General features: G+C 42.1%; 2 protein-coding genes and 3 long non-coding RNA genes across 14 annotated transcripts; 3 read left to right on the forward strand and 2 right to left on the reverse strand.

The window, feature by feature from the left end:
• The first annotated feature begins 19095 nt into the window (after positions 1–19095).
• On the forward strand, positions 19096–33167 carry LOC144330271 (uncharacterized). Of its 2 annotated transcripts, XR_013396296.1 has the most exons (4): positions 19096–19398; positions 21624–21912; positions 22061–22187; positions 23578–33167. It is a non-coding gene; the product is annotated as an uncharacterized LOC144330271 (long non-coding RNA). The 2 variants fall into 2 exon arrangements; XR_013396295.1 differs by having other exon boundaries at positions 21624–22187.
• A 41285-nt stretch (positions 33168–74452) lies between these two features.
• On the reverse strand, positions 74453–78462 carry TMEM30B (transmembrane protein 30B). The gene has a single exon (XM_002805233.4). It carries the CDS (start codon positions 77594–77596, stop codon positions 76541–76543), a length of 1056 nt encoding a protein of 351 aa, XP_002805279.4. The 5' UTR covers positions 77597–78462; the 3' UTR covers positions 74453–76540.
• Positions 78463–118544: 40082 nt separating this feature from the next.
• PRKCH (protein kinase C eta) lies at positions 118545–351837 on the forward strand. Of its 8 annotated transcripts, none has more exons than XR_013396298.1 (15): positions 118545–119584; positions 187911–187974; positions 241846–241996; positions 244428–244462; positions 247884–247972; positions 249540–249669; positions 251945–252072; positions 256552–256695; positions 256861–257034; positions 286453–286607; positions 299306–299428; positions 330634–330772; positions 331469–331657; positions 348592–348735; positions 350546–351837. XR_013396298.1 is itself a non-coding variant. In XM_077941097.1 (15 exons), exons 1-15 carry the CDS (start codon positions 118925–118927, stop codon positions 350690–350692), a joined length of 2391 nt encoding a protein of 796 aa, XP_077797223.1. In that variant the 5' UTR covers positions 118545–118924; the 3' UTR covers positions 350693–351837. The 8 variants fall into 8 exon arrangements, 7 of the variants coding, with proteins under 7 accessions (XP_077797223.1, XP_077797225.1, XP_077797224.1 ...); XM_077941097.1 differs by lacking the exon at positions 299306–299428 and adding an exon at positions 296009–296050; XM_077941099.1 differs by lacking the exon at positions 299306–299428 and adding an exon at positions 296009–296050 and having other exon boundaries at positions 118545–119287.
• Positions 351838–361813: 9976 nt separating this feature from the next.
• On the reverse strand, positions 361814–371331 carry LOC106999454 (uncharacterized). 2 transcript variants are annotated; one of them, XR_013396300.1, is made up of 3 exons: positions 371162–371331; positions 365830–365932; positions 361814–362256 (listed from the first exon to the last, which is right to left on the reverse strand). It is a non-coding gene; the product is annotated as an uncharacterized LOC106999454 (long non-coding RNA). The 2 variants fall into 2 exon arrangements; XR_001446288.3 differs by having other exon boundaries at positions 371182–371317.
• A 6480-nt stretch (positions 371332–377811) lies between these two features.
• On the forward strand, positions 377812–455303 carry LOC144330273 (uncharacterized). Its single transcript, XR_013396301.1, has 4 exons — positions 377812–377904; positions 425675–425772; positions 452146–452201; positions 454837–455303. It is a non-coding gene; the product is annotated as an uncharacterized LOC144330273 (long non-coding RNA).
• Positions 455304–494526: the final 39223 nt, after the last annotated feature.

The following is a 494526-nucleotide window of genomic DNA, read 5'->3' on the forward strand; positions in this document are numbered from 1 at the left end:
AGAACTTTAGGAGGCCAAGGCAGGAGGATTGCTTGAGCTCAGGAGTTAGAGACCAGTCTGAGAATCATAGGGATACCACGTCTCTACAAAAATAAAAAACAAAAATATTAGTCAGGCATGCTGGCACATGTCTGTGGTCCCAGCTACTCAGGAGGCTGAAATAGGAGGATCACTTGAGCATGGGAGGTCAAGGCTGCAGTGAGTCATGATCATGCCACTGCACTCTAGCCTGGGCAATAGAGTGAGACCCTGTCTCAAGAAAAAAGAGAGAGAGAGAGAGAGAGAGAGAGAGAAACAAAGAAAGAGAAAGAGAGGAAGGAAGGAAAGAAGGAAGGAAGGAAGGAAGGAAGGAAGGAAGGAAGGAAGGAAGGAAGGAAGGAAGGAAGGAAGGAAGGAAGGAAGGAAAATAAATAGAGGTATAGGACATCCTATCTAGAATTATGGAGGTTACCATCAAAAGAACTAAAAACAATTTTAAATGAATTATCTCTAGAGAATGAAACTGAGTAAGCTTTTCCATACTATTTTATTTGTTACCATGTGCTTTGTATTATTTGTTACTGAGTAAGCTCTTCTATACTGAGTAAGCTCTTCCATATTATTTTATTTCTTACCATGTGCTTTGTATTATTTTGATGACATTTTAATTCTAATTTAAGCTTAATATAGGTATTTAAAAAGTCCTAGGTTCTCCTTGGGACCAGCGCTTTAAAAGATAAGCAACACTCATGACCAGCGTTACCAATGTTGGAGCAACAGTGAAGTCTAAGCACGTGATCTTCAAGAGGAAAGCAGCTCAGTCAGTGAGCCTGGAGGTCCTCCTGCACCTGGAATAATTACTTCCATGGCCAACAGTGACAGACGGGCTTCTTTGTGTTTAAAGAGCCCATGGGTTTCCTCATAGAGGACCGAAGGCCTTCAAGAGAGGCCTGGCCCTGCGCCACTCTCAGTCAGGATTCTGACAGGAAACAGAAGCAGTTGAGATTCTGAGGACATTTCCACAAAATGATGAGTTACTGAGGCATGGGCAGGGTAGGCAAGCCACAGGGGATGCTGAGCAACCAGGGACTAGCAACCTTGGAAGTCCCATTACCACTCCTGGGCTTCCAGGGGAGAAGCAAGGAAGCCCAGTGGGAGCTGCGCCTTGTGTAGCAGATGTGATTGTTACTTTAGCATGAATTCCCTTAGCCCATATTTGGGTTGACCCGCGTGAGGTGAGCACTTCCTGCCATGCTGACAGCTTCCCACCTCCTCACCTTTCCCAGGTGCCTCTCCTCTCTGCTACCTTACCTGAGGGCTTTCCCCAGTTCCAGGGAACTGGTTCGGCCCTTGCACAGGACAGAGCTAAAATACAGGTAAAACACCCCCAGAGGCAACAAACTAACTAGGAATGGTAGTCAGTGGTGAATACACAACATTCCTTGGTTGGGAGATTCTGAGAGGAATTCTGCACTATTCTTCAGAGCCCAGTAGGACTGAGCCTCTGATGCCCACAGTGGCAAGTGCTCATCAAAGCTCCCTCTTTTGGGTTTTCTTCCTTCTCTGTCTCATTTCTCCTTTTCCTCACATGTGCTTCCTGGCATCACCTCTCCAATCAATCATCGTCAGCCAAGCACTTTTCTCAGCATCCACTTTTGGGGAAAAGGTACCAAATAATGACACCATGAAAAGGAGGCTGCCCATAAGAGGCTGTAATTGGAGGGAGCAGGGAGGAGTTAAGATAGCAAGGTCAAGTTCAGTTTATTGGTTTATTTCTATAGTTAAGATAGGAAGGTCAAGTTCAGTTTACTTCTATAGCTGCTGTAACAAATTATGACAAACTTGGTAGCTTAGCTTAAAACAACTGAATTTATCTTCTCACAGTTCTAGAAGCCAGAAGTCTGAAATCAAGGTGTCATCCGGACTGCAGTTCCTCTGAAGGCTCTAGGGAAGAAGGCTTCCTTGCCTCTTCCTAGCTCCCAGCAGTCCTTGGCTTCTGGCTGCATCACTCTAATCCCTGCCTCCATCTTGACATTGCCTTTTTCTCTGTGTGCCCTCTCCTCTTCTTATAGGAAACTAGTCATTGGATTTAGGGCCCGCCCAAATTCACTATGACTTCATCTTAACTAATTACTTCCGCAAAGACCCTATCTCCAAATAAGGTCACATTCTGAGTTTCCAGGTAGATATGAATTTTAGGGGAGACTAATGAACCCACTATAGGAGGCAACATGGAAAAAGATAGGGGAGTACCTAGACTTCCATGTCTTTCCATCCAACAATCTCTTTCAAGAGAATAAACCCAATTAGAAGCAAGAGGGCAAATGAGATTGGGATATGCAATATCCAGGTCCAGCATCCTGGGGTCCAGAGAAAGATGAAGGTGACCTGGAGGGAAGGACATGGGGAGTAACCTGCCTCTTTTTGCAAAGGCTTTATTTCTCCTGTGATTAAAAAAAAAAAAAAAAAAAAAAAAAAAGATGTTGGCAGGGCACAGTGGCTCATGCCTGCAATCCCAGCACTTTAGGAGGCCAAGGCAGGTGGATCACCTGAGGTCGGGAGTTTGAGACCAGCCTGACCAATATGAAGAAACCCCATCTCTACTAAAAATACAAAAGTAGCCAGGCATGGTGGTGCATGCCTTTAATACCAGCTACTCAGGAGGCTGAGGCAGGAGAATCGCTTGAACCCGGGAGGTGCAAGTTGCAGTGAGCCGAGATCATGCCATTGCACTCCAGCCTGGGCAACAAGAGCGAAAATCCATCTAAAAAAAAAAAAAGATGTACTGACATCCCCTAAGGGCCCATGAGATTCTGCATCTTCCTGGGGTAGCACTACCTGCCCACAATAGGAAGGATGCTTATATGGCAGGGTGGGAGGGAGGGGCGAGAACTGCCCTGGCATCTGAGGTCAGACTGGGTTTGCACACCATGTGGAAGCCTGACCCTGTCCAAGATGGAGCATGCTGCTTTCCACTTCCTGTCCCTGCTCTGGTTTCTCCTTGTTTCCTTGTGCATGTCTGGATTGGCACACCCCAATCTATTTGGAAGACTCAATTCACTTACACATGATCTCCTGGTCATGAAGTCCCCTTTGGTTTATGCTTTCGATGTTTTCTGCCCATACCACCCAATTCCCTAGGCCCAGGTTCTTAGCTGCACTTTCTTATTTTGCCTAACTCTTGAATTCTTACAGCAGATAGATGTTTTCAATTTACAAGTGATGAACGTAAACCTCTCTTTTAACATAATAATCACGGATCCATTAAGAGCTACTATTTATTGGGTACCTAGTGTCTGCTAAGGGCTATGCTAAGTTTTCTTTATAATATTGCTTTATTCATGCATCAACATGATCTAACTTAATCCTCTCTACACTTTAAAAAGTAGGCATTATCAACACAGGTAAGGAAGGTGAGATGAAGCTATTTGCTCCAGGTCACATAGCTTGTTTAGTGGCAGAGCCAGAATTCAAACTCACTGGTGACGGACTAAAGATGTGCCTCTCATGTTTCTTCCCATGGAACTCTGCCTGGCCTGGCAGCGAGGACAGCGCCAGCCTTTGATTTATGTGTTGTCCTCAACATGGCAAGGACATTAGTCAGGTAAAGAACAAGCAAATACCAAATGTCTGGCTGTTTGAATGTAAAATGGGGTTTACATTAGAAGCACGGAAACCAAGTGCAAATCAAATGTGATTATGAAGCGACAACCGATTTTTTTTTGAAATGTCCCTTCTTTGAAATGTTACCTGGATAGATGAGATGTTTGATTTAATCAGTATTCAATCACAAAGTATTTACTGAATTCTCTTTTTTAAAAGAATTGCCTTTAAATACTGTGATGATCCCTTTCACTTAAATTTTAATTTTAAAACCATTTTTAAGTGTATGATTCAGTAGTGGTATGTATTTATTTTTTTATTCAGTAAATATTTATTGACATTTTCCAGATTTGTGGCACTGGAGAAAGTACTATAAGGGACAAAAAACATTATAAGACTGTCTTCGCATTCAGGCAGTTCTCAATGACTTTGTAATAATTGTTTAATTTTGAAAGTATGCTTAACTTTTTGTAAGCAACTAAAAATTATTCAGCAACGTGTTTGAGTAAATGAGGTGAGAATCCAAGCTGGATATTACCATTTTCTATCAAAGATGAGACACAACCCCCAAGTTATGAGATTGAATTCCTTGACTAGTTCTGAATATAATTTTAAAGGTGAAAGTCTTAGCATTCTCAATGATTCCCATAGTCATAGAGTCCTGAAGAGCGCGTCTTTATGAGAACCAGGCATTTTCTATAGCTTAAACAAGATTTCACATACATACGTAGCCATATTTTTAACAACAATTATTGATAAAACAAACAATAATCTTAAAGCACTATTGACTTTATAACAGCCTTTTGTTCATTAACAATACCCAAAGTTCAATTACCATTGATATAATCTGAATTGTGTCCCTACAAAATTCATTTGTTGAAGACCTAACCCCAATATGATGATATTTGTAGTTGTGGCCTTTGGGAGATAATTAGGTCATTAGAGGGGATTAGTACCTGCTATGGTTTGACTGTGTCCCCTAAAGTCATATGTTGGAAACTTAATTCCCAATGCAGCAGCATTGAGAGGTGAGATCTTTAAGAGTTGATTAAATCATGCGTGCTCTGCCCTCATGAATGGATTAATGTCATTATCAAGGGAATGGCTTTGCTATTGAGAGAGTAGGTTTGTTATAAAACCCTCCTCTTGCTCTCTCATGCTCTCTTGCCCTTCCATCTTCCGCCAAGGGATGATGTAGCCCAAAGGCCCTCACCAGATGCTGGTGCCATGCTCTTGGACTTCTCAGCCTCAAAAACTATAAGAAATGAATTTCTTTTCTTTATAAATTACCCAGCCTGTGGTATTCTGTTACAGCAATACAAAACAGACTAAGACAGTGCCCTTATTTAAAAAATAAAAATAAATTTTAAAAAAGCTACTCATCTACCCGGGAAGAAGGCCCTCACCAGGATCTCGACTATACTGACACTAAGATCTTGGATTCCAGCCTCCAAAACAGTGAGAAATAAATGCCTGTTCTTTAAGTCACCTAGTCTACGGTATTTTATCATGGCATCCCGAGCTGACTGAGACAACCACCAAGAGTAACTATCACGAAGCAATGAGTAGGGGCAAGCCTCATTTTAGGACACTGTAAAAGATCCTCATATAGCTTCAAATTATGGAATGTCAGACATAGACTGGACCATGGTGGTCATATGACCCAGCAATTTCCAAACTCAGGGTGCCATAAGCCTTTGTGCAAACTTTTCCTTTTTGCTTTTAGATGCAGGGGATTTGTTACATGGGTATATTGAGCAATGGTGGGGGTTGGGCTTCTACTATACCCATCACCCAAATGTTGAACATTGTACCTAACAGGTAATTTTGAGCCCTCATCCCCCTCCTTCCCTCCCTCCTTTTGGACTCCCAAGTGTCTATTATTTCCATCTTTATGTCCATTGTTTTGCACCCACTTATAAATGAGAACATGCAGTATTTGATTTTCTGAGTTAGTTCACTACAAATGTTTACAATGTCTCTTGGGGACAGGCGTGGTGGCTCACGCTTATAATCCCAGCAATTTGGGAGGCCAAGGTGGGTGGATCATGAGGTCAGGAGTTCAAAGACAGCCTGGCCAACACAGTGAAACCCTGTCTTTACTTAAGAAAAAAAAAATTAACTGGGCACAGTGGCATAGTGGCAGGCGCCTGTAATCCCAGCAATTCAGGAGGCTGAGGCAGGAGAACTGCTTGAACCCAGGAGGTGGAGGTTGCAGTGAGCCGAGATGGTGCCACTGCACTCCAACATGGGTGACAGAGCTAGACTCTGTCTCGGAAAAAATAAATAAATTAAATTAAATGCCTCTTGGTCACCAGGACGTACAGCTTGGTGAGTAAAGCACATGTTGCATTCCAGCTTCCACTTTCCCTCTTGGCCACCAACTACCCACCCATACCTATCAGCCTTGCCCCAACTTTGCCTGATGATACGAATTACCTGGGGCCCTGGTGTAAAATAAAGATTTGCTGATCACTCCCCTGAAGATTTTGATTCAGTGGCACTGAACTGTGACTTTGGGATTCTGTACTTATCATGATAACCTTCAAGATTTAATAACCAGACAAAATGAAAAACATTTAGACCCAGCCCTCATTTTACAGATGAGGTCAAGGGGGATAAAGTGACTTTCCAAGTCCCATAATGAGTCAGTGAACATCATTGGAATAAATGTATAGGAGTCCCAAGTGATCACATTTAATAGGCCAAGAGTCCTTTCTCTCTCTCTCTGTGTGTGTGTGTGTGTGTGTGTGTGTGTGCATTCCATATCGCCTGGGTTGAGTTAGAGAAGCAGAGGTACTATGAATGATATGGAAGGAACCATTGCACATAGGGATTAGACCACATGCAATTGTGGGAGTGAGAGGAGGAATCTAGCGCTAACACAAAAGTCCAAGTAAATGCCACGCCTCTGTCTCTGCATCTTGTGTTGGGGCAGCAGTTGGGAATGAAAGTTGAACATGGAAAAAGGCAAACTGGAGCCCACCTGGACAACTGGAGCCCATGAGGACAAACTGGAACCTGTCTTTGTCTCTCAATACTTCCAACCTTGATGCTGAATTGCCCTGCAGAAGCAGCTGGTGACCGTTGCCAGGGAGTGGCCCTGATACATGGCCCAGGACTTGGAGAAGCTGAAGGAAGAGCTCCAGGAACTCTGGGTTGCAGTGATATGCCCCTGTGTGAGGTAAGCTAGAAGAGCAGTGACAGCGTGCACAGTGCCGCAGTGCGTGGCACCTACACCAACTTTCAGAGCCTCAACGTGGACACTTTATCACTTCTACAAACTTCTCTCATGACCATCCCAACCCAGAAACAAGCAGAGAAAGAAATGCTTAGAAAGACAGTTCCGGCCTGGCTAAATTAACACAGTACCAAACCACCACGTGTTCTTGCATAGCTTTTACTGGATTGAAAGTGCCAAGAAAGTTCTGTTAATTGTTACAATTCTACACAACATCTAGTAGGATGCTTTGCATATAGTAGGTACTCCGTAAATCTGTTCCATTTGGATGAAATAACCTAAATCTTAGTCTTGTTGGTTTGCAGTCACACATGAGTAGGCAAGCCAAACACAGCTGTGCCGCCATCAGAGAGCAGAAGTGATCTCTAATGACTGCAGCCCACTCCTCACCCCCTTAATTGCTTCTCCACTGTGGCTCCTAAACTGCCAAGTGCACCATGCATTTAATATCCTTCCACACTTCAGATTGCTCATGATCTGAAATCGTGTCAAGAAGATTTGAACAAAAGTGGGAAATTAAGATCCACAGTAAAATCCCTAGAAACCGGGAGTGGAAAAAATGATAGAAAATAACCTGCCACAGTCCTAGCCAAGAGGGCAGTTATTATAACTGGAGAGGAGGGAGCGAGGCGATTCAGCCCAGGTGAAGAGGCCGCCAGCAGCCCCCATATCCACAGCATCAGAGATTTTTTCCAAATCCCACTTCAAGTCTCATAATCCCTCCGTCCTTAACTGCAGAGGATGAAGTCATCCTTTCCTTCATTTCAGACAGAGGCTCACCACTTCTGCTTCAGGGCACTGCTGTGGTCTAGCAAGCCTGTGGCTTTCAGGCTGGCTTAGAAAATCCAATCGCACATGGAAAAACACAATATAAAACATTATGGTCTCTTTTCCTCCTTTATAAACAGATGTCATTAACTTTGGATCAAGCAAGGGCATAACTGTTCTAGATCACTGAAGGAATTGCAGAGCGCTTTTCAATATTGTCAAAGGGATGCACTTTCCTGTTGCAGAGAGGTTGTAACTACGGTATCATTGGAAGGCTGAGAAGTATCAATTTTCAGAGATTTGTCACCCTAAAAAACCCACAGAAAATGGAACAGAAAGTATAATCAGAGTAATACGTAGACATGCTCACATCTGCGTATTGTTGATACCTGCCTGAGTTATCTAAAATTCTCTGGTTCCACTCACAGGATTTTCAATAGGAGGTTTTTCTTTTCTATGATTCCTCTTCATTCTGTCTTATGTCTGTCTGTCTCCTTATATCCATCTAAGTATTTATCTTTCTGTATCTATGTGGTGATGCAGTCTTCTGGAAGCCCTGCTTAATGTAGAAGTAGTAAGTCATTCACTCGTTTATCAGACATTTTATGAGCAACCACTATTTGGCAAGGACTGCACTAAGTGCTGAGTATACAAGGGTAAATAAGTTGCAATTCCTGTCCTTGGATCTTACCAGTCTGTTGGTGGGAACAGCCCTTTAAACAGGTAAATTGCAAGATGCTAAGATCTAAGACAGCATTGAGTGCTCCGTGAGCAGAGGAGGGAGCAACTCACTGCACTGAGATAACATTTTCCAGTTGTCTCAGAGAATCACTCTCATGCACACATTTCCTGAGCCATAAAATATCCTTACAGATCATTTTGAGTTAGTTTTTCAGGGTTGAGCTAGTTCAGTGGAATGAGGGGTTGTCTTTCTCTGCCAAGGCCTAGTCTTATGTCAGGGAAAGAGGGGTGGGTAGAGAAAAACACAGCAACAGGCAGGAGGGGAGGAGGGCTCTTGTCTCTTTGTCTGCCAAGGGACTAGCACATTTAAATTTCTTGGTGCTGTTAGTGAATCATTAGGTTGTTACAAATTTTGGATGTATGTGTTTGTCTCCCCTTCTGAAACTCCCTCGTTACCCTCTCTTCTGTCTCCGACTTCTTTTTAAAATGGTCAGCAGAAATCACAAAGTCAAGGGAGAGTCTTGGTTTTTGTCCTTTTGGTGGACTAACCCAATCACATTGTGACATTTGTCTGAGTCATTAGGAAATCTACATTCCAAGGCCTATAAAATCCCATCCATGCCTCAGCAGGGAGAGGAGAATGCAGAGCTGCCAAACTTCACACTCTCCCAATCCTTGCTGAGTCTAAATTTGGACCCAAATGCAAAGAACTGGGGTTCTGTATTCGTTTATAACTGGCAAAAGGCAACTGCCTAGTTTGTGAAAAAGGGCTTCATGGCCATCAAAAGCTGTTACGGTGTCACGTGGTGATGAGTTTAATGTAAATGAATCTGGAACATCTGGATCAAATTTCCTCTCAAACAAACAGGGTTATGAAAACTAGTGGGCAAAAATATCTTCTGGCCAAAGGCATTCTGGGTTATTCCTGAACCCCAACTGTCTACAGCAGTGATTTAAGAAGGGGCCCAGCAGCTGCTCTACTGCTTCTCCCTGCACCTGGGTCTACGGCAAATGAACCTGGAGCAAAATGGGCTGACCATGTAACCATCATTGTTGGAATTGAAAAACTGGAGAAATGTATTCATTTAACAATGGTTTATTAAGCACCTACTATAAGCCAGCTATTATGCTATGATCTGGGGATATTACAGGAAACAAGCCAGACCCAGACCCTGCTCTCTGGGAACGTATAGTTTAGAGATAACTTAGAGGCACACATTAAACAAGTCAGCATAGAATCCACATAATCGGGAATTCTTGGAATTGTTCACGCACACATGAGACAGCATAGAATATGATGGTTGGTGTAGGTGCTGTGGGAGCTCAAAGCAGCCCACGTGAGTCACACTGTGGGTGGGTGTACCGAGGAAGTGGCCTTTGTGCTGAAAGCTTAAGAATGTCTGTTTAACCACCGTATTTTTCATCAGCCATCTCAATGCCTTGTACCTGGCAGGGCCTTAAGAAATGTGTGTTAAGTGAATGACTTCTCCAAACAATGTAAAGAGTTAGGTGGGGAGGGAGCAGGACAGTAGAAGAAGTAAAGGGCCCAGGCCCAAGGTCAGGGTTAAGAGTTTCGAAATTGCTGGATCATATGATTATCATGGTCCAGTCTATGTCTGTCATTCTATAATTTGAAGCTGTATGAAGACCCCTTACAATATCCTAAAATGAAGCTTGCCCCTACCCATTGCTTCATGATAGTTACTCTTGGTGGTTGTCTATCAGCTCGGGATGCTATGATAAAATACCATAGACTAGGTGACTTAAACAAGAGACATTTATTTCTCACAGTTCTGGAGACCGGAATCCAAGATCTTGGTGCCAGTATAGTCAGGTACCTGGTGAGGACCCTCTTCCTGGGGGGTAGTTTTATCCAGCCTCCTCCCCACCTCACCCTTCCCCATCTGACCCCTCTTTATCACCTGGTAGTGAGCTTTCTCTTCTATCTCATGTCCTGATAAGTCATTGCAATACCCAAGGTCTCTAGGGTTTGATAGATCGCTTCCTAAAATTCCTGCTTTCAATGCATTTTTGGCCTGTGCAGATTCATTAATTTCTTTTTGTCCAGCACATCATTTTAAAATCATTGTTTAAATCATATATTTTATACTTTATCAGAAGGGGTTTTCAGATGATCTAGTTGAGCGTATTTCTGGAAGGAGAAAGGAAGGCATTTATATCTTCTCCACATTACTAGGTGAAAAGCTTTCTGAGGAGGGACTATTAATCTCTGTGCCAATTAAAGATTGATTGCATTAATCTTATTAACCCTTGTTTCTTATTTTCCCTGGGCATTATCCATAGACCCTAGCACAGTGATTAAACAATTAGATGCTGTGGTGGTTCATTGCATCTGTCAGTTTTGCTTGGCTGTGGTGCCAAGTTCTTTGCTCCAACAACAGTCTAGATGTTGTTGTGAAGGTCTCTTTTTTAGATGTGCTGAACATTTACAACCAGTAGACTTTAAGTAAAGGGGAGTACTCTTCATGTAGGTGGGTCTGGGTCACATCCAGCTGACCAAAGGCCTTAGAGCAAAGACTGAGGCTTCCCAAAGAAGGAATCCTGCCTTAAGATTGCATCAGAGAAACCCTGCCTAAGTTTCCAGAATGCTAGCCTGCCCTGTGGATTTCAGACTCAAGACTGCAACGTCAACTCTTACCTAAATTTCTGGTCTGCCAGCCAGCCTTGTAACCTTCAAATTTGCCACCCACAGTTATGACTCAATTTCTTAAAATAAATCTCTCTCTCACCCTCTCCACATATAAAAATATCCAATTGGTCTGTTTCCTTAGAAAACCCTAATACAGATGCTCAATAAATATTTATATTTATTTGTTAAATAAAATACTTATGAACAATAGGTATTTGATAAGTGCTTGTTATTTAATTATGTGACTTTTTGAAGCCTCTGTCCTGAGGTCTGCCTCCCTTTCAGGACTTGCCATTTTTTGATAGAAGAGCACGACCCTGCTTTAGCTATGTTCCACTTCGTATGTTGCAATAAAGCGTTGGCAGATATTAAGAAATATGTGCCAAAGCTTTCTAAATATCTGCCAAAGAATGGGTCCCATTCTTCAACCTGTATTCAATTTTGTGTAATATAGAATACCCTTGTGCCAGTCGCAGAATTGAGACTGTTGCTTAGAACTGGTCTGGGTTTTAAGACGCATCAGGAGAACCACAAGGGCTTCTGGGATTCCACAGTCTACTCTGCCCAAGGTTGCAGCATAAAAATTGTTTGCAAATTTTATACAATCCGCTGGCTAATAAAATGTGTTGCTTGGGGTTTGCAGCATTTCTGGGGCATTTCTGTCTACATTTATTTTGTTATTCAGATCCTAGACACCTTTTGCTGTCGGGCTGATAAATGGCCTGGGGATAAAAAAAATTTTAAAATTGGGGCCAGGCACGGTGGTTCATGCCTATAATCCCAGCACTTTGGGAGGCCGAGGAGGGCAGATCACCTAAGGTTGAGAGTTCAAGACCAGCCTGGCCAACATGGTGAAATTCTGTCTCTACTCAAAATACAAAATTAGCTGGGTGTGGTGGTGCACGCCTGTAATCCCAGCTACTCGGGAGGCTGATGCACAAGAATTGCTTGAACCAGGGCAGGGTTGGGGGGTTGCAGTGAACTGAGATTGGGCCACTGCACTCCAGCCTGGGTGATGAGCAAGACTCTGTCTCAAAAAACAAACAAACAAAAAATTTAAAAACCAGAAAATTCAAAGGCTGCAAAGAAATGAGAAGCAGTGGTGGACAGAAAGATGGAGATGTTTGCAGAACTTCTGAAGGATGGGGAGCATAGCAAATTTCACCTCTACTTTTCCAAGCTTACACTTCACACTTACCTCATTTCCCAGGCAACCCCTTTGCAACTTTCTAGGCTTAAGAGAAGCTGGGCTGCCGAAGGGCTGGTTCTTGAGATGTTGCCATATGGATGGTTTTGACTCGGCTTGAACATAAGAGAAAGAGCTTTCAGTTACATTGTGTAGCTTGGTGTATAAAAGTAAGGTAATTTTTAAAAAGTATAGTTAATCTAATATGGCTGTTTCTTTATGAGAAAAACTTGGAGCCAGGTTAGGGAACAAAGTTATTCTGGCATTTAAAAATATAAAACTGCCATCCTGGCTAACATGGTGAAACCCCGTCTCTACTAAAATTACAAAAAAAATTAGCCGGGCGTGGTGGCGGGCGCCTGTAGTCCCAGCTACTTGGGAAGCTGAGGCAGGAGAATGGCGTGAACCCGGGAGGCGGAGTGGAGCTTGCAGTGAGCTGAGATCCGGTCACTGCACTCCAGCCTGGGCGACAGAGCAAGACTCCGTCTCAAAAAAAAAAAAAAAAAAAAAAAATATATATATATATATATATATATATATATATATATAAAAAACTGTTGCATACTGCGGAATATCATGGTCAGGGCTGTGTCTTTCTGGAACTCTTTCTAGAACCCTTGATCTATACCTTAATCTGGAGGTAGCTAGATCGGCATATACATCTGTAAAAATTCATCAAGCTCTACACTTTAGATTTGCACCCTTTACTAAAAGTGAGCTGTTTCCATTTTTAAGAGAGAGAGAGAGAGAGAGAGAGAGAGAGAGACTGGTGGTGGCTCACGTCTGTAATCCCAATGCTTTGGGAGATCAAGGCATGAAGATCACTTGATCCAGGAGTTCGAGATCAGCCTGGACAAGATGGTGAGTCTCTCCCATCTCTACAAAAGATTTTAAAAATTAGCTTGGTTTGGTGGCACATGCCTGTAGTCCCAGCTACAGGGGAGGCTGAGGCAGGAGGATCACTTGGGGCCCAGGAAGTTGGGGCTGCAGTGTGTCATGTTCATGCCACTACACTCCAGCCTAGGTGACGGAGCAAGACCCTGTCTCAAAAACTAAATAAATAAAATAAAAAGTAAAAGAGAAACAAAAAAAGGAACTCATAGTGTAGAGGGCAGATTAGTGCTGAGTTCCTCTTCTGAGTCTCCATTTGCACTTAGAGGAGCAGCTCTGGGTCTCCTTAGTCCAGCCTCCTCTACTTCCTGTGTCCACATCTTCCCAACCTCTCCATATGATCACCTCAGTCTCAACAGGAACATCACCAACTTCTCCCCCCTCACTAGCTAATAGGAATGCCACCAGAACCTTCCTGATGTGTACCAGAAGCAGTTGGGGCCAGGCCAGGGAGGAAGGTTATTCTGGCATTTGAAAGAATGAAAACATTGTCCTGTGATACACAGATGTGCACTCAGCATCCACAGGGCTGGCTCAGATGTCAGCCAGGATCTTTGACAAGCAACTTCTGCTCTTTGAAAACCCCCCTTCTACTTTTTAAAAGAACTCCTGTTCTTTTAAACTTCTATCAGGCTAGAACAGATATTCTAAATCTCATGCAAAGGCAAATACAGGGCCTGTTTTGGAACCATATGAAGATTGAGTTTTGATTTTATCTTCTGTTTATTTCTCTGGCAGAGCTGATGTTATGTTCATGGCCAATAGACATGAATGTGGAACTACTCGGACCTGGTGCGTTTCATTCCCCAGCATGCTTACCTTGACTTCTCTTTCATTTATATTCTCTAGTTCAACCAAATTCATAGAAGCATTATTTACTGGAAAATGAAGTTAAAACAAGCTGGGTTCTCTCCAAAAAAAGCAAAACTTGAAATGTTTCTTAAAGGGAGGGAAAATACATCTGCCCTACTCATCACAATCTTCTTCCCATGCTGTCGGCCTTTCTTCCTCTCTCCCTTTCTCTGTCTCTCTCTCGTCACCTTTCAACCCCATGCCCTCTTCAACACTGTGTGGTGCAGGTAAGCTTCTGGGAAGAAAGCAAACAAGAAACAGGAAGCATGACTGAGCTACACCCTTTCTCACCTTAGAGGTTTAGTAAAACATCCTCCTTCATTGTTGGGATAAGAAGCTTTGGTAAGGAAATGAATAAGCTTTGCTAAGTAAATGAACCAGATTTATGGGCACAAATGCATGCTTTTGTACATTCCACACTGGCCAGATTCACCAAAATAAAATGTTCTCCTGCCCCCCCATATTTCAAGGGAAAAAGAGCTTAAGTGGAAGCAAAGCATATACAGACAGTTTGGCAGCTTAAAAAAAAGTCTTTAAAAATTTTAGTTGAACCTTGGCTTTTGTCTCTAAGCCCTCAGGGGAAAAATGTGAGCTTGTTTCCTCATTGAAAAAATATCACGGCATTTGACAGGCTGAATTCTTTGATCCTCAAATGTTTCAGTGATTTCTCCAGTGCTCCCCCGACGCTCTGTCCCTCTTCACCCCCCACCTAACTGAGGCTTTGTAACCCGATGCTCTGTAAAGAGCTTTCCACAGGAGCATCAAGAGATGTCCTTGCTCAATATTAAACCTGTCCCCCGACTGCCCTCCTTCCAAACACAGTCCCCTCCTGAGGCTTCCACCGCAAGGCTTGGCTGGCAGGAGAAACTGGCCCAGCTGTTTTGAATTAGGGGCAATGGGAGGCTTCCTTGTAATATATGACTTAATCAGTGTCCCTGAAGTAAACAGTCCAAGCTGTGGCTGGAAATGACCCGACATTGGACTTCATCAACCTCCTTTGACTCTGAAGCTGAGAATGAATTTGGATCTCTATAGGTGTGTTCTAGGGTCTCATTAGCAGATAGCTGTCCTTGGACCTCTGGAGGAGTGAAGTATATCACGTGGTAGGTGTGTATTATTAGAGTTACCAGATAAAATATGATGCCCAGTTAAATTTGAGTTTCATATAAATAACAAGTAATCTTTTAGTATAAATGTTCCAAATATGGAATGGCAACCATGTTGTAATTGATACTTCAGAAGTGAAAAAGCCAGTCTGTTCTTTGTGTTACCTCCTTCCCACTGAGGCAAAGGGGGGTCAGCTCCTGTAAGGCTCCATCTGTAAGCCTGGGGTCATTTCTGTTTCTATTGGTTCATGATTTCTCTTTAATACCAGTCTTCTGTCACTTTGACCAGGTGAGGAGTTGGTTAGCTTCATGAGTAAGCAGGGTGACAGCTGTCAATGTGTACCACCCCATAAGCCAGAGGCTGAATGCTTAAAATGTTATCATTATATAGATCAGTTCCTTTGTATCTTAGAGTTTTGTTAACTACTAGTTGTATTACTCATCATTAAATAAAAAATAGAAACGTAAAAAAACATACAACATTTGAGTTGTTATAGTTTTCCCTAACTGTAATCATTAAGAGCATTGTGTCAAGTTTTTCAGCTTTATAACAAAGCTTCTTTATAAATCTTATTTCATCATTATTGTTTAAGGCCTGCATGGAAAATGACTCATGAGAAATGAGGTGGAGACGGCAGAGCTGCTTTGGTATAATATTGAGAAAGAGTCAGAAGGCTCAAGGAGGTTGCAATGCTCAAATGAATTTACATGTAAGACTAGAGAACCTGTCACCTAACTACGTTCCTTGGGAGGCCTCTGGTATATTCTTTTCACTAAAGGACTAAGGAATGCATTGGTGCAGGGTCTCAATATCTTCAAGCTCAGTGGTTCATGGGAGACGCTACCACAGTACTGGAGAAGCCCTGGGAAGGCAGATAGTCCCAGGGCCTCACCATCCCTGCTTTCTCCCAAACCAAAGGGCTCCTACAACAAATTCCAATTCCTACCAAATGTGCCACACCCCTGAAATGGTTGTGAGAGGTGAAGGCTCCTGATCGCCTTCATCCAAGGACACCTTCTCTATCAGGGAGCAGAGTCTTCCTAGCAGATGTGCACCCAAGAGGGCAACTTTTTTGATCATGTAGGCCAGAGCTATAGCTATTGGACAAAATGGGAGGAAAAACAACAATAGAAGCTTATTAGATTGGACAAAGGAAAGGAAGCCCCAAATCATCCCTCATGCTAGTTAGGAAAAACAGGGCATTTAGGATTAAAGAGATTTCTCAAGAAACACAACAGGAAATGAGGTGAGGCCTTACAAACGTGACCAGAAGGATACACTGGGACAATGAAAAACCAGATAAGATTTGCAAGAGCCAACCAGAAGAAGACCAAGACAAGAATCATGGCACTGAACATAAAGGACAATGAAGAGCTTAGCTAGGAAGCACCAACTCCGCACAGGAGGATATAGTAAGAAACGACGAGAGGAAAATTGTTAGCACGGTGCATACGGCAGTCTAGTCTGCTCACCCAGAAAGTCATAAGGAAAGAGTAGATATACTCACATCATCAGCAAAGGGAGACAAAAGCAGAGCTAGCTAAAAATTAACATGATGATAAGAGAAAAGGGGGAAAGGAAAGGATTAAAAGAAAAAAGAAGAAAACGAAACAGGCAAAGATACAGAATTTAAAGTTTAATTTTTATTTATTCCTGTTCTCACATTTTATTGTATTTCCCTGGCAGACAGCCCACGTTCTGGTAAGTCTCGGGGAAGGGGAGGGGTTGGCAGAATAATGTCACTGTTGGGATTTGAATCTTATTACATGGTGCCGTTAGTGTTGGGCAGACATTTATAAAAATTACATGCTGTGGTGGCAGTTCATTTTTTTAAAAAAATGAATCTGGAGCTGAAAATTTAGGACAAAGGTGAGGGTTTCAGATTAGTTTAAAGGAAATGAAAGAAAATGGGACAAAGGCGTTGAGAAGGTGGGGAGCCCGCCGGCAGCAATCGGTTCAGAGGGAGCTGGAGAGCCCACGGGTTACTGAGAATGAGAAGAACCCAGCTGCCAGATCCCTGATGAGCCAGAGACATTTGCTTCATGGAACTTGTCTTCGGATCCTTGCTTCTCTAGAGATTTCCCATTAAATTAACATTATGGGTTACAAGCGTACACAAAATCACTGGAATTGTGTTTGGATGGTGGATATATCTATTAGCCCTGCTTTTTCTTTTCTCTCATCTTCATCTCCCATTTTCTTTTTTGGTTTACTCTCATCTTCTTCTTGGGAAAATATTGACATGTCTCCTTCCCTCCATGTGCCTCCTCCCCATTCTTTTCTCTCCTTTGCTTCTCTTTGTCATGACAGCAATGGGGGCATATTAAAGTGATGCCTGTCCGAGAACTGCTGCTGCCCACATTCTTCCTGCACAGATTCTGTAGCTGGCGCTCTGCTCCCCAGGGATAGGACCTGGCTCCCCACTTAGAGAACCTCCCTAGCCCATGCATAGTGGCCTTCATAGCAGCTTCTAAGATTCTTTGGAAGGGTGGCATCCTCCACCCAAGTCAGGGCCTCCCCTGCCTTGCCCCCGTCTCCTCGGCCTCTGGAGCATCTTCCCTTCCTCTTCCTTCCTGCTGCAGCTTTGGCAAATCATTTTCTTTTCTTTTCTTTTCTTTTTTTTTTTTTTTTTTTTTTTTTTTGAGATGGAGTTTTGCTCTCGTTGCCCAGGCTGGAGTGCAATGGCACAATCTCCGCTCACTGCAACCTCCGCCTCCCAGGTTCAAGCATTTCTCCTGCCTCAGCTTCTCTTGTAGCTGGGATTACAGGTGCCTGCCAACACGCCCAGCTAATTTTTTGTATATTTAGTAGAGACGGGATTTCACTATGTTGGCCAGGGTAGTCTCGAACTCCTGACCTCAGGTGATCCACCCACCTCGGCCTCCCAAAGTGCTGGGATTACAGGCATGAGCCACCGCACCTGGCCTGTCAGATCATTTTCTAAAACATTTGCCCAATGGGAGAAGGAAGGGTTTCAGGTGCATATTTCCCTAAGTAACTTTTTGCTAAAAGGCAGCCTGGGAGAATATTTATAATCCAAATGGTCCACAGAGATTGCCATCCTGTGTGACCCTCATCACCTAAGGGTTCTCTGGGGTCTGAGATGGGGGGAGGTAGAAGGCAGCCCACAGTGCCCCCTCCCACACACTGCCTGCTCTTGCCTTGTCTCCAAAGAGTGCTGACACCTGCCTTCTGAAAAACAGAGTCTGTAAAGTGATATTTGTCCCTTTCTAATAGCAGAAAAGTTGTCAGACTGGTTCTGAGCCTCCCAGACGCACTGCTCTTTGCTGCACAATTTGATGTGTGTTACTGTGTTTTAATCATGAAACTAGTGCATCCAGGATCATTAAAAATGATTTTCATAAGGAAATCTTTCAAAATGATTCCTGGTTGCTCAGTGTCTTACTTTACTTCTGTTATCCTTACTTGCTAGTGTGCGTTTTTGTTATTTATTTGGTGTTGTGCAGATCAGAGAAGCATTTTCACTGGCAGTATCCTCATTTGCATCTCTTTATGTTTTTAAGACAATAAATAGCATTTTACTTCAAAACTCTCTCACATGCATGGACTTAGAAAGATACAGACTAGACTCATATTTCCTGTATTAAAATATTTGCACAAAAACACTATACTTTCTGACTTGTCAAACAAGCTAATGTGTCTCCTGAGAATTGTGTGTTCAGACATGAAGAACTCCATGAACTTTTTTTGTGTGTGAATCATTTGAGCTTTGAATGGGCTTCCTCATGGGGAGATATGATTGCATAAAATATTCAACTTCTACCTGAAATGTATCATGAGGTAGTCTTTCAACAAAGACTGTTAGTTCTACAATGGATAAGCAGTGTTTAAGAAAATAAACTCTGCATGGACAAAAAGCTTTCAGTTTCTTGCATATATTCTGTCTTCTCGGGAGACCAAAGAGCTCTCATGAGCTCATGAAATTTGAACCTCAAAGATTCGTCTAATTGATCTATTTCTGTTTCCACATTTTATTCCCAGTGGCCAGTTTCACACCCATAACATTTAAGAGACTTGGAAAACCTGGGAGATATTTTCAGCCTGTCAGGACGCCTTTTCTTCCCCGCCTTCCTTTGACTTTTAAAAAGGAGCTATTGACTCTCACTCGTAATTTTTGCGCCAAGTAGCCCATCTCTTAGTCTTTTCAGATCCTTGCAGGGGAATGATGAAATCCAATTCTCCATAAGCAAAGATATTTCATAGGCTTTTAGAAGTGGAAGAGACTTGGAGGACATTCGGTCTTACCCATTTAAATGGCTTCAACCCACGAAAGGATCCAGGTAGAAGGAGAAGGAATCCCACAACACCGGGAGAGACTTCACACAGAAAGAAAAGATCATTTCCACTTTCAGACTCCAGACATCTTTCACCATCGACTCCTGACATCAAAGGGACAAGAAGTGCGGGTGGGACCTAAAGGTTTGACTTTCAGTTTGGGTTTAAAATGAAGTGACCGTGTTTCCCTATAATCAATTTCTTTAACTTCTAGGTAGACTAAAGTGTCTTTCCTTTGAGACCATAGCGGAGATGAGCCCAGTACAATTTCCACTGCCTGCAGCCCACAACCTCATCTTTGGCTCCTACCATTTGGCCCAAAGTCAACTTCTCTCTAACCCCTCCCTCCTCCCTGGGAAGACTCTGTTGCCTGATCTTTATTTTCTTTTCCCACACTCCATTATACAGCATCATATCTGCCTCTGCATTTATTTATTAGGACTCAGATCTGTAATATACAATGGTACCCTTCCTGTATGATGCTGTATCTATGTAACAGAGAGAATGAGAGGCTCTGCTTGCCATGGAACTGTCATGGCCAGAGACTTGCAAAAGAGCTAACCCTCAGGAGGCCCCTCAGAGCCAAATGGCTTTCTCAAAACTTCACCCTCACGATCCAGCGGTCCAGACAGGCAGCCATAAACAGTTCCTTGTGGGGGACTGCATTTGCAACTGGCAACCTTACACCCACATGTCTGGCCCTCATTTAGTATGCTAGCTATATTTTTAAAAAATTAACATTTTGCCTAATAAGCCTCCTCTTTGTCATTGTTGCTCTCGTTCAACATGTCCAAGCAGGCTACAGAGCCAGGGTGTATTTTTCTTTAAGCAGGTAATACAGTCATATGTTTCATAACTCAAAATGACATTTTAACAGCGTGCACTGAGAAGTATCGCTCCCAGCCCTGACCCTGGGCACCCATTCCCACTCCCCTGTATGTAAGCACTTCTATAAGTTTCTTATCTATTCTTGCAGTGCATCTTTTTATTTTTACTTTTCCATGTTTTTTAAATAAAATTTTTTATTTTAGAATTTTTTATTTTAGAATAAAAATAAATTTTTTTATTTTAGAATAAAAATAAATTTTTTTATTTTAGAGCCAGGTGTGGTGGTGAGTGCCTGTAGTCCCAGCTACTCCAGAGGCTGAGGCAGGAGAATGGTGCGAACCCGGGAGGCGGAGCTTGCAGTGAGCGCAGATCGTGCCACTGCACTCCAGCCTGAGTGACAGAGCGAGACTCTGTCTCAAAACTAATGTAATTATTTTTAGATTTACAGAAACATTGCAAAGACAGTAGAGAAAGTTCTTGTATGCCCTCATCCCATCTCCTCTATTGTTATTATCTTACATGGTCATTGTGCATTTGTCACAACTAAGAAGGAAGCACTGACTGGTATGTTACTATTAACTCTGCGTTTTATTCATATTTCACTAGTTTTTCCATGGATGTCCTTTCTCTGGTCTAGGACCCCATCTGAGATCATGCATTGGTTGTCTTGTCTTCTTTGGCTTCTTTTTGCTGTGATAGTTGCTCACATTTTGCTTGGTTTTGACGACCTTGACAGCCCTGAGGAGCACTGTGCTGGGTATTTTGTAGAATGTCCCTCAGTTGGGGTTTGTCTGATGTTTTTCTCATGATGAGACTGGGGTTATGGATTTGGGAGGGGAGACCACAGAGGTATATTACTACTTCCATCACATCATATCCAGAGATCCATGTGTCCACAAGACTTATTATCCTTGATGTGAACCTTGATCAACTGGCCAACGTAGTGTCTGCCAGGTTCCTCCATCATGAAGCTACTTCCCCCACCCTCTCTTTTCATGTTCCACTCTTTGGAAGCAAGTTTCTGAGAGCAGCTGCACTCAGGAGGGTCTACAGTGTTTCTTCATCTGTGGGTGGAAAATTGGCAGGGCCCTTAGGAGTGCCAAATCTGTCCTAAGACTATTCCTCCAAGTGGTACTTTCCTAGCAGGATCTCATCTCCCAACAGGACTCACACATTGTCAGAAGCAGTTCATGCACTTCCCAGGATACTGGGCTTTTGCTCTGCCATTTTAATTATGTTTCCTACCTAAGCCCTCTGTATCAAAAGCAGCTTTGGCTGGTGTGAGCTCCATACCCTCTAGTCTACACTAGGACAATGCTCTCTCCATTAAGTTTCAGTGGCTTTGCGTTGGATTTTGTTTTGATCTGAGCCCTGAAAAAGAGTGTGTGGCTATTTGGATACAATAGAGTATCCAAAGAGTGGATGGTTATTTGGATACTTGCACACAGGTTTAAAATTAAACATGTCTGTTTTTCAGTTCTAGCTCTGGAACTTTCTGTGGGGAAATAAACATCTTTTAATCTATTTCTATGTTACCACAGACTCCTGCACTGTAGGCTTGGGAAATTCATTTTGCCTCCCAGTCTCAGAGTTCCTTCCTGCCAAGTGGAGATGACAGCATCAGGACCGGGCTGCATATCAGGTCCGGGCTGCATATCCTCCCAAGCGCTCTGTGCTGGACTGGATGGACCCAAGCAGACAGCTCCCGATGTTAAAGGTGGTGTGCTGTGAAGACACTGAGCACAGAATGCCCACTCTGTCCTCTGTGAGGGGCTCACAGGCCACGCAGCAGGGAGTGCATGGTAATATGCAAAAGTGCTCCACCCACACGTGAGTAAGTGTTGTCTGCTCTGTTATTGTAGCAGTAACACCAAATTTCTTCCGCTATCAGTCAGTTTATAAAAATAAGAGAGAAAACAACCTATTCTGATGAAAGAGTATAAACATTCTTGGAAGACATACTTTTTTTTTTTTTTAGAGACAGGATCTTGCTGTGTTGTGCAGGCTGGAGTGCAGTGGCACAATCTCTCGGCTCACTGAAACCTCTACTTTGCAGGCTCAAGCGATTCTCCAGCCGCATTCCTCCCATATAGCTGGAATTACAGGTGTGTGCCACCAACACTCAGCTAATTTTTTTATTTTTTTGTAAAGCCGAGGTTTTACAAAAACCTGTTGCCAAGACTAGGAAAACATAAATATAATCTCAGGAGTGAGAATGTTTTTAATGAGAAGTAAAAATACCAGGTCAACTGATATGGCTTGTAGAACTGACAAAACGGAAATTCATTTTACCGAAATCTGGCAGCCCCTCCAAGACTCTGCTGAACTCACCTCTGTTACAGCACAGTCTTCCCTGCAGGCGAATCATACCATGTTAAATTCTCGGTACTCACTCATTCTTTCAACCAGTAAGCATTTATTGGCCTCCACTCTGAGCCAGGCACTGTGTTAGTTATTCATCCTAAAGAGCATGAAAAATATTGTTCTAAGTGTCAGCACTACCTTCATGACTCATTAAAATCTTTTAAATACATTTATCCAGGACCAAAATATACATCTTCAAGCCAAAGATTATATTATTCCTTGGCCACACCTTCCAGCAAGTCATCATTTCTCTAACACAAACTACCCTGGCCCCAGAGAAAGTCAGGAGAGGAAAGTATGTGTGGGATGTTGTGGGTCGATCACATTAAAAGAATGTGACAACGTGATGTGGGTTTGTGATATTTCAATTGGCTTATACCAGGCAGGGGTGACAGATAGATTTATGTGGGGCAACTGTGTCCTACTCTTTTTGCATTCCTTAATCACAAAAATGTGGCAGAAAACTGGATGTTGTAGATAGACCATGGAATTATGTGGTTTCCACAAAGCATTGTATTTGGCGGTGGTTGGGAGACAATGGTTGTTCTCTAAAGATTCTGGGTTCTCTTAAATATGAAGGCAAACATTTGGGCATTCAGTCAATCCTAACAAAGGCCTAAATATTATTATATCCAGGGCTTGTCTTGTCCTATGTGCTAAGCGAGCCATTGGCTGATGATAGAAGAGGCTCCTCTACCCCCAAATATTCTACCCCTCACCCTCTTCCACTTCCCATTACCACCATTCATTCCTTGCCTTCCCTTCCCACTACCAAATCTCTCTCAGATCTCCTTGGCTGCCACCCCTAGGCTTTTCACAGTGAAAGTCCTAGTGTACAATACATCTACTGAGATGGGTAATGCCTTGGTCCATTGTCAGCCATTAACCACCTAAATTTGTTTATCAGATTAACTTAGCCACTTTGCAAGGCCCGGAGAGAATAAGAGGACAAGTGATTTATTGATTTTTGGTGGCAGAGAAGAAAAACCTAGAACAAAAGAATCTAAATAAATTGGCAGTATAGAACAGCAGCTATTCATGTGGTTCTCAAAGTCAGACTGCTTTCCTTGCTTATTCACTCTGTCATCTCCAAGAAGTTTCTTAACTGTTTTTCCTGCATTTGTACAACAGGAATGACAATAATAAGAGTACCTGCCTCGTAAGATTGCTGTTGTGGCCGGGCGCAGTGACTCATGCCTGTAATCCCAGCCTTTTGGGAGGCCGAGGCGGGGGGATCACGAGATCAGAAGATCGAGACCATCCTGGCTAACACGGTGAAACCCCATCTCTACTAAAAACACAAAAAATTAGCCGGGCATGGTGGCGAGTGCCTGTAGTCCCAGCTACTCGAGAGGCTGAGACAGGAGAATGGTGCGAACCCGGGAGGCAGAGTTTACAATGAGCAGAGATCGTGCCACTGGACTCCAGCCTGGGGACAGAACAAGACTCGTCTCAAAAATAAATAAATGAATAAAATAGAAAGATTGCAGTTGTGAGGGTTAAATGAGAACATTTTTATGTTACTGCATAGTAATGCCTGGCATATATTAGGTTGGTGCAAAAGTGATCGCGGTTTTTGTCATTACTTTTACATGGCAAAAAGTGTGATTATTTTTGCAGCAACCTAATAGTAAGTGCTTGATAAATACGACATCTTGAAGAGAGACCTGAGTAGCTAGATGTTAGCATGAGGGCCCTGGGGATTTTAATCATGTGCAGAGGGTAGAGAAACATTCCTGGGTAAAATATATTTGAAAACAAAGGCTCATAATCGTTTTGCTAGCAATTTGTTTCTACCCTACATGTGGCACCCACAAACTTTTCTTCTTAACACTCCCTAAATACTTTCCAGGTTTCCATCAACAATCAACAAAGGGATTGCCTGCTCCAGTTTCTGCAAGGAGTATCCACTTACATTGTCCCAAAGGAAGAAGGACTCACGTTTTCTGAGTCATGGGTCAAATGTTGTCAAGTTTTTCATTCATTAAACAGTAGAGAAGAGGCTAGGATCATGTCCACCCTGGGTCACTACAGTAGCTAGGTTCATGTCCACCCTGGGTCACTACAGTAGCTTGGGTGACAAGTAACTTGGCTATTGAATCCCCAGGAGAGAAGAAATGCTTGAGTCCAGTCATTTATACAAATACAAGGACAGAAACAAGGTCAAAAGTTGAAGTGTAGAAGACAGAGAGAAAAGCAATTTTTAAAGTCTAGACAGCATATTAACAGCAAGGGCTTAATGTGTTGTACTCTGTTTACAGGAGCTTTTTGCTGACAGCACAGAACCTGAGCCCTCCTCTCTCCTCATAGCAAGTTCCCTTCTGCTGTGTCAATAGAAGCCACCTCTTCTCAATCCTTGGAGGACTGGCGATCAGAGCTTGTACTTGGTGTCTGCAGAACAAAGGGAAGCAGGAAAGGGAAGCACATCCTGAGGAACATTGGCCAGAAGGTGAATCTATCCCATCAGTCTGGTAGCAGCTCACAGTTGTATTTTAGCCTCCCAAGATTTTTTTTTCTAGTAGCAAATGAAAGGATAGATGAATAAGAGATCATCAAACCTTTTCTATACGTATTTTGCTTTCCTAAGGAAAGCAATTTGGGAAAGAGTTTTTCTTTCCTTTTTAATCATGTTTCTAAGGTTACAAAATGTGTCAGGTACCATGGCTCATGCCACTAATCCCAACACTTTGGGAGGCCAAGGCGGGAGGATTGTTTGAGCCCAATAGTTCAAGACCAGCCCGGGCAACATAGTGAGATCCCGTCTCTTTAAAACACTTTTTTTCATTTAAAAATATATAAATAAAATTATAAAACGACTTTAATTAGAGTATTGGGGCAGTGGCTGGTAGGAATGTAAATGCATTTCACCTTTCTGGAAGGCAATTTGACAGTATGTAACAACAAACCATCAAAATAGGCATATCCTCAACCCAGAAGTTCCACTGGTAGGACTTTATACTATGAGGACAGTAGCATAAATATTTAGATAAGAGAACATTCTCATAGTATAATTTATAATAACTCCCCAAATGGAAAAATCAAAAGACTCCAAAATAGAGGATGTGTTATGTATAATACAGTGGGAATGCCAAGCAGCCACTGAACACCTTCTTTAGAGAAGTTTTTAATAGCATTGAAATATAAAGCAGTGTTTAAGATTCATTGAGGGTTGGTGGGCGGCGCTAAGTGTACTGTACGATGGACTCCGGAACCTGGAGATAGATTGCAGGAAGGACTGATCTCTCGGGGTAAAAAAGGCAAGAAGGCTTTTAGCTGCCTGAATAAAATTCTGCCAACGAGACCAAAGCTAGCTACGGAATCTGCCTGCCATTGTTCACCTGAGGCACCTGAATGAATGAGCAGATTTCTCATAATTTGTGTACTGAGCTCTGGTTACATAAGCCACTAGCCGTTTGTGTAAATGGCTGTTTTACCCTTTGCTGAATTGGAAGGAGTCTGTTTGATTAGCACAGTTTATATAACTGAAATCTGAGACCGAAGGGAAGATTTGGCGGGGACTGTTGATTGCATTGGAGGGTGGATTGGAAAGGAAACTTTTCCAGAGTGAGAGGCTCTTATTTTGAGGCACCGATGTGGAACAAATTGTCCCCAACACCCCCACCTAACCACATTAACACACAGCGGGATCTAGCCCATCGATAGAAATGGGCTCTATTCCTTCTTCCAGGGGGAGAACAGATCTGTTTCTTTCCAAGGATCAAGCCAGGTTAACACACATGTGCACAGAAGCCAGTCAGAATGCAATGTCGACGGCATGGGCTCCATCAACATTCCAACCCTCCCTGCTTTTTAAAGCACAAAAAACATTTTCAGAAAGGTTTTTTGGGGTGGGATTTTATTTTTGTAAGAGTGGGTGTGTTTGTTGTCTTTTTTCCTCTTTAAAAACTTTATCCCCTTTTTTCCTTCCTGAATTTTAATGGGCTCTTAAGTAGGAGTCTGCCAGGATTTTAACATTCAACGAAAAAAGGTACAGGACCTTCCTCTCTCTGCAAAGGCAGCCTCGGGTGCCTTTTCCAGGTCTTTCTCCCACACCCACTCAGCTTACACCTTAGAGGCTGTGTGGGTGCTGGCCAAAGCCTCCTGCTTCCAATGCATACGCTTCCTGTTTTGTCTTTCACCTCATTTGGACCCTAGGGTAGATTCAGTTCTCATCTTTAGAATCTGTTATTTCAGTTTTTGGTCTTAATGTCACTTAATCAGGAAAATGCTAATTCCTCAGGAGGGAGAATAAAGTCATGACTGTCTTCGTAGGTTTATATTAAAATCTCCTAGGAGCCCCTCAGCAAGTAGCCCAACTCCTTACCTTTAATTTTCCATCTGTAAAGGGAAAAACTGTAATGTGTGTTTAGTCCTCAAATGCAGTAATACCTGAGAGCCATTTGGGAGCAACTTAGGTTGTGTCTCATTCTCTGAAAAGGTGTAGAGAATGTATCAGATCATTTAAACCGCATGCATCTTCATATGTACAAATCAAATGTGTTTCCATCTCTATGTATGATAGAAGCGTTTATTCAAAAATGCGCACATTACAGAGAAGCTGTATGCAAACTCTGACCACTGTCCCCCAACACATGCAATGGTTTTCTGTGGGATCCCCTCTCACTTCCGCTACTTGCCAATCCCTGCCCTCACCAAGAAGGCCCCCTTCTAATTCGGAACTCTGCCCTCAGGAAGAATTTTGTTGTCCAAATTTCATACCAGAGGAACTACAGTCTTGTTAAAATAGTAACAAAGGTGTGAATTACTTAGTGTGGTTGATCCTGGAGAGGAGAGGTGCTTATTTCTTCTACTCCAGGATGTCCTCTGTTATAAGGTCCACCATCAGTTTAATATAGTAATAGCTTTGTCTTTCCTAGAGGAAGGGAAGACTACTACATTGATTATATTCATTAACAGGGAGATACATTCCAAGTTCAAGGGCAGGAAAATGGACATTATCATTTGTTTACTGTGGTTAAGAAAACGCAGACTCTGGAACAGATTGCCTGGATGAGATCTCTCCAACACTGAATAGCTAGCTGTGTGACCTTGGGCAAGTGACAACTTCTCTGTGCCTCATTTCTTCAACCATGAAGCCAAGATAATAGTATTTCTCTTACAAGGTTATTGCAAGAACTAAACAATTCAATACACAAAGTGCTTAGAACAGTGCTTGGTAACTGATCATTACATTTAAGAATTGCTAGTCCAAGTGAATCTGTTTTGTTTCTTTTTGGGAGGAGGGGGATGGAGTCTCACTCTGTCACCCAGGCTGGAGTGCAATAGCGCAGTCTCGGCTCACTGCAAGCTCCACCTCCCGGGTTCACGCCATTCTCCCACCTCAGCCTCCCGAGTGGCTGGGACTACAGGCGCCCGCCACCACACCCGGTTAATTTTGTTTTTGTATTTTTAGTAGAGATGGGGTTTCACCATGTTAGCCAGGATGGTCTCAGTCTCCTGACCTCGTGATCCGCCCACCTCGGCCTCCCAAAGTGCTGGGATTGCAGGTGTGAGCCACCGCACCTGGCCAAATCTTTATTTTTCTTATTCCTGAAACTTGGCAGTGTGTGAAAAATATTTTTTTCTAATTCCATACAAATCTGATGAAATGTGGATATCTTCTCTCCCCTCCCCACGAAATATAAATCTGTTTAGACACACAAAATAGGTTCATGGGTGCGATGACGTTGAAAAGAACTCCCCTTCTTCCTGCTAACCACAATCACACAACATAGTCACACAACACTGCTAACACCAGATGTGTTTCCCCACACACCAAGCAAGTAATCCTCCAGCAACAGACACCAGCTGGATGTCCTCTAATTCAATTCAACCTGACACTCTCTACCTGGACACAGCATCAGATCCCACAGGTTGAGGGTTCAGTCCCCAAGACAGCCACCTCCCCCACTGCCCAACTTCAGATGCCAATCACAAGCCACGGGTTGTTTCGCTTGTGCTTCTGACCCATCTGCTATAAATGGGGGTTCCCACAATCCCCTCCTATGGTTTGATTAATATGTTAGAATGGCTCACAGAACACAGGGAAACACTTATGTTTACCAGCTTATTATAAAGGATATTTTATTTTATTTTTTTGAGACCGAGTCTTGCTCTGTCGCCCAGGCTGGAATACAGTAGAATGATCTCGGCTCACCGCAACCTATGCCTCCTGGGTTCAAACAATTCTTGTGCCTCAGCCTACTGAGTAGCTGGGATTACAGGCTTGTGCCACCATGCCCAGTTAATTTTTTTATTTTTAGTAGAGACAGGGTTTCACCACATTGGCCAGGCTGGTCTCAAACTCCTGGGCTCAAGCCATCCACTGGCTTCAGCCTCCCAAAATGGTGGGATTACAAGGGTGAGCCACCGTGTCTGGCCAGAATATTTTAAATGATACAAATGAACAGCCAGATGAAGAGATACATATGGTAAGGTTTAGAAGTGTCCCTAATACTGGAGCTTCTGTCCCCTTTGAGTTGGGGAATGAATCCCCAGTATGTAGAGGTGTTCTGTTCCCCTTCTTGAATGCTCCCCCTCCCATAAACCCAGTCCTTTTGGGTTTTTCTGAAAGCTTCATTACATAGGCCTAATTGATTAAATCATTGACCATTGGTGTTCAATTTAACTTTAAGCCCTCTCCCTTCCCTTGAGATTAGGGGATGGGGCTGAAAGTCCCAACCCTCTAATCATGCCTTGGTGTTCATGTGACCACATCCCAACCCAGGGGTTGCCAACCATCAGTCAACTCATTAGCACAGAAAAAGGCTTTGGCAATTCCAAGGATTTTAAAAGTTATATGTGCCAGGAAACAGAGACTAAATATATATTTCATAGTATCATTGTCCACCTCTACTCTTCAAACACTGATCCCTTACATCAAAAGGACATAAAAACTCAAAAGATACTGCCATATTACCAGAAACCAATTCAATTATTAACAGTTGGTCTAGTCCATCATATGGTATGAATATGTCTCCCAGGGTGAGGCCACTCAGGTTTGCAGACTTCAATTTGATCTTTTCAGGCTCCAAAAGCCAGAGTGCCAACCTGGGCAACATAGTGAGACCTTGTCTCTACAAATAATTTAAAAATTAGCTAAGTGTAGTGGTGCACACCTGTAACCCCAGCTACTCAGGAGGCTGAGGCAGAAGGACTGCTTGAGCCCAAGAGGTTGAGGCTGCAGTGAGCTGTAATCAAGCCACTGCATTCCACTCTGGGTGGAGTGAGACCTTGTCTAAAAAAAGAAAAAGAAAAAGAAAAAAAAGTCAGAGTGACCTCAGCAAACATATAGTTTTACCCTTTCAGGATCTGATATAATTGAGCTAAGAGACAATGTCATCTCTTTCTCTGAGCCTCTCTCAAGGTATTAATACAATATGATGATATGGTTTGGCTGTGTTCCCACCCAAATCTCATCTTGAATTGTAGTTCCCATAATCCTCATGTGTGGTGGGAGACACCTCCTGTGATGTAATTTAATCATGAGGGCAGTTACCCTCATGCTGTTCTCATAATAGTGAGTTAGTTATCACGAGATCTGGATGGTTTTATAAGGGGCTTTTCCCCCTTTTGCTTGGCACTTCTCCTTGCTGCTGCCATGCCATGTAAAGTTTCACTATGATTATAAGTTTCCTGAGGCGTCCCCAGCCATGCTGAACTGAGAGTCAATTAAACCTCTTTCCTTTATAAATTACCCAGTCTCAGGTATGTCTTTTTTAGCAGCATGAGAATGGGCTAATACATTGGTTTTCCCTTATTCCATAACCCATTTATTTATTCTTTTACCCTCGGCTACTATTTCTCTTTCTCTGCATTTGTACCCAAACTTTTCCACCTTGGGAAGGAACATTGTGCTGGTCTACACCACAGGTGTAATACTAGTTTAGCAAATACCTCTCCCTCAATCCATTCCTATTCAGATAAGGTAGTATTACTCAGGTGCAGAATTAGTGAGCTATTTTTACCACCAGGCAATACAGCTGCATTCACTGTTAACCCCAATTTTGCCAGATGGGATGAAGGCATAACCCACCCCTATTAGGCCCTTAGACATTCTGACATAAGGTTTAAAAACATAGTTACCATTTCTTGCTTAGGAATCATCCCTGTTTCCAGTACTTGTTATTACAGCCCTGGTCCTGTAACTACTGCCTTAGGTAAGGCGGGGAAATTGAGCTGATGTGGGGAAGAGAGGAAAACAAAGTGTAGTCATTATACCAGTGTGCTGCTCCCTTGGTAAGAATTGCATAGTCATCCCGGCATCCCGCCTTACCCACTCTTCCCCACCTCCACCGGAAAGCAGAGGAAACTCTAGGGGGGGACACTCCTTTAGTCTCACTCATGTTGAGCATGAGCACACACTCATGAAGGTGTGCAAACCAGCCCTTCCTGCATTTATCTCTCCCATCTTAGACAACCAATATTTTAATTGCATGTTCCGCTTCTCTGTTAAACTATAACTCTGAGAAGGATAACTCTCTGCCCGTTGCTGTACAGTGTGTTCCTTGGTCTAAAGAAATGAAGGTCAGCTGTCCAAATTCACGCAATATCATCTGTTCTGGTTTTTTATAGCACTCTGAGCGTTTGCATCTTCCACTGTGTAAGCAAAGCCAAATCCAGAGTCAGTGTCTATTTCTGTCAAGACCCATTCGTAGCCCCTCAGGGCCATCAGCATCAGTCTCACTTGCCAGCTATGTTCAGGGCATTCCAACCAGGGAATCTGCCACATAGCCATAGGCAGTCTCTGTCTCTTTTGCTGACAAACAGAACAGTTTTTGCTGGCATTTTGTGTCCCAGAAGATGCTGGAGGAACATGTCTAGATAAGCTCATCTCTGCAGTGCTGCACAACCCCCATATCCACTCATGTTATGGACCCAAGTGGCCCCCTTGAGCAAGCACATGGGGATATCTACTTGTTGATTCCAGACACCTGGAGGGAGTTATTCTGATGGGCATTGAGATGCCTACCTTAAGGCACCCCTTAAATTTCCATAGTAATTTCCAAAGGACCATGCTCCATATGGGCATTCGTTTAAGAGGCCAGATTTCCTTTGCCCTCCTATACCATCCGGCCTTTGGTCACTGGTTGTGAGTCAGTAGAAACCCAAACCTAGAGGCTTTTAGCACTGTTCAATATTTTCCATCACTGCTAGGAAAACAGCGTGCAATTCAGCTCACCATGCTAATTTGTTTTTACCTTCTTCAGTCAGAGAGTGGCATCATTCCCAGTGGTATGTTGTCCATTCACCGTGGAACTGCCATCCACAAACCAAGCAGCTCTTTTTCAGTCAAGTGACGGAGTCCAGCAGCCCCTCACAGAGTTCCAGAGTCAGTCCTAGGGGAAAAACAGCTCCTTGCTTGTGAGAATCTCCTCGAATTCCTCAGGTAGCATGACCCTGTATAAAACTTTCCCTTTTATTAGCAACTCTTCTGGGCACTGCTGTCCACACTAGAGTGATTCTCTAACACCCAAGACATCATGGGTGTTTCGGGTTTCAGGATCATTTTATATGCTTCAGTCATAAGAGTACCTTACATTAATGTCCCATAGCAAGGTAAATGCCCCTCAAATGGAAATTCTCTAGTTCAAAGCCCTAGTAGTTGTGTTACAGGAAAAAGGTCCCAATTCAGACCTCAAGAGATGGTTCTCGGAGCTCGCGCAAGAAAGAATTCAGGCGAGTCCACAGAGTAAAGTGAAAGCAAGTTTATTAAGAAAGTAAAGGAATAGGCTGGACATGGTGGCTCATGCCTATAATCCCAGCACTTTGGGAGGCCAAGGCAGGGGGATCACGAGGTCAGGAGTTTGAGATCAGCCTGACCAACATGGTGAAACCCCGTCTCTAAAAAAATACAAAAATTAGCCGGGCATGGTGGCGCACACCTGTAATCCCAGCTACTCAGGAGGCTGATGCAGAAGAATCACTTGAACCCAGGAGGCAGAGGTTACAGTGAGCCGAGATCACGCCACTGCACTCCAGCTTTTGCAAAAAAGCGAGACTCCATCTCAAAAAAAAAATGAAAGTAAAAGAATAAAGAATGGCTACTCCATAGGCAGAGTAGCAGCACGGCTGCTCGACTGTGTATACTTACAGCTATTTCTTGATTATATGCTAAGCAAGGGATGGATTATTCATGAGTTTTCCTGGAAAGAGGTGGGCAATTCCTGGAAGTGAGGGTTCTTCCCCTTTTTAGGCTATATAGGATAACTTCCTGACATTGCCATGGCATTTGTAAATTGTTGTGGAGCTGGTGGGAGTGTCTTTTAGTATGCTAATGCATTATAATTATAATATATTAATACAACGAGCAGCAAAGACGACCAGAGGTCACTTTCATTGCCATCTTGGTTGTGGTGGGTTTTGACTGGCTTCTTTACCATATCCTGTTTTATCACAAGGGTCTTTGTGACCTATATCTTGTGCTGACCGTCTATCTGATCCTATGACTAAGAAGGGCTAATATCCAGGACCTACAAAGAACTCAAACAAATTTACAAGAAAAAAACAAACAACCCCATCGAAAAGTGGGCAAAGGATATGAACAGACATTTCTCAAAAGAAGACATGCATACAGCCAACAGACACATGAAAAAATGCTCGTCATCACTGGCCATCAGAGAAATGCAAATCAAAACCACAATGAGATACCATCTCATACCAGTTAGAATGGCAATCATTAAAAAGTCAGGAAACAACAGGTGCTGGAGAGGATGTGGAGAAATAGGAACACCTTTACACTGTTGGTGGGACTGTAAACTAGTTCAACTATTATGGAAAACAGTATGGCGATTCCTCAAGGATCTAGAACTAGAAGTACCATATGACCCAGCCATCCCATTACTGGGTATATGCCCAAAGGATTATAAATCATGCTGCTATAAAGACACATGCACACATATGTTCATTGCGGCACTATTCACAATAGCAAAGACTTGGAATCAACCCAAATGTCCATCAGTGACAGACTGGATTAAGAAAATGTGGCACATATACACCATGGAATACTATGCAGCCATAAAAAAGGATGAGTTCGTGTCCTTTGTAGGGACATAGATGCAGCTGGAAACCATCATTCTGAGCAAACTATCGCAAGAACAGAAAACCAAACACCGCATGTTCTCACTCATAGGTGGGAACTGAACAATGAGATCACTTGGACTCAGGAAGGGGAACATCACACACCGGGGCCTATCATGGGGAGGGGGGAGCGGGGAGGGATTGCACTGAATGTTATAGCTGATGTAAATGACGAGTTGATGGGTGCTGACGAGTTGATGTGTGCAGCACACCAACATGGCACAAGTATACGTATGTAACAAACCTGCATGTTGTGCACATGTACCCTAGAGCTTAAAGTATAATAAAAAAAAAAAAAAAAAAAAAAAAAAGAACGCCTAACCACCTGGGAAGGTAGCCCAGTAGGTCTCAGCCTTATTTTTTACCCAGCCCCTATTCAAGATGGAGTCACTCTGGTTCAAACATTTCACAGTTGTCACTGGGAGGTGTTCACTTTTAAGCCGTAAGCCCTGGTCTATGTTCCATATAGGACTATCAAACAAAGAATTTGCCCCTACCAGCACTTGAGCTTCTATACTACACTGTGTGGGCTCAGGCAATCTTACTAGTTCCCAATTAACCTGCCCAATTAATAGTGATTGAAGGGCAGATTTTCCCTTCTGTTTTACAGTAGTAGGTATGGGAAACATTTCCCAGTCAGATACAATGTCCATCTCCAAAATGCAATCAGGCAAAAGAGATGCAACCACTTTACATAAAGCATGTTTAAATATACTAATCCTCCTATGAACTTTTATGTTTGTTAAAAGACAAACTTTTTTTTTTTTTTTTTTTTGAGACGGAGTCTCGCTCTATCGCCCAGGCTGGAGTGCAGTGGCCGGATCTCAGCTCACTACAAGCTCCGCCTCCCGGGTTCATGACATTCTCCTGCCTCAGCCTCCCTAGTAGCTGGGACTACAGGCGCCCGCCACCTCGCCCGGCTAGTTTTTTTTTTTTTTTTTTTTTGTATTTTTTAGTAGAGACGGGGTTTCACCGGGTTAGCCAGGATGGTCTCGATTTCCTGACCTCGTGATCCGCCCGTCTCGGCCTCCCAAAGTGCTGGGATTACAGGCTTGAGCCACCGTGCCCAGCCTAAAAGATAAACTTTAGACAAATTAAATTTAATAGTCTAATTGAGCAAAGAATGATTCACAAATCGGGCAGCCCCAGAATGAGATTAGGTTCAGATGACTCTGGGGCTGCCACAAGGTCAGATAACATGTATGGACAGAAAAAAGAAGGTGACATACAGCAAACAGGAGTGTAAACTAAAAATAAAATTCTAAGCACCCCCAACCAGCTAAATGGACCCTTCCTCTTGGCCAAGGGTATTCCAAAGTTAAGTATTTCAGGCCTTGATAGGAAGCAGGGGTCGGACTTGCCTTGTGATACTCTCCTTTTTTTGGAATTCAGGCTTAACTGACCAGCATTAATATTAAAACAGAGATCTTAAACTTTTTGTAGCAATAAGACACCAAATTCCAGTGACTCACGCCTCTAATTCCAGCACTTTGGAAGGCCGAGGCGGGCAGATGCCATGAGGTCAGGAGTTTGAGACCAGCCTGGCCAACATGGTGAAACCCTGTCTCTACTAAAAATACAAAAATTAGCCTGGCATGGTGGCCTCAGAGGCATGTGAACCAGAGCAACTCCATCTTAAATAGGAGATAGGTAAATTAAGGCTGAAACCTACTGGACTGCATTCCCAGATGGTTAAGGCATTCTAAGTCACAGGATGAGCTAGGAGGTCGGCACAAGATAAAGGTCATAAAGACCTTGCTGATAAAACAGGTTGCAGTAAAGAAGCTGGCTCAATCCCACCAAAACCAAGAGGGCCACGAGGGTGACCTCCTCTGGTGTCCTCACTACTACACTCCCATCAGCGCCATAACAGTTTAGAAATGTCATGGCAACGTCAGGAAGTTACCTTATGTGGTCTAAAAAGGGGATGCATGAATAATCCACCCCTTGTTTATCATCAAGAAACAACCATGAAAATGGGCAACCAGCAGCTCTTGGGGCTGCTCTGTCGATGGAGTAGACATTCCTTTATTGCTTTACTTTCTTAATAAACTTGCTTTCACTTTACTCTATGGCATTGCCCTGAATTCTTTTTTGCGTGAAATCCAAGAAACCTTTTTTGGGGTCTGGATACGGACCCCCTTCCTGCAACAGTGGCAAGCGCCTGTGGTCCCAGCTACTCGGGAGGCTGAGGCAGGAGAATCACTTGAACCCAGGAGGTGGAGGTTGCAGTAAGCTGAGGTCATGCCACTGCACTCCAGCCTGGGTGACAGACCAAGACTCCGTCTCCAAAAAAAAAAAAAACAAACAAACAAAATTCCAGCCTGACTCTAGTATAGCATCACATGACAGATAGCAGGTTCTAAAAGAAATCGAAGTATTTTACCCTAAAATATATTTCTTTGACATATTTTGAAATGGCCTTGCAAAGCCGTCTCTTGTGAAAAAAATCTACATTCTGTAGAGAATTCCTTTCCCTTTCCAGCTCTTCATCCTGATCAGGAGAGAATTAACTAAGAGTCTGACAGCTTTTTAAGTCTGATAAGAAACATTTACAATCTATTCTCTCTGAATCCTGTTACCTGGAGGCTTCATCTGCATAATAAGAATCTTGGTCTCCACAAACCCTTATCTTAACCCAGACACCCCTTTCTGTGGATTCAGGGCTTTAAAAGATAAATTCAATCAATTGCCAATCGGAAAATCTTTGAATCCACCTATGACCCAGAAACCTGGGTCCTACCTCCAGTTGTCCCCCCTTTCCTGACCAAACCAATGTACATCTTACATGTATTGATTCATGTCTTAGTGTCCTATGTCTCCCTAAAATGTATAAAATCAAGCTGTAACCCAACCATCTTGGGCACTTGTGGTCAGGCCCTCCTGTGGCATGTCCTTAACCTTGGCAAAATAAATTTCTAAATTGATTGAGACTTGTCTCAGATACTTTTTGGTTACAGAGGTACAGAAACAACTGTATTGGTTACAGCTTGGCATTTGCCTTGTTGAAATAAGGCTTGAAGAGTTGGCTGCCTGTGACTGGCTGAGATTCAGCAACTTGTTGCAAAGTAGTAACAGTCTGTTTATACATCCAGTTAGGTTAGGGTCACTATGTATGGAGAAACCTAAACTATGTAAGGAGGCAGCTTTAGACTAAATTAATTTAACATCCTAATTCCGTCAACTCTTACTTTCCTAACTACAGCCTCCATTAGGACTTTACAGACAGGTTTTGAAATCACAGTACATCGGGTTCCTGTGTCAAGGAGCCCTGGAAATTTCTCCACCCCTGACCATTTTACCCACTCTTGTGCAAAGGGCCTCTGGGTCCCTGACAGGAGGTTGAGCCAAGGGACCCCAGCCCTTTTGTCAATCTTTATCTTGATTAATCTGCCTGACTCTTGCTTTAGACAATTTTACATCATTTTTCTCATTATAATCTTTGCCTCCTGACTTTTCGTATTTCTCCAAACGAGGGTAAATACAGCAAACCTGTCTGGAGCCCTTTAATATTGGTCCATCCAACCTTAAGAGTTTTGTTTCGACCCCATACATTTCCATTTTATTCACCTCATTTCTTGATAACCATATAAAGATTTCCACCCTGCTCGGACAAATCCCATGACTCTCCTCTTTTTCCTTTTAGTTTCACCTTTATCAATGTTTTCTTTATTCACCTTATTTCTTAATAACCATTTAAAAATGTCCACCTTCCTGGAAAGTTCTTTCAGTTTCACTCTCTTCTCTGTCTTTTCCCATTCTCTTGTTAATTAATCTAATGTTTTAATTAGCATCTGTAAGACCCATGAGGGGAAGCTGTGACAACAAGCTAGATAAAGCTTCTCGAACTTTATTTTGGGTTTGCAAAACAGTAAGCTTATATGGGGATCTACATTAAAGTTGCCCCCTTAATAACAGAATTTACATAATTCAGCAGGTGACTATCCCAGTCATTACAAAGCTGGTCCCACATGGCTTGCATATGAAGCATATCAGCTGCTGTAACTGGAGTGTTCCACTTAGCATTTCTAGGTGGAGTCGGGCAATCTCCATCCTCAGAGTAAACAGACCTTAAAATGACTTTTATCCAGTTCACCAGGCTGGCTGTTCCCTCAGGAATCACCTCCGGTCCATGACTGTTCCACAGTGAGCTGTGGATATTGTATCAACTCAAACATGTCTCTTCCACCCTGCAGCATTTAAAACCAAAGATACTGCCCGTAAATTAGTTATTCTCACTATCCATTTTAGTAAAGGTTGTTCAGGAAGCTGATGATACTGCAAGGTTCTTGTATTGGTTCAAACCCCAAGAGCGCACCAACAAACAAGACAAGGTGGTATGAGCCAACGCGCTGTTTCAATGAGCGCCTGGGTGCATGTGGGCTGAGGCCTAAGATGGTGTCAGCACCAAATGAGGACAGGCAGGGATTTTATAGTCTCCTATAAACAGGAAGTGTCTCAATATGATGTAACTGCTTCGAGTTACCCAGATGGCTTCTCTCTCCATCTTCAGGGGTACGTGTTTTCTGGCCAGCTCTCTTCCTGCTTCTGCTATCTTGCTGAAGCACACTGCTGGCACAACTGGTCTTGCCTTGGGATTGGGCCTGAGAAGAGAGGAGTTATTCATTCCCGTAAGCCTTCAGGTCGCGGGGAGAATCTTTCAGATGCCAGTCTACAAAACGAAACAATTCGTTCACACTATACCCTCTGGTTTCAGTAGCTTCTTTGTTTTGCCCTTTCCACACACTGACTACCTTCTGGGTAAACACAGGTCTTAGAGGCACTTTTTGTAGTCCTGGCATAATTTTTTTCTAGGAGATATCTCTGAGGCTAATGACTGAAGTTCTAACTCACTGAAATCTGCACTGAGTGTAGCATTGAGGTCTGACCCAGCACTGTCTTTTAATTTCATTTTAGCTATTCCAGATAGCAATAACTACATAATTGTATATTTTACTTTTTGTTGTTTGTTATAAGTTTGCATTTCTTTATGAATCCTTCAAACCAACTCTCCAGGAGTTGCATGCATCTCTAAATTTCATTGGAGGTTTTGCCTTTAGTAACTGAGTGCAACACAGCTACTGTTTCATACCATGGTGATATGGCTCCAATGACTACAGAAACAACATGGGTCCTTTGTCTCACACCGATAAGATTAATGACATGGACACACGTGGAGTGATTTTAAGGAGTGAAAAGTTTAATAGGCAAGAAAGAAGAAAGAAGAAAACAGCTCCCCTATACAGAGGGAGGGAGGGAGGCTCCAAACAGAGAAACCCCACATGCCGCAGAAAGCAGTTGGTTATATTGGGAGGTTGGAGGAGGCAGTGTCTGATTTGCACAGGGCTCGGGGGATTCATTTAACCAGGTGTGTCATTCACGTAGCCCTCGAAAAAACGGATCCTCCCACCCTTGTCTTTTAATATGCAAATGTGGGTGGCCATGAAGTACTGCACATGTGGTGGTATCTGGAGGTGGTCATGACACCTGCCACACATGGTGACAAGGATAAGAGGTCAGGAACTGCCATGTTGGGTGGACCTGGTTTCTAGCCACCTGCATTTGCATATCAATGCTTGCCAGTCTGGTTTTTCAAGCCGCTTTCAGTTAGAAAGGAAATGGTTCAGGGGTTGCTTTTTATTAAAGGAAAGTTCCACTGAGAACCTTCATCCTTTCTAGCTGCCTAAAAATTATTTCTTAATAACTCTTGTATTAATAGGTGGTCACATGGTCACCTAAGAATCAAATTTATCACCCTCTACCCGTTTGTCCTTTTTTACCCAAAATCACATGTTCCTGTGAGCCAGAGGCCAGTTTAGTAAATCCCACTTCTGACACCAAATCTGAGGCTATTGAGGAAAAACAAACTCAGTTTCTCCTACTATACTCTCACAACACAGAACACTTCCATAACTAAATGTGTGAGGATTTTTCCCCACACACCAAGCAAGCATCAATTCTACAGCTCTAATTCAATTTAATTCTGACACTATGTACCTGGAGGTACCATCGGATCCCACAGGTTGAGAACTCAGTTCTAGAAGACTGCCCTTCACTTCAGATGCCAGTTGCAAGTCTGGGTCTCTGGAATAAGTCAGGATTCCCACAACCTCCTCCTCGAATTCAATTAATTTGCCAAAGTGACTCACAGAACTCAGGAAATACTTACTTATATTTACTGGTTTATTATAAGGGATATTACAAAGGACACAAATAAAGAAGTGTATAGGATAAGGTTATGTGAGGAAGGGGCACAGAACTTCCACGTCCTCTCTGGGTACACCACCTTCCAGGACCCTTCACATGTCCAGCTATCCAGAAGTCCTCTGAACCCAGTCTTTTGGGGGGTTTTATGGAAGCCTCATTACATAGACGTGATTGATTAAATCACTGGTCATTGGTAATCAACTTAACCTTCATCCCCTCTCCACTCCCCAGAGGTTGTGGGATGGGCTGAAAGTCCCAACCCTCTACTCATGGCTTGGACTTTCCTGTGATCATCCCCCATCCTGAAGCTACCTGGAGACTTCCAACCATCAGTCATCTCATTAGCATACAAAAAGACATTACTTTGGAGATTTTAGGAGTCATAGGCCAGAAAATAGGATGAAGACCAAATATGTATTTTACTGTAGCACAATGGATTTTCAAGGCTGCTTGAAATCTACTCATATTCCTGATCTACTTGTTGAAACCTAGAGGGAGCCACTTTGGCAAGTGTGGAATAGTGGTTCAGAGTCTAGGTTTTGGACTCAGGCTGACTCTAACTGTGTGGCCGTGGGCAAGTTCCATGACTTCTTTGAGCCACATCTCCTCATGTACAAAATGGGAATAAGAACAGTATCTACTCTGTGGACTTAGCCCCTTGATAGAAGCATGTTTTTTGAGATAAACCATGTTAGGCACTTGGTACAGGGAAATCATACCACTGTTTGGGAATGGAAGGAGATTAACCCATTGTTCCCAGTGCATTTCTAGCCACCTCCCCATTACAAAAGAACTAAGAATTGGGAATCTAATACCAAAGTTCTTTAAAAATCCCCTGTAATATGAATTAGGGGAAAGAATAACAACAGTAGCAGCAACAAAAGTTAAATAGTGAGGTGACGTATTTCTAAATATTTAAGAAATTGTTACTTGACTAAAAGAGCCTGGATAAATACTCTTAGAGTGACAATGGAGCAGGAAGAGTCCCAGATTTGCTCTGGGGAGCTGGATTTCAATCCGCACCTCCCATGCCTCACCAGCGTTAGAGACAGTGAATGGTCATACCGTAGCTCAAAACTCTCCCCCAGTGACATCAGTTTGGTACACCTGGAGCCTAGTACATTTTAAGAAAACTCTTCTAAATGGCCACAGGGTCTGACTTTCAGCAGGCAATGCTTATTTATACACTGCACATGTTTGTTTGTTTTCTGAGACGGAGTTTCACTGTTGCCCAGGCTGAAGTGCAGTGGCGCGATCTCAGCTCACCACAACCTCCGCCTCCCAGGTTCAATCGATTCTCCTGCCTCAGTAGCTGGGATTACAGGTGTCTGCCACCAGCCCAGCTAATTTTTTGCATTTTTTGGAGAGACAAGATTTCACCATGTTGGCCAGGCTGGTCTCAAACTCCTGACCTCAGGTGATCCCCCCCTCCTCGGCCTCCTAAAGTGCTGGGATTACAGGCGTGGACCACCATGCCCAACCATATATATTTTTTAAAGGCCACTAGGAAACAACAAAATGTTAATGGTTGTTATCCTTGGGAGATAGGGTTATAGATTATTTTAATAATTTTATAATTGTAAGTTATAATTTTATTTATAATTTAATTCATAATTTTAATTCTTTGTATTTTTCTGCACTTTCAATAATTTGTTTTGTAATAACCATGTATTGTCTAAATAATTCAACAATTAGACATTAGTCTATATGCCAGGCACTTTGCTTGGCATTGAGAATGCAGCATCCATTATTACTGCTGTTTACAGCCTAAAAGGGAATAAGACATTTAATAAATAAATACACGAATAATTAATTGCTTTCTCTACAGAGAAGTCTAGAAGATTATGAAGTCAAGAGGGATTTGACCTAGACCTGGTTCTGGGAAGGCTTCTGAAAAAAAAAAAAATTTAAAGCTGAAATCTGACTAGGCACAGTTCACGCCTATTATCTCAGCACTTTGGGAGGTCGAGGTGGATGAATCACTTGAGGTCCAGATTTCGAGACCAGCCTCGCCAATATGGCAAAACCCCATCTCTACTAAAAATACAAATAAAATTCGCCAGGTGTGGTTGTGTGCACCTGTAGTCCCAGTTACTCAGGAGGCTGAGGTAGGGGCGTTGCTTGTACTCAGGAGGCTGAGGTAGGGGCGTTGCTTGAACTCAGGAGGTGGAGATTGTAATGAGTAGAGATTGAGCCTGGGCGACAGAGACTCTGTCTCAAAAAAAAAAAAAAAATGTTGAAATTTAAAGGAGGAGAGAAAGAGGAAGATATTCTAGGTGGAGAAAATAACATGTGCAAAGAGCCTGAGGCATATGGTGTATTTAAGAAATCAAGAGCAGGCCAGAGTAGCTACAGTCTGGGGAATGGAGGGTGTTCAGATATGGCAAGACCAGAGCAAGCATGGCCTTATAGATCTTATTAATGGTTTTTGCATTTTATTTTAAGAGGAATTGAAAACCAAGGTTTTAAACAGAATATAGTAACAGAAAGCTATGTCCATTTCATATTTTATTTTTAATTTCAAATCATTTGTTATCTGTAAGGAGTTCTTGGATTTGGATTTTTAAGACCAATTCAAAGGACTCATCCTATATATGCATAAAAGTGTTTTATAAAAAGCCTTTTTTTCTTAGAATGTTAGCTTCCTCTGGCCAGGCACAGTGGTTCACGCCTATAATCCCGGCACTTTGGGAGGCCAAGGTGGGAGGTTTGCCTGAGCCCAGGAGCTTGAGACCAGCCTTGGCAAGATGGCAAGACTTCATCTTAATTAAAAAAAAAAAAAATACAGCAACACAAATAACACTTTAGATTTCCCTATACAGGGAGCCTTGGATTTTGAGAGCTGCACATCACTGCAGCCTGGCTCTCCCATCATCAGTTTGGGGCAATGGAGCATGCTGGAAAAGACAGGAGCATAGAGTAGAAGGCTGAGCGGCAAGAGACCCTCTGGTGTACACCAGGGAGTTGAGGCATGGACCACCACATGAGCATTCTGTCATGAAATTCCATGTGCCATGGAAATGCAAAACAATTTGATTCCCAGACCAGCTGTGGTCAAAACACAGCTGGACAAATGACAACAGCTAGAACCTGACAAATTGGGAGGGTTTTTTCAGCTAAGGAGTGCAAAGCTGGGTCACTGTCATGCCAATTAACTGTAGTTCAAGCTTAAGTGATGATCTCAGGGACCCCATCCTGAAATGTTATATGAGTAATCCTCACATGCCAACACGAAGTTACATTTGTTACAATGCTTTTGAGTTTGCTTTACATTTTTATTTTAAACCTACCCTGCTCTATCATCTTAAGAAATCATTGTATCATAAGTAATTAGCCATGTGGCTGCTAAATGACAGATGAGAGGTTTCCAGCAAGTGCCCCTCTCTAGTGCTCTTAAATCAACTGGGCGTGTCCTGACATCCAGGTGATTTGAGTGGCAGCGGTAACTGCCAAAACACACCTCTGCTCCTGGAGTAACTCGAGGTTTAGTGGGCTCTGGAGCCACAGTACTGGGCATCTGGTAGTCAACCTTTTCCTGAAATGAGGAGTTATTAAATATTCACATCAGGGATTGAGGCTTTAGTCCTCCCTCAACTGGTCTCCCAACCTGTTACCTATTATGCCTCACACTTTATATACCCCCGAATACAGCAAGAAGAAACTTGTGAATGTTCTATAAAATCTGCTACTGACATCAGGGCGGGTCTTTGAGGCTTATGGTTATCCTAATAAAACAAAGGAATGTGTAACAGACTGTAGCCAGCAGACCACCAACTACTTTATTGTTTAAACACAAAAGCAAAACTTTGGTAAACCTACTATACCTGAGGCACAGCATGTGGCTGTTTCTTAACCCTTGAAGACTCTGTTATGTACCCAACTTCAGATGACATCTGTATGTTTCTTGTTTTCCTCCATGTGAGTAGTTTACTAAGTTACATGCTTAGACAAGAAATACTTGTTGATGGAGTGGTTATGAATTACAGATTGGAGCTTGCAAATCAATTTGGAATTTTAAAAAAATAAATTCAAACCAGATCTGTGAGGCCAGCTTCTCCACAGACAGTATAAGCATGAGGCAAAAGAAGTGCCCGAGCAGACAGGCAGTCAGGTAGCCCTAAGATAGTGGGAAGGAGGTCTCCTGTGACCCCAGAATCCTCTTTCTTGATCTCTTCCTTTCCCCACCGCTACCCTCATACTCGGGAACTCAGTATCCTACTCTTATCATGATGTAAATGCAGGAAAGGATCTGTATCAGCAGAGGAATGGCAGGAAACTCTCAAAAGAGTTAAATGCAGGGAATTAAACGAGGGAGTTATTTCGTGAGATGTGGGCAGGTAATGGAAACCAACGAGAGACAGAGGAGCACCCAAGGACTATTACCAGCAAGGAGCTGTTCCTCCACACCAAAGGGGCCAAGGGTGAAAGAGTCCTTATGAGAACCAAGTAGTCATTTTAGTAAAGGAAGCTGGTGGGGCAGCCTTACAGTGGTCAGCCTCCTAAGGCACAGAAGTTGGCCGTAGAAGGACAGAGAGCCCATCTGAAGGGGCAAACAGAAAATAACCAGCACAGAGCCTAGCATTAGATTCTTCAATCTGTTACTGTGTTCAGGTTCATTCGTATCCAAAACCTAATAGGTGTGAAAGAAAAGTCAGGAATCATGCTAGTATTTTATTTTTAATCCTTGCACTAAAAAGTTTCCAACCATCAGTGAGCAGATCTGGGAGGGTGGAAAGAACGACCTATTTCTGTTTCCCAATCACATCCAAAAGGTAATGGTCATTGGTCGTTCGAATGATCAGTGACATGAGGGAGAGCTTCCAGGTGAGGCCTGATATAAGACCCTCTTTGGGAGGGTCTTTCACCCTCCCCAAGTGCTGCTATTCATTGGACAAATATTGAGTCCAATGTAGTGTCCACTTGCAACATTTTGCAAGTTAAAGAATTTTCTAGACCAGGCACGATGGCTCACACCTATAATCCTAGCATTTTGGGAGGCTGAGGCGAGTGGATCACCTGAGGTCAGGAGTTCAAGACCAGCCTGATGAACATGGCAAAACCCCATCTCTACTGAAAAGAAAAAAAAAAAAAATTAGACAGGTGTGGTGGCACACGCCTGTAATCCTAGCTACTTGGGAGGTTGAGGCAGGAGAATCACTTGAACCTGGGAGGTGGAGACTGCAGTGAGCCAAGATTGACCCACTGTACTCCAGCCTGGGCAACAGAGTGAGACTGTGTCTCAAAGAAAAAAAAAAAGAGAATTTTCTTATTAAGTTTGTTTAATCATCATGAATCCATGCGCCTCATTTCGGTCTTGAACTTTTGACAGAGCCTTCCCCAAAATTTCTATTCCTCTGGCCATTCTCCCTTAAAATCATATCTCCCACAGAACCATCAGATTATTCTATCCAGAAAAATAAATCCCTGCTTAAAACCCTGCCCTGGCTCCCCATTATCTATAGCATCAAGTCCAGACCCCAACAATGGACTCCCAGGTACCTCTGCAGCCTCATTTCTTCTCTACTCTCCTCTTTGCCCTTTAAATAACAACCATGTTGGCACTTTTATTTATGTGTGTATTTATTTATTTGCTATTTTTATAGAGACAGAGTCTCCCTATTTTGCACAGATTAGTGCTAAACTCCTGGGCTCAAGCAATCCTCTCACCTCAGCCTCCTAATGTGCTGGGATTACAGGTGTGAGCCACTGTGCCCGGCCATGTCAGCACTTTCTCTCCTGTCTTTCCAGGCCCATGAGACCCTCTTCGGCCCCCATTGTTGGCCTGCCTGTCTCTCAATGGTTATTTTGAGAAACAGCTCAGGGTAACAACTCCAGGCTGCCATGCTGAGATGCTCTCTAGCCCTGACTCTTCTTCAACACAGAATTCCCTGCATTACATTCAAATGCCTCATCTCCCACCTTCACTGGGAACACCCTAAAGGCAGGAACTATGTCCTATTCATTGAATAATCAATAATCCTCCCCAATATAGTATATGGTAAAAGTTGGCAGTCAAAAGTACATGATGAACTAAACTAAATGATGACTTCCCAAAAAGAAAGTGTTCCCTTAAAGCAAAGTTCCCTAGGACATTAGATTTTTTTTTTTCCAATTCTGTAGGAACACAACATACACAGATATTTCATTACTGTTACTAGGTTTCTCTGTATGTTCATGTATACCTCAACCCTTAAGAATTGGTTTAAATGAAAAGCCAAAATGTTTTGAAAACTGATTGGTTAAATGATGTTTGGTAGAATGAATGAAAGGAATCGAAAGTTGGCCGAGCATGGTGGCTCATACCTGTAATCCCAGAGGAGGCCGAGGTGGGCAGATCACCCGAGGTCAGGAGTTTGAGACCAGCCTGGCCAACATGGTGAAACCCCATCTCTACTAAAAATACAAAATTTAGTCAGGCATGGTGGCATGTGCCTGTAATCCCAGCTACTCAGGAGGCTGAGGCAGGAGGATTGCTTGAACCCAGGAGGCGGAGGTTGCAGTGACCCGAGATTGCACCACTGCATTCCGGCCTGGGTGACAGAGTGAGATGCCATCAAAAACAGAAAGAAAGAAAGAAAGAAAGAAAGAAAGAAAGAAAGAAAGAAAGAAAGAAAGAAAGAAAGAAAGAAAGAGAAAGAAAGAGAGAGAGAAAGAAGAAAGAAAGAAGGAAAGAGAAAGAGAGAGAAAGAAGAAAGAAAGAAAGAAAGAGAGAGAGAAGAATAAAGAAAGAAAGAAGGAAAGAGAAAGAGAGAGAAAGAAGAAAGGAAGAAAGAAGAAAGAAAGAAAGAAAGAAAGAAAGAAAGAAAGAAAGAAAGAAAGAAAGAAAGAAAGAAAGAGAGAGAAAGAAGAAAGAAAGAAGGAAAGAGAGAGAGAAAGAAGAAAGAAAGAGAGAGAGAGAAAGAAGAAAGAAAGAAAGAAGGAAAGAGAAAGAGAGAGAAAGAAGAAAGGAAGAAAGAAAGAAAGAAAGAAAGAAAGAAAGAAAGAAAGAAAGAAAGAAAGAAAGAAAGAAAGAAAGAAAGAGAGAAAAAGAAAGAAAAGGAATTGAACAGAAAAAATAAGCCATAAAGCATCTGACTCACGGAGGCTTTAAAACACCCTGCAGTAGAAGAGGTAAAGTTACACAGATACCTGAAGACAACAGTAGAGATCATCTGGAAATACTGGCAATGATAGGCTGACCTCCATGTCCCCACGGGCCTTATCTTTCTATAATTCTAAAATGACTTTCAAATACAGGCTACTCTATCAACTTGGAGATGTAATCATCCAGTGTCATTTCACAATGGTGCAGCTGTAAGACTTCCTTGTACGGTCTGGGAGTGTGTTTCTAAGAAATTGGAGTGCTAAACGAAATGAGTCAAACATACCCCAGTTCTCATGGGCTATATCCTCTGACAACATTATTTATCACCTAAAATCAATATCCTCTAGATGTCTTTATCTTCTTGGTGTTCCCTAGCACTCCTGTCCCGGTGGCTTGAACCATATCTAAAATGCAACCTCATCCATTCAACTGGAACTCACCCACCTAGAGTTACTGGAAAACTTGCATTTCACATTTGGCATGTTACCTCAACCATCAAAATAATCTGGAGTTGGTTTATGCTTTGGAAAACTATTTGCTGCAAGTCAAAAAATCATTAGTCAGAAAAAGGATGTTAATGACAGAGAAACCAGAGCAGTATAAACAAAGCTAAGATACTGGCCGCCAACCACTCAACCTGAGGAAGGGCAGATGGAGGGGGTGCTTTTTGGCCCTCAGACTTCATACCAGCTTACCAGTGCCGTAACTATCAACACCATCTGAGGGGGCCTAAACAAGGAAAGCTCATGTGGTCAAAAGGGGCAAGGAGATGCTTCAGAAATTCCAACTCCTCTTGAAGAGTGTCCAGTGCTGGGAATCAAAATTAACAAAATTATCCAATAAAGCCCCTGTCTCACCACTGCAATGCAAATATTTTCTTTCCTTTTTCCCCTCAGAATGTGACATTAAAACTCACCTAATTCAATGGTTGTATGTATGTATGTATGTAGGTATGTATGTATGTATGTATGTGTGTATTTAGAGACAGCGTCCCACTCTGTTGCCCAGGCTGAGTGCAGTGGCTTGATCTCGGCTCACTGCAACCTCGGTCTCCCGAATTCAAGCAATTCTCATGCCTCAGCCTCCCAAGTAGCTGGGATTACACACATGCACTACTGTTCCCAATTAATTTTTGTATTTTCAGTAGAGACGGGGTTTTGCTATGTTTACCTGACTGGTCTGAAACTCCTGACCTCAGGTAATCCACCTGCCTCGGCCTCCCAAAATGTTAGGATTACAAGCATGAGCCACTGTGCCTGGCCTCCATGGTTCAAGCAACTGGAAACCCTGACATTATAAGCAGCATATTTTATTGTGTATGGTGTGGTCTAATTCTGGACAAACCACTTATAAAACCACCTATCCTCCACTTAGGTCTCCAGTTAAAGAAGATTTAACAGTGACTGCAGCTTCATCTGTATAGTTGCTTCTCCTCTAACAATTATGGCCGGGACACAGCGCCCTTCTCTAGAAATGAGCACTAGAGCCAGGGAGCACGGGAGGAGTCAGTCTATCCAAATGCAAGTTCTGAATGTAAGAAGGTGTCTGTTTTGTACACACTCACTTTGACAGCATGTATACATTAAAAATAAGTTGGAGTCATACAGAGAAGATTAGCATGCATGGTCCTTGTACAAGTATGATATGCAAATTTGTAATGCAAAGCTTTCCAAAAAAAAAATGAAGTGCTGACATGAGTGTAAAGACCATGATAAACAGGTATAGAGATTACCATTTGCTCCACCAATGGCAAATTTTTATTATTATTATTATTATTTATTTTTTTGAGATGGAATCTCACTCTGTCTCTAGGCTGGAGTGCAATGGCGCAATCTCAGCTCACAGCAACCTCCACCTCCTGGATTCAAGCGAATCTTCTGCCTCAGCCTCCTGAGTAGCTGGGATTACAGGTGCACGCCACCACGTCTGGCTAATTTTTGTATTTTTAGTAGACATGGAGTTTCACCATGTTTGTCAGGCTGATCTCGAACTACTAACCTCGTGATCTGCCTGCCTCAGCCTCCCAAAGTGCTGGGATTACAGGCGTGAGCCATCGCACCCGGCCGAGGGTCTTATTTTTAACATGTCTTTTTTGATCCAGCTCCATCCTTACCAGATTGCTTTCCTCAGTATGAAAACCTGATGCCTGCCTTCCTTGGTGTCATATCGGAACTTGGCCATGGGGCAGCATGAGTCCTCCTTGGTCTGTCCTGTGGCTTCAGGAGAAGGCCCTGCTCTATGGAGAGGAAGGAAGACCATGACTTTCTCCAGCACACCTTTCCCATACACCCACAGATTTGGGATCTGGTCCCAACAACCCATGTAAACTTGCTCTGAGTTCCTGACAGAGGAAGCTGCTAAAGTGAAGAACTAACTTCCACCCTTAGTGGACAATCACTTGAGATGCACCAAGGGTTGGACCACTGTTGCTCTGCCGAGGTCAGAGCTCTCACTGAGGCCAGGCTCAACTCTGGGATGAGATATCTGGCTGAGAGTGGCCTGGACAAATGGAAACAGAAGCAACGTGACTTCCCCTTTCCCTATTTGCCCAGCTTGATAATGACACACAGAAAGGAGACACAGTGTATATGCAAGTTTAACAGCACAAGTAAAACTAATAATTTTCCAATAAGAAGTGACCAATTTATTCAAACTTTGAGAAGTTTAAAGTACAGGCTTGAAGCCTACTGTTCATACATAGTCATTATTAAAGTATACATTTCTCAAACATTGCAATCCCACCTCCAAAGCCACAGATTCTTTTCTCCTTAGTCTTTCAGGCCTGAAAGTCTTTGTCCATATTTCTTCATTCTGCAGCCTGACGGTCACGCCCCTGGTACTGAATACACACACACACACACACACACACACACACACACACACACACACACACACACACACACACACACACACACACACACACACACACACACACACACACACACACACAAGCAAGGGTCTCTCATGAGCATACGGTGGGCAAGAGAGACCTCTGCTGGATGAATGATGGCAAACAAGCGCTGCTCTGCACTAACACAGAAAAATAGAAGAAACATTTTTTACAGTGGTGCTTTTGGAGGAGAAGAAAAATTGTTTTTGTTTTAAAATCACCTTTTAAACTCTATGAGATTAAAAACCAACCCCATAAGATATGTTTTTTAAGGTTTCTAGAAACACCGTTTGTGGACTGTGCCATTTCTACAGCACTTTAATATTTATGTTAAGCAATTTTTAAGAGCTCCGTATATTCTGCACACAGTTTCTAAAAGCACCTTAACTGCCTAATAGCTGAACTGTTTCTTTTCTATCTAATTGCCTGCCAGTATTCCGCATTTTCTGTGCACAGGCAGGGATGTGTGGGTCATGATTCTCATAGACCCGAAATCACAGGATGGACTTCAAGACTGAGTTTTCAGAACTCCTAGGGAAAGGAGATGTGTTTGAGATAGGTCAGCGGGGGACAAAAGCATTGAAAGAAAACTTGACACACCTTGCCAAACTTTTCACCTTGGCTGCATATTTTCAGAATCCTTAGGTCCTTAATGGGGGTTGGGGGCGGGGAGAGTGACTGCTTTTGAAAAGAGGAAGTTCCCTTGCACACAGTATATATCCTGATGCATTAAAATATGCTCAACTTTGCAGTGTCCTCTTTCCACACTGTGTTTCAGGGGCACAGCAAAGGCAGAGCTTAGTGCTTCAACTCTCTGCCTCTCATATAGTGCCTTATTATACTGGTTTCTAATCTGACTCTGCCTAATTAGGCAACTTTGAGCAAGTTTTCCAAATTTCCTAAGCCTCGGTTTCCTCATCTGCAAAACTGGATTGGTTGTAGTGTCCACTGCAAAGTGTTACTAGGAGAGTTTGATGAGATAATATATGTTCAATGCTTAGCATAGTGGTGGCTGGCCTATAGTAAATGTTCAATGAACACAGATATAATTATTAAAGGTGAGGTAAACACGTACACAAATGTTTGTGTACATGTCTCCTTCCTTCTTCCCTCCCTCCCTCCCTTCCTTCCTTCCTTCCTTCCTTCCTTCCTTCCTTCCTTCCTTCCTTCTTTCCTTCCTTCCTTCCTTCTTTCCTTCCTTCCTTCTTTCTTCTTTCAACAAATATTTATAGAGTTTCTACCATGTCCAAACTCCGTGTGGGACATTGAGGAGTATAAGAAGCTGAAAAAGTTATGTTTCTATTCTCAGGGAGCTTTCAGTCTCTCTGATGTTTTATCATTTGGATATAGATCAGTGATTCTAAAAGCTGTTTGCTAACATCACAGAATGGCCTTAGAAGAAAATTCCCCAAATTTTCAAGAAAATAAATAAGTAGCTTTTACTTGAAATATTAACTTATGCCTTTCAAATCTTAAAAGACAGAAAAAGTCGTGATAAAAATCATGCTAGACCAGGTGCAGTGGCTCATGCTTGTAATCTTAGCACTTTGGGAGGCCAAGGTAGAAGGACTGCTTGAGCTCAGGAGTTTGAGACCAGCCTGGGCAACATAGGGAGACTTCCATCTCTACAAAAAAAATTTTTTTAATTAGCTGGGTGTGGTGGTGTGAGCCTGCAGTCCCAGCTACTCGAGAGGCTGAGACAGGAGAATCACTTGAGCTCGGGAGGTAGAGGCTGCAGTGAGCTGTGATTACACCACTGCACTCCAGCCCGGGTGACAGACCCCGTTTAAAAAACAAAACAAACAAAAAAACCCACTAAAAGATTGCCAATCATAGATGTCAGTTTTTGAGAGGAAAATTGTTGGTAGGCAAACCTTTAATTTTGGGCAAGAATAAAAGCAAGTTGATTTTAAGGTTTCTCTGGCTGTATGAACATTTCTTCCAAAGGACATGGTCAGAAATCTCCAGGGAATTTCAAACCTCTTTTCTAGGGAGAGTCCGGTTCTTCTGGTATAGACTGGCACCCCGGAACCATCATCAGTGCAACATGGCTTCCTCTTTCATTCCTCCGTCACCAGCTCTGTACTGCCGCCTGCCAGGTGCCAAGAAGGGTGCTGATGCAGATCCGCGAGTAACCAAGACACCATCCCCTGCCTGGGAGAGCTGTGCTGCTCCATCCTCACTGCAGTCCCACACTCTCTCAAATGGACCCTTCAAGATTGTGGCAGCCCTTATTGCTGCACTATCAGGATTAGTGCTGGAGTTGTGAACCTAGAACAGCAAATTCAATTCCTCTCAAATCAGTTTCTCAACATCATCCTTTAACCTCTTAGCAGGATTGAGGGAGTTTCTTTCTGGTCATTAGGCAGGTTGTGGGACTCACTTAAACCAAGCAGCAAAGAGGTTAATTGACCAGGTTTGTGTTGTTATTTATATGCCATGTAAACACCCAGCTGGTCCTGGCCTTTACATTTGGCCATATCTCAGCAGGGATCACAGGATGAACTTGACACTTGTGAGACTTCCCAGAGAGTTCTTGAGATTGGGAACACATTCTTTTGAAGTGTGTCATCCGCTTCAATCTATTCTTTAGGCCAAATCCTAATAATCACACCTGTCCTCCTTATAAAAGTCCAATTGTGGATGAGGCAATTTTTCCTCTTTCTGTCCGAAGAAGCGATTATTATCTTTAAAAAAAGACAGTCTTATAAGAGGCAAGTTCAAATACAGATTAAAATAATAATAATACTTAGCATTTCCACCCCACCTTTCATCTACAGAGCTCAAAGTACTTGGCAAACATTAATTAATTCTCAAAACAGCCTTATGAGGTGAGTAGGGGTATTATCTTTATAATAATATATAAATACTGGCTGGTTCATGAAAGCAACCACTTAAAAGGGACAATACTACAGGATTAGTTTCAGAAACAGCCTTCTCACCTGGTCTAGACTTAATAATTTTGGGTAACACATTTGGGAGTGCCAGATTTCCTAATAATACGATATCCTGGAGTGAACATATATATCCTTTCAAAGTGATGTCTCTAGTGGTTTAAGGCAGTCTTATCTATTTGAAGGAACTTTTTATGTTAAAAAATTCTAATTGCGGGTTGTTCACTCAAAACGATGTCAATCTATACATGAAAGGATTCTAAACTGTCCTAGTGCATAAAGTTTAGTGGTGAGAGTCTGGGATTCTATTTCAAATGTATTTGCACTTGAAGGGGTTGTGACAATTTCAAGGTTTTATGTTTTTACTCATCGATTTAAATTTTGAGCATGTCACAAAACACAGCTCCATGACTTGTCAAAATGGGTACCAGCCAGAACTTCTGTCTCATCACCAAAGATGAAAAATACCAAGACCTAGTAAAAGCTGATCAGGAATGCATGAAATTGGCTCCTGAATGAATCATACAAAAAGGTGGTCTATTTTTATTTGGTATCCTTTTCTTCCTTTGTCTCCTGTCATGACCTCCCTTAGCAAATAGAATAGTATTCCATTTTCCAGTTGCTAACCTGAATTCCCCAGAGCTGATTTCTGAGCACAGCACCGTCAGTGAAGCCCACTGCATGTGGGCTATGTCCTGTCATAGCTTTGATTCCATCTGTGCTTATTTTTCCTGAAGACAATGCTCGTCTATGCAAAATTGTACTGGCTTCTTGATCCTGAAAAATTAATTATTCGGGTTAATAGAAATTATACTTTTTCTATCCTAAACTCGCCCCGCATCAAAATTACCTTGCATCCAGGAAGCCCTCAGTAAACATTAATTCAGGATTTTCTTTGTTTTGTTGAAGTGTAAAAACATCCCCAGACTCTGGCTGAAACCATTGTTTATTGTCTTGGTTGGGTAAATCCTCTATTTTAAAATTGTATTTGTTGCTCCGAATTTTTTACTAATTGATCCTAGTTTGTGAATTGGTCCACTTGATCATGGAAGAAACCTTATATACCACTTAACCGTGCAGTATTGATCCGCTAAATCTATCTGCTTGCCTCTGTCAATGGCTTCACTTAGCAGCCTCAAGAGAGAAAACCTGGTTTTGGTCTCATAGCTTTGGTTGAGCTGATGGTCTCCAATCTCCAAAGTGGGATAAACCAGATTGCTTCACTGTGTTTATCTTGGCCCGCCATGTCTCTTTAAGGAGAAAATGGTCCAAATAAAGTGCTTCCTCTGTGTATTTTGACAGGAAACACTACTAATATGCTTTCCTTTTGTTGTGTGCCTTTCTCCTTTCTCCCAATGTTGTTTAAATATTTTCAGTACAATGACATATTTATTAATCCACTACTCTCTGCATGGGGCATGAAATGATTGGTTCTTTTGTAAAGCCCTCTTAGAAAAGGTGGTTTCTCCAGTGAGAGTTAATAATATTACCACTATTCATGTAAAAAAATGCTGAGACAATCTCTTAAAAATGGAACACATTTATCTAAAACAGCTGGTAAAGAAAGCACACAGGCCCAGCCAGAGGCGGCGAGGTCAGAGGTCAGGGTTAACACCGATCTCGGTGGAACTTTGAAGCTGACATTTTACAGATTATATGTGTCTCAGTGCACAGTGGGCATGGCATATAAATTGGACTTAGAGGCCCCTATTTGTTCTCTGCATTTTTATGAGCCCACAGAGCTCTTCTTTGAAACAGCGTACATAGAAAATAAAAACTCATTTTAATGTTGTAGAACTATTTACAATAAATCACATTTACATCCTGCCTTTTCATAAGTATAAAATCTCTCTCTCTGTCTGTCACAGACACACACACACACACACACACACACAAGCATACACACACATTCATGGAGTCTATTTCCCAACCGGGGTAGCTTATTTTTCACCTTACAATATTGTAAACCTAGCTTCCTGTCTCTCCTTGCCTTGACTTAGGAATCAGATCAGAGATACAGCTATATTTAGTACCACAAGGACACCTTTTGTAAGTCATGTGAGGTGATTCAGCTAGAACGAGCACTCTTCACTCCCAGGACCATCCCCTGATACTATAAAATGCTTGCTATAGTATTGGCACTTCAGCATTAGAAGAAAGCATCTGATTTCAAAGAGATTGAGTTCCACTCTGGAACTAATTATATCATTCGTTTTATGGATTTTTTTTAAGTTGCTAGGTGTTTTAACTGGAGAAGACTGGCGACTGAGAGAGAAACGTAATGGCAGAGATTCTGCCATGGGCGCTTTAGCCACCTAATTAATTTTCAATAAAAACTCGCAATAGTTAATTTGCTCTGGACCCCAATGTAAATCAAACTGAGACAAATAGGTTAAAATTAGAAATGTGTGATGGAAACCATGTTTATGGTCAAAATTACCTTTCACCCTGGAAATAACACAGATTGACAGGGAAAGAAAATGAGACCACACAGGTTTTTGTTCAAAGAGACTCTTAAGTGAATTAAATATTTTATTAAGGGGAAACCTGGACCAAAAAAAAAAAAGTATCCAGGATCTATGAAATGATGTTATTTTAATAAAAAGTGAAGTTTTAAAAAGAGTTACCTTAAAAAATTAAGACATCACTTTCATTGTACAAAGTTGCCTGGTACCCCCTTTTATTTTTTTTCCCAGGTTTAACATGATGTAGGGTATAATAGTAAAAATACTATAAAGTTATCAAGTTCCTGGGTCTAAGTTGGCAGACATACCCACCCAGCGCCACAGTCCTTCAGCGCCTATGTTCCAAAACATTACTTTCCAACATCGAGTAATCATTTTTACTTTTACGAGAACACAGACATAGATTTTTTATGATTTTATAATTATACTTCAATCCTCCAATTAAAATGCCAAGACAATATAGATATCTTTGGCCCAGTCTATTGGACAAATATTATTATTAAAGTTCCCTCCAGGACTTTATATTTGCAAACTATTTTATGGGCTTTAATCGTTTTAAATGGCCTTAACTTTTCCCATTTTCTACATGCCTCTCTGTTATTGCTCAGGCAACCATTTCGTTTTAACCCACAAACTACTCATGTGATGCAAGGTGAAATAAGCTAATTTTTTAACATATTGGAATGTTAGTCTCAGTGATTGTTAGCTCTTTCCTCATCCTTTGCTGAACATGGCAATTTAAACCACCCCTGGATTCTATTTTTATTTCACTTTTGCCAAGTTCACAAAGTAAATTCCCTCTTTCCCACTCAATCTGGCTTTTCTTCCTGCCCCAAAGGAATGATGTCACTGTGATGTCTTCTAATGCACTATAAATGCCGTGATGAATTGGAGGCAGACTGGTTTCTTCTGAGTGGGAGTCCATTATCCTGTCAGAGTGTTCCTTTCCTGTAACTTAATTTTTATTGTAACAAATGACTAAGTACCAAAAAATGAAACAATGTGATGGGCCGATCTAAAGTGGCCTTCCTCTGATGGTAAGCGGAGCGGAGTGACAATTGTTTGCAGCTGCTTTCCAGAGGGCTCTCTGATGACATTCACTACCCAAATTGGAGTTATCAAAAGCATTTTCTGGGCATTTATGGAAGATCTCCATTCACACTGACTGACTAACGATACCAATATAAATAAAATGCTTTGCAGAAGAGGTCATGTTAAGAATAAGAGTGGAAGAGACAGAGTCTCAAACCTGGCTGCACATAAGAATCACCTGGAAATCTTGTTAAACTGAAATTCAGGGGCTCAGCTCCCATCAAAGAAGATACCCGTTGAGTCTGCTGAGGTGGGACCTAGGAATAAGCATTTTAAACAAGCATCTCTGCTAAATCTGTTGAAGCAGTCACACACATTACACTGTGAGAAGCACTAGCCTAGAGCTCTGGTCAATTAATCTTTTCAATAAATCTCCACTGCACACTTGACCTTTATTTTATAACAAAGCATTTTTTTTTCCTGCTTGGATTTCTAACTAGGGTAGTTCACTCAAATCCTAGTTCCAATTTGAATATGATCTGTTCACAGTTGGTCCATTTTCCCTTATTTGTTTTACAGATGAATAACCAACATGTCTGAAAGGTTAAAATCATCCGTTACAGATGATGTGAGAATATTAATCTGGAATCCATCAATCCCCAGAAATCCAGTAAATTTGGTGTATAAGTGACCAAGCCTTTATCTGGACCAGGGAGTTCACAGATTTCACCATATTCCCAAATGGGTCTGTGACCCAGAAAAGATTAAGGACCAGTATCCTGGAAGTGAACAAATTTGGCCTCATTCATGCAAAACTTCTATGTCAAATAAATGGTTTTAATGTCTAAATGGTATAACTGATTACATGTCTAAATAATATAACTGATATTAAGGTTCTAGCTTTACAGGTGATTAACATTTTACAATGAAAATAAAGCTAATTTCAACCCTTCTGAAATATTAGAATGTTGTTTGATATTTGAAGTTTAATATGTAGTGTAATTGCATTGTCCCAGAAGCACTGAAACTACTCTCCTAAGAAACATTTAGGAGCAAAGGACAGAATCACTAGGTTTTACCTCTATGGGTTTAAATGGAGTCTATTTTGGAGGCAGAGTGAAACTGAATAAATTCTAGAAAATCGTGGAATCTCAGCATCAGTTCTTCCATCTATTAAACATTTATTGAGGACCCATCAAGAAAAATTAAAACTATCATATGTTTATTGGAAGCTGAGGCTAGCAGATTTGTGAAATATCCCAGGTTCATCTAAACATATGCACACCTGTGGATTGTTATGGTGGCATTCTGTAGCCATTAAACTTTCAGCTGGAATAATTTCAGTAAATCACAGTTAACTTTATCAATCCATGTAAACTGTAAGAACAAAAGGATGATTTTTTTTTCTTAAAAAATGTTTGAACATCACTTAGTTAAAAGGCTGGATGAGAGTGGGAGATGATTGTTGGGGAAAGAAGCAAAATAATAGGTTCGTGAGTAAAACCACAAATCCTTTAATCTATTGATTTCCACAGAAATAATGCTAACCTTTGTGGATAATCACAAAACATGAAATGAAAGACATGTCAAAGAAATATCAAATATTCTGGCTGTACCTAAATAACTTCTGGTAGGAAGACAAGATGTACTTTAAGGGATTTCCAAGTATTTCATTTTAATCACAAACCTTGAGGTGTTAAAGGGGTTCATGAGGTCTCAACTCATTGTCAACTAATTATCTTTAAGTTGTTGTCAGCACATTCTAATTATTATGCTCCTGTCAGCTCCACCACTGGGGGTACACAATCCTAGAGTAATCAGTTCCAAAAACAATACCAGCACCACCAACAAAAAAAAACAAACAAACCAACAAACCCAGGGATGACTTACCTGGCTGCTGCTTAGTTTGCTAAACTAAACCATTGCCGTCACCAACACACACATGCACATGCAAAAAGCTTTTAGGAACTTTCATCTTTTTAAAAGGGCAAGGGAAAAAATCAATAAAGTGGTGGCCTGGCCAGCAGTAGGGAATAGTTGAAGCAGCATGGGTGGCTGAGCTGTATGAGAAACAGATGTAAGCTCTCTGGGAATTGGGCAGGCATTTCTCTTTACAGCCAAATCAACCAGCCAATAGAAGGCAATTAATGTCCCTACCATCGGTCACCCACCCATTCCCAAAAAGATTATTTGGTGTGGCTGCTGAGGCCAAGAGCAGACAGGGGCATCCACCCAGCTGGAGAACATATGATTTGGGCTCACACTTCACCCAAGTCATATTCTTAAATATGATTTATTTCGAGGTCTGAATCAGCAGGGAAGGGCTCTCTTGCTGTTCTGACTTGGCACATTCTACCATCAGACAAGTCTAAATTCATCCGTTGCCATTTACATCCATATCTTTTTTTAAAATTTATTTTTCTTGGCCTAGGAATCCTTTTAGAGTTGGTAAAAGACACGGACCTGACACAAAAGGATTCTTGCTGGTGTAGAGTTAGGGGTTGCAGAGTTAAGGATTTTGAATGATTCAACTCCTTTGGAAAACCGGCAGTTTCTCATAAAGATAAACAGGCATCCACCCTACAACTCAGCAATTCCAGTCCTAGGTATTACCTGAGAGAAATCAAAAGATATGTCCACAGAAATAATCATTTAAGAATATTCAGACCAGCACTGGGCATGGTAGCTCACGCCTATAATGCCAGCACTTTGGGAGGCCGAGGCAGGTGAATCATGAGGTCAGGAGTATATGACCAGCCTGGCCAACATAGTGAAACCCGTCTCTACTAAAAATACAAGCTGGGCGTCGCGGCGGGCGCCTTTAATACCAGCTACTCGGGAGGCTGAGGCAGGAGAATCGCTTGAACCTGGGAAGTGGAGGTTGCAGTGAGCCAAGATCGGCACTACTGCACTCCAGCCCAGTGACAGAGTGAGACTCTGTCTAAAAAAAAAAAAAAAAAGAACATTCAGAGCAGCATTAGCAGCATTACTCATAATAGCTCCAAACTGGAAACAGCCCAGACGTCCATTCACAGTAGAAGGATAACCAAGTTGCATATTCATATGACAAAACACTACTCAGCAATAAAAAGGAATGAACTACAGATACACAGCATGATACAGAATCTCAAACACCTCGTGGTGATCAAAAGAAGCTGGATATAAACGAATACAAGCAGTATGATTCATTTATATGAAGTCTACAAATGGGCAAAATTAATCTACAGTGAGAGATGACAGAAGTCAGAAAGAAGTTGCCTTTGGCAAGGGGATAATTGAGTGGGAAGGGACACAAAGAAATTTTTGGGGTGATGGGAATAGTCTATATCTTGTTTTGAATCATGATTACATTTGTGAATACAGCAGACAAAATGCATGGAGCTGAACACCTAAGATCTGTACATGGCATTGTATGTAAATCATGTCTCAAGGTTTTTAAAAATTGAAAAGCGAAGGATTTTTCTAAACCCAGATGATGCAACAGAAAAAAAAAATGAGGAAATCAAAAATAGGGAAAATGGGGGGGGGGGAAGTGGATGATGCTGGGGAAAACCAAATTAATTAAGGATAAGGATACATATGAATGTATGTAGAAATACCCAGCCATCTACCTAAGATTTTCTCGAGTGCTTACTAAAGGCCTAATATTGTGTTAATCACTTAAATATACATTATCTCATTTAATCTTCTTTTTCTTTGACCATCCAGTGCACAGAATTGGATTAATCATATTCATTGGTTCATGACATATTCTCATCATTAGTCCATTTGTGGCTAGTTTACTAGTTTTATTTAGTTGACTACTTATTTTTGTTCATTATATGTGTTTACAAGCCCGCCGCTCCATCACAAACTAGCACCTTGACTATAACCAGTTATCTCCCTATTTGATCCTCTCTCCCTCCCATTCTCCCTTATTCCCTCTCATTCAAAGTAATCATCACCCTGGACCTTGTGTTTATCATTCTTTTTCTTTTTTGCATATGATTCTATTGCTGCTGTATGAACTCGTAAACATATAGACTTCAATGTTATTTAGCTTTAACTTTATGAAAAAATATGCTATATATAATCTTTGGAGATTAATTTTTTCCTTTAATATTATATTGCTAAGATTCGTTTATATTATTGTGTGTTTCTGTATCATTTAATCTTTACTACAACCTTGTAAAATTGGTGTTACTGTCCACATTTATGGAAGATAAAGTTGAGGCTCAGAGAAGTTGATTAATATGCCTAAGAACACACAGCAAGGAAGGGGCAGAGGCAAGATTCAAAGCTGGATCTCTTAACCAATATACTACACTGCCTTCTCAATTCTATTGCCAATTATCTATAGCCATATATCTATCTATACCTATTTGTATCCATATCCATTGCTGTACATATTTATATATAAGCATAAATGTCTCCAGGTAATGGAATACAAAATAATCAGCCAAGTTCATCTAATTATGCATTGTTATACCCTGGTAGAGAAATATGAACACATGCCTATAACTTCAAGGGTCAAGTCCTCTAAAATTTAGGATATACAAGCAGGTAATGTCTAAGGAAAAGCATCTGAAGTCAGAGCAGTGTGTGTGTGTGTGTGTACGCACGCGCACATGCAGTTTCTGGAGAATGTCTAAGAGCAACATCCTTATTTTATTTAATCTCATATGCTAAAAGGGCAAATGCATGGGCATTGTTTAACTGAGTCCTTGCTCTGCACCTTATAACTGTATACCAGAGGCCATGGAAACTGGATCGCCCTCTCAGGATGCCGTTACAGCCAAGCAGAATCTCATTAAAAATCAATTCCTCGGGTCCATAAAGCCAGTTTATTTTATCTTCCTGGAGTGCCTGCTGCTAGCAGTTACACAGTTCCATTGTGTGGCAGTCTTGTCTGTTAAGAACATTGCACAAAACGGCTATTTAAAGATTTTCCATTTTTATGTTAAACTTTATAATTTTACAGTAGTTTAAGTTTACAGGGTTTGCTTTTCAAGCTTAGGGTATCTTGTTACATGGGTTGGAAGTAGCATTGCCAGTCCTAAGGTTCCACTAATTAAATATTTGCCGTTATAAACTAGATGTTGTCCAATGTGAATGTGCAGATTTAATTGGGCAGCAGGGCTCCAGAGCTAAGAAAGCCTGATTTGGCCAGTTTCAGCAATTTCTCGTTCATTGCCGCTTTCTGACTGTTGAATTGAGCCTAGGGCCTTCACTAGTAGTAACACAAAAATCAGCTAGGGAATTTGCTCTTTGTGGTAACCCTAATTCAACTATCTCCAAATATCTTAGAAATCAGTATCAGCCAAATTTTATAAATGGGGAGTTGAAAGCACATAGAGATTTAGTGACCTGTACAGGTCACCCTGAATGAGCAACACAGGCAGAAGAAATTGGAGAGGCTACTCTGGCCCCATCTGGAATCTTTTAACTCTTTTGACCCCCTTCAGCGGGCTTCAGGGCTCACTGATTTCAAAGATCAGTGACCTTTTTGGGATAGTGCTTGGCAGTGAAACAGAGAGGGTTGAATTCCTTAGATTTTGGCTACTGTGGTCCATGACGCAGTTTGAGTTTGTTTTTTAGAAGCGTCTATGCTGTTAGTGAGGAGAGTAAGGAGGGACGGGGAATGGTGTGTTGGGCTGGGTTTGAAATAGAAAGATGTTTAAGTGATCTTAAAACACAGTCACCCAGTGTTCCTTCCCTACCACGTGTTGGGGACTAGCATAAGCATGTCATTACATTTTATTTTAAAGGTTAGAAGTTGACATTAGAAGGAAACAAATCCAAAACAATCCTCAACATAACCTTTTTCAAATTCTCAGTGGAAAATAACAGGGTTATCCTCTGTTACGAACCCTTGCAATTTTGACAATTGCATTTCTCCTCAAGAAACCATCCCAGGCGGGTGCGGTGGCTCATGTCTGTAATCCCAGCACTTTGAGAAGCCAAGGTCAGCGGATTGCTGGAACCCAGGAGTTCAAGACCAGCTTGGGCAACATATTGAAACCCTGTCTCTACAAAAAATACAAAAATTAGCCAGGCATGGTGGTGAGCAGCTGCAGTCCTAGTTACTTGGGAGGTTGTGGTGGGAGAATCTCTTGAGCCTGGAAGGCGGAAGCTGCAGTGAGCCAAGATCATGCCATTGCACTCCAGCCTGCGTGACAGAGCATGACCTTGTCTCAAAAAACAAAAACCCTCACTTTACAGAGGAGACACAGAACATGAAATAACTTTTCCAGGTCACATACTTAGGTATTGGCAGAAAATGGACCATCACTCAGGATCACCACCTTCCAAGCCAGTGCTTCTCTCTGTCACCCCTCTGCCACTAAGAGCACCTTTAATAAGCCCTACACCAAATCGTCTTTGAAGTTAGAGTCATTTTAGTCTGGGCTTGAAAACATAAAACTGAAATATTGCTACATTACTGTACAGTGCTAATGTTTGCTTAGGGTGAGACTGGGCTAGGAGAATAAGATCTAGGGAGAGCTCCAAATAAGAGCCCCCAGCCAGGTGCAGTGGCTCATACCTGTAATCCCAGCACTCTGGAAGGATGAGGTAGGAGGATCACTTGAGGTGAGGAGTTCGAGACCAGTCTGGTCAACATAGCAAAACCCCGTCTCTACTAAGTATACAAAAATTAGCCAAGCATGGTGGTGTGCACCTGTAATCCTAGCTACTCCGGAGGCTGAGGCAGGAGAATCACTTGAACCTGGGAGGCAGAGGTTGCAGTGAGCTGAGATTACCCCCAAGAATGTGAAAAGGGATTCTCCAAGAGGGAGAAAGAGTTTTAAAGACTACTGAAACTTTTAGAAAAATTATAGGTCCTTGGCTGGACACGGTGGCTCATGCTTGTAATCCCAGCACTCCGGGAGGCTGAGGTGGGTGGATAACTTGAGGTCAGGGGTTCGAGACTAGCCTGGCCAATGTGGTGAAACCCTGACTCTACTAAAAATACAAAAATTAGCCGGGTGTGGTGGCGTGCGCCTGTAATCCCAGCTACTCAGGAGACTGAGGCAGGAGAGTTGCTTGAACCTGGGAGGCAGAGATTGCAGTGAGCTGAGATTGTGCCACTGAACTCCAGCCTGGGCAACAGAGTGAGACTCCATCTCCAAAAACAAATAAATAAATAAATAAATAAAAATTATAGGTTCAGAAAGTATGCAGTGATAAATAGCCCCTGAAGCTGCATAAATCAAGAAAGTAAGAACATTTTTAAAAGCAAGGAACTTCTGAAGGTGCATAAAAAGTAAAGTGCATTGCAGGGAACCATAGGAAAATCATTCATGAGCCTCCGCATCAGTGGCTTGACTCGGCACTGCAACATGGACCTTCAGCAAAGACAGATGGAAACTTGTTTTACAAAGGACCAAGAGAGGAATTGTCTTATAAGAATGTGTAGCTAGAAATGGCTTTATATGCCTGATTTATCTATATGCCTGCTACTGCACTTATTTGTGTACATTTTATGCTAATAGAGGCCCTAAAACTGATGTAAGAATCCGTGTACACTAAAAAAAATTCTAATTCCCCGAGCTTTGCTGAAACAGAGCCTAGGGAGGGAGATGAGGAGATGGGGATGGGTGATGGGGAACAAGAAACACAGTTTTTGAAGGAAAAGCAAAAACTTCATTCCTTGGGCGGAATGGTAGAGGGTGGAGTTGAAGGGAGTCTTCAACCACGCGAAGTCTAAACAGACTGGGAGGCTTTTATTTGGAACTCTCCTTTGGCAACGTTTTATCACAGCATGGTTTCCATTCTTGGCGGAGAAAAGGACCTGGAGGCTACAGAACTGGCTGAGTCTTCACTCTGACAATACGTTCACAATAATGGAAGACATCTTTTCCCTATAACTTTGAAAACCATGAAAGCAGATATTGGCTCTGAGTATGTCTGATAGTCTAACTTTATTTCCTGTCAACAGAAATAACTGTGATTTATATGTGGTCATCAACTTTACACACTCACAGACAATTCAGATTGAGAGAGTACAGCGAGATGTAATGCTCGGAGCCGTGATGTATGCCTATCCAGCAAAGCTTCCCGGTCCAAGGAGACCTCGGGGACTGAGAAAGACTCTTTAATATTCTCACTCTTCTGACACTCTATCCCCAAGTGCATCCTTCCAGTGAGGTATATTATATGGGCTTCAGATGAACTACATGTCAGCTTTGATCTCTGAGCCCCTCACCTACCCTTCTTGTGATCCTGAAGGTTGGTTGGACTGAATCCAATAATTATAGCGAGATGCTGAAGGCTGACGAGCTGATTCATGTTGGCATCCAGTACACTGTTTTATTCTTTCAGTATTCGTTTACATCAGAGGAGTGAGAGCATTTTAAAAATTACATTTTCTTCTCAGAATGGATTGATAGCGCAGGCAGTGGAAATTGAGTGAATACACCTTTTCAGTTAATGCCATCTTATGTCATCTGGTTTTGAATTCAAAAGCATTTTTTCCACCGTCCTGTTGTTATACTGTATAATTTATTGAATTTAAGACGTCTAGAATCATAAGATGCACCATTACTTAATGTACCACTAAGAAAGAAAATGCTGCCAATTAAAATATCACCTAATAATTTTTTACATTTAAGTTTTTTGTACTTTATCCTTATTAAAAGGGTTCTTTTATATTTGTTTAGATAGATTTTTCTTATGTATCATGCTTCTGCTGACATGACAAGAAAAATATATTTAAAATAAACTAAGGTTTATTTTAGCTAAGATTTTCCTAAAATTCCTTCATGTTCAGAGTCCAACTCTTCAGAATCCCTTAGAGACAGAATCTTCAATGTCTATGTTATTGTGCACAATGCAGTGTTTTACCCCAAAATATGACAATACTTGTCGTATTTTTGTAGTTTTGTAGTCATTGCACAATGACAACTACATCCTGACCATTACCTGGCTGACAGCGAGTCTAAGTGCCAGCAATTGTAAAATGCCATGGATTGTGAGAAGCCAAGACTTTAAGATACATCCTGATTTTAGAAATGTTAAAATGTAGGGGGGAAAGTGCAGCTTAGAATGGAAGAAATATTTGTTTTGGTATTGAAGAATGGTGCCAGATTCGCTTACACACAATTTAAAAATAGTTTACAAAAATTTGTATTTCTGGCGAGGTGCGATGGCTCACACCTGTAACCCCAGCACTTTGGGGGGCTGAGGCGGGCGGGTCACCTGAGGTCAGGAGTTCGAGACCAGCCTGGCCAACATGGTGAAACCTCGGCTTTACTAAAAACACAAAAAATTAGGTGGGCATGGTGGTGCATGCCTGTAATCCTAGCCACTTGGGAGATGAGGCAGAAGACTTGCTTGAACCCAGGAGGCGGAGGTTACAGAGAGCCGAGATCATACCATTGCACTCCAACCTGGGTGACAGGGCAAGACTCTGCCCCCCCACCAAAAAAATTTTATTTCTTAGGTTCAATATCAACCTCAGAAAAGTAGGCAAAGTTTAAATCATTCCCACCTAAAGCTTTTTGCTTTGATTGAATGACGTTCCAGTATAAGCAATTCAAAGCAATTCATAGACTGCTAACTGGGCATACTTAATTTCACTTCTAGAAATACTCTGGAGGCTTTCTGCTCCAGAAAGAAGTGACTATTGTGAGTGTATCAGTCAGTCCATTAAGCTGTGAGTCAGTTTCATACAGTTCCTGGGAAAGGCATCTGCCAATATTTATCGGTCTTCCGCTTAAAAAGAAAAATACAGTTTCAAAAGTAAAAAGACATATTCTTTGTATTTGGCAAAGCCATTTGGTGGCAAGAAGAAAAGTGGCAGTCTTTTCCATTTTTTGTGCCTATGCTTATGACAAAGTAAATGACGTGTACTTTTCCAACGTTAGAGCCAAGAATTTTTTCTTTATGACATAGTGGTAAAACTAACACATTTGTGAAAAAGTTTTTTTGGAGAAAAAAGGGAAATTTGTAGTAACCACTAGAATTATATTGCAGAAAATATTGTTATTTGAATAAAAATTAAATTTTTTTGATCACTTAATCGGAATGTATAGAAAGTCACATAATTATCATAAAATTTATAAACATCCAAACTTTACTCTCAGGAACTTTAATTAAGTAATTAATTTTTATTTAAGTTTTAAGTTCAGGGGTGCACGTGCAGGTTTGTTACATAGGTAAACTCACGTTATGGGGGTTTGTTTTACAGATTATTTCATCACCCAGGTATTAAGCCTAGTACCCGTTAGTTATTTTTCCTGATCTTCTCACTCCTCCCACCCTCCACCCTCTGATGGGCCCCAGTGTGTGTTGTTACCCTCTATGCGTCCATGTGTTTTCATCCTTTAGCTTTCACTTATAAGTGAGAACGTGCGGTATTTGGTTTTCTGAGGAGCTTTAATTTTTATAGCTACTATTTCACATGCACGTATACAATCACTTAAGAGCAGATTTTTTTTTTTTTTTTTTTTTTTTTTACTGTTATTTGCATTAGACCGAAAGGTAATTAAATGCTGGTGATTCTGTCTATGTCCAGTGGAGGGCAGTAGCGCACATCTTTAGAAACAGGATTCTCATTACAGATTGGACCGACATCAACCTGAGAAATCATACGCTGCGTTCCGTGTCTCTGCAGTCAGGCTCCGGTCACAGGCCCCGTCAGGAGCAGCAAGGCCACGGAGAGGTGACTTCAGGGGGCCAGGTGGCAAGAGTTGAATCCTTTTCTCAGTTCTGTAGAACGTCCTTCCCCAGCACCCGGGTGTACAGCGCAGGAAAAATGCAAGACTCTATGACATGCAAGGGGGCTGGCACGGAGCCTACTGCTTGCTGCTGAGTTTACCTTTGGTAGTAAATTTGAGGAAATGTGACTAAAATATACTTATTCCTTTCCCAAGATTTCTGTCTTGGGGTTAATTTCTACTTAGATTGCATGGCCTCCCGCTTTCTGCTCTGATGAAAGACAATGAGGTTGGGCACGGTGGCTCACACCTGTAATCCCAGCACTTTGGGAGGCCAAGGCAGGAGGATCCCTTGAGGCCAGGGATTCGAGACCAGCTCGGCCAACGTAGTAAGACCCCTGTCTCCACAAACATTTTTTAAAAAGAAAAAAGACAATGAGGAGATGTCATGGCTTTGGTGCTATGGGTATCCAGTGATACAAAAGCCATCTCTCCACACTAGCAGTGGCCAGGGTTTTCCCTCCTTCATACTATGTCTATACTCATCAAAACTGCAAGGAGACTTACCTGCAGGGGCGCCTGTGTTCTTTTGAACTTTCCATTAAAATGAAGTGCACTGGGCAGTAGTTCACCTAATGTCATTTTTGTTTTTCAACTTAAAGAAAACACATTTTAAAATTATCCAAATTTCTTAATGAGGTCGCAAATGCTTAGGAATGAATTATTCTAACCTTGTGCATTACTTGAGTCCATAGAAGCACTGGATGCAACACAGAAAAAAGTAGATTCTAAAGGTATCATGATGTGATGACTCACACCTGTAATCCTAGCACTTAGGGAGCCTGAGGAGGGAGGACTGCATAAGGAGTTGAAGGCCAATGAAGCCCACATAGCAAGACCGTGTCTCTACAAAAAAATTTAAAAATTAGCTGGGTGTGATGTCACATGCATGTAGTTCATGCTACTCGGGAGGCTGAGGTGGCAGGATCACTTGGGCCCAGGAGGTCATGGCTGCAGTGAGCTGTGATTGCATCACCGCACTGCAGCCTGGGTGGCAGAGCAAGACCCTGTCTCAAAAAACAAAAACACAAACAAGTAAAGGTGTCATGAAAGTGTAAGTCTTAGACTCCCTGCCCACATTTTCATCAGCACAGAGTAAATCCCCCAGACTGTTATTATTTTATCAGTGCTGAAGGGTGTATAACAATGTATGCACAACTTAAGGAATAATAGCAAGATGGACACTAGTGTACCCACCTCCCACAGTATTACCAGTACTTTGATACACCTGTTTGCTCTCCCTGCCGCCACTCACCCCTTCTCTCCCAGGGGTAACCACTCTCCTAAATTGTTATCTTTTCTGTGTTTTTCATTATAGTATGAATTTCTCTCTATTCTGTTCCATTGGTCTACTTCTCTACCCTACACTAAAATCACCCTGTCCAAGTCACTAAAGCTTTCCAATTAAGTCTTCATTTCTGGTAGGTCAAGTGAAATCCCCCTCCACCTTCTCACACCTTCAACTCCAGTTCTTTTTCAGGGCTATCTTGACTATTCTTGTTCCTTCACAGATTTAGTCTTAACATTCATGATTAATCATTATTTGCATAAAAACTAAAAGAAAATTAGAGGATGAGAAGTTGACTCCTTTAGTGAGCGTCTCAGTCGCCTAACCTGGTTTAAATTCTGGCTCTCCTTACTACCTGTGCTGCCTTAGACTAGTAATTTAACCTCTCTGAAGTTGGCTTCCTCATCTGTGAAATGCAGTTAATATTAGTACCTACTTCATAGGATTGTTGTGAGGAATACAATGTGATAGGCAAAGCACTTAGAACATTGCCTGGAAAGTGCTCAACAAATGGCAGCTATTTGTTTTGTCATTGCTGACTTGAATAGCCAGGGAGCTTCTGAAGTCACACTGCCCTCAGCTGGAATCCTGGCTGTCCCCAACCAGCTGCATAACACTGGACCAATTTCTTTCTCTCTCCAAACCTCTGTTTCTGAATTTGCGTAATGGGGATAATATTAGAGGTGTTTAAAGATGACATGAGTAAACCAAGGGAAATCACTTAGTGTGATGTCTGGTAAGCTGTATGTGCTCAACAGAATTTTAAGTAGGTTTCTTTCTTCTTCCTTTTTTTTTTTTTTTTTTTTTTGAGACAGAGTCTCAGTCTGTTAACCAGGCTAGTGTGCAATGGCGTGGTCTAGGCTCACTGCAACCTCCACCTCCCAGGTTCAAGTGATTCTTCTGCCTCAGACTCCTGAGTAGCTGGGACTACAGGCATGCGCCACCACAGCCGGCTAGTTTTTGTATTTTCAGTAGAGACAGGTTTTCACCATGTCGGCCAGGCTGGTCTCGATCTTCTGACCTCAGGTGATCCACCCTCCTCGGCCTCCCAAAGTGCTGGGATTACAGGCATGAGCCATCACGCCTGGCCCATAGATTTCATTTTTAAAGTGAATTGCATCTTAAGGCTAAAAATGGTCTGCACCCTTGCCTCTGAGTATCTACAAAAACACTTGCCTGGGAGTCATTGAAAAAGAATGCTGGCAGTAACAAAAAGTTGATAAAATCACCTCTTGTGATCTTGCAACTTTTCTTTGTTTTCAGCTATCGGAGGTGCAGGGAGGAGAAACTGTTCCTTACTCAGGGCTGGATTCTCTTTCCTGGGTCCCTCCTCTGGTTCCACAGCCTGCTTTACTGGCTGAGGGCAGACAATGCAAAGCCATGTCTTAACTTGTTTTCCAGAATCAGAGGAAAGTTTAACATAACAAAATTTTATAGCTCCTGCCCAGTAACATATATTACTTAAAAAAAAAAATACCTTTCCCTTATCATGCATTATTCTTTTACATGTACATTTTTCCTGACGTATTGAAGTAATATTCCGCGGTTTGCTATGAGTTGGAGGTTTATGGCCCTTCTGTGGCAGATCAGACCAAACATAACTCATTCATAGCTACTTAGTGCTCAGGGAAATAAACCCCTGAACTTAAATAACTATGGTGTGACCTCTGTAAAATATTATTTATGGCTTTAAAACTACTATTATGTAGATATCAAGATGTGCCAAATGTTATAAACCAAACACCAGCCAGCAAATGGGACAACTACTATTCCATTTATTTTCTTCCTTCCTTTCTGGGTATTTCTCTGCAAATACTACTTTCATTTAAATGGATTCTGGGGTAATTACCTGGCAGGGGAAAGCAATGTTTATTTACATTTTATTATAGAATATTACAGTAAGTAAAAAATTCTCTTTCACAAAGAAGCACCACAAAAATGTGAACATTCATTAACATACTGGAGTTTAATAGGAAAGATATTGATTACTTTTGAGCATAAAGTAACTATCCTCACTATCAATGAACTAATGTAACCCATCTGCTATTCATTTCTGCAAATTAATTTATGGAGGAAAACCTGACTGTATGTTTAAGTTATCCAGATGGGATACGCTGAGCATTTCCATGCTGTTAAGAATATATGTGCATTCTCAGCTCTCTTTAAGATTTTCAATGTTTAGAGTGCCATCTCTGCATCTTACATTATTAGATGCAGCTCTGCATCCAATAATTTCCTGAATTATTTTCTATGGATTCATCTATATTGTAGGAAATAAAATGTTCAGTGGTAAGAAAGTAGTGGAGTCATTGGTTTCCTAGTTGTCATTCAACACATGTTTGAGGACCCATCATGTGCTGGTTATGGTACTTGGCACTGGCAATAATAAGGATGAATGAGAAAAAAATTATCAGCTCTCGTGGGACTAGCAGCCTTAATATGGAGATAGATAAATGAATAATCAGCTTCTAGGCACATGGCAAATGCTCCAGAAAGAAATGGAGTGAGTACCAAGAGAGGACTAGCATAAGGACAGGGTGTGGGAGAGGCAAAGAAGACTTGCAAAGAACTTCACAGAGGATGAAAATACGGAGTCAAGTCTTAAGGAAGAATGAATGAGTAGATTCTGGTGGTCAGGTGGAGGAGCAAGACCAGCATAAGCAAAGACACAGAGGTTAGGGCCTCTTCAAATCATTCAATATGGCTGGAATTCGGTGGGGTGTTGGAGGAAAAGTGGATGAAGACTTAGAACGAGGCCAACCATGAAGGTGTGTATGTCCTGCTGAGGAGTTTACTTTCTCCTGTAGGCTGTAGGTAGACATGAGTGATTTTGCATTGAGGGGTAACATGATGAGACTTGTTTTGTGTAGCTCATTGTGGCTGTGATGTGGAAAATAAACTGGAGCCCGGGAAGGAGGCTTCTCCAACTTTCAGAAGAGAAATAGCAAAGCCCTGGGCCAGGGAAGTGATAAGAGAATTGACTGAAAGTGCATTTGGAATATAGAAGCAACAGGATCTGATAACTAGGTTGATTCTAAGAGGAAACAGAAAGGAAGAAGTCAGGGAGACAATTCAGGGGTCCTTGAGTGGATACAGGAGTCATTTTCAGCATTTGATGCTATTCTTGGAAGGATGGATTTGGAGAAGTGGCCGATGAAGTTAGTATGGCCCACACAGAAGTTTTGGTACCTATAGGGAGGGCATTCCGATGTGTTCAAGAGGTTTTTGGAAATGTGAGTTTGGAAAGAAGTTAGGGTTGGAGACACAGATTATGCCACTTATATGTATGATGTTCAGTAATGTTCTTAAAGATACATGAAAGGGAATATATGAGCTAATTAGCTCATCTAAGTAAAACTTAAGACCACAATTCAGTTGTTTGTAAACTACATTGAAATAACAGATAAGCCTTCATCCTTCAAGACCTGTAGGAAAAAACAAAAAGAGTAGAAACTGTTTTACATGCTGTCACTTAACATGAATAGGAAATGTTTCCTTTCCCATTTTGGATTCTTTAACAAAAATTGCAAATGTCTTTTGCTTATTAAAATAACAAGAATTAATCAGGTCTTCCTTTGAAAATACTCATAGTCCATTCCAATGATTGTCATTGCCTCATCCAGAAGTTATGCTTCCTATTTTTTTTAGAACATTACTTACTTTTATAGAGTTCTGTACAAAACTGAGCAAAATACAAAGGAATGTATTTCTACCTCATTGGTCTTGATGACTTTCTAACACTTCATGCATTTGGATGGATAAGATTAATGAGATCACGTAGTGTTAAGCACCTCGGACTTTCAGAACAAAGGCCTTTTAGAAGAACATAGTATCATTATTAATGACACATCATTTACAGTTTTCATCGGTAATGTAAGGTTTCAGCCACTATAATAGGAACTTAGTTAAGAGCTCAATGTAGAGGGCAAGGCTATTAGCTAAGGTTCTTGACAGTAATACCTTTTGCTTCTAAAGAAAAAGATAAATCACACTCAAATTGATCAAAAAGACAAGCCAAGGGGTTCAGAAAGAGGTGAGCCACCATTCACTTACTAAATTTCTCAAAGGCCTTGTCATCAATGAGTCCTGGTGGTGAGCCCTGCCCTCATCATGGGTTTCCTTTGCTGCCAATCCCTTGCCTTCTAGGTATCCTGCTTCTCCAGAAAAATGCCTCATGCTTCAGACCTCATCTTTCCCTTTATTCTCCTCTCCTGTCTCCCTACAATCCCCAAAGTTTATGTTGGGTTTCATTGCCACAGGATTTTTCTCTGTCCTAAGTGAACTTGGACAACAAAGTACATTAAATAAAGGAATGCTGGTGTGCTCTGGTAACCTAATTGACATGAGTACCGCTAATGACGGCAATCTTAATGCAAGGTGGCAAAGCAGTGGGGACACATTTTTTCCTGAATACGCGTTGTCAGTGTATTGTATTGCTAACAATCAGGTAAATAATGGAGGATGCCTGTGTACATAGCATCAACACTATTAGAAAAATTGGCAAATTCCTGACGAACTGCTGCTCTGATATAAGAATCTCTTTGGGACCTTAATATACTTCAGGCTCATGAAGACCTTCTTAATGACTCTTTTAAAACTACTCTGTTTTGGTTGGAGGAGACTTAAGAGACATTCTCTTGGGGGAAAAAAGTTAAAGTTAATTTTTTTTAAAAAATTGCCATATAAAGTCAGCCAGCTCTGTTTTAGGTAGAGAGAAAAAAATCTGGAACACAAAGAAATGTCCAATAAAAATAACAAAAGAGGGAATTTTTTTTTTTTTTTTTTAAGACAGAGTCTCACTCTGTCACCCAGGCTGGAGTGCAGTGGCATGATCTCGGCTTACTGCAACCTCTGGCTCTCAGGTTCAAGCAATTCTCCTGCCTCACCCTCCTGAGTAGCAGTCACTACAGGCGCCCACCACCACGCCTGGCTGATTTTTGTATTTTTAGTAGAGGCGGGGTTTTACCATGTTGGCCAGGCTGGTCTCGAACTCCTGACCTCAAATGATCCATCCACCTTGGCCTCCCAAAGTGCTGGGATTACAGGCATGAGCCACCACGCCTGGCCGGGAATTTACTTTTTAATTACGTATATGCCCTTGGACTTCTTATATCCAAGGGCATATAGGGAACTAGTTGATGACCTTGCAGCTCTACCAGCAACTCTGAGAGTTAACTCAAGATTGTTGAGATCTCCCATGACAGGAAGATGGCAACAGATTTTAAGTAAGGTAGAAAGGGTTTTGATTATATATTATGAAGTGGTATTTGCTCTAAAGGAAATTCCAGACTTTTAGTCTGTCTCTGAATTTTAATAATTACATAGGCCAGGTTTGGTGGCTCACACCTGTAATCCCAGTACTTTGGGAGGCCAAGGAGGGCAGATCATTTGAGGTCAGAAGTTCAAGACCAGCCTGACCAACATGGTGAAACCCCATCTCTACTAAAAGTACAAAAAAATTAGCTGGGCATGGTGGTGTGTACCTGTAATCTCAGCTATTTGGGAGGCTGAGACATGAGAATCTCTTGAACCCGGGAAACGGAGGTTGCAGTCAGCCAAGGTCACATTATAGCACTCCAGCCTGGGCAACACAGTGAGACTCTGTCTCAAAAATAATAACAATAATAACTTTATACTGAGCAAATTGGTTAGTTGATTTGATTGTGGAGATACCCGGAAAATCTTTCGTGTCATATTACTGTTTTAATTTTTTTAACCATCTGAGGAAATACAGTGACATATTACTGTTTTAGGAGCTCTCACCAACTACTTTACTTTCTCTTTTGTGCTTTTATTTTACAAAGTTAGGTCAAAGCTCATTTCCAGTCCAATTGTTGAGGTTCACTCTTTTCTATCTCACTTCCCGAAGATACCTCCAGCCAGGGAACATTTACTGGGCAACAAGGGAATTCAGGCCAACAAGAAGCCTGAGACACCAGACAAAAGGCTACAGCACAAGGGATCATTGCAGGAAAATGTATCCCACTTCAGTTTTAAAGTTTCTGCTGCTTTGAAGTCCAAAATATCCAATAAATAATTGCAATTTATAATTCAAGTAAAATGCAGAAGACTACTATGATCACATTCTTTAATAACTTTTAACACTACAAAAAATTTTAAATTGACATTTATTAAATTCAAACAGTATTTGAGGACTATCTAGTTTATATACATGTTGAGGTTGATAAAGTTCAAATTCTGTTTTAGGAAGTCAACAATGAATTGAGTTCATTTTAACTGAATGTTATTATAAAAGATGGTTTTCTTGCTGCAGTGTAAATCTGCTATTAAGAAATTAGCAAAGTGGCTAGTGCTGTTTGTGCCTTTAAGAGCATAGTTCAAAAGAATCAAGCAAAGTCGATAACAAAGGTAAGACAAACATAACCTTTATTCTCTCTCAAAAACCCGGAGAACAGGGCCTGGAACCACATTCATTAATTTAATCAGAATCAGAATACTTTAACTTTCATAGCCTCATTTAACATTTTATAGCAATATACTGATCATTCTAAAAATAACAAAATACATGTTGCTCTCAGCTACATAGTAAAAAATGTAGTAAATTCTCCTACCCAAAATAGAGGAGGGCTGGGCTAGTGAGCTGCTCAAACATTTGTAACAAATAAAAATTTCTCTATGTACATATAATGATCATATTTTCATAGCCTAAAATCACCATACAAAATCTAATAATAAAATTGTGTCGTGTTCAGGAGTTGGGAGGCCAACACATTGAATTAACAAAGTGTTTTTGGTATATGCAAATAATGGGATAGAATATCTTGACTCAGGATTGTCCCAGAAGTTCTAAGGCAGATGTCAATGACATGCACATTGTTCATTGTTCAGTAATTTTCAAAGACTAGAATAAACTATGTAAACTATTCAATACAATTCAATATTACTTAACTGCTAAAAAAATACTTCAAGATCTTGCACTGCCTTAAGTGAATGAGTATAATCAAATTAATAATTGGAAAATAGCTTAATAGCAGGCACTGAAGAATTCTGACAAATACCAAATAACTGTTTGCATTTACAAATAAACTGGTAAGATGATATCACAAAGGGGTTTTTTTAAAGTTATTTTGCCATACAAGGTTTTTTAAAAATAAAACGATTGCTTCTTAGAATAACTTTAAACATATTGATTGATGTTAGTCAATCAAAATCAATTGAATTATTTTAGTTGAGTTTTAACGTCATCTCAAAGGTTCAAATAATCTTAAGATTCTAGTTTACATAAAAGACTATATATGCCTTAGCACTGATTCAAATATGATTACTAGGAATCAACAGATTTCATTTGAAAAGATAAATTTTTTTCCAGATGCAAGGGAAAAGGTATGAAGCCCTTTCTAAACACACACACGCACACTAAATGATAAAGAAGATTGAGCTAGGAGACATAGATGTGACTTTAGGGAACTTACTTTCCCTCGAAGATCTCTTCCAGCTGTCTGATTCTAGGTTAAAGCATTTCCTCTGAACTGTACAAACTGGCCTCACATTTTCGAGTTTCTACACAGTACCTGGCAAAGTTTGCCTGTTTGCTTTTATACCAAAATACTAAAATATTAAATGAATAACATAAACCCTGTCCTACAACTCTGTATGCCAACTAGTTTTCCCGAGATAGTGATTTTTTAAAAATTCATTCCACAAGTCATCAAGAGCTTCCTACGTTCAAGGCAGAGTGCCAGACCAAACCTGGAACATCATGGTTGTCACTGCCCCCGGGAACAAATTACTATCCAAAAAAGTGAACTCAGTTGACTGCTTCAGGCCCAACCTGGTTCAGGGTCGTGATTCCCAAATTTGAGGGAGTATGGGACTCTCCAGAGGAGTTTGTTAAAACACAGCTTCGAGGGTCTCATCCCAGCCTTACTGTGACTGAATCTCTGGTTGGTGTCTCCTAATCTACCTGCATATTTAACAAGCATGTTCTCCCTCACGCTTCCACATCTCTGCAGGTAATTTGTGGGCCTCACTCTCCATTCCAACCCACTCCCCTCACCAAAGAAAAGAAAACCACAGTATTGTAGTGGCAAAAGCTCTAGACTCAAGAGTCAGGAGTCACTTGCAGCTGCCTGATCTTAGTTACTTCACATTGCTAGGTCTCTCAATCTCTTCCTCTGATAGGGGTTGAACAGGAGTCTCCATAGGGATCCCTTCCCTTCTCAGACTTGAAGAACCTCACATGGCAACTCGGTGTCGTGAAGGAGGTGGGAAGAGTTTGCAATGATGTTTCACTCTGCAGTCAACATCCCTCCCCGCGGCAAGACAGTCTAGCGAGCCCCCCAAGAGCAAGGGGGTAATTCCCTTCTCTGATCCCCTCATTCACAAAGGGAGGAAAAGCGAGGAGAGGTTGGAATTGGGCCAGGGGCGAGGAGGAGATGCCAGAAGAAGCTCGGAAGAGTTTTGGCAAGAAGCAGGAAGGATCCCTGGAAAGCTGGAATCACTCCTCGTCGTCGTCGTCCTGGTCCTGGTAGCGAATGTAGACGATCAGCATGACAAAGCCGGTGAAGATGCAGAGGGAGCCGACGACCAGGTAGGCGATGCCGAGGAAAGGGTTCTTGCCACCCATCCACGAGATGCTGCTGAAGATGAGGAGCTTGTGGCCGCCGAACGCGCGCACCGGGTAGTTGTAGGTGATGTTGACGCGGTAGGCGCCCCGCGGCAGCCCGGCCGAATAGTTGCCCTGGCGGATGCGCGCATACAGCTTGCGGAACGTGGGCAGCGCCGCCGTGCGCATCCACACCACGAAGTCCTGGTTGATGAAACCGGTGTTGTTGGGGTCGGGGCTGAGCTCGTAGACCGGCCGGCGCCAGTTGGGCGGGGGCGCCGTGCCCTGGAAGGCCAGCGCCAGGCTGCCGTTGACCAGCGGCGGGTTGCGGAACTTGACGTGGTAGTCGGTCCACCAGGCGATGCCGGAGCGGTCGAGCGGCACCTCGACGTAGAGCCCGCCTGGCAGGCGCTGGTGCCAAAGCGAGAAGGAGTCGTTGAAGAGACTGTTGGCGATGGCGCCGCAGGGCGCGATGGGCAGGCCGGCCGCGCTGAGCTGGTAGGGGGCGCACTCGTTGACCGGGTGGCGCAGCGCGCTGGGCAGCCCGCTCAGCTGCTCGTCGTCGCGGGACACGCCGTAGCGCCGGTTGTTCTGGTAGAAGTTGGTCAGCTCGTAGTAGAGGTACACGGGGCCCTGGAAGAGCTCGGGCAGCGAGAAGGACCAGGCGCACGAGCAGGGGGGCGGCGGCGCGCGGCCCTGGCCAGCCTCGGCGCACACCGAGCAGTTGCTGGTGCCCGAGTCGCCGGTGTAGTCGTACTCCAGCTCCTTGATGCCGTTGGAGGAGTAGTAGAGGCCCAGGCCCAGGCCAATGAAGGCCAGGCCCGCGCAGAAGAAGAGCGGCAGCGCGATGCTGGCCGACAGCAGCGGCTGCCAGGCTGGGAGGCGCTGCTGCGTGAAGGCGGTGTTGTCGGGCTGGTGGGCGCCCCGGGCCGTGGCGCTCCAGGTCATGGCGGCCGTGCGGGGACCGACGCGTGGGCTGACCGAGGGGGGCCCCGCCGCGCGAGCCTGGGGACTGCTGGCGGGTCGGGTTTCCAGCCGGCTCAGGTGGGTTTTTGCCCGGGCCCCGCCTCTGCCTCCCTCACAGGTGAGTTTAGTTCCAGGCCCTACAAGCAGTGCCCACACCCCCCAGTTCCGCCTCCGCCCAGGTGCGCTCCACCGTCGCGGGTCACCGGGAGCCGCACCTCGCTCGCCCCTTCCGAGGTGAGCAGGTGGGTGTTTTTTACCTCACCTGGTAGACTCAGTCTCGCCTTTCCTCTCAGTCCGGGTCATGGGACTCCAGCTCCTCCTCTCCAAGGTGAGTGGCGGCCCCGGACTGCCTCTGAGTGGCTCATACCTGGCTCAGGTACCACCTTCTCTTTCGCCTTCCAAGTGACTGGATTTCCTGGGCCAGTCTCCCGAAATCAAAAGGCGCTCCGGCCTCCTCTCCTGAGGGCTTGCACCATGTCCGGGAGGCTTGAAGATTTCAGGTTGTTAATCCCCTGTTATTTGCGGGGAAAAGGTGACTCTAGACCATTTTGTCTTTTAGGTTAGCTTCAGAAAACCCTTTCGCCCAGCTTTCAGTCTCAAGTTGGGAGTGTCCGGGGAATTACGTTGTGATAAATCTGTTTCGAATTCAACGCCTGTGTTCAAATTTTAGCTTTTTTTTTTTTTTTTTTTTAAGGGAAAATGATTTTCTGGCCAGATCACCCAGTCTGGCTGTATAACTAGGAAATGTGGAAAGTTCTCTAAAAATAAAATGATCCTTAAAAAGAATCAAAGGCTGGAGAGGTTCAGAGCCTTTAAATAACTCTCTAGCTGGTGGAGAAACCAAGAAAGGAAGAAATGTGCTGGACTACATGTGATTTTGTTTTCTTTTCAGATTATTTGCCTGACTAGAGAAAGGCCCAATCCAAGGTCCCAGGAGACCTAGCTGCTATCCACAAAGAAATCTGGAGTGTCTGGCCTAAGGAGGTGAACTACAAGAATGTATAGGATTTATTATAAAAAGAACTCAAATTAGCTCCCTAGGTTGTGTGGGATTCTGGCTTGCTTTTTTAAAAATCTAGGTTGGTATAACATATACCAAGGGGGTATTGGGACATTCTGATTTCTTACTAAATCTTCCCTAGGTATTGTGTTCTTGCTTCTCCTCCAGCTTGTAAAATGCAAGTAATACAAATGTTTTCTCTATTACACTACACCTAGCATAATATAGTGTATTCAGAAGTCATTCAAAACCCACTGAAACTTGGAAAGTTAAAATGCGTATTAAATTGAACAGAGGAATTTTGTTAGCATCTTCCAGGTATTCAGTCCTATGCTAATTAGACAAAAAAGGACCTTTGACCTCAAGGCATTTGCAGTCTGATAGGGGACATATTAGGAGTAAGAAGCAAAATAGCCAATAATATCTATTTATCATAGGGTGTAATTAAGTATCAAATTGCACTCTATAAGTCACACTAAAATTAAAAAGTAATATTGTTTTAATACTGGAACATTGATTCCATGTTGTTAAATGAATGCAAGTTGGAAACTTTAGGTATTAGAGAAGACTGAGGGAAATTCAAGTGACTTGAATTTCAATTCCCTCACTTCTTATCATACCCCAAGAGAGGAAGTTCCAAAATTCTCAACAAGTTCCCATAGTGTGATTCAGTCTCCATTCACCATTTTTTTCAATAAAGAATAAATAGTTCTTTGTATCATTATGGTTGAGTTCCACCCACCCCTGTATCATTGAATCACTAGTCCAGACAACTATCCTCTAGAAGGAATTCAGTTTTCACAACTTTAGTAGATTTTTTTTTTTTTTTTTTTTTTTTTTTGAGAGAGAGTTGTCTCCCTCAGTTGTCCAGGCTTGTCTCAAACTCTTGAGCCCAAGAGATCCTTCTGCCTCAGCTTCCCAAATTGTTGGGATCATAGGTGTGAGCCATCACACCAAGCCTATCTGGTAAATCTTAAGTCTTTTTCTAGTAGATCACCACCACACCCTAAAAGTGCAAGCCCCATTCTTGAGCTCAGAGCCTTTCCTCCTTTTCTCCTATCCTTGGATGACCTAAAGGTACTAGTTTATTCATTCCGTGACAGATTTTCAAAGTCAAAAGAGAATGTTTAAAGACAAGGAATGGTCAACAGAGTTAAACACAGCTGAGTGTTCAAGTGAGATAAATGAAAAGGAACTAGGGGGTTTGACTTTTGTGGGAGCACTTTGGGTGGTTTGTGTGGCAGGAATCAAGTTATCATCAGGTGCAGGGAAGGGGAAGTAGATAGCAAGATAGGAAGACACTCTTTTTTTTTTTTTTTTTTAGAGATGAGGTCTTGCTGGGCATGGTGGCTCGCCTATAATTCCAGCACTTCGGGAGGCCAAGGCAGGAGGATCACTTGAGCCCAGCAGTTTGAGACTAGCCTGGGCAATATAAGGAGATGTTGTCTCTACAAGAAATTTAAAAAATGATCTGGGTGTGGTGGCATGTGCCTGAGGCCCCAGCTACTCAAGAGGCTGAGGTGGGAGGATCGCTTTAACCAGGGATGTCAAGGCTGCAGTGAGTTCTGATTGCACCACTGTACTCCAGCCTGGACAACAGAACAAGACCCTGTCTCAAAAAAAAAAAAAAAAAAAAAAAAAAGAGGCTGAGGTTCAAAAGGAGAAAGCCCATTTTTAGAAATCTGTGGAAAGGGAAGGAGAAAGGCAAGTGATAACTGTCTAGAAGAGCATGTATCCTAAAGGAAAGGCTTCTTTTATAGAGGTCAGAGAAGTGTTTATTCTGAGAGAAAAAGATAATCGTGCAGATGAGGATGAAAAGAGGGGTGGCAAGTTCAGTGATGGTTCAAAGGCAGGAGCAGGCTGGAGATGCTGATCCACCAGCCAGACCCACTGGTTTCAGATAACAGGTGCAGGGTTATCTCACCTCTGAAACGAGAGGGCAGGGTGATAAAAATGCCCTCTGCAGAATGCAACTGGGCATTGGGCTCCCGCACCTCAGGCTGGGAGAAAGAAATGACTGAGTGTGACCAGCATATGGTGGTTTTCAGGGCAGATGAATTTGAAAGATAAAAAATTCAAGGTATTGCAGTCCTTGTGGAGGGGTGGCTAAAGTGATGCGCCTTAGTAGTTAATCTGAATGGCGAAGAAAATGAAACCAATCCTGTGGATCAAAAGAAAAATAAGATACTGGTAGATTGGCAGTCCTAATGATGTTAATTGGCAAGTGCCGTGAAAACTGGGAGGAAAAAGTACTGGTATGAGATGGGGTGTTAAAGATTTTGAAGGTGAAGCTGTACCAAGGTCCACATATACACTATATTTCCCCTTCCAGCTCATAAGTTCCGAGAGGTGGAAGACTGATACAGATATATGTTGTCACGTTCCTCAGAGTTCACTATGTAAGGAAGGTTCAGATCTCATGTCTCTCATTTTATTACACATGTTGTGATGTATTAAAGGACACTTGGATCATGTAAACTCTTTAATACCAGTAAAATAAGAAACAAGTTCACTCTAAACAATTCTTTTTTTTGTATCAGTATTATTAAGAACTCAAAGGAAAAGAAAAAAGGCATTTCTAGTCCAAATACTGCTAAAATTACTTCATTTTTTTTCATTTTATCTCCCAGACTTTATCCATGTAAATATGTAATTTTTAATAGGTTGTAATTAAGATATATACACAATTATTCTAGTTGTCAAATTACCTCATTTTGGAATGAGATGAAGATTGAAATAAATATTTTCTATGTTCCTTAATGGTGCCATAATTCATAGGTCTATCATATTTAACTGTTGTTGGACATGTAGGTTATATCCAGTTTTTCAGTATTCCAAAGAATATGATAGTGACCATCTTTTTTACATATAACACTTTAAAAAAAAAACTTTGTGTCTCCCTTTCCCCCTAACGTTTTCTTTCAGATTTTTTTCTTTAGGATATATTTCTAAAAGTAGGAAAGGGACTTAAAGGTCAAACTCTTTAAAAATACATATTGCTAGAGTCATATTTACACTGCCACACCAATGTATATACTTTGATACTTTCACCAAAAATTTGCCAACAAAACGAAGAGCTAACCACGGAATATATTTAGTCTATGCCAATAAACTCTCAGATATTAGGAGAATAGTATAGGATAGGGGAAAGAATGCTGGCCCAACCTTAAGGAAGTTCAGATTCTACCCTGGAAGTTCCTTAGGATATAACTATGTGACCTTGGTCAATTTGCTTAACTTCTCTGTTCTCATAATTGCTTATCGGCAATCATATCTGCAAAATGATTGTTAGTGTGTCTTTTTTTAAGCAAAGATTTCTGTTCCTCGTCTTCCTTACAATGACTCACTGAATAATAGCTATCATTTATTGAGTGCCCTCTGTGAGCCAGAGCTTAGAGTCACTGTGTAAGCATGTTATGTACATTGTCCCGTCTAATTCATACACAAATGGGGGCATTCGGTACAATTATCATACTCAATGAACTGATGCAAAACTAAGATTAAAGCCAGTGCAATGGAGGCTGCCTGAGTTCTCATAGTTGTAATGGAGAGATGAGGGATTCAAAGGTCAGCTTAATTCCAACGTCCTGCATCTTCAACCACGCTACACTGTAAGGCCTTGGCATATTTCCTTCTCAAAAAACCCCAAAAATGTTAACCTTGAACCAATGTTTATTGTTGCAGATCTTCTCTTAACACCCCAAAGATAAGCAAATTCTGTTCCATTTACACAGAGTCCCAGGAACAGCTGAGTTGCTTGTATTTTTGTTTTTACAAAAGCTTTTGTTTTAAAGCCAACTTTTGTTTAGCATGCTCATTTCTCTTGCTAAAATAAAAATAACTTCACTAGTCTGGCTGTTCTCAGATTTTGCATTTAGTTCATTTAATTCATGACTATTTATCTTACTGTAACAGAACCTGGGATTTTAATTGGCATTCCCTTATATAGGTTTATACTGCTCAAGATTGTTGCCTATTACTCTGCCCATGGGGCAGCTTTTATTTAAAAAGAATCAAATTAAATTGCTTCATAAAATTACAGCATGTGCTCAGAAAAGTTTTAAAAAAATTCAGTGTGCCTGGACTTCATTTTTTATTAAGAACTGCATTCAGCAGACTTCCTGTTTCAAAAGTTATGGAGTGGTACCCCCTAGTGGAAGATGCAGAGAAACTTTAGTTAACTAGCACCGTAAGCTCCAGAGGCACAAAAGACAGAAGCGAATTCTCTCCACTCCCTGCCGCGGTGTGTTGGTTCTTTGTCACTAACTTACTGCAAAACAGTGGTCAAGGAGAGGGTGAACTCACACCTGTAATCCCAGCACTTTGGGAGGCTGAGGCAGGTAGATCACCTGAGGTTGGGAATTCGAGACCAGTCTGACCAACATGGAGAAACTCCATCTCTACCAAAAATACAAAATTAGCCGGGCGTGGTGGCACATGCCTGTAATCCCAGTTACTCGGGAGGCTGAGGCAGGAGAATCGCTTGAACTCGGGAGGCAGAGGTTGCAGTGAGCCGAGATCGTGTCATTGCACTCCAGCCTGGGTGACAAGAGCAAAACTCCATATCAAAAAAAAAAAAGGGGGCGAACTGTGAGCACAGTTGGGTGGGTTGAGTTGAGTTGCAGGGGGCAGTATAAAGTGAAAAATGGGACTGAGATGGGTAACAAGGTCTTAAACAGCAGAGGCGTTAGGTATGGGATGGCCAGATTAAAAGACAGTTGGCAGGGTGCAGTGACTCACACCTATAATCCCAGCACTTTGGGAGGCCACGGCAGGTGGATCACTTGAGTCAGGAGTTAGAGACCAGCCTGGCCAATATGGAGAAACCCTGTCTCTACTAAAAATACAAAAATTAGCCAGGCGTGGTGGCATGCACCTGTGATCCCAGCTACTCGGGAAGCTGAGGCAGGAGAATCGCTTGGACTTGGGAAGCAGAGGTTGCAATGAGCTGAGATCACACCACTGCACTTCAGCCTGGGCAACAGTGCAAGACTCCATCTCAAAAAAAAAAAAAAAAAGAAGAAAAGAAAAAAAAAAAAAGGATAAACCAGCAAGGATAGGGTTGGACTTGAATTGCGTGGGTAGAGTTTGGCTGTAGGGGTTGTGCTTGGTGAGTTGGCAGGAGAGCAACACCAGAATAGGCAGAGGACAAGTTAGGTGACAGAATTGAGATAGAGGGAAAGGAAGAGCTCCATACTGGTAAGAAGAGAGGGGGTTGACTCAAAAGTGAATTAGGACCACGCCCGATGGCTCACGCCTGTAATCCTAGCACTTTGAGAGGCCAAGGCAGGCAGGTCACTTGAAGCCAGGAGTTTGAGACCAGCCTGGCCAACATAGCGAGACTCCATCTCTACTAAAAATACAAAATTACCTAGGCATGGTAGTGCACACCTGTAATCCCAGCTACTCGGGAAGTCGAGGCATGAGAATTGCTTGAACCTGGGAGGTGGAGGTTGCAGTGAGCTGAGATCATGCCATTGCATTCCAGCCTGGGCGACAGAGTGAGATTCTGTCTCAAGGAAAAAAAAAAAAAAAAAAAAGAGAAACTGAATTAGACTGCCCAGTGTGGCCAGTGAGAAGGGTTTATACCCAAAGTGAGGACTGGAAGAGGGACGGGGACACCATGACAGTGTCTTGGAGCCTGCCAATCTTTTGAGGCTAGAAGCCACCTCCTCTGCCATCCTCTGTCCCCAATGTAGTGAAACTCACTGGTTTGGGGAAGTCTTCACCTCAGCGACTTCAGACTGGCTTTATCCTCTGCATAGTGACTATATCTATTTGAAACTTTGGAAATTTCTTATTTATTAGGTAAATAATTAAACATTTCAAAAATTTCAGAAAGTTATCAGATTTTAAAATTGAATAAATATCTGTTGCTACATCAGAGCAAAGCCATATATAACAGCCATAAACTAGGAAGGGAGGGGTGACATCCTCTAGGAAAACCGAGGTGTCCAACAAAGACATGCTTAGATGTCCTTCCCTGTGTGAGATCATCAATAAGCCAAATATGCATGCACTCTTTTTTTCATTTTTCCCCCAGAACCACCAGGAAAAATGAATAAATAAAAATTAAATTTTAATTTTTTGTAGAAAGAGAGTCTAGCTCTGTTGCCCAGGCTGGTCTTGAACTTCTGAGCTCAAGCGATCCTCCTGCTTCAGCCTCCCAAAGTGCTGGGATTACAGGCATGAGCTGCAGTGCCCAGCCTTAATAAACATACTTTCAATTCCATTACCTAGGTCACTGATTCAAAGGCAAAAACACCTCTTAGTCCAGCACCCTAGGAACCTATGTCATGTGCGCTGATCAATACTGACTCGTTAATATTCAATCTGGAGATCGTATACCCATGGAGGGTTGCAGGGGCCCCTGACTTTTTCCCTGAATGCTAACTCTGAATTCGTAATGGTTGTGTTTAAATTTTTAGTTTTCTTTCTGTAGGAAAAGTTCTGTGAGGATGGCTGCATTGTGTCACTTCTAAGCCAAAGTTTGGGAATCTTAATGGAACCCAGACTGTAGATGATACCAGGAAGTTCACTCAGAGCAGGCTCTGATGTGATGATAGGAGCTCTGGGAGCCACTTACCTACTTCAGCTTGATATTTCATCTGGCGATTCTCTTTGACTTAGTCGGAAATTTCTGGGATGCAAGGAATGGAAACTTATTCAAGTCAGCTTTGATAAAGAGGTTGTTATTGTTTAGAGATGAGGGATGTCACAGAAGGAAGAATTGAAGGAAGCAGATCTGGCTGTCACAGGAGTAGAACGTCATCAGGCAGCTCCCTTCTCTCTGCATTGTCTGTTGCCTCTGCTTCTCTCTGCAGCTCAGGCAGGCCATCTTCAGCAAGGCTCTTGGTTTTTGCACCTCCAAAGTTTAGTTTCTATGGCTTTTGGTTGCCGCAGCTTTAACTCTGGCACCAGTGCTATATCACCTTACAGGTGATACAGGCATGAACCACCACACTCAGCCCCACTTTTAAAACATTACTGGGTAAGCAGATTCCTTAATAAGAACATCTATAAACCCAAGTCATGTGTAAAGGAAAGGTACCAGCTTGATGAGGATCTAGATCCAAAGAGGACCAGTTCAGGGAACTAAGCATGTATAGGCTGGGCATAAAAATCTTGAGGTGAACATAGTAGCCATCTTCAGCATCCTTAAAAGGCAAGGAGTGATTTTATTCTGTATTACTCCAGAAAATGAACCTAGAATACATGAGGGTCATTACCAAGGAAACTGCCAAGGCCAGGTGCAGTGGCTCACACCTGTAATCCCAGCACTTTGGGAGGCCAAGGCAAAAGGATTGCTTGAGCATAGGAATTTGAGACCAGCCTGGGCAACATGGCAAAATCTTGTCTTTATAAAAAATACCAAAATTAGTTAGGCATGGTGGCGTGTGCCTGTGGTCCCAGCTACTCGGGAGGCTGAGGTGGGAGGATCACTTGGGTCCAGGAGGTGGAGGCTGCAGTGAGCTATGATCGTGCCACTGCACTCCAGCCTGGGTGACAGAGTGAGACCCTGTCTCAAAAATAAAATAAGTATTGAGGGTGACTTTACACAATAGAACAACATACAAAAAATACTTCACAGCATAAGAGTGAAGGCAGAAGGAATATATTTTGTAAAATAGAATGGAGCTGAGTGAGAAGCTGGTTTGTGAAGCATCTGCCATGAAATCCTGTGGCCTTGCTGGTGGTTATCTATAGGGCTGCCTCAAGTTTCCTATGGCCAGAGAAGGGAAAGGATAAGTCATTGCATCTGTGAGAGAAAAGAAGCCATTAGCTCAGAAGAACTTTAAAGATTTCTGCCTCAAAGAATAGGAAAAATGTGGCCAGGAACAGAGGCTCACGCCTGTAATCCTAGCACTTGGGGAGGCCGAGGCAGGCGGATCACAAGGTCAGTAGATCGAGACCAGCCTGTCCAATATGGTGAAACCTCGTCTCTACTAAAAGTACAAAAGTTAGTTGGGCGTGGTTGCGGGCACCTGTAATCCCAGCTACTCAGAAGGCTGAGGCAGGAGAATTGCTTGAACCCAGGAAGCAGAGGTTGCAGTGAGCCGAGATCGCACCAGTGCGCTACAGCCTGGGCGACAGAGCAAGACTCCATTTACAAATAAATAAATAAATAAATAAATAAATAAATAAATAAGAAAAATATGTTCTGTTCTCCTTGGGATTCTCCCGGAGATGTTGTGAAATCAGGGAAAAATAACATCTTTAACAACATACTTACGGTAAATACCTCAGTCAGTTCTTAGGATTGTTTCCTATAACATCTGCCAGAGTGAGACAGAATGGTGCTCGGTCAAAGCACAATTCAGAGGCCCCATGATCCAGTCTGGGTGTGCCATTCTGCCCTGATGTCTAAGGATGGGTTAGAGGACCTAACAGTGTTTCCAAGATGTCCTCTGAGGGGCAGCTTCCCAACATCCCATTCTCCTGTCCTTGGACTGCTAAGAAAGACAAGGTTTGAACAAGGATTCTGTGGTTTAGAGAGTTTGAAACGGACCTAAAAGAAATGAGTGCATTGCTCTCCTTCACATAATCCTCTGCAAATATCGCTCATTTCCCAAAGTTCAGTAGTTAAGGAGTAGCAGTGAGTTACAAGATTAAACATCCTTCAGTTAATAGGATTTCTTGGAAAAAAAAAAAAAAAAGATTAAACATCCTGATAAGTTCCCGGCACACAGAGCATCCATGTTGCCAGTTAAATACAGAGCCATATGTTTTAATAAGCCAGCAAGCTAGGGAGGGATTGACAACTTCTTATTAAAACTGAGGTACATAGCAGGGACATATGGTAGACAGAAGGCCACTGCACCTCAGCTTGGAGGTAGGCTAAGAAAGGACTGTCTGTCTGTGCTCAGATTCTCCTTAAGAAATAATTTAGTGTTTGCTCCAACAAGACAATATACCAAGTATGGCGTCAGTGATTTTAGCCTGAAAAAAATTTAAATTTCTTATAACCAATGTCAGTTTTATCCATAAACAAATCTCAGTAAGTCCCTTATAGAACATCTAGCTTTTTATACTGAGAAGGGTATATGTGCATATGTTTTAAAATAAAATATATATAAATTAGAAAGTTGGTTTTGGATTTAGAGAAACCAGCCCTTCTTTGTGATAACAATAGCTAAGATCAATTGTCTATTAATGCCCTCTGGTTCTTCTTTTTTTTTGAGACAGAGTCTCGCCCTGTCACCGGGCTGGAGTGCAGTGGTGCAATCTTGGCTCACTCCTACCTCCACCTCCCGGGTTCAAGCAATTTTCCTGCCTCAGCCTCCCCAGTAGCTGGGACTACAGGTGTGTGCCACCATGCCCAGCTAATTTTTGTATTTTTAGTAGAGACGAGGTTTCACCATGTTGGCCAGGATGGTCTCAAACTCCTGACCTCAGGTGATCCACCCACCTTGGCCTCCCAAAGTGCTGGGATTACAGGCGTGCGCCACCGTCCCCAGCTGCCCCCTGGTTCTTGATAATAAAACCATAGCACTGATGAACCGGAGAAAGCTTCTGATGAACCAGAGGAAGGTCTGTGTATTTTTTGTAATTGTAGTCAACACTGTATCTAATCCTCAATGGACTATTACTCTTGATCTTGAAACACAGTGGTATTAAGTGCAGGTTTCCTACAAGTTTTTGTGGCTGAGGGTGAGAGTGGGGATGGGGAATCAATACTGAGCTTGCATATTTCGGCCGATAACTGATTTCAGTCATCTGAGTCAAAGATTATGGAAAGGTCAATAAAAACTGTGAGCACTCTTAGGTTCTTATCAGATTGCTCCACAAAATTGATAAAGAATTTAATAATGATCAGTGGTGAAATAGGTGGGCCTCTAGAACCTTGTGTAGAACATTGGCCCAAAAGTCCCAGAACTCACATTTTATCAGTCAGGAAGTGGCATGTATTTTAGATGAACCACCTAGTAAATTAGGAGGAGAGCTTAAAAATTACCTTTGGGAAAAATGTGACAGACCAAACTCTGGTCCAATAAGGAAAATTTTCTCATTAAAAATATCACCAAGGGCCAGGCACGGTGGCTCATGCTTATAATCCCAGCACTTTAGGAGGCTGAGATGGGAGGATCACTTGAGCCCAGGAGTTCAAGATCAGCCTAGGAAACATAAGAAACCCTGTCTCTACAAAAAAATTTTAATTAGTCGTGTGTGGTAGTGCACACCTGTGGTCCTAGCTACTAGGAAGGCTGAAGTGGGAGGATTGCTTAAGCCCAGGAGATCATGACTGCAGTGAGCTGTGATCACACCAGTACACTCTAGCCTGGGCAGTGAGACCCTGTCTCAAAAAAAGACAAGCCGGGTGCGGTGGCTCACACCTGTAATCCCAGCACTTTTGGAGGCTGAGGCGGGTGGATCACCTGAGGTCAGGAGTTCAAGACCAGCCTGACTAATATGGTGAAACCCCATCTCTACTAAAAATACAAAAATTAGCCAGGTGTAGTGGTGCGCACCGGTAGTCCCAACTACTCAGGAGGCTAAGGCAGGAGAATCACTTGAACCCAGGAGGTGAAGGTTGCAGTGAGCTAAGATTGAGCCACTGCACTCCAGCCTGGGCAACAGAGTGAGACTCCGTCTCCAAAAAAAAAAAAAAGACAAAACAAAACCACCAAGCTGGGTGCTGTGGCTTGCACCTGTAATCTCAGATACTAAGGAGGCTGAGGCAGTAGAATCACTTGAAGCCAGGAGTTCAAGACAAGCCTGGGCAACATTGTGAGACCCCCATCTCTAAAACAAAAAAGAAAAATACCACCAAGAAGGGATGTTACCTGTCTGCTCACAAAACCAGGTACTGATTCAACCTTTATTTCAAGAGTTCTGTGGGAATAGTGTATATGCACCAGAAGCCCTCCATAATATAGTGGCACATGATTAAAGAGTGAAAGTGGAAAGTTATAACATTAATAAAACATAAGCTAATCTTCATTAACCTCCCAAGAGGGCAACAGGAGAGGTACAGGCGGGTACCAACTGTCTGTTAGGGCAAAACCCTAAAATGCCTGATTGACTACAACTGCATGGACAGATAGACCTTCCATTTTCACAGAGGCCCTGTCAGCTGGTGCAAAAGAAGCACCTGGCCCTTTTAGCTTCATCTCAAATGACCATGGCAAGGGCAACACGCTAGAGCTTAGAAGCCTGGCGGGCTAGGCAGCGAGTGTGACAGCAACAAAGAACAGGCTTCTGAAGGACTGGTCCCAGGTGTTCCAGAAGCAGAGAAAGGACTTCCCATTGTCCCCTCCCCTGAAGGTCCACACAGCCCACCTCTGGCTGACCTTACATTCAAGTAGATACGGAATCTTATCCCAGGACTAAAATGACAGCGTTTCTTCTGTCCACCTTGTACAAACAGAATACTCAACCAGAGACAAATCACTCAGTTCCCAAAACACCTGAAGATTTTTTAAAAATTGTTAAACATCAGAGCTCTTTATTAGAAGCAATCTGTGGGTGATAATAAATCTGCTTTTAGAGCTTTATTTAGTTAGATTTTTTTAATGTGCTAAATAATAGAAGGTACTGCCAGCACCATCTCTGACCAGTCTGCAAACTTAGAGCATTCAGCCTCTGCTTGCAAACTGAAAAGTTAGTTTCCTAGACAGCACCTGTGGTCTGAACTTCAGTACTTCTCCAAGGAAAATCTTACCAGGAAAACTGCCTCAGAATCTGTCTATTAACAGAGCTAATAACCAAGCTCTTTAAAGGTAATAGTAGGTTTATATTGAGTTTTATATTTTCCATGTTCCGAGGTGGCCATTTTCATTGCATATGTCATCCCACTAATGTGGCTACACATATTTGTTTGCTGATGCCTGACAGTTCAGGTCAGTCAAATTGCCTGCCCCTCTCAGGCGGTGTGCTCTCCACCCCCAGAGATGTGGGATTTAACAGAGAGACACTAGATGGACATTGTTTGAAATTTTAGATTTTTTTTTTGAGACAGAGTCTCGCTCTGTCGCCCAGGCTAGAGTGCAGTGGCGTGATCTCGGCTCACTGCAAGCTCTGCCTCCTGGGTTCAGGCCATTCTCCTATCCCAGCCTCCCGAGTAGCTGGGACTACAGGTGCCCGCCACCATGCCCAGCTAATTTTTCCTATTTTTAGAAGAGATGGGGTTTCACCATGTTAGCCAGGATGGTCTCCCATCTCCTGACCTCGTGATCCGCCTGCCTCGACCTCCCAAAGTGCTGGGATTACAGGCGTGAGCCTCTGTGCCTGGCCTTGAAGTTTTAGATTTTTAATTAAATTTTATGTTGATTTAGGATCATAATTCCCATTTATTAATATTGTTATATTCTGATTCTTTATATCTAGTATATTAGCCTTGTGTCACCCAAGCATGTGATCAATATAACCCTTCATCCAAGTCATGAATAAAAATCTTTTAACTGTGATGGAATATAAGATGAGCATTGAATATATTGTAGACCTGTTTACTGTCATAATAAGATATCAATAATAAAGTGAAGACTGAATAAAAAATCATTGAATATTATGCATTTTTTATTCTATTGTTGTTACAAATGTGTTTGAACATAAACATAGAAAAAGGCCTGCAAGGAGATGCACCCCCACAAAAAATCGTATCAGTATATATCTCTTAGTGGTCAGGCTACCAGTAATTATTTGCTTTCTTTTTAATTCCTGTACCTATCTTCTTTTTTTGTTGCTCTGTTGCCCAGGTTGGAGTGCAGTGGTGTGATCTCGGCTCACTGCAACCTGCACCTCCCGGGTTCAAGTGATTTTCATGCCTCAGCCTCCCGAGTAGCTGGGACATGCACCACCATTCCCGGCTAATTTTTTGTATTTTTAGTATACATAGGTTTTGCCATGTTGGCCAGGCTGGTCTCAAACTCCCAGCCTCAAGTGATCTGCCTGCCTCGGCCTCCCAAAGTGCTATGATTACAGGTGTGAGCCACCATGCCTGGCTCCTGTACCTATCTTCTAAAAAATAATATAATTGATATGCAGTTGTTTCATAAACAGAGAACATGAAAAAGGATTCTATATTTTAAAAAATTCAAAAGAAAAAATATCAAAGAGAGTCCTGTGGTTTTTAAAGGCCTTCCAGGTCTGAAAGACTGGTTTCAGACTGCCATGTTGCACAGAATTACCAGAAAAGATTTTTAAAAACATCTCCCCTGGGAGAGTCACCAGGTGATACTGATGTTGTCGGTCCCTAGCCAGCTAAAGGACAGAGCCACCTAATTTAGCTATTGACACATCTAACTCTTCTGCCTCTTACTAAATGTGGGACCTCAGGTTACTTGAATTTAAGAAAAAAAAATTTGTTTCTCTTGAGCGACAACATGTAATATTAACACCAATCCTGAAGGATGGTAGCAAGGCTTAAATGGAGTAATGCCTAATCCAGTGCTGGCACACAGTAAAGCCTAGTAAATGATATGTTGGTCTCCATAGCATCTAGCCCATGGTTCTCAACCGTATCCATAGGTCATTCCATGCCACAGGTCTTCCTTCTCCCTTTGCAGCATATTCTAGACCAAGAGGAAGTAAAGTAAGCAGTGGCTTAGTATGGATGTTACCGTTGCTGCCAATTTGTGGAAATCATTGTTTCAAATGCTCTCCATATAAAGTGATAACCCCCTGATAAATGACTTATGTTTTCACCCTTTTAAAAAAAACCCTTTGCTTCTTTTTTTGTGGCTTTCCCATTGTGGTGGAAATCCCCCTTAGAATTCAGGTAAGCCCAGAAGTTCATTCAAGAAACATTTGCAGTTGTGCCTGAAGCAGGCTGCTAGGTATTGATATGGTCTTCATTCCCCAAAGAACTTGAAGCCAAGTGGAAAAGACAAATCAGTAAAATAGAAGTTTCCACATCATAACATTTTAGAGGAATTTTTGTTGTTCTGAATATCTCACTTGCTGGGAGAGAGTAAAAGAGTAAACTTAATTTTTAAAATTCCTTTTTCAAATACAGCAGGATATTTAAAAAGCAATTCTTATGGGGGAGTTACCAATTTTGTATAGAACATGGTTCAAACCACTTCAGAAAGGCTGAGATCAAAGAGACTTAATCTTGAAGAGGTCACAGAACCTGGAGGCATTGTCTGGGAGGCATTGTTCTTGGGGTAGCAAGCTTGGCAGCTCCTCAGCGGGGATCGGCTAAGCTGATACACACCCCTGCTCCTCCCATCCCTTCTCCATGTGTGCTGTACCTCTTCCGCTCTTATGGCCCCAGAGTTCAGTGGCAGTGTGAGCAATGGAAAATTCCTTTGACCCCAGAACTGAGCTGTGAAGGTCATGCCAAGGGATGCATCTTTTCAAAATAGAACCAATGGATCTCAGCTCAGCTTCACTTTCTTTCTCTAAAGTCCAAGATACATTCAGTAGCCCCATAATCTCCTCTGTCTTGAAGGGCTGCAGGGAGAATGGTTAGAATAGTCATTCTCCATGCGGAAGACTGGCCATCTGCTAAACTTGTAGACATCAAGATAATATCCTTTTATCTATCCCCTTAATCTTACCCTCCCTTTACAAAATTATCCTAAACATATTATTTCATCCAAGGTATTTCTAATGATTTTGTTTCTGTGGGAATAGTGTATATACATGAGGAACCCTATGTATTATAGTTTCAGGTGATTGAAGAGTGAAAATAGAAAGTTGTAAAGTGCACATAAGTTATAGTTTCAGGTTTGTCATGAATTATTTTAATTTAAAATGTGATCTGTAGTTATCTATGCAATATGATCATTTGTAACTCATGCGATTGTAACTCACGTGACAATGACTAAGGCAAAGATAAAATTTTTGTAGCAGGAGCAGTTAACTATGCAATTTTGAAACTTGTATTAGATTTTACTATTTTATTATTATTGTAATGTATTAGATTTTACTATTTTATTATTATTTCAGTTCTGATGCCCTTTTGGTTTATGGTTTGTGACCATTAGATGGCACTGTGCATCTCAAATATGGAAAGCACTTGGAATTCAAATGCTAGGCTATGCAGAAGAAAGTAACATGCATTAGTTAATATTTTCATGTTATGGTTTAAATCCGGGTAGAAACATTTTATTTTTCATAAAAAATTTGCCAATGTTATAGTTTATTATAACATAAGGAGAAATCTGGAATGTAATTCCACAGTCTCATATGAAACTTACCTTGCATACAGAAACTGTTCCTTTCTATATGACACAAGAATAATCCCTTTCAAACTTAGACTTGGGCCTGGGGCTCCTGAGTCAAATGAGAGAATACAACTCCTTCACCTCCACTTCAGATCATTGTGCTGCTGATTTTCTAAGAATGTTGGTGAACTGGTATATTTGCTGCAGTGGTCTCCAACCTTTTTGGCACAATTTTTTCATGGAAGGGGAGGGGATGATTTCAGGATGAAACTGTTCTACCTCAGATAATCAGAGATTAGATTCTCTTAAGGAATGTGCAACCTAGATCCCTTGAACGCGCAGTTCAGGATAGGGTTTGTGCTCCTGTGAGAATGTAGTGCTGCCACTGATCTGACGGGAAGTGGAGTTCAGGGGGTAATGCTCGCTTGCCCGCCGTTCACCTCCTGCTGTGTGGCTGGGTTCCTAACAGGCCTTGGGACTGTTACCCATTCGTGGCCTGGGGGTTGGGGACCCCTGGTCTAGTGTGTTCTCTCATTTGTAGGTCCTTATCACCAGAAGCATGTGCTTACAAATAGGACGCAAATTCATTTACAAATTACAAATCATCTGAGGTGCTAGTCTGAACTCTAGAAAAGAATACAATTAATTGGCTTTCAATCCCAGAAGCTAGCTGTATTACTCTCATCTTTAATCAGCTAATGGAAGATGATGTTACTGACATTTCATCCCCAGACTTCGTCCCCTACATAGCACAGTCCTTGATACACCAACAATTTCTTTGTTGCCCTTAATCTCCAGCCTTCTCTCTTGCTGTACACTCCCTTCACTCCAGAGCTCTGCCTGAGGCCTTCTACAACTCCCCTGGAGCAGTCTCACTTGTGCCCAGGACTCCAGTTCCTTGATGGTATTAATGTTTCCCAGTCTGTATCTTCAGTCCATGTAGCCACTTCTTCCACTTGGATGTCTTCAGGCACTTCTAAACTTAACTCATCCAAAATAGTACTCACTATGCCCAACTGCAAACTTAGTGTTTCCTCTCTCAGGGAATGCCACCATCATCAGTGACATGCCCCATGCAGAGATCTGAGAGTCAGGATTAACCTTCTCTTGCTCTCATCCCTCAACTTACCCAGGGATGAGGGGAGGAGCCAGGATTTGGAACCAGGAATTGCAGCTCCACATCACCATCCCTTATCTACAACATGATAGAGAAATAAGATACAAATTCATTTACAAATTACAAATTATCTGAGGTGCTAGCCTTAACTCTAGAAATGTGAAACACATTTTCATTATTTTAATTGAGGACACTAGTATCTATTTAATAAAACTTTGTCATGTGGCCCTGTTTCAGTATGTAGATATCTGAGAGTAAGAGGGTAGATTTTTTGTTTTTGTTTTTACCAAAACTCTTTTTTCCTGCTTTTTACTGTTACCAGCGGCGAATCCCTCTGGGTCTGCAGCAAACTCAGTTCTTGCCTCCTCAGAAGAAAGAATTTGACCACGGGGCATAAAGCAGAAAGATGGTGCAAGGCAAGTTTTAGAAGAGGAGTGAAAGTTTATTAAAAAGCTTTAAAGCAAGAATGAAAGGAAGTACACTTGGAAGAGGGCCAAGCGGGCGACCTGCGAGATAACGTTAGTGGTTTTACCTTTTGACTTGGGGTTTTATATGTTGGCATGCTTCTGGGGTCTGGTGTCCCTTCTCCCTTGATTCTTCCCTTGGGTTGGGCTGAGATAAAAGCACTATCTTATGTTCAAAGACCATGTAATGTAGGGTAAAGGAGAATAACTATATTTATACCATCAGAACACAGTGTATAGGCGCCGTGAGGGAGATGTATACTGGGGCACATGGGTACAGGGAGGGAGAATTTAAATCCTCATGGTGGTTCCAGAAAGATTATACTGAAGAAGGGTCCACATGTGCAATGACCAGCCAGTGCCTGGGAGGGGCTGTATGCTCAGTTTGTTTATTGGAGTTGTATGCATGCTCAACTGAGGCATTCTTCCCTTACCAGGCAAAAGTTCCTAGAAGGTCATATATACCAGTTAAAGTCTGCCATGTTGCCTCTCAATCCTCATGCTTGAGCCCACTCACTCAGCTCCTGAGATCTTATTGGGAAGCTGCGGATCAAAACTTTCAGGTTTTTTTCTACTGGGAGACTGCCTTCCCCTGGGGCCACCTGTGACCAATTATTATTTTAGAGAAACAGTGTAACAACCACCTGACCATCACTTAATGGTGGCCTGGCATTCCTGGTGGGGCAAGAGGAGCCCTCTTCTGCCCTGCTCATACCTGACTAGCTATCTACCATAACAGTACCACAGCATCCTTGTCTCAAAACCTTGCAGTAAACTTGCAACCTTTTGCCTCTCAGGTTTTCACCTCCACTTTCATCTCCTATGACACCTTTTTTTGAGACAAGCAAAGCCTCTCAGTTCAGCTTATAAGTTTTTGAATTCACCCTCCCAACCTAAAATCAAACTAGAGCTCTGCAATTGGAACATAGCTACAGAAGTTAACAAACTGTATTGTTATTTGATATAAGAAAATGTGATTACAAACATATGCATTATTATAAAACCTATTTTAAAATAAACATTTCAAAGGACAAATAACATTTTTCAACAGTTTGAATACTGTCTCACCTTTTCAGAAGTAATACCATTGCAAAGATCCTTTCCCCATATGTAAGTTTTTCTTTCTCTTATAATCCAAAGCCTGTGAGTGTATGTCCAAAGTCTCATTTCTCTACTTTACTTTATCTCATAATATAGTTTTCCTTTATCTTTTCCATTTTTCATTTAATATTGAACTGGAGCATTTTTTAGCATTTCATTCAGTATCTGCTATGTAATCTTTTTGTTTTGTTGTATGTTTTACTTTTTTGTCAGAGGTTTTGGAATACTTCTGTAGGATATGTTTTCTTAGATAACATGTAACAGGAAGGGAATCAAATTTAAAGGGAAAAATGTTTAAATCATCTTCTCAAGACCAATAGTATATTCTGACTGAAAGAATCTCCATATGAATATCATTCAACCACTTGATCAAACAGCATTTATTGAGCACCGCTAAGCCTGGCAATAATACGATGGGCACTGGGAAAATGAGATAAAAGCACAGTCTTATGTTCAAAGATCACATAATGTGGGGTAGAGGAGAATAACTATATTTTAGACCATCAGAACACAGTATACAGGTGGTGTAAGGGAGATGTATACTGGGAGACAAGGGAACAGAGAGGGAAAATTTAAATCCTCATTGATACAGGAGTTAAAAAGAAATAGGCAGATAGTGAGAGTAAGGAAGTCTTTGGTAAGGTTTTCCTTTTAATGAAAAGCAACCCCAAAATCATTTATTTTCTAACAAAAAGCAGCCTGAAAAATCGAGCTGCAGACATAGATAAGCAGGCTGGAAGCTTGCACGGGTGAATGGCTGGCAGCTGTGACAATAGGGAAAGGCTACCTGGGGGCTAGGCATGTTCAGCATGGCAGTTCCATCTTCCCTTTTCTTTGTCAACCTCGTGAATGGTAAAGAACAGAAAACGTGGCACTGGCAAGGTAGAAAATCCATTTGTATAATAAAAGAGTAGGGTGGGGTGGTCAGTTTCTTCTCCTGTTATGTAAGCATCACACCTGGTCCAACCAATCTTTGGGCCCTATGTAAATCAGACACCACCTCCTCAAGCCAGTCTATAAAACCTGTGTACTTCAGGCGCCCCTCTCTCTCTGCAGGAGAGAGATTCTCTTTTCTCTTTCTTTCGCCTATTAAACTTCTGCTCTTAAACCCACTTCTTGTGTGTCCATGTCCTCGATTTCCTGGAGTGAGAGAATGAACCTCAGGTATGTACCCCAGACAGACAATGACTCTACTTCATCATGGTGGTTCCAGAAAAATTACACTGAAGAAGAGTCACAAGCTAAATCTGGAAGGATGAATCAGCACAGCCATTATTATCATCACTGAAATAAATATGATTGGGTTTGGACTTTGGAACTTTTATTCAGAAGGAAAAGAAACATTTTTCAAATAAAGTTATAGGGTATTTTTTGCATTTTTGCATATATCTTACCTAAGATATCTCTTGGGACTTTTTTACTTCAATTATATTTAAGATTTAAAATGTCAGAATGTTTCACATTTTGTGTTTATGTCATAGTTTTTGGCATGCAACTTATGCTCAATTAAGGTGAAATGTGCATACAGTGAAATGTACACATCTGTTCAGGTACTGTGGCTCATGCCTGTAACCCGAATACTTTGGGAGGCTAAGGCAGGAGGATTGCTTGAGTCCAGGAGTTGGAGACCAGCCTGGTCAACATGGTGAGACCCTCTCTCTACAAAAAATACAAAATTAGCTGGGTGTGGTAGTGTGTGCCTATAGTCCCAGCTACTCAGGAGACTGAGGTGGGAGGATCACGTGAGTCTGGGAGTTCAAGGCTGCAGTGAGCTGGTACCAGTGCACTCCAGCCTTGGTGACAGAATGAGATCCTGTCTCAAAAGAAAGTACATATCTTAAAGGCAAAATTTTATGGATTTACCAAATGATACACCCTTGTAACTACCACAAAAAGTTTATGATATAGAATTTTTTTCATCATTCCCAAGAGTTCTCTCATGTTCTCTTTCAGTTGACATTCTACATAGGCAACCACTGACCTGGTTTCTATCACCATGGAGTTTTCCCTGTTCTATTTCTTTAGCAGAGAAAGGGCTATTCATATTTTCTATTTCTTCTTATGTCAGATTTGTATGTGTTGTGTTTTTCAAGAAATGTGTCCAATTTATCTAAGTTGTTGAATTTATTGGCATAATGTTATGCACACTATTTCCTTACTATTCTATTAATAACTATATGATCTGTGGCATAAAACGTAAGCATATACTTACCATAAATCCTGCCTTAAGCAAATTATAGGCTGTGAAGCATATAGCATTCTTGCCTTTCCCAGAGGGGTCCACTTCAGTTGTTTTACACATTCCTTCTGAAGCAGTATACCCTTTCTTTATGGCATATAAGCCCTGGGTTGGGGTTGGGGGAAAGTGTGGGGATCCACCACCTCATCTCATGGCTGCCCTAGACATGGCTTCTGTTCCTAAGTTCCTATTAAAGGTTTCTTTCTGAGAAAATGGATTTGTCAGCCTCTTTCTTCAACATCTCAGCTACCTTAATTTTAGGGGGGGTAGGTTTGCATAGACCTGCTCTCTGTGGAACATCCACAAATTTTGATTTTTAAAATTATTATTCAGGCTAAAATATCATCTACATTTACTGTGATTTCTTCTTTAACTCAGTTATTTAGAAGTATGTTGTGTGACTTCCAAATATTTGGGAGTTTTAAGATATTGTTATTGATTTCTAATTTCATTCTGTTATGTTTAGAGAGCATATTCTGTATTTTTCAATCCTTTGAAATTTATTAAGCCACATTTTATATTTCAGCACGTGATCTATCTTGGCAACTAGTCCATGTGCACTTGAAAATCGTGTCTATTCTGCAGATACTAGGTGAAGTATTCTCTATATATCAATTAGGTTAAGTTGGTTGATAGTGTTCAAATCATTTATATTAATATATTTATGTCTAGTTCTACAAAGTACACATAGGTGAATTAAAAATGTTCAACTATGATTATAGATTGTGTATTTGTTCCTTCAATTTTTTTTTTTTTTTTTTTTTGAGACAGGGTCTCACTCTGTCATCCAGGCTGGAGTGCAGTGGCGTGATCACAGCTCACTGCAGCCTTGACCTTCTGGGCTCAAACAATCCTCCTGCCCCAGCCTCTTGAGTAGCTATAGATGCCACAGCTACAGATACCTACCACCATGCCCACCTAATTTTAAAATTTTTTTATAGAGACAGGATCTCACTATGTTGCCCAGGCTGGTCTTGAACTCCTGGGCTTGAGCGTTCCTCCCACTTTGGCCTCCCAAATTTCTGGGATTACAGGCATGAGCCACTGTGCTGAGCCTGTTCCTTTAATTTTCATATCTTGCTTCTTATACTTGAAGCTTTTTAGTCACATAAATGTTTATATTTTTTATGTTTTCATGATGAGATGACAATTTTTTATTAAGGAATGTCACTCTTCAACTTTGATAATTCTTTTTGACTTGAAGTTTATTTTGTATAATAATAGTATATCAGTACCAGGTTTCTTAGATTTGCTTGGTCTGTGTTTTCGCTTCCTTTTACTTTCAACCTATCTGGATCTTTAAAATGCATTGCATCTCATGCCAAAGCACTTACTTGAATCTTGCTTTTTATTCATCCTTGCAATCTTTTCCTTTTCTTTGGATTGTTTAGTTCATTTATATTTAATATAATTATTGATTTGGTAGGATTTAAGTCTATCATCTTGCTATTTGTTTTCTGTTTGTCTCATTTTTTGTTTCTCATTTCCTCCATGGCTCTTTATTTTGGTTTATACAATATTTTTAGTAGTCTATTTTAATTCATCTATTGATTTTAAAGTTATATGTCTGTATATTTTTATTTTTTCATGGTGGCTCTAGGGCAGCACTCTCCAACTGAATGTTCTTTAGTAGTGAAAATGTTCTGTGTCTTTCCAATAGAGTAGACGCTGGCTACATGTGACTATTGATACCTTGAAATATGGCTAGTACAACTGAAGACTGAAATTTAAATTTTATTTATTTTTAATTAATTTAAGTTTAAATTTAGTCACTTGTGGCTAGTGACTACCATAGTAGTCAGCACAACCTTAACAGTCTATTTAGAGTTAATATTGTACTATTTCATGTGAAATGTAAGAATCTTACAATAGTACAATTTTGTTAACTCTGTCCTTTTCTTCTTTCTCCAAAAGCATTGCTTAAAATTAAAAAAAAAAACACGCAAACAAAACCCTCTGTCCTTTTTTGTAATTGTTGTCATGTATTTTACTTCTACATGAATTGAGAGTCCTACAATATATTTGTCTTTAAATAGTCTGTTGTTTAAAAAAAAGAGAAGAAAAAAAGTTCTTTATATTTACACATCTACTTACCATTTCTGGTGCTATTCATTACTTTCTGTAGTTTAGATTTCCCTCTGCTATCATTTTCCATCATCCCCCCCAAATTCTTCTGTTAGTATTTCATATAGTTTACAATGAATCCTCCCAGCATTTGTTTATCAGAAAATGTCTTTTTTTGTTTTCATTTTTGAGAAAATGTTAGAATTCTGGCCAGGTGTGGTGGCTCACACTTGTAATCCCAGCACTTTGGAAGGCTAAGGCAGGAGGATTGCTTGAGCTCAGGAGTTCAAGAACAGTTTGGACAATGTAGTTGAGACCCTGTCTCTACAAAAAAAAAAAAAAAAAAAATTAGTTGGACATAGTGGTATATACTTGTAGTCCTAGCTAATTGGGAGGCTGAGGTGAGAGGATCACTTGAGCTTAGGAGGTAGAAGCTGCAGTGAGCTGTGATTTTATCACTCTGGGCAACTGGGCCAGACATGGCCTCAAAAAAAAAAGCTGGGTTGATCTATTCTTTCAGTACCTTAATGACATCATTCCATTTCTTTTGGCCTACACTGTTTCTAGTATGTGATTCATAGCATTGTTCCCCTTATGTCTTTGACTTTTTTTTCTGTTTCAACATTTATTCTATATTTTTGGTTTTTAACCTTTTGACTACAGTGTAGCTGGTGTGTTTTCTTTCTTTATCTTATTTTATTTTTTGTATTTATTCTGCTTGGAGTTTGTTGATTCTTCAATCTGTAGGCTGATGTTTTCCACCAAATTAGAGAAATTTCAGCCAATTTTTTTTTTTTTTTAAATTTCACTCTACCCCATTTTCTTTTCCTTTCTTTTACTGAGATTTTATTTTATTTTATTTTATTTTATTTTAGAGATGGGGTCTCGTTCTGTTGCCTGGGCTGGAGCACAGTGGTACAATCGGAGCTTACTGCAGCCTTGACTTCAGGGCTTAAGTGATCCTCCCACCTCAGCCTCCCAAGTAGCTAGGACTATAGGCATGCGCCACCATGCCCAGCTATTTTTTTTTTTTTTTTTGGTAGAGATGGGGGGTTCTCACTATGTTGCTCAGGCTGGTCTTGAACTCCTGGGCTCAAGTGATCTTCCTGCCTCAGCCTCCCAAAGTGTTGGGATTACAGGTGTGAGACACCATGCTTAGCCTTGGGACTCCAATTATATATATACTAACTTTGTAGGGTTGTTCCCGAGTTCACTGAGGCTGTTTATATATTTTTTCCAATGTTTTCCTTACTGTTATTAAATTATATAATTTCCATTGCTCTCTTAGAGATAATTGACCCATCCTTTTGCCACCTCCAAACTGCTCCAACCATCAGATAAATTTTACATTTCAGATATTTGCTTTTTATTTCTAATATACCCATTTGGTTTATTTCTTTGCCGATCCATCTCATCTGTTTAATCATGTATTCATCTTTTCCCATGCATCCTTACATATATTTATAATAGCTGTTTTAAAGATCTCATCTGCTAATTCCAATATTTGGGTCATCTTGGGTTCTGTTTCTATTGACTATGTCTTATTTTGATTATGAGTCACATATTTCTGTTTCTTTACAGGTGTCATATATTTTAACCTACTGTTGAATATTGTTACAAAAGAGTTATACAGAGTCTGGATTATGTTATCTTCTTTTAAATGGTGTTGAGGTTTATTCTATCAGGCTATTAAACTACTAAAAAATCCTCTTGATCTTGTTAGGCTTTGTTTTGTTATGTATTATTATTATTTATTCTATGTCAGTTTTATCATTTGTCCTGAAACATGGCCCTTTGTCTGGGTCATGGTATTTACTCCTAAGGTGTGGCCTCTTTAGAATTTCAATTGAACGCAAGAGGTGCTTAGTAAGGTCTCTCCATTTAGGTTGGGACAATATTCCAGTGTTTGCAGTACTGCACGGACTGTGATATCTTGGCCCAGTTCTCTTGTTCATAGCAACCATTCTCTTCTAGGCCCCATTAAGTCCCATCCTGCACATGGGCTACACAGGAACCATTGTGAAATCTTCTTTGTCCTCTTCTGCACACTCCTTTCTTTCTGGTATTCTGTCTTACAAATTTCAAGGATGACAACCACTCTAAACTTTTATCTAGATCTCTTCAGCTCAGCAAGACTTCCGTATTTCCTTGGATTCCACTTCCTTTCAGTCTAGTCGGTGTCCCCAGACAGAAAGCTGAAGAGGACATGTAGATCACTTCGTGTTTCCTTTCTCTCAAGAATCACTGCCCTGCAATGTTTGTCAAGTGCCTGGAATCCGTTATCTTGTGTATTTCTAGTTGTTTCTAGTGGGAGGATGTGACTAGCATTAGCTACTATCTATGGGCAGAAGTGGATGTCCTCTTATGTATGTTTTGGTGTATTGTCTACAACTTAATAATGTATGAAAACACACAATCACATTTTTCCTTTTTAAATGTAAAGATCTGTCTTTCATTACTGTGTCAGGCCACTACTCTTCATGATTATAGGTATTCTTAATCTAACTTCAATAACCATTAGTTTGTTGAAGTTCCTTTAAATGATTATATAATTAATTTTTCTAAATTATAATGATTAATAATTAATATGAAAAATACATCTGTAAGACTCATTGCAGTTTTTACCAAACATTGAAAAGACATTTTTAAAGAGTTTAATACAAGATTTGGGTATAGAACAAAGTATATTCTAATATGCTTCTATTTTCTAAAGTGAGATACAATAACATTTTAAGACAATAAAATCATCTGTACAAACCTTGTTCACTGATACAAGATTTAACTTGTAATTTTCTTAAAAACAACAGGGCCGGGTGGATCATGCCTGTAATCCCAGCACTTTGGGAGGCTGAGGCAGGAAAATCGCTTGAGGTTAGGAGTTCAAAACCAGCCTGGAAAGCATAGCAAGACTCCAGTCTCCACTATAAAAACAACAACAATAAATAACTTTTTTTTTCTCCTACTGGTGATAATTTCATGGGCACATCAAAGCAAATATCAGAAACAAACTTGCCACAGACATTGTATTTCTAAGAAAGCTGATATACATCATCAACAGCATCATAATTTATATGTTTTACTTTACTGTTTAACAAACCATATCAAAGCAATCTAAACAATAATGCTATTTAAATCAATCAATCAGATAAGACCTATTGAGTCAGTAATTTTCTTGAGAATACGACCTGCTCTGGGAACCTCTAGCCTAACATTCTGAAGACCCAGAGAATGTGTAATAAACAACATGCAGATACTCAGCTCTTATTCTGGCTCCTCATCTGTAAAATAAGGTTTGGTCTAGAGTTCCCTAGCACATCTTCAAATGGACCCATTTTTCCTGTGTTCTTCTGGCCTATCTTATTACAATGCTGGTTTTTGTTTTTTATCATAAAACATTCATTCTATACATTTATTTTCATCTTAAAGTAATGATGGCCATGTTTCTGTGTGATTATAACAATCTTCAAATAACTATAAATGGGAACAAAAGCAAACATGCAGCTAAATGCCAGGTAATTTTACTTTATTTTTTTTGAGTGAGACAGGGTCTCGTTCTGTCACCCAGGAATGCAGTGGTGCAATCAGAGCTGTGACCTTGAACTCCTGAGCCCAAGCAATCCTCCCACCTCAGCCTCCTGAACAGTCGGGACCACAGGTACACATCAGCACACCTGGCTAATTTTTAAATATTTTTTCATAGAGATGGGGATCTCACTATGTTGCCCAGGCTTGTCTTGAACTCCTGGCTTCAAGTTATCCTCCTGCCTTGGTCTCCCACAGTGCTGGGATTACAGGCATGAGCCACTGTGTCTGGCCCCAGGTAATTTTAAAAGTTAAAATGTGTAACAATTATCCCATAAATATAATGCATTGAGTCTCTGATTGCTATTACATAAATGGACCAAAACTAAGAAACATAGCTTGTACATTTACATGGAAATATAGATGCTAGAATGATATCACTGCCTGCCATCAGTTATCTAAAATGGAGTCCAAGTTTTTAAAGTCATTTCCTCAGTAATGTTAACAAGTACAGGTGTTTCCTGATTTCAGTTGTTCGGACTCTTAAAATGAGTAACTCAGGGAAATGTGTAAAATTCCTTTGTTGACTTCCTTTCTCTTGTATCAAGACCAAGTTTCATCTTAGTACTCAATGTGGTTTTTGTACCATTGTACCCATGAGCTTATCATCTGCCTTTATTTTTGTTATACTCACCAGAGCACTTTTGTGTTTCTTGCTGCTTGTGTTATTTTTCAAGTGTTCCTCCACGTGTGTGTGTGTGTGTGTGTGTGTGTGTTATATTATTTTTTATTTACTTTTTGAGACAGAGTCTCACTCCACTGCCCAGGCTCTAGTGCAGTGGTACAAACATGGTTTATTGCAGCCTCGAACTGCTGGGCTCAAGTGATCCTCCCACCTCAGCCTCCCGAGAAGCTAGGTCTACAGGCATGTGCCACCACACTGGCCCTAGTTTTAGATTTTTTGTAGAGACAGAGTCTCACTATGTTGCCCAGGCTGGTCTTGAACTCCTGGCCTCAAGCAATCCTCCTGCCTCAGCCTCCCACAATGCTGGGATTTCAGGCATAAGCCATCATGTCCAGCCTCCTGCATATATAGAGTCTCAGTTTAAGTGATTATATTTGGACTAAAACAATGTGTCAAAAAGTCTACCTCTGAGCTGGGCACCATGTCTCATGCCTGTAATCCTAGCACTTTAGGAGGCCAAGGTGGGAGGATCACTTAACATCAGGAGTTCAGGACCATCCTGGGCAACATATTGAGACCCTGCCACTACAGAAAAATACAAAATTAGCTGGGTGTGGTGGTACAGCCTACAGTTTCAGCTATTTGGGAAGTGAGTTGGGAGGATCACTTGAGCCTGGGAGGTCGAGGCTGCAGTGAGCTGTGATCGTGCCAGTGCACTCCAACATGGGTGACAGGAGTGAGACCTTGTCTCAAAAAATATTACCTCTGATTTGAAGGTTCTCTGCAAGTGGCAGGGTTGAGCCCCCTGTATTGTCATGGATCTGTGGCAGGGGCCAAAGGATGAGGCGAATGGGAGGGGATGTGTGGCAGGCAGGAAGGATGAAGCGAATGGAGGGGAAAGTGAGCAGCAGGATGAGGCAGAACTGATAACATTAATACAATGCTGTAGGGCTTTGCAACGTGCTTTAAATTCAGTTTCTCATTTAATTCTGTGCAATTATATGATTTGTCCAAGGCCATCTAGCAATTTTTTGAGGATGTAAACCAAAGTCTTTGAAAGCTGTTGTCTCATATGCCTAGAGTTCAGAAAAATCACCCAAATTTGTCAAATCCCAATATTTGGGCCATCTAACTCCCCATGCCACCCCAAAAGGTCATGAATCGAAGATCTGAATTAACTTGCTATTACCTACTGGCTTCTAGAACTAAAATTATGTTGACTACTGTATTAGTCCATCTTCACACTGCTATAAAGAACTGCCCGAGACTGGAAAATGCATAAAGAAAAGAGGTTTAATTGACTCACAGTTCTGTATGTCTGAGGAGGCCTCAGGAAACTTACAATCATGGCGGAAGGGGAAGCAGGCACAATCTTACATAGTGGCAGGCAAGAGAGAGAGTGCAAAAGGGAAAGAACTCCTTATAAAACCATCAGATCTCATGAGAACTCACTCACTATCACAAGAATAGCATGGAGGGCACTGCCCCGCATGATCCAATCACCTCTCTCCCTCAACAAAACACATGGAGATAAGAATTCAAGATGAGATTTGGGTGGGGCACAGAGCCACACCATATCATTCCATCCCTGGCCCCTCCCAAATCTCATATCTTTTCACATTTCAAAACCAATCATGCCTTCCCAACAGTCCTCCAAAGTCTTAACTCATTTCAGCATTAACTCAGAAGTCCACAGTCCAAAGTTTCATTTGAGACAAAGAAAGTCCCTTCCGCCTATGAACCTGTAAAATAAAAAACAAGTTAGTTCCTTCCAAGATAAAATGGGGTACAGGCATTGGTTAAGTACACCCATTCCAAATGGGAAAATACCCATTCAAAACAAAGGGGCTACAGGCCCCATGCAAGTCCAAAATCCAGCGGGGAAGTCATTAAATCTTAAAGCTCCAAAATGGTCTCCTTTGACTCCATGTCTCACATCCAGGGCACACTGATACAAGGAGTGGGCTCCCATGGCTTTGGGTAGCTCCACCCCTGTGGGTCTTCAAGGTACAGCCCCTTTCCTGGTTGCTTTCCAGGTGTTGGTGTTGAGTGCCTGTGGCTTTTCCAGGCACCTGGTGCAAGCTGTAGGTAGATCTGCCATTCTGAGGTCTGGAGGATGGTAACCCTCTTCTCACAGCTCCACTAGGCAGTCTCCCAGTGGGGACTCTGTGTGGGGGCTCCAACCCCACATTTCCCCTTTCACTGCCCTAGCAGAGGTTCTCCATAAGGACTCTGCCCCAGCAGCAAACTTCTGCCTGGACATCCAGGCATTTCCATACATCTTCTGAAATCTAGGTGGAGGTTCTCCAACCTCAATTACTGACTTCTGTGTACCTGCAGGTCCAACACCAAGTGGAAGCTGCCAAGGCTTGGGGCTTGCACCTTCTGAAGCAACAGCCTGAGCTGTACATTGGCCCCTTTTAGCCACAGCTGGAGCTGGAGCAGCAGTGCATGAGACTCAGCGTGCCATGTTCCAAGGCTGTACAGAGCAGCAGGGCCCCGGGCCTGGCCCACAAAACCATGTTTTCCTCCTAGGCCTCCTGATCTGTGGTGGGAGGGGCTGCTGCCAAGATCTCTGTGTCATGCCCTGGAGACATTTTCCCCATTGTCTTGGCAATTAACATTTGGCTTCTTGTTACTTGTGCAAATTTCTGCAACCAGTTTGAATTTCTCGCCAGAAAATGGATTTTTCTTTTCTATTGCATTGTCAGTCTACAACTTTTTCAAAGTTGCATGCTCGGCTTCCCTTCTAAACATAAATTCCAATTTCAGATCATCTCTCTCAAGTTCAAAGTTCCACAGATCTCTAGGACAGGGGCAAAATGCCATCTGTCTCTTGGCAAAAGGATAGCAAGAATCACCTTTGCTCCAGTGTTGAATAAGTTCCTCATCTCCATCTGAGACCACCTCAGCCTGGGCTTCATTGTCCATATCACTATCAGCATTTTGGCCCAAACCATTCAACAAGTCTCTAGGAAACTCCAAACTATCCCACATCTTCCTGTTTTCTGCTGAGCCCTCCAAACTGTTCCAACATCTGCCTGTTACCCAGTTCCAAAGTCACTTCCACATTTTCAGGTATCTACAGCAGTGCCCCACTCCTGGTACCAATTTACTGTATTAGTCTGTTTTCACACTGCTATAAAGAACTGCCTGACACTGGGTAATTTACAAAGAAAAGAGGTTTAATTGACTCACAGTTCCACATGGCTGGGGAGACCTCAGGAAACTTATTTAGGTTGGTGCAAAGTAATCGTAGTTTTTGTAAACATAATTGTGTTTACCTTTAATGGCAAAAACCACAATTATTTTTGCACCAATCTAATACAATTATGGTGGAAGAGGAAGCAGGCATGTTCATCCTACATGGCGGCAGGTGAAGAGAGTGTGCAAAGGAGAAAGAGCCCCTTATAAAATAATCAGAACTTGCAAGAACTCACTCACTATCATGAGAACAACATGAAGGAAACTGCCGCTATGATCCAGGGTGGTTGACATGTGGGGATTACAGGTCCCTCCCTTGACATGTAAGGATTATAATTCAAGATGAGATTTGATTGGGGACACAGAGCCAAACCATATCAACTACATAGTAGGATTTTATTAAATTAGTACTGAAAAGAAGCAGTACCTTAATTTACCTACTTTACTTGTCCAGCATTTTGAATGAACATTTGCTAAATTTCTGTGTTCAAAACAAACGATTCTTGTGCTTCAGCTTCCTAGGTAGCTGGGATTACAGGCATGTGCCACCATGCCTGGCTAATTTTTGTATTTTTAGTAGAGATGGAGTTTCACCATGTTGGCCAGTCTGGCACATACATATCTTACACCAAATAGGATCATGATGAATTATAGTATGATAGCCTGCTTTTTTCACTAACAATATATTGAGAAAGTCTTCAGTGGCTACTATAGTAAATAGTTATGGCTACATCCTGGTAAAATAGTCAATTTAAAGTGAAGCTCCCTGTATTCGTCCATTTTCATATGGCTATGAAGTGATACCCGAGAATGGGTAATTTTTTTAAAAAAGAGGTTTAATGGACTCACAGTTCCACATGGCTGGGGAGGCCTCACAATCATGGCAGAAGGTGAAAGAAGAGCAAAGGCATGTCTTACATGATGGCAGGCAAGAGAGTGTGTGCAGGGGAACTGCCCTTTATAAAACCATCAGATTTTCTGAGATTATTCACCATCACAATAACAGCATGGGAAAACCTGCCCCCATGATTTGATTACCTCCCACTACCTCCCTCCCACAACATGTGGGGATTATGGGAGCTACAATTCAAGATGAGATCTGGGTGGCACACAGCCAAACCATATCACTCTCCCCCCACCTCCCACAGCTACGAAAAACAAACTAAGAAGGCCTGAGTGACCTTAACATTAAGATCATTTGAACTGATAATAAACATTTTGTACATTAAATTTTATCACTATAAAAACTATTTAGTTCAAAGGCTAAAAGAGTGTGTAGAGGTTTTCACAAATGACTTAAAGGCAATTCCAAAGGATTTTGAAAAATCCAAGTATGATGCCCAATGACCAGAATGAAATTACTGACCGGATGGTCACTGAGTATACCAGAGAATGCCATCAAGACCTACAGAAAACCCAGTAAAGGGTAAAGAGAATGATGCTATTACAGCAAAATAGTCATTTTCCTTTCACAGGTTTCTTACACAAGCCATACAGTTTAATAATTTGGTTATGACTTGTAGTTAATAACTACTTGGCTTGTTAATGGACAAGAACCAAATGAGAAACGTTAATGGAACAACCTGACCATTAGCTATATTAATAATAGCTTTAGAGAAAATGATTACTATTTTAAACCATATTCACATGCTTCTATCACTAATCCTTTTTTAAAATGTCAAAGATATTAAGTACTGCATTCAGAATTAAAGAATTTTAAACCATTTTATTTTGAGACAGGGTCTTGCTCTGTTGCCCAGGCTGGAATACATTAGTATAATCATGGTTGGTGATCAGCCTCAACCTCCTAGACTCAACCAATCTGTATTAGTCTGTTCTCATGCTGTTGGTAAAGACATACCTGAGACTGGGCAATTTACAAAAAAAAAAAAAGAGAGGTTTAATTGGACTCACAGTTCCATGTGGCTGCTGGGGCCTCACGATCATGGTGGAAGGCAAGGAGAAGCAAGTCACATCTTATGTGAATGGCGGCAGGCAAAGAGAGCTTGTGTAGGGAAACTCCCCCTTATATAACCATCAGATCCCTGAGACCCACTCACTATTATGAGAACAGCATGGGAAAGACCTGTCCCCATGATTCAACCGCCTCCCACTGGGTCCCTCCTATAACACGTGGGAATTCAAGATAAGATTTGGGTGGGTACACAGCCAAACCACATCACAATCCTTCTGTTTTAGCCTCCTGAGTAGCTGGGACGATAGGCATGCGCCACACACCCAGCTAATTTTTAAAATTTCTTGTAGAGTCAGGTTCTTGCGATGTTGCCCCAGCTTACACTATTTTAGTTTGGAAAGATATTTTTGCCTCATTTGGTGACATGCTAGTTTTACGTGTTAGAAGTGGATACAAAGAAATGTTTGCAGTGACTAAATGCAGTTAGATTTGGCTCCCCTAAATAATTATATCTCTTCTTTTTTATTGTGTATGAAGTCTTTTTTATTGTGTATGAAGTTTTTTAAATTGTGTATGAATCTACAAAACTATATTTGGGCTCTTATAAATCTGTTTCTTAATAGAATGGCAGCAAGGTTTTCCAGGGTTCACACAATTGCTAGAAAGGCACTTAGGTAATATAAAGGATTTCAAATGAAAATATTCTAATATGGGTAGATTCAAGTAGGTGAGATGTCAAAAATAAATTAGCCATAGGAGAGATTTGTATTTGTTTTGTTTACATACATAAAATATTTAACCTCACTAGATTTTCCTGTTAGAAAACAGTAGCAAAAATGTATTATAAAGTCGTTGCTCTTGATCACCAGGCTGCCTGGGCAGCTGTCAGTACAAAGTGTTACTAACTTGACTGCTTTTTATGGGAGGATTACTTTTATTTGTGCTTTTCTGTTCTGATCTCAATCCCTGGAATCTGTCTTACTTAAGTGGGCTTTTGAAGCAAATAGTAATCGAAGGCCCTTCTTTTGGTGAAACCTGAGGAAGGGCGAGAAGCTCTGCCTGTCTCCTGGATCTGCCTGTCCTCTTAGGACTCTTCACCTTTGGGCTTCCTTCCCTTTATTCTCTCTCTCATCATGAGCTGTCCATCCACTGACACCCTAACAGACTGGCTGTCAGGACCCTTTGGCTAGCTGAAGTCCTCACTCTCTGATCTCATCCCCCTGTGCCACCCTGCCCTGACTTTGCCTCTGTTTCTTCCTCCAAGTCGTTGAAGATCTTTCCTTTATCCATCATGAAGTCCAGAAACTTCACAGTGATGTTTCTAGTTGTGGGTCTTTCTTTACTCGTTCTTCCCAATACACTGCATCATTTTCACTATGAGACCAGTGTCTTTCTTTCATTCTGAGAAATGTTACTATATCTTTGAAATATCTTACCTTTTCTGCTCTTTTTGTCCCATGAGGAGGACATTGTGGCCCCACTTATTTAGATGTGCCTTTGCATACTCAGAAATGGATATAGACAGGCACTTCTAGGACCGCTGCCCTGCAAACCATTCTCTCCTGCTTGCTGAGAGTCTTAGTCTTCTTCCCCTTTGTACTCAGTGTATAGTAGCGGTAGTTTTCAATCCTACTATCCATTAAAATCATGCTGGGATGGAGCTTAGGCATTTGTTTTTCCAAAAATTGGTCAAATATCAGCTCTACCATGTATTAGCTATGTGATCCAATTCAGTTAACCTTTCAACTCTCGGTTTCCTTATTTGTGAAATAGAGATAATGACAACATTTCATTTGGTTGTCATGAGGATCAAATGAATAATGTTTCTAAAGTGCCTTGTTGGCTGGTGGATGCTCAGGGAATTATAATATAGAAGCCAAGGTAACAACTGAAGTGTACCATGTGCCTGGCAAGGTATCAAATGCCTTATGTGAATTATTTTATCTTCAGAGTCCTTTAAGTAAGAACATTTATTATTTGTACAATGCTCTAAAAATTGTTTTCATTTACCTCTGTTGCATTCCTTTCTTTTTTTTTTTTTTTTTGAGACTGTGTCTGGCTCTGTCGCCCAGGCTGGAGTGCAGTGGCCGGATCTCAGCTCACTGCAAGCTCCGCCTCCCGGGTTTACGCCATTCTCCTGCCTCAGCCTCCGGAGTAGCTGGGACCACAGGCGCCCGCCACCTCGCCTGGCTAGTTTTTTGTATTTTTTAGTAGAGACGGGGTTTCACCGTGTTAGCCAGGATGGTCTCGATCTCCTGACCTTGTGATCCGCCCGTCTCAGCCTCCCAAAGTGCTGGGATTACAGGCTTGAGCCACCGCGCCCGGCTGCATTCCTTTCTTTATCCTTTGGTATACATATTTTTGTACTTCTTAGCATATTTATATTTCTTATTCTAGTTTTCAAATGTTATTTACTGGAATTTTTTTTTTTTTTTTGAGACAGAGTCTTGCTCTGTTGCCCAGGCTGGAGTGCGATGGCGCAATATTGGCTCACTGCAGCTCCTGCCTCCCAGGTTCCAGCTATTTTCCTGCCTCAGCCTCCTGGGTAGCTGGGATTATAGGCACGCACCACCACCCCTGGCTAATTTTTGTTATTTTTAGTAGAGACGGGCTTTCAACATGTTGGTCAGGCTGGTCTCAAACTCCTGACCTCTGGTGATCCACCCACCTCAGCCTTCCAAAGTGCTGGGATTACAGGTGTGAGCCACCGTGCCCAGCCTATTTACTGTTTTTTTCTATGTTGTTTATCATATATAATTTTAGTAATTACATAATATTCCATTAAGTTGCTATTCTATAATTTACTCAGCCATTCCACTATGGCTGAACTGGTTCTTCAGGCATAGAACTCATTTTACTTTGAAGCTTCTGATGTACACTGTCAAACTGCCCCTCAAAGCCTGTGCCATTTTATAGTAACATGGGGTCACATTTGACCTGGCTATGCTATTCTCTAAATTATCTAATTCTATTAAATGGAATGGGAGTTGTGTGAAATGTTCCTTAAGAAATCAGAAAAATGGCAGTGATTCAATCAAGCAACCAATCAATTTAAAAAGCATTTTGATAATGTACTAGGAATTATATACAGAGAAGTCTAAAGTTATAGTGTGACTAAGAAAAGAAACAGTAATAGTGATCATGGAATAAAACCCTCTAGTCTATAAAAGGACCTATAATACAGATATATCTGTATTGCAATAGTTGCTGTATTATATCACATACAAGCCATTAGTGATTAGCATGGGATGTGTAGAGAGAGGGGACCCCTTGCTTCCCTGTTTTCAGGGTCAGGGCCAGCTCTGGATAGAAGTTGTTACATAGGAGAAGTTGGTGTTGGCAGATAGTTCCTTCTTACGGAGACCTTGTACTGTGTGCTGCTTCCTACCTGACCTTATGTCACATAACATAGGCTAGAGACAAGAGTTTTCCTGGAGATTAATTTTGAGATGCTGATAGCAAAGATCCTCATTCTGCCAGGGCTATTAAGCTGGGAATGTAGGAAGTTGGGGCTGTTGATGACCATCTTCCCTGGCTGTATTTAGGGAGCCAGTTGCAGGAAGAGAAAATGAGGAACAGGGAGAGGGGAGCAAAACCAACAGATGATGAGAGGGGGAAGGAAGGAGAGAAAAAGTGTTTGAGCGAGACAGTGAGAGGGTAGCTTGACAATGACCATGGTAGCCTGCATTTTGCCTGTAGTTCTTTTGGGGTTTAAATACTTCACGTCAAATGTGTGACTTCAGTCAGGCAATTTTGGGCAGCAGGCTGAGAGCCACAACATAGGTGTTTCTTTTTAACTAAGGCCCATGCTCTTGCCATGTCTTGGGTGTCATTCCCTCCTGCCACCTCAGAACCCTGTGATCTCTCTCCTCAGTGTTGCTTACCCATTCTAAACAAGCCCTTCTTCTAGTGATTCCATCTCCTTTCTCAGCTCTCACTCTCCTTTCCATTCCAGCCAAACCTCTTGAAAGGGTGTCTACATTCATTCTCTCACGTCCTTTTCACCTCAACCTACCCCAACAGGCTTCCACTCACAACCCCCTACTGAAACTGTTGAAAGATTACTAAGGACTTGTCCATGCCAACTCCACATGCCATTCTTTTTAAATTTATGTTTATATTTTGTAGAGACAGGGTCTCACTTTGTTGCCCAGGCTGGTCTTGAACTCCTGGGCTCAAGTGGTCCTCTTGCCTCATCCCCCCAAATTGCTGGGACTACAGGCATGAGCCACAGTGGCAAGCCCATGTGGCATTCTTTAGTCCTTGCCTACTTAATCTCTTGACATCATTTGACCTAGCTGACGATTCCTCCGTGCTTGAAAACTTTTTGGTTGGTTTCCATAATACCTGGACACCACATCTTCCTGGCTACTGCTTTTCTTTTACCTCCCTGGCTACTGCTTGTCAACCCGCTTGCCTGCTTCTCCTCCACCTATAAATGCTGAAGTTGCTGGAGGGCTCTGTCCTGGGTCCTCTTCTCAAGTTGCATTTTCTTCCTGTCTTCCCATGAAGAGTCTGATCCACTATTCTAGCTTCAGTTACTATCTGTACACCAATGGCTCTCAATTTTGTCTTTAGCTAAGAGACTGCCCCTCTGAGTGTCACAACCACATAACCAATTCCCCACTTCAGATTTCTGCTTAGATGTATCAAGATATATCAAACTTGACAAGTTTTGAATTGAACTCTTCATCCTCCCCTCCTACCCCCAACTCTTTACCTCTGCCCCAATCTCCTCTTGCCATGTTTCTTTCTTTTTTTGAGACAGGATCTCACTCTGTCACCCAGGCTGGAGTGCAGTAGCATGGTCATGGGTCACTACAGCCTCAGCCTCCCAGGCTCAAGTGATCCTCCTGCCTCAGCTCCCGAGTAGCTGAGACTACAGGCACCCGCCACCATGTCTGGCTAATTTTTATATATTTTTTTTTTTTGTAGAGATGAGGCCTCACTATGTTGCTCAGGCTGGTCTCTAGGCTCAACTGATCCTCCTGCCTTGGCTTCCCCTGCGACCACAGGCACGTGCCCTGGCTAATTTTAAAAAGTTTTTTTTTTTTTTTTTTGTAGAGATGAGAGTCTTCCTATGTTGCACAGGCTGGTCTCAACCTCCTGGGCTTAAGCCATCCCCCCAGCCTTGTCCTCCCAAAGTGCTGGGATTACAGGCATGAGCTACCGCGCCTTGTCTCATGCTGTTTCTTAATTCCCTAATAGCTCCCTAGTCCACACAGTTGCTCAAGCCAGATTCTGCAAGTCATCCTTGATACTGTCCTCTTCCTCATTCCCTTCAATCTGTCATCAAGACCTCTCAGTTCTACTTCTGAAATGCTTCTTGAATTCATCTATTTATCTTCATCTCCATCACTACCACCTGAGTCCTGGCCACCATCTTCTCACCTCTGGACTTTGGCAACAGCTTCATAAGTGGTCTCCCCACACTCAGGCTGTTTCTTCCAGTCCACCCCCTAGAGAGAGAAAAAAAATATAATGGGACTACAGGCACATGCCACCACATCCAGCTAAGTTTTTAGTTTTATTTTTTTGTAGAGACAGTCTTGCCATGTTGCCCAGGCTGGTCTTGAACTCCTGGGCTCAAGCAGTACTCCTGCCTTGGCCTCCCAAAGTGTTTGGTTTATAGGTGTGAGCCACCTTGCTTGTCCCTAGAGAGATATTTTAAAACACAAATCCTCATCTTGCCCTGGCTCTGCTTAACAGCCTTCAGAGGCATCCAGTGACCCATAGATAAATGTCCAAAAACTTTCCTATGATCTACCAGTCTGGTCAGTGTGACCACTTTTGCAAGCTGATTTCAGCCACTTTCCCCTTACCTTCCTCAGCTCCAGCCACATACGCTGCTTTTAGTTCCCAAACAGGCCAACCCATCTGTCTTCTCGGGAGCTCTGAATGAGCTGATCTCTCTGCTATTTGCTTCTTCAAGGAAGCCTTCCCTGACCACCCATCCAGTTGTAATACATCACCTCTTGGCACTGTAGGCTTTTCCTTCACTGCACCCTCCACATACATCCTCTTCTATTTGTTGTTTTTCCTCCTTGTGGGACTATAATCCCCAGGAGGGCAGGCACCATGGCCATCTGACTCACTGCTCTGACACCATTGCCAGTCTTGATGGGTACTGATAGGGTGAAGATGGAGTGTCTGGTGTCCTCATATCCCAGTCCTAGGACAGCTGTGTGGCCACCTACCATTTGGGGACTGTTTTCTTTTTTAAAATTAAAAAAAAAATTAAAGTCAACACCCCATGATTCTATATGGGGACTGTTTTCTTTTGGCCCCAAAGTCCAACAGCAGCAAATCCTTTAGTGTCTCTTAAAGCTAGAGTCCAGCTGTTTGGAGGAAAGGGCGACAGAGTTGACCCACATGGTAGATGTGACATCTTCCCCTGGAGCACTAAGGCCAAACGGGAGCCCCCTGGACGTTTGGGAGCATGCTTCACAAGCCCTGCCTAAAGCTAAGGTGTCATTAGAGTGACGTGTTGCATCCCTGCCTTGTTCTCTAAGGAAGCTTTGGTGTTTTTAAGACAGGCCCTCTCCACCTTGGCCCATTGTCCTTATTTGTTTTCATTCTGTATAGTGCTGTTATTACGGGTCAGGCCTCCTTGCACTCATGTGAAATCGTTGAGAACCTACTCAATTAGAAAGTTCTGAAAAGGGCCTTAGAGGAATGGGGGCTAGAAAGATGAACCTGGGGCCAGGCACGGGCGCTTATGCCTGTAATCTTAACACTTTAGGAGGCGGGGGCTGGAAGATCACTTGAGCCTGGGAGCTGGAGGTTATAGTGAGCCATGATCACACCGCTGTATTCCAGCCTGGATGACAACGCAAAACCCAGTCTCTAAAACATAAAAGGAGGGAAGGAGGGAAGGAGGGAAGGAGGGAGGGAGGGAGGGAGGGAGGGAGGTAGGAAGGAAGGAAGGAAGGAAGGAAGGAAGGAAGGAAGGAAGGAAGGAAGGAAGGAAGGAAGGCAGGCAGGCAGGCAGGCAGGCAGGCAGGCAGGCAGGCAGGCAGGCAAGCAAGCTGAATCTGCGCCAAGGGAACCAGTATAGCAAGACAGAATGTAATCAAGTATCTTAAGAGTGGCCTAGGCTTGGCTGGGCGCTGTGGCTCACGCCTGTAATCCCAGCACTTTGGGAGGCCGAGGCAGGCGGATCACCTGAGGTTGGGAGTTCAAGACCAGCCTGACCAACATGGAGAAACCCTCTCTCTACTAAAAATACAAAATTAACCGGGCGTGGTGGCAGGTGCCTTTAATCCCAGCTACTAGGGAGGCTGAGGCAGGAGAATCGCTTGAATCTGGGAGGCAGAGGTTGCGGTGAGCCGAGATCGCGCCATTGCACTCCAGCCTGGGCAACAAAAGCGAAACTCCGTCTCAACTACAACAGCAACAACAACAACAAAAAGTGGCCTAGGCTTTATGGGAAACAAATTGGTTGTGGCTGGCCCTCAGAGAGCAAGCTTTGCGGCATAGCAGAGTAGGCCAAAAGGCCCTCCTCGGAGACAAAATCTGCAGGGACTACGGGGTGGGAAGCATCAGAACGCCCGCCACTCTGATTGCAAATACAACATGGAGTGTTCCTAGAAGAGGCAATTTCTTCCACGTGTATGTTGGGGACAGCCTGTGTGTGAACATTTTCTGCCCTTGCCTCGCAGGGCTGGGTGGACCAGGAACCACCAGCAGAGGAAAAGACTTACTACCTCTTGGCCATGTCTGTCTCCAGAAGAACCGACCTTTCCTGCTCTTTGTGCAACGAGGCACACCTTCCGAGGAAGGAGGGGAACAGGATTTCCATCATTACTACTGCCTTATTAAAACACACACATACACATAACTGTGTAATTAGCCTCTGCAGGAAAGGCGCACAAACAGGATGCGTTCGAGCTGACCCCGGTATGAGCCATCCCTGTAAAGATTAGGAAAAAGAACCTCCCCGCCGTTCGCCCGCCTCCGGCTAGGGCCTCTTGGGGACGGCCCTACAGGGTCACCAGCCCACCGGGGAGGTTGGGAGAGAGGGGGCGGGCGACTCCTCGCTGCGCGGGTTCCTGGCTGGAGCGCCCTCCTCTGCGTCCTCCCAACCTTCCATCCCTCCCCAGGCCAGTCTCCCACGCCTCAGGTGTTTGCTCAGCCTGGGCCACGAACCCCTTCCTTTTTGGCCTGCGCCCGGGGTGGCCCCTAACGCGCAGCGCACGGCCAGACCCAGCGCTACAAAGAGGGCGCGCAGGGCGGTGCAAGCGGGCACTGGACTCCCAGGGGCTTCCGCGGGGATCCACCCACCGCAGGGCCGGGCCGCGGGCCGCGGGCCGCGCGCCACGCCCCCGAGGTCCGGAAGGCGCGGGAGCGGGCGCAGGGGTTCTGTGAACTTGGAACCTGGCGGCGCGAGGTTCTCGCCGGGGATGCGGCGGCGGCGGCAGTTGCTTCCTGGTTTGAAGCTCGCCGAGTGGGGGAGAGCGTGAGCCTTCGGAGGCGGGGGCAGGAGGAGAAGCAGGAGGAGGCGGGGGAAGAGACGCTTGGGGCTGGAGCTCACCGGACGGGTAGCTCCGGCTCTCCGGGGAGAGGAGCTGCCCGGCCCTGGAGAAGGGGCGAGTCCCGCGCGAGCCCCCGGGAAGCGCAGCGCGCTTGGAAGGGACGGTCGGGCCTCCCCGGCCCGCTGAGGGCTCGGCGGCGGGCTCCCCTCCTTTCCACCTCGGGAGGGAGGGAAGGAGGGGAGGAAAAAGTCCCACGGAGGAGGCAGAATGGCCAGTCGAGGGGCGCTTGGGCGCTGCCTTTCCCCAGGGCTGCCTCGACTCCTGCAGCTGTCCCGAGGGCTGGCCTGAGACGGGACTCCGCGTTCTCCCGCTGCGAACCAGCGCGGCCCCCCGGGGCCGGGGCAGCGGCGCCGGCATGTCGTCTGGCACCATGAAGTTCAATGGCTATTTGAGGGTCCGCATCGGTGAGGCGGTGGGGCTACAGCCCACCCGCTGGTCCCTGCGCCACTCGCTCTTCAAGAAGGGCCACCAGCTGCTGGATCCCTATCTGACGGTGAGCGTGGACCAGGTGCGCGTGGGCCAGACCAGCACCAAGCAGAAGACCAACAAACCCACGTACAACGAGGAGTTTTGCGCTAACGTCACCGACGGCGGCCACCTCGAGTTGGCCGTCTTCCACGAGACGCCCCTGGGCTACGACCACTTCGTGGCCAACTGCACCCTGCAATTCCAGGAGCTGCTGCGCACGACCGGCGCCTCGGACACCTTCGAGGGTTGGGTGAGTAGCGGTGACCCTTTCCCTTTGTGTCCACCCAACTCCCGTTCCCCTTATGTTTTTCAAAACTCACCCGGGTCCCGCTTTCCCATCGCTCTATGGCTGAGGGAATTCCCTCCAGACTTTGGTCCTCGTCCAGGTGGCCGCGGCACTGGTGACGCGACCGCGGTGGGTGTGTGCAGGCGCAGGTGTGTCTCCAGGAAGCCAGCCTGGACACGATCCCCTTTCAGGACAGCGGCTTGGCCTAACGGGAAGTCGGGCAGGGGTCCAGGGCGGTCACCCCTTCCGCCCAGTCTATGGGTAAGGAGCTCCAACTTTGAGCATTCGAGTGGATACGTAGGAAAGGCAGGGAAGGAGTGATACGAAAGGGACTTGATTTGGGTAAAGTGCTTCAAGCGCTAACTTAGGAGAAAGCCGTGCATTCTCGCGAGTATTATTCATAATGTTTATGGATACATGTTGGTTCAGCCGCTCAGACGTGCACACGTGTTTCGGCTTGCACATCCCAAAGGTACATGAGCTACACTGGCAGGGATCTGAGCGCCTGGGTCTGCACGTTGGCAGTTTCATTATTTAGCAGTTTTCCAAGGAGATGAGATTTACATATACTTGCAAGTAACTCAGTCAGTCCGAGGTGGGAGTCCTGAGGTATGGGTTTCTGCTGCTGTTGGTCTGAGAAGAGCTGCAAGGACTCCTCAGGAGGTTGTTAACCGCCTTCCCTCCCCACATCACCAGCCTGTGTTCCTGGGTGTTGACGTGTAGCTACCCGCAACTTCCCACTTGCCTCTGCTTTTCACATAGTTCCCATGAGGCAAAATTTCTGCTGTAAATAAATTAAAACTTCTAGAGCACTCTACACGGTGCTAACATGCTTTTACTGCCTAATCCTCACACTGTCTTTGTGATGCAGGTGGTGTCGTTCCCACTTTGAGATGATGGAATGATAATTATAATAAAGTAGTCCGGTTTAGCCAAATGGAGTACGTTATTTGAAGACTCTCAGGAGTTTAATAGTTTAAGTTCTGGAGGGAGTCAGTTTTGAACCCAATATCAGTATTGAAAATCTGTTTGAAATTTACAAGTGGTGAAATCAGATGGATGGTGATGAAGGCTCATTTAGGTATTTATTTTATACTTTGTGGAATTGGTAATTTTACCGTATATTTTCTGAAATTAAAGATGGCTTGTGGAGCTATTCCTTTCTTTTAAATAGAAGTACAAAAACCGTAATGACTGTTTAACCTTAATCGTCAAATTATATTGAGTTAATTTCCCTTCAGCCTGATTTACTTTGTGGCATTTAGAAGTGGGGACTAGAGAGGAATTGCTAAAATACAGTTAGCTATTTACATTTATCCTGTGAATTTCTGGATATGAAATAGAAGTGAATGTAGGCATCCAGATGGAATTGTTGAGTTCTATTATTGTCTGATTAGGAGTTAGGTTGGGCAAAGCTCTAGAGGAGCTCACTAGGTTCTGAAGTATGGTGGTGCAGATTGGCCAATGGCCATGAGAAGCATCTCTTCCTGGAGAGAGCCTAGACTGGTCCTTCTCAATCATCATAATCTACCCACTTGAATCACCCAGGGACCTTTCAAAAATCCCCACTTTTAAAGATTCTAGATAGGAATCTCTGGGCTATGGGACCCCATTACCCATGCTTTTAGGCTCCCCAGGTGATTCCAGCATGCAGTCAAGGTGGAGAACCTGAGGCCTACATGAAGGCCAAAAGATGAGGACTTCTTGGTGTCATAAATGTAGGAAGATCCAGGTTATCTGACTAGGTGGCATGTACAGAGCTGCTTATTGTTCCACTGGATGAATAAAGGATTCGGTGTAAATCAGATTTCAGTATTTATGATGGTCTGAAATAATTACACTTAGATGTTTAATCCACTGGTGGTGTTTTGGAAAACGTGAGTGTTTGGTTGGTAAGGAGGGTCAGCATTTAAATGACCTTGAAACCAATGGGTTTTCATGCATTTGTATGCATCAGAGGGCAGATTTTTTTTTTATGTTGTTTTTAAAAAAGATTTTGGGTATTTTGGAACTCTGAGGATATGGTAGGTAGGATGGGCAGAGTGTTGTTTCTTTTCTTTTTAAGAAAATCTTGTTAAGTAAATATTTGGAAATGTATGGAATGCATGCTTGTTTTTAAAAAAATTATCCTTTATAGGTTCAAAAATGCTTTAAAAAATAGAGATGGGGTCTTGCTCCCTTGTTTACCAGGCTGGTCTTGATCTCCTGGCCTCAAACCGTCCTCCCACTTCACCCTCCCAAAGTGCTGGGATTACAGGTGTGAGCCACTACATCTGGCCCAAAGGTGCTTTTGAAGTTCAGGATTGCAGAAATACTTACTTATCTTTAGTATTTTAAATTGACATGTCTAGTTTATTCAGAGAGTTACATGTGGAATAATTGAATTTACTCCATAATAAATTTATGTGTTGCAAGTGGAACTACAGATTACTGACTTAAAACAAAAACAAAACAAACTCTTGAAGTAGCAGGTTCAAAAAACCCCCAAAAACCTAGGGACTTAGTTTTTGCTAGATCATGAGAAGCTTTTAGCTGTCGATTATGGATGAGAGGATTCAATATGGTTAAGATCTCAATTCTTCCTAAAGTATTCAATAGATTCAATATAATCTCAACCAAAATCTTTCTAAGTTTGTTGTAGAAATTGACAGACTGACTTTAAAATTTATATGGAAATGGAAAGTACTGAGACCAGTCTAAGAATAGTTTTGAAAAAGAACAAGTTGGGGGACTTACACTCTCTGATTTCAAGGCTAACTATAACATGACCATAATCAAGATAATGTGGTATTGGAGTAAAGAGAGTCATACAGATCAGTGGAATGAATAGAAGAGAGTCTAGAAATAGATTCACACATATATGATCCACTGATTTCTGATAAAGCTGCCAAAAAGGCAACTCAGTGGGGGAAATGATAATCTTTTCAACTAATGGTGCTTGAACAACTGGATAGCCACATGCAGAAATATGAGCCTTGACGCTTACCTCACATCATACAAAGACATTATTTCAAAATGGATTATAAACCTAAATGTAAGAGTTTAACTGTGAAACTTCTATAAGAAAACAAAATTGTAGTGACCTTGGGTTCAGCAAAAATTTTTTGGATAGCGTACAAAAGGCACCAACTATAAAAAAAAATCAGTAAGTTGGACTTTATCAAAATGAAAAACTGTTGCTTCCCAGGGAATGTTTAAGAAAATGAAAACCCAAGCCACAAATGGGAGAAAATAACTGCAACATGTAAATGAAAGATGTGTAACATGAATATATAAAGGAACTCTAACAGCACAGTAATAATAAGAAAAATACCTAATTTAAAATCCAACAAATGACTTGTAACTTGTCAAATGTTTGAATAGGCACTCACCTTCATGCCAAATAGCACATTAAAAGGTGCTCAAAATCATGAGTCATTAAGGAAATGCAAATTAAAATCAAAATGAGATCTCAATATGCACCCACTAGAAAGGTTAAAATTAATAAGACTGACCATACCAAGTGTTGGTGAGGAAGTGGAGCACCTGGAACTCTCATATGCTACTGTGAGGAATGTAAAATGGTACAATCATGTTGGAAAATAGTTTGGCAGTTTCGTAAACTATCAAACATATGCCTACCGTATAACTTACTCTTTAGTATTTACTAAAAGAAATGAAACCATTCATACAAAGGCTTGTCCACGAATGTTCATAGCACCTTTATTTGTAATAACCCCCAAACTGGAAACAACTCAAATGTCAACAGATGAATGTTTAAACAATTGTAATTTATCCATACAATGGAATATTACTCAGCAATAAAAAAGATGAACTGTTATACATGTAACAACAGGAATGAATCTCAAAATAATTATGCTGAGTGAAAGAAGCTAGACAAAAAAGTACGATTTCATTTATGCAAAATTCTAGAAATGAAAACGAGTTTATAGTGACAGGAAGCAGATCAGTGGGTGCCTAAAAATGGAGAGTGGAGGTGAGGGAGGTGGATTACAGAGGAGGCAGAAACTTTTAGGGGAGATGAATATTTGTATTATTCTGATTGTAGCAGTGGTTTCACAGTTATAAACATATGTCAAAGCTTATTAAATAGTTCACTTTAAGTATGTGCATGTTACTGTATGACAGTTATACCTGAATAAAGCTGTGGGGAAAAAAAACCAATAAGGACTTATCCATATTTTACTGAAGGTGTTAAGATGCTAGTAAATGACAGAATTTCAGTTGAGCCAAGTCTGACTCTTGAAAACTATATTTTATCTTTAGTGCAGAAAATATTTATGAGAATAGGAGCGTAGAAAAAACGAAATCACAATAAAACAAATTAGTTTCTAATTTTTGGACACAGTCTGATTTTCTAAATTATCACTGTCAGTTTTTTTTTCTGTTGCTTCTAGAACACGTTTATTTTGCATAATTTCTCTGGCTTCCAAAAACTGAAGAATTGCCTCTGTTTAAAACCTATTTTCTTCTTTCGTGTATTTGCTCTCGATTTGCTGACCTTCTAAGTGGGGACCAGCATCTAATGCTTAATGCAGAGTGCTGGGGACATGGGGAGGCAGGAGGAGCTAGAGGCTGCGTCATGGAAAGACCTTGGCGCCCCCTCAGGAAGGAAGGACCGGCTTGGCAGGATCCCAGGCTGTTTTCCTGGTTCAACCCTCTTGAAGACATTGTGTTCTCGGCAGCCTTGGAGGGCCGCTTTCTCTCAATTTCTCAGTGAGGTACCTGTTTTGTAATCAGTCCTGTCAGGTGAAGCAGCCAGGTTACTACTGGACAATCATGGATTATCTTTTCCCTTCCTTCCTGGATCCAGGGGTCTGAATTTATAGCACCAAAATTCTTCCAGATTCTCTATTTAGTGGTTCATTCTGTTTTGTACTTTGTAGTGCAGTTATTCTCATGATTGATTTTTTTCTGAGCCAATTGGAAGGAGTGTCTAACACTGACTGATCAACCCACTGTGTTTAAGGGGAAAAACATATTTTAGAATCTTGAGGGAGTTTTATTTCAGTGTATGTGAATTGTATTGGCTATGTAGCATCTTCATTTTCATTGTAAGAAGAAGTTTGCTGCAGTGGGACCAGCTGCTTCTCATCACAAACAGGTTGTGGCTCAGATATTTTCCCCTTTGGAGAGCATTTTCCTGGCCACATTATTATTTTGTTGTCTTTCATTGTACTCATTCCTCTCTCAGATCATTTTGTTAATGAATTTGCTTATTATACTTTCCTCCAGATTACAAATGGCTTGAGAGCAGGGACCCACCTCTCTTATTCACTGTCCTAACCCTGGGACAATGTCTCATACACAGTAAACATTAAATATTTGTTAAACCAAATTTTATGTGATTGGGGGACAAGTAAAGTATAAGTACTTTGGGAGCATCTTGCCATCTTTCTAAAAGAAATAAATGAAAATAGTTGAGGAGTGACTGGATGAACGGTATTCCTCTATTAAATCTATCAGTGACATACCAATATGTGCTTGAAAGACTGGGCCTAACTGCTGAGTTCTTTGAAGATGGTAATGGATTGAAAACCTTGTGTAGGAAAAATTCCCTGCTCTTACGTCATTTTAAAAGACTATGATTTTAAAACTTGTAATACGTTATAACGTTTTTCACTTGTAATTTTCATACCCAAAATGTTAAAGTCAGGGCAGAAGCAAAGACATCAACATTTAAAAGGTTGTGCCTCAGCCTTGGAGAGGAATGAGGTTGGTGGGTGGAACGTGAATCATTTTATCTTATGCAACTCTTAGTGAAGTTTTGGTATGTAGCAAGTGTTTAGAATGGTGATTAGTGGTGATGGTAAAAGTGTGCTGCATTTTTATGAGAAGAGTAGCATTTGTGTAGAATAATAGAGGTGCCTGGGATTTTTGATAGTCCTTTTTTATTTAATAAAGCAACTGAGGCCAGGTGCTATGGCTCGCATCTGTAATCCCAGCACTTTGGGAGGCCAAGGCAATAGGATCCCTTGGGCCCAGGAGTTTGAGACCAGCCTAGGTAAAATAGTGAGACCCCATCTCTACAAAAAATAAAATTAGCTAGGCACGGTAGCACATGCCTGTAGTCCCAGCTATTTGGGAAGCTGAGGTGGGAGGATCACTTGAGCCTGGGAAGTTGAGGCTGCAATGAGCCATGATCATGTCACTGCACTCTAGCTTAAATGACAGAGCAAAACCCTGTCTCAAAAAAAAAAAAAAAGCTGAAAAAACAGTCAACTAGATTGTGTTCCCCTTTTGTGTTGACTTCTTAGCTCCACTTTATTAGAATGTGATAAAAATGAGGCCTAAGTGGAAACTCAATCCCTGTCCGTTGTTTTTCACTCTTATCTTACTCTATCCAAAATAGTCTTTCTCAGTTGCCAAACCAACAGTCATTTCTTTACTTAAAATTCCTCTGTGGTTCTCCACTGCTCTTAGATAAAGTCCAGAGTCTTTTTTGTTTGTTTGTTTGTTTTTTTTTTTGTTTTTTGTTTTTGAGACGAATCTCTCTCTGTTGCCCAGGCTGGAGTGTGGTGGCACAATCTCGGCTCACTTCAACTTCTGCCTCCCAGGTTCAAGCGATTCTCCTGCCTCAGCCTCTCAGTAGCTGGGATTACAGGCACGCACCACTGCGCCTGGTTAATTTTTATATTTTTGGTAGAGACAGGGTTTTGCCATGTTGGATAGGCTGGTCTCGAACTCCTGACTTCAGGTTATCTGCCCGCCTCAGCCTCCCAAAGTACTGGGATACAGGCATGAGCCACCACGCCCAGCCAAAGTCCAGAGTCTTTAAGTGGTATAGGATGTTCTCCATGATCTGTCTCCTGTTTTCCTCTTGAGCCTTTTCTCTTACATTTCCCCAAATTACCATGAGCTTCTTTCAGTTCCTCAAAAGGAGGAACTCTTTGCTTTGCTGATTCTTACTTGTGCTTCAGGTCTCATTGTGGACATTAATTACCCAGACAACTGTCCCTGATGTGCCAGTCTGGGTTTGGTCCTCCTCCTAGTGTTCCCTCAGTATCCTGAGATCTCCTTTGCCGCTGTCTCCTCCAACCTGAAAGAACGGACGTATGAATGGATTGGCCTCTAATGGAAGCGCGTGACACTGGTCACAGGGAGTTCGGGGTGTAGTCGTTTGAGTGATTGACTAAGATTCATCTGCTTGGCTCTTGTGGTACTGACTCTGACAGACTATTACATGTTTCTATTTGAAATGCCAAGCCCTAGGTGAGCATCCAGCCACCACTGAGCATGTACAGAGTACCAGGCATTGTGCTCTATCCTGTAAAGTCAAGTGGACGGGACACACATGACCCATTCTTTCATAGGTCTTGTAATTCCAAGAGCGAGGGAGATTGGGGTAAAAAACAAACAAAAGCAACTAGTGAATTACAGAAGTACTTACAGGCAGGTAAGCCCCTGGTTTGGGGAGGTCAGGAACATCTTCCTGGAAGAAAAACAAAGAGCTGGCTTTTAAGGACCCAGCATAGAGAGCCACAGCCTGCTTCAGTTAAATGACTGTAAACAGTCTGCTCAAAAGAAGAAAAGGAACTTCTGACCTGAGAATGTTTTCCAGAGGGACATCTCAGATGCCCTTTTGGAAGGTAAATGTTCCTGACCCACAGAAATGTTTCCATCTTTGGGAAGTTTGGGAGGGAACTGTTTCCATGCTTGTGAACAGATGACCTGCAAAACAACTTTTGACTCCGCAAAGGCAGAAAGTGGGAACACTATATTTGAACGATCACATACCTTAAGTTTTGTATAGATCATAAAATAATCATAGATGTTGAAGCAGGATCATCATCTAATTTGGAACAACAAAAAAAGCCTGATAGCTCTTAGACCTGCAGGCAGCCTGTAGGTATATTCATTTGGCACAGATGTTTTTAACATTGAAACTGAAGGCATTTAGTGCTGTGGTGCTCCAGTTTGCCACAGACCCCACCACTCCCTGTTATGAAGCCAGCTCTCTTGACTCATTACTTGCTTGGACCTGGGACATTTTTAATTTTGTGACACTATAGCTCAAGCCTTTGTTTTCAGAATGTGGGAACCAAAGTTCTAGCCAAAGCATTACCGTTGCCCTAACAGGGGTGTCCAGTCTTTTGGCTTCCCTGGGCCACGTTGGAAGAAGAATTGTTTTGGGCCACACCTAAAATATGCTAACGCTAACGATAGCTGATGAGCTAAAAAAAAAAAAAAAATCCTCAAAAAAGTCTCATAATGTTGTAAGAAAGTTTACGAATCTGTGTTAGGCTGCGTTCAAAGCTGTTCTGAGCTGCATGCATTGCAGCCCATGGGCTGTGGGTTGAACAAGCTTGCCCTAGCTCATGAGAAGTGTCATATACATACATTTAATATGTGTTAATATCTATCTAATCTATATCTACAAAAATATAGATATGCTTACTTAGATTTATTTAGATATGGAATATTTATTAATTTATAAAATACATTAGATGTATATTTACTTAGATTTTTCTTACATAAATATTTGTGCCCTAGTATTTCAGAGAAAGCTAGCTTACTAGTAAATATATGGGGAGTTAACTTTTACCGCAAATTACTATTGTGTTAACTATACAATTTAAAAAGAAAGCAAACTGCCAGGCTGGTGTGATGGTGTGCATCTGTGTCCCGTCTACTGGGGAGGCTGAGGCAGGAGGATTGCTTGAGCCTAGGAGTTCAAGGCTGCAGTGAGAGCTACAATCGAGCTGCTGCTCTTCAGCCTGGGCAACAGAGTGAGACCTTGTCTCAAAAAAAGAAAAAAAACAACAAAAAACCCCTCTTTTTATTTCAGTATGCAACTCCCAGCAATATGGGAATGCTGTACTTTAATGGGAGTCAGGAGAACTGGGTTCAAGCTGTGACCTTAGGCAAGCCCCTACTTATCAGGGTCTCCTTTCCCGGTTATATTGTGAGAGGGCTGAGTCTCCTTTCCCGATTTTATTGTGAGGGGGCCGCACTGAGTGATCTCTAAAGGCCTTTACATCTCTAAAGCCTCTGCTTCCATGTATTAGGCAATTACATAATTCCTTCCCTTTTGGAGTAATTGGTTTGGTTTAAACTGTCAAAACGAATAATGTGTTATCAAAGTTAGTAACTCCTAAGAACTAAATTGGTCCAAATCTACATTGCTCAGAGTTGGAGAGGATTTAGCTCACATCTAAGTGACTTGTATAGCATTGCTAGTGATGTTGGTATTATTTTCTTGGTTTAGAATCAGCCTTAAGGAAATACATTTCAAGCCATGCAGTTGTATTTCTTGGTTGACGCTAAGGCATTCCTTGCTCTATGGGATAGTTGTAAGTTATGTCCCTGTTACGTCAAGTCAGAGAGAGACTGAGAATCCCACTGTTTTGCTAGAAGCCATTCTCACTAGTATGGCAATTACAACATTATTGTCCCAAAGCGTCTGTAGCCCCCAGTCTGTGTATCCACCCAAGGTGATGACAAATACTACAAATCACTGTAGGACAGACGTTTTAATTAGAGGGAGGAATGAGCCCAAGGGTATTGACTACGGTAGTGTTTAAGTGCTATGTTAAAGAATTTTATGAGACAGGAAATTTTTGTTGAGAATCATGGTCCTATCTGGAGATATTTATCAAGATTATTATGTTAGTATGCTTCTGTAGCACCAGTAAATTAGAGCAGTATCTGTCAAAGCACATAGGACTTTTGTAGTAGAAAGCCCACTTAATAAGAAGCTTACCAGCAATGCTTTTATTATGTACTGCCTTCCCAAAAGTTCCTTTGATTCCATGTAAGTTTTACCCTTGCACATCTTTGACCTCACAGGGAGAGAAATGCTTAAAAGTTACCAAAGATGTTTAGTTTGTGCTTGTGGTAAAAAATTAAGGAATTTGCCAGAGCATAAAACCTTGGTCAACATGAGCCCTGTCATAATTGCATTAATAAAATAAGTCATAAAGGCCAGAGTGAGCATATTCTATACCTTGTCCTGTATTTCCCATTTCAGACCTAGCCTCTGTTCTCCAGGCACTTAAAAACCGCAAAGCTGCATATTTATTAGTAAGTCACAGCTGTCCCTTGTACTTGTATAGCTCTGTCTCTCCACTTCTCATGTCACAAGCACTTAAATATGATACAGTGCCCTCTTTCCTTACAATGGGCTTTGGTTTTTGCATCTGTGATGTTGGAGGGCTGGGCCCCTTGAGCTCTCTGGTCCTTCCGGTGTCAGAGTTTTGTGGTTCTGGTAATGGTTCCATTGGACAATGGAAATTCTGCTCCCTTCTGAAATATATTCAGGAGACTTCTGGACTTCTGATACTCAGATTTGTTCTGGGCTCTGAAATTATTTTGGGAAGCGCACCCAAAAGTCACACGTGTATTAGCCTAATTCCATAAACAGAATACATTTATTTATTTGCAAGCTGTGGGCCTCTTAGATGCTTTAATGTAGATTACTGTTGTTTAATTATGGTACAGAAGAGTTGAGAGCAGATTCCATCTAAAGCAGTGCTTTTGAAACTGTTGTTGAGCCCTAGACCCTTTTAGTGATGATGAGAGCTGTGGAGCCTGTTTCTGCAAAAATGCACGTATGTGCATATTGATGATATTCTGGGAACAATGTCATCAGATTAGTAACCCTCCTAAAGCCTTTCCTAAACCTAAAGGACACAGGACCTCAGGTTGAGAAACGTCAGTTAAAATAAGGCTTTTATTAATTCCTAACATTCAGGGTGTGGTTCTGGTGTTTCCTTTGTATTTGAGGACATTTTCACTTCAATTAATTATAGAAAATAGTTACTTAGTAGAAAATAGGAGCTAGGAGCCACACATTTTAGAGAAAAAGATGTTCTTAAAAATGTGTTCTCACTTATGGCTCCTGGTGAAATATACTAGATGATGACCCATTTTAGGACCTATTTGGTTGTGTTATTTAGGCATTTTCAAAAGCCTCTATTTTTTGAAAGAGTTTCTTTGAGGTTTGCAGTAGGTGCAAACTTAAAAAAACAAAACTAGGACAGTTTGAGTGACCCTGGCTTAGTATCTTTTGTTAATATAAACTTTTCCCTTGTAAAAAGAAATAGGATTCATCTTTTTCATATACTTTTTCTTAAAACATTCACCCTCTTTTTGAGCTGCAGTGGGCATTATGGTGCTCTGCTGTGTTAGTCTAAGACAAAATGATGAGATTGGTGAGGCCTACCTGATCCTCCTACCCTTTGAGCCCCAGTCTCCTATGGTCTGAGTCCCCGTGACCCAACAGGTTTTTTGGTCCTCTCTGGAATTCCAGTTCACTCGGCCAGCATCTTACAGACAACCTGATGTTGGTGGAAATTGAGCTGAATGGAGATTGTCCACAGAGCAGCCCCCTAGCTAAAGGTAAAGTGAGAAGCCAGCTCTCTAGACTTCAGGCCAAGATTCTTTCCCGACTCCACCGCAGTGTATGGTGGAGGCAGCAGGGAAACCATCCAGTCAGTCATTCATAGGTGTTTATTAAGTACCTACCTTGTGTCCGAGCCTGTTCTAGGTGTTACAGATAGGGCAGAGAACGCAAGACCCAGCATCTCGGCTTTCCAGCACTGCTGCCCTAGCACAGGGAGGTGGATAACAAGCCAGCAAACGCACAATGAAGAAAATGACAAATGCTGGGTAGTACCAAGTGGAGCATCAAAGCAGGATGACATGATTCAGTGTGACAAGGTGGCTGCTTTACCTGGAGTGGTCACTGTCTGCAAAGGACAGGTGATGCACTGTGCAGCAGCTCTGCGACAATTTGGCTGAGGCCTGACTGACAAGAAGCACACAGCCCTGTGGAGATTAGAGAAAGAGCATTCCAAGCAGAGGCAACAAAGGCCCTGTGGTGGGAACAAGCTTGGCGGGTGGAAAAACCATGGAGGGTGGTAGAAAGAGGGTTGGCTTGGTGTCAGCAAGCTCGGGGCATTGTCCTAGATCTGTCACTTCCTAGGAGTGTGAATGATAAGCAAGTCCCTTCATCTCTGATGGTTAGTTTTCTCTTCTGGAAAATGGTGCTAATGTTTGCTACCTCATAGGCTTGGTGTGAAGATTAGATTAACTACATTAAACATGCCCAGCACAAGATAGGCACTGGAGAAATGCTAGCTTTGGTTGCTTTTTAAATTAATTAATTTAATTTTTTTTTTTAGAGACGGGCTCGCCATGTTACCCAGGCTGGTCTTGAACTCCTGGGCTCAGACTATCCTGCTTCAGCCTCCCAAAATGCTGGGATTATAGGCAAGAGCCACCACTCCTAGCCTGGTTTCTTTTTTTATTTTAATCCTTAACAAAATTATTTATTTATTTATTTTCTCTAATCTTGGTAGGCGAAGCTTTGGTTGCTTTTAATTTCCTGAGGAAATGAATATTTTGACAAGGGCCTTCTGAAAAGAATCGTACTGGTTTAGGAAAGACACCCGCAGGGTTGCCTGTTAGAAAACGGGGTGGTGTTTGTTCTCACTTATAGGTGGGAACTGAACAATGAGATCACTTGGACTCGGGAAGGGGAACATCACACACCGGGGCCTATCATGGGGAGGAGGGAGGGGGGAGGGATTGCATTGGGAGTTATACCTGATGTAAATGACGAGTTGATGGTTGCAGCACACCAACATGGCACAAGTATACATATATAGCAAACCTGCACGTTATGCACATGTACCCTAGAACTTAAAGTATAATAAAAAAAAAAAAGAAAGAAACAATAACAAGAAATTGAAAAAAAAAAAAAAAAAGAAAACGGGGTGGTGGTGTGAAAGTTTCTTAGGGGTGGGATAGGGTATAGTCTTGTTGGTGCCCTCCAATGACATCACAGAAGCATCTGGTTATCTCTACTGCCTTCAGTAACATGTTTTCTAAAGAGAGGATGGGGAAAGGAAACCAAGACTCTGAAGTTTTTTCCAGATTTTTCAGTTTCTGAAACGTGTATTCGTTTTCTATGGACTCGTAAATATGAATGGAAAGTTTCAATAATTTAGATGGACAGGATAATTGCATTGTAGTGATATAACTGATAGGGCCCCAAATTGTTTTTATTTGTTACAAAACTGTACATTTATGGCTGAGAATTAATAAACATACTAACAGTAATCATAAAGGAAATAAAACCTCAGCCATTGCAAAAAAAAAAAAAAAGGCAACCCCCCAAAAACTAGATATAATTGATTCTTGCTTACTTCTGAAAGCTCATTTACTTTTTTGATTGTAATTTTGTGGATTAACTCTGGATAATTTTGCCTAGTTTGAATAGTTTTAGATAATGCCTATTTTGGCATCTCCCTGATCAACATTTATTTGGTCTGTGTTTAAAGAAGACGCATTAACATTTGCCTACGTCACATGAATTAGGATGTAAAATCTATAATTATGGACTAATAATACACAAATACAGGCTCTGAGTAATATTTATTGGACAACTACCGTAATTATCAGTGCATCATAGTGTGATGGTTGGGTGTCAGCCAGATTGGGGTTCAGCTATTCATTCTGCCTCTTATTAGCAGGGATAATTTAACTCCTGCAAGCCTGTTTTCTCATCTGCAATACAGTACCTGCCTCACAGGGTTTCATCGGAACACAGTGAGGACTTATGTAAACCATCTACATAGGGCATGACATATACCACCACAGAAAAATGATTGTCAGTGTCACCATCATCACCACCACTCTATCCTCAGCACTTCAATGTGAAGTGATGGACCCAACCCTTTTCTGAAGTTACCTTTGAAAGCAGTAATACATTTATTTACATAGAATTTAAGAGAAGGGATTTTTGAGTGCCACTTCCTCACTGGTTTTGCTTTTTATGTAGGATTCTGGAATGTAAATCAGTAGGAGCTTTCTAGTTCCTGGTGGAACAGAAGAGGGCTTCCTTATCCTGGAATCACAGGGATTGGGGGTAAATTCTGTACATAGGTCCTCTTTGAAAGATCTTGCAAGGAATATGGGAAAATGAAGCTGGAATTATTGTAGTTACAATGTTGGCCAAAGTTGGTTCATGGAAAACCTTGAAATTAAGTCTGTTGGTTTGCTTATTCAATATTGGACAGCAGAGGGTCTGAGTTAGTGAGAACCAACAAACCAGAAATAATTCAAGTTGCAATATTTAGCTGCAAAGGACAGAAAGAGGCCTTTGAAAAGATGAAGTGAGTGCTTTTATTGTTGTAATTAAGGTAAATAATGGTAAACAGGCTCTTTCAATTGGCATTAAAATATATTTTCCTTGATTAGTTTGAATATCCAATACAAGTTGGTGGATGTGAATTGTTCTGTCATGCTTTCAAGGAGGAAAACTGCAGTTTTAAAAGTGCGTCATTCGGGGCGGGTGTGGTGGCTCATGCCTGTAATTCCAGCACTATGGGAAGCTGAGGTGGGAGGATTGCTTGAGGCCTGGAGTTCGAGACCAACCTAGCCAGCATGGTGAAACCCTGTCTACTAAAAATACAAAAATTAGCTGGACTTGGTGGTACGCACCTGTAATTCCAGCTACTTGGGAGGTTGAGGCATGGGAATTGCTCGAACCCAGGAGGCGAGGCGGAGGTTGCAGTGAGTCGAGATCGTGGACTCCAGCCTGGGTTATGGAGTGACAATCTGTCTCAAAAAAAAACAAAAAAGAAGTGCATTATTTGAATATGGATTTATAGATGTGATCAAGGACACCAACAATTTTTTTTTTTTTTTTTAAAGACAGAGTCTCACTGTGTCCCCCAGGCTGGAATGTAGTGGCATGAACATGATTCACTGCAGTCTCAACCTCCTGGGCTCAAGTGATCCTCCTGCCTCAGTCTCCTGAGTAACTGCCACTAAGCTCGGCTAATTTTTTAATGTAGAGACAGAGTCTTGCCATGTTGCTCAGGCTGAACATTTGATTTGGCCTGCAGAAAATATGAAGTACTTTTTTTCCTATGTGGACTCAATTAAACATTTTATTTTACAGAGGTAGGATCTTACTCTGTTGCCCAGTCTGGAGTACAGTGGTACAATCTTAACTCACTGTAACCTCGACCTCCTGGGCTCAAGTGATCCTCTTGCCTCAGCCACCTGAGTAGCTAGGACTACAGTTGTGCACCACTGTGGTTGGCTAATTAGAAAACTTTTTTTCTTGTAGAGATGGGGTCTCACTGTGTTGCCCAGGCTGCTCTCTAATTCCTGGCTTCTAGTGATGCGACCCTCCAGGCCTTCCAAAGTGCTGGGATTACAGGCATGAGCCACCGTGCCCCACCTGGGGACTCATTTTGAAGGTGATCATTTCTACTTTTATTTGTTTACTGGACACTTGTTCTGGAACGTAGATCTTTCACAGTTGATTTTAAGTTAAAGGTTTCTGAACTGTATATATACGATATTTCAGAACAAAAGTTTCCTTTGCTTCATAGTACGGCACAACAGTGTTTGCATTTGATGTTTAGCATAGCCTTGGTTTTGGTCGTTCAGAAGCCTTTGTTAGCTCTTTGGCTGTGCCAAGAATATATTGTTTTTGAGTCTCCTTGCTGGGCCTCCTCGCCTTCTTGTCATGCACATCCTGTACCTGGGTTGTGGTTGTATTGATTTGCTGGGGCGCTGCTGTTGCAAATGTCTGGAGTGAATGAGAATGTGTTTGTGGGTGTCTGCCCTCACCTTGGCCACTGACCTGCTTTCAACCCTGAAGTACTGCCATCTGCATGAACATTAGGGACCCCCAACCTCCTCCCACCACCTGGTAAAGTGCCCTGCACATGCTTGGGATTCAGGAAATGTTTGTAGAAAGAAAAAAATCCTTATCATTCCTTATTCTCTGTCTTGAGTCTGAATCAGAATTCAAACACTTTTGCTAAAAGGTTTTCCCTTGAAAAATTCGTATTTCAGATATAGATATTAATACTTTTTTTGGTGTGTGTGAGTTTAAGAGCAGCCTCAGGAGTAGTTTAGAGAGAATGAATATACCAGTACGGTTTTTATTCCCTTGAAGACTTAAATAAGTATTAAAGGTGTGTGAAAAGATTAGCTGAATCCCAGGTTCCTCAAACAAAATGTTAAGTTTTGTTTGGGTGATAAGAGATGGATTTCAAAATAGGAAAAAGCGAGAGACTGAAACCATCATCCAGCACACACTATGTCAGGAATGTATTAATGAAAGCCTGCCCTTGATAAGAACAGGACACCGACAGGGGGCATAAACAAGATCTAGGTGCAACTGTGACCTTGAAGTGACCTTGAGTTTAAGTCGCCATTTAAACTCATTTTCCTCAAACTGTCATTTTCTGACAAAATAAGTGGCTCCTGAAGTTGCCTCATTAGAACTTCAGTATGCATTTTTCTCTCTAAACTGTTTCTGATGGGTGTTGACTCCCTCTGTTGTCATTTGGTCCTGTAGGACCAAACTTGTGTATGTAGAATTTTATTTTAAAATAGGAAAAATCATGATTCTGAAAAATTGTGCCTGTCAAGATATTAAATGAGTGTTCCCATTAATATTATTGCCATTAATATTTTGAAGTCAAATTACATAGTGACAGCTCTCTGCCTGAAGGATACTTAACATTAAAAGGAAGAAACTGAGAATTGGAAGAAATGCTAATGAGGCCTCCCCACCACTCTCCTTTTTAAGCCCCTCACCCACCTCCTACTCCTCCATCCGCTAGACTTAAGTAGGTCCCCTTACTTTTCTTCTGCTTGGGCCATTGTATAGAAAGGTCTGAGTCTTGGGATGAGCTGACCTCCTGTTCAGGCTTAGCCCTCCACCTGCTCTGCCTGGGTCCCCTCTGTGTTCTCCCTGGGCCAGGCCTTCCCTTCTGTGTTTTCATCCTCTCGTGTCCTCCTGACGCCTTCATTTAATTTTAACTTTTTTTTTTTTTTTTAAATTAAAGTTAGGGTTGCAGTGAACTGAGATTGAGCCACTGTACTGCACTCCAGCCTGGGTCTCACTCTGTCATCCAGGCCGGAGTGCAGTGGCGCAATCTCAGCTCACTGCCACCTTAACTCCTAGGCGCTAGCCATCCTCTTACCTCAGCCTCCTGTGTAGCTGGGATTACAGGCATGCGCCACCATGCCCCAGCTAATTTTAAAATTTTTCGTAGAGACGGGGTCCACTAGCTTGCCCGGGCTGGTCTCCAACTGTGGGGCTCAAGCGATCCTCTTGCCTTGGCCTCCCAAAGCGCTGGGATTACAGGCGTGAGCCACAGTGCCTGGCAAAACCTTCATTTTAAAAACATACCCAAATCTCTCTTGAGAACTCAGCCTCTCAGTCCCTGTTGGCCTTTTCCACTTTCCTTTTGAGGTGGGGCACAGTGTTTTTCTTTCCCTTCTCAGCCTTTTCCCGACAGCTGTCTGCAAATGCCCTTCCCGGCCCTGTTGGTGGTTCTTCCCGGTGCCCGTCCCCAGGAGACTGCGCTAGCAAAGCCCAGGAGTGGCAGTGTAGTCAGGTCAGTTCTTTGTCTTGTTGGCTGCTACCTTATCCTTCAGATTCATTGCTCCCCGTTTCTGTGTTTTTCCAATGCTTACTGAGGTGTTTTTAAGTTTTTTTTTTTTTTTTATCTCTTTCCTCATGCCTCGACCTCCCTAAATATGGGTGTTCCACTGGTGTTCCCAGGGTGGGGGGGTGGAGGTGTGGGGTGGGCCGGTGGGGCGGGTGGGAGGTGGTTTGTCTTTACTTTGTTTTCTTTGTCACGGTACATGGTCTTGTCAACTTTTAAGTCTCTACAATATTGCCCATATGCCAAGGACTTCCAAAGCTCTGTCTCCTGTCTTCCCCCCTGAGCCCAATTACTGCTTCTGGAACTGGGGCAGGCTTAGGACAAACTACTTTATACTCCGTCGTCTTTAATCTTCACAGTAGTCTGAGAGAGAGGAGGAGCACTGTAGCACCTGCATTTCCCACCCGAGGAAACTGTGGCTTAGACTGGCCCATTATCAGGTCCAAGGTCCCATGTCTGATATGCTTGCCGGACAGACCTGCTTGGACTAAAGGATTTTAGGCATCTCCTAGTCAACATGTCCACAATTAAATATCCCATTTTTCCCCCTGACCTGCTCCTCCTCCCATTTTCCCGGTCAGAACTGGCCTCACCATTGTTCAGTCACCTGGCCACCATTCTAGACTTTTCTTTCTCCTTCACCTCTTTGCCCACCTCAGTTGATTGCCAAATCATGCCAGATTGGCTTGGTAAATACTTCCTGAGTCAATTTCTTCTTTTCCCCCAATTACCACACTTGTTTATATCGTACATGTGGATTATTGTGATGGCCTTGGAACTGGTTTCCGTGAATCTAGTTGTATTCACTCAAATCCATCCTCTACAAACTGCCTGGATGAGCTGTCTAAAACTCAGCCCTAACCTCCCTCCTGCCAGAAGTCGTTTAAAGGCTTCCTGTGCCCTATAAAGTTCAGGCTCCTGGGGAGGGTTCCCAATTGGCTGGCCCTTGCCTGCCTTCCCCATTCCATTTTCCAACTCTCCTTGCCTCCCAGTTTCTGAGCTAAGTACTAATGGACAGACTAGGTTTTCTTGCCTCTGCTCATGTCTAATTCCCCTTATTTACAATAAATATTGAAGGAGGACGGAAGGTATTCCTTTGTAATTTGTACAGAAGGACTTGTATTACATTAGAAAAGATAGGGGTGAAGAAGTTACATAGAAAAAATACGTCACTCTCCGTGTAACTACAAAGACATCCATAAACAGGCCTGAGCATGCCACATGTGCATGTCAGCACACCCTTCCATGTTTCACTTCACAGCATTCACCGAGCACCTGCTGTGGCCAGAGACCACCGTAGATGCTGGGGGTGAAAAGCTCAAGGAGCTCTCCCTGTAGTGAGGGAGACAGCAGAAACCCACAATTTCATCACTGGATAGTTGAGTTTAGGAATGGAAATGGGTACCGGATAGTAGGGGATTGTGAACCTGAGTATTCAGGGAGAACTTCTTGGAGGAGGTGATGCACAAGTTCAGTCTTCAGGGAAAGTCAGTAGTAACCAGGTTGAAGATAGTATAAATTCCTTTTCTCCTTTTTCCTCTTTCAGATTTGTATTTTTCCCATGGAATTTTACCTGTTTTACACTGGACTAACAATGCTCAAGTGCTTTTTAAAAGCAAACTGTGCCTGGTTTATCCCATTGGTAGAAACTTTTTTCATGAGGTTAGAGGCTTTGTCTTGGTTCGCGTTGTATTGCCAGTGCATGGCCCCTGGTAGTTGCTGAGTAATGTTGGTTGAATTGGATGCCTTGAGGTGAGGCATGAGAAAGGGTTCTCTTCCTCCCCCTGAAGGTGGCAAAGATAGGTGTGACAGTTGAGACTTGCATGGGGCTGACCTTGTGAGGTCCTAAGCCTGGTGACCTGCCTCTGCAGTGTAACTGGGCTGTCTCATGGAAAGGGCAGGGCCTTTTCTAGATGGCCAACTCTGTGTTCTGAACAGGAGTGCCAAACTCATTTGGAGGGGAAGGGAGTGCCCTTTTAAAGCCTCAACTACTAATTTAATTCAAGCAGAAGGATGGTGAAGGTGGAGCTAATTCATTTATTAGCATATAATATGATCAACCTAACTCATATAAATGTAGATTATCTTGGTTTGTCTTTTCCTGGCAGCAGAAAAGGCTTGGAGAGCTGCCCTGGATTGTGAGTTAGTCAGTGAGCAGCTGCTTAAAGATCTGAAAAATCCTAGAATATGTCATCTCTGTAGGCTTTATCCTTCAATTAATTATGGATTTTTATCTCCATATATGTGAAGTCAATGATTGACTTGGTTCAGACTCTGTATTGTTGGCTCAAACCTGCCATTCCATTGGGCTTCATCACTATGTTCTATGGGTGTGAAGCCTTTGTTTTTTCAGAGACCCATTTTCACCAGCGGGTTTGCACTGTAAGTGTTTCCACAGGAACTCTGCCCTTTGCCAGTGTCACTGTTGTGGCTGTGCAGCAGAACCCACAGGGCGGAGGTGTTTCAGCCCTCATTGAAATGCAACAGATCTTAACATCTCTTGCTGCAAATTTTCCAGTGTGTTCTGGTCTACCTTGGTATCTTAAAACCAGGCTCACTAACTACCACATGAGAAATGACAGTGGGGTGTCTTAAATGATCTGTTGAAGACCAGCATCCAAAAAGATTGCCCTTAGTGTTTCTCTCTACCAGCTAACATTAGACAGTGCCATGTAGAAGCTTCTCTTAGGGTTTGAGAACTGTGTCACCTCATTCTCAAGATAGCCAAGGAAGGGTCACCTCTGGAGAAGGCAGTTCTGTCTCTTTCAGTTTCTCCATGGATCAGATATTTTTCTGAAGGAGGTGGTTTTACTGATTCCTCTCGCACAGACTTCTTGCCTTTACTTTTATCTGACTGCTGACAGGGTGGGCTGGAATATAATCGCCGCTTAACTGAACTTGACTTTCAAGGCCCAATTGGCATTTCCAGTATAGCAGTTGCCTGAGTCATCTCGTTTTGGAACTGATAAATCAAAGGACTGGCTTGGAGGCTAGTGTCCTGTCTGGAGAAGGGACTTAATGTAACTTCAGTTAGGAAATTAATGAATCTGAAATAGTTGTAACCCAAGGAAGAGATTTTCCAAAAGAATATCCCTTTAGAGAAATAATGACCAGTTCCCTAAAAAAAAAAGACACTAGACTGGATAGAAAAGACTTACATGTTGACTGATTTCTCTTATGGAACTATAAAAGGATTGGTCTCTAAGGAAATGAGGGTCTTCAATTTCATTGGTGATATTTCCATTTGTTCTGGAGCTGTGATAGAACCAGGACTGGAGAGTGCAGGGCACGATGACAGATTTTTTTATGTAGCACTTTTAAACAGAAAATATATATATATATATCTAATGTGCCGATGTAAGACCTGGCCTTTTTGTAATCAAGTAATATTTTGAGTAATAATTCATTGCACAACAGCCCGTGACACACTGTGAAAGAGTAAAATTCGCTTAACAATTTTAAGTACAAAGACATTTCAGAAGAGTTTTGTCTATAACTTTGTTAGACTGAAATGAGTGGAATTACATTTGGCACCAGGAAATGGATCTGGATTATTTAGAACAAATGTTTTCCAGGTTTGAATCTTCTATGTGGAAGTACAGCCAGACATCTTAGCCTTTTCCCTGGTCCATGATCCTGACAGTTCTTAAGCTCTGTGCCTCCAGAATTTCATGTTTATGCTGCACAGGGCCTGTATTTTGTAATGGTGGCTCTTTTGGATGATGACTTCCTTGATGGTGAAACTTCCAGTAATCCCCCTCATCATACTGAAATGATATCAGTATATCATCAGAACACCATGGAGCTTGTCATTTGAGGGACACAGCTTGCTTGTGTGCTTGGGAAAGAAGAGGTTTAGCATGGTTTCAGGTCAGTGATGAGCCCAGTGATCTCTGCCAGTTCCCTTAGCTCTGAGAATTCTGATGTCATGCACTTAACTAAGCTGCCAGAGTTGCTGCTTCATGACACTGGATGCATAACAAGAAAGGAAAATAAATGTAAAACGCCTAGCACCACCGAGGAAGTAGGGTTAGACAGTGACTGGCATTTCCCAGCCACACTAGTACAGAAGTGTCCTGTGGTATGAAGGGAGGCAGGCTGTGGGGGGAGTCCATTGTATGCCAGGTATTTCCATGAAAATAAGCTGTTGAGTGCCAGGTGTGGCAGCTGCAAACAGGGATTTGGGGGGCAAAACTTAATCTTTTTCTTGTGATTTTTAGGCACTTGAATGAAGTGCCTCATGTATCTCAGTAACTTATTTGAGAGGAAAAGAGCCACAAGCAAGGCAGTGGAAAGTGCTGGATGGTTGCCTTGTGACCAGACCTGTTCTTTTCAGGCCTCTGGAGCCAGCTGTGGAATGATCAGTCCAGCAGCTGCAGGTACGCCTTGGGTGGCACTTGGGTCTGTAGTCAGCAGGGTTGCCTGTGACTGAGAGTGGCAGAGTGGTCCCTTGCACTGATGAATCCTGACCCTGCCGATCTTTGCTTGGGTGATGGCTGTTTGTGTGCTATTTCTAGAAGTTCCTCCCAACGCTTGCCTATGTGACCTGTTTTCACCAGATCCAGATTGCTAGCCCCTTAAAGCTCGAAGAACCTTAAAGTTCATCTGAAACAAAAGATTTATTTATTTTTAACCCAGTGGCCACTGTGAACCCGCCAGTTGATTGATTGAGGCTGGTCTTGAGCGTGCCCTGCTTCACATGCTAGTTTTCCACTTTCCACTTTGGGAGAATGACCTTATCATTAGGCCGGCCAAGAAGGCTTCTTTCTGTTCCTGTCACAGTACTAGGCTGTATACTCATTCAGCCTCAGTTCCCTTTTCTGGTATATTTCTTAACAAATTATTTCCCTCTTTCCACTATTTTTAGGGGTAACAGGTCTAAGATATTTACATATAAATGGCTCTTCTTTCTCAAACCCTTTTCTAGCAAGCACTTTCTGGGAGGACAGTGTCGTACCAGGATCTTCTGTCACTGTGGTCCCTTTGAGGCTAGAAAGAGCAGATTGTCGTGAAGTCTTTTGTCATCATCTTCATGTTTATAAACGTACTTAGTTTTCCAGACTATGTAGGTTTTAGATTTCAAGTGAAAAGAGAATACATTGTTATGCAGCAATAGAAAACAAAACAGCTACAACAAAATTGTATTTTTTCTCCATCCAGAGGCTTTAACTTTCAATATCTGTATATGGAGACCAGGCTGACAGCCACAGCAGTAATTTCATGGTGGCTGAAATAGCTGTGAACTGTGCATTAACTTGTTCCTTCTCTCTTAAATTCTGCTGCAGTGTTGGAGCAGGGAAGGCGAGCAGAGGAGTGATGAATAGAGTAGCAGGTGGGATAATGTACAATAATAGGAGATACACAATAAGGATTAATTAGGTGTCAGGCTAAGTACTTCATGTGCATTAACTAATCCTCAGAATACCTTCAAGATATTCATATTCTTTTATTATCTTCCTCTTTGTGAGGCAACTGAGGCTCAGAGAGGTTAAGATACTTGCCCCAAATAAGTGGTGAAGGCTGGGCATGGTGGCCCAGCACTTTGGGAGGCCAAGACAGGAGGATTGCTTGAGCCCAGGAGTTTGAGACCAGCCTGGACAACACAGCAAGACCCCACCTCTTTTTTTAAAAAAGTTGTGGAGCTAGAGTTTGAGCACCTGCATGGAACCACGAGGCTGCATTACACCTGCCTCAGGTGGTTGATATGAGGAAAAATAATAATTTTTCAGATGGACTCTGGGTATTTGCCTTTTAAGGCTATATGCCTTTTAATTCTGATGTCAAGTGGTAGAGAAATGATTAAAGGTTTGAGAGTTGATAGGGCCCTGGATAGCAGGGACACTTTACATGTGTTGCGTGTGCGTCTGCAGCAGATGACAACTCCCCAAACGGACATGCCTCCCTTGTTCAAGAAAGCTTATCAGGGTGGCACCAATTTTTTTTTTAGCAATTTAATGAATGAGGTATCAAATTATCACATAATGCAAATTTGATTGATCTTCTTTGGGATATGTCTCCCCTTAAACATCGTGCTGGCTACATTATCCATTTCTATAATACCTTTGATTTTATCCTCTCTACTCCTGACAGTGAACTCCTAGGTAAACTCACAACTGAATTTATCAGCACAAGCATGCTGCATTGTGTTGTACATTCAGCAAACAGTGACTTGAGATAGTGTGTCATTTCCCAGTTCTTAAGACTGTGGCCTACACCAATGGCCTTATTTTTCCCTTTTGATTTTTTTCAAAATTAACTGTTATTTTGCCAATAATTTTAACATTTTATTGGAGCAATTATTACATGTCTGGGGTTATGCAACACATGGGATGTGCAGAAATAAAAAGATAGTTTCCCTGCCCTCAAGGAGCTTGTCTTATAGGGGAAACAAATACATAAACATTTCTAGGGCACAGAGATTTTCATGTATGTGTGTACTATGGTGTTAATGCAGAATTCTGTAAAGGAATAAAGCTTTCATGACCAAAGCAAGCATGAGCAAATGTTTCACATCTTTCTGCCTGTGTTTTGCGAGCCCATTCTGTTTAATGTGGGCTTGGTTTAAAGTCGACCTGCAGTCCTGGACTTCAACCAAGCAGCCATTATAGTAATGAACATTTAAATGAGTTATTTTTCCAAAGCATTATAGTTTTTCACATCCATCTTTTCATTCCCGCATTAGCTAATGATGTTGATGTCCTTATAAGCATTGTTTAGGAATGGCTTAGGAATTTTACCGTGTGTTTACTTTGGCTTGTCTGCTGCCCCTTGCTTTGTAATCTGTTCACCGGTGATTCAGTTGTTTCTTTGAGTCCCTTTGAAGTTGCATGTTGACGGGTGGGGACTAGTGGGGAAAGAAATCCAGAATAGATACTCCTAAAGCTATGAAGTGAAAATTCAGGAGGGACTGTTATAACTCCACTTATTTAAGGTGGTTTGGTTTGTGCCAAGCTAAAGGAGGGAATATTGATTGAATTACTTTTTAAAAATGAAATTAATTTTTATTTAATTGTTTTCCCTGGAGTTGTGGGGATGAGGTATTGTGGTTTAAAGCAGTTTGGTTGTGCTGATCATTTTTTTAATTATTATTATCTTCAAGGCTCCCTGGACAGTGTTACCGCAGGTCTATTCATGCTTTCATTCCTCCTTTACCTGCCTTCTTCTGCTTTCTCTGGGCATTGGTACCCATACCCAGGTGTGGTCAGTTGGAGTAACTCCTGCCTTGCTGGACTTAACAGTGGTGTTTCTGGGCCTAAGGCAATTGGAATATCTGTAGTTTATTTCCTAATCCCAATTTTGTGGAGGTTTGTGTTCTGGCTTTGATTCAATTACTCCTAAGTAGTGGCCTGTGTTAACTAGAGGCTGTATGAGACAAGACACTTAATGTAGGCCCCTTGGAGGTGCTAGGCCCTTTTAATCAGAGTTTGGCTAATAATGCCTCTCTCCGTTTTATACACTAAAGCCTGATATAACTCGTAATGAACCTCATTAATAATTTGTATTGGCAGATGTGAGGTATCACACATTAAAACTGTTTTACACCATGAGCATTGACTTCATTCAGTCAGTGAGGGAGGATGCAACCACCTTTGCCAAAATAGGAAGGAAGAGAGGACCCAGGGAACAGAATTAAATAGCACTTTAACGAGCTTGGTGGAGGCAGTGGGGTGAGGAAAGGAAGTTAATAGGCCCAGGGAGGAGAGAATCTTACTGGTTTCTCCAAGCTGATTCATCTGGGTGCCAGGAGAGCTGTGGAAACCCACAGGGGAATGCCCTGGTTCCTTTCCATCCTTCTTTCTGGTAAGGGTTTAGATCAATTTATTTGACGGTCAGCCTTCCAGTTTTATCAGCACCGATCTCTTTGTACAACTTCCCACATGTACAAACTCCAGACGGATGAGTACAGTTGGTGTCTTCCAGGGAGGGTGTTTCTCCCTGTGGTCTGTCACAGCCAGAGAGCAGCGGGCCAGAGAGAGGACTGATTGCCCGTATGTTTCAGGCGAGTCATCAGTGGTGCACCCAGTTTTAAAATGCTCCAGGGGTGTGTGGCCATGAAGTGGATTTTGAATGAATAGAAGGAAAAAGCTGGTGGGTGAAAAACATGAGCCATTTGAACCGTGTGTGGTGTTTGGAGAGACAGGTGGTCTGACAAAACTGACAAAGTTTGCTTGGGGAAACAGAAGCTTTGCCTCCACCTCTGAAGCTTGGGCTGGGATGAAACAAGGCACTTTTCTATTTAGACTGTGTTTAGATGGAGGGAAGCTTCTTTAGTTCTTTATCAGGTGCAGTGAAAGGCAGAACTTTTATTACTTGCATTCTTAATTTTAGTTAGCCATGCTGAGCTGGGTTTACACCCACCTTGGTATGTAATTTCGGGTGACCCTTTCCTCTTCCTTCTCTCCTGTCACAGTCACCAAAAGCCACTATGGGTAGCCATTCGTTAATATCACCTTTATTAGGAGTCCTCCAGGCTCGGTTAAGGTCTCCCTCCATCTTTCCACCCCCCTATTTTATGCCTTCGCAGCCACTGGCACTCTGCCTGGTGGCACTTGCACGTAATTATTTATAATCAGTGAGTCACCTTCCTAGACTGTAAGCACCACGAGGGCAAGGTCCACAGCCCACCAGCAGCTTCCGCTTCCAGCACAGCACTTAGCACATGGTAGGCACTCCCTTAGTATTTGTTGTACTTGTCAGTGTCTGTTGCCTGAGTGACTGACACAGAAGTGTTCCCTGCTGGAGAAGGGATTCGGGTTAAATGGAATCATCCAGAGAATTTGATAAAATGACGATGGCTATCCGTTTATGCTCTTAAAAGTATGCACATGAGACCTCTAAGTAGATGTTTATTTGCTTAACCCTTTCCAGGGTTCATGTGTTTATCTTGTTTCCTTTTGTATGCATTTTCTGCTTTGCCCCTCGCACAGTAATTCTTGGAAGCAAGTAGATCATTGTTTCCATTTCAGTTGAGATCACTTTAGGGGCATGTCTGGGACTTGATGACAGATCTTCCACTATCCTGTGCTCCCTACCTCACATTTATTGAGTACCTACTATGTACCAATCCTTAACATTTATTATTCCAGTTTATGTCCCATCAGTCCTGTTGAGTTAGATATTGTTATCCCCATTTTACAGATGAGGAAATCAAGGTTCTGAGAAATTAGATAATTTCTAGGAACATACAGCCAATAAAAGGGAAAGGAAGAGTCTGAGTTCAAACCCAGTACTTTGGTGCTAGGGGTACAGCTGCTGTCTGTAGAGCATGCCAGATGACACCTTTTTTACTCTTTTGATAGGGAATGGGGAGGAATGCTTGCCACCTTAGAAATGCTGATTGCGGTGGCTCACACCTGTAATCCCAGCACTTTGGGAGGCCGAGGCGGGTGGATGACGAGGTCAGGAGTTCAAGACCAGCCTGGCCAACATATTAAAACCCCGTCTCTACTAAAAATACAAAAATTAGCCAGGCATGGTAGTGTGCACATGTAATCCTAGCTACTCAGGAGGCTGAGGCAGGAGAATTGCTTGAACCTGGGAGGCAGAGGTTGCAGTAAGCTGACATCATGCCGCTGCACTCCAACCTGGGCAACAGAGCAAGACTCCATCTCAAGAAAAAAAAAAAGAAAGAAATACTGGTATGTCCGAATCTGTGTTCATTCTTATGTTCATGGTTGTTTTACAAAAGCTGTATTTAGCAAGTACTCAATGGCAAGTTATGCCAACACTGTGCTTGGCATAACTTGGATATATAGGTGAATGAGGCAGCCATACAGAGAAATATGACAAGAGTATGTTTTAAATGCCCCAAAGAAGGTTTATGGAAGGTGCTGCGGGAATGTAGAGCTGGGAAAATGACCATCATTTATATAGTGCTTTATATGCTGTCTCTTGCTTTTATATTTGCCCCCATTGTATTCTCTTTCTCTCTCTCCTTTCCTCCACGTCTCCTCCCCTCTCCTGAATTTTAGGATTTGGATGCATGTGTACATTTAAGATTTGTTCTAAATACATGAAAGCACGCTTGCTTGTATTTACCTGTCCAAAGCCTGTTGACCACTGGGCCCCAGAGGAACACTAGCATTTGCCGTTGCCCCACCTGTTTCTTTGTATAGAAACAGCATACAAAACATAGAGAAGAGAACTGACAGATATTTAGATGTATGGGCTTTTTTAGAAAATAAGAATTACTTTTCTTCTGTAAAGTCAGTGTTTACACTTTGTCTGCTCACTCCATACTCCTCTAGAGACTAAAGCACCTCATTGCTTCTCAGAATGATTTCTGAAACTGAGGCTAGAAACTACAATAGAGGCTCTCTCCTCACCTCTTCATCAGCGTCCCTTGTCTCTTAAAGTCACTGAAAGAATGTCCCCCCTCCCCCATGGAGGGATAATAACACTTCGTGTCTGTCTATTCCAGGAAGCTGGAGTGCTTTACAATGCTTTACCCAGCATCCCTGGGGGCAGGATCGGTGCACGTAGATGTTTACTCTGCCAACCCCTTAAAAGGTCTTCTCTTAGTTTAGACCTTCATCTAATCCAAACTACTAATAAAAATTCCCCAGTAACTTTGCTGTTTAGATCTTACAGTGCTCAGAGATTGGTCCTTTAATATCCATGGTTGGCAAACATTTCTGTAGAGGGATTGTAGGTTATTTTGTCTCTCCTTGTAAGAGCTAGTCTGTCTTACGTGGCCTGAGTCAAGGAAACAGGTAGTTCAGTTGCTTCCTCTTTATGGCATCCTTTTGATGAAGCACCACTTACTTTACTTTGCATATTAGGGTGCAGGATACATGGGTACGTGTATTTTTAATCTATCAGTCATTTCATGTAACGTAAGTAGAACTCATTTAGGAAATTGCAGAAGTTTCATAAAAAGATACTCTACTAAAAACCTTTAAGAGAGCTATTGATTCCCAAAAATAATTGATTGGACCATAGCATCAGGTGTGCTGATACAGAACCACATCGTTGTGATTTATTTCTGCTGTCTGTGTGAGGGGATGGAGGACACAGGCTTCTGAAAGAATGTGTTTATAAGTCTTCATTCTCCCAGATGGCGCTTCCAGCTAAGGTCCTGCAGAGTTGCATTCTGCCACCCTTCCTGGAGCCTGAGAGGTGGGCGAGGAGTGCAGGTGGTGTTGCCACGTGCTGGCATGTCAAGGAGGCGGGCAGGAAAAGGCAGACTGATTTTTGGTAGCATTAGTCTTTCTTCTCTCCTTCTCTACTTTTCTGTATTCTGAATTTTAGGATTTGGATGCGTGTGTACATGTAAGATTTGTTCTAAATACATGAAAGCACGCTTGCTTGTTAGAAGGACATATTTGAGGGAACTAAGTGGTGTTCAGAGGCACAGTGAGGATTTGAGAGATTCTGAGGGATGCACGTTGGGTCGTTGGGTGTTGGTGGTTTTCTGGTTGGTATCATAGTGTCATGTTCTCTTCTCCAATTATAGGTTTAGCTCTTCGGGCCCAAAAAGACAAGATTAGTCAGGAAAGTGACATGTACTTGGCATGCTGTGGCTTCTATTGAGGAAAAAGTGGCCTAAATTTGAACATCCAGCTTCAGTTCTTAGTAATTGGCAATGGCTCCTTGTATCTCTTTCTGCTTGGCTATAAAACTATAAAATGCTGCTGTTAACTTAGAAGGCTGCTACTCACAAGGCTAGGTGAACAGACTTTTATATTAACAACTCAGACTAACCCTGGGAAGCATCTGTGCTCCCTCACGGATAAGTTGCTTTCACGTTTTTCACAGTCAACCTGGGTGGCCCTCACCAGCAGGAGTGTGGAATCTCAAGAGTAGCAGCACAAAGGGGTGGCAACTTGAACCCCTGGGTTCTAGTCCCAGGTCAGCTGCTAACTCGTGTGTGAACTCAGGTCATCCAATGAGATCATCTTTTGACAAAAGAATAAGACGATTAATCACGTCTTTTCCACCTCTGAATTCTGTGATCTCTTCTCTTGTCGATTTCCTCCCTAAATAATTTCTATAGGTCTGCTTTTTGAGCTATTTCCCTTATTTATCCTTTCCTTAAAATCAGATTTGTTCTCATTCTTCTGGTCCCACCCACATCCACATGGCTGTTAAAGAACACAGTGAATTCATGTAGAAAGATGTCCCAGATATAGGCTGGGTGCAGTGGCTCATACCTGTGATCCCAGCACTTTGGGAGGCCAAGGCAGATGGATCATTTGAGGTCAGGGGTTCAAGACCAAACTGACCAATATGGTGAAACACTGTCTTTACTAAAAATACAAGAAATTAGCCAGGCGTGGTGGTGTGCACTTGTAGTCCCAGCTACTTAGGAAGCTGAGACAGGAGAATTGCTTGAACCTGGGAGGCGGAGGTTGCAGTGAGCCGAGATCGACAGAGCGAGACTCTATCTCAAAAAAAAAAAAAGAAGAAGAAGAAAGATGTCCTAGATATATTGTTGAGTGAAAAAATATACTAATAGAGAGGCATGCTTGATATGACCTATTTCTGAAATGAGAATGATAGTAATATCAGTATAAGTCTGCATCGTTAACTTGAAGCAGTTTAAGTCAGATGTGTTTCTGAATTCAGGATTTTTTCAGTTTTACATAGGACAATGTATTAAATACATTTACTATTAAATAACACCTCCAGTGGGGGCTGGGGTGGCATCCTGTGGCAAAACATGGATATTCATACTAAGTGGGGTAAATAAAGATTACACATTGCCTTATGTCAGTTCAGGTAAGATTTTGACAACAAATGTTATAAAATTTGTTTGGGTTTTGAAACTTTTTGAATATTGGGATTTTAGATAAGAGGTGTGGACCTGTATAGCCAAAGGGGGGAAAAATCTGGAAAATGAAGCATCAAGCACTTAGCAGTACTTTTCTCGAGTGGAGAAGTGGGGTGGGTTTCTGGGGGACTTTAATTTCCCAAGTTATATTCTTTTCCTAGTAAGCGTGTATAATTTTATAATCAGAAAAAAATGATTAAAGATACATATGAGATATAAAGATTAACATAAAGTAGCTGGAAACATTTAACCAATCTGTAGCTGTTTGAGACTTATTTATATTAGGACAATTAAGACTTGTTTTCTCAATTTTTCAAACTTTTGTAATGTGATTATATTTCATATACACTTAAAATTTTTTTATAGGTGATAGTATTGGGAAAAACAAAAGGGAATATGTGATAGTAATTAAAATGTCAGTGGAAAAAAATAAGGCCCTTGGAGTACCCTGTGGGAAATTAGGAGTCACTTCCTCCTGGATGCTTTATATAGCACATTATACTGACCTATTAAATAATAAGAATCAGGCTGGGCATGGTGGCTCATATCTGTAACCCCAGCACTTTGGGAGGCTGAGGTGGGAGGATCACATGAGGCCAGGAGTTCTGGACCACCATGGGCAACATAGCAAGACCTGGTCTCTACAAAAAATATATATATATATTTATATATATATATAAATTAGCCAGACGTGGTGGCACATGACTGTGGTCCTAGCTACATGGGACACTGAGATAGAAGGACTGCTTGAACCCAGGAGTTTATGGTTACAGTGGGCTATGATTGTACTGGTACACTCCAGCAGGGTTAATAGAGTGAGACCCTACCTCTGAAAAAATAATAATAAGAAGAAGAAGAATCACATGGACGAAGCAAATGATGATAACCAAAATATAATGTATAGGAGATCACTTTATAAAGATGTAAGGCTCTACAATAATTTAAGGTGTTTTTGAAGTAACATTGCAATTCCTAAGCGGACCAAAACAAATGGTTTGGTCTTAATGGGATTTTGTCTGAAAATTGGCTGGAATAATTGCTTCCAAACAGAAGACATTTGGAATTTCATATATGGAATATGGATGAGATGGTTGGTATTTGATTGTTTAATGTTATCAGTCAGTATAAAATGATACATTATTCTTAATTTTCACACTTTTCCAGTCTTTTTTTTTTTTTTTTTTTTTTTTTTTGAGACGGAGTCTCGCTCTGTCGCCCAGGCTGGAGTTCAGTGGCCGGATCTCAGCTCACTGCAAGCTCTGCCTCCCGGGTTCACGCCATTCTCCTGCCTCAGCCTCCCGAGTAGCTGGGACTACAGGCGCCTGCCACCTCGCCCGGCTAGTTTTTTGTATTTTTTAGTAGAGACGGGGTTTCACCGTGTTAGCCAGGATGGTCTCGATCTCCTGACCTGGTGATCCGCCCGTCTCGGCCTCCCAAAGTGCTGGGATTACAGGCTTGAGCCACCGCGCCCGGCCCACTTTTCCATATTTCTAATCCTAATACACTCATTTGTTACCTTTTCCCACTTAATTGTATAATTGCAATTTCTATGTTGCTTATAATAGGTGCATAATATTTCAGTCACTGGTTTACATAATTTACCATCTTATTGCTGTTTCTATTTGTGTGCGTGTGTGTTACAAATAACATGTCTGTACCTGTAGCTGTTTTTTTTTCTTTTTCCTTTTTTTCCCCCTATATTTAGGTATTGTTTTCTTAGGGAAGACTTTTTCTGAATGCATGAGGAACTTAAAGTTTATTCTATAAGCATTTATTCAGCATCTACTGTGTACAGGGCCCTGCAGACACAAAGATGAATTTTAGAACCTATGCACAAGCTGTGTCCATTTCCTGGACTCTTTTCCTTCCTCTCCCTTCACCTGGCAAATTCTCCATTTAAATTCCACTTTCCCAATGAGGCCTTTATGTGTTCCCCAGAGTATTTTAGGCTTTTCTATACTTTTTCTTCTCATTTAGTCACAGTTATATATTCTCTGTACATCTCGGAATAACTAAGATTACTTCATTTCTGCCTTCCTCATTAGACTATTAAACAGTGAACTCTGAGAACAGATCTTATGTCTGATTTGTTTTCCTTGGTACCCTCAATACCTAGGACATTATGACTGGCATATACCAGGCACAGAATTCAAGTGAGTACTTGCGTAAATGAATTAGATGAACAAATATTTGAATATGATTCTTGCCTTGAGAAATTTAGATTAGAACTGAAAAATGGATTCAATGGATAATTTTGATGATGTATAAGTGCTTTATAGAAAATAGAAAATAAACCTTTTCCTAGCTATTATCTTTTCTTCCTTTACAGTGAATTCCTTGGAAGAGGATTCAATTCCAACATGTCATTTAATGTCTTCCTTTTGTCCATATTATGCAGTAGAAATGGGCTCATCTTAACTTCTTTTCTGCTAAAACTGTTGCTTTTCTATGCAAATCCTACTTTATTTCTCATTGCACTGAACACCATTATCATTCACCTTTTTCCCTTTTTTTTTTTTGACATGTTGGCTATCTTTTTTATTATTATTATTATTAAAAAATTCTGTTTCTTCAGCATCCCCCTTTTCCTGGTCTTATCTGATCGCTATACCTATTCTGCTTTTTATGACCTTTTAAAAACTGTTAGCTCCTTGAGGGAACTGATAGTGTGATCTTTTGGTAGGAGACTTTAAAGATCCACTTCCTTATATTTTAGTGTATCCCTTGGGTCAAATGGAGGATTTTTTTTTTAAAGGATGATCATCAAATAAATATTTAAGTAATCTGACCAAAATTTATCTTCTTACCTTTTTACTAAAAATATACACTAAATAATTTTAAGGGAAGATTTTATAGTCTTATATTCAACATGGACATTTCTTTATTACTATTGCCCTAACTTTATTGGTTGTTTCATGGGTGGCTTCTGAATTCATTTCTTGGAATGTTACTATTCAGGGCCAGCTTTGTTAGTATTGCTACGTCATGCTTTAATTTTTTGCCACTTATGCATTCTAGCCAATCTGGAAGATCTCCACCAAAAGACCTGTATAGTCCAGTCTGAATTTAGAAGTGTCACTTTCACGAGAGGCAGCAACGTCAGACCCACCGGACTCAAGTGAAGTCTCCTTCCATGATAGATCTTCTTATACTTGGTAGAAACTGGCAGGTGACTCATCAGGGGTGGAAGCCTGGAAAACAGCCTACCGAGGAGGGTAGTCTTTCTGGTAACACATCACCACCCCTTTGAAGCATCCAGAGAACCGGAAGAGCAGGAACTGCCTGTCAGACTGACTGAGCGCTTGGCATTCTTTCATGGAAAGATGACAACTCATTCAGGGTGAAAGAGGAAGTAGAGGGGGGTGGCAGAGAACAGGAGGGTGACCTTACATTTCCATTGTTTTGCAGGCTGCCTGGTCGAGTGCAGTGGGTTGTTTGGGGGTTGGGAGGAACTGGAATCATGTACTTCTATTGTTGTTGTCCAGAGTGGATGTCCTGTGCTAAGTTGCCAAGGAGGGGAGCTTGTACCCATTTTATCCTTGTGCTCCTTTGTAATCCAGATGGTTTGTGATCTGATAGTTCTTTCACGCTTAGCCCTGGACTCTACCAGTTAGAATTCTGGTATCATTTTAAGAACTGGGATTCTCCTATGCCAAACTTCTGTGAAATCTGAGAGCCAACAGACCGACGTATTTTTCCGGGCTATCTCTTGGCTTTGACAATGGCGTATTTTGAGTGTCAGTTGATTTTTGTCTCAGTTTATTGGCTTAAGTAGTAAGAGTCAAGGGATTTAACTGCAGCAGTAGTGTTATTTTGATAATTTATTAAGTGTTGTCTTGGGATATCTTGTGGCGGGAAAAAGAGTTATCTTGTTTAGTTCTTTCTTATAGGAAATTTTGGTTTTTTTGTTTTTGAGATGGAGTCTCCTGTGTGGTGGCATGATCGCAGCTCACTGCAACTTCTGCCTCCCAGGTTCAGGTGATTCTCCTGCCTCAGCCTCCCAAGTAGCTGGGATTACAGGTACCCACCACCACGCCTGGCTAATTTTTGTATTTTTAGTTGAGAGAGGGTTTCGCCATGTTAGCCAGGCTTGTCTTGAACTCCTGACTTCAGGTGATCTGCCCACCTCAGGCTCCCAAAGTGCTGGGATTATAGGCATGAACCACCGCGCCTGGCCTTATTTAGTTATTTCTTACTATGGCTAGAACCCTCCCAAGAGTAAAATAAAGACTTCAGTGGACAACCAGTGGTGAGTTCACTTTTTAGAGAATGGTGGATCATCGGAACACTGGTCAGTACTCCCAATTCTGTGGCGTATCTGCACGTCTGCCATCTTTGGTCAGCAACCCTCCAGGACTGCCTTCTTTACACCTGTGCCTGAACTTCCAAGCTGTACTGGGCAGGTTGGTGTTGCCCATTTCTCCCATGCTATTGAACAATTACTCCATGCAGTTACTGTTCTTCTTAAGGCCTCTCCTCCCGCCTCACTCTTAACACATGACTTTGTATCTGACTTTACTAAGCAACTTGAAACTTCATAGAATGAGCTCCTCCGTTTTCTGTCCTGATGCCTGCAAACTTATGTGCAGTCACAGTTATCTTCATCTGGTTTTCTCCAGGGGTATCCCATCTGCTCCTGCATCCTCCTTGGCCTTGCTCTATTAGTCGTTGTCCCTCCCTCTCTCTCTAATTTTCAGCCACGTTTCTTTGCTGTCTCTTTCTTCTTGGCTGCCAAATGTTCTGTGTTTCCCATTTTTGTGTTTCTCATACCTACTAATGACTTACCTATTTGTCACCTCCAGTGGACACGCTATAGTCCTTATCTTTCTGGAGCTTCTTATTGTATTTAACCCAATGTATCCACTCTTCTCTCTTGAAGAGTTTTTAGCTTCTACAACGGTCCATGCTTCTGTTCTCTTGCTGCCTCTGTGTCTTGTATCTCCTTGGTGGGCTTCTCTTCCTTTGCCCACCTGTTACTGTTGGAGTTTAGTTCTAGGAGTGTTGCTCTTCTCTCCTCATACATACTCTGGCTTTGGGACTTCATCTGCTCTCTGGGTTTTCACCCTGTATTTGCCAGTGATCCCCATGTCTCTGACTTGCACTGCCTGGTGACCAGGTTCTGCTAGTTGTCATGTGTGTATCTGAAAGGCTTCTTAAATTTTCCAGGAGCTGAATGCACAACCATTTCTCCTAAACCTCCCCTTTTTTTCTGTATTTAGAGACCATGTTATATATGGTGGTTAAGACTGGGGCTCTGGAATCAGATCTGAATTTGAATTGGGGCTCTGGTACTTCCTGGATGTTTGAACTTGAACAAGTCACTTAATTCCCTGAGCCTTAGTGTCTCTTTTTAAAATGGGGGTAAAAATAGTATCCATCTCAGAAATTCGTATGAGGTAGATTGTATGCATTTGTACAGTGCCTGGCTCAGAATAAGACTGGAATAAATGTTAGCTGCTGCTGTTCTCTTTCAGTTTCCCTCATCCATGGAGACATCCAAGCCAGAAACCTGGGAGTCATCCTTAATGCCATTTTCCTTTAGCTCCTTAATGCCTGTTTTCTTTAGCTTCTATACCTACCTAGTCATCCAGAGTGGCTGATTTCTAATCACTGTTTACTTCTTCCTTCTGGACATTTCTCAGTTTTCCTTTCTCTTGATTCCCGTTACCACTACCTGTGTGAGGCCTTTATTCTTACTTTCCAAGATGGAGCCACGGCCTCCTGCCTTCTTTATGTTCCTGTGATCCTCCCTCCACTGTGTTACCGGGCTGCCTCTCTGTGTCTAACAGGGTTTCCACCATGGTTGAAGCCCTCTCGTGATGCTCCATTATATGCAAATCAAAGGCCAGGTTCCTTAACATGGTATTCCTGGCTGTCCTCCTGGCCCTTGGTGGCATTCTAACCTCCCTCTCACCACTCCCTGACTCCAGCTTCATCCTTGAGCAACACAGTCTTGCCGTGTTCCCTGCACATGCCATATTCTTTAGGCTCTTTCCCACCTTTGTTAGCCACCCTGCTTGGAATGCCCCCTTCCCTGCTTTTGCCTTAGTAACTCCTTCTCATCCTGAGGACTCAGCTCAGGTGTCACCTCCTCCAGGAAGCATTCCCTGACCCTTCCAGGATAGGTTAGGTCATCTTCCATAGAGTCCTGTCATTCTGTGTGCCCATGATGCATTTACCACATTGGATCATAATCTATTTATGCGTCTTTCCTCCCAACCTCAGTCCTGAAGGGCAGAAACCATGTATCATTCCACTTCATATTTTTGTGCCTAGCTGGATGCTTGACATGTAGTAAGTGCTCATTAAATGTTTGTTCATTGAATGGACTGAATTCAAGCATCAGTAGACCTCTGGATGACCCTAGTTTCCTGTTTCTGTGAACCACAATGCTCTGGGGCAGGGCTGGGTATCAGAGGTTCAAGCCATGGCTGGAGCAGCCACCCCTAAAGTAGACACCCTAATATCCTTCCCACTGAGTTCCTAGTTCTACATCCTGGAGTGAGGCTGTCAACTCTGAAGTGTCAGAGTGTGTCTGAAAATTATTCCTGTGAAAAATAAAATATTTCACATTGCAGGCCTCATTTTTATGTTATTTTTCCCAGAGAAGGCTTTAATATTTTAAAACGTATGGTAATGTTAACACTTTCTATTTGCATAAGAACTTCCCTGATGGGAGATACTGCAGGTGTAAATTTTTCTGAGGAGTGTCACACCACCGTGGAACTGTTTTCCGTTGATCTGGAGATAGGGAACTTGTGTACTCTGAGAACTTCTTTGAGATGTAAAATAGACTGACCTACTTTAGAGGCTGCCTGTATCCTAATTTTCTATTTTAAAAGGATGATGGCTGAACACTGAAAAGCTCGGGACATTTTAGAACTGTGCTGTCCAATATGGTGGCCACTAGCCATATGTGGCTACTTACGTTAAATCGAATTAAAATAAAATGAAGTGGAAAAAATTAAGTTCATTAGTTATATTAGCCACATGTAACTGATGACTAGTGGCTACCTACCATATATAGAACATTTCTATTATTGCACATTATTCTACTGGACAATGCTGTTTTGGATTTGGAAGTCCTGATGGATAATATCAAAGCCACAGACAGAGTTTTACAGAGCTATGAAATAATTCTTACTGGGAACACCAGATAATTACTATACCATTTTAAATAGTGTATGTGGCATTCTGTCACCTTATCATTAGAGCATGCCCTGTATCTTTATGGACAATAGCATTCAGACACCAAATAATGTTATATTGTCTGTCTGGAAATGTTTTCTTATACAACTTAAAGGAAAGAGAGGAATATGTCATGAGTAAATGGAATTTTTTTCTCTGCACCACATTATTATAAAAACTCGAAGAGGGTGGGTGCAGTGGCTCACACCTGTAATCCCAGCGCTTTGGGAGGCCGAGGCGGGTGGATCACTTGAGGTCAGGAGATCGAGACCAGCCTGGTCAACATGGTGAAACCCCCATCTCTACTAAAAATATAAAAATTAGACCGGCATAGTGGGGGACTCCTGTAATCCAAGCTACTCGGGAGGCTGAGCCACGAGAATCACTTGAACCAGGATGGTGGAGGTTACAGTGAGCCGAGATCGTGCCACTGTACTCCAGCCTGGGTTTCAGAGTGAGACTCTGTCTCAAAAAAAAAAAAAAAGAAAGAAAGAAGGAAAAGAAAAAAACTCGAATTGGCTAAAACGTATCCTGGAACTAAATATTTACATTTCTTAAAGAAAGCCATGTGTGTTTTCTTTGGATGAAAGGATAACAAATGATTTGTATTGTTGGATAATATAAAAACACTTTGAAAGTTAAAATTGAAAGAAAGGCATGATCTTCTACTTTCCTTTATTTTCCTCCCCAGTTACCCAACCCACTTGGCTTTTAGGAGCCTGAGAAGTTGAAGAAGTAAATAGAGGTTTAGTTCAGGTGTTACCATTCTAGGAAGTTCTAGCTATCTGGTAATATCATGGAACTCACCAGAATCTTTCATCATGGAGCAGCTACTTTTTACACTTGGATACCAGTACCCTAGATGGTGGGAGGGACTGGAAGGATCATTCAGGTCGGGGGTGATGGACTTCTGCAGTCCCTCTCACATATGCTGTTCAAGTTACCTACAGTGGCTACGCACGGAAAGTAGGGTGTGAGTCATTCCGTGATTGACAACCCCAGTGGACCATAGGTGACTCCCACCTGGGTGGCTTCGGGAACTCAGTTCAGAGTCTGCAGCAGGTGGGGTATTTTTTGGATTATGGAGAGCTGTTTCATTTCACATCAGTGGGTTCTTCCCTCAGCCTTGTTCAGATTAGTGCCTGAGTAAGTTCTAATATATTAACCTTTTCTGAGAGAAGAGATGTGAGGATGAGGGTGGAGGGTGTGAATCCTATTTTCACCATCCTGTTTCTCTTCTTCATGTGGTGCCTCCTTACTGAGGAACAGAGTAGAGGAACTATAAGTTGGGGTATAGTGTGGAAAGGTTTGTGAGAGACTTAAGAACAAAGGGTGTTTATCATAGGTAATTATCACAGTGTTGTTAGAGTGTAGGCAGAGCAGCTTCCTAACCAACATTACAAGTTTATTTTGCTAGTGAAACCTTTTATTTACCAATGAAGCATTAGAATTTCAGCGAGTTAATTGTTTGCGAACTTTGTTCATGGTCTTTCTGAAACTTTCAACTCTCTGTTTAGTTACAGTGAGGCTCATTATATAACCTTTATTGTCCTCGTTTGAGAAGAGGCAGTATAGGTAGATAGGAACATGGGCTTGGGAGCGGATAGACTGGGAATAGAAATCCATGCCTGACACTTGGACAAATTGTTTAAACTTCTGAACCTTAATTTCTTAGTCTGTAAAATGGGAGTGATAATAATGCTTACCTTACAAGCAAGGGGACAGTTTCTATGTGTGGAATAAAAAAAGGAAAGTAAGCTGACTCATTTTCAGAAAGATCTTTAAAAATTAATAAACATGCCATATTCCTTAATCCTATTTATGATTACATTTAGCTTATTTAAGTTTTACCATGCATATCTACTTAGTGTTATCAAACTGTAAGGAGGAAGGACTCTTGGTAAAATCAGTGAGATAATCTCAGAGTCTGTGCTCTTAGGAAATTAATAAAAAAATTAAATCTGATCAAAATGATCTGTTTTAATAGCAAATTCCTTTTTAAGACTAATTGCTGTACTATCTAAAAGGAAACAAGCCAAGTGCAGTGGCCCATACCTATAATCCAAACACTTCGGGAGGCTGAGGCGGGAGGATTGCTTGAGCTCAGGAGTTTGAGACCACCCTGGTCATCATAGTGATACTTTATCTCCATTTTTTTATATTAAAAAATAGCTAAATGTGGTGGTATGTACCTGTAGTCCCAGCTAGTTGGGAGGCAGAGGAGGGAGGATAGCTTTGAGCCCAGGAATTCGAGGTTGCAGTGAGCCAACGTTGTACCACTGCACACCAGCCTGGGCGACAGAGTGGGATCTTGTCTAAAAAAAAAAAAAAAGAAAGAAAGAAAGAAAAAGAAAGAAACAAGGGGCCAAAGGAAATGGGGAGACTGGGAAATTCAAAGGATTATTTATTGGCAAACAACAAAACCCTTGATTATTTGAACATTTTGCTGTTTTGAGTAATATTATTTACTGATTACAGTGCAGTCTGAGAAATAACAAATCTGTCATCCAAAGAGTTTTTGAGACTAGACCACTCAGTTTTGACTGTTCACATACATTATTACATATTTGTAAAAGTTGGGTTTCATGTGACTCTGACACAGAGGAGGTGGAATAATCGAATGTTCCTCTCTAGAATACTGTGCAGTGATCATAAGGAAAGGAAATGAAGGTTCCTTTTTCCCTAATGCCTGTGTTGCTCAGGCCAGCATTCCTGAAGATGCGTGTTCTGTTGAAACTTCGTAATGTGTGGATGACCCTCTTTGCATCTGAGGCTGGGTTAATCCCCAGAGGTACAAAGACAAGTCAGGGATGGCATCTGTCTTGAAGATGAGGTTATCCTGAAGGGGGGGATATGGACATTGGCACAGGGGATGCTAGTATCAAATGATGGGTGTTGTAACAGGGAGCTGGGAGATCATGGAAAACAGCCTCTTCCCTCATGTGAGAAGGGAGGTTAGGGCAAGGCTTTCTGGAGAAGTCACCTGGACCGAGTCTTGAACAATGGATAGGACTTAGATGATGAACGGGTAAGAGAGAAGGAGAAAGGCATTGTAGACTAAGGGAACAGCATGAGTGTCAGTGCATTAAGCAGTCTGTGTATGCTTGCAAAGGCAAACCTTTCCATGTCAATAGCATATAAAGCATAAGGGTGGGAATCAAGGACCATAAAGGTGTAGTTGGGGACCCAGCCATGAAGAGCCAAGTATACTCTCTGAGGGCTTAGAGCATATGCTTCTAGCTGATGGGGAACTGTTGAAAAATTTTAAGCAGGGGTGTAAATGGTCAGATTAGCCTGGTTTGCTATGGCAGCTCATTGAGTCATAGATTTGGTGCTGGATGGCAGGAACCTATCATGATAAGCCGGCTCAATGTGAGAGGATGAATATGTATAAGAAAGCAGTGAAAGTGAGGGCTGGAGAGAAGATGGGTTTGAGAAGTACACAAGATTTGGAGTTGATACAACTTTGATCAACTGGCTACGGGGAGTGGATGAGATGGAAGACACCAGAATGACACTTGAAGTTCTGGTGGCCATTTTGGACCTGGGGAATATAGGAGGAAGAATTGGTATGTAAGGGCCAAGGTGACACACTGATTTTAAAAAGTGTCCATCTGGCAACTGAATGTGAGTCTGACGCTCTGGGAAGATGGTGTCTGGAGACAGGAATCTGGGAGTCATCACCTAGAGGTGGTAGTTAGAGCCATGTGAGTAGGTTGGTGCCCAAGGAGAACTCTGAGGATGAAGAAGGCAACAGGCAGGGGATGGAGTCCAAGGGAACATCAGATAGAAGTGGAGGGATGGAGGGAAGAGGAAATTTCTAGAAAAGACTCAGAAGAATGGGTCTGGAGGTAGAATCTGTGGTGTCACAGAAGCAGGGACAGGGGACAGTTTTATTTTTAATGAAAAAATTTTTACATATATATGTAAAAAATATGTGAATATATAAATTGCTCAGGCTGATTTTGAACTCCTGGTCTCAGGCGATCCTCCTGCCTTGGCCTCCCAAAGTGCTGGGATTACAGGTGTGAACTACCAGACCTGGTCTGGAGACACTTTTAAGAGGTTTATAGCTGAGATAGCTAACCCAAGTCACCCTTAGTATTTGATGAAGTAGCAGGCAAGGTAGAATGGGATTGGGAACTTGAAGAGAATGGAGACCGTTTGGAATATCCCAGTCACTGAAGGAAATGGGAGATGAGATGATTGAGGAAAAGTAAAAGAAGTGTGAAGAGATGCTGAGGCTCAGCTGAGATTAGAAACTGAATTCACAGTGGCCCAAGCATATGTGGCTCCCCAGCCTGTGTGTCAGAGGCAGCAGATGGTGAGACTGGTCCAGGGTGGATTTTTACCAGTCAGATGTAGCAGAAGAGAAGGTGTGAGGACGTGTGTATGTGTGTGCAGGGGGTACTTTTAAGAATAGGAATGGCCAGGTGTGGTTCACACCTGCAATCCCAGCACTTTGGGGGCTGTGGCTGGTGAATTGCTCGAGCCTTAGGAGTTCGCGAGACCAGCCTGGGCAAACTGGTCTCGCGACCAGTTTGGTGAAACGCCATCTCTACCAAAAAGTACAAAAACTTAGCCAGGTATGGTGGTGCATGCCTGTAGTCCCACATACTAGGGATGATGAAGTGGGAGAATCACCTGAGCCCAGGGAGGTCGAGGCTGCGGTGAGCCGTGATTGCATCACTGCACTCAAGCCTGGACAACAGGGTGAGACCTCGTCTCAAAAAACAATTAAAAATAAAAATAAGGAACAGGAAGGAGTGTGGCTAGGAGGGGCCTAAGAAGATGAAAGGAAGCAGTTCATAGACCTGGATGGCTTGTATGGTTAAAAAGCAGATGTAATAGGAGAAGTGCAGGAGGCTGTAGGGTGATGTAGTCTCCAAGGTAGAGCAGTTTGAAGGAGTGGCCATGGGAATGGCTGGGAGAAGTGGCCTGGCAGTGAAGGCCAGTGAGGTAGAGGATAGCTCACAGGGAAACCTTTGTAGATACGGGACTTTTATTCCACTTGTAAGATTCACACTGAATTATAGCATTGGATGTATAGAATAAGAAACTTCATTTGGGTGTTTAAGAACACAGTAGATAGATGTGTGTCCTAAATGTTTGAGTGATATGCAGGGGCAAGTATAGGATAGTGTATCTGAAGATGCTGTTGGGATTCTATTGTCATTTATTTATGATGTGGTAAAAAGTTTGACTTTGTGTCTCTTTAAGGGAAAGTTTTGACAATGAGTATAACTTATGATAATACTTTTATGTATTTACACTTTTCAAAGTCATTTCATAATGTTTGCTATTCAGTTTAGTTTAGTGGCTCTGGGTAATCTATCTAAAGTCAATTTTAAGTTTGTTAGTTTCTGTAGACTACAAGTGTAGAGGGAATATGTATTTCACATATTACACTGGGTATGAGAATGGATTATTAGCAAGAACTGAAATCTAAAATAAATTTAAGCAGTTTCTAGTGCTGAGGGACACAATAGATTTATGCTGAATTGTATATTTCTGTATTTGATTTTTTAAAAAAAACTGCAGGCATCTGTGTCTTCTAAGGTGAGAAAAAGCAAAACATATCATGTATTTTCTGGCCTCCTACTATGTACCAGGTGGTATGAGGACATAAAGAGGCATAAGATAAGATTCTTGCCCCTAGAGAGCTTCACATTTAGCTGAAGAAACAAGACATAAACACAGGAAAAGTTAGCTAATCATGCAGGGTTTAAATAGCAAGGCATGACATGACTAATGGGGAGATGCATTGTTTAGGCAGTAATTCCTACAGGAGTTCAGAAGAAAGAGATCATTTTAGGCTGTGACAGTAAAGAAAGGGTGTAAAGACTTAAAAAGAGAAAAGAGAAAAGGCTCATGTAGAGGAACTGAAACTTGGGAATGACTGAAACCTTGTTCTACTACTTATGCCTTATCTTGTGCCTCAATTTCCCGATCTGTATAAGATAATGATGATGTGTTACCTCCCAGACTGTCAAAAGATAAGACAGTGATTGCAAAAAGCTCTTTGCAAATAAGGCCTGGTCCCTCCATAATGTGTAGACAGTAAAAATCATACACTTTTTGAAAGTATTTGAAAAGGTAGGTTACTGGGGTATAATTTCTGTCGTTCAAGTTTGCCAAGTAAGATTTTTTAAATTAGCATATTGCTAAAAGTTTGACTTTCTTCTTTTTCCCAGTAAGGAGAGATTTATAAGACTGAAAAAACTTTAGGCAAGCAATTAGACACATTATTACTTTGGGAAAATTGCTTTTATGGCCAGGCATCCTTTTCTGTTTCTTTATTTCCTTGAGCAAAGGTAATGATTGATAAGGAAGTAAAACTAGAAAGGAGCCAGATCCAAACTTAGGAGGAAAATATTTTGTCACTGATGGAAGTTCAGTGGAGGTTGCAGGTTGGCTGATGACCACTTTGGGTGAACCCAGCCTGACACTCAGCATTTTGGAGACGATAGTCTCGGAGTTCACAGGTTTCCTGGGTATCAGGAAATGGTGTCGGTCATTTCAACTGTACTGTTAATTGCTTTGGGAATATGAATGGTATTCATTAGGCAAGGAAGCTTGTGCCCAGCTCTGTAATTAATGTGAAACCTTTTCATGCAGCCAGTGGCTCTTCGGCATCTCTGTACTTCATGTTTATGTGTATACTTAGGCTTGCTTCGGTAGTCAGAGGCTTTGAGGCATTCAGGGCTCTGGGAGCTCTTATTATAATGGAATGAAAATTGGACCCTAGAACTTTGGACCTCCCCAACCTTAAATCCACTGAGAGGAGCTCTCTGTCTAGGGATATGGCTCCTTCTGCTGGCTTCTTCCCTTCTCTAAGATAGCAGTAAGATGCACTAAACATGAGATTTCTAAAACAAATACTTTGATGAGTAGGAAAGTCTGTTTTCCTGAATAGATGCTGTTTTATAGTATTTGAGACCTGCTGTTTTATAGTATTTATTCAAATATTGATAAAACCCACATAAAAGCTCTTTGTGGTTCTTAAATTTTTAAGAACATAGAGGGGTCCTGAGACCATTGCTTCTGGAAGTGATGACCCAAGGGTTATATAAAGGACTTTTCCTTACTTTGGCAGACTGGAGACACAGAGCTCAGAGAAGGCAGCAAGTGTGATAAAGAACAATAGGAAAAGTGACGAGAGACAGGCAGATGAAGAAAGCATGAACTACCATCAGAAAGGGTAGAGTCAGTGGGTAATTCTCAAAGGGATGTGCATTTGCCCCTAACCTAATCTAAATGCCTGACTCAATGTCCTCAGAGGACACGAACCCTGGAAAACAAGTGTGAGATGATACTACTCAGGTATTGCAAATAAGTGTGTGTGTGTGTGTGTCAGAGGTCAGCCCTGATGTAATTGCCACCGAGGTCACCGTGGATGAGGTCATTGTGGGTGAGGTTACAGTGTAAGAGGCACACCTGAGCTGTCTTTTGGTGCTGTTCTCGTCCTGTGATTTCCCTATTTTCAGCACCCAGTAGGCAGGTGCTCAATAAATGTTTGTTGGAGGAATGGGTGCTGGGGCCAGCCCCCTAACTCTGGCCTGTGTTGGATGTTCTGTGACCTGAAATCATTCTAGAAGGAAAGAGACTGCCCAGAGTGGATTTGTGTCCTGGTTGTGACTTTCTTGGTGGTAACTACAATGAATATGCTCCCCAGGGTCTTAATCTGGAGAGCTCTTCATCTGGGGGTGAAGCTTAGTATGAGGGCCTTGGAGGAGCTTCCAAGTATCTGAGAGCCTCACGAAATGGGATGCAAAGTTAGGAATTTCTAAGGAGAAAGTCAGAGCAACCTCTGACTCCCAGCAGGCTGCTAAGCCCTTTCTTAACTAAGGTTCATCCTCCCATGTTGCCTGCTGGGCTGCGTTACAGCAGCCTCTATTTCCAACATCTGCTGTAGATTTCTGACACTCACAGCCTACTCTTCATCTCTTCTCTGGCTGTAACCAGTACTTCCTCATTATCCCTAGTCATGAAAAAAAAAAAAAAGAGAAGTGTGTCCCCAAGATGATCTTGCCTTTGAGCCTTGTGTGTTTCCTGACAGGGAAAAGGCCCTGGACTGCCATGTCCACCCCTCTGGCTGCTTCATGCCGGATGTTCTGTCTAATACCTGACACAAGGAGACTCCTCCAGACTGAACTGTAAGGAAAGGCTTTACAGGCAGAACAGGCTCTGCAGAGTTGCTGCTCAATAGGCCAGGGGTCAGCAGACTTCATGATACGTGCCTTGGGCCACGTGAGTGATCCTCCTGTCGATCTTTCCCGTCAGTGAAAACAGAGCTGGCACCAATCACCTCCTCTCTTATAGACCGCGGAGCTAAAATGGGCCGATGGTTGGAGTGTACTGTGAAAGTTTGAATGTTTTTGCAAATTTTATTTTATTTTTTGAATTTGAAGTAGATGTTTGATTATAAATAGTGACTTTTCCCTTCTAAAATCATTTAAAATTTTTGTAGCCTTTGAAAATGACATTTAATTATAGGCCCTCAAAGTGCAGTTGACAATAATTGTTATTTTTGGGGAATTGTTTAAAGGATGTTCATTCATGCATACAGTTTTTTCATTATTCACTTATTCAGAAAGGTATGGAAGTCTAATGTGTGCCAGACACTGGGAAACAGTGATCCTGCTGTTCATATTTCCATTCTACACCCAAGCTGTGTACTTGGTCCTGTGGTTTGAAGCTTTGTAAATCTGCTTTACCCTCTTTGCCCTGAAGAACGTTACTAGAACTTGGTATGCAAAATACGCCATTGGCTGATTGTTGGGATGCTTTTGAGCAGGTTTGTAACCACTTTCAGTGTACGCTGAGTGAAGACCCACTAAAGCAGTGGTTCTCAAGGTGTGGCTTGCATCAGCATCACCGGGAAGGTTTGTTAAAACAGCTGGCTGGACCCCCATGCCCAGATTCTGATTCAGTCCCTGACTGCATTTCTAACAAGTTCACCGGGGATACTCATGCTGCTCGTCTTGGGGATCACACTTTGAGAACCTCTGCATTAGACACATTTCTTTAGACCTAAGGGCTTTAAAGTCTCTTCTCCCGAGAAATTGGTGTGGTTTCATGAGGGTTTATCGTGAATCTTGTTTGTGAACCTGGTTTTCTTTTTGTTTGCTTTGTTTCAGAAATTCAGATTCAAATTTGTAGCTCAACTTTAAGAATTTTAACAGTTTACATCTTAACTTTTCCCAGTCTTGATTTCCTATTTCATTTTCCCCATTCTGATTTTACATGTTGATACAATATAAGTTCCTGTACTGACTGTTTTGTGGAATGTAGTATATATTAGTAAATCTGATTGCAGTCATTGTTCTTTTCTTGGACATTTGTCTTTTGAATCAACTCTAAAGTATATGTTTTGACTGTTTAATGCGTTAGTTATGGGAGTAGTTTCCCCAGAAGAATTAGATTATTAATAGCAACTAACCAAAGGATTGGAAAGAAAAAATTGGGAAGAAGGTGACAGAAAGTTCTTGGTAAAAAATAGAACTTTACTTTTAAACTATTGATGCATAGATAATATCTGCAAGCAGTAACACATATGCATATATCTGTATGTTTATGTGTATATATATATGTGTGTATGTGTATGGTTTTTTAATTTTTATTTTTATTTCTTTTTGAGACGGAGTCTTGCTCTGTTACCGAGGTTGGAGTGCAGTGGCGTGATCTCTGCCTCCCAGGTTCAAGTGATTCTCCTGTCTCAACCTCCCAAGTAGTTGGGATTACAGGCGCCCATCACCACACCTGGCTAATTTTTGTATTTTTAGTAGAGACAGGGTTTCACCATGTTGGTCAGGCTGCCTCGAACTCCTGACCTCAAGTGATCCACCTGCCTCAGCCTCCCAAAGCGTTGGGATTATAGGTGTGAGCCATCGTGCCTGGCTGTGTGTGTTCTTTTAAAAACTGAGAACCCTAATACATACAAAATATACTTTCTTTGGTTGTTGGAGAAAAAGAGAAGGGATGAGGCGGTGATGAGAACAGTGAAGGCAAACTACAGTGGTTGCCCAACTTTACTGGAGTCACCTGGAGTTTAAGTGTGATGCCGGTTTGCTAGGCCTGGGGGTGGGGCCTGCATTTGTAATAAGTGTGTCAGGAAATTCTGGCCCATGAGAGCTGGGAGAGGTTTAGCACTGGGTAGAAAAATGAAAGACCCTATCTGCTTTAAACCTGCTCCAAATCTTTGTATCCATTTTTGGATAGGGAGTTCCTGTTCAGATTTTCTGCAACTTTTCATGAAATCGAAGAGTGTAATGGGCACAATATCATTCATATTAGTCTTAGCTCCAAAAAGTACTCATTATGTTAGATGTTCATTGGAAGTAGTTTGTAGCTGATTTTTTTCTTTCTTCTCTGTCTGTATTTCTCTCTTCTACTTCTATTTTTAGTTGGAGAGAAGACATTTTACCAACAACTTGTCTGAAAACAATTTGGAGATAGGAGTACTCATAGAAAACTCTTGGGGTTCTCACTGTGGGTCTTCTCCAGGGGTGTGGATAACACCAAACACTGCAGTATGGAAACTGGCGCAGAGCGGAATGTGCTGTGACACTGGCCACCTGGAGACAGTTGGGACAGGGGATGACTTAACGTTAACATGGGAGTGTTACATTCACAGTCTAGAAAGGCCAGGTGTTCTTTTGCACTGCTGCCTCAGGCTCTCTTTTCATCTATTTAGTGAATAACCAAATTTATCACCTGTAGTAATCAGTTACTAATTTAGAATTTAATTTCTCTAAGAGTTACTTGGATTTAGGGCTCAGTGAAGGCAGTTTTTATTTAAAAGCATTTTTCTTGAATAAACATTTTATTTTAGAACAGTTTTAGGATTACAGAGAAACTGTGAAGATAGTACAGAGAATTCCCATATACCCCACAGTCAATTTTCTGTATTATTAATGTCTTACGTTAGTATCCTACATTGTCACAGCTAATGAATCAATAATGATACATTATTACTAATTAAACTTCATAGTTTATCAGATTTCCTTAGATTTTACCTAGTGTCCCATTTCTGTGTTAGGATCCCATTCAAGATACCACATCATGTTTATATGTCTGCTTAGGTTCCTCTAGTCTGTGACAGTTTCTTAGACTTTCCTTGGTTTTGGTGAGCTTGACAGCTTAAGAAGTCCTAGTCAGATATTTTATAGAATGTCCTTCAAATTGGGTTTGTCTAATGTTTTTCCTGTGGTTAGACAAGGGTTTTGGGAGGAAGACCACATGGGCATAGTACCATATTTCATTCCATCATGTCGTATCAATTGCATAATTAGCTTTTACATGCATACATGCTATCCAAACGACCTATCACTGTTGATGTGAACCTTGGTTTCGTGGCTAAAATTATGTTTGTCATATTTCTCCCATAAAGTTCCTCTTCCCTATCTTTCCATACTGTACTCTTGTGAAGGAAGTCACTGTGTATAGCTCACACTTTAGTTGTGGAGAATTATGCTCCACCTCCCTGAGGGAGGTAGTATTTAGAGAAATTATTGGGAATTCCTCTGCTTGGGAGATTTGTCTGTTCTCCCCCATTTATTTATTTATTCTATCATTTATTTGTATCAGTATGGACTCCTGCATATTTTATATTTTAGGTTATAATCTAATATCACATGATTGTGTTGCTCAAATTGTTTCAGATTTGGTTTTTGGGAGCTGTTTCAATTGGCTCCTGTGTCTCTTTGTGACATGCCCCCCATCCTGGTGGGTTTTTGTTGTTGCATGTGCTTTTTAAAATCACATCCTTACTCTTTCTGGCACTACGAGATGCTCCTGGCTCACTTTGTATATTCTTTGCCCCATCCCTAGAATCAGTTATTTCTCCAGGGACCCTGGTTCCTTTTGTTGGAGAATGGTTTTAGAAACCAAGTTCTGGGCACTGCGTGTCCTTGTTGCCACTGAGGTGTCATTGCTTTTAGGTCTGCTCAGCTGACAGAACAGAGAAATAGGTGCATACTCACCCTTGTATTTACACATATCTATAAATATTGCTATATGTATCCATCTGTATCTATATTAAGTTGAACATGAGTTCATGCTAATGTTTTCAACTCCAATACAGTGTTACAGGGATAATTCTGGCCTTTCCCCCTTGTCTGCAAACTCCTGCTCCAACAGTGGAAAACTGGTTCCTACCACCCACCATCCATTTACTTACATGCATAGTGGTTTCAGAATTGTTAACTTGTGCCCCTTATGAAAAAGAACTTTTTTGGCTAGAGTTCAGTGGTTATGTGAAATTTATTAAGTGAAATTCATTTTGCCCTTAGATCTAGAGTCCATACTCATTTCTAGAGGTGCTTAAGTCAGCACCTTTTCCCTCACTTCTTTCATTGAGGTTATTTCATGCATTTTGATACAGTTGATTCTCATGTCATAGTCTGCATTTCATATTCCACCCCAGGATCTCTTGATACCCTAACTTTTTTTAATTGCATATATTCAAGTTCTACGTGCTATGAAGTTCTATGGGTTGTAACAAATGCTTAGTGTTCTCTGTCTACCATTATAGTATCATAGAGAACAATTTCACCGCCTTAAAAAAATTATCTCATGGGCCTCAACTCACCATTTGGTTTAACAGTCCTGCTGAGAGAGTCCTGCCAGTTGCGTCTGAGAGACAGTCCTGCCAGTTGCACCTGCTGAGAGAGTCCTTCAGTTGCATCTGAAACCAGTCTGGTCTTTGATTTTACCTGATGTTCAGAAAATGCTCTCAGGCTGTCACCAGGCTGAAGAACTAGTTGGGTTGTAGCTATGGCTGTGAATCTAGTTGCCAATAACTGGCTGTATTAGTCTGTTCTCACACTGCTGTAAAGAACTACTTGAGACTGGGTAATTTATGAAGAAAGAGGTTTAATGGACTCACATTCCACAGGTTGTACAGAAGCATGACTGGGAGGCCTCAGGAAACTTAAAATCATGGTGGAAGGCAAAGGGGAAGCAAGCAGCATGGCGGAGCAGGGGGGAAAGAGAGAGGGAGAGTGAAGGGGAAAGTGCCACACACTTTCAACCAACCTAATGTCATGAGAACTCACTGTCATGAGAACAGCAGCGGGGAAGTCTGCTTCCATGATTCAGTCACCTCCCAGCAGGCCCGTCCCCTGACAGGTGGAGATTACAATTTGAGATGAGGGGGAACACAGAACCAGACCATATCATTCCGCCCTGGCCCCTCCCAAATCGCATGTCCTTCTCAACCAATTATGCCCTTCCCAACAGTCCCCCAAAGTCTTTGTTTTTGTTTTTGAGACAGAGCATCAGTCTGTCACCCAGGCTGGAGTGCAGTGGTGTGATCTTGGCTCACTGAAACCTCCACCTCCCAGGTTCAAGCAATTCTTCTGCCTCAGCCTCTTGAGTAGTTGGGACTACAGGCATGCACCACCATGCCCAGCTAATTTTTTTGTATTTTTAGTAGAGATGGGATTTTGCCATGTTGGCCAGGCTGGTCTCAAACTCCTGACCTCAAGTGATCTGCCTGCCTTGGCCTCCCAAAGTGCTGGGATTACAGGCATGAGCCACCATGCTTGGCCTGTCCCCCAAAGTACGAACTCATTCCAGCATTAATGAGTCCACAGTCCAAAGTCTCATCTGAGACAAAGGCAAGTCCCTTCCACCTATGAGCCTGTAAAATCAAAAACAAGTTAGTTACTTCTAAGATGCAATGGGGGCACAGGCACTGGGTAAATACTCCCGTTGCAAAAGGGAGAAATTGACCAAAACAATGGGGCTACAGGCCCCATGCAAGTCCAAAACCCAGCAGGGCAGTCATTAAATCTTAAAGCTCCAAAGTATCTCCTTTGACTCCCTGTCTCACATCCAGGGCACACTAATGCAAAGGATGGGCCCCCAAAGTCTTGGGCAGCTCCACTCTGTGCCTATACAAGGTACAGCCCCTGTGACTGCTTTCATGGGCTGGCATTGAGTGCCTGTGGCTTTTCCAGGTGCAAGATGCAAGCTGTCGGATCTACCATTCTGGGGTCTGGAGGACAGTGTCTGTCTTCCCACAGCTCCTCTAGGCAGTGCCCCAATGGGGACTCTGTGTGGGGGTTTCAACCCCACATTTCCCCTTTGCAGTGCCCTCATAGAGGTTCACCATGAGGGCTCCATCCCTGCAACAGACTTCTGCCTTGATATCCAGACATTTCCATACCTCTTCTGAAATCTAGGTGAAGGCTCCCAAACCTCAGCTCTTGCCTTCTGTACACCCACAGGCCCAACACCATATAGAAGTTGCCAAGGCTTGGGACTTGCACCCTCTGAAGCCACAGCCCAAGCTATACATTGGCCCCTTTTAGCCGTGGTTGGAGCTGGAGTGGCTGGGACACAGGTTGCCAGGTCCCAAGGCTGTACAGAGCAGTGAGGGCCTTAGGCTTGGCCCCTGAAACCATTTTCCTCTTCTAGGCCTCCCAGTCTGTGATGAGAAGGGCTACTGTGCAGATCTCTGAAATGCCCTGGATATATTTTCCCCATTATCTTGGCTATAAACATTTGGCTCCTTGTTGCTGATGCAAATTCCTGCAGCTGGCTTTAATTTCCCCCCAGAAAATGGGTTTTTGTTTTCTACTGCATGGTTGGACTGCAAATTTTCCAAACTTTTATGCTGTGCTTCCCTTTTAAATGTAAGTTCCAATTTCACACCATTTCTTTCTTCACTCATATGAGTGTATACTTTTAGAAACAGCCAGGCTACATCTTGAACTCTTTCCTGGTTAGAAATATCTTCTGCCAGTTACCCAGAATTATCTCTCTCAAGTTCAGAGTTCCACAGATCTCTAGGGCAGGGCCAAATGCCACCAGTCTCTTTGCTAAAGCATAGGAAGAGTGACCTTTACTCCAGTTCCCAATAAGTTACTCAGTCTCCATCTGAGACCACCTCAGCTTGGACTTCATTGCCCATATCACTATCAGCATTTTGGTTTCAACCATTGAACAAATACTAGGAAGTTACAAGCTTTCCCACAGCTCCCTGTCTTCTTCTGAGCCCTCCACACTGTTCCAACCTCTACCTGTTACCCAGTTCCAAAGTTGCTACCATACTTTTCAGGTATCTTTATAGCAATACCCCACTCTTGGTAAAAATTTTCTGTGTTAGTCTGTTCTCACACTGTTATACAGAACTACCTGAGACTGGGTAATTTATGAAGAAAATAGATTTAATTGACTCATAGTTCTGTGGCCTATACAACAGCATGCTAGGAGGTGAGGGGGAAGCAAGCACATCTTATGGCAGAGCAGGACAGACAGAGTGAAGGGGGAAGTGCCACACACTTTCAAACAACCAGATCTCTTGAGAACTCATTGACTATCATGAGAACAGCAAAGGGGAAGTCTGCTTCCATGATTCAGTCACCTCCCAGCAGGCCCCTTCCCAATACGAGGGGATTACAATTCGAGATGAGATTTAGGTGGGAACACAGAGCCAAACCATACCATGGGCAAAAGTTGATTTTATGAGAAGTGAGAGAATGAGACAGGTGAACATTTTGAAGCCTTGTGTGGCAAATTTTAATTAGCCAGGTTTATTAAAAACTCAGCTACTTGGGAGGCTGAGGCAGGAGAATCACTTGAACCCGGGAGGCAGAGGTTGCAGTGAACCGAGATTACACCACTGCACTCCAGCCTGAGCAACAAGAGCGAAATTCCATCTCAAAAAAAAAAGAAAAAAAACCTCATAAATACATTAAGATTTTATTCACAGTGTGGTGGGTATGGTACTCAAGGCCTTTAATGGGATTTTAGTAATCCAAACCTAATTCAGTCCCAGATGACTGCAATATAATGGAGATAATGCCGCTTTACTTTTCCTTACTCAGAAGGAGGTCTGCTCAGGGTAGCCAGGGTGCCTTTCCCAGCACTCTTCTTTCTCTTTTGCCAGTTCTGCTTTCTCTCATTCTGTAAACATGACTTTGATCCTTGATTCTTTGCTCTTTGAACTGTACAATTGCTCCTTGGGGGTCAGTCAGCTGTCTTGTGGTTCAGTTATTCCTGTGTGGATGACTCTACCTGCAGCCCAGCCCTTTATTTTAAGTTTCAGGTCCCATTTGTCTTTTTGTCAAACATTTCTAATCTCCCTACAAATCAATATTTTTAAAAACCAGAGTCATCCCAAACCAACTGACCCTCTGGATTGCCTTACTTCTTACAGTTTTAGTCTTACAGTATTCCAGATGCTAGAGCCGCCTTTGGGCTTTTCGTCGTCCCTAATCCTTACCCACCAAGTCCTGCTGAGCTTCTTTCGTGATATTTCTCTCCTGCCTCCTCCACCGCACACTTGTACCACTGAGATAGTCTCTTAATTCTGCCCAGCACTTCCAGCCCAGTCTACACCCCTCTAGTTTGTCCTCCAGCCTGTTGTTTTAGGACTGTTGCTAGCCTAATTATTTGAAATGAAATTTCTGTTCTTAACTTGGCATCCAAACCTTTCATCCATTGCATTTCTAGCTTTACCTTCTAATTTCTAGCTTTACCTTCTAATTCACTTAAATGAGATACAATTTAATCAAACCACGTATTCCTTGCAGCTTCTGTGCTGTTTTCCACATCTCTCTCTTTCTCCATCTTGGCAGGGTAAATTTTAGAGGTGGAATGAAATTTGCAGGTGGAAGTTAAGGGGATATGGATTGGTTTTAGCTTAATGTAAGGATGACCTTTCCAACAGAACTGCGAATGATGGGGTGGGTATCATGGAAGAAGTCTACCTGTTATCTCCCAGGTCATCTGCTGTCATCTCCCCTTTAAAGACCTCATCTTCCATATCTGCACATTTGACTTCTCCTCTCTTTTGAAGCTGCTTGTTTCCATGTCCCATGACGTTAAACTTGGGGACTCCTCCCACCTCTCAGATTGTATTTTCTCTGGTTCTTTCTTTCACTCTGTAAGTGAATTTGTTTTTTCTTTTCTTCTTTTCCTGTGCTCTTTCTTGAAAAGTTTTACAGCTCTTAGACTTAGTGTTTACCTTTTGAGAATCATAACCCCAGCCCTATGTTTAACTACATGATTTGTCTTTATTTCCAACTTCTTGCCAGATATTTCTATTTGAGTACTTTTGTGTCCAAATTTAAACTCATTTCCTTCCCTTTAAAACATGTTCTTTCCCTGAGTTCCCTGGCTGATTAGTGGCAACAGAGATTGGCAGATCTTTCTGTAAAGGGCCAGAGAGTAATATTTTTGTCTTCGTGGGCCATAAGGTCTCAATCACAACTACTCATCTTGTAGATAATATGTAACTAAAGGGTTGTCACTGTGTTTCAGTAAAACTTTACTTACAAAAATAGGCAGCAGCTGGCATCGGCCTTTGGGCTGCTGTTTGCTGACCCCAATCTAGGATACCCAGGCTTGCTGACCCCAATCTAGGATACCCAGGCCCCAAACTCCATACTCCTTTGGGCTTTCCACTGCTTTTCTTTGCTCTCTTCCCATGATTATTAATTTTCACTGATTTTACCCTTAGCAAATGGTTCATACTTCAGGACCATAGCTGTCTCTCTGTTCATTGATCTGGCAGACAAAATGTTCCTTTTACATGTTAATCTCTATCATTTTACATAATCAAAAACCTCTAGTGGCTCCCCTTGGCCCACAACCTAAGGTTACAGTTCTCTGGGTGTAGCTGTTTCCATGTTTTGCCTCCAGCCTTCTCTCTTACTCCTGTATGGACATTCCTCCAATGACACTGATCAAGTTTGTGTTCTGATATTGGTTCTATCTCTTTTCACAAGGCGTTCCTGACTCAGAATGGTCTCACTTCCCACTAATTGAAACTTGCCTTCAGGCCTCAATTCAGGGTCCCACTTCCTGGGTAAAGCTTTGCCCTAGCCCAGTGATTGCTCCTCCTCTTGATCTATATAGGGCTTGTTTTTTTTGTTTGTTTTTTTTTGTTTTTGTTTTTGTTCTTTTGAGACAGCATCTCTCTCTCTCTCACTTAGGCTGGACTCAGGTTATCCTCCTGCTTCAGCCTCCTAAGTAGCTGGGATTACAAGCATGTACCACCACATCTGGCGAATTTTTAAATTTTTTTGTAGAGATGGGGTCTTATTATGTTGCTTAGGCTGTTCTGGAGCTCTGGCCTCAAGTGATCTTCCTGTCTTGGCCTCCCAAAATACTGAGATTACAGATGTGAGCCACCACACCCAGCACTGAATAGTGCTTTTGATGTTGCCACTGACCTGTTCAATTGAGACCACATTGGGTTGTAATTTGTGGTGTTCCTCCCTCTCTGTCTGAATTTTTTTTTTTTTTTTTTTTTTGAGACAGAGTCTTGCTCTGTTGCCCAGGCTGGAGTGCAGTGGCACAATCTCAGCTCACTGCAAGCTCCACCTCCCAGGTTCACGCCATTCTCCTGCCTCAGCCTCCCAAGTAACTGGGACTACAGGCGCCCACTACCACGCCTGGCTAATTTTTTGTATTTTTAGTAGAGACGGGGTTTCACCGTGTTAGCCAGGATGATCTCCATCTCCTGACCTCGTGATCCGCCTGCCTCGGCCTCCTAAAGTGCTGGGATTGCAGGCGTGAGCCACTGCGCCCAGCCCCCACATCTGAATTTTCAGAAGCTGTTAAGGACAGCCCTGTAGATGCTCAGATGTCATAGGTAAAGGTCATATATCGAACTCTTTGTCTTTCCTCCAGTTCTGCTTCCCCCTTGGAGTCCCTGTCTCAGTTAATGGCACCAAGGATCATCATTGCCTCGTGATTCTGACTCCTTCTCTTTCACCTCCACCCTACCTGCGTCAGTTACCAAAAAAAAAAAAAATCCAGCTGCTGCTCCCTCCTATGTCTTTCTCCTGTCTGCCCCCTCCTCTCTATCACTTCTGCTGCTGACTTAGCTCAGGTCACCACTGTCTTTCACTCAGACCATTGGAATAGCCTTTGAACATGAATTCCCACCACCAGTTTCTCTCCCCTTGTAATCCCAACAGTCATGTATTGGAATCTGACATGTAGGTATGACCTTGTAACTTTGCTGATTGAAACCCCTCAGTGGCTCCCCATTGCCCTGGGATAAGGACCAGCCTGCCAGCATGTCGTGAGTCCATTATTGATTGGATGCACTTTCCTCTGCAGCCCTATTTCTGACTTGTCTCATTTACATAGCTTACATTTGATCATCTGTAGCCCCTGTTACAGATGTGCATTTGCATATTCCCCCTCTCTGTGTAGATGCCTCCCCTCCCCAGGTCCACCAGGAAAACCATCACCTGAATTTCTAGGCATTGTACAAACATTCCCTCTTTTGTGGAACTTTCATCTCCTTCCCTCCAGAAGACCAAGAGGAATAAAGGTGTTATCATAGAGTAACTGTTGGGATAGAGACATAGGCTCGATCTATTTTCTAATGCCCCCTCAGATTCAGAGTCTTCCAAAGTTGGCCTGGAGACTGAGCAATGAATAATTAAGCAAACAAGTCTTTAAAACATCTTGAAATGCTTGTGTATGCTAAATATGTAGTTTTGAGTTCTTGTTTTGGTTTTGCTGGAGCTTTTGCCTTTTTCCTCCATTACAATGGATGATGAGGATCAACAATGTAGAATTCTTCTGGGTTAGTTTATGTCTTGTTTTTAACCTGGTATCTTCAGTTTGTTAAGACATTCTTCCCTTATTGTGGGGGTTCCCCTGCAAAGAAGGAGGCTCACTTGTGGGGCCGATGACCACTGTCTGTAGGCAACCCAGAGAGGTGTGAAAGAAAAAAGGGGGCTGTGAGGCTGCAGGGAGTATATTCCCCATCTCCAGCCAGGGTCACACCTGTCGCTTCTGTTTAGTACCTCTTCCTAGTAAGGACAGTGTATGCTCCCTTTCTGGAAGGGTCTACTTAGCAGAAACGAGGAGGGGCAAGCTCATGTGGAAAGTGCCTTTTTGAAGTGTTCTTTTATGTAGGGGACACACGGTATGGAGGGGATGCACAATTACTCTTCTGTGGTTCCCGTTTCTTACTCCAGGGTCTCCTTTGCCATGAGGTCCCTAGGGACGCCTTATCAGAGAAGAAGAAAAGTACCTTCTTAGTTCTTTTTTGTTTTGTTTTGTTTTATGATGCGGTTTCACTTTGTCACCTGGGCTGGAGTGCAGTGGTGCAATCGTGGTTCATTGTAGCCTCGACCTCCCAACCTCAAGTGATCCTCCCACCTCAGCCTCCCAAGTAGCTGGGACTACAGGTGCATGCCACCACACCTGGCTCTTTTTTATTTTTTGTAGAGATGAAATCTCCCTGTGTTACCCAGACTGATCTTGAACTCCTGGACTCAAGTGATCCTCCTGCCTTGGCCTCCCAAAGTGTTGGGATTTCAGGTGTGAGCCACCGCAACCAACCCTTTCTTAGTTCTGGAGAGCGCAGTCTTGCCTGTGGTCCTATACCAAGAGTCCTCTCCTGATTTCCAGAGAGGACATTTGACTTCTTCAGGAGAACTCACCCCACTCCTTTTGGTCTATTAGGAGCACCAGAAGCTTTGGACCTGATGGGCTGGGCTTGGTCTCTTCAGAGCCTCTGTCCTCATTCACAGAGGAGGTATCAGGTAGGCCTTCCAGCACAGAATTACATTACCTGGGAATTTAAGTGGGAGGAATTGCAGTGGAGTATTTTGAAGAGCCTAAGGCATCCTTCATTTAATTTACATTTTCGATTCTTCAGATATTGGAATCAAAGATTGAGACACACACACAACACCATAGCACACAGTAGACCATTTCTACCTTTAGCCATCTCCTTGTTAGAAAAAAAAAAAAAGTTTTGTCCTCAGAGGTATCCAACTTGACTATTTATGATTTTTGCTATGGGCAGAAAAATTTTGAAAAATTAATTTTAATGTAAAATGTCTTTTTCCAGAAGATAACACTTCCTATGCTAGAACCTGGGGGTAATGGGATCTGAGTTGAAGTAATTCTACGTTTAAATTTGTAGCAACCATGTGAGTATGTTTAGCTGGGAGGGGGAAGAATTATTGTGAGCCTTAAGGATGTATTTTAGAGAGTTTCTTTAGTAGTCTTCAGATGTCTACTTGCTCTGTAAAGTTCAGAAACTGTTTAGGACTTGGAACCTTAGAATATTAGATAGAAAAGGATTGATAGGCTTAGTCTACTCTTTTTGAGAAACTGAAGCCAGGTGACCTCCCCTAGTGGCAGGTAGGCAATGTCGGAGTTGTGATCATGGCCTAGGGCTCTTTTCCAACCTGCTCTCTGACCTCACGTGGGATCCAGATTGAACAGGTAAAGGGTGGACCAAAGCTTTAATCAGTAAAGTAATGACAGTGTTTTCTTTCATTTGAAACCAGTCAGATTTGACAAGCCCTACTTTTCTGTTCAGTTTTTGCCATCATTGTTTTCTGGAAGTTTTTAATCTGTGATTTCTCTTAGTATGCTTTGACACATAACACCTAGTCTGATTGTTATAGAGGTGAAAGTAGACAATTAACAGAGATGTAGTATTTGCCTTATGCAACTTCTTTTCCTTTAAACCCCTTCCCACATCGGGGGGACACATTGTGTGTCTACAGCATGTGACGCTGACTCGGACTCTCTGAGCAGCTGACTAATGGCACCTAAACTGCCTGCTGCATTTTCCCTGCCCCAGCACAGACTTGCTTAGCAGCTCCTGCCTTGGGCCCTCATTGAGAATCATCCAGCGGCACATCAGGCTGGTGCCACTTCCAGTGGCCTTGGCAGTGAGGCGGTGAGGCGGGAGCACCCTCAGGTGCTGATAGCACATGTCTTGCCCAGGTTCCCAGGGGAATGAGTGATGTGATGACCTCATGTGCCAGAAGCCAGGGCAGGCATGCTTCAGGCTGAGAGAGCAACAGATGGACCTCAGGCAGATGCAGTCAGAGCAGCCTCAGGGGAGGCTGGTGCGGCACCAGTGTGGCATCTTCCCAGCGTCTGAATGTTGGTGTTCACTGTTTGTGTGACCTCACCCAATTCAGTAACCTTCCTGAGCCTCCATTTTTCCATCTGTGCAGTGGTGGTTATAATACTTAACACTGCAAGCGGTGAAGGTGAGAGATAATATATGTCAAACACTTAGCAGTTGACCAAGCTAAAGACATAGCTGTTGTTTTTATTATTGGAAACACAGCCTAAGCCAGGCACAGTGGCTCACACCAGTAATTTTAGCACTTTGGGAGGCCGAGGCAGGTGGATCACTTGAGCTCAGGAGTTCGAGACCAGCCTGGGCAACATAATGAGACCCATCTCTATAAAAAATACAAAAATTAGCTGGGCGTGGTGGTGTGCACCCATAATTCCAGCTACACTGGAGACTGAGTTGGGAGGTTGACTTGAGCCCAGGAGACGGAGGTTTCAGGGAGCTGTGATTATGCCACTGCACTCCAGCCTGGGTGACAGAGCCAGACTCTGTCTCAAAACAGACAAACAAACAAACAAAAAACAAGAAAAACCAATACAGCCTTATTTTTCCTGTTAGGTTATTGGTATAATCCTGTTAGAATTTTTTTTCTTTAGGAATTTGAATGCTCATTTTTAAGCTTGATAATTTCAGGTGGAAGAGAATCATGAAATGCTTTGTCATGTTTTTAGGTTCATTATTTATCCCTAGAGTAAGACTTAGGAAAGCCATAGAAAAGAGCCATCCAGCCAAGAATTGGATTTTGTCAAGTTCTTTATTAACAGAGGTTTGCTCAAAGCCCATAGAGTCTAGATGAACCTTCTACCTTTGCCCCCAAAATTGTTTTTTTCTTTTAATATGCTAGATCCCTCTGCTTATTCCAGGCTGAAATGAATGTTATGTAGCTAGAAGTTTCCTGTCTGTGATCAATTCTAATGGCTTTTGTGAAGGGAAATGGTTGTAAATTATTACCAGTTAATTAAATGAATGTTTCTCTTGAGTCCTTTGTGCAGGCTTTTATCCAAGCCTGTTTAGAATCATGGAACATTAGAGCTAGAATATTTTTAGACAACTCTTGTTTCATGGACAAGGAGACTTAGCCAGCGATATAAGTACTTGCCCAACTCCTGCAAAGCGATGCCAAGGAAAAGCAAACTTTGGCTGAGGGTGTAGGAGTGGCTGTGCTGGGGATCCGGTGGGTACATCAAGCTAACAGAGTATAATTTCTAAGCAGTGAGCCCTTGTCATCCATATGTCACCAGTATTCCTTGGAGCCATCTTGGAGTGCTTTTGTTTTTTACAAAGTGCTATCATGTAAGACTATTCTGTAGTAAATATTACCATTCCTATTTTTATAGGTGAGGAAATTGAGGTGGTCAGATGACCTTATTTAGTTCTTAGGTCAACTCAACAGATATGTATTGAGTGTTTACTTGGTTCAAGGAACTCTGCTAGGCTCCTTGGGAACATAGTATCAGATCCTGCTGGAATGGAGGTTACAGACTTATTGCAAGTGATGAGATACATGTATGAAAACGTAAGTAATTGTTCAAGGTATGGATAAGTGTTAAGATAATAATAGTTGAGATGTGAATTTTGAGACTGGAGGGATCAGTGTGAATATCAAATCCTGGCACCAGTTTCTTCCTTCTGCTCCTGAAGCTGTGTCATCTTCTGTGCTCGGTTACCCATCCAACCTGCAGCCCTGGGAGCTCCTCTGGGGAGTCTTGAGTACCTGGCAATTGTCCCGGCCCTGGGAGTCATTCAGTAAAGGTTCAAATGAATGGATGGATAGATGCAGTGAAGAGAGACAGGCTTTCCAGGCAGAGAACATGGCATAAGCAAACGCGTGGCTGAGTGATAGAGCCAGGAGGCGGGCCTGACTAGGAGAGCAGGTTTTAAAAAGGGATTTTTTTCTTCTTTTTATATTTTAACTTCCTAAAGTGACAATGGAAGGAAGGGAATTTTGAAAACAAAGTTTGGACAGATTAGTGGGAAGGCAGCAAAAGGGGAGCCCAAGTGGTCCTGAAAGCCACGTGGAGCAGGGTGTTTTATTCTGAAGACTCTGGGAAGCCAGTGGAAGCTTTGGAGGGGGAAGTTGATGAGAATAGCACTTTAGAAAAGGCTGTTTGTTTCTGGTGGGGTGTCCCATGACTGCAGGAGAAAGGATGAGGGGAGGAGGCCTGCAGTGACAGGGATCCTAGAGGGATGGAGGGAACAAAAGGAAAAACAGATGGTCACGGTGCCTCGAGTCGGAGTGGCTCCGGGATTTTAAGCCTGGGAATGCAGAAGAACATGGTTCTAGTGATTCAGTGATGACCACTGGAAGCTTTAGGAGAAAACATGGAATTGGAGCCCTTTAAAGCAGGAATTGGCCCCTTAGAATCTAGCTCAGGCTTCCCAGATGTTGGTCCGTGGTCTGGCTATATCACAGTCACCCACAGAACTTTTAAAAACAGCAGATGCCTAGACCCCATTCCCTTGCCCCAGAAAATTTAAAATCAGTAGATCACCTGTGGGGCCTGGGAATCTTATATTTAATCCCTGTCTGTGGTTCTTTGGCAAAAGAGGTTGAATGGCCTTCCTGATGTCACAAACTGGTCAGGACAGAGCACCAGGATCCAGGTCTTCTCTGTCTTTGCTATTACTCAGCCACATTGTGGGAGATAGGGGATAAGTTCAGCCAGGGAGGTGTAGTATTTGAGGCAGCGCTGATTCATGTGAGTTCAACACTGATGACTCTTTGAGGAAGGGGTTACTTGGCATGAGAACTCAAGGGTTAGATGGCTGTGAGGGTGCATGTTGGGAATCATTCAGCCAAGAAATGCTTTCCTGAGTGGCTGCTGCGAACCAGGCACAGGATAGAGCTTCGGGGACTCTAAAGTGTAGAGCAGAGTGGTAGAAACAACATAGAGAACCCTAAAGGCTGAAACTGTGTTTGTGTTTTGTTCTCTGAACTGTTTTGAGTAAATTTAGGTATAAGTTACAACGTATGGGTTGAAATTCATTATTTTGGGTATGGATGTCCAATTGTTCTAGCACCATTTGTTGACACTGAGTTTTTATACTTTTGTTCATTTGTCTGTTTGTGTATAAGAATCACATTTTTTAAAAAGACTACTGTTATCTGGGTTTCAACAAGGGCCCAGGAGTTGTTCTTTTTACCAAGAGAAGTCGTCTGTAGGGGAGGGGGTTTGTGTATTTATTGCTCCTTGAATGTGACTGTTAGAGTAAGAATGCTAAGTGTGTTCATTTCTATGTGGGGCTACCCTAGACTCTGACCTCAGCTCTGTCCTATTAGACACTCTGTCAGTACATTAGCCAATGACATAGGTCTCCTGAGGCCCTGATTTGGGGAGCCATAAAACTGAGAAGGGGAGTGAATGAACTGACTGGATTTGCCATCCAGTGAACCCTGTGACCTGGAACAAGCCAAAATATTGCAGAAAAAAAAAAAGAAGCACTTAGGTTTTTGTGAAGGTTTTGAGCCTAACCACTGCACAAGCACAGGATGTGGGAAGCAAAGCCTTATAGCACCTAGAAAACATGCAGAGGTTTTAGTTCATTGTAAGCTCAGCCTGGGCCACTGGGGCTTCTCAGAGCGCCCGTGTATTCTCGCTGCGTTGGTAAAGGGCACTGTCGCTGTGAAGATCAACATTAGTGATAATCTTGCTCTCACTCGTGAAGGTCAGGTTGATTTCACACTCAGGCTGATTTCACCCTTTAATGGGGGTGTGGAGAAATTGGGGCATGTCAGGAGGAAATTGACCAGAATGGTGAAGGAGGAGAAAATCATGTCCTACATGAAGTTGCTGAGAGTTTGAGATACCCAGGTCTTATCTTGTTTACTCATTTGTTCCACAAACCATTTTGTGTCCCCTTATATGCAAGGTAGGGTCTCTCCTTTGGGGACAGGGCATAATGACTACAACATGATGTGGGTTCTAGCAGTAGTCTTCATAACAGGTGTGGAGTTGCCCACCTGTCTGAAAGAGGTCTGGGAAGGTCCCCCTATACAGGTGGGTCTTGAATTGATGGACAAATTGGAGTCTGACAAGTATGAAAAGGAAGAAAGGAGTTTCCAGCCAGAAAGATCACATACCCCAAATCACTAGGCAATAAGCTACAGATGAGTAATGTGTAATTTTCATAATTTTGACTATATTCCCCAGTGTGCTGCTTGACCCATAATGCGTTTGGTTGCTCTCTCAGAATAAATAACATACCTCCCTGGAGAGTGTACAGGAATTAAGAGATGAGGATGCTGGTGTATGCAACTGTAGTGGTGGGAAGAGCTTAGGCTGAAAGGTAAGAAGGGGTATAGTGTCTAGGGCTATGTGCTGTGCTCAAGAATTTGGACCTCATCATGGACAGGAGAGGAAACACTGACGGTTTCTAAGTTAGGAAGCCACATGGTCAGATTTTAATTTTTGAAACATATCACTGGCAGCAGCTGGAGGACAGTAGTCTGGAGATAGAAGGCAGCTAGAAGCCCGTTCAGGGAGGCCAGATGAACCACGGCAGTAGGAGTGGAGTGGGGGTGGATCCAGGAGAGACATCGAGAGTGGACGTGTTGGGATCTGAGAGCGATTGCATGTACCTGCCGAGGAGCTGGGCTTCTGGTGTGCACTGCTGGGTAAATACAGGGCTCAGGAGTGAGAGGAGGGCCAGGAAAGGGTAGTGCCCTGGAAGTAAGGGACGAGAGATTCATGAAGAGGAAGACAGAGAGAACAACTGAGATGAAGACAGACATATCTTTGTATCTGACAGTAGGACGTCATAAAAGTTGCTGGAGCTGTTTCAGTGCTGGTGGGAGGCAGGGAGGCAGACTGCAGGAGATAGCACAGATGTTAGAAGGCATAGAGGGATGTGATAATTGTTGTCAAATATTTGACCTATTCTCTTTGGCTGACAATTCAGATATGTTTTTTGAGTGCAAGTGATAGAAACCCCTACTCAAACTGGCTAAGACAAAAGGAATTTGTAGGCTCAAATAACAAAAAAAATCCCAAAGAATCAAGCAAGGCTTGATCTAAGGGTTTAAATGATGTTATGAAGAGCGGTTCTCTTTCTGTCCCTCAGCTCTCCCCTCTTTGTTGGCTTCATTCTGTAGCTCAGTGGGGGGACAAACACGGGTGCCAGACACTCCCAAGTTTGTGTCCTTCCAGATTGAAGTTTAGCAGAAGCGAGATCTTGTCCCTTCTTTGTAGATCCAGGATTCCTAGTTGGACCTACTTGGATTTTTGTGCCCAAACCTGAACCAGTAGATGCTGATACCGGGTAGGGAGTTGTAATTATACTGCTAGCCAGAGAGAAGGAATGTGCCTGCCCCAGGCCAGCTGTGCAGAGTTCAGTCAGTGCTGTAATCGGCTAGGCCTGGTCACATGTCCACTCTGGAGCTAGGGGCAGAATCCCACATGAGCAATTTGGACTACATGTGAGGGAGGGGTAGTTCTCAAATAAAGCTCAAGTGTTATTCCCAGAAACTGGGATGGAGGTACTAGCTAGAGACAGTGTCCACTGGAGCTGTAGAGGGCGAAACTAAGGTAAATCAGTGGAAATTATTGGTCTTGCTGCATTTGTATTCATAGAGAAAGATCTGTCTATGATATACAGGAATGGAATAGGCCAGCTGTTAAGGTAATGAGTTGGTTACCACTGGGAGGTATCTAAGCATCCGCCATGAATAAATGATAACAGCCCATCAGCAGTGTATAGAAGGAACGAATAACCTCTAAAGCCACATTTTTCAAACTGTTTCTCTGTGACACAGTAAGGAATACATCTTTACATTAAAACCCAGTATACCCTTTTATATGTATACAAAACTACACACAAAAGTTGCATGAAGCAGTACTTTTCCTTACTACCTGTAGCATGTTCATATTTTCTGTTCTGTTTCTATTCTACTTTAAAATCCCTGTTGTGGGCTGGGTGTGGTGGCTCACACCTGTAATCCCAGCAGTTTGGGAGGCTGAGATGGACAGATCACTTGAGGTCAGAAGTTTGAGACCAGCCTGGCCAACACAACGAAACCACATCTGTACTAAAATTACAAAAATTAGCCAGGTGTGGTGGCACATGCCTGTAGTTCCAGCTACATGGGAGGCTGAGACAGGAAAATCACTTGAACCCGGGAGGCAGAGGTTGCAGTGAGCTGAGATGATGCCACTGCACACCAGCCTAGGCAACAGAGCGAGACTTTGTCTCAAAAAAAAAAAAAAAAAAAAAGAATTCCCTAATGAAAGCAACCCACTAAGTTGCTTTCATGTGTCTTTAAAAAGTTTCAACCTGCAGTTTGTAAAACCCTGTTCTGAGGTCCAGTGTCTTACCACATCTGCCCTAAGTGGACAGCACTTGAAGACCGTGTTTAAATCTGGCTTTTCCACCACAATGGGTGGCTTGGGTCAAAAATGCGGAAGGAAACCTGTTCTACTTGTGAGAACTCCTGCTTCTAACTGGTGGAATCTCCTGCTGTCTGTCAGAGTAGCTCCTGACCCATCTTGAGATGGAAAGGCCTTTGTGGGCCCTCGGGGAAGAGTTGAAGGGAGTTTACAGGCTGGCTGTGGGCTGCAGGATGGCGGAGGCGGCCAGGCAGCAACTGTGCCTGTGCCAGCAGTAGTTTATGTTGTGAGGTCAAATGTATGTGTGTGTATGTATTCTCTGGCAGGCCTTTATATTGAAGATGAGGGAGTGGCTTTTAAAAATAACGTATTTTTGACTTGAAACAAGTCAAGGCAGAGAGTGGAGACAATTAGAGGCTGATATCCTGTTTAGTCATCTCTCTTGAGAGCTCTATTTTCAGAGCTGTTCTATAAAAGTTCACAAGTTGTGTTAAGATAGTTAAGAGGATATTGTTAACAGTAGTCATGATGCAAGTAGCTGATTTGAACAGGGAGGTGATTTATAGTGTGGTAGCCACATTGGTAACAGGTTTTATGCAGCAAAAGGGAGGGTTGTAAGAATAGGTTGTTATGCAGGTTAAGCTTTCTGAATCTGAACAAAGCAGGCATCTTTTATTTTGAAAAAGTATATAATCAGGGTGTGGTGGTGACCTGGGGTAAGTCCAGTGCATTTTGGGGGGCTTTGTCATGGGTAGATACAATTAAAAAAAAAAAAAAGTAAGTAGTACTGTTAAGAATCTTTGAGATCGGCTCGGCATGGTGGCTCTTGCCTGTAATCCCAGCACTCTGGGAGGCCGAGGCGGGCAGGTTGCCTGGTCTCAGGAGTTCGAGACCAGCCTGAGCAACATGCCTCTCTAAACCAGGCTTGATGGCATGTGCCTGTGGTCCCAGCTACTTGAGAGGCTGAGGCAAGAAGATCAATTGAGCCTGGGAGGTCAATGGTACAATGAGTCATGATCGCATCATTGCAGTCCAGCCTGGATGACAGAGGGAGACTCAGTCTTAAAAACAAAGAAACAAAAAAACAAAAAACAAACAAAAAAAATCTTTGAGATCATATGTGGAGGCTGTGTTAGAAATGCTAGGCCAACACCAACTGCAGTGGCTCACACCTGTAATCCCAGTGCTTTGGGAGACTGAGGTGGGAGGATTGCTTGAGCCTAAGAGTTTAGACTGGGCAGCATAGTGAGACCTTGTCTCTACATACATACATACTTCCATACATACATACATACATATATACATACCTAGATAAGCAAGCAAGCTGGGCATGGTGGCATATGTCTATAGTCCTAGCTACCTGGGAGGCTGAGGCAGGAAGATCGCTTGAGGCCAGGAGTTTGAGGCTGCAGTGAGCTATGATTGTGCCACTGCACTCCAGCCTGGGAGGGAGACAGTGAGACCCTGGCTCAAAAAAAAAAGAAAAGAGAAGAAATGCTAACTAATGATGCCATGGACTTTTCAGATTGGAAGAGTGAGGCTCAGTGTGGTAAAGGACCTTGCTCAGGGTCCAGAACCAGCTGTGACAGAATCAGACTAGAGTTCTTGGCCTGGTCTAGTAGGGGGCGCTTTCCACTGTACCAGGTGACTTATTTGCAGCTTATTTAAATTTAATATTTGACCAAAAATGATCACTCGTATCTCTACTCAAGCTTCTCTATATGTCAGGCTTCTCTTCAGATGGAAGGTGAAAGGCAGAAATGGAACCACAGCCAAAAAAAGAGAAAAAGAAAATAAAAATGGAGCCATGGGCAGAATCTGGAAAGATTTATTTAAGGACAATTGTAAATTCATGTATTTGAGTCCACAAGAGCCTCACAATGCAAGGCCTAGAGGTGTTCATGGATAGTGAAGTTAGCATCTGGTAGGAAGAGGGGAGTCCATCCACCTCAGCTAGTGGTGATCAGAACAGAGCCAGAGGGTGCTGTTCATCCTGGGCACCATGCTGCATGGGGTCTTCAGGAAACTGGACTATATGCAGAGGACGAGACCACATGAAAAGACTTCAAGCTGCATTGCTTGCAGAATGCATGTCTTGATATTTCAGCTGATAGGTAACTTCAAGGTATGTTGATACCCTCGTGACTAGTCAAGAGTAGCAGCCCCGACGCAGTGTCTCACGCCTGTAATCCCAGCACTTTGGGAGGCTGAGGCAGGAGGATCATTTGAAGTCAGGAGTTCGAGACCAGCCTGGCCAACATGGTAAAACCCCATCTCTACTAAAAAATACAAAAACTGATGAGGTGTGGTGGCACACACCTGTAATCCCAGCTACTCAGGAGGCTGAGGCAGGAGAATTTCTTGAACCCAGGAGGCGGAGGTTGCAGTGAGCTGAGATCATGCTGCTGCACTCCAACCTGGGCAACAAAGTGAAACTACCTCTCTCAAAAAAAAAAAAAAAAGTAGTGAGTGCAAGGCTCCTAAACTTCCTTCCCCAGTGCTTCCTTAAGATTGACTAGACTTTGGTGGAAAAATGTAGCAGAGATTCTTTATACATTTTATTCCATAAAACTAAAGATTTGCAGTTGACCAAGCCACATGTGTTCATTACCTTTTATGTTACCATTATTTCTCTATTTCATATTCTTGCCATGTGGTTTAGTAAAATGCTGCTCTTATAAGCCATATGCATAAGATATGGAGGTCTCAAAAACAATTACCAAGTATATGGATGTACCGCTCTATATTATGACAAGCCAAAAATGGGAGAGAATAAAATTTAAGAGGAAGGAAACTCTGAAAAAATGTGGTTTCTTTTAGATTTGCTTTTCAATCTTTACAGTTTTTTGAGCTTTCACTTGTTTCCCTGCCTCACTACTGTTTAATGAAAGACTTAGATTTATTTGATTTGTAGCTGTGATTTACACATTAGGTCTCTCTTTGATTAATTGTTTAAGGCCCACAAAAAATATTTTAATACTAAAATATAATTTTTTTTTTCTCTTTCTAGGTGGATCTCGAGCCAGAAGGCAAAGTATTCGTGGTAATAACCCTTACAGGGAGTTTCACTGAAGGTAAGAATGAGTTTTGGGTAGTTTCCAGAATATATGTAATACGTAATCCTGGTTTATACTCAGTAGGAATTTCTATCATGGAAATTATAAAAAAGAGCATGTTGTAAGAGATGCTTAAAAAAATCACTTTCTTAAGCTGGGCTGGCTAGTATTTTGTTGCCCAGTGATCTGTTGGTTCAGGTTGCCAAATTAAATATATTCGCTAAATCTGGCAATCTCACATTTCATTTAACACACTCACTGAGTTTTTGTTTTTATTCAGTGTCATTGTAGCTGAATGGTTTTTGCGTCTTTTTGGTTCATGACTGTGGAACTCTACTTTACATCTTTGGTTTTGTGCCAACCTTTTAGTTTGCCCGTGAATGTCTATGAAAGAAATTTAGGGATCCAGTTATCTTCTTTTTAATCTCTATCTCATTTGTGACCTGTAGGGGATTCTGTTCCTCATCTGTGGCTACCATACTCCCTACTCCCCCATCCAATTTTTTTTTTAATTGAGGTAAAATTTATATGGGGGTGAACTGATAGATCAGAAGTGAACAATTTGAATTTTGACAAATGCATACAACTGCATAATCAGCACCCCAATCCAAGATACAGGACATTTCCATTATTGTGAACATTTCCCTGTACCCTTTTTCAATCCCCGGCTACCAAAGGCAATATGTAAAGTGCTTTATTTCACCACAGGTTAGTTTTACCTACTCTAGAAGTTCATATACATGGAATTATACAGTATGTTCTCTTTTATGTCTGGTTTCTTTCACTAAGCATACTTTCTAGAAGATTCATATCATTGTGTACATCAGTATTTTTTTCATTTTATTTCTGAGTAGTATTCCATTATATAAATGTAGCACCCATTTGTTTACCCATTCTCCTCTTAGTGGACTTTTGGGGTTTTTCCTATTGTTGTCTATTATGAATAATACCTTTATTAACCTTCTTACACATAAATTTTCCTGGACATAACACTTTCATTTCTCTTGGGTGATTATATAGGAGTCGAATTGCTGGATAATAAAGTAGGTGTATGTGTAACTTCAGAAGAAATTTCCACATGGTTTCCAAAGTGGTTTTATTACACTCCCACTAGCAATGTATGAGAGTTTCAATTACTCCATATCCTTATTAACACTTTCTATGGCTGTTGCTTTTCATCGTAGACATTCTAGTGGGTATGAAATTATATCCTGTGGGTTAAATTTGCATTTCCCTGATGTTGAGCACTTTCTCATGTGCTTATTGGCCATTTGTTTGTTTTTTTGATGATTTTCAGTTCCAGTCTTTTGTCCTATTTTATAAAATTGGATTTGTCTTTTTATTATCGATTTAGAAGAGTTCTTGTTTTCTGGATATGAGCCCTTTGTGAGAAATATGTGTTGTGATTACTTATTCCCAGTCTGTGGCTTGCCTTTTCATTTTCTTAATGGTGTCTTTGAGCAAAAGTTTTAAGTTTCTAGGAAGTTCAATTTATTAATCTCATCTTTTGTAGTTCGTATGTTATATGTCCTAAGAGATCTCTCTGCCGTAGGGTCACAAAGATATTCTTTTTTTTTTTTTTTTTTTTTTTTTTTTAGAAGCAAATAGTTTTAGGTTTTCTGTTTAGGTCTGTGTGCCTTCTTAATATTTGTGTGTGATGTGACAGAGGAGTTGAAACATTTTATTTTCAATACACTAATGCAGTTGTTCTAGCACCATTTATTGGAAAGTCTCCCCCAACCACTTGAATCACCCTGGAACCTTTGTTGAAAATCAGTTGACCATATAATGTGGGTCTGTTTCTGGATTATCTGTTCTGTTCTGTTGATCTATTTGTCCATCGTTATGCCAGTATTACGCTGTTTCTCATTACTGTTGCCTTATAGTGAGTCTTGTGGTTACATAGTATGAGTCCTCTAACTTTGTTCTTTTTTGTATGTTTAAGGTTATTTTAGCTATTCTTGGTATTTTGCATTTTGATGTCAGTTTTAGAATCAGCTTATATATTTCCAGACAAAATCCTGCTGTATTTTGAATTGAAGTAGTGTTGGACCTATAGATCAGTTAAAGGGGAATTGACACTTGATAATCCTAAGTATCTTTAAACTCATCTATAGTCACATTAGTCAGTTATCGTCCTTGGACATAGTCTTTGCTCATAAGGCATAGCCAGTATGAGGTTTTGGTAGAAATCCCAAGATGTTTTAAGCCCTTTAATTTTATGGCACTCAAACTTCTCTTTCTCCTATGGGTGGGAAACAGCTGAAATCTCGTTCTTATCTTTCAGCATTCTAGCTCTTGCTCCTATCTGGACCTCTTAGAGTTTCCCTTGCACATGCACAGTTTAGGAACATGTGAGGACTTGAAGAGTTTACGTATGTGGAGGTTCTTCTTTCTGTGGCCCCATCTTTCCAGGCTTTCTTTCCTCAATATCCAGTCATCTGGTAGTCTTGAATTTTGTCTATTCTGTTTTCAAGCCAATAAAACTGTAGTTCCATATTGAGTTCTATTTACCCAACCCTGCACACCCTGGGGAATAATCTGGAGAAAAGCCCTACAAATGTGGGTCTCACCTAACGCAGTTTCCCTCTTTCACGTTCAAATTCTCTCTGTTTGTGCATGTTTTTGGTTGTTCTCTCATATCAACTAGTTGTTTTAAAATATATTTTCCAGGTATTTTAATAGTTTGTTTGGAGGGTTGGTCCATATCAAGCTACTTCGCTATTACTCAAACCTCATGAAGATTTTTAAGCATGTGGCTTAATGGTTTGTATGTTTGGTATAGGCATTTTGCAAAATTGGGTTACACTTTCTTTGATAAATAGTTGTCTCCGTTCCTTTCAGCCAACCATTCCCATTCATGTGGGTGAATTGTTTTAATGTTAAAGTTTTTCAATATATTGTCTCCATTATTAAATCTTGTCTTTTTGCACAAACCTGGATTTAGCAGAAACCTGAAATACTTGTCATAAAAAAAAAACTGTCCAGGTTACAGTTTGGGGGGTGTTCTGCCTGCTCTAAGGTCTTTTTGCTTTGCTTGGTATCTTTTATGTACAGAGAAAAATGAGTTTGTTCCTAGCCTAGTCAAATAAAATGAATGTAGTATCATGGAACATTGTTGATAAAACATTCTCATCATGCACATAGAACATGGATCAACTATGGTAGAAAGAAACACAACAGTGAGAAAGAGGCCAGGAGGAGGAGTGGGTAAGATTCTGAATGAGCTGAATCACCTCTCTGCATTAAGTTACAAGGGGCCAGTGAAGTAAGGAGATGCATGTTAGACCAGGTCGGATTGTGCCATAATCATTACATGACTTTTTTTAGAGCCGTGCCAACTCTCTAGGACTAAATGCTTACCAAATACATCTGGTTTTTCTCATTGTATTTATTTATTAGTTTCAGTGATAAGAAGAATGAAATGGTAAGTCATACTGGGGCTGAGTTCTTACTAGGTCATTGCAATTGTTTCTTTCAGAGCTGACCCTGGGTGAAATTGTGAGATGAATTGAGTTTATCTTTGGTAATTCCATCTTTGCTTTAAGCTAGTCCTTTCTGTCTGCTGACAGTTGTCTCTTACTGCAGCAAGAAGCCCAGTGGTCCCTGTCCAGAAAGAGTTGCTGATAAGGAAGACAGTGAATTCATAGTTCACACTAAAGTGATAGAGATTGATGTCATAGTACTCTACTCCTCTTAGGTGTGTTTGCATATTTTAAAAGATGCTGGAAGAGCTGCTTTATCCATGAGAAATAGACTTTTAATGCTGAAATTTTAATGTTGAAATCTATGGGTGGGATATATTTTAGGAACCCCAGATCTGTTCTCTGTGTCTCTGTGGGTGCATTGTTTTTTCAGTTTGGCTCCTAGACTGGGGCTCAGCTTGAGCTTGCACGTTGCTGCTGCCTTTAAAACACAGCTCCCTTGTCACATGCAGAGGACGTGATGGCTGCCTCTCTGTTTGTGATAAGAAAGAAGGAAATGGAGCCCGCCGCCCCACCACCCCCCACCACCCCTGCCATGTGCCTGCCACAGCTGTGACAGCAACCTGGGCCTGGCACTGCGAGCATGTCCCTAGGTTGGCCTCACTCCTGGAAGCCACGTTAGATTATGCCCAGCCATAAAATGACAGGTTGGCTGGTGGAACATTTGGAGCTCTGGTTCCCATCTTGGATGCTGAAAGCCTTCATGGAAAAGCGGCATAAGGTCAGGCCTGCGCAGTGTGTTTTGGACTGTGAAAAGGGCATTGTCCTGGGATCCTGGAGGCATTGTCAAAGCTCAGGAAATGTTGGCTGATCCTCAGTCTGTCTCATGGGGTTGTCTTGAAGGTCAGATGATATAATATATAGGGAAGTACTTTGCAAACTATAAAGTACTATATGAAGGTATGTTAGTGGGATTTTCATTTCCATGTTCCTATTGTCACAGCAAGAAGATACCAGTCATTTCCCCTACCCCTGCCCCAGGACCATCTTATATACTTAGCAGGTTTGTTTGATCTTAACATTGATTTTATGGCCAGGCGTGGTGTCTCACACCTGTAATCCCAGCAATTTGGGAGGCTGAGGCAGGCTGATCACTTGAGCTCAGGAGTTTGAGACCAGCCTGGTTAACATGGTGAAACATCATCTCTACAAAAAATACAAAACTTAACCAGGTGTGGTGGCACACACTTGTAGTGTCAGCTACTTGGGAGGCTGAGGTGGGAGGATTGCCTGAGCCCGGGAAGTGCAGGTTGCAGTGAGCTGAAATGATGCCACTGCACTCCAGCTTGGGTGACAGAGTGAAACCTTGTCTCAGAAAAAAAAAAAAAAAAAAAGACTTTATTTTATACAAGAAGCCTCAAGAATTTCGTGGAACTGGCATAATGTTGGTTTATCTCCATGCCTGTTTTCATGATCTCCTATGGGGGTTCTGCCATAAGCTCAGATTCTATAATCTCAAAGCTCTCCTTTTAAAAAGAAAGTACTTAAATTGGACTGTGGTCTGTGATATACAGGACTGGCACTGGGGCTACTGACTGCTACTTACCTCATTCTGTCTCATTTTTAAATTTTTCATTAATTATACTGAATTAGCTCAGGCAAAAACATTTTTGTTAAATGTAAGGCATGATTGAGAAATGACATGAGAAAAACCTGCTGGGTGCAGACCTGTAATCACATCATAGATGGTGGAGAGATAAAGATGAACAAGACATAGACACTCTCACAGGAGCTCCTAGGAGGGAAGGCAGATGCATATTATGTACGCACTGCAGGGAGCCAGGTACCATGGCAGGAATAAGCCCAGTTCATGTCCCGGTGTTGGCACATGGGACTATGTAATCAGTTTGGCCAGGAGGGTTTAGAGAAAGCTTTTCAGGGGAGGTGATGTTTAAAGCAAGTCTGAATGATAAATAGGACTGTGCCTAGAGGGGAACAGAGTTCAAGAGAGGGAGACAGTTTGTACAAGAAACGAAAAGGGGTGTGGAGGTGCTAACGGTGGGGAGTGTGGAGGTGCTGAAGATTGGGGAGTGGGATGGGGGGATGTGGCCAGAGATTTGGGGGTGGGGCTTATGTGTGGGCTTGCCCAGGACAGGCTCAGTTTGTTGGTTATACCAGAATGATTATACAACAATGCCACTGTTCCCTTTCAAAAGGGTGCCAGGTCAGACAACAGACTGCATGTTCACACCACTTCTAGGCTAATAGAAATAAGATACCAGTGAAAGGTTTTAAGCAGAGATCTGATTTGGTGACCGTAGGTTCAAGGGTGGAGAAGGGGTGTTAGTTCATAAGAGTAGATCTAAGGTGTGGAGAACCATTATAAAGACTTGAAAGATTGTCTCAGGGTAAGATTATTAGGGCCTGAATTAGGTTGGAATATGTAGGGGTGGAGAGGAGGGGGACAGCTTTGAGAGATGTCTGTGTAGTAAAATCAATAGGAATTAGCAATCCACTGGATGTGGGGGATGGGGAAAGAGAAGTCTCAGGTGATGCTCAGATGGTACCTCAGAGTCATTTACCAGGGTAGAAACTGGGAGAAGATGATGAATTCAGCTTTGGACAAGTGGAGTTTGGGGTGCTTGTGGGAAATTTAAGTTGCAATGTCTAGGAGAAATTGGAAATAAGATTCCAGAGTTTGGCAAGATGCCTGGGCCTGAGGTGTTGGTCAAGTGCCAGGTGGAAGACAGGCACGTGGATAAAGAGGCCCAATGAGAAGATTTAGCAAGAAAAGCAAAGCTTACCAGCAGCAGAACTCTGTGGAGCATTAACATTTAAGGACTTTGGCTCATGGATTATAATTTATCAAACCAACCAAACTCTGTTGAAGGTTTACTTAATGAACACCCATTTTGCTAAGATATTATGTGCAGTAGTACCTGAGTGCTTGCTGTATGCCAGGACTGTTTCACCAGATGGTTTACCGTCTTCCAAATGGGCACCAAACTGTTTGATAATGAAGTTAGAAGAAAGAACAGAACACAAACGGCTTTGAAAAGTAATGTTTGCATTGGTGGTAACAGTGGTTTCTTCCAAGTTTGATGATACAGTGTGCTGTGTGCAGGTTTACGCTTAATGCTGGGGTAAAAAGAACAGATGAACCTACTCAAAACCTACAGTGAGGGGTCTTCATTGAACTTATATAGAACAAGAAAAACTCTTTTACAATCATTGCTTTGTGGAAGTCCTGACAGAGCCTAAGGTGTAAAGTTATCAACTGGATCAGAAACCCCTCACTGTTGTTCATCTTGTTAAAGGAGTCACTCTTCATCGTGTGCAGAATTCCCCTAGGCACTGAGGCAGAAGTAGAAGTGATTTATTATTTTGAAAAAGCTGTCTGATGTCAATCTGTATTCTAACTAAGCATTCCTGGAGCTAAGAACTGGATCTGAAGTCTGATCAAATTGAAATTTATTATAGTGATGAAACAGCCCTGGATTTTTAATACAGCCTTTAGATGCCATCATTGTTGCCATTTGTATGATTGTCACTATGTTGGACTAATTTTTATCTGGAAGAGTGGAGTGGCAAAAAGAAGAATAGATTGAAACGATGGAAATAAGAAAATGCATTAAACTAAATTCATAACTGCTTTAATTGGAAGAGAAACAACAGAAAGAAATTAAAGTATGACATCATCTTATGTGAGGACAAAAAGATGTAGCTGGATTATTATGCTCCTAAGAAATATGGTGTAAGATTTTACGATTTGAAGAGAACATAGTGTGCAGTAAATGAAGTTTGTTTGGACTCAGGGAACCTCAAACTTAAATGGTTGGCCCACAAAGCAAAAACCAGACATGATGTGTCTCCTGATGGAAGCCCGCACAACACTGTGATCTTACCAAAAAGTAGAGGTAGTTTTGCCCAAAAATCAAGCCTGAGTCCAGTCAGCCTTCCAGATCCAACCACCAGTTAAGAGGAAATACAGGGGACAGAGGAGCATTTTGAATTACACCATGGGATGTAATCAGCAAAATCCAGACTGTGGAAAAATTTTACAGGAGAAGAGACTTGGTTTCTTCTACCATACATTGGAAGAAAAAAGTAAAGGAAAGAGAACCAAAATAACAAGAGAGAGACATATTAATCATTTGCAATATATGGGCCACGTTTTATCCCAATTCAAACACAAATTATAAAAGAAACATTAACTCCCAGGAGGTAAGTGAAGAAATGGAAACAGTGCCTGGATCTGTGAGGATGTTACAGAATTGTTTATGTTATTTAGGTGTGACTGTGGTATTGTGGTTGCTTAAAACAAAAAGAACATCCATTGGAAATACACTTAAAAATATTTATGGATGATATGATATGACATCTGGGCTTTACTTCAGAATAATGCAGAGGTGGGCAGAGGAAATGGGATAGAATTGAAACCCATTAGCCATGAGTTGTTTACTGAAGCTGGGTGATGATTATATGTTGCATGTGGTTTATTATACTATTCTACTTTTGCATGTATTTGAAATTCTCATTAATGAGTTAAAAAGTAAAATAAAATGACAAATTTCAAGAATATCTGCCTCTTAAACAAGAAAAGAATCTGGGTTATGACATCAAAATGATGCTTGTACTTGAACATGATACCTCTTTTCACTTACAGATTAAAGCTGGAGGGTTTTTTAATGTATATATTTTATCCATAATTCTCAGTTTTTGTGTATTATGAAAAGGTAAGTTAAAAATTCTAAATGACTAAAGTACTGTGCTTCAGAAAGGTTTTTTTAAGTGCTAAATAAATAATAAGCTGTGAGTCAAAAACTGCAGGCAGGAAGAGGTGAGGAAGATCATTCCTTTTGTTCCATCGTCAAGTTCTCACTCACAGTGAATGACAAGTAGATCATCTCCTCCTAACAATTACATAACATTTTGCAGTTGCAAAGTTTAATTTTAAGATAGTTTCCTGAAAGAATAAGGTAAATCAGAAGGATTAATGGTAGAAGTATCTTTATAAAGATAGTACGACAAAGGTTCTTAGTGTACTTGTTTCTTCCCCAGAGTTCCCAAAGCAAACATAAAGGTATTCTATTTTGTACCAGTTTTGGGGGAAGAAAAACTTCCTCAAAAACAAAACCCTGACAAAAAACCTGTTATTTGTGAATTTGAAGCTTGTTTAGAAAAAATAAAAAAGACCTTTTACTTCTGCTAAAACCTTGAATTGTTCCTTATTTGAGACATTTAATACATAACTCGGAACAGATACACATTTCTCCTGGGGAGACGATGGAAAGACACTTAAAGTTTGGCATCTGCTTTTTCTCTCTAGTAAGGCAGTGCACAATGGTGCAGAATAAGTCTGATCTTTTTCTTTTTGTCCCATTGCCTCAGTTTTCAGCTCACATTTCTTGTCTCAAGCCCAGTGGTTTACAAAGAATTATGTTCTCTGCTAAGTCATTGTGGCACATGGACCAACAAGGCAGATAAAGCATGTGTTACTGTTTTGAAGCTGCAGCCCACAGTTACCCACTGTATCAACACTTCAGATGCATGTCATTTTTAAAGAGAAAAAGTGATCTCTGGTGGTAGTTGATTTATAGCATTCCTTTCTCAGGTTTCAAGCCTGGTGACAAGTTGTTGATTTAATTTTTTTTAAATGTTGCTTTTAAAAAATTTATTCTTTTGGCATATTAGCTTGAAGAATGAGTGACCACTTTAGTTTTTGTGCTTGTTTTTTGCTGGTCTAAGCAGTTGTGGCTATCAGGTTGAAGACAGGGTAGGAGAGAAAGAAAGGAATCGAGTGAATGGAAGAATAGGAACTGGAAAGGGACGAACGATATTTTTAAATCGAGACTAATTGTCCCTTGTCATAGATGCTCTCTCCTCCATAATATCTAGCTCATTCGTTGAATGCCTTCTGAGGACCAAACACTGGAGTTGGCTTGTAATTTAGCAAATAGCAATAGGAGCCCTCATTTTATTTCCTGGTAGCAGGATAGCCTCTTACCTAGTAATTGAGTACCTCTACATGTTCATACCATGCTATACATTATTCCATTTTCTCTCTATAACAAATTTCTGAGGCTGATGTAATTCTCAGTACGCAAATAGTGAACCAGACTCAGAAACGCTAATTTGCTATGGTCTTTCCTGGATAGTAAGTGTCAGAGCCCGGACACAAGCTCAGATTGCAATGCTGAGGTCCAGGATCTTTCTACACCATCCAGCTATCTGGGGAGTTGGGGATTGGGGGGCAGCATTTTAGTTTTTTTCTTTATTCCATCTTAGAGGAAAACTGTCCTCAGGGTAGCAAAGTCCCACCCTCTGGAGAGTCTTGTCTTTTGGGATGATGTCTTTTTGCAAGGCTTCCCTTGGGTTCCTCCTCCTTAAACTGAGGACCGACATTCACCCAGGAAAGGTGCAGTGTTCTCAGACATCAGGCATGGATGGGCCAGAAAGCTCTAGGCAGATTGAGTTTAAGATTTGTTCAAGTTTTGTTGTCAGTAGCTTCTCTTAATGTACATCTTAAGCTACAACTCAGAAGATAAAAATAAAATCAGTGAGTTCAGCATAGGTATGATAGCTCTATTTGCCTTTCTATACCCCAGTCATCATTGGCTTCACCGTACCTACTTCTCTTATTTTGACTATGAATGAAAAAACTAGGTAGTGGCTTTGTTGGAAATTTTAAAATTCATTCTCAAAGTGTGATCCTGCAGACTTCTGAGAGTTCCAGAGGCATTTTCAGGAAGTCTGCAGTTCAAAACTGTTTTCCTTATAATACGAACATTTTATTCATCCTTTTTCCCCCACACTGTGTTGACATTTGCCCCAATAGTGCAAAAGAGAAATGGTGGGTAAAACCATGGCACCAAACTATAAAGTCGTCATTGTATTCTTGATGGCCACACATTGCAGGAGGAAAAAATCTAGTTTCACTTAAGAATGTCTTTGATGGAACAGTAAACATTATTCATGTTATTGAAGGTCAATCCTTGACTGTATATCTTTGTAACATTCTGTGTGACAAAATGGGAAATATGCTAAAAGCATTCCTGCTTCATACGAAATACTGTTGTGTCTCAAGGAAAAGCAGTTGTGTGATTGAGTTGTTAGCTGAGCTAGCCAATTTTTGCATGGAACACCATTTTTCCTTTGAAAGAAAGACAGACAAACCATACTATGGAACTGGCAAATTTGTCAGACGTTTTCCAAAAAACGAGTGAACTGCACCTGTTACTTCAAGGATAACAACTGCAAGTATTTGCTGCCAGTGATAAAATTAGAGCCTTCAAAACATAATTAGAATTTTGGAAAGTTTATATCCACCATTGTGAGCTTGACAACATCCCAGTACTTATTCTTTTCTCGTGAGTTTATTAACAATTGTAATTTTTAAAAATTGTGTTATGAGATATATTAACATTTAGAAGACGACTTCCAATGATTCAGTGAACACATGTTTTCACAATGGCCAGTACGAGATGTTATAAAATCATGTATGGGTCAAGGATCTCTTGAAAGCATAAGGTAGACTAATGGATATTAATTTAAAGTATGAAAAGTTCATTGATACAGTTTTACATTGCAACCAACTTTTGAGAAACTACTGCTTGTTTAATTTTATGTGGTATTGAAGAAGAATATCTGCAATTATCTGAAAAATCTATTAAAATTATATTTTTAAATTACTCGGTGTGAGGCTGGACTGTATTCATGCACTTCAACTAGAACAACTTTGCAATGGACTGAATACAGAGCAGATATGAGAATCTAGTTGTCAGGCCCGGTGCAGTGGCTCACGCCTGTAATCCCAGCACTTTGGGAGGCCAAGACGGGCGGATCACGAGGTCAGGAGATCGAGACCATCCTGGCCAACATGGTGAAACCCTGTCTCTACTAAAAATACAAAAAAGAAAATTAGCTGGGTGTGGTGGTGTGTGCCTGTAATCCCAGTTACTCGGGAGGCTGAGGCAGGAGAATCGCTTCGACAAGGGAGTCGGAGGTTGCAGTGAGCCAAGATCGCGCCACTGCACTCTCAAAAAAAATCTAGCCGTCTTCTTTTAAGGCAGACATTAAAGAGATTTGCAAATTGTAAAATAATGCCCCTCTCTTCATCGTTGGGGGAATATTTGAAAATGTAGTTATCTTTTATTAAAATGTTTATACTAATATGTAATGGAATTGTTATTGTTTTTGATAAATTAATAAATATTTTTAAATGTCTCCATTTAAATTTCTAATTTGACAAATATCAATAGAATCCATTCAAAGCAAACCTCTTTGAGTCATAATATTTTTTAAGACTATAAAGGGATACTCAGACCAAAAAATTTTACAATTTCTAGGTTAATTTTTTCTTATGTTCTTTCAAAAGCCCAGTGCTTTAAATTTTAATGACCACCGGGAGAAGGAACTGACACATAGTTGTGTATGTTATAATCAGAAAAAATATATGCAATTAGGTGATACAGGTGACAGAATTGTCACTTTTTTGAAACTTTCTTTTTGTTTCTGATTATTTCTACTGTGCATTGTACTTTTTCAGCCAGTTTTTGTTATACGCCTGTTCTCATAAAAATAAGGTCAGTAAGTGACACCAAAACAACTCAGAAGCCTATGGTGGTTTCTAACTTTAGAGCTGCCGGTCACAAATAGCTTCATGCTAAACCTTTGCTTGATTTGAGCTGAACAAGGTAGTCACGATACTTCTGAGCAAGTGGTCAGTGCTGTAAGCACTAAAAGCTGAACCTCAAAAACAGCTCAAGATCCATGGACAGAACCTCAGGAGACATTTCTATGGCACTCACTTACTGACTAGCATTCTCCTTTTGTAATCAAGGTTCTTGAAAAACAGAGGCTGACTCGTTTGTTAATTTTTTTCAAGCTTTATTGTTTTTTCCTTGAAATTGTAGTGATGTGGTATTCTCTCTGTGGAACTGAGGTTTGGGTAAAACAAGAATGATTTAATTTTTTGATAGAAAAGTTAATTGCTCAAGCGTCTGTTTTCATTATACTTCCATTTTATTTCCAGCAACCCCTTATCTCCCTGCTCTCTTTGTTTCAAATGAACAAGACAGTAGAGTTTCTGTTTTCCAGGCCACTTGCGTTGGTAACCCTTTTCCTAAGCTTTCCCTAATTTCCAGTGGACAGGTAGGAGGTAGGAAGACCTGTTTCTTCCCTTCTTCCATGATATTCATCTTCAGCATCATTCTTTCATCCTGATGTCTGAGAGTTCTGTTCTGGTCTCAAGTCAGCAGTGGATGACCCACTGCGTGAAGTTGACGGGGAGTGTGGGGCGTGGACAACAGTGGTCTGAGGTTGCAGATACATTCTTTATATATGTAAGAGACTGCCTTAGATTTTGTAAGTGGAAACTTAGTTCTCATAGGATTTTGGAGAAAATCAGTTGCCACCTCTAGGAATTTTCATTTGTTTACAAAATGTCCTGGGTCAAGCAATACTTGTATGTTATCACTACTTAGGTTTAGTGGATCGATCTATCCATTCATCCATCCATCCATCCATCCATCCATCCACCCACCTGCCCATCAACAGAGTATTTATGTGGAAAACTATGCAATGGATGTATATATTCATGCATGTGTGTATGTATGTACTTAGTAATGACACTGGTTTATTTTCACAGAACTCAGAATTTGGTGTGTATGTGGAGACATAAACAATTCGAAAGGTTAACATAATATGTACCTCCACAGGTGGTACATCCTGTGGAGAAAATAAAACAGAGTAAGGGGACAGAGATGAGTCCTATGTGTATGCTGTTTTGTTCAAACGATGGTCAGGGAAGGCCCCTCTGATGAGGTATCATTTGAGCCAGTGGTCTAAAGAAAGGGAGGGAGTGGACCTTGAGTCTGTCTGTTGGGATAGGGAACAGGAAGTACAAAAACTGTAAGGGTTACAGCAGGGAGAGGAGTGTAGCTGGGCCTTGAGGTCAGGGGAGGTGCCCACATGGTTGTTATCACAACTTTGGTACCCTGCTAATATCACTTCCCTCTTCAAGAGCATACCGTTGTCACTTAAGTGATGTTCACTTATGTTTGGTCCTGGCTTACCATATGGCTCACTGAGCATCTTTTCCCCATTGGTTAGGGGCTTGAAGAGCAAAGCATCATACCTATTTATGACTTGATGTATTTTGCTAATACTGAAATCATTCCAAATTCATGATAACGACTTTCTCCAGTTCTGTGAATTCCCTCATGGTTTCTTTTTGTTCTAAGCTAAATTAGGAGCCAATCCCCAGCTTAATAAGCATTAAAAGTTCAAACTGACTGTCTGGGAATCTATAACAAGTCCATGCACTGCTAAATATAATTAGCTGTAATTCAGTTCTAGTTGTGGGTTATTAAGAAATTACTCTTATTTGAGCACCTCACCCATCAAAAATAAAGTAAAAAAATTTAGGTGCAGCTGGAATCTTCTGTTCTTTTTTTTTTTTTTTTTTTGGAGGCAGTCTCACTCTTGTCACCCAGGCTGGAGTTCAGTGGTGCGATCTCAGCTCACTGCAACCTCCACCTCCTGGGTTCAAGCGATTCTGCTGCCTCAGCCTTCTGAGTAGCTGGGATTACAGGCGCACAGCACCACGCCTGGCTAATTTTTCTAGTTTTAGTAGAAACGGGGCTTCACCATGTTGGCCAGGCTGGTCTCGAACTCCTGACCTCAGGTGATCCGTACCCCTTGGCCTCCCAGAGTGCTGGGATTACAGGTGTGAGCCACCATGCCTGGCCAGATCTTCTGTTCTTGAACTTGTGGTGAACTATCATTTGTTGAGGAGTTTTAATAAGTGTTAGTGATACATCTCTACTAAATAACTGGAGAGGTAAGTAGGTTGGAGCCCATTCTGGGTACCTTATAGGGACTTAGTATATAGCTTTTGGAAGGTTAATTCTTACTGAATTTTGATGATACTTCTTGTTTCATGTAAATGTGGATGCTTCCATTATATGAGTCCTAAGATTTGGGATTTACCACGTACTGAGAATAGGACCTTCAAAAAATATGAAATGCCAAGAGGATCTGTTTTAAAGCAATGGAATTATTTGAGAATTTTGAAAAATACAGATTCTCAGGACCCAGTCTGAATGAGAATCTCTGGGGAAGAGGCCAAGGAAACAGGATTCAGATAAGCACCTTGGCTGATTCCAGTGGTTGGCCAATTTGGATACCCCTGTTGTGTCCTAAATTATACCTAATTTGGTTAAAGTTTTGGTGGCTGGGAGATTTGCTAGTTGAAAAACACACATAGGAAAAAAAATGTGTAGGGGAGTGTATTGCTTTGGAGTAGTCTTTTAAGAGTTGACAAAAACCCCAAATGTATTATTTTAAGAACCTTTTGAAATGCTGTAACAAGGGTCAGGTTACAGTTTTTGCATTGTTAGGGGGGCACATGAGACTCAGCAGCTACAGGCCTTGTTAATGTCTGCAAACACTCAGTGCTAATGTGGAGACTCAAGCCAGGCTTGAAAGTGATAAAATCAGGATGGGAATGTTGGCTTTGCCGCCCATCAACAGTTAGACTGGAGACAAGTTACAGGCATTTCCTTTTTCGTGGGGTAACTGAGACCAGGAAAAGGCAATTGAAAGTGGTTCCAGTTAAAATGGGAGCCACAATTTTTTTCATAGTGTATATCTTTAAAAAGATTTGATTAATACTGTTCTTAAAATGACAACAATTGTGAAAGGAAATTTCATTCATCTTATATTTATCAGTGTTTGTGTTCCAGTGGCACCTGTGTGCTAATTCTTAGAACCAAGAATGGATCACATAACTCAGTGTGTGTTTCTCTGACTGATTTGAAAGCATGATAACAGCTTCCACTTCATGCTGACTTTCTCAGCATTGTGCCGAGCAGGGTTATTTTTGCAAAAAGATTTGAAGATTTCATCAGTTTTTCCAGTAGACAGGCATGACTCCACCAGAGTTGGTCTCCTCTTTGTTGGTGATGAACTCGACATCCGAGATTTACTCTGTCAGGGGTTTGCTGTGATTGGAGCAGTGTATTAGTCAATTTCATGACCTTCTGCATCCACTACAAGATCTCACTTTTTGATCTGGGGCTGATGTTTATGGCACAGTTTGTACTATGGGATGTATCTGCTACTCAGAAAGGGAGAACAACCACCCTTTACATGGTGGGCAGGAATAGGGTAGTTTTAAGCAAGGAGGGGTGTTAGAGTAGGGACTCATTTAAAAGTGGTCATTCTGTTCATCAGAGACTATTCTCATGCTCTGACCATTTAGTTTACCTATCTAAATCTTAAGATTATAGGGATTTTAGTAATTAATACTCAGATGATGAGTTCAGGTGTCTCTGTAAAATGAATAATGCATTTATTATGAAAGGTATAGTAGCTCTTATATGTAAGTCCAAATACCCTACCATTCTGAAGGCGGGATCGCATGTCTAATACCACCATCTTATCTAAAGGTTCCTTGGGATCCACCCAGGCACAGGAGAACATAACAATGCTTGGAGGGGCTCTAACGTAGGACTTCAGAAGGAATTCATCGACAAAGACCGAAGCTTAACTCTGGGAGGGAACCGTATTGATTTTGTTAAACATATTAAGGAATGGCAGTTCAGTAAGACTCTGCTGTCCCCTTCCAGCCCCTCCTCAGTGAGGACACTCAGCCTCACTGGTGGGGACACTCAGCCTCACTGGTGGGGACACTCAGCCAGAGTGTGAAAGGAACAGCTTCAGGGCCCTGCTCAAATGTGTCTGGGAGCTGTTACTTTTTCCATGCCTCTTGCTCAGGTGTTGGATGTCCTCATTTGAGACTTTTAATTCTTACATGCTTGGTCTTAGCCTTTCTGAATGCTTGAAGGTCATGCTTAAGTACAGCCTTTATAGAACCTTTTGTTCAATATGCAGAATATCGACTGCATGCTGGCTGTGTCTGTCTGTCTGTCTGTGCCTCTGTCTTTCTCTAACCAGGGATTACAGACTGCCCATAGGCTGAAATCAGCCTGCAGACCAGTTTTGCTTTGTATGCAGCATAGAATAATGCTTTTGAGGTTTTCCAACTTGAACTCTTCAGACAGGGCAGGGTTCTCCAGTGTCCCACATCTCCTGTTGTCTGAATTTCCTCTGACTTCACACCTCTTTGCCTCCTTCTCTGGCCTCAGTTTGCAATCCTGAATCTGAGCATTTGTCCCATGTGGTTACCGGGCAGTGTACAGTGCCTTGGGGGGGGACTTGGAAACATGTTTTAGTGAGAAAGATCACTTCTTTACTGGAGTCAAAACTGAAAATACTTTCCCTTTGTGGAATACCGTACAGGTGTCTCTCTTGCACTGTTCAGCATCCCATCCTACTCAGTGGCACTCCCACTCTAGGTTTTGGGTAGTACAGAGTCTCACTGCTTTGGGGAGCTTTCGGGGGCATGGTGGAGAGAGAAATCTCTTCATTTTTTCAATTTGTTTGGATCAGAAGATTAGCCTACTTTCAGGTAATAGGTCTACTTTTAATGATGCCTGCAGTTCCCTGAATGCCCCCAAAAAGTTAATTTCTGGTGTCAGTGTTAGTCCTTACAGTCAAAATTTCCTGGGAATTGCTGTTGGGAATCTGTAGCTGTGCTGGAGATAGAGGCGTGGGTAGGGGAGGACCATCAGTTTTGTATCAGATGGACCTGGTTCTGCTGCCTGTCCTTCCTTGCTGCATGACCTTAAGCAGTGGTTGCCTTATGTGTAAAACAAGGGGCTAATGATACCTACACCCAGGGTTGCTGTGAAGGTTACATGAGCTTATACACACAAGCACACTCCCAGAAAGTATAGCATTAGGACCTGATGCAGACTATGTTCCCACCCACTCGGGAAGGAAATTGGTGCCCCATTTTCTTCCATGTACTTGGTGGTGAATCATCTAAAAGATACTGGAAAAATGTGATTACAGAAGCCCCCTTTCTCAGCCACTGCTTCAAAAATCCGAGACAGCTATTGAACGTCACTGAATAGATGTCATATTCTAGGAGGGTGTCATGTACTTACAGGTCTGTGTTTCTAGATGCCTTTTGTAGGAGCTATCATCCATAAAGCTGTGGGTAAGAGAGAATTCCAGGGCTGGGTGGGGAAGGTGTGGGAGGGATTCACTAACTCTGAGGAGAGTGTGTGCTGCTTTGTCAGTTTCCTGTTCACTGGGCCACAGGGAATATGTTGGCCTATTTCTGAATCCGCCCACCAGAGCCAATGTCATACCTTTTCCCAAGCCACTCCTTGAGGGTCCAGCTAATTGATGTCGCCACATTGCCTCTCCTGGCGAAGACCAACTGTGCCATGGGGGTGGTGGCTGTGGGCGTAGACAGCCCTGTTCATGGGCATGCACACTGCCACGGGTGCTCCATGGGAATGCTGGTAGATAGCAGAACACAGATCAGGAGTTCTACTCTCCAGTATAGCCCGACCCACCCATGGGTTCAAGGAATTGCTCTTTGGGATATGTTTGAAACCCATCCCTACTCTGGCTGATTCTTTTAGTACAGATATAGAAATGCAATGAGAACCTTCTCCCTGTAGTTCTGTTAAGATAAATGAGTGGTAGTGGCTCACACCTGTCATCCCAATACTCTGGGAGGCTGAGGCAAGAGGATTGCTTGAGCCCAGGAGTTCAAGACCAGCCTGGGCAACATAGTGAGATGCCAGCCATTTCCACCAAAAAAAAAAAATTATATATATATATATCCAGGCATGGTGGTGTGTGGTGTGCCCCTGTATTCTCAGTTACTTGGGAGGCAGGAGGATTGCCTGAACCCTGAGGTTTGAGGCTGCAGTGAGCCATGATTGTGGCACTGTGCTCCAACCTGAGTGACAGAGTGAGACCCTGTCTCAAAAAAAAAAAAAAAAAATGAGTTAATGTTTATAAGGTGTTTCTAGGTCCCAGGAAAAAGAAATGTTTTAAAAGCAGATTGTATATGCTACTTGTTATTAATTTCTTATCTCTAGAGATTGAATGGTAAGTGCCAGGGCCAGCATTGTACATTGTCAGGCAGCGTTGGCCCCTGTCATCTGCCTTTTCCTCCTGTTACTAGGAGCTTGTTAGGTTTGGTCACCAGCCTCATGACCTGATCAAATGCTGCCTATCAACTTGGAGTGGCTGTGGTTGTTTGTTTTATTTATTCACCAATAAATTGAGTTGGTTCACTCTGTGTATTTTCACAACATTTGGCCTTTTCCCAAATATTCGCCTTAGTTTATTAAATTAGCTTCTCAGTTATAAGTTAAAGTGTGTGTTGACTGTTACGGTTTTAATTGTACTGGCTTGGTTGTCTTTGAATGACCAGATGGCATCTCTTGAGTCCGTAAGCATGTTTTGTTTGCTCGTTAGATTGTTTCCCTTAGGACTTCACCACCACTCCGTTCTTAAAAATGGTGATATGTTAAATCCACTTTAAATCTAGTATTTGATTATTAATTAAAATATCTCTTATGTGTTTTGAAGGTAAAATTACAATGTCATTGCATGTGAAATGGGAACATGTGTTGACAAACAGTTGATTAACTTGAGTGGATTTTGGTTAATCTTTTTACTCTGCTCCATGCTGCCTGCCTGTAGGGTAATATAAATCTGATGGGCTGTTGCTAGGCTCAGCTGCTTCTGGGTAGTCTGACAGGTTTCATCCTGTTAATGGCTCTTTTTCTCTAGGCCCTAGATTCTAGGGGTGTTGGGGTGATCCTGGTGAATGGAGTCTAACTGTGTATTTGCTTCTTGCTTCCAGCACCAATTGTGGCCCATGGAGTGAGGCAAAGAGCACTGGTGTGGCTAAATTACCCCTTCTGCAGTACCCAGCATATTATTGGATGCACTTTTCCTCTCTCCCAAGATAAGCTTTCCTTATCTTCTAATTTCAAAGATAAGCGTTACCTGTAGGCAACGCACCCGACCTCTATCCCTGTTGTGGTAGCTACACATAAACATAGCCATCACGGCCAGGTCCCTTGGTTGGTCACATTTCCTACTGTTATGATCACCTTTCACTATCAACACTGACCAGTGTGCCTGGCTAATTCCAAACCATGTCAACAGCTGTATCGCTTGGGCTCATGAAGCCTGCCAGGAAGAGCTGTGCACAGATGAATTTTGAAAATGAGGATGATTGCAAAGGGACAGAAAGTATGAGATGTCGTGGATGCTGTCTTTTCTTTACGCCTTCAGTCATTTGAATGTCAGGACTTCCAAGCCTGGGTATGCAGTGGGCCTCTGGGGAAAGTGCATCAGAACTCAGCAAGGATTGAGCCCCGGCAACTTCCAAGAGACCATCCTGTCCAACAGAGGCTGTCTTCACTGTGCAGACCTTTGAGCCACCTCAGAGGACACCACCTTCATGCCCATCCTTTACATGCCTCTTTGGTTCATGTCCCAGTCCCTTGTCCTCGGTGACCAAGATAGGAATGGTGTCAATGGATGATTATGGCGTGACATAGGGTAACTCTTCGCATAAAAGAGTGGACAGGGCAGGCACCTAACACTTGAGGACACCTATTCCAGTCAGCCACACGTGTATTTATTAGGCCTTAAACAGATGGGATAGTTCGGATTTTTCAGTTTAAAATCTATAGGGAGACTTGACTTTTGGCCAAGATGCTGAAATAAGTATTGGATTTGTCTTCCCATGTGAAAAACGAAATACAGACAAAATAAATGAAACAATGATTTGTAAGACACTAGATACATCAGACAACAAAGGCCAGTGATTCCTGAGAGAGAGAAAACAAATGAGGTGAGACCTATGAGTTTTTTCAAACTGACTTAAAAGAGTTTCCAAGCCATAGTACAGGAAAAGGGAACCATGTGGAGCCCACCAGACTCCCTGAGTTGAAGACATGGATCTGAGAGTCCAGAGAGACTAAGGCCACTGGAGATCATGGGATACAGTACTAGAGAAGAGACAGCTGCACCAAGAGATAACTCTGGAGATTTACAAAGTTCTGAGAACCGATCAGTGTAAAGAAGCTGCCTGAGTCTGGGGAAAGCACCATTCAAAAGGAGCAAAGATAACTGTTTCTAGTGGTCACATGGGGCCAGGAATAGTGCTTCTGCCACCAACCAGACTGGAAGACTTCAAGAGTCATGGAGCATTGGGTAGAGTAGAGTACATAGAAGGGCCTTGCCTCCTTAGTGGGGACTAGCTAACTCAACTGAGCTTGGCTTTAAATCTAAAAAGCAAGATCTGATAGGGCGGAACTATTTCCAACCAACTTAACTGTGTCCAAGATTAAAGCTGATTTTATAGAAATACAACACTATCACTCAATAGGCAAAAACCACAATGTCCGGCATCCAAGCAAAAATTACCAGATGTACAAAGAAGCAAGAAAGTACAACCCATAATGGGAGCAAATCAAGCAATCAAAACTGACCCAGAACTAACGCAGATGTTACAATTAGCAGATAAGGACATTAAAACTGTTATAACTGTATTCCATATGTTAAGTACAAACATGGAAAATTTTTAAAAAGACAAGTAGAAAAATGAAAATAGAGAAAATAAACAAAAAGACCCAAATTGGATTTCAAACATAGATTGCTTTTCTATGACTCCATCCTTATGTTACTTCAATAAAACCCATATGACCTGAACCTGGCCCCTGCTAATTTATCTGAACCATAAGCTCCTACTTATCTACTCAGTGCTCTCTCTAGCCCAGACTGTGGGGTCATCCCTGCAGTGCTAACTCAGTGATGCCCAGGGGTCACTTGACCCTTTAATCTTCCTTCATGCCTGCTGTGCCAATGCCTGACCTGAGCAGTCATCTCACAGATGATTGGATGGTGCTGTCTGGACCCATGGCATATAAATTCTTGGTATTAAGCAGATACTTACCAAAAATGGAAGCAATCTTCTTGTGTTGGTTTCTCAGCAAAACTTTTACACCTGAATGCCCCTTCTCACTTTTTTTCCCACTCACATTCTCTTTCTCTTACTCCGCTGAGAAAATCCTGCAAGATCTGCCATCTTTATGTGCCCGCAGTCCCTCAGGGTGGCCATCTCTTTTCTTCCTTTCTCCTGGCTGCCAGGGAACCTCTCTTCCTACAGAAGCTACCCGTTTTCCTGGGTGGATCCATCCTCTCTGGCCTCTTAACACATTCTTGCATGTTCATTTACCTGGTCTGACCACACTTTGTTTAGTCCCTTGCTCTCCTTTGGCTGCTTCTCCTGTGGTGATTTTAAGACAGAAAAAAAAAAAAAAAAAAAAATTCTTCACCTGATTGTAGTATCCTTAACTACCATCCTATTTCTTTCTCCCCTTTACAGCCAACTATCTTGACAAACATTTTGTATCTGCATCTCACCACCAACTTTATAATCAGCCCCTGCTTCTCTCTTGCCCAGACACTTCCTAATTACAAAATGTACCTCTCCTTTCTGTGCAATCTTTCGTGTGACCATGCTGCTGAATTTGGTTCTGTTTCATGTTCTCCCTTTGGGCGCCTCAAACGACTACAAACCCTAGGCCTCTATTCTGAGTGGTGGTCCCTAGCACCCCCAGCTCTTTCTCCCATTCCCTTCAGTGATGACTCAACCTTCATCATTCTTTTTAAGCCACCCATGTACCATGTGCCTATATTCTAAGCAGGTGGCTTAGATCCTGCTTAATCAGGAAAATTTCATCAGGTGTGACTTCCGTCAACTACGCTGACTTTATCTGCATTCCCACCCATCCTCAGTCCTTAGCCTCTGTTCCAGAGGATAGTTGTCCTTGCTTTTGCTAAAGACCTGTGCTTCCTCACGAACTTTGCTTCCCTTTCTTTAACTTCTCCATTTCTTTCTCTCTCGTTTTCTTTCTCTGATCTATAAACTTGGCTGTGCCTCCTCCTCCTAAAAATCTCCTTGGCTACTTTCTAATTTGTCTCCTCTTTTCCATCCAGATGTGTTGAGAGTACAGAATTACATACTAATTCTTTACTTCATTGCCTTCTATTTTCTCCTGCAGCTGCTACTTAAGCTCTCCGGCTTCCCTCACCACTATTCTGCTCAAGTAGCACTTGATAGGGTCACTGAGGGCATCAATATTGCCAAATCCAGTCAGCAGTTTCCAGGCCCCATCTTATTGGACATCTCTGTTGTGTTTGACATTGCTCATCACTCTTCCACCTCAGAGCCCACACTTTTTGACTTCTGCAACTCTGAAGGCTGTGGATCATCCTATTCTTCCCTGACTCTTCCTTTCTCATATCTTTGGGCTTCTCTACCACCCTCTGCAGTTTATATTCTTGAGGGATCCATCTTCAGCCCGCTGCTGTCCCCATTCACATCTCTGGTCATCTGTTTCAGTCTGGGATTTCACTCTGCCTGTTGCTCTCAACCCCTCTATCTATATCTGCAGCCCAGATCTCTCCCCTGAGTTCCAGCTTCCTGTGTCCAGTCATGTGCTGGGCACTCCCAATGGGCTTCATTTAATCTTTTTTTTTTTTTTTTCCTGAAATGGAGTCTCACTCTGTCACCCAGGCTGGAGTGCAGTGGTACAACCTTGGCTCACTGCAGCCTCCGCCTCCCAGGTTCAAGCGACTCTTTTGTCTCAGCCTCCCTAGTAGCTGCGATTACAGGTGCCTGCCCTCATGGCCAGCTAATTTTTGTATTTTTGATAGAGTTGAGGTTTCACCAGATTGGTCAGGCTGGTCTTAAACTCCTGACCCCAGGTGATCTGCCTGCTTCAGCCTCCCAAAGTGCTAGGATTACAGGCATGAGCCACTGTACCCGGCCTGGGCTTCATTTAATCTTTCTTTTCCTTTTTTTTTTTTTTTAGATGGAGTCTCACTCTGTTGCCCAGGCTGGACTGGCTAATTTTTTTGTATATTTAGTAGAGACGGGGTTTCACCATGCTGGCTGGGCTGATCTCGAACTCCTGACCTTGTGATCCACCTGCCTTGGCCTCCCAAAGTGCTGGGATTACAGGCCTGAGCCACTGCACCTGGCCTGTTTAATCTTTTGGATAGCAAACATACATCTTCTGTCCTCACATTCTTGAATATGAAATGTTGAATATAATGAATAAAGGCATTCCCCCTCTGCCAAGTACCATACTATCCTGATTCTGTTTCTATCTCTTTGTCCTTCGTCTGTTTCCTTCCTGGGTTTATGTTCTTCAGTATCTTAGAAGTGGGCACCCATCCTCATAGGGCCTTTCATCTGCAGGGACACTCTCAGTGGTTACCTTCAAGCCCCATTTTTCCTGTGAGCTCTGGTTCTGTGCTGTCTTTCAAACTCCTGTGGTTCAGACCCCAGTCGTCATTTTCCTCCCATATCAGCACTCTCTTCACTCCATTTCTGTCATTGCCTGCTTCTGAACACTGAAGCATGAATGCACACATTTTCCCCACCTACACATTTTGTCTTTCCTGCTGACTTAAAAGCAATTTGAAGTGTGTGTTCTATTGTGTACCTCTGCACCTCTCCCTCCCCAACATGGTGATATGTGAGGGTACAAAGTGAGGCAAAGAAAAGGCAAAAAGAAGAAGTTCCTGTCATTTCCCATTTTAACAAGAGTTGCAGAGGGCCCCCCTACCCCCCATCTCCCACAGCAACTTTGACATTAAGTGATCACTTCAGGGGTGGTATTTGTGGAAGAGGTTTCACCCACACTTCCATTTCCTTAGGAGAGCTGAGGAAGAGGGTTAGCCATTGAAGGATGAAGATATGTCATCAGTTTAATGAGGGACTGTCATTTGGGGCTGTTTACAGTACTTTTTGACAGCATTTACTTTAGGCTACACTATGTGGAATCTTTGTTTTCCTTTGGGTAGTGGATCGCTTAATGCCATATTCGGCTGGTTCCATAACTTTCCTGTCACCTTCAGTTTGTTAAAAAATTGTGATAAAATGCACATAACATAAAAATCTACTGTCTTAACCATTTGTAAGTGTATAGTCCAGTGGTATTAGGTACACTCACATTGTTGTAAAACCATCACCACCATCCATCTCCAGAATTCTTTTCATATTGCAAAACTGAAACTGTATACTCATTGAATACTAATTCTCCATTCCCTCTCCCTCCAGCCCTTGGCAACCACCATTCTGCTTTCTGTCCTATAGGTTTCACTACTCTAAGTACCTCCTATAAGTGGAATCATACAGTCTTTATCCTTTTGTGATTGGCTTGTTTTGCTTTGCATAATGTCTTCAAGGTTCACCCGTGTTGTAGCATGTGTCAAAATTCCCCACCCGTGCTGCTTTTTTCTTTTTTTGAGACAGTGTGTCGCTGTCACCCTGGCTGGTGCAGTGGCATGATCTTGGCTCACTGCAGCCTCTGCGCCACCCCCGCCCCGGGCTCAAGCCACCCTCCCACCCAGCTTCCTGAGTAGCTGGGACTACAGGCGTGCACCACCAAGCCCAACTAATTTTTGTATTTTTTGTAGAGACAGGATTTCACTGTTTCCTCAGGCTAGTCTTGAACTCCTGGGCTCAAGTGATCCACTGGCCTCTGCCTCCCAAAGTGCGGGGATTACAGGTGTGGGCCACCATGCCCAGTCAATTTCCTCCCTTTTAAAGGCTGAATAATATCCCATTGTTAGAATAGATCACATGTTGTTTGTTTATTCTTCCATCAGTGGGTGCTTGGGTTATTCACCTTCAGTTTTAAAACAATCTCTTGTAGTATTTAAGATTGGATCTTGTTTATGTTGAAACCTTTAGTCTCAAACTCAGTTGAGATCTCCTTGGCATATAGCTCCCAGCTTGGCTCAGCTGCTGGGCGTGAAGAAGATGATGAGGCCTTGTCGTGAGATACAACACCTCCTAACTTCTTCCCGGCTCTCCCTCCTCTCTTTTTCCTCTCCCCACTCCTGCTTCTCTCTCCTCTCCCTTTCCCCCTCCCCCAAGAGTGATAGTAAGTAAACTCACATTGTGGCAAAACCCCTTGGAGCCTCCTGCCCTTGGCTTTCTGTTGGGGAGGGAATAGTCTCTCACCTGAAACACTGTTTGCCCTCTAAGGCCAACACCCCCTTCCTTTCTCAGACTCATTCTGACTTTGAGGAAGTGGTGGAAGGGCTTAGCAGTCCTGTCTCCAGGAAGCCCTGATGGGAGGATGCTCTCGGAACTTAGATTGTGGGGTACTTTGTGTCTTTGTCCTCAGGTGAAATTCTGGGACAACAGAAAAATTGCCACCCAACGTTGTTTTAACACTTAAAAAATTAAAGGGGACCTAGATTGATATTTGTAAGGGCTGTACACAGGGGCCCTGAAATTCTGTCTTCCTCTCTTCATCCCTTTTTCAGTATCCTTCACACTTGAAGAGGAGGGGTTGGGGTCCAGTATAGAATGGGGTTTTAAAGTCCCTTTATTAATCATTATTTCCAGAGGCGAGACTGCTCCTTAAGGATAGACATCTTTGAAAGGGCTTCCTTCCTGTTGTCTGGACCCAATTGCTTTACTGCATAGAACTGTCTTTACTTTCCCTCTTTTTGGCAGTCTTTTTTGAGCTTTCATTATTGGTCTAACTGAAAGCGCCTGGTTTCTAGGGCTGTCAGTGCAGCACAGCAGAGGCTGCTCTTTAAATGGTCTGGCTTAGTGGTTTCTAACCCTTTTGATTACGAATGCCACTGCTAAATTTCCCAGAGCCTCATATAAGTATTGTACTTTGTGTCTCTTGACTAATCATATACTTAATGACAAAAATTTGGTAAATTAGTGAAGCCTTTAATTGGGCTTATTTTTAATTTATGAAAGCATATCAGTACTTGTGCATATGTTAGACTTATTTTTCATTCAGAGACAGTGCTTGGTGCATTGTAGATGTTATGGTGCCTTATTAGGGAGTCCTCCCTCTGTCTTTGAAGTCCTAGACCCACAGCTTGGGAATGGTCCTAGTAGACTGTTTTCCTTAAAAAAAAAAAAAAAAAAAAAAAAAGGAGAGCCTGTAGTGTGATTGAATTTCTATCTGACAAGACTTAACAGTCTAAATGAAAACATCTAGGTTGAAAGCATGTTTGTGTTTGCAGTACATTTGTGTATGAGGGTTTTTTGTGGATGTTTTCAAGGACTGATGAGGAAGCCACACACGGGTTATTTCTCTGCTGAAAGGGTAGAGGCCAGGTCATCTGACCCACTGATTAAACTTGAAAAGGGAGAGTGTGTCTTTTGCCATCTCAAAGGCCAGCTGTTTATTGAATTTCTCCACCCTGCAATTGTTTTACATATGGAATAGTTCCTGGAGAAAGATCTAACATCTGCACAGGCCTATCCTGTTCTGTGGCTGTGTTTACTACAGTGAGTTCTGCACTTACATTCACGCACTGCAAACTGCACGTACAATGTAAGTGTACTTGTCATGTAGAGTTTTATCAAAACTATATTATATTATACTCTGAAGCATGTTTTGCATCTGACAGGTCGAGCTCATTCATTCAGTATTAAGTCCCTCGTGGGCCAGGCTCTAGCCTGTGTCCTGGTGATAAGGAGGTGAATGTGACAGAATTCCTATTTTCAATAAACTCACAGTCTGGAGAGGAAGGCGATCATCAAAATAAATTTTAGCATGATGTGTAATGATTAATGCACAGAGGATCTTTGGAGTCTCTAGGAAGAAGGCCTGACAACCTCTGGATGAAGGTTGGGATGGAAGATGAAGTAGACTTAGAGAGATGTATCATGTGGATCTGTCTTTATACCTGGAAAGGTTAGCCTAAGCATGGGGTGGGTGCTGGTTTCTGTTGCTGAGAAATGTCTCAGAGAACCTCAGAGTAGCAGGAGGCCTTTGTGATAGATCGGCCACCATTTTTATTTCCCTGACCCTTCAGCGTCGACAAGTGCCGGTTGGACTCTGGGTTTTGCGTTGGAATTAGTAAATAGATAGTTCATCAGCAATGACTGAAAAGCATCTTGGAGTCTGTCCCATGAGAGCAAGGATGTTAATTCTGAAGCCTGGGCCATTTTCCATCCTGGGAATTATACTCTGCCCCTTCCTAAATTCCCATTGTGGTTTCAAATGAAGAGGCCATTGTTCACTTTCCTTCCTAAAAGAAGCAATATATTTAACTTCTGGCTCTTTGCCGACTGATGGCGAGTTGATCTCTCTGAAGCCAACACCCGTGGCTTCCTATCAAGAGAAACACTCTGCTTCCATCTGATTTCCTTCTCGGGTTGAAGTTATTTAGATCCTACACTAGCTCAGTAGGAGGCTTGCCTGCCGTTATGTCCTACTAGGTGGTGACAGGGCCCTTGATTCCCTACCCATGTTTAATAGAAATAAAGACAGAGTCTTAGCGCTTTAAGGCAGCTAGTTGTTCTCCCAAAGACCTATTATAGGAATTTAAAAGCAAATGTCTGATGTGAAAATCTGTGCTATTTTAGGACTTTGAAGCACAACACAAAAGAGTATCACTTTGTTGAATAGTTTGGGTCCAGGCAGGTGTCCTAGAGCAGAAGTTTTCATTTATTTTTAAGCAACAAAATTCTTTCTTTCCCAAATGAAATCTCCTGCAGAAGCCAAATACTGAAGGATTTCTCAACCCCGGCATGCTTGCTATTTTGGGCCAGATAATTCTTGTTGTAGAAGCTGCTGTGTGTGTTGTAAGATGTTTAGCAGCATCCCTGGCTTCTACCCTCTAGATGACATAAGCAGCACCCCACATTCTCTAGTTGTGACAACAAAAATGTCTCCAGACATTGCAAAATGTCCACTGGGGAGCAAGATCACCTCCAATTGAGAATCAGTGCAATACAATATAGAAAACAGACGTTTAATTAAGCTCCTCCTTCAGAACTCTGCCCAGGGTCTCTGACTGGCAGTTTGAGACCTGGTGGGGCGTTCTGGGCTATATAGATGCACTATCTTAGAGGGTAAGTTGTCATTTTAAAAACCTGGGACATAGAGAACTTGTTATAAACAAACCAGAAGAGCTGAAATTAGACAAATCGACAAGTACTTTGAACCCACATGTACACTAAACATTTCTATGTATTATGTATACATTGTATACTTGGATGTGTAGCATAAGGGAAGAGTAAAAGTGTGGTGTCTGCCTTGCTCCTTATGTGTTGAGGTTTGGCTACCACAATTTGCCCTGTTTTGCCAGAGATGCCAGCTGAAGGCCTGTGACTCACAGCCTAGTGATAGAATCACCCTCACTGTACAAAATACTCAGCTTCTGTGGGACTCAGTGGCACTGACCCTGCTCAGGGGCACTCCGTGGTGAGTGGGCCAGCACCTGCAGCCTCTTTCAACCAGACTGGCTGGTTGGACCTTGGACCATGGACCATGGTTGTTCCAAGGGAGATTTTTATCCTTCTGCCCTTTGTACTAAGCGGGTCACATGTGCCTCTGTACGTGTGTGTGTATGTGTACACGTCTGTGTCTGCTCTTCTCCTTTCTGAAGCCCAGAGCCACTCTATGCCTGGCCACTCTGAGCATTGGTTGTGTGGGGGATGCTGGGAGCTTGGCACATGCTACTCCTACTTTTTCCTCCCTCACTTAGGATGATGAAAGTGTTGTTGGAGCCTGTCCTACAGCCAGAAACTGTACCTCATTTATGCGGGCATCAGTATACACAAGAACAATACCACTATGTGAGTCACCCTCACCTGCGGGGAGACGCGCAGGCTTAGGGAGGGAATTTGCTGCCAGAGGGTCTTAGCTTCAGTCTGTCTCCCCAGCAGACTCATCCTAACCTCATTCCACAGCTCAAGTGCAGTGTGAATCAGCTCAAGTGCAGTGTGAATCCTGTGCCTAGCTAAAGGACTCTCTCTGTGTTTTGTTTGTTTGGCTGCTTGTGAAGATCTCTGGCCACATACAGCAATGTTTTATTTTCCCAAAAGATCACATGACCACTACAGTTAGCCTTGGGAACAAATTGAGTAAGCACAACTCATTTGATCTATCTGCAGATCTCCAGCCCTTCTAAGAAACTCACTTCCAGAAATGTTTCAGGAGTCCTGCAGAAGTTTGCTTAGAGTTCCCAGAAGAGGCTAAGCGTCAGTTGCAATATCCCTCTATCACCCCGCTCTCCCCCAGTGCCACCGCCATGGGCTGGAGGAGTGGGTGACTTGCTTAGGAACTTGGGTAAGGGACCTGAAGCTCCCTACCCACTCTGGCTCTAGATAGGCTGTAAGAATAAAACAAAACCTTGCTAAATATTTGAAATTATTTTGATTTATGTAAATCTCTGGTGTGAATTATTGCTATCAGATAAATACACAGACCATTGAACTGAAAACAGCCTCAACACAGGTTGCCATTGCTAATGTTAGTTTATAGTAGCCATTATCTAGTAGTGCTTTTATCAGTGACCCCAGGTGTATAATTGGTTTGTTTTGAAAGAGGAGTGGAGTTCCCAGGATGCTTTTTGTCCCCCATAGTTCCCCTATAAGTAACTGTATTTCCTGAGCTCTCTGCAGTTTTGTCACCTTTTGTCATCAATATATACAACCAGTTTCAGGCAATATTGATAGGGATGTGAAAACTAAACACTGTAAGATTGAATGGACTTAATAGCTAGGAGTTGCAGAAAATATTCCTACATGTATACATAACTTTTATAATGTACAAATTGTTCTTATGTGCATACTCTTGCATAATTATCACAAGTCAGCCTTGTGACTTAAGCTCTCTCTTGGCCTTATCTTGAGAGAATTTATGGAATCTGATAACATTGCAGCGCCGCAGGAAAACTTTTCAGTGCCTTGCTATGATCTGTGAAGGCCTATACTCCTCCTTCCCTTCCTGGGCTGTTTTTTAAATCTCATCTCCTACCAGTCCTTCATATTCATTGTAGTCCTAGCAGTAGTGTACTACTTGTAGGTACCTGAATGTGGCAAGCTCTTTTCTACTTCTTACTAATTTATGAAAACACCAATCCACCCATTCATTCATTCATTCACTGCTACTTACATGCTAGGCACTGGTGACGTCCTCTAACCCCCTGGTCCTCGGTCTAAGCAGGCAAAGGTGGTGCTGTATGATAAGAGCTTTGGTCTTGGTGCTAGAGGAGCTGTAAGGAGGGCACCAGGCCTTGACTTGAAGGGATTAGGGAGGCTTCTCCGATAAGGCACCTCCAAAGTAAGTCATTTTAGTGTGAGGTGGATGGGAGAGTTAGGAGAGGAGAGGAAGAAAGAGATTAGGGCAGGTATGCATCCCAGGCTAGACAGGGATGGATGAGTGATAAGGTCTTAGTAGTGGGTAGTGCCAGATGCAGGTATATAGTTTTAAGGACTTTGCCCTAAGGCCTGAAGGGAGCCATTCAACGTTTTTGTTTTTGTTTTTTGTTTTTTGTTTTTTTGAGACAGGGTCTCACTCTGTCACCCAGGCTGGAGTGCGGTGCCACAATTATGGATCACTGCAACCTCGAACTCCTGGGCTCAAGTGATCCTCCCACCTTAGCCTCACAAGTAGCTGGGGCTATAGGCGTGTACTACCATGCCCAGCTAAATGTTTTGTTGTTTGTAGAGACAGGGTCTTTCTATGTTGCCCAGGCTGGCCTCGAACTCCTGGCCTCAAGCGACCCTCCCCTCCTGCCATGGCCTTCCAAAGTGCTAGGATTATAGGCGTGAGCCATAGCACCCGGCCAATTAAATGCTTTTTAAGTAGGAGCATAGCAGGGTGCAGATTACTACAAAGCACCTTTCTAGAATATATCCTGTTCACCTCATTCTCCCTCTAGTACTTTCTAGTATATGCCCTGTTCCCCTCATTCTTCCTCTAGTACTCTGCTGCTTAAGCTTTAGGTCCAATTCAGGCATCACCGTCTCTATATGTGCACCAGATTCCCCAGGCACCATCAGGGGTCCCTCTGTCCCATAGCACCCTGGACATGCATACTGGAGATAAAGCAACAATTTGTATTTTAAAAAGTTAAAATACAATTGCTTTTGTATTTTAACTATCTAGTTGTGTGTCCTTCCTCCTAGACCACTGGTTCTCAGGATTTAAAAGTGTAGATTCTTGGTTCCCACCCCAGATATTCTTACTTACTTTGGAATAGGGTCTAGGCATCCCCATTTAAAAGAAAAAAAAAAAAAAACCAAGCAGAAACATTGCAGTAGGCTAATCTTATTGAGGGCCTGGTTTATATATTACGTGTGTGCATGCACACACACCCACATGCACACACACCCACATACTTGATCTCATTCATGCTTATGTCTGTATTTCTTTTATTTTATTTTCTTTTGTGTGTTTCCTTTGATCCTGTCATTCAAATATCTGTATTTCTTAAGAATGTCTGGTATAAATTTGCTATGCTACAAATGTTTGATTGAATGAATGAATGAAGTTGCCCAAATTTATATGTGAAGATGTGTTGGAGCCTAAGTTAAAATTCATAGGTGATTCTGAGGCCAGGCCCTTTCACAGTATCACTCCTACACCACGGTTGCTACACTGAGATGGCCTTTGAAAAGCAGGCAGTCCCACTGAACCACAGTATCCTACAGACTAAGAAATGGGGACAAGAGATCTTTAACTTGCATTTTGTAATTTTCAGTGGCACATCAGTGTAATCTGCAAGGATACACTAATAGGATGGGTATTGGACACTCATTATGACAGACCCTGGAGGATGCAACACTGTAAAATCTAGCTCTGATCTCCAAGAAATTTTTGGTCTACTTGAGGGTAAAAGGCAGAAATACACAGAGAGTTGAATGTGTCAGATTGTGACGGTTACCTGAAGTACTATGCACAGAAGGGCAATAGAATGATGCAGTGACTGAGTAAGAAAGAGCACACCATTAGCTGGAGTGGTCTGCAGATACCTTTAGGTGAGGAAGCACTTTTGTGAGGTTTGGCTTTAGAAAAGTGAGAAACCATTCCAAGCGGGAGGAGTGACATGAGTAGAATCCTGGCAGCAGATGGGTCATGAATGGTGAGGGCATTAGTTTGACAGGAACATAGGTTCGTTTGTGTAGGGGAGTGGTGGTTGATACCTAGAAGGGAGTGCTGGTTCGGGAATGGGAGGGCCTTAAATGATAGGTGGGGCTATAATACTGTTGGGGATGTGTGGCACATTCAGCAATGTAAAAGTCTGTTGTCCTCGACCCCAGATCCATTCACCTTACTAATGAAGGTCATTAATTTTTAATATAATAACTGATACGGCTAAGTTTTGTGTCCCCACCCGAATCTCATCTTGAATCATAATCCCCAAGTGTTGAGGGGAGACCTGGTGGGAGGTGATTGGATCATGGGAGTGGTTTCCTCTTTGCCGTTCTTGTGATAGTGAGGGAGTTCTCACGAGATCTGATGGATTTATAAGGGGCTCTTCCCCTTTCACTTCTCCCATATACTCTCTCTCACCTGCTGTCATGTAAGACATCTGCTTCCCCTTATGCCATGATTGTAAGTTTCCTGAGGCCTCCCTAGCCATGTGGAACTGTGAGTCAGTTAAACCTGTTTTCTTTATAGATTACCCAGTTTCAGTATGTCTTTATAGCAATGTGAGAATGGACTAATACAGTAAATTGGTACTGGTAGAGTGGGGTACTGCTGTAAAGATACCCCAAAATATGGAAGCAACTTTGGAGCTGGATAACAGGCAGAGGTTGGAACAGTTTGGAGAGCTCAGAAGAAGGTAGAAAGATGTGGGAAAGTTTGGAACTTCCTAGAGACTTGTTGAATGGCTTTGACGAAAATGCTCATAGTGATATGGACAATGGAGTCCAGGGAGAAGTAGTTTCAGATGGAGATGAGGAACTTCTTGGGAACTGGAGTAAAGGTGACTCTTGCTATGCTTTAGCAAAGAGACTGACAGAATTTGCCCACACCCTAGAGATCTGTGGAACTTTGAACTTGAGAGAGATGATCTGAAATTGGAACTTATTTAAAAGGGAAGCAGAACATAGAAGTCTGGAAAATTTGCAGCCTGACAATGCAGTAGAAAAGAAAAACCCATTTTCTGGGGAGAAATTAAAGCTGGCTGCAGAAATTTGCATAAGTAACAAGGAGCCAAACGTTAATTACCAAGACAATGGGGAAAATGTTCCTAGGGCATGTGAAGGACCTTTGCAGCAGCCCCTCCCAGTATAGGCCCAGAGGCCTAGAAGGGAAAAAATGGTTTCATGGGCTGTGCCCAGGGGCGTGCTGTTCTGTGCAGCCTAGGACTTAGTGCCCTGCTTCCCGGCCACTCCAGTCATGGCTAAAAGGGGCAAATTTTTAAGAAGTCAGCTCAGGCTGTTTGTTTCAGAGGGTGCAAGTCCCAATCCTTGGCAGCTTCCACGTGGTGTTGGGCCTGCGGGTATACAAAAGTCAAGAATTGAGATTTGGGAAACAGCCAACATTTCAGACGATGTATGGAAACACTTGGATGTCCAGGCAGAAGTCTGCGCAGGGGCGAAGCCTTCATAGAGAACCTCTATTAGGGCAGTGCAAAGGGAAAGTGTGGGATTGGAGCCCCCACACAGAGACCCCACTGGGGCACTGCCTAGTGGAGCTGTGAGAAGAGGGCCACCATCCTCCAGACCCCAGCAGGTAATAAATCCACTGAGAGCTTTCACTGGGCACCTGATGAAGCCAGAAGCACTCAACACCAGCCTGTGAAAGCAGCCAGGAGGGGGATATAACCCGCAGAGCCACAGTGGTGGAGCTGCCCAAGGCTGTAGGAGCACACCCCTTGTATTTACATGACCTGGATATGAGACATGGAGTCAAAGGAGATCATTTTGGAGCTTTAAAATTTAATGACTGTGCCCCACTGGATTTTTGACTTGCATCAACCTGTAGCCCCTTTGTTTTGGCCAATTTCTCCCATTTGGAATGGGTGTTCTTATCTAATGCCTGTACCACCATTGTATCTTGGAAGCAACTAACTTGATTTTGATTTTACAGGCTTATAGGCAGAAGGGACTTGCCTTGTCTCAGATGAGACTTTGAACTGTGGACTTTTGAGTTAATGCTGAAATGAGTTAAGACTTTGGCAGACTACTGGGAAGGCATGATTGGTTTTGAAATGTGAAAAGATATGAAATTTGGGTGGAATGATGTGATTAGGCTTTGTGTCCCCACCTAAACCTCATTTTGCATTCTAATCCCCAAGTGTTGACTAGAGACCTGGTGGGAGGTGATTAGATCATGGTGGGTGGTTTCCCCCATGCTCTTCTTGTATATTGAGTTCTCATGAGATCTGTTGGTTTTACAAGGGGCTCTTCCCCCTTCACTTCCACACACACTCTCTCTTGCCTGCTGCCATGTAAGACATGCCTGCTTCCCCTTCTGTCATGATTGTAAGTTTCTTGAGGCCTCCCCAGCCATGTGGAACTGTGAGACAATTAATCCTCTTTTCTTTATAAATTATCCAGTCTCAGGTATGTCTTTATAGCAGTGTGAGAACAGACTAATACAATAACCATGTTCTCTTCTTTCTGGAGATCCCCAGCCACATTTGACTTCTAGGTCAGTGGGAAGCAGTCCAAGGTGCAACCTGGAACACTTTCATTTGGCTTTTTCATGTAGAGGAATATTTACATGTCCCTGCTTGTTCCTTCTACCCATGGCCTACACACACTGCCAAGCTGTCACATTCCCTGTTGTGCAATGTGTTTGCCATCACCTTCAATGAAAACAATTTTTTAAATGTCAGAATTATTTTCTTAGTTATTAATCCCAAACACAGACACCAGAAACATGATCCAGAATAAAGTTTTCAGTTCACACTGAGCTTGTCATTGCTGAAGCAAGACTCTTAGCTCTTTCACAAGTATGGACAAAATTCAGTAGGAATGTTTTCATCACAAGTATTACTTCTTAATAATGCTTTGATATAGGGTAATTTCTCTTTAGTTTTGGATGGTAATTTTGCCCCAGGAAAGTCCAGGCAGTCTTATGTGAAGATTTCTGTTTTGTTTAGAGTTTGCCACAAATACTGGAAGGAGAAAGTTTTCTGTAATTTATACAGCTTTACATTAGAAGGCTATGGCTTATTTTAAAATGGTTTATGTTCAAAAAATTTTCACCTACAATTATAGTATAAAGTGCCTTGCCTTGTGTTCACAGAGGAATTTTCTCATACAACTACAAGAAAATGTGGAAAGTTTTGTCTGAGAGAATTCAGCTTTTTCATCTCTTGTAATTTACTGCTTCAGGAATTCAGTTTACCAAAGTGGATTAGAAACTGTTTGTAATGGGGAAATACGTGTACTCTTTGAAAGCAGTTGTTGACAAAAAGTCAAACTCTTAAATATTTAAAGAGGTTTATTCTGAGCCAAATATGAGTGACCACAGCCCAAGGCACAGTCTCAAGAGATCCTGAGAACATGTGCCTAGGGTTTTTGGGTTACAGCTTGATTTTATACATTTCAGAGGAACATAAGACATCAATCAGTACATGTGAGGTATACATTGGTTTGGTCTGGAAAGGCAGGACAACTTGAAACAAGGGGCAGGGAGTTGTATGGGGGAGGGTGCTTACAGGTTACAGGTGGATTCAAAGATTTTCTTATTGGTAATTGGTTGAAAGAGGTAAATTAGTTATTACTCAAAGACTTAGAATCAATAGAAAGGAGTGTCTGGGTTAAGCTAAGAGGTTGTGGAGACTGAGATTCTTATTACATAGATGAAGTCTCATAGGTGTCAGCCCTTAGAGACAATAGATGGCAAATGTTTCCTATATAGACCTAGGAAAGGTGCTAGACTCAACAGTTAATCTCTTTAGGATTGGGAGGACCTGGAAGAGGAAAGATCTAGTTATGTTAAAGAGATTCTTTACAGATGCAAATTTTCCTCCACAAAAGATGTCTTTGCAGGGTCATTTCAAAATATGGCAGAGAAACATATTTTGGGATAAAATATTTTGATTTTCTTCTTTGGATGTTTTGTCTGTTTTTGAGACAGGGTCTCACTCTGTCTTCCAGGCTGGAGTGCAGTGGCATGATGATGGCTCATTGCAGCTTCAATCTCCTGGGCTTAAGTGATCCTTCTGCCTCAGCTGCCCGAGTAGCTGGGACTACAGGCGTGCACCACCATGCCCAGCTAATTTTTGTATTTTTGTAGAGACAGGGTTTCATCATGTTACCCAGGCTGGTCTCAAACTCCTGGACTCAAGTGATTCACCTGCCTCAGCCTCCCGGAGTGCTGCAATTACAGGCATGAGCCACTTCACCCAGCTGTTACCTTTATCTATCATGTGATGCTAGCCGGGTGTGGTGACTCACACCTATAATCCTAGCACTTTGGGAGACTGAGGCAGGTGGATCACTTAAAACCAGGAATTTGAGACCAACCTGGGCAACATGGTGAAACCTCATCTCCACAAATATATATATATATGTATCTCACATGATGCTATACCAGAGTCAGGTTGAGTAGGTATTTATGTAGAGACAGAGTTTCACCATGTTGGCCAGGCTGGTCTCAAACTCCTGGGATCAAGCAATCTACCTGCCTCAGCCTCCCAAAGTGCTGGGATTATAGGTGCTCTGCACTCTAGCCTTCGTAACAATAAGGGTCTGTTCTGTCGGTTTTAGGATCTCTATTTTCATGTTAATGCTGGTCAGTTGAGTCTAAACTCCAGAAGAAAGAGGATATAATGAGGCATGTCTGACTCCCTCTTTGCGTCATGGCCTTAACTAGTTTTTCAGGATTTTTTAATCCCGTTGGTTGAGAAGGGGTCCATTCAGTCAGTAGGGGGAGCTTAAAATTTTATTTTTGGTTTACAAAGTGAAGAGGCTTTCCTCTTTAAGTCCTCACCGTATAACCAGTCTCTACCAGATGCTGAGAATAGCTTAAACTTGCTTATTGTCTTATTTGAGCCTGGGGCAGTTTGTTGTAGGCCCTTATCAAAATAGGTTTTTTTGATAATTGATCCTCTTTACTTCTGTGTCTGAGTAAAGCTGTAACCTGGCCCTTAAACACCAAAAATGCTTTAGTGGGAGCTCTTGTTTTGGGAAAATGAAAAATTTCTGTGTCTATCAGTCACAGAAAGTATTCCCCACTGGTTTGATTCTGAAATTCAATCATTGCCTTATAAAAGTTAAAAACATTTTTTTTTTCCCTCTAGCTAGCTTTTACTCTGTCTCTTTAAAATACCCCCCCTTTTTTTTTTTTTGGAGGAGAGGTGGGTCTAGATATGTGTAACTATAGTTTTTTCTTTTTTTGCTTAGATGGTTTAAAGAATTCTGCATGCCATAGTTGACATTCCACCATTTTCCTGTGTTCCATAGTCAAGGCCAAAGGTTAAAAATAAGTTCTTAAAGGAAGCAAAATTAAAGCAAGAGGGAATTACCTCTAAATTGTTTTAGAGACTACTAGCATTTTACATGAGTTTTTGTTGGTCTGGAGAACAGAAGGAAGCATGAAAGGTTTCATTCCTTGCAAATCAGGTGAAACTGGCTTCTACCCTCTTCTTCAATACAAATATGAAACCAAGAAAAAGTAGACTGGAAGACCAGAAAGGGCACAGATTTTTATACCATTTTCATCAGGATTACTATGTTCATGTTATGGAACCAATTTATAAGTTTTGGGTAACAGCTTAAATAGAAAACTATAGAACCTTCTGTTTCTCAAAGACAGATGGTGAAGAAACATTTATAAATGCTTTACAGTTAGAGAACATGTGCTTGTCCACTGTTTTTTGTCTTTGTGATCAAAGAAGGATTTGAGGAATTTCTTTTAAAAATCAGTCTGTACAGTAACTGAGTACGTTACTTTGAAATAATGGAGAATAGTCACACTCATTGTTTTCAGGGCCTCAGGGAATCCTAGAATGTGTGTCCTGTGGACTGTGTCGTAGTTGGCTACTTACAGTGGTAGTTACTAAAATCAAATCTGTTTCAATTAATAAAGAACTTGACAATGAAAGTAACAAGACTCATACTCATTCTAAAGAGGCCAGGAAAATAAAATAAAAGCCCATATGTATTAGGAATTGTAAATAGAGAGGAAGCAGAAACAATGTAATTTGAATTATCTTATTAAAATTTAAAAATATTAAAATTTGTTTATCTTACTCAGCTAGAGATGGTATAAAAACTTGGCAGAAGTGTGATTTTTGTCTATCTGCTGGCCAGAATAATACTATATAGATGGGATTTTGTAGATTTCATTCTCTCTACCTCCCCCCGCCCCCCGTCTTCCAATATGTATGTAGAAAAGGTAAACATGATCCCTAACCTTTCTGAAACCTTCTTTACCTTCAGTCTACACATACATAGTCTTAGGCAAAGAGTTCTTAGGTACGTTCCATGGAATCAAGAGTAGAGGCATATGTTGCTTTTCTCAATAGGAAAAGCCGTGACTGTGTCCCCCTAAATAAATAGCTATACAAGAAAGTCATGATTCAATGAAAAGGCAAACAACCCAATTTTTAAAAAATGAGCAAAAGATTTGAACAGACATTTTCTCAAAAGAAATGTGAATGGGCAATACACACATAAAAACATGCTCAGCAATTTTAGGCTTTAGGGAAATGCAAATTAAGACCCCAATGAGATACCACTAGAAAGGCTAAAATAAAAAAGACCAACAACACTAAATGTTGGTGAGACTGTGGAGCACTAGAACTTTTCATATTTTTAGTAGGAGTTCAAAATGGTACAACTGCTTTGAAAAATGATCTAGCAGTTTCTTACAGAACTAAACAGATCACTACCCTGTGACCCAGCAGTTCTTATCTTAGGCATTTACCCAAGAGAAACAAAGCATATGTCCATGAATAGAAAAGCAGATGCCAGCTGTGGTATGATTTTGAACAGCTAGTGGAATAAAAGAATAGGGACTGTATCTGATGTTGCTGTTAGAGTAGTTAGGCAGATATGAGCAGGGCAGGAGAGGCCCCCCTACCCCTACAGGAATGTCAGGCGACCATCAGGTGATGGTCAGGTGGTTGTTAAACTGTCTCTCTAACACACTAGTTGGTCACAGCTTGCACCAGGGAAAGCAGACTCCCAATAGATAGAAAACACCTTAAACTCTTAAGCAGCAGCTTCCTTTCTTTCTTTCTTTCTTTTTTTTTTTTTTTTTTTTGAGATGGAGTCTTGCTCTGTCGCCCAGGCTGGAATGCAGTGTCGCGATCTCAGCTCACTGCAACGGCTGCCTCCTGGGTTCAAGCAATTCTCCTGCCTTAGCCCCCCGAGTAGCTGGGACTACAGGCGCGTGCCACCACGCCCGGCTAATTTTTTATATTTTTAGTAGAGTGGGGTTTCGCCATGTTGCCCAGGCTGGTCTTCATCTCCTGACCTCGTGATCCGCTCACCTCAGCCTCCCAAAATGCTGGGATTACAGGCATGAGCCACCGCGCCCAGCGAATCATCCAGCTTCCTCATTAGGATCTCAGGTGTTGAATGAGTGGACTCAGACTTGCATGCTAAGAGACAAAATGGTGGAGTTTAACTGGTGTATGACCTTCCTCTAGGAACACTTAATTGGTAAGGGAAAAATGCCTAAAATGAGCATGTGCACAACTTCAGTAAACACACTGCACATGCGGCCCCTCCCAAGTGCTGGCAGGTCATTGCACATGCGGACAGTCCACCCCAAGGAAAAATCAAGAGAGGAGATGCAAACCTCAGTACCATGCCATTGTCTAAAAATCCCAAGTCAAGCTTTGGACGGGGTCCTTGGATCTCTCAAGTTGCCCACTTGGCCCTCTTCCATGTGTACTTTGCTTCCTTTCATTCCTGTTCTCAAACTTTTTGATAAACTTTAACTTCTGCTCTAAAATTTGCCTTGGTTTCATTCTACCTTATCCTCTTTCGCCAAATTCTTTCCTGCAAGGAAGCAAGAATCGAGTTGTTGCAGACCTATATGGATTCGCTGCTGCTAATGTTGCCATTTGGATTTTTTTTTTTTTTTTTTTTTAGAGTGTTCCAGAATGCATGCTTAGAGAAGGGAATGTAATCCTACCACACCACTCAGCTCTGCAACAATATAGCTCTGCAGTAATGAGTAAATGCTGTTTGTTAGTTTATTTTAAAGCTCTGCTACTGATTTACTATTATATTTTCCTGGTAAAACCTTTTATTATACAATCACTTCTTTCTATTTCTAGCAATTCTTTCTCTTACAGTGTATTTTATCTGACATTAATGTGGCTGCATTGCATGTCTTTTGGTTAGTGTTTGCCCTGCTTTGCATCTTCTTTCATTCATTTACTTTCTACTTTTTCTACCCATGTCTTAGGTTTGTGCCTTATAAACAACAGATTATAGTTAGATTTCCTATTTTTAGAAGTTTATTGAGATTCTCCCTCTACCGCTGTCTCTACCAATTCCATTTTTTCCCACCCTCTATTGGTTTGGAAGATAGAATCTTTTTTTTTTTAAGTGATTATACTTGGAATTTTAACATGTCTATGTAACGAAGTTACCTACCACTTTACCCTCCTACTGAGCAATCTAAGGATGTTAGAATGTTTTTAACTCCAATCACTTTACTCCTGGCTTATGTGCAATTCCTTGATATTTTCGATGTCTTTTTGTTTCTTTTGAAGCTCCATTAACTAGATGTTGTTACTTATTCCATCATTCTTTGTTTATATTTACCTACATGTTTATAACTTTTTAACATACCATTTTCTTGTATAGTTCCCTTTAGGAACATTTCCCTCCTTCTTCAAGTACATTCTCTTCAAGTACATTCTTTCTTTAGTGAAGGTATTTGGTAGTGAACAATCTCAGTTTTCTGAAATATCTTTATTTTTCCCTCATTCTGGAAAGCTAGTTTCTTACTTCATTTTATTTTTTTAATAGATACAGGGTCTTGCTTTCTTGCCCAGTCTGGTCTTAAACCTCTGGCTTCAAGCGGTCCTCCTGCCTTGACTTCTCAAAGTGCTGGGATTACAGGCACGAGCCACTGTGCCCAGCAATAACCCTAGTTTCACTGAAATCCTGGACTGTTAAGATCTAGAAGGAACTTCACTCATTTTTGACTCAGCCTTTTCCATTTCCAGAAAAGCCTGCCACCAGGCACAGAAAGAATATATGACTTCCAGAGTCCCTGCTGATAATGATTTCTTAGCCTGATACTGAAGATACCCCCTTGTCCTGATTCCTTTTGTCCCCAAGCTAGGATCTTCAACATCTGTCACATTACCCTGTGAGAACCCTTTGTATTAGAGAAGTTGGTTTTCTAGTTGTTCCCCAACATAGTTCCCCTGGGCTATGTCATTCCTCCCAGGAAGAGGGTCCTCTCCAAACTTCTCTACTTACCTTAGTATAAGCTCTCCTCTTCTGTCGTGGAGCCTTTCCTGACTACCCCAGCTGATGGGGGTCTTTTCCTGCTTCTTACCCTGTAGATGGCACTTAGCTTGGGTGCTTGATGCTTATCTCTTTATAGCTTATTTCTCCAAGTAGAATGCAGTGCATCTAGATCAGTAGTTTCAAAACCTTCTTGATCACACACCCATCTGTGAACAATAGTTGAGCATGTACTCCAAATATATTTCATTATAAATGTTATATTTATATAGTACTGTTATAAACATCATAAAATATACACAAAATTTTAGTGAAGAAGATGAGAAACAAATAAATGGATCCAGTAGTTCTTTCTGCAGCCCCGCATAGTGATCTGAGAACCCTGGAGTACTCTTCCCTGTACTGCTTGGTGGTGTTAGCCCTAATAATAGTAGACATTCTGTAAGTACCATATTGGAGGGTTGATGACACAGGTACTAGGTGTTAAGGTGACTAGGTCAGAAGGTGAATATCAAGAATTCCTTGAACTTTATTTTCTCTTAACTCTGGACATTGGTGCATAATGTTTACTCTTCTTGCAACACCCTTCCCCATTTTTCCTGCTTCAGATCCCTTTGCCTTGTTCTGTAACCTTCACTAGCTTATAGTTTTATTGTCATTCCTCAGAGAAGCTATCCTCTGATTCTCCCATATCTGGTTAAGGTTCTGCCCTTCCACACTCCCATGGAAACGTTTACTGCACATAGTGATAGCCATGCACAGTCTAGCTCCAGCATTAGACAGATGGTCAGTTGAAGGCATTACTGTATCTTGTTCACCATTGTACCCCTACATCCCACCAGTATCCTGAACTTAGTCAGTGTTGAAAAACCGTCAATTGAAGAAGCATATGATGGAGATGGAAGGAAGTGGTTAGGTGTCCTTTCAGCCTATATTGAGACCACAGTTATAGCAAAAGATGGTCTGCCACTTGGTGCCCAAAATGGGGCAAAATACCTGATTGCCCCAGAAGTGGCTTGTGAATTGAATGACAACCTAGGGTTGAGAAGTCTGTTGTTTCTTATTTTTCAGTGGGAACCCTCACAGTTTGTTGAACTGTTGTGTATTTAGACTGTGTACTAGATTATGATAGGCCTCTGAATTGAAACTGAAATATCCAGACTTAATGATAATATGGTTTATTGCACTGGTACCAAAATTTCCAGAAGATGAAGGCATTGTTCGTGGTTTTTACCCAGCTATTTCAAATATTCTTACATACATTTTTACTTTTCCTAGAAAATTACAAACACTTACCCAAGGATAACACTGGATTATTACAGTAATAGAGGAAAAACCCTTTGAATGAATTTTAAGAAAAGAGAATCCATTTATCCTTGACTAGTGGAATGTTCTCTTTCTGGTAGCAAAGAGATAACAACACTGGATTATAGAGGAGGGAGTTTATTGCAGATCCAAAAATCTGCTTTCATTAGAGGTTTCAATCCCCATCACTACCAAACCTTTGTTTATACTGTTTTAAAAACAAAGTTAATTTTTCCATCTCTTTTAAGTTTTATTTTGTTCCTCTATAAGCATAATAGAACTGTGAAAAAACAAGTAAAACCAACCTAGTAGCTAGGATAATATGCTTCTAAATTGTTAGCTTCTGACGAGGAGTAACCATAAAAGGTAAATGACATTTGATTAAAGCAGTTGTCTTCTTGCCTATTTTTTTTTTTTTTTTTTTTTTTTTTTGCTTCTGTCACCCAGGCTAGTGGCATGATCATGGCTCACTGCAGCCTTGAATTCCTGGGCTCAAGTGATCCTCTTGCCTCAGCCATCTTAGTAGCCGGAACTACGGGTGCATCCCACCATGTCTGGCTGATTTTTTCGAAGATGTTTTTAAAGATGTGGTCTTGCTATGTTGCCCAGGCTGGTCTTAAACTCCCGACCTCAAGCAGTTCTCCCACCTCAACCTCCCAAAGTGCTGGGATTACAGATGTGTGCTACCATGCTTGGCATTTTAATTTTTTAATTATTATTTTAATAATCTTTTTTTCTTCTTTTTTCTTTCTGAGACAGGGTCCTGTTCTGTCACCTAGGCTGGAGAGCAGTGGCATGATCACAGCTTACTGCCATCTTGATTGTCTGGGCTCAGGCGATTCTCCCACTTCAGTCTCCCAAGTAGCTGAGACCACAGGCATGTGCCATCAGACCTGGCTATTTTTTTTATTATTTGCAGAGACAAGGTCTCACTATGTTGTCCAGACTGGTTTTGTACTCCTGGCCTCAAGCGATCCTCCCACCTTAGCCTCTCAAAGTCCTGAGATTATAGGCATGAGCCACCATGACCCCTTTTAACTTTTTCTTTTTTTTCCTTTATTTCTCCTTAATAAGAAAAAACGGGGGCGGGGGGGATACATGTGCAGAGTGTACAGATTTGTTACATAAGTATACATGTACCATGGTGGTTTGCTGCACCTATTGACCTGTCCTTTAAGTTCCCTCCCGTCCCCTCACCTCCCCCTACCTCTTTAAAAAAAAAAAAAAAAGCTATCAAAAAATGGTGGCCGAGGTTCAAAGCTCTCACCTCGGTTTTGTAATAAAGGTGGTTAATCTTTGGTGTTGGATTTCAAATTAGTCTGTTTACAGTGAGCAACAGTACAGCAGTTTTAAAAATCATGTTGAATCAGAAACACGAGGAAGGCAGCAGAGCTTTCTCTCCGCCATGCACTTGGAGAAGGAAATGACTCGGCAGCATACTCCTCATGGCTAATATCCTTTAAGATTTCTCCAAAATCACGAAACCAGAACTTCAGAGCTTAAAAGCGACTTTAGAAGTCTACCAGTGGATAAGAGAGAAAAAAAAAAATCAAAAGGGAAATGGAATAAGCCAAACTAAAGGGCAGGATTCTTTTAGTTCTCAGCAGGAAACATATGTTTATCTGGAAAAGATTTTGGTTGGACAGGTTGTTTGTATAAGAATCTTTTTTGTGAGGAAGGAAGATCAACCTGGGCTTGCAGGCTGGGGTGGGGGTAGAGAGAACAGTCCCTGAGCTTCAAGTAAATGAGAAAAATACATAGATTTTAAACAGACGAGCCCTGCTTTCATGGGGATCATATGATCATGCTATCAGGTTACTTTTAAGTTGTGATGATGTGTACATACTTTACAAAATATGATTAAATGGTAACTTTAGTATTAGTGGCTACAAGAACAGAAACAGCAACTTTTAAAAAGATATGGAAAGATGTTTTGGGTGAAAAGTAGTTGGCTGTGCAACACATAGAGTATGACATACATCATTAATTTAAGACTGTAGATGTAGAGTATATATTTGGCATGTACACCAGGATTTTCAGTGATTATCAATGTAATAAGATTTATGATTTTTAAAAAGAAACTCTTCATGATAGTTTTCTGTACCACTTACATTTTCCACAGTGATTATCATGTTGTCTTTATAAACAAGGACAACAGTAAATCAAAAAGAGAGATCTTCTGTGGTGCCTGTTCTCTGACAGCGGAGACCACATCATAGCTACGTTGTTCCCTTACATTGCATTTACATTACATTTAAAATGTTATCAGGAGGACAGAGGCTCGTGAATGAGACATGTTCTCTCCAGTTGAATTTAGTAATGAAGAATCAGAGAAAACATCTCCAGATAATTGGAAAATGTTTACATTTTCAAGTATATAAAACCAGGATACATCATCTCTTTTAAGCTTGGAGTTGACAAGAATGCCATTTTGAGATGTTTTTCAGATAGGATGACAGTGAGAGTCACAGTGGGGTTGCACCTTCACATTATGCAACCCAAATGTGATAGAACAGAAACATTTTTCCTCATCATCCTGAAACCAAGTGGCGATGATCCATTGAGGAATGTTTAATTTTCATGTATTAAAACATGAAGAATGTCTGACCTACTATTAATGAAAAAAAAATAACACCAAAAAGGAAAAGTGAAGAGGTGACAGCTAAAAGCCATTTTATAGATAATATCAATAGAGGAAAACGAAATATTTGTAGAATCACAGCAAGAGAATAGGAATTCTGAACATTTTTGCAGAAGGGAACTGTAGGATTCTTGCAGTTGATAATAGGACAGGAGGGAATTTCCATCATTATGTGTGCAGAAAGGAGTAGACACCGAAAGTTGAAGATTATTATCGTAAACATTTTCTACTTCACTTCACCTTGAAGAAGTCTACAGAAAGCATATATGGCACAGCTGGGCACAGTGGCTCATGCCTGTAATCCTAGCACTTTGCAAGGCCAAAGGGAGAGGATCACCTAAGCCCAGGAGTTTGAGACCAGCTGGGGCAACATAGTAAGTCTCCAACCCTACTTAAGATTTTTAAAAAGCATATATAGCAGTAAAATTTCAGTGAGAAATCAGGACCAGGGTAAATATAAATACATTACTATAGCATATAAATAAATATGGATGCCCCACCCATAGTCCCTCTCATCGCACAAAAGAAAGCTGGAAATGCTGAAAAATTAATACCCCCCTGCCCTGAAGCAGCCATCAGCCAGTGATGAATAGGAGCCAGAGGATAAATAACCCAACTTCCTCACCCGCTGAGGGTGTTCAATCAGGTCCTTGAAATTCTCGACAGGAATCGAGCCTCAGTTGCCTACCCTGGAAACCTGCTCAGTAATACCCTTATCGTTGGTTTCCTTCCCTTCCCTGTCTCACTTCTGTAATCCCCTGGTGCATCTGGGGTTTATTCCTGAATAAAGTACTTGCAACTTAAGTCCCCATCTTGAACTCTGCTCCTGGGGGAATCCAAACGAGGACAGGTGCAGACAGAGTAGAACAAGGATGAGCAAAGCAGGAGAGAGATCTGAAGACATCTCTAAGGTTGTTTGGGTGACTCCAAGGATAGTGGCACAATTAGCTAGGAGAAAGAGAGGGTGGAGGAGGCTGAGAAGAGGGTTCAGCCCAACAAATGCCAAGTTTTAGGTAGCTTGAGGATACCTTGAAGAGATGCTGAGAAGCTGCTTAGAAATAAGGTTATTAGCTAGAAGCCAGAGCTGGCCAGGCACAGTGGTATGCACCTGTAGTCCCAGCTACTCTGGAGGCTCAGGTGGGAGGATGGCTTGAGTCCAGAAGCTGTTTGAGGTCAGCCTGGGCAATATAATGAGACCTCATCTCTCTCTCTCTCTCTCTCTCTCTCTCTCTCTCTCTCTCTCTATATATATATATATATATATACACATACACACACACACACACACATATGTATGATGTAGATCTATATATCATAGATCTATCATTTGTTGATATATATATATCATTATATATATATATCATTATATATATATATATCATTATATATATATATATATATATATCAACAAACCTCATCTCAATATAAATGAATGAATGAATGAAACCAGAGTTATAGCTGTATATTTGGGAATCCTCAGTGTACAGGCAGTTGATGAATGAACATCCAGAAAGACTAGAAGCATGGTATGCAGGGAACCTTGGGGCATACACATATTTAAAAACGGGGTGGAAGAGAAAAGCCAGTGAACGAGACTAAGAAAGAGGATTGTAGAGAGAGGAACCAGAGCTGTTATTGGAGCCAAGTCCTCTTTCTTCAAGGAATGAGAAGGGGAGAGTTTATACTTTGGAGTTTGCACAGATCACACACATGAAAAAGGAAAGATGATGATGAGAGGAAAATGGGAGGTCAGGACTCTTCTCCCATCCTGATGTGGTGAGAGGCTTTTCTCGTGGTTCTGGATGGAACTTGGGCCCTGTTGCAGATGCTCACATACAACATTCTGTTCTAATCACTGTTCTGCTGGCAGAGGAGGCTGAGTGATGAGTGAGCATGGGTTCAGCTTGTGTGGGTGCTATGAGCTGTACGTCCTACTCAAGAGAGTCAGTCTAGTAACAAATTATTTTCCTCTCCTTCTTTTGCCATCCTATTTAGTTTGCAGGATGGTTGGTGTTTGTGTGGGCTGAGATTCCTCGGAGGGAACCAAAGCCCCGAGAAATGTGTAGCACCCGTTGATTTGGGTCTCCACAGTGAGATGTGGGTCTAATACAGTGAGGCCAATCACTTTATCTGAGTTTGGAAATAACTATGAGTTACATAGTTAAGCTGTTTTCAAAAAACACAGAGGATTCTGTACTGCTAGTGACATTGAGGGGGCTTTTGCTGCCATTTTTTTTTCAACTTATTTTTTTGAGATGGAGTCTCACTGTGTCGCCCAGGTTGGAGTGTAATGGTGTGATCTCAGCTCATAGCAACCTCTGCCTCCCAGGTTCAAGCAGTCCTCCTGCCTCAGCCTCCTGAGTAGCTAGGATTACAGGCGCCCGCAACCACGCCTGGCTAATTTTTGTAGTTTTAATAGAGATTGGGTTTCACCATGTTAGCCAGATGGTCTTGAACTCCTGACCTCAGGTTGTCTGCCCACCTCAGCCTCCTAAAGTGCTGGGATTACAGGCATGAGCCACCACACCTGGCCTTGCTGCTGTTTTTAAATACCAAAACCTTTTGTTGCAGTCTTTATCACAGGTGCTGGCACAAAATTCCTGGTACCTTCTCCCTGTTCTAATTCACCAAGTTCTCCTTCCTCTTTTCCAAAGATTGCTAACCTAGAAGTCTTCCTTAATTAGTTAGAGGACTAGATCTGCAACTCCTGTAATTTCTTCGCTCAGTGCCCATGTCACTGTCACCCACTGGTGGTGTGTGTTTGTTGCAAATACCCATTTAAATGGGTGTTTACAACTTAAGTTAGTTAACTTAAGTCAGGCATTTGTTTAACACATGTCCTAATCTCTGTTTATGTCATTATTGTCTCAGGTATCATCATCATCTCTGTTTACATTTTTATGCATCATTTTTTATGCAGGTAGTTGCTTATTCAGTTTTTTTGATGATGTTAAGCAAAATTCTCTTGCTACCTTACCTCATTACCTTCCGGGGATATAAACCGCATAATATTTTCTGGTTCTTTCTTGATTAGTAGCTTTTGGTTAACTCTAAGATTTTTCTGTTTGTTTTTCTCACAGTTGTTTTCTCCCATGTGTACAAATGATAAAACAAATATCTCAGGAAGAAGAAAAAAGACATTTGGTAGTATATCCAGTAGTTCAACAATAGTCAACAGAGTCTGGCATCCTCACTTCTGTCATTGACTGCTTGACCTCACTTAACCTTCCTGTTAGTTTCAGTTTCCTCACTAGAAAATTTATTACTTTCCAGGGATACCAGGAGACCTGGTGTTAATAAAGGGCACAGTGCAGGGTGTGTGGAAGATTTTAATTTCAGTTCTAGCACAAGCTAGCTAAATGTATCTCGAGTACATTAACTTCTCTAGGCCTCAATCCTAGTATTCATTCTTCTTCTAGACAATAGACACTTGAATTAAAAATCCTTTCTATCGGCCAGGTGCAGTGGCTCACACCTATAATCCCAGCAGTTTGGGAGGCCAAAGCAGGAGGATCACTTGAGCCCAGGAGTTCGACACCAGCCTGAACAACATAGCAGGACCCTGTCTCTTAAAAAAAAAAAAAAAATCCTTTCTATTCCTAGAACTCTAGGGTAGTGTGAAGTAAGGGTTTTCACAGTTATACTGGGTAAGTTACTACCTGTCGGGTACTTCTCTAATTATGCTGTACTTATTAACTTATCGAGTCCTCCAATGGCCCTATGAGGAACACACTGTTTATGTTCTAAAGATGAGGAAACTGAAGCATAGGACGTTAAACAACTTGCCCAGGGCCACCGAGCTTATAAGAGGAGAAGCAGTTTTTACACCCCAGGCTCCAGATTCCACAGACTCAACCACCAAACTCTCTTGTCTGTCGTCATATAGAAGGCTGTTCTGTCTTCTCAGTGTAGCCCCCTTAAAGATAAGCCGCAGGTCTTAGTAAACCACAGCGCTTTTGCTATTAGGCAAACTAAACTTGAGTTAAATCGTATTTTACACTGAATTGAAGTTATATTCTCTGTGCATTTTATGCCAGTAATTCTGGAAACTGAAAAGTGCCATGCCAGAAATTTTCTCTGATTTAATTTGCTTACAATCATTTTAAAAATGAGGAGCTGTGATCCACGCGTTTGCCCCATGTTGGCATGTTTTAGAAGTACTTTCAAATATATATTTCTGCTGCTGGAATATAAAACCATAAATTCAGGCAGATAGAACAAAAGGCCAAAGAGTGTGATGTATTTACTGTTTTTGAGATAAAGTTGAAACAGTTTACAGAATCCCAGCAAGAGAATAGGAATTCTCAGAGACAAACTCCTCCTCCACAGAGGCCTCACATGACCAACACAAGTTGCAGTCCAGTGCAACTTTTTGCAAATGAAAACTTACCCTGGGGTTGTTTGGAGACTCCTAGTCACTTGCGCTTTCTAAAGTTCTCAAAACGAGCATGGGATGACAGTCCAGTTTTAGGAAATATAATTTTAGTTCAGAAGAGATGGAGTTTCAGTTTAGAATAGTTAATCTTCATTATATTTGACATAATTACTCTGTACCCTGTGGATGGGTGGCTTTTCAAAACCCACTCCTGGTGAGGCAGATCAGGGCTCCAGGCCAGCACCCCTCTGGAGACTGGAATGTGAATTTTTGTGCCGGGGCACAGAGCCAGCTTCCTATTTATTTAGAGCCATTGAGCACCTAAGGAGCCGAACAGAAGTTGTGATGCAAGTTTTTGCTGCAGAGCATGTTAGGGTTGCCTGACGTGTCTAACTAAAATATGATCTGAGAGATTTCTCAAAGCCCTGGTTGATTTAAGCACCATAGTATTCAGTAGCGTGTTTTGAGTCCTTTTAACTCAGTCCTAAATAAACAGGAGGCAGTGCAAACAATGAGGAAGTTCCCTCTGCATTCCGATGGTGAAGTGGGGTTGGAGTCTGTAGGCAAAAAGAGTGCAAGAGGAGAGCTGTTTCCTTTTGTTCATGGCAGCAGTCTAGAACATGGTGACTGAAAGTCATTGGAAGCCATGGGGGCCCCAGATTTCTTTATGTGACTAAATGTCTTGCAAACTCCCAGGTGTGTGTGTAGGTGCGTGAGTGTGTATGCTTGTTTTCTAAACAAAGAGGCACACGTGCAAAATAATGTAAAAGGGCAGAGTGAAGTTTGTCCATGTCGCTGTATAAAAGTGCATGGGACGTGCCTGGGGCAGGAGTGAAAGAGACACGGCCCCAGGTTGTGAGAGAACAGATTGAGGTGCGCTCCCAGGCTGCTGTGGGAACAGTGGGTTAGCATGTCACCCAGCTTTAGGATTTGGGGGAGGTTGCTCAAGCTCCGAGGCAGATAGGTTAAGTCTAATTTAACTCTTAATGGTTGGAAGAAAAGAGGGAAGGACAGTTTAAGAAGGTGAAAAGTCAGGAGTGAAGGCAGCAAGAAATGATTGGCATGCAGTTTTTTCCTGAATCCTCCTCTGGTTATAAGGAATCAACTGGAAAATTGCAGTGGCAATAGCTGTTAAGAAAAAAAATAGGATTCAATTCATGAAATATTAAACATGTAAGTGAACTGGCATTTTAACGAATCTTTGTAGTATTAAGGGATTAAAAAAGTTAATTCTTGGTAATTAGATCCTCAGGGAGAACTTAATTTGCATCTATGTATGATAAGTGTTTACTATTAATAATTCAATACAAGTTTTGCTTTGGCCAGTATTGAGCTGGGTCTCAGGCTGGTGAAAACAGAGGCTAGATAGAGAGTGATACCATTAGCCTAATTTCGTCATCTGCAAGCAAAGGAATGTTAAAATCTGTTCACTTCGTGGTTTCTAAATGACGTCTAGAAGTATCGTGCATGGAAGAAGGCAGTGTAGTGTAGTAACTTCTGTTCTTATGCAGTCCTTAGAACCTGTCAGGGTATTGGTTATGACACTGTTCCCACGGGGTGGATGACAGGGGTATCTTTATCTTCTTGAGACATACGGGAAACTTAAGAAGGAAAGTAACTAGGCCGTTTGCCAAAGATTACACCTACCTCCAAACAAAAAGTGAGGCAGGTATGATTTTAACTGTGCTGAAATCTCTGAAGATGTTGGTGTCTTAGCCAAATTCATTTTGACTCTTTCTGCATTTCACTCTTTGAGATCTATTGAGTAGACTCCAATTTCTTTGACAGGTGTTGTCACATTGGTCTCCACAAAAATTATTATTGAAATAATTACTTTTTTTCTTGCTTTTCTTTTCTTTTTTTCTTTTTTTTTTTTTTTTTTTTTGAGAGAAGGTCTTGCTCTGTTGCCCAGCTGAAGTGCAGAGGTGCAATCATGGCTCACTGTAGCCTCAACCTCCTGGGCTCAAGTGCTTCTCCCTAGTAGCTGAGACCACAGGCGCACACCTGGCTTTTTTTTTTTTTTTTTTTTTTGGTAGAAAAAGAGTTTCACTATGTTGCCCAGACTGGTCTCCAGCTCCTAGGCTCAAGTGATCTCCCACCTCAGCCTCCCAAATTTCTGGAATTAAAGATGTAAGCCACTGCGCTTGCCCTAAATAACTGCATTTTTTTTTTTTTTTGAATGCTGCGATGTGCCTAGCTTTGTGCTAAGCTCTTTGAATGTGTTACCTGATTCAGTCCTTGGGAAAACCCTAGGAGGAAGGGGCCACCTGGTTTCTAGATGGGAACCCTGAGGCTTAGCAAGAAAAAGAGAGCCGGTGTGGTAGGGCCAGGACTGGAGCCCGGTTTATACTCCTACCAACAGGATGGGGGTGCCTGTTTCACTTCATCCTTGTGAAAAAGGACATTTTAGCAATCCTTTTAAGTATTTGCCAACCTAAGACGTAAAAATGTGATTTAGTTTCTGGTTCTTATGTGTCCGTCTTGGGTAGGATTGGACATCTTGGCATGGTTATTGGCTGTTTGCACTTACAGTTTTAGGAATTGCCGCTTCACATCCTCTGCCCCATTTTTACTGGATTGTTCATCTTTTTTTTAATTGATGTCTGTGTATTATAAATAGTAACCCTTTGTCATGTGTTATAAGTCCTCTCCTCAGTTTATTTCTTTCAACTTTCTGCTTTGTATTTTTTTGCCAGATAGAAGTTTAAATTTCTTAAATTGCAAATCTGTGAACTTTTGATGGCTTTAGAGTTTATTATCCCTTTTTAAATTTTTTTTAAGAGACAGGCCACTATATTGTCCAGGGTGGCCTTGAACTCCTGGACTGAAGCAGTCCTCCTGCCTCAGCCTCCCAAGGTGTTGGTATTATAGACATGAGCCACTGTACCCGGCCAAATTTTATTATCCTTATCTTATCCTAGGAGTATAATATTTTTCTGTGTTTTCTTATTGTTCTATAATTTCCTTTTTAACAGGTATCTGAGATTATCTTTGAAATCTTCTGTCTCTTCCAGGGTTTAAAATTTTTTTAGCAAATTATTCTTTCATGATTTCTTAAATTTCCTTTGTTTCAATGATTAAAGCATTATTGAGGAAATAAGCTATATTTTATTAATCACAAGTCTCTGCATACACTATAAAACTTCTAGTATAATTATTTGGAAGACATAATGATGCAGTTTCAGAGTCCTCAGATTAGAAACCACTGTTTTAAAGGCATGAGGTTAGAAAAAGAATTTTGCACCTATTCCAGGCTAATTGCTACCTATTCCAGGTTAGCAGAGGTGGTCCTGTACCAATGGCTTTTGGACAGAGCTCTCATAGTCTGTGCTGTGGGCGATTCCCCCATTCAGTGTGCGAGGATACCAGAATTAAAGAAGAATAATGAGAAATGCTTACAACCCATAGATAGACGTGAGGTCACAGACAGCCAGACTGGAGCTAGGAGACCATGTTGATGTCACATACTGCCCTGTCAGAACCCTGGGAAACCCTTGGTCTGTGCTGCAGGAGATTGGCCCATGATAGCCAGTTATAACCCGGCAGTGGGCATCTCAGGGGTTTGCATAGCTCTAACCTTAAAAAGCCACATGACTGGGTGTGGTGACACAGACTTGTAATCCCAGAACTTTGGGAGGCCAAGACAGAAGGATCACCTGAACCTGGGAGTTGTAGATCAGCTGTGGCATCATAGTGAGACCTCCATCTCTATAAAAAAAGATTTTTTTTAATTAGCTGGGTATGGTGGTGCATGCCTGAAGTCCCAGCACCTTGAGATGCTGAGGTAGGAGCATCACTTGGGCCTGAGAGTTCGAGGCTGCAGTAAGCCGTGATTGAGCCACTGCACTCCAACTTGGGTGACAATATGAGATCCTGTCTTAAAAAAAAAAAAAAAACAAGAGTCCTATTAGGAAACCATAATGATTTTGGGGGGTATGTTTTAGATCTTGAAGAAAGAAAAAATAATTTGGGGAGTACTTGAACTATCAAACTTTCTCATCTATTAGGTGCGTTAGGTTCCTTACATCTTATTCTTTTTTTCCTTCCTTTTAATATATAGCTACTCTCCAGAGAGACCGGATCTTCAAACATTTTACCAGGAAGCGCCAAAGGGCTATGCGAAGGCGAGTCCACCAGATCAATGGACACAAGTTCATGGCCACCTATCTGAGGCAGCCCACCTACTGCTCTCACTGCAGGGAGTTTATCTGGTAAGGAGTTCCCTGACTTCCGTCCTCCTCAGAGCTTCTCTCTAATAGGCTTCCTCTGATGATGTATGACTTCAGCAGAATGCATGATTATTTAAGAGTTCTTTTGGGATCTGATTTTTGCCTCTTACTCTAATATGTTGATCCAGTAATTTAAATCTCCATTGCAAAAACATCTAAATAATTTACAGATCCAAGTTTTAGATATTATTTCTTTTTAAAATCATCTTGGTAAAGATGCTAATGAATCCTAAACTGGTCAAAAAGCATAAATCAGAGAAAAAAGCTAATAAGTCAATAAATAGACAATCAGTAAATTGGATAATCAGCCCCTAAGGACCAAAGAATAATCAACAGTATTGCTTTAAGAAGGCATGAGTCACATAATGACTTATGGAAATTCATGGTTGCAAGAAAACTAAACACAAAGTAGTCTTCAGCTTCTTGGTATGTAGCAGAAGATAATAGCCTTCAGTGATCATATACTATAATCTAATCCCTGGCAATTAGTAACTAAGATGATTCAACATTAAGAAATTCTAGAGATTTGGGGCAATATCTTACTAGATATGCAACTGAAGCTTAAGTCTCAGTCGCAGTGGCAAATGTAAAATAAATTTAAGCAGTAGTTATCTTTAATGATAAATTAAGCATATTTATTTGGAAAGGGAAGAAAGCAAGATGCCCTCAGACACCCATCTCAGAAGGAGAAAACAGTTTGGTAGCATGAAAGGAGAAGTATGTTTTTGTTGTCAGCTTTAATTATTTTGTTTAATGAAGGCAGAAGCCCTTGGGTCAGAGCAGTTTCTGAATGTTGATCAATTACTTTGTATTTTGGTTTCTGTGATTACTTTGGATTTTGTATCTTCAACAGTCAGAACCTAGGGCTAGTTAATACTTCTGACATTTTTAATCAAGAAACAAGTTTTGAGACCCTAAACTGGCTATAGATATGAAGCCAACAAATGTGTCATAACATTTATTGTATTTAGGAAAAAAATTCTATTACTTTTTTTGGGGGGGAGGGGGGAATTAGCAGCCCTGGTGTTTTTGAGCTCATGTTTCCTCTTTGCATCAGGCTGCGCTTGACTTAGCCGCAGCCCCACCTCTCCATGGTTCTCTCACTTGTGACCTAAGGGTGCTTGCGTGTTGCAGTGTATTTCATGTCACACCTTTCTGTTTCTTTTACATGACCTGCTAGGCCCATGTAGGCATTAGTGGTGATGGCCCCTGACCTGAACTGACATTTGTAATGGAAACTTATTTGATCATTTCACTGACTTTTTTCCACCAAAGAAACATTAACTGCACCCAACTAACCTTTAACGCCTCCCTCCCCCACACCCACACACCCTCACACTCATACTCTCTCTCTCACATACACTTAAAATATTGGTGTATATATTAATATATATGGTTAAGAGTATGGACTCTGACATCCAGTCTCATCACCAACTGGGTGTGTGACTTAGGCAAGTTATGTAGCCTGTCAATGTCTCTTCATTTGCAAAATAGAGACAACAATCTTATTTTACTTGTATAATAAACTTTCATATAGTACTTAAAGGGCCAGGCACTATTCTGAGCATTTTATATTACAACTTTTAATCTTCATTAGAGCCCTGTGCAGTAGGAACTGTTATCATTAGTCCCTTTTATGGATGAGGAAACTGTGGCTCAAAGGATCAGGCCTTCTGGCTTCAGAGTCTGTGCTCTTAACCATGTTATTTTGTGTGCTGCCTCCCATGGCTTTTTGTGAGGATTAAATGAAACAGTATATATCAGCCGCTTGGCTCAGTGCCTGGCACATCCTATGGGCTTAGTTACTGTGGTCTTTGTTCATGAGAGTGATAATACTCCCAATATTACCATCACCATCACCCGTAGAATATATTCAGGAGAGACAAAGATGGAAGTGGTGAGCCTGAAGGGTATATTGTGGCGGCACCTCTGCCCACCTGTGGACTCCAGGGGTGATATGGACACAGGGACAAGGGCAGGTCCCCTGGGACAGGCAGCTGCAGTAGACTCATCTGTGCATTTCCACAGTGTATCTGTGTCTGTTTACTTCAGCATCTGTACATCTTTATGTGAGAGAGAATAAGGTGGGAACTCCTCAGGCCAAGGCTTAATCACACGTACAGATGAGGATTTATTGCCACTGAGGACTTAGGAAATTGCCGTGGAGGCAGATGGAATGGGAATGGTTGTGATCCACCCATTTGTATCATACAGCACATTCTAATCCATCACATGATTTTTTCTTTGTGTCTCATAGTAACAAACAATGGCTCAGAAAGCACGTCGTCTTTGCTTCTTCCCTGAAATTGTAGTTTTCATAAAGGAGGAGAGGATGAAATTTGTTTTCCTTAAGGACTATAAGAGGCTTATTGCTGAAATATTTGACTGATGGTAGTTTTCTTCTCTTCAACAGGGGAGTGTTTGGGAAACAGGGTTATCAGTGCCAAGGTAAGGAAACGTTTTTAAAACCATGTTTCATTTTGTTCCTATGTTTAAAAAATGATTACACCAAGAGAAAACAGAGTCTCTTCCCTTAGTTTTGTGATAAATAACTCTCTGTAGGTCAAAGGAAGCCCCCTAGTAGATACAGTTTGGTTAGATCTTGGCCATATTTTATACAATGTAGAGAGGATGTTTTTATTTCTAAAGCCAGGCTACCTAATAAAGTTTCATTGTTTAAAGTTTTGTCTCTGCAATAACATGAGAGTACTACACGGTAATGTGATTTTGTGAGCATACTCTTAAATTTTGAAGATACACTTTTGTTTTTTACAATCCTATTGATAATTGTTAGGGGTGAAAAGTAGCACACGGTTGTTTTCTCTTTTTCCGGGAACATAAGCTATTTTCCAAGTTGTTTTTTGAAATTTTATGATTTCAAAAAAAAAGTAAGAAATGTTCAAAGTTAAGCTGTCAGTGATCTTGTAAGTTACTACATGTTACATTTATTTTTCACAATCTAAGACGAAACCAATGTACTACTGTTTCTAGCATAATTGGAATGAAATACAATAGCAGGAATGGATGAAGAGCCCTCAGTCCGGTGATGTGGCTGGACCAATCAGGCTTACCTGTCATTTGGGTCCCCCTTAACCTTTGGCATGAGTATCATCACATAGCTTATACACATGGGACCCGTTTCACTATGTGGATGATTGATAGAATGGCACCACATATCCTAGAGCAGTAGCCTACATGTGGATAAGAAAATCTCACCTTCTCTTCTGGAAGAGGTGAGGTAAAACATTACTTCCCTTGGATGAACTGAATAAGACATGCTGTTGGATCTGATTTTGACTTTACTATGTATGAACAATTCCACTGAACTTTCAAAGTTCGGAAAAAAACAAATGTATAATCAATATGACAGCAGTAATTGACCTGTATGCTGTTAATCTCAGTCCCAAGTGAAAAGACAGTTCACAAGCCGGAATCACTATCCCTTTGTGGCGTGGGCCTGTGAGCACAGGAATATGCCCTGCAGTGCGTGGTAGCCCATCTTATGCACACCAAGATAAGTTGAGAAGCTCTGAATAAACAAGATTATGGTTTTGAGTTTAAAACATGGGATGTATGATACATCTCTATTGTTATTTTCTTTTTCACTTTGGCGTATAGTGCCTGGATATTTGATGGCCTGATTTTCAGTGGGTCACCTGCTATGTAAAGAGCAGTAAAGACTATTAGTTAGGAGACATGCAGACACTACTTTGGTGATATCTCCCTAAGGCGTATAAAACCAAATGCCTGGTTGGAGAGAGGTATGCCATTCTAACGCTGATCAAAAGCAAACTGGCATAGGTATTTCAGACAGAGCAGACTTCAGAACAAGGAAAATTATCAGGAATAAAGAGGGGGCAGCAACAAAAGGGTCAGTTTTCCAAGAAAACTTAATGTTTTTATTTAAGTTTTGTTTTATTTAAAGACCAGTGTAGTAGTACATAACAATTTTTAACATGTATGTATGTACCTAACAACAGGCATCAAAATACATGAGACAAACTGATAGAATCACAAGGAGACATGAACAAATCCACTTCTATAGTTGGAGACTTCGATATCTCAGTAACTGATAGATCCAGCAGGCAGAAAATCAATAGGGATATAGGTGATCTAAACAGCATTATCACAACTAGGTGAAATTGACATTTATAGAATACTTCGTCCAAAAACAGCAGTTTTCACATTCTTCTCGGGCTCACAAGGAACATTTACCAACATAGACCACATTCTGGGCCATAAAACATACCTTACCAAATTTAAAACAAGAGAAACCATAAACAGTATCTTCTTAGACCACAATGGAATTAAACTAGAAATCAATAACTGTAAGATAGCTGGAAAACCCCCAAATATTTGAAGGTTAAACGTTACATTCTAAGTAACACATGGGTCAAAGAAGAAGACTCAAGAGAACATAAAAAATATTTTGAGTCAAGTGAAAATGAAAATATAACTTATAAAAATATGTGTGATACAGCAAAAGCAGTGCTCAGATGGGAATGTATATCATTAAATGCATAAAGTAGGAAAGAAGAAAGATCTAAAACCAAGATTTGAAATTTCCACTTAGGAAACTAAAGAAGGAAGATAAATTTAAGCCTCAAGTGAGCATAAGAAAAGAAATAATACAATTAGAACAGACATCAGTGAAGTTGAAAATAGGAAAACAACAGAAAAAAATCCATGAAATCAAGTGCTGATTCTTTGAAAAGATTAATTGGTAAGCCTTTACCAAGCTAACCAGGAAAAAACCAAATACCTCAAAAAATAAAGTCTTTCTGTGTAAAGGATGGTTTTGAGATCCCCTCATATAAAAAAACCAGTTCTCTGGGCACTTTCAATTTGGTTCTCCTGAGAACTGAATCTGATGAAAGCTAAATTTGTTTTAAGGTATAATGCTATTTGCTGACATGTCACCTCTCCTTATGTAGTTAATCCTAAAACCTTCCACATGTCTTGAAAGATCTTAAGATGATGTATATTTTTATACTGCTTCATTGCGTGTGTTTATCCTTTGATGACAAGCTCGACTATCTGTGCTGTATCACTTACCTAGATGAGAATGAAAAAAACGTTATTCAGAAAGTTCTAAATATTTCAACAGTTGATTAAGCCATTCAGCAAACATTTACTGAATGCCTCCTCTGTTCAAGGCGTCATGCAGGGAATTCGGAGGGCATTACAAGGCTGGGTGGAAGGTTTGAAATGAGGGGGCAGGCTAAGGGTTGTGGGAGATCAGAGGAGGGCAGGTGGTTTCAGTCTAGAAGTGCGGGTAGGGGTAGAGTATTTTCATGGAAGAGACATTTTTTGAGTTACATCTTGTCCTAAACTTAAGATTTAGTTAGTTGATAGGCAAAAAAGATATCCCAGGGAGAGGAAAGGGCATTGATAGTTTGTTGGAAGGGTGCAGATGTGCTCCAGGAAGAGCAACCCATGTCGTTTTTACTGGAACAAGTAGATCCCATAGAAGAAAGGTGACAGGCAGCTTGGGGCAGCCTCTGGAGGGCCTGGAACCTGGGTGGGATATTTGAACTTTGCTGATCAGCAGTGAATTACCATGGAAGGTTTTTGATTATGGGGACAGGACTAGAGTGTTAGAAGAGTCCTCTGGTGGTGGGTGCAGGATGGAATAAAGTCAGGAAGGAAGAAATAAGTCCAGGACTTGATAATGGATAGTTTGAGCCTGAGCAAAGGTCTGTGTTAGGATGGTGGCAAAGGCGATAGGAAGGATGGGCGTACCAGCTGCTGTCATGTGGGCCAGACGAGTCTAGTCTTGTTGGCACGGTGCAACCCTGGTTGACTCTGCTGTAACTGGCTGGACTGTGAGCTTCTGATCAATGTATAATTGCTGGATTTAATTTCCTAGTGTGCACCTGTGTCGTCCATAAACGCTGCCATCATCTAATTGTTACAGCCTGTACTTGCCAAAACAATATTAACAAAGTGGATTCAAAGGTAAGAGGATAGCAGTTTGCTGATTAAGTGTGTATGTATATTGTGTGTGCTGTGTGCCGCCATCTCCTTCCCTCCCTCCCTCCTTTCCTCCCCCTCTTTCCTTCTCCCCGTCCCCCAGCCTCTGCTTTCCTCCCCCTGCCATTTCCCTTCCACATTCTTTGAAGCCAAGGGTGGTATTAGAATAGAAATTTCTCTCTCTCTCTTTTTTTTAATTATGGCATTTGTATTTCTGTACTTATGTGGCATCATCCCTCCTTTGCGAGGACCCCATTAGTGGTTGGCTGAGTATAAGCTATATGGATTGATTCTACTCATTTAGAGAGACTTTTGGCAGAGTGAAAGGAGCCCTGAACTTGGCATCTGACAGCCTGGATTTGAATGCTGAATCCAGCCTCTGTTAGCCATCTTCTCTATGAGCTGAGGCAAGGCCTACAATCTCTCTTTGCCTCAGTCTTAAAACAGGATCAGTGTTACCCTCACACAGTTTTTGTAAGTTAAACAACATAAAATTGATGTGACACATATGTTAATAACTGTAAATTACACTTCTTAAGTAAAAAGATTGCTGGCTTTCTCCAGCCTCTTAAGAAATTTCAGGGAAGATGTCTGTCTCTCTCTCTCTCTCTGTGTGTGTGTGTGTGTGTGTGTGTGTGTGTGTGTAAGCTTCAGCATCATTCTTGCCACTCATATTGCATTCATCTGCAACAGGCATACATTTTAAATTCTGGAGGTAAAAGCAAATGGAGTGTTGCTGACACTTAGCAGTAGGTCTGCAGACGCATTGGAAGAATGACTCTGGAACACAATGGTTCTTTACAGTACACATATAGGATTGCTAAAGAGTATACCTAGAGGTATAAACCACAGCTTTTCCAAGAAAGAGGCCAGAGAAGTTTCAAGAGGAGTAATGATTACCCTACTCCTTGTCATGCATGGATCTGTTGTTATAGCATCAAATTGTGGTATGAACTGCAGAGTACATGCCTAGTGGAATTATTTGCTGGAAACTGAGATTTAACTCAGATTGTCAGATTGCAAATGCCAGGCAAAGAAAGGCTGGAAGGACTGAATAAGTAGTTACTTTAATGTCACTTTGGAATAAATTCCTTCTGTGGTTCCATGGCTTCTGAGTCTCTTTATTTTTCCCCCCATGACACAATGTCTGGAAGAACTTATAGTGATAGCAAGTATATATAGTGTGTAAAAGACCCATTTAATCCTGAAGTTAAAGGGTTCTGGAAAATAGATGGGGGTGTTAGGGAATTGGCAAGGAGAGAAATATGGCCTGAATATGAAAGATGAAGTGAAAATATTAATTTCTATTTCTCAAAATGGCGAATGATCTAAAATGTGTTTCCCACATTTCTGTCTTGTCCTGTTCATTAGAAAATGTGTTTAGTCTGGTTAGTAAGACCTGAGTAATTAATCAGGGCCGAGTACAGTAAAATAATATACCTAGCTCAGGTGTCATAGTAACACTTTGCATTTGATGGGCTCCTATTACAGTTTTTACAAAAGATGTTGGTATGACATTTTAGCACTTGTCCCTTTATTTCCTTTTTTACAGATTGCAGAACAGAGGTTCGGGATCAACATCCCACACAAGTTCAGCATCCACAACTACAAAGTGCCAACATTCTGCGATCACTGTGGCTCACTGCTCTGGGGAATAATGCGACAAGGACTTCAGTGTAAAAGTGAGATGCTGAGGTGCTGGGTACCCACCTCTTCATGGGAACACTATGCCCCAAGCTTTCAGAATTCTGTGGGCTCAGAATGTGTCCTAGAACCGATGATTTTAGATATGTTGTAAATTAACATCTTAGTCATTTTAAACTTACGTGTTTCTTGTCAGGCATGTAAAGAAAACTTCATATGATGCCAACATTTTCTAACCACAGGACATGAAGTCAAATGTTACATTCAATGATCTAGCTCGCTAGCTGACAAATACAGGCCAGACACTGTATTTTAGTAGGTGTCTGGAAGAGAAAAAGATGGGATCTTAGTCAGAAATGGAAGATGATTGAGTGAGGTGAGACACTAAAAAGAAAATAAATAAATAAAAATTTCAAAGAAATGGAAGGTAGGAGGAGGTAAGGAGGTAAGATGGCCAGATGAGAAGGTTGGATTAAGAGTAAGAAATGGCAGGAGAATGGATCTGATGATCTCACCAGAAATCAGCAGGAATTGAGTTGTCACAGCATAAGAAGAGCTGCCCTGGGTCTTGTGAAAGAGGACTCTGATAGAGATTGGAGACAGGGGTAGAATGAAGGAAGATAAAGCCTTGCTTGTGAGCTTGGATCTGACCAGCTGTGCCCAGTGGAGTGAGAGTTCGGAGCTTTGGCCCTAGCAAAGGCTCTGAGCAGGTGAGAGCTGATCCCTGTCCTGCTAGGAGTTAGGGAGCTGTTGGCCTTGAGCCATCTCGCATGGAAATGTAATGATCTGTCTGCCGTGGGGTGCACCTGACGCCTTCCTTATCAGACACACCCCAAGTTGCCAGTTGAGGAGAGCAATGGGGAGGTAGAACTGGCATTGAGTATAGCCAGACAACTTCCATTGACTGCTTGGACTTATGCAGCCTGCTTCTGTCAACAAAAAGGGACCAGTCACTTGTCTTTAAGAAGGGTACATTCTTCTATCTCTGGAGAACACCATTTAATAATTTTTTTCTCATAAAACCAAACAGTAGCCAGCTCGTGGATAACTTGTAGGGCATTGGTCCAGGTGCAGCTTGATCTTAGCGTGATGATCTCACCTGGGTCTAGATGCCCAGTGGGAAGTCCCTCTGCCTTGCGTGGTTGTTGCTAATATGCAGAGCCACGCACAGGGCTCGTCTACATTGTCCTCTTCCCTGGTGGCCTGAGGGTAGCACACCTGCGGCGATCCGGCCCCTGTGATTTTTGCTTTTATGGTCACGTGGTGGTTTTGAAAGGCTTCTGTGGGCTCGTGTGTCTTACACCTGTCTTCCTGAGGGGGAGGGTTTCCCATGAAGCTAATGAAGTCTCAGGGCTCCTCTCTCTCAAGGGCACCTTCCAAAGCCCTCTACTTGATTTGGTGTTCTTTTTCTTAAAGAGGGCTTCCTAAATTATGTAAATTCAGGCCCCACAAAACCTGGCTCTGCTTCCAAGATGGACTGACTCCATAAAACAGGAATGTGTCGCTTGTCGCTTCAGTTTCACCTCCCATCAGCGGGGCCCATGTCAAAAAACTGTCTCAGAATTTATTCCAGCTGACAATGCCTCAGATCCTTCATCGTCCCCAGGCAGCTTCCTGTGCCCCGGGAGCTTAGCTTGCTTTGCTCGCCTCTTCAACTGCCATTTGTACTCTGACCTTCAAAAAGTTTTAAAAGTTGCGTTTCCCCACTGTGAAGCAGTTAGAACCACACGCTGCAAATGCTGAGAACCACAGGCTCACAGGATGCCCATCTCTGTGCTGTGAGGGCTGCCCAACCACAATACTGAGAAAGAAAGCTGCAGATAGAGGTTTTTCTGGTAGAAACACCATTTCCATCCTGTTTGAACAGTGATCTACATGTGGCATTCAAACTGCTACCTTTTATTTCACTATTGAGAGACAGAAAAAAATACAGTTGACATGATTCTTTGTTATTTAATTGCCTGCAAATTGACGCTGTGATAAACATTTTAATCTTTATATTAGAACTTACTAAGTCAGCAATGACTGTTACATGTGATTTAGATGAATGGGTTTCATCAAATCATGGTGAAAAAAATGTATTTAAAATCTATTATTCTTTAGTATGCCTGGCTTTCTGCTTCTCCAGAAAACAGAAACAGATAAAACGTCAGGAACTGTTATTAGTGTGAGCTTAATTTTATGAGAAAATGATACTGTTCAGCTGGTATAATTCCTCTGTCATAATCTTTCAGGCTATTAAAGTTCTCTGTTGCAGCACGTGTTGACTTGGTTCCTTTCTGAACGTGGATTCTGTTTTCCTCTTCCCTCTAGTATGTAAAATGAATGTGCACATTCGATGTCAAGCGAACGTGGCCCCTAACTGTGGGGTAAATGCGGTGGAGCTCGCCAAGACCCTGGCGGGGATGGGTCTCCAACCCGGAAATATTTCTCCAACCTCGGTGAGACTTTTTTTCCATGTATCGTAATTTAGAAGTTGTTCAGATGTGGTGAGCCCAAATGAGAGCATGTGGTCTCATCAAAGTTCCTAATCTAAGCAAATACAATCAACAGACTTACTGCCTTTCTGCCTGCCTTTCTTTTTCTTTTCCTTTTCCTTTTCTTTTCTTTTCCTTTCTTTTCTTTTCTTTTCCTTTTTCTTTCTTTCTTTCTCTCTCCCTTTCTTTTTCTCTCTTTCCCTCTCTCTCTTTCTTTCTCTCTCCTCTTTCTCTCTCCTCTCCTCTCTTCTCCTCTCCCCTCCCCTTCCCTTCCCTCCCCTCCCCTCTTCTCCTCTCCCCTCCCCTTCCCTCCCCTCCCCTCCCCTCTTCTCTCTCTCTCTCTCTCCTTTCTCCCTCCCTCCCTCCCTCCCTCCTTCCCTCCTTCCCTCCCGCCTTCCCGCCTTCCCGCCTTCCCGCCTTCCCGCCTTCCCGCCTTCCCGCCTGCCCGCCTGCCCGCCTGCCCGCCTGCCCGCCTGCCCGCCTGCCCGCCTGCCCGCCTGCCTGCCTGCCTGCCTGCCTGCCTTCCTGCCTTCCTGCCTTCCTGCCTTCCTGCCTGCCTGCCTGCCTGCCTTCCTGCCTTCCTGCCTTCCTGCCTTCCTGCCTTCCTGCCTGCCTGCCTGCCTGCCTGCCTGCCTTCCTGCCTTCCTGCCTGCCTGCCTTCCTTTTTGAGATGGGGTCTTCCTCTGTCACCCAGACTGCAGTGCAGTGGCACAATTATGGTTCTGTGCAGCCTCGACTGCCCAGGCTCAAGTGATCCTTCTACCTCAGCCTTCCGAGTAGCTGGGACTGCAGGTGTGCGCCAGTATGTCAGGCTAATTTTTAATTTTTTTTTGTAGAGATGGAGTTTCACTTTATTGTGCAGGCTGGTCTCAAATTCCTGGGCTCAAGTGATCCTCCCGCTTTGGCCTCCCAAAGTGTTGGGATTACACAGGTGTGAACCACTGTGTCTGGCTAAAATCACATTTTTTTTATTTTTATTTATTTTTTTATTTATTTTTTTTTTTGAGACGGAGTCTCGCTGTGTCTCCCAGGCTGGAGTGCAGTGGCGTGATCTCGGCTCACTGCAAGCTCCGCCTCCCGGGTTCACGCCATTCTCCCGCCTCAGCCTCCCAAGTAGCTGAGACTACAGGCGCCCGCCACCACGCCCGGCTAGTTTTTTGTATTTTTAGTAGAGACGGGGTTTCACCATGTTAGCCAGGATAGTCTCGATCTCCTGACCTCGTGATCCACCCGCCTCGGCCTCCCAAAGTGCTGGGATTACAGGCTTGAGCCACCGCGCCCGGCCTAAAATCACATTTTTAATAGCAATTTGTTTCACAGATAAGATTGTAGTTACAGTTATATGACAAGAAATAATGAGCATGGGCAACAAGTAATAGAAAGTAGAAGGAGGACTTTTTTCTTTCTTTTCCTTTTTTTTCCCCTTTTTTCTTTTTTCTACTTATTCTTTGAGATAGAGTCTCGCTTTGTCACCCAGCCTGGAGTGCAGTGATCTTGGCTCACTGCAACCTCCACCTCCCAGGTTCAAGCAATTCTTCTGCCTCAGCCTCCCGAGTAGCTGGGATTACAGGTGCCCACTACCACGCCCAGCTAATTTTTGTATTTTTATTAGAGAGGGGGTTTCTCCATGTTGGCCAGGCTGGTCTCGAACTTCTGATCTCAAGTGATCCGCCCGCCTTGGCTTCCCAAAGTGCTGGGATTACAGGCATGAGCTGCCACGCCTGGCCTCTCTTTTCTTTTTTAAAGTCAGCTTCCTGTCACTGTGGTCTGGTGAAAGCCTAAAACGCAGGATCCTGGGTTATGCTCTTGGCTGATGACCAGGCAGGACAGGTGACCAGTAACTATGGGCGTCAGCATCCTCACCTCTAAAGGGGTTCAACTTGAAGATCTCTGAGGCTCTGCACAGCCCTGGAGTCCAGCAGTTCTGCAGGTTTTGTTTATGGATTATGAATTTATCACTCACATTCAGCAAGAGACAGGAGTCCCTCCCTCTGGACTCTCAGGAGTGGGTGGAGTTGTGTCAGTTGCAGTGCACATGTTTTTGTCAGCACTCTCCCTGAATGACCTCCACCTGCTGTCATCCAGTTGAGCCTTGGCTGCTTCCCAAGCCCATGTCTTACTGCTGCCTTCCTGGTCAGTGTCTAGAGATGGGAGATAGCCATGGCTGTAACATCTGAACGGTGTAGCTTGGTGTCCAGTTCAGGAAAATTATCAACTTAACTAACTAATCTCTGGGTACTGAGGAAGGGAAGTGCCATCACTGTGAGATTCTTGGTAATCCTGAAAATGTCAGCACCAAGCACCTCATTTCCTTTTTACTGAAAGACTCCTGCCTGGTAGATCAGGGACTTTTATTGACAATTTATAAATTGCCACTATGATAAACATTTTAATCTTTATATTAGATCATACTAAGTCAGCAATGACTGTTACATGTGATTTAGATGAATGAGTTTCATCAAATCATGGTAAAAAAAAATGTATTTGAAATCTGGTCTGTCTGTCTTGTGGGTAGGCAGGCAGGATGCCAGTATTGTGCGGGGATTGCTAATGCATGGCGCAGTTATCCCTGAAGAGCAGAGATTAAAGATGTCAGCCTGAACTAGGGCTTCTAAGATACAGTCAGAATAAGATAAGGCCGTGCAGCACGATCTTCAGGAATGGACAATGCACTTGTCATTTGAATCAACTATCCTTTATTTATTTTTTTTTTTTTGAGACGGAGTCTTGCTCTGTAGCCCGGGCTGGAGTGCAGTGGCCGGATCTCAGCTCACTGCAAGCTCCGCCTCCCGGGTTTACGCCATTCTCCTGCCTCAGCCTCCAGAGTAGCTGGGACTACAGGCGCCCGCCACCTCGCCCGGCTAGTTTTTTGTATTTTTAGTAGAGACGGGGTTTCACGGTGTTAGCCAGGATGGTCTCGATCTCCTGACCTCGTGATCCGCCCGTCTCGGCCTCCCAAAGTGCTGGGATTACAGGCTTGAGCCACCGCGCCCGGCCGAATCAACTATCCTTAATCCATGATATCCGGCACCTGGCTGGATGTTAGACTTTTGATCTGTTGTCTAGTGGTAGCTTATCTTATAAATGTCTCAAGGTGGGCCACCTGCAAAAGTCACCTTGCCTTTAGGTAGCAACATCCTCAGGTACTCAGTAGCATGGAATTGGAAAGCCAACTGAGGCAGCCACACTTACTTTCCATTCATTGTGTTGAAACTAGAATTCTCATGCTGGTAGGACTGTAGATTGTTCAGTCTTTGTAGATGGCAAGTTGGCTGTGTATCAGAAGTCTTCAAAATTAGCACTTTGGCACAAGGAATTCCATTTGCAGGAAGTTATCTTAAGAAACTGGATGATGATAATGACAGTACAGCTTAAGTTTATTAAATGTGCCAGGCACCAATCTAAGTGCTTTATATGCATTTGTTCATTTAGGCCTCCTAATGACTCATGTGGCAGATGCTTTAACCTTCTCTTTGTCAGAAGAGGAAACTGAGGCAGGGATAGGCTGGGTAGGTAACTTGCTCAGGGTCACAGGTTAGGTTGCAGAGCTGTTATTGAATCCAGGCAGCTTGCTTGAGAGCTAGACCCTTAATTACTCTGTTTTGAAGATTTGCATGAAGTGTATTCACTACGGTGTTATTTATTATGGTGAAAAATAGGAGATGCCTCATCTTTCTAATAGCAGAGGAATTAATACATTGTGAGATATCCATGAAATGGATATTGAATAGCCATTAGAACTCATGTGCTTGAAAGATATTTAAAGGCATGAAAAATACCCATGACAAATTTTTAAATACAAACGTATGTTATGAAACAATAATTTTATTACGTTTTTAAAAATTAACCAAGTATAAAAACGTGTGTGTGTGTTATTTATACATAGATATAGATATCTTTGGCAGGGGGCTGGTGAGATTTTAGGTATTTAAATTTTTATTCTTCATGCTTTTGATCATTGTTCTATTCACATTGAACTTTTATTTCTCCTATATAATTTAAAATATTGATTAAAAACGTTGCTTCATTCGTGTCCTGGTGCTGAATGATGCTTGAATCTCTGAGCAGACATGAAAACTGCTCTCTGTAAAAAGTGGACACTAGGTGGCGCTCATGGAATCGGACCTTCCTATGGAAAGCCACCGCAGAACGCACCCGAGGGACCACGCAAGGCATTGGTGTTCCCATGCACTTCCACTTGAGCGCTAACTGTAACTCCATGGCTTAGATGTATTTTTAATTGACCTTTCACACAAAGCAGTAAGCACAGATTCAGAAGCTGATACCGAGGGAGCTTCGAGTGGCAGAACCAATCATCCGTCAAGCTGAATTGATCTTTCCCCCGCGTTATACTGGGGGTGAGACTGCTCCCAGCCAGTAAGGTCTTCTTTGTGCATGGGTGCTCCATGCTCCTGCTGCAATTTTGTGTTCTTACTCTTTCAGAAACTCGTTTCCAGATCGACCCTAAGACGACAGGGAAAGGAGAGCAGCAAAGAAGGAAATGGGATTGGGGTTAATTCTTCCAGCCGACTTGGTATCGACAACTTTGAGTTCATCCGAGTGTTGGGGAAGGGGAGTTTTGGGAAGGTGAGTCTTGGCTTTAACTGTTTGGGTTGAAGTAAGCTTGTTCTGTATGCACGCACACACACATACTCACATTTCACATGTGCCATTCTTTCTTCCCCTTGTTTGCACACACCCTAAGATCCCCAAGAGGACTCTCTCATGCTCCCTCCTTTTGCTTTGCCATAGGTGATGCTTGCAAGAATAAAAGAAACAGGAGACCTCTATGCTGTGAAGGTGCTAAAGAAGGACGTGATTCTGCAGGATGATGATGTGGAATGCACCATGACCGAGAAAAGGATCCTGTCTCTGGCCCGCAATCACCCCTTTCTCACTCAGTTGTTCTGCTGCTTTCAGACCCCTGTAAGTATGAATCACATTCACTGCACCAACAGCCTCTTTTCTTAAAGAGCTGAGACGGCCGGGCACCGTGGCTCACGCCTGTAATCCCAGCACTTTGGGAGGCCGAGATGGGCGGATCACGAGGTCAGGAGATCGAGACCATCCTGGCTAACACGGTGAAACCCCGTCTCTACTAAAAAATACAAAAAACTAGCCGGGCGAGGTGGCGGGCGCCTGTAGTCCCAGCTACTCGGGAGGCTGAGGCAGGAGAATGGCGTGAACCCGGGAGGCGGAGCTTGCAGTGAGCTGAGATCCGGCCACTGCACCCCAGCCTGGGCGACAGAGCGAGACTCCGTCTCAAAAAAAAAAAAAAAAAAAAAAAAAAAAAAAGAGCTGAGACAATAAGATACTGGAGATTTCGTAAAGTTGAGTATCAGAAATTTTGGGGGATGGGCTCCCAAGGCAGGGTCATATGGAGGTATTGGTGACTTCTGACAACCTCTGGAGGAAAAATGGAAGCTTATGAGTTCACCCCTTCCTTTGCGCTGTCTGGGGAAGGAGCACTGTGAGGGTTGTGTGTCCCAGGATTGAAAAGGTCATCATACATACATCTTCTCTAGGTGAGTGAAGGTTACAGAAATCTAAGAACAGAGAAAATGCCATGGGCTGATTATCTGGATGAATTTGGCTGTGACTCTGCTCCTAAATGCTGGGCTGGTTCTGACCTGGGCACAGGAGTTTAGAAGAGGGGTCTGAGAGGACCCAGAGAGGTACCTTGATTAGGAACATCCCAGGGCATTGCTCCTGGCTTTAGCAGTGTCCCTTTGCCTGAAACCATGGACTGGTCTTAGGAATTGAATCTGTCTGCCCTATAATGGTATGCATTTAGGAATGTTTCTGGCTATAGTTAATGGAACACTTGACCAGCGGTGGATTAAACAATAAATAGAAAAGATGGGTTTGGTCCATTAGTAAACTTTTTACTTGTTTCACATAATGAGAAGTCTGATGATAACAGTACCGTGGTTGGATTTGTTGCTCAGTGACATTGGGCATGTCTTTCCCTTGGGGTCCCAAGGTATTTGTTGCAGCCCTAGATGCCACACCTTGGCATGATAGCAAAGCAGAAAGCACAAGGGCAGGGGCCGAAGGGCTTCATAGCCAGTCTCCTTTTTTCAGGGAGGGAAGATCTTTCCTAGACTTGGGTCAACTGCCCTGTATGTCTGTTCTCACATTGCTACAAAGAACTACCTGAGACTGGGTAACTTATGAAGAAAAAAATGTTTAATTGACTCACGGTTCCACAGGCCATACAGGAGGCATGGCTGGGGAGGCCTCAAGAAACGGAATCATAGCGGAAGGGTGAAGGAGAAGCAAGCAGGGCTTCACATGACAGCAGGAGAGAGAGAGCAAAGGGGAAATGCTACACGCTTTTAAACAGCCGGATCTCAGGAGACCTCACTATCATGAGAACAGCAAGAGGGAAATCTGCCTCGTGATCCGGTCACCTGCCACCAGGCCCTTCCCTCAACATTAGAGATTCCAGTTCAACATGAGATTTGGGTGGGGACACACAGCCAAACCATATCATGCCCTTAGCAAGGAGGCTGCAAGAGCAAATATCAGGCCAAGACAAGCTGGCAGACCATGACTGGTTCACGCCAACCTGGATTCAGCCCCTGGCGCAGGACATTCTGCTTCTATTTAGAATCAGGCTCAAAATTGGGCTTCTGGTATCAATGAAGAGGGAAAATGGTCTTGGAGAGGGAGGGTCTGTACATACAGAGGTGTCAGAATCTTGCTGTCAAAAAACATTCTGGGAGAGTGAATTCTGGGCATGTTCCTGACCTGTGCCACCATCAAGGAAGTAGGGGATTCCATGGGAGCGGGATAGGGGCATCTGACCCGGTCAGGGAGGCTGGCAATACACCTCTAGGGAAGGTAAAGCCATGCTGGGACCAGGTGAATGAGTTAGAATTAGTTAGGCAGAGAATGAAGGCGAATATGTCATACAGCGTCAACAGCACGCCATAGGTCTGCTGGTGAGACAGAGCATCCGGTGTGAAGGAGGCTCAGCACACGCAGCATATTGAGGTTGAAGAGGGGCCTGGTGAGAACTGAGGCAGCCGAGGTGGGCCTGGGCCAGGGCCAGGCCATGAAGATCCTTGCAGGCTGCGTTAAGGGGTTTAAGTTTAGTCCTGAGAGCAATGGAAAGTCATGGAAGAAGTTGAAGCAGAGGAATGACATATCAGGTTGTATGTTTTAATAATGAAAATCTAATTTCTTGCAATAGGTAATATAAGTATCCTCCAAATATTCATATCCTTTCTCTGAAAGAAACAATTATTGCTTGTTTTATTTATAGCCTTTGAGAGAATTTTCTGTACACAAAAGCATATATAACAGCACACATATGCATACATATTTATCTTTAAAAAACACAAATAATAGTATACTTTGCCCATGATTCTGTATTTTTAAAATTTAATTAATCTATTTTTTGAGACAGGGTCTCACTTCGTCACCCAGGCTGGAGTGCTGTGATGGTTATGGCTCACTGCAGCGTCAAGCTCCCAGGCTAAAGCGATTCTCCCACCTCATCCCCCTGAGAAACTGGGACTTACAGGCACATGCCACCACACCTGGCTAATTTTTGTATTTTTTGTAGAGATGGGGTTTTGCCATGTTTCCCAGGCTGCTCTCAAACTCCTGGGCTAAAGCAATCCATCCACCTCAGTCTCTCAAAGTTCTGGGATTACAGGCATGAGCCACTGTACCTGGCCACTTTTTTTTTTTAAAGACATAATATTAATAGTATACATTGGAAATTGTTTTGTATTTCTATATACCAAGCTGCCTCATTTTTAATGGTTGCATAGTACTCCATTTTAGAACATGACATAATTAATTTAACTTGTCCTCCTCTGTTGCTATGTATTATGTTCCTAGTCTTTTATTTCAGTCACTGTTGCAGTGAGTCCCCTTATACTTTTGTCTTTGTGTGCTTATGCTGGTGTTTCTGTATGACACGTTATTAGTAGTAGTATTGCTTGGTCAAAGGGTATATGCATTTCACATTTTGATTGAGTCCAATTGCCCCTCTCCTCCATTGTGCTTAAAGATAGCGAACATTTTATTGTTCATATGCCACACATTGTTCTAAGTGCTTTATGTCTGTTATCTCATTTAATCCTTACAGTAACCCTCTGAAATAAGTTCTGTTATTATCACCCCATTTCACAAGGAGAAAACGTAGGTACAAAGAAGCTTAGTTCCGAAGTGGCAGAGAGGGTTTGAAGCCAGGTGGTCTGACGGCAGAGTACAGGCAGGCTCTTCCCTACTTGCTGGGCTGCGTCTCTAAATTCACACTCCCAAAGCTTAAGTGAGAAGATGCATTTCCCCCGCCTTCCCATCACGGCATGCTATCTGTCATTTGGGTCATCTGAGAGGTTAGAAAAATGGTATATTTGAAGTTCTAACTTGCATTCCTCTAGCTGTGACTGAAGCTGGGCGTTTTCGTGTGTTTCAGGATCACTTGTATTCAAATCTGTGTTGGGAGGGACACGTGCAGCCTGGAGAATGGGTGGAGCAGAGAAGTCTGGGAGCTTGGTGACAGGATGCACTGAAGGAGATACATGGCGTGGACTCCCACGCCACTCCAGCGTTATCAAGAGAAAAAAACTGGGGAGGCAGCTAATGGCTTCATGGGCCTCGACTCCCCTGCACTCCTCTCCCTTCCCCTCTGCTCCTCATTGGTCCTCAGTGACTCCTGATGGCCCTGGAGCCCATGCTGCTCCTGCCCCCATCCTCTTCTTTCCCTCTGCTGGGCCGGTCCTTGGTTCCCCTGGAGCTCCAGTTCTCCCTGCCCCACACTGCTCCCTGGGGTAGCCTTGAAGCCCTTCCTTTGCTGGGCACTTTGCCAGCGTACAGCCCCTCCCCTGCCCTCACCCCCTTGTTGGGCTCTTTTCTTGGAATAGAGGAGTGGAGTTACAGCTACAGGCTTGAGAGGGATAGCTGGTAGCTGATACTGGTTGCCCGCCAGGGTTTCAAGCGCCAGCCTCCTGAACACCACCATGAACACCACGGGTCAAGCCGCAGAGCCAGGTGACCGCTCAGATCTCCTTCCTAGGGCCTGAGCCAAAGATCACATGGTTTCCTATGACATGAGGTTAGGTCATCTTCACCAGCTGGTAACCTTTGAGTCAAGCAGTCAACTGGTATTTAGTGAGCTTAGCCTGGTCTTGCAGCAGCAGTGGTTCCAAGTTACTACTGCCGAAGCAAATAAAGAAGTATCTCAAACCTAACTCAGGGGAATTTGATCTGTAAAAGGAAATTCTGGTGAGTATAAGCAAAGATCTCATCAACAATTAGATCATGTTATGGTAGAGTAAAATGAGAAATTAACCTGGAACAGATTGGGAACCCAATCAATATAGCATATACAATCAAAATGTTCCAGGAAAATATATAAATTATACAATATACCAAAATTTTAGCGGCCACACGGGATTCCCAGTGTTTAGCGGGTGAAGCCTTTACTAGCATTGAAGTCTGTTTTTCCTAGTGGAAGTTTTATGTTTGACCACAAGGTGGCAGTCATTACCGCAAAGTTTTTATTTCTCCTCCAGAGAAACCAAATGCATGGAACTGCCATTGCGGTTTAAGATGTGTGTATTGTAGTAGATGTCTCCAAAGCAAAGGATAAAGGAAATGTTCCCCTGCTTTAGGCTAAATCATAAAGAAGTAGTGGGAACCCACTTCAAAGAAGCAAGTGAGGCTGAGCGCAGGCAGCACTTTGGGAGACCGAGGTGGGCCGATCACTTGAGCCTAGGAGTTTGAGACCAGCCTGGCCAACGTGATGAAACCCCGTCTACTAAAAATATAAAAATTAGCTTGGTGTGGTGGTGCATGCCTGCAATTCCACCTACTCCAGAGGCTGAGACAGGAGGATCGCTGGAACCTGGTAGGCAGAGGTTGCAGTGAGCCGAGATCGTGCCACTGCACTCCAGCCTGGGCGACAGAGCGAGACTTTGTCTCAAAAAAGAAAAAGAAGAAAAAAAAAATAGCAGCAAGGGAGTTTTTCTCATGCTGAGATAGAGGTATACAATTTTAATTTTGCTCTCGCTGATGCCTTCTTTGAGGTTTGCAAGGTATCGGACTCCACAATACACATGGCATTTGTTCGCTGTGCATTCATCTGTCAGAAGTCCTCAGTGACAATTCCCATTTACTGTTGTAAAACTATGAAGAACAGAAAGTGTTACTTGCTATGAGAAATTACAGCAGAAAGATGCTTACTTTTTAGCTGCCCACTGTTGCAGGCCCTGGCTTCTGAAGTGAGATGCTAATCAGTGCGTAATGCTGAACTGTGACAGTCTCCCCTGGAGAATTTAGGAGTGAGAGGAGGTGTTGGAGCCACTCGATCTGCAGAGCATTTCATTGTGAGGGCCTTTGTAAAAACAGCACTTCCCTCATGCAGCCCCGTGGACTCAGTCTCTCTGAAGCCCAGAGCAGGGCAGTAACTAGCCGAGGATCCCTTAGATTGTAAGTGGCAGAGACAAGGTTCAAGTTTAGGTCAGGCTGACTCTGACTCCATATGTTGTCTTATTCTGCATTTAGTTGGTTGATTCAGCCTGGGCTTAAACACCTCCTGTCTGTCTTGGCCCCCCTCCAACCTGACAATATGGAAATGGCATCGCCCTTGGGAACAGAAAACCTGAACTCTGTTTTAGCTTTGTTTTCCACCATCTAAATGGCTTGAGTCTGTCCTAAAACTCCTTTGAGCCTTAAAGTTCTCGTCGTTAAAATGAAAACAGGATCGCTGTGAGGGTCAAATGAGAGAATGCAGAATATTTTGTACAGTGTGAATTGCTGTTCAAAAGTGAGTCAGTTCAATTGTGGTGATGACCCCCTCCCTCCTCACACCAAAGAAAAAAGGTCCCAGGGCTTCCCAGTGGCCAGCCCGGACACCCACATGGAGGGGACAGCAAACACTGAGAAAGTAAGTATTTTATAGGTCCTTTTGTTCTTGGCAAAAAGGAAATAGTAAGCAAATTTCAAATATCTGATAATTTATCAAGGTTGCTACAAAGGTTTATGAACCCATAGATTATTTCCCCTATTTTTTAATAATCATATATACTGCTTACAAGTGTATAAATGGGCATCCTTATATGTTTCTGATAGCACTGCAAATGCTAATAGTTTGTGACTAATTTGATAACCTGAACTAAAACTCATAAAATGTTTACTCTTGGATCTGTTTTTCTGATAATCTAGACTATAAAAATAATGTAATGAATAAAATGTTATTCATAAAGATGTTTAATTTTCAGTGCTTTATTTATGTTTTCTTTTTTGGTCAACATCTCTCTAATCCTCCAGCCTCTGGTAACCACTATTGTATTTTGTTTCTATGAGTTTGGCTTTTTTTGATTCCACATATCAGTGAGATTAAGCGGCATTTGTCTTTCTGTGCCTGGCTTATTTCACATAATACAGTGTCCTCCAGGTTGATCCATGTTGCAAATGACAAGATATCTTTCTTTTTAAAAGCTGAACAGTATTCTATTGTGTATATATTCCATTGTTTCTTTGTCCATTCATCCACTGGTGAACACTTAGGTTTATTCCATAAGAGTGCAGTCATCTCTTCGACATGCTGATTTCATTTTCTTTGGATGTATATCCAGTATTGGAATTGCTGGAGCATATGGTAGTTCTATTTTAATTTTTTGAGAAGTCTCCATACCATTTTCCAAATGGCTATACTAATTTACATTCCCACCAACAGTATACAGGGGTTCCCTTTTCTCCACATCCTTGCCAATACCTGTTTTTCATCTTTTCAATAATAGCTGTTCTGACAAGTATGACAGAATATCTCATTGTGGTTTTAATCTGCATATTCCCGATTATTAGTGATATTGAGCATTTTTAATATACCTGTTGGCTATTTGCGTGTGTGGTGTGTTTTTTGTTTTTTTTTTTTTTTTACTTTTTATTTATTTTTATTTTACTTTAAGTTCTGGGATACATGTGCTGAACATGCAGGTTTGTTACGTAGGTACACATGTGCCATGGTGGTTTGCTGCACCTATGAACTGGTCATCCAGGTTTTAAGCCCCAAATGCATTAGGTATTTGTCCTAATGCTCTCCTTCCCCTTGCCCTCCCACCCAACAGCTTCCGGTGTGTGATGTTCCCCTCCCTGTGTTCTCATTGTTCAACTTATGAGTGAGAACATGTGATGTTTGGTTTTCTGTTCCTGTGTTAGTTTGCTGAGAATGATGGTTTCCAGCTTCATCCATGTCCCCGCAAAGGACATGAACTCATTCTTTTTTATGGCTGCATAGTATTCCATGGTGTATATGTGCCACATTTTCTTTATCCAGTCTATCATTGATGGGCATTGGTGTTGGTTCCAAGTCTTTGGTATTGTAAATAGTGATGCAGTAAACATACATGTGCATGTGTCTTTAGAGTAGAATGATTTATAATCCTTTGGGTATGTACCCAGTAATGGGATTGCTGGGTCAAATGGTATTTCTGGTTCTAGATCCTTGAGGAGTCGCCACATGGTTTTCCACAATGGTTGAACTAATTTACACTCCCACCACCTGTTGTCCATTTGTATGTCTTCTTTTGAGAAATGTCTATTCAGGTCCATTAACCATTTTAAGATTGGGTTGTTTCTTACTATTAAGTTGTTTGAGTTTCCTCTATATTTTGGATATTAACTCCTTATCCAGATACGTGTTTTGCAAACATTTTCTCCCATTCCACAGGTTGTCTCTTCATTCTGTTGGTTGTAGAAACTTTGCAGAAGCTTTTTAGTTTGATATAATTCCATTTGTCTGTTTTTGCTTTTGTTGCCTGTGCTTCTAAGGTCATATTTTAAAAAGTCATTGCCTATGCCAGTGTCACAGATTTCTTCCCCTAAGTCGTCATTTGGTAATTTTACAGTTTCAGGTCTTACGTTTAAGTCTTTAGTCCATTTTTCAGTGATTTTTTTATGTGATGTGAGATGAGGGTCTATTTTTATTCTTCTGCATGTAGATATCCAGTTTTTTCAACATCATTTTTTGAAGAGACAGTCCTTTGTTGTGTGTCCTCGGGATCTTTGTTGATAATTGATTGTAAAAGTATGGATTTATTTCTGAGCTCTGTATTCTGTTCCATTGGTCTATATGTCTGTTTTTGTGCCAGTACCATAGTGTTTTGATTACTGTAGCTTTGTAGTAGATTTTGAAATCAGATAGTATAATGCCTCCAGCTTTTTCTTTTTGGTCAAGATTGCTTTGGTGTCATGCATTATTTATAATAGGAAAATATTAGAAACAACTTCAGCATTTAGCAATGGGGGTACACTTCAATAATATACTATTTGATGAGATTTTTCAGCCAGTCAAGAGATAATTTTATGTTAAGTAGTTAAATTGCAAGGCACTGTCATAAGCACCTAACATGTGTTGTTTATTGCACATGATTCCTATAACAGCCTTATAAGATAGGTACAATTATTATCTTCATTATGTCAAATGGAGAAGTGAGACATTGAGGAGTTAAGTCATTTGCCTAAAATCTGTCACAGAAAATGGTAAAAATAGGAGGTTAGAATCCAGGAAATAATACAGAGGTTATGATGATGAACAGTCTGTATCCATGTCGGGTTCTGCCCAAGGTAGTGAATTAGCAGACCCGTTCCCCTCCCCCGCCCCCAAAAAGACTGCCAGGAAATTATGCCAATAAGCTATCAGGGACTGGATTAAGGTAGTGGAATTATGAATGATTTTTTTTCCTATTTACCAAATTTGGTAATCGGATTACATTTCTTTACCAATGGGGGTAGGAGGAATAAGCCGTTATTAAGTCAGGGTCCAGACCCCTGGTCTCTCAGGACCTGGGATACAGCCTAGTACTTGCTGCCTCCCTGACTCATTTCTGGCGAAATTCACATCACACTCCTTTTATCTGAATCAGTGAGGGTTGTGTCAGCAGCTGAGTCCCTGGCTTGGATGTCCTGGAATCCAGGCCTCCCATCCCCCATCACCAGCTCCCAGGGGCCTCCCCTTCGGTTCTCCTCCTGGAGAGAGAGGAACAAAGACTAGGGGGTTGGGGGTGGAGGGGAGCCATCACAGGAAGGGGGAGCGACAAAGTAAATATTGGTCTGAGGCTTCAGGCTTTGTTCAGAGACCCAGTTTATGGAAGCAAAGGTTTCCATTTGGAAAACGGAAGACACTTTGTGGCCAGTGCCCAAAACAGCCTCTCACGAGCAGGCCCTGGGACTGGGTGAGAGGGCTGAGCCAAGTACCCCTCATTGTTTTGGGAATGACTTAAGTTTATGTTTAGGATCCACCGCTTTCAGGTGGCCACAGGATGCTCCGATGCCCAGCGCTTTTGCCTCCTCCCGCTCCTCTGCCTGCTGGGGCGTCCTGACGACGTCAGCCTGCAAGGATGGAGTTCCTGGCAGGACCATAGCCTTCCATAAGAAACCAACAAATGGCCAACAAAGTTGAAATCCTGGTGTTTGAAGGTCAGAATATCTTGGAATCTTGTGAAATAAATGCCATCGCTGCATACGTGCTGGTGCAAAATGATCTCAGTGTGTTCAGTGTACCTGGCAGCATGAGTACAAAGGAACATTCTTTTCTTTGTATTACTTTCTCCATTGTGGTTGTATTAAATATTAGCAAAGAAGTGGGAGAGGCAGAGAGCAGCCAGGCAGCAAGGCAGTCATGTGGCCCTGGAATTAATCTTTCCCCAGGCAGACAACTGCACCGTGACCTTCAGCACAAGAGCTCTGAGTTCTAATTCTGGCTTAGCTGGCCCACTTGTCTTTAAGAAGGTCCCCTGCCTTTTATTTTGAGATAAGCCTCTCCACCTAAAGGTGTGTTCCTTACTCCTGGACCTGTTGGCCAGCGTACTTTTAGGGAGTGCCTCTCCAGCTGGCTTCAACATGTGGGGACGTAGCGGGGCTGCAGCCTGCGCTGTCCAGCTGTGATGCTTCCCAGCGCCTCCAGCTCCCCTTTGCCTTCCCGCGGGCTCACTGAGCATTTGGCTGAGCCCCTGCCAGCTGCTGGATGTGGGGAGGAGGAGGCATGCTCGGCCCCTGCAGTGGCTTTACTGCGTGTGCTCTGTGTTACTGTGACGCGCAGCGCAAGGGGAAGAGGCCCCGTGACAGAGGGTTAGACGAGAAGGGAACGTATAGCCGAAAGGCTGGGAGACTTTCCCCTTCACAGGCATGGGGATTCTGAAGAAGCCTCTATTCATGCCTTGGGGTAGTTGGTTGATTCCTGGGGACTAGATGGTACCCACTTTGCAGGAGGGGATGAGCGAAGAAGGAAAGGGCAGTTCATGAGACCCTAGCATATGTCCTAGGTGCTCATATTCATTACCAGTGTCTATGAAACTGAACTGCACATTGGCATTCCATAAATATCCATTGAACAAAATATCTCATTTAATACCCAAAGCATCCAGGAAAGAGTATCATCCTCAGTTTAAAGGCCTAGCAACTGAGATCCAGAGAAGTTAAACGACTTGCCCCAGATCACATAGCAAGCCAGAGTCAGTGCATGGATTCCTGACCTGACTGTCCTGCTAAATAGTATACAAGCCATTTCCATTATATCACAAATAGAAGTTTTGAGTCTCTAATATGTACAGCTGAGAATACTGTCATTAGACAGGAATAGAGGCAGTTTTCCACAGTAGGTGGTTTTTGGCCTTTTGTGAAATACCTGAGGATATTTCCTCTGATCTGTTTGGAACTAGGTTTCCCCCTCTCCCTGAGCACTGGCTGCTACACATACAATCTGGTCTGCTACGGGTCATTGGTTGCAGTTTGCCTTTGGCTCCGATCAAAATAGAAAATGAGCCAGAGCATGGTGTGTCCTGTCTCTGCATGTTCCTACCTTATTCATAGTGTTCCATCTTTCTTTTAGGTTATTAATTGCGGATTTATTTCCATAGTCAGACAAGGTCTGACTTTGGGGCCAACATATGTTGGACCCGCCTCCTTCTCTGCTGAAGATTCTCTGAAGACAAAATGTGCATAGGCCGTCTCCAGGATCTGGATTTTGGGGGGATTATTTGGGACCTTTGCTTCTGTCCTCTCAGGCTACCAGGCTTTCTAACCTTCTGTTGCTAAATAGGGCCACAAAAATGAATAGGAATAAGAGAACCTGAAGTTCAAGCTGTGTCTTTGGCTCTGTCTCTTTGGATGGGACTGCCAAGATACTTGGTGTGACAAAAGGATTTGAAATAGTCGGCTTGTTTTTTCAGTTTGAGGTTGTTCCGTTGTAACTGGTCTCGATTTTGGTAGCCGACATTATCGTTGACAACCTAGAGACTGAGTAGACCGCCACCTCCATGTCTGGTAAGATGGTATATGGAGTTTTATGTAATTAAAATATTTGATGTAACCAGAACACAACTCAGGTCACAATTTGTCCCTGTGTCTCATGATGACCGAAAGCTTTTGGGGTGGTGATTGCTTGGTTGTGGTTTTCCTGGACCCAACTTGGAACCCTTAAAGCCTGCCACGTTATAGATACTCTGGCTTCAGTAGGGCCCTTTATTGAAATACCAAGTGCCAGGACTGCTCCAAGGGTGAAAATGAGATGGGTGTTCTGCCAGGTAGTTTAGTGAAAAATCAGTCAATCCAGGATCACACTGACTGAATGCTAGGCAAAAGAAACAGTTCTTTTATTTGTTTTCATTTTTTGCAGAGTTGGAGGTCTTACTATGTTGCCCACACTGGTCTTGAACTCCTGACCTCAAGCAATCCTACTGCCTTGGCCTCCCAAAGTGTTGGGATTACAGGCATGAGCCACCGTGCCTGGCTAGAAACAGTTTTTTAAAAACTCATTCTAGTTGGGAAGAGAAGACTAATACACATGAAAGAAAAGTATACAGTAGATAGCATGTAGTAAACATAGTCCTTATGCTACAAAAGGAAAGGTAGTTGAAAATGAACATTGGGTTCTAGGGGAAACTCTTAAGTATGTGCCAGTCTTTGCTCAGAAGTACAACCTGATTGGCTGTGAGACTAAAGCCAACTAATAGCTTTCAGCAGCCCCTCGGGTGTGGGCTGCAGATGGTTCCCTAGGAAGCTGGGTTGACTCCTGCTGTGACCAGCTGGGACTGCCAGGTAGGACCTGAAGTGGCTGCCAAGGGGCTGCCACCCCACCGTGAAGAGAAAATCATGCAGTCTGAAAGCCTGACTGCTTTGGATCAAAATCATACCCTGTAATATATTCTAGTTTTTAACTACTTGGGTTTTCCTTAATTACTTAATCTCTGCTGAGAACCCAGCTGCATCCATCTCTTCTAGGTCCAGAATTATCCACAGTGTCTCATGAACAGAAACAGCCCTGTCAACAGAAAGTTAGCAGACTTGTCACGTAGAGTTGTGCACTGGCAGGTTAGCGGGGAATGTGTTCATTCATTCAGCAGATATGCACTGAGTATCTGCGAGGTGTAGGGCTCGCCTTCAAGCCTTGAAGACGAAGCAGTGAGCAAAACAGAAAAGAGTCCCTGCCCTCATGAAACTGACATTCTTTGGGAAGCTTATAAGACTGAAGCTCGTGAACAGGTTGTTCATCTTGTAGTCTCAGCTGGTGACCCTCCATGCAGGCTGCTCCCTGTGGCAATTCCTGGATTTTCCTTTCAGGCAGGCTCAGAGCAGTCATCTGCTTGAAGAGTCTGGGGGGTTTGTCTGAAGCTACATTTGCAGATCAAGTGCTCCCTTATATTTTTTGTAGGATGCAGTGAAATTACTGGGGAGAGGGTTAGCTCAAGTCCTTGGTCCTTGGTACTGTCTCTGGTTAGCAGTGGATTCTGGGTCACTATAGGGGTTGGGAGGTTTAAAGCAGGAGGCAGAATGGCAAGAGTAGCAGCCCCAATAGGCTGCATTTGCTCCCAGTGCCACTTGCATGATCTTTCTCATCCCGCTGGCTAGACTAGTTTGTTCACCGGCAGCCCCTGCATCAGGCTATGAGGACACCCTGTCTACCTCCTGTCTCCATCTCTATACTAACCCATGTGCCATCAAAAGCGACTGACTCTTTCTTTGCAAGGTTCCTTTTCCTTCCTTCCCTCTAAGCTAATAGCTTGGCTCAGTCTTGCCAACAGACCCTCCCCTTTTTGCTGGAGGGCTTTGGCATGCCCTGTCTCTTCTCTGGGGCCACCCAGGGAGTTCCTGTTTCCTTTCTGTGGGAGGTTTCCAATTCTTAGTTACAGCAGAAGAGCCTGTATTTTTTAGCTCACTCCTGCCCACTTCTGGTCTAGAATGATTTATGGCTTAGGTGTTACAAATGGGAGTCCTGGAACTCTTCCCAGAGTCTCTTAATTCCATTCTTGTGGTATATGACGTTCTAAACATTAAAATGATGTAATATATAATTTCCAACCAAAACAAAAGAGGAGAGCCCTGCCAGCCAAATTCCTCCCTCCTCTCCATACACGTTCTTCTATCGCTGTGCAGTGAACCCTGGGAAGTGTTTGTCAGTCAGCTTCCTTGTTCTCCTGGCTCCTTACTCCCCAGGGACCACCAAGCCACAGACTGCACAGTTTGCTCTGAGGGCATGTGAAGTGGAAACTAACCTGTGCCTGCAGCAAGCCCAGACCTTCTACAATCATGTCTACCAGTGGTGAAAGTCGGTTCAAGATGAGTTGGACACGACCAAGAAAAATAGGGAACAAATATGGCAGAGCTCCTCTCTGGCTACTGTCTACAGAAGGAGGCTAATAGCAGCAGACCTGGTGAGAACGCTGGGCCAGTGGCCCGTGGACCTGCCTGCCCCAAGGCAGCAATCATAGGAGTGGGGTCAAGGAAACACTAAGGAGGTAGACCTGATAGGACTTTTTAAGGAGGAGTGGCCAGGGTTCTGGCCGATTGGGAGCCTGGAGAGAATGGAATGGCATGAGTTCAGTTTTGGGGAAGTTCAGTGGTAAGACTGTTTCTAGTTTCTCTTCTGGAAGCTCATAGATATAGGATCTGTTCATTCACTTGATTTGTGCCTCTTATTTGGGCTTCAGGACACATCTGTGGCCAATCGCAATTAAAACACCATGCCCAGTTAGCCATCATCGCCTCTCGGAGCTGTCTGCTTTACCAGGCTAAAACAATGATCTTTATCACCAGTTGTAAGTGATTTTAAAAAAAAAAAGTGCCCTTCCACGTTGCTCAGAACTTTGCTCTCACCATCTTGACCCTCACCAACAGGTCAGGTTGTTTTAATAATCTAGTGGCTGGTAAGTTTTCATCCTTTGCAATAAAAAAAAAAAATCACTGATTTGCATAGTGCAATGCCATTTGCCTACTTTGTTGGGGGTGGGGGCTGTCCTGTTCATTGTGGATGTTGAGCAGCATCCCAGAATACCAGCAGCTCACCAAATACCAGCAGCACCTCTCCAGTTGTAACAACCAAACATGTCTCCAGACATTGGTTCCCAGGGGGAAGAATCTCCCCTGGCTCCCTTACATGACTGTCAAGGTGATTATCCTTGATATGAAAAATCAAATGGGTTATCACTTTTCTTTTTATAGAGGCCAACGCCCAACTGTGTCAGACCTTCTTTATGAAAATATAAGCATTATTTTTTGTCTGAGTTTGTAGAAAGGCAGAGTTCCTGTCGGGGGCTCATTACAGCTGTCGGTGCCCACACTGACAGTGGCACTGTTAGGGATGGAGCCCCTGAGCTCGGGGGAGACAGCGGAAGCGTGCAGTGTCTGTTTAATGTGAGTGAGGGCTGGCATGCTGCTGGCAGCTCTCAACAGTGAAGCCTGCTGCTCGATAAGGCATTATTATCAGAGCCTGGGGGCATCTAGGGAGCAAAAGATTAGCTGACTGAGCATATATCTAAAATGGGTTATTTTTAAAAAGCAAGCAGTAGAAATACTGCAGCTTGTCTTGTTTTAGCATTTAATAATTACACTTTCACTTTACCATCAAGGCATTGAGTCAGTGGCGTTTTATGAAAAGCATCCTCCCCACCCTGAACTTTGTGAGTCAGATTCCCATCCTGTGTGTGGTACATGTGGCTGAATTGTACAAACAGATAATCAGAGTTTTACAAAACGGTTCCCAACCGGCATGGAAAAACGTGCTGAAAGCAATATGATTGTGCTTTGAGGGAGAGCCGCTTGCTGGCTTTTTTTGTTCTGTTTCCCGTACATGGAAATGCCACTTCAACTTGAAATGTGGATACCTTACCAGAGGATTGCTTGAGCCCGGGAGGTTGAGGCTACATTAGTGAACTGGGATTGCACCACTGCATTCCAGCCTGGATGACAAAGTGAGACCCCTGTCTCAATTTTTTACAACCCACAAAAAAAGAAAAACAACAAAACAAAAAGTAGACACCTTAAATGCTATCTTAAGGCTGAATGGTCTCTAAATATTGAAGGTGGACCCTGGCCAACAGAGACATTAGCTGTTTGTGTACTATAATGAATGGTAATAGTGTACTTATCTTGCATTTTAAATTCAATTCTGTAAATGTTTATGGAGCATACATTATGTGCCAGGGATGAAGACAAAAGAACAAAATGTGGACCTGCCCTTTAATTGCTTACAGTCAAAGGTCATGATAACACCATGTGATAGAGAGAAGAAAGTCATGGTTGATCCTCGTGGAGGTTGGAAAGACTTCCCAGAGGAGGGGCTGTCTGAACTGTGTTTTGAAGATGAATAGGAACCCTGTAGTCACAGGAGGAGGGCATAGACTCCCAGACAGAGGTAACAGCAGTGCAAAGGTACAGAGGCTTAAAATTGTAGGACATGCCCAGGAAACCCCAAATGACTAGATGAGGCAGATTTGTAAGAGGGGAAATGGTGGTGGTGGGGGGAGGGTGGTGATGAAGCAGCAAAGTCATAATGTGTCTGATGTCCTTTGCTGAGGAGCTTAGACTAAAATGTTTAGGTAAAAGGAGCCAGCAAAATCTTTAAGGGAGGAAGTAACATAAGATTTGCATGTTAGAAGGCTCTCTCTGGCTGCTATCTACAGAGGGAGGCTAATGGCAGCAGATCTGGTGAGGATGCTGGGCCCGCAACCTGGAGACTTGCCTACCCCAGGGAAGCAATCATAGAGTGGAGTCAAGGAAACACTAAGGAGGTAGACTTGATAGGACTTTTTAAGTGGGAATAGCCAGGGCTCTGGCCAGTTGGAAGCCTGGAGAGAATGGAAGAGCCTGAGTTCAGTTTGGGGGAAATTTAGTGGTAAGATGCTCGTTTGTCAGAAACACAGTTGAGATGGGAGATCAGTTTGGTGTCATCCATGTCCTCTTGGTAACTAGAAACTATAATATAAAATCTTTCAGGCCAGGCACAGTGGCTCACACCTGTAATCCCAGCACTTTGGGAGGCTGAGGCGAGTGGATCACCTGAAGTCAGGAGTTCGAGACCAGCGTGGTCAACATGGCAAAACCCTGTCTCTACTAAAAATACAAAATTTAGCCAGGCATGGTGGCACACACCCATAATCCCAGCTACTCGGGAGGCTGAAGCAGGGAGAATCGCTTGAACCTGGGAGGCAAAGGCTGCAGTGAATCAAGATTGCACCAGTGCACTTCAGCCTGGGCAACAGAGCGAGACTCTGTCTTAAAAAAAAAAATCAAAAATCTTTCAGTAGATGTTTATAGAGAGAGTGAAGAGAGGAGACTTGAAGAAGGAATTCTAAGTAAGGGTTAAGGTTGAGTGGAAAAAGAAGAAGAATCAGAAGGAAGTGGTTTCATAGTAGGATAAATCAAGTGCTGAGATGAAGTCAGTTCACTAACAGACTCAGAGTTCTATTGGATATGGCATGAGGTTCTTGGTGTCACCATCTTAGGATCTGCTCATTTTGGGGGTTTTAACAACCCATCTGAACTCCACTTAGCCAACTGAAGCTTCTCTTCAAAGTTAACACAATGTGCTTTCTCCCATATAAACCTTTTAAGCTGTTTCTGGTGACTACTTCTCTTCCTGTTAGAGCTCCACCTCTTTTTAATTTAACCTCTGTATCTTTAGAGTAAGGTCTGCAACTTTCTTCCTTAATGGACAGTGGAGATCAATATGTAATCCAGATTGCAAAAATGGTTTGGGAACACTGCATGTTCTCACTCATAGGTGGGAGTTGAACAATGAGAACACATGGACACAGGGAGGGGAACATCACACACTGGGGCCTGTTGGCAGGTGGGGGACTAGGGAAGGGATAGCATTAGGAGAAATACCTAATGTAGATGACAAGTTGATGGGGGCAGCAAACCACATGGCACATATATACCTATGTAACAAACCTGCACATTGTGTACATATACCCTAGAACTTAAACTATAATTTAAAAAAATTTTTTTAATGGTTTAGGAGGAGGTCGTGGGCACGTCATTTGCTTGAACAGATTTTGTTCCCCAACAAAAGAGAACCAGAGAAGAGTTTGTCATGGCTATGGTGGAGGAATCAAACTCAAAATAACACGTGAAAGGCACATTCCACACGGAAACTTCAGCCCGTGCATCAACACTGCACATGGGGAGAGGAAATGAATTCTCAGCCAGTAGATTCCCAGGCATCACCTTGAGGCAGATACGGCATATTCTTGGCCATAATCTCTACTTCTCTAACTGGACAAAGTGTCTAATCAACTATAACCCTAGTATCTTCCCACATGGCAAAAGTGTCAAATTCATACATAGATCAGAGGGAGAAGTGAAATTGTGGTTGTCTTAAAAGTTTACAGTTTAGGGATCTCTGTCATGAAAAATGATCTAAATAAATGAAATGGTATTTTTACTCTTTATCCTATAGGCCCTTAGAACAAACTAAGCCCTTAAATATCCTATTTGATGCTTAAACCAAAATCTTTATAAAGAAAATTTCACTATGTGAAATGGTGACTTAAAGAAATCCTATTGTGGATGCTTTTGTTAAGTTGCTAAACCTTTTTTTAAAAGTAGATAGTCTTCCAGGATATCTTCTTTGTGACTCTTAGTGTATTTCAAATGTGGGTAGTTTTGACTAGGAGGTTTGTTCAGACGTTCTTGTCAACCACTAGGGGGTGCTCTAAAGATTAATGATGTCTAAATGATTGCCCAATCAATTAAAACACCGTGCCCAGTTAGCAATCATCTCCACTCAGAAATGCCTGCTTTACCAGGCTAAAAAAAATGATCTTTATCATGGCATAAAGGCTATCATGTCCTCATATATTCATTAACCTAATTAGAAGTCAAGCTAATTGTAGGACTTCATAGAACTGGCATTGGGAATAGTATGCAACTGTTTAAAAAAAATCATGTTCTTGATGACTAATTATATCAGGAAATAATATGCAATGTAAATGAAAAGAGAAGCGTATGTTTTTTGCTTTTTCCTTTCTGTTTTTAAAACATGCTATAGAATGTTAAGTATGATTAGGACACAAAGGAAAAATTAAATATAGTTAACATTACCTTGAAAATTTCTTATTTGCCCTGAAATCTCCAGTTCTTTGAAGCTAAAAGTTTGAGACTTCTATATCTGATTGTCAGGATTAGGGTGATTTTATTTTCATTTTCTTTATTTTCTTCTCAATTTTCTATCTATTTACTTTGTAATTACATTTGAACTATGGATATATAATTAGTTTTATAAGTAGAAAAATAAAAGCTTTATAAAGGAAAATACAGCATCAGCAGACCTGGTTCTCCTACCTAACTCTTCTACAAACTGTTTTAACTATGGGCAAGGTACTTCACTTCTTTGCCCTTTGCTTCTGTAAAATGGTTGGGTGAAACTAATCTTGTCAGTTTGTTCCAGCTCTTCTAAAGTGCCAGTTTAATTGTACCAGGAGACAAAAATGGTTCCTGTTATATTCACTCCTGAAGCATTTATTAACCCTCACAATTGGCAAGGCACTGTGCTTAGTGCTATTAAAGATATTTCACTTAGCATCTGGGCTCTGCCTTCAAGGGTTTCAGGTCCCCCGTGGAGAACAAGACCAAGTGCACAGATCCAGCCCAGCCCTACACCATGGTACTGGAAAGCTGTATGTGGACCAGAAATGCCAAAGGAGGTTCCATCAGGAAGGGTGGACTTGTGCTGTGACTCTGCTATGCCCCCTATCATATGTTACCGCTTATTTATGCTTTAAAGAACATCCTGGCCTGGATGTTTCACAGTGTGTTAAACTGCAAGCTAGATTTCCTCTTTGTTTCCGTAGTCTAGTATATATATGCCAGTAAGGCTTGTCGGGTTTCATTATGAGAGATGGCTATAATGCATCCAGATTACCAGGAAAACACTTGGTCTTTGAAAAGAGCTGTGTGTCCTTCCAGGTTTGAAATGCAAGGCCCTAAGGGTTTGTTGTATTCAGGACATATTTCACCTTCCCAAAGACTAGTCTCTGAGCTCAGACAGGATGTGTCTTGCCTGTGGGCTTGACACAGGGGTTGCTGGGTGATTGAATTAACCTTTGACATCTTCTGGGCTGTGCAAAATGATAAGTCAAAAAAAAATGCAGCCATTAGCCTCCTTCTCATTGTTTCTTCCTTGAAGGCTGTGTAATCTTTCTTAATGTGGTTAAATTCAAGTTGTTTCCAGTTCAGACATGGTGCAATCAGATTTCCTCATGAGGGTGCTTTTCCACTGTGACCTCTTTGACGTCAGTAACTGTTTCCTGTTGATTTGAACTCCCTACTCACCCCGTAGATGACTTTGTCTGAGAAAAGTAATAAAGCAACGGTATTTAGGAGAAGTTCAACACTGCTATCTGTTATGGAGATTTCCTTCTCCTTCCCCCCAGCCGTCAGTAGCACTCTGCAGCTTTTCGCACAGCATGGGCTTGTTATTCATATAGATATACTCCAAGGCAGTTCTTAGAGCTTGGGTAAGTAAGAATAGATGTGGCTCCCAGCTTCACATTGCCTTAAAGCAATAGCTACATTTTTCATAACTTACATGTTATGTCTATCTTTGAATTATTTCCAAAAGGTAATCTGCATCCTCACGAAAATTCTGAGTATGGTGACTCTTTCCTGCTGCCTCGGTTTCTGGAATAATACATCTTCAAATGCAGTCTTTAAATCATAGAGACAACAGATTTTTACTTTAAATGGAGAAAAATCTTTTGCAATCTGGTTCTGAGATTGAATCAACTTTATAGAAAGGGAGAATAACTACTATAAAAAGTCTTGCTTACAGTAATATGTTTGTAGTACATAGGAGGGCATTTGTTTTGCAATAATAATTATTATAAACCCCTTAAAATAGAAAATATGAATTACCAATCAGTGTTAGAAAACTTATCAGAACTGAAACCTTGGTTAGTATGTTTTGGTTATCAAATCTAGGTTTGTAACCCCTTGCTCAGCAAGCATTTCCCAGAAAGAAAAGTCCTTATCCGGTCAAGGCCATTACCATATAGCATCAGGAAACGTCCCTGTGTCCCAGCAGCTGGGCCAGGACTCCTTCCACCTCCTTCGACCCGCTATACCCCTGTCCCACACTGAGGGTTGGGGGAGCTACTGCAGCTGCTGTTTCGGCTGCTGTTTCATTCCTGTCCACTTGTGTGTGTGCACCTCTGCCAGTCTTGGAGGTCCATGAGGGAGGCATCACCTCTAGACCCAGGGCACGTAGCTCACTGCCACGTGTGCCACAGCCACAGCCAAGGGGCCTTCCTATGCCTCATACAGCAGGCCCTTTGGAGCCCTGGTAGCAGTTGGCCATGGGGGCTGAAGCTGCAGCAGATGCACTAATGATGATGAGGATAATAATAGTTGCTAACATCTCTTGAGCATTTCGTTTATGGTATGCCAGACACTATTCGAAGCTCTTAGCTTAAATCATTTAATCCTCACAAACCTGTGAGTTGGGTTGTCTTATTATCCCCATTTTGCAGATGTGAGTTTTGTCAGAGAGAAGCTAAATATAGCACAGCAGGAGTTGCTCTTGGACCTCAAGCATCCTGGCCCCAGAGTCCAGGTGTCACTGCTGCCCTGGGCTTCCTCTTAGTCATACCGGGACTTGGGCACTGGGCACAAAGTCTCCTCTTTATATAATGTAGTGGTACCAATAGCTTCTATTGATTGAGATCCTTTTCTGGGCTTGGCACTGTGTGAGGCACTTGGCTTCTGGTTTAATCTTTACATGATCACTGTAGCTATAGGTGTTATTATCCCAGATTTAGAAATAAATAAGGAAACTTCTTACACCTTAAAAATTGGTGTGTGTCATCTACAGCCATCTGATCTTTGACAAACCTGACAAAAACAAGAAATGGGGAAAGGATTCCCTATTTAATAAGTGGTGCTGGGAAAATTGGCTAGCCATAAGTAGAAAGCTGAAACTGGATCCTTTCCTTACTCCTTATATGAAAATCAATTCAAGATGGGTTAGAGACTTAAATGTTAGACCTAAAACCATAAAAATCCTAGAAGAAAACCTAGGTAATACCATTCAGGACATAGCCATGGGCAAGGACTTCATGTCTAAAACACCAAAAGCAACAGCAGTAAAAGCCAAAATTGACAAATGGGATCTAATTAAACTAAAGAACTTCTGCACAGCAAAAGAAACTACCATCAGAGTGAACAGGCAACCTACAGAATGGGAGAAAATTTTTGCAATCTACTCATCTTACAAAGGACTAATATCCAGAACCTACAAAGAACTCAAACAAATTTACAAGAAAAAAAAAAACCCCATCAAAAAGTGGGCAAAGGATATTAACAGACACTTCTCAAAAGAAGACATTTATGCAGCCAACAGACATGAAAAAATGCTCATCATCACTCACTATCAGAGAAATGCAGATCAAAACCACAATGAGATACCATCTCACACCAGTTAGAGTGGCAATCATTAAAAAATCAGGAAACAACAGGTGCTGGAGAAGATGTGGAGAAATAGGAACACTTTTACACTATTGGTGGGACTGTAAACTAGTTCAACCATTGTGGAAAACAGTGTGGTGATTCCTCAAGGATCTAGAACTAGAAATACCATTTGACCCAGCCATCCCATTACTGGGGATATACCCAAAGGATTATAAGTCATGCTGCTATAAAGACACATGCACACATTATTGTGGCACTATTCACAATAGCAAAGACTTAGAATCAACCCAAATGTCCATCAGTGACAGACTGGATTAAGAAAAGGTGGCACATATACACCATGGAATACTATGCAGCCATTAAAAAGGATGAGTTCGTGTCCTTTGTAGGGACATGGATGCAGCTGGAAACAATCATTCTCAGCAAACTATCGCAAGAACAGAAAACCAAATACTGCATGTTCTCACTCATAGGTGGGAATTGAACAATGAGATCACTTGGACACAGGAAGGGGAACATCACACACCAGGTCCTATTGTGGGGAGGGGGAGGGGAGAGGGATAGCTTTAGGAGATCTACCTAATGTAAATGATGAGTTAATGGGTGCAGCACACCAACATGGCACATGCATACATATGTAACAAGCCTGCATGTTGTGCACATGTACCCTAGAACTTAAAGTATAAAAAAAAAAAAAAATTGGTGTGTGTGCCAGGCATGGTGGCTCACACCTGTAATCCCAGCACTTTGGGAGGCCGAGATAGGATTGATTGAGCCTAGGAGTTCAAGACCAGCCTGTGCAACACAGAGATACCCAGTCTATACAAAAAATTTGCCAGGTGTGGTGGCACACACCTGTGGTCCCAGCTGCACAGGAGGCTGAGGTTGGAAGGATCACTTAAGCCCAGAAGTTCAGCGCTGCAGTGAGCCATGATCCTGCCACTGCCCTCCAGCCTGGGTGACAGAGTGAGACCCTGTCTCAAAAAGAAAAGCAAAAATTGTATTTTAGCTGAAATTCTCCTGGTAGCAGAAAATTTACTTCAGGTAGTAAGAAAACTTACTTAAGGCTATGCAAAAAAAAAAAAAACTAAAAATAAAGATTCGGAGGTACAACGGATGTCTCATGCAACCGAAGGGCAGGAATTGGCCAGGTCTCGGCTGATCTGAAACCAGAAGGACATGAGGAGCCCTGGCAGTTTTGCTCTTGGCTCACTCACCCTCCCTGATCTCTTGTCTCTGCCTCACTCTATGTTTCTGCTTCATTCTTCTCCTTCACGCATCCACCTGTCCATTCATCCATCCACCCAGTTTTTCTCCACTCTGTTATACCTAGGCATTTCCCACATTTACACTGCAAAAGCAGTTTCCATTTCCTAACCCGTGTTTCCTCAGTTCCTGCACACAGCCCAGACTAAATTAAAAGCTTTTTATCTCAGTTTCAGTTTTCTGGAAAAGAGACTCTGGACAGGCGCAGCTCTATCTAACTGGTTGTGCACAGATGCTTGCGTTTACCCATGTGGCTGGGCTGGAGAGTGGGTAAATGCTGAGGAAGGGATCACCATGAGCTGAACAGATGCCTCCAAAGATGTTTGCCCCAGTGACCCTGCAGGATCTTGCCCTGGTCCATGCTTGCTCTCCAGTCACTTTCCTTAGGTAGCATTATCTTGTCACTTGTATCATCCTGGCATAGCACTTTCATCCACCCAGGTATTATGTCTCTGGTTCATACAAATTGCCCATCAGCTTTAACTTCTATCCAACAGCCCTTAATGAGGGAACCTTAGGGAATGCACCCTACTTATACTGACAACCATTATTCAGGGGATATTTTTAGCCCCTTGGGCCTGGGGAAGGAATAGTTCTGAACTGATAGCGAGGACAGAGAGTGGACCCAGACTGCAGCAGGTCAGTGTCATCAGAGCAAGTGATGACAGGAATTCTGTATTTACCAGGCAGCAGCTCCTTGGCCTCCCACACCGGGTATGGGACAAAGGGATTTCTGAGTTGCTTTCACTCCCACAGGTGTTCATCACCCCATGTTAATGACTTGTATTTGTGGTTGGCTGAATCAGGGACAAAAGAGAGGAGCAGGGACAAAGGGTTTTAGAAGTGATGTTAAACCGGTTTCCTGACCCTGAGATTTCCTACCACACAAGTCAGGGCAGACTTTACCTGACAGAACCAAAAGCCTCAGGTAAGGCTGTACAGATGTGCAGGCTCAGTTTCTAGGAAACTGGACTTTAGAAAAACCAAAATGGTTCTATGCACAGATTTAAATACTGAAACAGTCATCTTTGCCATCTCTGTCTAGAGTGGGATTTGGGAAACTCCTCTCTGCCATAGGAGTGACTCACTACAACCATAATCCATCTTCCAGTACCTCCCTAAATGCAGGATTTCCAAAAAATGCTTCACCTAGTTGCTTCACAGTTGAATTTGTGAAGCATGATTTGGTGTTTGTCGAGTCATCAGTGATACTAATTCTTAAATAGCACAGACTGAGAGTAGAGCTGTAGGTGAGAGGTTTTCTTTTGCCTCCTTTCAGAACTTCAAATACAGGTCTTAGCTTTGTAAAGGGCATTCACTAAATGTGAAAAGTTTTACTCCTTTGGAATTAATTCCAAAGGGGTAAAATTTTGCTGGAGTGATTTGCTTTTGTAGCTGATGTTGTTTTATTCTATGTGGCAAGCTCCAACATTACTGGAGTCTTTTTCAAGCCAAGCACCATAGCTGCACCTGTTTTACTCCAGGCACTGGGCTTATAATTCTAGTACAGACCAGTAGTGAGTGATCATGTTTATTAATGGCAGCTGAGACCCTGCACGTCTCATTTGTGGGTGACCTGAGATGGAGTGAAACAAAGCACCCCTAAGTAGCTTTTTGCTTTTTCTGCATTTCATTTTGAAAATAGCAGTACAGTTACAGCGAAGCCTCACACTCACGCACTCCAGCGCTTGACAACCTGCCTGCCTTTGCAGTCCCTCCCATCTGCCTGACATCTTACACTTCAGCGGCACAGTCTTCCTGACACCTCCCGCCTCAGTCCCCACTCCAGCCTGACTTGCATGCCCTCATCCTTCTAGGCTGGGGAATTGGCTCCTCTTAGAAGCTTCCCCCACAAACCCCACCTGCCAAATTCCACCTCCAGGCTGCTCAGATGCCCTGCTCGGTGTCCCCATAACACCTTCTGTTCCCCTCCACTGCACTTAACACACTGTGGTGATATGCTGTGCCTGCATGTTCGTGAGCTTCCTGAGAGCAGTGTGGAGTCGTATTAGTTTTAGGAGGCTGGGTCCTTACCCAGGCCCTAGCATACCATGTGTGTGTTTAGTAAACATTTGTCTTGTTCAGAACCTTAAAGGAACCACAGACGATCTCTGCAATCTGTAGTATATGCTGTAAAGCCTGCGCACCAGGCTCCAAGTGGAGCCGCTGGGACCCGAACCAGAGCCAGCCGATTCTCAATGTGGATGCCGTTCCAACAAGCCCAATGGCCTGGTTACTTCAGGCAGCAGAAAGGCCATTATGGGACATGGGTGGTTACTCGTTTCCCTTATAATGGGCAGCAGGGATGCAACAGTTTCTTTTTGTAGCTGCTTTCCAACTCCCATTGCCTAAACAAGGGCTCTCTCAAACAGCCTCACAACTGTGTCTTTCCCATGTCTTATCTTCCGTCTTTCAGATGAAAATAAGAAACACATGGAGGAAGCACATGTAATACACACTCATCATAGAAACCTTGAAAGATACTGAAAAGTATAAAGAAGAAATGTCACCCCCGATCCCACAACAAAAAAACTGACTTCTGTCACTCTGTAGCCATCTTTTTTGTCCTTTCTGTGCATCTATCTGCATTTTTGGCTATAACTAAAATCACTCTGTACATTCACATTTATGATCTTTTTTTAAACTGAAAAATACCTACGTGAGAGCACAAGCATCGGCAGCTTCAGCAGCAGCTATCACTTATTGCACACTTGCCCGAAGGGAGTTCGAGATCAGCCTGGGCAATGTAGTGAGATCCCGTCTCTACTAAAAATAAAAATAGGACATACTTAATATAATTTTATTTCTGATGATGACTCCTCACCCCATCACCACCTGATGATGTATGGGTCTTCTTTTCTTTCCTTTTTTTTTTTTTTTTTTTTGAGACAGTCTTCCTCTGTCTCCTAGGCTGGAGTGCATGGTGCAATCTTAGCTCACTGCAACCTCTGCATCCAGGGTTCAAGTGATTCTCCTGCCTCAGCCTCCGAGTAACTGGAATTAGAGGCGCATGCCACCACGCCCAGCTGATTTTTTTGTGCTTTTAGTAGAGACAGGGTTTCACCACATTGGCCAGGCTGGTTTTGAACTTCTGACCTCAAGTGATCCGCCCGCCTCAGCCTCCCAAAGTGCTGGGATTACAGGCATGAACCACCGCGCCTGGCCTGCATCTTCTTTTCTAAACACTAGAGATTTTTTTGTCATTTATCTCCTTCTCTTCAAAAGTAATCTTGGAGAAATTGCTGCCAAATCTTTCCCTCTCTGCAGCAAACATTTGTAAATGGAGTGAACAGAAGTGCAGGTCAACATAGGGTTTCCTCACAGCAAAAACATTTTGCTTGTTGATAAACATATCTTTGTTTTTATGCCTGGTGACATTATTTGAGGTCTTTGATAGGATGGACCAGTACTCTGCATTAAGTTGTTGTCGTGTCTCAGCTGGCCTATGTCTCCTGTCTGCTTCAAGAGTTGCTCATAGCCTGAGGGCTGTGAATTACACCCTGTGTTCCAGGTGGTGCCAGACGGGAGGTTAGAAATGAGACTCTGAATGAAAAGAAACAGGTACGGCAGAACCCATCTTTCCGGAATTCTAAAGCTTAAGGTCCCTCACTGTGTAGCAGAGGTGAATCTGCCGGAGTCTGTGCATTATCTGAGAATCTGCCTCCAGGATTGTGGATGGGGCTGGGCTGAAGCAAGCCTAGAGGGCAGGATTTTTTCCCCCCAGATCTGGAATTTAGCCCACACCCTGGCTTTTAGACTTTAGGCTTTCGATGCCGGCTGCCTTAAAACTCTTGCCAAGTGCACCACTTATAGCAGCCTAAGGAGTGGCCACTTCCCCACTGACCCAGTTCCAGTAGCCAGGTGTTCAGAGCAATTGGAATTCATGTGACTGCCACTCAGATCCACGAGGAAGATGAACAGGCTGGTTAACAAAAACATGTAAGACTGACCTCCTTGCCCAGAGATGGTTCAGGGTGGCTTTTCACCTTAATTTTTACCTCAGGCCGTCTGTGGCCATCCCTCCAAATGGACAGCCACAGCATTGGCATAAAAACTTACTATGCAGATGCAGCTTTTTGGGATGTTTCCTGTGTGTGTATATCCCCTGCCCACCCCATTGCTAACCTGCTAATTCCACCTTAATCCTTCCCATTTACAAAATACAGGACAGCCATTGCTCATCAAAGCTTGTCCCACCCAATTCTGCCTCTCCCCTTGTCAGTCACCCTCAAATGAATGCCAGCAGCTTAGTCAGATGGCTTGCTGTATTTACATAGTTTGCCTGTTGGCTTAGATTGGCCAACCTGAAGAGTTGTCTTGGTGGTGGTGGTTTTTGTTTTGTGAATCTTGCCATTCCTTCTTCACTATTAAATTCTTGCTTCGCTTTTAGCAGAAAGAAGTGTTTAATAAATTCAGGGGATTTTTTTTTCCTTCTAATTAAAGCGTTAGTTAAAATAGGGCATATGAGGTCACAAGCCGTGCTTCCTTCTGATAGGGATCTGCGTGGTTACACCAGGGATGCAGTGGGAGCTGAGCAGGAGCACGCACCATGCTTTGCCCATTGTTCAGCTGTGAATGTGTGGAAACACCCTGTGCAAAGCCAGTGGCACTGACAACCACAAATAAAGACAGGTTCAAGACTGGGTGTGGTGGCTCACGCCTGTAATCCCAGCACTTGGGGAGGTTGAGGTGGGAGTATTGCTTGAGCTCAGGGGTTCGAGCCCAGCCTGGGCAATGTAGTGAGACCCCATCTCTACTAAAAATCAAAAAAATGAGCTGGGCGTGGTGGCACATGCCTGTAGTCCCAACTACTCAAGAGGCTGAGGTGGGAGGATTGCTTGAGTCCTGGAGGTCAAGGCTGCAGTGAGCCGAGATCGCGCCACTGCACTTCAGCTTGGGTGAAAGAATAAGACCCTGTCTCCCCTCAAAATAAAGATAGATTATGCATATCTGCATCCTTTGGTTAAAATACCAATTTCCTCACAAAATAATCTCCAATCCCACAAAATGGTATCACGGGTCCCAAGTCAATGGCACTCATCCTGTGGGCCTTAGCTCACGTTTCACTTGCTCAGAGACGTTGTCTGACCCCCAGGCAGGTGACCAGATGTCACACTTCCTCCACTTTTCCTTCACAGGATTTACCAGAATTTGTCGATTTGCTTGTGTCACTTTTTTTTTTTCTTTTTGGAGTAATGTGTTTCTCACACCAAACTCTGTATGGGGAGAGGCTGTGTCTGCTCTACTGTCTATTGGATCTCGCATCTGAACTCAGCACCAGCTAATTAGGAATTTCATAAATGTCACAGGAAGGAGTGAGGAAACCCATTGATCTTAGAGGTGCTTGAAGCAAAACGTTTTACACTTAGATAAATCTTGGATCACTTTTTAAATGAGACCTACACATTTCTTTCATGAAGCAGTCGTGATTTCCATAGCACTTTATTCACACCACTTGCATAGTACTTAGTACACTCCATAGTGACTTTTATTTTAAGAGTCCACTTTACCTGCTAGGTTGAGAGTCACTTAAAGGGGAGATGGCATCTCGCTCATTTCTACATTCCCACTCTTGACTCAGTCTTTTGAAGGACTGAGTGGTATTTCCAATGTGGATGCTACCATGAGGCTGTCATTTGCCTTTTTTTTTTTTTTTTTGGAGGAAGGAGTCTTACCCCTGTCGCCCAGGTGGGAGTGCCATGGCACAACCACAGCTCATTGCAGCCTTTACTTCCCAGGCTCAGGTGATCCTCCTGCCTAATTTTTTTTTTTTTCCTACAGACAAGGTCTCACTATGTGGTCCAGGCTGGTCTTGAACCCCTGGGCTCAAGGGATCCACCCACATAGGACTCCCAAATTGCTAGGATTACAGGCATGAGCCACTGCACCCGGCCTCCACATCTGTTTGACTGACTTGTCTAAAGGGGTGTTCTTTTTCTGTGATTGTTCTCTGCCCACTTGTGAGAACTAGAGCACCTACTAGGTGTCCTTTACTTTGGATAATTAACCCCACATGTTCCAGATTAAAGGCATATACCTTTCGATTTACATTCTCTCTCCAGGTACCTGACCTTTAAGGAACAGAGCTGGAACTCGAATCAAAGGTTTCTGATGCCTTCTGTACTTTTGATTTCATGTAGCAATTCAAGGCTGTGTGGAACTAACTACAGGATATCCAGGTGCTGCTCCGCCCCAGGGCTCTAATCCCACCAGACTTGTTGCACTGCACTCTGACCCATGGTCAGGATGTTTCCTGGAATACATCCACTTGACAGTCTCCTCTCTGTGCCACAGCCCTGGGCAATATGATGCTGATGGAGCTCTAGGTTAATTGCTACACCACATTGGACCCTCTCTTGTGTTTGTATCCAGGATCGTCTGTTTTTTGTGATGGAGTTTGTGAATGGGGGTGACTTGATGTTCCACATTCAGAAGTCTCGTCGTTTTGATGAAGCACGAGCTCGCTTCTATGCTGCAGAAATCATTTCGGCTCTCATGTTCCTCCATGATAAAGGAATCATCTATAGGTGAGTTTTGGTTGCTGCCCTCACTTCTAATTCGCTGCCTCCTCCACTCTCCTGGCATGATCCATCCTTCCACTTCTCATGATAATCAGTTGAAACCTTTTTTGGAATTAAATTCACAGAAGTTTTGTTTTTGTTTTTGTTTTTGTTTTTGTTTTTGAGGCAAGGTCTCACTCCGTAGCCTGAGCTGGAGTGCAGTGGCGCAATCATGGTTCACTGCAGCCTTGACCTCCTGGGCTAAGCAGTCCTCCCATCTTGGCCTCCCAAGTAGATAGCTGGGACTACAGGCATGCACCACTACACCTGGCTAATTTTTAATTTTTTTGTAGAGACAGAGGTCTTGCTATGTTGCCCAGGCCTCACAAAGGTTCCAAGGATCCATTAGGATAAATGAATGACAGTAATAAACACTGCCTCCAAACTAAAATTTGCCCCACTTGGTATTCATAAAATAGGCCCAAGAGGCTCAGAAGAGACTATTTATTCATCAATTGGTTCAGCCAGAGTTTATTAAGGACCTGTCATAGCCAAGCCCTGCAAGATGCTAAACACAGTGTTGTTCTCTTTTTTTTCATTTTAACATTTGAAGTGAATCCCTTAACCATGATTCTATTCCATTTTAAGAATCTACATCTTAACTAAAGGGTGTGGCTAACCTGCTCTAAGTTGCTATAAGAAGAATCACAGTCATGTGGAGCATGGCTCACCAGTCAGGAAGTAGGTGAGCCGCTCGTGAGCAGTGTCCTGCATGATAATATCTTCCGTGTGTAGCCCCCTCCCAAATATTATCTGATTCTCCATTTTGTGACACACAATCTTTTGATCATAATATACCATACTTTGAATGGGCTCCAAATCTGCTTGATGTTGTTAAGTCTCAGAATTCAACAGATATCAAATGTAACTTTAGTCAGAGAGAAGGTCAGAGACAGTGAGAAATGTAATAGTGAATGTTAGACAATTTTTATTCTTTTTTTTTTTTTTTTTTTTTTGAGACGGAGTCTCGCTCTGCCGCCCAGGCTGGAGTGCAGTGGCCGGATCTCAGCTCATTGCAAGCTCCGCCTCCCGGGTTCACGCCATTCTCCTGCCTCAGCCTCCGGAGTAGCTGGGACTACAGGCGCCCGCCACCGCGCCCGGCTAGTTTTTTGTATTTTTTAGTAGAGACGGGGTTTCACCGTGTTAGCCAGGATGGTCTCGATCTCCTGACCTCGTGATCCGCCCATCTCGGCCTCCCAAAGTGCTGGGATTACAGGCTTGAGCCACCGCGCCCGGCCGACAATTTTTATTCTTAAATTTTCCTGGTTTTTTTTTTCTGCTGTCAGTGTCCTTCTACTCTTTAAATCATATAACCTAATTGCCACATATGCTCTTTTTTTCTTTTTTATTGTTTTATTTATTTTTTCTTTTTTTTTTTTTAAGACAGGGTCTCACTATGTTGGCTAGGTCGGTCTTGAACTCCTGGCCTCAAGCAATCCTCCCACCTTGGCCTCCTAAAGTGTGAGCCACCGCACCCAGCTCACATAAACTCTTTTTCTCTTAAGATGCAATTGTTGCTTTCCTTAGAGAAAAATTTTCATATATTAGGGGCATGAATGCCAAAGTAAAGGATTTCCTGATTGAAATTTGCTATTTATTAACCTTGTTAAATGCAGTTCCTTTCATAAACTCATGATAGTATTGACATCATTATTAAATTATAAGAGCTTTAAAAACAGTGAATATTCTTAAATACTGTGGGAGTCAAAACAGGAAGAGAACAAGTAGTAAGTCTCGTAGAGAGAATGCAGTAGGACTGGTGGTTGGTGCTGGAGTGAAGTGGGAAGGCAAGCACTGCACAGCAGGTGTGGCAGGCACCACAGAGGCACTTCCTCTAATTCATTCTCAGTGCAGATCCCCCAGACCTCAACTTCGTACAGTGCATTTATCACAGCCTCATGGCACTGTGCAGGAGGGAGGAGGGTGCAGAGCTGGGAACCAGCCTGGATAAGGGCAGTCGGAGCCACCTGTTTGAATGCAGTCCAGGATCTCTGCTCGTTCTTAGGTCACGGGGCTGCTGCAGGTTGATTAGGCAGCCTGTTTTGAGCTTTCTTGACCAGGCTGTGGAGATGAGAGCATTTTTTTCCCACTCTCCACTTTCTTCCCAGTGTATGATTTGTGGAGGTTGCTGGTATGATCTCTGATGGTGAAAGGAATTAAGCGTCCTCCTTGTGCTATCAGACTCTGGACAGTGAGTTCCATTTTTGTGCTCCTCTCTGCGGCTAATCCAGCCATCTCCACTCCGCATGCCCCAAAGAGAGACGTTTCCACATGTAGTTTAAAAACTGCATATAAGTAATGACTCCCCTACTTGACAGGGACTTCTCTTGCAGATCAAAATAATATTAACAACAAGACCTAAACTGAACACTTGGGCTGGGTGTGGTGACTCACACCTCTAGTCCCAGCACTTTGGAACGCTGAGTGGGGAGGATCACTTGAGCCCGGAAGTTTGAGGCCAGCCGGAGCAACATGAGGAGACCCCTATCTCTATAAAAAATATATATATATACACATATGTATTAAACAAATTAGCCAGGCATGGTGGCAAGCACCTGTGGTCGTAGCTGCTTGGGAGGCTGAGGTGGGAGAATTGCTTGAGCCCAGGAGGTTGAGGCTGCAGTGCGCTGTAATTGTGCCATTGCATTCCAGCCTGGGTGACAGAGCGGACCCTGTGTGTTGATCAATCAATAAATCAATAAAACAAACACTTGTTACAGGAGCAGCTCTTCCCTTGCATTCCTCTGTTAATTCTTCTAACAATATTATTTTATAACAGTAATAGTATCCACATTGTTCAGATGAATAGTTAGGTCTTCCAAAGACTTCATCACCAGACTGGTAACTGGTAGTGAAGTCAGAATTCAAACCATCGTCCTAACCACTGGGCTCTACTGTCTCCTCAGGGGAGACTTGAGGATTTAGCGTACACTACAGAGTCAGCCTCTTAGTCCTTTTTGGTGATAGGACCACTTCAGTTCCTGAAAATAAGGTAGAGGGGGCAAAAGCAATTCAGTCTTATCTCAAGTTTTCTTGAATCCTCAGAGGCTTTGAGTTGGGCCGAGCGGCGAGCTTGCTTTCCTGCATTGGATGTTACTGCCCCTCAGTCTCCTTGTCTCATTTGTCTCAAAATAGGGTGGGTAGACACTGTAACTTGATGTGGTTTCTGGTGAAGCAGTGTCAGCCCCCATCTTGACAAATTTTATTTCAATTCATGGTATCTGGGATTCGATTCTGAGAATTGATTTTAATTTACTCTTGGACTGGAATCCCATGTTCAGGCTCTAACTGATATGGTTGACTTTGAAGGGAACACATTTAATTAGGATAGATTCAAATGCTATTTTTATCCCGTGGATTTATTTCACAGGATAATTTAATTCCATTCAGTATACTGGCTGGGAACACAGTCTTAAGGATAAGACTTTGAAAGCCAAGTCCTTGGCTTTACACACAGTAAAGGGCACATTTAGGTCACAGAGGGTGTGGATTTGATACAAGAGCCCAGTGAGAAACCTGGGAGTATCAGACAGCCTCGTTTATCATACGTGTCCCAGAAAGCCCTTTATCAGAGCTAAAAAATAATCTCCTCAGAAGATGCCTCTGACCTATCCAAATAGAGCTGTTGTTTGTTTGTTTGGGTTCTTTGAGGGAAGGGAGGGAGAGAGGTGTTTATTTTCCAGCAAATAAAAGATAATACTATGTGCAAGTCACTGTTAAAGAAGGCTTCAGAAGGTAGTACCTTAGGCTCCTCTGACATAAATTTCTTCTTTAGCTGCCTGTGCCTATGCAAGAGGACACAGACCAGTAATGTTTGCACGCGTTCCGACTTGTGTTGTGACCCTGATTCTCAGATGTATTCACTTGTATCTTGTGGAGGAACAAAAGGCCAGTTCCTGGGAGACTCAGCAAGGGAAGGGCCTGCCCCTCTGCCTTTGGTTGGAAGGTCTGGAACCTGCTGTGGCCCAGAAACCAAGAAGAGTAGGCTGGGAAGGAGGCAGTCACCAAGTCAGTTCTCCTAAGGGGAAAAAAAGACTATTCATTCTTTTGTCCTGGGCTTCTTGGCCAATTGGGAGGCCAGACAGCGCTCATGAATAATTTACTCGTGGTGTTGACTTTTTTCCAGAGTCAAGCCCTACAGAAAAGTTAGGGAAACAGGCCGGGCGCGGTGGCTCAAGCCTGTAATCCCAGCACTTTGGGAGGCCGAGACGGGCGGATCACGAGGTCAGGAGATCGAGACCATCCTGGCTAACACGGTGAAACCCCGTCTCTACTAAAAAATACAAAAAACTAGGCGGGCGAGGTGGCGGGCGCCTATAGTCCCAGCTACTCGGGAGTCTGAGGCAGGAGAATGGCGTTAACCCGGGAGGTGGAGCTTGCAGTGAGCTGAGATCCGGCCACTGCACTCCAGCCTGGGCGACAGAGTGAGACTCCGCCTCAAAAAAAAAAAAAAAAAAGTTAGGGAAACAAAGGGGCATGCATCCCATTGACCAAACATCTTTCAGCGTGTTTCATCAACTGTATTAAAGGGAAACTCAGCTGTCGTTGACATTTCAACCCCAAACTCCTAAAGCCAGCCAGCACACATTTGATTTGCTGTTTTTGACGAAGTGTGGAATACTGTATCTGAAATATGTTGGGTGAGGAATAGTTTATAGAAGGGCACAGTTTAAATTTCACTTCCTCCTCACCATGTTACGCTTGGGCACATAGCACTTTCCAGCACAGGCTTTTCAACTCGTGAGTCTGACTGCTTTGTGCCTTATGCAGTTGTTGGCATGCTGGGTGCGTGGTAATTAGTGTTTACCCCAAAAGCTGCAAATGCTTCCCGTGGTATTTCGCCATCCCATTTTGCAGATGTGGCCCACAGAGGAAGCTTTTGCCCCACAGAGGCTGACTGCCAACCCTAACATGCTGCGTTCTACTCCCATGATTACATGGCACATTAACTTTTCAACTTTGAGCTGCTGATTTCTCCTCAAATTGAGAGAAAAATGTCTACTTAATTTGACTCTTTTAAAAATTCAGAATTTGGGAAGAGTAACAATCTCATTCCCAAGATTAAGCCCTGTTAAGCTAGTCTCTGAACATAGTTGAGGTATCGGTGAATATACCAATTGCCAACATCATCTAGCTCTTGTTTCTCAAGGTTCATGAGGGTCCACAGGTGCCTCGCTGACTCCGGATAACTCAGCTTGGCGTAGCCTTGCTTGGCAAGTGGCCTTGTCTGTGAGCATCACTTCCTGGTCTAAGAATTCACAAGTGATCTGTTTCCAAATGAATTTGTGTGTTGGGGACAGGCACAGTGGCCTATGCCTATAATCCCAGCACTTTGTGAGGCCAAGGTGGGCAGATCTGTTGAGTCTAGGAGTTCAAGACCAGCCTGGGCAACATGAGGAGACCCTGTCTCTATAAAAAATACAAAAATTAGGTGGGCATGGTGGTGCACACCTGTGTAGTCCCAGCTACTCGGGAGGCTAAGATGGGAGGATCACTTGAGCCCAGGAGGTGTAGGTTGCAGTGAGCTGAAATTGCGCCATTGCACTCCAGCCTGGGTGTCAGAGTGAGACCCTGTCTCAAAAAAACAAACAAACAAAACAAAAAATTGTGGCCAGTGATGGATTTTACATGCACGAGTTAGTGTACGCTCGCTCTCTCTCTCTGCATTTCTTCCCCTCTGGAAAACTGTGGCAATCTCTCTCTGATTCCCACCTCCTGGGGCCTCTCTTACTCCTCAGTATTTCTTATCAGCAGACTTTGAGTCCCCCAGATGTCTTTCATTTGAGCCTGAAATTTTGGGCTCTTACTGTCACCTCACCTCTGTTGGAATTCAGTTCTGTATTTGTATTCATTCTACTCATTCCAGTGAGGAAAATCTTTTTAGATAAAGATGAAAGTAAAATTTAACAACTCTGGTTTCCCTTTGTCATCTGCTAACGTTACTCCTTCTGCTGCAAGAAGTAGGTCTCTTCTCTGTTGATCTGCATACCGCAGAGACTGCTACAAATTGTCATTTGTCGTTTGTACAGTCCTTGTTTATTCAGTACATGCCAGCCATGGGAATGCTCAGCATGTTAGTCACTTTCACATCAGACTTTGGCTGTGAGCCGTCACCTGGGACTGATACTGGCTCTTTGAGCTTTTTAGTCATATGCTTGTCTCCTCTCTTACTTAGCTTGTCATGCCTTGCTGTGCCATGATGGCCTCCTTCAGTGACTGCTCTTCAACTCTCACCAGAAAGTGACCACCATTCCTGACTCCCAAGATCCTTCTTCAAGGGTATGATGGAGAGCTCAGAGCTTTCCAGCTGATTAGAGTAGCTCAGCGTTTCCCTCAAATGGAGTCTTCCCTTTCCCCATAGTGAAACTCATCAGCCACTGTTCTGCGCCCTTGCACGGCCTCTGGAGATCTTTTAACAAGTATTTGTTGAGCGTCAAACCTCTGCCAAGGATATGGATGTACTGATGAGCAAAAACAAAAATACTCGCCAGTGGAGGGTATGATCCAGTGAGGGAGAAAGATGTCGATCAAATGATTATACCAATAAAAAGTAGCAACCATGACCAGTGCTATGAAGAGGAGAAATACAATGCAATGAATGAGAACGTAGAATAGGGTGATTCTACCCAGTTAGGGAAAGACGGAAGATTTTTATAAGGAAGTGACTCTTGAGCTGAGGTCACAGTAAAGAGGGAAGGAAGGAGCATTTGAGACAGAAGAAACAGCAAACGCAGATAGATGCCCAGTAACAGGAAGGAGTGTGGCAAGGTCAGGGGTTTTTAGAGCAGGCCAGCCTGGCTGGAGTCTAGGAAGCCCATCTTACCTCACTTGGCATTTTATTATCCTACAGTGTTCAGTCAGCTGATCACTCCAAGATTTTATTAGACACTCCTTGTAAATAATTTATTTGAAGGTTAGGTAAGGCCGGTCATGTTACCAGTCCCTGGAGGAGCCATCTATTTACAGTGAGTTCCCTGTGTCTAGGTCTGTGCATTTATACTCAACAATGGGTTTATAAAATATTAGAGCCAGAGGAGACCTCAAAGGTTGCTAAGGGCCAAGCTCTCTTTTACAGATGAGGAACTTCAGATCTGAAACGTCCAAAAATTGTTTCTCGTAGTGGATATTCTCTTCGGATGACTCATCTGCTGTTTGCTCTCCATCTCCAGGAAAACAAAAGTATGGCTAGAAAATTTTGTTTCAGCCTTCAACTTAGAGCTGACATGAAGAGCGAATCAAGACATTTTGAGGCATTCAACCCTGTTTACTCCATTGCAGTGAGGAAAATCCAGTCGAGATCAGAACGTATCTCCTGAGCTGCCACTTAGTGCCAGATGTTGCGTTAGGAGGTGTAGATACAAGATGAGTAGATGTAATGTCTGCGCTTTGAGGCGCTTTCTGTGGGGTAAGAGAGATAACCATTAATAAGTCATGGCAGCTGGGTTCCAAAACTGGAGCTTGCCCAGGGTATTTTAGGAGCAGAGAGAATGGCCACTTGCCCTGAGATGGATGTTCAGGCAAACTTCCTGGAGGAGGTGAGGCCTGAGCTGAGTGTGAAGAGTTAAAAGTTAAACAAAGATAAGGAGGGTGTTTAGGTAGGGGAGCCAGTTTGAGCAAAGCAGAGAAGTGTGGTGAATGTGTAGTTAAAGTGGAAAACAGCAGGAACTTTGGTAGCACTAGAGCCTGAAGTTTGAGGCATGGGAAAAGGGCAGGCTAGAGGAGGCAGCAGAAATGAAGTGTTAAGCACTTACTGTTCTTGAGATGTTTGAATTCTGGGTCACTTAGGACTTGGCTCCGTTGCCTATCACAGGAAACATAAAAATGACAGTGGCGTAAGCCAGATGAACAGTGCTCTCTCATGTGAAGAGTCTGGAGGTAGGTAGTCCAGCCCCGCCATGGAAGCTCCATGGATTCATTTTGCAACCCAGATTTCTGTGCTTTCTGTTCTGCTGAAGACAGGGTCACCTCCTTGTCTAAATGGTTGCTGAAGAACTAGGAATCATCTCTCTATTCCAGTTCCATGTAGTAAGAAGGGCCAGAGGCGTTCCTCCTAACTGAGTCAGCTCCCTTTAAGGGGTCTCCTGGAATTCCACACAGTACTGACCATGGAATTGGCCAGAACTTGATCGTATGGCTGCATCTAGCTCCAGTGAAGGCCAAGAAATACAGTATTGCAAGTGGCCATGTTCCAGCTAAAAATCAGCATTCCATTATTAAGAAGGGAGAGAATCATTATTTGATAGAAAACTTGCCGTGTCAGACACAAATTCCATGCCAGGGAGTCTGGGCTTTATGGAGCAGGTAACCTTTGAAGAATTCTCGGCAGGTTTTATGACATGAGTGGGCTTATATTTTACATTTATGTGCGGGCAGGGGGCATGGCATGTGTGGACATATGCATGGTAAGTAGCAGCCAGGTTGCAGGCGAGAGGTTCATTTTGAGGCAGTTTCTGTGTTCCAAGTAACAAGATAATGAGGACCTGAACTAAGACAGTGATGGTACAGCTGATGAGAAAGGCATAAGAGATAATAGCAAGTAAAGCTGATAGGACTTAATATTTGGGTGGATTCAGGGTAAAAAAGAAACCGGAAATCATTTCCAGGTGTTTAGCTAGAAGGTTGAGTGGATGGCAGTACCATTAGCTAGGAGAGATCATGTGCCTGGGAAGAAGTCTAGGCAAAAGAGGAAGAAGTTTTAGAAAGGTTGTATGACAGCTACCTGAGGCATTCTCCAGTGGAGATGCTCCGTGGGCAGGGGGATAGGAGTCTGAAGCTCAGTGAAGAGGATGGACTGAAATTAAATATTTGTAAGTCATCAGGACATAGCTGTTAGTTGAGACCACGAGACTGGATGAGATCACCCAATAGGAGTCTCTTAAATGGAACAGTGCGAGTCAAGGACAGAACCCTGGGGAACCAGACTCCATTAGAAATCTGCCTAAATTTGGCTCCAGGGTTATAGAAACAATTGGTATGTTCATCATTTAGAGTAAGTATCCCCAAAGTGCCAGTCTATTAGAAATATAATTCCATAAAAGTGTAGAAAAAGATCACTTACTTTAAAGTATGTGTGTGATGCTGCATGTATTCTTCCTACTGAAAGAATGCTGGACGTGGTTTTCAGAAGCCCTGCATGCTAGACCCAGCCCTGGTCCTGGGGATGTGGACAGGTTGCTGAATGCCCCTAGCCCTTTGGCCCATCTGTACAGTGGGGGTGCCATTGACACAGCTTCCTAGCAGGGTCCTTGTAAAACTCAAATCAGATGGAAGTGCAAATGCAAATGCTTTTTGGAACATGCCATGTCAATGTAAGAGGTTATCTTTGCATATGTGCTGTCACCTGATTTGGGATTTCTTTGTATCCATAGGCATAGGCAGCAATTATCCTCAAGACACTGCCTGAATAACAGGTAATTCTTCATAGAAATTGGAGTTTTAGCTTGTAAAAATCAACCTTTTGAAGACTAGTCTCTGTAGTAAACTAACTCTGGTCATGCTTTTCTTTGAAACCAAATCATTTTCTCTGTATTTCCACAATATTTTGAAATGGCAAGTGATTGATATACTTACCACGTACTTACCGTAAACCCTTGAGATAATTTTTTTAGGAAGTCCTAGGGCATATGTGACAGTTGGTACAACCTGAAGACTAGACTCTGGCATTTTGTTTCAATTTCAACAGTTTCTAATGTTTAGGGGAAGCAGTTGACCTCATTTTGAGTTTACGCCTTCTGGTATTAAAGCAGATGTTTGATGGTTAATTTGAGAGGAGATTCAAGAACTTTTTCAGACCATTAGTGGGGTGAACATCCTGAGGGTGTAATCCCAGTAATGCAGTTTCTCAAAGGACCCAACTTTATAACAGATAGAAATTTAAGCCCTGGGACACCTTGATCATTTTTCTGTACTTCATATATTAAACCAGAATGCTCATCCTGGTTTGGCATCATCAGGGTTTGGCCTTTTCATCAGTGAAGGCTATTTGGAACTAATTGATAAATGTGTTAGTGGCTTTCACCAGCTAATGAAACCAGGCCACCAGTTTTCCTCTTCTTCCCACCAAATTGACCAAGCAACGAATTGCTTCATTATAATTACAGACAATCTTGGATTTATTTGCTGAGCAAGAAAAATACAGTCATTTAATCTTTATATATTAAGTGAACACAACCATTTGTAAAAAGTAATTGAATTGTACAGTTAAACAAATGTTTATGAAAAGTCGACCCAACGCAAAGCTTTGTCAGGCTCTCAGGGAGTAAAAGAAAAATAAAGGCAGGTCCTGCCCTCGAGCTTGTGGTGTTTGTTCTTTCCGTTAACAAATCATTGTTTTGTTGTTGGGCACTCACTGTGTGCCAGACACTGCTGTGAGCTCTGGAAAAATACAGGAAATAAAACAGACAAAACCCCCTCCTCTCAGGGAGCTTAACTTCTAGCACAAGTAGTTGGACAAAATATAGAAAGAAGACAAAAGTAGGACAAAAGAAGAAAATATATTGAATGTTAGGGTGATTCAGCATGTGGATAAAAGCTTGGTAAGAGCAATATAAAATTCAGGAACAAAGATTTACTGTTTGACATAGAGATTTTTAAAAGCTTCTCTGATAAGGGACATTTGAGCAGATGAACAAAGACCTAAGGATGGGAGGAGACAGCTCCATGTGAACATCTGGGAGAAGAGTGTTCTAGGCCGAGTCCTTGGAGGGAGAGTGTGCAGGGGGATCAAGGAGCAGCAGAGGAACCAGTGGGCTGGAGCAGATGAATTCGGGTGTCATGGGGGTCGAGGGCCCAAACCTTTTTTTTTTCCTTTCCACAACACAGAATGCTAACCACATGTGTTGAGCATTTGTCCTGTAAGGATAGATTCCTCTGTTCAATTGTAGCTTCTGTATGACAACTGTATCCTTATTTTACAGACAAAGGTAAGTGACATTATCCTATATTTGAGGCTCTGGGAAGTGAAAGGACTTGTTCAAGGTAACACAGTATGTGGTGGAATCTACAATGCCACTCCGTGATATCCTTTTGAATCCATGCAGGTGCTGAGTGCCCTCACCCATCAGGCCTTTCCCCACGCATTTTCCTCTGCTTAGAATGCTGCCCCATCTCTTTGCCAAGCTTCCAGCTACTAATCCTTGCAGTCTCAGCTTAGTCATCACCTCCTCTGAGAAGCCTTTCCTGGACTCCCCTACCCTCCGGATTCCATCTAGGTTAGGTGCCCCCTCTGCCCCCATGGCATCCTGTGGAACCCTTCCCTTAGTGCTTTCCATAGGATGTTCCCCTCAGCACGTGGGCTCATGAGGGCAGGGACTGTGACTGTCCAAGCCCACCCCCTAGGACAATGACAGGAGTGTTAGATGTTCTTAGGTGTTCATGGAATTGAACAACGCCTCAAAGTCTATGCTTTTTCTATTTTAAGATGACAGGTTAGGACTGAGAGTACATTATGATTGCTACCATTTCTTGAGCACCTACTATGAGCCAGGCTCTGTTCTGAGCTCTCTGCATTAACCCACCTGCTCCTCATGACAGCTCCTCATGACATGACACTCAGCTTGGGGAGAGCTGCCCATTCCATGATTTTCTCAGAACTCAGAGCAGTCTTTTTAAAATAAAGCCTTCTGAAAAGTTTCTCTGATTGACTGAAAAGCATGTTTGCACATCTGTAATAGTGATGCATTTGCATCCTCATATGTATTTATTTGGATCCATCTTTGATTCTTTCCTTAGAACAGATTCCTGGAAAGGCACACACATTAACGACTTTTAGAGCTGGCATTGTGGATAAGAGCTGGGGCTCCTGAGTAGAATGGACCTTGGTGTTTCCAGTCTTGGTTCTGCCACTTCTCAGTTGTGGGATCTTGATCAGGTTACTTTACCTCTCTAAGCCTCAGTTTCTTCAATGGTAAAATGGAAGTCCTGGAAATACCTGAGAGTAGTTGTTAGAATTAAGTTTGTGGTGTGGAGGTGCATGTAAAGCCTTTAGCCCAGGGCCTGGTATGTAGTACATGCTCAGTGATGTTCACTTTTTAAACATTCTGTCTGCTACCACTTTTGGAAAAAGCATCAAACACATGTTCCAGTGACAGGTATTGGTGCTGTCTTTCTAGTTCCCCTCATAGATCTTAAGTGCACAATTGGATACATTTTGACGTATGTACACACTGTGTAATCCATACTCCAAATACTATACAGAACATTTCTGTCATCCTAGAAAGTTTCTTAGTACCCCTTTCAGTTAGTCCCCAAACACCCCCATAGGCACCCAGTGATTCTGTGTTGATATTGTAGACTGTGGATATCCACATTGAAACTATTGAACTATTGAGTGTCTTGAAAGTAGAATTGCTTCTCAGGAGTGTCCTTTTCAGTATGAGAGGATGGGTTCTTTAAACTGACTACATGAGTGTAATGGCAGTTGTGATCAGAAGAGACTACCCAAAGAAAGATTTCATCCCATCAGTCAGTTTTACTTTCTGTAGAGAAAAATAATTACAGGAGGATAAATACCAAGCACATCAACAGTGGTTGTCTGAGGTAATATAGGTGATTTTTATTTTCTTTTTGATGGTTTTCAAATGTTCTGTATTGAACAAATGTTGTCTTTTTATCATTAAAAAAATGCTATCTTATTTATTTGTTTGTTTGTTTGTTTGTTTATTTAGAGATGGAGTCTCACTCTGTCACCCAGGCTGGAGTATAATGGCTTGATCTCAGCTCACTGCAACCTCTCCTCCTGGGCTCAAGCGATTCTCCTGCCTCAGCCTCCCAAGTGCCTGGGATTGCAGGTGTGCACCACCACACTCAGTTAATTTTTGTATTTTTAGTAGAGATGGGGTTTCACCATGTTGGCCAGGCTAGTCTTAAACTCCTGACCTTAAATGATCCCCTACCTGGGCTTCACAAAGTGCTGGGGTTACAGGCGTGAGCCACTGCACCTGGGCGAAAATGCTATTTTAGAAGTGATCTCATGTGATACTATGTTTTTCAACATGATGTCAGAAATTGGTAACCTGCTGTTTTATCAGTTAAGTTCTGTCAAGCCCCAACCTCATGCTGTGACCACTGCTTGTCTGTAAAACCCAGTTCTATGGAAGTCACAAAGTCATTGTTTTAGTCTGCTCAGGCTGCCATAATAAATACTACAGACTGGATTCCTTGAACAGAAATGTATTTCTCACAGCTCTGGAGACTGGGAATTCCAAGATCTGGGTGCTGGCCAATTTGGTTCCTTGTGAGGGCTCTCTTCCTAACTTTTAGGTGGCTGCCATCTTGCTGTGTTCTCATGTGGTGAGGGGATGGAGAGAGTACAAACTTTCTGGTGTCTCTTCTTATAAGGTCACAAATTCCATCATGAGACCTCACGTTTGTGGCCTCATCTAGCCCCAGTTATTTCCCAAAGGCCCTACCTCCAAATACGATCACATTAGAGCTTAGGGCTTCAACATATGAATTCTGGCAGGACACAAAACATTCAGTCCATCACAGTCATTCATTCATACATGTGTTCAGTGTTTTCTGTTACATTAAGCAATGTGTTTTGAAGCTATTTGGTTTGATAGTGCAAAATCTACCTGGAAATGATTTTAGCCCTCAGGAAAACTGCTCCTGCTACAGTGGAACACACAGTAGACGGGCACGAGAGAAGAGCCACGGATTAGACCTAGGCGTTGTCATGCATTTGGCTCATTAAGCCATGCATGTTAGTCTTGGAGCTCTATTTTGAGGTGTGTTGTGACCAAATCCTTCTCCTAGATCCCAGTACTTAAGCCTGGCAGGAAAAAAAGCTGAGTGCACTGTGGTTTTAGAGTGTACTTTTTGATAATAAATAGTTTGCAGCATGTCCCTGAAAGGGGAATTTTTTCCTTTGTCTTGCAAATGTCAAATTGTACTTTTCTGTAAACTTCCTAAGTACAAATGTAAAGAGGTACAAGTGCCCTGTTGCTCTTTGGTGAAAATGCTCCCACATGATGAATTTCTCAGCTGAGTTGCAAAGAGAAGTTAGTGAAACCTGACAGGCAAACTACCCCACACCCTGGAGAACAGTGTCCTGGGGGTGTCTGGTTTGCTAGATGTGTGGCTGGTGCAGCAATGGGAAGGTGGCGGTTTGACTGCCTGGCCTCTCGCATCTTGCTCCTCCGTTTTTACTGCTCCTCAGACCTCTGGAGTAGCCATGTAAGCCTGCACTTTCGTGTACAGAGTTGCTGGTCTACCCTGCTCTTGGCATTTGCATCAAAATTTACTGTGTTCCACTGACAAAATTCTAGAATCTTGAAGTTGGAATGGAGTTCAAAGTTGTATACCCCTCTTCTTTCAAAGCGTGAATATCTAACATCTGCCATACAGTCATTTTTTTTCTGTACTTAAATGCCTATGGGCAAAGAGGAACTTGCTTCCTCCATTTTCAGGGATCTACGACTTTTGGAAATTTCACCTTTCTGTTGACTCAAACAGTGTTTCCCGGTAGCTTCAGTTCACTGGTTCTGGACCACCTATAAGGGGTAGACTTAAAAAATACAACTCTCTTACAAGAAAGCTGTGGAGATATGTGACGTCAGTCTGGGCCTCCCAATCTAGTTTACCTGTCAACGAAGGAAATGCTATTAGCCTGATAGTTGCTCATTCTGGCTGTTTCTTCAGGATTACTGTTTTCTCAGTAATCCATAAACCATCCATGTTATGCATTCTAGATGCTTGGGTCAGTATCCAGTTGACTTGTCACATTCTTCTCTTATGAAATCAGAACTATCTGAACTAGCAGTTGGCTAACTGAACTGAGTTATGTTATTATAGCTCATGTTACTTCTTTTGGGTAAGACTTGGTCTTTTTTTTGAGACAGGGTCTCCCTCTGTTGCCCAGGCTGGAGTGCAGTGGTGCAATCACAGCTCACTGCAGCCTGGACCTCCTGGACTCAAACCATCCTCCCACCTCAGCCTCCCAAGTATCTGGGACTACAAGTGCGTGCCAGCACATCCAGCTAATTTTTGTAATATTTTTAGAGATGGGGTCTCACTGTGTTGCCCAGGCTGGTCTGGAACTCCTGGGCTCAAGCACCCCTCCAACAGGGGCCTCCTAAAGTGCTGGGATTGCAGCGTGAGCCACCATGCCTGTCCTTGGTCTTTAATTGGATATTGTTGATGCTGACTATAGAGTAGCAAGCATGGTAGAAAGTTAATTGGTGTGGTGATCTCAAAAAAGGGTATTTAAAGTTTCCTGTTGTGAGGATTTCAGGAATTTAATCCCTGCATCTATCTGAGAGTATAGCTTCAGCCTCTACATGCACATGAAAATAGAGAAGGTAGTCATAAATCCCGGAACTAAGGATCTCTGTGCACAGCCCACTCTGCAAAGTGGATATTTTCCTCTCAGGTCAATCTGTGACTTGCCCAAGGGTGAATTACCAAAGATGAAACACGGGCTGAGCACAGGGGTGGGAATGGGGGAGACAAGGACATCACTTTTGGATATGTCAAAGTAGAGGTACCTCTGGAACTCCTTCAAATGGTCCATGTCAAAGTTGTAAATACCCAGCTAATGTTTAAGATTGTGGCCACAGACTCAGGTTGATTGCATGGAATAGCATGAAAATGAGACAGTATTGGCTTACAGTTAAGAACAAGGCTTTGAAGTCATGCTTAGATTTAAAACTTACCCCTACAGTGTACTATAATTCTGTGATACTGTACAAACTCTTTAATTCTCTAAGTCTCAGTTTCTTCATCTACATGAGGATGACAGTACTATCTATTCCATGGGGTTACTGTGAAAATTAATTCATGTGGCTTGCTTATTCCAGTGTCTGACATCAGTGAATCCTCCATATACATTATCAGTTGTTAAGAAGAAGAGTGATCCAGGGGAGGAAATTAAACAATGAATTTACTTGAAAGACAGATTCCATAAGGAAATTGTTGAATAAATTATGGTTATACCCATACTGTGGAAAATTTTGCAACAATTAAAAGAAATAATACATTAGATCTACATATATTGACCTGGATGGTTTGTCCCTGATAGACAAATAAATGAAAAAAAGAAAGAGGGGTGTGTGCTTATTTTAATCCCATTAAAAGTAGTAGCAAAAGCCATCTGAACAAAGACATGTATGTGGGGAAAGTTGTAGAACAGAAACAAAAGTTTGAGATGGGTTGAGTGGTTATTAATTTTTCATTATGTATCTTATATTGTCTGATTGTGGTGAGAATGTGTTAACTTTTTTGAGGATAAAATTTTTAAAAGGAAATAAGCCAAAGGACTGAGTGGTGGGTCGTGGAAGAAGAGAAATCAGCCAGCGAGGTGTGAGAGGCAGTAGATGGGCAGGGAAGAGACGTATGCAGGACAATACAGCATTAAACACCAAGCATCTCATACGTTTCCTCATTTGTCATGGCTACGTAAGGGCTTATATCTTGAGCTCTTCTTGTTCGTTTCATTTGTTATCCCTCAATTTCTGGCACAGGGCATGGCAATATTTCTTTTTTCTTGTCTTCATTTCTGTTTTATTTCTAGCAACTGAGCCAACATTTGTCTGCAGGAATTCATGGTGGGGAGATAAATGATAAGAAGATGGGTGGAAACACAGTATCATTTATTGACTAAAGAGCAATGTCACTTTAATTTAATTGTAAAATGTAAATTAATGCATATACATAAAAAGGACATTTTTAGCTCTTCTAAAATGATTACAGTGAATGCTAAATTCTCTTCATACCCTTGTACCCAGCCTCTCAATTCCTCTTCCTCGAGACATGTCCTTACATGTCCTTCCAGAAATGGTCTATGCATATGCAAGCTCTGCATTTGAATGTCTCCTGTTGAAAAACAAATGGTGGTATATTATCTACTTGAAGAACAGAGATTTTTTTCCCTAAGTCTTTAGAGAGATGAAATCTAAACCCTTAAAAAAAAGTAATAGGTAGGCAATCTTTTCTTTTTTTCTTTTTCTTTTTCTTTTTTTTTTTTTTTTTGAGATGGAGTCTCATTCTGTCACTCAGGCTGGAGTGCAATGGCATGGTCTTCACTCACTGCAACCTCCGCCTCCCGGGTTCAAGTGATTCTCCTACCTCAGCCTCCTGAGTAGCTGGGACTACAGGCACATGCCACCACACCCGGCTAATTTTTGCATTTTTAGTAGAGATGGGTTTCACTATGTTGGCCAGGGTAGTCTCTAACTCCTGACCTCGTGATCTGCATGCCTCAGTCTTCCAAAGTGCTGGAATTACAGACGTGAGCCACCACGCCCAGCCAATCTTTTCTTTTATCAGAAGGGCCTGTGGGTGACAGTTCAAGTCCTGTAAATAATTCTGCTATCTCTTGTTGGAGAAACTGCTAGTTTTTTCAGATCATGCAACAGTCTTATAAATGTTTATTGCAGTTACAAGCTACAAAGAAAGATTTTTTCCGGTACTACTGCTCCAGGTAGAGCAGTTGCACCGGTCATTATTTATAACTGGATTAAAGAGTAGCAGCACATACTTCTACCGTGGTTATAGAGTGCCTTCTCTTGTGCAGAGTGGAGTGCTTATTCACCAGGGAGTTCTCAAACACCTTTCTCTATAGGCACTGTCCCAAATGCTGTCAAGAGAGAAAAAATTAAAAATGAGCTCCTGCCCTCTAAGAGCAGGTGGGAGCAGCCCCAAATCTTGCAAATGAAGCAAGAGGGGGTATTCAGTCTTTAATCCAAGCAGCTAGAAGCTTGCCTCTCCCAAGTTCACCCAGTGAGGATTTTAACACTCCTTTGACAAAGAAATGGGGCCGAGCAGCAGAGGAAGGCAGGTGACACCGAGTCATGAAATTCACCCTTTCGAGCCCTTCCTGGGGGATCTGTGGCTCTTGGGTTGATTCTTGAAGGAAAGGGATGAATGAAGGAGAGGAAGGGAAGCAGGCTTTTATGTATTTATTTATTTATTTATTTATTTTTAAATTTTTATTTTTTTTAATTTTATTTTATTTTATTTTTTTTGACTCCTACACAGAAGATGGAATTGAGAAAAATACACTGTGGCAGTGAAATCAACTTACAAAACTGAGGAGGAAAATTTTGACAAAAGCAAACCCAAAATCTGATTACTGTGGGGCTGTCCATTTTATTGCTGCACCAGGGAGCAGGGTAGATACTATTTTGGCCTAAAGAACACTGAAATTTTGTTTTCTCATTTGCAAACAGACAGGTTCAAACTCGTCAGAAGCCGTAACTGAGTTTCCTTGTGACTGATTTGTATGTGTGTTAGTGGTTTGGTTTTTTTTTTTTTTCCTGTAAGAATCTGGTTGAGTAATTCAGAAGGTTAAAAAACAACAAAACAGAAATAAGTGAGAAAAGTTAACTGAGGTCTGCCACATATGCCGGGAAGGTGCCCACAGACTGGCAGAATCTGTGCAGTCTTTGTCTGCTTCTGCCTATGCAAATACTAAGCCGCACTCAACAGAGCTTGAGCGTTGTATCTGTTCAACTGCCATTTAAGAAATAGGACTCTGTTCTCGACAGCTTATTCCTTGGGGTTTCAGAATGTAAAATATGAAGTGTGTATAATCACAGGCCAGGTTCCCAGCATTTCTCGGCATTTCAGCTTTGGCAGCAGGAATGGGAAAAACTGAAGGTTTTATGGCCAGGAAGGCTGAGTGTAATCTTTGTTCTGTGGCGCTAGGAAAGGAAGTGAGTCTGTTACAAAGCGCTTTACCTCTGAAGCATGGCTCAGGGGCAGCTGTGCTTTGTGCCATATATTCTGTTTTCATAAAAAGAAGGAGGTAGAGTCGAGGGCTTACCATGCAGAGTATTTTCACAATATCTCACTTGATATATCATCCAGGGAAAGTGACCTGTGTTATACTTTGTGTTTTAAGATTTAACTCTAGAATCAAAAACTTACCGGAGAAGCTCAAGATACTTTACTTTGCAAGAATTAATTCTCAATATAAAAACTCATCAGAGTTCAAGATAAGAAGAGTTCAATAAACAACACATTTTAAATGGAAGAATTATTTTTAAAATTGTTTTAACTTTGAATGAGCTTAGATTAACTTACCTGGTGCAGAGGTAGGTCAGACCCCATGTCATCATTTGCCCAGAAAAGTCCAAATTTGCTCCCATAATCCCCCTTCATGACCCCTTTTACTCTCAGAGGCCCATTTTTTTAATTGGGGTGTTTTTTGTTTTTTTTTTTCTTGAGACAGTCATGCTCTGTTGCCCAGACTGGAGTGCAGTGGTACTCCACTGCAACCTCCACCTCCTGGGTTCAAGCCATTTTCCTGCCTCAGCCTCCCAGGTAGCTGGGATTACAGGTGCTCACCACCATGCCCGGCTAATTTTTGTTATTTTTAGTAGAGATGGGGGGGGGTCTCACCATATTGGCCAGGCTGGTCTTGAACTCCTGAATTCCAGTCATCTACTCACCTCGGCCTTCGCAAGTGCTGGGAGTAGAGGCATGAGCCACCGCACCTGGCCATCTGAGGCCCATTTTGGACGGTACACTGCATGGTCATCCTACAAAGGGGTATCTGCATTTCTACTTTTTTTTCTTTAAGATGGTAGAACCAAACCAAAAAGGGTGTTTTTACAAATTGAGAGGGGTCCCTCTGTAGGACGGGAATTTCTCCAGCATTTTCCTTTGATGGAGTATTCTCCTCTCATTCAGAAATTGGAAATTTAGTAACTAAAGCATTAGGAACAGATTTTTTTTTTTTAACATCAGTCACTACCTTAGTTTCAAAGACACATTGGGGGAAATTGCCTTTCCTTTATGCCTCTTGTTTTATGTCCTTTATGTATGACATTAATATATTTACATGAGGTATAAATTTGTCTGTAGCCATAACTTCATGGGTTTGCATTCATTTATTAATCCATCCATGCATTCAGTCATTTATTTACTCATTCAACAAATGTTCATTGAGACCTATTTTTTGCGTAGGGATATAGCAGTGACCACAATAGGCCACTCACTGCCCACAGGAAGGAGGCATTCTAGCGTAAGCACACAAACAAGTAAAAGTAATTACCAATTGTGAAAGTTACATGGAAGGAAATAAGTGAGCTTTTATTTGTGGTTTTATTTCATAGAGCTGAAGGAAGTGAAGAGACAGATACCTTTCTCCCCACTTCTTTCACTGTTGAATGTCTAAAGTGTTTCTTACTCCGTTTGGACTACTGTGACAGAACACTATAGATTGAGTGGCTTATAAACAACAGAAGATTATTTCTCACTGCTCTAGAGGCTGGAAAATGCAAGGTCAAGGTACCAGCAGATTTGGTGTCAGGTGAGGGCCTGCTTCTTGGTTCGTGGATAGCTGCCTTCTCGCTGTGTCTTCACATGGTGGAAGCAGTGAGAGAGCTCCCTAGAATTTGATTTCTTTTCTTTTCTTTTCTTTTCTTTTTTTTTTTTCCGAGATAGAGTCTTGCTCTGTCACCCAGGTTGGAGTGCAATGGTATGATCTCGGCTCACTGCAACCTCCACCTGCTAAGTTCAAGTGATTCTCCTGCCTCAGCCTCCTGAGTAGCTGGGATTACAGGCATGCGCCACCACGCCTGGCTAATTTTGTATTTTTAGTAGAGACGGGGTTTCTCCATGTTGGTCAGGCTGGTCTCGAACTCCTGACCTCAGGTGATCCACCCGCCTCGGCCTCCTTAAGTGCTGGGATTACGAGCATGAGCCACCTCACCCAGCCGGATTTCTTTTCTAAGGGCACTAATCCCATTCACAAGGGCTTTACCTTCATGACCTAGCCACCTCCCAAAGGACCCACCTCCAAATACAGTCACATTGAAGGTTAAGTTTCAACATACCAATTTTGGGGATACATAAACATTCAATCTATAACAGTATTTTTTCTGGGGTTTCAAACTCAAATACCTTCAGAGTGGAGGCCAATGAGGACACTCCTGTCTCACGGTTCTAAGCAGAGGGGACTGGCATATCCATTCACCTAAAGCTCAGTTAAGAAAGGTGAGGAGCCCCAGGCCAGACCCGCAGGAAGTGTCCTCAGGTTGCATTTGGCTCTGGTCATGCATTCACTTTTTCCAGAGTCCTCAGGTATACTTTAGTTCCACATCAACGCCTGCCAGGCCTGGTTCAGTCCTACATTTCAATAGGTCCCCTTGTGGGTCTCAGAGAAAAAGAGAACAGCGTTAGAATTTTACTACCACGGTGAGTTTTTCCACTTCACTTTGGAAACATTGAGCTATTCCTACGCAGTTTGGATGACAGAAATACTGTGCTCAGTGTAATCTACTGGAAAATCTGAGTGCTTGGGAAAATGTCAGGAATACTGTCTTTTGTCATGGAATTTCTCCGTATTGCAGCGGTACTTCAGTGTGAGTCAGCAGGAGGAACTTCGGTGCACCAAGCAGGCCTCACGTCAGTGGGGCTGCACGTCCCAGCTCTGATTGAAGTCGGGGGGTGGGTAAGTGGTGTCCCGGCCAGTCCAGGGATGGGGGCTCTTTCTAGTGTGCAGTGCTGGCCTTCCTGAACCAAATGTGAACCCCCCAGGCTCTCCCATGAGTTTCTCTGGAAAGCTCATCTTCTCTTCTTCTTTAGCCAACCCCTCCCCCTGCCACTCTTCCAGAAAGTTTCTCTTCAGACTTCCATGAAGGATGGAAGCAGCCCTGAACCAGCTGCCCTGGGGCTCTTTATTCTCAGGCTCCCAAGTAGAGAAAAAAACCCTAAGAAGCAGGGACCCAGCTGCCTGATCTTCCCTATGGTCACAAAGTGGCTCTTCCTGAACCGGCATTTAATGAAATAGTGTGGAACAGTAAGAAAGCTCCTACAGGCAGGGGCCCTCCACGAAGCCTCTTCTAAGGCAGTGGGGTCTTCAAATGGAACGACCACAGACTGTTTTCTCTGAAGGTGAATGCACATGTCTAAGCCCTAAACTTCCCTGCTAAAATCATCTTCACTTGGACACCAAAAGCACAGCCAACAAAAGCAAAAATAAGTGAGAGGGAGTATATCAAACTAAAAAGCTGCTGCATAGGACAGGAAACACTTGACAAAATGAAAAGGCAAGCTATGAAATAGGAGAAAATAGTTGCAGATCTGATAAGGGATTAGTATCCAAAGCATATAAGCAACTTGTACAACCCAATAGCAAAAAATAATAATAGTAATAATAACCTGATTAAAATGGACAAAGGACCTGAATAGACATTTCTCCAAAGAAGATATGCACATGGCCAGTAGGTTTATGAAAAGGTGCTCAACATCACTAACCATCTGGGAAATGCAAATGAAAACCACAATGAAATATCACCTTATACGTGTTAGGATGGTTATCAAAAAACCAGAGGACAAGTGTTGGCAAGGGTGTGAAGAAAAGGAAACCCTATGCACTGTTGGTGGAAATGTAAATTGGTGCAGCCACTAAGCAGAAAAATATGGAGGCTCCTCGAAAAAATTACAAATAGAACTATCATATGACCCAGCAATCCCACTCCTGAATCTATAACCAAAGGAACTGGAATCTGGATCTCAGAGATCTCTGCACTCTCATGATCATTGCAGCGTTATTGATGATAGTCAAAATATGGCAACAATCTAAATGTCCTTCTGCAGACAAATAGATAAAGAAAACTTGCTATGGAATATTATTCAGCCTTAAAAAAAGAAGGAAATCCTATCATTCCAGACAGTGTGGATGGGCCTGGAGGAGATTATGCCAAGTGAAATAAGGCAGACCCAGAAAGACAGATACTGCATGATCTCACTCATGTATGAAATCTAAAATAGTCAAATTCATAGAAGCGGGGAGTAGAATGGTGGTTGCCAAGGGTGGTTGGGGGACAGAGAAATGGGAAGATGTCGGTCAAAGGGTACAAAATTTCAGTTATGCAAGATAAATAAGCTCTGGAAATCTAATGTACCACAGAGGGCCTATGATTAACAATGCTGTACTGTATACTTAAAATTTTGCTAAGAGAGTACGTCTTAAGTGCTTTTATCACCAAGAAAAAACACAAAGGAGGCAGGAGGAAACCTTTGAAGATGATGTATAGGTTTATTGCACTGACAGTAGTGATGACTTTAGAGGTATACACCTCTCCAAACACATCAAGTTGCATTCATAAAATATCTACAGCTTTTTGTATGTCAAAGCAGTTATTTTTAAAAATCCTCTTCCTTTTGGTCCCCCAACCTTTAACATGGCAATTGACATGGCAGTTGACATGATAAAAGCTACTGTATTTCCTTGATTCAAAAAAACCACAGATCACAAAATGCCCATGATTGCTGATTTGATTAAAACGACTATACTAGCAGCTGGCAAGTGTTTTTTTTTTTTTTTTTGGCCATTAGTTTTAAGGAACATTCCTGTTTCAGAAGCATCAAAGGGGAGGGAGCAGCACAGCTCATGAATCAAAGCGATGCAGGGATTAGAGTTGTGTTCCTCTCTAGGTAGTGACAGAGGAATTGTTTCCTCTCTAGGCACAGTGACAGAGGGTGGCTTTGTTAACAGTATTATTAAGGCCATCTTACTGACAGCAAAAGGGAAACAAGACAGAGCCTTGATAGTTGGGTAAAATGATCAGTTAAATTTGAAAGTACTTCCTTTTGTATATTCTGGTCTGCAGGAGGAGGATGTATGAAGTCCACTGTGTCAGAAAAGCAGTCAGTCTACCCCTCCCCAGTTTCCGTCTGGGTATCTTTGTGCTCCTGGTCATTTCTTTCCCAGAAATTGGGGGATATGGTCTCAGATTAGAGGAGTGGGTTTGGATGTCCCAATATCACAAATGGTAAAGATGTAAAACATGAATAAGATGGTTGAGTTTATCTTGCATATGAGGCCTTGTGTTGTAAATGGTCTTTCCTTGCTAACTTTCTTGACTCTGTAGATGTATCTTGAAGAGTGAAACATGAGGACACTGTTTTACTCGGTCAGAACCTAGAGTCAAGTTTTTTTCTGTTACTTTCTCAAGACAATGCTACCAATTAGATTTGTATGCATCCCATTTGTCCTCACTTGATTCCCATCCATGTTCTCACTTTCCCCAAGGTGACCATTATTCTGATTAATGTTCATATTCCTGTAATGCATTATTAGCATTGAGTGCTGGGTCTGAGCCAGTCCAAGGTCTGGAGAGCTATGCAGAGACAGAAGTGGACTCCAGAAAGAGGCCCCTGAATCCTGCCATTCCCTCTCCAAGGTACCAGAGTTTGCAGTTTCCAGGAATTGCATTTGATGCAGATTGTAAATTACAGCATAAATATGTATTTGTGTCTTAAATGACGTTTTTAGTTTGGACAATGCCCTTCATCCTATGACTGGCATACTCCAACACACTCATTAGCCCTTTGTTGACTGACACTTTGAAAACATGCAGGCTCAGAGACCATTGTTAAGCCATCCATGGGCTTTGTTTGACCATGAGGGATATTTCTCCACCATTAAGTTACCAGGTTCAACAGGTCCTGAGCACCTGCTTTGTGCTGTTTGCCTCTGAAGATCAAAAGATAAATCAGGATCTTTGCTCTCAGGATTTAGACTACTGGTAATTCCAAACACATATAAATTGACAGTGTAAGATATGGTACCATAAATGCTCAGAGTGAAATGCAAACAGAATACAATGAGAGCTTAGAAAAGGCAACTATGAATGTTGATGGGAGTGGTGGCTCATGCCTGTAATCCCAATACTTTGGGAGGCCAAGGTGGGCAGATCACTTGAGGTCCGGAGTTCGAAACCAGCCCAGCCAACATGGTGAGACTCTGTCTCTACTAAAAATACAAAAATAAATAAATGAAATAAAAACTAGCCAGGCATGGTGGTGGGTTCCTGTAATCCCAGCTACTTGGGAGGCTGAGGCAGGAGGATCACTTGAAACTGGCAGGCAGAGGTTGCAGTAAGCCAAGCTTGCGTCACTGCACTCCAGCCTAGGTGACAGAGTGAGGCTCCATCTCAAAACAAAAGAAAACAAAACAAACTATGGATGCTGACAGAGAGATTCAGTGGAGGCTTTGAAGAGATGACACTTGAGCCTGATATGCAAGTTTTCCATTAACAGTGAAACAGGGAAGTCCATGCTAGGTAGACATAGCAATAGGGACAGAGGCATGGAGGCAGAAAAGCATCCTGTGCTAAGGAATCATGAGGACTCCTTATGACCAGAGGGCCAGAGCCTGGGAAGGAGCAGGGCAGAGGTGGCAACTGAGTTAGGTGGGGGTGAGAACCTGGAAGGTTTTGAATGTTGGGCTAGGAAGTGTGGGCTTTATTTGCCTTTCAACAGAAGCCATCAGAGGTTTTTGAGAAAGAGACTAACAGGAAATAAATGCAGTGTGTTAGAGTACAGAGGAGTGAGCCTGGAAGCCAGAAGTTCAAGTAGGAGGTCTTCTCATAGGTCAGGCAAGAAACAGTCACAGCTTGGGGCAAGCCAGTAATGGTGGGAAGAGAAAGGAAAAGAGGGGGAGCGATTCACATCGAAGGGAGTCCAGTGATGTGAATGGGGGACCAAGGAGTAGGCATTAAAGATGACTCCAAGATTTCCAGTGAAGGAACTTTTAACTGAGTAGGGACAGCAACAGAGTGCAGTTTAGTTTTTATTTTTTTGTGTTTGAAGAAACACTTCTGGTAGTTTTGCCCATAAAGCAGTTAGAGATGTAGGCCTGGCACTCCAGAGAGAGGTGTCGGGATAGAGATTTAGATTGGGGAGCCATCTGTCTAGGGGAATACTTGAACTCATGGGATTCAACTGCACAGGTAGAGTGCCAGGCAGGGCAACTGTGCACAACTGGGCAGATCGGGCCCTAAACAACTCTAGGGAGTGCCACTGCATCCTAGTCATCGTAGATTTGTGTAATGACAATGAATTTTCTGGCAGATGGCAGTCAGATGTCTTGAGAAAGGGGCACCTTTTTCTAATTGCACAAAGGTACCATATGGTGTGGCAGGAATGCTGGAATTAAACCCAGGCAGGAGCCAAGAACAGAACCTTAGGGAACCACCTATCCTTATAAGGGAGGGTGGAGGAGGAGGAGCCTCCAGAGGAGACACTTAAGAGTGATGAGAGACTTAGGTAGGATTTAAGTTTGTGGTTGCCTCCAATTTGCCTGAAAATAGAGTCACCACACAGTGAATTCTAATCTTACTTTGGTTTAATGACTCAAGTAGAGCCTCTGCTCGTATTATCCATCAGTTCTTCCTTTTCATATAGCCGGTGAGTTTTCCTTGGCACTAGCAAGTGGGATAATTAACTGTCTCCATTTGGTTGGGATGTAGAATTATTAAACCTGTGGTTCTGCTCTTGAGAGCCAATGCCTGGCAGGTGACCGTGGTCCAGGGCGAATACATGTTGCAGAGCCTCCTTTAGAAGGCCCACTGCAGAGCCTGCCTGGGGGGCTCCTAGGAGGGCAAAGGGCACCCTTCCAGGCCACTCACCTGTCACACCTGGCTCCAGCCTGCTAGAGGCAGCCCCCGACCCAGAACTGCCAGAGCCTCTCAGATGGCTCCAAGTCCTCACCTCTGAGGGCCTGGCAGGGTGAAGGAAGCTCCTTGCCTCCTGAACCACATAAGAAAGAAAAGGCATTCCCAGAGCCATAGCTTGGAGGCTTGGCTCTTTTATGGCATAAACTACAAAGGCACACAGCCTCCCCAGTGTGTGCCAATAAGATGGCACAAATGCTTCTTGCGAAAGAGAAAGCTTGTGCCCCGCCTTGGCACATGATCCTCTGCCCACACACACTTGTCATTGCTGCTTCCTGGCGCTTGTGACCTCCTTTGCATCAGTGGAAAGTTACAGGAGGAGAGATAGCACCACCTTCCTAGTCAGGAACGTGTCACGCAACCCAGATCAAAAACTTCAAGTTCACTTCTGTGTCGACGGGATCCAGGCTCTGTGGGCAGATAGAACATTGTATGGAAAGGCTGTAAAACTCAGAGTGAAACTGCAGTTTTTATCAGAGTGGCTGGCACTCTAGCTTATTTAAACCTAGATCAGACAGTTGAAATGTTCTACTTTCAAATAATTCATGTTTTTCAGATCTTGAATCTTGGTAAATTTTTTTCGTCAGTTGATTCTGTGTTTCTTAATTTGAGGAATAGAGTTCCTTTTCTAATGGGAAAATTCGTCGTGTCTGTGGTGCTTGCTTGTGTTTTACAAACTCTACGTGAGCATAGGCTGTCTGGCTCTGGGGATCAGAAGCACTCAGGGAGCTCGGGGGACAAGATTTCATACACTACATCCAGAAACTGGGCAGATGGTCACATGCCCTTTTTTTTTTTTTTTTTGCTTGTTTGTTTGTTTTTTGTTGTTTAAAGTAGGGCTCAGAAGCAGAGAGGGAAAGAGAATTTTTCCACAGCCTCAGAGAGAAAATCCAGGAAAATCCAGGAGTAGAACTCATGAGGCTGAGGTTCTGGAACTGTGTTCCCAAACTGCCTTCTCTGGAAAAAACGCAGAGGGAACCAGCCGATTCCTGGTAAAAAAATTTTGACTTACTGACTTTCAAAAAGAAATGAGTTCCATATGATGGGAATTGCATTCTTTGATTTGGGCTTAAAGGATTTTCTGAGCTTTTAAATGGTTTCCTATGTAATATTCCATCTCTTCTGGTTTGGGAGTTTTCCATGAAATGCCTTTTTTAAAAAACCCAAAGCATCAAATGAGCTTTTCAGCTTGATGAACTTAAGAAATTTCATCATTCCTTTTCTTCCTGACTGACCTTTTAATTTTATGCAAGATGTACAGGAGTGATTTGTCTTGTCTGGTTTGTAAGGATTTTTAATTACCAACCACACACATTAGTCACTGACTTTTGTACCTACAAGCCCAATTTTCTTTGTTTTGGGTTTTTTGAAATAAGTTTGTTTGTTCATTTATTTGGAGACAGGGTCTTGTTCTGTCACCCAGGCTGGAGTGCAGCGGCATGATCATATCCTCAAACTCCTGGGTTCATGTGATCCTTCCACCTCAGTCTCACAAGTAGCTGGGACTACGGGTACACACCACCACACCCAGCTAGTTTTAAAAAAAAATTTATGGAGACAGGGTCTCACTGTGTTGCCCAAGCTGACGCTTACAGTAACAGTAAGCGTTACTGTTACTGAGAGCTGGAAAAGGAACAGCGCAATGGGATTGGTAGCATAAAAGATTTACCACCAGATGCAGAAAGCAGTTCTCACCATTGCTTCCTCATTTCCTCAGCATCCACCATGCACAGAACCTTACACTTTACACTCAAGGAGTGTATGGATAAAGGGAATACAACCAAAGTTTAAGGTAAGAAACTCAGAGTTTGTTCAGTTCAGTTAGTACTTAATTGGCTACCCAGCCTTGTGCTAGATACCTTGTTCTGGGGCTAGAGAGCTGAAATAAGCATGGAGAAGATCTGCAGGGAAACCAACAGATACAGTCAGTGCAAGAAATGCTGTCGTTAGATGTATGTACCGAACACCATTGGAGCACAGGCACAGAGACACCAAACTTGGCCAAGGAAGGGATGCAGAGGCTTTGGAGACAGAGACGCTTCAGTTAAGAGTGCAGAAGTCAGCCCAGGAGAGAAATGGTCTCTTCCATTTATCTGTGGTGGTAAACCAATGTGTTTTAATTTTTCCTTTTTCCGTCCAATTAGGACCAATACTTTTTATAAAATATATTAAAAGTAAATTACTAGAAAAATGAAATTTCAAAATACATATAAATCTGAAGCCCACATGTTTATTATTAGATTCAGCAGACATATATTGTCATATAGTATGACAGTATGATAGTTTGTCATACTGTCAAATAGTTATAAAAGTTCCTAAAAACTCTGTGCCTCTACTCTTACCTCACCGTAGGTCAGTGCCAGTTTGCAGATGAGCAGCAGTTTGTGGACCACACTTTGAGTAGCATTGCCCTGGGCAGAGGAGGACATATGGATATAGTGATTGACTGATGTGAGAAATATGGAGGGAATATCATCGTTTACAGATGATATTAGTTTACATCCCATTAGTTTACAGATGAGGAAACTGAGGCCCAGAAAGGTGACAGAACTAAGACCAGACTCTGTGCTTTCTAACTCAAGACAGTTCTTCTTGTCCTTTGACTAACTCACCTGAACAGTCACCAGATAGCACGAGCGTTCCAGCATGCCTGCCCCGCTTCACCCACGCCTACTGCCTCTGAAGAAAGGGAAGAATCTGTGTCTATCAGAAAGTGCTGGGGATACCAGGACACCAGCCTGCTGCCCAACCTGGCTGACCTGTCTGCTCACAGACCCTGTCTTAATGACAGAAGCCACTCCAAGAGTTCACTGTGTCCTTCAGTAGCCAGTTAAATTCATGTAAATCCTGTTTGGGCAGTCAGTGGAATTTTTAGTACTCCTCTCCTTTAAAAAAAAAAAAAAAAGGAACAAAGGTTTTTCTCATCTATAAGCCAAACATGAGTGGCAGTCACCAAGCAGGGCACATTGTTATCTCTTGGAATCGGTTTGGTTCTAGACTGGTCTTGACGGATTGACACCTGGTCTGGGGTGGATTTGAGAGCCACAGAGCCACAAAGTGTGCTGTCCTGGTCTTAGGTCATCCCCAAGACAGGGGACCTCTGCAGGCAATAGCAGCTTCATGTTGGCCCTAGAGGTCCCAGATGGGTACCAGGGTCCCAGCACAAACCAGAATCCACCCAGCTCCCAATTAGTCCCCCCACATCCTCCCTAATCCTTCCTCACTGCGGTCTCCTCGGAACCTAGCCAAACCCAATGTTCGGGGAGGGAGTTGCTGTTCAGATTAACAGCCGTTTATTATGGGCCTGCTATTTGCAAAGCACTGTGTTAGGCACCGAAGGTCACTCCGAAATATGAAGATATAGAAATGAATGCAATGAGTCACCTCTCCTCATGGAGACTACATTTTAGGTGGAGAAATAAGTCATATAACAGCCCAGGCAGGATTTTGAAATTTGTTCTCTCTGCCTGCCTCCTTTGGTCCCCATGACCAAGGAAGGCAAACACCAGTGCAGTGGCATTGATTTAAATTCTTAAATGTGAACACGGCACTTGGAGTTGATTGCTTATTTGTGAAAATACATGATAAAAATATTCATAGATTTAGACATGTCAAAAAGATTCCTTCATTTATCACAGAATTGTTTATAACAGTGAACATTTTAAAAGAAAAGTCTGCAGGTGGCCTTGCATGATCTGGGTGTTATCACACCACTGAGTGTGTCAAACCAGCATCTGCCATTGGGTATAGGTCCTAAGCAATTAGACAGGGAGAGGGTGAAGAACAAGGACTGGCTGTACAGTTGAATTTTATTTGATTACATTGTGAAGTACAGATACTGTTTCACTTCCTAGGAATTTTGTGTTTTATTTCTGGAGATTCGAAATTCTCCAGAATGGAAATAAAGTAGCAACAGGATTCAGTGACTGCCCTCATCCTCCTTCAACTTATTCTACCTGCCAGAACCAGTCACCTGTGGTGAACTCAGTGGCATTTGATAGTCTAGGATGAACCAAATGAACCTCAACTTAAACCTGCTTTTTGTCATTGTACCGGTCTAGGCATTTGACACTAAACAGAGATCTTAATTCCTGTATCTTAATGCATCAGAATTTGGTCTTAGCAGAGATGTCAATAGACAGGGGTGTTGTGGCGGGTGGGGTTTAACCAGTTCTGGAGGCATTTTGCTTGTTGCCCCAAGGTCCTGGTGACAGACCATGACACTGTATGACCCATCTGGCCTTGGCTCCTGGCTTTATTACCCAGAAAGTAGTTTATAAGCCAGATGTGTCACTTAATAGTAGGCCTACCTGCCCAAAATGCAAAAGCTTGCAGTAGTTATCTAGAATTTACAAAGCTTGTTTTTACTCTTTATCAATATCGATTCTGATAAAAATCATGACAATAGGCCATGTAGATATTATCTTTCTTGTTGATGAATAAATAATAGCCAAGGGCTCCTTAGCACTTAATGCATTCCAGGCACTATGCTAAGCCATTTGCATTAAATAACTCATAATTTCTCTGAGGCAGAAACTGTTGTTATCTACATTTCTTGATGAGGAAATAAGCCCAGAGTGGTTAAGTAACTTGCCCAAGATCACACAGCTGGTAAAACTAAAACTAAATTCTGCTAATCAGGCTCCAAAGTCTGTGCCCATAGCCTCACAATATGCTGCCCATTGAAATCAGACAGACAGATGAGATGTTGTATAACCACCCCAAGTCCACCTGAGTAGGGGAGGTAAGCAGATTGAGGGAGGCCACCGTAAAAGCATGGTTGGGAAGTTGCCCTTGGCTCATCTCTCTATGTGGCACAGGGCTCCAAACTGAAATAGCCACTATTTATTGGGTCAAGATTAGTCCAGCATTTAGGCAAGAAGAATGTTAGTCCAGTCATCTGCTACTTTTGGTAGCATGTATGGTGGTGGCACTTTCTAAAGTAAAAATAACACACATAGGCTAAAAAATAAATTTTCCCTGATTTTTGAATTCTGTTTACTTTTAAGATCTTAGGAAGTTATAATGACTCACACTTGCACATTTAATAATGACTTTTATTAAGAATGCTATGACACAAAATTAGAAACATTCTTCAGACAGTGTCTCCACATGTAAGTACTTAGATATTTAAAGAAAACAACTAAATGGCTATTTGGGAAAACTGGGCCCTTTGGTTGCAAAACCAAGTGCTGGGGCCAGAGTAAGTGCTGAAGAAGTACCAGTGAGTTCTCCCAAGGGAGATTTCTTAGGGGAAAATGTGATGCCTTTTGCACATGTTACTATGGTGTGAGTCCAGTATTGGTAGGAAATCAGTAAAGTTCCCAGCACTTTACTGTGTGTGTTGCCATCTTGTGTCTAGCCCATGATCGATATTCTAGAGATGATATGAGAAATATTCCAGACCTGACCTTAGAATTTGTAATCCAACTGGGAGAAGCAAAGCTTTTTATGCAAAACATAATTAGAGAACCAAGCAATATCATCTGTAATGCAGAAGTAAAATGTGAGGTATGTTTTTAATTCCAAGAGCCTGTGAGTGATTCTGAACTACAGGCGTCTTCTTGGGTTTTTCAGAGGTTTCTGTTTAGATGGCTCAGGTTTAATCTCTCATGGGGATAGCAGGGAACCAGATGAGACCTGCTGAGGTGGCACAGTTCTGATTCTAGTGGGCAGGCTGCCTCCCCCCGATACTGCGTGAGGCGTTACTGATGCTGGCAACGGTTTGCGTTTAGCCAATTGCCAAAAGCAGCCTGCACATCCCTCCTGAGGTTGGTCCCGTAAATTCTACTCTTTCCTGTCGTAAAACATTCCTCATCATCACCTCCCTTTTCACACTTTGTGCGAAGCCTTGCATTGGGATAGCAAATGGCTGCAACTTTCACTGCTTGCTTTTCCCAAGTCGAAGAAAAATTCCAGCGCTGGCAAAGCAAGGACGTCGCTATTTTCTGACAATTGAATGTCTTCAGGGAACTGGCCTCAGTGCTGATAGGGGTCTGTATTCCTCTAGTAAGAATAGCACTGTTTCCATTAGAGGGGACCAGGATGGGTAGACAGGCTAAGACGTCTCATTACTCTTTGCTCTGTGTATTTGTATGACAGCTCAGGTGTCTGGCTTACCTTCCTGAGGATGAGAGCCATAGCTTTATCCATTTAATAACAGCCACAGTGACAGTGCTGATAATGGCTAGCATTTACCTAGCACTGTGTGCCCTGGAACATTTAATAGTTTCACTCTATGAACTCGTTTGTTGGTCTTGGTGCCATGTGTCCAACATAAGGCTAGCAGGACCCATCTGTCCTTGCCCATCCTTATTCTGTGCCACAACCACCCCTGGTTGTGATTAAGATATTAATGTTAAAGAGGGAACTGAGTTCTGATTACTCATCTTCCAAACCATTCTGTCATCTTCATGCGCATGCCCTGCAGGCAGCCAGCCAGTAAGGGGTCCTTCATACCTATCCTGTTCCTGGCTGGTGGCTCTCAGAATCTGCCATGGCTCTTGGATGCTGTTTGTCCTCCTGCCCTTGGGTGACTGGCTGTCAGAAAACCTTCATTTCCTTGTTGGATTCTGCCTCCAGGAAGCAAAGCCGACCCAGTGGTTTCTGTGGGTCAGCTGCACTTGGCAGTCTGCACTGGGGAAGATATTTGGCTTGTTGGCTGTTTTATGCCCCTTGGACTGTCAGGTCCAAGTGTACCGTTGGCCACAGCATCCAGTCTGTGTTATCAGAGCAAGGCCCTATGGTCAGGAGACCCTTAGCCGCCAAGGGTCTGTTGTCTCCTGGTGTCTTTGCCTGAAGTCCTCTGGCCTTCCTACTTTTCATCATTGAGTGCATCTATAAGCTGACCCACTGCCAGGTATCATGTCTGAGCATTTTGGCAAGGAGAGTCCGTGAGAGAGGCTTTCTTGGCAACCATAAAATAAAAGTACTGTAAGGAGCTGCTAAATAAATTTGCACCGCTTTAGCCAGGGAATTTCAGCTCTCCTGGGTGGGATGGTGATAGGGGATGTGGAATGCAAAAAAAAAAAACAAAAAAAAAATTATGAGGCTCAGCTGTCAGCTCGATGGCTCATTTGTTTGATGGTCCTAAGGACATGTATGTTTGGTACACTGAGGATGTTTATCAAACTCATTTCCTCTTGTATTTGTCCAGAGAGTTAGCAAATGGGGGTTTTTTGGTCTATTTTTTCTACCATGAGACAAAGTGAGGGGAAATCTCTCAGTCCCTTTGCTCAAGTTAAGTTGGTCCTGTGTATCTGCAGTGGTGACGGTGGGAACATACTGCCTACATGTCAAGGGCATCGAACACTCAGAACAGGATGAAGACCAACACCTAGTCTATGGGAATTAGTTTGTGAGTCTGTGCCCTGTTTGTTTCTTTGTTTCATTATTGTTTTTTGAGACAGGATCTTGCTCTGTTGCCCATGCTGGAGTTCAGTAGCACAATTATAGCTCAGTGTACCCTCCAACCTCTGGGCTCAAGCAATCCTCTCACCCCAGCCTCCCAAGTAGCTGGACCTACAGGAGTGTGCCACCATACCTGGCTAAGTTTTTTTAAAAATTTTGTATAGCTGGGCACAATGGCTCATACCTGCAATCCCAGCACTTTGGAAGACTGAGGAGGGAAGATAACTTGAGCCTAAGAGTTTGGGACTAGCCTGGGCAATACAGCAAGACCCTATCTCTCCAAAAAATTAAAAAATTAGCCGGTGGTATATGCGTGGAATATCAGCTACTTGGATAGCTGGTGAGAGGATCGCTTGGGCCCAGAAGGTCCTGGCTACAGTGAGCTGTGATCACGCTTCTGCACTGTAGCCTGGGCTACAGAATGAGACTATAAATAAATAAATAAATAAATAAATAAATAAAATTTTTGTAGAGACAGGGTCTCACTATGTTGCCCAGGATGGTCCCAATCTCCTAGACTGAAGCAATTCTCCTGCCCTGGCTCTGTTTTAAAGAGGGTAAAATAACCAGATTCAAATAAGAGTCATTTTTGTCATTTCTCATCCCAAGTAGCTGCTGGGAGGAGGTATGAGGGGGTAGTGGGGAAGAGCCTCAGAAGAGCCTTGGTGACACTTACTGGCTGGATATTGTTTTACTGACTTGCTTCATTATAAAATGAATTATTTTGCATTCAGCCTCATAATGATGAGTGTTCACATCTCATATACATGGTCTTCAGCAGATATTCCAATAGGTCAGTCTCAGGAACACCAGATTAAGTGTCTGTGAGGAGAAATGGCATAGGGACCTCATTTAATAATTAGGAATGCTGCTGCTTTTAGTAGGAAATTCATTTTCATACTTAAGTTCATTCAGACTTCAGGGACACATTGTGGAGCTATTGAAAATATAAATGCCATCCACAACAATCATAGACACTTAGTAGACACTAAGTAATTTCTGTGGTAATAAAAAAAAAAAAAAAATGAACTGATGGCAACAAGTTCAATTCTAAGTCTACAAATGTGCAGGTTCTCTAAGCAAATAAGATGTTTTTTTCCAACATTCCCTTGGAGCCTGGGTTCCAAAAGAAATCCTTTCCACTCTGACCAGTGAGTCCTTTTCCCTGCACATCTTCCTTGGGAATTATGGTCTTAAATACTACAGAAACAAACAAACAAAAAAAGGATTAAAGCTAGAATATGTAAACACATTTTAATGATTTTTTTTCCTGGTTAACAAAGTAACACATGATTCCTGTAGGAAATTTAGAAAATCCAAAACAGAAAACAAAAATCACTCATAAGCATATCACTTGGAAATAGACATTTATGTGTTTCCTCATCTCCTTTTTCCTCCTGTCTTTTCTCCTTTTCTTTATCCCTCTCCCTCACAATTGTAACAAAAAGAGAATATTGAAAATATAACTTTGTATCCTGTTCTTTCACTTAGCATTGTATCAGCCTATATAAGTAAGTCATGAAACCCAGAAGCTATGAAGGAAAGATCGATAACTGGACTATATCAAAACAAAACTTCAACCAGGCAATAATATTTGCAACCCATACAACCAATATAACAAATTATTACTATTCCGTAATATGAGCTTCTTAAAAAATAATCAAAAAGATAAACAACTCAAGTTTTTAAATGGTTAAACCATGTGAATAGGCAAGAAAAAATACAAATGGCCCTTAAACATATATTCTACTTAAAGCTTAATTGCATTAATAGTCAAAAAATGAAGTTGAAACAATGAGCTCATTTTTCACTGGCAGTTTGGCAAGAATTATAAGGATGATTCCATCTAGCCTGAACAAGGAAGCCAAAACATTGACACTTTCATGTGCTACTGGTGGGAATATAAATTGATGCAACCCTTTTGGAAGACAATATCTCTACATCTGTTTAAATTTTAAATATTTATGCCCTTTGATGTGGCATTTCCACGTCTAAAAAAATGTATCCTAAATAAACACTCCTACAAGTGTGCAAATCATGTTCATTACTCCATTGTTGGAAGGTGCAAAAAATTTAAAATAACCCAAATGTTTATGGAGAGGAACTGGTTAAATTGTGGTACATTTTTATAATGGAATTGTATGTAACCATTATAGAGAATGAGCCAGAGGCATAGGAGGTATAAATATGTCCAAGACAATTGTTAAGTGAGAAAAGTATGTTGCTGTATAATATTGTGTTAGTGTAGCATTGAGAAGAAAAGATTGGAAGACTTTGAACCCATCATCATTTTCTCTGTACTTTTTTCAGGAATGATCAATTTTATATAATGAAAATATTACCTTTTATAATCAAAAAAAACATTTTCAAATAACATTTAAAGATTCTGTTATAAAAATTTCCTTACATTTTTAGTCCTTCATAAAATTTTGGCAGCTTTCATAAGATTCTGTCATAGAAATACCATAATTTAGCCATTCCACGATTGATACATAATTTAGCTTTTTTGCTAATTACATAGGATGCAGCAGCCAATATCTTTGTAAAATAAGATTCTTAATTTTGCACTCACAAGAGTATCACATCACATAGCAGAGATTGAGAATTTAACCTGAAAAGAATTCATTGAGTTATTCTGAATGTACAAGGTTGATGTTTTTCTAATCTTTTTATTTTATTAATTACTTTTTTTTTAAGATAGAGTTTCACTCTGTCACCCAGGCTGGAGTACAGTGGTGTGATCATGGCTGACTGCAGCCTTGACCTCCCAGGCTCAAGTGATCTTCCCACTTTGGCCTCCCAAAGTGCTGGGATTCAGGCATAAGCCACTGTGCCCGGCCTTAATCTTTTTAAAGCTTACCTGGACTATAGATAGCCCATATGGAGGCAAAAGATTTGGGCCCCACTCTCTAGGTACACAGCTCCACTACCCTACTGTGAGTATAATTCATCACTAGTTTTTGTAGTCTCAGTGTAAAGAAGACCAGAGATCTTGGCCTCAGGAGATCCTCTTCCCAAGGCTCAGTCCCAGGCTCTCTCCTCATTTCATTCCTTCTCCCGAGGTGAACTCATCCACACCCAGGTAATGACTCAGATTTGTAGCTCTGATCCAGCCTTCCCTTTGACATCTAGCCATGTGTATTCAGCTGCTTATTAAATGTCTCCACTTGTATGTCTAAAAAAAGTAGCTCAATCTGTCCAAAATAAATTCTGTGATCAAGAACCTGCTGATACCTCCTTCCCTTTATCCCCTACATCCTTCCATTACTAAATTCCGTTGCTTTCCCCCAATAGTTCTTGACACATCTAGTTCTCTTTACCTTACCGCCCTCCCTATACCAGGCCACCATCATTTATCTCCTGGATACTCTAGTAGTTTCCCAAATGATCTCCTCATGTTCATTCTCAACTCCTCTGATCTGGAGTCTTGTAAAATGAAAATCTAATGTCACCCCTCTCCTGACTCAGAGTTTTCCATGGTTTATTGGGCTAAAGACTGAAATCCTCACTGGCCCCTGCCTCATCTGGTCCCTGCTCTCTCCTGTCTCCAGGCTCCCTTCTCTCACCACCCAGGACTCCAACCACACTAGTCTTCATTTCTTGACTGAACCCCTTCACCTCTGTTCCTTCCTTCTGAAATTCTCCTTACCCTCACTTTCCCTTCTTTCTGTCTCTTCATTTGGTTAATAATCTTCACAGCTCAGTTCAAATGTCACTTTCCTGGGAAATCTTCCCCCAGTGCTAGGTCAGGCTATCCCTTGATCTATTCCCATGTTTTCTCCTCATTGCACTCATCACAGTTGATAATTGTAAATTTACTTGTATGGTGATCTGTCTGCTTCTCCCACCATATATTAACCCCTTTGTGGGTAGAGATGGTGCCCCCTTTGCTTACTATTGTATCCCAAGATCCTGGCATATGGCAGGCTCATGGACGATACTCAAAGAACGGTTGGGTGGGTGAAGGGATGGATATCTCATGTCAGGTGATACTTGAATGGCACTACTGTCTGACTCAAAATGAAACCAAATGTTACACTTTTGCTAATTCCGTGACTTTTCAAAAGTCTTTTGCCAATTTAATACAATCAGTCTTGCTTTGAAACAATTTTAAGTATAAACCGAGACACTTGAAACACAAGCCAGTCCTAAGTAGTTTTATTCTGAAATTAAGATCATAACCCACATTCACTCACTTGGCAGATGCCCCCTTTTCACACTTACCTACATGCTAGTTCCTCCTCCTCAGGGGAAGGCAGCAAATGATCTGCACATTTGACCACTTGAGAGATTTGCTGTGCACTCCCCTATTCCTGTATCCTCAAGGACTGTAAAATCCATTGAACTATTTATTTATGCACAAGCTAAGAAGCAAAGCAAAAAAGAAGAAGAAGAAGAAGAAAAGAACCTTGCTTTGCAGTATTTCGATTATGCATTTCATAGTAATATGCATAAAACATCCCTTTATCATAGTGCCATCTTAGGATATTTATTGATTCTCTCAGGTGGTTCTTGTTTCAATTAAAGTCCTTTCGGGAAACAGTCTGTCAGGAGGATTGGCCAGTGACACCACTACATAGAAGGGATTGGGCCTGGTGTAGTAAGTTACAAGCCCAGGCCTTGGAGGTGAGCAGAAGTAAATCTGAATCCTGATTTTACCCCTGTCTACCTATATGATCTTGGGATAGAGCCTACTTCATAGGGTTATTTTGAGGATAAAATAATATGGATAAAGCACTTAGCATTTGATGAACATTCAGTGTATGTTCACCACTGAAGACACTGTTATTGTTGTTATTCACAAAAGCTTTTTTCCAGGTTTTCTGGACAGACCCACAGACTCACCACCCCCAAAGGAGCAACAGACAAATGGCAGTATGCTGACAATCATAAATTGACTGTGTATTTTATGATAACGGGTATCAAAGTTGTACTTTATTAAATATTATCTTTTAGATTCAGATATTAAAATGTTTATAGATGACATAGTTCATGTCTTGGATTTGTTTCAGAATAATCTGATAAAAGATGGATCAGGGAGGGAGGGAGTCGATGTAGAGAGGGAACATGTTTGAATGTGCAGTGGCAGCCGCCAAGGCTGTTTGATCGATAGGAGAGTTGTGTCATTCTCCCTACTTTTGTCTATTTTGAAATTTCCCATGATAAAAGTTGAAAAATATGTTAAAAATAGTTCATATAAATAGCCTCCTAGATTCATTCTTGTTCAAGGAGCCAGCTCTCAGCTCGCTTTCCTTTATTTCTTTTGGAAGAGTAACTGATTCTAGTGATCTAAGCAGTAAGACTCATGTCAATCTGTTTTATTACTCTCGGGATAGCTTATGGTGGAAACAAAATAAATCCAATTTCTGAATCTCCTTTGTCTTCAATCACTTGGGAATTCTCTCTGAAACTACTGTGGGCATTTTAAGTAACCCTGATTACCCAGCAAGAACAATGTAGCTTTCAGACAAGCACAGAGGATAGAATAACTCTTTCTACCCTTCTATGCTTGCATGACAAAAGCTGTAGCTATTAAATACCGGTGCTCAATGAGCTAATGAATGGCGAGCCGGTAATTGTGGTTTTGGCATTTTAGGATTTGAGCCTCTGCCCTGTATGAACTTGTAATCTTCATTGTGTAGCCTTGTTAAGTTCGGCTGCTGAGTTACATGTTGGCATAGGAAGCTGAGGCACTCCTAAGCCAAAAACTGACCTCTGCATATTTCAAACTAAAGTCAAGAGGCTTAGGGTGACTTCTTTTGCTTTAAAAAAAAAAATAAAGGCATGATTTCCCTTTAGAGTGGAAGCTGACCATGACTGTAAATGGCTCTGTAATCTTTGGCTTTGTTTGAGTCACCCCCTCCATGTTCTGCTCTTCCGTTTGGATGCAAGCCAGCACAAGGATAAGCGTTCTGCTTGATCCTCGTTGTTTAATAATTGACCCTTCAAAATCTCTTTCTTTCTCCAGCTTCACCAAAGAGAAGAATTTAAATTTTGATTTCAGGTTTCTTCTTTTCCCTCTCGAGTCTGTCTCTAAGGGGTAAAACATGTGGCTTTTTATAAGTTTAAGTACTTTGGAGCAAAGTTTATGGAGTGTCCTTCCATCCCCTAAAAATAAGATAGGCTCCGAGTTAGCCAGGGCAGTCATATTGGGGTCCATCTGAAATGCTTCTGTGTATCCCTTTGGTCAGCACCTCCTGCCAGGACCATGCTGGAGCTGCTAAGAAGGAAGACAGGTGCACAGACAGAGCCTTCTGGAATACAGTGCAGGGTGTGCTGTCATAGAAGTATAAACTGGGCACCCTAGAAGCAGAGTTGATATTACTATGACTCTCTGGGGACATCAGAACAGACTTCACAGAGCAGGTATGAGATACTATTGCTGAAGGCAGAACTGGCAACCGGGAATTACATTATGCTCTTTATTGAACCCTCTTGGGATCCCAGTTTGAGTGATCTCTTACTAGATAGCACCTGGTGTGAGAACAGCCATGGCGTTTCCTTTACGGCTCATACAGTTCTGAGAATGCCTAAAATTAGATTGAAATCAGGATTAAGGTGTCTAACCTGCCTTTGTGGCCTCGGGCATCCTGTGACCAGGATGAGTCACATTCTTGTCTTGCCCACTTGTGTCTTCTGAGAGCTGCGTCCCAAGACTTCCCCATGCAGAGCTGATTGTAATAGTTGACGGACAAAACTGATGGCCCAGCACTTTCCCTCCCTGCGCAATTCCTGCTGCCCATGACAGCAGCTGAGTAATAAGCAGTCAGACCTCTTACCTGGGACATTAGTCACAAACTCTTAAGCAACTGCGGGTCAACTCTTGAGACCATTGTGGATTTCTGTTAGCACTTGTTTCTGTTGCCCAAGAAGATCCTTTCCAAGACCTCAGCAGGCATACTGGCTTCGGGAAAATTCTGAAACTCAGTGACCTTGTTTGGAAATGTGAGTGAGAGTGTTCTGGGCTCAGGTCCACACAGGCCTGGCTTGTCAGGCTAGGACACAGTGTCGATAAAGCTGGGCTCATGGGCTTTGTCCCCCCGGCTGTGCTCTCTCCTGGGGCTGCAGACTAGTGTGTCCAACCTCAGCCAGGTGCCTCTCTACTGTGTGCCCTCAGCCCCAGAAGAGCCAGGGACCCAGGCCTTACAGTGCCTCCCAAGTCAGAAAACACTTGTGGAAGAACTGAGAGTGTTGGCCTCCTTCACTGGACAGGACCCCAGTCATCCTCACCTCTGCTCCCGACCTGCGCTGCTGTGATCGCAACCTCTTGTAGGTTAAATTGGCTGTGCTCATATTGTGTGCGTGTGGTGGGACAAGGGGAGGAAGCGGCTTCCACAAATCAGCCCACTGAAAACACTCACTTATATGGGACATGGGATTCTGCATGGAGAAGGGCTGATTTGGAGCCAGGACTGGGTTTGGGTTAGAGACACAGAAAGCTTGCTTCGCTGAAGTGGGTGCACAGGTACTCAGCATGCCTTTGCCTTATGCCCCTGACACCTGGGGAGGCTGCTGCTAAGAGCAGAGAAGTCTGTTCTACGTTCCATTGATCTGTGCCATGAAAGCTGTGCTGCTTTAACCACACTTACTGGGGATTCCTGGAATACCAGACTTGCTTTCCATTCCTGGGCATTTTCTAGTGGCCATTTTCTGTAAGACCTGCATGGCCAGGCTGTATCAACTCACAGGACACTGTGTGGAAACCAGTCATGCCAGTTCTGTCATCACCTACCTCCTCCAAGCCAGCAACGTGATCCAGGCTGGACAGACACCAACCTTTTGCCTTGGGCCATGCAGGCCAACAGACCTTGATTCTCACACTGAGGCAGGAAAATAGAACCTCAAGTGCCCTGATACAACCCACAGTGAATGTGACACTCCAGAAAGAGCAGTCAGCTGCAGCCACTGTGAAGATGCCACAGCGAGGGGGGCTCCAGGCGGCCCAAGGCCATGGCAGCCTCCCACAATGGCAGTTAACCACAAAGCTCCAGGCCACCCTAGGGACCTGCAGCCTCCTCGTCACTGATCAGCCTGTGTGGGTTGCCTCTGAGCATATTGTTCCTTTAAAAACCAAAGTGTAAATGTCTCACCCAAAAGGCCAAGCTGCTGCTCTGTCCGGCCTAGACTGTGCCTGGGAGGCTAGCAGTGCCACCTTCCCTCTGTAACAGTGCCCTGGGGAATGGTTGGCAACAGGAGAACCCTGTGCCTGTGCTGGGAAGCGGGTTGTTTTAAGAGAGCACTGCCTTTTATTTATAGACAGCTTTATCAGTACACGGCCATGTTCCTGCTGACCTTGAGGACTCTTTACTAAACAATCCTGCTGCTGAGTATTCACTTCCTTCCACGTGAATTTGCTCTTAGGGATTGGAGGAGGAGTGGAAAATGCCTTGAACCAGAGTCTCCATAATCTATTAGGCTTCTTGTGCACCTGGGGTACCCACAAACAAACCCTCTTCTCACTCTGGTTTTCCTTTTCCTGGTTAACATCCCCACAAACCTACTGGATTTAAGACAGAAACCCAGGAGTCGTTTCTGCTGCTTCTCTCTGCCCATCTCTAAGTGATTATCAAGCCTTATTACTGATTTTGCTTTCACCAAAGCCCTGCTTCCTTTCTCCTGACTGACTCCTTATTTTCCATTCCATTCATCACTGTTCTGGTTCAAGTCTTAACATCTCTTCCCTGGATGGTTTCAGCCTCCCCTAACTGATCTTTTCTTGTCCAGCCAGGAATCAGTTACTCCCTTAATTAGGGAGCATCAGGAAGTTCTTTTTGCCTAATATCTGAAAATCAAAATTCCTTAGTGTGACATTCAGGACCCTTCATCGTTTGAAGGACTTAACTTTCCTTGTAGCCCTGAGATTTTTCATGGCCCCAGCACTCCTGTGTCCTGTGCTGCCCACCCCTCAGCCTCCTCCACCATACCCAGGGTTCTCTGAGTCCACCTGCACAGCCACACCACTGGGCTTGTTGCCATGTCCCCGCCCCATCTGCCTCTCCATGGCGGCCTTCTCACTCCCCCTTCTCTGCCTGGGAGACTCTGACTCATGCTTTCAGACCCAGCTCAACTTCTACTTCTGCTGTGAGGCTGTCTCTCTCTCCTCCCACTGGAAGGAATTGTTCTCTCTTATGTTTCTCTCGTAGCACTTGGTTCATACCTTCATCATGCCACTAGGATGATACAGCAATTGGTGTGTTGCCCCTCCCTTGCCCCTCCCCTGTCTGTCCTGTCCATATGTGTGTGTGTGTGTCTGTATATAAGATATATATCTATTTGTTTTACACACACACACACACACACACACACACACACATTTCTTTCTTTCTCTCTCTTTTCATTTTGGAGACAGGGTCTCACCCTGTCGCCCAGGCTGGAGTGCAGTGGTGCACTCTCAGCTCACTGCAGCCTCAACCTCCTGGGCTCAAGTGATCCTCCCACCTCAGCCTCCCAAGTAGGTGGGACTACAGGTGCATGCCACCATGCCCAACTAATTTTTGTATTTTTTGTAGAGATGGGATTTCACCATGTTGCCCAGGCTCATCTCAAACTCCTGAACTCAAGCAATCTACCTGCCTCAGCCTCCCAAAATGTTGGGATTACAGGCACCCGGCTGACAAGTATTTCTTAAGTACATTATGCCAGGCATAATGGCGAACCACATAAACACAATCCCGGCCGTCATGGAGCTTCTAGCCTAGGAAATATTTGTCTCCCATTACACTGTGAGTTCCTTGCAGATGAAGATCAGCTGTGCTCCTAGTGCCTGTCATCACCCCTGGCACACAGTGGCCACCTCCCCTATGGGTGTTCACTCTGACTCTGATGGGTAGAGATGGGTGCTAGAGTGGAGGGTGGGGGATAGGCTGAGTACAAGGTAAGTGGAAAGCCTAGAAAAGCCACATTCTGCCCTCCGTTTTTAAAGGACAGCCCACATTTTCCTGTTGTTAGCCCATTCTTAATGGGCCCATCATCTTGGAGCCATGAGGCAAGTTCTGAGACTTGATCTAAATTTGTCATCCAGATAGCACAGAGAAGCTCACATGGCCGCATGTGGCCTCACTTGTGTGTGTGTGTGTGGGTGGGTGGGTGTGTGTGTGTGTGTGAGTGCCCATTCTGAGAGGTGGATGGTTTGGGGTCCGGCTGCCCTATCTCATGCTGCTCTTTGTATCTTTCAGAGATCTGAAACTGGACAACGTCCTGTTGGACCACGAGGGTCACTGTAAACTGGCAGACTTCGGAATGTGCAAGGAGGGGATTTGCAATGGCGTCACCACGGCCACATTCTGTGGCACGCCAGACTATATCGCTCCAGAGGTGAGTGCAGCTGCTTGATGCAGCTCTGAAATCTGAGCTCTCCAGTAACTGACCAGAAATGCCACTGGCTGCTTTTATGTGCTGCAGCGTTGGGGGCAGTGTTGAAAGCCGACACCTCTAGACTCGTTTATGGCTCATTGGGCGAATGATGGCTGAAAATGGCCTAAGTCACTCTAATAAGAATTTGAGTTTAAAAAAAAAAATTTGTAGATTTTGCAGTTGCTTTGGGCTTTAGCACTAAATGAAGACAAAGTGAACGCCACTCATGGCTATTTATATTTATTTTCCTCTTTGTCTCTACTTAGTGATTTAATTTCAGCATCATTTGGCAGAACTAAAGAAAGGCTCTTGAATCCTTCCCATATGAGTGAGTGAACCCAGTCTCCTTTTTTTTCCTCACTGATACATTTCCAGAACCCTTTCTGTTGGGGATCTGCACGAGCCCATCACTGGGGCCCAATCATAAATATTTGCTCACCATACCAGAGAAGGCATCTCTGAGTTGACCACAGGGAAAACAGACCACTCTGTAGAAGTGGAATGAAATATGCATGCTAGCACAGGAGACTTTAAAAAAAAAAAAAAAAAAAAAAAACAACTTTGATATTTCCTAGTGCATCAATTTCCCTAGTTATGAAGAACACATTTGTTAATCTGATGTATGAACCACCTTCTCCTGCTGCCCTCTTTGCACAGATCCTCCAGGAAATGCTGTACGGGCCTGCAGTAGACTGGTGGGCAATGGGCGTGTTGCTCTATGAGATGCTCTGCGGTCACGCGCCCTTTGAGGCAGAGAACGAAGATGACCTCTTTGAGGCCATACTGAATGACGAGGTGGTCTACCCTACCTGGCTCCATGAAGATGCCACAGGGATCCTCAAATCTGTAAGTTTGGCTTACCCAGCTAGCTTCTGATCTATTGCAGACCAGCTTGTTTTATGTGCTTCTGGTGTCTTTTCAGTGCCTCCCACCAGTAAACCACTAGCTCTAACTAAAATTTGTGTTCTAATCTAAAGAAGCAAAGAACCAGAGTTCTCTCAGGCTGTTACCCTCTCTTATGCAATACACCCTCTCTTATGCAATAGTTATTTTGGGGCCAATTTTGATAGTCCTTGATAACTTTGTTTGCCAAATAGCAAGTATTTCTAGCACTTCAAACTTTAGTTGAGGGGAGGTGATGTTTCCCCTTCATACAGTCAGGCCACGCCAGAGTTTTGGGTCAAGCGAATGCCATTCCCAGCCTGTTATTATATCAGTTGTGTTTCTGTTGGCATCTTCAAGGAGCCAGGATGAAGGGCCTTTCTCTTAGGGCTGGGAGAGGAGAAGGAAGGTTTTCCAAACCTCTGCAGATCTCTTTTGCCTCCAAATTATTCTTATGCAAGCCAGGTGCCACGCCCAGCCTGCAGGTGCAGTGTTGTAATGGATCATGTTGAGAAAGTCTTTTCTGTGTGTGCATTTAAGGCACTGTGCTGGACGCCTTTGAATTGAGGAAAAACATGTATTGGACGCCTTTATGTTGAAAATAAAGTACATGTAATTTGGGTCAATTCTGTAACCACATTAGTTGAGTTCTAAAATCATGTTTTTTCACCTACTATATGCAGAGGGGGGATATAAAGGCAAATAAAAGATCAGTTGTTCGAGAAGGGATAAATCAGAACAATCTATATTTTGTTGGATAGTATCTATGGCATAAGAATTACTATCCTTAAGTTATATCCTTTCAGTAATTTGAGGCAAAAGTGAAATGTGAGAAATATTTGCTATCATGTTGAAAGACTTGTTTCTCTTTAGAAACTTCTAGCCCTATAATCAGTGCCATTTCAAGGACATTTTTTATGTGGGTCACTGTGTACTGGGGCTGAAGGCTTGATTGTCCCTGAGAATTCTCTACATCACTAAAAGAGGAATAATCACAGAAATCCTTCTGAGGCAAATATTACCAAAGTGAATCATAACACATGGCTCGATTCTCAAGCTGAGGTGCCAGTACCCTCCTGAAATTGAGAAAGCATTAATCTCACAGAAATAAAAATCTCACAGTACTTTGGGATTCTACCAAATGTCTCCTATCTAACATGTTTTTGTAAGAACAGTTCATTTTTATATTAGTGGAAATTTTAGAGGAAACCATAAACATGGCTTTTGTAATTTTATGAAAAAAAAAAGTCATAGAGAAAGGCTTGTCTTCGTGGATTTGTGCCATGAAGTTTCTTAACTTCCTGAAGGGAAATGTACTCACCTGGGTTGGCTGCAGCCAATTTTGATAACGTAAACCACAATAACACAGCCTCATCATGCTGCAGAGGGAGGCGGACTTTGCATGATCATTTTCCTACTTCCATGGCCCAGAACCGGGCTTTCTGCGAAAAAGCATGCCAGCCTTCTGTGGCCGGCAACTGCCACCTTCATCATGCTAACGGTTTTCCATACCCCACATATTTAGTCCAATTACTGTAGCTGATTTAGTAGTTTTTAATATTTAGATGAAGGATCCCAGAGTTCATAATTCACATGAAAATACTGGTTCAAGCCATAAAGAAATGCCTGTTGTCAGCATTGGTCACTAGGCTTGGTACCATGAAGGGTAGGAAATAAAAGTCAGTCCATGCCTCAAGAAATTTTTGTATTTAGAACTCAACTAATGTGGTATAAACACTGGATTAGCAATCCAGATCAGTGTTTCTCTGATAGATACCATATGCCTTTTGAATCTAGGTCTAGTAGAAATCGTAAGAGGCCACATCACCATTTGGGTTGGATATTCCTAATTTTTTGTCTTTACGTTTTTAGAAGTCCTCAACCTTATTCTCGTGTTTCAGAGTCCTCTTGAGAGAGTTCTTTCCAACTAAATATGAAATTAGGTATCATTCCCTTAGCCTAGAACCTAGGACAAGTACTAAGCAAGGTTAAGATTCATATGGAATTTCTAAGACTGTTTCTTTTTAACCAGGTGAGCTCAGTTACTTCAAGCTATATCTTTTATGTAAATATGGATATTTTTGGTAACGAGCAAATATATTATCCAGTAATAGCCTCATGGTCTTTCCTCCAAGAGGAAACAGCCTCTGGTGCCTAAGAAGAATCGCATACAGTGGAGACTGAGTTGTTCTCTCTCCTTGCAGGTTCACTTTTGGGAAATTACAAGTCCCTTCACTTCTCTTTATTTCAGCTCCTTTCTCATGCCAGCTGCTCCACTGATGGAGGCAGCAGCTGCGACTGTTACATATCATGTGTCTAGCACTCATTTTCCTAAGTGACACTTGACACTCTCTCTGGGCGTCTTCCACATAGGAAGGAGCAGGGGCTCTGGGCTCACAGCGCAAGCCCTGCCTCCCACTCCTGTTACCTTCCGACTGAGTGACCTTGGCGAGCCTCTGTGCCTCTCTGAATCTTAGCGTCCTTGCTTGTAAAATAGAGGTAATAAAATCCATACCAAAGGGTGATTGTCCGGATTATATGAAATAATATAGGTAAACTTCCCGGGCACACAATAAGCATTCCGTGTTTTCCTCCTTCAAGGCATGTACCTTCAATGTAATTTTCTTAAAAACACTTAAATATTGTCAGATAAAATTACTAAAAAAAAAAAAAAAAAAAAAAAAAATCACTAAGAGGATTTCTGGGATTTTTTTTTTCTTTTTCTTTTTCTTTGTTTTTTTTTTTTTTTTTTTTGTACATTTTACTCTCCATGCCTAAAAACAAGAAGCTTAAATGGTATAGATGAGAACATTCAGCTAGTCTTTGCAGGGGACTGAGACATTTAAATAGAAATGTGATCAAAGAGAAGAAAGAAATATTCAGAGCACTCAAGACTAGACTTGAGGAGACACACTGAGGAGGGAAAGGCATCAGAATTGCGTTGGTTAAGAACCTACCTCCAGAGCAGAGCTGCCTGGGGGCAGATCTTGGCTCTTTGACTAATAGGCTGTGTGACATTGGGCAAATGGCATAAGTCTTGCATGCCTTAGTTTCCTCTCCATTTCCTTGGGCAAATGGCATAATTCTTCCATGCCTCAGCAGGTGGGGTATCCAGCCCACAGGGCTACTGCGTGGTTGGCATGAGGTAACGTGTGGGTGCCTGAAGCAGTGCTTGGCACAGGGTACCTACCAGAAAGTGTCCTGCACTGTTACCGCTGAGAGCTGCATGCATGAAATGAGTTTTTTACACTCTGTCCTTATCTCTGCAAAAGTATTTGTCATATTAGGAGGAGGGTTTGAGATAGCAAGGCGTGCTATGCCAACCACTCAGGCTGCTTTCTGGCTCTAATTGCAACTTGATTTAATTAGGCCAATATAGTTATTTTACTACCAGAAGAAAACTTAGAGATTGTCCATTCCCACCCCCTCGTTTTATAGAGGAGGAAACCATGAAGCACTGAGAAATTGTGACTCATCAAAGGCCATTTAACACATTACTTAAATCAGTTGGGGCCTTTGTGCACTGCTGATGAGGATGTAAACTGGCGTGGATAATGGTATGGTGGGAGGTTCTTCAGAAAATTAAACAGAATTACCATATGATCTAGCACTTCTACTTCTGGGTATTTGCTCAAAAGAATTGAAAGTGGGAATTCTAATAGGTATTTGTACACCCATGTTCATAGCAGCATTACGTACAATAGCCCAAAGGTAGAAGCAACCCAAGTGTCCATCAACAGATGAATAGATAATAAGATGTGGTACGTGCACTCTGAACAAGCATTCATTTGGTTGCACAGGGCCAGATCAAGGTATACTGTGTTCTTTACCACTATTGACTTGACGCCTTTTTCCAGAATTTTGTGTCCACCTAAGATCAGACATTCTGGGAGCCTGGTGACTTCAGGAGTTCCTGATGTGAATAGTTGAATCCATCGGATGGTGTTTTGCATAGTTCTAAAAACAGTAGGGAAATCATGAGTGCTAAGTTGTGAACTGTAATTATTTGTCTTTGCCCTTAATTTTATAGTTTTGTGTGATCATTAGAAACATAAACACAGAATTGTAGAGCTAGAAATAGTTTAAAAATATTTTGTCCACATTTCCTCATCTGTGGATTAGGAAACTGAGGCCCAGAGAGATGAAGGGACTTTACATATTAGAACGGAAAGAACACACCCTAGACCTCATTTGACTCCTGCCACTGGTTTTCAGTCTGTAAAGGTGTGATAATAACACCTACGGTGCGCACTTCAAATAACTCAGTATACATGAAAGCGTTTTCCAAGTGGAATGCACAATACAAGAGTAAGTGATTAGTATTGCTAACTTGTGAGTAGTAATTTCACAATACACTTTGAGGTGTTATTATCCTCATCTTCTTGAACAATTCAGCAACATCATCAAGGTTATTACGTGCTTTATTTTACACAAGGCTGCGGTAGGCTTTTATTCCTAAGGAAATTGTATTTTTGTTTTTCCAGGAGCTTTTAAATCTTGACCAAAGACGCATAGGTGGGGTGTAAATAGCCAAATAGATATTGATCTGTTTATTTATATAATAGGCTTATATCAACGTATACGTGCATAGCAGGCATGGGTTCTGCAATACTCAGGTTCTGTGCGAGGTGCTAGAAATCCAGTGATGAGCAAGGCAAATATGATCCTGCTCTTGTGGAATTCACAGTCCAGTTGGGGTGGGGAGAGAGAAAGAAATTTTAAAGAGCAATTGTACCTTAACTGTATACTTACAATTGAATGAGAAAAAAAATTAAAATCCAAAGTTCTTTGAAAGCATTTATTTAACAGGCAGATCTAACATGACCTGGGCCACCAAAGGAGGCCATCTGGAGGATATGACATTTAAAAAAGACTGAAGAGAAGTTAGGCTTGAAAGTGTGCAGAGGTCTTGAGAAAGGAGCAGTCCATTTGAGTAGCTCAGTGGTAGGCTGGTTAGAGTGTGATGAGCGAAGGGGTGGGGCAGTGAGAGCTTCAGGGAAGGAGGCTGAGGGAACAGTGAGAGCCCAAAGGATATCCTAGGCCACACGAAGGAGACTGGACTTTATCTGAAGTGCCAACGTAAGTCTTTGAAGAATTCCAAGCAAGCATGAATGATGCAATCACTACTTCATGTGCAAAAGATCACCCTGGCTATTGTATAAAGAGTGGACCAACAGGCTGAAGTATTTACTGATTAAGTGACTTCCAGGATTTCTTTCAAAATAATTCAGGAGTTGTGGGGAGGAACAGATGAAACAAGACTGGGCATGTGTCAGTAACCATCAAGACTGAGTGATGAGTATACATGAGGGTCTGTGTTACTGTTGTCTAAAATTTCCACAATGGAAAAGTTTTTAAAACCACCACATAAATGAATATCTTATACAAACAAGCTCAGCATGTGTGTATGAAGAAACATTTCTAGCCTGTATAGAAAAAGTGATCTCCATCTTCACAAATGAGGGGAAATGGTTTACAATACAAATATACAGAAAGAGCAGATGATGTGAGCCACATACAAGCTGCCCTGTGGATCCTGGCCACATCTCTTAAATCCATGTAAGAGTCTCAGGTTCCTGGCCTGGGAGTCTATGTCACCCTGATGATTTTTTGCCACAGACAAAACTACCTGGTGGTTTTAGCACGACTCATTTCTTCAGCATCCCTTGAGAAACTCTATGCCTTCTCAAGAAGTGTCCTTCAACCCCCAGGGTAGTAACAAAGGGTACCCCAAAGAAGCATTTGTAACAGAAAAGAGACCAGAGGAGGAGAGAATCCTCATTGTTGGACTTTGCCCCATGCTGCCTCCTTGGAGCCCTGGGAGATCCTTTCCCGGCTGGATCTGCCCTTTCCCACTGGGAGGCAGGAAGAGCTGAGATCTCCAAGCCAGCCCTTCACAGTGCCTCTCTCTGCCATCTCAGTGTGGGAGGGGCCTCTTTCCATGGCTTCCTGAGATGGAGATTTATTTAAGAAGGAAAGCTTGTTGAACTCCCTCTTACCTTTTTAAATGAAAGGTATTATTGTTATTCTGTATCTGGGGAAACTGTTCAGACACCTGTTTATGTTACATACCATAGAGCTACAGATGTTAAAGACCTCAGGGCTTCATGTGGCGTGATGTCAGCGAGTGCCTACATTCAGGATTGGGGAGGGTGTGTACTGTCCAGCATTCCTCTAAAACTGTGTGATTGGCAAGGCAGGGTCCAGCATCTTCTTCACCCCTAATCTAATATTAATGTCCCAACAGGCCCTCCCTGTCATCACCTTTACCACTGCCCTCTCCACCCACAACACCCCCAAGGTTGTGGACTTGTGAGTTCTTTGTGTGTAGCTGTTCAAACATTTCCTATAGATGTGGGTAGTGGACAAAGGACTTGCTTGTGAGAACTTTTCCCATGGAGTGCAGAATCAGTGGGCGCGGGGGTAGTTAGAGCACACACAGTTTTTAGCCCAGGATTTCTACTTGAAAAGAATTCCCTAAATCATTAACCAGTAATCGCACATCTAAAAGTAATTTTATATGCACCCAAATAAGCACACTGGAAAGACTATTTTTCTTGCTTCCACTTCTGTTTTTCTCATCTTTGTTTCAAATGTTTCTGTTTCATACTTAACATGTGCGTGCCTCAAAAGCAGCCTCGCCTGCGACTCGCAGAGAATGGAGTATTCACACTGGCAGGGTCCTCAGAAGCTAACAGAACAAAGGCATATGACGACACACACATTTGTGTAAAGAAAAAATAAAGGGCATTCCAGCTGTTATTTCCTTTTTTTTTTCTTTTTTTTACTTGGTTTGGGAATATACACTACCTGTTTTCTGGTGTCACCATGTCATCAGGTTTCTTAGGCTGGCAGTAAATTATCCCAAAATGCTGATAATGATGAGGCAAAAGAAAGTCTGTCATTTACTTAGGGCTTCTGAGGTTCCGCTGAGGTTTGCCCTCGTCTGGGTCCAGAAAGGTTTAGGGAAGTCCCAGGCGAGTCAGCAGAGCTCAGGAAGCCGAAGCCTTGTCTCAGAGGTTAGTACTCCTTTGCTGAATCATTGCCAGGAAGAAATCACGTGGCTCAGGCTCCACTCAGGTGAAATCGGCACCTTTGTCTTTGAGCTCACACAGGTGCCTGGGCTAAACAAGTGCTGAAAGGAGCTGGGTGCATTCTCCTGAGTCACCTTTGTCGACTCTGGAAGCACTGTAAACTTGGCCTCAGAAGGAGATTATAAAGTGCTTTTGTTCCTAAGCTTTATAGAAATTAAAGTGTGTATGTATGCATGTGGATTTCTCTGTCATCCAGCCTCTCAGATTTCGACATCCGAGCATTGTCTGCAGGAATCCTGCTTGCCTCTATGCACAAAGGAGGGGGAACCACAGTTAATTCAGGGATCCTCTTTTAGCCCTGAGTGTGTCCCACATCTGTCGCCAGGCAGTGAATTCCAGGAGCATTGACTGTCTTCCTCTCCATTTCCCTACTCCCCTCCTGGGAGAGGCTGGAATGCTCAAGGAAGCCAGCAAAGGTGGTCAGCCAGGAGAAGGCTGGGGAAGAGGAAGGAAATATGGGACCTGAATAACGCAGAGGATCCAATCCCAGATCATTAGGGCTGGTTTTTCAAACACTGTTAGGTGAAATCCAAAAGAAAGTTATCAAAAGATCCTTGAGGAAGAGGAGTGGTTAACATGCAGCCTGGCAGTCAGGACTGGAATGCCTGTCTGAGGAAAGGAAGCTGCCCCACAGGCCTCTTACCGAAACCCCTAGTGAGGTTAACACCCTTCAGAAAAGGAACCATTTGCTGACAGATCAAGGCCAGTGTCTGCAGAAAACAGAAAAACACTGCTCTTCCCAGAGATTTTGTATTTGGGTCTTTTTAAGTCATATAATTTTGTTTAAGTTCTTGTTCTCTACTTCTTTTTCCCTCATTAGATTGTAAGTTTCCTAAGGTGGGAGGTCCTTACATTTTGATAGCTGTGTGAAGGATTTTTTTTCTTTATTTTAAATAGAGTACTCATGCTGCATGTCTCATTTCTCTCCATCTCTGGCAGGAAGATAAAGATGTCAAAGCTTTTGTAAAATGACCCTGGAAACTTTTCCTGTGTGGAGATTTGCTAACCAGTGTCTGTGGGTCAGAAAAGCTTTTTGTTTCAAGTTAGAAAACCTCTTGCAAACAAAAGTATTTGACTTTGTTGTTTTTTGTTTGTTTGTCCTTGCCAACTATCAAAGGTCAATAATTTTGGGCAGTTGATCATTAGATTTGGTTTGGATGCCAAAGATAATGTATATCCAGCATAAAGAAGGGTACTGGCCTCGATTTCATCAGAGAAGAATAAAGGATATTGTATAGTCCCCACTAGGGAATCTTTGTTTAGCACTCACTTCTCTTCAGTAGCTACATTTGGGGAATCATACCTGGAAAAAAGTAGTTTGTATAGCTTGGGCATGTAGGGTAGCAGCAGCTTTTTCTTAACACTTGGAAGTCATTGGAGAGCAGTGAAATCCGCCCCATCAGTCAGAGCTGCTTGAGACTGGTTTGTCAGGAATAAAAGCATGTTGTCTAACAGCGGGCATTGGCGCAACCGCATGGCCTTGGGTTTCCATCTCCGAGACTCGCCTCTAACCTTTACCTACCGTTAATCAGCATTGTCCCATGACAGGAATGAAGATACAGGGAAGCAATCATGATTATAAAACACAGGAAAGGTGGGGTGTTGGGAGCCTTGGAAAGGAATTGAGTACGTGCTCATGAAGGGCTGCTGGATTCCAGTCACAGACAGCATGGAAAACACAGCCAGCAAGCCCACCACAGATCTGAGCACTGCCCCTGCCCCGCTGCAGGAATGGTATAGGGCATTTACCGTACTGAGTTTCATCAAGAGAAAATAATGTACACTGTGTAGTGTGTCTCTGGAGATATCGCACAGAATATTCTGATGCCGGTCAGTTACAACCTGCCAGGTAAGGCACTGACCCGCCGGCATTCTCAAATATACAAGCATGCCCACTTCCTCCTTCACTGGCTCAGGGAGATCAGCTTGAGCAAGTTTATTTCACTTTATTTTTTATAAAGAAAAGCCTATTTCAGACTCAAGGAAAACAAAGCATCTGTAGCTGAGGGAAGGACAGTCTTCAAAATGCCAGCTTTTTTTCTCCTCCCAGAGTTTTTAGTGATAAATGCAAAAAGAGAAGAAAGAAAAGAGTCCCTTGATATGGGCACAGACTGTGGAGGCCGCTGGTGTGGCCACCGACCTGACGCCGGACAGGCCAGTCCGGCTCTGCTTCAGATGTTTTCAATGACACAATCCTGTTCCTGCCAGGAAGCCCTCTCATCACTTAATGGTATTGAGTATTACAACCACATTATGTGTTTTCATTTTTCTTATGATATGCTTAGATATGCTTCCTTTAACTTCCACTCCCTGAACTTATTTCTCCCTGAAATTACTTCTCGTCTAACCCCTCTTCTGGCCAACAGCTCTTTGAGTATTGAAAATTTTAAGTGTCCTTCTATCTTTTCCAGCATAAAGACCCTCAGTAGTTTGAAATAAAACCAGGTGTTCAGGCGGAAGGATGCCTGGGATTTTTTCCAGCCCTGTTACTTTTCTCTTCCTTCACTTAGCACCTGCACTGTATGTACTTCTCAGCCCTTCTCCTTCCATAGAATCAGAGGAAAAAGAATGTCACATGAGCCAGCAAAAAGTACAACATAAGGAAACACACAGAGTGCTGTGAATTCTCATCCGGCGAAGTCCTGAGTGTCATTTATTAGGAGAAAATAAAGTAAACTGTGTAGTGATTCTCCTCACCTGTAGGTCCAAGTATCTTAACCCAGAATCCAAATAAGAAGATTGGTAGCCTTGAGAGGAAGTCTAGCACAGGGACTGAGAGCAAAGGTCTGAGTTCGAATCCTGACTGTAGCACTTCCAAACTATGTGACAGGTTACAGATGGGTCCGTTTCTCAGTTTCCTAATCTTTAAAATGGAGTAATAACCACAGTTGCTGTAAGGATTAAATCCAACAAATTTGGAATACGTAATGCCTAGTGCAACAAAAGAGTATGCAGCATACATATATAGTAGTAATGGCTACCACTTCTTAAGCGGTAACTTGTATCAAATTGTATCATTCTCTACTCTCTCCACTCCTGTAGCTTCCCCTTTCTCAAACTAGTCTGGATACCTGGCAGGGTGGGCCATTGCTATGAGTGTGCAGGTTACTAGTTCCAGCCCTCCCCAGCAAATTCCATCCAGTTCCAATCTGAGCAGGCTAGAGCACTTCTCCTTCTCTTGGCTCGTCCAGTATTCCATAGCAGCACCATTCTGTATAAGAACCTGAACTTGGGAAGATCACAGTTTCCCCAGAGTGATTCTGGAAGTCTCTTGTCTGTCCTTTCCACCCTATCAAGCCCCATCCCACCCCCATCTTACATTTAAATGTCTGTCACTGCCTTCTCCTATGGAAAAGTGACTTATCAATGCCAGGTCCAAGCCTGGTGTCTTTCTTATACTGTGCAGCCACATTCCTGAATGACCACTGCCCTGAACTGGAGGGTGCTGCTAGCACAGGGTGTCTCCAGATCTCCCCAACAGCCAGCAGGATGGTATGAAAGGAGAAGGTTGGTCTTCATAACTGGGTCAGACTCTGCGCGTGCCAGCAGCATCCTTCAGACGGACACGCGCCTGCAACACGCATGCATGATATGCTTCTCGCCAGCCCCAGGTGGCCATTAGGGTCTATGGCCATGGCGAGGTTGGGCGTCATGGCTGTGAACCATACTCTATTCTGTGTCCTGTGCTCTTTCTCTGCCCTTTCTCCCCAGGACCCTCTTTAGAGCCATAAAATGCCTTTTCCCCATTTAGGATCATCGCTCTGGAATATTGGCAGGAAGGTTCTGTGGCATGGTTTCCTTCCCTTCTAACTTGCCAGCATTAGCTGCTAACTCTCTCTCTCTCTGCCCTTTGTTGAAGGTCTGAAATTGAATGAATGGAGAAGGTCATTTTGTTTGCCCAACAGCCAAATCCAGCCATTGGGTAGAAAATACAGTGTTCTCTGGCTCCTGGAAGAAAATCTTATTAGACTAATTGCTTTATTTATATAACTTGTCCTCTTCCTATGAAATCAGACAGATTTTGAAAGAGGAAAAAAATACTTTTAGCCATTTCTTATATTTTAGTGAGTTTCAAAGTACATTTGGGCCCAGTTATTTCAAGACTCATAATGACACAGCATTAGTTTAAACTCTATAATCTGGAACAACCAACAACTCAAAACTGAAGCTGCCTCACGTGTAGCACAGCCCACAAGATGTGATAAGCACCATACCTGACACCAGATTTGTAAAGAAGCGGCTCCATTGCACCTATCTTGCTGCATTTAGTATCTCTGTTCTGTTGTTAATACAGATACAGTTGCACATTAAAACTACTGTTTGTAGGCCGGGTTCAGTGGCTCACACCTGTAATCCCAGCACTTTGGGAGGCCAAGGCAGGCGAATCACTTGAGGTCAGGAGTTCGAAACTAAGCTGGCCAACATGGTGAAACTTCGTCTCTACCAAAAATACAAAAATTAGCTGGGCGTGGTGACGCGCACCTATAATCCCAGCTACTCAGGAGGCTGAGGCAGGAGAATCACTTGAGCTTAAGAGTTTGAGACCAGCCTGAACAACATAGGAAGATCCTATTTCAGAAAATTTTTTAAAAAGCAAGAAAAAAAAAACATTGTTTTCCAAAAACCATTCCTCCCACTGCACTACTGGAGCCTAGGACAGTGAAGGCAGAAAGAGAACTTGTTCTCTCTTTCCTGGCTGTCGAGGAACAGGGAGAGCCAGTTGAGCCTCAGGGTCAAGGCTGACCAAAGAGTATGGTCTTTCGGCAGCTTTCTATCTGTGCCGCTGCCTTTAAGTAGAACAGGATGGACTTACAAGTTTGGCATTTGGGTCCCATTAGGGACATAAGCAAATCACGGAAGTTTTCTGCAAAAGAATTGTGCTGCCACTGTTCACAGCAGTGGGAATAGAGTGTTTAGGGACAGTGTATTCGAGCATAGGACAGCAACAAGATAGTCATAATACTAGCATTTCTTGAGGGCTTTCTTTGTGCCAGGCGCTTTATGTTAATTCTCTCATGGACTCATCATAACTTTTTGAAATATAGGAAAGTCTTCATCTTAGAGTTGAGAAATCTAAGGCCCAGAGAAGCTAAGAAATTTGTCCAAGGTCACACAGTAACTTAGTGGTGAAAAATTACACAAACACAAGCAGTGATGCTGCAGATCCTGACCAACCCTCCATGTCAGAGAAGCTGTTATATCTTTCAGCCTTCCCTGGCTTGCAGAAGGCCTCCCAGGACATTCTTATACAAACCTGGCCCCAATCCCTTACGTGTCCCGTTAGAGCTAGCCTCAGGAGGGAGCATGTCTGCTTGCTTTCCCCTGCAGCCACACCTACTCTGTAGTCTGGGAAAAAAACTGTTAAGTGTCTCATTCTCAGGGCCAGGTGTGCCTCTGAGTCGTTGAGCATCCTCTAGTTCAGTTCCACTGTAATGAGGGCCACAGCAGGAAGGGGAGCACACAATGACTCCCCGAGTTCTTGACCCTTCTCTTTCTGCTGCTCTGCGGTGAGTCTGAGACTTACGTTTGGGGGAGAATCCAGATTTTCCACCCTGGTCCCCTCACTCTCTGCAGCTTGTAAAGTGCTTTTCTTGGCCCCAGAAAACATTCTGCTTCCTTCAGTAAACGTGTGCAGAATATTTCATGAAGTCACATTATTTTCCTCTTTGGCCGACTTTCCCTCTTGGATCACAGTCAGGGAGAAGGTCAGCTGAGGTGAGGCAACTTTTCAGTGTGACCTTAGATGTGGATGAAAGTGATGGCCCTGAGCAGCACAGTTGTTAACTTACTGGCCTTTGGGTCCCATTAGGGACATAAGCAAATAATGAAAGTTTTCTGCAAAAGGATTATGCTGTCACCATCGACAGCAGTAGAAACAGTGTTTAGGGAAAGGCCTGTGCCCAGCCTGGGATGGGAAGCTATCCACCTCCAACTCCACACATCTGCACCAACGTGAACTGTGAAAGATTTCAGCCCTGGGACTAATGTTGAGTGTTCCCTTACTTCCTCATCTTCACATCATTGGAGGGGGGTAGTGGTAGAAGGGCCACCCCACCACCACCATGACACACAAAGCTTCCACCCCCTTAGCATCACCCCAGACCTTTCTCCTCCCAGTCCTGGTTTCTGTTTCATGGTATTCATCCTCCTCTGGCCTCTTCATGAGCTCCTCCAGCTGCCACCCTGGCTGCTTCCCACTCTACGCCAGGGGTCAGGAGCCATGAAAGTCCATAAGTGACACCAGCCAGGTGGGAGGCGATAGGGGGTGGTGGGGCATGTGGCAGACTGGGCCTCTGATGCCCCATGAGAAGCAGCAGCCCCTGCTCCACTCCAGGCCGTTTCTATGGAAGAGGCGTGCAGGCGCCGTGTTCCTGAGCATCTCATTTTCCATGAGAAGCTGGAAAACCTGACTTTTCATGTGATATGACATTTCCTAGTGTTTAAATGTTTGAGAAGTAATTAAAATTATTTCAAAACGCATTATGTAGACCGAATAAAATGTGTCTGAGACCTAGGGCTGGTCTCAGTTCTGGTCTGTCTCTGTCCCTTTCCACAATCTAACCTATCCTCCCAGCTTTAGTGGTTACTCAAATTTCAATGTCTCTGAGTGTTAGATGGCCAGCCCTGGCCTGCACCCCAGATTTACCCTAGAATTCATCTGCATATGGGTGCCCCCACACCTCCAATGCAAAGCTGAGCCCATCAGCCTCCCAGATTTGGCAGACTATAGGATCTCATTAAGTGTGAGCTGTTTTTGTCTTTGTTCCACTAACAAAACTACTACTACTACTAACACTGCTACTAATACTCATGCTACAAAGAATAATCTCTTGTTCCTCTTTTGTTCCCTGTTTCTGTTTCTCAACACCACTGCCCCATCAGGCAGCCAGGGAGAACCTGTGATCTTGGACTCTTCACTCCCCTTCCAGGCAGTTGGTGGATTGTGTTCATTCTTCCACAGCCTTCTAGAATGTGCTTCCAACTCTTCCTTCCAAGTAACTAGAAATTCTCCTAGTTGCTGAACTTCTCATGTGTTCTCAGCTATTGTCTCAGCCTCAAACTGCTACCACCAGGCGCTGTCTCTCCATTTAAGATTTACTCATCACACTGTGGCTAGAGTCATCCCCTAAATTGCCATGCAGCTCTCATCACTCACCTCTGATGGATCCCACTGGCTGCCCCCGCGGTTCCTCAGCCATCCCTGCATGCCAGCTGTACCAGGCACTTGTATGCCTCTGCATTTGTGCTGGCTGTGTCCTCAGGCACATTTTCTTCCTTCATGCCTACTATGTTAATTCTGTTCATCCTCATCTCTGGTCAAATGCCACCTCTTCCATGAGGCTGTCACTTGCCTTCCCACCACCAGCCCCAATGTTATTTGCCCCGTCCCTCTTCCAAACTCTCACAGCACTTGATCTAAGTCTCTTTTCATTTCATCCGGCTGTGTATTATGAAGTTTGCTTGACTCTTCCCCCTTCTCTCGATTAGCTCCTGGGTGGAGAGACACTGTCTTTGTCATCCGCATGTCCCCGAGAAACCCCTAGTGTGCTGCCTTACATATAGTAGACTCCCTAAAAACCTTTGTCAATTGAATCAGTGTGTGTGTGTGTGTGTGTGTGTGTGTGTGTGTGTGTGTGTGTGTGTGTTTGTAAGTTGAGAATGGCTGCATCTAAAGGGCTCAGGCCAAGGTATTAAAAATAAAAACAAAACTGCTTGGTTATTCAGAAGGATTTATCAGAAGCCCAAGAGGCTAAGTATCAAGCTAGTGAAAGGGTTATTCTGCCTTTCCCCAATTCCAAGGGTGCAATTTTTAGAGGACGGACGGTCGTGTTTGGTCTACTTGTCATCAGGCAAGGCCTCTTCCACAGTGCCCCATGGAAGCTTGGGTTCAGTGCCAGGGGCAGGGAGGAATGGGCAAGCCTCTTGGACACTGGGGCTTCAGCCACCCTGGCATATAGAGTCCCGCACTGTTTGTCTTGCCCAGAAGAACAAGCTGTACCCACCCATTCACAAGATGTCCTCTCTCACATCATTGGCAGGCCTGGGAATTTCCCACAGGCCATCTGGGTGTGTTCTGCCGTCCTGTCTCCCGAGTTTTTTGCAGCATTATTTTTTGTTAACTGGCTCTTAGAATAGCAACTGCTCTTCCATCAGGAATTGTATCCCGTTGACTTTCCTAACACAAGAATCTACTCATTTCTTTTTGTAAGCATTTTCCCCCTTCCTGCCTGCGTTGCACAGGCTTACTCAGTGAGAGCCCACGTAGTGTGAACTAACTCCTAGCTCTTACAGAACTGAGTTACTTATAAGATATGCATCTCCTGAATCCCCAGTGACCACTGTAAGTGCCTCGAATGGCAGCTGCTCTGATTGGGCCTGTGCCACTCTGAATGCTGCTTTTACTTTTGGGTCCTGCCTTCAACCCAGAACCACCTGTGGCCTTTAATCCCTGTTACTAGGAGAGAGGAGAAGCAATTGAACCCTGTCAGTATATTCATTTATTAGCTGCCCTTTGAAGCTTTTTTGAAAGCATTTTACAAGGTTATATCCCATCAGGTTGCTTAGGAACTTTTGCAGCCTCCTTCAACATTATCATTTTCATTTGAATTGACACTGGCAGCTTGACACCTCTGGACACCTGGCATGGCAGGTGGGGCCACCTCCAAATACCGTCTTTCCGTGTCTGCACCTTCAACAAGATTTTCTCTGTAAATTCTGCTCCAAAACAATTTCTATAAACACAGCATTACTTTTGTCTTGTTCACAAATCAGATTTGGAAAGAGGTGCTTGGGGACTGTCATAAGTCTATTTAAAGATAGCTTGATTTAAATAAAAACAAAAACAAAACTTTTTATCCAAGACAATTTTCTTTCAATATGGGAAATTAGTTTCAATGTCTTTGAAATTGAGAACCACACTCCGGCCATGAAAAGTGAATTATCTTGTACTAGTCCTTGCTCAGGAAGTGATCAGAACATCTTTCCTGGCTATTTTGTGAAAGCAGATTTAACCCAGCATATTTTGATAGGAACCCGGCAGTAAGGAAGTTTCCCAACTGATGGAAATACGGAGAAGCTGTATGCACACATTGCTTAGCTGTGTGGCAGTGCTCATTTTAGTTTTTGGTCTATGGAGCAATGGAATCTCAGTCATTGAACCTACTGCAAAACAGCGGCGGTGGGGGGAACATCTTGAAGAAAAGCCTTTCATCTAGAGCTATGATATCTTCACTGCATAAAGAAAAGTGGCCAACTTGGTTTTTTCTAGAGCCAGGACACAGACCTTTTCAGTATGTCACCTTTGCTGCTTCTGCACACAGATCTTCAAAAATAACGACTCTCTCTCCTCTCTGCGGTCTCGCCAGAGAGCGGGAATCCTGGCCAGCTGGTCAGGTCACTCAGAAAAATGGCACAGCTGTTTCTGAAAGTAGCCGCATTCAGAAGATGTCTGCTGCCCACAACTGCAGTGCTGGGGAAAGGCACACTGTTATAAAGAGCTTCTTTTCTTTAAAGAGGAAAGAAAAATACATGGTGTTTACAGAAAAGAAAACTGGCCCCTCCTGCTTTCTTTTAGTGGCCATGTCTGAAATGGAAGTGGGAAAAGCCATAAATCCACACAGGCAATCGCGCCTTTAAGGCATGATTCATACTGACTGTGCTGCCTGTGATGGAAAACCCAGCTAGTTAAGCAAGACCTGCCAGAAAGTCTCGCACAGCTCCTCTGCCATGGCTGATGCCTGCTGTCTTGTGACATGCTGGTTGTATGTGAATGAATGATTGACACTTTCTGTCTCTCTCACTCAGTTCATGACCAAGAACCCCACCATGCGCTTGGGCAGCCTGACTCAGGGAGGTGAGCACGCCATCTTGAGACATCCGTTTTTTAAGGAAATCGACTGGGCCCAGCTGAACCATCGCCAACTGGAACCACCTTTCAGACCCAGAATCGTAAGTGTCCCAGGCTGTCACAGAGATTTTCCTTTCTTCAGATGTCACAGCATTCCACCAAAGTCCATAGAAGAGCTAGATAGCCCCCGTGGGTGACAGACCAGAAATTCAGCCAGTCACTGCACAGGGCAGCCTCCCCTGGGGGGAACCTGGGCTCCTTGTCCATGGGACAACATGTCTTCATGTGCCCAGGTTAATTCTTACGAAGTTTCACCTCTCGTTTACCCAGTCTCCAACTTCCCTTAACCTAAATTAAAATCTTGTAGGGTAGAAGAGGCCTGAAACTTTGCAGGTTTCCCCAAAAGAGTTTGGCTAATTGAGAAAGTCATTTTCTAGCCAATTTCCTCATGCTCCTTGGGGCACTTTTTATGCCTTTTCTAAGCCCCTGAGAAAGCAGAGAGGGTGTGAGATGTTGCTTACTTCACTGAGCCTGGCCTGTTGGCTTGGGAGAGCCTGGGTCTGGAATAGCTGCTGCAGCGCAGAACCCAGGCCAGGCTCCCTTTGACCAAAGAAATACTGGGAGCTCCAGGGGCTCCTCTCCAAGCTCTGCAGCTGAGGGGGTGGGCTTCCAGAGGGTGGTCCCGCTTGTGGTCTGAGAGCTGAGCTCATGCTCATCTGTGGGTCAAGAGCTCCACAGTGGGAAGGCAGAGAAGCCAGGCTAGCGATAGATCAAGAGTGATTGGGAGGCCTGGCATGGTGGCTCACGCCTATAATCCCAGCACTTTGGGAGGCCGAGGCAGGCGGATCACTTGAGGTCAGGAGTTTGAGACTAGCCTGGCCAACATGGCAAAACCCCGTCTCTACTAAAAATACAAAAAAAAAAAAAAAAAAAAAAGAAAGAAAAAAGCCTGGTGTGGTGATGCACGCCTCTAATCGCTGCTACTCAGGAAACTGAAGTAGAAGGATTGCTTGAACCTAGGAGGTGGAGATTGCAGTGAGCCGAGATTGCGTCATGCACTCCAGCCTGGGTAACTGAGTGAGACTTTGTCTCAAAAGAAAAAAAAAAGAGTGATAAAGAAATATCATTGATCCAGGTAAGAGCAGTGAAATGTGTAATACTCACTTAGAAATGATCTTTGCAGCATTTGTTTATACAAATATAAAATACTCAACTTTTAAAAACATACAGTGCACTTAATCACTAACAGCCTACTAGGCTGTTGGATGCCAGGCACCCAGAGGTAAAGCCATTCCTTCAGTGGTCAGCCCCCTGCCAGCCCCCCTGGGATTAGGGAGAGCATGGCCTTCAGAGCCTGGAGCCTGTAGTCCTGACTGCACAGCTGGTCCAGCAGGGCGTAACGCATCTACCTAGAGAGTAAAACGACCGACAGTTACTCCCTAAGCTCAGCACTTCCAAGAAGCCTTTTGGGAAGATCTCTTCAAATGTATAGAACTCTGTGCAAACAATAGGTAGGACAAATGTGAACCTACCAACCTCTGTTGACAAATAGAGCTGCACACCCCTCAGCGAGGCCTGCTGGGAAATGCCACCTTGGTGAAATGAGAATAAAGGGTGAGTGAGCCAGCTGCTTTTGGATGACCAAATTAATCCTTAGCCTCCTATTAAGACAGGCCTGCTCAGCAAGATTTTCATGGAATTAGTGAATTGGTGGTTGCCAAATGCCATAATAATGCACCATGCAGTAGACTTGCTGTAAAGCATGGTTTAATCATAACAATAAGTGTAAATAATGCTACTGAACAAGCTACAGAGCACTCCTCTGAACTCACTGGAATGGGCTATGTCCCATGCAAGATGAGTAAGCCTCAAGCGCATAAAATCTGACCCTTGTTTCCCTTTTTTTGGCAGAAATCCCGAGAAGATGTCAGTAATTTTGACCCTGACTTCATAAAGGAAGAGCCAGTTTTAACTCCAATTGATGAGGGACATCTTCCAATGATTAACCAGGATGAGTTTAGAAACTTTTCCTACGTGTCTTCAGAATTGCAACCGTAGCCTTATGGGGAGTGAGAGAGAGGGCACAAGAACCCGAAGGGAATAGAGATTTTCTAGGAATTTCCTCTATGGGACCTTCCCAGCATCAGCCTTAGAACAAGAACCTTACCTTCAAGGAGCAAGTGGAGAACTCTGTGAAGGATGGAACTTTAAGATATCAACTATTTCGAGTCCAGAGGGAGCCGTGGCAGTAGAAATCGTTGATACTGAAATGAGATTTTATGAAGTATACTGCTCCACCTATGAGCATCTGTGGCTATGGGCTTGGGATGTTAACAGGAGCCAAAAGGAGGGAAAGTGTGAAGAATAAAGTAGATCTGAGAAATTCTGAGCCAATCAGGCTTCTTAATTCAAGACACAAACCAAGACTTTCTGTCAACTGTGCTGTGCTCTTCTTTAAGCCAATGAACCCCAATTCCTGGCAGTCTACAAGAAGTCTCTTAATGCTAATGAAGAATTTAAAGGTCTTTTTAAAAAAATGAAGGGCTTTCCAAATAGAATGATTTACTCTGAAGAAAGAAAAAATGGTATCTCTGAAACTCACAACCTAAAGCCCAATCTTGAAAATATGTTGTGCACCAAGACAACTGCTTCAGCTTCTTCTCTTATCCTTACTTTCTTTAATAGATATTTATTAAAGTGTCCAGTGAAAAGGTGCCACAATACCCAGTATTGTAAACAACAGGTTTGCATTCATTAAGCTTTCATTCATTCTGGAGTCTACTAATTTACCTGAATGGTGTTTGCATTCTGTGAAATGCCTCTCCACATTGCATATGTCACACTTTTGTCTGCACATAACTCTTTTTTCACAAGAAGGGTCACTGCCACAGCAGCACAGTCAGCGGGCGAATTACAGGTGCCTGCTGCCTGCCTACCTGGGGAATCTGATCATGTCTGTATCACTGTGTGCTCATCACTGAAGAATTGCAGGCCACTCATGTCAGTGACCAGATTTATGGCTTATAAACATTAGCAGTTTATTTATGTTTTAAGATGCAAAGATGTGTGTTTGATATTCACTTTAATAATTAGAAATGGATCTTGTAAACAGGGCATATATCAAAGATGACCTTATAATATGTACCTGAATATACAGTTCAAGAATTTTGTCTGACTGGAAATAAATGCATTTTGTAGCAAAAGGCAGTTTTTTGACTAGAATGATTTGTCTCCTTCCCACTAAGACAGTAGATTTCCAATCAAAATAAAACCTCGAGCAGAATGGGTAGAACTCAACTCACAGAAAATTCCTGAGAGGAGAGAATGATGTAAGCTTCTGTGATTCTCTGAAGTAGATGTGGCCTGTCTCTTACCAAAATTTCTGTCCTGAATGAGGGTGATGACTGCTAGGCATAGCTGTAACAGACCAACCTTCAAGATCTCAGGGGCTAGACATCATAAATGTTGATTCCTCATTCACATAAAGTAGCATGTAAGTTCAACAATCCTCCTCCATCTTATAACTACACCATCTGGAAAATGTAGCTTTCCAAAGTGTCCAGAGCAAGGAAGAGACATGGAGGGGGCACCAGCTGCCTGCCTACCTCTCCTAGGAGGGACACACCTCACCTCTTCTCACACTGACTGGCTAAAACACGGCTTCCCTCGAACTACAGATAGGATGGGGAATTACAGAGCAGCTGAGGAGTAGCTGGCTAGTACCGACAGTCTCTTCTCTGTCATAGGTTCTTTTTTTGCATTCCAATGTGAACACTTACTTTTGAATGAATAGAGTAGCTAGGAGTTTCCCTTTCCATTTGTGTAGCACTTAGCACTCATAGTCATCACTCTCACCCACATCATGCCACTAGATCTTCATGACATGCCCACTATTCCCACTGATGATAGTGTGAGTACTGCAGTACATACTACAAATGGGAAGAAAGGCTCAGAGAAGTTGAGTTCATTGGTTTCCCAAAGGGTTCGGGCTTGATAAAGAGTAGACCCAGGTCTAGGGTCTAAATCTTTGATGCTCTAGTCTGGGAAAGGGAGAGATCATTCTGACTTTGGGACGTTTTTGGCCTTCAGAGCTCCTCTACTTTGGCTCTTCTATTGCTCTGTGGGATTGATTAGCTTTTTGGTATGGTTAACTCCACTCTGGTAAAGAACCACGAAAAATAAAGCATGCCTCCTGTTTCATTCAGAAAACTCATTATCATAGCCACGCAGAGCCAAAACACTGTCTTTGGTAAGTCTGTGATCACTCAGCAACTTCCTTCTTCATAATTGATTCTCAAGCCCACTACCTGGGTTCCCCAGTTGAGTTGAGTCCATTCTTTTGAGGCTATTCGTTCCATGCCTATCAGGTTATTCAACAGCTAATGTTTATATCTGAGAAGAGAGAAGATATACAGGATATTTACCTAAAGCTCAAACGAGTCTTCAATTCCTGGTTATAATTCTACTTCACATCTTTCTTCCGTTCTGCTAGACCTGGCATCCACTTCCAAGGGATCACAAGGCTGTCTTGCCCACACTTCCTGAAGAAGGCTGGCACGGAACGGGTAGTGAGCCTTTCAGGCAGCTGGGCCAGAGTCCGCTGGGGCTGCTGGCTTCCCTCAGCACAGTGGGCAGCATGGAGGTCAAGACGAGGTCACATTGGGAACTTTCACTCCCTCAGGTCCATCTTAAGACATCCTCAGGCCTTATCATCCCACTGTCCTTCCCAGCCAGTCCTCATCCATTTGCTCCTACTCTCCCAAGCTATTCCACACTGACCTAACTGAATTAGACACATGGTCTTCAGTGTTTGAAAGGACAATAACTTCAAGCCTTTGCCTTGGGATGTGGATCAGGCTTTGACTGCAAAAGGTGCTTTCACTTAATGGCTAACATGTTGCATGTGTATGATATGTATTTAAATACTTTAAATGTATTTACTTATTTACTTATTTACTTATTCAGTACCCCCCATGAGGTGGGTACTCTCAGTTTCATTGTACATATGGGGGAAAATGAAGTACAAAGAGATTAAGTCACTTGTCTAAAGTCACACAACTAAAGCAGAATTTGGATCAAGCAGTTTAACTCCAGGGTCCCTACTTTTAGCCCACTTCGGTGAAGTTTTTCTATGAAAGCAAATTCTATTGTTCCACCTTTGTGGGGTTGGCAGGAAGCACCAAGATAAACTGCCAGCTGGGCAGGACAATATTAGTCTTCCTATGGGTAGAACAGTTTATCAGCAATGGGACTGTATGATTTGCATATCAAGGGGCTGGAGCTGCTAACCCCAGTTCTTGGAACTGGGGCAAGCCAGGGTGATGCAATGGGGCCTTCAACCTCCCTGAGGCAGGGGAAGAGGAAATAGTCTGGCTTGCTCTGAATCCCGTGAGTCCCATCTGAACCCTTAAGGTCACTCCTGAGCCTTGGTGGAGTTTCCAGTCCTTTCTCCCTCCTAGAGGAGCCACTTCATGTTTTAGTAACTCTTCATCACCCACCCCACCGGCTCATGAAGCAGCATCAAGAAGAAGGTGCGCGGCCTGGAACCTACCTTGGCAGCTGCATGTTTACAGCTATGGAGCTGAGCTGGTGTAACTTGTTAGCAAAGAAAAGAGCAAAAATAGGCCAGGCACGGTGGCTCACACCTGGAATCTCAGTACTTTGGGAGGCCGAGGTAGGTGGATCACTTGAGGTTCGGGAGCTCAAGACCAGCCTGGCCAACGTGGTGAAACCCCATCTCTACTAAAAAATAACAAAAGTTAGCCAGGCATGGTGGTGGGCGCCTGTAATCCCTACTACTCAGGAGGCTGAGACAGGAGAATAGTTTGAACCCTGGAGGTGGAGGCTGCAGTGTGAGCTGAGATTGCGCCACTGCACTCCAGCCTGGGCGACAGAGGGAGACCCTGTCTCAAAAAAATAAATAAAAGCAAAAATAAAAGTATCTCATTTATCATTTATTGATCTTAATCGAATCCTGACATAAGATGATCTGCCCGCCTCGGCTTCCCAAAGTGCTGGGATTACAGGCATGAGCTACCACACCCCGGATCTTAATTGAGTGCAGATTGCCTTGAAAATATTCCAGCCACAGATTTGACCATTTCACATGCCAACATGATAAAGCTGTTCATTGTTCCCAGGTTTGGTCATCCTGGTTGCTTAATCTAGCAATGTTGACTTAAAATGACTAGACAGCCCACAGTGATTGCCCCTGGCTCAGGGTCACACTGGGCCCTGTAACTTCTCATTTTACGTCATCCAAGGATAAGACTCCAGTACAACCGTAGTAGATGTTTGTGATGAAAATGAGCCCTTTGCTGAGATGTTCCTCTGAATTGAGTTGCAAGTTGGTCAAAGCTGGCCAGAGTGCAGCTGTAAAGGGAGCTTTGTAGTCTCCTTCTGTTCCTGTGTTGAATTGGAACCAAAGCTAAGGGAACCACCCTGGGCTTTATCCCTGTCTCTTTACCTCCATTGCCCTGCCAACTGTTCTTTCCCTCCTCCTGCTTCCTGACCCTTTACTCCCTAGTGGAGTAAATTGGTTCTGCACTCTCTCCCTGCACCACTTGATTCTTAGAGCCCAATTGTTATATAGCAAGGTTTTCTGACCACGAAGATGGCATACAATTTTGATTTGCCTATTTATTTTATAGGCTCTTTTAGAGCCTAGAAATGGCAGTCACTTTTCCCATGTGTTTCTGCGTCTTTTGCATCACCCTGTGTCAGCAGCACTGAGTGCCTAGGTGAGCCACCCTACCCTATGCTGCCCATGCCGTCTAGGGGGCAAGATGTCACATGGGTAAGAGCCCTGGCTGGTAAGAGTAGTGGGCAGCCCTGGGGGCTGAATCCACACTTACTGAATGTTCCTGAGAAAAGGTAGTTCTTTCTCCATTTCAACTTTCTCATTTGTGAAATGGGAGTGAGAATAGCGCCTGCCTGCCTTCTGTTAATACTGCAGGGATTAACTGTGATAATGTATGTCAAGCATTCGCTACAGGACTGGGACACAGAAATGCTCAATCGATGTTGGCTATTATTGTCAGCTCTCCCACAGAGGGCTAAGGGAGGGTTGCTTGTGATGTCCATCTGAAAATGGACAGAGTGGGACACTTGTGCTCTCCATGATGCCCATTCCTTTGGATGCCAACGCCGTGCCACTCTAATTTGGAGGGATTTCACTTTTCTAACTGGTTGCAGAACCTCCTCAGGAGACCTTCTTCTTCTCCTAGGATGTTTTGAGTTCATCCTGCCCCAACTGGCATACAGGATCAGTCTTAAGTTTGAGATTCTGCAGCTTTGACCGAATAACACAGGGACCACACCCATCATCAGTACCTGCTGGGCCCCCTCTGGTTACTCATCATGCCTGTGGGCCAGTTCAGAGAAGAAAGGACATGTGTCAAGATGTTCAGTAGGGTCTGGCATGCCCAAGAATTTGAAGCCAATAGTAGAACCAAGAACCAAAGGCATTTTCTTCCTAGATTAAGGTATCTGTGAAGAAGGTTTCTAGTAAAACAAGAGTCTCCATAGTCCTGTGTATTCTTACTGGAAAAGGTCTCAGTACTCCTATCCCCTTGCAACAGCCCTTCCAGATCGCTCAGGGCTGCCTTTCTCATGCCACCAAGGCAGTTCTTACCCCACAGAGGCGTCATTCTTCCAAGGCCTTAGACCACAGTTAGAAGAATTTAGGCTAGACAAAGTGAAGATTGTGTAGGTATTGAGTGTGGTCAGACATGCAAGTGGATTGCAGAGGGTGAGACAGGAATCTTCTTTGGATACATTTCAAATTAGAAACCAGGATAGTCTAGTAGTCATTTGACCTGACAGAGCCAGAAATAACTTAGATGACCTCTTGAGTTCTTATAGCCTTGTACTTGTGGCTAAAAGTGAACAGGGGGATATGGTCAGTTGGTCTCCCCTGATAGACGCCAACCCACACTACTCCCACCATATAGAAAACCTCTATCACTCAAATTTTCTCCCTATCCATCTCTGTACAACCTCCATGCCCTAGCACACCTATGTGCCTTCTCTGCGTGCTCTCTCAATCCCAGGATTCCCTTCAGGCTCACATAGATCACTTGTCCCTCACGTCACATACTTGACAATATCTCATACCTGATTGCCCTTCACATTTCTCATGCTTGTTCATACATGGAAAACAGGAGAGCTTTCTAAAGTTAAAATCAGCACAAGAAGTTCACAAGAAGTATAAGCCCCCTTCTGATAATAGAGGATATGTGGATGAAAGAGAAAGCAGGATTCCTCAACTCCGTTCTTTTTTTTTTTCTCAAGGAGAATGATTTTTGAGATGAAACAAGTACAATACTCACTGATAAAAATGAATTGTAGCCCAAAGTAGATAAAGGGATTATACAAAGCATTCAATGAGAATAGGCAGAATTGCAGAACAATTATTGAAGCAGTAATTTATGAGCACTGGAAGTGGTGTTGATCATTAGGGCTGTGCAGGGGTTTATAAAGAACAGGTCTTACAGTCAAATCTCATTTTCTTCTCTGATGGTTCCTGGACTGGTCGATCAAGGATAGGTGAACGTTTTTGCATAGCTGAACTTCAGTGACATACATGACAAAGTCTCACCCCATTTCCTTGTGGCCAAGCTGTATTCAAGACACAATGATACCGAAAATGTGGCGATTAATAGATTAAGTGTCCGTCTGGAATAGTGGTTCTGCAACCTTGCATAACCCCTGTTCCCATTGGATTAACAGACAAATTTCAAGTCTTACATTAATCCTATTTGAGATTTCATACCATCAACATTATGACTAAACACAAAAATCAAACAGGGACAAAGGGCTACTTTGTTTTCAGGCTACTCGTGCCCTCCCAGAAGATTCTGATATAGAAGAGCACATGAGTTTAGAGAGTCAGTCATTCATTAAACTAATATTTATTGAGCACCTATTATATTTCAGGCATATTGTGGTTGCTGGAAAAACTAGAGTGAAAAAGACAGCCAAAGATCCCTGCATTCATGGAATTTACATTCTAATCAAGACATGTTATATTGTTTACCCAAATTAACCAAGTGGTAAGGCAGCCCTGTGGTCTGTCTTCTTCATAACTGTATCCATGGCACCTGGCATATTGTAGGTGCTTAAGACATATATGTTGTTGAATGATAAAATCAGAGCTGGGTGTCACACACACACTTTTTGACTCCAAAGATAACACTCTTTCATAGCTGTATGCCAGAACAAATTGAAGAAATAAACTGTACTTGGGTCTGAAAAAGCTCATTATATCGGGATGAGATGGAGACAATAGGTCTTGACAGCATGAGTGAAAATTAGGCAGAGGCAAAGAGAATAAATTCAATATAGTTATTCATCTGACAAATATTAGGATTTATCAGACCTTTTTCCAAGTGATAGGGCCAGAACAATGAGCAAGGAAGTCATAGCGCCTACCATTCTGGGGCTTAGAATCTAGCAAATACACAATGGTGCTGTGGCTGCCAAAAAAATATAAAATGCAATCTTAGCCTCAAGGATTATGAGTGTGATGTCTCAGATATGGGGAAGGATGAACTCCACTGAGCTTTGCCATGGTTAGGCTATGCCTAGAAAACTGAACTCAGCTCTAGATACCACCACAGAGAGATACAAAGCTGGATCATGTTCAGGGGAGAGTGAACTGAGTGATGAAGGGAGCAGAAACATGTAGCACAGCAAGTGAGGAGGTAATGGGTGAGTCTCTGGAGAAAAGGCAAGTGGGCAGCATAACCACCTTCAAATATGTGAAAAGCTAATGTGATAGTTAGTATTTTTGCTTCCCAGCTATTTCCAGTTCTCTGCCTCCTGAGCACAGACAGGTGAGGTCATATGAATAATTCTAGCTAACAAGTCCAGCGCAGAATGGTGTATAGTACTTGCAAGCCAGAACATTTCAGTGCTGGTGAGACACTCTTTCTCTTCCAGTGAACGGCAATGATGAGAGGTGGTGGCTGGGCTCTGACAGCCTGGGCCCCTGAGTGATTAACATGAATAGGATCCTTAGCTTACCCTCAATGGACATTTTGAATGAGCAAGAAATACTAGTTGCTGTTATGGTTTTTATTACTGCTGTTTCATGCCACTGAGATTATGATCGGTGTTTGTCCCTGCAGCATAACCTAGCCTATCCTGACTGATATGTGTGCCATGTATGGAGGGACTAGTCTGGCAACATATGGCTCCCAGGGTTAGAACTAGGAGCACCTCAGGCTGCAGCAGGAGTTACTGAATTTGTTATGGAATAGCATAAATATGAACTTTTCCACCAAGGTCCCTAAATATGTAATAGACTTCCTTCGGAGGGAAGATCACTGGACATCTTCAGTCTGCAACCCTCGGTGGGGATGATGGACCTGGACCTGAGGGCTCTCCCAACCCTGAGAGGCTGGCGTACCACAGTGTGGAATGGGCTTAGCAAGCACACTATTATTGTGGTGTTTGCCCTAGGGGGCCCACTGGGGCAGTCCTGAGTTGGCTCACCATCATGTTTCCACTGGCCACATGCCCAGGCCCCTGCTGCTCTCACTGTACCACACAGTCATGAATCTGTGCACAGCATTGCTAGGGGCTCAGCAGGGTGTACAAAAGGCACAGCAGCTCAGATGGCAACAAGATCAAACGAATGGCAAGGGTTCTCTTGGCCCGCTTTCATGCAGAATGATAAGTAGTCCTCTGGGGCTCCTGCTTGCATCATTAGCATCCTGGAGGCATTAGGAAGCCTCTGAAGTTCACCCCTACTGATTTGTCCCTCATTATCCTTATTCTGCCTTCTAGGAACTAGAGCTAAGCACCTTTCTTAACAATGCAGAATGCCAGTGTAAAGATCTGCTCTGGGGAGGTGTGTGTTCAGAGAAAGCCCTGGTAAGGGGATGAAGGAAAACATGGTTTTAGCGTCAAAGACCAGGTTTGAGCACTTGCCCCCTTTTCCAGTTGTTGGCTGGAGCTGGATCACACTGGCTTATGAGAGCTGATTGTGCACATCTCTTTCAAGTTAGTGCTCGGAGAGCTCACAATGGTAGCTTAAAATTGGTTATTGGTTATTGTGGGAATATTTACACCATGGAAATTGGTAAGTGCTAAAAGTTAGGACTTTTTTTTTTTTTTTTTTTTTTTTTTTTTTTTGAGACTGGGTCTCACTGTGTTGCCTAGGCTGGAGTGCAGTGGTGTGAGCCTAGCTCAATGTAGCCTCAAAGTCCCGGATTTCCTGGACTCAAGTGATCCTCACACCTCAGCCTCCTGAGTAGCTGGGACTACAGGCTCCTGCACTATGCCCAGCTAATTTTTTTTTTCAACTTTTGTAGAGATGAGTTATTGCTATCAACTTAGGCTGGTCTTGAACTCTTAGCCTTAAGCGATCCTTCTTACCTGGGCCTCCCAAAGTGCTGGGATTACAGGCATGAGCCACTGCAGCTGGCCACGCCTTTTATTAGTTTTATTATTTAGACAGCTTACCAGCACAACCTTGCAAATAGGGAGATAGTGAGAAAATCATGGTCTTTGGAACCAGGCAGGACCAAGTTCACCCTGACTCTGCTCAGCTGTTATCATTGAAAGGGATATATTTTGGAGATACTGAAACTTCTGTGAACCTTAGTTTCCTTGTCTGTAAAAGTAAGAAATTTTAGTTTCCTTGTTGGTAAATTAATAACTAAAACCAAAATATTAACTACCTCAAAGGGTAGTGTGAGGATCAAATGAGGTGATGTCCGTAGATTGCTAACTAAATTAAGCTCCTTCCCTTGGGGCACATAGAGAACAACTTCCAGGGAGAAAAAGAAAACAGGCCTGAATTTCAGCTTTTTGCTTTTAGCTGTGGAAAATATTCCCAGACGCTTCACAGCCTCGCGTCCTCATACGCTATTGGCCAGTTTAGCGTCACATGACCATCCCTAACGCCAATCACTTGGCAAGGGAAAAATGAGAGCCAAGCCACAGCTCCTGAGGGAGCCCTGGAGCCCCTGTTGGCCTTAGTGGGATTTTTAAAGCCCCCTAGATGGTTCCAGTGCGCAGTCAGAATACCAAACCAATGGCTGAGAGTCGAAGTCTCGGACAAAACCCTAGCCCCCGGGGGCTGGAGAGAGGTTCATTCTCTCCTGAAGGACAAGGATAGAGAACCAAGTCAGGGTTCCGGGAGTGTGGGGTCGGGGAGGAGGAAGGATCGCTGTTTACCAGGTAATGGAAAGTGCAGACTCAGTCTTCATTCCCAGCTACTGGACAATCGTGGGGCAAAGAGCTCAGTGGGAAAAATCAAAGGCATTAAAAATGGTTATTCTTAGAGATAAGGTGTATAACTGTTGGAAAGCAGAAATAAAGTATTGAATTAAGCTTTGAGAAATGGTTCTATAATAAGGGGTGGGAGGGAGAGAGTTTAAAAAGCTTTTGCAATTTATCTGAGAGGGTAAGACATGGCCAGCAGTACTTACTGAAGAGGACTGTTTGCCCTGTCCGTTCTGAAGCTCCTGTTACAGCCGTGAGTTAAGCCCTGTGAACACCACATGTGCTTATTGTAGACAAACCCTGCCACAAAGCCACAGGCACAGCACACTTCTCTGTTAGGTCTGTATCTCTTAGAATATTAGGACCCTAACTGGGATTCTAGCAGCTTACTTCCTGAGGCTCAGAGCTGCCTCCTGGATTCGGAGAACCTGTCAACACCATCTGCTGAGTATATAATGTGGACTGTGAGAAATACGGACTTGGAATCAGGAGACATGGATTTGAAACTTGATGCATTCATCCTGGGCCGGCTGTTAAACACTCCCAATCCTTGTTCTCTACCTCTATTAAATGACAATACTAATAACCATACCCACCTCATAAGATTGTGATGAAGATAAAAAAGGATAAGTTGGCTGGGTGCATTGGTTCACACTCCTTTTAATCCCAGCACTTTGGGAGGCCCAGGGAGAAAATCGTGTTAGGCCAAGAATTTGACATCAGCCTAGTCAACACAGCAAAACCTCATCTCTTCAGAAAATAGAAAAATTGGTCAGGTATGGTGGTGTGCGCCTGTAGTACTAGCTACTTGGGAGGCTGAGGTGGGAGGATCACTTAAGCCCAGGATTTTGAGGCTGCAGTGAGCTATGATAACACCATTGCACTCCAGCCCGGGCGGCAGGGCAAGGCTGTTTCTTTAAAAAAAAAAAAGAGAGAGACAGAGAATAACTTGTGAACTCTTAATTTTTAATACAAATTATATTTGGTTGAGAGATCAGTGTATCAGTATTTCCCCATCTAAAGTTCCCATAGCCATCAGACAAGGAAGGGAGGAGAAGCAGCACTTTCCAGTTCATCCCGGAGCAGGTGGAGTTCAGACCCTGCTTCTAAGAGCAGGCCCCCATCTCTTCACTCCCCCTGCTTTATTCCCCAGTCACCCTCACCCTCATTTGATTTCATTTGCCAGGAAGGGATGAGGAAAATGGAACCAAGGATTTGTATTGTTTGTGTTTCCCACCACAGTCTGTCTCAGAGGCAGAACATGAGAAGTCCGGAATTTCTCCCTGGTCGTCTCTGCACAGCCCCCGGTGCCACCTGTAAAGATTTCCATTCCAAGTGAAAGCCACTGCACTTCAAAAGCAGCAGAGATGGGTTCTCCTTCATGTTCCCTGTATGTGAGGGAGAGAACCAAACACCAGGGTCAAACAGAGACACTTCCAAACCTGTGCCTTATTTCTGGGGAGAAAAAAGAAAAAACACTGATTCAATCTGGGATATGGTAGCTTTCTGTCTCAGAAAGCTGGGCAGGACCAGAGAAAGTGGCTTTGTGAAATGTGGGGACAAAGCTAGCTCAGGGCTCTGCTCTTTCTCAGCTGGCCATCCGTCAGGGGAATCAGGGCAGGCCTTCCCGTCCCAGCTGACTTGGAGCCACACAGCAGCTTCCAGATTCCATGGCCAGCGCGACAAACGCATGGCCTTGGCTGAGGAAGCACAAGTTCTGCGGGGATGACTGGATCCCAGGTCCCAGGAGAGATAGCGAGACATGTTGGAAACACTGTTTCTGGAATCTTGTGCTTGACTGCTCAGGAATGTGTGGTCTGGGTAACTTTCTGGTTTGACTTACAGGAAGGTCTGATGGGGGCAGAGCGGGAATGTTGTAACAGCCCTAGATCACCTTGGAAAAATACTGTTCGCCTGCCAGCCCGGAACTGCCATTCCAGGAAGCAGCTGCTGGTGAATCAGCAGCCTCCCCTTTCCTTGTGGCTCCAGGAAGCACGTCTAGGGCCTCCCCCACCTCCCCTCCAGGAAGGGAAATGCCCACTAGCCATATACAGGCTGTTCTGGAAGGGACTAGAGATGGGGACTCCATAGCCGATTCTCCATTCTGCCCCACCCCACGCCCCGCACCACACAAAGGGAATTGGAAAAGGGAAGACAGACCCCTAAGCCTCAGACTCAGGCTTTTGATGTAGAAAATCATACATCGTTTCTAAGTCTCTTGTCTGGAGTTCACAACAATAAAACTAGGTAGAAATCTCTACACGCTGGTTGGCACGGGTTACATTGGCCTCAACATAACGTCTGTCTCTTACCTGCAGAGCCAGCCTGGGGCTGAGAAGCTCACGGAGGTTGTCGGTTGGCTCTGGTCAGGTGGCTGTTTGGGTATGAGGGCCATTTGTACTCAAGGTCAAGGAGCAGCCTCAGTAGGCCATTAGACAGCTGGAAGAGTCTTGGGAAAACGTAGGGGGACCATAACGCCAGCTGTCCATTCCCTCCATGGGCCCTCTGGTGCCTCCGCCTGGGTGGAGAGTCTCTGCTTTCTGCCTTTCCATTGGCCAATCTCTGGCCTCCTCCTGAGGTTGCTGCTGTCCCTGGAACGACTTTGGGCTACTGGACACAGCAGTTATGCCTCAATTTCCCTATAGCTACATGGAGCTAATTAAACAGTGGATGGATTTGGAGAGGTGGATCATTTCAGATTCGCTCCTGGATTTTCACCCCCACTTGAGAGAGCTAAATCTCCTTCTTTCTTCTTTCTCTCTTTTGCTCTTTTTCTGTGTGTGTGTGTGTCTGACTCACCTCTGTGCGGTTACGTTTAAACACCAGTTTAGATCCCAATGACCCACATTCAGCCTTAGTGACTCTGAAGCAAGTCCATGCTCACTGATGACTCAGGAGAACTGGGACCTTGAAAGATGAGCTGAGTCAATGAATGTGAGCTGTGGAGTTTTTACCACTCCCCCTCTCCCAATCCTTTTGTAATGTACCCACTCCCTTAGCTTTCTCTGAGCGTCAGTGTCCTTGGCCTTCCAGGGCTTGTGTGAGTACATGGAGGAATCAAGGGAGAGGTGGGTGAGATCACCACAACCACCCTCCTCGACTCTTCATCCTCAAGGCCTTTAGGACAGGTGCCCCCAGGCTCCATGGGAGGCAGGCAGCTGTGCAGGCTGCAGCAATGTGAACAGGGAAGCCGAGAGGAGGGTGTTGGGACAGGAGCCAGCTCTAAGCAACCTCCTACAGGTGATGGTTTTGGCTTCACCTGTTGGCCAGAGCCCTCCAGCAGAGAGGGGGAATTTATATGCTACTGTGAAACTTCTAGATAAACCCGAAGTCAGGGTAAATGAAGGTAGAGGGAAGAGAAGGACCTCCCAGGGACCAGCCCCTGGAGCTCATTTCCTCCCCTGAGAAACAACGTCACCCTCATTCCTCTCCTTTCTCTGCCTGCCTTTGCTCAGTTTCCATTCACTGCCTCTGTTACTTTGGGTTGTTTATGGTTAAGCCCAGTGGTTCTCATCAGCCACACCTGGAAACTTGTTAGAAGTATAAATTCTCAGACCCCATCCCGGGCCTACTGAATCAGCAGCCCTGGGATGGGGCCAGCAGATCTGTGTTTTAACTAGCCCACCAGCTGATTCCAATGCCTGCTCAAGTCTGGGAACCCCTGGCCTCACCTCTCTCTCCAGTTAGGCTACCGCCTCCTAGAAAGTACTGACTTGAGAGGGCTTAGTGTAGTCCTGGGCACCCAAGGACTCAGCTCTGCACAGAAACTGTACCAGGAAAGTAGAAAGAAGATTCAAGGAGGCAGTCTGGTCATGATCAGAGTTCAAACCCAAGGCTTAGGACCTGGGTTCCAGTTGGGTGACCTTGGCCAAGTCACTTCTCAGACTCCCCGGTTCCTCCTCAGTAAAGTAGATGGAAGAACTGGGTCTCTGGGATTTGGGTAGTTCTCATGTCTAGAAATCTGGATCCGGCCAGGGCCTGGCTCATGATTCCCCTCCTGCGTGTGCTGACTCTGCCCAGCCCCCGTGGAAGAGTCAGCATGCAAGGGAGGAATAACGAGGCAGGCCCTGTGCTTCTCCTGGTCCTCGGGCAGTTAATGTTTGTGAATGTGCGATATGGAGTGGGAGAGATTGAATCTAGAAATGAATTAGAAACATAGGAGGAGAAGCCAGAGCCCGCAACAGTAATGAAGCCCATCCTTTGAGTGTTTGCCCCTGGCGGGTTGAAGGCGGAGTCCCTCTGTCAGGAACTCAGTTGAACTGGGAGAGGGAGCTGCCAGGTGTCACAATAGTCAATTAAGGCAACAAGCCCAAAACAAAAGAATCAAGCTTTCAATCATGTCCTGCAATGGTATAAGCAAGTATTTGAAACCAGAGAAAGCGTGGCCTCTCCCCGTTCCATTTCCCCCGTGGAACACACAGGGGCCCAGGGTCAAGCAGGTCAGTGGGAATGTGGGCTTGGGGTGGTCTCACTGCTGACAGGGCCCTGAACAAAAGGCTCTGGAAGTTGTATGGACTCTGGGGCCAAGAGCAAGGGACCGGGAAGGCTAGGAGTGGAAGTACTAGGTTCTGAGTCATTGTGGGGAAAAGTGACTTCAAGGTTTCTCTCCCTTCCCTGCCCCACCCAAAGGAGGCCTCAGCAGAGGCGCCTAAAGAACACCTCTCCCCAAGGCTTCTAATGAACCCAGGAATGAAGGCTCAGGGGCTAGGAATGCAAACATGTGATGACTATGACCAGCCAGAGACCTGAGACCTTGAAAGCTCCCTCCAGAGACTGCCACGCATGGGCTGCGCCCCAGGTCTGGTGTAGGGGTCAACTTTCCCTGAGTTTATGGTCAGGCCTGAAAAAACACACACAAGTTTTTCACCAGGAGGCCCAGGGAGATACTATGTGGCCTCTTCTCCCGCCTACCTCTTCTGAGCCACCCTTTCCAGCTGTCAGGCAAGTATCAGGGCACCTACCTCTGCACAGAAGGGCAATGACTTTCTCCAGGTGGAAATCACTTTTCATCCAAATGTCTAGGCTCAAAGCTCTTGGTGTCTGCATTTTAAGCTCTGGGTATCTCTGGGAAATAATAGAGAGGACTAAGTACAAACACCCATCGAGCCTTCACATTATTGGCACATGTAAGATTCTGTTAGGTCAAGTGGCACCCTCCTTAGCCTTTTTCTGAGGATGACCATGTGTTAATTGCTACAGATCAGAACTGTCTTCCTGAAAGTTGTCCAGGGCTGTGGGAAAAAAGTTGAATATTTCAGTGCAAGTTCTATTGACACTAAAGCTACCACTGAATCACTCACTTATCCCAGCCTATACTTTTTTTTTTTATTTTTTAATTTTTTCAGACAGCGTCTTACCCTGTCACCCAGGGTTGATGGAGTGGCATGATCTTGACTCACTGAAACCTCTGCCTCCTGGGTTCAAGCGATTCTCCCACCTCAGCCTCCCGAGTAGCTAGGACTACAGGCACCCACCACAACATCCAGCTAATTTTTGTATTTTTTGGTAGAGACAGGGTTTCGCCATGTTGGCCAGGCTGGCCTTGAATTCCTAACCTCAAGTGATCCACCACCTCAGCCTCCCAAAGTGCTGGATTATAGGCAGGAGCCACTGTGCCTGGCCTAGCCTATACTATTTTCTTTATATTATGTACTTATGTGTCCTGTCTTTTCTATCAGATGGTAAGCTTCCTGAGGACAAAGATGATGTCTTACATGTGTGTATGGCACCCAGAGTATTTTGCTCTCAAATACGTACTGCTCAGATAAGCTTTCAGGATACAGAACCTCAGATACCCACAAAACTGTCTCTCCTAGTGTTGTCTGGAAATAAGTCTTACGTTTATTTACTTTTACATATAACTGTATCTTATCTTCCCAGGAAGATTGGAAGTATATTTATGTTTAAGGCATCACAGTAGCTGGCTCATCATTAGCTGTCAACAAGTAAATACTTCACCATTAGATTTCTTGGAGCCGTCTTCACCAAGAGACAGAAAGTTAACTGGAACTAAAATTTTAATCCTCTCAAACTCCAAGAAGACCTGTTTCCCAGGCATGATCCAACAGAATCTCTGCTTTTTAGAGTCCCTTGGAGAGGTTATTTCTGAGGACAGCAAGCTAACAGGATCACCCCCCACCACCCTTTGCTTCAATTTGCCCTAGTACTCAGACTTAATTGGTGGGGACATGGGTCTGTGTATAAAGCGCTTGGAAAGTATTTGTTATTATTCATCAGGGCCACCATTTTAAATTGGCCAGCACAGTCATCCCTACTTGGCCATAGTAATCAAGGCGTGGCTGAGAAAGAAGGAATGTGTGTTTCAACAAGCCAGAGAACTGGTCTTCTGCTTTCTAAATGGACAATTTATATAATTTACATAGAGAGGCATCTTCCACTCTAGGCATGCACAACCCAGCCCGCCGTCCCAGTACATTCTTCTCTTTCCTTACATTTACCCATCCCACCTGCCCCTCCTGCTTTTTTGAAGGTGAGCGAGCAGTTCCCAGGCTTACAGCTCAGTTGGACTGCGGTTGCCCCGTCTTCTCTGGTGATTTCTCTGTCTTATGGTCAGGAGCCAGACTCTGGGTCTGTTCAACTATGTAGAGGAAAGGTCACCAGAGAAATTCCAGTTTGGCATTCCTGTAGGGATCAGAGATTCTGACTGCTCAACAAAATTACCTGGAGGAGAATTTTAATAATATGGCTTCCTGGAACTTACCCGGAAACATTCTGATTCAGTCAGACTGGGGTGAAGCTCAATTGGCTATCTTTTTCTAAATCTTTATAGATGATTCTGATGCACTGGCAAGTTTGGACATTGGATAAATTCTAAGCTCTCTGAGATCAGGAAACGTATGAGTATCGCATTCTGTATTCCACAATGACTAACTCAGCACCTGGCACACAGCAACACTTTAGAAATTGTTATTGAGTCAATGAGCAAATGGATGGTTGAAAATAGGTTGGTGGATTGGGAGTACAGTCAACCTAGCATCTTTTAAAATAATTTTTAAATTGACAAATAATAATTGTACACACTTATGGGGTACATAGTGAAGTTTTGATATGTATCATGTACAGTAGGTCAGGGTAATTGGCATATCCATTATCTCAAACATTTATCATTTCTTTGTGTTGGAAATGTTCAATATCCTCCTCCTAGCTATTTGAAATTATATTCAAATATATAGATAATCATCCCACAGTGGTATAGAACAGTACAGCTTATTCTTCCTATCTAGCTGTAATTGTGTTGACTTTAACAAATCTCTCCCTATTCATCCCTTCCCAGCCTCCAGTGTCCTCTGTGCTACTGTTTACTTCTATGAGATCAACTGGTTTTATTAGCTTCCACATGTAAGAACATATAGTGGTTAACTTTGCCTTCCTGGTTATTTCATTCAACATAGTGTCCCTCCATTCTACCCATGTTGCTGCACAGGACTGCATGATAGAATTTGATTCTTTTTTATGGCTGAGTCGTATTCCATTGTTAAATACACACACACACCCCCCATGTTTTCTTTATCCAGTCATTTGTTTCTGGACCCCTGGTCAACCTAGCATCTTACCTAAAGGCTAGTTAAGGGCCAATGGAGGCAGAAGGCCAAACCACTCACAGTGGGGCCAGGGATAGGAATAAGGCAGCAGTGTGCGGGTGGAAATAGAAGAAAACTTAGTTAATTTGATCCCCAAGTGGGAGAACATGACCCATGTCCTTGAAAATGCTGCTACTTTCAGCGATGCTGCCGCTTGCTGCCCCTGTGCTGGGACTTACAGGACTTCTGCTCTCCAGTCCCACCTAAGAAAGCAAATTGGATCTGTCACTTCCCTGTTTAGACCTTCCAAGGCCCTGCATTGTTCTCAGGATGAAGTCAATGCTCCTTTCTCTGGCTGAGTCCTGGCTCCTCCTCAGCCCATCACTGCTACTTGCCCTCATCTGTCTGTGCCCACCGGCCACCTTGCCTTCCTGCAGATCCTACCGCCTGCCATGTTCTGTCACCAGCCTCTGTCCTCTCTGCCTACAATGCTCATTCCCTGCCCCCATGTCTCCTAGCAAATTCCCATGCGACCATTACATTACAGCCTAAAAGCATCCGCTTCTCTTTTCCCCGGGGGCTGCCAGTTCCCTGGGGTAAAGGTCAGTCTGTTGTGTCCAAACCCAGCCAGTAGATGCTCCCATGTTTGCTGAATGAACAGAAGTTGGGACGGGAAACCAACAGACACTCAGGACTGGGGTTCGTTTTTGTTCCTGTAAAACTGGATTGATTCTGCAGAGGTACCAACATGCCCGTTGATTTAGATCTATCGAGGAATTGGGGTAGAGGCTGGGGTGGGAGTTTTGCTAAGAAGAAAAGAAGGTGAAAGTGGGAGATTCCACAAGAGACCAGATTGTCATGCCCAATCTGCCGCTAGGGTCAAAGACCAGCTCCCTGGTCACACTTGGCCAAGGCAGGCTGCCGAGCTGGCTCCGACCCTGAGCAAAGCCAGGCAGCCGCCCAGGTGGGTGAAGGCTGCAGGTTGCACTCAGGCGTGACGCCGGGGTGCAGGTGGGAGTGGCGTCCGGATGCGTGGGTGCAGCGCTCGCCCGCCCGCGGTCAGGCGCACCGCGGGAACCGGTCAGGTGCGCCGTGCGGGGCGGGGCGGAGGCAGGGCGTGCGCCCCCAGGCTGGTGCCGGGGGCAGAGGATTCGCCTGCTTGACGCGCTGATGCCTTGATTTGGTCTGACAAGTAGAGGATGCTTTGAGAAGCGGCCTGGATTTTTGACATTCAGCAAGCTAGAAATAACCAGCTGGGCTCCTGGCGCTCTGGCCATAAATGTCTTGCTCTTTCCAGGCAACTGCCAGAATGAAGGGGCTTTTCCCCAGTGTAGACCTGCGCTCTGTCTGCTAGGAGGCCTAGGTTCCAGTCCAGGCTCAGCTTCTGACTCCCTACTTTAGGAGGAATCACTGAATTGACTGCAGCTCGGCTTCTGCCATGTAAAATGGGGCTGTTGTTGGCTGAGCCTCTTCTGCCTCTGGTAGAAAATGATTCCAAATGGCTGCCCTGTCCACCCTAATCCCATGGCCCGAACTTGATGTCTGCTGCTTCTAGAAGCCTAGTGCTCCAAATATCTGCTCTGGGAGGAACTTGCAGGTGATCCTGATTGGAAATGGAGCTGATTAACCTTTTGTGTTATCATTGACTCTGTGAGAATCTGTTGAAATCTAGGGGCTCTTACCCTAGACAAATGAACACACCAGCCAAATATAGCTTACAAGTGCAGAGAGCTGCTGGTCTGAACCACAGACCCCTGGTTTAACATCTGTAATCTAGTCAACCCCTCTTTTTCCTTGAAGGCTGAACCAAGCATGAAGGGTTTTCCCCACCTTCCAATCCTCATACCTGCAGGCACCCCCTTTTCCTGCTTCCTCCCTTCAGTCATCTTCCTCACCATCCCCCATGCTTGGGCATGCTCAGGGGGGAAATTGTCCTATAAATATCTGTAAAAGGCATGGTATGTCCTGTAGCAGAGAAAGCAAAAAACAAAAAAAATAATTCCCCCACCCCTGGCGTGGCATGTGCAGAGCTCTGCCTGATCCTTCTCTCCCACAAGCCTGGGGGGTGGGTAAAACAAAGTGGGAGGTGAAGCTGCTGCAGCGAAGTGCCTCTTCAGAATCTTCAGTACCCTTCAGAGTCAGCGCTGTCATCACTATCACATAAACTGTACAACTCCACTGTCAACCAGCAGCCGCCTGGCTGGCAGCAGGAAGAGGCAATGCCATTTTGCACAGTAGCTTGCTTGCCCAAGGTATTGCCTGGCAAATGGGCTTCTTGTGCAATGGGAAACCACAGGGAGGGGACTCTTAAATGTACCCAAAAGAAACAGCTCTAACAATAGATGATTCAACAGGCTAGTAATTGGCGCTCACTCTTACCACATTGTTTTGATAAAATGACATAGCCCAACTGCGGATATAAAGGCAGTAAATAGAAAAGCTAACCTCTTGCTACTCAAATTGTGGATGAGACAAGCGACATCCCATCACCAGAAGCTTGATAGAAAGGCAGGCTCTGTCCCAGACCTATTGAAAGGAGATCTGCATTTTAGCAGGATTGCCAGAGGATTCACATCTTAATGTTTCAGAGGCCTAATCCAAAGTCTTCTGATAATGATCATTAGAGTCCCAGCCATTCCCCACTTCCCCCTGGGAAAACCACAACAAATAGACCAAATTCCTCCAAACCCTGCTCATAAGAAGAACCCGCAACCCACAGACACCCCCTCACTCAACTAGAGACCTCACCCACCTGTTTGCAGAGTCACCCACCTTAGGCTATTATTCTTTTCTATTATTTAATCTTCTGGGAAGACAGAGGTCTTCTATCTGGAGATAAAAATGACAAAGGAGAACCTCCTGAACAGAATCCAGTTTGCCTTTAGCTTTAGCCATCACTCTGACCTAGTGCTGCTGGACTCAGTTCCAAGGTCTAACTGTCAAATGCTTTAGGGGAAATGGGAGGAGGAGAAGTCCCTGGAGTTACCCATGTGCATAGCCTGGCACTGTTTTCACTTGCCTTTGGAAATGAAGGTGCAGAAACCATGGGAGGTAAGGAAGGCACAGACTAGTGACTTCCAGAGTGGGACAGAAGGGAAAAGATGGAAGACAAGTACAGAAAACCACTCAGGAAAAGATAGGCTGGAGTGATGCCTGCTGAGACAGGGTCCTGATCTCCTAGGACTTCCCTTTCTGCCTGTTCTGTACAAATACCTAGGGTTTTGTGGTTTAAGAAAAGAGATGCTTAGCAAGCTTATAGAAAATGTAATGTGGGCACTTTGTTGCTGTCCTGGCTTTTAAAGGACTCAGAAGCAGATCAAGGTGTTAGCTACTCTGTTTGTAGCCTTAGAAAGACATCCTTGATGTTTTATTGTTCTGCCTTTGCTCAGAGCTGGAAACTCTCCCTGGGGAAATGGTTCACCTTGAAAGAGATGCTATTGTAAGTGAAAATGTTTTAGCTTCACTTCCAATCTCTGGTTCCTTGTGGGAAGTAACTGCTGCTGTGGTATGTATGCCCTGTGCCTTTTATTGCATCTTTACCTCAGTGGACACAGCTGGTTAAAACTTATGTTTCCATGGAGATTGATTCAGAGAACAGGAAAAATAACTGTAAAAAAAAAAACTGCACAGTACAAGGGCTAGATTCAGGTTGTAGAACAAAGTGATTATTACTTAGAATCCTGGATTAGCAAGAGAATCAGAAAGATGCTGAGATTATCTAGTGTTATCACCATCCACGTGAAATGCAGAATAAAACTTTTTCCCCACGACCTAGATATTGGGCAGTTTATTATAGATGCTACAAAGGGATTTATTATGTTTTTCCCAAAATGGTTAATTAGAGGCATCCCAAATTACAACTCCTTTAGCATAACTCCCAGCTCCAGGCAGCCTACTTACTATGGGCCCAGCTACTGACAGCTCAGCTCTCTTTGCCAATCCAACTTTTTTTCCCAAAATGCTCAAACTTTTCTTCTCCAAGAAGACTTCCTGAATGATCCCAGTTCATAGGGATCTCATCCTTAATGCAGGGGAAATTCACTGTTCAGGAATAGTCTCCATACCATCACACTCTTCTTTTTGTATAGTCATGGAATTCTTCTCCAGTTGTTTTTTTCTTGCCTGTCTACACAGATAGATCAGTAGCCTTCAATAGTCTGCATCTCCTGTTATCTTGCAGCCTCCTACTATAAACAGTAGGTGCTTTACTTATGCCAGTTGGGTTGACCTAGACAGTAGTCTCTAAGTAGCAGGTCCTTGGTTCATCCATCTGAAACCAACGACCTCTTAGGCAGACTGAGAAAGGGTTAGGACTGTTGACACTGGGACATCCTTGGCTCTGTATGAATGTTGTTTTTAAAAGCAGGGGTTTTGTCTCCAGTGCATTGAAGAGATAAAACCCCATTGTCAGCATATTTCTTCAGGGTCTTTCTGTGTTAAATCTCACTGCCAAGTCAGAGTCCCAACACACAGATTCTCACTTTTCCCTGTGCAATCCCCAGCAATAGGCAGAAGTGAGGCAAGTAGGAGAATGTGCTCAAATCATGGCCTATTCTTAATAAAAGAAACCAGGACAGCTTGGGGCTGGCTCATTTCTTCTCAAATTCCCCTAGTGTTCTGAACCAAACATACGAAAAGAGTAGATTTGTTTTATTCACAGGTATTAATGCTTCTCTGAAAGCAGTTGTTTGGGTGGCTGGAATATCAGTAGTCATTGACCAATAAGGCTTGCAGGTGTGAATCAGACTCTGGACTTCCAGAGCAGAGCTACTATCTACTACTCTACATCACCTTCATCCTTACAGAATCACTGAGAACATTCATTCATTCACAAGCAGTCATGTCTGCCGCCTGCCAGGCACTTGTAGTAGGCATTAGAGATACAATGGCAAGTGAAACAGACACAGCATGTAATCTACTGAGAGAGACTGGGAATTAATTCCATAAGTAAAAGTAAGTATATAATTATCAATTGTGATAAAGGCCCTGAAGCAAAAGAATAGGATGTTCTGCAATAATATTACAAGAGCTTTATCTGATCTAATGTGTATGGGGAGGGGAAGCCTCAGGGAATGCTTCTCAGGGGAAGTGACATTTGAGCTGAGCATTGAAAGAAGAATAAAAATTAAAAAGTAAAGAGGGGGCCAGGTGCGGTGGCTCACACCTGTAATCCTAGCACTTTGGGAGGCCGAGGCAGATGGATCACTTGAGGTCAGGAGTTCGAAACCATCCTGGCCAAAATGGTGAAACACCATCTCTACGAAAAATACAGAAAAATTATCTGGGTGTGGTGGCAGGTGCCTGTAATCCCAGCTACTTGAGAGGCTGAGGCAGGATAACTGCTTGAACCCGGGAGGCGGAGGTTTCAGTGAGCCAAGATCGCACCACTGCACTCCAGCCTAGGCAACAGTGAAACTCTGTCTCAAAAAAAAAAAAAGTGAAGAGGAGTTAGAGAGTGCTCAGGATATAAACAGTTAGTTCATTGGAGGAAGTGGAGTAAAGTCCTTGTGGCTGGATTAAAGGGAACAGGGAAAACCAAGATATACAGAGGTAGGCAGGGGCTGGATCACATGCATACACAGTATTGAGGACTTTGGCTTTTATTTTGGAACAGTGGAAGGCCGTTTTAAGCAGAGGATGAGAACATTAAATATATGTGTCCAGAGATTGCTCTGATGAGACAAGCGGTGAACAAAAACATCATTACTCAGGTCTCATCCAACTCTTCCATTGTATATTCTAATAAACCACCCAAGTTCTGCTTTCATAGCTCTGAGCCAAAGTGAGTTATACCTCCCCAGGCCCACTGAAAATCCCAGAGAGCTTACTGAATGGCATGGGGGCCCTGGTAAAACTCACTGTTCAGGCTTTTGAATCTGGGCCACTTCATTACTATCAGCATTTTGCCTCCACTCCCAAGGAATAAATCCTTAAAATTATAACCTTTGGGTCCCCATGCCCAGGCAGGCTCGCTTCTGTTGGATCACAGTAATCATGGTTTTGACTATGAATTGCCGATCCCAAATTAAATGATTAACCCAAGGTCAATGAGCTAGTCAGCTGCCACACCAAGGACAGATTTTCAATTCCCTGCACTCAAGGCAGATGCACTCCTCAGGACGGCTGTCAGAGGCTTAGAAAAAGAAAGTGTTCCATGTTCCCAAAACATGTAAACTTATTCTTTGCTATTAATGTTTATTCTGTGACTCAGAAGTTCCCAGGATCATTTTCTGGGGTGATCAGAAAATCTCTTTGAGGGGGAAATGATTCCTTATGAAAAGTGTTTTTAGCCAAGTTGGTTCTTCCGTAGCTATGAGCATCCTTTGAGGATGATGCTGGCTTTCTTGTGGGCTGCTCCACCTTGCTATTTCCTGAAGCTACTGGAACAGTTGAAACAGGCATATGAATAACCCCTGGGTTGCCAAAAAGACACCGCAATCCTTAACAGGTTTTGATCTGAAAAGGAGCGGTTTGTTCACTTGATTTGCTTTATGAATTTTGCAACATTGGCAGGTTGTGCCTGGGCCTTTCCCAGCCCTCTCTGCAGAAATGAGAACCAGGATTACTCATCCTTCTGTATTTTAAAGGAATTCCAGGAGTGCTCAGACAAGCTGCTGAAAAAAAAAAAAAACTGTTGTTATTTGACAACTTCTGAGCATGGATGTTTCAGGCCCCAGTAATGCCATGAAAATAGAAATGGCCCTTGTGCCAGAGGTAGCATTCTACTTCCATCAGGTGAGGTGGCAAGGCACGCAGGGTTGTTGGGGTGGCTCCCCGAAAGAGAGGCTGCTGGAAAAATTGGACCTACATGCCCAGCTTTGTCCTTGCAGGCAGAGCTCCTCCTTCAACCCACTTCTCACTCTATGAACTGATCTGTCCTGACAGCTGCCAAATTAGTCCTCTCATTCCTGGAGCTCGCTTTGGCACTCTCACGAATGCTTCTTTCAAAGTCCACTCTTCATTTAAAACGTTGCTCAGCCTTACTTCAGGGGTGAAATAAACGGCCTTAAAATTTTTCATAGAAAAGCACAGTTTCAACCAGCAAATAGGTTCCAAAGAATATGTAAATTATGGTGCTAGAACTTCCCCACCAAATTCAAATCTGTATTTGGATATAAGTGTTCTGTAAACAATTCTGAAGAACACAGATGTCAGAAGCAATTCCATGATGCCTGTTACCGTCTTTCTGTAATTTTTCAAATTTTGTTTTATTTTAAAATGACAATCATTGTATATACTTATAACATACAATGTGATGTTTGGATATATGTATACATTATGAAATGATCATATCAGGCTCTTCACATATCCATCACCTCACATACTTCTCAATTCCTTGTAGTGAAAACATTAGAATCCATTCTTTTAGCAATTTTGACATATACATTATTATTAATTGTAGTCACCTTGCTGTGCAATTTTCTTTCTGACCCATGCATATCGGAATATCTTTTCTGTTTTATTCCTCCAAATTGGACCAGTCCCTCTGTTTGGGTCTAAGACCATGTTGGCCAAAAAGCAGAATCTAAATCCAGTCTAGAGTCTGATGGGAATAAAATGATGTGCTCCTCCCTCAGTTACTGACTGATCATCCCATCTGTCACCAACTGATGCGGTGGCCCTGGACAAACCACCTGACTGCTCTGTCCTCACTTTCTTTGTTTGCAGGAAAATGATAATACTACTCTTATGTGCTCACAGAGTTCTGGTGAAACATTTTTAATGTGCAGTATGTGGATGAACTTTGCAAAGTTTAAATATAGTATAGAAGTATAATCATGTTATTATGTGAAATAGTGTTCTCCAACCCATTCTCTCTATTCTCCCTGGAAGACAAACAAACAAAAGTCGTGCCAAACTAAGCATTTGTGATGGCAGGCCTAATTTACGTCTTGTCCAGAGTGGAGAAAGCTGGCACTATCGTGAGATGCATCCCCTGGTCCCTAAGAATAAACACACTCTACATCTCTGCCTTGTGTTTGCTTCCTTGCACTGTCTCCATGGCCTGTACCTCAGGTTGGGGATAGGGGAGTACCAATTCCTGGAGGCATAGTCTGTTGAATATTGGCATAAATTCCACCAAACATTTTGGCCTGGCTGCCAATTTTTGGAGGGCTTGAAAAACAGTTTTGTGTGTGCACTGACTCTCACAGTGTCTTTCTTACACTGTAAATTACTGAAGACAGAAACCAGTCCCTGCCATTCTTTTTTAATGATGCAGTGATTTCCAGACGTGAGTAAATGCTTCTAAGGGCAAAGGGCTATGGTTACACAGCTGTCACCAAATAGCTGGCATGTCTGGGGTGTGGTTCTCCATTTCTCTGGACCTCATTTTTCTAAGTTGGAGGTATTCAAATACCATTTGGTGAAACCCTTTGGTAGAGGTATTATTATTATTATTATTATTTTTTGCATTTTTGGCATCTGTATAAATTTGAGCTAATAGAAAAAGTTTAAACACTGCTGCTTTCAGCACTAATCCTCTAATGCTCCAAAAATTCTACCAGAACCCCCACTGATTGCTTTATGAGATATTTATTTTAATCCAGTCCAAATTTTTCTTCTTTTTCCTTAAAAGCTAATAAATGTGGGGGAATAGTGGTTAGAAAGAGATTATGGCGGACGGGCGCGGTGGCTCACGCCTGTGATCCCAGCACTTTGGGAGGCCGAGGCACGTAGATCACGAGGTCAGGAGATCACCACCATCCTGGCTAACACAGTGAAACCCCGTGTCTACTAAAAGTACAAAAAAATTAGCTGGGCGTGGTGGTGGGCGCCTGTAGTCCCAGCTACTCAGGAGGCTGAGGCAGGAGAATGGCGTGAACCCGGGAGGCGGAGCTTGCAGTGAGCAGAGATCGCGCCACTGCCCTCCAGCCTGGGCGACAGAGCGGGACTCTGCCTCAAAAAAAAGAGAGAAGAGAAGAGAAGGGGAGGGGAGGGGAGGGGAGGGGAGGGGAGGGGAGGGGAGAAGAAAAAGGAGAAAAGAAAAAAAAGAGGTTATGGCCCTGATGTCTGGTAGATCAGGGATTCTCGACTTGATCCACTCAGTCTGGAAAGATTTTCTATAGGAAGTGGTGACAAGAGGGCTTTGGTCACGTTAAATAGGAACCAGGACTGGAACCCTCATAGCCTGGCCATCTTCCCAAAGAGTACAGGCAGAAGATAGAAAATTGCAAGTAACTCCTGAGCCTCTATACTAGCCAGTAATGAAATGTGTACTTCTAGGATGGGTCCTATGTTCTGTCTTCCGAAGTAATCTTGATTAAAATAGACCAACATAAATGAAGAGATGGACAATTCATTAAAAACCTAAACTCCTATCTTCTAAAAGTTGCATAATTTGCTTAGTCTTCTGGCTGTCAATAAGCTGTGAGTGCCATTGACCCAAATGTTGCTGTGTCTTTGCCAGGTAACAAAGGACCAAGACTAAATTTGGTGGGCCAGGGAGAGTGGCATCCCATAGGAGGCCCCCAAAGGGAATCTGCTGCAAAATGGGTAAGGTCCTCAAACAATCCCCCTGGCCTACCCCACTCTGCCCACCATTGTCTGCTGGGAAAGTGGGGACATCACACATCTAGAATCCATGTTCACTTCTTCCATCTCCAGCAATTATTCCCTACCATGCAACCCTCCTAAGGCCCCCAGTCTAAAACTCTCTCCAAACTCAAAAGGTTTGTCCAACAGAGAGATCTTGTGAACACATTGGGACTAGTAGGTTTTTCTGAACCTATCCTTAAAGCTCTTCTCGAGACCACGTGTTGATACTCTGTCTCTTTTCTCATCTCTCTGTTTCTCCCTCCACCCTCTCTCTTCCTCTTTGGTGATCCCACAATGTTTGTCCCTATGTCTGCTCTCATCCTCCATCACAGAGTCTTTCTACATAATGCTGAGCGCCTGGAAACAATCTCTCAGTAATGTGTTGTCACTTTAGCACTCTCATGAAGTCAAGAGGCAGATTTCTCAGGAAACATTTAAAAGGAGATTGAGTGTCTCTGTTTTGAATTATGGCACATGGAGAGAAAAGTCAAAACAGAGTATTATAATAGGCTTAGAGAAATCCCAGGACTGAAGCTCCTTAAATATGCTTTTGTGACCTAGTTGGAATGTGGCACAAGTTGTCTTTTTGGTTCATTTGTTTAAAACAATTGTGTGACATCACTGTTTAGTCCTTGGCCTATGTTTATCCCCAAGGCAATTGCTAATGAATGGTGCTGGCAACTGTAAGACGCTGTTTTGTATACAACAGGTATCATGGTCAACTGTGCTAATTTGCAGAACATCCCGTTTTCTCAGACTACAGATTTTGTTTTATCTAATCAGTGAGACAGAGAACCTTCAGAAGGGAAATTATGACTGGTAAATCAGCATCCTTTTAAAGGTCAGAACTATTTAGATTTTAAAATAAAATCTTTTAGCACTAACTACACCTTACAGGTTTTTAAACTTCTAATTTTGAAGTAATTTCAAACTTATGAAAAAATTACAAAAATAGTATAAGAAAAACTCCTGTATACCCTTCACCCAGATTCACCATTTCTAGGATAACTTTTACCACATTCACTTTGCTTCTCTCTGGATATGATCACCATCATCATCACCATCATCATCATCATCATCATCATCATCTGATCCATTTCAGAGTAAGTTTCAAAATATTTATCCCTAAATTTTTTGTGTATATTTTCTAAGAACAAGACATTCTGTTACTATAAAATATAATTACCAAAATCAGGAAATGTAATATAATACTATTATCTAATCTACAGATCTTGTTCAAATTTTGTTAGTTACCTCAAAAATACTCTTAACAGCATTTTTTGTTTTGTTTTCTGGACCAGATCTTGCAGGTTGTGATATGAGGAACTTTCATTGTCATTTACTTCTAAATATTTTATCATTTCTTTTGTGAATTCCTCTTTAATCCATGTTTTAGAAGGTTTTTTTTTTTACTAGTTTCCAAACATGTTGTAATTATTATTTTTAACTTCTTTTCATTGTTGATTTCAAATTTCATTGCACTGTAGTCAAAAAACAATGGTCTCTATGACAGTTCTTTCACTCTTGTGGAGACTTCTTTTGTGATTTTAATAGGAGGTAAGAGGTAAAAATGTATTTGAATCTACTGTTGGGTATAAGGAATTTTTTTTTATATATATCTGGTAGATTTGTTGTGTTTAAACCTTTTCAGTTCTTGCTAAACTTTCATTTTAGTTGATCTCAGTAATCCACACTACGATTGGAGGTTTGGCGATTTCTCCTAATTCTCTCAGCTTTGACTTTGTGGTTTTCAGAGTTATGCTATTAGCTGCAGACAAGTTCATGAATATTACGTCTTGGTGGATTGTTGCTTCTATTATTATGTAGAGGCTTTTGCCTTAAATTATATTTAGCCTGATATGAATATTGATATACCAGATTCTTCTTTATTATTATTTGCATGAAACCCCTTTTTTATTTTTATTTTTTTACATTCAGATTTTCTCTTTGGTTTTGTTTTCATTGTGTGTCTTATAAGAAGCACATATACCTGGACTTTTTAAAAAAACAAATCGATACTATTTTTAGAAGATCAATATAATCTCCTTATATTTATTTTATTTGAACTTATGCCTTCTTATTTTGGGTTTTCTCCTTACCATAATTTTTTCTTGCTTTGTAAATTTCTCCTTTTCTGCCTTCCACTGAATTAATAAAGTTCCATATGTAGTATTTTAATAAATATAAATTTGTTGATTTCAGTGATTCCCCCCCCACCTTTTTTTTTTAATGAGATGGTGTCTTGTTCTGTCACCCAGGCTGGAGTGCAATGGCGCGATCTTGGCTTACTGCAACCTCCGCCTCCCAGTTCAAGCGATTCTCCTGCCTCAGCCTCCTGAGTAGCTGGGATTACAGGTGCCCACTACCATGCATGGCTAATTTTTGTATTTTTAAGTGGAAACAGGGTTTCTCCATGTTGGTCAGGCTGGTCTCAAACTCCTGACCTCAGATGAGCCACCTGCCTCAGTCTCGCAGAGTGCTGGGATTACAGGCGTGAGCCACCGCACCCGGCCAATTCCCCTTAATTTTTAAAACATGTACACTTAATCGTAAACTTTTCTACCAAAGGCCAGAGTTATTCAGCTTCTGTCCTGTTTAATATCACATATGCCTCAGAGATTGAACGTGATGCTCCTTTCCCCCAATCTTATTGCTGTACAGAGCTTTAATTTTACCATCTTTTATTTTATTTTATTTTATTTTTTTTTTTTTTCTTTTTTTTGAGACGGAGTCTCGCTCTGTCTCCCGGGCTGGAGTTGCAGTGGCCGGATCTCAGCTCACTGCAAGCTCCGCCTCCCGGGTTCACACCATTCTCCTGCCTCAGCCTCCCGAGTAGCTGGGACTACAGGCGCCGCCACCTCGCCCGGCTAGTTTTTTGTATTTTTTAGTAGAGACGGTGTTTCACCATGTTCACCAGGTTGGTCTCGATCTCCTGACCTCGTGATCCACCCGTCTCGGCCTCCCAAAGTGCTGGGATTACAGGCTTGAGCCACCGCGCCCGGCCTTACCATCTTTTAAATACAAAAAAAGTTATTAAACATGTGGTCGATGTGTATGTCCTTATGGTCAGTAATTAATTAAACTAATCTGAGTAATTTAATGTTAATTAGCAAGTTAAATGTTACCACTTTTTACATGCATCATTATTTCTTATATATAGTTCATGCCTTAGACTCACTTTTCTTCCTAATAAATAACATCCTATAATAGTTCTTTTAGTAGAGTTTCCAACTCTGTTACTTGTGATCAGAAATCTGTTGTCAGTGCAATTATGACTTCCTTATAAACAACGTCATTCTCTCTGGAGATTTCTCAGCGCTTTCATGTTGATGCCTTGCAATCTGACTTCAGTGTGTATGGTAGGTGTGGGTTTTCTTTATTTATTCAACTTAAGTCCCCAGAGTGCTCCTTTAGCCCAAGGACATCTCTCACTTTTCAATCATGGAAGTCTCTACTACTTGTCTCTTTCAAATACTGTTCTTCCTTATTTTCTTCTTCAGAAATCCTATTCAACATTTATTGTAGCTATTCAAATTATGTTCCTTATCTTGTTTCGTATTTTTCAATCTCCCTCTGTCTTTGGCTATGTAAGGATAATTCCTCAGTACTCTTTTCCAATTCATTAATTCCCTGTGTAATTGCTATGAGTCTAGAGTTTGTTCTATGGAACTTCTAAATAACTATAATTTTGATTTCAAAGATTTCAAATTGTATATTTTCATATTTATACAGTATTATTTCATTTCAGCCTATTTGTGTTTCATATCTTCCTCTTTAAAAAAAAAAAAAAAAAAAAAAAAGGAGGCCTGGAGCTTGGAGAGAGGTCTGAGTTGAAGATTTAAATTGGAAGTAGGAATTGGATAATATTTAAAACCATGAGCATAGATAAGATCACCAAAAGAGTGCATATGGATAAAGAACTGAGAACTGGATCCATGTGTCCTCCAACATTAAGAGTTTGTAATGAAAAGGAAAAAGCATTAAAAAGGAAACTGAGAAAAGGGGTTTGTGAGGTAGCAGGGAAACCAGGAAAGCATTATGTATCCCCATGCAGAAAAGAAGAAAATCTGAGAGGATCAACTATCAAATTCTGCTTAGTAAAATGAGGGCGGAGAACTGATTTTCGGTTTTAGCAGTCAGGTCGGGGAGAATGCCTGGTTGGAGTGGTAATACTTGACAATGATTTTTAAGCCTTCTTTTCATGAGCTGGCAAAGTGGGGATGTCATCCATTCCCACAACCTTTGGCTTCAAGTGGTAATTGGCGTTCATACTCTGCCTCAGGTGGAACTCTTTCATTCCCTTTACAGAGACTAAACTCCCACTGATTCCTTCCTGTTTTTATCTTGGAACACGGGAGATTTCTGGTTTGTAGAGGTGTTTATCCATACTATTTTTTTTCCTATTTTCTCTCTTATTGCCGTGAGTTTAGAGCACCAAAGCATAAATTTGAGAAGCCTGTGAATTGACTAGAAGTTTCTTACATTCTTCAAGTATCTGAACATTTCGGATGGTGTGTTAGTTAACTATTGCTGCAGAACAAACAACCCTATAACTTAGTGGCTTAAAACAGCAGCTATTTATTTAGCTCATGATTCTGCAAATCAGCAACTTAGGGTGGATCAGCTGCACATTCTTCTGGTATCCTGGGCGCTTTCATGCATCCATTGTCAACTACAGTCCAGCTAAGGACCACTGCTTCTGAGGATTAACTGGCTGTTGGCTGAGGCCACAGGGGTTACAGGGTTGACTTGGTTGTGTGGTCCTTTACTATCTAGCAGGCTAGCTTAAGCTTGTTTACATGGTAGGTAGTGGGCAGATTTCTGAGAGAGATAACAGAAAAATCACAAGGCCTCTTATGGCCTAGGCTTTGGAATGGCACAACATCATTCCTGCTTCGATGTATGATCAAAGCTGATATCATGGTGAGCCCACATTCAAGGGGTGGAGAATTATCTTTGATGAGACAAGCTAGAAAACCACATTGCAAAGGGGCATGGATGCAAGGAAGAGAATGATTTTTGGACATTTTTGCAAACAATGTATGAAATGGACTTAAATTGTTATGGGATAAATTTAAATTAGATTGAAGGAGAAAAGATGTCAACTCTAGAGCACGTTTGTAATTTTTGAGCATTGTGTATACCAGGGGTAGTTTTTAAGACCAGGCCCAGCTGGAGCAGAGATGCTGCATCCGATTCAGGACCAGTTCAGTGCTGTCCGCCATTATCAAGGAATGTACTAGGAGCCACGGGAGATCACAGAGGAATTCCTTTCTGCCTTTCAAGGAGATAGTATTTGAACAGGGAGTTCAGGGCAAGCCTCCAGTTCTACAATGAGGCAAAATACTAAGTGCTATGAGATAACTGGTTAAGGGAAATTCTTTGGAAGGAGATAGACTTCAAGTGTAGGCCGAGAGGAAGAAACCATGGAAGATTACAGACTCCAAAGAGTCAAAGATGACAGACAACAGTTGCACTTTGGCCAGCATCCTTCCTTACTTGTTGGAGAGGCCAAAAGGCTGAGCAATGCATCAATCCTCAGGAGACAAAAAGGAAAAGAACCAAGTTCTCCCAACTAATTTTTTTGTCCTTAGTTAAACCAGAAGGAATTTATGGCTTTTAACTGAAAGAACACTTGTATCAACAAGAATTCTGGCCACTTCAGCAAAGATAGGTCCTTGTGGTAGTTTTGGCAGATTTTTAGAGTGTTACCAATATACCCGCTTCATACCACGGCGGTCCAGCTGTTGACGTTCTTGGTGCCAGGCCAAAGGAGGCCAGAAAGAGAGCCCAAAGACTGGTGCTTGGAGGGTATGTTGACCTGTGGGTCTTTGGTCCTAACTCTAGTGATAACAAAAGTTTCTTTTTGTTTTGTAGAATATGTAAAACTGAAGGCTGCTGCTCAAAATGTCCTATGGCTACATTTCCATTTGTCTAAACCACCCAGTGATTTTTTACTATCAAAACCACCCAGTGATTTAATACTATCAAAACTTGCCTAAGATTTCCACTTCTAAAAGTTATTGGCTGCATTCTGGCTAATTCTTAGATTGAAGACAGGGATTAGGCCCTGAAAACCACAGCCCCCAAGGGAGCCAGGTCTGTTCAAGGCATTGCTTCCAAGTCAGAGACTCTTCACCAAGCCTTTTTTCTCCTTGGAGACTAATGGAGCAGCATTAATCTGGCACAGATCAGCATTCCCATGATGCTCAACATCTCTTTCCAAGAGTGAAGAGAGATGATGCAGAGATTAGTCAATCATCCCAATATAAAAATTAGTGGACATATTGGCAAATAGGAAATGTGGTGTTTTTGTTTTTTTTTGTTTTTTTTTTTTTTTTGAGACACAGTCTCACTCGGTCACCCAGGGTGGAGTGCAATGGCATGATCATGGCTCACTGCAGCCTCAACCTCCTGGGCTCAGGTGATCCTCCCACCTCAGTTTCCCAAGTAGCTGGGACTGCAGGTGTGTGCCACCACACCCAGTTAATTTTTTGCATTTTTAATAGAGACAGGTCTCACTATGTTCCTCAGGCTGGTCTCGAACTCCTAAGTTCGACTGATCCTCCCACCTCCGCCTTCCAAAGTTCTGGGATTAGAGGCATGAGTCACCACACCCAGCCAGGAAATATTTAATAATTGTGTTGTTCATGCATCTATCCCAGAAATGAATTCAATCAAACACTGCATTATGAGCATGAATTTGTGTTATATGATTCTATTCTAGACTTGGGAAACAGCAAAGAGATGGAAACAAAAATATTTGAGTGCTACTCTTTGCTCAAAACTATGCTTTACTTTTGCTCATTCACCATGTCTAATCAATTCCCCTGTCCTTTCATTACTAGTTCTTTAATATTTCTGGGATTCAATCTTTCTCCCCATCCCCACTGCCTTAATTCACCACCTCCATCATCTTTCAGTAGATTTATTATAATAGCTCTCAGTTATGGGCTGAATTATATCCCCTCAACAACCTCTCCACACCTTAGAATATGACTGTTTTGGGAGACAGGGCCTTTAAGGCAAAATGAGGTCATATGACTGGGCCCTAATCTGATATGACTGATGTCCTTTTTTGTTATTGCTGAGACAGAGTCTTGCTCTGTCGCCAGGCTGGAGTGCAGTGGCACAATCTCGGCTCACTGCAACCTCCACCTCCTGGATTCTCTTGCCTCAGCCTCCCGAGTAGCTGAGACTACAGGCATGTGCCACCACATCCAGCTAATTTTTGTATTTTTAGTGAAGACGGGGTTTCACCATGTTGGCCAGGATGGTCTCAGTCTCTTGACCTCGTGATCCGCCCGCCTCAGCCTCCCAAAGTGCTAGGATTACAGGCATGAGCCACCGCAATGTCCTTATAAGAAGAAAGTAGGACACAGATGCACACAGAGGGAAGACCATGTGAAGACAGGGAGGAACCGGCCATCTGCAAACCTAGGAAGGAGTCCTCAGAATGAAACCACCCCTTGTGACAAACGTTGATCTCAGAAGTCCAGACTCCAGGATTGTGAGACAATCCATTTCTGTTGTTCAAGCTCCAGTCTGTGGCACTTAGTCATGGCAGCCCTCTTAAAATAACACAGCCTTCTGCCTGGGCTCTGTGCTTGTTCCTCTCAAGTTGGTACTTCTGAAGGTGGAATTATCTACCTCAATCATTAGTCTGATCTTGTCACTTGCCTGTTTAAAACCCTTCAATAGCACCCCCTCCTCTCCCAGTAGTGTTTTCGGCAGTAAGTTTACTGGAACATTAGTTATGTGTAAGATGCCCCCCATTATGTAAGTTTGGGAACTCCACAAGTCTCCAACTTGAGGGGTCACTGAACATTTGCATATTTGCATATCAAACACTCTGAGAAGTTTTGCAGTCAAAAATCCCAGTTAACTTTGTTTCACCCAATGTTTGCCAAACTCAAATTTTTTTTCTTGGTATAATATACATTATATCTACTTTAGCATGTGTTCCGTACTACAAACTAGGAAATGCTGCCCTATGCAGTTAAATCCACATGTCTGACTTGTCATGAGAAATGAGGGTCGCCAGATTTAGCAAACAAGAATACAGGATCCCCAGTTAAATTTGAATTTCAGATAAGTCTAAAAAGTTATTTGTTGTTTATCTGAAATTCAGTTCAACTGGGTGTCCTGTTTTTTATCTGGCAACCCTGTACAGGACCCTTTGTGACTTCTATTGAACAGACGGAACCAAAATGAATTTGATAAGAATTGTTTCCCCCAGTTAACACAATAGAAAAAGATAAAGTCAAGATTGATTCTTGGCTTTCAATTGGATTCTTTCAATTTACCACCAACCCTTGTTCACTTAAAGCAGTGGCTCCCCATCCTGACTACCCGTTAGAATTGTCTGAGGAGCATTTCAAAATGTCCATACCCCATCCCTAACCGATTAACTTAGAATTTGGGGGTTACTGAATGGGGAGTTAGAAAGGCAGGGCAGGGAGAGTGAGGAGAGGCAAGTGCATAGCATGCAAATTTAAGGAGGCAGCCACTCTCAGGAGCCAACCCCGCACTTGCGCAGCCTAGAGAGTGAGAACCTCCTTAAATCTTGTGCCCTATACACCTGCTGGCCTCACCCTAGTAAGGCCCTATTTAAAGACGTAGGTAAGCCAGCACACCTGTAGTCCCTACTATGAGGAAGATGGGATTGCTTGAGTCCAGGAATCTGAATCCAGCCTAGACAACGTAAGGAGACCCATCTCTAAAAGAAAAAAAAAATAAGTTAAAGAAAAAGATGTAGGTAGGTACAGGGTTGTGCAGAAGAGCTTGCGGGAGATTTCTGAGCAGTCCTGGGTCCCAGCTCTGTGTTTCATTGCTTTAGAAGGAAAATCGACCTTTCCCAGCAATGAACATCAGCTCCAGCTCATAAGCATGAGTCAGGGCAGGCTTCACCAGGCCAGGTTTTCCTGAAATGTAAACTTACAGCAGGCTCTGGTTTCCTCTAGAAGACCACTCCTAAAAAGCTTTAAATGCTTGGGTTCCTTGTTCTTTTTCAGTTCAGGCTGGTGATTGAGGAGCTTCTAATCATTGGCATCCTATAGATTCTGTTTCACATTCAAGTATGATTTTAAATTACTACAAGATGTAATGAAAGTATAGGTTTCACTCTTCTCTCCAAGGTTTTAAAACTCTCACCCCTTCTCTCCTTCCTCCCTCTCTGCCTTCTGCCCTCGCCTTGCTGGCAATTTTCTGCCCTATCACTGGCAGCCTGGTCAGGAAGGCACCTCATTAATCCACCCACTGGGAGAGTGTGCCCAGAACAGCCAAGGCCAACCTTGCTTGGGAGGCCAACTCTCTGAACAGTCGCTTCCTTTACTGGCCTCTAAGTTCCATGATGTCATCAGCATTCTGCCCCTGGCTGGCGGCCAGATCCTTAACTACTGATTCCCAGATCTCTCCACGTTTGAAAATTCTAGGAAAAGAAACTGTACTTTTCCAGTGCTAAAAAAAGATGGGAATGGTTGGTGGAAGCTCCCAGCACAGCTAAAATTAACTTCTTTCTTTCGTGATAATTGAATGATTTTCAATGATGTTCTTCCTGTAACAGGATTCAAAAAGTTTTCCTCAGGGGGAAATTTGGAAGAGAAAAATAAAGGGAAAGGGTCCTCTCAGACAGGGTTTGTAGCAGTTTCCTTGCAATATAAAGCTCGTGAAATTATATGGGTGTATCTCACTTAGCTTAATAGACATGTTCCTGTAAAGTTTCATATAAATGGAATGTTTAAAAAATTAAATCACTGTAAGTGCACAAGGAAAGATGGCTAAATAAAGGAAGTCTGGCTCACTTTATAAAGTGAATTATCTTTATGTAATGTACATCATCCTCCCCCCACACACATTGATTATATATATATATATATATATATGTATATAAATTTTGAATTTTTCAGAGGCTAGATTCTCATAAGGTAGGGGCGCCTCTTATGATGACAACTGGTCTGAGGTCACAGTTGTTCTCATACTCAGAAGCTGAACTTTTTATAACGTTCTCTGGGGAGTATGTAGCTGCCAGGGTTCTGTGGGGGATTTTAAGCTCTCACACTGACCCAGAATCCTCCTGGCTTATCCCTGGAGTGTTGTGGGCTCTGGAGCACCCAGGGAAATTGTCAATGACCGGACAGTGGAAGAAGCAATTGTAGACAAGCAGAGGCTAACAGTTGCCAAGTGCAACATGAAAAGCAGTGTGGTGTAGCAGTTAGAAGCATGACCTCTGTGGCCAGAAGACTACGGCCCTGCCTCTGTCCTCTAGCTGGGTGATTCTCTGAGCCTCAGTATCCTCATCTGTAGAATGGGGATGGTTATAGAAGTACCTACCTCAGGTACTACTACCTCAGGTCCTACTACTAGGACTAAATGAAGAAGAAGACTGGCACATAGGAAGAGCTCAAAAGATTGCTAGCTACTTCTGACTTGCCTGGACGTGCTCTATTAGAGTAGGAAGGAAGCTATAACAAGAAAAGAAAACCAAAGATGCTACTGTCTACTCAGTGCTGCTCCATGCCAGATACATGCTGAAATCATTCATTCAATCCTCACATCACACACACAGTCACTAATAGTATCCCCACTTCCCAGAGAAGAAAACTGCAGTTCAGAGAGGGTAAGCAATTACTGTAGTACCACATAGCAGATAAGGCACGAAGCAGATTACTTGAGGCCAGTCCTATGTGCTCTTTTCACTCTGTCTCGGGCCTGAGAAGACCTGAGCCTGAAAGTGACTTTTCAAAGATGAAGGCCTCAGACCTGGAGGGTATTTAGATTTGGGAGTAAAATTGTTCAGGAAGTGACATAAAGAAACAAGGAGAGAGAAATTTATTCAACAAAGACTGAGAGTCTAGAGTGTGCAGGTACTCCAGGTAGCAAAGGGAAATGGGGGTGACAGTCATACAAAATTACAAGGAACCCCAGCCAGTTGTTAGGATTTAGGTATGAAAACTATGCTATTGAATTCTTAAGCAAAAAAAAAAAAAAAAAAATGACTAACTTTGAGGAAGACTTCAAAAGAGAGGTGACATCTGAAGGCTTTACAAGTATTATCTTATTTAATTCCTTAGTATTTGGTGAGATGTCCACCCCCACTGGACTTTGAGGCCAAGAGTGGGGCCTTCTTTCCCTTTGTTACCTGGAGTACCTGAAGACCCTAGACCCCAAATCAGTCTTTGTTGAATAATTTCTCTCTCCTCCTTTCTTTATGTCACTACTTGAGCCATTTTACTTCCAAATCTAAATATCCTCCAGGTCTGAGGCCTCCATCTTTGAAAAGTCACCTTTTCACCTATCACCCTGGGGCAGGAACTGCTGGTTGCCCACCCAGTATTTAAAAGCCACTTTTTTACTTTACATGGCGAGGCAGTGTGGCTGGCTTAAAGTCTCTATTTTCCAGCCTCCCTGGCAGGCAGCTATGGCCCATAAGATGGAAGCAGAGATCATTGGGTCAGACTTCCAGAAAAGCTTCTTAAAAGGGGTATATATGTTTACTTGGTGTTTCTAGCTCTTTCCTCTTCTTTCTGGTTCTTGCCTGAAATGAAGACAAGATGGCTAAGGCTCTAGCACCAACTTGTGACCTTGAGAAAGGCAAAGGGAGTCTGGTCCCTGGTGACCGTGACTTGCTGTAGCAACCTTGGACTGCTGAGCTCCAGACTTGCTTGTTTAAATGAAAGAAACATAAACTATCTTACTTAAGCCTGTGTTATTTTTGGCAATTGTTATTAGCATCTGACCCAATCCCTAACTGGCATAAGCCCCTGAGGCCATTAGGCAGAGGTACTGGGTTCTCATTACCCTACACTGTTGGGGCAAGCCTGTGGCTCCAGGGCACCAGAAGAGCCTACAGTGTTTCCTTTAAATTGCAATTCCTTTTGTGTCAACTATTTAGGCCCTGGCATCAAGCACGCAGCCTGGTACTCAGTAGCACTCAATAATGTATGTTGAAAGAATACAATGAAAAACTGCCGCTCAACCATTTCCCCAAGGAGCTGTTTTTCTGAGGGGTTCAGAATGATCCCTTCTCGAATTTCCACAGGACAGCATCAATACGAAGCTTGTGGGAAATCCAAAGTGCTTTGAGATATTTAAAAAGTAAAGAATAAATTGGAAATGATAAAAATTTAAACAGAGAAGGTATACATAAAGCCTCATTTAAGTAGTATGTTTTAAATGGTGAAGCAAAATTATGTATTTTTTGTAGATTCAAAAAATATAATTAAATGAGATGAAAGAGCTGCTATCCCAAATCTGTTTTTAAAAAATTATTTTTGAATGATTGTAAAATAACAAATATAACTTTGTAAAAGAATTGAAATTATTTAGAAAGGTTAGATATTGAAAGCCCTTTCATAACTCCTGCTATGGAACAGTTTGGTAAATATCCTTTTAACTCTTTCTGTACATAAAAATACTCATATTTATATACTTATACTCATATTTAATACTCATATTTAATATGAGTATTAAATATGAGCTCATGATGTGTATATTATTTTGTAACCTTTGCTTTTTTCACTTAACATCCTATCTTGTGCATTTCCCCACATCTGTGCATTTAGATTAACCTGGTTTTCTGTAAGGTAGCAGAGCATCCTTTATCCCAATACCCCCCTTTAATACAAATTTGTTTGGATGTAATTTTAACCTTGCTCTCTAAAGAGTCATCAGTGTTTACCTGAGGAGGTTGATGAGAAAGACATCAGAGATTAACTCTACCCCTCACTAAACTGAGCTGGGCCCTGTGGTAGTCAGACAGGTTGGCAGATGTCTAGATAGAGAAGTAAAAATATCCCAGGATCAAGGTTTTGTGGATAGAAAGCCATGAAGCTCAGAGTTAGGAACAACTTGGGCCCATCAAGATAATGGACGTGCAGATTCTAGAATCCCTGAAAATTCCTGCCAGCTGCAGGCATTGATCACCTGAGAACAGGATCATTCCCCAGTCCTGTAGGAGACGGTCTCTTGACTGACCTTCTCATAGGGCACTGAGCCTCCGGAGTGCTGAGCACTGGCTAGTCAGCTTCTGGGTACTGGGGAGGAAGTGGTCAAAAACCCAGGGGGAAAAAAAAAACCTCTGCCCTGGGGAAGTTGAGGCTTTAGGTATGGAGCTGAATTATGTGAACCCCACTCCCACCACAGCCAAACCCCGTAAATCACCCCGGTCAGCTACCATCACTGGAGCTCCCTTTGTAAATGTTGAGAGCAGCTGCTATCAGCTTGGGCAGCCAACTGGGCTCAGCCAAGAAGCCTTTGGGGAAGATGTGAGTTAATCATTAAGCAGGGCTTTAAAAGCAGGAGGCCAGAGGCCAGACCCCCGCTGGTGCAGATGCACAGACCTGTGACAGAGGTGCAGCTGTGGGGTGGCGTGGAGGAGGGAGGCGGTGGGGGAATCAACAAGATTAGCTCAGGCAGGGAGAAGAGTCTGAGGGGGAATGTCAGAAGCACAGGAAATGGGGCAGGGAAAACAGTGGAAGCGGGAGGGGCTTTTGCACTGTGTTGAGGAGATTGACTTGGATAGGTTAGCAGTGTGGAGCAGCTGTGGCTTGGGCAGAGGCACCTCTGAGGCCAGCCAGGCAGGCCACATCTGCCCCTGCTGGGCCCCTTCCTGCCATGCACCTGTAAGGAAGCAGCTCCACCAGGAACCCCACCAGCCTCTGTCTTGTGCCAGTTGGGTAATGTGCACCCAGATGCATCCAGTATTATAGTTTCATTGGCAAAGCAGTTCAGGCTTTTCTAGCTGACCTGTTGGCCCAACTAGAATTTCTCCCTCACAGATAGCAAAAACGTTGGGCCTGCCTTCCAGTCCACTTTGCCAATGTCCTCCCGCTACAGAACTGAAGTCAGACGATGTTGGGTTTATGGACTTGTTGCAATGAGGGATAACACACAGATAGCATGGGTAGCCATGAGGCAGCTCAGTAAGAGGATGTGATCAAGGACTTCTTGGGGGATTTGGGCTTGGGTTAGGTGATACTGGGGAGGATTCAGGGAAGGGAGAGATTGCTCTGGATTTTGGATGTTATCAGGAAGCAGAGGTAATTCTAGGACTGGGTATCTTAGGACTGGGATTTTTAATAATTCTTACCTAGAAGGTAGAAGGAATGGGATGAGGCTAAAGGTATAATTAATAAAGAAGCAGAAGTGGCTCATATTAGCCAGGAAAGGAGCATCTTTGGTCATTCTTGTGGTTTGGACAATGTTCTTATTTTTGTCTGGGTCTAGACAGATTATAGGGTCATCTTGTTTTCTTTTGCTCCATTACAGTCACAGAGTGGCTGTATCTGATGTTGCTGTTCTATGGAAATTATGTTCAACAAGAGCACACCATGGCCCAGATGTGAGTGCCAGGCTTATGTCTAAAGGCAGCCAGGAATCCTGCAGAGAAAAAGATTGATGGTTCTCGGCATTCATATTATCTAAGCAGAAACTCCTCTTGCAGGGCTAGAGACGATGCTGGAAGAAAGGTGCTCCTGTTGGAAGGCTGCCTCAGGTCTATTCATCCATTCAACAAATACTTTTTGAATGGGAAACATACTCAGGCACTTGGGACAGAGCTGTGACATGGATAGTTCTCATGGGTATACATTTTAGTGAGGGACACAGACAATATGAGTGAACAACACTGGGGCCTGTTGGGGGATGGGGTAGGGGGAGGGAGAGTATTAGAAAAGATAGGTAATGAATGCTGGGCTTAATACCTAGGTGATGGGTTGATAGGTGCAGCAAACCACTATGGCGCACGTTTACCTATGTAACAAACCTGCACATCCTGCACATGTACCCCAGAACTAAAAATTAAAAAATATATTAAAAAATAAAGTCACGGGTATTACCGGGCATTATAAAGAAAACAAAAGTAGTTGTCAGAGAATGACTGGGGGACACTTTGGAGAAGTGGTCAGGTACATGCTCCCTGAGGAGGTGATCAGAAGGTTCCCTGTGAGATTCTAAGGCAAGACTAGCAACAGGAAGAAGGCAGGAACATCTGCAGTGTGGTGACTGAGGGAGAGATGGGCTGAGATGAGGCTAGAGAGGTGGGCTGTGTTAGGGGGTTTGGGGTTTACTCCCCATGCCCTGGGAGGCCACTGGAAGACTTTAGCAAGAAGAACAGCAGGCCCACATCTCCCTGTGTGACAGCAGAGGCTTGCAGAGTACTGGCCTCTCAGCATCCCAAGGCCTGTCTCTGACCTGCCCCGGCTCCTCCCTCCAGGCCTGGGGTTTTGGGTTAACGGGAAGTAGTCTGATTGTCTCCTTCCCTGCTGAGGTCAGTCATTGTTCAGAGTGGTGTATTAGATCCCTATTTCTGCTGTAACAAATTACCACAGCTTAGTAGCTTAAAACAACACAAATGTACTATCTTCCCTGCTGAGGTCAGTCATTGTTCAGAGTGGTGTATTAGATCCCTATTTCTGTTGTAACAAATTACCACAACTTAGTAGCTTAAAGCAACACAAATGTACTATCTTATAGTTCTGGAACTCAGAAATTCTAGCATCAAGACGTCTGCGAGGCCTTTGCCTTCTAGAGGTTGCAGGGAAGTACCTGTTTCCTTGCCTTTCCTAGCTTCTAGAGGCCACCTCCATCCCTTGGCTTGTGGCTCCTTCCTCCACCTTCAAAGCTGGTAGCATAGCATCTTCAAAGCTCGCCCACTCTCTCTCTGACTATGACCCCTGCTTCCATCATCATAGCTCATTCCCCAACTCTGACCCACCTGCCTCCTTCTTATAAGAACGCTTGTGATTACATTGACCCCGCCCAGATAATTCAGGATAATCTCCCTATCTCAAGGCTCTTAAATTAGCCACATCTTCAAAGTCCCTTTTGCCATGTAAGGTAACATATTCACAGGTTTTGGGGGTTAGGATTTGGACATCTTTGGGGAGCCATTCTGTCTACCACAGGTAGTCACCTGGACAGCAGAGAACCGAAATTTATCTTGAGCCATTCTACTAATGAGATGTGTCATTTAGCCACTGGAAACCTACTCACTTATCTGTAAAAATGAGATGAGTACTTGCCCCACCTACCTCAGGAAGTTATTGTATCACATGAATTAACATAGCACATTTGGAAAAAAAGAAATGCTGTAAAATATAAGGAATAATTATGATGTGTTATGGAGCCTGCCAAACATAGGTACCAAGGGCATGTTATATATTAACATAAAACACTGAAATTGAAAGAACCAGGTTTGCTCTTAAAAATACTTGCTGTGTGACCTTAGACAAGTAACTTAAAAAGTCTTTGGATTTTGTGTGTAAAATTTGGAAAATGCTATCTTCTCACAATAGTATTGTGAAGTTAAAATCAAGTAATACAGGCTGGGGTGCTGTGTGAAATGCTACACAAATGTTCTTTATTAAATATTGCATAGCCAGGTGCCCAAACACTTCTTCCTAGATAGATGCTTAATGAATCCAAGTAACAGAGTGATACCTATCAGACCAATGCCAACCGTTTTGGAATCTCCACTGTATACAGTGAGTGAGAAATGAAAAGAAGATAGTAAACCAGGGTTCACTCCCATTCCCTCCCCTCTCAGCTACTGAGGGGTTACAGAGCAGCAGGAAGAGCCTGCAGCATCTAAAATGGTTGGTTAGTCAGAAAAATGCAGAGTATACCTACTGAGAATACAGAATCTTCCTGCAATAAAGAGGTTGAGATTGAGGCAGACCTTCTCCAGAAGAAGCATCTGTAGTCATATTTAAGACATTCAAATAAATTGCTCAAGAACAGCCTTGTTTATTCAGTGCCTATCATGTAACTTGAGCAGAAATGGGCAGGAAATATGTGCCTTCTGAGTGTGAGCTATAGACCTACAGACATGTTAATTATTCAGCATACCGTTTTTGAGCACCTAACAACGTGATAGACACTGTCCTGCTTCTGGGGATACAGCAGGAGATAAACACAGAAAACCTCCCTGCCCTCATAGAGCTTATTGTCTAATTGAGGAGATGAACAGAAATCAAACAATCCACAAATGAATGTAAAATTGTATTTATAACTCTTCAAAGGCACCGTGCTATGAAGCTTATCACAGGGCTTAGAACTTGGCCTCTGAGAGGTAACAATTCAGCTGAGATCTGATGGCTGAGCACGTGTATTAAGAGGGAAGGGGAGGAGGGAAGAGCTTTCCAGGCTGAGGGAACAGCGTGTGCAAAGGCAAAGAGGAAGCATGGAATATTGGAAGACCTCCGAGAAGCCCAGTGTGTCTGGATCTGGACTCAGAGTGATGGGGGCAGTGGTCAAGATATAGACTGGAGAGATGGACAGGGGAGTTCTGGCTACAGGCGTCATTATGTGGGCAGATACAGTGGCTGACAAAGTCAGGACATAAGGTTTCACTCAGCCCAAGGTTTTGTTTTGATTTTAATGCTCCTAGAAGAATCTTATCATTGCATGTTTCTAACTGGAAAAAAAAACCCTTAAATATGTAATAATTAACTCAAATTCTCACCTGGGTAAGAAGCACATTAAGTCACCCTGTGTAGGTCAATGAAGGGTGCCCAGGTGGGTCTTAGGTGTCCATACCTGGCACTGCAAAGACTGGCTCCAAGATGGCATGCAAAGACCAGAACAGGTCATGAGGGAATCACTGACAGCAGTTCTTGCCTCACTGTTGTGCTTTTCCAAGGATTTCACATGCATGAGCACATTGGACTCCTGCAAGACATCTGTGAAATGGGAAGAATGTAGTAGTTGTGGGGAGATCGCCAATGACTTGCCCCAGCACCCACAGTGACAAAGGGAAACCTTGAACTCATATTGACTGTTTCTAGATAAAAATGGTTTTCCCCATAGACCACAACTGAGTCACCTACATTCTTTATTTCTCTCTCTCTCTCTCTGACCTCCTTAAAATAATAGAACTTAGAATGATCAAACTCAAAGGGGACTTTAAACATCACTCAACTTATTTAATTCCCTCCTTTGGAAATTGCAACAAGTTTAAATATTTTGAGAAGCAATACTATTTCCCTCAAAAAGACTCTCTTTCTTTAGTAGAAAGAGAAGTCTTTATTCTGGTCCTTTCTAGTGACTCATTTTTGGCTCTTGGAACATGTGCTGTCATGGAAAGACTTCCTGTAATTCACTGTGACCTTAGAAGGCAGGTCACTTTACCTCAGGTACCCTCTGTTTTCTCACTGTAAAATAAAAATGTAAAATAACTACAACCAATGATGACAAATTCATCTTACATCATAACCCAGCACACACACACACACACACAAGTGAGAGAGAGAGTATTGAAACAGAAGTTCCAAGAATCTATACTTATTCTTACTAGTACAATGTACACTATTTTCATTCTAGTCTGTTCTATTGCATTTCATTCTGTTCTTCCAAATAGCTCTTAGATATCCAGTAAATGGATTTTACTACCCACTAAAATGTAAAGTCCTCAGATTGACAAATGCTAGTCTGGATACTCTCTGAGGCACCCTCTAGTCCTGGTTCTCTGACATCCCCTGGGGCTTCCCAGAGTCTCCTGGAGGCCTCTTTCCAGCAAGGCAGGTCCCCTTCTGCAGCTGCAAGAGTGACTTGGAGACCCTCTTTATCAGTCCTTGGGCCTCACCAACTAGTGCTGTTGGTCTTAGGGCAATTCGCCCCTGCAAGTGTAAACAAAGCACTGAACTCAGCCTTCTGATCACAGTTAGCCAAAATTAGGTGGAGAAAGATCCACATTCAGAGTCCAGCTGCAGAGTTTGAGAGCTTGGCCATTCCCTGCAAGAATCCCACCCAAGACCACACACGCCTCACCCATGCACATAGACCACACATGGTAATCCACGCCTACTCACCACACATGCCACGTACAAACACATACACAGCTCCCTCAACATTCACACATACCACACAGTTATCCACGTCAATACCCTCACCCATACCATGTGTACATACATACACACAGACACTTTACACACACACACACTTATATGCATGTACGCACACACTCACCATACACTACACACATACCACAACACACACACATACACAACTCCTGAGAATCCCCACAACTCCTGTGGTATAAAGCAAGAAATCATAATTTGAAGGTGAATGAGTCAGAGGGAAATAATTTTTTTTTTTTTTTTTTTTTGACTCACTCTGTCGCCCAGGCTGGAGTGCAGTGGTGTGATCTCGGCTCACTGCAACTTCCACCTCCCAGGTTCAAGTGATTCTCCTGCCTCAGCCTCCCGAGTAGCTGGGATTACAGGCACCCCTCCACCATGCCCAGCTAATTTTTGTATTTTTAGTAGAGACAGGGTTTCACCACGTTAGACAGGCTGGTCTCAAACTCCTGACCTCAGGTGATCCACTCTCCTCAGCCTCCCAAAGTGCTGGGATTATGGGCGTGAGCCACCATGCCCAGCCAGAGGGAAATAATTTGCAGTTAATCCTTACTATCTCTTCACTGTTCACTCACTAGCACAGAGTTGGAAAGAGGATTTTCAACAGTTGGAACAATTTGCATAAAACTACACTGGCAATACACTGAAGCACTTTGCTTTAAAAATTGTGCTGTTAAAAACAGTCAAATGTATATTGCTACTCTAGTATTTCAATGATGGCTTTTTTCAAATTAATCAAAATTTCATTTTATGAGTACTATTTTTCATATTATCTTTTTCATTTGTCTGCTGATTTGTAATAGCATAAGACTGTATGTTTATGCTTATACCTTTATAAACACACACATTTGCTTCATGTTTTGAAACAGGTTTTAATGTGTGCTATAAATGTGTGCTCTTGAAAAGTACTGTACATATCATTTTACTGAAGCTTTAAAGTTTATGAATTCTGAATGTTTAAAACTGTAATAACAATATCAATCCAAGCATTTCAGTATTAAGTAAAGTAAATCCCCAAATCCTGGTACTATTTGACCTTGAAAAGTACTATTTCCCACGCTCCCATGATGGTCCTGAAGTTGCTTTCTGTGCCCAGAACAGTGCTTGCTATCCTAAAAAGCTCTCAGGAAATGTCTGATGAAAGAACGCGTGAAAAGAAAGAAAGAAAGGCAGAGAAGAAGGAGGGTGAAGAGAGAAGAAAAAGAGAAAAAGGTAAAGGAAGAAAAGGAGGGAATGAGATTGGAGGTGGGTGGATAAAGAGAGTGAGATAGACAGAAAGACAACCGTAGGCTGCTTCTGACTTGGGTGTCTTTTCTCTGTGGAAAATGGAGACCAAAGACCATGTCAGATCTTGTTCAAAATATTATTGCTGGAACCCACCTTGTGAAGTGGCAACTTCATGGGACAGTCACTGGAAAATTCAGCTTTCCATCTGCAGTAGAGGAAGCAAATCTTGCCGAGACATTTGACAGACACTGATGATTAGTATTAAACATTATTCCTATGGTCACTTTGCTATGGTAACTGTGTCATGGAAATATTTGCATTGCTCATTTACAATTGTTTTCTTTTCATCTCTAAGGCTCATTCATGAGTTTTGGAAGGAGGGTTATGGTTTTATTGCTTCTCCTAATGATAAAAATAATACATGCTCATTATTTTTGATTAATCAGAAAATAAAAGTAAGCATAAGCCTAAAGTAAAGTAATAATGCCTATTATTCAGAACATCCAGAGATCATAGTTATTAACATTTGGTTTTCATAAAATATATGTAAATATGATCATACTGTATATTCCATTACGTAATCTCTTGTTTCACTTAATATATTGAAGACATCTCTGTCCATCTTTTTAAATTATTTCATAGCTTTCTGTTCCTGTTTGACAAATCTTTAGGTTTGCCAATGTTTTATTATGATAAATGATGTGCTAACGAACATTCTTGTACAGGCATTTTTATGCATTTATCCTGCTATTTCCTTAGGATAAGTTATTAGAGTCGAACATTTAAATGTGAGTATATACATTTAAAAATACTATTTAAATTTGCTAAATTGCCCTCCAGAAAGCGTGACTCAATTTACATTCCCTTTAAAGTGTATGAAAGTACCTATTATCTCATGCCTTCGTCAGCACTAGTTATTATCATTCTTTTAAACCTTTTTCAGTTTTATAGGTTAAAAGGCATTTTCATTTTTATTTTTATTGGCATTTTCTTTATACTAGTGAGGTGAAATAGCTTTCATGTTGGCCATTTGCATTTCTCCTTTTTTGTGTAACTCGTCTGACCATGTTTTAACTGTATCTTACCTTTTCATTGATTTCCAAGAGTTCTTCACAATTCAAAAATGTTAACCTTTTGCTGTCATATGTTGTGAATTCTTTTTTCAGTTTTTCATAACTTATGGTATGTAGTTTAGACACATAGAAGTTTTAAGTGGCCAGTATTCAATGATTTCCTTAATATTTCTTACTACTAAATCATGCTTAGAAAGGAATTCCTAATTCCAAAATGATATAATTTTTTTATCTGTACTTTTTTACCATCTTTTGTTTTCTACATTTATATTTTTAAACCATTTGGAATTTATTTGATGTGTGGAGTGAGGTAGGGAATCTAGCTTTTTCTTAACTTGTCAACAAGTTGTCCCAATAACCTTTGGACTGGATAGTCCACATAGTCTTTCTAATGATTTGAAATGCCTTCTTTGCCATACTCTAAATTTTTACAGATCCTTGAGCTCTTCTGTCACTTGTCTTTTTACTGTAGCCTTATATGTCAGTCTTTTAGAACTATGTATTATTTTGACTATGCAGATTGAAAGTTCTCATTCCAAAGACTCCTCAAGTTTTTAGAATAATGACTGCCACTTTCAATAGAAAGAGCAATGTCATTTTATTTACTTTGGAGATGTGCTAGAGAAGGGAATTCTCCCACCCCCACCCACCAAGTCCTAGAGTTTCAGATGTGGATAGACCTACACATTTTCTATTTTAATCTCCTAATTTCACAGATGAGTTCCAAAAGTGTAAATTGACTTGTTCAATGTTAACATAGCTAGCAGAGCTGAGACTAAGCCAAGACTAGACCAAAACTATTTAGTAGAGAACTGAGACTAGAACAAAGGTATATACCCCTAAAACCATGCTGGAGGAAGATGGTCACAGTGAGAGTTTGTCAAAGATGGCAAACACAGGATTAGTAAAAGGATGGTCCTCTCTGTTCTAGATCTCCAGCATCTGACTTCTTTAAGGGAAAATGAGCAGTTTCTGGAGCACCAGTTTGAGAGGGAAGTTAAAGGTACAGGAGCCCTTTGATGTTAACTGACTGAGTCCTCAGAAAACTCACAAAAAGGAAAGAGCACAGACACACTAAATAGCACACAAGTGCACATGTGCTTCAGTAGTAGTAGCTTACCCAGCATTGAGCTTTCAAAAAAAAGTTTCAGGCGTTTCTCAGTAGTGTCACTGTCACCCTGGTTGGCTATGTTAAGGTCATTTAGGTCAGACATCAGCAAGCACAGACAGCTGAGAGGCAGGAAATGTGTAGCTCTGTGAGCAAAGCAAAGGAGAAAAGCTTTTTATAGCCAAGGCATGGGAGGAAGCACTGATAATCGGAGAAGGGTTGTGTGTTTTCTTTTCTTTATTGGGAAAACTCTCCAATTACGTTCTTTAAAAGCTAACCAGGCTCTCTCTTATCTTTCCCACCTCGTGGAAAGTCATTCGCTAGCAAACAACCTTCCATCTGAGGGCACCGACGTTTTAAAAATATGTTTAGTTTCCTAAAGATATTTTATAGTTTAATTCATTTCTATTAGAAAATATCGTCACATGGTTTAAAATTCAGATGTACAAAAGGATATATGATAAGGAAACTTCCTTCCATCCAGTCCTCAGTGACCAAGTTCCCCATCCTGGGGAAAACCAAGTTCTACATTCTTATTAACCCATCCAGAGTTATTTAGACATATTAAAATATATAAGTACATACAGATATTCTTTTGTGAAAATTTTTACAGAAGGGGTAGCATACTACACACACCGTTCTGCATCTTGATATTTTTACTTAATATCTGAAGAATGTTCTGTATCCGTACATAAAGAACTACCTTATTCTTTGTTATGACTGCACTACACTCTATTGCATGAATAAAGCATACCTTATTTATCCAGTTCCCCTATAGATGGACATTCATGTTGTTCCAAATTTTGCTATTACAAATAATGCTACAATTAATGTATTATTTTATATATCAGCAAATTTACATCAAAAATAAAGTCCTAGAATGGGAAATGCTGGATACAAGGATATGAACATTTGCAATTTTGTCAGAAATTGCTACGTTTCCCCTCTTAGAGATTGTACCAATTTAAAACCCTCTCAGTAATGTGGAAAGTACGAATTTCCTCACACCTTTGCTGATCCAGTGTGTTGCCAACCTTTTTTTGTAAACCTTTGTTACCTTAATGTGTTAGGTAAATAATAGTATCTCAGTGTAGTTTTAATTTGTATTTCTTGGATTACGAGTGAGATTCAGAATCTATTCATATATTTGAAGGTAATTTGTATTTCTGTAAAGTGTTTGAACTCTTAGTCTTTCTTATTGAGCATGTTATTGGTCTTTTCCTTATTGCTTCATAAGGGCTCCATAGACAAGAGGAAAATTAGTGATTTATCTGTGACTTCAGTTGCACATATTTTCCCAAGTTTGTTTTTTATCTTGTAACTTTACTATTAGCATTTTTAAAATTCTTATTTATTTATTTATTTATTTATTTATTTGTGCTTGTAATCCCAGCACTTTGGAAGGCCAAGGCAGAAGGATCTCTTGAGCCCAGGAGTTTAAGGTCAGCCTGGGCAACATAGTTAGATTTCATCTCTACAAAAAAAAAAAAAAAAAAAAAGCCAGGTGTGGTGGCGTGCACCTGTAGTCCTAGCTACTCAGGAGGCTGAGGTAAGAGGATTGCTCGAGCCCAGGAATTCTCAAGGTTACAGTGAGCTATGATCACACCATTGCACTCCAGCCTGGGTGACCGAACCAGAACCTGTCTTAAAAAATAAATTTATTATTATGGCTTCTGTGTTTTCAGTCAGGACTTTCTCAGTCTAAGATTATAAAAAATATCTATCCTATGGCTTCCTTTTTACTCATTTAGGGTTTTGTTTTGTTTTGAAACAGAGTCTCGCTCTGTCATCCAGGCTGGAGTGTAATGGTGCAATCTTGGCTCACTGCAGCCTCCACCTCCCTGGTCAAGCAATTCTCGTCCCTCAGCCTCCTGAGTAGCTGGGACTACAGGCAGGCACCACCATGCCCAACTAATTTTTGTGGTTTTAGTAGAGATGGGGTTTTGCCATGTTGGCCAGGCTGGTCTCAAACTCCTGACCTCAGGTGATCCACCCGCCTTGGCCTCCCCAAGTGCTGGGATTACAGGTGTGCGCCACCGCACCCAGCCAGGTTTATTTTTTACTTTTATGTATTTAATCTGTCTGAAATTTATTCTGATTTAAAGTTTAAAGTTTTAGGTTTGGATACAATTTTATTTTTTTCCAGATGGCTTACCAGTTATTTCCAAAACTATTTATTAAATAATCTTTATTTTCCTACTAATTTGAAATACTATCTATATAATGTCTACATATTAAGGTACTTGCATATTATAATTTATAATGAAACTTTTTCACCTTGTAACATCTATTTCCAAGAATCTTTACACATATTCATTTTTCCTTTTTTTTTTTTTTTTTTTTGAGATGGAGTCTTGCTCTGTTGCCCAGGCTGGAGTGCAATGGCACAATCTCAGCTCACTGCAACCTCTGCCTCCTGGGTTCAAGCAATTATCTGCCTCAGCCTCCCAAGTAGCTAGGATTACAGGCACACACCACCATGCCTGGCTAATTTTTGTATTTTTAGTAGACACAGGGTTTTACCATCTTGGCTAGGCTAGTCTTAAAGTCCTGACCTCATGATCCACCCACCTCAGCCTTCCAAAGTGCTGGGATTGCAGGCTGAGCCACCGCACCCGGCCTCTTTACACATCTCATAATGATTATATATAAGTCTCTTACATTCCCTGGAAAATCATATTTTCATAATTTTCTTCCCTCTCGTTTGCTTGTAAAGTGTTATCTCCTGCAGGCCAGTGCCTCCTCTAAACCTCTCTCCCATTCTTAGCATCAGCATTTCTGCTTTCTCAGAGATTCCCCCTACTTGTAGAATCACCTGTGCCTCTTCTTTCTCTTTAGGAAGAGATTGCAAATTGCTTCCGTCCAGATGGGCAAATATAAATGGCTATCAGTGTGAGATTAGAGTTTCCAGGCTCTTAGCAGAGGAGCCAGGATTATCCACACAGGGAGACTGCTAAAGCCCAGCGACTGGAGATTTACAAGGAAGGATGTGTAGAAGAAGAGTGATGGACACTGAGTCTCAAGTTACACCAATAACCATATGCATGAAAGAGGAGCTGGAGGAGAAACTAGGGGCAAAGTTCTGGAAGAAAGAAAGATAAAGAATGCAGAGCCCCTGAAGGGAAACCAGATAATACAGAAAGACCAGGGAGGTTAAGGATAAGCAAAACACCACTGGATTTGGTGACAGGGAGATCACTGGTGCTTCTTAAAGCAGGTCACTTGACATATTCCTATCCCTCTACCCTTCCAGTTATACTTACTTCCTCTTCTGGGTAAATGGTCAGCAGACCAGCACCCTCAACTAGAATAATTAGAAAAGCCAAATACAATGCAGAAATTACCTATTTGAGGGAAGGTGAGAGCTGCTGAGACAGGGAACACTGGAAGGGCTAATGCACTGGAGAGAGAAACTTGAGGAGAATGAGCTGGCTTCTGCAGCTGCTTTTACCAGTAGGGCCTTTTGCAGGAGGCTGAGAACCCAGTGCGAAATGCAGTGCAAAGGCTGGCAAAAGACTGCTCAGAATAGAGAAAATAAGAGTGTTAGTGGAAGATTTGAAAGGGCCTCAAACAAGACAGCCTGTTTTGACCTGAGGAATGTTGCTGCCTACTGGGTTGCTTCAGAGCAGGGATTCTAAAATGCAAGTGGAAAACCTGCCTCTAAAGAGCAGAGTGCAGTTTTTCAGCATTCTTGTAAGACTAAGATTAGAGTTTACTACTGGCTGGGGGAGGGTTCTTGCAGAATACAAAAGGGCCTTTGTTGGAAATCCAGGAGGTCAGAGATGAACCTGTGGAGCGCTGAGACTTACGAGAGCTATAATTCAACCTTGACTCAGCAAATCACTAATTGGATTAACATGATCAGCCACCATTCTGTCTGTACAGCAGGGGGAGGGTATTCCCTCTCTGAAAGAAGCTATCATCTGAAGTCTCTACAATTTTGCGTAGGTAATGTCTGGCCTGCCATTAAAATGTACGAGGTACGACAAAAGACAGGCTCACATAACTGAAAAACTGAGAGAAAGAAGACAGTAGAAACAAACAGGTGATCCAGATGTTCAAGTTAGTTGACAAAACCGACAATTGCCTACCACTGTATGTTAAAGAGGAAAAGATGAACAACATTGGTGGAAAGATAAAATCACTTGTTACCTCTTCCAAGGAGCTTTCTTTGGTTCTCCCTTTCTAGAAATCATCTTTTCCTTCTCCATATTATCCTGAAAATGTATCTATACTTCTTATTGCATGTACCACTGTAGAAAGTAGTATCTTGCGGTGATCAAAAGCATGGAGGTTTTAAAGTCACATTGGGTTAAAATTCAAGACCAGCCACCTGTTAACTTTGTGACCTTAGATAAGTCACTTATCTTCTCTGAGCCTCAATTTCCTTGTCTATAAAATGGAGTAGTTGGCTGGGTGTGATAGCTCAGCATCTCAGCACTTTGGGATGCTGAGGTGGGCAGATCACAAGGTCAGGAGTTTGAGACCAGCCTGGCCAACATGGTGAAACCCCATCTCTACTAAAAATACAAAAATTAGCTGGGTGTGGTGGCATGAGCCTGTAATCACAGCTACTCAGGAGGCTGAGGCAGGAGAATCACTTGAATCTGGGAGGCGAAGGTTGCAGTGAGCTGAGATCACGCCATTGCACTCCAGCCTGGGTGACAGTGAGACTCTGACTCAAAAAAAAAAAAAAAATGGAGTTGTTAAAATAATTCAGTGCCTTGGGTTCCTAGGTAAACAGACTGAAATCCAGCTCAGTGTAAAAGGTAAAATGAAACCTAAGATTAGCCAATCAAAAACCACCAACTAACCTCTCGCTAGGGACTTTTCACTGGAATGATCTAAATAAGACTATTGCTTCATTTTAACCAAATATTTTATTTGCCTTGCTTCCGCATTCACTCTATAAAAAGGCCTTCCCTTTGTGCTCTTCAGTGGAGCCCCAAATAACCTGTGGCTTGCAGCTGCTCAATTTGTGAGCCCTGTCTGATCAACTTAACTCTTTAATATTTTAATGTGCCTATGTTTATCTTTTTACAGAGTCAATATAGTACTTTCCTCATAAGGTTGTTGTGAAGAATTCAAATATATTCATACAACATTCAGTTGCAATAAAAATGAATTTTTTCTCTAGTTTTCCTCACGAACTCCATCTGCTGAGTAGTACAGAAACAACCTTAATTTTTGTCCAGTGCACTCATTTCATACTGATGTAATACTTTTAATATTTCTATAGGGATATAAGATCTCTGGGGAAAAATGTTAAGTCTTCAAGATGGCCTTTGCTTCTTTCCTCCAAGATGGTATCTGGGGGTTTGAGGGAAGGTCTATGGGTCAGTGACCCTGTGGCAGCAGAGGAGAGATGGAATCCTTAAACCCATCCAGTGTCCTCTTGAGCCTTTCTCCTCTCTGCTGTGGAGTAGCTGGACAATTCTGCTCCTTGGCCTGGGAGACAGGTGTGTGTACCTGGTCCCATTGGTCTGTTTGAGCTCAATGGACAGATTCCACTAGATTCCAGAGCCCCAGCCACTTGCTCCTAGTCCCATAGACTTTCATGGCAGCTTCAGGCTTCTGCTGGACCATCAACCTTCTCAGCACCTTCCAGGGATGTGAAAGAACTCACACTGCTTCAGGACAGTTACCCTCATCATATACTTCCCTAATTTCCTGTTGTTGTCCTTTATAACACTTTACTAAATTAGTAACTTTATTTTTTTGTATAAGAACATTAATTTGATATTTTCTCCCATACAGCATTGCAATCTTGGTGGTGCTAGGAATCCTGTCCAGTTGCGTTCTTTATTGTGTTCCCAGTGCCTAGATCAATCAATACTGCTAAATAAATAAATAAGAAACTCTTAACTTCAGGGCCCTGATATTTCAGAACACAGATGAACTTGCCTCAAATCTTTTCCCATCCATACCAGGAATCTTGTTAGTTTTCTACCCAACACCATTTGCCTGTGTTCTTTCCTATCAGAAGACTGATTTTGTTTGGTTGACAAAATGTCCAGCCCAGGGACTTTATAAATCATGAATTTGCCATGAACAGGCGATCCTGTTCCCTATACCAGCAATAGATCAGAGTAGTTATGCCATGTTTTTCTATCTAATGAGCTAGAAAGAAAAGTCGAGGGGGGTGATTTTTGTCCTTGATGGAAAATAAAGAATATAAGTAGAGCTCTCTTCAGTCTTCTCTGCCCTCAACCCCTCACTTTTAAAATGTGGTGGAATGAGGATATTATGTTTGGAGCTACAGTAGCCATCTTGCAACCATGAGGGAAAGACCTGAAGAAATGCCAAAATGATCTCATTGAGCTCCTGTACCAACCCTGGAACTATACCCCAGCTTTCTTGTTATGTGAGATCACGCATGCCTTTATCATCTATGCTACTGTTATTTGAGCTTTATATTGCCAGGAGCCATTTTTTTTTTCTGATGTCCTTTGGAACAAATCCAATTTTGCATGCATTTTATGACCTAAAGCTGGGCCACAGATCATTAGTTCTGTTTTTACTTCCATATAAGTTATAGTCTATGCTCAGACATAAGCCTCATTAACATCCTGGGCTTCATGTCAGATACGGCTTTAGGTGACATCTCTGAAGCACTCTGAATAATGAAGATCTAAATGGTCACACCTAGTGACCAGGTAGTTACAGATCAAGGGAATGGGATGAGGAGGCAGAACTGTAAAGACAGAGTAGTGAGGGCTGAAGCCAGGAAAGCAAAGAGGACCCAAAAGGGTATCAGAACTCAAGGGAAAACAAGACTGGAGTGGAGGAAAGGTCCAAGCAAATAGTCATCAATAGAGCGATCCAGAAAAGAAATGGGAAAGGAAAAATTTAAATCTAGGAAATAATCTGACAATAATGCACAAGACTTTTTGGAGAAAATTTTAATTCCAATAATAGATACAAGCAAAGACTTGAATAAATGGAGTGATATGCTGATTGTGTGGGACAATTTAACATTTTAAGAGTATCAGTTCTTCCCAAACTGAAGCTGTAGATCCAATGCAATTCAAGTAAAATGCCCACCCCAAGTTTTTGGGACTTTGAAAAACAATTTTAAAATTCATATGAAGAATAAATATCCACAGACAGCTAATTTTTAAAATGTAGGCAAAAAGGAAATTTGCCTTGCTAGGTATTAAGGCACATCACAAAGCCATGATTAAGAAAAGGGGGAAAAAGTCAAGTTGACCAAGATAGAGAACCCAGAATTAGACCCAGCTATAGAGGAGAACATGTTATATGATAGAGGGGGGCATCACAAATCACTACAGAAGCAATAGATTAAGTAGTACATGGTGTTGGAAAAATTGACTCCATTCAGCCCCACCTTAGACAATTTAAAAAGAAACCCCAGTGGATTAAAGGCCCAAATGTTTAATATAAAAGTGTATAGTGATAGGAAACAATATGCGTGCATATCTCTGTGACTTTTGAGTGGAGACATTTCTTAAGGAAAACCCAAAAGTACAAACCAGAAGGAGGAAAAAAAATACGGATTTGTCTACAAAACAAAATTAAAGATTTATTCCAACAAATACTACAAAGTCAACAGGTAAACTGGAAGAAGATGTTATTGACATCCCAAACCAAAGGATGTAGATCTAGAAAATCCTGCAAAACAGTAATAAAAAGGGAAAACAGGCAAAATATACAAGAGGAAAATGCTTAATGGCCAATAAGTGTATGCAAAGATGCCAAACATTACTAGCAATCAGAGAAATACAAATTAAAACATCGATGAGAGATTACTTTACAGAAAGTTGGATAAAATCAAGTAGAGAAAAGACACACTGCTAGAGGGGTGGAAATAAATGAAGCCATCCTGCAGAGCAATCTAGGAGTCCCTAGAGAAATCAAGGATGCAATCTTGGCCCTGAGTATGTGCCCAAGAAAACACTAATGTGCAGATCATAAGAATACATGCAAAGCTGTCCATCATGGCGCACACACGTGTGTGTGTGTGTGTGTGTGTGTGCGTGTAAACAAGGACTGATGTTTGTTAATAAAGCAATGGTTTAGTTAAACATAAACAAACACAAGATGAGCCACTATTCAAGCCAGAAGCAGGAAAGGAGATTTACATATAGCAGCATGGATGGGTCACCAAAGCATATTGATGATGGCCATGGTGCATGAACTGAGTGATTTACTCTATTCTCCTGAGGTCCAAATTAAATAAAATATAAATACATAGAGCCAGTGGTCAAAGAACTTCAGTGGCTCTGAAATTTTTATGTGCATGAGAGTCATCTGAGGTATCTGTTAAAAGAACAAATTTGAGGGTCACACACACAGATTCTGAACCTGCACTTTAAAGGTGCATCCCAGGTGATTCTCCTATAAGTGGACCACAGACTGCACTTGGAGACACCTTCAACTAGGTAAAGTCAAGTTACCAGGAGAGTGATCAGAAGTGAGAAGCAAGGGAAATGACAGTAGAACATCTGCCCAGCACCGGCAGCAAGGAAATGACGCTAAAGCAGCTGGCCCTGTCAGCATCAGCTGCCTCTCTCCCCTCCCTTTTTTCGTGAGCCAATCTCAGTGGGCTTGGCCTGAAGGGATTTGGGTGATGGAAACTGACAACGGCCGTCTGGGCAGTGTGTCTGGAGACAGGAAGCCACTGGGGGGCTTTTTCTTCATGAGGATGCTGCTGGGCGTAGTGCCACCAGGGGTCCTAAGCTTGACGTGATCATCCTGACTCACAGTGGGCTTCTCCAGGTTGGGCTATGGGTTGGGGGTAGGTGGGCTATGAAAAGAGTGAGAATGACATATGGGGGACATTGTCAGATGCCAATGCTTGAGTCCGTTCCGATGAGAGAAGCACGGCTGAGCCTTCTCCTAGCAGATCTGGTGGACTCTGGGTGCAGATGGTTCAGGACCCACAGAACCCCATCATCCCTCCAGTGTCTGCATTGCTCTTGCTTCCATTGGTCCCTGCCTCTGGCCTGTGCTTTAACAGCTGGACTGTTCTGAGGCATATTGTGCACCATGTGGAGGGGATAGTGACTGCTGTGATTGTAGGCAGATGGGATGTGGTCTTAAGCTTGCCTTTAGGGATGTCTGATGGCATGCTCAGCCCTGCATCTCCAGCCAGAGACGTCTCCCTCCCTGTGAATGGATTACAGCCACCCCAGTCAAGAACGGACTCTGGACTCCTTCTACTGTTATTTATCCAGGCACTGTTCCCCAACTGGCCCAGAGAACTAACGGAAGCCTGGATTCACTGTCCGCTTCCTAATATGCAGAATGGCCTGGTTTCCTAAGGACAAGGAAGGTTTTTCAGATTTATACAAACAGACCTTGCATATTTGTGGGTATCCAGGTAACAAACCTAGTTTGAAATTCTTTTTGACAGCATAATTCATAGCTCCAGACAGAAATGCTAATGTGAACACAGACACTCCAAGGGACCAGCAATGATGGAAAAGATTAAGAAATGGTCCCAAGCATAGCTCTCTCTAGAAATCATCTGATTCTCTAACACGCCTCATTTTGCAAAAGTGAGTATTTTCATGTAAAGAGAAAAGAACCAAAGAGAAAAAGAAGAATGGCAGAGAATCCAGAGACACAAATATTTCAGGCTTATTAATAACCAGTAAAGTTTTCTTTCTTAGAAACTTCTTGACGTCAGCTGTTTGATGCTGATGGTGTGTGATATGTAAGCAAAGGTCTGTGAATCTGAGAATCCTCGTGTGTGTCTACAGGACCGTGTCTCCCTGCCCCTGTTTTAATGAGATCCAGGACAGCTGCAGCTCCCATTGTGCTGAGTGGCCCGGGCAGGCTGACAGAGCTATTCTTCTCTCCTAGTAATGTGTTTGCTTAAGCATGAACATTAGTGTCAGAAGCGCTTAGTGCAAAGCAACCGTTCAGGGGTGAAGCAGTCACTGCCAAGTCTATATGTCTGGGAATTCGTTATGTCTGTCATCTGGGAGTTAGGGTTAGGTAAACCTTGTATTTTTGAATGAAGTTGAAAAGGTGAAAAACAAAAACACTATTTATAAAATCATCTTTTGGGGGTGAGTCCAGCTGTGAAAACCCCACTGCCTTGTTCAGGCCACGGCTTCCTGAAAAACCGAACAATAGATCTTGTTATGTGGGGCATATCCTCTTGCCCTCATCTGCCCTGTCTTCTGAAATGAGTGAAATGAAAGTTATTTTACACCCGACCTTGCACAAAGCTAATGTGCCTAATTAGCGGAAGATGTGCTTTTCGGATGGGAATCTGATTTTAGTCAGTAGTGTCCCATCTTTCACGAGATGAGGACACATCATGGGCAGACTGTGTATTTTTTCTTGTCTTTCTCACAAGAGCAATGAATGTGATCTGAACTGATGACTCTCCTGTCCCTCTTGCCAGTATGGCCAAAGGCGTTCACTTCCGAGGCAGCTGGCCAGGGCTGAGCCGGGGACAATTAACTGGGCCACAGGGCCCTGGGCTCACAACCTTCCTGCTGGATCCTGAACACGGGACTTTGGCATAACAATGAGCCACACTAAGACTTCCCTAGTAGGAAGCTGTCTTGTTTCATCTTTATTGATCTTTTGGATAGATAATACCACGCGCCCTTCCCTCTGCTGTGTCTCCAGTACAGTGTCCCTGGAGTCAGTGTGTATCACCAGCTTCCCCTGTAATGGTGCACCCACAGTGCTGTATAATGGGCAGGGAGATGAGAGAGAGCGAGTGCAGGCAGTAATGGGGTGAAAATTTAAAGACAGTAATAAAACTGACTCCAAGTCAGTCTGCTGCTTATTATCATCAAGTGCTGACAATTTAAACAATGTCACTGATAAAACACTCTTCCCTGCAAGCTCTAAACAATTGCTGAAGTTGCTGTTGCCACTGACATAGGTGGACCCAGCCACAGGCATTCCTCTGGAAAGTAAGTTTGAGACAGGTGGGATTCATCCAAGCTCCCTTCAGCACATTTTTTATTTCCATCCTGTGGGATGCTACACATTCCTGCACGTAAACAGTTTCGAAATAAGCAATAATAACATAGCAATGCTATGGCCTATGCTTTAATAGCTGGACTGTTGCTTCTTGTACACAAAATGTGAGTTATTTCCATCCTATTTGACCATAAGGAGTTTTTAATTTGATTGTAAAATTTAAAACAATGAAACAGATTGCAAACCGCACGGTGTCACATTTTTGTTGGTTGTGTGTAAATTTTAGTTCATACATGAAATATTTACTGAATTTGAATATCTTTAAAATTGAAATTTATTCTTACAACAATTGTTCATTGTTTAAAAACAGAAGTTCCTGAGAGTGAGTGCCTCTTTCCATTTTATGCCTTCCCCTACTCCCAGCTGTGCCTATTACTTGGGAAGCAGGAACAGCTAGAGCACCAGCAGGTGACCTAAGTGTGGCCCACCAGGCACAGCAGAATTCCACCTGGAATTGTGAGTCTGGAGTAGGTGACTTGAAGGTGCAAGGATATCTTGGAATCCATTCTTGTGGGACTGGTGATGGTGCCAGGAGTGCTCTATGATGTTCAGCAGCAGCATTGTTTAACCAGACCCTTCCTGTACTGTGATTTTGGCTGGAAGTTGGTAACCAAGCCACCTTGGTTTTCTATTTGTCAAGCCTGATTCTCTGGGCTTGACATTGATTATCTGGGCTCCCAGATATCCTTCTAGTGAATTTCTCTGCTGAAGTTAACCAGAGTCAGTGTCTGTCATTTGCGGCCAGTAACTCTTACTGGAATTCCTAATTCAGAGGAATACTTTGAGGATGAATTCTGAAACCCAAGATAATTGTGTACCACAGACAAATAAAAGCACTAAACATGTAGCACCGCAGCCTTACTGGAAATGTCAAGCGTATCTTCTAATTTGTCAAAGCATATGTCATACTAACCTGTCATGACCAGCCTGGCCAGATCTTAATAGATCCAGCAAGACAAAAACCAGAGGATCTCTTTGTTTTGTTTTTGTTTTTGTTTTGAGACAGAGTTTCACTCTGTTGCCCAGGCTGGGGTGTAGTGGTATGATCTCAGCTCACTGCAGCCTCCACCTCCCAGGTTCAGGTGATTCATTCTCCTGCCTCAGCCTCCCAAGTAGCTGGGACTACAGGGGTGCACCACCACGCCCAGCTAATTTTTGTATTTTTTTTGGTAGAGACAGGGTTTCACTCTGTTGGCCAGGCTGGTCTCAAACTCCTGGCTTCCAGTGATCTGTGCTGGTCTCGAACTCCTAGCCTTAAGTGATCCCCCCACCTGAGCCTCCCAAAGTGCTGGGATTACAGGCATGAGCCACTGCACCCAGCCTGATTTCATTCTTATGTCCATTGTAGCTCTAGCAAACATCTAGCTTTTATGTTAGGTTCTATGACTTAGAGCCAGCTTTTCAAAATCTCTAGACTGGGGCTTCCCCATATTTCTACTGGGATAATGACTTTATCATGGGAAGATCAAGTTTGTGTAAAGCACCTTATGATAGTGCCTGGCACATACTGCAGCACCTGGGCAATTTTTCCCTCACTTAGTCTTCAGTAAGCACCTACTGAGGACCCAGGACTATTTGAGGCACTGGAAAGCTACTCATATTTTTAGTGTATTTGCTGTGTCTTCCTTCTGCTATTTTGCTAAGAGATGATTAGATCGTCTCTCTAAATACCAAGATGAATAGCCACAGGCACTAACTTCTTCAGCCTATCTCCTATCTGCTCTTCCCTCCCACCCCCTCCACACACACACACTTACTCACATGCTCACAAACACACGCCCAACCTAATTCAGGGACTCACATACAGCTTAGGTAAGGCAGCTTCATCATCAGTCCCACCAGAACACCTCCTGCTTCTACAAAGCTGCTTCTACCATTCTGACATGTCTAAGTCTATTCATTCTATTGTATGTCCTCATAGCAGCATATATGTTTCCTTTACTCTGCTTATAATTAGGTAATTATACATGTACTCACTATGTGATTACTGCTGACTTTCCCCCAGTCTCTCTCAGGAGGACCGTCTATACTGTCTCACTTCCGTACCCATAGCACTTGGTATAATGCCTGGAACTCAAAATACATTGCTTGAATAATTGGAAAACAGTTCTTGAAACCCTACACCATTTATGGGACCTTCTGGGATTTAGGCATCTCATATTCCCACCATTATGCAAACTGTCTCTACTCCAAACTCTAAAAATGTCATAAGATTTGCCCCTTACTGTTTCAAGACAGTAAACATACACTTCACGTGGTTAATAAATTTAATTCAGATATCAATTTGCGGTCCGTGGGCATGACCTAGGTAAGTGGGCAACCCAGCTAGATTACTATTTTGACACTTCATTCAACAGACATTTGTTTAAATATTTTTTAAAGTTTTTCTTAGAGGGGAGGCAAAGGGCTTCATGGGGATAAACTGACCATTGTAGTAGAGGTTTGCCTCTCCTTGGTTGTTCCTCGCAGTTCAGCTCTGGTCCCAAACTGGAACATTCCAACCAAGAAAAAGCTCCTATAGTTAATTGGATTCACCACTTTTAGAGGGGAGTTTAGAAACACCCCCCTTTTTTTTTTTTTAAAGATAGAATCTTACTCTGTTGCTCAGGCTGGAGTGCAGTGGCACAATCTCGGCTCACTACAACCTCCACCTCCCAGGTTCAAGCAATTCTCCTGCCTCAGCCTCCCGAGTAGCTGGGATTACAGGAGTGTGCCACCACGCCCAGCTAATTTTTGTGTTTTTAGTAGAGACGGAGTTTCACCATGTTGGCCAGGCTGGTCTCGGACTCCTGACCTCTGGTGATCCACCCGCCTTGGCCTCCCAAAGTGCTGGGATTACAAGTATGAGCCACCACACCCAGTCAGAAACTTTTTGTTTGTTTGTTTGTTTTTAAGTATTCTCTTTGGAAGTCTCGTTGCCCCAGCCCAAGGAATTTACTAAATTATCCTTCTAATCACAAACAGTACTCTCTCTGAGAGGGCTCCTGTTGAACTCAGTTTTCTCTATCTTCTTGAAATATCTTCAGAGATGTTCCAAGACCCATTTTAGATTAATACCTCATTTCATCCCCATCTGGCTCACCTTTTAATTTGGCTCTGGGTTCCCTGTATCAACTGTTTGGGGTTTATAATAAGGAATGTACATGTTAATTAAATATGTTCATGCCACTTCTAGAAATCTCAATCCTGGAAAGAAAAAAAAATGCAAAATAAGAAACAACATCTGTATGCTTTAAGATGTTTTTTGCAGTATCTTGATGGAGAGCAGTGAGAACTTATGGAATCATTAAGTGTTCTGCCAGATAATATATAAAAAAAGATTTACTGCAAGGGTCACTTATGTGATTGTGGGAGATGGCTAGGTAAGCCCAAAATTCATAAAGCAGGTCATCAGGAAGGACAGGCTGGAAGCTCAAGTCAGATCTGAGGCTGTAGTCAAAGGTGGAATTTCTTCTCCTTCAAGTAAACCTCAGTTCTGTTCTTAAAGCCTTTCAACTGATTAGATCAAACCCACCCACATTATCAAGGATAATCTCTTTTACATAAAGTTAACTGATTGTAGACATTAATCACAACTATAAAATACCTTCACAGCAACATCTAGATTGGTGTTTGATTGAACAACTGGGTACTATTTAGGCTAGCCAAATTAGTGCATAAAACTGTTATTTTTCCTGCTGCAAAAGCAATTATAGGAAAGTAGACAGAACAAAAAAAATACCTATAATTCTATCACTTAAAGACAATTTGCTGTATTTTAATTTGTGCCTTCCAGGGTTTTTTCCGCTAGCAATTTATTTATAACAGCAGGAAAGATGGAAATTAACAAAATGTTTAGCAATGGGGAAATAGTTATGGGAATTATGGTATGTGCATATGAGGTGAAATTATGCAGCCTTTAAAACTTATAATTATGAAAACTGGATCAACCTGAAAAAATGCTTGAAGTGAAAAAGTACAGTACAAAATCCTATCTGTAATAGTTGTGATTATAGCTATGTAAAAACAGCATATCACGGGGCCATGCAATGGAAGGAAACATTAAAAATAGCGCAGCAAGTGTCAGTGCCCCCCACCACATCTCCAGCACTTAGCGTTGTTTGTGCCGGAGTTAACAGCTCAGGCTGCTGCCAGCCCCCATGACCCTGCCTGAGGGCTTTCTCTGTCCTCTATGGCCCATTCTGCCCAAGCATGGACAAAATAAAATGGTTGGAGAATGCCTGTTCCCCTGGGAACAACCCTCACCCAATGACTGATGGGAATTTCTGGGTAGATACCTGGCCCCTCAGGCAAGATGTCCTGGAGGTGGGTGTTTCATCCTGGTTCCCAGTGAACCCCAGTGAGACTGAACTCCAGCTGCCTACGGTGGCAACCTGCTCAAATTCCTCTATCTTGGCTTCCTTTCTATCCCTGTCTCACTTTCCCACTCCTCTTCCAGCATTTTCTTCATAAACTACTTGCCTTGTCTTGCTTTGGTTCTGGGCCATATATTCTCAACAGGGGTGATATAGCCGCCAAGGGGCTAAAATTGGTTACATAGAGCAGGGGTTCCTTCCCCACCCCTCCCCGGTCAGGGAGCAGTATAGTCCGTGGCCTGTTAGGGACTGGGCCACACAGCAGGAGGTGAGCGGCAGGCGAGCAAAGGTTACCGCCTGAGCTCCGCCTCCTGTCAGATCCACAGCAGCACTAGATTCTCGTAGGAGGACGAAACCTATTGTGAATCGCACATGAGAAGGATGTAGGTTTCACGCTCCTTATAAGAATCTAACAGATGCCTGATGATCTGATGTAGAACAGTTTCATCCTGAAACCATTCCCCCATGGTCTGTGGAAAAATTGTCTTCCATGAAACCAGTCCCTGGTGCCAGAAAGATTGGGGACCGCTTACGTGGGTGACAAAACAATATTGCTCTTTTCATGTATAAAGCACAGCTATGCATATATTATACAAATTTACAGTATACCTGAGGGATTAAAAATTCATGGGGGTTCATTTAGGAGAAAATATCTACCAAGGGTCCTTAGGAGGGGAAATCATGCTTTTTTAAAAAACTGTTGAAAAACACTGTGAACCCGAAAGAACCCAAAGTAAGACAAATATAAGCAGTTTCTCTGTTAGAATGACTGATCAAATAGGAACTTTGACCTCTAGTTTTTTACCTCAGTTATGTGGTATGTACAAGAATAATAAAATAATAATTTAAAAAACAGATATGGACCCAGCCCCTAAGATACTTCTGGCCCCGAGACAAACACCTAACATCAATGTCTTGATTATGGAGTCCCCACGACTTCATCGCCGCTACCAGAGTCACCTACACACTTCTCCCCACCTCACCCCTGACTCCCCACCGTCATTTCACTTTTGTTTCCTGATACCCTGGGTAGAATCATTTTGGATTAAGAGCTAGTATCAGGGTTCCTTCATTTCTTTTTTCAGTGAGAAAAAAAAGTCAGAAAACTCTAAGCCTACATAGAACTCCATTGTTAAAATCCGTAAATGGTACACGGGAACTCAGTTACTATGAGAGTGAGTTAACTGGAAAAGGGAGGGCAGGTGCTGTGGGGAGTAGAGAGTGTGAGAATGAAGAATCGGTCAGGAAATGCTTCCTAGCATGTAGGCAAGGAAGAGACCTCGTGCACAGGCTGGAGGGAGGACATCCAGGATCCACTTGCACTTGCACATCAAGGGCGGGAGTTGAGAGCAGGCCACAGGTGAAACTTCGTGGTCAAACTCTATTTAGCCTGGAATCCAGAGTATTATGGTGGGATATGGGAGTGCTCAGAGTGTCATATGTATAAATGACCCTCTCTGAAGAAAGCTGAATATTGTGAAGAGCAAGGGGAATGCTGAGAAACCATTAAGGTGATTATAACCAGCCATGGGTATCCGGCTGGCCAAACAAAGAGATCAAGTCCGTTCTGCTTCATTGTTCACTGACCTAATGCCCCACATTCTTGAAACTGGCCCAAGGAAGATTTTTTTTATGGTATTTATAAAAATGCTAGTCAAAGTGCTCTGTTATCATAGCTCATTTTAAAATACGGCACAAGACTGATAAATGCCATTGTTCCAACTTGGCTCCCGGGCAAGAAGGAGGCCCAGGGCTCTGACTTCGGCCAGCCTGGGCTCCAGGAGCCTGGCTGGGTGGGGGGAGGGCAGGGCTGACTGGGAGAGAAGGTAACTGGAGATGGAATTGGTAAGATCCATGGGCTGTTTGCAGAAAGGCAGATTCTCACGTGTGGATGGTATAGGTGGGAGCAAACTAGAAAGAGGCTCAAAGTCTCTTTCTTAGCCCTCTGATTCAGTGAGCTTCATTTTCTTGTTTAAGTGGCCAAGACACTTTCTCCCTGTTAGCTAGCCCTTGGAGAAGCTTATAAAGTTTGGATAGCACGCAAGGTAAAATTCCACTCCTGCACAAAGGGCCTCATTTGTGGAGAGTGAGTCACGATGATTTCCAGTATGTCTAGCAAATGCTTATGGATGTTAAGGGTCTAAACTGCTTCCTGCCCAAAGATGAAACTGAGGAGCTCATTTGAAGATATAACAGCTTTAAGAATAAAAATACCTTAACTTTACTGAGAGCTTACTAAGTGCCACTTTATGATAATTATTTTATTATTGCAACAACCCTTTGAGGTTATTGCGTGGTTATTGGTGCCTATTTTACAGATGGGAAAACTGATGTTCAACTCAAGTAACTGGCCTTCAGGGTCACATAGCTAGAAGATGGAGTAGTTTGGAGTAGTTAGCTTAAGTCCAGGGGCTGTTCACTGCACTTCCTCTCAAAGTGGCAGAACAATTGTTTTATTGGAAGTGTTAATCACTGATTACTCGTAAAGATAGGTGGGTAAAGATAACAAGAGAGACCTTTGACTGCAGTGATTGCCTCAGCTCGTACTTAAGATGGGAGAGTTAAAGACCAGTATATAACAGTAGTAGGCCCTTTAGCGTATTTATCTGTGAAACCATAGTACCCTTTGGCTTGGCAACGGTCCCCTAACTCCCTTAATTTCCTCCTAGAGAGTGCTAAGTGCATGAAGAAAGTAGGTAGAGCTCTGTGACTTTGCAGCATTCTGTAAAGTGTCCTCAGGTTACCTTCGAGTATGTGGTTTATAGAGGGTTGTAGCGTCATAAAAAGAGCTCCCTCCTCTTGCCACAGATTTTTCAGTCTACCTATCTGTGGTTTCAAATCTCAAATGTCTCATCAACTCCTGCCACCTCAGCTACCTGAGCAACTTCAATCTCTCGCTCTATTTGTCTCCAAGATGGCTGCCATCAAGTCCCTCCCTCCCTCTGGCTTCATGCCATCCCTCATCAAGCGATAGAGTCTATTCCTTCACTCCTTTTGAATCCATCAGTGCAGGCCTTAATGACTTGCATGACCAAAAGAAAGCCACAGAAGTGATATTCTCTGGCTTTCAAGTTTAGGTCAAAAGAAACCTTGCCGCTCCTACCTGGGTCTCTTGGAAGTCAGTTGCCATGGAATGAGTGTGATTATCCTGAGACTGCCATTCTGTAAGAAGCCTGGGAGAGGAGAGAGATGCCAAGGAGCACCAAAGCACCCCATGTGCTGGTGAAGCAGCCATTGGGAGAGCAGACCCTCCAGCCTCAACCGCTGCTGCTGACACCACGTGGATCAAAGCCAAACCACCCAGCTAAGCCCTTTTTCAATTTCTGACCCACAAAATCATGGGGCAAAATAAAATGTTTTCTTTTAAGCCATCCGGTTTGGGGATAGTTTTTGTTTTGTTGTTCTGTTTTTGAGACAGAGTTTCACCATGCCTGGCTAATTTTTGTATTTTTTACTAGAGACAGGGTCTCACCATGTTGGCCAGGCTGGTCTTGAACTCCTGACCTCAAGTGATCCACCTGCCCCGGCCTCCCAAAGTGTTTGGACTAGAGGCGTGAGCCACCACACCTGGCTGGGGTAGTTTTTTATATAACAGTAGTTAAACTGAAACAAACATTTAAACATCCTGAAGTCTCTCTCAGGTTAAGAAACAATAACAAAACAAAAATACTACATCCTCCTCTAGTTACCACCCAGCCTCTTTCCTCTTGTCACATCTAAACTTCTTGAGAGGTCTCCAACAGAGTCCTATACCTTCTCACCTCCCACTCACTCCTTCATTCACTTTAATCAGCCTTCCAGCCTCTTCTGAAACTGCAAACCATCCGAACAGCCTTGCTATTGTGAATACCCTTTTGTACTTACCTTACTTGGCCTCCTTATACTTCCTGACATTTGTCTTCTTCCTCTTGGAAGCACTCCCATCCCTGGGACTTGTTCTTTCCCACTGATCCTTCCTTATCATCCTCCTTCTTGTTAGTTTCCTGGCATCTTAAAGGAACTGGGTTCCTTAGGATTCTGCCTTCAACTCTCTTCTCATGCTACGTTCTGTCCCTTATTGGAACATGTGCCTTACAGATGACATTGCATTTATTAAATCCACCAGAGGGAATGAGAAGGTAAGAGTTAAATTGTTAAATTAAATTGCAATATTTTTTAAATGGGGCTATGACAATAGTCAAGAGGTAGAAGCAACCCAAAAGTCCATCATCAGATGAATGAAAAAAAAAAAAAAAGGAGTATACACAGACAATGGAATATTATTCAGCCTTAGAAAGAAAGGAAATCCGGTCACATGCTACACCATGGATGAAACTTGAGGCAGTTATGTGAAGTGAAATAAGCCAGTCATGAAAAAGACAAATACTGTATAATTCCACTTATAAGAAGCATCAAAAATAGACAAATCCATTAAAACAAAAAGTAGAATGGTGGTTGCCAGGGGATGAGTGAAGGGGAAAAGAAGAGTTGTTATTTAACGAGGATAGAGTTTCAGTTTTGCAAGATGAAAATGTTCTGGAGATTTGGTTCACAACAACATGAATTTACCTAACACTATGGAAAATGGTTAAGATGGTAAATTTTACATATTTTTTACTACAACAAACAATGCAGAAAAGATGACTCTAGAAGAAATTAACCAGTTACATTTTTTACATATTTTTAAAGTCTTTGCTTTTAAAATGTCAATAAATACCCAGTTATCCAAAATAAGGATATAATTATGTTCCACCAAGGGATAGCCCTAAACCTTGGATGAAACAGTATTTTATATAATCCTGGCATGTCCTCGTTTGAAGAGGATAACATCCTTGTTTACATACTCCATGGAGTTCTTAGAGTCATACAGCTTGAGAGACTTAAAGATGACCTACTTCCAGTCTGTTGTGTCTCACGGAGTCCGCCATAGTTAACAGAGTCCAAATGTTACACCATGAGAGTGATGACAGCTGAGTCCTACTGATTTCCTTGTCCTCATAATTCATCCACCAGTGTTTCCTTTTTCTGCACCATATTATCTTTGCTGAAGGAGTGGATAGCGGAAAAAACAAAGGAGCAGAAGGAAGACCCCAGAAAACGATAAGAGCAAACGAAGTGTTGAGACTTCTAGAAGGAAGTTCTCTCAAAATATAACGCTAAGTTCTGAAAATACAATAGAATATTATACAGTTGTGAAATATTTACAACCAACTGACATCTCTTACACCAAATTCATGTGATCATTGTATTGTGTATTTACTTTTAAGAATAGCACGACACGAAACGGGAGTGTTTTCTGAAAAATCCTGCTTTTTGTAGGTCCGTTTAGAAGACTACCAGACACTCAAAAGATCTGAAGTAGTTCTCACTAGAACCTTTTGATATCATAACCCAGGACTTAGGTAATAAAGCAGAACAAAGCAGAATGGGATGTGTAGAGAAAAAGAGCATTACACAATGGGAGACAGGTTTATTGGGTGCAGCAGAGCGTTGTAGGAAGCTATGGAATTTTACTCCAAAAGTTTCAAGACTGCTATTCTGGATCCATCACCTTTTAAGCAGTATGGGATTAAATCAATTTAACAAAGATGTAGTTTGTGACAATTACAGACTAATGATCTCAAAGTATTTGTAGCTGCCCAGAGGAAATGTTGCAAATAACTAAAATGGTGAAACAAAGGTCAAGAACAGCATCCAGGGAGGCCTGTGGATAGCTCTGGTTAGCTACAAGATTGCTGCTAAGCTCTCTGCCCCTTTCTCGGGTTAGACAGGATATATGCTTGGTTCAACAGCAGCATTTTTATCTGCTCTTCAAGGAGAAGCTTAGATATGAACAATACATCCCAGGTTTGATTGCCGAAGGGTGGAAGACGATGTATGTAGATTTTCCTGCCAATGCTGGGACTCACACTTCCTTTCTCATTTTTCTCATTAAGGTTAGAAATGAGTCATTTGTACTTAGTTAAAGAAGAGAAGGGTTCTCTGCCAATATATCCATGCAACTATTCTGAATCTGAAACTGTTCCCAGACATAATGTTTATGAGTGCTAAGACATCTGAGCTGTTCTCCCTCCCACTTAGCCAAGCCCCTGGTTCTGCCTCACTTCCAGGAATCCTCCCCTGGTACATGCATGTGAGATAAAAGTCTGAAAGTGATGAATTACATTACCACTCTTTCTCAATTCTTTGAAGAAAAAAATATCTAAAAGATTTCACAGTGGTTGGTCCCTTTTCATATTATTATGAACTGAAATGCAATTTTGCACACACAGTATTTTTGAAGATATACATTTACTAATAACCATATTGAACATCTACTATGTAATAAGTACTAACTGCTTCATATACATTTTAAAATTGAATCCCAACATTAAAGAAAACATTTTATAGTTAGGAAAACCAAAGGATTCAAGGAGCTTGTCTAAATTCACACAGCAAGTAAGGGGTGGAAATTGGGCTCAAAACTGGGCCTATCTGATTCCAAAGCCCATATTTTAACTATACAGTTATAATTATTCTATGTGGATTATAAAGGAAATTATATATATATATATCTAATGAACCTAGGAATTTTACTTAGATTTTAGCTGATGTCAATCTGACTGACATTGACAGATACAGATACTGACATATATATGATTTTTTTTTTACATTTCTGTCAATGGAAGAATGTTACCATTCCCTTCCATACTTTGCATTTAATCCTACCCATGGTCCACACAATCCCTTGCGATGGTTAATTTTTGTATGTGTCAACTTGGCTGGGTCATGGTGCCTAGATATGTGATCAAACATGTTTCTGTGAGGGTGTTTTTAGATGAGACTAACATTTACATCAGTGGACTTTGAGCAAAACTGACTGTCCTCCATAATGTGGGTGGGTCTCTTCTAATCAGTTGAATGTCTGAACAGAAAAAGACTGACCTCCCCCAAGCAAGAAGAAATTCTGCTAGCAGACTGCCTTCAAACTTGAACTGCAGATTTTGGACTTGCCAAACTCCATAATTACATGAGCCAATTCTTTAAAATCTGTGTGCGTGTGTGTGTGTGTGTGTGTGTGTGTGTGTGTGTGTGTGTATGTGTGTGTGTACACATGCATGTGTGTCTATACACATATGCGCACACACACACACACACCCTATTGGTTCTGTTTCTCTGGAGAACCCTGAGTAATATACCCCCATATTCTGCAAGTCATAAAACATCTGAAAAACATAGGCTAATACAAGAATATTCTACATATTGGAAATCCTCAAAACCCTTGGTTTGGAGCTTATTAAAAATAGAAGCTATGAGTTCCACCTAAGTCTTACCGAATTAGACTCTCCAGGAATAGAACCAGAGTAGGTATATTTTTATTAAAGCTTCATACTGATTGGGACACCAATTCTTGGTTAAAATATAACTGTATTATAAGACACTAGAAATGTTGCACGTTAGTCAGGATAGGCGAGGATTTGTGGTGGTAAAAAATGACTCTGAAATCTCAGTGTTTGTGATGTGTGCCCAGTGCAGGTTGGGGAAAGGTCTTCTCATGATAGTTGGTCTTCATTCTGTGTATTAGTCAGGATCCTGGTAGGAAACAAATGACATACTCAAGTAATTTAGGAGAGCTTAGTAAAGGTACTCTTTGTAAAGATGAGGGTAAGGTTCACGGAAGTCAACAAAAATGGCACAGCACCCAGGCCCAGCAACAGCAGTGACCAGAACCTAAAGAGAGTAGATGTCACCGAACAGAAGATGGAGATCTTTGGTACGGGAATGCAACCAGCCCATGGAGACCTGAAAGGGAGGGAGCCAGAGAATCAATATCTCAACATCGCCCTCCTCTGCCCCCTGATATCTAGCCAGTACCTCTCGTTAGTTGAACCCAAACAGAAGCCAGAGGACAAGGAAACTTGTTGATGTTGTCCATGAAAGGCAGCCCCTCTGGCCACAAAGCATCATGGAAAGGGTGCAAAATATCAAATAGTGCACTCTGGAACTCAGTCTGGCACCATCTGGAACATTGCCAGTCAACAAGGCAGAAGGAAAGAGAACGAGGCAAAAATCTAAATTGGCTTTTAAAACTTCTGCCCAGAAGTGATAAGATCACCTATGCTTATAATTCATTGTCAAATCACATGATCAAGTCTGCCTAGAAAGGGTGGAGGAAAATAGTGCTTCTCCAGGGAGCAAAAGTGAATATTGGTGACAGTAACCAATTCATTATACAAGGGAGTCTATGTGGATGTCTCAGAGCCAGGAGAGAGGAAAGTTTTTATATATATATACTGTCTTTTCTTATCTTTTGAACCTTGCAATGTATGAATATATTACCTACTCAAAACAATAAATAATAGTAAGAACAATAAGATGAAACTACTGTGATACACAGTACATTGGATAGAATATTATCCACATTTGGCTTTTGTACTGGCTGTGTAGCGTCTGAACCACTCACATTATAAGGAAGAGTTGAACCTCCCACTGTGGGAAATTGAATATGCCAGAAATTTCCTTTTCCTGCTTCCTTTGCTGCTAGCACATTGGCATATGACCAAGGTTCTGCCAATCAGATGCACTTGCCCCAGACTTGAAATTGGAAACTAGAGATCCAAGAGGGGACTAAACCATATCCTTTCTGGTAATGGAGTGACAGCTACGTCCAATTTTCAGAGTCAGTAGGGAAAGCAGCCATGCCCAGGGGCCAACACTGGCCATGCTGGGAGTGCCATCTGCAGTGACCATCATGCAGCAGCAGTAGCAGCAGTGGGTGCTCATAGAACTAGTTCCATGGCATGATTTCAGCACTGTGTGACAGCGTATCCTCTAAACCTGATTCCTATCCCTTCCAGAGAGTGTAGGAACTATCCAATATCCTTTCATTAAATTCCATTTCCTGCCTAAATTAGCCAGAGTTTGATATCTGTTGCTTACAGCTAAGAACCCTAACAAGTTTTTGTCCTGTTATCAAAAGAAAGTATAAGTATAGGGCCGGGTGCAGTGGCTCATGCCAGTAATCCCAGGGCTTTTGGAGGCTGATGCGGGTGGATCACTTGAGGTCAGGAGTTTGAGACCAACCTGGTCAACATGCTGAAACCCTGTCTCTACTAAAAATACAAAAAAAAAAGTTAGCTGGGCATAGTGGCAGGAGCCTGTAGTCCCAGCTACTTGGGAGGCTGAGACAGGAGAATCGCTTGAACCCGGGAGGCGGTGGTTGCAGTGAGCCGAGATTGCACTGTTGCACTCCAGCCTGGGCAACAAGAGCAAAACTCTGTCTCGAAAAAAACAGAAAAGAAAAGAAAAGAAAGTATAAGTATAGGAACTAGATGAAACACTCTTTAACTTTCCATAAAAAAACAAAATTCAAGGAATTGGATAAATAGGCAAATTGCAGTTTAAGTTCCTTTAGCAATTCCACACATACAAAGCATTTCCGAGCTTGCTGCTGGTCACTGCCTAGAACAAGAGCTACAGGCCTTTTTATGCCTGAAAATTAAAGAGAGCTTGGCAATGATTGAGATTTTAGGATTTTCCTAGGATTTTCTCTTAATTAAATATGATATTGTAAAAGTGAGGCCACCAGGTAGAGCAGAGCAAAGGCTGCAGATTCTGGTTTGGGGCTGTATGTGACAGAGATTACCAGACCTCTGTTTTCTCATATTAATCAGAGGACTGCTTAAATCCTTCATCTCTGATACTCTGTGCTTCTAAGTTGGTAAAACCCAGAGTGAATTTTGTTCCAAATTGGTTAAAGCAATTCAAAAAGGCGCCAGCAGATACAGACTGGCTTACCCTGTATTTAACTTCCCTGTACTTAAGACTCTTTCTGTAAAATGCATGTTTAGAGATAGTGCCGTACAACCAGGAAAAGAGATCATCAGCTGTCCTCTGTGTACTCTGATCAGTAAATTTATGTACGAGACACAACCTTTCTCCTGCTGCTTTACATTTTCTTAACCTCAAAAGTTAAGACTCCAATGACCACAGCTGCATAAGAGACAACTCATCAACAGCAACAACAAAAAGCTTACTGATAATGTCTGTTCTTGAGTTTATCGATATGAAGAGGAGGCTATCTACCACTCTACTCAGTAATGGGTGGACAGAGGAAAAGATGCATTTTGAGGCTCATAGAGGCACACACAAACTATTCTTTTTTTTTTTTTGAGACAGGGCCCTACCAAATCGCCCAGGCTGGAGTGCAGTGACATGATCTCAGCAAACTGGAACCTCTGCCTCGTGGGTTCAAGTGATCCTCCCACCTCAGCCTTGTGAGTGTGAGTAGATGGGACTATAGGTGTGCACCACCACGCCCAGCTAATTTTTTTTGGTAGAGACAGGGTTTTACCATGTTGCCCACACTGGTCTTGAACTGAAGCGATCTGCTCACCTGTAATCCCACCTTGGCCTCCCGAAGTGTGGGATTACAGGCATAAACCACTGCACCCAGCCCACAGACTATTCTTAAGTGCCAAAGAAAAATGTACAGTGCATGCCTTTAATAGAAAATCTATTCTGTTATTCAATGGGATGTATCACCCTACTCTCCACCTTATCCTTATTTTAAAAATGAAATCTATAATCTCTCTATCAAAAATCCTAGAAGGAGTTCAAAATTGAATCTCTTCTGAGCTAATTTAATTTAGGTTCTTTGTAGAAACATTCTAATCACATTTCTCCCCTAGTTGTATACAGCTGTGGAATAGTAAGGCTCTATTCAGAGTTCAGAACAGCCTCCCTTTCTTGTTGCTGACTCAGACTTCTAAAAATTACATTTGTGGCTGAGACTAGCAATGAAAAGAAATTCAAATTTGGAAAAGTTTTGAGAAAATCCTCCTCCTTGCCAAAAGGAGGACTTCTTTTTCAAATGATGAATTGGGCAGTTTGTCTTCCATCTTTCAACTTCTTCTTTCTTGATTTTTCTTTCCCTGAACTCTTAGATAGCCTTTGCTATCTCTCCATTCATAAAAATCTGTTTTCAGCAAAGGGTTAATAAACGTACTCCCATTTAGTCGAAGAACAGCCTACAGCCTACTACTATGCAGTCTTCAACCTACTATAATTTGGTTTCAGTGCCACTTCCTAACTCAGCCCCCATTAAAACTTCTCTCACTGCGGCCACCCGTAAGCTCCTAATTGCCAAATCCAGTGGACACTCCCCGGTCCTTATACTAACTGGGCTCCTGTAGGAGAGAGACATTGCTAACAGGACTCCATTTTATTTGCCCAGCCCTCAGAGATGAGTCATGATTGAGCTCAGGCAGTCATGGCAACGCCTTTCATTTTGTCAGTTATTGATCTAGGAAGGGCAAGGACCCTTGATCAATGAGACATAAGGGGAAATCTGATGCCATCCCCTGGAAAATATTTTCTTCCTTGAAAAAGAATGAGGCACACAAGGAGAAAGCCTTATTGTCTCTACTCCCCTTGATTTCTGTTTGGCAAGTTCTCACATGCAAACTTTTTGCTTGTAATATCTAGCCTGTGACCCTGAAGGTGAAATTTTTTACACCCTGAAGGTGGGCAGAGAAGAAGAACGGAAAATGTGTGGATCCTCCATGACATCGCTGGGTCACAGAGCCCAGAAAGACATCACCTACCTCAGACTACTTGATGAGTCATTTATAATGACTGAAGCCACTTTTATTCTGTTACTTGCAGCCAAATGCATCCTGATTAGTATGATCTGTCTGTGTAGCATGTGATATTGTAGACCACTGCTTCATTAAAATCTCTGACTCTCATCTCTATGTGCTCTATGTACGCTTCCTTAATATGACCCTCAAATATGGGTGCTTCCTGAAAGACTAGCCTTCCAACCTCTTCTCTGCTTGCCTCCCATAGTTCCTAAGAGGGCTCTTCCTGGCCCACTGCTTTAGTTATCACTCATATTCCCACCTCTCGGACTTCTCTCCTATGCTTTTTCTCAAGATATGTGAGATAAAACTCAACCACTTTCCTTTGTGAACATGCCCCTCTGCCTGTATGCTTCATCTTATTCGATGCTAACTTCTCTACCCAGTCTCCCAAGACAAAAACACAGGCATCATAATAATCTTTCTCCTTTAATTATCCACACCCTCTCCTAGTCTTTATCACAGTGAATTGATTAAATAGTCATGCTCAGTAACCTACTAAAATTTTTTTGGAATCTCTCCATTCTTTCTCCTCTTACTCATTAGTTTACACTTTTTCACCTTGTGCTAAAACCATTGCAAGGCCTTCTTAACTGACTCATTTTCCATTTGACTCCTTCATCCAATCCTTTGCATTGCCTCAAGATGATTTTTCTGTAGTCAAATATTAGAGGGCCTTTCCTCTACTTAACCTTTCACTGATTCCTTAGAATAACATTCAAGTCCCTTCCTCATTACACTTTAGAGTCTCCTTCTAGCTTCATATCATCTGAAGCCAAGTGAGGAAGGGTCTATTTTTCCTGCAATCTCCTTTCTACACTGTCTCTACTTAATCTACCTGGCGCACTCCCATTTATCTTTGGTTGAGGCATTATGTCAGCTGTGAAGAGTCTTTCTTTATTCTCATCACCGTCCTTCCCTTTCTCCATCCATCGTGAAAGACTTAGATAGTCCCCCCATAGGATCTTGTGCATGCCTCTACCATAGCATGTATCAACCAGTTCTGGAATCCTTGACTACATTGTCCAATCTCCATTCGACTCTGATCGCCTTGAGGACAGAGACTGTCTCGTTCATGTTTTTACTCCAAGTCTAACAGATAGTAGCAATAAACATTTCAAGAAGAAAGAATTAAGTGAATGAATGAATGATGTTTTAATTCTCAGGGTATTTACGTTTTACAAAAATAAAACAACAAAACTACTAAGCCATGAAAAGGAATTTCTAATTATTTGATGTCCCACCTCAGGACCCAGTGAGGAGGCACTGTGGTGAATCACGCTGCATGGACAGCTATTAGTCCACAATAAAATCCACTGTCTTGCCTGTTGGGCAAATTTTCTTTCAGAAAATGTCAGAAATTTTGGCATTTCAACAAGGCATTTCAAAGTCTATAAGTTGTCCAAAATTAATTATAGCCTTTAGTGAGCATACTGTAGTGTTTTTCATATAGTTATGATTCTTTTAAGGAACTTGTGTAAAAAGCATAGTTTTTCTTAAGAGATGAATTCAGAAATTTTATGGAATGCATCTGCAATATGTATAGACAGGAGAGATGGTTTTAGTCATGCTGCGCCCCTGATATCCAGTTATAAGTTGCTAGCCATCATTGTTAGGCTCAGTGTACACACTGTGTTTAACATAATGTGAGCAGATCCAGCCATTTTTAAAATGTGGTAATCATTGACTGAAGTAGATGTTGCACTCACTCTTCTGCATTTACTTGATTCAGATCTATTCTGTACCCTGTTCTGTGCCCCAAGAGGTTGACCTTTATGGACCACATCAGTTAGGCTGCCCATCTCCTGGGTTTCTGATTGGGATTGGGCTGTGAGCACCACCAGCAAAAGATTAGAAGAAGGGAAGAGAGAGAGAGGTTACTTCTTCCTTGTCAGTTCATGGTTTGACAATGGCTGCATTCCCCAACCAAATGCCACAGCTCCTGTTGGGTGAAATTCTCCAGGTTCCTGTAACCTCTCCATCCTCTTGCCTCTTAGGCCTGGAGGTCATAGAGGTAGTAACAGTCTCTGCTGGTGCTAGCATAGGAAGGTTTCACTATCCTCTCTTGGTTTCCCTCAACTCTACCCTTACACTTGTATATATTCTCTTCATTAACCTTTCTCTAATCATGCACTTTGAGTGCCACATGTTTCCTGCTGGGACCCTAACAAATACACATGCTCAGGATTCTTAGGGAGATGACAAAAAGCATTAATCTATTTACTCCATCGCCCACAACTTTCATCTTTGTTTGCTCAAACCTCATCCACCATGGGCAGAAAAGTTCCCAATTATAGTAACACAACAATATTTTGGGGTGGTCATCTGCAGAATTTTGGTTCTCTCTCTGTTTGTGTAATTCTAATATAATGGTTCTCAACTACCTAAGAGGTGGGCAGTTACATGCTTTGGAACTGGTTAAAGCTGGATGAAAGGGCCCCTGGGGCAGATGCCAATCAATAAGGTGCATTGATACATCACTGGGCTAGAGCAAACATGGCAGAAAATGCAACAAGACAGAGAAAACAGTATTACCTAGTAATCTTTGCAGGAGGAACATTGTATGTGTTGGTAGAAGAATTTCGATGAGTCATTTGAAGTAGGATGGAGAGAGGAAAAAGGATGAGAGACATCCTCCCACTCCAAAAGCCATGCTATGGTAATAGCAGGTGGCTTGATAGACTGGTTTCTAAGGAGAGTGGGTTGCGCTAACTTGGGAGATTTGCTTGGGCTACATGTGTGTTCTTGGGTCAGAGCTGGAGTGAAATTGTTCTTGAAGGAAAAGGTAGAAAGTTTGAAATGGCCTCATTGACTCTCTTTTGTAATCATTTCCCCATGCAGCTCGACGAACCCCTGAATTTCTGCCCATCATTTGCTAAACAAAATGTTATCTGTGTCCCTTGGCTTCTGGGCTTTTGGTATATGTGTCCCACATCAGGGCAATAGGGTTCTGCTTCTTTGTGAAGGCTTGGGAAGAGCCTTAGACAACGTTGGGAGTATATTTGATAATAAAAGCCGTTGCTGCAGATCCCAGTGCACTCTCTACACTCAGACCTCATCAGATGCCTTTCTCCCGTATTCCAATGCAAAAATGACCAAAATAGCCTTCCTCTAAACACTGGGCACCACTGGAGGATTAATATGTTTTACCACTAAAACTGAATAACGTTAACCTTACCTAATTCACACACATGTAAACTTACTCCATGTCTGATACAGACCCCAGGGATTGGAGTCAGTGATGGGAGATGTTCGGTTATGGGGTTAGATAGCAAGGGGCTGGGGAGGGAGAGGTCTGGGGATGGACGTAAGAGTCGGGGATGTTGCATACACTTTTTGGTAGCAAACAGTGGTTTTACAGGTTAATACGATTGTTTAAACACGGCTGAGTGAAATGGCACTCTCTGATGGACCATTTTGTATTGTCATGCTTTGTTCTTATAGATGCCATCCTGCACACTTGGAATGTCCTGTTCCTCCACCAGTGACCCCTACCTCACAGAACTAATTTCTGTTCATCTCTCAAACTCCTGGCCAGGTGTCACCTTCCCTCAGTTATTCTTCACTGACCCCAAATTAGGTGAGGTGCCTGCCACCCCTCTGTGTGCTAGTGGCACTGTTGCATTTTCCTGGAGTAGCTCTGATCACACTGTACTGTGATTATTTATTTGCCTGTCTCTCTTCTCAAGGCAAGAACTGGATCTTAGTCTTCTCTCTATCCCTAAGGATTTCATAAAACTGTGCCTACTGATAGGAGATGCTTGTTGAATGAATGAAGAAATGAATGGGTGATGTTCTAGGATGGTTTGAACTCTAAAACCTGCCAAAGCTACATGAGCACAAATAAACCGGAGTCCTGCAAGACCTCTTGCCACACACAGACACACACATGAATTAATGTGTAATCTTTGCTCCATTTAAAATCTTTTCATCTTGAATCCCTCTTATAGTTTTGTTCCTCCGCATTAGCAAAATTATGGCATAATGCTTAAAGAACATGAGTTCTGGAGTCAGACAGTCTGGGTTGGAGGCTAATTTTTACTTCTTGCTGTGACACTGGGCCAGTGACTTAACTTCTTTATGACATTTTCTTATCTGCAAAATGAAGGTAATGCGAGTGTCTGTCTCATAAAGTTGTTCCTATATTTATATTCATGGAAAAACTTATAAATAACTCATATTTATTTTAGCAGACAGTTTTTGACATGAACATATGATTCTGATATTGTATACATATATTATAGCCTAATGAATTAGTTAGATGTTTCACAAGGGACACCATAACACTTAGAGGCTCTGTCATTTGAATAAATTTGAGCCCCATTGATGGAAAACATGCAGAAAATCTCAAGTCACTAAATATATATTCAGTCTCTATTCTGTTTCTTGGCAGCTTTATGACCTCAAGCAAGTCTCCTAATATTTTAATCTCAAATTTTTAATCTATAAAATGAGGCTACTTATATTTGTATAACTTCTAGGATTTTTCAATGACCAAATAAAATATTATATAATATGGAGCCATATGATATAAAAGCTTATTATTATTGTCACTGGTATTTTCTCTACTCAAAATCTAACAATTCAAGGTTTTCCCTAATCCTTTAGGGCTCTATGAAAAGACATTATATTGTGTTCACAAATATCCAGTTCTCCTCTCCTGGACACGGGAAGACTGTACTGCTTTGCCTCCCTCTGTGGGGCCACCTGACTTGTAGCTAAAAGCAGTGCAAAACCTAGGCGTGATTCTCTAGCCCCTCATCCCCAAGCACAGCACCCAACAAGTCCACGTGCTCCAGACAGCACAGCTACAGGATAGTAACTAAGGCATTCTAACTTGGTAGTAGGTAAGATGCGAGGCACCCTTCTGAGTTACTTTATTTGCATTTCAATTAAAACCTCTGAAGATAAAATGTCATAATACAAATAAATGATTCAAGTGATAAAATGTCAGCTCCTATAACTGCAAACCCACTGGGGAATATTTTTTAAGTAGAAAATGTCTGTTATCACTTCAATCTCATTTAGTGTGTGTCTGCTTACTTTCGTGTAGAGCCAATTCTGGGTGCTTAGCCAGAATACTAAATGACCACATGAGCTAACATTAGGGTTGCCAGATTGAGGGAAAAAAATAAAGGACATCCAGTTTAATTTGAATTTCAGATAAATAATGAACATCTTTTTAAATATAAATGTGTCCTATGCAATATTTAGGACATATTTGTACTAAAAGAATTATCGGTGGTTTACTGCAAAGTCAAACTTAACATGATGCCCATGAAATATTTGAGACTTACTTACACATTGTTTTTCTGAGGTTCAAATTTAGCTGAGTGCTCACTGTTTTACCTGGCAACTCCAGCAACATGGTGCCTTAGTCAATGTTGCTTTTACAGTTGTTTATACTTAATTGCTATTAAACCCAAAAGGGCAAACATAAACTAGACAATTACTCTAAGCAATATCCTGTTTGACCTTGCTGCAAGCTAAGGGCAATAAAAGATTTATTAAAGGAGTATCAGTTGCCTTATTTGTTAAACTCTTCTTATGCCCTCTTAATATCCTCTTGGCTTCACCTCTTTTCAGGGCCCATGGACACTATTTCTGCTTCAGCTATTTCGATGGAACCAACTCTGTATGCACTTCAATCAGTTTTGCACAGGAACAACTTGACAATGCCCTGCCTTGTGTCCAAAATACACCCACCTCACCGTTCACCCTGGAGCTTTTTTCCTGCTGCTGACATGTGATGCTGTGAGGCCCACTTGCCGCCCCACACATGGGGCAAAATTTTCATCAGTGGGGGACAGGAGCTGGTGAATAGTTTTTCTCTTCCTCCCCTAACACTGACTGTCCTGAGATGCAGTAGTTTATATGACTTTTCTTAAGACAGTCTTGGGGATTAAGGAATCCATTGCATTTGATACCTAGAGGTGCCTACATTTTGCCTTGGGTTCTGCTTTCTGGAAAACTCGGGCTAAGATATCATATAACAGACGTCTAGTAATGAAGCATTCTGTATGGGAAAAGAGTAAGGATTTTTAGTCAAAGGACTTGGGCTCGATCTAGTTGCTGCCATTTACTGACTGAATGCCCATAGAAAAAAATATTTAACCTCTATGACTTTCAGATTCTTCATCTGTAAAATGGGGGTAAGAATAAGCACTTCATAGAATTGTTATGAAGATTCAATGGGAAAATATACACAAAAAGCACATTAGTAGAGATCACTGATAATTTTCTATGTGTTGGGCACTGTATTGAGGGATTTATGTTTTTAGAATCAATAACCCTGTGAGGTAGGTTCCATTGTCTTCTTCATTTTACAGACTGAGGCACCAAACCAGATGACTTGTTCAAGGTAGCAAAACTAATACATGAGGAGACAGAATTGGGAACCAGGCAGTCTGACTCCGAACCTATGCCCTTAACCATTACATGGTACTCTTCAGTGAACAAAACAGTGCCTGGCACAACATCCATTCTTTCTCTCCTCCATAGTAACAGAACCCCTCATTTATTTCAGGTAGCAACGTACCCAGCTAAATGACTACAGCTCTCAGAACTCCCTTGCAGTTAGATGTGATTACATGACTCAGTTTTGACCAATTATGTATGAGTGGAACTGTTAGGTGGTACTTCTAGGGGGTTTTCTTAAAATGGTAGGAGGTGGGCTCTTCTCTTGCTCCTCCTTTCTCTTACCTGGAACATAGACATGAAGGCTGGAGCGCAGGTAGCTACTGTGGACCCATAAATTGATAATACTAAGGATGACAGAGCAGCAAGATATTGTGGAGCCACCACAAGGACCAGAGATAACCTGTCTCAGCTCTTTTTGTAGATAAGAGAGAACTGCTTTTCCACCTGTTTAAGCAAGGGGTGTTTTGTTTCTATATTTGCACTGTGTGTATGTGTGCGTGTGTATGTGTGTGTGTTTTCTTTTCTTATTCTTGTCTACATAGCCAAATATAATTGTAACGGATGCAGAATTTGACATTTTTGGCTCCCTGCCTATCCATTTATATTATAAACCATAAAGTAGCACATATATTTTAGTTGTAATTATTACATTTAATATTGATGGAGTATCCTTATTAACCATAGTTCCTACCTAAGCATAACTTTGGTTGGAAGTTAGGAGGAAATATGAGCATACTTATTTCAAGAATCGAAATTGGTTGATATTGCTACACATATTGCAGAACAGCTGCTGTCACATGAATCTAATTCCATCTTTTCAGCCAAGGCTCATCTCTCCCCAGGCAATATGCTACTTGCTTCATGTAAATATATTCATTTTCCCCACAAGACATGATAAGGAAAGAATATATTCATTTACCAAGGTGAACTCTGAAGTGTGGAACAAAACCTACATCCATAATTATTTTTGAGACCAATGGCCAGGCAGATCATACTGTTAAAGACCTGAAAATAAACACATTAACAAAGCAGCCAATATTTATTCCTGACCATTGGCCAATTTGGCAAAGGATTAGAAATTAATTTTATGATCACCTCTAATTGTTGTGTCAAAAAAGTATATGTATACTTCTCACAAAGTTGCTATTTATAATCATCCCTATTTATAAAATCAATGAAGTTATATTTCAACCTTATAAATAATGCCCGTGTTGTCAAAAACAAAACAAAAACAGATGACTCTGGATAATGAGAATGTTTAAAAAGCAACCACACAGAATTTATGCATATAAATGCCTGCTTTAATCTATTTCATGTTTATACCTTTTTTATTTCAGTATGGTTATATGCCATTTACAAATAAATGATTAATTTTTAAAATAAGAAAAATAGGCCAGGTGCAGTGGCCCACGCCTGTAATCCCAGCATTTTGGGAGGCCGAGACGGGTGGATCACTTGAGGTCAGGAGTTTAAGACCAGCCTTGCCAACATGGTGAAACCCCATCTCTACTAAAAATACAAAAATTGGCCAGGTATGGTGGCATGTGCCTGTAGTCCCAGCTACTAGGGAGGCTGAGGCAGGAGAATCGCTTAAACCCAGGAGGTGGAGGTTGCAGTGAGCCGTGCCACGCACTCAGCCTGGGCCACAGAATGAGACTCCATCTCAAAAAAAAAAAAAAAAAAAAAGAAAAGAAAAACTAAAATCACCAAGTACTTGAACTAAATGAATTAGTGCAGCAAGGCAGCAAATCTAATTTGAGTTTTTTTAGTGACTTTGACAAAAATAGAAACATATTGGGCTATATATTAAGTTATATTTGACTTATTGCCTAATTAGACGGAGCAAATACAATTTTTCTAATTTTTTAGTTTTTCTAAACTATAATTTTTCTAAATTTTTCTAAAATGAAAAATTTTCAATCTGGTTTCAAGGATGAATTGCTACAGGATCTTTAGAAAATGGAAAACAATGTCTTCAACTGCAATTTTGTAAAATTATGAAGGTATTCTGGGTAACTTTTCTATGTTGATCCTATATAAAGCCTGAAAGTATAAAATTATAACTCAGTAAAGGTATTTTATTGGTGACATTATGTGAAATTGTATAAGAAATTTATTTGTTCATGATCCGATTCTGTGGTTTCAGCAAAACAAATACATGTATGCTCAAAAGTTTAACAAATTGCCACTAAAATTACACAGTTATGTCTCTTCTTTCCCATTCAAGAAAGCACATCTGAATGCAAATCAAGGGGACATTAGTATGTGTATAATCTTAAAACTGCTTTAATTTAGAAAATAAAGTAAATCATTGACAGAATTCAATCATCTAACTAGTATTAATATCAAATTATTTGCACTATGGGCTCTCTGCCAAAATGGTCCTTCTCCTTTCCTCTATTTCTATGATCCCTCTCAACTTAAATATTGAATTATTTAAAGGGTCCATATTTAATTTTTAAGTAATGAACATGTACTTAATGGGAAATTTTACTATTCATAAGTTTCAAAATATATTAATTTCTTAGTACAACCCTTATGTTTTCTCATAAAAGGAAATAGAAAAGTGTTATCTCCAAGAAACTCCATACCTTGATTATGTTCTTTTCTTAAACTGTACCTGATCCTCTATAAACAGCAGAGTTGATAGCAGATCACAGATTTATAGAATCCTCTACTTGAATTTTCTAGGGGTTAAGTCACAAACAGTGGCCCAACAATAGCCCCATTCCCCCAAACTCAGAAGATTTGAGAGAATGACTCAGACATACTACAATTTACTTACCAAAAGTCACAGACCAAAAATCCTAAATCCATGGCTTCACCATGATTTCCACCTTCCTGATATTTTCCCAGTGGTGTCAAATATGAAACAGCCTGACTTCATGTCAGACTTGGGAGGATTAGGAGGGAGTAAAAGCCTTTTTCTTAAGTAGAAAAGCAAATGACAGAAATATGATTCCTTTTCTTACATAGAGGATATAACATTGTGCATAAATGTGATTCTGTATTTAAACATTAAATTTCATCTGTCTATAGCATGCATTATCAAATAAGGTCATTAAAAATGCAGACTCTCAGAATAATTCTGAGAGTTTCTCAAAGGGCATATAGGTATAGGTAGACACTGTGGCTGAGAAGCTGCTCCAACTCAACACAGGGAGAAAACTTAGGGAAGCCACAAGAATAACCAAGTAACATCTCTTGGTTTGTGGCTTTCACATATCAGACGTCTAAGGGAAAGCCTTGGAAAATATCAGAGGACATTTTCTGACACCGAAAAGTGGAAAGACACCATTTTTGACTGAAAGGAAATCTAGCCAGGCACTTGAGAAAGTGGGAATGAGGGAAGAAGAATTATCCTTCAGAGCTGGCCAGAGAACAAGTCATTCCCCTTGAATGTTGGCATAAGTTAGAGGGTGCCTAGTAGTTAGGGTAAAGTTTTCCAAAAATCAACTTTTGAGTATATCCATGCATGTAGATCAGTATCTGGTTGACAATATAGATTTCTGTGCCAACATGGAAAATATGGTTTCAACATGAAAAAATATTAAGAATAGGTGTTAACAATTGACTGTCTTGATTATGAAAGAACTTCACTAAGTCTTCCAGAAAATATCTAATTTTCCATAATACTATTCTTTTTTAGATTAGGAAGGATGGGTTAGAAGAAAAATATAGGCCAACCATGGTGGCTCATGCCTGTAATTCCAGCAATTTGGGAGGCTGAGGCAGGAGGATCACTGGAGCCCAGAAGTTCATGACCGGCCTGGGCAACATGGTGAAACCCCATCTCAACAAAAAATGAAAAAGTTAGCTGGGTATGGTGCCATGTGCCTGTAGTCCTAGCTACTCATGAGGCTGAGGTAGGAGGATGGCTTAAGCCCAGGAGGAGGAGGATGCAGTGAGCTGAGATCCTGAGATCACACCACTGCACTCCAGCTTGGATGACAGAGCCAGACTCTGTCTCAAAAAAAAAAAAAAAAAAAAAAAAAAAAAAAAAAAAACACCAGAAAGAAAGAAGAAAGAAAATGGAGGAGAAGGAGAAGAAGAGGAAGTGGAAGAAGAAGAAGAAAATATCCAAAATGAACATCATAAATTAACCTAACCCCTAATATCAAGTTCAGGGCCAGATGCCAGGAAATTAAGGGTCCTTGATAGAAGGAAATAACAGGTGAATGAGTAAATTATCTATTTGATGGAGTTGTTTCATGTTTCAATTTATTAAGGAAGAGTAACTATCAATTGAGAGATTTTAGTTTTGCTATGCTTTAGCCATAATGCTGTTACTGGAAATTATTAGTCAGTAGGTTCATTTGCTTTTGTTAAAAAAAAAAAACAAATCCTCAGTAAAAACTTGCCTTTGTTTTTGCTCTGACTGGAAGGCATGGATCCTATTTTTTGCATAACAGGAACAAGTTATTTAAATGTATTTTGGAAAGAGGAGATAGAGAACTTAAACACAACCCTATTTCCTACAATTTAGGGTTGGAGTTTTAATTAACACAAAACTTTGACAGTGGTGCCATAACAAACACAGAAGAAGCATTAATGGCCAGTGATCTGGAAACAGATTATACAGTTTGGTCCCTTGCTTATGGAGTAAGATAGATGAGGACATTGATATGCACTCTAAGAGAACTTTCATTTCTCATTTCTCTTACCTATTTTTTTATGAAATAAAAGAGAACAGAGCAAGTATGGAATTGACACCACAACTTCTTTGTTCCTCATACAAGGTACTAGACTGAAAAACTTGACCCTATAATTTGAGAAGTCAGAGCTGTCCAACAGACCAGTGGTCTATAATTTGAGAGATAAATGGTTCCCTTTTCCCGTTAAAGGGAACAGTAAACCTCCAATTACATGAAGAACCTCAGCCTAAGGCTCCATGTTTTAGAGGAATTCATCATCTATATATTTCAGTAGCCAGAGGCTCAGAACCTTGGCAAATATCACTGACAAGGACCTTGTCACATGGACATCTATTTCCCCAGCCTCCCTGAGTTCTTGGATTAGCCTAGAGATTCCTCTTTACCACTTCTTGGCAATGGCCTATTATTTAGGCAGACACTTCCACACTATGCCTGATGTTCTAGCCTCATTATTAACAACACTCCTTTTCACTCTGACTGCGGTCTCAGTTTGAACAATAAGTTATATGGTTACCCTCACCTCTTATCAACCTATTATGGAAGTCACTCTCCCAGGGGTTTTCTATGAACACTGAACTATTCCTCTATCCTGGTCATCCTAGATTTGAAAATACTTTCAGTATTATAGGCAATCAATTAAAGATGAGCAATTGGTATAGCATACATCAACTCTCTGTGTGACCCGGATTCTGTTTCCTCATGTAAAACACATACTTTAAAGTAAATGATCTTTTTAACAACAAATATCATTTTGGCTGACATAAATCCAGGTTTAACCTTCTACCCTTTTCACCAGTTCACTCCTATGGAACAGATTTCTCTGAGACAAGAAAGTCCTGGTCAGTAGGTTCTGTTTAGAGCTTGGGCATACCAGAAGGAAGGGTCAGATGTCCTCTCATGGCCTACTCAAAGCATCTCTTGAAGTCTAATAAACTCAACCATTGTGAGTGGCTGAACTCATGACTGAAGCTGCTGTGGATTCTTTATCCCTATTTGTAGTTTTAAACAAGTCTGTTCCAGAGAGATTCAGACCAGCTTGAGGGAGGCAAAGCCACTAAACTGCTGTGTACCAAAAACTCGGGCCTCTCATCCCAGGTTGTCCCTAAGTATCATGTTTGAGAACAAAAGTGTTCTCTTCAACTCTCTAGAAGACTTGATTCTTACTTCTGAGAAATATGGGTACATAAATAGACATACATCATGATTTTTGATTCTATAGAAATAGGTAGGTACATCTCTTAAGCAATGAACCTCGTTTACAAACCTCGTTTACAAACACTTACAAACACTGTCTCTTCCAAAAAGAATTTGAGTTGGTTTTTATCTCCTCATTGATAACTACAATCTTGTTAGTTTGCTTATTAATTTGCTTTATGCTCCAACAACATCTACTTAATTAGTAAGGGCAACTACCAGGTCAGAGGTGAAGAAGGAAGTCTGTGTCTTGGCAAGTCAAAATCACACACCAGCTGAAGTTGTGAGGTATAGATATGAAGGAAGAATCAAGAGAAACAGGGGAACAAGCTCTGTAGAGGAAACGGAACAGTTGATATAGATAAGAAACTGCAAGACCTGAAATCAAAAAATAGTCTTTCGAGTTCTCAAAGGGGTTGATGTACTCTTATTGGACTTCATTTGTGTTTTTAATCCACTGTGTCCTTTCAGTCGACCCTCACTTCAATGAAAGTCTGAGTTGGTTCCTTGAAACCAAATAATCTATCAAAATCTATAAGATCCCTGTTAGTTAAACTTTTGTGTCTCTCCAGTCTAGAATCTAAAAGTAAAAGCTCCAACAGCAAATAGTTGGCACACTCAACTTTGGATAAGATTTACAATGGTACTGTTTATAAAGGTGTGGGTGAGATACAATAGAGCCACAGGAACAGTGCAATAACCCAAGTTAGTAACTGCAGAGAGGTTACCACACCTTGCCCTGAAAGGATAAAGGGAAGTAATACAGTTGACCCTTGAACAAGATGTTTGAACTGAGCGGTTCCATTTATATGCAAATATTTTGGAGATTTGTAACAATTTGAAAAACAGATCACTTAGACTAGAAATAGGGAAAAAATAAAGAAAAAGTAAGGTATGTCATGAATGCAAAAAAAAATGTAGATACTATAGATACTAGCCTATTTCATCATTTACTACCATAAAATATACACAAGTCTATTATATAAAGTTAAAATGTATCAAAACGTACACACTTACAGACCACACATGGCTCTGTTCCCAGTTGAGAAATGTAAACAAACATAAAAATGCAGCATTAATCGTAACTGCTAACTGCATCAAATTAACTGCAGTACATACTGTACTACTGTCATCATTTTATAGCCATCTCCTGTTGCCATTGTGGTGAGCTCAAGTGTTGCAAGTATCCACTTAAAACGCATGTGTTGCTAATCGTCTACAAGTAAGCAATTTATCTCTCTACTAAATTTCTTGTTGTAAAAAGTTATCTTGCGGTTCTCCTGTATCTTTCATCCTGTTTAGTGCAATACTGTAAACCTTGAATAACACCGTGGTACCCAAACAAAGTGCCACTAGTGATGCTGGAAGTTCTCCCAAGAGGCAGAGAAAAGTCATGACATTACAAGAAAAAGTTTAGGCCAGGCGCAGTGGCTCACGCCTGTAATCCCAGCACTTTGGGAGGCTGAGGCAGGTGGATCACGAGGTCAGGAGATCGAGACCATCTTGGCTAACACAGTGAAACCCCGTCTCTACTAAAAATACAAAAAATTAGCCGGGTGGGGTGGCAGGCGCCTGTAGTCCCAGCTACCTGGGAGGCTGAGGCAGGAGAATGGCATGAACCTGGGAGGTGGAGCTCGCAGCGAGCCGAGATCACGCCACTGCACTCCAGACTGGGCGACAGTGAGACTCCATCTCAAAAGAAAAGGAAAAAGTTTAATTGCTCGATATGCACCATACATCAAGGTTTGCAGCTGCAGTTCCTCACCATTCCAGACAGATGTCCTTGAAAACAGGCAACATAAACTTACATGTCAGTGAATACAGTTCAGTACTATAAATGTATTTTCCCTTCCTTATGATTTTCTTACCATTTTCTTTTCTCTGGCTTACTTGCAATATGTAATCCATACAAAATATGTGTTAATTGGCTGTTTATGTTATTGATAAGGCTTCCGGTCAACAGTGGACTATTCATGGTTAAGTTTTGGGAGAGTCAAAAGTTATACATGGATTTTTGACCCCATAGGGCTCAGCACTTCTAACCCCTGCATTGTTCAAGACTCAACTGTAGTTACTGGAAGTCAGAAGGAAAGGGTCCTGTGCAGAGATATATATACTGCCTTGACAGGGGCAGTGACCGAAGTCAAGGACCACAGCCTCACAGAGGCAGCATCACAGGGAGGAAGTCAGGGGAATATAACCTGACCTCAGTCCCCTCCCTTCAGTGTCCTCCTGGGGCTCCTCATTGGCTGAGTCCCTCCAGAAGCCAGTGTGCAAGGAAACCTCTCCATGTTGTCCTGCAGCTCAGCTTTCCAGGGCAGAGAGCAAGGTAGAGAAGTCTCCCACATTTGGATTCATCTGGATACATTTCTGACTGCAACTTCCCAAGAAAGTGGTTAAATCTGTGCTCACAGCCTAGGGAGAGAAGGGACTATCTTTCAGGAAAACGAGGCGCAGGTCCTGCCTTGCCAAAGGCAAATACACCAGAGGGCCATAGCATCCAGCAGGAGCAAGGAGGGGCAGTGTCTCGCCCGCCTGCCTCCCACGTGTGTCAGCCTGGGAGGAGAAGCTTTCCCGAAAAAGGGCGCAATGGGCAGTAATGAGATGTGGCAGCCGAGTGTGAAATCCTGCCCCTGGCCAGCGGCAACTGGAAACAAGGCTGAAAATAGCTCAGGCAGAATCCCAGCTTCAGGACAGGGATGGAAACACTTTTACCAAGAGGCTTTCTTTAAAGCCATGTAGAGCACTTGTGGAAATGGTATTGTGGTGTTATTTTTATTCCAAACATCCATTCCCAAAGGAACCCTGAGCCACAGTGCCCTTCTCTGTTGCTGAAGAAGAGGGACTGTGCTGGCAGGGCTGAGAAAGCTGTGTGAAGAGGCATTGGCAGGTGACAACTTAGAAGGACCAGGGCCCGGGACATATCTGCAGGTGAAAGTGAAGACGAAATGCTGTCTTGTTCTTGAAACTACTTGTATTTCTCCTTGTGGAGAATAAAAGTATCCCCTTTCAATTTTATCACCAGAACTGGATGAAGATCATTATGTTCCCAGTTCTCAAATCGATTCTATGAAACCCAGTGTGGCTGCCTAATAATTGAGTTCCCTAAAAAATGAATGCATTTTTTTCACCTTCTTTACCAACCTCTCACAAGCCTCTCTCCTAAAATCATGAAAATTTTCATTAAATATTAATATTCATGTTATGTTTATTGCAAAAGAAGTATCACAGCCCTCAAACGTGCTCACCAATTCCAGGGCATAAATTCTGGAACAATATCATTCAGTAGAATGGTGGTGGGTTTCCTCTATATGCTAAGCACTCAGAATACCAAGATGAGTTTATTCATCTTTTTAAAAATAAATTTTCTTGTGTACATTTGAGGTTTATAACATGATGTTATGCTACACGTAGACGGGAAAGTCGTTACTATGATAAAGCAGATTAACATATCTATCATCTCACAGAGTTACTTTTGTGTGTGTGTGACAACAGCAGCTAAAATACACTTATTTAACAAAAATCCCTAATACGAGCTTTTTGTTTGTTTGTTTGTTTGTTGTTTGTTGAGACAGAGTCTCACGCCATCGCCCAGCCTGGAGTGCAATAGTGCGATCTCAGCTCACTACAACCTCACTTCCTGGGTTCAAATGATTCTTGTGCCTCAGTCTCTCAAGTAGCTGGGATTAAGCCAAGCTAATTTTTGTATTTTTAGTAGAGGCTGGGTTTCACCATGTTGGCCAGGCTGGTCTCAATCTCCTGGCCTGAAGTATCCGCCCACCTCGGCCTCCCAAAGTGCTGGGTGAGCTCCGCACCTGACCCCAATGGAAGTTTTATTAACTATAATCCCCATGTTATACATTAGATCTCTAGACTTGTTTGTGTCTGCTACTTTGTATCCTTTGACCTATGTCACTGCATTTCCTCCCCTCCCCTTGCCCATAGTAACCGCTATTGTACTCACTGTTTCTGTATATAAGACTCTTTTTAAAAATAATCCACATATACGTGAGATCATGCAATACTTTTCTTTCTGTGTCTGGCATATTTCACTCAGCATGTCCTCCACACCCATCCATGTTGTGGCAAATGGCAGGATCTTCTTTTTTTCTTTTCATTAAGGCTGAATAAAATGAGTTTAATATGGCCTGGCTTTCAAAGAAATGGATACATAAACAAAGAATTACAATATGGTGTAATAAAATAAAACGTTATATTTTATAAACAGTAAGATCGTTGCATAAGAAAGGGAATGATGAAACTGTAAATGGGCAGAGAGGCTTTCTGGAGTAAATGGATTACAAATTTGACTTTATGAGATGAATAGGAGTTTGTGAGGTGGCTATGTGTGGTAAGGGCATTCCAAGCAAAGGGAAAAGGATGTGCAAAGGCAAAGAGGCACAAGTGACTGCCATGTGTCCTAGGCACTGAATGCGAGTCAGTTTGCTGAAGCAAAACGTGCTCCGGGAGGCAGCTGGAGAGGAAGGCAGGCAGCAATCAGCGGAGCACGATCCATGGAGGTGTGTTCCAAGTCACCTAACAGCAGGAGCAGATTGAAGATGGTTTCTTTTCTGTTTTTATTTTGTTTAAATTAAATTAGAGTGTCTATCCCTGTAAAAGTTTCATCAGTTTTATTCTCATATGAATTCTTGAGTGGGAGGGACAGAGGCATTGACTTCATCATGCTATGAGTTGAGCATCACCTGTGTCCCCCCAGGGAAGTGTGTCATACGAGTGAACAGTCTTTCATGGCATCATAGCAAGGAAAGGGCATGCTGCCTACTGGTTGCAGAGAAACAAGGGGTTTAAAGCAGGGGTATATGTTGGTCAGATTCACGTTTAGCAAGATCCCCCTGATAGCACTGTGATGAACTGTTTGTATTGGATGGTGGGAGGCATAATGGGTTAGTTTTTAGGGCTTCTAAACAAATTGCCACAAACTAACTGGCTTAAAACAACAGAAGAATTATTTTCTCATCATTATAGAGGCCAGAAGTCTGAAATAAAGGTGTCATCACACTCCTGGAGGCTACAGGGGAGAATCCTTCCTTGCCTCTTCAAGCCTCTGGTGACTGTTGCCAGTCCTTGGCTTCCTTGGCTCGTGGCCACATCCATTCATTCTCTGACTCCATCTTCATATTACCTCCTTCTCTGTGTGTTTGTTGTGTCCTCTTCTGTCTCTTAGAAGGACACTTGGGACTGGAGTTAAGGCCCACTGGGGAATCCAGAGAGATCTCATCTCAAGATCCTTAACTTAATTACATCTGCAAAGACTTTTTCCAAGTAAGGTAGCATTCACAGTTTCCAGGGATTTGGACGTGGATATATCTTTATGGGGACCACCATTCAACCCGTCAGACAGAAGAATCTTATTTCTCAACCTATTATCAGCAAACCAACCTCATTAGGATCTCATGGGGTGCTGTACTTTATCATTCGCACGCTGCTGGACCGGAGATGTGGACTCAGGAGGTGTCAGCCAGCTACCCTGAGGACACCCTTGTGATGAGTGTGGGAACTAGAATTAGAATGGTCAAGAGTCAGTAGTGACTTCACAGTAGAGATGAGGAGGATGACAGTGAACATAATGACTTCTGGGTGTCATCACGGGACAATTTACTGAGATGAGAATGCAGGGAGAAAGCACAGTATTCTAGGAATCTCAAAAGTTGGAAAGACTAGTGAGATCATCCTGTCTAGACCTTACATGATTCAGGATTTCCCTTTTTGTTATTCTTTACAAGTGATCATGCAACTCTGATTTAAGCAACTGACTTTACTGAAACCAAAGTTGCATGATCATTGGTAAGGGATTTGTCTGACTACCTTGTCTGTTTCCTTCACCAGCTTCTAAACTGAATGAGAAAAGAGGCCATGTTTGATGGGTTCACAGTTATTTCCCCAGAACCTGATAGAGTACCTGTATGCTGAAGATGCTCAAGATGTATTTTTGTGGGGGATTTTTGGTGATGGTGGCTGTTTTTAAAACTACTTTATTGAGGTATGATTGTCACACAAAACACTGTACATATTTAATGTACACAATTTGATGAGTTTGGAGATAAGTGTTCACCCATGTAACTATGTGTTTTTGAATGAATGGGTGAATGAATGAGCAACTTTGGTAACAGAAAGTTGTAGAAACTGGGTAAGAATTAGAATGGTCAAGACTTAACAAGAGTTATTCCAGTGGTTACTCTTCCATTTGGGGCAGCTCTAATTGCATGTTCCTCTTTATACAGTCACTTATTTTGTTCCCTAGGTCACTCAGGTTGAATCTAGCTCTTCCTCTACGTGAAAATTTATTTCAAATACAAAGAGAACTATTGTGCTCCCTGAGTCTCCTCCTCTCTGGCTAAGTATCTTCATTTACTTTAACCATGTGGCCTGTTTTAGTCCTGTTTTAGAAATGCATCACAGTTCTCGTTGTTCTCTTTTCATTCACTCAACAAATATTTATGAGTATCCACTGAGTGCTCTGTACCAGGGCTCTTTTTGCAATAGGGGGAAAAAAGAGACATGCACGTGTCTTCCACCTCATCAGTGTTCCTCTGAAGTTATTAAACATAGCCATCCCCAGAACTAAGAGAAGCAGATGCCCCTTCCTTTGTACTGGGCATGTGCTCTTTTACTACTACAATATATCTAAATAAGAGATATTGGTTCTTCTACCTGCTTTTTTGCAGTATGAGATGTGGTATTTCTTATTGTTTCTACAGCCATGGACCATGAATTAAGTGTGACTTTTCTTTTGGGTACAGGAGCATATATACATAGAAGGAGGTAGACGTTATGCACAACACAACTGTCTACATTCTTCCATCGCTCACAAACAGAATACGTGTTTGCACTCTTTGCTAAAGGTAGTGCAATGCTCAGAAATGCGCCCCAGCATCCAGAGGAGCAGGGTGTTTTTCAGGCATCTGTGAGAAACAGATGCTCTGTCAAGCCAGAGACAGGGGCTCAGGTTACATCATGTGTTCAGTGAAGCACGTCAGAACCATTTGCCTAGTAGAGCCTCAAGTAATTGTTTTATTTCTTATTCTTCTATTATTTTATGTATTTTTTTCTACTTTTAATAATGAAATAAACCCATAATAAAACAAAAATAATTCAACAAAACTGATGGGGTTTTTTTTTTTTTTTCATTGCAAATGTCTGTTTAACTAATTTGTTCACTAATAGAGGCTCCCAAGCTTCAGAAAATATATTCTCCTTTAAGGGAACACAGATGTTTGACTTAAAATTCCATATCTGTGACATTTCAATATTGGTATCCTCATTTTTTTTACTAATGAAATTGTAAGAAAACAAAATCTGCTTGTCCTACAGCAATTTGGCTGTGATTCAAAAACTTTTATATTAAAATGAAATAATATGTTCTGCAAATCTAATTGCAGAGGAATTAGACACACTAAACCAAATAGTCATCTGTGATACAAAATGAAATAAAACAGAGAAAAACCATTTTAGGAAATAGAAAGTAGAAAGAGGTTCTAAGGAATGTCTGTCTGCTTCTATTGTGATCATTTCTGGGTTCAGTTTTGATGTTTTTAAATGAAAAATTTTAATCTCAGACCTCATTTTCTTTATTTTCCTTTTTGCCCTGTCTTATGGTACTGATCAGACCTCATTTTTAAATGACGTGTTTATTTCACTTACATTGTACTTACGTAGTTGAAGTGAATGGATTAGGATCATTAACCAACTTAATTGTATATTAATGTGAATAACAATATATCTGTCAGAGTTTTAATAGTGGTTAGAAAATAGGGAAGAATGACAAGAGAAGTTTAGTGGAAGATGGGTATGGACATAACAAGAGTGCATAGGTAAAACTAGCCAGAATTGTTTGGCTGTTTTAATTTGCCTCAGTCTTCAACTTTAAATAAGAACATTTAATCAATTAGATTACTTGCAGTATAACTATTTCAATTCTCCAAACACCATTAGGTTGTCTGTTCTTCAGGCCAAGTTCAATGCCACATACATGGTAAATGCTGAATATTTGCAGAATGAATGAATGAAGTGAACTAATGGACAAATAAATGCCACACTTCTTCCTTTTTTTTTTTTCTTGGTAGGAGTGTAGGTCAGTAAAGATCTCAAAATTCTGACGCCCATAATCAAGATACAAACATTTGACTCAACTGATAGAGAACTATCTTTTGCATTAGAGTTATAAACAGAACACTAGATGAATTTTCTTATTATTCTTCTCTACTAAAGGCATTAGGTCACAATTAGCATTTACTTGAAATGTTTGTATGTTTAAGTTTCTCTATATATTTATATTGTTAAATTGTTGTGACTAGAATATAATTTTATTTATAAATGGTTTCCAAACTATAATCTAGCCATGATCAGTTGGATAATTCAGTGTCTTTATAACTGATATCAATCATTGCAAGTTATTTGAAATCCTGATGATCCTCACCGATAGTTCTAGTCACGTCCCACACATACCTCTAGCCCAAGACGAACAGGTTGCAACAAAGATGTGTTTGTGCACGCATGTATGTGCATATGTGTGTGCGTGTGTGTCTGTGTGTCTGTGAAAGCATTGTGGATATTTTGTGTTTGCTTATTTTGTAAACACAGTATTAATCTTTGCTTGTCAGTCCTTGAGGATTTTTGCACTTTCACTGTTAACATAAGCAACCAACTGATCATAAAAAGTCAACTTGACCATGTAGAATAGGCTGTGGTGTATTCTGAAATAACATTTTTCTTCAGACTTTCTCATTAATTGCCAGCCTGCTCAGCGACTGCCAGAATATGATTAACTTTCTTAGATCAGTTCCCACTGTTGTGCAATGCATTCTAAAATATAGCAGCAAATAAATATATGATGTCACAGAGACAAAAACTCTGCAGGTAAAAACTAGCATAAAGCAGATAAGCATTCTCTGGCTGGGATACAGAGTTTTAAAACCTCTTAAAATAATTAAACCTTACTCTGAAAACACTACATACCAGATGTGAACTGCCCAAACTTGTTTTTGAACAGATTCATTTTATGTCCATAGAATTTAATGCACAGATTCATGTTCATGCAGTTCAATTCATGGATTTTTAAACTATTTCAGTACTTAGCCCATTGATTGATCTAACAGCCTAGATATTAAAATGAAGTCTGCTATTCTTTTTATTCATTAAAGATAAGAAAAGACTATTTCTGTCAATGGTTATTGGATCATCCTACTTGACTATAAACAGATCCTTCACCTACCATGCATGTGCACAAAAAATACCAGAGCCTTTCCTAAATTGATTGTTAGGTCAATTGCTTTGATGCCACCGAGGCCCCCATATTGGCCGAAGTTGCAGGGAAAAGAGGTTGGGGAAATAATCTCATTTCTAGGATAAGAAGCATAGGAATAGGAATCAAAAGATTCGCATTCTAATCTTGGCTGAGCCTTCAAACAGCGTGTGACATGGTCCAAGAAGTGGTGCTACCCTAAACACTCATTAAATCTTTACAACATGGACAGGTAAGTTTAGATAGGTGCTACAGTATCCCCTTTTACAGGTGAAAAGATTCAGATACTTTCCCTGTGTCAGGCCATAGGTTAGGATCAGAGCCAGGATTCTGCCTGGAACAGCTTGGCTCCTATACTGCTATTTTAGAGGTATTGTGATAATGCATGTGAAAGGACTTTGAAAAGTATAAAGAATGATTATTCTTACACAGGAGGTACACTCAATAGACGTATTTATGTACTGAAAATTGGAATGAGGCTGGAAGAAATAGTGAAATAACTGGTGATGATGACTGTTGATGATTGTAGGGTGGTCACCACCTGGCTTTGAGGAGTGGCACATGCTAGCTAAACAGGGCAGAGAAGCTAAACACAGTCTTACCATATGATTCAGCATTGGAACCTTTAGGTGTTTATGCAACTGATTTGAGATATATATCCACACAAAACCCTGCAAACAAATATTTATAGCAGCTGTATTCATAATGACCAAAAACTGGGAGCAACTAAGATATCCTTCAATAGGTGAATGGATAAATAAACTGTGGTACAGCCAGTTGATGGGATATTATTTGATGATAAAAATAAATGAGCTGTCGAATCACAAAAAGACATGAATGAATCTTAAATGCATAGTTTTGAGTGAAACAACCCAATCTGAAAGGCTACATACTGTATGTTTACAATTATATCACATTCTGGAAAAGGCAAAACTATGGAGACAGTAAAAAAAAAAATGCATTGATTTCCAGGGGCTCAGGGAGAGGGGAGGAAGGATTAAATAGGTTAAGCAGGAGAAATTTCTTAGAGTGGTAAAACTGTCTATGTAATACTGTAGTTATGGATATATGACACTGCATATATCAAAACCCATGGAACTTTATAGAACAAAGAGTAAACATTAGTGTATGCACATTTTCAAGATCATTTAGAAGGTCAAGGGTCCTAGAATGGACTGCAGTGACAAAACAATCTAACTATATTAAAAATCTGTAAAGCAGCTTCACTGAAGGAGGTGGGAGGAAAAGATGCTGACCTAAGTGATTTTGGAAATGAGAGGAGTCTGTAAGACTAAAGGCGAAAGAAAATGTCCATAAAACTGTACTTAATAAAGTTGTTTCCCATAAGGTTTCAAGTTAACGGTTCTAATACAGCTGTGCACTTTTACAAGAATTAGCAATTAAGTAAATGCATGGCAGATGGTGGGAGCCAGATTTCTCATGGAGTTCACAGATAAGCAATGGGAATAGGCTGGGTTGGTCCATGTGGTAATGAATTAGAGTTGGGGCTATCAGTATGAATTCACTCATGTTTAGCTTAACATAGATACCTATGGTTACATATAGAAATATTTACAGATATTTGTACATATATACAGAGTTTACTGTACATATTTCCTTGTTGTGTCAGCTAAGAGAGCCTAGAAAGCAATGACACCCCAGTAGCAAGGAGAACTTCTAGTGCCCAGATATTGGCTTTAATACTGTTCTCCAGTAAAAGAAACTAGAGCTCCTTGGAGAAACTGCTGATTCTAAGATTGAGTTAGCATATATACAAGTTGGCCCTGGAGCATCTTGTAGTGCCGGAAAGCAAGTATCTAACACACACACACACACACACACACACACACACACACACGAAATGATAGGAGGATCTCAAAGGGATAGAGGAGCCAGCTTCAACAAGAGCTCCTCATGGCCAAACCTGAAACAATTTGAACCACAAAATAATGCAATATTAAACTATAACTGAAAGTATTAAATAACTATGAGTTCACACTATTATAAATGAATAATTGAATAAATAAATCAAGGAAAATGACAAATCTCCCATGCAGAAGAATTCCAAATAATTTCTGTAGATATTCTACACTCAAAGAGGTAGAACATAACCCCCTACTCCTTTGATGTGGGCTGTATGTAGTAACTTCCTTCCAAAGGGTGCAGCATAGACATGGTTTAACTTTACGGTGAAGAACATGACAAATTACCTGAGCCGAGCAATCAAGATCAATATCAACAGTACTAAGTCATGTTGATGGAATGTACCCATGATACAATGCAACAAAAAGCCTCTTTATCTTTGTGGTTTTCTACCCAAAAACCCATAATCCAGTCTAATCATGCAAAAAAAAAAAAATCAAATAAATACCAATTAAGGAGCAATCTACAAAATATTTGATGAGTATTCCTCAAAGTACTCATTCCCCAAAACAAGGTAAACCTGAAAAATCATCACAGCCAAGAGGAGCCTAAGGAGACACAACAACTAATGTAATATGGTATCCTGGATGGGATTCTGAAATAGAAGGACATTAGGGGCCGGGTGCAGTGGCTCATGCCTGTAATCCCAGCACTTTGGGAGGTCAAGACAGGTGGATCACCAGAGGTCAGAAGTTCGAGACCAGCCTAGTCAACACGGTGAAACCCCGTCTCTACTAAAAATTTAAAAATTGGCTGGGCATGGTGGCGGGCACCTGTAATCCCAGCTACTCGGGAGGCTGAGGCAGGAGAATTGCTTGAACTCGGGAGGCAGAGGTTGCAGGGAGCCAAGATCACACCATTGCACTCCAGCCTGGGTGACAAGAGCAAAACTCTGTTTCAAACAAAAATAAAGAAGGACATTAGATAAATACAAAGGAAATCTGAATAAAGTATTGACTTGTTAATAATATACAGGTAGTGATTCACTAATTATAACAAATGTACTATACAAATATAAGTTGTTAATAATAGGAGAAACTGGATATGGAGCACATAGGAACTCTCTTTACTATCTTTATAATTTTTTGCAAGTCCAAACTGTTCTAAAAATTAAAGTGTATATATATATCCTTTTAGTATATATAAATACACTATAGAGAAGATTTTGGTTTTACCTAGATTACATCACTGAAAGATGTTTTGATGTGGGAATAAAAGATATAATCAGACACAATCCTGTAAAAATCAATTCATCTCCTTGGTGATGATTTTAATCACATATGCTCCTTTTGGATGGACATAGCTATAAGGAAAGAATTTTTTTTAATGCAGAAGTATATTAAATTTATTCGTTAATAAACAATGAACATCTCCAGATAGCGACAAATGGCAAGGAATTATGTCCAGCTATAATTTAACCAGCCCTCCTTAGGATTGCTACTATTAGAGTTCAATGGTGGTATAAACCATCTCTAGAGTATGCTTTTTCTATAGATGGTTTATTAGATGACTTGCAATGAAATCGAACACAGGACTCTTCTTTAACCCCTTCAGGAACCTGATGAAACGCCTGGTCTAACAGAAGGAGGCAGAGAAAGTTATGAAGAGGGGTATGTGAGCTTCTGTGCTACTTATTCTTGGTCCTGCAATATGGTCAGTGAAGCACCCTGAGCGCTCACCCTTTCCCAGGGCTATAAAGCAAATTGGATGAATGAGTGTGATTTGGAGGAGAAGGAAACTGCAGTTATCACTGCTTTACCTTGACCTCTGCCTGGAGACAAGGCTGAGAGGGTGACTACAAAATTAGAGTGACAACTAACATATGCTGGATACATGTCCTGGGCCCGGATGATGCCAGGTATTTTACAGTGGGTCACTCCTCACAACAACCCTATGAGCAGCAGTCTCTTCCTTAAGATTTTGAGGGGGCCCAGTAATCACTACCCCTCTTCACCCCCTTCATTCTCAAAAAATTAAGATATAAGACAAAGGAGTAACAGATGAAGATATTATAATATCACCCCTATTACTGATAAAGTCTCTCTTACAGTGCTGGTGGGAGCATAAATCGATATATCTATTTTGGAAAACTAAACCTGAACATACGCATTCTCTATGCCCCAGCAATTCCACTCACAGAAATATACCCAATAAAATGTGTATGCAATATACCCAATAAAATGTCGCTCACCAAACGACATGTACTAGAATGCTCATAGGAGCACTCTTTGTAAAACTGGAAAATACCCATGTGTCCAGCAGCAGTAGAAGGGATCAATAAATCTTGGTATACTCACACAATAGATTATTATATAGCAATAAGAATGATCAAACCGTCACTACAGGCAACAATATAGATGAATATGACAAATGTAACATATAGGCAAAGAAACCAGATGCAGAAAAGCATGAACTGTATGATTTCATTTATGCAAAGTACAAAAGTAGGAAAATGAATTGGGTTTTAGAAGTCAGTTCAAGATAGTTGTTGCCCTTGGGTGGGGACAGTGATTGAGAGGGAGCAGGCAGGAGACTTTGGGGACTAGCAATATTATTTTTCTTGAAATGAGTACTAGTTACTTGGGTGTGTTTGGTTGTGGAAATTATGGAGCGATACACAAGCAGTAAGCATCTTTACCATATATATAGTACTTCAATTTTAAAAATTTAAAAATCCTCTCTTGATCCCATCTTCCCATCCAACTACCACTATCTCTCCTCTTCCCTGTAAAGCAAATGTTTTTGAATGGAGTGTCTTTGTTTGCTGTGTCCAATGTCTGCATTCTCTCTTGAACCCAGTCCAGCAAACCTTTTGCTCTAGATTCTAAAAAGCTGGTCTTATAAAGATCAGTGATGACTTGCATATGGCTAAACTCAATGGTCAGCTTGCCTCATTGGACTTACCAGCAGCATTCCATACAGACTATCACTGTCTGCATATTCTCTTAGTTTCTGTACGCACTATCCATCACTAGGTGAACTCACGGAGCCTCACGGCTTTAAATGCCATGTCTGTACTGATGACTGTCTCATTTATATTTTCAGCCCAAATCTCTCCTTAGCACATCAGACTTGTGCATTAAATTGCCCACTCAACATCTCAAACATAATATATTCCAAACAGATGTCCTGATATCCTCCAAACCTGCCCTTCCCACATTCTCCTCCTTCTTATTAAGCTTCTCACATCTACTCCGTCTTTCCAGTTGTGTAGCACCCAAACCTTGGAATAACTCTGAACTCCTCTTTTTTTTTTTTCTCATACAATGCATCTAATCCATTAACCAGACCTGTTGATTCTACCTTCAAAATATATCCAGAATTTACCCACTTCTTGCTGCTTAGATTGCCACCATCCTGGTCCAATCCACCTTCCTCTCTTGCCTGGGTTATCTCAATAACCTTCTAGATGCTTCTTCCCTGCCCCTCACTGCTCTGCCCCTTGCCTCTGCCCTTGCTGCCCCACAATCTATTTCCTCCAAAGAGTGATCCCAGTAAACAATAATCCAAATCATGTCATTTGTCTGCTCCAAACCCTTCTAATATTTTCCATCTCACTCAGAAGAAATGGCAGTTCCAGGCTGTGAACTTTAAGACTCTGTATGATCTGACCTCACATTGGCTTTCAAACCTCATCTTGCACACTTCTTTCCCGGTGTACTCTGCTTTTGCCGCACTGGGATTTTTATGGGTCCCTGGACACTCCGGGCATTTCCCTTGGCTCAGGGCATTTGCATTGGCTGTCTCCGCTCACTGGAGTTCTCTTTCCCTGCTATACACATGGTTTTCTCTCTCATTTCCGTCAGGTCTTTCTTTACTCAAATGACATACTTTTTAAAAGAGGATTTCTATCTAAAATTTTATACACACATCTCTGTATCCCCCTTCCCGGCATATTTTGTTTTCTCCTTGGCCCTTATCACAGTCATGTGTGTATTTGTTCATGTATTTATTGACTGAGCGACTGATTTTTTTTCTCTCCCAGTAAGCTGCAAACTCTGTGAAGACAGGGATATTTTTCCCATTTTTGCCCCATCATGCTGCAAGCCCAAGATACAATTAGAACACATCCGATTCACTGTCCATCTACCTGTGGCATTTCAACCATGACCACAAACCAAATCACTCTCCCTGTATCACATTCCCTGAGAAACTTTGTTTTCTCCCACAGGAAAGATTTGTTTATTTTTCTGATTCAATCAAATGTACCACTAGTTTCTGCAGGATTATTTGTACCTCTTTCAGGATCCTGAAGAATTTGCTCCTGGGCCGTGAAGATGGGAAGCTGAGTCAGAGTGCATTTCTTCACCCAATCCCACAGCCACACATGCCTGCTCACTCACGGGATCTTCCCACTCTCCTTGGGAAGGCTTCCGAGCTGCTTCCTCAGGATGTCCTGTGATCGCAGCCTGACCTGTCAAAGCCATGCGAATGCCATCTGTTCAGTTATATAACTTGAGATCTGGGAAGAATTCTCAGCATAAGATTTGCTGCCCAAATCGAATCATTTTCAGAAAGGAGATTAAATATTCTTTGCTGGGAAAAGGAGAAATAACCAGACAAATTAACATTTCACTGAGTATAAACAAACCTTTGTCCAAAATACACAAATGAAAATGACAAATTTGCTTCACTAATATTTGCTTGCATTAAAAATATACACAGGACTATGGATCAATATCTTAAGTGCAAAATAAATTCTTAATTGGGAACATGGAATTATTAATTTAACCAATCTTAATTTTGTTTAGATCATTAGCCTGCAGTATAATGCCCCAAGCAGAATTTGGGGTGAGGGTCTTGGTGGGGGAAGAGGAAGTGCTCATTACTACAGACTTGACAAGATTCTTAACACTACAGAATGATTTTTCTTTCATGGGAGGGGAAGATATCTGGCCCACCAGCAGTCAGACAGAAACCCTGACTTGTGATTTTAACATTACCTTATGTGACCCATGGTCACCTTGTATGACCAAACAAAACCATTTATGAAATAGCTGCCTGGAGTTAAGGATTTAAATGGTAACTTTGTAGACTAGGTTTTCTCTTGTCATCTAATTTATTCACCTTAATGCTTGTTTCTTTGCCCTTATTCTTACTTGTCTTCGAGTATAATATCCTGAGAATTTATGTTGAACAGCACTAATTTTTTCACATGGAGCTAGCACATGTTTATGACTAGTACAAGTTTATGACTACAAAAAACAGAGATTTTGTCATCTTAAACTGAATTTACTGGGAATAAAATCAGTCAATACAGAAAAGTATAACAAAGGAAATAAAAATCACCACAACTCCTACTACCCGAAGATTATATGGTTAAAGTGTTTCATATATTCTTCTGTAATTTTTACACATATATGTTTTTAAATAAAAATTAACCCTACCTATAAACCAAACAATATTATTTAACTAACAAGAGAAGAATAAATTATATTTTTGGTTGGCTATATAACAAAGAGAATCCAGCCATTCAGAAAAAACAGGGTAAGACAAGGAAGGAAGCCAAATAGATGGGCTGCAATGGAAGTTCACCCAGAATGAATGAATGAATGAATGAATGAATTAATGAGGAGCTATTTTACTGACTGTGGTCAGTCAGGGAACACCTATTAGAAAAAGCAGCATTTGGCCAGGCGCAGTGGCTCACACCTGTAATCCCAGCATTTTGGGAGGCTGAGGCGGGCAGATCACCTGAGGTCAGGAGTTCGAGACCAGCCTGGCCAACATGGTGAAACCCCGTCTCTACTAAAAATACAAAAATTAGCCAGGTGTGGTGGCACACACCTGTAATCCCAGCTACTCGGGAGGCTGAGGCAGGAGAATTGCTTGAACCCAGGAGGCAGAGGTTGCAGTGAGCTGAGATTGCACCATTGCACTCCAGCCTGGTCAACAGAGCCACACTCCGTCTAAAAAGAAAAAAGAAAGAAAGAAAGAAAGAAAGAAAGAAAGAAAGAAAGAAAGAAAGAAAGAAAGAAAGAAAGAAAGAAAGAAAGAAAGAAAGAAAGAGAAAAGGAAAAACAGCCTTTGAGTAGCGGCCAGTGAGCCATGGAACTCTGTAAGGATCTGGGGAAAACTTATCTATCCGGTTGGAGGTAACCGCAAGTGTGAAGGTACTGAGACAGGAATGAACTCAGTGAACTGGTGGAACAGAACAGCATGGAGGCCCGGGGAGCTAACACAGGATGAGGCAATGGAGAACGGCAGGAGGGGACATGGCAGAGGCGGGTTTTTCCTTTTCCAGTTTTCTTCAGTTCTTCTGATTGCCTCAGGAGAAAAGTCTTAGTTTGATGTTAGCACATATTTAACACTTCGGGTGTTCACTACTCTATTTTTCAACAAAAAGATAGCAGATTTTGGGATCACAGCCTTCTGAGATGATGGTATTTAACTAAAATATAATAGCATTGGTCTTTATTTTCTTTATTTTCACAATTACTGTCTTTTCTTTTTTGATGTAGTGTCTCACTCTGTTGCCCAGGCTGAGTGCAGTGGCGCTATCGCAGCTCACTACAGCCTCTAACTCCTGGACTCAGGAGGTGGGATCCTCCCCCGTCAGCTCCTCAAGTAGCTGGGACTGTAGGCATACAGCACCACATCCGGCTAATTTTTTATTTTTTGTAGAGATGGGGTCTTGCTGTGTTGCCCAGGCTGGTCTCATACTTCTGGGCTCAAGTGATCCTCCCACCTTGGCTTCCCAAAGTGCTGGTATTACAGACACGATCCACCACAATCAGCACACAATTACTATCTGTTTATAGCGAGTGATGCTGGTTTCCTATTTACAGGAGTGATAAAGTCTTTTTTAAAACAAATGTATTTAAGTTTCAAATTAAATCATCTTAAAGAAAAATATGACATAAGAAATGTAAAAAAGTGGTACATGATCAGAAGTGGCAAAAATCCTAAAAGTAATTGGCAAATGACTTAAGTTTGGGAAACACAGTTCTAATCCATCCCACCTATACCTGGACACCCTAAAGACGAATCCAAACCTATTAGAGACTTATTCCTGCTTTCTAAGATGATCACAACCTAGTTAATCTAGTTATAAATTAATCTGGATCACTAGTCAGTGATACTCCCGCCCTCAAGTAAAATGGCTGCTTTTTGAGAGCTTTAATTCAGATTCTGTTTAGAAGAAATAACAGGTATCATGGTTAGTACAAGGATTGGTCAGAGAGCTATATCTTGCCTGTTAACCACATAGATTCTGGCAATGATTTCCCATTTATATCATCTAGGTGGTTTTACTGGTTGTTCCCCTAGTTGTTTCTCTTTTTTTTGTTTGTTTGTTTGTGTTTTTTTTTAGACAGAGTACCACTCTGTCACCCAGGCTGGAGTGCAATGGTGCGACTTCAGCTCACCGCAACCTCCGCCTCCTGGGTTCAAGCTATTCTCCTGCCTCAGCCTCCAGAGAAGCTGGGATTACAGGCACCTGCCACCACATCTGGCTACGTCTGGCTAATTTTTTGTATTTTTAGCAGAGACGGGGTTTTACCACGTTGGCCAGGCTGGTCTCAAACTTCTGACCTCAGGTAATCCACCCACCTCAGCCTCCCAAAGTGCTGGGATTACAGGCCTGAGCTACCACGCCCGGCCCTCAGTTGTTTCTTAATTTGCCTGCTAGTTTGTTTTTGATATGATACTAATCGAAATGGAGGTCCTTAAATGAACTTCTTTCATGAACAAAAACATTAGTTTTGGCAGTGATGGCTTACAAGAGTGTGTTCTATAATACCTACTTTGCAGATGCAATTTGAATTCTTCAATACGAAATATTTGGATTTCTTTTTCCTGAAATTCTTTCTAATGAGATTTTTGTGGATTTTTTTTTTTTTTTTTTTTTTTGAGACAATGTCTCACTGTTGCCTACCCTGGAGTGCAGTGGCACAATCATGGCTCTCTGCCGCCTCAAATTCCTGGGCTCAAATGATCCTCTTGCCTCAGCCTCCCACCTCAGCCTCCTGCCTCAGCCTCCTGAGTACCTGGGACTACAGGTAAGTGCCACCACCCAGCTAATCTTTTATTTTTTGTAGAGACAAAGTCTCACTATGTTACCCAGGCTGGTCTCAAACTCCTGAACTCAAGCAATCCTCCCATCTTGGCCTTCCAAAGTTCTAATGAGATTTAAGCAAGGAGATGGATGGAAGTTGCTTTGTATTACTGATGTTCTCAGAAAAAAGAAAATCAAATCTGAACACAGCTGTTGCAAGTACAGGTGCAGACTGATTACTAGCAAGTTAGATGGCCCAACACCATATTCATCTAAATGTAAATATTTTGCTTGTTTTTCAGTGACTTGTAGAAGAGTGATTCTGGAAAATACTGCCCCTACATTCAAATGGGAGAAAGCCTCCCTTGTACCAAATTTGCAATCATTACAAAACTGTTGATATAATCTTAACAATCAGAAGAGAAGTTGGTTACTCATTTAAATTACTGGTAAGATTTTTGTAAGCCCTGTGACAAAACACATGAAGTGATGAAAAATTCTTCCCCCGCAGAAAGAAAAGAAAAAGCCCTGGAGGATCCAGGTCTAGCCTCAACTCTGTCAACTACTCCAGTACCTATTAACCTTGAAGAGCTACCTAGTTTCTGCAGGCTCAGATTTTTTAACTCTAGAATGAGAGGAATACATTAGACTCCCTTTGGGATAAAAATGCAGTGTTTTGGCCTGGTACGGTGGCTTATGAATCTGTAATCCCAGCACTTTGCGAGGCTGAGGCAGGTGAATTACTTGAGGCCAGATGTTCGAGACCAGCCTGGCCAACATGGCGAAACCCCATCTCCACTAAAAATACAAAAATTAGCTGGGCATGGTGGTGCACGACTGTAATCCCATCTACTTGGGAGGCTGAGGCAGCAGAATCACTTGAACCCAGGAGGTAGAGGTTGCAGTAAGCTGAGATCGCACCACTGCACTGCAGCTTGGGGGACAGAGCAAGACTCTGTCTCAAAACAAAACAAAACAAAACAAAACAAAAATGCAGTGTTTTCACAAAATAGCATCAACAGAAAAAATTACCAAAGTTAATAAATTGGCACTACATAAATAGGATATCTGCATTAAAAATGTAAAGGATTTTCTGAATGACCAAGCAATTAAATTATAGAAAACTGCAAGCACAAACAAATACACTTGTTAGAAAAAGTGTAATTATAGGAAAGTGCTAAATTACATTTGGACATTGAAAAGCCATGAAATGATTCAGGCAGACAAAAATAAAATATATGAAATAAGAAGCACACAACAGTTGTGATGTAGCCATAGGCCTGCCCAACTTGTTGGACCAAAGAAGGAAAAAAATTACTATATAATAAATGATTTGTCTTTTCCATTCCTAAAATATGCACAACTGTCTGGATCATTGTGATATGAATATAATGCCAGGTTATCGCAAATGGGATCAATGCATAGCTGTTAGAAGGGAATTGTGAAATCTCCAGCTCTGAGCTCTTCTTCTGGAAGGGTGGAGAGAGAACAACAGCCAGTTTATGAAACCATTAGGAAGTATTTATAGGTCCATGCTTATATCATTTCATAATAACTTACATGTTATTGTCTGCTTGTATATTGTGTGATCTAAGAACAATTTCCAAATTAAAATATTGTAATTGTTCCCATTAAGTTTATCCTGACAGATCTTCTTTTTTTGGGGGGGGCGCTGGGGGACAAGATCTTGATCTGTCACCCAGATGCAGTGGTGGCACAATCAGGGTTCATTGCAGACTCAATATCCTAGACTCAAGTGATCCTTCCCCCTCAGCCTCATGAGTAGCTGGGACTATAGGCATGTGCCACCACACCTAGCTAATTTTTTTTTTTTTTTTGAGATAAGATCTTATTATGTTGCCCAGGCTGGTCTTGAACTCCTAGGCTCAAGTGACCCTCCTGCCTTACCCTCCCAAAGTGCTGGGATTACAGGTGTGAGCCGCCATGTATCCTGACAAATCTTTCTTTTTACTGCTCCTTTAAGTGGGACCTGTCTTTGACCCAATACTCTGAACCAATATATTCACCTGAGAGAGAGAAAAGAAACTGTATTACAAATAAAGCAAAACTGGAACAAGAAGCCTTGGTCACATTTGTTGAAGACTAGCATAATGCTGGCTAGTCTGGCCAGATGTCTGAGAATGGATTAAATGGCTTTCTGCAGTTCTTTTTAGGATCAAGATGTTATAAAAAGCTTTAGTATTTGATACATTTCAAGGGAGAAAAGGCTGCGTTTACTTATTTTTAAATGCTGTGTGTCTTTGTACTTAGGTGAATACATGTGAGTATATTTTAAATTAAATTCCTTTCAACTATTTCAACTATTTTTACAGACATCATTTACTGAGAGGACAAATGGGTAATATAAAAAAAACTGCCATGGGTGGAGGTGAAATGTTGTAACTTACAGGCAGTAATTTATCTTTCTACTGGCATATCAGGATATGGTGATGACTACACTTGTTGCTCAAATTATTTCCTAGTAACAACCTCAAAGGAAACCATGTTGAATCTGAAATCATCTTGCATTTGAAAGCCTGTTTGGCCTTCTTACAGATCACATTTTCAAAGAGGTCAGAAGTCAATGTATATGGAGAATTTCAGACACTGTACCGCCTACCACAGGGATTACACTCAGAGGCCTAAACATGTCACAGGAAAAGTTGTTAGACTGTTTAAAGAAAATCAGCGGCCAGGCAAGGTGGCTCATGCCTGTAATCCCAGAACTTCCAGAGGCCAAGGCAGGCGAATCACTTGAGGTCAGACGTTCGACATCAGCCTAGCCAACATGGTGAAACCCCGTCTCTACTAAAAATCCAAAAATAAGCCGGGCATGGTGGTGGCGCATGCCTGTAATCTCAGCTACTCAGGAGACTGAGGCAGGAGAATCGCTTGAACTCGGGAGGCGGAGGTTGCAGTGAGCTGAGATCGTGTCACTGCACTCCAGCCTGGATGACAGTGAGACTCTGTCAAAGAAAAAAAGAAAAAAAAAGGTAAAAAAAAAAAAAAGAGAAGAAAATCAACTGGAAGAGGGTAAAGGGAAGCAAAATCTCTTTGCAACATTGGGAAGTGAATTTGCACAAAGGACATTCCAAAACGTCCATGAAGTTGACTGGGAAAAAAAAACAAAAAAGAAATACAAATGTAAAGTTTAAAGGAGCCCATGAACCTAAGGAAACAGATACTAGGGATTTTTGAGCTGAATACAAAACCTCTAAGAAGCAAAAGAAAAAAATATTTTTGCCAAGAGGCATCCTTTCTACATCTAAAACAAAACCCACAAATACCCATGAGTAATATCATACAGGTTATGAAGTTCCCATGCAAAACCAGCAACATTTTCATATACCAGAATTGCTGGAACAGTTGCAGATATTCCTTTAAAAACAATCTGACTGTGTAACAGCTCTGAAACACAAAGCTAGGCCACAAAACTACATTTCACCACATATATCAATTTTCTTGAACCCTCTCACTATCAGATTTGGCCAACTTTTAAAGTTCCAAAGTTAGTAAAGAGACTGTGAATCAGACACTAAAATATGTTCTACTTTGTACTGCAGCAATGCCATATTTAAGAAAAATATGAAAATGAATCAAAAAGCAAACAAGATTGTGGAATTCCCTGATATTATATTGTATTTCAGCAGCAGCCTCTGTATTACACACTGGAATAGCTTAAATGTATCTTTTTCAATTAATTTCCCTTTTTTTCCAGAAGAATAAAGAAGTATATTTATTACAGTAAATAAAGTTGGCATTGCTCATATTAAACAAACAGGATGTCTGAACTGTATGCATTAAAAGATTTCAGAATCACAAGAAAGCAAATTACACATATTAGTGCTCATGCTTTCAGAAAGAATGGAAGACTTCGAAAGTACTAAATTACACGTAGGTACTAGAACGAAAAAAATGACAAGATAGGGTGTAATTGGTGGTGAGGGTTGGAACTTTTTCTCACTTAAAATACATTGGGCTCATTTGTGTGTGCAATGCATCAGTCCCTAATGCAAGAAAGAAAAGCCATGAATATGGACAGAATCAAAGTCTTCTCCAAATGGAAGATCCAAATCAGAACCCTTGAGGAGGTTTGCCTCAGCACCCGCTGTAGAAGTGGTTGGCACACACACAACCAGACACAAGGTAACATGGTAGAGCAGTGTCGAGAAGAGGATCTACAGTGGTCTCCACTGTCCTGGCGGTGACCTCCTCCTCTGACTGTTCTGTGTGTAACGGGACTGACTTGCGCATGCGGTTCAGGAAACCAAAGGTCTGGTTTGCTATCCTCTGATCTTGTAGGTCATGTGATTGGACAAGCTCATTTGCCCCTGGGTGGATGGTGTTCAGTGACCCACCTTGCTGAGTCATGCTAAACCTGTTCAGCCTGTAGCCTTAGTTCTTTAATGAAAGTGCCCTTAGTTGCATTTAGAAGCACTGACCTGCCCTCTCCCTTCTTTGTTCTGTGTCTCAATGTCATTGACACAGGACGGGGTTCCACACAGGATGTGATTCATATGAGCCAATCTCGAGTAGGTTTCTTGTGGTTTTTAGTTTTGTTTTAGTCAAAAGAAGGGAAACTTAACCATTTCCAACAGGTTTGGTGAAGGTAAAAGCATTTCTCTCATTTTTCTGTCCATGCAAAAGTGCATACTGGGAGACCGCAAAAGCCAAGGCGATTTGTGGGCCTATTCCTCCATTTCTCCCACCAGGTGTGGGAAAGAAGCAGAAATTTCTGGCTTTGAATGGATTCTACAGATCCCTGAGTAGAATAAATTTCTAATTGTTAAAAAGACCTCAAACTTGGCCAGGTGCGGTGGCTCATGCCTGTAATTCCAGCACTTTGGGAGGCCGAGGTGGGCGGATCACCTGAGGTTAGGAGTTCGAAACCGCCTGACCAATATGGAGAAACCCCGTCTCCACTAAAAATACAAAATTAGCTGGGCGTGGTGGTGGTCGTCTGTAATCCCAGCTTCTTGGGAGGATGAGGCAGGAGAATCGCTTGAACCCAGGAGGCGGAGGTTGCGGTGAGCCCAGATCATGCCATCACATTCCAGCCTGGGCAACAAGAGCGAAACTCCGTCTGGAAGAAAAAAAAAAAACACGCGCAAACTTGTGAGGACCTTTAGAGTTGACCAAACGCTTTCACATTAGTAATTTCATTTGTGCCACACAGCTTGCCCATGAGATAAGTCAGGGTTGGCCTCCTCTTTATATGAGTTGATATTTTTAAAAATTGGAATATACCGTAATATGTGTCCTGTATAAGTGATGTTCATTGTACAAGTAATTTTCATTATTCCCCACTAGTGTAGATAAGGGAGGAAAATCTGTGACAGAGGCCATACTCCAGCCCCCAAAAATACATACTTCACCCTACCCCAGAATATATGGAAGAATATGTTCAAGAGAAAGTGACTGCTCACACCTTATTTTAATTTTTCTAAAACAGGAAGCAGGCAGAACAGCGGGGAAAAGGGAAGCTAACGCCTTCCCCTTTCATTTTCTCTGGGGCTGTGATGCAAAGCAATGCTTCAGAATATTTTAACCCCAGCCAATCACCATAAGAGAACACATAATTAAAAGTATCACAGGTAAGAGTTAAAGAAAATGATTTTCTGAGCTGTTGGCTTATTTCAAAATAGAGACAGAGTCTCGCTATGTTGTCCAGGCTGGTCTCCAACTCTTGATCTCAAGCAATTCTTCCACCTTGGCCTCCCAAAGTACTGGGATTACAGGCCTGAGACAACACATGTGGCCCTAAGCTATTTTTTAAAAGACAATGTTTAACACATGATATGAACATATGTGTGTGGTAAGTAAAGTAGAATGAGATTTCTTTACTTTTTCTTTTCCTTTTTTTTTTTTATTTTATTTTCTGAGACAGCATCCCACTCTGTCAGTCTGTCACCCAGGCTGGAGTGTAGTGGTACGATCATGGCTCACTGCAACCTCAAACTTCTGGACTCAAGTGATCCTCCTGCCTCAGCCTCCCGAGTAGCTGGGAGTATAGGCACCCACCCCTACATCCAGTTAATTTTTTTATTTTTGCTTTTTAGAGGGGAGTCTTACTATGTTGCCCAGGCTGGTCTTGAACTCCTGGCCTCAAGCGATCCTCCTGCCTCAGACTTTCAATGCGCTAGAATTATAAGCATGAACCCGCCTTGCTTGGCCGAGATTTCTTTATATTGTTTGCTCTTTGTTTCAGAATTTTTAAAAGGTTACTCCTTATCTATCCTGATGACAAAACTCCCCCTCAGGTTTTGGGCAATTTGTCTCACATAAAAATCTCCTTTTCTTTCTTTCAATGATGTATCATCACCTGAATGCTGTAAATGCTACTGGCCTTTCTGGCAATCATCACAAAACTATTTTTTATTATTTTGAGCATCCTTGAGGATTATTTGAATCTCTCTATATCTGTTCTTGTCACATTCCCTCTCTCTCCTTCTGTTTGTCTTTCTGGGTTCCTCTTTCTCTATCCATGCCTGTCATTTTACCCTCTCTGACTTTCTCCTGCTACATACTATCCCTTCCCCACCTCACTCCTGTTAACTGATGTCCTTTATGTACTAACAACAATATTAATTCATAAAATATTTCCCTCCCTTGGGCTCCCTCATATCCCTACTCTACTCTTCCCACAGTCTGCCCTAAAATATCTTTTACAAATGCTTGAAGAGTCACCTTAAAAATCAGGTCATCAGATGTATGCAAATTGTGAAAAATTTGAGCTGATCCAAATGTTTCTCAGTGGGAGACTGATTAAATAAATTGCGGTGGGTTTATTAAATGGAATGCCATACAACTATTAACAGTGCAACCATTTATTGACATGGAAGGTTGATCATGGCTGGTTTTTTTTTGTTTTTTGTTTTTTTTTTGAGATGGAGTCTCGCTCTGTCACCAGGCTGGAGTGCTGTGGCGCAATCTCAGCTCACCGCAACATCCGCCTCCCGGGTTCAAGCGATTCTCCTGCCTCAGCATCCCGAGTAGCTGGGACTATAGGTGCGCACCACCATGCCCAGCTAATTTTTGTATTTTTAGTAGAAACGGGGTTTCACCAGGTTGGCCAAGAAGGTCTCTATCTCTTGACCTCATGTTGCCCCCACCTTGCCTCCCAAAGTGCTGGGATTACAGGCGTGAGCCACCGCACCCGGCCTCATGACATATTTTTTGCATTAAAAAGGTGAGTTACAGAGCAATATGTCTAATATGAAGATACTTTTAAGTATACATATTTGCATGGGAATGGTTTTAGAAGGATTTATTCCAAACTGTGAAAGGAGATTGCCTCTACATAGTGGAATTTGCAGTTATTTCATTTTGTTGTTTTCCTTTTTTCTTATATGTATTTTTTAGTTTTGTGACAAATCCATGTTTGTTTGTTTGTTCTTTGCAAAGTTAAATTGTTTCTAAAACACAACATTTGTCACTGCTATTCAAAGAAAGGTATCAAGGACTCCCTCTCTCCACCTTCCTGATGCCATTTCCATTTTTGATGTAGGGAACAGAAGGATATGTTTCTCATGGGTTCTCAACCACCAGAAGTCAAAAGACAAACTGAAGCTATCATTAGCTTCATTTTTCCCTCCCACCCATAGAGTCAGCACCATCCAACATATACAGATACCCTAGAAACCAGCATGGCCCCTCACCTTGCTGACAGAAGCAAAATATATGATCTGTAGCTCTCAGGAACAGAACTGATGATTCTCCTCTGGGCCAAGGCCAGCATCTACACTTCTTAATGCCCTGTGTGTACCACCTGATTTATTTAGCCATAGCTCAGATTTAATAATCTAGGCCCTTGCCAGAGGTTACCTCTGCAGATCATTTCTAGGGAAATTCATTGTGTATCCAAGACAGGAGAGTCAGAGGAATGTTTAACCCATTTAAATAAGCCCGCTATCTTCAGTTTATTTAGCAGTGCCCTTTATATACACAGTTATATTCACAACTGCAATAATTTCTAATTACTCTTATCTACTCAATAAGTGAATTAATAACGAGAGCGACTTATTGCTGTCCATTTATTTGTATTACGACAATCCTGAAGGTAGTAAAACTGCGTATGTTAGCAAATATCCAGTGATTTGGATTTTGTTTTAATTCAGATTGGGCACTCCCCTGGTTGATTGAGTTCGGTTTTATTGTGAAAATGCATCCACCAATTAATATCACCTAAAAATAATGCTTAGAGTTTATACATTGATTTCTTCAGTGAATAAACACTGTCAAGCACCTACTTTGTGCCAGGTGCTGAGTGGACTCTAGGCAAATGGATAGAAATAAAATGCTATGGCCAGGCGAGGTGGCTCACGCCTATAATCCCAGCACTTTGGGAGGCCAAAGTAGGCGGATCATGAGGTCAGGAAGTCGAGAACAGCCTGGCCAACATAGTGAAAACCTGTCTCTACTAAAAATACAAAAATTAGCCAGGCATGGTGGCGAGTGCTTATAGTCCCAGCTACTCGGGAGGCTGGGGCAGGAGAATCGCTTGAACCTGGGAGGCAGAGGTTGTGGTGAGCCAAGATCACACTACTGCACTCTAGCCTGGGCAACAGAGCGAGACTCCATCTCAAAAAAAAAGAACAAGGAAATAAAACACTGTTTCTGCACTTAAGGATTTCCCAGACTGGTACCAGACACGGTCGGGTAAGGAGACAATTGTCCTCCAGGGAAGTAAGTGCCATGGTAGAAACTCCAGCTATCTATGTATTGATAACTCTCAGCCTATAACTTTGTCTCACATACTCAGGAGCTTTCTGGATACCTCCACTTGGATGTTCCTCAGCAAGTCAGAAACCACCCTGAATATTTAAAAGAGAAAGTTTAATGCTGCACAGGGAAGACAGAGCACTGAGAAGCCAAACAGAAAACTCTGGGGGATCCCCGAATCTGGCATCAGCAGGAAGCCACTATCACCCCTAGACTTGAAGGACAAAGGAAAGCCTCTGTGTCACTAGAGCACAAGGCTAGGTATTGCTGGAGAAGGCTGGAGCGAGCCTGTCGGGAGGGAGCTGGGGCTGCAGAGAAGATGCATCCATGACTGTAGACCCTGTCTGAGGTGGAAAGAGAAGAGGAGTAATATTTCACTTTTCCCCTGCTCTTGTCCTCTAATCCCTGACCAGTGCCTCCCATTGCCCAAACCACACCAGAAGCCCACTGACATGGGAGCCTAGGAGTTCTAGCCAGCAAATCATCTCCCAGTCATGCATGACGGAGGAAGGAAAGAATAAGAAAAAGGCATCAGACTACTATGTGCCTCAAACTCAAACTCACTCAAAATGTTCAAAACTGGACTTTTTTTAATTGTTTTTTTTTTTTTTTTTTTTTTTTTTTCTGAGACAGGGTCTGACTCTGTTGCCCAGGCTGGAGTGCAGTAGTGCTATCATGGTTTGCTGCAGCCTTGACTTCTTGGGCTCAGGTGATCCTCCTACCTCAGCCTCCTGAGTAGGTGGGATTACAGGCGTGAACTACCACACCCAGCCTAAAACTGTACTTTTCACCTCCCTCACAGCCCACCCCTAGCTCCAGAAACCTCTGCCTTTTTTTCCTATCCCAATGAGTGCTGCCAACAATTGTCCAAATCAGAAACTTCTATAGCATCCTCAATGCCTTTCTCATCATCATTCTGATGATCAATCCTTTGAGCTCTGTCTCCTTAATCTCTCAGACCAGTCCACTGTTCTCCATCTCAACCACATGACCTGCTTTCAAGTCACCGTCACCTCTGACATCGATTACCACACCAGCCTCCTAACTGATCTCCTGCTGTTAGACTTGCCTCTCACTCTTTTTCAATTCATCTTACCCAGAGTAATCTTTACAAAGTACACATCTGATTATGTCAACCTCTTGCTTAAAGTCTTTCTTTCATGGAGTACCAGTAGAGTGTCCTCAAAATAAAATCCAAACTTCTTTTCATATGAGGTCCTTCTAATATCACCCCTTCTTCAGCCTCATTTTCTTGTTCATTCACTCACTCATTGTTTCATTCAATAAGTGTTTGTTGAATGCCTACACTATGTCAAGTACTGGACCAAACACTGGGGACACACCTTACCCTGAATGAGTCAGTCTCTCACTAACCAGCAGTCTGAGCCACACTCCCTCTCTATTCATCTTTTCCAGTCACTCCCTCCTTTACCCAATCCCATCCCCTAGCTTCCTCCTTTTCTTCCTTCATATCTTAGATGACTTCCTCCAAGCAGCCATCCCTTGCTCTTCAAGCCTGGACTTACTTATGCCCCTCCCAGAGTGCCTTGTGGATACTTTTTTCATGAGCTAGCCACACTTTATTACAGTTATTTCTTTTGCTGGTCTAACTCCCCAACTAGTGTGTAAATTCTTTGGGATCAGCAGCCCTATTTTATTTACTGTTGTATTCCCATCACCTAACACAGTGTCGAGCACATTGTAACCCTTCAAATATTTATTAAATTACTCAATTAATTAACTAATAAGCACAAGATGCTATGGGAAGGTGCCCTATGAGGGACATCTCACCCACACTTAGGGGTGATAGAATGGTAGGAACGAAAGTTTCTTCCCAGAGTCTTCCCAGAGAAGGTGGTGTCTAAACTGTTTTTTGAAGGGCAACTTGGAAAAGTTGTTGGAAGTTAGAAGGACAAAAATTAGGTGAAAAGGTAAAGGAAAACACACCAGTGAGAAGAGTTAGCATAATACCAACACAGAGGATTTTTCCAAGAATTTTAAGTAGCTTTCTATAGCTAGTTCCTAAAGTCCAAGAGAAAGGATGGTGAAAGATGAAGCTCGTTAGGGATCATGCAGGACTGTGCTAAAGGTTAGGAGCTTAACCTGAAATTCCTGAAAGATGAAACAAGGAATTGAAATGATCACACTTGCACCTACAAACAACACTCTGGCAGCTGCTGGTGGGTGAATTAGAGATGAGCAGGCCGGGCTGCAGGAAGAGCAGTTGAGACAAGAAATCATCAGGGCCTGAACTTGGTCAGAGGGAAGAGGTGTTAAAGAAATGGAATTGACAGGACTTAGTCTCTGATAAGGGAAAGGGAAAAATAAAGGGTGACTCTAGAATTATGATGTCAATTTCACCATATTGAGTTTGAAAGGCCTCTGGTGCTGGACCAGAGTCCGGGTAGAAATATCCATTTGAACTAGACAGGTATGAACCCAGAAATGTTCTAAACTAGATACATGGGGTAGGAGTGACAATGAGAGTGATAAGGTAAAGTGACAAAGGGGCAAGTGTATGGATGTTCACTACACAAGTCTTCCAACTATTCTCTAATTTGATTTTTTTATAATAAAATGTTGAGAGGGAAAAGTTGAGAAGAGGCTAATGATGAAATACTAAGTACCAAAAGCCTAGGGAGAAAATTAAGAAGAAGCAATTCGGGAGGCATATGGAAAACTAGCCAAGGATGGTATCCTAGAAATCAAGGGAGGTGTTTCAAGGAAGAATAAATTGTCAAATTTTGCAGATCGCTAAAGTGAAATAAGAGCATGTTGTGAATTAAGCAATTTAAAACCTAGTTAGGCCAAGCGTGGTGGCTCACACCTGTAATCCCAGCACTTTGGGAGGCCAAGGCAGGCAGATCACTTAAGGTCAGGAGTTTGAGACCAGCCTGACCAACATAGCAAAACCCCATCTTTATTTAAAACACAAAAAAGTAGCCAGGCATGGTGGCACATGCCTGTAGTCCCAGCTACTTGGGAGGCTGAGGCAGGAGGATCACTTGAACCTGGGAGGTGGAGGTTGCGGTGAGCTCAGATCATGCCACTATACGCCAGCCTGGGTGACAGAGCAAGACTCCATCTCAAAAAAAAAAAAAAAAAAGGAAAAGAAAAAGTAAAACCTAGATAAAAGCAGTTTCCTAGAGTGATGGGAAAAAGACAATGGGACTAAGCAGTGATTGGGAAGTGAAAAAGTAGAGGCAATGAGTGTAGGCTGTTCTTTTGAGATTTAGTTGTGAAGGGAAGGCAGTATTAAGTGACAGAGAGGCTGGGTAGCTCATACCTGTAATCCCAGCCCTAGCTATTCAGGAGACTGAGGTGAGAGGATCTCCTTAGCCCAGGAATTCGAGGCTGCAGTGAGGCATGATCACACCACTGCACTCCAGCCTAGAGGACAGGATGAGACTGCCTCAAAAAAAAAAAAAAAAAAAAAAAAAAGTGACACCTAGAGGGGACTGTCCAATTGAAAGCCTCTTTTTAAGATAGGAGCCATCCGAGCCTGTTTGTACTCTAAAGGGGAAAGAATCAGTGGAGTTTTGGTAATACAGGTGAGAGAGGAGATCAGTGAGAGTTCTGGGTTCTTGAAGAAAGGGAGACGAGAGCAGAGATGAGCTGCTGGCAGCCGGAGAGACATCTCTTCCTGGAGCGAAAGAGATAAGGATGGGAGCAGATGCAGGTAAATTCGTTAAGAGGAATGCAGGAAGTCAAGTGAGTTCTTGTCCAACTGCCTCCAGTTTCTATATGAAATGTTGGACAGGATAGTTGCTGATAGGAATGGGAAGGGGACAATCCAAACAGCAAGATAAGAGGATGGAACCCCCAGGGTAATAAAATTTCCATATATACTGTGCAAGTTTACCGATTTTCATGGGATTGGAGAACTGTAGGGTAAAATGTAATTAATACTACACTAGACTATATGCAACATAATTTAATCTTTGTTTAATGTTTTCATTGCCTGAGGATTGTTTTTACAAATATCAATTATAATTACAGTACAATCTGCTTACAGAAGTGTGAGAGGAAGTGCTGATTGATAGAAACTTCTGGCTGACAGAGTTCACAATGTTTCACCATAAACAGACATCCTCTTGTATAATAGGAAAAAAAGAAACTGTTTTCTTCTACTGTACTCTCAAAACTCTATTTCTGACACCACATGTAAGGGAAAATGAAAACAGTTTTTCATCTCTGTACTCACACTTTTACAGAACACTTCTGTGACCAAAATGTGTAGGGTTTTTCCCATACCAGCCAATTCTCTGACACCAGCTGGTGTCAGAATTTAACTCAATTTAACTCAATTCTGACACTACTTACCTGGAAATAGTGTCAGATCCCATAGGTTAAGGGCTCAGTCTCATAAGACTGCCCCCCACTTCAGATGCCAATCACAAGTAGAGGTCTCCAGATTGCCCACAACTTCTGTCCAACTTGGCTAAAAATTGGAGGTTCCTTTGACTTCCTCCGTGGGTTCAATAATTTGCAGTAGTGGCTCACAGAACCCAGGAAAACAGTTTACTTACTACTGCCTATTTATTTCAAAGGATGCTTTGAAATATACAAATGGAGGCAGTTGCTCAGGCCTGTAATCCCAGCACTTTGGGAGGCCGAGGCTGGCAGATCACTTGAGGCCAGGAGTGACCATCACGAGACCAACCTGGCCAAAGTGGCGAAACTCCATCTCTACTAAAAATACAAAAATTAGCCGGTCATGGTGGCCCACGCCTGTAACCCCAGTGTTAGGAATATCGCTCAAAATCCTGAGGAAATTGAACACTCGAACAAAGGATTCTTAGCAAAACAATTTTACTTCTGGGCAGAGGGGTGCCTCCTTGGCCAGTTGCCATGAGAGCACACCCGAACAGGGGCACGATAACCTTTATTCCTGACGCAAGTCCTGCCCCTGTACCCTTTCCCCCTTGGCCAGGGTCAGGTCATACAATCTAAACTAATCCCAGTTGGCTAAACATTTTATTTTTTTAGAGAAGGTGGGCACGTAAAAGAAAGTGGAGAAGAAGGGGAAGGGGTATCTGTAATGAGCTAGAAAGTGAGTCCTCTTTCCAAATAAGGAAAGGAATGTGAGCTGGTACTGATAATGCCTGGTGCTGTGGTGTGCTTGGGCATCTAACAAAGGCAAAAAGGAAAAAAGGAGAAAAAAAGGTGGTGGTGGAGGAGTACTATGAATTAAAGAATAAAAGATTGATCAGATTATTTGAAGAGAAACCTCATCGCAGCTACTCGGGAGGCTGGGGCACAAGAATCCCTTGAACCCGGGAGGTGGAGGTTGCAGTGAGCTGAGATCACGCCACTGCACTCCAGCCTGGGCAACAGAGTGAGACTCTGTCTCAAAAGAAAGAAAGAAAAAAATATATATATATAACATATACATATGTACATATACACACACACACACACACACACAAATGGACAGCCAGATGACAAGATATGTAGGGCAAGGTTCAGAAGGGTCTCAAGGACAGGAGCATCTGTCCCTGTGGAGTTTGGGTATGCTGCCCTATCATGACGTGCGTGTGTTCACCAACCCAGAAGCTCTCCAAACTCATAGTTCAGTTTTTTTTTGTTTCTTTCTTTTTTTTTTTTTTTCTTTTTGAGACAGGGTCACTCAGTGTGGAGTGCAGTGGTGTGATCTTGGCTCACTGCAGCCTCAACCTCCTGTACCAACAGATCCTTCCACCTCAGCCTCCCAAGTAGCTAGGACTACAGGTGTGCACCACCACGCCTAGCTAATTTTTGTACTTTTAGCTAGACCTGGTCTCAAACTCCTGAGCTTAAGCGATCTGCCCACCTTAGCCTCCCACAGTGCTGGGATTACAGGCACAAGCCACCGCACTTGGCCCATAGTTTTTATGGAGGCTTCATCACATAAGTATGATTAATTATTAACTGAATCTCCAGCTCCTGTTTCCTTCCAAAAAGCTGGAAGGTGGGGCTGAAAGTTCCCAGTTTCAAATCATGGCTTGGTCTTTCTGGTGGCCAGTCCCCACCCAGGAGCCTGCCAAGTGTTACCTTGTAGAGCAAAAGATGCTCCTATGACCCAGGAATTCCAAGAGATTAGAAGTTCTGTGTCAGGAACCAGGTCAGTGACCAAATATTAGAACAAAAGATGCATGTAGTGCCCCAGTGGCTCATGAAATTACAAGGGTGTCAGGAGCTCTGTGCCAGGAACCAGAGCAGAGACCAAATATATATATTTTTATTATGTCACACCTTCCTACGCCTCAAAATGCTCATGTGCAAACCAAAGCACTTATCAATTCTTATGATTACTGTGTGATAGGGGCCTTTAGGGCACCTTTGCATTGTGCTGGAGGCTCTTGTCTCAGAACAGTGTTTTTGAGGATGTTTTCTGAAGAAGTATTCGAAGAATGTCCTGAATTAGCACAGCGTCCACTTAGGATGCCACAAAGTTTCCCTGGGCTAAGAATCCATCGATGTGACTTTCAGTAATCTCCTCCAAAATACCACAGAATATAATTTAGGTCAGATTGGATTTAGGTCAGTCTCTTCTATAAATTATATTTTATGAATACTTGTGAGATAGAAAGTTGAAAAGCTCACTCTATGAGAATGAATAATAAACCTATAAGCCTTAAATCTAAACATTAGCAAAAGTGTTTAATGACGACATTGTTTTAAGATTACTGTAAGTCTAGGGAGATCTCTCTTTTTTTTTTTTTTTAACAGGACTTACACAAGGAACACCTTCAGCCATAAGCAACCAAAGTTTTATTTTTAAAACAAAATAAATGAAATAAACAGAAGAAAAAACAGATTTCTGCCCTTTCACCTCTACCTCCTCACCCTAATTTCCCCTAAAATTCCATCAACTTTCTACTTAGTGATAAATACTTATTACACTTTTCTGCAAATCTCTGCTACTGTACTATAAATATTTGCTGTGCTTGTTCACGCAAACCACATTTTTTAAAAACAAAAGAGATTTATTAAGACATGAATGAATCAGTAAACATTTATTGGCCAGGCACGGTGGCTCACACATGTAATCCCAACACTTTGGGAGGCTGAGGCGGGCAGATCATGAAGTCAGGAGTTCAAGACCACCCTGGCCAACATAGTGAAACCCCGTCCCTGCTAAAAAGACCAAAAAAAAAAAATTAGCCAGGTATGGTGGTGGATGCCTGTAATCTCAACTACTCAAGAGGCTGAGGCAGGAGAATTGTTTGAATGGGAAGGTGGAAGTTGCAGTGAGCAGAGATCGCACCACTGCACTCCAGCCTTGGTGGACATTGTGAGACTCCATCTCAAATAAAACAACAACAACAACAAACATTTATTTTACCTGAAGTTAACAATAATAATGTCATATGCAAAGTTTGCCATTTTTAAATTTTTATTTTACTTTAAGTTCTGGGATACATGTGCAGAACGTGTAGGTTTGTTACATAGGTACACACGTGCCATGGTGATTTGCTGCACTTATCAAGCCGTCATCTAGGTTTTAAGCCCCGCATGCATCAGGTATTTGTCCTAATGCTCTCCCGCTCCTTTCCCCCCACCCTTCTGACGGGCCCCAGTCTGTGATGTTCCCCTCCCTGTGTTCATGTGTTCTCACTGTTCAATTCCCACTTACGAGTGAGAACATGAAGTGTTTGGTTTTCTGTTCTTGTGTTAGTTTGCTGACGATAATGGTTTCCAGCTTCATCCATGTCCCTGCAAAGGACATGAACTCCTTCTTTTTTACAGCTGCATAGTATTCCATGGAGTATATAGGTCACATTTTCTTTATCAAGTCTATCATTGATGGACATTTCTGTTGGTTCCAAGTCTTTGCTATTGTAAATAGTGCTATAATAAACATAAAAGTTTGCCATTTTAACCAGCTGGTTGCAGTTGGTGGTAACCAGGTTACTACGGTTGGTTTGTTGGGATATTTTTAAATTATTTTCTAGTATAGTGTCTGCAATTGGCTTTCCTGGAAACATACTTGAAACCCCAAGTTGTATGCTGAGGATTTATTGGAGAGATCTCTAAGGAGATAAATTTGCAAAGAGGAAAGGAAAACAAAATTGGGCAGAGGGAGAAGCCAGTCCCCAGTGCATTTGCAACTGAGACTTTAGCTAATTCAACAGGGAGCTCTGGAATGGAGATGGCCCTTCTGAGTTGTCTCAGATTGAGGTAATTTGGCTATGCGTTTGTACCTGCACATGAGCTGGGCTTTGGTTGCAGGTCACCCCATCGTGGTGGAGATAGAGTTTGGCACGGTTATTTTCTATGGCAAAGGGCAGAGAGAGACACAGCTGTAAGCTATCAGTTAATGTGCCCAGCAGCTGGAGTTAGATGATCCAACCCTGAAGAGATTCTGTCGAGTACCACAGAATTCACCAAAGCCTGCCACTGCACCTCACAATTCCACTTGTTTCTTACAAGTTTGTCCCATCTAGGAGTAGCTTCTCCAGGAATTTGTTTGGGAAACCCCCCATGTTTTCTGGACAACTTAAAAAGGTTAGTGTGATGGTGTACAGCCTCTGAGGCTGACATAAAATATCTTAGGGTCATAACTGATACTCATTATCCTCCTCCACTGTCCACCCTCATTCAACACCTCTGTTGGTCTAGGCAGCTTGCCTGGTGGGGTAACCCCAGCCTTCATTCCTGAAGAATCTGAGCCTCTAGTTACCATCACCCTTCTCCGGTGGTGGCTGTTGATGGTATCCATTTACTTGTAACAAAAGGGCATGGGAAAACCAAGAGAGGCTCCATGGATCGCCTGAGTGCCAAACACATTCTTTACTGCCCCCACTATGGAGCAGTAGCCCTACCTTCTTCTGATGATCAGGAACAATTACATTTGCCAGGATAGTGATTCCTTTTCTTGCTTGCTAGTCTCTTGTAAAATGGAGCCCAAAGTGACCAGGTAGCAGCTAGAGCTCAAAATGCAATACTTTTTAAAAATTTTTATTAAGTTCCAGGATACATGTGCAAGTTTGTTACATAGGTAAACATATGCCATGGTGGTTTGATGCACCTATCAACCCATCACCTAGGTATTAAACCCCGCATGCATTAGCTATTTATCCCGATGCTCTCCCTCCCCCTGCCACTACACCTCACCCCAACAGGCCCCAGCATGTCTTGTGCCCCTCCCTGTGTCCATGTGTTCTCATGAAATGCAATACTTTTATTATGTGCTTTCGTAACAGGGCCTCCAGACACACAAAACCCAAAGCAAGGATGGAAAGTACAGATTTCTCAAATGGCTTCCTGGAAGTGATGATATAAAGGGACATTCCTATACCATTCCTTGGTTCCCAAACCCTTGTATTCTATTAGGGATACAGAAGTACCATATAATGGGTTATCTCACATCCTGGGATGTGGTACCAACTCACAGGGTATCGTCTCCAAGATAGAGGCTCAGATACATTTTTAAGAGTCTGTTCCACCATCCTATCAGGCTGGATGGCTTCTGGGGATATAGTATACGATAGAACCAGCAGACCCTATGGGCCTGTGCCACAGCTGCACCCTTTTGTTATAAAGTGGATCCCTAGGTAAAGTCTGAAAGAGTCCAGCTCACAATGGGCAGCTCTAGCTACGTGGCTACTTGATGTCTCATAGTCATATGCTGTATCCCTACCACGGCCCAATAGCCCACAGAGCTGCTTTTTAAATGGTTTGTAGTTCTTTGCAGCAGAAAGCATGGCTTTGTACCAGAACCTCCAGAGGTCTAATGTGATTTTCCTTTCGGGACTTGCCATGAACTTCAAATGACATTTTTTTTCCATGACAACTACCTCTAATACATGCATCATGAATGGTGGCAATATTGCCCACAAAAGAGCAAAAATAGATTCTCGGGTGGAAAAAAACTCTTAAATATTTTAATGGTTTGTGGTTCTCCAAAGCTCAATCCTACCTGACAATATCTTATTCCTTTTATCATTTCTCTTATTGGGTTTTCTTGGGCATTACATGAGCAATATTGACATTGACTTTATGGAAAATACACAAAAGATATAAAAAGGTCAATGCTACAAAACTATGGTGAATAGATGACTGTGATTGGCAGATTTTCTTCTGATGGATTCCTCTGTCTTGAGGTTGTGTGGTGAGAGACTGTGTGTGTTTATTGGCCACCATTGGCTACCTTGTGGGTATTGTCTATGTTCAACCCTCAGTGCTATTGTGTGTGACTTGGACTTTGAGAATTAAGTAAAAATAGTTTATACATTATTATTTAGTTCTACAAAAGTCATTCAACCCATCATTAATTTTGCCAACTGCTGAAAAGAAATATTGAGAATCTCTTTCTGAATATCTGACTATGATTTATTGAAAGCCCTTTAAACTCAAGACAGTCTATGTGTCTTATATTGTAATAATTCTTAAAAAAAAAAAAAAAAAAAGGTAAACTTACAGGATATTTCACAAGTTTCAAACAGAATTTTGAGCAATGTAACACTGCTACTTCCTTACTTAAGAATACATGAACAAATGACAATGGGCCTGAAAAAAATGCAGAAATCCTTATAAAACCTGGTCATGCTCATACATTTGCCTAGACTGCAATTTCAGTAGTGATGAAGCAAAATCCAGTATTTTGAAAGAACTGCCATTGGGCAATAATTCAATTCAAAGACATATGTATGAGTTGTTAGTTAACATTAAAAAGCAGTTAATTGGCACATTAAAAACAAGAAAAAATTTCTATTCAGATTAATGAAAGTTACTGACAATAAAACACTCCTAATGGCAATTGTTTGTTGTCTCAATGATGATTGTATATTACAAGAAGGTATGTTCGTAAGTTCTTTGGAAACTGACTATACTAGAACATTGATTTTTGCTACTATAAAGTTTTTGTTTGATACAAGACAAGTGCCATTGGAGAATCAGGTGTCCTGTGCTTCTTATGGAGCAAATTCCATGACTGGAAGACACAAATTCCATGGCTGGAAGACACAAATTCCATGGCTGGAAGACACAAATTCCATGGCTGGAAGACACAAAGGTTTATAGCTCACCTAAAAGAAGTATGCGTTAATGCTCTTGCATTAAACTGCATTGTTCATCCAGATCAACTAGTTGCAAAAATGTTAACCCAGTTCTTTATAACTCTCTCACTATAATAATTAAAACCATCAATAAAATAGTCACATAGTAAGTCACGTTTTCTGCCTTTTCAGACTTTTCTGACTTATGTACATAAGGTCTCTATGTACAAAAGTCAGATATTTTTCTGAAGAAAACTGTCAACAAAATTTGTAAACTTTTTTGATATAATTCTTTTTTTAGAAAGTGAATGAGACACAAATTTAGCAAAGGAAATCTGCAAACACAAAAAAATAGCTTTTATTTATGGTTTGGATTTTTCAGAAACTTAATGAAGTATCGTTTCAACTTCAGGCAAAGTTTAATTTGCATATTAGCAGACTTCACTGGAAATATTTTAAAACAATATAATGAAAAAATAATTGCATGGTATACAGGAGTTAGTTGAAATCAAGATCACTCACTACGAATAAGCTTAGGAATTATTCAGACAGGCCAGGCATGGTGGCTCATGCCTGTAATCCCAGCACTTTGGGAGGCCAAGGTGGGTGATCACTTGAGCTCAGGAGTTGGAGACCAGCCTGGGCAACATGGTGAAAACACGTCTCTACAAAAAAGGAACAAAAATTAGCCATGTGTGGTGGCGTGGGCCTGACACTACTCAGGAGGCTGAGGTGAGAGGATCACTTGGTTCCAAAAGGCTGAGGTTGCTGTGAGCCAAGATTGCACTACCACACTCTAACCTGGATGACTGAGTGAGACCCTGTCTCAAAAAAAAAAAAAAAAAAAAAAGAATTATTCAGATAGTTTAAGACAAACTTCTAACCACAAAGCAAGCCAGAACAGCATGGTTTGAGAGGAGTCAAAATCCAGAAAACAGTACTCATTGTCTTGGAATCCTGCATGATATTTTGCTAGTAGAAGTCATCACCTGTTTAGGCAGAAATTCCAATTCCCTAAAGATTTTTGAGAATCCCGGAGGAATGTCTTGCATGCATTAATTAAGTAGTCCAGGCCATTCACTTTCCTAACTGTGGCTGGCCTCTGCCATGCTTGGGCTCTGGTGCAGCTAAATGCCAGTTGCAGCTCTGCTTAGATGCTCCTGCTGGCCTCTGCTATGTTCCTGTTTTATACCAGGTACAGATCCTTACTAGCCTCTCCAGCTACCAGTGCTCTCAACCCTTGCTAAGTTGTAATAGCACAGCAGCAGTGAGTTGCTAGGTGAGAAAGGAAAGTTTTCTCCCTTCTGTATTAAACTGCTCTAAAGGGTTCCACAGCAACATTTCTTAAAACCTAATGTGTTTAAAACCAACAAAAAACCCAGAACTGCTCTTCAATCCCTTAGCTTTTGTTGCTAAATCCAGTTCACACCAGGCTTTTTCCCCATAGGACAAATTGTCTGTGAGATTCAGCTGTTTTTTTATTATATTTTGCTCCCATTGGATTCTTCATAATCTATAAGTTCCTATGTATGCCTGAGATCCAATTATTGATGCTATCCCAATTATTTTCTGAAAAGGCTTATCAGCAACCTTATAAATCAAATCAAATGGAATAGATGTACATGGAGAGGAAGGTGCCTATTTCTGTCCCCATAGCTGTATTGGAATCTTAGTTTTAGCCAACCCAGAAATGCCCTATTCCATTTTCAAAATAAATATTTGTAAAATAATTTACTCAGCAACTTAATATATATTTAAAAGGAAAAAAACTGAAACAGGATTCTGGATATTTGAATCCTAGTCTTACCTCTATCACTGATTTTCTTTGTGAACTCATGCCATAAACCTACTTCTTAGTGCATGTATTAAATAGTTTTGCATGGTGGCTTTGAAAATCAAATAAGTTGATGGATGCAAATGCACTTGGAAAATATTAAATGTTCAATTCAAATCTGAAGAATTCTTATTTTTGTAATACTTAACAAAAATTTCGTGTTTGACTCTAATTGTCCACCTATTTCGTTATGATACTCAGTCTATGTTTCTCAATCTTCATTTTCTTTTTCCTTTTTTTTTTTTTTTTTGAGGTGGAGTCTCGCTCTGTTGCCCAGGCTGGAGTGCAGTGGCACGATCTCGACTCTCTGCAAGCTCCGCCTTCCGGGTTCACGCCATTCTCCTGCCTCAGTGTCCCGAGTAGCTGGGACTACAGGTGTCCACCACCATGCCCGGCAAATTTTTTGTATTTTTAGTAGAAACGGGGTTTCACCATGTTAGCCAGGATGGTCTTGATCTCCTGACCTCGTGATCCGCCCGCCTCAGCCTCCCAAAGTGCTGGGATTACAGATGTGAGCCACCATGCCTAGCCTCTCAGTCTTAATTTTCTAAGGGTTGTGTAAATAAATTATTTTAGAGGATCTTTGTCATAAAATGTTAGAGCTAGAAGAGAATTGGAGATCATATGCTCAAATCCCTTTTTTTAGGATGAAAAAAGTGAGGCATAAAGAAGGAAATGTTATAGAATTGTGGATGGTGGAACAGATCTCAAGGTCTGTTGAGGAACAGAACTCAAGGAACAGAACTCAAGGTCTCAAGGAACAGAACTCAAGGTCTTGATCCATAAATAGCATTCACTTCACCACATCATAAAAGAGTGTTCTCAAGGACACTAATTCTCCCTTTTCTGGGATTAGTTAACACAGCAATTATCCAACATGGGTTTCACGGGGCTTCCAAGTAAGCTATGTGATATGTATTCACACCATTCCTTATTTCCAGAGCTTCTACACACCAGTGCTCATGGAACTCTTTTTAGGGCAGCAACAAAATTATATTTATTGAGCTCCTTTGCTGTGTTATGTACAGAAGATACTGCAGATATAGCACGTAATAAGACAGACAAATTACTGCCATAATAGAGCATATATCTTACTGAAATACTGGTCTTAAAAGTAACATATGTATTAAAATAAGTTATTCTCCCAAGCTTATAGAACACACAGCTAATGTTCTTCTTGATAGTGTATTTCTTTAGTTGGAAGGCAATGGAACATTTCTTCACCCTATTGGACCAACATTCAAGTTTCAGGTTTCCTAGAGGTAGTTTCCAAGTCCTTAAGTCATTTAAGAATATGTCTATGGATGCCCACATGCATTATGAGAAACACATGTATGTCTCAGTTATCTTCCTCAGACTCAATGACACATGTATTTTTGCTAATACTCTCAGTGGCATTTCATCCCCTAAACATGGAACAGCCCTTGCTGGGGCAGGGAAGAGCAAGGATCAAATTTTTAACATCTGGGTCCGGCCATTTCATTTTTCCTCTGCATTCTGGAGCAGGGAGAATTCATTCAGCTATTTTACCCTCCTGAATTTTCCTCCCTTTTGCCAGATGACAGTTAACTGCTATATATATTCTTCCAGTTGGGGTACTGGAAGCAGAGTGTGTAAAGTACTGAAAAATGTAGCTGGGATCCAGGAGTCAATAGGCCACAGGCAGAGATGAGATAAACAACCATAGGCTAAGGTGTAGATAAAATCCCGGTGATCAACCAATTGACAGTTGAAATGTAGTCTGGTGAGGGGTGAGGATCACACGAAGGAAAGGAACAGAAATTAGAAGAGCAATACAGTGAACAGGTGGTGAGCCTCTTTATGACAGTATCATTTCTAACAAACTTTATGGATGTATAATTTACATACAATAAAATAACTCATTTTGTGTGAGCTTGATTTGTTTTAAGATACGCATACATTCATCTATCCACCACTACACCAATATAATAGTGTTTTAGGGTGGACTTCTGTTATTCCAAGACATAGTTTTCTCAGCTTATTTCCTCCCACAGGTCCTCAGATAGCCAAGCACTGGGATTTGTCTTTGCTCCAGCAACAAGTATCAATGAAATATCAATAGCAACAAGACCTTGAGGCAAACTCTTGTTCCTGAACCTAGTTGCGATAGATCTTGCTAAGAGGTTCTGGAACAGGGTTTGGAGAATGTCTGTGCAGCAAAATCAGAAAATGTTCTGTTCGCCTGGTCACATGGGGGATGTGGTAGAGACAGTCAGTTCAAGAATCCAGATGATTCTCTGTCTAAGCACAGATACAACCCACTGGATGGTCTTCCTTTTGTCTCTTATGATCCTAGAAGAGCAGACAAAAAGTGAGAGATGGAGGTATAGTCAGGACTAGAAAGTGTTGGTCAAGGTAACGTTAGAGGGTGTCTGTAATTCCCAAGATCCACCCCAAAACTTGGCACATAGTACGTATTTAATATCATGATCCCTGTAATAAGATAATCCTGCGAAGCTCTGACTTACTTGATACTGCCATGTAATTTACACTCACACAAGAGAGTAGCTAACCTGTCTTTGCAAGTCCAGGTATAAAATTAATCAACTTCTTGTGACTGCTTCTGCTTTTTCATAGACAAGTTCTGACACACTTAACCAAAGGAAATTTTATAAGTTTTCCAATATAAGAGCCAAAGAGCTAATGTTCCTTCATTACCCACAAAAAAAAATCAAAGGGAAAACATTATCCACCCAAAATTTGGAAAATATGAATTGCCAGTGGCTTAGGGCACATGGGAAGAAAACCAAGTTAGGATAAATATTAAGCTATGTATGATCCTTCTTTCTTCTCTGCTTGAAGTCTTCTATTACAGTTTTTCATTTTAAAATCGTAAAAATCCCCAAATAAAAAAGATACAACTTGTAGTGAAAATTAACAGTTAGGGGAAAAAAATAACTTTTAAATGCCACGTTCACTGGCATTTTCAATGTTTTGATAGTGTTTTTCTTCCTGATATAAACCACAGTTGTTTTGGGGAGAATGACTGTATCACAATAGCTTATAGAAGTAAAAACTTGTGTCCTAAGATTTATTTGAGATTCTCTCACCTACTGTCCATCACCTGACTGCCTGTATTATTATTATATGAGAAAAAGAGTTTTCTTCGTAGCATTGAAACAAAATCGGATGGAAATGCACAAAAATTCTGGAAGATTCACCAATTAACAAGAGTTATTGTTCAGCAGTGTTTTGGCAGAAGTTCAGCAGACTGTATATAGAACTTGAAGATGTTTCTCCTGTAGAGACATATAAATACATTTAAATTTTTGCCCCAAATACAAGCATAACTATATAATATTAATTCATGTCACAGTAGCTTGGTCAAAGTCTAGCAGGTGAATTCCATAGTAGAAGAATTCTTAGATTCATTGGCTATTTTTCACCCTTCGCTTTCATAAAAATCAGATACATCTAAGCTGGTTTGAACTGGATTTTGAAATTGTTAGTCATTTAGAATAAAGAGATTTAGTGTCCTTGCTGCTGAAAAATGATGTATGAGATGCAGAATCATTGTACTCACTCCGTAGATAGTAAGGACAAAGGAAAAAAAAAACCCTAATTTTCTAACTGGTTGGAATAGTGAATAGAGGTGGAAAGTAATTTTCTCTATTTACATCTCATTTAAGGTTGATAGCTTTCACAAACAGATAAGGAAATTGATATGGTGGGGTTTTCCTGAAGCAAACCGTAATATCTAAGGTTCTCATTCTATAAAAGTTTGTCTTCCTAGCTATTAAATGTCTCTTTGCTAATCTGCCTAGAGAAACCTAATTTTATTTGCAATTAAATTTAAAAGATATTTGTTTATAAATATTAATGCCACATTAATTTTAAAGTTCTTGTGATTTTGTTGACTTTATCATACATCTGTTTACTTTATAAAAACATTTTTATATCATATAAAATATTTATATTTAAAATATTTAATATTTTAAATATTTTACATATACATCTGCTTATTTTACAATATTTAAAACATTAAACATTTGTTTTCAGCAATCCTCCCACCTCAATCTCCCAAACTGCTGGGATTACAGGCATGAGCCATTATGCCTGTCCTTTTATGTTTATTAATATGATATGTATGACATATAAAATCTTTAAATAAACATTTAAAAATAAATAGATGTAGGATATATAAAATACTTAAAATATTAGATGTGTGTGAATTTATAAGAAATAATCTCCAACAATATTGTAGTATGAAATACATTCAGCAGATAGACAAAGCATATACTATTCTATCATTTATACACAAAGGAAAGGACACTAAACACAGATATTTTGGTATACTAAATGAATACCTCCAGACAGGTACACAAATAATTGATAGCAGCAGTGACCTCTAGAGAGAAGGAAGAGTCTAAGGAAGTCAGGAGAACTTTTGTGTATTTGCTCATTTGCTGTATTTGAAAAATTTTTAACTAAAATGTAAAACATATCCAAAAATTACACATGTAGTTTTATCACTCAATTTTCTCTCATTCTAAAATTGACACTCCAGGAAGATGACCTATGTTTTTTCCCCTGCAGTAATTCCCCCCACCTCCACATTCCATGGCTGTGAGCATTTCCTACACACTATTATCGCAGTTGGAGTAGAATAAAGGAGCGACATGGTCTATAATCCTGTTTCCACTGCTTCCTAGCTTTCTGGCTTTGTATTTGACCATACCTCTTTGACCATTAACTTACTGATGCATAATGTGATTACTAGAAGTCCTACCTCATAGGGCTGTCATAACGTTTAAAGGAAAGAGCGTATCTAAAATGCTTATTACAGTGTTTGGAATGTAGCAGGTGCTCAAGAAATGATTGTCCTTGTGTGCTGGGCACTGATCCTAGATTATGGGACTGCCAAGATAAAAGTGTTCCAGGCCATAAGGAGCTCACACTCTATCTACAGTGGCACACAAACCTACAGATTAAACCAAAATATATATCTGACGCACAGTAGAATGGACACAATATATTGAATTAATGAATTATAAAAGGATATAATCTAAGTAAGTTTACACATTGTATTGTCTGGGATGGGAGATAGAAAGCAGGCAAAGCCGATTCTTTTTTTTTTTTTTTTTTTCAGGATGGAGTCTTGCTCTGTCGCCCAGACTAGAGTGCAGTGGCGCGATCTCGGCTCACTGTAACCTCTACCTCCCAGATTCAAGCGATTCTCCTGCCTCAGCCTCCCAAGTAGCTGGGATTACAAGCACACGCCACTACGCCCGGCTAATTTTTGTATTTTTAGTAGAGACGGGGTTTCACTATGTTAGCCAGGCTCGTCTTGAACTCCTGACCTCGTGATCCACCCGCCTCGGCCTCCCAAAGTGCTGGTATTACAACCATGAACCATTGTGCCCGGCCCTGCAAAGCAGATTCTTAATAAATATTCTTTTACTGGTTATTTATTTATTTATTTTGAGACAGTGTCTCACTCTGTCACCCAGGTTGGAGTGAAGTGGCACGAGCCTGGCTCACTGCAGCCTCAACCTCCTGGGATCAAGCAATCCTCCTGCTTCAACCTCCCACATAGGTGAGACTACAGGCACACACTACCATGCCTGACTAATTTTTTAAATTTTTTTGTAGAGATGGGGTCGCACTATGTTGCCCAGACTGGCTTCAAACTCCTGGGCTCAAGCAATCCTCCCACCTTGGCCTCCCAAAGTGCTGAGATTACAGGCAGGACCCGCCATGCCTGTCCTTTTCTATTTATTAACATACCAACTTATACCTAGCTATGCTATTTACTGTTTGGCTATTGATATTGATCATTTTAACAATTTAAAATTAATTTTATGAGTGAAGAAATATATTGAAATCCTGTAAGTGTCTGAATCAGGGGAGAGTATTACCATTAATTTTCAAAAATGCAACTCCGTTCTCTGTTATGTCTTCTTTTTCTAGAAATGGAATATCTTATGGAACTGTGGCTTTTGAGAATCTTCCAATTGACTTTGATGTTGGAGAAATACCTAATATCATTTTCCTTTCTAGTCAGAATATAGTGAATGGGATGTTTTATTAAGGTTTATTCTTACACATCAACCCTTTTGCTTCATTCAGAAAGATAGGAAAACATGACTTTGGTTAAAAAAAAAGGGGGGTATTCATTTTTAAAGTGGTCTTGGATTAATTTTAAAAAAGGTATTCAGGCCAGGCGCAGTGGCTCAGTGGCTCACGCCTATAATCCCAGCACTATGGGACGCCGAGGCGGGTGGATCACCAGGTCGAGAGATAGAGACCATCCCAGCCAACAAGAGATAGAGATCATCCTGGCCAACATGGTGAAACCCCATCTCTACTAATACAAAAAAATTAGCTGGGCATGGTGGCATGCACCTGTAGTCCCAGCTACTTGGGAGGCTGGGGCAGGAGAATCGCTTGAACCCAGGAGGTGGAGGTTGCAGTGATCTGAGGTCGCACCACTGCACTCCAGCTTGGTGATGGAGCGAGACTCCGTCTCAAAAAAAATAAAAAATAAAAAGTATTCAGGTTTTTTTCCTTTTAATTAATAGACTTTATTTCTTAGAGCAGTTTTAGGTTTAAAGAAAAAATTGAACAGGAGGTACAGAGAATTCCCATATACTCTCTCTTTCCTCACCACCCCCAAACTCATAGTTTTCCCTATTATTGACATCTTGCATTAGTTTGGTACACTTGTTACAATTTATGAACCAATATTGATACATGATTATTAACTAAAGTCCATAGTTTGTATTAAGGTTCTCCCTTAATGCTGTATAATTCTATGGGTTTTGCCTAATGCATAATGTCACGTATCTACCATTAGAGTACTATACAGAATAGTTTCACTGTCCTAAAAAATGCCCTATGTTCCACCTATGCATCCCTCCCCTCTTCCTGTTAATCTCTAGCAGCCACTGATCTTTTTACTAGCTCCATAGTTTTGCCTTTTCCAGGATGCCATAAAGTTGGAATCATACAATATATAGGATTTCTGGATTGACTTCTTTCACTTAGCAATAAGCATCTAAATTTCCTCCAAGTCTTTTGGTGGCTTGATAGCTCATTTCTGTTTATTGCTGAATAATACTTCATTGTATAGATGCAGCACAATTTGTTATCTATTCACCTATTAGCAAATCTTGATTGTCTACAATTTTTGGCAATTATGAATAAAGTTGCTATAACATTTGTTTTCAGGTAACATATGAGTTTTCAACCCATGCAGGCAAATAACCAGGAGTGCAATTGCTGGATTGTATGGTAAGACTATGTTTAGCATTGTAATAAACTAACAAACTGTCTTTCAAAGTGGCTGTACCATTTTGCATTTCACCAGCAATAAAAGAGAGTTCCAGTTGCTCCACAGCCTCATCAGCATATGGTATTACCAGTGTTTTGGATTTTAGTAGTTTAAGAATGTAGTGGTATCTCATTGTTATTTAAAATTTGCAATTCCCTAATGACATATGATGTAGAGCATCTTTACGTATGCTTGTTTGTCATCTGTACATCTTTAGCAAGGTTTGTTCAGATCTTATGCCCACTTTTTAACTTGGTTATTTATTTTCCTTTTGTTGAGTTTTAAGAGTTTTTTGTATATTTTGGATACAAATCCTTTATCAGACATGTGTTTTGCAAATATTTTCTCCCAATGTGTGGCTTTTCATTCTCTTAGTGGTGTCTTTTGCAGAGAAAAGGTTTTCTAAATTTAATGAAGTCCAACTTAGCAATTTTTTCTTTCATGAATTGTAATTTTGGCGTTGTATCTAAAAATTCATTGACAAACTTAAGGTCAACCTAGAAATTTTCCTATGTCATTTTCCAGAAACTTTACAGTTTTCCATTTTACATATAGGTCTAGAATCCATTTTGAGTTCATTTTTGTGATAGGTGTAATAAGGTCAGAGTCTATATTTAATTTTCTTTGCATGTGGATATCTAGTTGTTCCAGCACTATTTGCTAAAAAAAAAAAAAAAATTCTTTATTGAATTGCCTTTGTTTCTCTGTCAAAAATGAATGGCTATTTTTGGTGGCTATTGTGTGGGCTTATTTCTGGGCTCTAAATTCTGTTCCACTGATCTGTTTGTCTATTCTTTTGCCAATACTACACTGTCTTGATTACTGTAGGTTTATATTATAGTCTTGAAGTAGTAGTAGTGTCAGTCCTCTGAATTTGTTCTTCTTCAATACCATTCTGGTTATTTGGTTTTGCCTTTCCATGTAAACATTAGAATCAGCTTGTTGATATCCACAAAATAAGTTGCTGGGGTTTTGATTTGGATTGTATTAAATCTATAAGTTAACTGGAGAAAGAACTGACCTGTTAGTATTGAATCTTCCTTTCCATAAACATGAACTATTTCTCCATTTATTTAGATTCCTTTGTTTTATTTCATTCGAGTTTTATAGTTTTCCTCATATAGATCTTATACACATTTTCTTAGATTTATACCTAAGTATTTCAGTTTTTTGATGCTAAAGTAAATGGTAATTTTTTTTTTTTGAGACAGAGTCTTGCTCTTGTCATCCAGGCTGGAGTGCAGTGATGCGATCTCAGCTCACTGAAACCTCCGCCTCCCAGGTTCAAGCAATTGTCCTGCCTCAGCTTCCCAAGTAGCTGGGATTACAGGTACCTGCCACCATACCTGGTTAATTTTTGTTTTTTGTTTTTTGTTTTTTTTTAGTGGAGATGGGGTTTCACCTTGTTGCCCAGGCTGGTTTCGAACTCCTAACGTGAGGTGATCCTCCTGTCTTGGCCTCCCAAAGTGCTAAGATTACAGGCGTGAGCCACCACACCCGGCCAGTATTGTGTTTTTAACTCAAATTCCAACTGTTCCTTGCTGTATACAGGAAAGAAATAGACTCTTGTACATTAACCTTATATCCTGCAACTTTGCTATAATAGCTTATTTGTTTCAGGAGATTTTTTGTTTGGTTGCGTTTTGTCAATTCTTTGGCATTCTCTTTTTTGCTCTTGTCCTTTGTTTCTGTATTGTCTTCCACTCATTTTCTGTCTTCTTTGGTTTTAATTGAGCAGTCTACATAATTCCATTCTTTCTCCTCTCTTAGCATATCAATTATACTTTAGAAAAAAATTTTTACTGGTTGCCCTAGAGTTTGCAAATATACATTTATGACTAATCCACGTCCACTTTCAAATAAGATTATACAGCTTTACTGGTAGTACAAGTACCTTATAACAGTATTCTTAATTCCTCCGTCCCATCCCTTTTAACAATGCTGTCATTCATTTCCATTTTCCATAAAATAATCCAGAATACATTTTTACTATTCTTTTTCTGAACAAACTATTATGTGTTAGACCAATTAAGAAAAAGAAAATATTTTATTTTACCTTTATTTATTCCTTTTATAATGTTCTTCCTTTCCTTATGTGGATTCAGTTTTCTGATCTATATTAGTTTTCTTCTTTCTGAGGAACTTGTTTTAACATTTCTTGCAAGGCAGCTCAACTGGCAACAAATTTCCTCCATTTTATTTGTCTGAGAAAGTCAGACTTTCTTTTGAAGAAAGAAGGATAATGTACTCCTTTAATTTTTACTCCAATACTTTGGAAGGTTAATTTCACTGAGTACAGAATTTTAGATTGGTGAGTTTTTTCTTTTAACACTTTAAGTATTTCATCTCACACTTTTCTTGCTTGCATGGTTTTTGAAAAGAAGTTTGATGTAACTCTTACTGTTCCACCTCTATAAGTAAGGTGTTTTCTCTCACTCCCATACTCCCTTGCCCCTAGCCCCTTCTTTCAAGATTTTCTCTTTGTCTTTGATTTTCCACAGTTTTGAAAATACTATGCCTAAGTGTAGATTTTGAAGATTTTGTTTATTTGTTTCTTTAAGAGACAGGGTTAGGCTGGGCACGGTGGCTCACGCCTGTAATGCCAGCATTTTGGGATGCCAAGGCGAGCAGATCACCTGACGTCAGGAGTTCGAGACCAGCCTGACCAACATGGTGAAACCCATCTGTACTAAAAATACAAAAATTAGCCAGGCCTGGTGGCAGGCACCTGTAATCCCAACTACTCGGGAGGCTGAGGCAGAAGAATCGCTTGAAACCAGGAGGCAGAGGTTGCAGTGGGCCAAGATTGTGCCACTGCACTCCAGCCTGGGTGATAGAGTCATACTCCATCACACACACACACACACACACACACACACACACACACACACGCGACAGGGTCCCGCTCTGCTGCCCAGGCTGGAGCACAGTGGTGCCATCATAGCTCACTGCAGCCTTGAACTCCTGGGCTCAAGCAGTCCTCCCGCCTCAGCCACCCAAGTAACTGGGATTACAGGCACATGCCACCCACTCAGGCTAATTTTTTATTTTTTGTAAAGACAGAGTATCCCTATGTTGCCCAGGCTGGTCTCTAACTGTCCAACTCCTGGGCTCAAGTGATCCTTCCACTTTGGCCTTGAAAAGAACTGGGATTACAGGCACAAGTCACCATCCCTGGCCAGTCCAGGTGTAGATTTTTTTTTGCGTTTATCCTGTCAGTGCTCTCTGAGATACCTGGATCTGTGGTTCGGTATTAGTCATTGATTTTGGAAGATTCTCAGTCATTATTTAACTATTTCTTCTTTCCTTGCCCTCTCTCTTCTCTTTTGCTACCTTCATTACAGTTAGGTTATAACTTTTGTGATTGTCTCGCAGCCACAGTACATAGGTATTCAGTTCCATATTTTTCATTTTTCTTTTTTTTGCTTTGCATTTCAGTTTTAGAAGTTTGTACTGACATATCTCCAAGCTTGCTTATTCTTTCCTTGGCTGTATCCAGTCTATTGATGAGCCCATTAAAGGCATTTTTCATTTGTTCTATTGTTTTTTATTTCTAGCATTAACTTTTTATTCTTTCTTAGAGCTTCCATATCTCTGTGTACATTACCCATGTGTTCATGCATGTTACCCACTGTTTCCTTAGAACCCTTGGCATATTAATCATATTTATTTAAAATTTTTGGTCTCAAATTCAAAAATCTCTGCCATATGTGAATCTGATTCTGATGTTTGGTTTGTCTCTTCAGACTGTGTTTTTTGCCTTTTAGCATATTTTGTAATTTTTTTTGTCATCGTTGTTGTTGTTGAAAGCCAGACATGCTGCATCAGGTAAAAGGAACTTAGGCCTTTCGTGTGAGGTTTCATGTTTATCTGGCTAAGAGGTAGGCTTTGTTACTGTTCGTGGTGTCAGAGGCTAAAATTTCCTACTGTGTCCTTGTTTTTGCTTCTTATGTTGTCTTTGGATGTCCCCAGAGACTCTTAAAATAGGGTCTGAGGTTTGAGTTCTTTTAGCTGTAATGCCCCGATGTTACACAGGAGCTCTTCTGATGTGGTGGTAAGGTAAGGGGGAGAGGAGAGCTTTCTACAGTCCTATGATTAGGACTCAAGTCTTTTAGTGAGCTTGAGTTGAGTATTTCCCTTCTCCCGTGTGGAAGGCTACAGCTGACTAGAGTTGGTAATTTCCCTTCCTCCAGATTGGTTAGCCTTTGGTAGATTCACTTGGTTAGGCTCTGATAGAGAGTTTCCCTTGAGGCCAGGTCTTGTTAAGAAGAACAGAGAGTCCTGAGAGTATTTCACGATGGTTACTTACCCCTTCTCCCTGGCAAAAGCAAAGCAGATTTTCCTCAGATCTTTATAGTGAGAATCTGACAGGATTCATAGAGGTGAAACTGAGGTAAGTATTAAGGTCCCTCTCAGACTTTAGCCCTTCTAAAAACCCTTGGAGTTTTTAACTCTCAAGCTAGTCTGCACTGAGCCTCCAGCAATTTCCCAATTACAGTTAAGTGTTCCTACTGATGTTGGCTCCAGCTGTGAAACTAGCTTCAGCTTCTGGCTTCTGTGCCTGGGCTTTGCTCCTGGTAAACTGTGATTCTCTGAAAAGCTGGGATTCTCTGTATCTATCTGTCTGTCTCTCTAGTTTTTAGGGCAGTAGTTTTTCCTGTGACCTCAATTCTCTGGTGGATCTAAGAAGAGTTATTGATTTCAGTTTGTTTAGCTTTTTTTTCTTGTTGTGAGGATGGGAGCGACAACTTCCAAGTTCTTTACATGTTGAACAGGAAACTGAAAGCCCCTTGGTGTTCCTTTGTAAACTCATCTTAGAAATATTTATCATAATTGAAAAGTGCTAGTATCAAATTTTCAGTCTGTTTATATTCCCCCTAAACTCAGATAAATATACATTTTATTTTGTGTGTTTGCATGCATGTGTGTGTTTTGTTGTTGTTGTTTTTTAAGATACAGGGTCTTGCTCTGTCAAGGGTGGAGTGCAGTGGCACAATCATACCTCTCTGCAGCCTTGAACTCCTGGGAGAAAGTGATCCTCCCGCCTCAGCCTTCAGAGTAGCTATGACTACAGGCACTAACCACCAAGCCCAGCTAACTCTTAAAATTTTTTGTAGAGATGGGAGTTTCACTTTGTTGCCCAGGCTGGTCTCAAACTCCTGGCCTCAAGTGATCCTCCCGCCTCAGCCTCCCAAAGTGTTGGCATTACAGATACTTGGTGTTTTGATTCTTGAAAGGAAAAAAAAAAAAAAGATTTTTAATCCCTCTTATCGTCTAAGCACTTTCCTTCCAAACAATACCCTTTTGCTGCCATTGTTCTTGTTATGAATAGCTTAAAGAAAAAGAAACAACGAAGGGTAATAATAGGCCAGGAATCATTTACTGAATACTAGGTCTTCTTGCAGAGTTTAATACCCTATAAACTCTGTGCATCTGATGCATTTCACTTTCAAAAGGCTCAATGCTCTATATTATTTAGTAGTAATCAAAATTTCAAGTTTTACCTAGCCTCCTGATTCACTGCCCAATTTCCTACTAAATATGGGTCAATGGGGTTATTTGCAAATAATCTTATAGTCTACTCAGAAAGTTCTGCAGTTAGAAAGTGATTAAATGACTGTTTAAGATATACTTACATAGTAATAACCTAAATGCATTTGTTAAGTAGTTGTAAACAGGTGAATTTAAAATTTTATCCTATATGAAATTTTCCTTTTTGGTGTCTGTTATTTAATAGGATTGTTTGAATTAGGGGATAGTATTTGGTGTCTTTGTAACTATATGAAAATTAGTTGGTTGAATATTACTGCTTTCCATGTTCATATTTATATTTGTATATACACATATATACATACACATATACTACTTTCCTTTCCATTTTCATATTTATATTTGTGTATACACATATGAACACATACATAAAAATATATTTTATACATTTTTGAAAAGGAAAATTAACTTTAGGGCAAATTTAATGAATGTTCAAAAATATTTTTTGCTGATCCAATTATCACTGTGTTTTAAACTTTTGAAATGATCCAAAAAATTTTTAAATGACTTAGAGTTACTGTTACAAAATGTTTGTCTTTTGATGTCACAAACATTATACACTGTAATCACTGGCCAGAGAGAATTGCTATAAGTATAATGAAAAGGGAAATGATTGAAGATCTCTGCAGCTATCCTCATAAATGAGGGTGGGAACACGATGGGCAGTTCCCAAGTTGAAAACAGAGAATATATGTGGATTTATATTAACATAATTGGTATTCTTGGATAGTTAAAAATGGCTAAACTGTAGGAGAAGCCCGAGTAATTACTGTTAACAGAGGAATAAATTTGAGGGCAATAATAATGATAACAGGCCAGCACTGTGGCTCATGCCTGTAATCCCAGCATTTTGGGAACCCAGGTGAGCGGACCACCTGAGGTCAGGAGTTCGAGAGCAGCCTGGCCAACATGGTGAAACCCCGTCTCTACTAAAAATACAAAAATTATCCGAGTGTGGTGGTGGGCACCTGTAATCCCAGCTACTTGGGAGGCTGAGGCAGGAGAATCACTTGAAGCTGGGAGACGGAGTTGCAGTGAGCCGATATCGCACCACTTCCCTCGAACCTGGGGGACAGAGCGAGACTCCGTCTCAAAATAATAATAATAATGATAATAATAATGCCACCAACAATACTAAGAGCTAACATTTACTGAGTGCTTACTAGGCACCAGATGTTGTTCTAAGTATACATGTATTATCTCATCTAACTATCCATAATACTGTGGTATAGACACTTTTACATCGATTTTATAAATAAGTAAACTGAGTTATGGAGAGATTAATGACTTGCCAGTAAGTTTCAAAGCCTGTGTACAAGCTCACGCTTGATTCTGGAGCCAGTGGTCTTAACACAGTATCTTCAGAATGTTAAACTAAAAGGTTTTTAATTTACAGAATTATTCTTTCCACAATTAAAAAATAAATTAGGAGTAATTATTTTGAGTTCTTTCTTCTCTTCAGGCATTTCCCATGGTTCTTTTCAAGACATAATACATATCATTTAGTGTTGTAGATCTGAAAAAACAAAAGTAGCGTGAAGACCAAAAGTTTTTTAAA

The sequence above is a fragment of the Macaca mulatta genome, chromosome 7 (genome assembly GCF_049350105.2).
Source record: "Macaca mulatta isolate MMU2019108-1 chromosome 7, T2T-MMU8v2.0, whole genome shotgun sequence".
In the NCBI taxonomy this organism is placed as follows: Eukaryota; Metazoa; Chordata; class Mammalia; order Primates; family Cercopithecidae; genus Macaca; species Macaca mulatta.

What these genes read in the sequence shown, in the direction of transcription:
- PRKCH (XM_077941097.1), top strand. Translation starts at nt 118,925, where the DNA reads ATGTCGTCTGGCACCATGAAGTTCAATGGCTATTTGAGGGTCCGCATC. An exon ending in AGACACTGCCTGAATAACAG is followed by an intron (nt 296,051 to 330,633) that starts GTAATTCTTCAT and finishes TGTATCTTTCAG; the next exon opens with AGATCTGAAACTGGACAACG. An exon ending in CCACAGGGATCCTCAAATCT is followed by an intron (nt 331,658 to 348,591) that starts GTAAGTTTGGCT and finishes TCTCTCACTCAG; the next exon opens with TTCATGACCAAGAACCCCAC.
- TMEM30B (XM_002805233.4), bottom strand. Translation starts at nt 77,596, where the DNA reads ATGACCTGGAGCGCCACGGCCCGGGGCGCCCACCAGCCCGACAACACC.